Below are 489,293 nucleotides of genomic sequence, written 5' to 3'. Positions count from 1 at the left end.
CTCTCCGGCTCATGCTCTGTCTCTCTCTCTCAAAAATAAACAAACATTTTAAAAATTTTTAATAAATAAAAAAATAAGAAAGATAAACCTTCCTAGGTTATCCACAGATATCCGATATCCACAGATAAAGTTCTCTAAGGGATCACTTCACAATCACAAATGTCAAAACACTTGATAAAACAATCCACCGTGAGCAAGAATAGGCAGTCACAACCGAAAGCAGGATTAGATCCTCTAAGAACTTCAGATAATAAAGTGATCACATAGAGATGAAAAAACCAAAGTGTTTCAAATTATCATAGACTAAAGAACAGGAATTGAGAACACAAAAGAAAAAGACATACTGAGAAGAGAACAGGAAGTCTTGAAAAAGAACTTTAAGAAATGAGAATACATAGTAAATTCATTGAAAACTCCAAATACAAACAAGACATTCCTGAAGAAAACAAACTGCTGAAAGATAGAGCTGAGGAAATTATTCAAAGAGATAAGGAGATGAGAACAATGAGAGATGGGTTAAGAAACAGAATGAGAAAATCCAAAGAGAAATGCTGAGCGACTGTCCTTCAATGTAGATGTCTATATGCCGTGCCTTCGCTTGCATGCCCCCCCGGAAGCAGGCCCTGAGAATTCTAGTGCAGATCATTTATTTGGCAGAACAGGAAACACCAGAAGTGAAGTGGGGACGTGATATGGGGAAGGGAGAGCAGCCAGCAAAAGATGTTTCTGAAACAGCCGCCACATGGGCATCTGAGCTTAATCCTGTGAGGAAAGTCTGGAGAAAGGGTGAGTCTCATGCTCAGAATTAACCCACTCTTGGGTCAAGAGAGCACGGGCATTTCTAAACCTACCCGGGTGATTAATTGTCAAGGGCTGCTCCCCAGAGGCACTAACTCCTCCACACTCTGATCCTCAGGCACAATGGTGCTGACTCCAGCAGGCTAGAAGAAACATACAAAGTTCAGAAGGGCATGGGAGAGGCATTCTGCCTAATTAAATTATCTTTCAGAGTTAAGGGAAAGTAGAGACACTTTTGAGAAAAATGACAGTGTGTTTAACATGAAGAGTCCTTTTGGAGGGGCACCTGGATGGCTCGGTTGGTGGCATCCAGCTCTGGCTCAGGTCACCATCTTGTGGTTGTTGGGTTCGAGCCCCCGGGTCAGGCTCTGCGCTGACAGCTCAGAGCCTGGATCCTGCTTCGGATTCTGTGTCTCCCTCTCTCTCAGCCCCTTCCCCGCTTGTGATCTCTCGTAATATTTATTCATAAATAAATAAACTTAAAAAAAGAAAGAAACAAAGAAAGAAGAGTCTTTTCTGAGAGAACTGCTAAAGAAAGTACTTCAGGAAGAAGGAAATTAAACCCAGAAAGAATATTCCAGAAGAAAAGGCAAACCAAGAAATTGGCAAATACAGAGGCAAATAGGAGCAGGCAGTGATTGCATAAAATAGTAACAATCAGGGGCTCCTGGGTGGCTCAGTCAGTGACTTTGAGCCCCACATTGGGCTCTGTGCTGACAGGTGAGATCCTGGAGCCTGCTTCAGATTCTATGTCTCCCTCTCTCTCTCAGCTCTTCCCCCACTCATGCTCTGTCTCTCAAAAATGAATAAACGCTAAAACAAAATTAAAACAAATAGTAACAATCACAATGATTAATTAGAGAGTTAAAAAAAAATAAGATAGAACCAAAATACCAGACAGCAATAGTACCTAAGATGGGGAGTAGGTGAGGAGCACGAGAGTATATTAATGTCCTAGAATTGCTCAGGAGAAAGAAAGACGTAATAACTGTAGACTTGGTTAAACCTACCATGAATACCAAAATTTCAAGAAATGCTATTAAAAGAACAGAATTGAATGTACTTTTCCAAACCAACGAGGAAAAACAAGAAATAAATAAAACTAGACTGACCTAGAAAAATAAATAAATAAATAAATAAATAAATAAATAAATAAATAAAAAACATGAAAAGCGCAGAGCAAATAGCGTAAATTGAGATCGCACACAGGGGCAACTGGGTGGCTCAGTCAGTTGAACCTCTAACTTCAGCTCAGGTAATGATCTCCCGGTTCATGAGTTGGAGCCCCAGGTCAGGCTCTGTGCTGACAGCCCAGAGCCTGGAGCCTGCTTCAGATTCTGCGTCTCCCTCTCTCTCGGCCCCTCCCCTGCTCTGGCTCTGGCTCTCTATCTCTCTATCTCTCTCTCTCTCAAAATAAATAAACATTGAAGAAACAACTTTTTTAAGGCACACAAAAATCCAAATATTGGTGGGGTGCCTGGGTGGCTCAGTCAGTTAAGTGTTCAACTCTTGGTTTTAGCTCAGGTCAAGATCTCACAGTTCATGAGTTCAAGCCTCACATTGGGCTCCATGCTGACAGTGCAGAGCCTGCTTGGGATTCTCTCTCTCTCTCTCTCTCCCTCTCTCTGTCCCTCCCCTGCTTGCTCTCTGTCCCAAAACTTAAAAAAAAATTTTTTTTAATCTAAACATTGTTAATCAGCAATAAAAAGAAAGATTATCAGACTGGATTTCTTTTAAAAGTCACACAATCCAGCAATGTTCAAGAGACAGACCTAAAACATGAAGACACAAGACTGCATGGGGAAAAAAAGCAAAAGGTCATGGTAACCAAGAGAAAGATTGTTATACTACCATCAGACAAAACAGACATAGGATAAAGGTCATCTTTAGACATAAAGAGGATAAAAAGTTGGTGAAAAGATGAACACCCCAGGAAGAGATAATTATAGATTTATGTGCACTTCATGATATAAACTCCAAAAGTATTTTAAAAATTATCGAATTATAAGGCAAAGTGAAAAGGCTTTAGGTAAAAGTAAACCACATTCACTTAAGGAAAGCAAGCAAACAAAATATTAGCCACTAAAATAAAGGAATGTTCTTGACCTAAGAAAGAGCACAAACTTCACAATTACAGTAAATTACAAGCCACTTTCCCTTTAAAAACTGTTAGACAAAGATGTCCCGTATCATCACTGCTAGTCAACATTGAATCAGACATTCAGGCCAGTACAGTAGCAAAACACGAGGACATATATGCAACTTTGATGGGGAAAAGCAAAATAGTTATTTGAAGATAAGATTATCGGTATAGAAAAATTTCAGAGAATTGACATAAAAGAATCTTATTCAGAATTCAGCAGTTTGCTAAAACAAGATGAATTTTCAAAATCTATTATGTTCCTGTATAATTATAAAATGCAATCTTTAAAGTGACTCTGTCAGCAAAAGAAATACTGTAAGGCACTTAAGAATGAATTCCAAGGGCTCCTGGCTGACTCAGTCGGAAAGAGCACATGACTCTTGAGCTCGAGGTCATGAGTTCAAGACCCATAGCTGGGTGTAGAGGTTACTAAAAAAAATAAACTTAAAAAGAAAGGAAAAAACAATGGAAAGAAAACAAAGGGAAACAATATCAGAAATAAAACGAGGGATACTGTTATTAAAAAAAGGATAAAGTCCATAAAATCTGTATAATACCATTATGCAGAAAATCATAAATTTTGTTACAAGACATAAAAGAAAACATAATAGGAAGGAAGGTACACTGTGTTCATACATACTAAACCACAATAATGTAAACATACCAATTATCCTCAAATTACTCTATAAATTAAATGCAACGCCAATCAAAATGTAGCAAGACTTTTCATGAAATTAGACAATCTGATCAAAATCCATATGGAAAGCAAAAGATTAAGAATAGTTCAGACAACTTGAAATTTAAAATTGTCAGTAGGAAATGAACAGTGGCTAGTATGAAAAAGATAAGAAATAACTAGTGTCAGCGAGGATGTGGAGAAAGGGGAACCCTCGTGTGCTGTTGGTGGGAATGTAAATTGGTGTAGCCACTATGGGAGCTTCCTCAAAAACTTAAGAATAGAACTGCCCTGTGACCCAGCAACCTCACTTCTGGGTATTTATTTGAGGGACATGAAAACACTCGCTCAAAAATGTATATGTATATTCATTGCATCATTATTTACAATAGTCACGACATAGAAGCAACCTAAGTGTCCATCAATGGATGAATGAATAAAGAAGAGGTAGTATGTACATTTATAGGAATATTTCTCATCCATGAGAAAGAAGGAAATCTCATCCTTGACAACATGGATGGACCTTGTAGGCATTATGGTAAGTAAAATAAGTCAGTCAAAGAAAGACAAATACGATGTGATTTCACTGATATGTGGACTCTAAAAGAAAAACAAAATTTAAAAAGCAAGCTCATGGATTGGTGATGGCCAGAGGTGAAAGGGGTAAAAAGATACAAGCTTCCAGTTATCAAATCAATAAGTCATTGGATATAATGTACAACATGGTGATTATAGTTAATAATACTATATTATACATATGAAAGTTGCTGAGAGGGTAGATTTTAAAAGTTCTCATTACCAGGAAAAAAAAAATGTAACTATGGGTGGTGTCAGATGTCAACTAGATGTATTGTGGTGATCACTTCACAATATATATAAATATCAAATCATTATATTGTACACTTGAAACTAATATAATTTTACATGTCAAATTCTGTTAATGTTTATTTATTTTTGAGAGAGACAGAGCATGAGCAGGGAAGGGGCAGACAGGAAGGGAGACACAGAATGCAAAGCAGGCTCCATCCAGGCTCTGAGCTGTCAGCACAGAGCCCAATGTGAGGCTCAAACCCACAAACTGCAAGATCATGACCTGAGCCAAAGTTGGATGCTTAACTGCCTGAGCCACCCAGGAATCCCTCCCTGTATGTAAATTTTTTTAAGTTAAAAAAAAAAAATGGACAAACAACCCAGTGGCAGTAGATAAGTGATACAGAAAGACAATTCACAGAAAAGGAAGAAACCCATTTGGCCAGTAAACATATGAAAAACAATTCAACCCCACTGGTCATCAGGAAAATCCAAAATAATACCACAATTAGTTATCTATCCATCAGATTGGCAAGGATGTGGGTCTACTGGAACTCCTGCTTGCTGTTGTTGTGACAAATGGTGTATCACTTTGGAGAAAAATGTGGAAATAGCTATTACATTTGATAGCAATTCCCCATGATCCAGCAATTGTACTCCTAGACATATCCCCTGGAGAAATTTTCATCCACGTGCACAAAGCAATTTGCACAGAATGTTTACCTGCAACAGTGAATGTAGTCACAAAAAATGTGTAAACAACCTAAATATACTTCAACAGCGTGCATGAATAACTTGCGATACATTCATCCTATGAAATGCCAAATAGCAGTGAAAAAATAATCTGGGCTCTGTATACCAACATGGATAAATCCCCAAAATAATGGTGAGCAAGAAATAAAAGCAAGTATCAGAGTATCTCTACAGCGAGCTAGCATTTCTGTAAAGTTAAAGACCATGTAAAAGAAAACTGTATACTATTGCTTATAAATATGTTTAATTGCCAATAAACTAAACATACACATGCATGGTGTGATGACCAGTAAATTCAAGATAGTAGCTGCTTCTAGGGGGATCAAAGAAGATGAAATCCAGAGAACAGTACATACAGGGCTATTCCTCTTTGTATATGCTTTATTTATTTCATCATTTCAAAAATATGAGGCAAATATGGAAACATGTTGAGATGGGACCAATCTGGCTGTATTATCTATGTAACTATTATACTATATTATCCTCTTCAGTTTTCTGTAAGGTTGAAATTTTCATTTAAAAGTAAAGCCCTGGGGGCGCCTGGGTGGCTCAGTCAGTTAAGCCTCTGGCTTCAACTCAGGTCATGATCTCAAGGTACGTGAGTTCAAGCCCCGTGTCAGGCTCTGTGCTGACAGCTCCGAGCCTGGAGCCTGCTTTGGATTCTGTGTCTCCTTCTCTCTCTGCCCCTGCCCCACTTGTGCTCTGTCTCTCTCTATCAAAAATAAGTAAATGTAAAAAAAAAAAAAATTTTTTTTTTAAGTAAAGCCCTGAGGCCAGGGACCTTGGCATATGGTTTTACCCTTACAAGCAGCAAAGTCACTGGCATCCTTGCACACACATTTTTGCACACGTGGCCTATGGCCTTAAAACAAAGTCCTTGCAGTAAAAAAAAAAAAAAAAAAAAATCACTGGGTCAAAGGCACAAAAATTGTTAAGACTTTTATATATTCTGCCAAGAATTATGCCAATCTACACTTCCAAAGCATTTTATTTTTGTTTTCGTTTTTTTAATGTTTGTTTATTTTTGAGAGAGAGAAACAGAGTGCAAGTGGGGGAGGAGCAGAGAGAGAGGGAGACAGAATCTGAAGCAGGCTCCAGGCTCTGAGCTGCCAGCACAGAGCCTGATGCAGGGCTCAAACTCACAAACCGTGAGATCGTGCCCTGAGCTGAAGTCGGACACTTAACTGACTGAGCCACCCAGGTGCCCCCCAGGGCATTTTATTATTATTGTGAACTGAATGTGTGTGTCCTCCAAAATTCATATGTTGAAGCCCTCCCTCTCAATGTGGTGGTATTAGGAGGTGGGCCTTTCCGAAATAATTAGGCTTAGAGGTCAGGAGGATGAGGACCATGATAGCATTAGTGCCCTAATAAGAAGAGGAAGAGACACGAGAGTTTTCTCTGACATGTGAGGACACAGTGAGAAAGCAACTGTCTGCAAGCCAAGAAGCAGACCATCACCAAGAAATGGATCTCTTGGCACCCTGATCTTGGACCTCCAGCCTCCAGAACCATGAAAAATAATATCTGTTGCTAAGGCCACCCAGGCTGTAGGGGTTTTTTAAATAGCGAAATACCATTAAAAAGCCAGCAGCTTGGGGCACCTGGGTGGCTCAGTTGGTTAAGCATCTGACTTCGGCTTAGCTTATGATCTCACAGTTCATGGGTTCAAGCCCCATGTCAGACTCTGTGCTGACAGCTCAGGGCCTAGAGCCTGCTTCAGATTCTGTGTCTCCCCCTCTCCCTTGGTCCCCCTCCCGCTCACACTCTGTCCATGTCTCTTAAAAATAAATAAACACTAAAAAAAATTTTTTTTAAGTCAGCAGCCTGAACTAAGACAATTCTTTTTTATTATTTGGTAACTTCACTGGCAGATACTGGTATGCGATTATTGTTTGAATATTCATTCCTTTCATTATTAGGAAATATTTTCTACTATTTCCATTTGTATTTCTTCTATTGTGAAGTTCTTGTGTCTTTAGCTCATTTTCAGCTGAGATGTTTGTCTTTTCTTGATTATTTGTTTAAGCTCTTTATAGATTAAGAATATTATTGGGGCGCCTGGGTGGCTCAGTCAGTTGAGTGTCTGACTTTGGCTCAGGTCATGATCTTGCGGTCCGTGAGTTCGAGCCCCGCGTTGGGCTCTGTGCTGACAGCTCAGAGCCTGGAGCCTGTTTCAGATTCTGTGTCTCCCTCTCTCTCTGCCCGCCCCCCCCCCCCCGCCCCGTGCTCTGTTTCTCTAACTCTCTCAAGAATAAATTATAAACATTAAAAAAAAAATTTAAAAAGAAAGAATATTATTCCATTTTCCTCACATTAGTATGCAAATGTTTTTCTCCGTTCTTCCTGTACCTTTAACCTTTATTTATGAAGGGTTTTTTTGTTTGTTTGTTTGTTTGTTTGTTTTAATTTTTTTTTTCAACGTTTTTTATTTATTTTTGGGACAGAGAGAGACAGAGCATGAACGGGGGAGGGGCAGAGAGAGAGGGAGACACAGAATCGGAAACAGGCTCCAGGCTCCGAGCCATCAGCCCAGAGCCTGACGCGGGGCTCGAACTCACGGACCGCGAGATCATGACCTGGCTGAAGTCAGACGCTTAACCGACTGCGCCACCCAGGCGCCCCTGTTTGTTTGTTTTTTATGTGCGGGAGTTTGAGGAATCATTTAATGCTTTTTTGGTGGCGAGGGGGTGCTAGGTACCATAGATCCAAAGTAAAAGTACAAAACACAAAGTGTTGAGAAGGATGCACAGTGAAAAGTCAAACCTCCCTTCCTCCCAGGTGGATGACAATCATCTTACTTCGCTATGAACTGAGGGACTCTTGGGGACATGGGGTTTTTATTACTAAAACTGGGACATTTCTCAGCAAACTGGGACAGTTGGTCACCCTACCGGCCCCCTAATTTCCCTCTCAGAAGCAATACTGGTATGAGTTTCTTGGATAAGCCTTCCAGAAATATTACAAAAGTTGTCAACTTGAATCTTCAAATCTGTTGTGGGGACTACGAATCTTAGTCCACAAACTTGCATTCATGGGATATGCCACATCCTTTTATTTGTTTTAAACCAAATTAAATGCAACCTTCTTCAAGGCAAGGTGACACAAAAATCCAAGGGGTGCCATGTGCTCAGAAAGCAAGGTCAAGTTTCTGAAATCTTAGCCCATCCCCTTGCACTTCCTCTTTCCCAAGCCCACACAACTCCTCTAAAGACTAGTGGCCCCCAACTTCCAGGTTCCATGACCTCTGACTCCCCGGGATGCTGCTGCTTCCTCCTGAACCCCAAGACAGTTTAGGCAAGGCAGAAGCAGCCAAAGTACAGAGAAGCCACCAAAGGAAGGCAGCAGAGGGAGTCCCAGAGCCCCTACTTCTTCCTTTTTAGTAGGGCCCTCCTTCTGGGGCCTCGTGCTCCATAGTCAGTGCACTTAACTGCCTCCTGGGCTCTGCTGTGCACCTGTCCACCCTGGCGTCACCGTGTACCCCAGAATGTCTGCTCCTCGCCCACCGGCATCACTCCCAGATGCCTCCTGTGCTTGGCTCACTGGTTCCATTCTCTGAAAGACCTTCCTCTTCTCCCACTCCTCTCTGCTATCATCTTCCACATCCCTCCCTTGCAGAGAGCCACCCAGGTGCCCCATTATAGTCTTAATATTCCAGTCAAGAGTGTTATACTCTGATAAAATAGAAATTCCAGTGTCTTATCTAAATAGGCAGTGCCAGGGCGCCTGGGTGGCTTATTCGGTTGAGTGTCCAGCTTTTGGTTTTGGCTCAGGTCATGATCTCACGGTTCATCAGATCAAGCCCCACATCAGGCTCTGCGCTGACAGTGAGGAGCCTGCTTGGGATTCTCTTTCTCCCTCTCTCTCTGGTCCTCCCCCACTCACACACACTCTCTCTCCCTTTCTCAATTATATAAACATTTTTTTAAAAGACTATTTTCTCTAACTACAGGGGAACAGAGATGAATGCAGCTGGGACTCCTGATTGGCCACACAAAGGGCCGCATAAACCGCATTGGGGTGGAAGTTACAACAGCCACAGTGTGAGGAGCACCCGGGGCTGCAGGTGCAGGCTGTGGAGCCCTCAGCCCTCCAACCCCTGACTCCTCTTAGCACACCTAGAATTGGGCCATTTGACACTAAGATCATTACCTACGGAAATCCCAAGTCGTAGACCATGCCACCAAGTTTTACATTTGCCAGTATAAGCCCAGTGACTTTAATTTTACATATTAAATCCAGTTGATCAGTTAATAAATTTGAAAATTGTCCAGGGAGCCTTTTCTGAGTTAATATCTCCACTGAGGTTGTTGGCTTTCCTGGGATTCTATGAAGTTCTTTGTGTATAAAAGCACGCTCTATGAAATGAAAGCTGTAGACATTCACCAATGGCCCTGAGCTGCGTGAGTGTTTGAGATACATTTATATATAGCCTGGGGATCTAATCGCATTGGCTTGATGTTTTAACAGTCTGGAGCACGTCCCTCTGCCATGACCTGTGTGACCTCTCCTTCCTCTCCCCTCATACTACTAACAAGATATCTGTTGGCAATTTTTGTATTTTTTTTTTTTATGAACGTGATATGTTGATGCCTTATCTCCCTAATCAGACCACCAGTTCCATGAGAATGGGAATGGAATTTGGAAAGCAGCCTGCCTTCCCAGACTCCACCCCACCTCCAAACACAGGAGCAGGACCCTTAGCAAAAGTGACCCACCAAACCACTAACCTCCAGTCACCCTGCCTTGCATCCTGGCTGGCTGCCTGCCATGGGATGTGGAGTATGGGATGTATGAGTGCTCCCACTCGAGCCGTGCTCCCTAGGGAGGAGAGCAGCTGTCGGCCTTACACCGCAGTGATGAAGTTCTATTCCCAGAGGTTGCTCTGGAGCAATTTCATAAATATAAATACAAGAGGTACACTAAGTGGTTACAAACCGTGATGGAGAGTCAAAGGAAAGGGCACTCACCTTTGTCGGGGATGATGGCCAACCAACACCTTCCCTAGCAGGAATGGATGGAGTTTGAACTGACCTGGGGAGGGTGGGTAGAGTGATATTTTAACGTTAATCACTTTTTTATTATTATAAAAGCAGCATATGGTTATAAAGTATGGACAAAAGTATGGACAAATAAAAATAAGAAAATAAGGGGCGCCTGGGTGGCTCAGTCGGTTAAGCGTCCGACTTCAGCTCAGGTCACGATCTCACGGTCCGTGAGTTTGAGCCCCGCGTCGGGCTCTGGGCTGATGGCCCAGAGCCTGGAGCCTGCTTCCGATTCTGTGTCTCCCTCTCTCTCTGCCCCTCCCCCGTTCATGCTCTGTCTCTCTCTGTCTCAAAAATAAATAAACGTTAAGAAAAAAAAAAAAATTAAAAATAAGAAAATAAAAATCACCCATAATCCTATTACACAGAAACAACCACCATCAATAGTTTAGCATGTTAAAATTAACAACTCAGGAAACAACAGATGTTGGCAAGAATGCAGAAAGAGGGGAACACTTTTGCAAACTGGTGTAGCCACTCTGGAACACGGTGTGGAGGTTCCTCAAAAAATTAAAAATAGAACTACCCTACGACCCAACCATTGCACTACAAAGTATTTATCCAAAGGATACAGGAGTACTGATTCACAGGGGCACATGCACCCCAATGTTTATAGCAGCACTATTGGCAATGGCCAAAATATGGAAAGAGCCCAAATGTCCATCGACAATGAATGGGTAAACATGTGGTATATAAAATGGAATACTACTGGGTGATCAAAAAGAATGAAATCTTGCCATTTGCAGCAACATGGATGGAACTAGAGGGTATTATGCTAAGTGAAATAAGTCAGGCAGAAAAAGACAAATATATTATTTCACTCATATGTGGAATTTAAGAAATGCAACAGATGATCATAGGGGAAGAGAAGGAAAAATAAGATATAAATGGAGAGGGAGGAAAACCCGAAGAGACTCTTAAATACAGAGAACAAACAGGGTTGCTAGTGGGGAGTGGGTTGGCAGATGGGCTAAATGCGTGATGGGCATTAAGGAGGGCACTTGCTGGGATGAGCACTGGGTGTTGTATGTAAGTGATGAATCACTAAATTCTACTCCTGAAACCAATACTACACTGTATGTTAACTAATTTGAATTTAATAAATAAACGCAGGGTGCCTGCGTGGCTCAGTTGGTTAAAGTGTCTGACATAGGCTCAGGTCATGATCTCACAGTTCATGGGTTCAAGCCCCATGTCGGGCTCTGTGCTGGCAGCTCAGAGCCTGGAGCCTGCTTTGTATTCTGTGTCTCCCCTCTCTTTGCCCTTCTCCCACTCATGCTCTGTCTCTCAAAAACAAATTTAAAATGTTAAAAACAAATTAAAAATAAATAAATGTAAAATTTTTAAAAAGTTTAAGCGTTTTACTTTCCTTTTCAAATATATATATTATATACATACAAAATATAATCTTTTTTTGTTTATTTTTGAGAGACAACAAGAACCAGGGAGGAGTAGAAAGAGAAGGGGACACAGAACCCAAAGTAGGCTCCAGGCTCTGAGCTGTCAGCACAGAACCCAAATGTGGGGCTCAAACTCAGGAACTGTGAGATTATGACCTGAGCCAAAATTGGACAATTAACCGATTGAGCCACCCAAGCACCACTAAGATATAATTTTTAAATAAAATATTTTTATACAGATAGTTTTATAACCTGGGTTTTTGCTTTTGAATATATCATAAATATTCAATTCACTAACACTTTTGTATTTTTTTCTTCTGTTCACTGAATGTTTCTCTTCATGATATTCCACGATTTATGAAACCAGTTCCATATAGTTGGATATCTATTTAGGTTGGTTCTACTTTTTCTTTTTATTAATAGTGCTACAGTGAACATCTTTGAAGGTGTATCTATGCAGAACCCTCAGGATTATTCCACTGCCTGAAATTCCTATGGAAGTTCTGGATCAATGGTCATCTACATTTTAAGGTCTTTGATGATAAGGTCGAGCAGGATTTCAACAGGTGAAAACGAGGGAAAAGGGCATTTCAGATGCAAAGAAAGAAGTAATAGCAGAGAAGCAGGAAAACTCTGTGCATGTTAAAATACATATGTGACAAAATAGGCTGGTAGTTAAAGCAAATAAACGAGACCTGTAGGAGATAAGAAAAAATGGGAAGACAATCTATCAAGAACCTTGAGCCAGGGTCAGGGGTTTGTGTTGATCTAGTAGCCTCTGGGTAAGACACAGTAGCTGCAGAGGCCATGGATTGTAGAGGAGCCAAATAGACAAAGGGAGACCAATCAGGTGGCTGATGGACGCTTCCAGAAGATACACAATGAGGGCCTAAACGGGGCCCTGGATCTTGAGCAGATACAGCCAGCAGATACCCTTTGACAAAAGGGACTTTGCAAATGTGATTAAATTAAAAAATTGAGATGGGGAGACTATCCTGGATTGTCCAATCTAATCCAAAGGGTTCTTATGTGAGGAGGCAGTAGGGTCAGAGTCAGGGAAGATGTGATTGCAGATGCAGAGTTTGGGGTGGTAGGGGGCCATGAGCCAAGGAACGTGGGCAGACTCTGGAGGCCAGAGTAGGCAAGGAACAGATTCTCCCCCTAGAACCTACGGAAGGAACACAGCTCTGCTGACACCTTGATTTTGACCCATTTCAGACTTCTGGCTTCCAAAACTAGTAGATACAAATTTGTGTTGTTTTAAGCCATTAAGTTTGTGACCATTTGGTACAAGAACAATAGGAAACTAACACAGACAGAGCTGCACAGCCCTTGCTCCAGGCAGCCTTATTAAATTAGTGTTAAGAGGACAATGGGTGCTATGGGGCTCAAGGAAGTGGGATCCCTGGATCTGATGCTAAGCAGAATTGCACACCTGGGAAGGTGTGACTGTTGAAGGCACTTCCGGGAATGCTGCCCAGAGGCAGGGGGAATGCTGGAGTTGACCTCTGCCTACGTGCAGTAAATTCTCCAGAGTGTAACTAATACAAATGCAAAAGAACCTCCAGAAGGAAAGATTTCCTAGCAGGGCTCGTATTTGCCTTTTCTTTGTGTATTTGGAACATCTCTTCTGTGCAAATTCCACAGGTTAGAGAACTTCCTCTGGGGCAGTTCACGCCAAATGAACAAACACAGTAGACTTTTCAAACCAGGCTCCCAGCTTCCAGCATATACTGCCAGCACCTGAAGGGAAGCCATCCTCCTCTACTTCCTGTCTCCTAGGGACATCTGTGGGGGCAAAATAGTATGCTCACTTCCTTCCTCTACAGTCATCATCATGGTCATGACGTGCCTGCGGTCCAATGTCAAAGGGGTGGTACAACTTCAAACTAATTCTCTCACATTCTTGGTAACTACGACACCACATTATTATTGCCGTAGAGTTAGAGAGTCTCAAACCAGTACATCTGGTGGAGTTTCTGGTCCACACAGCACCAAAGGATTCCTGAACCCAGAACCACTATCCCAGGCCCTGGGGTTCTAGCTTTACGGACAGAAAGTTATAACAATTCTCACATTGTGGACATCTTATAAAATAGCTTCTAAAATACATAAGTCACTAAGTCAATTTCAAAGTCTTTCTTTTTTTTTTATGTTTATTTATTTTTGAGAGAGAGAACAAGCAGGGGAGGGGCAGAGAGAAAGAGAGGGAAACACAGAATCTGAAGCAAGCTCCAGGCTCTGCGCTGTCAGCACAGAGCCTGACACAGGGCTTGAACCCATGAACTGTGAGGTCATGACCTGAGCCCGAAGTCAGACACTTAACCGACTGAGCCACCCAGGTGCCCCTAAAAGCCTTTCTCAAATATCTATAGGTCAAGCAGATCAAACTGGTAAAATAGGAATTTTTTTTAAACAATTAAACCCAGTCATTGCATTCTTGAGCATTTAGGCAGGAGAAATGGAAACTTAGGTTATACCAAATCCTGTACATGAATGTTTGTACCAGCTTTATTTGTAATAGTCAAAAACTGGAAACAACTCAGTTGTCCTTCATTGGGTTAATAAACAAATGGTGGTCCATCCACCTATGAAATACTGGTCAGCAATAAGAAAGAACAAACCACTGATACACATACAAAACCCCAAAAGTTGACATACTGTATGATTCCATTTATGTAACACTCTTGAAATTACAAAATTACAGAAATGGAGAACACATTAGTGGTTACCAAGAGTTAGAGGCAGAAGAGAGGAGTTTGTGAGGTGGGGTACAAAAAGGAGGTGCTTGGGGCGCCTGGGTGGCTGAGTCAGTTAAGCGTCAACTTCAGCTCAGATGATGATCTCATGGTCCATGGGTTCAAGCCCCACATCAGGCTCTGTGCTGACAGCTCAGAGCCTGGAGCCTGCTTGGATCCTGTGTCTCCTTTTTCTCTCTCTGCCCCTCCCCTGCTTGTGCTCTAACTCTCCTTTTCTCTCTCAAAAATAAAAATAAACATAAAAAAATAATTAAAAAAACAAAAAGGATGGGGCGCCTGGGTGGCTCAGTCAGTTAAGCGGCCGACTTCGGCTCAGGTCATGATCTCGCGGTCCGTGAGTTCGAGCCCCGCGTCGGGCTCTGTGCTGACAGCTCAGAGCCTGGAGCCTGTTTCAGATTCTGTGTCTCCCTCTCTCTGACTCTCCCCCGTTCATGCTCTGTATCTCTCTGTCTCAAAAATAAATAAACGTTAAAAAATAAATAAATAAATAAATAAATAAATAAATAAAAATAAAAAATAAAAAAACAAAAAGGAGGTGCTTGTGGTTATAAAAGAGCAATGAGAGGGATCTTTGTTGTGATGGCCATATGTTGACATGGTAGTGGAGACACAAACCTACATGTGATAAAATTGTACAGAACTAAATACACACACACACACACACGAACACAAGTAAAACTACTGAACTCTGAATAAAATGGGTGGGTTGCATCCATGTCAGTTTCCTGGAGGTGATATTTTACTATGGTTTTGCAAGATGTTACCATTAAAGGGAATTGCAACGGATCTCTCTGTACTACTCTTTACAATTGCACATGAATCTATAATTTTCTGAAAATAAAGATTTTAACTAAAAATTGCTTTTAAAAAACAATATATAAGGTTGATCTAATGTATCTGTTTGGAACTTTGCACCAATAATTGGAGAATCCACAGTATCCTCAGGTACACAGAAGATAACAGTCCTGTTTGACCAGGAGTCTCCTGAGTTTAGCACTGAAAGTCCTTCATCCCAGGAACCCTTCAGTCCCAAACAAATAGAGATGGTTAGTCACCCCTACATTTACAAAAATTAATTATGCACAATTTCCAGCACATTTCAGAGAATAAATAGGTAACATGCACTCCATATTCTCTGAGCACACTACAATTTACATTGAAAAGTCAACTTAAAAAATGTTTTTAATCCTCATATATTTGGAAATTTCAAAGCATACTTCCAAATAACTTGGAGGTCAAAAAATAAATCAGAAGAGAAATTTTAAAATACCTCAAACCAAACAATATGAAGATACTCCATATGTAGCGATATGCAAAGAATGTAAAGATACAATGGAATGTGTTCTTTCGTGCTCTCAGCTCTTCAAACTAGTGGGAGTATAAATATGGCAACTTGGGAACACATGATGTATCAGACTCCTGTAATGTGTTCAACTCTTGATCCGGTTAAGTCCACTTCTAGGAATTAACTGAAGGAAACTACCTACAATGAGGGCAAAGATCTGCATCCAAGATAGTCACTGCAGCATTGTTTCTAATTGTCAAAATGGAAGTGTAAGCATCCTACACGTCCCAGTTTAGATTAGTCGAATAACTTTTGGCACGCACATGGGATGAATTATCACGTAGCTGGGAAAAACAGTGTTGAAGAACAGTTACAAATGACATGGGGAAATGTTTGTGGAATAATCTTTAAGTGACAGGACAGATGAATATGCATATTCCATGTAATTGCAACTATGTAAAACGTATGGAGAAAAAAACACTAAAGAGATAGGCTAACACAGAGTGTGCTCCTGGCTGGCTCAGTCAGTAGAGTAGGAGACTCTTGATCTTGGGGTCATGGGTTCAAGCCCCACACTGGGTGTTGAGATTACTTAAAAGTAAAATCTTTTTGGGGGGCACCTGGGTGGCTCAGTCGGTTGAGCATCCGACTTCGGCTCAGGTCATGATCTCGTGGTCTGTGAGTTCGAGCCCCGCATCGGGCTCTGGGCTGACAGCTCAGAGCCTGGAGCCTGCTTCATATTCTGGGTCTCCCTCTCTCTCCCTCTGCCCTCTCTGGCTCATGCTGTCTCTCCCTGTCTCTCAAAAATAAACACTAAAAAAAAATTTTTTTTTAAAAGTAAAATCTTTTTTAAAAATATGCTAACATATTTACACTTATCTCTGGATGGCAGGAGGTTGTCATTTTCTTCTTTAAACTTCTCTGTATTTTCCAGTTTTTTCACAATACGCTTATGATAGTACCTAATGTCTTTAAGATATTCTGCACTTTTTTAGTGTTAAAAAAAGTGAGGGGGGGGGGCGCCTGGGTGGCGCAGTCGGTTAAGCGTCCGACTTCAGCCAGGTCACGATCTCGCGGTCCGTGAGTTCGAGCCCCGCGTCAGGCTCTGGGCTGATGGCTCGGAGGCTGGAGCCTGTTTCCGATTCTGTGTCTCCCTCTCTCTCTGCCCCTCCCCCGTTCATGCTCTGTCTCTCTCTGTCCCAAAAATAAATTAAAAACGTTGAAAAAAAAATTTAAAAAAAAAAAAAAAAAGTGAGGGGGGAAATCAAACACAGAAAGTCATGGAGAATTCAGCTTACAAAGTAAACTTTCAGAAGAGAGAAGGAGAAAGGAGAAGTCACCTGTGAATTCTGAGGAAAAGGGATATGCTCTTTCTTCACCCAGATTTTCACTTCCTTAGAAAACAATTTTGAAAACAAAACTGCGAAACAAGCACAGTGAAAAGCAGCTTGATTTACCTTTTAATACCTCTTTACAGTGAATCAAACTTATCAGTGCTTCTATTTGTAATAGCCCCAAATTGGAAACAACCCGAATGCCCATCAACAGCAGAACGGATAAACGCAATTGTGCTATGTTCACGCGATGGGTTATTATATAGCAGTGAGAAATATCCCCAACCACACACAACAATGTGGATGAATTTCAAAAGTATAATGTTGAGTGAAAGGAGCCAGATTCAGTAAAGTACTTACTGGATATGCCATTTACATAGAACACAAAAATTGGCAGAACAAATCTAAGCTGTTAGAAGTCAGGAGAGTGGTTCCCCTTGGAGGAGGGGGGAGTGACTGGAAAGCAGCATGAGAGGACTTTCTGGGGTGCCGGTGATGTGGAATTTCTGAGCCTGGGTGCTGGTGATGACAGGGAGTGTCTAGTTTGTGAGAAAGTACTGAACTGGGTACTTAGGATCTGTGTATTTTCATTATGAATATTGTACATCAATATGAGGCTTTCAAAATGAAAAAAATAATAATAATGGTGCTTGGAAGTGTATTTGGAATTTATCTTCCCTTAATTGGATCAAGGTTCCTGAAAAGCTAGCAGACTTCCTAGAATTTTTATTAATAATTCAAGTCTCCCAAGCAGTGTTCCAGACAGAGTGGCATCTACTAACAGATTTTGTTCTCCTTGTTCTGAAACCCACTTCTTGCTCCAGCGGGCTGTTCTCTGGACCCAGAGGTACTTGCCTGTCCTGATGGACACAGAGGCATTCCTTGCTTACCGTGAACAATTAGTTGCCATCACTTGATATATACAATATATACGGGCAACACGTCATCACAAAGTGGGGCACAGCTTGGCGTAAAGGAAGGGGAAGAAAAGTGCTAACACGGAGCTTATTCAGAGAGGAGACTCTCCTGACTGTTCTCCCTCTTTATGAAGATTCCTAACCCAGGCTCCTATATCCAGAATCCCTGCTACCCACACTCTTCAACATACTCTACAGTTACCAATATTTGTTTGGGATCTGGGCTAGGCTCTGGGAATACAAAGATGAGCAAAAACACATCATTCCCTGACCTCATGGAGCTTATGGTCTAGTGACAAGAACTGACATAAATCTATACAAATTAGAACTGCAAACAGGGATAAGAGCTATGTCAGTAAGATAGTGATGCTGTGGAGGCACACGTGTAAGAGAGGGTTCCAACCTAAACTGATGGGGGCGGAGGATGGAGGGGTTGCCAACTGAGCTGAGTTCTATGTGACGAGTAAGAGAAAAACCAAGCCAAGAAACACTTCAGGCCACGGAACAAGCAGGTGCAAAGGCCCAGTGGCAGAAGGGAGTTGCCTGCAAAGAAACTGAAAGATGGCTTGCGTGGCTGGAACACAGAGCACAGGCGGAAACATGGTAGGTGATAGGGCTGGAGAGGTATAAATGTGCTGGATGCAACATGAATCCTTTCTGCGCTGCTTGTTAGTTTTCAGGATACCTTCACGGACACGACCTCCTCAGAGCCTTCTACCACCACCGTGAGTTAGCAAGAACAGGCGGTGTTGTTCCCAGTTTGCAGATGAGGAAGTAAACGCCCAGTAAAGTGACTTGCCACTAGCCACACAGCGAGGGAGAGGAAAAGTCCCTGTTCACCCCTTGCCCTCTGACTCTTGGTCCAGTGCTCTCAGCCAGATACCATCACTGCCTTCCCTTCTGTCTAGTTCAAGCGGAGACTTCCTGCTGGCTCAGCCCTCAAATCCAAAAACAGAGGCATCAGGTTTCACAGGTGGAGGAAGTCTTAGGGCTGGGCACTTTCCCCAGGACTCTCCCAAAGGGAAGACTGCGCTGATGGGCCCCAGAATCTCTGGCTAAGGCCTCTCCAGTTGACTATGAAGCACTGGTTAGAATCCCCTCAGTTGAGACTTCACTGGTAGGAAAGAGCTTTGGGATAGGATGATTTGGCTGGACCAAGCACTCCCTGCTTTTAATTCAGTTAGTCCACAGGTCCAGGCATGTGCTTGGAGACCCAGAAAATGGCTCTGCAAACCAGGCCACGCCCTCTCACCGGAGGCTTTTATGCCCACATTCACGCACCATGGGAACTTGCCTCTTATCTTTTCAGCTTCCTGTAACATAATCATTAATTATCTGCATGAAATGGCTTCTCCCATACTACAAAGCCTTTGTTGATTTAGGAAAAAAACAGGTCTCTTTTTGCTTCCCTAAATTCTTCTGTCCTCCTAAGTTTTCAACCTCTCTCCCTTTCTGTGAAACTGAATTACCTGCTATAATTTGCATGGAAAACTTAATGCGTCCTCAACTATGGGCCTTGAACAAGCTGCCCCCACCTCCTTGAAGTCATTCACGGAGAATGGAGACTCTTGCTCAAAGCAAAGGCCACAGACACTTAGGAACTGCCCTTGGGGCAAGCAAACAGTGAGATCAAATCACCTTGATTTGAATGAAAAGCTGCATATATTTAATCACAGAATCTCAGAAACTGAAGAAGCTTCAGCGTCAGAGTCTCCACCTGCTTAGTACCGGGACTTGAGAAAGTGCTTAAAAGTCTCTGGCCCTCACCTGCCCCAAAGTCCCAAAGTATCAGCCATTTGTGCACATGATTCTGTGTGTGGGTGTGCTTCACTTCTGTATGCATTTCTAAATCTTGAGCCAATATTAAAAATTCAGGATCTTTTATGCTAAAAGATATGGATTTCTGGCATCACTTGGAAAACTGGCTCATCTTACATCACAGGGCCACATTCTCATAAAGGAAAAATCAGCTGGAAAGGATGGTGTGCTCTAGATAGGTGTGATCCCTCCCACTTTCCAGTCCCTTCCACATGGTATCACCTCTCCAACAATAAAGCCCCAATCCAGTTGCCATTTTTTGCCATACCAAGTGCCTTGTCATTGTGTATAGAGTATAGAAACATTTCTTTGTAGTCATTTCTCTATCAAAGTGAAAAAAATAAGATACACCAAGAAAGCTGAGTTTCAAGAAAACAAGAAACCATATCTCTTTGTGGATGCTAAGAAATATTCCTCTGCATTTGGCTAGCTGGCTGGGACCCCAGTCATCTGAAGGCTTGACTAGGGCTGGAGAGTCTGCTTCCCAGATGGCTCACCCACAAGGCTGGTAAGTTGGTGCTGTTTGCTGTCAGGAGGTCCTAGTGCCTGGATGTGTTAACCTCTCCATAGGGATGTTTAAATGTACTCATGGTATTGTGATTGGCTTCTGCCAGTGCAAGTGATCCAAGAGAAAGCAAAATGAAAGACACACTGTCTTTTATGACCTAACATCGGGAGTCCAACTTTGTTATTTCCACAATATTTTCCACAGGTCAGCCCTTTTTAGTGTTGGAGTAGATATATCAGGGGTGTGAATACTGGGGCAAGACTCATAGGAGTCTATCTTGGAAGCTGGATACCACATAATTCTATGATGTTTATGAGAGGCAACCTAAAATTAAGCACATGGAAATATTTGAAGTTGGGATGGCTGTATTAATATCAGACAAAATGGACTTTTGAAAAAAAAATGTACTATTACAGATAGAGAATGAGATTAAATAATGATAAAAAGTTCAATTTATTAAGAAGATATGATTATCACTAACCTAATAAAATAATAAAATAGGCCCACGATATATAAAACAAAAAATTCATAGAACTCAGGGAGGGATTGGGGGCACCTGGTGGCTCAGTTGACTACGCTTCCGACTCTTGATCTCAGCTCAGGTCTTGATCTCAGGGTTGTGAGTTCAAGTCCCACATTGGACTCCATGCTGGGCGTTAAGCCTACTTTAAAAAAATTGGTTTAGAACTCAGGAAGAGACTGACAAACTCACCATCATGGGGGAGATGACAACATACCTCTCTCTATTACTGTTAGATCAAAGAGACAGAAAAAAAGAAAAGAAGAAATTTGAACAATACAACTAATAAGTTTGATTGGACATATATAGAATTCTATACCCAACAACTAGAGAGGATACACTTAGAACATTTGTAAAAATTTACCAAGTACTAAACCACAAAACAGGTCTCAAAAAATTTCAAGGAATCAATATTAAGATGTTTCTCATATAACACAATTAATTGGAAGTAAATTAAAAAATCTAATTATTTTTTAATTTCCATATGCCTGGAAAAATTTAAGCATACTACTAACTCATGGGTCAGTAAGTCATGCTGCACCCCATGATAATTCATTTTTTAATTATTGTTATTAGTTTAATACAAAAGTTGCACTGGTTCATATGCTTAGGAGCAAGCTTTCTTACCATCAGAGAAAAAGTCTTTAAAAATCTTTGTAAAAGCTGAAAATGTTTCATAACTGACATCCTTTCATGCAAATGGCTGCTGGTTTAGTGACTTCAAGAATTGGTATTTTTTCCACTATTTTAAGGTATCTAGAGAAGCTAAAAATGTGTATCAAGAAACAATGAATCTTATCCCAAGGTAAAAAAATATATATTAATATATTCAATAATATTCATAGTATTATAATATTTTATTATTAATATTTATAATATTAGTATTATTTAAACTATTGATAATATTGATAAATATTGATAATATTTAAAATATGTTAGATCATATTTTTAGGTTTAATGAAACTAGTCACTATTGGAAACAAATGCCCTCGAGGACCTATTTCTCAGTGCAAGGCATAAATAAATCCCAGCGGTCAAGGCTATGAATATAATCACTTCTCTACAGAGAAGTGACTTACTATAGTACCAATAAAGAGATAGTGACCGAAGCTTAATCACATGGGGGACTATGAGGGAAGCTGGGAAATATCATCTTTAATTATGTTGCCAGGTGAAAGTTGACATTCTGTTCAAGAACTACCAAATAACTATTAGAGAATCATCGGCAGACTCTTCCATGAAGAAAATTATCCCTAATTCAGGACTATGAGTCCAACATGACCTTAATGACAAAACCAAATATGAGAAATGAAAAGTGAGAAAAAAAATCACTGGTCAGACTACTCATGAACATAGAGTAAAAAGTAAATGTAAAAAGTCCTAAAAAAAATATTAGCAACCGAGTCCAACAGTATGTAAAAAAGATAATATATTATGACCAAGTTTTATTTATTCCAGAAATTTAGGAGTGGTTTAGCATTAGAAAATCTATTATTATAGATTATGAAACACCACACTAGCAAATTAAAGGGTAAAAATAGGAATGGCTGCACCAATTTACACTTCCACCAACAGGATACAAGTGTTTCCTATTCTCCACTTTCTGGCCAACACCTGATATCTCTTATCTTTTTGGTAGTAAGCCATTCTAACAGATGTAAGGTGATATCTCATTGTGGTTTTGATTTGCGTTTCCCTGATGAATCATGACGTTGAACATCTTTTTATGTACCTATTTGCAATTTGTAGGTCTTCTTTGGAAAAATATCTATTCAGACATTTTGGTGGGAATGTAAACTGGTGGAAGGTTCCTCAAAAAAAGAAAAATAGAACTGACATATGGTCCAGCAATTCCACTTCTGGACAGTCCAGAGAAAATAAAAACACCGACTTGGAAAGATATATGCACTTTCATGTTCATTGCAGAATTATTTACAATAGCCAAGATATGGAAACAACCTAAGTGTCCATCAGTGAATAAATGGAGAAAGAAAATGTTTATTTCAGGAATATTATTCAGCCCTTTAAAAATAAAATCATACCATTCGCAACAATATGGATGGATCTTGAGGGCATTAAGCTAAATGAAATAAGTCAGAGAACAACAAATAAATACTGTATGATCTCACTTATATGTGGAGTCTAAAAAAAAAATAGCTCAGAGAAAGCAAATTGGTGGTTACCAGAAGCAGGGAGTGTGTGTGTGTGGGGGGGGGGGGGGGAGTCAAATGGGTGACAATGATCAAAAAGCACAAATTTCCAGTTATAATAAATCATGGGTATGTAATGTACAACATGGTGACTATAGTTAATAATACTACATTTCATATTTGAAAGTTGCCAAGAGCGTAAATCTTAGAAGTTCCTATCACAAGAAAAAAAAATTGGGGCGCCTGGGTGACTCAGTTGGTTAAGCATCTGACTTCGGCTTAGATCATGATCTCACAGTTTGTGAGTTCAAGCCCCGCATCAGGCTCTGTGCTGACATCTCAGAGCCTGGAGCCTGCTTCAGATTCTGTGTCTCTCTCTCAGCCCCTCCCCTGCTCATGCTCTGTGTTTCTCAATAATAAATAAACATTAAAAAAAAAAAAAAAGAAAAGAAATTTGTTAACTATGTATGGTGACTAATGTTAACTAGGCTTTTGGTGGTGATTATTTTGCAATTCATATATATATCAAATCATTTATGTTGTACACCTGAAACTAATATAATGTCAATTATACCTCAATATAAAATAATTAATTAATTAATCTTAGCATCTCATTTGATGCAGAAAAAGCATTTAATTGACAAATTTACTCAGCAAACTGGGAATAGAATAAAATACTTTAAGTTAACTAAGATTAACAAAAACCTCATCATTCTAACGCGAATGTATAAGAAATGTAAAATCATTCCCATTAAAATAACGAGATAGAATGCCCACTCTTACCATATCTGTTTAAACTACTTGGAAACCCTGGCCAATGCAACAAAACAAGGAAAATAAATTCAAGTCATAAAGAATGAAGTCTTTAAAGAAACAAGCTTATCATTAATCACATATAATTGTCTCAAAAATATCTACAAACAAAATATTACAAATCAATGGAAATCTTTTGCAAGGCAACCAAATATAAGATCAATGTTTTAAAATCTACTTCATTTACATACACTAGCAAAAGAAAATACAATTGTAAAAAAAAAGAAACTTATTTAATGTAATTCAGGACTATAAGAACATAATAACAGATTGAACAAAAGATGTTCAATACATGTAAGGAAAAAAATAACAAAATATTATTAGAAGACATTAATTAAGACCTAAATAATTTGAGAGTTATGTTATGAATATTTAGATTCAATATCACAACAACATTAGTTCTCCCCAATTTATATGTAGACCAAATACAATGCCAATCAAAATCTCAACAAACTTTTTAAGGACTTCAACAAGCTGATCTATCTATCAATTGATCAATTGATAGATGGATAGATAAGAGTGCTATTGGCCAAAAATAGACAATATACTCCTTAAGAATGGGATGGGAGGACTTACCCTACAAGATATCAAGACTTATTATAAATCTATTGCATTTTAGACTGAATGGTATTAGTGCAGGTTTAGACAAATTGATCAGAGGACTTGGATTAAGAGCCAAGAAACAGACCCACAGATATACAGAAATTTTATATATGACAAAGTTGACATCATAGATCAACTGGGTAAAGTTGGACTGTTCAATAAATAATATTGGAATAATCAGTTATGCATATGGGAAAGAAAATGAAATTCGATCCCTAGCTCACACCATACTCAATAATCATTCACAGTGGATTAGGAGATTAAATATGAAAGGTGAGGGGTGCCTGGGTGGCTTAGTCAGAAAGTGTCTGACTTCAGCTCAGGTCATGATCTCTCTGTTCATGAGTTTGAGCCCCCACATCGGGCTCTGTGCTGACAGCTCGGAGCCTGTAGCCTGCTTCGGATTCTGTCTCCCTCTCTCTCTGCCCCTCCCCTGCTCATGCTCTGTTTCTCTCTTAGAAATAAATACACATTAAAAAAAATTTTTTTAATATGAAAGGTGAAACTTTAAAATTTTGGGAAGAAAATATCTTTGTGATCACAGAGTAGATTTATTAAGCAAGTAAAAATACTAATCATAAGACAATTAATGTATTTAGCTACATTAAAATGTAAAATTTTTGTTTATCAAAAAACAAGATATAAGCTGGGAGAACATATCCATAAAACATATAACCAATATGGAACTATTACCCAGAATATATAAAGACCTTCTACAAATCATTAAGATAAATAATGCAATTGTGTAATAGCCAAAAGATAAGCATAGGTGTTTCTGGGGTTTTTTCTCTTTTTTTTTTTAGTGTTTATTTATTTCTGAGAGAGAGAGAAAGACAGAGCATGAGCAGGGGAAGGGCAGAGAGAGAGGGAGACACAGAATTCGAAGCAAGCTCCAGGCTCTGAGCTGTCAGCACAGAGCCTGACGCAGGGCTCGAATCCACGAACTGTGAGCCAAAGTTGAAACTTAACCAAATGAGCCACCCAGGTGCCCCAAGCATAGGTGTTTCAAAGACAAGAAAACCCACCTAGTAAATGAGAATATGGAAAGAAGCTCAATTTTATTAATAATCAAGGAAATTAACTAAGTCCACAATAAAATACCATTTTACATGAACGGGTTTAGCAAAAAATTTAAGTCTGCTACTGCCAAGTGGTTGTTAGAATGTAAACCAATGTGAACTCGTACATACTGCTTATAGGATTATAAGTTGATGTGATCACTCCGAACACCATTTTATTTGATGAAAAGCAATATTATCTAGAACAGCAAAATATCTGCATACAATATGACTCTATTTTCATAAGGTTCAAAAATAAGCAAAAGTAAATACTCTGTGGATATACACATATGTATATGAAGCTGCTCTTAAAAACAAGGAAATAATAAACACAAAATTCAAGATAGTGGGAGGCCGGCCAACAGAGCAGGGAAGGAGGCATGGAGGCAGATGCAACCATGTGATCACGTTCTAATTCTTAGATAAGCTAATGTGTTCAAAGATGTTCATTTTGTAAATTTGCTTCATCGCATGCATTTTACATTTATTTTTTATGCATGAAATTTTAAAACAAAACAAAAACCGCCCTCAAAGAGAACCGCCACCACTTTCCTAAGGAACGGATAAGCCTTGTTACAGAGGGTGGAAGACTTAAGTTCTTGAAGCAAAAATTTCCAGCCAAATTTGACCTGGGCTGCTAGATTGGGCTTGAAGCCTGGGCTGGCAAGACACGAAGGTGAATCAAACCAAGGGTGGAGGGTCGGTCTGTACCCTGGGAAGTAGCAAAGTCTCCTGCCTGGTACCTGCCTGGTGTCACACAGCCCACTAATGGAAACTCAGGGTTCAGGGACCCACTGGCGGTGTGTGAGGAGCCGGGAGGGAAGACGTGAGGACTGATGTGTAGCACCAAGGCTGTCCAGCCAGGCAAGGCTTGGGGCTGCAGCCAGCTCTGGAATGCATTCCAAGACTGATCACAATCTGATTCCTGTTGGAGCAAAGGAACAGGGCCCAGACAGAGCCACCACACAGGTCGAGCTGAGCCTCAGGCAGGAACCAACTAGAATGTCCATCATCTTTGGAGATCAGGGTTCCTGGAAAATACAGGAGCCAGGGACTAGACCTGGAGAAAAAAAGGATGAGAGGAAGAAAACCTCACTTTAGGATGGTCGTGAATGTTGTATCCCCTGCACCAGGCAAGAGTACTCCCTGGCCCCTGCGACTCTCTTCCCATCCCACCCTATGAGCCTAAGGCTGACGGCACCATCTCATCTGTCTTACAATGCTGTTTGAGGGCCCTGGACACATGGGCGCTTCCCCAGTTACTGGTCAATGCCTCTAATGCCATCAGTTTCTTAGTTAAAGTTTTCTCCCTCCTTCTATGTTCTTACAGTACCAATGCTGCTTGTAACTGTCCTGTCTCCATCACATGTGGTGATATGGTGATATAATTAAAAATACATACTTCATCTTAGTCCCAGCTCCTGGCAAGATCCTAAAAGCCTTCTAATTTCCTGAGTGAGGGGGTGATACAATTATAATATTGTTATAATATTTGGTCTTGATCCTTTTGTCATATTTGGTCTTGGTCCTTGGTTCCTGACACCAGAACTTCTATTTTATTCCATTGGTCTATGTGTCTGTTTTTGTGCCAATACCATGCTGTCTTGATGATTACAGCTTTGTAGTAGAGGCTAAAGTCTGGGATTGTGGTGCCTCCTGCTTTGGTCTTCTTCTTCAAAATTACTTTGGCTATTTGGGGCCTTTTGTGGTTCCATATGAATTTTAGAATTGCTTGTTCTAGTTTCGAGAAGAATGCTGGTGCAATTTTGATTGGGATTGCATTGAATGTGTAGATAGCTTTGGGTAGTATTGACATTTTGACAATATTTATTCTTCCAATCTATGAGCAGGGAATGTCTTTCCATTTCTTTATATCTTCTTCAATTACCTTCATAAGCTTTCTATAGTTTTCAGCATACAGATCTTTTACATCTTTGGTTAGATTTATTCCTAGGTATTTTATGCTTCTTGGTGCAATTGTGAATGGGATCAGTTTCTTTATTTGTCTTTCTGTTGCTTCATTGTTAGTGTATAAGAATGCAACTGATTTCTGTACATTGATTTTGTATCCTGCAACTTTGCTGAATTCATGTATCAGTTCTAGCAGACTTTTGGTGGAGTCTATCGGATTTTCCATGTATAATATCATGTCATCTGCAAAAAGCGAAAGCTTGACTTCATCTTTGCCAATTTTGATGCCTTTGATTTCCTTTTGTTGTCTGATTGCTGATGCTAGAACTTCCAACACTATGTTAAACAACAGCGGTGAGAGTGGACATCCCTGTCGTGTTCCTGATCTCAGGGAAAAAGCTCTCAGTTTTTCCCCATTGAGGATGATGTTAGCTGTGGGCTTTTCATAAATGGCTTTTATGATGTTTAAGTATGTTCCTTCTATCCTGACTTTTATAAAAGAAAAGATAAGAACCATATGATCCTGTCAATCAATGCAGAAAAGGCCTTTGACAAAATCCAGCACCCTTTCTTAATAAAAATCCTGACACCAGAACTTCTAAGATCGGTGGATTCTCCAGAGTGATAACGGCGCCTTTTTGTATGCTAATGAGGTGACCGGTGGCTGGGTCCCTACAGAGCTTCAGGCTGGGGGCTGGTTACATACAGAAAGACCCAGGCATGATCAGAGGGTTAGGACTTTCAGTCCCACTCCACACCCCTAGGGAGTGGAGAGGGGTCTGAGACTGAGCTAACCACCAATACCCAGTGATTTAATCAGTCGTGCTGTGTAATGGAATTTCCATGAGAACCCTCAACAGTTGAAGCGAGAGAACTTTCAGATTGGAGAACATATCAGGCGTGGAAACTCTATCGTACCTTGCCCTACGCATCTCCTCCATTTGGCTTTCCTGAGTTATATATAATAAATTGGTACATGCAAGGAAAGTGTTTTTCTATGAAGCATGAATTCTGTGATGCATTCTAGCAAATTATCAAGCCAGAGGGCAAGACTGGTCATGGAAACCTCCAGTTTATAGCCTTTTGGTCAGAAGTACAGGAAGCCTGAGACTTGCAATTGGCATCTGAAGTAGGGTCATTTTTGTGAGGCTGAGTCCTTGAGCTTGTGAGATCTCTTGCTAACTCCAGGTAGATTGTGTCACAATCAAATTAAATTGTAGGACCCTCAGCTGGTATCAGAGAATTGGTTAGCAGGGGGAAAAAAACCCCACCTACTGGTGTCAGAAGTGTTCTGTGGGTAGAAACAGATCCTAGTATATGTTCTACTTCATTTTATGATTATATATATGTCCACAGATTGTACTCCCTTTGCTGGGCTATCAGCATTTAAAATTTTTATTTATTTATTTATTTAAAAGTTTAGCCCTTCCTTTTTTTAATTTTTTAAAACGTTTATTCATTTTTGAGAGACAGAGACAGAGCGTGAGTGGGGGAGGGGCAGAGAGAGAGGGAGACACAGAATCTGAAGAAGGCTTCAGGCTCTGAGCTATCAGCACAGAGCCTGATGCGGGGCTTGAACCCATGAACTGTGACCCGAGCCAAAGTCGGATGCTTAACCAACTGAGCCACCCAGGTACCCCTGGGCTATCAGCATTTTAAGGTTGTGTTGTATCTAGCTTCTTCATATTCCCTGTCAGCTTACTTAGAAACTTATGCATAAATATACCAATAAATATTGACAAGTTTTAACTAAGCATTTTAAATCTGGGGAAGAAGAAAGATACTTTAAACTAGTACTTTCAAAAAAAAATAATAAAATAAACCATTATTTTCAGCCTCTAACCTTTAGTATAAATTCGTTTTCAGGGTTTTTTTAAGATAGATTTTGATAATTTGAGAGAAAGTTAAGGGGAAAAGATTTAATGAAGAGGTTTCCTGGGCAGCGTTGGCAGCCTGGCTGGCTAGTCAGTTAAGCGTCTGACTCAATTTTGGCTCAGGTCATGATCCCATGGTCATGTGAGCCTAAAGCCTGCTTAAGGTTCTCTCTCTCCATCTCTCTCTACCCCTCCCCAGCTTGCACTCATTCTCACTCTCTCGAAAAAAAAAAAAAAGGAAAAAAAAATTTTTCTTGAAGCAAAAGGGGAAAACACTATGTGTCCATTCAGAGCAATGATTATTTTTTTATTATGATTCATTCATACCCTAAGAGACTGTGGAGACCTTAAAAATAACTAGATCTCGGGGCGCCTGGGTGGTGCAGTCGGTTAAGCGTCCGACTTCAGCCAGGTCACGATCTCACGGTCTGTGAGTTCGAGCCCCGCGTCAGGCTCTGGGCTGATGGCTCAGAGCCTGGAGCCTGTTTCCGATTCTGTGTCTCCCTCTCTCTCTCTGCCCCTCCCCCGTTCATGCTCTGTCTCTCTCTGTCCCAAAAAATAAAATAAACGTTGAAAAAAAAAAAATTTAAAAAATAAAAAAAAAAAAAAATAACTAGATCTCTATAGACTGACATGGAAAGCTATCAGACATATTAAGTTAAAAAAAAAAACTTGCAAAACATTTACAACATGACTCTATTTTTATTCAAAAATAAAACAAAACAAAAATGATATGCTTCTATTTAAAGCAATAAAACTATTCTGTGTGATACTGCAATGGTGGATACAGGTTATTATAAGTTTGTCCAAACCTGTAAAATGTGCACACAAAGAATGAACCCTGCTGTAAATTATGGACTCTGGGTGATAACGATGGGTCAACATGGGTTCTTCAGTGGTAACAAATGCACCACCTTGTTGGGATATGTTGATACTCCTATGTGGGGACAGGAAATATATGGGAAATCTCTTACCTTCTGCCCAATTTTGCTGTGAACCTAAAGCTGCTTTAAAAAGTAACATCTAGGGGCACCTGGGTGGCTCAGTCGGTTAAGCATCCAACTTCAGCTCAGGTCATGATCTCAAGGCTTGTGAGTTCGAGCCCCGCATCGGTCTCTGTGCTGACAGCTCAGAGCCTGGAGCCTCTTCAGATTCTGTGTCTTTCTCTCTCTCTGCCCCTCCCCCACTCACACTCTGTCTCTCTCTCTCTCAAAAATAAATAAACATTAAAAAATAATTAAAAAATAAAATAAAAAGTAACATCTAATAAAAAAATATTTAAAGAAAAAGCCGGAAAAATATAAAAAATTATATGCATCTGCACTGTGCAAAAGTTCTAAAAGATGCAAACAAAATTGTAAACAGTGATTACCTCTAAGGCCGCATTTATCAAACTCTGACATGCACACAAATTATTAGGACATTGTTAAAAGTGTTTAAAGTTCCTATTGTGATTCAGTAGATCTGTAGTGACGCCCAAGCTCCCAGGCAGTGATAAGGTGGCTTGCAAGAGGGGATTGTTACATTTTCGGGAATTTGGTGACTCAATTATTAAATACAACCATTATTTAAAATTAAATTATATATAAGCTTATAATTAAATGATTTTTTTTCCAACGTTTTTTATTTATTTTTGGGACAGAGAGAGACAGAGCATGATCGGGGGAGGGGCAGAGAGAGAGGGAGACACAGAATCGGAAACAGGCTCCAGGCTCCGAGCCATCAGCCCAGAGCCTGACGCGGGGCTCGAACTCACTGACCGCAAGATCGTGACCTGGCTGAAGTCGGACACTCAACCGACTGCGCCACCCAGGCACCCCTAATTAAATGATATTTAACACAGAGACAATAACTACTCAAAACTCATTTCCTAATTATTTTGTATTTTATTATTATCTGTGCTCTTGAGGTTATACAGACAGACTAGTGTATCTGCATGGTGGATGTGCTATACCATCTACTCTGGGCTACTCTGCCCAATTTTGCATCCAGTGACATCACATTGTGATTCGGTGACATCACATTGTAATTCAGTGACATCACATTGGCAGCATGAAAATGTAGCCATATGTAGCCACGGTGAGAATATTTACACCATGTTAATCAGCTACAGATCACGGCTTTATTTCCAGAGTCACATGTAAAACATTTACTAGCATCTCCCAGGCAGACCGCACCAGTCTAGGGCTTGGAATTGACGTGGGGAGAAGTTTCAAGAGCAAGAGAGGGGAACCTGCAGAAGAGGGAGACCGTGAACATTGGATACAAATTTTGGCACACTCAGGTTTCCTGCATTCCTAGCCTGCTAGTGGCATGGAGTGCTTAGTAAGGGTTTGCCAGACAAAGGAACGAATGAATGCCATGAAGAAAAGTTTACGCTGGAAAACACAGGATGACCCCCTTCACTTCTCACAGGGCTGGGGATGAATGAGTTGGGTGTGTGCTCCTGGGGGCCCCTGGCAGGAGAGGCCCAGCACCGGCCCTCTTGCTCCCCTCCCACCTCAACGTTTCCTGTATGATTTTAGTTCCCGTATCTGGGAGCCAGTATTTACTTAACTCTGCCTCCAGAGTTCAGCAATAACTATTCTGCAAGGAAAGGCCAAGGCTGCTCAAAGTTCTGGCCAAGTAAACACACAGCCAGGCCTGGATGCAGACAGCGGGCGCCGCAGCGGACTCCGGCAGCTGGTCTGGAAAAGGCTGGGCCCACACCCCGATCCCTTCTGCCGGCCCACCCACCACCACCCCTGCTCCTGCCCCTCCCCTGCCACCAGAACCCTCTCTCTTATCCCAGCTATCGTTCCTGCCCCTGCCTCTCACTCTGCCGACCACCCTGGACATAGTTCCTGACTAATGGAAACATCTATCCCTCCACCTCCTGCCTGATGGCTCCCTGGTCACCAAAATCTCCAGAACGGAGGTCGGAGCAGTGGCCTGACTGGCTTGCTGGGCCATTTGAGTGGACCGAGGCCAAGCACCCCCACCCCGTCAGCCTCCAAGGCCCAGATCGATTTGCATTCTCTGGACCCTGGAGGAGGCAGTTCTGCTTCTGTGCAGTCAGAGCAGTTCATCCTGCACTCCCTGCTCCCCATCCAGCAAACATGCTGAGCCCCAACTGTGCCCTGGCATCATTGCAGGCGATGGAGATCCGGAGTGCCAGACGATCCACTCAAAGAGCTTATACTCAGTGGCGAGAGGAAGTCAATGAAAAGTGCCATGGGCTAAACCATCTGTGTGCTTCTGACACTCACATGTCGAAACCCTAAGCCCCACTGTGATGTGCATTTGGCAGAGGGCCTTTGAAAGGTGGTTAGGCTTCGGGTAGGCCATAGGGTGGGGCCCCCAAGATGAGATAGTGGCCTTATAAGAAGAGGAGGAGACAGGAGATCTCTACGTTTGTGTGAATACCAAGGAAGCCCATGTGAGGATAGAAGGCAAACCAGGAAGACAGTCCTCCCCCAGATCTCACTCTGCCGGCACCTGAAACAAATGTAAGTTGGTAATAAATGCCAGGAAGCAAGTGCAGTAGGGTAAGGCAGGCAGCAAGTGATAGGGAGAGTGATATTTATGGAGGGTAGTGAGGAGGTCCTCTCCGAGAAGGTGATGTGAGAGCAGAGGGCTGGATGACGGAAAAGCCATGGGCTATCCAGGGGAAAATATTCAAGGCAAAGAGAGCTGCACACAAATTCCCTGAGGTGGAAACATGCCAGTGGTGCTCATGGCAGCCCCATGTGAAGTGAACAAGGGGCAAGACCCGGGGGCCCCATTACCTGGGGTTTTGTGGGCCAATTAAAGGAATGTGAGGTTTACTCTGGAACCATTGGAAACTTCTGAGCAGAGAAGTGACACAAACTGATTTATGTTCTAAGAAGGTCCTTCTGGGTGCTCTGTTGAGAACAGACTATGGGTAAGAGGGTGAGAGGGTAAAAAAGCGTAGAAACCTGCTAGGGAGCTCACAGTGGTAGCTTAGACCAGGATAGTAGGAGTGCAAGCGTGGATTCTGGTTATTTTATCTTTTCTTTCTTTCTTTCTTTCTTTTTTTTAAGAGAGAGAGAGCAAGCAGGGAAGGGGCAGAGAGAGAGAAAGGGAACAGAGGATCTTCAGGCTCTGTGCTGACAGCAGAGAGCCCGATGTGGGGCTCGAACTCACAAACCATGAGGTCATGGCCTGAGCCGAAGTGAGATGCTCAACTGACTGAGCCACTCAGGCTCCCAGTGATTCTGGTTATATTTTGAAAATAGGTCTGACAAGATGTGCTGATGAATTCCTTGCAGGGTATGATAGAAAGAGAAGGGTTGAGGGTCACCCTGACGTTCATGACCTAAGTGGCTCAAGTCGGCATTATATCATGCCCTGAAGGCAGCAACTGTATGTTATTCTTCCTTGCTGGATCCTCTGGGATATAGAGTGGGTATGATGCATGGCCCACGATAAGGGAGAGAGGAAGGGAGCCAGGAAGAGAGGGAGACATGAGGGAATGGGTAGGTGGAGGAAGAGTATTTATGCCATTGATATCCCTAAAGTCTTGCCTGGTGATCGACTCTTCCCAGGATGACCTGAAGATGTCTGGCAGTTTATTTATTTATTTTGAGAGAGTGGAGGAGGGGCAGAGAGAGAAGGAGAGAGAATTTCAAGCAGGCTCCAGGCTGTCAGCTCAGAGCCTGACACAGGGCTTGAACTCACAAACCATGAGATTGTGACCTGAGCCAAGATCAAGAGTTGAACTTGAACCTAGTGAGCCACCCAGGCACCCTTCCAGGGAATTCTTATATCCACCTGCCCTTCCCAGCCCAACACCCATCCTTAAACAAAAGCAATGCACTGGCAACTAGCCTGTTGAGAACTGGTTTACCATTTTGACTTCACCATCAGGTTCACCTTCACACGGTTAGGCTATGGATCTAACTGCTGTAACAGGCAATCCAAATAACTGTGATATAAACAAGATAGAAAGCATTTCTCCCTCGTGCACTACTCTGTACATAGTAGTCCAGGCTGCTACAACTCCTCATGGTGGAGACCCGGCACTGTCTATGTTTGCTCTGCCATCCCCGGGGTGGGGGTGGGGGACAGGCCATATCTCATGGCCTCAGACAGTTGGTCACCACATCCGGGCTCTGGACAGCCAGGAAGAGGAAGGAAAGAGCTGGGTGGGGGAGGGCTGTAGAAGCTAGAGTCCTGCTCTTTAAGGACATGCCCAGAAGCTGCACCTACCACTTCTGTGCACATCCATTGGCCAGAACTTGGCTGTGGGGCCAAAGGGATCTGGGAAAGATCCCTTATTCTGGGAAGTCATGTTTCCAACCCAAATCTAATGACTATGGAAGAAGGGAAGGAGAATGTGGGGACAAGTCACAGTTCTGACGCGTGGGTATCCAAAGCAGTTCCATCTGACCTACACGTCGAGCCCCTGCTCCCTGCGTGAGCCTCCTTGGATAGAGCCCAGCTCAATTCTTTTCATCTGATGTACAGAATTTTTCAACATATGGAGTGTGGTCACCTGTAAAACTGTACTCAATCTTTACCACACCCTGTGAGGTGGGTTGTTTTATCTGACTTTACCCCAAAGAGAACCGGACTTAGAAGGGCAGAAATACTTGCACCAGGTCACAGGCTGATGAACATCCCAGATTTGAGCTCAGACCTTCTCTCCAGATTCCTGGTCCTCCCTCTTCACTAACAGGGCACTTAATGGATAATTACTGTGATGTGCAGGAGAGGTGAGCCCTACCACTAATACCCCCACCACTAGAATTTTCCAGGAAGGGCACCTGCTAAAGATTCATGTGACATGATAGAACACAGACAATGGTACCATTCTTATTGAAGAGGAAAAATCCACCCACCTCCGCACATCCGTGCATGTGACACAGAGGCAGAGGAGGCAGAACTGAGCAGGCAGGACATCCCCAGTGCAGACAGCCTCCTTGTCTACAGCAGCATCTGGGATTTTTGGCCAGTGGCTTGTGTTACACAGTTGTTGAATACTTTTCATATCATTCCTCGTGAAATCTGTTCTTGGTCTGTCCCGAAGTGTTCTGTCATCTTGGAGAGATTTCTCAGCTTCAAGTGACTCTTCTGTGAAAGAGAAAGAGCCTATCGTACCCCTCCCAGCCACCCCCATTCGGTGAGGAGCCAGCTCTGAAGACATTGGTACAACCAGGAGAGGTGACAGCCAAGTTTCTCCCTGGGCTTCTCTGGGACACCACCTAAGCCCATGGGATCTTCTGCCCCAGCATGTTCCCTCCCATGCCCAAAGCCTGTCCACCCCCATTTCTACTCCTGAAACTTCAGCTCCTCACCCACCAGCCTGCAGATCCAGCCCACTCCTGCAAACTTGGAAGAACTGGCAGAAATCAAAGGCCTTAGAATATCAGAGCAGAAAGGCCTTCAGAGCCCATCTAATCCAGGGGCCACAGTGGCCCTGAGTGGCAGAACCTTGATGAGCACACATGATGTGTGGGACGCTGCCAAAGGCTCTCTGCACATTGCTTTACTTCACTCCGAAGCCACAGCCTGGCTTTGATGCCAGCTCAGTTACCTAGAGCTGTATGGCCTCTGATAAACTAGGCAACCTCTCTGTGCCTCCACGTTCTCATCAGCAAAATTGAGATGATAACGAGAGCTCTACCTAGTAGGGTCGTGATGATGACCTGAGTTACTACAGTTGATTCTTGGCATCCAGGGAAGTGATGTTCTATAAAGTTGCTGCACAGCGAATTAGCAAATATTAAACCGTTGTCCCTGGGGAAGTAGAGGATGGTTAGTTTCCTGCAAGCAGTCACGCTTTCATTTGACGTCTAGTGTTGATTCATTCACATGAACTCACAGCCTACAGTTCTACGACTCATGCCCAGATGAAGCTTATCTAACACATCTTTCTTCATAAGGTGCATTACAGACTTCTTGAACGTATAAGCACTGTTCTTTGTTTATTGAAGGATAACTGGTATACAATGCTATATCAGTTTCAGGGTGCTACATATAAATTTGACAATTCTATACGTTACTCAAGGCTCACCACGAGAAGCGTAGTCACCATCTGTCATCATACTTACGACAATATTCTTGACGATATTCCCTATGCTGGACTTTTCACCTCTTCAACATTCATTTTATAACTGCAAGTTTGTACCTTTTAATCCTTTTATCTATTTCATCTGTCTCCCCATCCCCCTCCCCTTTGGCAGCCACCACTTTGTATTTGAGAGTCTCATTGGTTTGCTTGTTTGTTTGTTTGTTCATTTGTTTTGTTTAGATTCCACATATAAGTGAAATCACGTATTATTTGTCTTTCCTGTCTGACTTATTTCACCTAGCATAACACCCTCTAGGCCCATCCATATTGTCACATATGGCAAGATGTCATTTTTATGGCTGAGAAATATTCCATTGTGTGTGTGTATATATATATATATATATATATATATATACACACACACACACACATATATATATATATCACCTCTTCTTTACCCGTTCATTTGTCGATGGACGTTTGGGTTGCTTCCGTATCTTGGCTATTTTAAGCAATGCTACAATAAACATAGGGGTGTGTATATCCTTTGGAATTAGTGTTTTCATTCTCTTTAGGTAAATACCCAGTAGTGGAATCACTGGATCATGTGGTATTTCTTTTTTTAATTTTTTGAGGAACCTCCTTTCTGTTTTCCACAGTAACTACAAAAATTTACATTTCCACCAACAGTGCACGAGGTTTCCCTTTTCTCCATATCCTTACTAACACTTATTTCTTGTCTTTTTTATTCTAGCCATTCTGACGGGGGTGAGGTGACATCTCATTGTGGTTTTGATTTGCATCACCCTGATGATGAGTGATGTTGAGCATCTTTTCACGTGTCTGTTGGCCATCTGGATGTCATCTTTGGAAAAATGTCTATTTAGGTGCTCTGTCCATTTTTAAATCAAATTGTTTGGGTGGTTTTTTTTTGATGTTGAGTTGTAGAAGTTCTTTTGTGTGTGTGTGGATTTTAACCCCCTTATTGGCTATATCATTTGCAAATATCTTCTCCCATTCGTCAGGTTGCCTTTTTATTTTGTTGATGGTTTCCTTTGCTGTGCAGAAGCTTTTTATTTCAGTGTAGTCCCAGTAGTTTATGTTTGCTTTTGTTTCCTTTGCCTGAAGAGACATGTCTAGGAAAATGCTGCTATGGCTGATGTCAAAGAGATTACTACCTGTGTTTTCTTTTAAGTTTTATGGTTTCAGGTCTGACATTTAGGTCTTTAATTCCTTTTGAGTTTGTTTTTGTGTATGATGTAAGACAGTGGTCTTTTGCATGTAGCTGTCCAGTTTTCCCAACATTGGGGGGCATGTTAAATGGTGAAATCACCAACAAAAAGCACCAAAACAAGAAAAACATGGCACCAAATCGGCCATGAAAAGGGCAGTCTCTGCTGAAACAAGCAGGCAGAGCATTGCCTTGTTTGACCTCAGCTGGCAACACACGTACCAGGCGACTCCAATGTTTCACTGGTCTGCACATGTTCTTGACTGACTGTGAAAACCCCCAGAGTACTGATTTGGGGGTTACAAATAAGTGTTAGTAAGGAGGTGAATTTGCAAACGTGGAATCCACAAATAGTGAGGATAAAGTAAATACCGAAAGCCTTTGAGAATAGCGCCTGGTGTATAGGAAGCGTTTAACAAATAGTGTTATTGTGTACACTTTATAACGCCTGTGAGACCGCTATTGCTATTTCCATTTTATAGACGAGGAGAGCGAATGTCTGAGAGGTTGAAGGACTGAGCCCATGTCACATAGTTGGCCACTGATGCATCAGGACTTGAACCCAGGTATAGACCTGGCCTAACTCTTTTTTTATGCCGCCTAGAGCCCGAGGCTTTTGCTCCTTCCATGTGGCCTCTGCACAGGCACACAGGCACTGGCTGAACATGATACACATGCAAGACAGCCCTCCACCCCCCCCCCCCCGCTCCCCGCTCCCCGCCCCCCGCCCCCCACCACACACAAACAGAATCTCCTGTGTTTACATGAGAGCTTCCTTTCCCAAACCTCCTTAACTCTGAGACGCCTTAGGGAACAAAGAGGTTGCCAATCTTCCTGCCCAGGCCACTGCATTCCTCCCTTCTGGCAGTAGCCTTCCCTTGCCTTTTCTCCTTCTTCTGCCTCAGTATCTCCCACCCCATGCCAAGGCGGCCTGGCAAAAAGGCTTGGGGACAAGTGGCTGATTATGGATCTTCTCAGCTGGCCTTACCCAGACAAGAACAGAAGTCCCAGGAGAAAGGAGAGGAAGACAGGATGGGGAGGAGGTGGAGACTCCTGGGCCCAATGACCCCCACAAGGCTTTCCACAGAGTAGGGAGCAGAGGGGAGGTCGGGCAGGCAGAGGGGCAGGTGTGAGGGGCATGACTGCCCAGCAGGACAGACAATGACCGAAGCCCCAGAGCCCACATCCCAGTCGGTCTTCAGCAAACCAGCGCCCATCTGGACCAGATATGTCACCCTGCCACCTTCCCGGGCCAGGATTCTCTGAGTGGGTTTTAGACCCCCTCTGAAATCTGGGAGGGTGTACGATTCTGCATTGCCATTTACCTGTTACCAGGGGTCAGTAAGCCATGGCCTGCAGGCCAAATCCAGCTGGTGGCCTGTCTGTGTACCACTCATGAGCTAAGAATGGTTTTCACATTCTTAAAGGGTTGAAGACAGTAGGAGAAGGTAGAGGACAGGACACCATATGTCACCCACAAAGCCTAAAATACTTTTTGTAGGAAAAGTTTGCCAGCCCCCAACCAGATTGACGTAGCCATGGAAGCCCTACACCCACCCATCGCTGGCAGGTGGCATTGCGTATGCTATTTAACCTCTAAAAAGCTGTTTCCCCAACCGTGAAGTGAAGGCTATTGCCCTATGCCCCAGGGCTGTGAGAATTCAATCAGGTATAATCCCACTTGGGACAGTGTAGTTAGCTGATGGTGGCCATGGCAGGGGTGATAAAGGCACAGTGTGTGGTGGGAAAATGAGGGAAAGGGTCCCATCCTGACCACGGGACCATTACAGAGATGTTCCAGAGAAGTCAGGAAAACTGAAGCAATGGGGGAGTGACTCATCTGAGGTCAAACAGATATAAATAGGATGTCACAGGGACAGCTTTCCACAGACTCATGAATGTCCTTGGAGCCTCCCTTCACTGCCCCAGTCTGTGTCTCCTCACCCCCTGCCCCTTGCGGCTTTGCCTGTCACCCTTCTCCAGACTTCTGTCTTGGGCCTCCTCTCTCATAGGACTTGGCTGTTTTCAGGAAGCTGGTTAACCTCCTCTGCCATATTTGTTGCCAAGAGCCACAGGGATTTCATATCCTAGGAGCATTTTCATTTAACAAGTAACTCCTAGACCCCCAAATATCCACGGATCTTTATCTCTAATTATGTAATGTCCGCACAGCGACAGGCTTTTGGAGCTATTCTGGAAATCATAGATGGCCACTTCCATGCAAAGCATCCTTTTATTTTCCCACATTCCTTCCAACACTGGGACCAAAATCTGGCCTGCCAGGACCTTGCCTCTCAGATCAACTAAATGTCAAATTCAATGTCACACATTTAGCTCAGACAGACAAATGTAACTCGTCAGACAGACTAATGTAAGCACATGACTTGGCCACAGAGTTCTGTGTAGCTCTGGTCCAGCTGGCCCTCTGAGTCTGCTAGGCTTGGGGTTCACCTCTCACCAGCCCCTGGTGCTTGAAGGAGGCAGCATCTCTCAGGGGTCCCAGGAGGGGGCCCAGACCACTGCCGTATTTTTAGATTGCCAGTACATATATTTTATAAAATGAGGAAGTACCCATACAAGGTTATAAAACTTGAGATCTGTTTCAAATATTTACAATGCAAAATTTACACTCTCAGCCTGAAAGTATAATACAATCTTATGGTGTAAATCTACAAAATCATTTCAGGATATATAACAAATATTGATCCTGAACTCTTACCCAAAATGGCCCAATGGTAAGATAGATGCGAGTTTAGAGTTGAACAGCATGTATCTTTTTTGTGTGCTGTCACTGTGTGTCTCTGTGTCTGATTATCACTTATTGAGAGAGGAGGTCCGTGAAAATGAGACCCAAGCTGAGTGGCGAGGCCTGTCTGGTCTGATTCTCCAGGGAATGGCCAGGTACCTCTCCTAACCCTGGGCCGTGCTAAGTGTCTGATCTGACTCTTACATCAAGCCTGCCTCAGAAGCCGCCAGCTTCTCCTCCTGGGCAAGTGCAAATTCTTTAATTCTGATGCAGAAGAACAGCCATCACCCTGCTCTGCCCTCCCTCCCCTGTCCCTGCTTCTAAGAAAGTCACCAGCTTCATCTCCTCCTAGAGGTCAAAAAATACCTCTTAAGTACAGTACTGGAAAGGGAGAGTAAGTTTACAATGGACAAATGCCACCCTGCCACGTGGTCAACGTCAACACCAACAGTCACAGGTCATGTTGATAGTATATACCCTTGATATGTAATAAATCAACAGTCACAGGTCATGTTGATAGTATGTATTCTTGATATATAATGAAAACGGCACGTTACCTCTGTGATCTTCCTCCCCAAAAGCCCTAACCCCAACCTAATCATGAGAAAATATCAGACAAATTCTAATTGAGGAACATTCTAAATTTTTTTAATGTTTATTTATTTTTGAGAGAGAGGGAGGGGCAGAGAGAGAGAGGGGCACACAGAATCTGAAGCAGGTTCCAGTCTCTGAGCTGTCAGCACAGAGCCTGACATGGGGTTCGAACTCACGAACCGTGAGATCATGACCTGAGCCAAAGTTGAACATGTAACCAACTGAGGCACCCAGACGCCCCTATTTGAGGAACACTCTACAAAATTCCTGACCGTACTCCTCAAAATTGTCAAGGTCATCAAAAACAAGGAAAGTCTAAAAAAATTGTCATAGCCAAATGGAGCCTAAGGAGACATGACAACTGAATGTAATGTGGCATCCTGGAGCAGAAAAGGAACATTAGGTAAAAAAATAAAGAAAGAAATCTAAATAAACTATGTACTTAATGATAATGTATCTATATTGGTTCATTAATAGTGATGTATGTGCCATACTTATGCAGGAGGTCTATAATAGGAGAAACTGGACACAGGTTAACAGGAATTCTCTGTACTATATCTGCACAACAGTTCCATAAATCTAAAAATATTCTAATATTTAATTTTTTTAATGTTCATTTATTTTTTTAAATTTTTTTTAACATTTATTTATTTTTGAGACAGAGAGAGACAGAGCATGAATGGGGGAGGGTCAGAGAGAGAGGGAAACACAGAATCCGAAACAGGCTCCAGGCTCTGAGCTGTCAGCACAGAGCCTGACGTGGGGCTCGAACCCACAAACCATGAGATCATGACCTGAGCCGAAGTCGGACGCTCAACCGACTGAGCCACCCAGGCGCCCCAATGTTCATTTATTTTTGAAAGAGAGAGACAGAGTGCGAGTGGAGGAGGGACAGAGAGAGAAGGACACAGAATCTGAAGCAGGTTCCAGGCTGCGAGCTGTCCGCAAAGAGGCCGACACAGGGCTCGAACCCCCAAACTGTGAGATCATTACCTGAGCTGAAGTTGAACGCTTAACCGACTGAGCCACCCAGGTGCCCCAATCTAAAAATATTGTAAAATAAAAACTCATAAAATAAAAAGATTCATGAGTGAATGTCTCTGTCTCATCCTTACCCATTTCCAAAGTAGAAACTACCAGGCTAACACAGAGGGTAATGCGGCAAGGTGGTTAAGAACATAGGCTGCAGCCTCAGATGCATGAAGTCTGAGGCCTGGCTCTGCACACTCACTGCTGATGTGTCTTTGGGGGAGTTACTGGACCCCTCCATGCTTCAGTTGCCTTCATAACAACAGGCAGGGAGCGATAACAATAGCATCTATTTCATGGATTTGTTGACAAAATTAGTATGTAAAGCTCTTAAACAGAGCCTAAATCAGAAAATATTTGCTGTGACGTTAATATTTTGTGTAGCCAAGAGATAACGTCTGGAAGGAGGGCTGCCCAACATGGGGAGAGCCATGTTGTTACAGACCCTCCCACAGCCCTCAGATCACACCATGAAGAGTTGTCGTTGGGTCCCGAAAAGGATGGCGTCCAGGAAAGGAAGAGGAAGGGGGTGTCTGGAAGACCTCCCATAAGTGACCAAACTCAGGAACCTCCTTGGAATGCGGGGGGGAAGTACAGGGTGTTGCTGTGAGTTCTACAAAGGCATCCTGGCCTCTGTGTTCATGACCCGGGGCACTGGTGAGCACAATGGCCGGAAGAGCTATTCACGGCCCAGCATCTGAGCCGTGCCTCCCTTGGTGCCTGAGAGAGGCTGCTCACCAAGTCCTGCTGAACCAACCCCACCTCCGCCAGGAACACAGCACCCACCCCCCAAATAAACCACTGGGTAACCTGGGCCTCCAGCGCCCCCACCAGCCCGGCCTCAGCAAGGCCATCTGCAGAGTGGCCAGACCAGCACCGGTCTTGGCCTTGGGACAAGCCGGCTTCCTCTGAGCCTACCCCTCAGCATTTATGGAGCCCCATCTGTGAGCAAGTCCCTAGGGGCTCTGGCTTTCCCGACAGGTGGCACAGAGGCCTGTGCCAGACCTGAACTGAAAGTCACAATAGTGGGTGTGAATTCTGCCGTGTCTCTGATTAGCTGGATGGCCTTCAGCAGGACACTCAACTTGTCAGTGCCTCAGCTTTCTCCCTGTCACTGAGAGAAATCTCTCACAGCCTGGGAAAAAGCACAGGAAATCGTGTGGACAAGGGCGCTTGGAGGGCCCCCCAGCACACGGCTTTCTTCCTCATGCAGCACCTGCTGAAAAAGACCTCTGTGATGAGGTTTTGGGGTGACAGTGGGGTTTGCGGGGTCCAGAGCCGATGGCCAAGAAAGGATTCTTGAAGACATCTTTGGTGCAAAAAGGTGATTTTATTAAAGCACGGGGACAGTACCCGCGGGCAGAAAGAGCTGCCCAGGGGACCATGAGGAGAGACTGGTTTTATACTACGGGGTTAGGGGTTAGGAGGCATAAAGTCCAGGGGTAGTTTCCAGGGAGATTTTCATATGCTAAAGAAGATTCCCAGGATAGTGGAGGCCTAGCTATTGTCAGGCTAACGTTGTTTTTCCCTCTAGCAAAGCATTAGCATTCAGACCGTAGGGAATTCCTGGAGAAACTTTTTACTCTGCCAGCCTCAAGTATTTGTCAATGGGCTGCAGATTATAAGGACATTTATTTCTGCCATTTCCTTCTGCCTTCGTTTCCCACATCACTATGGAGGGGTGATAGTGGGGCTCCAGGAGAAGGAGTCTATAGGTTTCTGGAGATTAGGCTATTGAGATTGCCTTTTTCTTGTGATTTACTAAGATATTTGCCAATAGATGGAGACTCAGGTCCTGTGGGACTATGATCTTGATCAGTTAACCATTTGTTTTTCCCCTTTCCTTTTTTTTTTTTGTCCTTGGGCAGCCAGGAATACCACACTTATCTCACCTTGGGGGAGCAAGGGGGTGTGGCCTGTCAATTTGCCCACTGAGGCTTACAGGTGAGGACTAACCCCATTCAAATGATGAGGAACCTGGGCCCAGAGGGCTGAAAGGGATTCCTCCAAAGTTACCTCTAGTGACAGAGGCCATGGTGTTATGCCCAGAATTTGTGATCCCCAAATACCGCCAGGGAGCCGAGTCCGATGTAAAAGCAAAAGAGCCTTTATTCGAGCTAGCTCGAGCTCAATCCCCTACCTGCACCGACACAGCCGTGAGATACCGGGGAGAGTATCAAAAGGACAAAGCGAGTATCAAAAGGACAAAGGTTTTATTGGGGCCTAGGGGCAGTTGGTGAGGTAATGGCTGTGGCCTCAGCCAATTGGCTGGGGAAGGGTCCGAGACTTGTTGGGGGGGGGGGGTTACTCAAGGGGAGGAGGCGTGGTCAAGGTGAAGGACACAGAACAAGATGGAGTTGGCCGGCGTAGGCCCGCCCTTTCAATGGGACCAGATGACTAAAGTGTCACCTCATCATCTCAAAGGGATGGAGCTTCACTGAGGTTTCTGACCTCAGCTGAGTTCAGCAACAGGATTCCCAAGTCTGCTCCTGGCATATGGCTTGATCATTCATCTCTCTGGGACTCCATTTTCCTCCTCTGTAGTTTGGACAGAATAAGCAGGAAGAACATTCAATTTGATTCAAACAGAGGTCTAGTTTTATTGACCACCTGCTTTGTGTGAGGCACTTTAGCGGTCTCTGTGGTGCATACAAAAACAAAAAACACAGGGCGCCTGGATGGCTTGGTCAGTTAAGTGTCTGACTTCGGCTCAGGTCATGATCTCACAGTCCGTGAGTTCGAGCCCCGCGTCGGGCTCTGTGCTGACAGCTCAGAGCCTGGAGCCTGTTTCAGATTCTGTGTCTCCCTCTCTCTCTGCCCCTCCCCTGTTCATGCTCTGTCTCTCTCTGTCTCAAAAATAAATAAACGTTAAAAAAAATTTAAAAAAAACAAAAACAAAAACAAAAAACACTCTAGTTCCTACCCACAAGGAGCGCATAAAAATAACAGTAATGAAAATCTGAAAACACCTTACAGTTTTTCTTTTTCTTACTTTTCCTTCAAAATAGGCAGGCGTTCCTGGCACTGTTTCACACAGACCTGAGATGGAAGGAGCTAGCCTAAGTGGGGAACTGTGATGTTCTCACCAAATCCCATTACACTTTCCACGAGGCACTGTCTCTAAAAAACTAGAATCTAAGACACAATTTGATGACATCTGCTGTTTCGTCTAGGACTCTCTCAGCTGCAAGTGACCAAAGAAAAAAAGAAAAAGGCAGAAACCAAATACGAGCTCACAGAACTGAAAAGTCCAGCAAAAGGGCTGAGCCGCTTCTGGTGTCGCCTGAGGTTTGCGCTACCACAAAACCCTGGTTTCTTTCCACGTCTCAGCTCGTCTTTGATCTGCTCCCTGAGCTGGTGTCTTCTCAGGCCACCTCCGATGGCAAAAATGGAGACAGTGGTTCCCATGTCCATGCTTCCAGATTCAAGCCTGTGGGGGAGGAGCCCCCACCTCTCTTCCAGAAAGTCTCATTGGCTCTGGTTGGAGCCCAGGCCCCTCCCAAGCCTGGAAGACAAACTGGTTTTGGCCAGTCGGGCTGACTCCTAGAGTGGGATCAATCCCACCCAAAGTAGAAGTGCCAGAATGGGGAGCAGGGGTGGGGGGAGGGAAGGGGAGGTTCTTAAAGGGCATGTGAGGTGCTTTTTTACCCAAAGGGTGAATGGATGCTCAGTGGCCTGAGATGCGCACGTGTGAAAATGAAAATGAATTAAATTCCATCATCCACCTTGTCTTTGTCTCTGATTCAGTGGCTTTGTCTCTGGTTCTTTGAACAGCCTCCTGTTGGATAACAATTTTGCCCTATTGGTATCTAAACCACAGCCTCCAAGGGTACTTAAGTGTTTTCAAGATAGGAGAGGTTAAGCAAAAACTAAACAGTCCCAAATTTGGATTGGAAATAGATTTAACGGCTTATTGGGCAGCAATTGTGAACCGATATTTTCTGTCTTCCAAGCAGGTCCTGGGGGTCCATCTTTCGCTTCCGCTCACCTCCCCCATCTACCCAGTAAGTCACCAAAACGTGACAGTTCTAATTCAGAAATGCCTCCCAGCTCTGGTCCCTCCTGTCCATCCCATTGTCACTGGGTCAATGCCAGCCCATCGTCTCTCACCTGGACTTTATTTAAGTTTTTAAGTTTATTTTTATTCATTTTGAGAGAGAGAGAGAGCGAGAGCACCAACAGGGGAGGGGCAGAGAGAGAGGGAGGCAGAGGACTTGAAGCGGGCTCTGCCAGAGCAAAGAGCCCGCTGTGGGGCTTGAACCCGCGAACCCAAGATCATGCCCTGAGCCAGTCAGATGCTTAACTGACTGAGCCACCCAGGTTCCCCCTCTCACCTGGACTTTAAAAGTGTCTTAACTAGCATTCCTGGCTCTGTCCCTCCCCACCTGTCTACCTCCTCACCAGGGCTATTTTGCCCACCAAATGCTGACTAAGCCACACCCCTACTGCATCAGGCAGGCTGCTGGGGGGAAGCAGAGGAACTCTCAGAGGGGTTTTCTAAAGAGAGTTTAATGCAGGGTTAAGTGAATGGACAGGGGTGGGGATGCCTCTGGGGACTAGCTGCGGGGCGGGGCGGCAGGAAGCCTCCCCCTCCCTAGGCCTGAGAGGCAGAGAGAAACCATGCTACTGGAGCCAAGGAAAGCCAGAGCTATGGCCACAGAGGGATGCAGCCACTGCCTGGAGTGTGACAAGGGAACCGGGGGATAAATACCCCAACCTATCTCTCCTCCTGTCCTCCAACCAGGGGGCCAGAGAGCCTGGGTGAAGCAGTGTTCGGAGAAGGTGAGGAGTGAGTGGCTGGGCTAGCAGGAAGGAGAACAAAGAGAAAATAACCAGCGCACACACGAGGCCTAGATTCACTCCCTCTCACTCTCAGGAGCACGCCCAAGTTGGTGAGTCCAGGCCAGCAGGCACTCTGGCCACACCATCTCCCTACAACCTCCCACCACCTCCATGCCCACGTCCGTCACCCCAGATCTACATAGCCCTTTTGTGACTTCCCACCTTGCCAGGTGCTATGCTCTCTGCTTATATTACACTTTCCCCGTTCCCCACCATCTCCTCTTCTTTATATGTCAAACTCCTATTCATCCATCAAGTCCTTTCTCTGAGGGCACCTCCTTGATGCAGCCTTCACTAAGTCCCACACTCAGAGTATCTCCTCTGCTCCCACAGCCACCTACATAGCCTCCATCAGAGCAGCTGTGACCTTATTCTGGGACACTTTGCCTGTCTATCACCCTGTTCAGGCTGTGAGCTCCTTGAGGTTGGGGAATGAGTCTATTCACCTCTCCATCCTTGGCGTCAACAGAGTATCAGGCACATGGTCAGTCGATAAATAGTCATCGAATCTATGAATAAAAATAAAAGATGAGGAGAGGACTTTTATTTCTTTCTATTTCTCACCCCCACTCCTATTTTTTTGCTCCCACAACAGAGAAGCAGAGTGGGTCAGGAGTAAGAAAGAGGAAGAGGAATGCGTACTCCAATATCCACCCAGGACTCTTCTCCAATCCGGTTCCAGGCTCTGCCTGACATAATATGGGCCAGCTTCTTCCTTAGCCCTTCTTTTACTGGACAAGTGCTAGGTGTGAATTGGGCAGACCTAAGGAAACAGCTTTGTCCACCAGGCCCTTGCCCTGCCCCTGGGACTTTCTGCAGTAGCAACTAACCCACCCAGGAGAGATCCCAATCAGCTGGCATGGTCAGGAGGGGGATTCTACTGCCTCTGCCATTATAAGCACATTTTATCAACACACGTCTGACTGAACCAGGGCGTAGGGGTAGAGGGCGGTCATGGCAAGACTCATTCCTTCCCCTTCCTACAGTGCTCATTCATTTACAATGTGTACCCAGTGCTCCAAAGGGCCAGGCACTGAGGACACGGCAGTGAATGAGCACAAAAGGTCCCTGGCTTCCTGGACCCACAGTCTAGAGGGGGAGATAGACATTGAACAAGTAATTGTTCCTATATTGTAATGGGACCGTAGAGAAGGGGGAGGAGGCAGTGGAGGGAAGGAGCAACCAAGAGAACAAATGGAATGAAAGAAAGGCAAAAGCTGAAGAATCCTCACAAACCAGCTCTTCTCTCTGTGAGTCTGAATTCCAGAAATCAAGGGACCCTGGCAGGAAGCATTACCACCAGGAGAGGTATTATATCCATTTCCTGGGGCTGCCGGAACCTACTGCAGACTCGGGGGTAAACAATGAGAATGTATGGTCTCATGGCCCCAGGGGCCAGAGGTCTGAGACAAGGGGGACAGGGTTGGTTCCTGCTGAGGCTGTGAGGGACAGCATCTCATGCCTCTCCCCCACCTCTGTGGGTTTGCAGTCCCCCTTGTGGGTGTTCCTTGGCTTGTCAATGGTGTTCTCCCTATCTTCACAATGTCTTCCCTTTGTCTGTGTCTCTTTCTCTTCACAGGGCCTTTGTAAGTGTGTGTGTGTGTGTACAGTGTGTGTGTGTGTGTGTGTGTGTGTGTGTGTGTGTGTGTGTGTAAAATATACATAACGAAACAATTTACCATTTCAACCATTTTGAAGCCTAAGAGTTCAGTGGCATGAAGCACATTCACAATGTTGGGCAACCATCACCGCCATCCATCTCCAGAACTTCTGCATCTTCCCAAACTGAAACTCTGTCCCCATCCCCCACTACCCTAGCCCCTGGTAGCCACTGCTCTCTTTTCTGTCTTCGGGAGTTTGACTATTCTAGGTACCTCAGAAGGGGAACCGTACAATATTTGTCCTTTTGTGCCTGGCTAATTGCATTTAGCATCACGTCTCCAAAATCCATCCCTGTCTGCGTGGCATTCTTTTTATAAGGACAGAATCATATTGGATTAGGGGCCCACTCTAGCCCAGTGTAATCTTATTTTAACTTGACTGATTATATCTGCAGTGACGTGATTTCCAGTTGCAGTCGTATTCTGAGGTACACAGCGGTGGGGACCTCAACATATGAATTCGGGAGTGGGGGGCACGATTCAACCCAGAAAGACACTGACCAAAACAGAGATGGGAGGTACAGAAAAGGCGCCTCTGATGGGCAGAGTGGGAGGGGTGCAAGTTCTTGTTTTGTTGACCCCTAACCCCGCTGTATTCCTGACTGGGGCCACTTTCCTGGCTCATTTCCCCAACCTGGCTTACTCACTGCGCAGGAAGGGACGGGCAGGAATGGCTGGCTGCTGAGCCAGGGACACCTCACCTCTGACTAGGCCTAGTCCCACACACCAGCCCTCCCCACTCTGTGTTCTGCCTGGACAGTGGGTGGCCACTTAACCCTCAGAGGGAGGCCAAGCGGGCCCCTTTCTCTCTTGACAAGGTCCTTATCCAGGGGCCCAGCTGTCCCGGCTGAGAAGCATCCACTGCAAGCCACATCCATCCACATATATGAAGCACTCCCTTTTCAACAGCTATGTACTAACACCCACTGAAGGCCTGGTCTAGGCCCCAGAGATAGAGCAGCAAATAAAAGGACTGCCATTGTCCCTGTGAAGTTTACATTCAAGTGGAAGGAGACAGAGGCAAAACAAACCAATGTGCTTCAGGTGGTGATTAAGGGTGATGGAGGAACAAAGCAGGGGAGGAGGACAGGGAATGGGTGACTGAGCTGGGCTGGGCTGGGTTGTGTCACTGGTAAAGCTGAGAAGCTATCCAATAGGGGTGCTTCAGAGCAGAGGCCCAGAAGAAGGAGGGATTCTGGTGAAACACCGAGTGCCCAGGCCAGAGGGGGAGTGTGCCTGTTGATTTCAGGAACAGCCAAGAGTCCAGGGTGTATGTGTTGGGAGAGGTCCACCATATACTGCGGGCCCTAAGGAATTGGGCTTTACCCTGAGGACCTGGGGATACAAAAGGAAGGCGAACAAAATGTCCCATGCCCTCAGGGAACTTCCAGTCTCAGTTTGGAAGCAAGGCAAGCCCCAGAGGTGGAATTCATGCTATATATGTGGAACCCAGCTTGCCTCAAGAGAGAGGAACATGGACTGCCAGGCCTGGGGAAAAACTGCATGTCTCAATTTAGAAGCCTGGTTTTCTGTGTCAATGTTAGTTTAAGACTCTTTGTTCCAACAGCGGTTGTTTGTTTGTTCATCTTAAATTTAAATTGGGAGGGAAAGCACAGTAATCTCTGGGTTAACCACTTTTGCCTCGGAAAGCTGGCTAATCCAGCCACAGCCATCCCCCCCACCCGCCACAAAAGGCAGGACACAGTGTGTGTGTGTGTGTGTGTGTGTGTGTGTGTGTGTACGCATGCGTGTGCATGCGCAGGACGGTATATAACACCCTCCCCAGCTGGGCTCTTGGGGCCAGGAAGGAAATGATGTCTCCCTCTCACCATCTTCCCTTGACCCCTCCAGCTTCTGGTTTTCCTGGGACTGTTCCTCTCTGCTGGAGGGAGGGACAGGGCAGGTACAGGAATTGAGGAAGAAGCTGGGGAGACACTTTTGAGGATGTATATGGCAGAAACAGATGTGTACAAGTAAACAAGGTGACGGGGAGAAGTGTGGGCACAGCCCCTGTAAGTGTTGTGACCAGAGTGCATTCTTGTGACTCTACAAATTTGGGAAAACAACTTGCAGATCTGGACAAGTTAACAAAGAGAGGGGTGCAGAGGGATGGACCAGGGCCAGAGCTAAAAATAAGGAAGTATTTCCATGCCGAGTAAAAGCATTAGCATCTGTGGGATTGTGTGGCAGGGAGAGGAGTTTTAGCCCATCATCAGGCACAGTGAGGCCAGAGAAGTGGGGAGAGCTGGGGGGTGGGGGTGGGGGCTCCATCTTCAGCAGTGAGAGGACAGTGCTTCCCCAAACCCCAAAGAGGACAAGGCTGTTCCTGCCTGGAAGCCAAGCAGAGAGAAGGCCCAAGGTGGGGCGGGGAAGGGTTGACAGCAAAGACTATCCCATAGCAGAAGATTCCAAGTGGTTATGGATCCCTGGAGGCCGACTCTAGGTCAGGGCCCTGTACTCCCCAGTAGCCAGAGGGGGCGGGGCAGACTCCAAACCTCCTCCCCAAGGAGCAGTTAAGGTGTGGCCTGGAGTGGGAGAGAAGGGAAGCTGAATTTACTGTGTGGGGGATATTTTCCATAGGATCCCACAAGGATGCTGAAACAGATATTTTTGTTCCTTTTCTACAGATGATGGAAACAGAAAAGGCTCACATAATCCCAGGGCCATTCAGCAAGTAAGTGCCGCCATCCCTGCCCCCAGCCTAGGACACTCCTTCTCCCACTCCACACTCATCTAAAAAGCAGAAGGACTGCCGTGTAGAAGGGAAAGCAAACTCATTCCATGTGGTGACCAGAAGGCAGAACATGGACAGGGGTCACAGGGAGGGTGAAAACCTTTCCAATAACCACAAAGACCCATAGGAGACTGCCAGCCCGAGCAGGAGGTGAGCTCGCACAGGTACGGAGAGGGATCCTGGAGGTCCCCATCACTCAGAGAAGCTACACCATGTGGGAGCAGCGTGGAAGCCTGCCAGGATCCACTGGCCCTTGACACGCCCTTCGTGTGGGAAGGAGGGAGCCTCAACTTGGGAAAAAATAGGAGAGCAGTGATGGCCACCCTCTCTCAGATGCTGCTTTGGAGCTATCCCTGGAGCACCCAGGGAAAGATCCTTGTTATGGTAATTATGTTAATAGTATTACTAACAGCTGACCTTTTTGTTTAAATTAATTAATTAATTAATTTTTTTTTAATTTACATCCAAGTTAGTTAGCATATAGTGCAATAATGATTTCAGGAGTAGATTCCAGTGGTTCATCCCCTATGTATAACACCCAGTGCTCATCCCAACAAGTGTCTTCCTTAATGCCCCTTACCCATTTAGCCCATCCCCCAACCCAACCTCTCCAGCAAGCCTGTTTGTTCTCTGTATTTAAAAGTCTCGGGGCGCCTGGGTGGCTCAGTCAGTTGAGCATCTGACTTCAGCTCAGGTCATGATCTCACTGTTTGTGGGTTTGAGCCCCGCATTGGGCTCTGTGCCGATGGCTCGGGGCCTGGAGCCTGCTTCGGATTCTGTGTCTCCCTCTGTCTTTGCTCCTTCCCCGCTCACACTCTGTTTCTCTCTCAAAAATGAATAAAGATTAATATATATATCATATATATATATATATATGATATATATATATCACATCTTCTTTATCCATTCTTCCATCTCGATGGACATTACGGCTCTTTCCATACTTTGACAGCTGTCCTTTTATGTGCATTTACTATTGTCAGGCACTGTGCTCATTGTTCGCATGGGCCGTATGATTTAACCCTCCAAACAACCCTATGAGACAGGTGCTTTTATCACTCCCTTTTTTACAGATAAGCAGTCTCAGAGACATGATGTAACTTGCCTGAAACCGCACAGCTTGTATGCGACAGAGCTGAGACTCCAGCCCAGATCTGTCAGACTTCAGAGCCAGTGTATATAACCTGGGAAACCAGTGCTGCACAATCTCTATTCTGATACAGAAGTATCTCCAAGATGGAAGGCAGCACCTTTCCATTGCTGCTGTAACAAATTACCATAAACTTAAACACACATTTATCATACTGCCTTTCTAGAGCTCAGAAGTCTGACATGTGGCTCTCATAGCGCTAAAACCAGGTGCCCGCAGGGCTGTGTTCCTAGTTCTGGGGGCTTTAGGGAAGAAGAATTCGTTTCTTGGCCTTTTCCAGCTGCTAGAGGCTGTCCTCATTCCTTGGCTTGTGGCTCCTTTCCTCTGGCTTTCAAGCCAGCACTGTCCTGTCTTTCTGACCTTTTATCACCTCTCCCTCTAACCATAGCCAGGACCACAACACTGATTTTAAGGATACATGTGCTGAGACTGGGTCCATCTGTATAATTCAGGATAATCATCGGTATCTTAATCATATCTGCAAAGTCCCTTTTGCCATGTAAAGTAACATATGCACAGGTTCTAGGGACTAGAATGTGGACATTTGGGGGAGGCATTATTCTGCCCACTGCACATAATCAAGATGGGAAAAGGCAAATGCACCAGTAGCAAAAGGTGCTAAAAAATTGATGGGGAAAGGGAGTGAGGAATAATATGTATTAGTATTTGCATAAAGAACCATGCATAGAAACCAGCACTGGTTGCTGGGAGGGGGGGGTAGACTGATAGGGGATAGGAGGTTGGATGAAGATTTGTCATTATGGAAGTGTTCAAATACACACAAAAGTACAGAGAGTAGTATAATGAATCCCATGTACCTTCACCGTGCATCAACAATGACCACCATTTTGCCATTCGTATTTCTTTTGCCTTCCCACTTTTCGAGAAGGGGCTGAGAAGTTTAAAGAAAGTCCCAGACACCAGATCATTCTAGCCTTAAAAACTTCAGGATGAATCTCTAAGAGATAGGGTGTTTCAAAAATATACCACAATACCATCATCCACTTAAAAAATTACAGTATTTCCTTAACATCATCTAATACATAGTCAATATTTAAATTTCCTTAATTGCCTAAAAAAATCTTTTAAATAATTGATCTGGTTCAATAAGGATCCCAACCAGGCCCATATGTTGCCTAAGGTTGATATGACTCCTAAATCCTAATCTAGAACAATTTCTAAGAGGGACACTTCTCCCTCTCCACTCTTATATCTTTCTTTTTCAATCATCTAAATGTTAAACTTCAGATGTTAAATCACCTCAAGTTAAATTTAGAGGAAAATACACCCCTCATGCTTCATGGAAAAGTTAGCCTCCCAAACATCTCCAAAAGGTGGTGGGTGAGAGACAGCACCCCACGCAATGGCGACTTGGGGGTGAGAGGATGGGGGGCGGTGCCGAAAGTCCACCAAAGCCCCAGGTGGTACACGGAGTCAGGTAACCCAGGGGTCTGGCATCCTGGGGGCTTTCCTGGACTGTTGGGCAGAGGTGGGTTGATGGGTGTTGGGGACACCAGCCACAACATAGCCTGGAGTAACCTGAGGAAAGTCCCCAAAGCCAAGGATGATACAATCACTTTAAATATGCACGGAGGTGAGAACCCACAGGAAGCCCACCATCCACCACACTGTGCCAAGTGTTATACCGAGGCATACCCAGATTGGACAACCGAGGACAGCAGAGACAGGCCACGCATGAAGGATCCAGGCAGCCAGCCGATGAAACTGGAACTCAGAGACTTTGGGTTCAGGTTCCCCCTCTGCCACCAGCCAACTATGCTGTCCTATGAAAGTCACCTGTGGACCTTGAGTAACCACGGCTGGGAGAAGGGGGAATGAGTAGTAATATGCGTTAGTATTTGTTTGCATTTGTGTAAAGGATATATAAAACCCAAGTGAGAGTCAAATGAGATCCTGGGCGTGGAAAGGGGAGTGGCATTTCCCCCCACTCAGTACTGTGAAGGGCCAGATACCCAAATCCCACTCCTACCAAGTTCCCCACATTATTTTTGACTCAAAAAAAAGGGTTACTGCAGGATGAATAAGAATTTGCTGTGAGCAGGAAAGTTACTGTGAGAAAGAAAATGGCAGGCTCCAAGGCAAACAGGCCGGCATGAGCCCAGTGAATTCAGAGAATTAAAAGAAATGCAAGATACTAAATCACTGTGAGATCTTGGATTGGATACTGGAACAGGAAATGGACATGAGTGGAAAAACTGATGAAATCCAAATAAAATCTGTTCAGTTAATAGTACTGTACCAGTGTTAACTTCTTAGTTTGGACAAACATCCCATGGTAACATAAGATGTTAACATTAGGGGGAAGCTGTACTATTTTTACAACTTTTCTGTAACCCTAGAGTTATTCCAGACTTTAAAAGGCTATCAAGAAAGAGAGTAAGAAAAAAAGAAAAGTAGAGCAAAATGTCTAGAGCACATCAGGTTCTAGAAGTGGGGAAATGGGTGACAGACATCAGCATAGGCCAGATAACCTCCTGCATTGTGCAGGGGGGTCCAGACTTTATCGATCTTCAGGCAATGACCCTGTGGCAATATTCTCCCTCTCCCAACCCTTCTCACAGGCCCCAGGCAGAGAGTAGTGACAGCTTCTTACCCCTAGGCTTACCTTAAGTGTATTTCACCTGCCCATATCTGCCCGAACCCACACACGCTAGGGTCCCAGGTCTTACTTACACACACACACACACACACACACACACACACACACACACACACACCTCCCCTCTGGGAGGAGCCTGTGTCCAGCCTCTGACCCTTCTCCTGAATCTAGAACTACCACCCAGAACAGAAGTCAGCAGTCATCTTCACTCCGCATGGCAGAGGAAAAGCAGTAAATCGCCCAGCTCCACACCTGTGGACAGGGAGGCTCAGAAAGACAGATGCTAGCAGAGGCCAGCCAAGGTGCAAATTTCACCTGTGGTCAGCCCCTAAGGCTCAGGGAGTCAGCTTGCTCAGAGGCACCTTCGGGATGGCCCAGCCCTTGGGGCGTCACCTGCAGCCCCTTCACCCTCTGCCACGATCAAAGGCAAAAAGTGTTAACACATCCACTGGTCTCTGGAGCTGGTCCATGGGAGTTCAAATCCTGGCTTTGCTGCTTCCTGGCAAGTTAATTAACCTCCTTGTACCTCAGTTTACCCATTTGTAAAGGGGAGGTAATAAGACTATTGACCCAGAGGGCTATTTGTGGGCTAAATGAGTTTCTATAGCAGGTAGAACAGCATCTGGCACATCACATGTGCCCATCTAAGAGTTATTCTTTGGACTGTTTTTCACTGAGTATCTGTAGAGCACCTACAGTGGGTACCACAGGAGCTGATAATCTGGTTGGGAGATTTTTCTTAAAGACTCATGAAATGTGATATTACCATCTGGGACAATGTCTGAACAAGTCTAGTGGGTGATTCAGAAGAAAACTGCTACAAGAGTACTGAGGTGTGGGGGGGGGGGGGGTGGTCAGAGCAGCCTGCGGTGACCAAGGGTACTGGGGAAGGTGGAGGCCCCATTGGCCTCAAGCCATGTCAGCTGCACACAAGGGAAGAGAGGAGGATGTCCCAGCTGAGGACAGAGGAGGTGGGAGCTCGGGCATAGATGCAGGAGTGAGCACGGATCCTAAGAGAATTATAAATATCAGAATTGTAAGCTTCAGTTAAGACGGTCCAGGGCCTTAGTGATGATTTCAGAGTTGGAACATTAGCTTTTCATATGTTCAATAAATAAATATTTCCCAAGTACCTGCTGTGTGTCAGGCACTGTTCAAGGCACTTGAGACACGTCTGCGAACAGGACAGTCCAAACTCCCCACTCTGCTGGAGCTTATATTCCTTCCAGCAGGTGGAGGCAGACAGTGACAGTACACACACTAAGAAAAGTCCCCATTCTGTTAGAAAGTGACAGTGCCAAGGAAAACAGTGTAGACGCAGGGGCAGTTGGGAGGTTTTCAAGCAGGAAAAATGAGTAGGGAAGAGCAAAGCAAAGCTTTAGGAGTATGACAAAAGTTGATTAAATATCCATTACTTACAACCCCTCCCCACCCCCCAGTCTTTTGAAGAGGACAGATCCTGAGAAATACGACTTGCTTTGCCAAGCTGGGGTAGTGGGAGTGGAGGCTACAAACTGGAAATGCCAAGTGAGTGCTCCATTGCTCCAAATGGGGAGAAGGCTGGCAGGGCTGTGCCGGGGGCAGGGGACAAGGCAGGAGTGCCTGCCACAGAACGCAAGCTTGAAGAAAGAGACATCCTGAAAGGGATTTTAGAATGGTGTTCTCTCTGGGGCGAATGGGTGGCTCAGCCAGTTAAGCATCTGCCTCTTCATTTCGGCTCAAGTGCTCCCACAGTTCATGGGATCGAGACCCAGGTAGCTCTCTCTCTCTCTCTCTCTGTCTCTCTCTCTCTCTCTGACCTTCCCTCCCTTGCATTCTCTAAATGTAAACAAACATTTTTTAAAAATAAAAGAATGGTGTTCTCTGGCCTGTGAGCTCTCATTCCTCACCCAACTCTTCACGGTCAACTCTCCATGGTATCTTCATGGGTGGTCTCCCGTTGACTGCGTGTGTGTTTAATGCAATGGAAAGAAGGTGGGCGTAGGCATGGAGCAGCCCAAGCCCAGTGACAGCACAAGGCCAGTCAAGCAATGTGTGCAGACTGGATAGGCGAAGACAAGGGGTCGGAGGAGGGTGGGATGGTTGTTGGGTTGAGGAAGAGCTTTGAGGGCATAGCCCACAGGAGGCAGGAGGAATGAAGGCTGAGAAACCCCCTCAGAGCTGGAGGCAGAAGGCCTGAGGCCTGATCTTTGCCACAAATCACTATCTTCTGCCTTACCCTTGCTTCCGTATCTCTAAATTGGACAGCCTCTGTGGTAACTGCCAGCAGTGGCATGAGAGACACCCAGAAGCAAGCACCACATTCTTGAAGCAGGTGTGGGACTGGAGGGACAAGCAGTCACAGGTGACATGAACTTCCGGGCTGACAGATGAGAGGGTGAGGAGAAAGGCTTCTGGTGCAGGGAGGCCCTCGAGGTCATGAATTCTGATCTCATGTTAATTTTGAGATTCCTCTTGCTTCTGTAACACATTAAGGCCTGAAATCTAAAGTGAGCTGTTCCTTCTGGCCGCTATACAGGAGAATCGGCTTCCTTGCTGTTGTCAGCTGCCTGTGTCCCTTGGCGCGTGGCCCCACGCCACTCGGACCTCTGCTTCCACTTTCACATCTCCTTTTGTGACTCTGACCCTCCTGTCTTTTCTCGTAAGGACTCTCATGATCACACCTGACTCACCAGCATAATCCACCTCAAGATCCCTAAGTTAATCATGTGTGCAAAATGCCCTCTGACGTGTAAGGTGACATCTTCACAGATTTGGGGGATTAGGATGTGAGGGGCCATTAAAGTAGAAATGCCCAACAGGCCCTTGGATATCATGACGAGTTTAGGGAGAGGTCAGCTCAAAAGAGAAATGGTGAGGGAGGTGAGTATTCAGAGAGAGTCTAGAGGGGAGCAGAGGGCAGAGGACTAAAGCCTGAGAAAAACCAGTCCTCTGCAGTTTTTCCACACACGTGTCCAGAGGACCTGGATGGGCCACCAAGGGACTGGGAGCTATGGAGAACCCAGAAATTAATCAATTGAAGGATCCTTTAGAGAAGCTCACCACCAAAATGTGTACCCACAAGAGAACATGATGAAGGTCAATGAGTCACACGTGAGGAAGATTCAAACAAGGTAATCCACGGAGGGAAAGACTGGGATGTTCAAGGAAGATTTCATGAAATGGTGGCATTTGAGCTTATTAAGAGGAGCAGGAAAGAAGTTTCTAGAAGTGAAGGGAGTGAACCAAGATGGTACAGCACCAGGAACACCAAGGGAGAAATGTCCAGAAAGAAGGGATGGTCAGCAGCATGAAATGCTACAGCAGCATCAGGGAGAAAACAAGCCACAGAATGATCACTGGTGTGATCCTGGCGGCCAGCAGGGCGTTAGTGGACAGAGATTGTGGGTCCTGCCTGTTGCGACCCACAGCTGGAGATGGGTGTGGCGGGTTCATTAACTCGCCTCGCCCCTGAGGCTTCCAATCTTAACACCAGGGGGCGCACAAAAGCCAAAGCAGACCTTCAGCCCGAATCTGGGTTTTTCCAGAAACAGGATGCCCTGAGGGAAGGGAGGAAAAGTTTCCCACTCCCAGCGCCACAAAGCCTGGAAGCCCTCTGTGCCTCCATGTGATCTCTGACTCAGGGGCTTACCCAGATTTTCCCCTTTCAGCTAAAGCAAACCATATTTTTTCCATCTCTGTTTTTCCTGGTTGCCTGTAGAACTAACTGTGTGTAATAAACACACTTTGGCCCAGAGGCTTGTTACATCATAGCATGTCACAATGCAGGAGCCCCACCATCTCCTAATCCAAAATGTTCCTACAGGTGTGGAACTTGAGGCCCAGAGAGAGGAAGGGACTTGTCCAAAATAAACCAAAAGTTCAGATGAAGAATTCAGATCTATCTCCACACTCACATGATAAGGACCCCCTTGACTGTAATTGGGAGCTTAACTATGCCCCCCTCCATTGTTTCTTGAGTGTAAATAATAATAGTAATAGTAACAATAGATAACATTTCTTCAGCACTTGTGTGGCAGGCACTGTACCAGGCCCTCCTAGTGGATTACCTCATTCAATATGCACATTACCCTAGCAAGTAGTTTCTACTATAAGCTTAAATATTTACTGAACTCCTCCCACCTTTGCTTGTGAACAGGTTGGAGTGAGAGGAGGGGAGGAGAGAAGAATATAAAAAGATAAAATCTTCTTTCGTTAGACCAGTTCTCCCTAGATAGGTAGCCTCTGCCTGAGAGCAACACAATGGGACATTGTTTTCTTTACCACCCCCACATACTGCCCTGCCCCAACCATCCTCAGTGGACACTAGATTACGGTGAGTGACTGAGGTAGAGCATTACCAAAATTCCTCCACTTGACTGCTCTTGGTGCTGTGTAAACTGTAGGAGCCCTGTTTTCCTGGCTCCTCCTTCCTGTTCATCCTTCCTTCTCCTTCTCATCCACTAGTGGCAGTTTCCCCAGAGCGGCCAGCTGCCTGTAGTTTCCTGCTCTGTGCCTTTGCATACACAGTTCCCTAGGCCTGGAATTCTCTCCACCCCGCCTCCCAAAGTCAGCTGCTGCTGTGTTCCCTGCACTGAGAAGCCTCTCCTGACTCTAGCAAGCTTGGGGATGCACCCTGTGTCGCCCCTTGTTCCTAGACCACATCTCCCCTGAGCCAAGATTCCCTGAGCTCACACTTACCTGCCCTGCATGGAGATTCTTCCGTGAGGATCAGAGCTCCCTCCATCTCAGTATACAGTGCAGTCCAAGGCATAGTGGGCTCCTGAGAAGCACTAGAACCCGTGCATGGATCCTCCATAATCTGTCTCTTGCTGTTCTGGCTGGGATCTCTCTTCATCATGCCCCCCCCCCCATGCTGACACACACACACACACACACACACACACGCATACTGTCCCCTCTTCTGGTTTTGCTTGCACTCTCCAGCCCCTCCCCACCGCCCCCCGCCTCCCCCACCATCCATTTCTCTTTGTCTCTCACCTGAACTATTCTAGAGCCTCCTAACTGCTCTCCATATGTTCTCACCTCACCTCACCTTTTGTGTCCCATGCTCCCCTCACACTACCCAGTTGCGGGGGCCCCCCACCCCATACAACAACTTGTCACCTGTCACCTTCCACATAATCCCCCAAAACTCTGAGCCAAGGTCTGCACAAACAATAGCCCTTAACTTCAAGGGTCACATGCCTGTACCTCCTGCCCTCCCCCACCCAGCTGCCTAAAATACAGGTAGCCATCAACCTAAATCACACAACAGATGGAACCCATTCCCTGCCTGAACCCTTCAGTGGGCGACCCCTTACCTCAGGGTGCAAAGTGCGGAGGGGAGGCTCCCTTTCACCTCACCCCAGCTGGGTCTCCACCTTCACCTCCCACGTACCTTCCCCAACCGTGAGCTCCAGCCCTGACCCCAGACAGCCCCAGCCCCAGGCTTTGCCCAATGTTCTCCAGTGATTACAACTTTCCCTGTGGTTCTGCAGCATTACTTACCAATCTGTTCAGAGCTATGACACCCAAATAGCACTCTCCCTCATTGTCTGGATGCCTGAATCCCTCCACCAGTGGACACCCAGCCCCTGCCCCTAATGAGCCCCCTTATAAGTAGACACTGAAGAATGTTTTTGAATGAATGAATCAATGAGCCAAATATGACAGTGATAATAAACAGCAAGATAAGAGCTACAAAGTGCTGACCCTCTCTGTTTCTAGTGGGTGAAATTGAGTTATATTCTTTTTTTGCTTGTTGGTATTTTCTGATGTTTCTTGCTTTTGCAAACGATAATTCGTTTTGAAAAACTTAAATAAAGGGGTTTTTGGGACTTAAAAAGACTCTCCTCGTCCTTTAGTGAGAAACAGGAAAGGAATGTTAGAGGAGCCTCAGAGTGTCTACATCTGAAGAGGGCAGGGCCAGCCAACCAGAGGGCACACACCACATGCAAGGCCAGACAGAGGTGAGGAGTGAATGGGGCAGTGTGTTCCAGGTAGAGCAGTGTTCAGCACAAGGAGCTGAATGCAGTATGGGGAATTTCAACTTGGGCCATTGAATGAGGAAAAGGTTTTGAAAGTTTTTGGGTGGAGGAGAAACAGGCTCAGAACTCAGCACCCCGAGGCCAAAGGGCAAGACAGGGTGATATGGAGTAGAGGCAAGAACAGAAGCCTGGCTACAAACTCTCCTCCTCTCAGGGCATTTAAACCTCAAGGCCAGGAAGCACTCCAGGACCACCGGATTATCAGCCATTTTACAATTCGGAGATTATATTTGAAAATTACTCCCATAAGCCTCCAACCTCTCTTCCCACCTGGATTGCCAGCTTCTAATTCCTCCTACTCCGCATGATGTGCCAAGTAAGTGTACTCCAAATGACAGTTTGCAAGGAGCCACCTCAAGGAGAAATAAAGCCAGGCAGCTTCCCTTCAAGGGGAGCCCTGAGCAAGAAGAGCCCTCATTCTGCGGGCAAGGGGATTCTACCCCAACGACCCGAGGAAAATCTCCCCAAAGAGGACTCAGGCAGGAAGCCCAGAATCAACAAAGCGAGAACCGAAGGGCGAAGGGCGAGGCCTCCATAGAACTCCTGGGTAAAAGTGGCTGGGGGGGGGGGGGGGGGGGGGGAAGGGGGGACGGTGTCAGTCTGGAGTGATCCCTGGACGGTTGAGAGGAAAGCGGGAGGTCTGTGGCGGGAAGGAGGGTATGGCCGATTAGGGGGAAAGAGGGCTGTGCGGGAGGTGGGAGGAGAAATGAGAGTGCGGGCTCCGGGTCTGCTGAGCCGGAGTCCCCGGAACCTGGGCAGTAGCCGGCCGGCCGGCATTGGTGGGGCAGGTGGGGCCAGGGGCGGGGTCGGCCGGGGGCGGGGTCCACGGCACATGCGCACCGCAGCCCTCGCGCGCAGTAAGGAGTGGCACTTTTTAAAAGTGCAGCCCGGAGGCCAGCCCGCAGCCGCCGACACCTCGGTCCGAAGCCTGGTGCCGCTCGTCCCGGCCGCGCGTCCCCCCAGTCCCTCACCAGTCCGGTCCAGGCCCGTCTAGCCCGCACGATGCCGGTCAAAGGAGGCACCAAGTGTATCAAATACCTGCTCTTCGGATTTAATTTCATCTTCTGGGTGAGTGAGTGCGACTGCCGCGCGCTCCTCTGCGGGGCCACCTGTTCGTCCCGGGAACCCCGTCCGCGGTCGGAAGTGCCGGTAACTGGCGCTGCCCGCGCCGGGTGGACTCCGGGCGGGAAGAGAAAAGCACTGCGGTCGCCAGCTGGCTCCTCGACGGGGTCCGGGGACGAGCTGGGCGGGCACGATCATAGAAGACTCCTCCGAAGCCGAGCTGGCAGGGGGACGCTGGGGGCCCTAGCGAGCTGGGGCGCGGAGACCGGCCCCGGCCCTTTCTTTCGCCGAGGGTTTGGGGTGGGGTTTGTGTCTGTTCCCACCCCAAACCCCTCCGAGTGCAGGAGGGGGAAGACGGCAGAGGAAACGGAGCACCCCTCTTCTGGGAACTTGGGGCCATGGCCAAGGAGGACTGTGGCGGGCAGTACAGTTCGTGATCTGGGTGGGGTCTCACAAGTGGCAGGGGCCTCGAGGAGGGGGGATGAGGGCACACTGAGGACTTCAGCGGCGCGGGGAGAGCTCAGCCTGGAGCTGTTGACACTTTTACACTGGAAAGGGAGAGGGAGGGGGGATTAGGACCCCGTCCACCCTCGAGGAGGTACCTGAGGTACCTCGAGGAGGGCTTGATTCTGAGCCGCCACCGTGAGAAAGTCCAAACTGTCTCGAAACTACCTGAAAGACTAGCTTGTCTTGATTTTTTTTTTCAAAGGCGATAAGTATCTGAACTGGAGAGAACTCTGGGAGAGTTGGGGAGAGGAGGGGCAGATGCCTGTTGGCGCTTTTAGTCCAGTGTTTCTCCATTTCCGGGGGAAGATCAGGTGCCTGCCGCCCACTGCCAGCCCAGGGCCTCTGGCCTCGCCTACGCCCCCATGCCAGCCCACCCAGTGGCAAGGCGGGGCCACGGAGAGTGGAAGTTCACCTGGAGAGGACACCAGGCCAGGAAGCTACCTGACTCCCACTGCTGGCCACACTCAGCCTTTCTGCAAATGGAATGCCAGAGAGAAGCAGCAGAAAAGGGGATGTCCCCTCCACACTTTCTCTTGGAGGATTAAGGGACCACCCAGAGACGGAAAAGAAGCAAGGAATAGTCTGAGGACTACATCCCTTGCACACAGATTGGCAATATTTGCTCCTTTGCAGTCAGAAAGGGATTTGGAAAGGCAGCCCTTATGCCACTCGTGAGATGGCTGTAGAAACAGGCATGCCACCAGAGCCTTGTAACAAAAAAATATACTGTACTTATTCCCCTGGAGCTGGTCACTGGGGTCCCCAGGAACCTTGGGACAAACCTCTTGAGATTTTAATCCTCTCTCCGGAGCTGACTCTTGCTCTTGCAAGAGTTACCATACCTAACACATGTTCTAGTGAGGATGGCACATAGATGTGCCCCTGCCCAACACTTGGCCTGTTTTAGGGAGACCTCCTGGTGGTGGGCATTACTTCCTCCCGGTGTTCCCACCAGCCCCCAGCAGCCAGCCTGCCAGCTAGCTCCCAGGCTTGGCTTCCTCCTCTCCCCAACCGCTGGCACCAGAAAAGAATGTGAGAAGGCGGGTTAGCCCCGCCCCACCCCACCCTTGTCCTTTGGGGAGTTTTCCTTTCCCCTCCCCAGCACAACCTCCGCCACACACACCCCCCCCCCCCACCCCGCCCCGCCCATCTGTTGGTTAGTCCTCAGCTATCTGCCTAGGCTGCATCAGGGTTTCAGGCTGGGAAGGAACCACAGACTACCATGGGCCTTCATACCCCAAGTCTGCCCTGTAGCACATGCAGGAGCCTGATGGGAGGCTCCAGGGCTCCTCTGGGATCTGCTCAGTCTCTTATTGTCTCCAGCCTACCACCCCACCCACGTTCAGAGCTGCCCTGGCCTGGGCTAGGTGCTGCTGATCAGCTATGTCATCTGAAACAGAAATGACTCACTCTGGGAATGTTTGGGTCCAGAATTAGGAAGGGCTCTAGTGATCATCCAGTCTGGCCCTAGTATTCACAATGAAGAAGCAGAGAACCAGAGAGGGATGATTGGCCCAGGATCACAGAGACCGAACCAATACCACAACCCTTGTGTCCCTTACTTGAGTCCCATCCTCTTCTGTCTCCATCATGAAACCAACAAGGGGACCTGGCAAATGAGCTGGTGTAGGGGGGTTAGCTACGTTCTCCTGAATTAACTGTTGTTCAGTAGTGTTGTATCAAGGGCCCTGTAGAGATGATGGAATAAAGGGGTATCAGGATCCACTTGTGCAGCCTGCAAAGGCCCTTTCCAAGTCTCATGATCTAGCCAGAGCAGGAAGCATCATCCCCATTGTACCGATGACCAGGAAAAGAGTCCCTAGAGAAGTTAAATGACTTATCCAGGGTCATGTGGCAGGATAGCACGAGAAGTAAGTTTGAAGGCAGGTCTGGTTGGTCTAAAGTCCAATGTACTTTTCATCCCAACCCAGGCCCAGCTGGGTAGGAACAAGCTCCCAAAAAGATCTTTAAAAAGGAACCACTTGGATTGTTATGATGACACCAGTTGCCTTTTTTTGAGACCAGAGATTTATAAACTTAGCATTTGGGATCTGACGTGGGCCTTGAAAAACAGGAGTTGTGAGGCCAGGAGCCACCAGCACCTCCTGAACAAAGGATGCTGAGAGGGGTAGCCTCGCAGGGACCCAGAGAAAAGCCCACCTCAGTGGCGGTGGGCTTAGGGTGGGGAGAGGGTACACCTCTTCCCTGGCCCTGCCTTCAGCCCTGGGGAACCCTCAGTGATAGCTGAGCCTGCACCCCTGCCCTCCCCAAGTGGGGCCTCCAGTGCTTACTGCCAGACCAAGCACCCTGTTCATCCAGCACCCTCACAACGCTAACTTCTTGGCTCTGTTTCAGTGTTTCTGTATTTCCTCCAGACCGCCCTACCTACCCACCCACCCCCCCAAAAAAAACAGTGGGAACCTGGACAGGGACCTGGGTCTCAGTCTAGCTTTGTCCTCATGTCACTTTGAAACCTTGGGGAGGTTGCTTTTGTGCTCCAGACCTGTTTCCTCATCTGAGGAAATGATGATGGGTTGAAACAAATGGTCACAGAAATCCCTTCAGCTCAGTCTATGAGCCTGGCCCCACCCCGAGTACCTACAGCAATAGGACTTCCCCACACAACCCAAAATCAAAATCAGAGTTGGGGGATGGACATGTGCAGTGGCTATGAAGGCTTGTCCTTGGAGCCTGGCTTCATTTGGGTCTTTACCTCTTGGGCCTGATTCTTGGTCTCTTTCCTGTTAACCTCACATTTTCCCCTCTCTTGCCCTGGATGGGGTCCCTATGTTTGGGGGCTCTCTGTTTTCCTCGCCCTCAGCCATTTGTGGTAGTCCTGTCCACTGACCAGCACACCACTCTGGGTTCAGTCTCCCCATCACCGGATGGAGCCAGCGTCTACCCCATGGCGTTGTTGTAGGCAAAATGAGAGAATGTATGTGCTGCACTTGGCATAGTAGCCTTAACTTTCTGTTTACTCCAGCTGTGGTTGCTCCTCTGTTGGAGGTAGATGGAAGCAGCGGGGAGGGTGGGAGCACTTCCCTAAGCAAGAAGTGTGGAAATTGAAACCAGGGACATAGGCAGGAATCCACATTCGGAATCCACACACATCCCCCCCCCCCTTTCCTTTCCTTCTCTTCTTGCATCACTGCCAGCCTCATGATCCACCCCGCCTCAATGATTCCCGCTTTGGGGCACCCACTCCATTTTATGTGTGGCTACACGTTTGATTATGGGGCGGCACCCCACTTCTGAAAATAAACTACACAGCACAGGAACCCTAAGACATCAGGCTTCTGGGTCAGGGAGGGGTATGGACCTAGGGGGGTGGCGGTGGCAGAAGCCCTTGCCACCCAACTTGCCAATTCCCCCAGAAGCTGTTGACCTTCAACGTGGGGCCGAGCAAGCAGCTAGGACTATTCCCTAAAATGGCTCCCCAACTTTGGCACGCAGACAGCCAGAGCTCTGGGAAAGCTGGCTGTGTTTGTACTGAGGTTGGCAGGTTTGGGGAGAGGTGAGTTGAGGCCAGGTGTCTGCATCTGCTAAGGAAAATAGGACTTCTCCCTTTGTCCCCTGCCCAGAATCTTGATGGCTTTCCCCGCACTTTTCCCTGCATTGGTTGTCAACAACAAAGATCTGACTCCTGATTTGGGGGGAAGGGGAATCCTCTACACACACTACACACATACACACACACACACACACACACACACACGCTCACTCTCTCTCTTTGTCTGTCTCTCTCTCCCCCTTCACTTTCAAAGTGCCCCATGGCACCGTTCCAGACCTTACTCTTTTGTACTCCAAGGAAGAGGTTGCTGGTTAAGACCTGAATTTGGATCCACTTTGATAAGCAGCCCCACAGAGGGCCATCCCTGCCAGAGCACTTAACTCTGCCAAAGGAGGCATCTGTGGTTTCAAACCTCACAAGTCAGTGCTCTCACACCCTTTGGTATTACATGTGAATCTTCCCTGTTAGACGCAGAGCTGTGTGTCCCGTGTTTGTTTTCCGGTTCGATTCAATTTTATAAGGAGGTGTGGCTTTTGGTCACACAGTCTGCAACTTAATAATACACCTTGAACTTGCCAAAGCACCTTTTCTTCTAAAGAACACAGCCTTGACAGTTCTTTCCTGGGTGCGCCCGGCTGCAAGGATAAGGGACCGCAGGTCATGGGTTATCGTGGCTCCTGTAACCTGTTGTCTCCTTGGTAGCTGGATGTTCTCAATAGAACTGTGTCCAGCTGGGGAGAAGACAGTGAAGTTTGAGGAGCTACGTGTTTATTTTCTGTGATCCCCCCTCCCCAGGTGGGGGTCAGTGGGACTTCCTTCCACAGGTCTTTTCAACCAAAGCCCTGCAGAAACCACCTTTCCATCTCTTCCATACAGGAGGGTGATGACTTCATTGTTTTAGGGTTCTGAAAACCTGGGGAAGAGCCTGTTGGCCCCGTGCTCTCAACTACGGGGAATTCAGGAGACCAGAAGAGCTGATCTCAATAATACATTTTTTAAATTTATGTTTTTGAAGTCTGACTGCAGATCACTTGCCTGTTTCATTCTGTGGAAAAAGTCGTGCTGGTCCAGGGACATTTTCATTTTCCATCAAGTGATGGCATCCAGCTGTGGAAAGCAGCATCCTCCCTCCAGATGAGATAATTTTATAACAATTACATCCACCCGTAATTCCAACTCCCCCGACCCCCAACCACCACCCCAAAAAAGTACTTGGTTCTGGATAGTTTGTAAGTACTGTGTGCTATCGTCCTAGATTCATGGACCTTAACCAGATTTTTAGGGAATCCCACAAAATCAGTAGGACCAGCCTCCAGAAAAATGTTAGGCCTTTTTGTTGTTGTTTTGTTTTGTTTCTGTTTTTGCTTTTTTTTCTGGAGGCCAATGGACCTTAGGTTATGAACGCCTCATTTTAGTTTTTCTCTCTTATTTTCCAAGCAACCTCTTCTCTATTCTGAATCCCTTGTTTTCAGCCATGAGTAGTGGGTTGCCCAAGGACTATGTGGGGGAATTGGGGGTGATTTGAGAAAGGCTAAGTTCCCTGATGATCATCAACAGTGTAGACTGGAGAGCTAGCCTCCCCACCCATACTTGCTCTGACTCTCAGCTTAATCATTGCCCAGGGAGTGGCTTTGACTCTCGATTAATTTAATGAGTGTTCTGTATTTCTAGTCCACATGAAGAATCCAACTTTATGAGCTTCTAGCCAAGTTTTGCTTCTTGGGTTAGGTTTCCCATAGCTTGGGTGATTTGTATTTGTTTAGGAAGAACTGAGTTCTGTCTTTCCCCCCTCCTCCAACCCACCCAATGGAGACTAAAATCAGCCAACCTTCCCTGGCCTTGCCCTTGAGGACTTTGGAAAGGGAAGGGTATCTCTGGGGGATCATTTGGGGATTTGGACGCCTGAGGAGATGATACTCAGTCTGGCTGAATAGCAGAGGAGGGTGAAGCCCTCTGACTTGGCGAGGGGACTGGATTCATTTGATTGTAGCAAAGATCCCTGGGTAGAGAGGTTTGGGGACTATTGACTTGGAGAAAAATCAGAAATCTGGGTTTTAAAGATCCTGCTTGTTCAATCCTCTTGGCAGGCATTGTGCAGGGGAGCTGAAACAGTGACTCTTGCTGGTGCTGTTACAAAAGAAACCCTCCAAAGCTTAATCCTGTTTCTATTATGTTCAACGTAGATTCCAGGTTCCACTGAACACCTCTCAGGCCGGGCAGGCCAATGGCCCGTGACTTCTACCAAGCCCTCGCCTCCTGCGCTCAGAACACAGTCCCTTGCTTCTGTTCCCAGCATGAGCTACATGTCAGTGTCCAAGTGTAAAAACAGCACAACACATGGATCGTAGCAGCAAATCCTTGACCAGGGCTTCAAAAATACAATTAAGTAAATCAGACAGTTTCACTGAATTCAAAACAAATTTCTATATAACACTCCGGTTTTATCTTTAAACCTACATTGATCAAATCAATAGCATGATAAATGATAAAATTGATTTATTAAAACTTTAAATGAAAAGATCAGCAAACCCCTACTTAATTGTGAACGCATTGCTTTGCAAGTCAACAGAAGTTTGGTGTTTTTAAAAGATAGTTTGCTATAGACTGGAAGGTGTCCCCCCCCCCCCCAAAATGTATATGTTAAGTTCTAAAATCCAGCATGATGGTATTTGGAGGTAGGGGCTTTCAGGGTGATTGACTCACTCTCATGAATAGGATTGGTGCTCTTAGAAGAGGCCCCAGAGAGCATCCTCCTTCCTTCTACCATGTGAGATTATAGCAAGAAGACAGCCCTCTGTGAACCAGGAAGCAACTCCTCACCAGACCCCAAGTCTGTTGGTGCCTTGATCTCAGAGTTCCCAGCCTCCAGAACTGTGAGCAATAATTTCTTGTTAAGACACCCCGTCGATGGTATTTGGTCATAGCAGCCCAAATGGACTCAGACATAGCTATTTATATGTTCAAATCAAAATCACCTCTTCCCGCCTAGGTGAGTGATTGTACACACAGCTCACATCGGTGTCCCCCTCCGGTGGGTGGCAGGCCTCCTCACCCCCTACAGCAGCTCTGCTCCTGGAGCAGAATGCACAGTCCAGACACAAGAAACCCTTCCCACTAAGACGGTCTCCCGTTCTCCCCCACGCAGTATGAATGTTTCACGTTGCTTCTTGCAGTAGGGGGCTGCGCATTTAAATCTGTTACTATTATGCTCAGGCTTTCTAAAGCCTCCTTTCTGCAAGCCTGGGAACATCTCCACATCCCCTACTTTCCCTTGCCCCCCCTATATTATAGCTCTGAGTCCCTAAGACACATAATCCTTAAGAGACCCAGAAAGCTTATTTCAGATAGGAATTAGATTCTCATCCGGTGCTGGGGAGGGACGATCAGTGTGGGAAGCTGGCATTATCCTCATGTGGCAGGTGCCTCTCAGGACCCCATGGCTGGGGCTGCAACACAGGCCTGTGGTCATGCCCTCTCATGCCCTTTGCTGGCAGGATGGTGCTGTGGGGAAAGGGCAGAGGTTCTGGGCCTCACCTTGGTGCCATTCCTATAGGGGATGCAAGGACAGTGGCCACTGGGCAGATCTAACAGTGTCTGCACTTGCCAGGTTTGTGACAGTAGCGAAGTTGGGATAAGAAGAAAACATGCCAAGTTACTGCAGGGAATCTGTTTCCCAGAGCAGTGCTTGTGTCCACACAGATTTTCTGGCCAGTGCAGCAAGGGTGTGGACGCCACTCTTGGGCCAGAGGCCAGCAGGAGGAAGTGCATTCTCTCTCTAGACTGTCCATCAGGCAGCTGGCCTCGGAGAGAGGCCAGGTTCACGGGGCACCTGCGGCCAGGTGGCTGTTGCAGGTGTTTGTCTGTCCTGAAAAGGTAAAGCCCTTTGGTGGGCTCTCTTGGGACCTTTAAGGATAGAAGGTACCCTTTTGAAATGGGATCAGATGTGGCTAGGAGGGAGACAGCACAAAAGTGAAAAATTCTGGCTCTGAAATCAATGAAACTGATCTAAAAGACAGTTTAGCAAAATGATTGAGAATATGGGCTTTGTAGTCAGACTGTCCACGGTTCAAGTTCTAATCCAGCCGCTTATTTGCTATGTGATCTCAGACAAGCTGCTTCTGTGCCCAAGTTTTCTCATCTAAAAAATGAAAGTAGCTACTTGGTGGGTCTACTGTGAAAATGAAATACTACAGGTGAAGTGCTGTGTTGTCGTGCTAGCTGTCCAGTGACATACAGTTGACCCCTGAACAATGCGGGGGTTAGGGGCACCAACCCCCATGCAGTCAAAAGTCTCTTTATAACTTTTGACTTCCCCAAAACTTAACTACTAATAGCCTCCTGTTGACCAGAAGCCTTACCGATAAGTCAATTAGCACATGCTCTGTATGTTATATGTATTATATATACTGTGTTCTTACAATAAGATAATCAAGAGAAATGAAAATGTTATTAAGAAGATCCTAAGGAGGAGAAGATACATTCACAAGACTGTACTGTATTTATCAAAAAAATCTGCATATAGTTGGACTTGTGTATGAGTTGAAACCCATGTTATGCAAATGGGAGCTATAATTAAGAGACCTAAAATGTAGGCAGGAATCATGGCAAAGGGATAGGATAGATGATAGGTCAGACACAACAGTTGGGGACCTTGGCTCTTGCTCGTTTCCTGGCCCTGTGCTCAGAATGCACCATGTTGGGGAAGGAGGGCCATTTAACTGAGCGGTGCTGGGCATGCCTTTTGCCAACACTGCTAATCCACATGCCACATGGCATTGTTTCAAAGGTATAAAAAAAGGGGCATCTCCCACCACCATTCAGGGCCATGCAAGCAAGTGGCAACTGTTCCCACAGATGGAATGAAAGCTAACTGGTCCACATGGCTAAAATAAGAGAGAGAGAGAGAGAGAGAGAGAGAGAGTGTGTGTGTGTGTGTGTGTGTGTAATCACCAAGTGTCTTAGTGAGGCATACACAATGGAAAACAAATGTGTGGTATTCTGGAATTTAAAGCAAAACATCCCCCAAACAATCCCCCACATCAGATGATTTTGGTTAAGATCAGAATGCCTGCTTTCAGCAGAAAACAGATTTATGGGCTGGCTGATGTATGCTGCATGTCTGGCAAGCAGGCAGTGGAAACTTGAAATGAGGTTTCTTGTTTAGAAAGAGGTTATCTTGGGCAGAGGCCCTCCCTCTCTATCCTTCATCCCCTTACTACTAACCCATCATATCAGCTGAAACTTTTCTCGTCTCTTGGGCAGAATAAGAGCTCTGGTTTTAAACTGATGGTGATGTCCTTGGAAGGGAGGATTTCTCAACTCTTGAGCTTGTTCCGAGCAGGTCACTGCCTAATTACCATTAAGGTGTGCTGAGAAAAAGCTTACAAGGCCCTTCACCTTCTGCCACACCCCAGAGAGGGGACCACGCTAGCTCCCTTCCACCAGGGATGAGACAGGCAGTCGAGTAATTAACCTCTACATGGCACGTGCTGTGCATGTGACAGAGGGAGAGAGTTGATGGCTGAGTTGCTCCATACCTGCTCTGTGACTTTAGGGAAGTAACTACCTCTCTGAGCCTGTTTCCTCATCTCAAACTGGGATGATCAGAACTACCTCTAAGTGTATAAGGCAGTCCTACCAGTCCTCTTAGATTCACAAGGGGACCTTACTGTAGAAATCTAGCTCCCTCACATTCCTCGTCTCCCTGGGAAATCCCACTGTCACTCCTATAGGGCATGTTCCCATTAGCCTGAAGTCACACTGGAACACACACTGGCCCAAAAGAGCCACTCTTAGCAAACTGATGGCACCCATAGGCTATAGCTATTGAACCACTTTCACCCTTCCACCCAAGAGACCCCCCCCTCCAAGTGCACTGGAATCCCCAGAAAGTGAACCCCTGCAAGCTCAGCGAGCAGGCCAAACAGGTGCTTAGGATGTCGGCAATGCAGGTAAGCCCAAGGAATCATGGAGAAAATATGAACTTTTCTGACCTTCTTTATATTTATTTTATAATACTGATTTTTTAAAATATTGAATTATATGGGGTAGGTGCCATAATTTCCTCAGTATTTAGGGCTGTAAATGGTCACAAGAGGCAGAAGTGTGCCTCCCCAAGGACCTGGCTTCTCAGGGACGGTAGGGCTTGTTGTTGACTTTCTGATGTGCCCTGGTGTGGTGTAAAAGAACAGCACATGGTAGCAGGGCCCTTTATGACACAGCGATTGTTGGGTGTGGGAGGAGTTGACTTGTCAGAAATGCAGATTCCTGGGGGAAATCAGTGACTCTCCTTAAGCCACACTTTCCTTGTTTGAGTAATGAAGGTAATATCCCCAAAGTCTTAGGGTTGTTAGAAATGGTGGCATATTTAATGTAAAAAGCTTATCGCAGTGCCTGGCTCCAAGCAAGAACTCGGGTGTTAGTTCCGGCAGCTACTGCTATAGTCACTATTACTGCTGCCTCTCGGAATGTTTCAGAGATTGAAGCTGTCCTAAAGATTCACATTCATCCATGTCTTCTCACCTCAGTTCTGTAAAGCCACATCACGCAGGATTGTTCAAGTCTGAACCTTTACCCCTAGGTTTTTTCCCTTTTAGAAGGTGAATTAGAGGACTTGTCTTTCCATCTGTCCACAAAATGCCCATTTTAGAGATTTTCCCAGTATGGGAAAGGTGGGTGAGGAGAGGGACCAGTTTTGCACATAGCTGGGAGTGGCCCCAGCATCAGGGCCATTTGGCAGAGGGCCCCCCTCCCCTTGTGGAGTTGAACTGGGAATTCAACAATAGCCATAAGAGGAAGAAATCTGCCCTTCCTCCAAACCAGGAAGGATAGCCTCGACACCTCTCCTGTTCACTTCTTGTGCTTCCCAGGAAGAGGTAGATTCCTCTTATCTAGAACTTTCTTGACACCTTGAAGCCAGGTCTCAGAGTGGGGCAGAGCCAAAGTCACCATTGCTTCTATGTGGACCCCACAGCAAGGGGAAAGAAGGCAGAGCTGGCCCCAAAGGGTGTGTTTTCCCTGGCACCCGGTGATGGTGGATTGAAACCACCATCTCTCCCAGCCTCAACAGAGGGGAAGGGAAAGGAGAGAGAGAGAACAAACCCCAAGGAGAAGTTAGTGGTCAGTGAGCTCCTTCCCTCTTGGCTTTCCCCTAGGCTGGGGTTGGCACCCTGAGTCTGAATCACTTCACCACAGCAGACAAATTAAGGTTTAGGTCAGAGCATTTTGCTAAATTCATCATGTCCAGATGACCTTCTCATTCCCCGAGAAAAGTTCCTAGGGGTTCCTAGCCTTCCCATTCACCAGCTGGCCAGGGAGAGAGCACGGTGTCAGGAAGAGGCAGCTTTGAGTTGTCTGTGTGGATCTGGTTTAGTGTGAATGTTGCCTCTTGCTGCCGTGTCCTCTCGAGTGAGTTGTTACTTAACCTCTTGGAACCTGTTTTATCTCTAAAGGTGATGAGAGGATTAAATGAGATGATGTATGTCAGTCACCTCCTATAATGTGAGACGTGCATGGATGCCCATAGAGAGTAACTATTCCTATTATTGTATTATTGATTTTCCCTTCTGTAGCCTCTGGAGGAGTTGCTCATGGACAGAAAAGCCTGCCAGAAGTCAACTCAACACTAATCTATGACATCGTTGACCATCAGCCTCTGCATATATTCTTTACAAAATAAAATAAAATTTTGCCCCCTAGAATTTATAATTAGTTGAGGAAAAGAATCCACTCGTACCTAATGGCTGTCCAGCCTAGGGAGAACTCAGGCTGCAGAAATCAGGAGGAGGAGGAATTTTTTACCAAGACCGCCCTGCTGCGGAGGCTGTGGGAGTCATTTTGGCTTCTTGGAGAGGAGAGTTCACAGGGCTTAGCTTGTGTGATGAATACTTATTTGGAAGCCAAATGCAGGTTCTAACTTGAACCATTTACTATGAGTGCCTAGGCTCAGTGGGTTCAAGATAGAGTTGTCCAGCCATTATCTCTTTCTTACCTCTAGCTTCCCTCCCACTTACCTGACCTGTGTCCTCCCTTTGACTATCACCACGCAGCAGTACAAGGTGTTCCTGAGGCCTAGTCGCATGGCTCTACAGCACTAGATGGAAGAGTTGAGCCCATACTCTCCAGATTACAGTGTAAAGTGGAATGGCGAAACACTGTTCCACGTAAGAGCTGAGCCCAGAGGAAGCTCCTACCCCCCGCCCCACTCCATGGCTTCCTGACCTTCAGCACTGGCATTTAGAAGCTAGTCTCTGGGCGTGCCTGGGTGGCTCATGGGGGCGCCTGGGTGGCTCAGTTGGTTAAATGTCTGATTTCGGCTCAGGTCATGATCTCAAGGTTCATGAGTTCAAGCCCCGTGTCGGGCTCTGTGCTGACAGCTTGGAGCCTGGAGCCTGCTTCAGATTCTGTATCTCCCTCTCTCTCTGCGCCTCCCCCGCTTGCCGCTCTGTCTCTATTTAACAAAATAAATAAATGTTAAAAAAAATTTTTTTAATTAAAAGAAAGAAAGAAAAAGGAAGCTAGTCTCTGTGCCCAGAGGAAAGCTTCTCCATGTCATCCGATTGTTTGGTGTTTACATAAAGGTCCAGAACAGTGGTTCTCAAACTTGAGCAAGCATCAGAATCATCTGGGAGGATTGCTGGGCCCCACTGCACCCATTTCTAATTCAGTAAGTCTAGGATGGATGGGGGCAGTGATTTTCATGTCTAACAAATTCCCAGGTGCTGCTGCTGCTGGTCTGGGGACCACACGTGGTGACCTGCTGGCCTAGAGATAAGTTTCCCAGTGGCCCAGCTTCTGTCAATCTGAGCACTGCCCCCAGATCAGTGGCTTGGTCAAAGCCTCAGAGCAGAAGTTGTCCAGAGGGATAAGATGACCCCCCAGGACGATCAGACTCACAGAGGGATTTATTCTCCAGGACTGTCACCTCTGCAGCTTTTCAACTCCTCTCTAATAAAACTAAAGTTAATAACAGGTCCCTTGTTGCTATCTTTAAATTCTGCCAGGAAGTAACATTTTACTTGTGATCCTTAATTGAAGGCAAGTCATGGTAGTTTTTTCTCCACTCAGGAGAGTGGAGTTTGGTTTTTGTCATTGTGTTCCTGCGTGGTAGGACTGGGTACAGGAGGACTCCGGCCTCCGCTCCTGCCAGGCGTCTTTGCCCTTCCAAAGATGACAGCCTCAGCCTTCATTTGGAGGTGGGAGCGGAGGGTGCCAGGAGAGGATCAGAAGAGGTGGTGAGGACTGGACTCCTGTTTGTGCATGCTGCCAGCGCCGGGCCCAGCCTCCTGACGGGTGAATCAGCCCATCCGAGGCTTGGCAGTCAGCGGTGAGCCAGGGTTGCCATGGAGATGGGTGAGGCTCGAGCCCACAGGTCTGGGTGGCCTGACTTGTTTTTAAATGTTGAGGCCTGTGTGAACATAGAGGCCCTTATCTCTGCTTCTGAGGCTTTCTTAAAGCGTGACTGGTATTCAGGGGCCCAGAAAAGGCTGGTAGGAGTAACCCACATCCTTGGTATTCAGTCTGTTACCGACTTCCCAGGTGCCATGGGGAACTATGCCTACAGGTCTCCCATGCTTAGTCCTTTAAAAAAAAAAATAAGTAAATAACGAGGGTTGATGTGTATCTTACTGAAGGAGGAAAGTAAAGAGATAAAATCCCCTCCCTCTCTGATCTGCTTTTTTAATTCGCCCAGGGAAGCAGCCTGTGATCCCGGGACAGAGCTGACAGTCCCCTTTAACCTTCCTTCCTCACTTTCCTTTGGCCATTCCTGTCTGCGGGTGGCCAGTGTGGGTGTGGAGGAGGTAAATTTATCCATCATCCTCCACCGCACCGCAACTCGCACAGACCCACAGAAACCAGAACCCCTGTGTCCTAGATTGCCCTGTTCCCTCCTGCCCAACCACCCTCTCCAATTGTAGAGGGACACAACTGATAGCCACCGACTGCCATGAATTGCCCCCCTGTCGTGTTGTGTCTTTCTCAAGGTTTATTATTCTTATTACCGTCCTTATTTTCCCTACGGAATCTGGCTGGCTATGCCACATTGTGGTCATTGTGGTCTTCAGAATGTAGTACATGGGTTACATCATTTATCCTCCCCTTCAAGCTAGATTAAAGGCAGGACAGGCGTCCTGCAATCTTGTGCCCAAATGAGAACTCTAAGGGTTGGAGAAGCTAAGGAAAGTGCTTAGTATGAAACCGCATCTAGGTGGCAGACCAGAGTTACACCCAGAGTCCATGGCTGTCTGCTAATCTGGGGCTTCTCAGCAAAGGTATGCCAGAGAACACCCTGGAGGAGGGGGGTGCTGAGACAGATGCACATGTAGAATTCCCCAGGTGATTCTGACATCCACCCCATGTAGACCAGGTCTGGTTGGCACATGCATGCAAATGACAGGTGACAGAACCAGGGCCTACTCCTTTGCTTTGTCATTCTTTCTGCCCCGCACTGAAGAATGTTATGGCATCTTACTGACCACCGGCTCACCAAAGTAACCGCATGGCCATTGCTTTTCCAGAAGGACAACGAGAAGCAGGAAGGCCAGCACCCCTCCTTACCCTACCCCTGTCCTCTTACTACGGCCTACCTGCAACCCCCCAAAAGTGCAGATGTGACCACTTAAAATCTGAGGTCAGCCTTAGAGAGAAACCGCTGGTGGAGAATGACCCACCCTCCCCCTTCCGGGCTTTCTAAGGCAGTTGGATAGAGAAAGCGTGATGAATGTTTTGTCCTTTAACAAAATGTGTGACCGGTCAGGTCATATTACAAAAGAAAAAGGGGACCTGGAGGAAAGGGGGGTCTAGCCAAGACCACCCAGTTTGTTTGCCATGAGATTTTTCTTTGAAGTGGGATTTGTCCAAGGCAAACAGGGCTGTTTCCTGTAGAGGGGTAGGACACAGCACCACACGCACATGCACACACATGCACACACATGCACACACATGCACACACACACGCAGCTGCCCTTCTTGTCACATCTTTCTGCAGGCGTCATTCAAATGTTTCCGTCAGTGGGGCTGCCTGCATGTAAACAGTTCCCCAGGTCCTAACTGGAACCAGTTTTGCAAACTTGGCACCGGGTCCAGAGCAACCAGGTGCCCCTAAGTGGCATTATGCTTTGATTTGTTTTCAATCTTCCTTTGGAATTAAAGACACTTCCTTTAACTCTCTAGGTGTGTTTTAGTGTAGGATCCCTGGGCCTGGCCCTCTAGTGAGATTCATGGCGTGACTCGTTGAAGCACTTGGCTTCACGTGGCTGCCTTTTTCCTGAGTGGTGCTTTCCGTGGCGGCAGAGGGGGTGACCAGAAAATGGTTCTCTGTGAGCCTGAGCTTGGGCCCTGCTGGGTTTTCATGGCCCCTGGAATTGGCATAAGCCCCGGGTGACGGGGTTTCCTGTGTGCTCACCAAAGATTGGAGTGTCGAACTGGACTTATTCGTGGGGTGAGGACAGTGACTCATGGACTTTTCATAAACTCTCGTTTTCAAAAGACTTTCTATGGATTTGTCCCTGAATCTCACTGCGATACTCATCACATGCCGTGGTGGGTCTTTCTCAGGTTATTGTTCTTGGCAATTTCTGACTTGGCAATTTCTAGCGAGAAACGAGAAGCTGAATCTGGAGGAAAGGCCAGAAAGGAGAGGAAGCTTATTGAAGAGAAGAGGAGCAGAGAGAGCAGATTCTGGTGGATTTCAGAGACTCTCTCCCATTGCAGCAATCCTCTCATTTGTCGGATGATTATTTGTTGACTGATCATTTATTCATGAATTTAGAATTTATTCACTGTTGTGTCCAAGGTACGGATGGGGTCGGTGAGCTGCCAGAATGACTGAGAAGCAGCCCTTCCCTGAAGGAACTTGCACTCTAGTGAGACCCTAGCCCGGAACACCCGCGAGAAAAGGGCGTGTGTGATGATGCTGCAGCTGGTGGGATTGCGTTTCCCCCAGGGACTGAGGACATCTTGGTGGGGAAGCAGCAGGCCCGGGTGGCCAGGACAGCATTCCAGAAGGAAGGGCTGGCATGAGCCGAGGCGAGGATGCAGGGGACTTATTTGGGAACCTGAGTGATTCCATCTGAGGGGCAGGTAAGGAGGAGGTGGGATCAGGGTTCCGTGGTGTCCTGCAGAGAGATCAGAAAATATGAAGACACAGCTAACACCTGAAATCTTAAAACAGAGCGACTGACCTAAGCCTTTCAGGGACATGGCTGCTGTCCACATGGAGGGCTGGGTGCATTATACTGTGACCACTTTGTGGGGACCTGGAGAGGGGTAAGCCACCAGCTCAGGGGTGAGTGCACAGGGCAACCAGAAGGAGCAGTGAGCCTGGAAGAAGAGAGGGTTCGTTTCTGTTGGGAATTTTAGGATAGAGAGACCTAGAAGCTTTGAAAGAGAAGCCCCGGCTTCATAAATATGTATATACATGTGCACACACAAGTATATACGTTCTTAGTTTTAGAACAGTTTCAGATCTGCAGAAAGTTTGCAAAGACAGTATAGCGAACCCCCTATGTCCCAAGAATTTCCCCTGTGGTTAGCACCTCTAATTACCACATCACATTTGTCACAGCTAAGAGACCAATACTGATAACGTTGCTGTCAACTAAACTAAACTTACTCAGATTTCACTTGTTTTACCAGTCATGTCCTCTTTCTGTGCCAGGGTCCCATCCGTGGTACCATATGATGGTTGTCATACTTCTCCATCTATGATTTGTGACTGTTTCTGTCTTCCCTGGTTTCTCATACATAACCTTAGCAGTTCTGAGAAGTGCTGACGAGCAAGTATTTTGTAGAATGTCCTCAGTTTAGGTTTTTCTCATGGCTGTCTTCTAAGAACAAAAGGAACATGAGTGAAGAATTTAAGAATTTCCAATAAAACAATGGGGAAAGGCTATCCTTTTTTTCCCTGCACTGTCAGATAGATGGGACCATTTCTGGCTTGAAGGCAAAGGACCTTTTCTCAGCCAAACCGGAAGGTTTTCCTTTGGCTTCCTTTGAGAATGAGGTAAGCAGGCAGACTGGGCAGTGCCTCAGGCTAGGAGTAGAGGCTCTGGACTTTTCACATCCATCCCCACCACCCAGCTGGTGGTCTGAGGCTGATTGCTGTCCTTTACATGGTGGGGGAGGGGGGCCTGTGATCAGGAATCTGCTAACTGAACGTCTACATAAGACCAGCTCAGATCCTGCACTGTTACAAAGCAAGGCGGCCACCATGATGACTGTGTGGCCAACGTTCCTGCCACACATCAGCTAACTAACCTGGGAGGAGACCAGCTACTTCTTGGCCTCCCAGATCCCTGATTTCTTACTTCATGGAGTCCCTTCATAAGTGACTCAGTGTGACAGTTTTGTCACATGTAAAGTTCTCCCTGGTTCTTGCCATTTGTTTTCTCTTAGTATTCCACATAGCTAGGGGTGAGAGCCAGGTGGGGGCCTGGGACCCCCCTCAGTGCCACACCAAAAAGTGAACTCTTCTAGAAAGTAACTCTCAAGCTCCTTAGATAATACTGCCTGCACAACCATGAGCCATTATTAGGTGACACCCATTATATGTGGCCCTGTAACCCTGAACCATCCATCGGTTACCCAGCCGATAAAGCCATTTCTCCAATAGCATTACAGAAAATGGGGCAGCTAATGGCTTACATATCTTCCCCTCAGGCCAATTAACTGAGTAGTTCAATCCAAAAAAGCAGCAGAGCTCATTCCTCTGATTTTTGTGAACTATGTGCTCCCGGTTCTGCCCCTGACCCTCTCCTCCACCTGGATTTCTTAGACCTTCCTCCTTGTCTCTTTTGGTGAGTTTATAGGCGTAAGAAACTGAGATCATTACTGCTTTTTCCATTTCTCCAGAGCCAGCTGCTTTTTCTTTCTCCTTTTAGTAAAGTGTTGTGGCTTTGACAACCAAGCAGTGTGAGGCCAGGTTTTGGGTGGGGTCCAAACATGGACTCCTGACTCTGTCTGGCCTTGTCCTTAGCCAGGGTGAGACCTGAAGTCCTTTCTCTCCTGGTTCCAATTCTCCAGTACAGTGTCCTTTTTGACACATGTGTGTATAGACCAGATAAATGACTGGACTTTTACAGATTGGCTCAGGCTCCTTGAAATTATAAAATGGAAGAGGCCTCACCATTTCAGGCTTTAGGTGGGTACCCTCTTGTTATCCATGGAATCATACCCAAAGAGAAATAATTGAGGCTAACTTGTTTTTGTTTTTTAAAAAAAAAAAATTAATGTTTATTTTTGAGAGAGAGAGAGACAGACAGAATGCAAGTCGGGGAGGGGCAGAGAGAGAGGGAGACACAGAATCTGAAGCAGGCTCCAGCCTCTGAGCTGTCAGCATAGAGCCGGATGTGGGGCTCGAACTCATGAACCGCAAGATTGTGACCTGAGCCAAAGCTGGTGGCTTAACTGCCTGAGCCACCCAGGCACCCCTGTTTCTGCTTTTTTTAAGTAGGCTTCACGCCCAGCATGAAGCCCAACACAGGGCTTGAACTCACAACCCTGAGATCATGACCTAAGCTGAGATCAAGAGTCAGACATTTAACCGATTGAACTACCCAGGCGTCCCAAGGCTAATTCTTTGATAAGCACAAGCGTAGAGCAGAAATGACAGTAAGGGACATGGACCTCTCTTAGGTCCCAGGTGTTGTCAACAAGAGGGAGGACTGAGGACAAGGTTTGTGGCAAGTGCTGTCTGTACCTCCAGTGCATGTTCAGTCCCTGCCCACAGCATTCTCAGGTTAACACTGTCATGTCCATAGGGAAGCCAGCAGCCTCAGTCTCCCATTGTCTAGGAGCCTCACTGGGCCTCCATATGTTGTGGGGAGAGGAGAAAATATTGCCTTCTTTCTTTTAACTCTCCAGGAGCCCAGGGGGTAGCTAGGCCAGAGCCTGCCCACCAGAGTCAGGACCCACTTAGTGTGTGCTTGTCCTGTACTCAGTGTACAGGGAGGTCCCAGCCTGGCCCCACTGTGTCCCTGCCCCAACAGTGGCACTCGTGAGTCAGGAGAACCCAGTCTGTGCCAGAGCATCCAGGCTAGAAATGGGGAGGGAGACTCCTACTTTTCCCCACGGAGCCATGTCTGCTGTCTTGGAATTAGGCCAGGAGACCCTCACTCACCTGCAAGTCTCCTGTGAATAAGAAGGAAAGCCTGGCAACCATGAGTTTTTCTTTCCTGCACTGTCCCCCATGGGGCACCTGGGGGTATGTACTTCCTACCGATGTTTGGTGGTTGCCTTCTGTCACATGAAGCCTAAGAGAGCTGGGGAGATGCGGAATGACTCTCCTCCGCGGGGAGGAGTGTGATGCTGGTGACCGGGGTGCTGATAAAGTTCTTCTCATAAAGCCCATTGGGTTCCTCTTTCGGAAGTACTTCTAATATGATCTCCTTTACTGTTAGCCATACTTAAAAAGCAAGGAAGGGCCGGGGCACCTGGGTGGCTCAGTCGGTTAAGCGTCCGACTTCAGCTCAGGTCACGATCTCGCAGTCCATGAGTTCGAGCCCCGCGTCGGGCTCTGGGCTGATGGATCGGAGCCTGGACCCTGCTTCCGATTCTGTGTCTCCCTCTCTCTCTGCCCCTCCCCCATTCATGCTCTGTCTCTCTCTGTCCCAAAAATAAATAAACGTTAAAAAAAAAAAAAAAAAAAGCAAGGAAGGGCCACATCTTGCCATTCCTGTTCTACAGATGGGAAAACTGAGGCAATAGGGCTCTGAGCCAGGAAATCCAGAGCCTTGCTGTGGAAATACACCACTGGAGGCCTGGGCACAGTTTTGACCCTATGGCAGGCTGAGGCTCTGGGTCGTCCTTTCCACCGTCGTCACCTCCACCTCCACCCGACACGTCTACACCCACCACCAAGTCCTGGGGAAAAGAAGTGGAACAAACAATTAAAGAAAGAGAGGTCTGGCCACACGGTGGGCCATCCCAGCTCTCAGGGCAGAGAACCAAGCTCTCTCAGGAACAGGGCTCTGACACAGGGCGCCTCTGTTGAGGAGGCATCCATGGGAATCACTCTCATGCAAGCCCTGGTCCGAACGAGAGTCAGGGGAGCCCAGCTGTCCCTGGGGGTCAAGGACAACTTGGCAGGGGGTGCCGCCTGCACAGGCCTCTAGTTCAACAGTGCCAGGCTTGGATTTGGCACCTCGGTTCTGTCCCTTGGTGGGAAGGGCTGCCCTTTAGGGTCCAGTATCTCAACTTGCCCACCTACAAAATGGGATTTTCAGAAGATTGGGAGATTACTCAGAAGTGTCTTATCTGATGTTTATGTAAGGATCACTCGTAAGGAAGCAGGCATCTAAAGCCTGGAATGGGAGGGGGTCAGCCTGTGAGGTTTCCCAGGGTGAAAGGGAAGGGACAAATGTCGGCCACTTAGGGAAGACGCTGCTCTATGTCACTTAATGAGCCGTGTGATTTTGTAAGGAATCGTGGCTGCCCTCATTGGTGCATGGCTGTGCCCCTTGAGCAACCTGCTTCTTTTTTATCATATGGTACATATACAGAGTACATCTGAAACATGAACAGATTAAAGAATAATCAGGAAGGGAATATTCGCGTCACCACCACCCAAGTTAAGAGCTAGAATATTGCCAGTGCCCTAGACCCTGCTCTCACAAGTGCTATTCCCTTATCAGAAATCCCTTCCTTCCCCTACAGGGCTCCGCACACTTGACTTTATGTTAATTCTTTTCTTTATCTTGGTCATTTATATGTACCTCTGAAAAGCAGAGCAGTTCTTAACTATAAGGCATCACATTGTATGTTTTTTTGGTGCCTCTTGCTGCTGTTTGGCATCATGAGATGCACTCATAGTATTGCACGTAGCTACAGTGGCTCATTTTTCACTGCTATAGAGTATTCTAGTGTCCATGAAGTATCCATTCTACCGGCTGGACTGCTAGTAGGTAATTGTTCCCAGCTTGCTGATATTTTTAGCAAATGGACTGATTCCCACACTGGGCCCCTGTTACTACCAGGTGCACGGTGAGAGGCAGGGACCACCAAGGGTGGTCCCAGAACCCTTTGCAAGTGTCCCCTTTGGTGTTGTGGGGCTGTGCTCCTACCAGCAGCCAGGACTGATGTCCACATCCTGTATATCCTGCAGCTTGCTGGGATCGCGGTCCTTGCTGTTGGACTATGGCTCCGATTCGACTCTCAGACCAAGAGCATCTTCGAGCAAGACACTCAACCTTCCAGCTTCTACACAGGTGAGTAGGGGGAGACAGTACTTCCTCCAACCGTGGAGATTCTGTGTTGATCCAGGGATGGGCCTGGGGAAAGACTTTTGCTCTGGCCACACTGGCCTGTCATGTCCCTTTCCAGCCATCCTTGGTATTACATGTGCCGCAAATTTGCATCGGACTGATGTGGTTGGTTTCTTCATGCTGACTAAGTCTGGCATTCTGACCATTCCCCCAATAGGAAATGGGCTTTGCCAAAGTTACTGCCACTCTTGATGGTTTAAGAACCTCTGTTCTTGTCCCTGACCCTCTCTTAATGTCATGTCTCCTTAGGCTTGATCATTTCTTTAATTCAAAAAACTTTGTCCTGGGGATCCAGAGTCCCAGGAGTAGGAGGGGTGAGTCCTCCCCACTGTACAGATAGGGGCTCTGAGACCCAAAACACCTGTCTCCTGCATAGTACAGTCAGGATTAATAAAAGAGTCCGACCCTTAATGCTGGTAAATGCCACAGGGTATTTGGTTTTATTTGTTTTCTTTTTTAATGTTAATTTTTGAGACAAAGACAGAGACCGAGCATGAGTGGGGGAGGAGCAGAGAGAAGAGGGAGACATAGAATCAAAACAGGCTCCAGGCTCCGAGCTATCAGCACAAGAGCTGGCAGGGCTCGAACTCATGAACAGCAAGATCATGACCTCATGACCTGAGCCAAAATCGGCCACTTAACCAACTGAGCCACCCAGGCGCCCCTATTTGTGTGTTTTCTAAAGTGCTTTTGCTTTAGGGCAAAAGTTTCCAGTTTAAACACAAATAGGCTTAGCAGGTTACACATGGCTCCTGGGCATTCTTTTGTCTTTTCTACCATTAGTCTGTCCTTTTCACCTGCTGGGTCACCACCAAGGCTCGCCCCCAGTTTCTAGTCGACACAAAATCCGTAGCCTTTCTTTCTGTGTTGGGGGTAGGAAACACTTCATTTACGAGAAACGGAGGAGCCCCCTATTTTTAGGATTACACTGTCATGTCATCAGGCTCAAAGTGTAAGTTTGGTCACTTCCTTCCCACCCACCAAAGGAGTTATTTTTAAAAAAAGATGGAAAACACAGGCTGAAGAGAGTTATTCCCCAGGCCTTCTGGAAGGACAAGGTGGCTGGCGGACACATGCACCCGCTTCCCGCCTCCCAGAGGCCACCTGGGCCGGGCCTGCCCAGCCTGCTTAGCCACACGCACCCAGGCCCTCTGGATGTTTCCCTGCTTGTATTGCTTGTTGCTGTTGTTTTTTAGGGTGTGTGTCCCTATTTCCAGAAAGAAAGTGAAGGAAAGAAAAGCACAAGTATGTTTTTTGAAAAAAAAACACAACAAAAACAAAAAAACTACACACACACACATACACACACACGCACGGTTTTAGGAAGCAGGTTTCCATAGTGCCCTGTCTTGTTTTAGCAACAGCATTTTTGCAGGTCTGCGGCTGGGAGCCTGGAATGCGGCCCTGTGGAGAGAGAGCAGCACGAGGGTACTGTGCTGAGGGGGGACCTGGAGCACCCCCTCGCCGCACCAGGGAGCTGTGAACCCTCTAGGGGAGAGGGGAGAGCATATCTGCACACATGTGGAAGCGAGTGGCATCCTGTTGGGACCAGTTGTCCTCAGGACAGCCTGGCCTCCTGCTCTGTCTGCACCGTTCTGTGCAGGGTGCCTGGCTGCACCTTTCCCAGTGGCCCCACCTCTCCCAGTGGCCCCACAGCCCTGGTTCTATCTTTCGGTCTCTAGGACTCTAATTCCAAGTGTTTTTAGATGTGGGCAGCAAAAATCTCACTGGCAAGTGGACATATTAGGAGGGAGACAACTCCTCCTTCATGTGTCGCTCACACTCTCATGTATATGGTTATGTGATTTAATCCTCATAATTCCGTAGGGTACGTGGAATGATTAGCATCTTCTCAATGAAGAAAGCAAGGCCTAGAGAGGTTAAAGAACTTGCCCAAGCTTATACCCCTTAAGAGGCAGGGCTGGGATTCGAACCCAGGCCTACCAAAGCTGCTGCTTTTTTTTTAATAATATTCTTTATTTTTATTTTTATTTATTTTTTAATCTTTATTTATTTTTGAGAGAGAGTGTGTGTGTGTGTGAGCAGGGGAGGGGCAGAGAGAGAGGGAGACACAGAATCTGAAGCAGGCTCCAGGCCCTGAGCTGTCAGCACAGAGCCCGATGTGGGGCTCAAACTCATGGACCATGAGATCATGACCTGAGCCGAAGTCTGATGTTTAACTGACTGAGCCACCCAGGTGCCCCCCCCCCTTTTTTTTTAACGTTTATTTCTTTTTGAGAGACAGAATATGAGCAGGGGAAGAGCAGAGAGAGAGGGAGACACAGAATCCAAAACAGCCTCCAGGCTCTGAGCTGTCAGCACAGAGCCCAGCGCAGGGCTCAAACTCATGAACGTGACCTGATATCAGGCTTAACTGACTGAGCCACCCAGGTGCCCCCAAAAGCTGCTTCTTGTTTTACCCATGCTAGATTGTGGGGAGGATGCCCCATGTGGGAATAGAAGTGATCTCCACCGACTAGATGTTCCCTGTTGGGGGAACCTTGGCCTTTGACCTCACCCAAACTGTAGTTGGGAGAGAGAGGTCACCGACGCTGGTGGCCCTAGCCAGCCGATGACAGATGGGGTGGAGAAGGTGCACAGGGTGGCAGAAGAGTGATGAGCACACGGGTGGAGGAGGCACAGCCTGCCTCTGGGAATCTCACAAGATGCAGGAGGCCAGTGTTCCTACCTGAAGTGACCAGGAAGGTGACTTGAAGGCACAGTCCCAAAGACACTCAGGGATTTCTAGTTGGAGGCCAGTGGCCATCACCCCCTCGGGTCTAACAGAGGACTGTTGACGCTTTGCTTCCCTAGGAAAGGGCTCCACTTTGGTGATTGTATTCTGCTTGCAGAAGCCCAAGCAAAGGAGGGTAATTCAGGTGACACTAGAACATCAGTCAGACGAGTGACCGCCTGGGTTTGGCTAGGCCTTGCAATTCACCAAGTGCTCTGGGAAACTGAGTCATCGTCATCCATGGGCAAAGGGCCAAGGAGGCTTCATTCTGTGTGTCCCCTTCCCCCTTGAGCTGTGACACCAGCCTTTGTATTGGCCCATGGCCCCTCTTAGCAGAGTGTCAGCTCCACCCCTGCCGATATTCCCAGCATCGTGGGGTGACCGTACCTGGCACTGGGGCACTAACCATCTGCGGGGCAGCCCCCAGGCCAGCCTGACCACACAACTGGCCCTTCAGAAAACCTGAAGGACCCAGGGGTGTCTTTTCTCCAGGGGGGCAACGGCTTCTAAAATAAAGAAAGAACACGTAACCAGGCAGAGAAGCAAGTTAAAAATGAAACTTTCCAACATTCAGAACAGTCAGTAGTGAATCCAGAACAGCTGACAGCCTTATATGGGCCTTCTCTCCAATTCAGGCCCTGGGAGATTCAGCCCGTCAGCAGTATCTGTAATCCCAGGCCGCAAACGTGTTGGGGAACTTCATTTTCTTGGTCCGGGGCCAGCAGCCCTTCTTAACTCCTTGGTGTCCTTCCAGAACCATCACCACTAAATGAGGACATCTGGGGGCTCCAGCCCGAGGCCACAGATGGCCACCCCTCCCCAGGGTCATTCCTCTCTTTATGACAAGGCACCTGATAATTTCCAGAATACATGGCTTTTGCCCTCTGTGAGCTAGGGCAGTTAGCGGCCTCGGGCAGTTTGTTTTGTTGCCCTGTGCCTGGTTCTCCCCATCCTGAAACTGGCAGAGCTTACACACCCCACACCTCTCTGAGACAGAGAACTACCTACCGGGCTTGGCTTGTTAGTGTGAACCGCCATCGGTGGAAGGAAGCAGGACCGAGAGAGAGAGCCAGTGGGGAGCTGCGTAGGGTTCCTTTGAACCCCCGACTGAGTCTTTGGAGACAATAAACTGTTCTAAGTTGCGAGATGGGCTTGGGGTGATGCCAAGAGGCTGATGTGTCACTCTGTCGCCGAAGCCCAGAGTCCTGATACATAGGGGAAAAGAATGCTCAGTTTCGTGTATAAAAGGACACCCGGGCATTTGCTTCTGCTGCACCAAAGGCTTTTTCTCTCTGGCTAGGCCTGTACTGTCAGCCTGAAAAAGGAAGAATAAACAGCCCTTAAGCAAATTAATACAGTAATCCTGGAGAAGGCTCCGTGACAAATAACTTTTTCCATGAGTCAGACAGAAAGCTAACATTCACTTGTTTTATAAAGGGGAACACATTGTCATTTATCATTGCCGGCCTTTGCTAACAAGCTCAGGATGCAGGCGAGGAGGAGCCTTTCCAAAGGGAAGCCCTGCGTGGCCCTGTAAGAGGCCACCAAGCCTTCCAGTGGTTCTGTGGCTTCCGGCGGGGGGGGGAGGTGTGGCTTGCAGATGAGCCCCCCCTCCAGTTTGATGGCTGGTGCTAAAATCCCCATGGACAGCCACCAGGGGGTTGCTTGTCTTTATCCCCAGCTGAAGAGGGTAAGCCAAGACACCCCAGATTGGCAGCTGCCTGAGCAAGATTTAAACCCAACAAGACCCTTTGTCCTACAAGCTTCATCTGCTGAGCCCAAGAAATGGATATTTATAATTAACCAAGAAGCCCATTAGGAGGAGAATGTCCTCTCCCCCCCACCCCCCCATGCATGGGAAAGCTTTTTCCTTTAGTAGCTCCCTACTGCTCCTTATCCAACTCTCCTGACTTCTGCCAGGGCTGTCCCAGCTTATGAACTGGGGTCTGGACTTAGAGAAAACATGTCTGTCTGTTCATTCCCACTGACTCTATTCAATGTGCTTGTAAATCCTTTTGATCTCTTAATACGCCCTATTTATTCAGCCCCTGCCGCAGAGCTCAAAGGAGTGACCCTCATCCTTCGTTGTCTTGCCCCAGTGAGATGGGGAGAAACCAGGGCCATCTGACTGACTGCTGCAGCTCACTGGTGGCCCCATGGCAGAGCCCGAAGCTGAGGGAGGGCGCCCCTCCCACGGCACCCATGCAGTGCACCCGTGGCCCCACAGTATCGAACGGCCCAGGAGGATAGGACTTGACTCCAGGACAGGCTGCATTTGTCCCCTTGCCCAATCTGGGCCAGGCATGCATGGGAACAATACCCATATTCATACAACATAGGGGTTTGCCAGTAAACCCACGTGACCTGACATCACGACAGATGTGGGGGGAAAAGGCAGAGACACAAATGCTCCCTTGTGTGTGCTCTGCTGGGTGCTGCCCGTGAACCTCAGCTGCAGGCAGACTGCACGGTTTGTTGCCTGCAAAGCCTCGGCCCCGGGACTGGGGGTGCAGATGTGGGACAGTGAGGTCACTGTGACACCTGCCAAGGTTCTCACTGCAGTACCCTGTTGTGTATTGTGTGGAAACATCGCAGACACTCTCTCTCAGCTTCAGCCCTGCACTTCAAGGAAGTCTCCCTAGTCCCAGTTCATAGGGAGGGTTCCGCGAGTATGTAAAAATTCATCACTGTGGTTATTAATAATTGTCATTCATCCTCCGTATTACTAACAGTAGCTAGCATTTGTTGTGCACATTTGGGTTAGATCACTTAATCTTTACAACGGTCCTTGAGGCAGGCATTAGTACCATCCCCGTTTTGCAGATAGAAAATTATTGCACAGAGAGATTAAGCAGCTTCCCCAGGGTCACAGAGCTGGCTTTCACACCCAGACATGCTCTCACCATGCGACAGGAGTCCTTCCCAAGGTTGGACAGAATATGCCTGCAAGACAGGGAGGCACACGGGATTGCTCTGCCAGTGTCCCCATGAGGCCTGCATGTTGGGGAGCTGGGAAAGGGGGTGGTCCCTTCAGGACAGCTGCGGCTTTTCAAGAATATAACTGCAAGATGGGTCTGTCTGGGCATTCCCTGGGGGGTTATAGGATGACGAAGGCCAGGCTCCAGTGTGTTCCCCTCCCAGGGGTTTGCTTCATGTTGGGCCTAGGCAGAAGTCACTCCCTTCGCACCGCCTCCCTCTCCCCCCATCAGTTACTCAAACTGACGACTTAGAAACAGGGTCACTCACTCACCCTCCCTTTAAAGGAGGATCCTTTTCAGCCTTCACCTGGGGTAAATGAATTGCAACTGTAAAATCTCTTTAGTGCACTCTGAGGGATGTTTTGAAATGTTCTAGCCACCAACCTCTCATTCTTTTTTTTTTTTTTTTTTTTTAAATGTTTTATTTATTTTTGAGACAGGGAGAGACAGAGCATGAACGGGGGAGGGTCAGAGAGAGAGGGAGACACAGAATCTGAAGCAGGCTCCAGGCTCTGAGCTGGCAGCCCAGAGCCTGACGCGGGGCTCGAACTCACGAACTGCGAGATCATGACCTGAGCCGAAGTCGGACGCTTAACCAACTGAGCCACCCAGGCGCCCCTCACCAACCTCTCATTCTAATGATAAAGAAACCGAGGCCCAGAGAGGGAGAGCATCTTCCCCATGATCACACAGCAGTTAGTAGCAATGTTGAGATCAAAACAAGGGTCTTCTGACACCAGGGCTGTGTTCTTTGCACTAGAGCAAGTACCCCTACCTTTGCCAACCTGTGCCCCTGGGTGTTACTAACTGCACATGCCTCACCGCCACCTGGAAGCAGGGCAGAGAGGCATCCCTTCTGGGAATGAGGCAGAGCTGGTCCACCTGAGCATGGATGTCTAAGTGTACACAACCCCTTTCCTTTGGAAAACTTGCTCTGACAGACTTTTCTGTCAGGTAGAGGCCAGCAGAAGGCTCATCAGAGTCCCAGGAAGTTAGCCCTAGTTTGGAGGGTCTATTTTAGTTAGTGTGAATGGATTCATCTTGCTGGAAACAGCTGACAAACTGGATCAGTTCACATCCTGAGTCAAACCTGGGGATTCCCATGGGTATCTTTGTCCTGGTTATAGAAGGTAATGAGCACCTTCCAGGAAGGTGAGGGTAAGAGAGGGGTGAGGGCTTAATGGGGCGGGGTCCTAGAAAAGAGATTGGTCGGGAGGAGACTTAAAAGCAGAGGTGGAAGAGGCTGTTTTTTGTTGTTGTTGTTGTTGTTTTATTTTTTAATGTTTATTTTTGAAAAGAGACAGAGACAGAACATGAGTGGGGAAGGGGCAGAGAGAGAGGGAGACACAGAATCTGAAGCAGGCCGCAGGCTCTGAGCTGTCAGCACAGAGCCCGATGTGGGGCTCAAACTCAGGAACTGTGAGATCATGACCTGAGCCGAAGTCGGATGCTTAACTGACTGAGCCACCCAGGAGCCCCAAGGAGGCTGTTTTTAAGGATGGGGGCAGCACAGATTCTTAGAGGGGGAAAAAAGAATTGCAGCACATGTCTGGGTCTCAACAATAATGACCCCATGCCTTGCCCTCTGCTTTCTGTCCTCAGGAGTTTATATTCTGATTGGCGCTGGTGCCCTCATGATGCTGGTGGGTTTCCTGGGCTGCTGTGGGGCCGTGCAAGAGTCCCAGTGCATGCTGGGATTGGTGAGTACCCGTTCTGCTCCCCACAGCCACTCTGACCCAAGGGCCCTGCCCCCAAGATCTCATAGAACAGATGGGGTGGGATGGGGTCCAGAGGGTACCTTAAAGGCATGAGCTATCCTCAGCCCCCACAGTGTTGCTCCATTCCAGGCCCCACCCCAGCCTCCTAGCCAGGTAGCCATCTTGCCCTCCTCCCCTGTAGTGATGCCTTGCTTCTCTTCTGTTCTGGAGCCTCTCTGTCTTATCACTTCCTTTAGGCGACTAAATGCCAGGACTTTGTTTTCCCCCTTTTCGAGGACCACGTTTGCTTTTTTTCCCTGAATCCACAGGTACCTTCGCCTTCTCTTATTTTAAAATTTGTTAACAATTTTCTTCAAATTCCAGAGTGCATTCACTTTCTTTATTTCCTCAAATCCCTGTGGGTTTTGTGAGTGAGCAATCATATCTTATCACTGACTCTTAATTAACACCTTAGGAATATCAATTCTGGGGTCAGCTGTGCCCCATTCTTTCCTCCTGAATGGGAATCTCTTCCTACTACTGCTTTCGCTCCTCGCCTTGGCTCAATGCTCACAGTTCCATAAATTTCTTCCATCCCTTCCAGGCTGTTCATTTGCGCCCCCAGATGCCCAACTCCCAGGGAGTTATTCCTCCTTATCCTCCGGAATACCCTTTGTGGTTGGCTGGCTGGGATTTCCCTTCATCTTACCCCTTCTTTGCCTTCTAGTTCTTTGGCTTCCTCTTGGTGATATTTGCCATTGAAATAGCTGCGGCCATCTGGGGCTATTCCCACAAAGATGAGGTAGGTGTCTCCCATAAGATCTCTCGGGAGTGATACAGGTTTGGGAATTCAGGGGTGGGAATGATGAGAGTGACAGGTGTCTCAGCTGCCACTTTGGTCAGCTTTCAGCCATCAAACATGCTCCTACTTCACCACGCTCCCACATGCCCAGCAGAGTGTGAGCTCCCCCAGGGCAGGCGATGTGGGTGTGGTGCCAGCCACAGGTTCCAGTTCCCTGAATGGTGCTGGCACGGAGCAGATATTCAAGAAATACTCATCAGGTCTGTGTGTGTCTGTGTCTCGCACCTCAGCAGCCCTGTCCCCGACTCCTCTGGAAGGATGGCTTAGGAAAACGAGCCTCTGCGAGGGCTGGAGCCCCCTGCTCCTTCACCTAGTCTATGAATATGTGCCACCATGAGCCAAGTGCTGGCCAGACCCAGTGTGGGTCCAGTGATACACAAGCTGTGGTCCCCGCACTTTCCACCCAAATATGCATTTGGGGAATGCATATATGCAAATATGTACTAGGAGAAGTGTCCTAGAAGTCATTTATATCCAGAAGTTCCATGGGGTTTGAGAAGGCGGCATGCCAACAGGAAATCTCTTCTGGCTTCATGGAGAAGGGGACACTCACCTAAATCTTGGATGAGAGAAAGGATTTCAGGAGGAAAGTTGGTGGGAGACCCAGTACTTTCCGGCAGAGACAGCTGAATGTGGGTTCTGATGGGGAGCCACTGAGGGAGGAGTTGTGGGCCAGGATGGGCCATATCAGAACCGTGTATTAGGAAAGGCAGTCTTGGCATGTTTAGCAAGAGAGAGAAGAGACGAGAGACTGGATGCAGGAACCCTGTTTAAAAAAAAAAAAAAGATTTAATTATCCAGATATAAATGCTACAACTGAAGAAAGAGGAAGGGATGATCACGACAGCTGCTGGAGAAATTCTGGATGTTGGTCAGTTAATTAATTGATTGGGGGCGGGGGGGCAAGGGACAGGCGTTTGTTAAACTAGGGTGTACTGAGGTACCCAGTACTCTGTGCCAGACACTGCGCTAAGGGCTTATCATGCAGCATCTCATTTAAGTCCTCACAATAACCACTGAGGCACGGACTCTTATAATCTCCATCCTACATATGCAGAAACTGAAGTACAGAGAGGTTTAGTAAGTTGCCAAAAGTCACACAGCCTCTAAGTGAAAAAGAAAAGCTGCAAGCCTGAGGAACTAGCCCGGTCAGGAGTAGAATTTTTTTTATTATTATTATTGTTCTTTAGATTGAGGAGAGTCCATTTGGTGCACAAGTAAAGGAGAAGTTGCCAACTGGGGCAGGAGGGACCTGCCAAAGGTGCAAGAGAAGAAGGGGAAACCGGATTGGGTTCCTAGGGACGTGGGAGGAGACGAGAAGGGCGCCGGAGGTGCTGGGAGAGGCAGGACCAGTCTGGTGGCTTCAGTCTGCTCAGTGACGTTTTCCAAGCACAAGAATTTGTTGGCTGAACAAGATGGAACAGGTGACATTTATATGTTTTTGAAAAATCCATATCTGCCCCACTCTCGTCCGCCCGTTGTAGGTGATTCAAGAAGTCCAGGAGTTTTACAAGGACACCTACAACAAGCTGAAATCCAAGGACGAGCCCCAGCGGGACACCCTGAAAGCCATCCACTATGCGGTATGTCACCTGCGCCAACACCGCGACCCTCGCTGACCTTCCCTCAGAACGCGCATGCACACGGGGTACTGGTTGCACCAGCCTGTGCATCTCCATTCCAATCATCCTTTTTTGTTTGTTTCTCTCGCCCCATCCCTGCGCTTCCCCCTGCAGCTGGACTGCTGTGGTTTGGCTGGTGGAGTAGAACAGTTTATCTCCGACATCTGCCCCCAAAAGGATGTACTGTCATCCATCACAGTGAAGGTAAACTTAAAAACCCAATAAGGGTTTTTAACTTTTTTTAACTTTTTTTTTTAACTTTAACTTTAACTTAAACAATAAGGGTTTTTAACTTTTTAACTGTTGCGCCCTGGCCCCACTGCTCTGGACAACTCCCACAAGGGTTGAAGTGAAACCTTGCCCTCTCGTTCTGGGAAGACAGGCATCTAAGTGCTTCAGAACTACCCCTTCCACCTGCGGAAGAGCCCCGTGGCAGCCATGTCTTTCTTCCCCTCCCTGGGGCCTCTGTTTCCTCCAGGGCAGCAAAACAAAGGCCAGACCAGGGAAACAGTGTTCTAGTGGCACCTGGATCTGCCAGCTGCTGGCTTCTATCCCGCCTCCCCCAGCTGTGCTCTGAATTCTGCACTCCCGCTTCTTAGACGTACAAACAGCTCACGACTGTAAGCTAGAGCTCGTGTCCACACTTCAGAATAATAGGAAGTAGCCTGATGGCCTGATAAGAAATAGGCCCCAAAGCAGGTGCTTCCCCTTCTTCCTTCCCTTATTTCTTACCCAGACTTTAAGGACCCACCTCCATATCTCTTGGTTCTCCTTTCCATCTGCCAGACAGGACACCTGAGCACTCCTGTCCTCGGCCCTTTCTCCCGGATCCCCAATGTCCTGGTGTGACACAGGTGCTGTGGGAGGGGGGAGGTGTGCCTGGAGCAGGGATTGTGTGTGACCCGAGTCTTGGTTTGCCCCCCTAAGCCCTGCCCTGAGGCCATCAAAGAAGTCTTTCACAACAAATTCCACATCATCGGCGCAGTGGGCATTGGGATTGCCGTGGTGATGGTGAGTATTGAGGACGTGGGGAGGGAATGATGTCACAGCGATTAACATCTGTGAAGCACATAGTCTGCCCAGGCACTGTTTTAATGAATCAATTCATTCATCAACTAATTTAATCCTCACCATACTTATGAGATGGGAGCTGTTAGTATTCCCATTTTACAGACCAGGGAGTGGAGGGACAGGTCGAGTTGATCAAAGCCTCTGAGCTCGTGAGTGAAGCATCTGGGATTTGAACTCTGTGCGTCTCCAGAATGCATTCTTCTAACCCTTAGGGTTCAGGGGGCAAATGTGAGGTGATGCTGGTCCTGCTGGTCCATGAACCACGCTTTGAATAGCAAGGGTGTAGATCACCCAGCCCTGTTAGTGATCCTGGGTAATCTTTAGGACTTGTATGTGCTGCTTTTCTTTTCCCAGAGAAAGTAGTTCAGTGAAAGTTACATGGACAGGAATTACTTCACACACACACATCACACCCATAGTCTGAAAGGCATGCAAAGGTGTACAACCAGAGGGAAGATTCCAGGCTTCAAACAATCTACTGTCTTGCTAATCAGCCCTAGAAACCATTAAGTGCAAACAAGGTTCCCTGGGGTTACTCCCTCATTCCCCAAGAGGGGCCTTCCTCTGCCCCAGTAAGACTATCCCGAGAAAGTGAGAATTCTTTCCTTTCTTAGTGGTTATTTACACCTAAGAAAGGCTTTGAGGCAGCTTTCAGTAAAAGGCGTAAATTCTTTTAAAATAGAATATAAAACAGACATTCACAAAGATGGGAAGTACAAGCCTATGTGGATTATCGGAACGTCTGGCATTTGAGCATTAAATTTAGCTCTGAATTGGGGCGCCTGGGTGGCTCAGTTGGCTGAGCGGCTGACTTCAACTCGGGTCATGATCTCACAGTTTGTAAGTTCAAGCCCCTCATCAACCCCTGCTGACAGCAAGTGAGCCCTCTTCCAATGGTCTGTCCCACCCCCCTCCATTCACACTCTCTCAAAACTAAATAAAACTTTTTTTTTTTTTTAATTCTAAATTTAGCTCTGAGCTTATTTGTCACACTCTGGAAATTCTTCAGGGAAGTTGCTTGTGCAGTTTACATTGACAAGTGGCTGCAGACCCTCAGAATCCCACCAGTCAGCGGCTCTCCCCATTAGAGCCAGCTAGCCTCCATCTCTCCTGCTTTGGCACCCTGTACATGCCTGACCATGCAGTCACCATTCTTCTCGTTTGTCTTGGCCCGAATGACTCCCATCTTTCCTGTCCCTCAACCTTCCCTGAGCCACGCCACCCTGTTCCTCATGTTCCTTTCTGTCTTCTAGATATTTGGCATGATCTTCAGTATGATCCTGTGCTGTGCTATCCGCAGGAGCCGAGAGATGGTCTAGAGTCAGCTTGTACCCCTGAGCAGGAAAGCCCACCCCTAAAAATTGTTGCTTATTTTCCTGGGGTTTTGTTTTATTGTGTTTTGGGGGGCGGGGAGTTTGTTTGGTTTTTTTTTTGGTGTTGTATTGTTTTTGTTTTTTTTTTATTTTTTTGCCACTAACGTTAGTATTCATTCCGCATTGCTAAACAAAAGTTATTCCATGTTTGTGTTTTTAATGCTTTATTCAATATTGGTATTTGTAGTTGAGAGATTTGGGGATTTGGTTTGCTTTGGTTTACATTTTTTTGGTTGTTTGTTTTTGCTTATTATGTTAAGCAGAAATCCTGCAATGAAAGGTACTATATTTGCTAGACTCTAGACAAAAGATATTGTACATAAAGAGAATTTTTTTTGTCTTTAAATAGATAAAAAAATGTCTATCAAACTTAATCAGGTTGTAACTTATGTTGAAGACAATTTGATACATAATAAATGATGATGACAATATCCTTGACTCATTTTTGGTTTTTGCTTCCTTTATTTTTTTACAGCTATTTATTTTTCACATGTCTTTCAACTGCTGTTTGGTCTAACTGCATTTATATGAGAAATAGGTTGGGAGGTTGGTCTCCCCACGTGACTAATGAAGAAAGCGAGAGATGAAGGGATTTTGATCCAAGATCACACAATTATTAACATTTATTTAGCTCTGAATTGGGGCACCTGGTGTGGAGTCCACACCAGAACCTAGCCCACGACTCCTCCTTGTAGCATTAGGTTGTATCTTGGGGGGGCAACAGTAAACGCGACTCCCTGATGGGAGGGACTTTGTTTTATTCACTGCTGTGCCCCAAGCACCTAGAACCTATTATCTAGTGCATAGTAGGTGCTCAGTAAGTATTTGTTATCCATTAATATTTATTGGTTGAATAAATGAGAGCATACACATCGGGGTTTGATCAGGGAAGCAAAATATTGATGTTAAATATTATATATAATTTCCATCCTATATATCCATTATATATATACATATATATAATACATATAATATATAATACATATTTATAATGTGTGTGTGTGTGTGTGTGTGTGTGTATAATTTGCTACAGGGATTTGACCTTGGACAATCATTGGAGTTGCTTACGCAGTTTCTTTAAGACCATTGTCTTTGCGGGGTTCCTGGGTGGTTCAGTCAGTTAAGCTTCTGACTCTTGATCTCATCTCAGGTCTTGATCTCAGGGTGGTGAGTTCCAGCCTGGAGTTTAAAAAATAAATAAATAAATAAATAAATAAATAAATAAAATCCATTGTTTTTGCATTTGACACTGGATCTTGAAGCCCACAGGGCAGACAGTCGGGAAGGCAAGAAGATGGATGTAGTTGGGGAGAGCAAGAACAGGCCAGAAGTCGAACATGAGTTAGCACCCATGAGGACAGACAAATCTATATCAATTCTTATTCCTCTGATGGTGGTGTGGGTCCTACAGAGGCCAGGACCCTATGTAGTGGCGCTAAACACACACTGGCTAGGAGCTCAAGAAGCAGACATGAGCCCTCATAAAAGCAACCGTTTGTGTGAACTTGAAAATGCTGCCTCATTTCCATCCAGGCCTCCCCTGTGAGGAGGGGGAGAAATCAGCGTAGCAGGCTTGCATCTCCTTGCTGTTCTGTGGCCCCAGGAGCCCTATTAATCTGAGCATTTGAGAGCTAACTGTACCGTTTCAATGTGGAAATAACAGGCCAACTGTTCTTTTTATGACAGTGAATGAGACTGTCTTCACTCAGGCATCACAATCCCCGATTAGCTCTAATTCCTGCCCTGTTTGTGACTGCCAGCTCCCTCTAGGAAAAGCGGGTCCCATCCACACACTTTCCACTCTGCTGCCTCGCTGAAAAGTGGATGGACTCAAGAGTGTAACAGCTTGCTACTGCTTCAATCGAGGAACACTTCAGGGTTGTATCCTGTCTCTTCAGTTTGTCATAAATAAAGGACCAATTGGCTAGCTTAAGCGAAAGCTTGAGGTGGTGCCCACGGAACCCAAGAACAGAAACACAGTTGAGCCATAGGAGGTTCCTGGAACTGTGGACTAGGATTCCCTGCAGCTCTGCACTTCTGAGTGCCGTGTTTTGCTCTCCAAAGAGACAAGTATACTTGTCTCTGCTACTCAGTCCACATGGGTTGGAAAAAGCACTAGGCTTGAACCCCCAAGTTCACACAGACAACGTCCAGTGACCTCTCTCAACGTCCGGGATAGAAAATCTGACCCAGTTTTCAGTGGATTATCTATCCCTGACTCCTCAGCGGGCAGCTCGGGGAAGGAGTAAAGACTTGGCCACCATTTGACCTATAGACGGAGCCTACAACCAGAATAGGAGGGATAGCTGAGAGCTGGCAGACACCCAGAAAGAAGCCAGCTGGTCCACACAGCCCTTGATCCAGCCGAACAAGCTTGCTCTGACTCCTGGTGGGTGAGTCTAGTTGACGCTTTGCAATTAGGGCAAAACCAAGACGGTCCCGGCTCTCAGGGCCTGAAGGGCTTGTGGAACAAAGGCCTTGAGGAAGTTTTAGTCACAAAAGGGCAAGAGACTGCCAACAGCATTAATAGCTGTGGGTCCAGAAGGAACCTCCTTGAGCAAAAGAGGAATGAATACACAGCTGGGTGTATTGGCCTCTTGGTTCAGCTGTGAAAGGCAGTGCAGGGGCTACAAGTTTGAATATAAGGTGGGTAGTAAAGGTTATTAAAGGTTATTACTTTACCTGGTGCCCTTCAAGGGCTGAAAATGCTTTAAAATCCCCAAACTCCGTGCCTTCTAGGCTGGAGCTGAGCGTTGCAAGGGTGGAGGCAAGACCGCAGGCATCTTGGCACTCATTCCATGCTGCTGCCATTTCCCGTGGGAAGAGGTTTTAACCAGTGCATTAGGACACTCCGAAAGGACAGTGTATTTTTGTTCCACTGAAAATTAGGACACCTCATGAGCTGCTTGGGCCCAGGATAGAGCAGTAGGGGTGGACTTACAGCACCATGAGGCAGATCCATAGCTGGGTGAACACTCCCATGCAAGAGCAGAGATCTATTGGTAGGCTGGGGGCCCTGCTTTGCTCTATCCCTATCAATGTTTTAAATAACTTGGAATATTATCAAATATTATAGGTGTCCCAAAGCTCTGAGGAATACCCAGTAATGTAACAAAATTATAGTTCGAAGAGATGTTAGGATCTGGAATAATGGATTATGACACTCAAAGGTTATATCTTAACAGGAATAATTAAGTAAATGAAATCGAGCAATCTACATAATGTATTTTAACATAGATCCTCCTCCTTACAGTTGTAGCTGAATAATATGTGAATTGCATGTTTGGCTGGCTAGATGATGGGGGTTTTTCCCCCTTATATATTAAGTCTTGAGGCAACCTCAGGTGTTGAGTTAGCAGTGAGGCACTATATCAAAGTTGGCATTTCTGTGATTCTCTTGGCTTCTCCCACTCTGTCACAAGGTAGCTGCCACAGCTCCAAACATCTCTATATTCACAGCAGAAAGTAGGGGAGAAGGGCAAATACTTGCTACAACTACCCCTTTCATCTAAAATGCAAAGGCTTCCCCCAGAAGACTGGAAGCTGACTTCCATTTGTGCATCATTGACCAAAATCTGTCATATGAGTACTCAGATACAAGGGAAGCAGAGAACATGAGTATTTAATTGTTCCAATCTTAGATACAAAGAAGGTGGACAAGGGACGAATGAATTATGGGTGTTTTTATTCCTTTTTTTTTTTTTTTTTTAACGGTTATTTATTTTTGAGACAGAGACAGAGCATGAACGAGGGAGGGTCAGAGAGAGAGGGAGACACAGAATCTGAAACAGGCTCCAGGCTCTGAGCTGTCAGCACAGAGCCTGACGCGGGGCTCGAACTCACGGACCACAAGATCATGACCTGAGCCAAAGTGGGACGCTTAGCTGACTGAGCCACCCAGGTGCCCCTTTATTCCATTTTAAACTGGGAGGACATAAGGTTTGGAGAAGTTAAGTATTTGCCCCAGGATCATACAGTTAATATATTGAATACAGATTTGAATCCAGTTCTGTTTTTCTCCAGTCTTATTGCACATTTTACACAGTGGTGCCTCCAGGATTAACATCATAAGAGGGATTTTTTTAACAGAAACACACTGGAACCTCTTCTTTTTTAAAAAAAAGTTTATTTATTTTTGAAAGAGAGAGAAAGAGAGACGGAGCACAAGCAGGGAGGGGCAGAGAGAGAGGGAGACACAGAATCCAAAGCAGGCTCCAGGCTCCGAGTTGTCAGCACGGAGCCAATGCGGGGCTTGAACTCACGAGCTGCAAGATCATGACCTGAGCCAAAGTTGGACGCTTAACTGACTGAGCCATCCAGGCACCCCTTGGAACACACTGGAACTTCTTGATTAAAATAACTCATTACATAAATTCAGGATGGAGAAAGAATCTCATTTGAAAAAAGACAAGGAAATGTAGCTTACCACAAACTTAACAGAAGCCAAAACTGTGAGGTGAGGCTATCTGGGGCTCCATCCAGAGAGATAGGTGTCCAGATGGAGGGAGATAATACAGCCACAACAAATGCAGCAGTCATCATACTGACCCTAAGGCAGTATGATGCTCCAATCTGGGGGGGCCTCTCCTCAAAAAGTAAGGCAGCTGGAGATGAGGGAGACCTTATTACGGAGGGGCCTAAAACCATGTCATCCAAAAGGAGAGTGAAAGACCAAGGGATTCTAACCTGGGTGGGGTGGGGGGAACCAACAACACAACAATCTTGGTTTTCAAATATCTAAAGTGCTATAAGGTGGTCCAGCAGCATATGTTGTCCCAGAGGCCACAGTGAGAACTTGTGGTGGAGTTCACAGGGAACAGGTGTTGCCTCAATACAAAGAAAACTCCTTAGAACCTTGGACTATCCAACAGAGTAGTGGGCCCCAAAGTGTGAAGGAGGCTCCAGGAGAGGCTGGAGATGGGGTGTGCCAATTCCTGCACCAGTGGGGCCTTGAGGAACTCCTACATCCCTCCCATCTCTAAAATCTTATGAAGATGTAAGTCTCCAAGCAAATACGCAGTGTTGGGGTGGAAGAATTTCCTCTGCCCTTCAAGATCCTTCCAGCTGGATTAAGAATCAAATTGGTATGTGACAGATTAATAGGAGACAATCAGATTTAATAGCATACATACAGGGAATTCACAGAGACATGGAAATTCCAAAGACAGCCAGGCAACATGATGCTTACATGAGCTAAGGAGAGGGGTAGGGGTTTGAGGATACAAAGGGGAGAAAAACCAAGGTCAATCTCCAATGAGATTCTCCGAGTAATTACACTTGTTGAGGTTGTTCTCCTTCAGCAGGTGTGACCACACTCCAAGAGAGGTAGGATTATGCGTGTGGGTCTCTGAGAAAGGAAAGTTACAGAAAGAGTCTGTGACCCATGAAAAGTCAATGGCAGAGGCAGATACAGCTTCATCAGTCCCAGGCCAGGGATCATCAGCGGCTAAGGACTTTTACACCACCAAGCTAAGTTCTCTTCTCTCCTCTCCTCTCCTCAGGCCACCCCACCACCCTCAGTTTTTATGCTAGCTTGGAGATGCCTGAGAAGCTAATGTAATCGTTTTTACTCAATCATTGGCCAGCAGACCCCTGGAGAGCTAATTCAATTTCTTTACTTTTAAATTGGATTTCCCCAAACCATCTTCTTCCCCTCTAGCTGTGCAGACAGAATCAGATCTTATCCCAATGTGGAATCTCTACTCCTCTCCAGGGCTCTAGGAGCCAGAGCTGACCTGGCCAAGCAAGGCAGTGAGGGACCCAGTGAGGTTGTTCCAACATACCCTGCAAGTACAGTCACAGAGTTTGGGCTGTCCAACTGACCCTCAGCACTCTCCCAGGAGTTAGGGAAACATGAGGATTATTCTCTATTCTTTTCTTTTTTAACGTTTATTTATTTTTGGGAGAGAGAGACAGCACAAGTAGGGGAGGGGAAGAGAGAGACAGAGACACAGAATCCAAAGCAGGCCCCAGGCTCTGAGCTGTCAGCACAGAGCCCAACACAGAGCTCAAATTCACAAGCTGTGACATCATGACCTGAGCCAAAGTCAGACGTGAGCCACCCAGGTGCCCCTCTCTATTTTTAATACATGGGGAAACTGAGGGCCAAAGAAAAGAGGCAGTGACTTGCCCAGGACCACAGAGCTCAACCAAACCTAGAGAAACCCATTGGCTATGGAGGAAAGGTCAGAATGAGACCCTGAAACAGATCTATGTGCAAAGGACGTCCCTTAGCATTCAGCTAGCATCGTCATAGGCCTTGGTTTCTTCATGTGTAAGTATGAGCTGATAAAACCTATCTCACAGGGAAGTTTTGCATATCGAAAGTATTAGAAAGAAGTGAGCTACCAAGCTGTGGAAAAGACATGGAGAAACCTTAAATGCATATCACTAAGTGAAAGAAGCCAATCTGAAAAAGCTACAAACTATGTGATTCCAAATATATGACATTCTGGAAAAGGCAAAACTACGGAGACAGTGAAAAGGTAATTTGCCAAGGGTTAGAAAGGGAGAGAGAATGAATAGGTGGAGCACAGGAGATTTGTACGGCAGTCAAACTATTCTGTATGGTACCATATATAATAATGGGTACATGGCATTGTGCACTTGTCAAAACCCGTGGAATGTACAATGCCCAAGTAAACTATGGTACCCTCAGGTGAACTGCAGACTTGGAGTGATGACAATGTGTCAGCAATGGTTCATCAGTTGTAACAAATGTACCACATCGATGCCAATGTTGATGGTGTGGAAAGTTATACATGTAAGGAGCAGAGGGGAGGAAGAGGTAGTTGGGAACTCTCATTCAGTGTTGTTAAACTGGTCTAAAAATAGAGTCTAAAATTTTAAAAACAATTTTAAAATTGGGGCACCAGGGTGGCTCAGTCGGTTGGGCAACCGACTTCGGCTCAGGTCATGATCTCACAGTTTATGGGTTCAAGCCCCACATCGGGCTCTGTGCTGACAGCTCAGAGCCTGGAGCCTGCCTCAGATTCTGTGTCTCCCCTCTCTCTACCCCTCCCCTGCTCATGCTCTGTGTCTCTCTGTCTCTCAATAATGAATAAACGTTAAAAAAATTTTTTTAACAATTTTAAAATGTCAATGTGCATGTAACAGGATGATAACATGGAAGTTTCAACTAAGACATCAAGATGTATCTTATAAGATGTCAGAGTGGGGTGCCAGGTGCAAATTTTCTATGGGTTCATTTAAACACCAGTTACATGACTCTTGAGCCTACTTACCATGGTGGTACTGGGTGGTGGCAGCTTCCATGAACTTCCACATGAATTTGGGGGCTGTTCATTGGCATGCAGGCCAGAGCAATGATTTTTTTTTCATTTTACTTTATTTTTCATCATGGTAAGTATACTCTTTAACCCCATCCCCCATTTTCCTCATCCCTCAACCCACCTCCCCTCTGGTAACCATCAGTTTGTTCTCTATAGTTAAGAGTCTATTTCTTGGTTTCTCTCTCACTTCCCCCCACCCTGCTCATTTGTTTTGTTTTCTAAGTTCCACATATGAATGAGATAATGTGATATTTGTCTTTCTCTGACTGACTAGTTTCACTTAGAGTACTACTCTCTAGCCCTACCCATGTCGTTTGCAATTGGCAAAATTTCATTCTTTCAGATGGCTGAGTAGTATTCCATTATATATATATATATATATATATATATATATATATATATATATATCACATCTTCTTTATCCATTCATCAGTTGATGGATACTTGGGCTGCTTCCATAATTTGGCTATTATAAATAATGCTGCTATAAACACAGAGGCTCACATATTCCTTTGAATTCATGCTTTTGTATTTTGGGGTAAATACCCAGTAGAGCAATTCCTGAACCATAGGGTAGTTCCTTTTTTAATTTTTTGAGGAACCTCCATACTGTTTTCCACAGTGACTGCATCAGTCTGTGTTCCCAACAGTGCATGAGGGTTCCTTTTTCTCCACATCCTCACCATCACTTGTTTCTTATGTTGTTGATTTTAGCCATTCTGACAGGTGTGAGGTTTGCATTTCCCTGAAGTTGTGTATCTTTTCATGTGTCTGTTGACCATCTGGATGTCTTCTTTGGAGAAATGTCTGTTCATGTCTTCTGCCCATTTTTTAGATGGATTATTTGTTTTTTGTGTGTTGAGTTGTATCAGTTCTTTATATATTTTATATATAGGTTATATATATGTATATGTATAAAACTCTGTATTGGAAATGTCATTTGCAAATATCTTCTCCCATTTCATTAGTTGCCTTTTAGTTTTGTCGATTGTTTTGTCGATTGTTGTTTTAACAACGTCGTTAAAAAAAAAAGCATTAGAGAAATGAAGGTGAAGGAGAAGGAGGAGGAGGAGAGGATGAGAGAAGAGGAAATAAAGAGAGGAGGAGGAGAAGGGGAGGGAAGAAGAAGAAAAGGAAGAAGGTAAGGGGGGGAGGGCAAGGAAAGGAGGAGGAAGGGAGAGAGAGCAGAGGGGAGGAGAAGGAGCATTTGGACAGAAGGAAGCAGCCTTTACCTAGCTACCTTGCCTTGGTGTGGAAATAAAGAGAGGCAAACTATCCTTGGTCCACTTTTCTTCCTCTTCGAAGCAGCCATCAGTAATTAAATGAACCAGCTGAACCAGAGAATGAAGACAAAAATGTAAAGATGATATTCAGCAAATTAAAGTTACGAATCCTCTGAATGACTTGAAAACAAGCCCAACCCTGTGATGTCATGAGACCCAAGGGAACATTTTTTTTTCTCTTCTGCCATGTCTCCTGCCCCCACCAGCCCTAGAAAGACCTAGATTCAAATTCAGTGGCCATCAGTCTGTATATCATTTTTTTCTGGATGAGAGTGGAGTCTGCTCCTCACTCCCATATCCTACTGATGATGCTAATGTGATGGAAGGTGTATTCATAGTTTGGTCCATGAATGACGTATTAGGCGCCCTCTGGGATTAGGGAAGAGTTAGAGAAGGAAGGTCATAGCACTTCAGTTAATACGAATCACTCCCAGGGAGAGCAGTACCTTATCAAACCCTGGCTGACATAAGCAAATGTGACATCATTTTCTCCATAAATAATTGACTATTGTATTTAATACAATTCACATCTTTTTTCAATTTTGGCTGGTTGGAACTCATTAACCAATGTACAACCAGAGTCTGACCAAGAAGACAGAATCTAAAATAGGTAATTCATCAAGAAGAACTGAATATAGGGAGTTGGTTAAACACACTTTAGAGGACTGAAAAAATCAGAAAAGAGAAGGAAGGAATGCAGAAAAAACCACAGGGTGGGGGAACAGAGAGAAGGGGTAAGGCCATCAGACCCTAGAAGCTCAGAGAAGGGGCCACATACCCACTGCTGCTGGCACTGGGAGGGCTGGGGAGAGGCTGGCTCTATGCCCCTGATCGTTGGCCTGGGATTCCCAAAGCCTTCCCCAAGTTGGACCTCAGAAAATGCTGTTAGGTGAGCAGACCAAGCAAGGAAAGAAATGCTGGCCACATTCCTTCCCAAGCACAGGGAAAGCAGCCATATCTTTAACTATAATTGGAAGTTTTGACTATCACCTGTGACTAAACCTTGTAATTCTGGAATGAAGACTGTGTTTTGCCAGCTCGAAGCCACTTTAGGACTTTACCTTAAAAGTCATCAGGACAGTCACAGGACTGCCACATATCCATCCTGGACAAAGATGAACTGCTCCCAATGAACACAATTTAGGAACAGGGAGAGACAAAAGAGAGTGGCTGTAAGGTTAAAACCCATGGGCCCTGCTTCTTCTGCCTACTAAGTGCAATTATAAAGCGCCTAGCACATAGTCAACGCACAATAAATGGTCTTGTTATTGCTAAATCCCAGGGCACTGACCCCTCTTGCAATGTTACGTAAGAATGTTAGATCTTCAACCAAAGATCACAAAATCCTCAGGTCCCAGTGGTGCTAGGACCAGGGCTGTTGGAAAGTGGCCCTGGGAGCCCATTCTGGGTAGTGTGGGCAGAGAGCTCACTGGGATGGGGATTCCCCTTCTCCAAGTGGGAGGGGCTGCCCTAAACTCAGTTTCCCACAACCTAACATCCCAAAGACCCAAGGTCCATGGCCAACAGTGAGCACCCAGACCCAGACTAGCTGACCCCAAGCAGCCTGTATGTTTTTTCATTGGCAAGGTTGTTTTCATATTTGCCCTATGAAAAGGGCCAGGGTCTCTTTGTTAGAATATGACAACTTAGTTTTGTTGACCCTGGACTTGTAAATTTTCTTTTTTCCCCACCCCTCAATAAATAAGTAAAGCCTGTTTCTTTATCCATGCCATGGAATATTGTGGGATTCTTCCTGAATCCCAATGCTCACCAGGTAGGGACCCAGACAAATCGCGTCTGCATAACAGTCCCAACTCAACTCTGGGGAACACAAAACAAAACAGATTGACACAGACATTCAGGGCCTTTTGTATTCTGGTCTCAGACTCTCTACTCAAGTCTATATACCTCTTCACCCCAAATGCAGGGCTTACTCCAACCGGGTGCCCTTTGAATCAGCTTTTTACCTTAATACACACTGTGTCCACCATCCCCCGCTGAAAGCCCCTCTTTCCCTCCCTCACCAGGATCCTCCTCTCTGGAGGCCCAGCCACCACAGCTTCTGGCAGAGATGGCCTGCTGACTGTCAAATGTCCCTGCAGTTGTTACTGGAAGGGGCTGCCCAGCCAGTCTCCTTGCAACCATGAGGGGCTGCGTGACTACTTCTAGCCCGTGGAACAAAAGTAGAAGCAATGAGTGTAACTTCCGGCCTGCAGTGCTTAAGAAGCAAGCACACCTGCCTCATCCCTGCCTACAGGCTAAATGGAGAGAATCTCAAGAACAGAGAAGAAGGAAAAAAGGACCCCGGGTCCCAGAATGACCACACGAAAGGGTGACTTCATGAGACTGTGTATGGACAGCGACACAGGGAGAAAATAGTTTGTATTGCATTAAACACAGGTTTCCAGCAGCAAGCCTGGTGTTACAGCAGCCAGCCTACAGCTCTGGCTGCCACCAACTCCTGCTTTGCTTGACCTTCTCCAGTGCTCAGAGCCAAGGCCACTTGATGCCACATTTTGCCTCGATTGGTTAAGATGCTTTGGGCTATAAGTATCAGGAGGCCGAACTCAAAAAATCTTAACCAATAAGGAACTTACTCCTGGGTAAGGAATTCAGAGGTAGGGCACCTCCATGGTTGACCATCCTCAGTACACTGGCTTTTGCCCTAGTGTCTGTCCCCTTCATGGTCACAAGGCTTCATCTCCTCCCATAGCATCTATATTTAAATAATAGAAGAGAAAATATTTCTTCTGTGTGTCTTTTTTTAAGAACATGAAAATTATTCCCCAGATTCCCTCAGAAGACATCCCCTCACATCTCATGTTGACTACAGACTCATTATTTTCTTTCTAATGCTCCTACTTTTTTTGAAGTTTATTTATGTTTCAGAGAGAAAGAGACACACATAGAGTGCAAGTGGGGGAGGGGCAGAGAGAGAAGGAGACACAATCTGAAGCAGACTCCAGGCTCTGAGCTGTCTGCACAGAGCCCGACACAGGGCTTCAAACCCATGGACTGCAAGATCATGACCTGAGCCAAAGTTGGACGCTCAACCCACTGAGCCACCCAGGTGCCCCTCCAATGCTCCTACTTTTTAACAATTAAAAACTTTTTTTAAAAAAATTAAAGTATAGTTGACACACAGTGTTACATTAGTTTCAGGTGTACAACATAGTGATTCAACATCTCTATACTTTATGCTACACTCACCACAAGCATAGCTAGCACCATACAAGGCTATTACAATACAATTGACTATATGGCCAATGCTGAGCCTTTCATCCCCATGACTTATTCATTCCATAACTGGAAACCTGTACCTCCCATTCTCCTTCACCAATTTTGATCCTCTTCCCAGCCGCCTCCTCGTTTGCTCATTCTTAAGGCAAGTGGAGTGGAATTACCATAAGTGGGTCAGACTAAACAAGACTCATTCCCCAGGGCCCAGGCCCAGGGCTAGGAAGGGTCACAGTCTCACTCGGGGCACCTGGCTTCTGGACACCCAGAATGGGGCAGGACCTGGTGATTAGGTAGGCCCTAACACTGTAAGCCAGATTCATATATGCCCCATACTGTCCTTTTGTCATCTCAACCTGTGGAAGGTATAAACTACTGAACAGGAGACCTGGATTCTGGAAGCCAACAAGATTTTATAGCAATAGTGTTGGAGAGACTTTTTACCAAGTATGAAAAACTTTTGAGAAGTGATAAAGCATGACCCAGGAGTTTATAAATTCTTTGTCCTCACTCCAAGGCTTCTAATTCTTTCCTGGATTATGACTCATGTTGTTAAATGTGGAAAATCTCCAAGGTCTCAAGTCCCCTGATTGTAACCTCCTGAGGCTAGGGCCCGGCCTTCACTTTTTCCCTATATACCCAACACAGCTCTGGGTGCAAGGTTAGCATTCAGTAGACACAATAGCCATTCAAGAATTTTGATGTTTATACTTCAGCTCTGAAAAGAACCTGTGATATTGTGAGTTGTAATAAGAAATATAAAGGGGCGCCTTGGTGACTCAGTCGGTTAAGACGCCAACTCTTGGATTCGGCTCAGGTCATGATCTCTTGGTTCATGGGATCAAGCCCCACATCAGGCTCTGCACTGGCTGCTCAGAGCCTGCTTGGGATTCTCTCCCTCTCTCTCTCTCTCTTAGTCCCTCCCCCACTTATGCATGCAGCACTCTCTCTCTCTCTTTCTCTCTCTCAAAATAAATAAATAAACATTAAAAAAAAGAAATATATATCTAATATTACTCCCATTTCTGGCATAGAGCTCCTTTAGGAATTTCCTTAGTGATAAGAACAATAAAGGTGTCCTGATACTCATAACAAACCCCTTTCAACCACACCTACGGTTAAATTAATGAGATTGACTTTTGGAACAGCACCAAAGGATGGGGGCTGGGTGCCAGGAGAACCAGCCATGGTATTGGAGGGTTGGACCTTTCAGTCCCATCCCCCTGACATATGGGGAGAGGAGAAAGGCTAGAGGTTGAATTAATCACCAACTGCCAATGATTTAATCCATTTGCCTATGTAATGAAGCCTCCATAAAAACCCAAAAGTACAGGGTTTGGTTCCAGGTCGGTGAGCAAGAACGTATCCACGTGCCACTGTGCCAGGCCCCAGACTCCACGGGAACTCCTGGTTGGAGACCCCACCCTATGTATCTCTTCATCTAGCTGTTGATTCGTGTCCTTTAACATCCTTTGTAATAACTAGTAATCTAGTAAGTAAACTGGTTTCCTGAGTTGTGTGAACAGCTCTAGCAAATTAATTGAATCCACAGAGGGGATCATAGGAACCTCCCACTTATAGCCAGTTGGTCAGAAGCACAAGTAACAACCCAGGCTTGTGATTGGAGTCTGAGACCGGGAGGCAGTCTTGTGGGACTGAGCCTTCAACCTGTGGCATCAGATGCTATCTCCGGGTAGACAGTGTCAGAATTGAGTGGAATTGTAGAACACCCCACTGCTGTCAGAGAATTACTCGGTGTAGGGTGAAAAAGCCACATATCAGAATTTGTGTCAGAATTATAGAACCCAACATCCATGAAATGTAGTGATTTGTAGTTGTGTTGAAGCATGAAATCTGAATTTCATGCTGTAAGGACGGTCTGTAAGAGTGAATCCATCAGCTTTTGGGGGAGGTTTTGGCAAAGGCTTCACAGGGAAAGCAGACCTGAGTTCAAATCTTGACTCTGCCACTGAGTGACCTTGCACACGTCACTTAACCTCTGCACTCCCATCTCCTCTTCTTAAAACGAAGGGGAATGTGTACCTTGCATTGTTGCCCTAGAGCACAGAGAGGGACTCCGTAAATGCTGGCTGGCTTTGATATTGTGCCGCTGTTATCACTAATGAGCATGCTTGGAGAGGCCAGAGAGATGAGTGAGGAAACCGGCCCCTGGGGCTGTGACCCAGGAGTCAGAAACAGCTTGCTAGGGCTACTGAGGCAGATTGGAATGTGCCGGTGGGGATAAAAAGAGCCAGCAGGCTCCGGGCTGGGGAAGGGCAGGAAAGGGTTAGAACTAGGAGTCTTGGCGCACCTGGGTGGCTCAGTCGGTTAAGCATCTGACTTCAGCTCAGGTCATGATCTTGCAGTTCCTGAGTTTTGCCTGCGTCAGGCTCTGTGCTGACAGCTCAGAGCCTGGGGCCTGCTTCGGATCCTGTGTCTCCTTCTCTCTCTGCCCCTCCCTGTCTCACACTCTGTCTCTCTCTCTCTCTCTCAAAAATAAATAAACATTAAAAAAAAAGAACTAGAAGTCTTAGCGAAGGAATAAGAACTACCTCATTGCAATTATCTACAGACTTCCAGGACATTTCTTGAAGAGTTTGGACCCTGGTAAAGTATCTTTCTCTCCAGTGCTACCCCTACAGTCTTGGTGATTTCAGGATTCACAATAAAATCCTTCCAACGACCTGGCCTGTCAGTTGTTTGGCCTCCTCAGCCACTCTCGTGACCAGTGGCTTTCAAACTTGTTTGTCCACGACCGAACCATACATGCGACTCAGTATAACACACATCATATATTAACACCTAGGTCTACACATACATAAATTAAATAAAGTTTTATAATATGATACTTACCCGTGATTTGCTGTTTCTGTGTTACCTCATTTTTTAATATGCACTAACTTAATTTTATGATTCACTAGTGAGCTACGTCTCTCAATTTGAAAAACACTGCCCTAAACATTTATATTACTTCACTCCAATTTTGGAAATCAAAAAGCTGAAGAGAAACCAATGAAGGAGATTGAGGCGAAGTAGCCAAGGAGGTAGAACAATGGAGAAACTTCACCCACTCAACCCAGGTATTACACTCTTTAATCTCTTCATGTCACTGAAACTCATTGTCGCTAATAGCCCAGATCCAACAATCTCCCAAACCTACCCAGAGCCTCCCAACCATTGCCCTTATCGCCTTCTCCCCACCTCTCACCCTCATGATGTAACTTCTTTTGTCTGGTTTAGATTACATAGCTCATAATAATAATCCAGTAATTGATTCATTCAAGAAATAGTTGTCCATTCTGTGCAACAGTGCTGGCACTGTTGTAGGTGCTGGAGACAGCGGTAAAGACAACAAAGGTCCTGGGGTGCCCAGCTGGCTCAGTCAGAAGAGTGTGTGACACTTGATCTCAGGGTCATGAGTTTGAGCCCCATGTTGGGTGTAGAGATTACTTAAATAAATAAAACTGAAGGAAAGAAAGAAAGAAAGAAAGAAAGAAAGAAAGAAAGAAAGAAAGAAAGAGGGAAGGAAGGGAGGGAGGGAAGAAAGAAAGAAAGAAAAGAGAGGGAAGGGAGGGAGAAAGAGGGAAGAAAGAAAGAAAGAAAAGGAAAGGAGGAAGAAAGAGAGAGGGAAGAAAGAAAGAAAGAAAGAAAGAAAGAAAGAAAGAAGGAAGGAAGGGAGGGAGAAAGAGGGAAGGAAGAAAGAAAGAGAGGGAAGGAAAGGAGGGAGAAAGAAGGAGAGAAGAAATAAAGAAAGAAAAAGAAAAAGAGGGAAGGAAGGGAGGGAGGGAGAAAGAGGGAGGAAAGAAAGAAGAAAGAGGGGGAGGGAAGGAAGGGAGAAGGAAAGAAAGAAAGAAAGAAAGAAAGAAAGAAAGAAAGAAAAGGGAAGAGAGGGAAGGAAGGGAGGGAGAAAGAGGGAGGGAAGAAAGAAAGAAGAGAAAGAGAAAGAAAGAGAGAGGGAAGGAAGGGAGGGAGGGAGAAAGAGGAAGGGAAGAAAGAAAGAAAAGAAAGAAAGAAAGAAAGAAAGAGAAAGAGAGGGAAGGAAGGGAGGGAGGGAGAAAGAGGGAAGAAAGAAGGAAAGAAAGAAGAAAGAGGGGGAGGGAAAGAAGGGAGAAAGAAAGAAAGAAAGAAAGAAAGAAAGAAAGAAAGAAAGAAAGAAAGAGAGGGAAGGAAAGGAGGGAGAAAGAGGGAGGGAAGAAAGAAAGAAAGAAAGAAAGAAAGAAAGAAAGAAAGAAAGAAAGAAGAAAGGAAGGAAAGAAAGCCTCAACCTGCAAAGAATTTTTTATCAGGAGGAAGCAGACAGTAAGTAAACAAACAGGAACATTGAAGCTATTTCAGTGCAACAGCCAGTGCAAAGGCCTAAGGCAGCAGGGTGCCCACAGGTCCCAGGGTCAGCACAGAGGCCAGCAAACCTGGATCGGACTGAGCAAAAGGGAGGGTAACATGAGAAAAGTCAGAAAGGTAGCAAGAGGCCAGGTGGTTTCAGGTCATTCCAAGGACTTTGGGTTTTATCCTGAATGAGATGGGCGGTCGTTACAGGGTTTGAGCAGAGAACATGTTCTGATCTGACTTCTGTCTAAAAAATGTCTCTCTGGTTAGAGAATAGATTTTAGGGAAACCAAGGAGGAGGATGCAGGTGGGCTAAGATACTATTGGATTAATCCAGCTGAGAGATGATGGTGGCTTCCACCAGGAGAGGAGGCAGTGAAAAGTGGGTATCATTTTGAAGGTAAACTTAATGAAATTGGCTAATGGGATAAAGTCAAGGATGAGTCCAAGGTTGTTTGGCCTGAGGGACATTAAGTATGAAGTTGCCTTTTACCAATACAGGAAGACTTTAGGAGGAGGTCCAGGGAGTGAAGGAATCAGGAGTCGAAATTTTTTTTATGTTTATTTATTTATTTTGAAGGGGGGAGAGGCACAGTGGGGGGGGGGGGGGGCACGGAGAGAGAGAATCCCAAGCAGGCTCCACGCTGTCAGTGCAGAGCCCAACACGGGACTCAGTCTCACAAGCTCACAAACTGTGAGATCATGACCTGAGGCAAAGTCAGAGCCACTCAGGCGTCCCGGGAGTTGAATTTTAGATACAAGTTAGAAATTTAAGTAGAGAATGACATAGTCAGAAATTCAATATATGAAGTTCAGGAGGAGGTCTGGGCAGCAGCTAAAACTGGGAGACATTAGCATATGCTTGCTGTTAAAGCCATGAGTCCAGATGACAGGGCCTATGAATATGTGACAACAGGAGAGAGAAGAGGTCCAAGGACAGGGCCAGGAGGTCAGGCTGGCGAGGAGAAAGGGGCAAAGGAGACCAGGAAGGAGAAGCCAGTGAGGGGAGAGGACAGAGTGGAGGATCCAGGAATGCTAGCAGAGAAAGTGCTTCGAAAGGAAGGAGCAGTGACCCCAGCCCAGTGCTGCTGGTTGGTCAAGTTACATGAGGAGAGAGGTGTTCAGCTTCCTTAGTAATCAGGGAAATGCAAATCAAGGCCACAGGAAGTACCATTTGACATCATTCGACTGGTAATAATGATGAACCCTGACAAGACCATGTGTGGGAAGAGGTTTTATTTAAATACAGCAACAGGTTCTCCTGTATATGGTTAGAAGTGTAAATAGGTACAACGACTCTGAGAAACAACTCGGCCTTTTTCCCACGATGTTTCGATGTTTCGGCATGACGTTATACAGCTCAGCAATTCCTCTCCTAGGTATCTGCTCGACAGAAATGCCTGCACGGGCGCACCCGGAGATGCGTAAATAATGTTCTCAACGGTGCTGTTTCTTGTTGTGAAGAGCTAGAATGGCCCAAGAGGTCATTGCAGGAGAGCAGATAACTAAATTGTTTTCTTTGCAGGATGAAATACTACATAGCAGGGAACAGGAATGAACGGAGTCACCCTTTTAAAAACATAAGTCAGATCAGGTACTCCTCTGCTCAAACCCCTCAATGGCTTTCCTCTCTCTTGGAGTGAGGGCCAGGCTTTTCAAGGGTCTGCAGACTCTCTACCCCACCTGGCCCGCACTACATCTCTGTCCTCATCATTTTCTCTCTGGCTCGGGCTGAGCCTGTGCCCGCCTCCACTTCCTGTTCCTTCTGCCTGGAGAGCCCATCCCCTAGGTACACCCTGGCACATTTCCTACTGCTCTTCAAATTTTTTTTCAAAGTTTATTTATTTTTGAGAGAGAGAGAGAGAGAGAGCATGAGTGGCCGAGGGACAGAGAGAGAGGGAGACACAGAATCTGAAGCAGGCTCCAGGCCCTGAGCTGTCAGCACAGAGCCTGACACGGGGCTCGAACTCACAAACTGTGAGATCATGACTTGAGCCGAAGTCAGACACTTAACCCACTGAGCCACCCAGGTGTCCCTCCACAGCTCTTCAAATGCTGGCTCCTCACTCAGGACTTCCCAGCCAGCCCTTCTTGTCATCATCTATCTTCCTTAACCTGCTGTTTTTCTTTTCATAGCCCCTGTCACCCCAATTTGTCTCTCCTGACCAGAATATAAGCTTGGGGTGGCGGGGAGGGTGGGGGGTGGGCGGGGTAGGACATTGTTTAGTTCTAGTGCCTGACAAGGTGCCCAGCACCAGGGCCACCCCCAACAGTGGGCAAGGCAGTCTTGGGCAAATGTTCCTTTTCTGGGCTGCTGTCTAGTTAAACAATTTGAGCCACACAAAATCAACAGGTCAGCACCATTCCAGAACTCAGTCTTCTGTGATCCCATACCAGCCATCAGGAGCAAGCAGACTCAGGTTGTTCTCCTGGAGCTGAGGCCTGGCTGCAGAGTCTCCCTCCCCCCACCCCACCCCCACCCCACCCCGGGACTCCTCAGGTCAAGTTCATGCATGGCATAGAGGGTCAGAGGGCACGCTGGAGTGGGAGCTGGGGCAGTGGGGGCCAGGGCCAGGTCTAAAGGTGGTACTGCTTGTACACGGAATGTATCACTAAAAATTATTGAATGAATACACTGAACTTGATTTTTTTTTCCTTCTCTCTTCTTCTGTCCAAACTCTAAGAGACAGTAAGCGCTCGTCTAAACAGAAGCTCACTGCCACTGAGTGAAGTTTGCCAGCTCACAGAGGGACAGGCACAGAGGACAGCAGAGGGGCCCCTGTCCATGCCCAGGGCTGGGTCGTCTGAGGGTATCATTCAGAGGACCAGAGCATCTTGACGTCCACGAATGGGTTTTCTGGGCTTCGTGGTTCAGGTTGTCAACCTACAACACTCACATGGGTGATACAGTCTCCGCTGCCTTCGTTAGGGACCTTAGCTGGAGCCACAGGCCACATCTCCCAAAAGTGACGCTTTTCAAAGACCCTGAGGAAGCCAGGCTGGGGGATGGGTGGGGGCACCAGGTGAGGCCCCACTCCTCTTAGGGACCAGAGCATATAGAGGGCAGGGCCCAGCCTCTCTGCTCCCTGGACCTTGACGTGAACATGGGGGTCTCGTGCAAAGTGCTGGCCATAACTCACCTTCCTTGTCCTCTCAACAGGTCTCACAACAAAGGTGTGGTGATCCTCATTTTTACGAATGAAGAAACTAAGGCTCAGGAAGGATAAGTGACTGGCCCAAATCAACACAATAAGTGATGGAAATGGAGTCAGAACTTAAGCATGTATGTTTGCCCCCAAAGCCCACAGCCCCAGCATCCGATACCCCGTGCTTCCCAGAAGCCCCAAGGCCTCCAGGGCCTGGGAAGCCTGACTCTACGGTGCTTTGTGTGCATCCTTCAAAGTCCCTAACAGGCAACAGGGCACATGCGGATGCCTAAGAGGCAGAGGAGGGGTTCTGAACACAAAAGCCCAAAGCGGAGGGGGAAACTGTGGGCTTCGTGGTGGGTGTTTACCTGAGCAGAGAGTCTGACAGACACTGAAATGTCAAGTGCCATTTCAGACCAGACCCTCTCGCCCTCTGGCCAGGGTGCTCACACACTGCCGACAAGTCACAGGGGAGGACGAACAAACCACAGAGATGTGTGGGAGCCCCAGAGCCCTCAGCTGAAGTAGACTGGGGACCTACCCTGGCAACCGAGTTTCACCTGCCACCAGCTAGACAGATGGAGGCGGCGTCCTCACCTAGCCAGTCCCAGGAAGGGCCGTGCCTGGGTTGGCCTCAGACACTGTCTCATCCCAGCTCCCGTGGGAGAAGGAGCCAGACCCCACCGGCGCAAGAGCACCTGAGAGGGGGACGCTGCTGACTCTCAAAGAATTCTTGGAAAGCATCTGTCCACCCCCAGGGCCCCCAGAGGAAGGCCTGGAGCCAAAAGGAACACTCTGGGTGAAAGAAGGTAGAATTCCCCTGTAAAGGAAAACATGAGGGAGTAAATTTTATTTCTGAGAGGGAGAGGATAGCAACAACAGAGGGCAGAGAAAAGAAGAGGAAGGAAGATGAGGAAGGGAGAATGCAAAGCACCTGCAGTGCTGGGGCTGTAGAAATGGCTACAGGAAGCCTGTATGAGAACATGTGGTCTAATATCCAATTCGTAGTCATCGCCAACGCTCCGTAAATTCTCTCCATCTCCCCAGTCCATCAGTAAAACCTGCCACACAGACACTTATTGGTGGTGTGGGAAGGAGGTGAGTTTTGAAATAAAGGAAAAAGTTCCAAGGTTGACAGACAGGATCTGCTCAGGCAAGAGGGATAAGATGGCTGCCTGGGCAGAAGCAGGAACTCGGGGCCAAGTGACCAAGGGAATGCATTCCAACCTCCACCCTAGGCAATCTCAGAAATCCTGAGGAATACTCTGGACTTTCCACAACATGGGTGAAGGAAGGAGCCACTCTTATCCTGATATTGAGAGGTGGAGTGACTCAGCTACCCAGCAGTCTCCTTTCTGGTAAGAAACGTTCATACTTTCCATCTGGTTCTAACCATGACTTCACACATCTCTGCTCTGGTCACCCGGGTGTTGGTTTTCGTGTATCCCACCCAGCAAGAATTCTTGTGTCCACTATGTAGGAGGTGGCCCCTTGATGACTGCCTGCCACCGTAGCTCTGTGACCCTGAGTTAACCTCATCATTCCTCTGAGTCTTCATTTTCTCACCATTAACAGGGATCCCAACATCTACCTCCCAGGTCATAGGGATTAAACAGAAAGCGCCTATGATGGTTAGTTTTATGTGTCAACTTGGCTTGACCACAGTACACAGATATTTGGTTAAACAGTATTCTGGGTGTTTCTGTGAAGGTGTTTTTGGGTAGGATTTACATTAAAACTGGTGTACTTTGAGAGGTGGCTGAGTGGCTCAGTCAATTGGGCGTCCGACTCTTGGTTTCAGCTCAGGTCGTGATCTTGTGGTTCATGGGTTCCATCTCCGCCCTGGGCTCTGTGCTGACAGCTCAGAGCCTGGAGCCTGCTTCAGATTCTGTGTCTCCCTCTTTCTCTGCTCACTCTCTGTCTTTCTGTCTCTCAAAAATAAACATTAAAAAAATTAAAAAATTAATAATAAAAAATAAATAAAATTGGTGTACTTTGAGTAAAGCTGATTGCCCTCCATTATATGAGTAGGCCTCATCCAATCAGCTGAAGGCCCGAATAGAACAAAAGACTAACCTTCCTGAGCAAGAATTTCTGCAGCGGATGGCCTTTGGACATAAACCACAACCTTGGCTCTTTCTTGGACTTTCATCCTGACTGCCCACCATGCAGATTTTGGACTTGCCAGCCTCCATAATTACATGAGCCAATGTTGAAAAACAAATCACTATTTATATATTAAGAGGCTCCTGGGTGGCTCAGTCGGTTGGGCGACTTTGGCTCAGGTCATGATCTCTCAGTCTGTGAGTTCGAGCCCCGTGTCGGGCTCTGTGCTGACAGCTCTGAGCCTGGAGCCCGCTTTGGATTCTGTGTCTCCTTCTTTTTCTGTCCCTCCCCCAATTGTTCTCTGTCTCTGTCTATCAAAAATAAATAAATGTAGAAATTTGTTTAAAAATATGTGTGTACGTATATATATGTATGTATGCATATGTATATATGTATGTGTATGTATATATGTATGGATGTGTATGTATATATATGCATGTGTGTGTGTATGTGTGTGTATGTTTATATGTATGTGTATACACACACATACATATAAACATACACACACATACACACACACACACACACACACACACACACGCATATCCTACTGGTCCTGTCTCTGGAAAGCCCTGACTAATAAAACCCCTCACCATATCCAATATGCTATAAGTGTAGAGTCACAACCCTTGCCTCCAAGGCTGCTGTGAAGCCAAGAAGATAAGCTTTGTACAAAAGATAGGTCATATCAGCCCTGGGTCTTATCAGATCTTCAGCCTCCCTGCTGTGGGGATGCAACCAAAGTCCATGTGACTCTGAAGCAGTCTTTAAGAGGCCATGGTGGTCTCTGTCATGAGGGCTGGCCCTTCTGCGTAAACAACCTCCCTGATCACTCCTCTGGTGGGCAGGGGCATGCTTTCTTGTGGGTGTACGATTGTTGGGTGAAACATCACCATCTTCTTCCAGGAGAAATGTTCGCTGCGGTGTCAAAGGTCCAGAGTGTAAAATCCAAGAGGTATACAGCAAGCTAAAGAGGCTCGAACATGAAAGTTCCCCCTGGAAAAACTGGCCATTGCTTTCATTTTGCAGATGGGGAACAGAGGCACAGAGAGGAGAGGCTTTTTGCATAGGACAGTTCGGCACAGAACCAGGAGCACAGCCCTGGCCCACTGACATCACGACGGGTTTCAGGTAACCTACGTCACTGAGAAACAGGTTAAGGGACTTTCTCTAGATCACCACACAATAATTAGTGGAGCTGGGATTTGAACGCAGTTCCACCACGCTTTGAAACCCGTGCTCTTGTGACCACCCCTAGATGGGAAGGTAAGAGACATCCTGGACACAGACACACACCCACACAGCTGTCTCCATTCTCATGTTTCTGTTTCCATGCTTCTCCCTTTGACTTCTCTCGAACCAAACCACCACCTTGAAACTCCTTTCCCTTCCACAGTTGAAATTCTTTCCCTTCCACAGTTGCAGAAAGATCTACATTATTAAAATGTCATTCAGCACACGTTTAATGGAGTGTTTTATGCTGCGTGCCAAATCTCGACAAATTTGCCAAACAGTTCCGTTGGGGGAGGGGGTGCACAGACAAGAAAATGGGCAATTACAGTCCAAAATAAGGGATCTGAGACAGAAGGGGACACCTAGAATCTACAGTGAGGGCGCTTAGGTTGTATGTATGGGGGGGGGGTGTTTAGGAAATACTTCCCTGAGAAAGTATAATTTTAGCTGAGACCAAAGATATTTCAAGAGTTGACTAAGAAAGTGGGGAGAAGTGGGGAAGGCACCTGCCAGTGAACAGCATGTTCAAGGCTAGAGGCTTTTGAAAGCATGTATCTGATCAAACACTGCCACCCCCACCTCTGACTAGCAGCCCTCCATGGCCTCCCAGGCCCAAATGAAAAAATCCAAACTTCTTAACAATGGCCTACATTTAGTTGGGGCAGTTTAGAATATCTCTGTGATGTTCAAGTGGGATGGCAGGTAGAGTAGCCATGAGAGCCAAGAGATAGATCAGAAGGAAGATGGCAGCCAGGGTGAAGGATGGGAGTTGGCCATGGAAGTCTTCCAAGCCGAGGCAGGATACAGAGTCATTGGGGATGCAGCAGGAAACACCCATTGGAGAATGTCTGAAAAGTGCCATTGTACGAGCCAAGAGATGTTAAAAAGAAGGCCAGCTACAGGCCGAACTCAGAGTCAAGTGCTCCCAGGACAGCAAACCAAGACTTAACTGCAGTTTCAACTTCTCCAGGAGTAGAATTTTTTGTTTCCTTTTGTAAAATAAGATCCACACCCAGCATGGAGCCCAAGGCAGGGCTTGAACTCACAACTTTGAGATCAAGAATCAGATGCTCAACCCACTGAGCCACCCAGGCACCCCTCTAGGAGTAGAATTTTAAGTCAGTCAATCTGGAATTTTCTGGTCAGCTCCAATGAGGTAATGTGTCCCACGGGCCCTCTCCATGCCTCAAAAGATGAGGAAATCCACCTAGTCAGGCACCCCCTGCCCTACCCCCTAAAGGAAGATGATCTGGGGGCTCCTCGCTGGCTCAGTCAGTAGATCAGGTGACTCTTGATCTTCAGGTTGTGAGTTCAAGCCCCACGTTGGGTGTAGAGATTACTTAAAAAAAAAATAAATGAAGGAAGGAAGATGACCTGGACTGAAACAATCTTTTGCTTTTGCTAATAATATTCTTGCCCTCCTCCCTATAAAAACCCTCCATTTTGAACAACTCCCAGGAGCTCCCCTCTGCTTGCTAGGTGGGATGCTGCCCAATTCATAAAATACTTAATAAAGCTTTACTCAGTTGGATTTTGTTTTTTAGCAGAGGTCACTGCCCTTGCACAAATCGGTTTACTAAGCCACTGCACACAGAAGGCAGGTAGTGATGTGGCTAAGCATGCCGGCTCTGGAGGCAGATGGCCTGGCTTTGAAACCAGAATTATTTACTTCCTGCACGTGGGTTGCGCTCAGTGTGATTGCCTTTAACCTCTGGCCTCAGTTTCTTCATCTATAAAATGGGCTAGTAGTAGCACCTACCTCTTTGGCTTGTTGTGGTGAGGATTAAAAGGGTCAGGACATGGGGCGCCTGGGTGGCTCAGTCGGTTAAGTGTCCAAATTTGGCTCAGGTCATGATCTCGTGGTTCATGAGTTCGAGCCCCATGTCAGGCTCTGAGAGCCTGGAGCCTACGTCAGATCTTGTGTCTCCCTCTCTCTCTGCCCCTTCCCTGCTTGGGTTGTCTCTCTCAATCTCTCTGTCTCTCTGTCTCTCTGTCTCTCTCTCTCTCTCTCTCTCTCTCTCTCCCTCCCTCCCTCTCTCTCTCTCAAAACTAAAAGAGAATTTAAAAACTAAAAAAAATTTTGTAAAGGGTCAGAACATGCAAGTGCTTAGAGCAGCCCCTGACACATAGAGCTCAATAAATGTTTGATCTAGAAACACTAGGGCTAAGGAGTGAATGGAACCGGAGGTGATGGTACTGAGTGTAAGCTAATCTTTCAAAAAATTTGGAGTGGAAGAGGAAAACAGTGGAAGGTGATGGGGGAAGCAAGGGAGGGTTTGCTTTTTAAGACAGGAAGAAATTCTGATTTGAAGGAGCCAGAGGAGAGAGGGGTTCAAGATTTGGGGAGTGCAGGAGAGGAGTCAGGTTTCAAATGCCCAAGAGAGGGTGAGAGGGAAGTGAGGTGGGGTAGATGCCCATAAATGGGTAAGTGGGTGTGGGTGGGAGGGCCAGGAGGCCTTCTATTTACTCCCTGAGCTAGAGGTGACTGCCACCAACTCAAAATAAGGAGGTGAGTGGGAGACAAGCAGAGAAGGTCGACCTGCCCTTAAGAAAAATGGAGGAAACCACTTCCGATTCAGTCAGGCTGAGAATAACCCCTCACCTCAGAGGACTTGACAATTCACAGGACTATTTCTCACCTCATCTTCATTCCACACCCCACAGCAACCCCAAGGAACATTCCCCGTCACCCTTTTGCGGGAAGGAATCAGCCTGAGGGGGGTTAAGGCCCTGACTTGGCAGTGAGACACCAGACACAGAGACGGGCTTTCTGAGTGGGGCCTCTGCACTCTCTCCTGCTGGCCTTGTTGGTAGTGCACGCCCACACCACACCGACACTTGTGCGCGTGCCCCCCCACACCCCTCCCTAAGTAAGGGCGGTCCCCCTCTCACCGTTGCAGAAAGGCGCCTCGGAATGCAAATGAGCCAGGGCCACCGGGCTGTAGGGTTGATCTCAAATCTGCTCTCTCCAGGGGAGAAGCTAGTTAATTATTCATGCATTAAAAAAACAAGGTGCAGGACAATGGGAATAGTATGCTGACATTTATGTAATAAGTGGGGGGAAAGAATGTGTATGTGAATGTGTTTGCTTATGTGCATGAAACATTTCTGGGAGGCAGAAACCTCTGCCTCAGGGGTGGGAGCTGCCAGACAGGAAGGAGGCAGATTTTTTAGTGTATTCCCTCCTGTGCCTTTTGAAAAACAAATTTAATGTTTGCTTGTTTATTTGTTTGTTTGTTTATTGAGAGAGACAGACAGACAGACAGACACAGAATCCGAAGCAGGCTCCAGGCTCTGAGCTGTCAGCACAGAGCCCAATGTAGGGCTGGAACTCACCAACTGCGAGATCACGACCTGAGCCAAAGTCTGAGGCTTAACCAACTGAGACACCCAGGTGCCCCCCTCCTGTGTCTTTTGAATCTGAAAATATTGAATAAGTAAATATATGCTTTAAAATACAAACTAGCGCTTTGACTATTACAACCCACCCCACGACCGAGCTATGTTGTGATGTCATGACTGGAAATTCATGGTTCCACCCCATGGTCCTTCTGGCCCTTCCTTTCCCTCCTCCCTGGCTTCTGGTCCAAATCTTACCCCTACTTCAGACTCTGGCCCTGAGGCATCCCTATGAACCACAGGAGCCAGTGACCCAAGTGTGGGCCACCACAGGCCACCAGGCCCTGACCCCTGTGAGTGTGGCAGGGCAGACCACATCAGGCTCTGTGATCTGGGGCTATCCACATGCATTTCTTCCAGTTGCCACAATCATCCTCGCTCAATTAGATCAAAAAAGAGGGGACTCTCGTAAGGAGTTTACAGCGAGAAGAGACTGAGGATTCCAGGAACAGCCATAAGTGGGCCTTCTAATTCAGCAGGGGGACAGTGCTCAGCACCCGGGGCTCAGAGCCCAGACCACCTCTCCTGTGGGCTGCCTCTTCTTCTCTTCCTTCTGGGCATCTTCCTGCTTGGGTCCCCTCTGCTCCAAGGCCCAGCCCATCACCTCCCATGTGGGCACAGCCCTGACACCAAAGCCCCGGTCCAGGCCCTGGTTCAGGATGACTTCTCTCAGAAGGGCTGAAGGCAGGGCGGTCTCCAGCACCTCCAGGCTGGCCTGGCCTCACCTGACACCCAGCACTGCCTCTCCTGGATATGTTCCTGGGAACAGAGGCGTGGACACCTTCCCCGAGTCTAAGAGCCAGAAGAAATATCTCTGATATTTGCTACAAGGGAGAAGGTCCAGATTTATAAATACCTGACTACAAAGGGCCCACACAGGCACAGCCCTCCCTCTTCTCTCCTCTGCCACCACAGCCTCAGGCAGCCACCCCACTTGCTGCCTGTGCCGGGCTCCAGCAGTAGGAAAAATATTGGGAGATGTTGGACAATCCGTGCACACAAAAAGTAAAGAAAAATAAGCCAAGAAACAGCATAGGGTTTTAAATCAGAAAGATCTAAGTTTTATTTCTACATCTCCACCTACTACCTCTTCCATCTCAGGCCACTGAACCCCTCCAAGGCTCAGTTTCTTCACCTGTGACGTGGGAGTAACAATATCCAATTCACAGGGTCCACATGAAACTTAAAAGAAATAATGCGTGTGACAAAGCACATAGTAGGTGCTCCATAAATGACCTTTACCCCTTCCCCTCTGCAGGTACTTATCTTCTGTCTTCCCTACAATAAGTTCCTTTCGCTTAAGGAAGGACAGTTTCTGTCGGCTGCGACCAAGAATGCAGACTGATAGGGGCTGTGACCCTCTCTTGACCTCATCTCACAGGCCCCACATAGCTTTACAGTGGGGGACACTTGTCATGTTTTCTTGCTGCCCAACACCTTCGAATACCCTCCCTGTGTCTGGGGAATTCCTCTTTTCCAAGGGAGAAGTCAGGAAACAGGCTTTATGAGCCTCCTTTGTAGCTGGGGACCAGGCATGTGACCCACGTCCCACCAACCAGATATAACTAAATGAGGTCTACCGTGCAGGTGAAGAAAGAGACTAAGGAGGCAGCTACCACGCGGGACGCAAGCCCTAGTGATGGAAGGGTTGGAGGCTCCGGCGTCTGGGGGCCAGCATGGGCAGCATGGGATGCACTGCCCTTACCCAGGGAGGGCGGTGGGCAGAGATAGGGTGCTCAGAGATTTGGTCTCTGATGTGGTCTTCTGATGTGGTCAGAGATAGGGTCTGTGTTGCCCACAAACTAGTTTCCCTGGTCCTCCCCGAGGTTCCCTGGGAATCAAATATTCTAAAACAAATTCATTTTCCAACCACAACAAGAATGACTGCTACATTTTGCAACTAAGGACACTGATACACACACACATATACAGTACCTGATGTTTTTATTTCAGCCTTATCTAGGTATAGTTGATACAAAAAGTTGGAAGACATTTAAGGTGTACATCATCAGGGTGATTTGATATACATATACACTGTGAGAGGGGACCCCCCCCCCATTCTAGTTCATTAACAGCTCCATCACTGCACATACATATTCTTCCTTCCTTCCTTCATTTCTTCCTTCCTTCTTTCTTTTCTTTTCTCTTCCTTTCTTTCTTTTCCTTTTTTTCCTTTCTTTTCTTTCTTTTCTTTTCTTTTCTTTTCTTTCCTTTTCTTTCTTTTCCTTCTTTTCCTTTTTCTTGGTGAGAACATTGAAGTTATACTCTTATCACTTTCAATTATACAATACATTATAGTTACTTATAGTCACCATGGCTATATATCAGTTCCTCAGACTTTATTCTCTTTTTAAGATTCCACAGATAAGTAATATCATATGGTATTTGTCTTTCTCTGTCTGGCTTATTTCACTTAACATAATGCCCTCAAGATCCATACATGTTGTTCCAAACAGTAGGATTTCCCTCTTTCTCATGACTGAATATTATTCCACTGTACGTATATATTACATCTTCTTTACCCATTCATCCACTGATCGACTCTTCGGTTGCTTCCATATCTTAGTTGTTGTAAATAATGCTTCAGTGAACAGTGCAGATAATCTCTTCAATATCCTGTTTTCCTTTCCTTTAAAGTTTACTTTTTTTTATTTTAAGAGGTGCAGAGGGAGAGGGAGAGAGAGAATCTCAAGCAAGCTCTATGCTGTCAGTGCAAAGCCCAAGGCAGTGCTCGACCCCATGAGATCATGACCTGAACATAGATTAAGAGTTGGAGGCTTACCTGACTGAGCCACCCATGCACCCCCACAGTAGTCTCTTAATGATCATTTGTATTTATGTGATCATTTGTTTTGGTTCTAATGTTTCCTCTTTCGTTTATAATTTTGTCTGAGTCCCCTTTTTGTGTTGAATCTAGCTAAAGCTTTGTCTATTTTTGTAATCTTTTCAAAAAAACTCAGCTCCTAGGGTGCCTGGGTGCCTCAGTTAATCCTCCAACTTTGGCTCAGGTCATGATCTTGCAGTTTGTGGGTTCAAACCCCTGTGTGGGGCTCTATACTGACAGCTCAGAGCCTGGAGCCTGCTTCAGATTCTGTGTCTCCCTCTCTCTCTGCCCCTCCCCCACTCGTACTCTGTGTCTCTCAAAAATAAATAAACATTTAAAAAAAACCCAGCTCTTAGTTTCATTGACCTTTACTATTGTCTATTTAGTCTCTATTTCATTTATTTCCACTCTGATCATTGTTATTGCCTTCCATCTACTAACTTTGGGCTTAGTTTATTCTTAGTTCCTTGAGGTATAAAGTTGTTTATTGAGGCCTATTTTCCCCTTAATGTCAGTATTTATCACCATGAACTTATCTCTTAGAAATCCATACATTTTAGCATGTTGTATTTCCATTGTCATCTGTCTCAAGATTTTTAAAATTTCTCCTGGTTTTGTCTTTCACTCATTGGTTGTTCTGCAACATGTTTTTCAATATTCACGTATTTGTGAATTTTCCAGTTTTCTTCTTTTGATTCTAGTTTCCTACCATTGTGGTTGGAAAAGGTGCTTGAGATTATTTCAGTCTTCTACAATTTATTAAGACTTGTTTTGTGCCCTAGCATATAATCTATCCTGGAAAATATTTCGTGTGCATTTGAGAAGAATGTGTATTCTGACACTGTTTGATAGAATGATGTAAAATGTCTGTTAAGTCCATCTTGTTTAACACGTAGTTTAGGTACCATATGTTTCCATATTGATTTTCTGTCTGGATGATTTGTCCATTATTAAAAATAAGGTAGTGAAGTCCCCTATTATTATAATACTTCCCTCTATTTCTCCCTTCAGGTCTATTAATATTTGCTTTATACATTTAGGTACTTCCATATTGGGTCCGTAAATATTTACAAATCTTATATCCTCTTGTTGGATTGACTCTCTATATTATTAAATAATGACCTTCTTTGTCTCTTATTATAGTCTTTGGCCTAATGTCTATTTTTGTCTGATGTGGGTATAGCTACCCCTACTTTCTTTTGGTTTCCATTTGCATGGAATATCTTTTTCCATCACTTTACTTTCAGTCTGTGTGTGTCCTTAAAGCTAAAGTGAGTCTCTTGGAGGCAACATAGGTCTCCTCCTAGGTCTTTTTTTTTTTTAATTCCATTCGTCCACTTTATGTCATTTGATTAGAAAATTTAGTCCATTTACATTTAAAGTAATTATTGATAAAAATGGACTTATTATTGTAATTTTGTTCATTGCTTTCTGGCTGTTTTGTAAACTTTTTGCTCTTTCCTCTCTTGCTCATTTTTTTGTGATTTGATGATATTCTGTAGTGGTATGCTTAGCGACCTTTCTCTTTATCTTTTGTGTATTTTGCTATAGAGTTGTGCTTTGTGATTACCATGAGGCTTACTTCAAACATCTTAATTTATAGCACTCTATTTTAAGCTGATAGCAACTTAAGGTTAGACACATACTAAAGCTCTATATTTTTATTCTCCCCTCACATACATTTCATGCTTTTAATGTTACAACTTACATCATTTTCCCTTGGGTACCCATTCACAAGTTATTGTTGTTATAGTTATTTTTAATAATTTTGTGTTTTTTTAAATGGGCTTCACACATTTTTTTTTTAACGTTTATTTATTTTTGAGACAGAGAGAGACAGAGCGTGAACAGGGGAGGGGCAGAGAGAGAGGGAGACACAGAATCTGAAACAGGCTCCAGGCTCTGAGCTGTCATCACAGAGCCCGACGCGGGGCTCAAACTCACCGACCGTGAGATCATGACCTGAGCTGAAGTCGAACGCTTAACCAACCAAGCCACCCAGGCGCCCCAATAATTTTGTTTTTTAACCTTCATACTACATTTATAAGTGATTTACCCCCCACCATTTTACAGTATTCTGAATGTAACTATATGTTTATCCATACTAGTAAGATTTATACTTTCATATGTTTTTCTGTGGCTAATTAGCATCCTTTCATTTCAGCTTTAAAACGTCCCTTTAACATTTCTTGTAAAGCCAGTCCAGTGGGGATGAGCAGCTTTTGCTTGTCTGGAAAACTCTCTCCTCCAATTCTTTTTTTCTTTTTTTAATTTTTTTTTATGTTTATTTATTTTTGACAGAGAGAGAGAGAGAGAGAGAGAGCATGAGTTGGGGAGGGGCAGAGAGAGGGAGACACAGAATCTGAAGCAGGCTCCAGGCTCTGAGCTGTCAGCACAGGGCCTGACATGGGGCTCGAACTCACAAACCATGAGTTCATGACCTGAGCCAAAGTCGGACGCTCAACCGACTGAGCCACCCAAGTGCCCCTCTCTCTTTCAATTCTAAAGGACATTGTTGCTGGATAGAGTGTTCTTGGTTGGCAATTTTTTTTTCTTCAGCACTTTGAATATACATGCCACTTTCTTCTGGTGTGAAAAGTTTCTGCTAAATAAAAACCCATTGGGTCTTATAGGGCCTCCCTTGTATGTAACAGTTTTTTCTTCTGCTGCTTTTAAGATTTTCTTCTTGTTTTTAACTTTTGACAATTCAATTATAATGTGTCCCATTGTGGGTCTCTTTGGATTCCTCTTGACTGGAACTTTCAGGGCTTCCTGGAACTGAATGTCTGTTTCTTTCCATAGGTTAGGGAAGTTTTCAGCCTTATTTCTTTGAATAATCTTTCTGCCTCTTTCAATCTTTCTTTTCCTCCTGGGACTTCTATAATGCATATATTGATTTACTTAACTGTATCCCATAAGTCTCTTAAGTTATCTTCACTCAGAGATGGGGCGCCTGGGTGGCTCAGTCGGTTAAGCTTCTGGCTTCGGCTCAGGTCATGATCTCATGGTTCGTGGGTTTAAGCCCCACGTCAGGCTCTGTGTTCTCGGTTCAGAGCCTGAAGCCTGCTTTGAATTCTGTGTCTCCCTCTATCTCCACCCCTCCCCCCACCACTCTCTGTCTCTCAAAAAATGAATAAACGTTAAAAAATTTTTTAAGTTATCTTCACTCTTTTTCTTTTCTCTCTCTTTCTTTTCCTCTTCTGATTGGATGAATTTCACTGTCATATTTTTGAGTTTGCTGATCCTTTCTTCCATTTATCTAGTCTTCTGTTGAACCACTCTATTGAATTTTTTAGTTCAGTAATTGTATTCTTCAGTTCTATGATTTACGTTTAGTACTTCCTTATATTTTCTCTCTCTTTGTTGAAATTCTACCGTGTTCATCCATTGTTCTTCTAACTTTAGTGAACATCTTTATGGTCTTTTTTTTTTTTTTTTTGAACTTTTTATACAGTAAATCCCTTATCTCTATTTCATTAAGGTCTGTTTCTGGAGTTTTGCATTGTTCTTTTGTTTACAACATATTCCTTTGTTTCTCCACTCCTCTTGACTCTTTGCATTGGTTTCTGCACATTAGATAAAACAGACTTCATTCCCAGTCTTGAAAGATTGGTAAGGTAGGAGATGACCCTTATTGTTCAACACAGCCTGAGCCTTTAGTTGTCTCTCAAAATTATGTGACTTTCCAAGCCACCTTCCTTGCTCTTAGTGGCTCCCAGTAGTTTAGCATGTGCCAAGACCTGTTAGTGCCCAAAGGGGAGGATTTTAATCAGCACCTAGATGCAAGCTTATTGGCAGCTTTTAAAGTATCAAATAAATCTCCTTCAGGGAAAGACTGAGAGATGGACATTTCTGTCTGTTCTCTCTGAGTCCTAAAGGAATGGCTAGTTAAGAACTGTTTCTCTTTCTTTCTTTCTTTCTTTCTTTCTTTCTTTCTTTCTTTTCTTTCTTTCTTTCTTTCTTTCTTTCTTTCTTTCTTTCTTCTTTCTTATTTTTTTGCTACAGTCCTGTGGGATCCATGAACACAAACGCTGGCCACCAGAGCCAAATGATCAATGGCCACGTCCTCTAGGTGGCACCTGCAAAAGCCAGGGCACCAAATATGTACATGAGCTCCTTCCAAGGAGACACGGGCTACTTGGAGCAGGCCAGAGGGAGAATACCGAGACAGCCTTGCCAGGGTTCCCATCTCCACTTTCTGGGAGGATAACAGTTAGCTCCCAGATGTGTGCTAATTAGAAGGCTGACCCTCAGGCAGCAGATTTTAAAGTATCCAAATATGCTTCTTTCTGGGAAATATGGAGGTGGACATTTTCTCTGCTCCCTCTGCACTGAGCCCTGGGGGAGGGGAGGGGAGGTTTCTCCTTAAGGACCATTGCTTTGTTTCCTATAGTCTTGTGGGTCCTATGGATGCAAGCCCCATTGGTTTTCAGAGCTAAGTATTTTGGGACCCTAGCCCTCAAGTGGAAGTCTTAGAAGTTAGGGTATAAGATACTGGGTCCAAACCCTTTGCTCCTTGGAGAGAAGTTGGGAGTTGTGAATTCTATCTGCATGTTGCTGTGCCACGGTGGGAAGTAAGGGTTATAGCAAGAGTGTACCCCAGTCTTTCCAACCTATTTTGAGGTGGGTATTTTCCCATTTATCCACTGTATAGAAGTCACTGATTTGATTTCTGGATTTCTTTCAGAGGAAGCTGCTCTACATGTAACTATAGATTAGGTGAGTCCATGGGAAAAGGGGAGTTTAGGAGCCTCCTATGTTGCCATCTTGGACCAGACAGAACCTGATTGTTCTTAATACAGTCTGTTACACTGCATTCAATTTCACCAATATGGAATTGATTATAAAAGATCCACTCTAAAGACTCCTAGGAGCAACATTTGTTGCATTTATTAGGAGCTTTTGCTTTCCTGATCAACAACCCATGAGATCAGATACACTAAGGAAACAATAGGAGATTCGGCTGCTAATAGCAGTGGAAGCAGAGGAAGTTTGTGTTGGGGTCAGGGGGTTCAGTGGGGCTCTCCAGAGGCTTCCTTGGAGGCCTAAGGGCTGGTACAAGAGACCCTAAATGTTAGGTCAGGCACAGAAAAGAAAGCGAGAAGTCATAGCAAATCACTTCCCCCTTGTTCACTCTGCTCCAAACAAACTGGGCTTTTTATTGTGTCTTACTGGTGCCAGGCAGGTTCCAGCTACAGAGCCTGTGTCCTGGCTCTTCCCTCTGTGTTTATCACTCTCCTCTTCCAAAAACTTCAGAGACTTCACTGTTCCTTCAGGCCTGCTTAAATGTCATCTTCTCAATAAGGCTTACCCCAAACACCCCACATAACACTTCAATAACACCTGCCCCAGCCACTTCTTATCTCCTTTATCCTGCTCTTTTTTTTTTTTTTTGTATGGCACCCATCATCTTCTAATATTATATATACATATAATTTATTGTCTGTCACTCTGCCTGAGGGGGATCTTTGTCTATTTTGTTCATGAATATATCCCAAGCACCTAGAATGGTGCCTGGAACATAGTTGGTACTCGGGAAGTAGTCACAGAATGGTGAATACATTTATTCACCAGATATTTAGATATTTATTTAAGCCTATTCTTCACCAGGCCAAATGCCACCCATGTCTACACAATGAAGACAAACACAGTCCTTGAATTTATGAAGCTTAGTCAAGCTTGTGATCTGACGAAACGAAGACACGTTGAGAAATGAATGACTAGATCATGTGCTCACCTTCCTAGGAAGGGTGGCCTCTTTACAGATAAGCTTTTTATTTCAGAGAAATGGCCTCTGACTTCAGAATTACAGCCTGGCTATTTCTGAGCAGGGTAGACTTCTGGGTATGTCTCAGATTACACGGAGGCGGCTACCCCTCCCACACAGCCAGCCTGCAGGAGCCCTGACCACAAAGAAAGGAGTCCTGAGACAGCTACCTTCCTTCCTCATTGTTAGATATATCAGCCAGGGTCTCAGCGGCAAGCAGAGAATGCATCCAGAAGGGGTGACCGAGAAGACTGTGATGCAGAGGCTAACCATGGAGGAACAGGCAGGGCTGAAGAAAACCAAAGAGAGATGGTGAAGCACTCTGGGGCTAAAAAAAGCTAGAAGCCACTGCCACTCTGAGGCATAAAGAAGCAAGGGGAAGGGAGCAGGAGCCAGCAAGGCCTGGTGCTTCAAGGGACGGCTACCTGACAGGAGCTGTGGCCTTCAGGAAAGGAACAAAAACACTGCCAATCAGCAGCCCAGTGGCAAGTGAGCCAGGGGAGGGGGATGAGTGCCCTTCCCATTCTTGTCTCAGCCTCCAGGTCCTGGGGTGCCTCCAGTGGGCTGACTGGAAGCCAGACAAGAGCCCACTAGCAGAGGTCCACAAAGGTCAGCCCACTGGGGTGCAGAGTAGGTGGAGACGGGTGGAAAGCGAGTACAGAGGGGCAAACAGAATATCTAGCACACCCTCTTTGTCTTCTTTTGGGCAGGCTGGGAAACTGAGGCATGAGCAGCTAAACCTAGAGAATCCGTACTCCATACCAGGCACGGGCTTGAGGTATTAGAGTACAAGACAAAGGCACAACAAACATTGTTCAGTTCTGAGAAGAGGGGAAACAGCAGTGTGCTTGTCTGGCCGTCACCACAGCAACCACTGCATTGCCTTTCAGACCCAAGCCCCAGGAATGGCTAGAAGTCACTTTTTCCATCACCCACCCATTCCATTCCTGTCCTTCTTTCCTTCCTCCTCAGTCCCAGAGTAATTTCCCTTGTTGCATCCATTCCCAAAGAGAGTTTTTCTGAGAACAATGGATGGCAGCTCTGGGGGGCGGGGGGGGGGGGTGCATTTGGGCAGGGACAAATGATGTTACGTTGGAGAAGAAATAACAGAATGAGGTGGCACGGGGGTGCCCGAGAACCCAGGGTGAAAGAGAGCGGGTTATGGGGGAGCCATCTGTGAGGGCTGATCTGGAAACCTAACATGTTCAGACTGTCGTCAATAAGCAACTTTTACTGTGTTGGCAACATAAGGACATATCAAACCATGGCTCCCTGCCTCTGCCCCCAGCCAGTGAAATGGAAAAAGGAAGGCTTTCACTTGTCATTCCTTTTCAGTGCACCAAAAATGGTTACCAGTGAGCAGCAGATTCTAGAAGAGCATGGCACCAGCTCTCCCTTCAGAGGAAACTACTGGAAGAAGGATGTGCCTTTTTGCTTAAAAAAAAAAAAAAAAAAAAAAACAGAAGAACAGGGGCGCCTGGGTGGCTCAGTTGGTTAAGCATCTGACTCTTGATTTGGACTCAGGTCATGATTTCACAGTTCATGAGATTGAGCTCCACATCAGCCTCTGCACTGACAGCGTGGAGCCTGCTTGGGATTCTCTCCCTTTCTCTTTCCCTGCCCTTCCCCAGCTCATGCACACCCACACTCTATAAACAAACAAACAAACAAACAAACAAACTTTAAAAAAAAAAAAAAAGCAGGGCACCTGGGTGGCTTGGTCAGTTAAGTGTCTGACTTTGGTTCAGGTCATGATCTCATGGTTCATGAGTTCAAGCCCCGCATCTGGCTCTCTGCTGCTATCAGCACAGAGCCTGTTTCAAATCCTCTGTCTCCCTCTCTCTGTGCCCCTCCCCTGCTCACTCTCTCTCAATCTGTCTCTTCAAAATAAATAAACATTAAAATAAATAAATAAATAAATAAATAAATAACAAATATATAAATGAATAGATAGATAATAAAAAGCAAAGAACCAGGGAAGGGGCCATCGCCTCGTCTGGTGACCACGATATGACACCCTTTTTTGATGCTGGTGCCTAAGAGGCCTCCATGCCTGGGACCATCCTCCTGAGCTGGGTTACTATAGAAATCAGGGTGAGGGGTGGCCTGTCAATGCAGTCTCTCTCCCTCAGGCCCTCCCCCCAAAGAGTATTTATTCTCTGGTCGTTAATGCCACACTGTCCCTCTGAAATTCCAAAGCATACACAGCTTATAGTACTCGGCGTTTACCCAGCATTACCCACTTCTTTTTCTATGTAGATGGCCTTACCTCCCAACAAAAAGCCTAGAACCCCCATACACCTAACTCCACACCTGGTACATAGGGTAAACTCTCAGTGAGTACATTCTGATTCAATGAGGAAGGGAGGCACATTTCTAGGATGTACCATAGTCAAGGACTCTACTATCAGCTGCTGACATCTTGAGCATTCCCTACGAATACTGCCAACCAGGAAAGAGAAAGCTCAGTTTATCCAACTCAATGAATATAGATGACATTGGTGTCATGATTGATTTGCAGTCACAAAAGCACACCTTCGCAGACTACCTCATTTGAACCACACGGGAAGCCTTGTGACCATTTCACAGATACAGAAATTGAGGATCAGAGAGGTGAAGTGATATGACCCAGGGCACACAGTTAATTCAGTGCACAGGTCCCTAGTCTCCTAGCTCAACACCAACTATACAGCATGTGCACCTAACATCCAGGATAACACTCAGGATCCAAAGGCAAGCGAAAAAGGCTATCAAGCTCAGAGATGACAGATATAACTTTACTCCAGGGTGGAATATGACACTGAAAGAGAGGGATCAACAATGTGACCCAGGGGAAGGGAAGAAGCAATCACTTTATCCAGCTCACATGTCTTGATAACACAGTCTATTGGAGATCTGGGGAAAGAAGACAGATATGAGAGGTCACTAACGTCCTGTGGCTGCCAACATGGCTACTCTGAGCCCTCAGAGTTCAAGGGTCCCAGGTCCAGGTGACAAGCTCAGAGGAGTGACCGAACACCTGGCCCAGGACCAGTGAGAAATGAACCCCACCGGGGTGGGGGTGGGGGTGGGGGTGAGAATGCTCGGGCCTGCTAAGGGGAGAAATTCTATAAACTGAGGCAGGGGTCAGGAGAGGTTGAGAAGGGACGCAACTCCAAAAGACTGACCCAGATGCTTCCATTGGAAAAATCGGGGACACTACTGAAAGCCAGTTAGAAGAAAGTGGGTTCTACACCAAAGGTTTGCAAACGTAGCTGCACAAGAAAATTGCTGGAGCTCCCTCTGAAAAATTACAGATTCCTGGGGCCATCTCAACCCTGCTGATTCAGTCTTTAGAGACTCAGTGGTGTGCAACGTCCTCTGAACACCAGAATCATCCCAACGTCCAGGCTGACCCCCCAGATCTATTCAATCAGAATCTCTAGAGGGTAGAACCCAGGTTCTCTTCAAGTCCACTGGGTATCAGCATATGAGCAAGGCTGAGAATCTCTGCTCTCCAGTGGGCTGGGGATCTGTGTGTTTCACATGCTCCCCAACTGATTCTAACCCCAAGTCCACTTCACTCTTTTGACAAATATTTGGGAAACCCTGCTAAAGGCAACTTTCCTTAAAGGTGAAAGTGTGGCCTACCCAACCAGCGGGGATAATGGTGGAGGCAGGAGACCAGGTACTGGGACAACACAGATGGTCAACAGTGGGACAAGAGTGCTACTCAGTGATTCTCTTCTGGCCTGTGGCTACAGAGAAAGAAGGCTATAAAGCTTGGGCCTCTGGCAGGAGGGGCAGAGCTAACAAGGCTAGAGGAAAATGGCTCCTCCCTCTGGCGCTGGGTTTAACACTCTCCTCTTCAGAGACCCTGAATGCAAACCATTTAGTGTATTACCCAATGCCATCAATATTTAAAGTCAGTCTCATGTACACAGTCTCTAAAGTCAAGGGATCTGGGTTTAATCCTACCCTGTACTTCCTAGCTGTGTGATCTTGTGCAAGTTACCTAAGTTCTCTGAGCTTCTGTTTTCTCAGCTGTCATATGGACATAATAGTATTTATGTCTTAGTGTAGTTGTGAGGTCAGATAAGATCATTAACATGTGGAGAACACTTGGAACAATACCTGGCATGCCATAAATGTCCCATAAAGATTAGCGGTATATATATTAGGGCTGACTATGTGCCAAGCACTATTTTAGTCACTTTCCATGCACCTGGTGAGTGGGAGGCCCAGACCCAGGAGCTCTGGGCTCCCTCTCTGAGGCCCTGGAAGAAGTCACTTCCCTCCCTGAGAGGGATCCCCAAAGAGAGGCTGATAGCCCAGGCTCTGCGATGTCTCCTGAAGCCTTTACAGCCTAAGGGTCTGAGCAAGACCTTCCCAGGTCACCTTCTTCAACCTGCAGCTAGGACCCGGGGGCTCCTATTCTTTCTGACCTGCTCTGAGAAGAGCTGAAAACACCCGGGCACACCCAAGAAACAGAGCAGGCTCTTTCCCGTGTGGTTTTGGCAGGGGGCATGTTTCCCTCTGCGCTACGCCCGCGGCCCAGCCCTGGCACGCAGAGAAGGCCCACAGATCCCGGTCCAGGCCCAGGCGGGGCCCTGAGCCCCCTTCCAGAGGGAAGCAAGTCCCGACAGGAGGGTGAGGGCCACTCTTCCCCGCAGGAAATGCCACCTGGGCCCAGTCCCAGAACCCCCTCAGGGCAGCCAGCGCCTCCGGGAACCCGGGTGGGGCGGCAGCCCCGGGATCCAGGGAGGGGGGCGTCGGGGGATGGGGCAGGCCAGGGCCCCAGCAAGCACAGAGTCTCCTCCTGAAGCCCTGGTTCCACAGAGAGAAAATGCAGGCTGCTGGGCCGAGCGCGCACCCCCGGCCTCGGGGAAGGCCTGGGGCCCCTGGCCTGGGCCCAAACCGAGTCCCAAGAGGCCCGGGCGGAGAGCTGGCACGCCGACAGGGCGGCTCCCCGGGGCCCGGCCCCCTCCCAGGGTCAGCTTGGTGCGCGGTCAGGGAGGGCCGAAGGGGGGAAAGCGAGGCCCGGACGCGGCGCGAGAAGTCGGAGGACAGCTGACTCATCCTCCCACCGCCGCGTTGAGTCACCCGCGGGCGCCGCGGCCCCACGGGGCGGGCTCTGGCCCCTCCGGCCAGCCAGCGGCGCCCCCTCGCGGCCAGCCGGGACGCCCCGCCTGGGTCCCCGCGCCCTCCGCCCCGCCCGCGGGATGCTCCCAGGGAAGCCAACTGAAGGCTGTATGGGGTTCCTTGTGGGGCTTTCTTCATTTTCTTGTAGAGAGGAGCATTTGCAAAATAAAAAGTTGGAGGGGGAGATCTCTTTCCCTCTCTCTCTCCCAACACATTGTGATTTTTTTTTTTTTTACATTGTGCTTTAAAAAAAATTTTTTTTAACGTTTATTTATTTTTGAGACAGAGAGAGACAGAGCATGAACGGGGGAGGGTCAGAGAGAGGGAGACACAGAATCTGAAACGGGCTCCAGGCTCTGAGCTGTTAGCACAGAGCCCGACGCGGGGCTCGAACTCACGGACCACGAGATCATGACCTGAGCTGCAGTCGGACGCTTAACCGACTGAGCCACCCAGGCGCCCCTACATTGTGCTTTTAAAAGATGAGTTTCTGGCCTTGCTCGGGGACCCACGCCAATGCCAAATTGGAGCTGGAAGCTGGGGGGGCCTACCCAGCCACCCCAACCTCCGAGAGGAAAGACCAGAAATACCCTTAGATTCCAGGGAGAAGACCAGCGACCTAGCCTACCACCTGCCACTCCTATCCATCTCTGTCCACACCCGGGATGTGGGCCTGCGAGAACAGTGGGTCTGTGAGAACAGTGAGCCTGCTTGTCAGGCTGGCCACCCTTCACCCCCCTCGAAACGCAGGGTTTTCACACGGTAGGCCCTCCATGAAAATGTACCAAATGAATGAATGGGTGAGGGACTTTGCCCCACAGGGAGAACGGAACAGGCAAAAGGAAAGCAGGGGTCCCCATCCACTCCTCCAGCTACCCTTACCCCTAGAAATCTCACAAGACTTCCTCATCAGTGGGCCTCTTCCTCTTCCCTTCATCCCCAAGGAACTGAGACACCACCCTGAGCTCCCCTGTCTCCTTCATCTGCTCACCATGTCAGGCCCAGGGGGATCCCACGCCTGGCCCCCAGCATCCTGAACCCCTGCCCTCAGCCTGGCACAATTACCCATTTCCCCTTCCTGGCTGAGCTTGATCCTCAGACAGCAAAGAATTCTCTGGAGATGAACTGGGGACTAATGACAGTGGCCAACATTGATCCAGCACATGTACCAGACATCTTACTAAGCCTTTTAATGTGCCTCATTTTATTTAAATACCCACAGCCACCCTGGGTGAAGCAGGTGCTGTTATGTGTCCATACTCAGAGAAAGAAATAAAGACTTCATAGCATGATGACAATTTGTAGACAATTATGTAGGCAACGCTTTCGTTCAGCTCCCCAACAATCCAAGGAATGAGAGATTATTCCCGTTTTGCAGATCAGCCAATAGGATGAGTTTAAAAAAAAAGTACATGACTTATTCAAGGTCGCATAGCCCCCAGCCCTTGGACACCAAGCCCTGGTGCTCTTTCCGTGGCTCTCCAGTCACCCCATCTCTTCCTACACACCAGAAGCAAAAGAGACTCACTCTCTTAACTCATTCCACATCCAGATTCCAGAACTCGTGAGTAATCTACCCTGCTGGTAACTTTTGCGTCAGAAAAAAAAAAAAAACTAAACAAATCCCCCTGCTAGGCAGCCAGCTCAAGGGGACAGGGGTTTCTTTTCTCTGTTATGTTTCTCTGTTTTTTTTCTCTGTCTCTGCAGTGCGTAGAACAGACTACATATCTGTGGCTCAGTAGAATTGTGTGGAATGAATGAAATCTCTCCAGCACATGAGGCCAGACAGCCCCTAACAGGCTTCAGAAAGATTGGGAGATAGGGAAATGAAGGATTGGGGGTGGGGACAGTTCCGTTTCTCAACCTGTCCTGGAAGAAAAGACACCTCCTAGGACTCCTTTAGCTGCCAGTCTTCATGCCTCACACCCCGCCCGGCAAGGTCAGAAATTTCTTCTTCAAATCCAGCCTTGAACATATGCTCACATTCCCTACATACGTTAGGGGCCAGAAGTGAGTTGGCGCCCTTCTGGCTTTTCATGGCTGCTTCCAGAAGTTATGTCCCACCACCAGCCCTGCCACCCCTTCGAAACGTCCTTGAAGAATCTGGGCATCCAGCTTTAGCACCCTGTCCTTCCTCTTGCTGCCATCTTCTGGCCTCCTGGCCACTCCCCTTCCTTCCCTAAAGGCTCAGCCCCTGGTCCCCACCCTGCTTTCCACCTCACTCCTCCCATTCTTCCAGGGCCTCCACATCCACATGACCTCCATCATTGCGGCCTCTCTTTTCCTCTTCCTTTGTGATGATAAATTCCTCCCTTCAGCACACCCTGGATCTTATCTCGAACCTGAAACTGCCCCGCCTCCCCAAGCACCTGTGCCATCATCCCAGCTCGGGCCACCTGCTCACGGACTACCTATAAATCAATCCGTTGGTGTCACAGAGACCTCCAGCCTGTCGCCCCTCCTCTGGCTTCTCTTCCCTCTCCACCAAGAGATGGTCAATGGAGCCTCATTAGATCCACTCACAAATCCTCAATCTCCTCTTTTCCTCCCATCATACTCGGCTAACAAAACCTCAGCTCTGGATGAACTTCTCCAGGCCATACAAACAGAGTCAGACATTGCTGGAGAAACCACATCAACCAGGCGGATGATGTTGCTATGACTTCTTGCCCGCCACCCTCCAGCGGGGCCCCAGGAGCAGCCAATGATCCTAAGATGTTTCTGAAGCAAGCTCCCTCTCGCATTCTCCTTGCCCCTCAAACCTGCTCCTGGCCCTGACCCTCCTGAATTTCACCTGACAGCTTTTTTCTCACTTCCTCAGAACATAGAGCCAGCAGACAGGAGCTTTCTCAACCTCCTGTGACCAAATTCACCCACCAACACCGGACCCCATCTCCTTTTCCTTTCCTGATACCACAGGGGAAGAGTCCCTCTTCCCCAAAACCAGCCATCCACAGGAGCCCTGGATCCATCTTGTTGATTTCTCCTGCTATCCCCACTCTGACAGCTGCTGTCTTCATTCTCTCTGCCACCCCCATCATTCCCTTCACCATCAATCATGGTCTTATACACGCATTTGCTTTCTGGTTAAATTTTCTTTAATTTTCTTTATTTTTATTTTTATTGAGGTACAGTTGACGCATACCATTGTATTCGTTTCAGGTGTACAACATAGCAATTCCACAATTCTATTATGAAATGCTCACCATGATTAAGCATAGTTACCACCTGTCACCATACAAAGTTATCATGATAATATTGACTGCATTTCCTATGCTTTTCATCCCCATGATTTTATAATTGCAAGTTTGTGTCTCTTAACCCCTTCCTTTCTGGCAACTACCAGTTTGTTCTCTGTATTTATGAGTCTGTTTCTGTTCATTTGTTCATTTGTTTTTTAGATTCCACATAAGTGAGATTATATGGTATTTGTCTTTCTCTGATTTAATTCACTTAGCATAACACCCTCTAGGTCCATCCATGTTGTTGCAAATGGCGAGATATCATTCTTTTGATGGTTGAGTAATATTCCATGGTATGTATATACACACCACATCTTCTTTATCCATTCATCTGTTGGTGGACACTTAGGTTGCTTCCTTATCTTGGCTATTGTAAATAATGCTGCGGTAAACATGGGGTGCCTACATCTTTTTGATTAGTGTTTTCATTTTCTTTGAGCAAATACCCAACAGTGGAATTACTGGATCCCAACGCTATTTCTATTTTAAAATTTTTGAGGAACCTCCATACTGTTTTCCATAGTGGAAGGCATTTTAAAAGCCCAAACAACTACCAAAAACCCAGCTCTTTCTCCACATCCCTCCAGCTCAAGACTGCCCATTTCTCTGTTGATCTTCAGAACCCAGCTTCTTGATAGAGCTGTCTGCCCTTGCTGTCTGCACTCCTGCACCCCTGTTCTTGCTTCTGCTGGCCTCTGCCCCCAGCTTGGGCTGGAACTACTCTTGTTCACATCCAGGGGGCGCTGCCCCTCTGCCCTCCCATTGTCACCTCGACGACCCCATAGTGGATCACTCCCTCCTCTCACCCCCTGGGGCCCATGCTTCCCCCCTCCTTCTAGTCCTTTGTCTCCTCTTCAGCTTCCTCCTCTTACCCAACTGAACATCCAGGTCTGGTCCCAGGCCCCCATCTTCTCCAGTTCGCTCTGCCTCAGTCATCTTCACCATCCTCACAACCTCAGATACCATCTATGTCACCACGACGCCTGTAGTCCACCTCCTGCCCACAAGACTGCCTATTTGACATGGCTCCTTGAAGGCCTCCCAGGACTTTAAGAATGGACCGATATTGTCCACTGTTCTCCATCAGCAGGCCACCACCACAGGCCAGGCCACCCCGTGGCCAACCTAGACCACATAACATCCTTGCACTTTTGACCGGCTCCAACGCTCCTCCATCCCAGACACAGTGATTTTGTATCTTTTGAAATTCGTGTCAAACTCAGATATTATCACTTCTAACACATGAATTAAAAAGAAAAGAAAAACAACGGAAAGCATGGTCTTGAAGAGATATTTGGACGCTCATGGTCACAGCAGCATTACTCACACTAGTCAAAAGGTGGAAGTCACACAAGTGTCCACTGACAGATGACTAGGTACACCTAACGTGGTACACATACAGAAGATGATTAGTCAGCGTCAAAATGGAAGGAAATTCTGACACATGCCTCAACATGGATGAACCCTGAGGACATAATGCTGAGTGAAATAAGCCAGTCACTAGAAAATACCGTATATTTGTGTCCTGTACGACTCCACTTACAGGAGGTACTTAGCCTAGTCAAATTGATAGAGACAGAAAGTAGAATGGTGATTGCCAGGGGCCAGGAAGTAGGTGGGAGAAGACCTGTTATTTAATGGGTGTAGAGTTTTAGTTTCGCGAAATGAAAACACTTCTAGAAATGGAATGCACAATCTGAATGCACTTAAACTACTGAGCTGTAAGCTTACAAAGTGGTTAAGACAGTAAATTTTATTTTATGTGTTTCATTTTACAATTAAAAGTAAAATAAGAAAAACATAAATTAGCTGGCGTTTCTCGCCTGTTTTAAACCCCACGATGGCCTCTCATTTCTCTGAGACTACGACTTCTGCTTCCCTGTCACCCTCACCTCTGCTCATGGTCCCCTGCTCAGCCACGCCAGCAACCCATCAGACGCACACCCAGGCCAGGCTCTTCCCTCCCTGGAGGGCTCCGTCTCTGCCCCTTCCCAAGGCAGGCTCCTTCACCCTTTAGTCTGAGCTGACATGCTATTTCCTCAGGCCTTCCCTGGCCAACCTACCTGGAGATTTCCCCATTTTTCTATGTCGCTGTCCCCTATTTATTTCCTTTCCAGCACTTTTCTTAATGTGCAACTGAAGGCATATTTGTTTACTGTCTGTTTCCCATGAACATGACCACCACTAGCAGCTGAGCTTGAGGACAGCAAGCAGCAAGTCTATTGGTTCCCCGCTCTGTCCCTGGCACCCAGCACACCACTGGACATAAGCCAGTACCTCCTGCATGTGTGCTGGTAAGTCTCCCTTGCTTTTTGCTCAGAGTATCAATAGTGCAGTGAGAATCAACCACTCCTGGAATTAAATCCCAGCCTCCCCGTGAAGCAGCTGTGTGACCTGGAGCAAAGTACATTCCCCTTTTTGAACTTCAGTTTCTTTATCTGTGAAGTGAAGATATCTTACAAGGTGTTTTTCAGGATTGTGTTAAATAACATTATATTAAGTGTGTATTAGGTGCTTGCCACTGGTAGATGTCAACAAATTAGTACCTGACACCATTACATTCTACACCTTCAAGGGAATACTATTGCTTTTTGGGGGGTCCGGGTGGGGGTGGGGGGAACGTCACAGATCCCTTTGAAAGTTTGACTAAAACTATAAAACTTTCCTCTAACTAGAAAAATACAGCTAGCTCATCACAGGCACGCAAATTTTATATATAAATTCTAGATGATCACTGACCATCAGAAGCCTGACCACAGTCCCCAGGTTCAGAACCCTGAATATAAAGGAGAAAAATGAAATGAATATGATTAAATTGCTGAGGCTTGGGTAGCGTTCAGGAACACCTGGAGGAAACAAAGAACTCTAAATAGACCCAAGAAGAAACATGGCTGGCGTCCCTGGTTGTACAGTGCCCCCTGGTGGTGGGCTGTAACTCTGGCATAAGGACCCCCCAGGCCAGAGGAGGAAATGCATGATTCCTGGGAAGGTGCTTGAATCCACCCTGGGAGTCTACCCTCAATGCTTCCTGGGGCCTTTGCCATTTATCCTTCAATCACCATCCCCGCAGCTCATCTCTTTGGAATTTAAAATCTCGTGGAGCAGGGGCACCTGGGGTGGGGGGGCAGGGAGGGGGGCTCAGTCGGTTGAGCATCCGGCTTCAGTTCAGGTCATGATCTCACAGTTTGCGGTTTTGAGCCCCGCATCGGGCTCTGTGCTGACAGCTTAGAGCCTGGAGCCTGCTTCGAATTCTGTGTCTCCCTCTCTCTCTGCTCCTCCCCCGCTCATGCTCTCTCTCTCTCTCTCCTTCAAAAATAAATAAAAACATTTAAAAAAAAAAAAAAAAAAAAAGCTTCTTAAAAAAATAAATAAATAAAATCTCTTGGAGAGCCAAAGCATAAGAGACTCTTAAAAACTGAGAACAGGGGCGCCTGGGTGGCTCAGTTGGTTAAGCGTCTGACTTCGGCTCAGGTCATGATCTCACACTCTGTGAGTTCGAGCCTTGCGTCCGGCTCTGTGCTGACAGCACAGAGCCTGGAGCCTGCTTCCGATTCTGAGTCTCCTTCTCTCTCTCTGACCCTCCCCCGTTCATGCTCTCTCTCTGTCTCAAAAATAAATAAACATTAAAAAAAAAATTAAAAAAAAAAAAACCTGAGAACAAACTGAGGGTTGATGGGGGGTGGGAGGGAGGGAGGGGAGGGTGGGTGATGGGTATAGAGGAGGGCACCTTTTGGGATGAGCACCGGGTGTTGTATGGAAACCAGTTTGACAATAAATTTCATATTAAATAAATAAATAAATAAATAAAATAAAAAATAAAATAAAATCTCTTGGAGCAGTGAAATGTTTCCAAGGGCAGTTTTATCAACTGTAGACTGGCAGTTTCAGGGGAAAACGTGATAAACAATTTTGTTCCCTATCTTTCACAAATTTGAAATACAGCATTGATTATGGCTGTCACAGATCTCTCATGTTAGCAATTATTACATTTCTAAAGATTTCAGGACTGCTTTCATTCAAGGGACCAGTTCATGCATGTTTTTGCTTAGGTTTTACAAGTACTTTATGTGTTCAGACTGTTGTGCTATGTTTTATCCCCAAATTACAAAAAAAAAGTCATTAATGGTTCAAAGTTCTTTCTGGAGTCATAAAAGTAGCAATGAAGATAGTAATATAGATCTGACAATTCAGAACAATATCATCCATAAACAGTGAGCAGGATTTCAGTGGGAATATAATATGTCTACATGTACTGAGACAAAGGAAAATGTCAGAGTGATTATTTTGCACAATAAGCAAAAAAGAAACTGCAGATAGGAGCTACCACAAAGATTATCTGGAAACTAGGTTTTATTGACTATTCACCCCTTGTCCCCAAAGCTTTATCAAGCTGTGAAATGTCAAATCATGGCTCAAAGTCATCAAAACTTAGAGCCTAATGATTTTTTTTTCAAAATAAGCACACACTAGCACTTCCCAGAATAAAATTTTACTTTTGTGCCAAAGGCAGAAAAAGGCACCTAAAATATAGCACATCACTCCAAGTTGTCCTCACTCCTCAGAGCAAATACAGGTACAAGTCACACAACAGAGAAGACAGACAAACCAGTTGTGAAGTTAATGACATAAATGCTCAGAGAAAGCAGCTTTAGCAAATACTACTGTTGGGTATCACATAACTGGCAAACGGGGTACAAGAGCAGTCACCATCCTGAATGCACACTAGTATTCATGTCTCTGCGGAGTTGGCTAAAATCCTGACACGCGGACTGTGACATCGCTTTTAGAGTAGAGACGAGATGTATGGTGGCAAAACAGTCCATGAATTTTTGTTCTCCTTACCTCTAAACTTCCCTGCCACAAGAGAAAAATTATTTTGTGTTACCAGAGATCACTTTGTGAATGAAAGAGGCACATTGGCATTAGTACAGACGGAGCACTGACTTCGGGAGCAAGAAGGCAGGAAGTTGAAATCGTAATGAAAGAAGTTATACTCCTCCGTGCTTCGGGTTCTTTCCCTCTAAAAAGGGGGAATGGTTACGATAGTAATCATAATAATAATTCCTGTTTCATACAGTTCTGGTAAAGGTTAGTGAAGAAATACATCCGAAGTGCTCAGGACAATGTCTAGCAGACAGAAAGTGCTCAATAAAGGTGATTATTGTTTGCATCACACGAATGCTAGTTTGAACACTTCAATTCACAGAGAACCGCTGACAGCCTTCGATATGCCTCCTGAATCCAATTCAGTGTTGAAGGAAGTAGAAAATATTTTCACCGTGATTCAAATTGCAGTCACCAAGGTTACATTGTTTCCAACACGTTCATGTAGAAATAGGCAGCACGTCCCAGAAACTGCTTCCTCCTCCCAACGCCTAGCAGATCTTCTGACTCTAGAGGGCAAAGGTGGTCACATGGATTGGCTTTGTTTTGTTTTAACATTTTCATTGAGATATGATTCATGTAACATAAAATTCACCATTTTACGGGATATACCGCAGAGGTTTTAGCATATTTACTATGTTATGTAACCAGCATTATTGATTCCAAACGTCTCTGTCATCTCAAAAAGAAACCCCACACCTATCAGCAGTTAGTCCAAATTCCTTCCTTCCCCCATCCCTTGGCAACTGCTGATCTACTTTCTGTCTCTAAGGATTTGCCTATTCTGGACATTTTCTATCAATGGAACCACACGGTACGTGGTCTTTTAGGGTTGGCTTCTTTCTCTTAGCATCATGTTTTCCAGGTTCTCCCATGTTGTAGCTGGCCTCAATACTGCAATCCTTTGTATGGCTGCATAATATTCCATCACATGGCTATATCACATTTTGTCTATTAATCACCTGACGAACAGTGTATTGGTTCTACTTCTTTGGCTATTGTGAGTAATGCTGCTCTGAACATTCATGTACGAGTTTTTGTGTGAACCTGTTATCAGTTCTTCTAGGCGTATACCCAGGAATGGAATCACAGGGTCGTACTGTGATTCTATAAACTTTTGAAGAATTGCCAAACTGTTTTCCACAGCTGCTGAACCAATTTACATTCCCAATAGCAGTGTAAGAGGGTTCCGATTCCTCTACCTTCTCACTAGCACTTGTTATTTTCCTTTTTGTAATTACTATTATTATTATAACTATTCTAGTGGGTGTGAGGTGGTGTCTCGAGGTTTTGATTTGCATTTTCCTAATAACTAATGACATTGAGCATTTTTTCATGTGTTTATTGGCCTCTTGTATATCTTTGGAGAAATGCTTATTCAAATCTCTTGCCCATTTTTTACCTGGGTTTTCTTTTTATTGCTGAGCTGTAAGAGTTTTTTATATATTCTGGATACTAGACCCTTATCAGATATATGATTTGCATATATTTGCTCTAATTCTATTGTCTTTTCACTTTCTTGTTAGTGTCCTTTGACACACACACATTTTTTTTTTAAATTTTAGGGTGGGGGAGGAGCGGAGGGGGAGAGAGAGAGAGAGAGATTGAGAGAGAGAATCTTAAGCAGGCTTCATGCTCAGCTCAGAGCCCAACATGGAGCTTGATCCCACGACCCTGGGATTATGACCTGAGCCAAAATTGAGAGTCAGACGGTCAACCAACTGAGCCACCCAGGCACCCTAAACCCACAAAAATTTTTAATTTTGATAAAGTCGCATTGATATATTTTTTTCTTTATTTGTGCTTTTGGTGTTCTGAAACCATGTGGAGTTTCACCTGTGTTTCCTTCTAAAAGTTGTCTACTTTCTGTTCTTTTATTTAGATCTTTGAACTATTTTGAGTTAAGATTTGTAGATGACATAAAAGAAGTCCAAATTCATTCTTTTGCATGTGGATGTCCACTTGTCCCAGCATCATTTGTTGAAAAAAAAATTTCCCCATTGAGCTGTCTTGGCACCTTTGTCAAAAATCAACTGACCGTAAGTATATGAGTTTGTTTTTAGACTCTCAATTCTACTCCATAGGTCTATAGGTCTCCTTACACCAGTACCACACTATTTTGATTACTGTAACTTTGTAGCAAATTTTGAAATTGAGAAGTGTGAGTCTTTCCGCTTTGTCCTGTCTTAAGACTGTTTTACAGGTTATTCTTGGTCCCTTGCTTTATTTGAAATTTAGGATCAGCTTGCCCATTTCTGGAAAAAAAAAAAAAGCAGTTTTGACAGGGATTGCACTGAGTCTGGAGATCAATTTGGCAAGTATTGCAATCTTAACAATATTAAACTCTCCAGACACTGAACACAGGATGTGGTTAGATTTATGTAGACCATCTCTAACTTATTTTAACAATGATTCAGAGTGTACAAGTCTTGTACTTTTTTGGTTAAGTTTATCCCTAAGTATTTTTTTAAGAGAGACAGAGAGAATGAGAGACCAGGGGAGGGGCAGAGTGGGGAGAGAGAGAGAGAGAGAGAGAGACAGAGAGAGAGAGAGAGAGAATCTCAAGCAATTTCCATACATGGTCAGCACAGAGCCCGATGTGGGGCTCAAACCCATGAAACCATGAGATCATGACCTGAGCCGAGATCAAGAGTTGGTCGCTACCCAGGACCAACCTACCCAGGTGCCCCAGGATTTTATTATTTTTGATGCTATTATAAATGGAATTTTCTTAACTTCATTTTCAAATTGTTTATTGCTAGTGTATGAACACAATTGTTTTTTGTATATTGATCCTGTATCCTGCAACTTTGCTGAACTTATTTATTAGTTCTAACTGGTGTTTTGTAAATTCTTTAGGGTCTTCTAGATAAAAGATCATGTCTTTTTATATACAGTAGTTTCACTATAAAGATAAACAAAGATAGTTCTACTTCTTCCTTTTCACTATATGAGTTTTTGAAATGCACGGTGACACTTCATGACGTTGATAATGTCAACAAAGAACATCTCTCCAACTGCAAATGGTCTACTCACATACCTTAGCAATATGTCAGAAACTCAGAACTCAGGTTCTGAGTGAAATTTCACAATTTTAATGTTGGGAATACAATATGGGGATTTCTCAAAACTAGAACTATGGCAGCATCAAAGTTTTACTATTTTCTAACATTTGATTTTTAAAAAAATTTTTTTTACATTTATTAATTTTTGAGAGACAGAAAGACACAGAGCATGAGCCGGGAGGGGGTGTGCAGAGAGAGAGGGAGACACAGAATCTGAAGCAGGCTCCAGGCTCTGAGCGGTCAGCACAGAGCCCGACGTGGGGCTCAAACTCACAAACCGCGAGATCATGACCTGAGCCAAAGTCAGACGCTTAACTGACTGACCCACCAAGGCGTCCCATATTTGATTTATTTAAGAAAGAAATAAAAAAACCACGTTATTGGGCATATTTAAAACCACTTTGATGAAACGGAAAGGTCTGTGTTATGTATTTTACCACACACACACACACGCACGCACACACACACACACACACACACACTTGAACTTCTACGTCATAACAAGAAGTGCTTTCCAAAGCTGAACAAAGCTGAGGATTGGATAAGAAATCCATTTGCCCCCACCTCCTAGGTTACAATAGTTAATATTCCAACTTTTGTGCGTCATGTGCTTATAGACCTAGGTCCTGGTAGTTTGCAAACAATTGTCACTAAGAATGCTCTCCACAGTTCTGAGTCCAAGTTTAATCGGCTTACCCAGGACTGGCTGATGAAGCACTTAATGCCATTCCTTCAATTTTCTTAACTTAGTAGAAATGTTTAAAAAAAAAAAAAAAAACAGCCCTGCTGGTTGTGGGATCCAAGCTATGGCTCAAACTATCTGATATCGAGCTGAATACAAATACCTTAGTGAAGATTACAAACATATCATTCTCATTGATTTAAAACAAAGCCATTGTTGTTACTTTTACATGTTTTATTACACTATTTTAAAAATTGTGATAATTTTTAAAATTTATCAAAATGGGGTGCCTCGTGGCTCAGTCAGTTAAGCATCTGACTTTGGCTCAGATTGTGATATAGTTCGTGGGTTTGAGCCTCGCGTTGGGCTCTGGGGGCTCAGATCCTGGAGCCTGCTTCTCATTCTATGTCTCTCTCTTTGCCTCTCTCCTGCTTGTGCGCTCTCTCTCTCTCAAAATAAATAAACATTTTTTTAAATTTAGGAACTTTTTATGTACCAGACATCCATTAAAATGGCCTATGGGTACCAAAGTTTAAGAAACACAGATTTAATACAAAGAACTGGACAGGGAGCAAGGAGGGCTAGATTCTAGTCCTGGTTTTGACCTTGGGTATGTTAAATAACTTCTATAAACCCAGTCTCCCCAGTTTAGAGTACATTGGTATTTTTTTGTTCTGATTTCTCCCCAGGGCTTCTGTGAAAAGCAAATGAGACAATGGATGCTCAAATGCTTTGTAACCTGTGAGACTGTGCAAATGTATGAGATGAAATCATTTTTCCTAAATGCCATATGGGGTGCCTGGGTGGCTCAATCAGTTAAGCGTCCGACTCTTGATTTCTGCTTAGGTCATGATCTCACAGTTTGTGGGATCGAGCCCCGTGATGGACAGTGCAGAACCTGCTTGGGATTCTCTCTCTCTCTCAAAATAAATAAACTTTAAAAATTAATTAGTTAATGAATTTTTAAAATGCTGTCTATATTTTAGCTTCCTCTTCTTCTGGTTCCTTCCTGTACAACCCCACCAGTTGTCAAACAGCCCAATCCCCCTGGCTTTGCATTTGTATACTTGGCCTATCATTCCTACCACCACAATGGGGAACAAACCCTGCTTGTCCCTGGTGAAGAAGTCGGCCAGGTCTCTCAAATCCTGCTCTAACCCTTCCGTGTCCCAAGGTTCCCTGCCTCTCCATCTCCTGGGATCCTCCTGTATTTGGAGAGAGTAGGGGCTGCACAGTTCTCCATTATACATGGTAACCCCACTCAGTTCCTTAACCCCACTCAGCCCCGTGCCCCAGCCTCTCTCTCATCCCCTCCCAAAGAAACTCACCCCCAAGAGTCCCCCCACCGATCTCCTCTGCTATATGCTGGGCAGCTCTGCTGGGGTGCTGAACCAGACAAGGGAAAGAACAGCCCCACCAGCAAACCCCACCCTCTAGGAATGGACTTATGCTTCATTGTGGGTGGCAACCATGGAAACCACAGGTGCCTGTGAGTCACATGGTAATAAACAGGATTCTTTACTAATAGAAGTTGCCTGGGGCAACCCTGGGAGGGCAGGGCCCTGGATTTCTCGGTTTGGCCTCTGAGAACCTCCTAGAACAGCAGAGCTCCCAAACTGGGATGTTAGGTGAGGCTAACAAACACAGACAAATCATTTGCCATTCTTCCGGAGTTCCTTCTCAAGACCCCCCAAATCCCCTTGAACTTTGAGTTTCCCCACCTTGAGCTCCTTTCCATTCCTTAAATTCGCCATGCTGTCTCTTGGCTCCTGACTTTCCTACATGAACTTCCTACTCCTGGAAATTCTCTTCACTCTTCTTTTTTACTCCAAAAACACCCATTCATCCTTTAAATATTAGGTCCCTTAAATGTCAGGGCCTTTCCTGACCCCTGGAAGTGCTAGAAACCCCAGAAAGCATGGAATCTCATTTATCTCTCACGTGAGTAAAGTCTGGAGATATGAGGGCTCTTAATGGAGTCCTGGGGTCCCAGGCTGCTTCCTACTCTGCCAGCCCTACAAGTCAGTCCCTCTGCCTCATGGTCAAGGAGGGCAGTATCTGCATCGGGATTGCAGGATAGAGACAGAGACAAGGAAAAGGGGGCCAAGGGCTTGTGTTGGCTGCTGTGTAAAACAGAGGTCATTAAATCTGCCAACAGGTACTCAGCACCATTGGAAGGGCAATTCATTTCCACCAGCTCATATTCTGTCACCTTCCTCCTGAGATATTTCTGCCTACAGTCAAGGCCTCTGCCAATTCTCTTGTCCCACCTGCCTGTTGGCATGAGGCACTGTTTTGCCACTTTATAAACGAAAGGTAGACCTCTCATCAACTGCGCACAAAAGCAGGGTAGTGGAAACTGTCACCCTGCCACCAAGGGGAGGCAAAGGGGTGCACTATCTATCGAGAATTTTAAAACAGTAATCAACCAAAAGCCAGCTGCTCTTTCTTATCACCTCAACCAGCAATTCTAGACGACATCAGTAACAAAATATTCCTTCCCGAAAATATATCTTGTTGGTCTAAGTTCTAAATCTAGGGGCGCCTGGGTGGCTCAGTCGGTTGAGCATCTGACTTCGGCTCAGGTCATGATCCCACAGCTCGTGAGTTCGAGCCCCACGTCGGGCTCTGTGCTGACAGCTCAGAGCCTGGAGCCTGCTTCGGATTCTGTGTCACCTTCTCTCTCTGCCCCTAACCCACTCACATTCTGTCTCTGTCTCTCTCAAAAATAAATAAACATTAAAAAAATAATAAACAAATAAATCTAAACTAATGCTGTGGTTGCCATTGGCTTTCAATAATAGATATTAGCATATTTTCATAGCATATCTTTAAGAAACATTATATTCAGGGCACGTGGGTGGCTCAGTTGCTTAAGTGTCCAACTCTTGATTTTGGCTCACGGTTTGTGAGATCGAGGCCCACGTCAGGCTCCATGCTGGGCGTGAAGCCTACTTAAGATTCTCTCTCCCTCTCTCTCTCTGCCCCTCCCCCACTGTACTCCCACACTCTCTCTCTCCCTCCCTCTCTCTCTCAAAATAAATAAATAAACTTGCAAAAAATAAGAAGAAACATTATCTTCTACAGAGAATTTCATTCCGGAAACTCCAGTTACACGGTGGTCCCCTTGACTTCCAATTCAGCCACGCATGCCCCTTTCCAGTGGGATGGCCCTTCATGCTAGGTCAGCCCATCCATCTGGGCACACTACTTATCTCTGGTTTAAACAGGAGATTCAAAGGAAACAATGACAGCACTAAGGATGTAAAGACAAAAGGAATAAATTGAGTTATTTTACCTGTTTCCTTGGATTTTTTATTTGTGTTTAAAAATTCAAACTGAAAAGGAGGGCAGATTCCAATTTGGACCCCTTTTGTCTAGTAAGAGCAGGCATGAAATGTAATTACTTCATTTCAGGGTTACTGCTAAAAATAATTTTGTCTAAAAGAGGAAAAAGGTGTCAAACACTTCAGCCTGAGGCTGTCATCCCTCCTGAATTTAAGATCTAATGCTTAGAGTGTAAAAGTTTTGTGGCCCCAAACAAAAAAAATGCCACAATAGGGTGAAACTCCCTATAGTCAAATCACCACAAACCTGTGATAGGTCTCACAGGTTTCAGGCCCCACATTGGGCTTGCTGCTTTCAGTGCAGAGCCCGCTTCAGATTCTCTTGTCCCCCTCTCTCTCTGCCCCTCCCCCGCTCATTCCCTCTCTCTCTCTCTCTCTCTCTCTCTCTCTCTCTCTCAAAAATTAATAAACATTAAAAGAAGAAAGATATTATGGGGTACCTGGATGACTCAGTCAGTTAAGCATCCCACCCTTGACTTCAGTTCAGGTGTTGATCTCAGAGTCATGAGTTCAAGCCCAGCACTGGGCTCCATGCTGGGTGTGGAACCTACTTAAAGAAAAAGAAGGAAGATATTATGGTTCATGTTGGGATGTTCTGGATTCAGATATAGCATAGAGTGGAGCAGCAGAAAGGTGGTGTTAATTTCCATGCCCCCCAAATTGTTCAAGAATGCCCATGTCCCGAGGGAGAATCCCTTGGACACAAAGAAATGAAATACTAAAGGTATCATATCATGCAGGTGACAAACTCATGACAGAGCTCCATGCCTTATCTATCCATCTGAAAACTATTCGTGATTCCCAAAAAGGATCTGGGCAATGTCGACCCACTAGGAAGCTTACTCAGTGCCCTTAATGTGCAGTCAGCGGTTAAGAAAGAGTGTGGCCAGCGTCCTCAGCCATCCTGTCTGGGTCTGTTCTCCTTTGCACATTTGCATGACTCCAAGGAGGAGGAAGTGAAAAGTTTCACATTTACTTTCAACAGATGAACATGACAGCTTTAAAGAAAAAGGACATGTATCAGAGGCACTTTAAGTGTTCCATATATTTTTAAAATATTTTTTAACGTGTATTTATTTTTGAGAGAGAGAGGGACAGAGAATGAGGAGGGGAGGGGCAAAGGGAGACACAGAATCTGAAGCAGGCTCCAGGCTCCAAGCTGTCAGCACAGAACCTGACGTGGGGCTAGAACTCAACGAACCGTCAGATCATGACCTGAGCTGAAATTGGACTCTTAATCGACTGAACCACCCAGGCGCCCCTAGTGTTTCATATTTTTGTAAACATTTACTGACTTGTACAAAAAAATTTTTCATTAACTTTTGCCCCCCAAATTATTGGATAATGAAAAGTCATATTCTTTTTCTTTTCTTTTCTTTTTTTTAATTTGTGTACATGTCTCCTGCTTGCTATAAATTATCAGTCACTCTGGGACCCTTTATTCCTACTATGTTTTTATTAGATTAATTTAATAACATCTGTGATGTGATCTCCTATAAATAACGTATTCAACAACAATCATTATTTTTGTAAGCTTCCAATTTACTGGTAATACATATTTTCTTCTTCATGTTAATCTGTTCTTAACTCTAATTATTCTAGCAATAAATAATTATTTGTCCATTGGTGCATTTTATCTATATCGTAAACATAAATTGCACTTACAATGTATCCGATAAAGTTCTAAGCACCTTATGATATTAACTCATTGGGTCCTTCTCACAACCATATGAGATAGGTATTACTATTATGGAGATATTGAAGCACAGAGAGATTCAATAACTTACCCAAGGCCAGACAGCTAATAAGTGACAGAACCGGGCTTCTAATCCAGGCTGCTGACTACATTCATGAGCTAAACTGCATGAGGCTGCCTCTCTGAAAAAATTTAAGGTCAGGGAAAGCTCTGGACATCCCTCTGGGGAAGTACAAGTCCAACAAATTTTTTATTTTTTTATTATTTTTTTTTTTTTATTTATTTTTGGGATAGAGAGAGACAGAGCATGAACGGGGGGAGGGGCAGAGAGAGAGGGAGACACAGAATCGGAAACAGGCTCCAGGCTCCGAGCCATCAGCCCAGAGCCTGACGCGGGGCTCAAACTCACGGACTGCGAGAGCCTGACGCGGGGCTCGAACTCACGGACCGCGAGATCGTGACCTGGCTGAAGTCGGACGCTTAACCGACTGCACCACCCAGGCGCCCCTTTTTTTTTTATTTATTTTTTATTTTTATTTTATTTTTTTTTTTTTTTATTTTTGGGACAGAGAGAGACAGAGCATGAACGGGGCAACAAATTTTTAAGTGTAATGTGTATTTGAAATATATTTCTGCTTTGATCAAGTTTGTACTAATGATTCTAACGATGTGTAGAGTATGGCAGAGAGCAAACAGGGCAAAATGTTGATAATTGATGAATCCAAGGAAAGCGTATGCAAGAAGTTATCATATCATTTTGCAACTTTTAAAAAATTTTAGGGGGTGCCTGGGTGGCTCAGTCAGTTAAGCATCTGACTTCGGCTCAGGTCATGATCTCACGGTTCGTGGGTTCGAGCCCCACATGGGGCTCTGTGCTGACACCTCGGAGCCTGGAGCCTGCTTTGGATTCTCTCTCTCTCTCTCTCTCTCTCTCTGCCCCTCCCCTGCTCATGCTCTGTCTCTCTCTCTTTCTCAAAAATAAAATAAACGTTAAAAAATTTTTTGATTTTAGAATTCTCTAAGTAAGTTAAATAAAAAATGAAGAATTTTTTAATGTTAATATAATATGTTAAAATTACATTTAAAACTATAAGGAAGGGATGCCTGGGTGGCTCAGTTGGTTAAGCGTCCGACTTCAGCTCAGGTCATGATCTCACAGTTCATGGGTTCAAGCCCTGTGCCAGGCTCTGTGCTGACAGCTCAGAGCCTGGAGCCTGCTTCAGATCCTGTGTCTCCCTCTCTCTCTCTCTCTGCCCCTCCCCTGTTAGCACTCTATATCTCTTTGTCTCTCAAAAATGAATAAAAACATTTAAAAATTTTTTTTTTAATTTTTTTTAATATTTATTTATTTTTGAGACAGAGACAGACAGAGCATGAACAGGGGAGGGGCAGAGAGTGAGGGAAACACAGAATCCGAAACAGGCTCCAGGTTCTGAGCTGTCAGCACAGAGCCCAACGCGGGGCTCGAACTCACGGACTGTGAGATCATGACCTGAGCCGAAGTCGGACGCTTAACCGACCAAGCCACCAAGGCGCCCCCAAAAAATTTTTAACATAAGGAAAAAGTTTCGACCTAAAAAGCATGCAAGGATGTATATAGTTGTCCAAAATTGTTTTTGGTAGTGGTAACGAGTACAAAGTTTGAAGACAGCAGTCTTAATCGAGAACATCTCAGAAAACTGCCATGTTTTGCTTTCACCCATTGGCCAGAACTCACTACGTGTTCACTTGCAGCCTCTGTCATTGGTGAGCTCCGGGAAATCAGGCTCTAAGATGAAGCTATGAATAGATGAAGTTTATTGGAAGCACTCTTGGCTTCAACCCTTGTGGAGGGCAAATGAAGCAGGACTGGGCAGAGGGAGAGGTAGGGCAATGACACAATTGCAACAAAAGCCTTAGTTGATCCCACAGACAGCTCTGGAGCTGGGATGGCCAGGCAGGTTGTCCCAAATCGGAACAAGGGGGCCAGAACTTTATACTTCCACATCAGCCGGTCATCAGACACAGGCTGCCCCAGGGGAAGGGGCAGACACTTGAGTAAGTAATGCAGCTTTTCAGCTGAAGCAATCCATGAAAGGGAAAACTCTGCTGCATCCCCATCTTACAGATAAGGAAGTTGAGGCACATGGAGATTAAATAGCTTGCCCCAGGTCACAGAGCCAGTAAGTGGTTGTGTCAGCTTGCTATTGCCACATTGATGCTGCATAACAAACATCCACAAAAGCTCTACTAACAGGCTAATAATAATTACTTTTGCGAGTGAGTCTATTAGTCAGCTAGGAGGTTCTGCTGATTTGGGCCAGGCAAGGCTCACCTCAGCTGGGCTCACTCATGCATTTGTGGCCATGGGTCAATGTATTCTGCCTGACCAGCCTCAGCTGAGATGACTTGGGTCTCCTCTGCATGGTCTCTCGTCTTCCAGAAAGCTACCCTGAGCTTATTCTCAGGATGGTGGGAAGGGTCCGAGAGAATGAAAGCACACAAAGCCTTTTGAGGCCCAAGACTGGAAACCAGTAAGTCGTCACTTCTGCCACTCTATTGGCCAAAGCAAATCACCAGGCCAAGCCCAGAGGGAGTGTGGCAATGTGCTCTCAGATGACAGAGAGCCACAGAGGCATAAAAACCCAGGGACGATCCACAGTGATGGAGCCACGATGCAAACTTCAGAGATCTCTTTTAACCAGTATTTCACAGCCACCTCCCTAGCAAATCTTTGACAATATCTTTTTCAAGTTCCATCACTGTGTGTGCCCAGCATGTTGCTGTGCTCAACGGAGAGGCAAGGTCCTACTTTCAAGGAACTTACAGCCTAGTTTAGGAGATGAGACACCACCGTGGAAAGGTTGATGACACTGAAACCAAGACAAATGGTAAGGGAATGAAAGCAACAGGAATCAAAGGTAGGAAAGGGTACTGTGGACTGGAGAGGTGGGGAAGGTCGGGTGGGGGGTTCATCTGGGTCTTGCACAACATGCAACATTGAGTCAGATGATGAGCAAGGAGAGTGGGATAATTCTATTTCCTCTCCACTCCCCCAGGTACCAAAGGAGGGGAAAGAAAAGGGATGGAATGAGGGACCTCGGAAGAAAGTCAATTTCTAAATCCCCTCTTCATTGTGTCCTCAGCCACTTAGGGTTTCCTTCCACCTCCCCTGGACACGCATTCAGTGCCCAGCATGCCAAGGACAATCCTATTCAATTTGTATATGGGTTTACTACCCCCTTTTGAGAATGGTAGGTTTTCAGAAAAATCTTTGGTTTTATTGAGCGGAAGGGTGGACCGAGCTGCACAAGGGAAGGTGATAATGGATGGCTTTATAAAGGAAAAGGAATGGAGCTGGGGCGGGGGGGAGAGGTTTGAACAGATGAGAAGGGATCTTTGGGGGACAGGGAATGATGTGCAAAGACCTTTTTTTAAGGAATTGTTGCCATGTGGTAGGCTGCAAGACCCTAGGCTCCAGGTCAACAGCCTTTAGCAAAGACCAAGGTTACTTCTCAAGGCTTCGGGGGTTAGATTTCTGTTCCTTTGAATGCTGAGGTGACCTTCAGGGTTGAAACAAGACAGTCCATTTTCCTTGTTTATCTTGTCACATGGCAAGCTACATACACAGAGCAGCCCATTTATTTTCCCATAGGACAGGGGCTAAAAGTGCCAGCTTCGGTGTGAGGCAAAAACATGAGAGCAAATCCTGGCTTTTCTTCTTGCTAACTTAGTCATCTGAAGTGTGTTACGTAACCTCTCTGAGCCTGTTTCTTCATGTGTCCTAGGAGGATAATATCTAACTTATAGAGTTTTTGTAAAGATTAAATGAAGTGAAACATGTCAAGTGCTTAATTATGCCTGCTTATAGTAATTGCTTTATTAAAATGTTAGCTGTTATTATTATAATGATCCTAAAATTTAATATTATTATCCTCATTTTACATATAAGGATGGAGACCTAGAAAAGTCAAGTCCTCTTGCCCCAGAAGCCTTTGTGAAGGGCTTGCCTTTGAACAAAGACACTGACAGGGAACAAAGACCATTAAGGCAGGTGTAGGGCTATGACCAAAGGTCATTTAGGCGGATAGAAAGGATTAATGCAAGACTAGGGTGGGGACCAATGTAAAATGGGAGCCAGGTCAGAGGAAGGTATCTGTCCTAAATGCTCACAAAGATCTCCTGTTCGGAGGCTAGTGGTTGTACCAATTCCCGGCTCTAAAGCCTTGTTAGATGTGGGGATTGGATCCCAAGTGTTCTGTGTGCTGGCTTTGTGACCTTAGCCAAGTTACTTTACCTCCAAGACTCAACCTTGCATCTATCAAATGGGATAATACCAGTAGTACCTGTTTCCACTGGGTTGTAGTAAGAGAATGTTGATCAATCAACTACACTGGGCATCCAGCACAGTGCCTGGCACCAGACCTAGGTGCCTCAGACCTATGTGCCTGTCCACACGAACCCAAACTGAGAATTAAGGTCTCTAAAGGATGGTCTCTGAGATGACCCAGATTGTGGCTCAATTACCCAAAAAGGGGTTCATGATACAGAGAAGGATAGTTCCCAAAGTATGAGGAAATTATCTTCAGCTTGAGCTGGAGGTATTTGGGTCAGAGATGAGAAAGAACTTCCTGAAAATCAGGTTGTCAACTTAAATTAGAACTAATGATTTAGGACTGTGGTGCTGGCCTCTACTCAAAGAGTAAAATATCTGCCCATCTTCCTGGACTGGGCAACATGTAAAATAATGATATGGGACGAGACAGTCAGCCATCCTGGGCAAATAAGCCTCAAAATATACGGTCCAAGAGCAAGGACTGGCTGTAACCTTGGACGAAGCAATGAGGGTCACAGAGCTAGAAACTGACTATGGCAGGGAGCCAGGCTGTTCTAACTTGGAGAGCATTTGCAAAGACCAATGAGAGCCTTAAATTTCACAATTACAAGTACTTTTGAGTTACCCTGGGCCGAAGAGGTGGAGACCCACTGTCAGTATAGACCTGAGGGAGGAAATCAGGCGATTCCTGGGAGGAAGGGGGCTTGAAGGAAGTGAGCACACCTCCACTAATCAAAACCACTTGAACAAAGGCACAGAATCTAGAAGCAGCATTACTGGAGGTTATCAGGTAGAGACTGATAATGGGGCTATCTGTCAAGGTCATTAGCCAGTGTTCTTGCATGAGGAGGACTGTTGGATTGCAAGACCACATGGGTCCTATTCAAGTGGAAAAGGGCGGGGCTTGGGGGCCTGTCCACTCCTGGCCCCAGAAACCAAGTCAAATCTCATAGCATTTCAGGGGGATGCCACTACAGGAGACCATGGCCCCCAGGTGCAATGCAGCAAAGATAGAGGAGAAATAAAATATCTCTACATGTTGATACATTGTTGTCATTCTTGAAGCCTCAGCTGCCTAGGAGGAGAGAGGAATTGGGAACATTCCCACACATGGGGAACTCAGGGCCATTGCCTTAGGTTCACCTGCTGAGGAACCTGCTGGGCATCCCGAGCCACGAGGCCCTATTGGTCTTGCTAAGAGTCCACAGCCAGCTCTGGGGACTGATCACGTCAAGCGCAGGAGAGGGCACACTAAGAGCACAGACCCTTGACTGCTCTAGGAAACTTCAAGAAGATAAACATACCTTTGGAGCCCTCAGCTCCTCTTCTGCTCCCTCTCCTCCCTCGGCTTCCACCAGAGGGAAAGGCTCCAGACTCTCACAGTGCCCCAGTCTGGGCTTCATGTAAGAAAAGTATCTGATAAACAGAAGGCAGAGGGAGCCGTGCCTCCTCACATGGCAAATGTTGCTAAGCCATCATAGGGCTCTTTCTTCTGAGCCCTCATCATCCACAGAATCCTTCTTGGCATAATATGCTAGGGCGGCCAGTACTAACCCATCAGGAGTGATGTGCAAGGTGAAACTTACATGGTATGTTTGTCCTAATGAGACAGAAACCTTTAGAAGAAGCAGCGAGGAAATGCTGAAGCTACAGTCATGGAGCAGGAATGCCAAACTGAAGTTAGGACAGAATCCCAGTTATTTAAAAAACAAAGGTGGTTCCTTTGAGCAGAGGTAGAGAGATGACAGTAGGCGAGTCTACCCACAACTCGATTCCATCTGGATCCTCTAGAGAATCAATGCAGTTCAACCCCACAGATACTGGATGCCAGTCCTGTGCCAGGCCCTAGGCTGGGGCCAGCTCTCAATGAGCTTGGAGTCTAGTGAGGGACATGGTCATATCCAATAGTGACAGTATTGGGTAGAATAAGAGTGGTATCTGTTAGGGGCGCCTGGGTGGCCCAGTGGGTTAAGCATCCGGCTCTTGATTTCAGCTCAGGTCATGATCTCATGATCGTGAGTTTGAGCCCCACATCAGGCATTGCAAGCCCCATGAGCCCAATGAGCCCAATGCAGGGCTCGAACTCAGAACCATGAGATCAGGACCATGAGATCATGACCTGAGTTGAAGGAGCTTCACTGATGGAACCACCCAGGTGCTCCTCCCTCTTTCTTTTAAACATGCTTCTCCACTTCTCTGGGTCTTTGTCAACGCTGTTCCCTCCTCCAGAAATGCCCTTTCCTCCTTTTCTGCGCTGCAAACTCCTACTCATCCTTAAAGTCCCAGTACAAAGCTCACCTCCTCTATGCAGCTTCCCTGGCTCCTTCATGTAGCTATTAGTCCCCCCAAAGAGCTCCCGTGGCTCTTGGCTCATTCGTTTTATGTATGACGTATAGATCAGTGTTCTGTTCACCATCCATTCGTCTCTCCCTTATCTGTAGCTGCCTGGAGGCCAGGGACTGTCTCTTGCACTAGGAATAGGACTAATCCTCATACTGGGAATATATTGCTCTATACACTCCCAGTACCTTCTTGCACAGATGAACACTGTCAGTAAGTGTGGAAGGAAGGCTGGGAGGGAGGGAGAAGGGAAGCAGGAAAGGGGAGGAGGGCATCAGTCCTGGTCTGCGGCACTGGCAGCTGTGCCCAGCGGCCTGGCCTCCTGGTTTCAGCTGCCTCACATGCCCCGGCTCCTCCCAGCTCAAGCCCTCAGGTTCCCCTCCTCTCCCTGACCCTGGACTAATGAGGATGCACCTGCTAGCACCTCATTAACCCAGATGGCTCCTGCCCTGCCCCGCCCCGAGAGGTGTGGGCTGGGCAGAGCTCTGAGCTCAAGGGAGTCTCCCTGACCTTCCCGCCTGTGGAGGCAGGGAGAAGGGACATGGAGCCCCACATGCCGCCCCCAGAAGATTACCCGCATGCTCTGAATCCTCAAAGCTCTGGTCTTGGACACACAGACACCTTCTCATCAGCTGTGGAGTGGGGCTGGCAGATACCCTGACAGAGGGTATCCACACTAAGGGAGAAACTCAGGGTCAGAGGAGGGATAGGACTCAAGCTAGAGATGTGAGGCAAGTCTGGGCCTACCAAGAGGAAAGACAAGCATCCAGTGCCCCTCTCTGGACCAAGGGCCAAGTGCTCCCCAGTGCCCCACAGTAGAGGCCAACCCTGCAACCCCACCCCAACAAGTCTCTGGGCTTCATTCAGCTCCCTGAGCCCAGTTCCCCCTCAGCCTGTCTGAAGGGGGCTCTCCACAGGGGAACCTCCCAAGGGGAAATAGGTGTTGTGAGGGCGAGGATCTGACAAGGCCTGAATAGAATGGCTAGATTACAGGAGTCCCGCCTCCCAGCTCACAGCTTGTGCCCAGCCACACCTCCCGCTTTTAGACTCCAGCTTTCCCTGGGAACCTCTCCTCCCAGAGAGGCTGAAGACAGGCCCCAAGGCAGTGGCGGGTGGAGATTGGATCACTGACTTGAGGGCAGTGAAAGGGTTAACTCTCCTTGTGTCCACTGAGCCAGTCTAGCCAGCTCACCCCAGAGCCCTGTAAGTCCAGACCTGTCTCTGGTGTTCTCTCCATTTCCCTTTCCCTCTTACTCCTCCTTCCACCTCCTTCTGGGAGATTTTGGGAGGAGAAGCCAGGGGCCCTAGGCACCAGCTCTCTCTGGGGTGTCATTTAATACTGCCAGTAATCACCATCTCCTGGTTTATTAGCTGTCTTTCCCTCATGGCTACTCTTGGTATCCCTGAATCTCTGTCTCTTTCTGTCTCTCTGTGTCTCTCTGTGTCTTTCTCTGTCTCTGTCTCTGTCTCTGTCTCTCTCTCTCTCTCTCACACACACACACACACACACACACGGTGTGAATGGAAAAGAACGGGGCTTCTTTCCACTACAGTTCCTGCCCTACTCAGCTCCTCTCCCTAAAACTAATCTTGATCAACTGGGAGGCAGGAAACAGGAGGTAGGACGCAGGGAGCTAGAGGTACTCTTCCAAAACAACAGAGCAATCCCGTAACAGCATGCTCAGAAAAAAGAGAATATTGAAGGAGCAAATATAAGGAGGGTGGATGAAATTAGCCATGGAATGAAAAAGACTCCTCTCCCAAACAAAACGGAATCATTGGAGTAAGGACTAGAACACTTCCAATCATTTATGTGTTTAATATGTCAGAAGAGGGGTGCCTGGGTGGCTCAGTTGGTTAAGCGTCCGACTTCGGCTCAGGTCACGATCTCGCGGTCTGTGGGTTTGAGCCCCGCATCAGGCTCTGTACTGACAGCTCAGAGCCTGGAGCCTGTTCCGGATTCTGTGTCTCCCTCTCTCTCTGACCCTCCCCCGTTCATGCTCTGTCTCTCTCTGTCTCAAAAATAAATAAACGTTAAAAAAAAAAAATATGTCAGAAGGGAGAGAAGAATGGAGACCCTTTCCCCTAGTGATGTAATGAAATTATACTTTTGAAAATGTTTCATGAATTTCAGAATGTTCTACAAATGGAAGGAGTCGTATCCATCGCTGCGTAGCTGATCTGTGGGAGGAAGACTGCCCAGCCGCCACCACTACAGGCTCTTTGGCTTCATGATTGTAAGATTATAACGACCCCGCATCCGTGGACACTTCTAATTTCCAATATCCAGCGCTTCAGCCGGGTGATGGGTCACGATTTGGGGATGTAAAAATGTGGTCCTTTCGTGTAATGTCCAGCCAGAGCCCTTGCTGGAACAGTGACCATGTCAGCAGCCGCTGCAGGTGCCAGGATGGTCCTTGTGAAACCTGGGATGTGCCTGTGTGCCAGTGAAGTGTGAGGGTGTCCCCATCTGATACCCCTGTCCACCCGCCCCTAGTCCTGGGTGGTGGGAGAAGCGCCGGGTCCGGCCTCAGAGGGGCACCAAGTGCCATCCCAGGAGCAAAGGCAAAGTCCAGAGACAGCTTTCGACCCGATGGCCAGGGCAGGCATGTGAGAGATAAGGGTCACACTTTGGACTCTGCCAGAGAACACGGGCCCCTGTACCCCTTCTACTGGCAGTCCCACTCCCCTGCCCAGTTAAAGGAGGAAGACAAGGCTGGGGGAGGAGGGGATAGCCGGCCACTCGCTGCACCTGAAAGCCAGGTGGGCACCAAAGATCACTGGGTCCTTACCCTCACCACCTGCCGCGACGCCCAGCCTCGCATTTATGCCTCATTACTCTGGCGCCTCGCAGGGGTCTGGCCGGAGAGCAGGGCCGGAGGGTGGCGCGCGGTTCCAGGTTGCGCACAGTCCGGGTAGCTGGTGAGTTCGGGTGCGAAGGAGGGAGGGGAGGGGGGGCTGCGCAGTGAGCTCTCCTGGCCCGGGGAGAGGTGGCTGCGTCCCTGGCACAACACCCTCCGTCCCCGGGGCCCCACGGGTGCCCTCGCGGCACAGCCGGTCCGGAGCCCGCGGTGAGAGGGCGGTGCCAGCCCGCGTCCCCGCCCCTCTCCCTCCACCTTCCCTCCCGGCCCGGCCCTGTGCTGCCCGGGTCCCGCGGGCCGCTCGGTCCCAGACCCAGGCCTGGCTGCGGGGCTGGCATTGCCGGAGCAGCCGTCGGCGACCGGGAGCCCCGCGGGCGGGGGGCCGGCGGCGCGGGCGGCGGGCGCCGGGACACCTGCGGGCACAGGTGAGCGGCTGCGAGCCGGACGGACGGGGGCGGGACGGTCTGGGGGCGGGGGGCCGAGGCTGGCGGCGCGGGGGCGAGAAGGGAAGGGAAGCCCGCGTCAGATCTCGAAAAGGTCCGGTGGTAGGAAGAGAGAGAGAGAGAGACAGGCAGCCCTTGAAGAGATGATTGTTGGGAGGGGACCTGGGGGACAATGAACGTTTTCCTCCCTTGCTCATAAACCGGAGAAAAGTAAGGAGCTGAGCAGGGGCCTCAGGCCCATCTGGAGGGGCACAAGCAGCTACCTAGAAGGCCTCTGCTCTCCAGGCCCTGCCCACTCAAAGGGAAGGTCCTCTATCCAGGTTTACGGGGAAGTGATGGATCCCCCCACCTGGCTCCGGGGCTCGGCTCTCTGGAGGTGTTCCCAGAGGTTGGGGAGCACCAAACATACCCTCCTGCCCTTGCCTCTGTCTGTAAGCCCAGCGGCCTGCTAGCTGTCTTCCCTCACCTCCCTGTCTGCCAGGAGTGTCCAGTCAGGGATAGGCAAACTTTGAATAAAGGGCCAGAGAGTAAGTATTTCAGACTTGAAGCCTATAGGAACTCTCTCTGTCACAACTAGCAATAAAGCAGTGGTAGACAGTTGGAAGGGAGTAAATGTGGCTGTGTTCCACTAAAACTTTACTTAGGGACCTTGAGATTTGAGTTTTGTACACTTTTCATGTGTCCTGGAATATTATTCTTCTTTTGATTTTTCTTCCCGACCATTCAAACACGTGAAAAGCATTCTTAGCTTTCGGGCTGTACAAAAACAGTAGGCAGGTGGTTCAGTGTCCAGTGCCCCCCACCCCGTGTTCTCCCTGCAGCTCTTCCCTGGGCTGGGGGTGGGTGGCTAGGTGCAAAAGAAATACCCCCACTGGAAGGGGGCATCCAGGAAGCCTGGGGACCTGCCTATGGCTCTTGCTCCCAGCTACTCAGGACTACAAGCATCCTTTGAGGCAGACGAGGGAGCCTGTACCCCAAATGTGCATACACGTGAGGAAGGAGGCATAGCTCCAAGGGGGCTTCCACCCAGCATGTGGGGTCCTACCCAACTCCACTGTGTCACAGATAGGCAGTTATGCCCCCACAATAAGTGACAAGCTCTTGTTCCTTCCTCCCCCACTCCATCATCTTTCCTTCTTCTGTCCCTTGGTCTCCAACCTGGAGCCACCCACTATCAAGGCTGGCCCTTCCATTTCTCTATTTTCTCTGTGCAGCCTCAGGGGACCCTTTTCTCCTGGACATTGAAGCTATGACCCTTCCGAGGTGACCCAGGAGAGAAAAGATGCAGACCTTTGCTCTTCCAGATGATGGTCCCCTCCAAGGACTTGTGGCCTCCCGCATTGAGACTTATGGGGGCCGGCATCGGGCCACCACCCAGAATCCTGCTGGCAGTCTCTATCCCCGAGGAGGGCCTGTGCTGGTGAGTCCAGGCTGCCCCCAAAGTGACCTGGGTGGGGCAGAGGGAGGATACCAAGGCTTTCAGGTCTCTCTTGCAGGTTCATGGGCTGCTCTATTCCTGTCCCTCACCCCTACCTTCTTTCCTGGCTTGTGAGGGAGAGGAGGGCAGGGTTGGGCCAGACTCCCAGGACTCCACACCCATCCCAGGCAGATGCGGCAGGTGAGGCAGAGAGCCAGGAGAAGCCAGGTCCCCAGAAGAGGTGCTGTTAGACAGGTCTGAGGCATGGAGGTGAGGGGTGGGGGGCGGTGAAGAGTGGCATGTATCAACCCTTGGGGTTGGTACCTCCCAGACTCCCGCCTCTACCTGGGAGGAGCCTGTGGGCTCCCTGAGACCTGCTCCCTCTGAGTCAGCACTGAAGGAAGAGCAAAGGTTCTGGATGTCCCTACTCTGCAAGCAGGGAGGGGTGCGGAGGCCTGCCTGGGCTTCACCACTGCTCCGCCCTCCTGGCCTGCCTCAAATGCTGACCAAGAAAAGGGGTGTGGAGGCCAAGCAGTGTTTCCCTCAGCCTCCAAGCTACCCAGTCACCTTGAGAACAGTTCTGCTTCCAGCTGGGGTATCCCCTGTCTTACTGGAAGAGGATTTTGCCCTGGGAGACAAGGAGGACGGCTAGGGACTCTCCCAGGCTGAGGGCAGGAAGGGAGACTAGGAAGTACGCAGTGTTAGTCAGGTCACAGGCAGATCAAGGAATGTGACCAGGCTTGCCCCGCGGGGGGGGGGGGGGGGGGGGGGGGGCAGGGGGGAGGACGTGTGTGGCCGGCGTTTGGTCTCAATCTCTCATGTAGAAGGGCAGCCACTCCCAACTGGAAAGGACACAGGCTGCATGCCCCTGGGGGGGGGGGGGGGGAGGCCGCACATGCGTGCTCCCTCATCCCCACATGCGAGGGAAGCTGCGAGGGACCCAGAATGCACTGTGCAACTCAAGCCCATGGTACAGGAAGCACGCCTGTGAGTGGGCAGATGCTGGGGGACACACACACTAGAGCCCAGGCGTGTAGGTGCCTGTGCGCCTGCTCTACAGTAGGCCCACCACTTCTGCCCCTGGACCCACTAGGGGAGCCAAGCTGGCATGCCCCTGCCCAGCTCCACTTGGCCTCCCTGGCAGCAGGTGCTGTGACTCAGGACGGGAGTGGCTCACATCAAACTGGTTTGAGGGGAGAGGTGAGCCCGCCCTGCCTGCAGCGGTGAGGGACACCGTCTGGAGTCAAGCCCCCACTACCACTCTGGGACTTCTGGGAAAAGGGAGGCCCCTCTAAGAACTTACCCTACTCCTCCTCCTCCAGGATCCCAGTCGCCGACGCTTCCAAGACTACGTCCCCTTTGCCAAGGGTTCCGGCCACGTCCGAGGCCTATCTCCCCTGAAGTTGCGAGAGCCAGAGCATGAGAAGAGGCATGGAGGCCATTTGGGGGCTGGCCCACCACACTCCCCCAAACTCAAGGTGAGGGGCCCCTCTTCTCCCATTCCCATGCTCATAGCCAAGCCATAGTGTCCTCCACAGATGGTCAGGGCCAAGAGCATGGCCAGCTCCTCCAAGAAGCTGGATCCGGTTCTGTCCAGAGACCCTCTCAAGGATGCATCTCCAAACCATGCTGCCTCATAAAAATGTTCATTTTAGAGGCAAATGTCAAAATGTTGCCTGAGACCACTGGTTCCCTAGTCCTGTCTGGTCTCCACCCAAAGGTCCCTCTAAAGTGTTCTGCCTCAGAAGGGCCCTACAAAGTATCTTTCTGGTCAAAGAGCCTAGGTCAGACTCCTCTGTCAGGCACCTTTCTGGAGACCAAGGTACGTCTCCATCCGTGTTTCAGCGATGCCCTTTCGCCTGTAATCCCAGCCGGGGTCAACCCCTGTCCCCCGGGCCTCCGTGTCCCCACTCACAGACAGTGCTGCTTGCTACCTCCCATTCTCAGACACACACACGCACGCACGCACACACACGCACATGCAGCCCTCCCCAGACCAGGGGTCTGGGTGCACAGGACATGGCCAGGACTGGTCCCCTTCTTGGCTCTCCCAGGAAGTCCCCAAGGCCCAACAACTGGAGATGAGGCTGCATACATTCAGCATGTTTGGGATGCCCCGCCTGCCCCCTGAGGACCGTCAGCACTGGGAGATAGGAGAGGGCACTGACAGTTGCCTGGTCATTGAGAAGTCCTGGAAGGAGCTGGTGCCTGGGCACAAGGTAGGCCTGGAACACAGTGTCCGTCCCTGTGGTGTCACAGACGCACACATACACCTCCCCTCTGCCCTGGAAGAGAGAAAGGCCTTGGGAAGTGGGGTCACGTGGGGAAAGCATTTGGACACATCTCGTTCTGGGTTCAACTCCTGGTTCTGCCACTGACTAGTGAGACCTTGCTCGAGACTGTAAACCTCTCTCAGCCTCAGTTGGTTCATCTGTCAAATGGGGATAACATCATCTACACACTTGAGGATTAAAAGGTCATCTATGAAGTAGATCTAGTAGCATTGAACAGATGACAGGTACTGTTCTTGTCATTATTCCCCCAACTGAGCCAGCACTGTCCCTACCCCAGGAGATGAGCCGGGAGCTTTGCCACCAACAGGAAGCACTGTGGGAGCTGCTGACCACCGAGCTGATCTATGTGCGGAAGCTCAAGATCATGACTGACGTGAGCTGCCCCCAGCTCCAGCCCAGGCCCTCACCTCAGCCACTTACCCATCTCCCTTGCATTGTTCCCCATTTCCCCAGGCCAAGAAGGGAGGACCATGGCAAGGGGTGGGAGGAACGTAGGGGTGGGGGACAGGCAGCTGAGAGATCCCCCCCATTGGAGACCTCCCCGGGATCTTAGGAAGAAGGTTAGCAGTGGTAAATCTGGAGGTAGAGACACTTCAGAGGACTAGGCTGGGGTCCCAAAGGTAGAGGTCAGGTACTGAGACCCTCATCTTTCCCTGCATCCAGCTCCTGGCCGCCGGTCTGCTGAACTTGCAGCGAGTGGGGCTCCTGACCGAGGTGAGTGGGTACTCTGGAGGACCCTCCACACCCCAAGCCCTGAGCCCACAGAGTGGGAGTGGGCTTGCAGAGAGCCCCACAGGCTGCTGTCCAAATTCTCTGTTTTCTAGGACACCCTCTGCCCTCCCTAGTCCCCTTCCTGCTCTCGACCCCAAGCAGGCTGGCCTCTGCTCTTTTCCGGTGCTCAGCACAGCTGCGCCAATGTGCCAGAGAAATAGAAGGGAAAGCTCCAGCCCCTTCCATCTCTCAGCTCCCCCGCAAGTTTCATCCAAGCTTATGGTTCCTTGCCTGTCCACGGCCAGTGCTGCCTGACAGTGACCTGCCAAGGCTTGTGGCTAAGCTCTGCTCCCTCCTCCAGGTATCAGCTGAGACCCTGTTTGGAAATGTCCCCAGCCTGATTCGAGTCCACAAGAGATTTTGGGAGGAGGTGCTGGGGCCCACCCTGGGGGAGGCTCGAGCCTCAGGCCAGCCTCTGGACCCTGTCAGTCTACAAGACGGCTTCTTGACGGTGAGGCATGGCGAAGGGCCACGTGTGGCTGGGGCGGGCCTAGGAGAGCCCAGAGAGATCCTGTCTGCAGGATCAGCCTGTGCCACTCAAACCCTTCTGGGAGTTGGGGGAGTCTGAGGGCACACCCCCACCCCCAGAATATCACCTCACCTCCTGCCCTTCATTCCACCGATACGACCTCTGTCCCAAAAGTTCTTTGGTCTTTTGGTGACTCTTTTGAAATGAAATGCAGCTATCTCAGAGAAGGGTTCCAATGAATCTCTTAACTATACAATCTTACTTCTTGGCCAGAAAGCCTCTGACAAACAGCTGCGAGAAGAATGGGGCCGAAGCAAGGCATCCCCTGGGCAACTGGCTGGGGGGTGGGGAGGTGGGGCAAGGGGGTGTAAAAGGCCACAGGGCACCCAGAGCATGGAGAAATGTAATAAGAAAGCAAGAGCCCTGGGGCACCTGGGTGGCTCAGTCGGTTGTGCGTCCGACTTCGGCTCAGGTCATGATCTCACAGCTTGTGAGTTTGAGCCCCATGTCGGGCTCTGTGCTGACAGCTCAGAGCCTGGAGTCTGCTTCACATTCTGTGTCCTTCTCTTGCTGTGCCCCTCCCTCACTCATGCTCTGTCTCTCAAGAATAAATAAAACATTAAAAAAATTAAAAAAAAAAAAAAAAAAAAAAAAAGAAAGCAAGGGGCCTGGGGTCGGACTTTCTTCCACGGTGTTACCCAATCAAGAAAATGTGGGCCTTGCAGAGCCAGAATAGGGGACAGAGGTGGGGAGACAGTCTCCTGGGAGCCATTGGTACCCCCCTTCCATAGGAATAGGGCTTCTGGGCAAGCCTCAGGTCACTACCCACCTCTGTGTGAAACGAGACCTGCTGTGTCCTAAAAACATTCCAGCTGAATTATTGATGACAGGAGAGTCCGTCCAGAGAAGCAGGGTACAGTAGGGGCTGTGCATGGGAGCTCAGAGAGTGGCCATGGGTCAGCCTCCTGGCATCTCAGTTTCTCCCTGGAACCCAGAGGGAGGGGCTGGCAGTCATGGGGGAGAGCGTCATGGACGGTAGGGATTGGCACCAACTGGACTAAGGGTCGGTGGGAGGCTCTCTCCTCCGTGCTCCCCGTGTTCTGCAGCTGGAGCCTGTATTTCATGACCTTCCCCCTGCCTGCCCCTATCTGTCCCCTCAGTTCAGCCAGCGGTTCCAGCCCTATGTCCAATACTGCCTACAAGTGAAGCAGACCATGGCTTACGCCCGGGAACAGCAAGACAACAATCCTCTCTTCCATTCCTTTGTGCAGGTGGGAGAGAGGGCGCCTGGGAAGGGGGCCGGGGGGGACCTGAAACAACCAGATCATCCGGCATCTCCAGCTGGGTCCAAAGCTGAGTCCGGCGCTAGAATAGGGCGGCATGGGGCCTTCAGACTCCTGACCCCCTGCCCTCCTCTGCTGGCAGTGGTGTGAGAAGCACAAGCGCTCGGGGAGGCAGATGCTGGGTGACCTGCTCATCAAGCCCCACCAGCGCATCACCAAGTACCCGCTGCTGCTCCAGGCTGTGCTTAAGAGGAGCCCTGAGGCACGTGCCCGGGAGGGCCTGAGCGCCATGGTATGTGGCCTGGCAGGGCCGTGCCTTGGGCGCTGGGGGCTGGTGTGTGGGAACTGATTTCCAGGAACTCTTAAGGCTCTTAAGGGTCTCTTTCCTCATATGTACGTGCCAGTGTGGCACCGACCGGCCGCCTGGGTTGTCTTTGGTGGGGTGAGATGTACGGGGTAAGGAGGTGAGCTGTTCCTTCTTCCACATCCCGCCCGTCACCTAGATTGCCGCTGTGGAGTCATTCCTGCGATACGTCAATAAACAGGTGCGCCAAGGGGAAGAGCAGGAGAGCTTGGTGGCTGCAGCCCAACGCATTGGGCCCTACGAAGTGCTGGAGCCATCCAGTGAGGAGGTGGAGAAGGTGAGGGAGGGCAGGGGGAAGGGGGCTCAGCAAAACAAGGTCCCTGGGAAAAAAGAAGAAGCAGAGGCCTGGAGGCTAAGGGGCAGAGGTGGCACAGAGGGCCCGTGCCCACCATTCCTTCACCATGAGGAGGGGCTGAGGGTCAGAGTTCTAAAGAGTGAAAAGGAATTACTGGCTGCTTCCTCTCCCTCCAAGAAGGCGAGGATGAGGGGAGAAGGTGCTGGTGATAGAACAAAGACCCATGGTGGCTGGGACGGGGAGGGGGAGGCAGTGATCCTCTCCGCGCTGTGTCCCTCAGAACCTGCGTCCATTCTGCACCCTGGACCTGATGTCGCCCGTGCTGGGGGTCGCTCCCGAGCACACCAGGCAGCTGCTGCTGGAGGGACCCGTGCGAGTGAAGGAAGGGCGAGAAGGGAAGGTGAGGGGCTACGGGGAAGACTGGAGAAGACGGCAGGTAGACTGAAGAGAAGGGAGGGGTGCCAGGACACAGGATAAGAGTCAGAAAAGCTGGAATTGGGCAAAGAGATATTTGTGTGTCTGTGTGTGTTGAGAAGGGGACGTGCTGTGGCTAAGCTCTGCTTGTCTATTTGCCCCTGAATCAGCCTGTAAGACAAGAGATGGGACCAAAGTGACACCCCTTCCAGCTCTAGCGTTCCACAGTTCTGTCCCTTGTGCACATGTGCACCCATGCACGCACACCATGCAGGAGCCCCAGTCCATGTGCCACCCTTCCCCTGCTCCAGCTGACCCTTGTCTCTCTCTGACACCTGCCTCCCAGCTGGATGTGCACCTGTTCCTCTTCTCTGATGTGCTGCTGGTGACCAAGCCCCAACGCAAGGCAGACAAAGCCAAGGTTATCCGTCCCCCACTCATGCTGGAGAAGCTTGTGTGCCGACCACTCCGAGACCCTAGTATGTCTCTCCTGAGGGGACACTTTCCTTCTCCTTTCCTCTTGGCAAGGGGAAGGAGCAGTCAGGATGGGGATCAAATATGGTCTAGCCCTTGAGCAGACCTTCACCTCCTCTACCCAGACAGCTTCCTGGTGATCCATCTCACTGAATTCCAGTGCGTCTCCAGTGCCCTCGTTGTGCACTGTCCCAATGCTGCAGACCGTGCCCGGTGGCTAGAGAAGACCCAGGAGGCCCAGGTATGTGAAAGCCAGGAGTAGAGAGCGGGGAGGGGCCCTCGGAGGTCAGAAAAGGGAACACAAGAGGGAGGGAGGAAGAGAAAGAGGCTGAGGTGGATGCAGGTTCAGTCTGGTTCGGGCCCTCAGGAGGGAGACACAGCCTTGACAAGAGCATGAAAGAAAGCCTTTGGCCAGCTACTGTGCCAGTCACTGGGAGACCCAAGACAGCGTCCCCTAAAGGCTTTTGTACCCTGAAACCACGATCTTCTGAACTTCATCTTCCGTTCAACATTAACAGAGCACTTGCTGGGTGCTAGGGAATCAGAAAAGAATAAAACACCACTCCCCACCCCACCCCACCCCCACCCCCGGAATATGCACTGCAGCCTAGCTGGACAAATTAGTGTACAAATAATGGAAACATAGAATGGAACTATGTTCCATTAGTGTACAAATTATATTAGTGTACAGATAATAGAAAGCACAGAATGGAACTATGACCAAGAAGGGAGTAATTCATTCTGTCTGGTGTGTTGGTTGGGAAAGGGGACATTGCAGAGGGAGGTCTGCTGAGATACTTTCACAGAGAGGCTATTGTCTGAGCCCTGTTTGGGGGGATATCTAGGAGCTCGTGAGGAGAACAAGGATGGGAAGGAAAGTTATTCCAGATGGAGAAGCAGATTGTGCAAATGTGGGAAACATGAAACTGTGTGTGTGTTGAGAAAACCACTGGCCTCATAGTTGATATTACCAGGACAGAGCAGGCATAGTGGCAGAGAGGCCAGGGGGTAGGTACTACCAGCTCATGTCTACTACTGGGTGCTATGCTAAGGAACTTGAACTTTGTCCTATCGATGACAAGGATCGAGAGAAGGTGTTTAACAGGGCAGATTTATGCGATAAAAGCTAGAGGAATTCAAAAGATCCAAATGGAGCTGTACTAGTTACCATAAACTTAATGGCTTAAAGCAACAGAAACATTGTCTCACCGTTCTGGAGGCCAGATGTTGGTCGCCTCTTCCAGCTTCTGGTAGCTTCTGGTGTTCCTTAGCTCATGACTGCCTCACTCCAGTCTCTGCCTCTGTCTTCATGTGGCCTTCCTCTCGGTCTGTCTCTGTGTACAAATCTCCCTTTCCTGTCTCTTATACAGACACCCTAAATCCAGGATAATCTCATCTTGAGATCCTTAACTGAAGATCTTTACACATCTGCAAAGACCCCTCTTCCAAGTAAGGTCACATTTACAGGTTCTGGGGGTGAGGACCTAGACATATCTTTCTGGAGCCTCTATTCAACCCACCATAGGAGCAGAATGGCCAAAAAGTAAAGATTTGAATTGGTCTTTTAAGGACAGGGAAGACCAGGAACAAAAGAATCAAGGGAGAAACTGGGTTGGATTATTTTGGGGACAGTGACCACATCTGTCTAAGTCTGAGCCAAGGGTTTATGTGAACAAGTGAGGAGAGGCCAGGTTTTACAGGACCCCAAAAGCTACAGAAGAGGGCAGACGGGACAAGGTTGAATTGAATTGGGTTGACAAGAGAGAGCCACCATAGATTCTTGAGCAAGGGAATGCCACGGTGAAATCAGTGTGTTCATCTTGAATTGATAGCTGGCAGCGTGATAGGTGGGCTGGAGGCAAGAGAGATTGGTGGCAGGAGATTTACTGTACTAGTTTGAGTGTGAAATATTGAGGTTTAGTGTCATGTTCTTAGGGACATGTTGCAAAAAAGGGGGAAAAGTTGGAGGGGGGCAGGTTAGAGAAAGGAGCTAGAGAAGGAAGAGAAGCCTTTGGGAGACTGTGATTAAAAACCTATATTGAGGGGCGCCTGGGTGGCTCAGTCGGTTAAGCATCCGACTTCAGCTCAGGTGACGATCTCGTGGTCCATGAGTTCGAGCCCCGCGTCGGGCTCTGGGCTGATGGCTCAGAGCCTGGAGCCTGCTTCGGATTCTGTGTCTCCCTCTCTCTCTGCCCCTCCCCCGTTCATGCTCTGTCTCTGTCTCAAAAATAAACGTTAAAAAAATTAAAAATAAATAAATAAATAAATAAATAAATAAATAAATAAAAACCTATATTGAATGCAAGAAACTCCAGGTTCAGACACCAGTTCTACCTCTTCCTAGCTGGGTGGCCTTAGGTGAGTTATGTGGTCCGCTGAGTTTCCATTTCTTCACCTGCAAAATGGACATAAATAATGGCAGTCCTTGCCTCATAGAGAGGAGCCCAAAAAATCATTCTTTTTTTAAATATTTTTTTTACATTTTTATTTATTTTTGATAGACAAGGAGAGACAGAGCACAAGCAGGGGAGGGGCAGAGAGAGAAGGAGACACAGAATCTGAAGCAGGCTCCAGGCTCCACACTGTCAGCACAGAGCCTGATGGCAGGGCTCAAACTCACCAACCGTGAGATCATGACCTGAGCCGAAGTTGGACACTTAACCAATTGAGCCACCCAGGCGCCCCAAGAAGTCATTCTGATTAAGCAAGGCAGCATGCTACCAGCTCTAGGTAAATGCACCCGAATGCAGGTCACAGATTAGGGAGGACAAAGGATGATTTCCCCTTTGAAAGACAGCTTTGGCAGCCCCCTCTGTGTGAAATGAAATCAATACAAAGAGAGAAACCTGTTGGGTTGGTTGTTGCTTCCTGGGAGAGGTGGGTCTAGAGCAGTAGTAACTTTTAAACAGAAGCACTTTGAAAGTGATGCGGTGGGGGCTAGGCAAGTGGACATACCTTAGGGACTCTGGGAAGTATAGAACACAGCCCTGGGGTTCAGGTGGGGACAAGGGATGAACTATGAAAATTGCTAAGAGAGTAGATCTTAAAAGTTGTTAGTTAACACAAGAGAAAAAAAATTTTTTTGTGAAACGTATGGTGACAGATGTTAACTAGACTTACCAAGGTGATTATTTCATTATACAAATGTTGAATCATTACACTGCACACCTGAAGGTGATATAATGTTATGTCAATTATACTTCAATTACCAAAAAAAAAGGGCATTTTGAACAAAGCAAGAAATCTTAATGTAGACTGTTTCTAAAGAATGCAACCTCATTATTTTTACAGTTAAAATCAAATTAGTGGTTCTCATAGGGCTTGCTTTAATGAATAGATAGTAATGATTTGTCCTTGGCACATTAGGTAGTTAAGGCTTCTGGAACTTTTGAAAATGTGTGAAAATAGTCTTGCTCTTTAAATAATTTTAAGCATTCTTCCTGAAATCTTATCTATACTATCATATCATAATGTGGAGAGCTTATTTAAGAAAAGAAAATCCAGAATTTAGTCTCTGTTTAAATAGTGTATTAAAAACCATGAATTAGGAGAATAGAAAGTAAATATGAGGATTTTGCCATTAAAAAAAAGGCATGAAATAAGAATTAAAGACGGAACCTCAAGATCTTGTGTCTTACAACCCTGTAGGACTGCCACTTCCTTGAATACCTAAAACAAGCCACAGGGTTCCCTAAGGCACCAGGTGGGGGGCCCTCACAGGAGGCCCTTTCCTTCACCACCCCACTGTCAGAATTCTGTCTTCTTCCTTTGGTTCTCAGTCCCAAAATGACACCCCCCTCCCGCCTCCCTTTAGAACCCCCAAGGGACCACTATAAACTATTGGGATTTTATTCAAACTAATTTACCTCGGGCAGTCTCACTCCTGGCTAACAGAGGAAAGGAGGTCACTTCTGATACATAACCAAGCAGTGCACAAGCTCCCTGGCCTTCCTTAGCAAAACAAAGAAGACTGAAACTGAAATTAGTTTGTCCTGCTACTGTTTCACGCTGAATTCTTAAAGAAAACTGCTCTCTACTGCTATCAGCCTTTGTAAACTGACAAAGGCAGTGGAATATCTATTGGTCCCCTTGATAGAGCAACCACCCAAGGGTGGGACTGTTGCTTTCTCCCCCTCACAGAAATGTAGATGTAGATTTATTCCCTGCAGCTCTAGCCAGGGCAGCTTAAACTTTTAGGGAAAAAAAAAAAAAAATTAGCTTCTCTAGGGAAGACAGACTAAATCCTGGGAAATGCCCATGATTAGGGACTGGGAAGAGGAAAAAGGAACGAGTGACAGGAACAGAAAAAGCTGTCAGAGACAGAGGTCAAAAAATGAATGGCAGGAGGCTGAAGCAGGCTGCTAAGGTAATAGCCAGAGCCCAGCTCTCACCTGTTATCTGTGTTCTTGCAGGGGTTATGTCATCTCTCCAAACCCAGTCCCCATCCGGGGAATTGCAGTGATAGTGGGTACAATCATGTAGGAGAGATGGGACAATTATTGTTGCTGCTTGGCACGAGGCCCAGCACTTAATGGGCGCTCCATAAATGTTTGTAATTATCATTAGAAGGAGGTGATCAGTGGCGCCTGGGCGGGGCTAGGTGCTGACTAGGGAAAGGCCTCACAGCTGCTCAGAGTTCGTGGGCACTTTGAGAGATCTGTGTTAGTCCACTTGGGGAACTTTGGGAGGAGCAGATGAATCTAGGAGCAACCCCAGAGGCAGTGGGGAGAAGAGGTGTTTCCTCTCAAGGCTTATGTCTTCCACCAGGGCAAAGAAAGAAGAATCATGCTGGGGGAGCCCTCCCTTCCTCTTCTCAGCTTTGTAGAGGAGCCACATTTTGGCTCAGGCACCGATTTCCTCTTCCCTTCCCAACTTGATTCTCCTCTTACCCAAGCTGAGAAGATCCTCCCAGGGTTGCTGGAGAAGCTTTGGGGTGTCTGGGGGGGACTTCAAACAGCCCCATTCCCTGATGCCTCAGGTCCCCTCCCTCCCTGCTTTTTCCTAGGGTTGGGCCAGGGGCAACTGCCAGGGGCACGTCTAGTGGAGATACTTGTATTAGATGTTCCTTACAAACCCCACCCCTTCCTCCCAGTTCTTTCCTTCCCCACACCATCCTATCCTGGACTTCCCAAACACTCCATTGAACTTGGGTCATGTGGAGCCAAGGGCAGGTCATCTCAGCCCAACAAGCAGGCTGCTCCACTCCACCCTGGCCCCAAGAACAACCCCACCCAGCATCCTTGCTTCTTGTTCCGTCCCACGTTGGAGATGAGGGAGGAGGTCACAGGACCTGGCCCTGTTGTGCTGGTTCTCTGCACCCAGGTACCATCATCCCTTGCTTCGGCCAACTGACTAGTCTTATGAGACTGCTAAGAATCTTTGCACTGCTTTGTCACTCACAGGACTGAGGGACTGGAGAGCCAGAGAAAGGAAACTTGCAATAAAAACCTGATGTCATTTTCCTATCCCTGTTCATCCATTTCTCCAACATGTCTATTGTCCTGAACCAGCTACCCCCGTGTTTCTGGAGAGGCTTTGGGAAGGTCCAGGTGTCCAAGAGTTGCTGGTTCAGATACCTAAGCTGGAGAGATAATCAAAATATTTAACCACCAGTATGGCATGGCCATCATCCAATTAGAGTGGAGCATCTTGGGAGCTTGGGAGTGTGCTAGAGGTCCCCTGCTGTGCCACATGTTATCACTGGATCTTGAAGGATGGGGTTACCAGTCCTAGGGAAAGGAGGCAGGAGGCTTGGACAGCAGCCCTTTGCTTACCAGCATGGAAGTACTCCAATATTTTAACAATGATATGGCCATACCAGTGAGTACTGATACCAGCACTGCCCGCAGCTGCCACCAGGACCTCCCTTTGACCAGCCTGTGCCTTCAACCTGTCTGTGGGTTCTGCTGCCTTCCCTCCCCCTCCCCAAGCAAATGTCCTTTAGCAACTCTGCCCTTTAAGGCTGCCCTTGAAAGTCAATGTAGTTCCTGAACCAGGACTCAAAGAGAAGGCCCAGTCCCAGTTCTGCTTCTCTTCTCGTGGGACTTGAGCAAGTCCCTTTGTCTCTCTAAGTCTTGTTTTCTCATCTGTAAAATGGGCTAATATCCATGCTTTCCAACCTACAGGGTGATGGTGTGTATCAAATGATCACATGCATGTGAAGGTGCCCTGTAAGGTGCTTCTCAGATGTCACTATTTTGTTCTGAGGGCACCTGTGTGAAAATATTGAGGGAAGAAGACAGAAAATACAGTGTATCCTCCTCCATTCCTCTTGGGACGGTCTTGCTTTCATCTCTGAAGGACAGCAGAGGACAAAGCCTGACCCTGCCCACCATGGCAGCAGGAGAAGGAGTAATTTGAGGGCCCACCACCATTTAGAACACTTATACCACCATCACCATATATCAGGGAGGGCTTCCTGAAGGAGGGAAGAGATTGGATAGAGGGCTTAACAAGGGGGCATAAGAAGCAGGAAGAACCGCCCAAGCAGGAAAGGGGGTCTTCTGTTCACCTCACCCACCCCCAGAGCCAGTTGGAGAGTTCAATTCCTGGCGCCATCCCACTCTCTTTTGCCCCATGACCTTGGCAGTTACTTATACCGAGTCTCCATTTTTCCCTAGTAAAGTAGGAGTAACAAATAATATCTGCCTCATAGCCTTCATAATATAGTCATAATCTGTGAAGATTAAATGAAATAATATGTATGTAAAGCACTTAGCACATGGGTGACATACAGCAAGTCTCAATAAATGAGAGCTCTTAATGAAAGTATGCCCACCCCAGATCACCCTGCAAAAGCTGAAGACAGAGGAGTATGTCCAACAGAAGAGGGAGCTCCTAGCTCTCTATCGGGACCAGGACCGGGAGGCCCCATGCACCAGGCCCTCCTCACCTTCCCCGGAGGACTCTCAGAGCAGCGCAGAGGGGAGGTAAGACCCACAGGGACCACAAGTCTCTCAAAGTAGGGGGGCTGCAGGCAGGGAGAGAGGGGAGAGGAACCCACGCAGCAGAGAAGTGGCAACACAGCTTCTGGGGACATTGGAAATAGAGGAACCCAGGCTACCGGTTAGAGTGGAACAGGTTGGCACTAGTCAACAGTTGCCAGGGTGACAGAAACAGACACAAGAGATGCAAGCTCCTTGAGGAGTAGGCTCCCCAGGCCAGGGATGGAGAGTGAGAGCCAGTATGAGAGTTGCAGAATGTCGGCAGCTGCAAGGATCCAGTGAGTCCAAATCCCCAGAGAGGGCGAGAGGTTCGTTCACAGGAACACATCTGTTCAGCAGCATGGTTAAGGAGAAGAAAGATCCATCACTGGGGGATTGCCTCAGGGGAGCTCAGGAACCCTTCAGCAGATAGCTGAGCACCTGCTTGGTACAAGGTCCTGGGCCAGTTGCTGTGGCTAAAATACCTTAGAGGAGCTTACAGTCTAGCCAGCAAGATGAGAAAATAATCGTGCAGTGTAAAGGTGGTACCGAAGTAAGTTTGGAGGAGGGGCTCTTTCTGGATAGGAAGATCAAGGGAAAATTCCTGGACTTGAACTTGACCCCTCAGCACCCGACTCTGACCATTTACTCTTCCTATAAATTGTAGGACTCCAGAGTTCTCAACCGTCATCCCCCAGCTGGTGGTGACAGAAGACGTGGATGAAGAGCCTCTGTTGGTACCAGATGATACTTCAGACTCTGGCTATGGGACCCTGATCCCAGGCTCCCCCAAGGGGCCCCATTCTGTGAGCCGTCTACGCCCACAGGCCCTTCGGCGTGACCCTCGTCTCACCTTCTCCACCCTGGACCTCCGAGATGTTCCTTTGCGCCCTCAACCTCCCAACCCCCAAGCCCCCCAACGCCAAAGTGCCCCTGAACTGCCAGGGGAAGGTATCCGAAGAGGAAGCAGCCTTCCCAGGCGAGATCCACCAACCTGGTCTGAAGAAGAAGACGGGACCTCAGTAGATGGGAATGTGGTAGCAGAAACGCTGCATAGGGCCCAACTTCGGGGACAGCTCCCCGCATCCCCAACCCACACTGACTCTGCTGGGGAAAGCCCCTGGGAGTCCTCAGGGGATGAAGAAGAAGGGCCCCTCTTCCTGAGACCTGACTGCACCCGCTCCCCTCGCCCTCTCCGGGCTGAGGACATGCTCAGAGAGATCCGGGAAGAACTGGCCAGCCAGAGGATTGAGGGCATCCCCGAGCCTCGGAGGAACAACAGGCCTCAGAAGCTGACCCGGGTCCAACTGCAGAGAATGCGTGGGCCCCACATCATTCAGCTGGACACCCCCCTGTCCACATCGTAAGTGCTGAAGGGAAAGTGGCCTGGGAGGGGGTGGAGAAGCCAGTATGGAGTGAGAGGGGTACCAAAGATGTCAGTGGGGACAGAGTATAGAAGGAGGGCAATACCGGAGCAGAGGCCATGGCAAGGAAGGGTACTTAGCCTCACTCTTCACCCCACATCTGACTTTGCCTAACACCCACCTCCTTTCTTTTCAGAGAGGTGTGAGGAACACTCAGGACCTTTGGCATTTCTCCCGGAGGAAATCTCTCCCCACGAGTGCTGGTCACCACCCCACCCCTGGACTCTACCTCAAGGACCACACTTCCCAATAAGAAGCCTGGCCCGGGCACCATGCCCTTCCTGCTCTGAGGGCTTTGGGATCAAGTGCTGTACATTTTTGTATCATAGACATACCAGAGCCCCACATAAAGTTGTACATAAAAATGACCGCCTGGTCATTACTAGATAAGGGCGGGAAGAAAGAGAACCTGATGAGGAAGGGGTCAGAGAGTGAGCACAGGCTGCTCCTTTGTCAGTTGGGATCATGGTGGTGGGGTACCTGGCCCAAGCTCAGGGCTTTTCCCAGCCCACCGCCATCAGGATCGCAGTCTCTGCCCCAGCCTCCCACACCCACCACTCAGAAGGACCACCCCGTCCAGGAGCAGAGCTTTAATTCCAGAGTTTTAGTGTATTTACAAAAGTCCACAGCTCCAGCTCCAGCTGGCCGCCCCATTGTTCTGTGCCTGCCCCTGCCTTCGGACAGGTCAGCTCACCCTGTGCTTGTCCAGGCAGGGGGCAGAGGCGTGCCCAGTTTCTATTAGTGTAACATAATTGATAAAAAAGATTGCTTATCTACTGTGACCACGGCCCAGGGATCACCCAGAGGCCCCGAAGCTGCGTTGCTGGGTTTTCCAAACCCAAAGTGGGTGATGAGGCATGGCGCCCCTCATCTCTACAACCGCAAGCTGGGGCTCCTGGCACACTCAGCCTCTCTCAGGATCACACGCACACATCTGTCACACACACAAAGCTGACCCTCCGGCAGTGTTCCGAAAACGGAGAAAATTCTGTGTACACTGAGGGAGGAGCACCAAGTAGGTGGCTGCCAGCTCCTGCCTGCCCCTTCGTGTCCCTTGTCCAGAAAGAGGGGATCGGGAGGGCACCTCGCACCGTACTTCTGGGACGCCCCGCCTGTAGGCAGCGGTCCTCAGAGCAGGCCCCTCACAGGGCGGGGCGTGGCCTCACCGGAGGAGGCGGGGCGCGGGCGACAGGGAGGCGGGGGCGCACAGCGCCTCCTCGATGTCCTCCAGGCAGCCAAGCAGGTCCATTTCGCGGAGCACGCGGCCCAGCAGCTCCAGCGTGGCTTCGCGTCGTGGCGTGCGTCGCCGCCAGGCCGCCAGCATGCTGTAGTGCGCCTCGCGCAGGCAGCGCCCGTTCTGCAGCTCCAGCCGCTCGATCTCGTGCTCGCTCAGCCCCAGCCGCCGCACGAACTCCTTCCAGCGCGACGGGGGCACGCCGTCCACCACCGCGTACAGCGTCGCCGGGTCAGCGGGATCCGCTGCGAGGAAGCCCGGCCGTGAGCCTCTGGCCGCGGAGGCGGCCCCGCCCGCGCCCTCCAGGAGCTCCACCCACCTGCCCCTGCAAGGAGCTCACCTTCTGGGCGTTGAGTGTGGGTGCTGTCCTCCCACTTCTGAACTGGGGTGGAGATGGGGCTGGAGGCTGGAGCCGCGGAGAGGATGGGGCCAGCCCCCTGGTAGGGTGGAGCCATCTCTCTGGAGACGGATGCAGCCCTCAAATTAGCCCAGTCACTATGAGTGAAGGTGGGGCTGGGAGTGAAGGTGGGGCTGGGGGTGAAGGTGGGGCTGGGGGTGAAGGTGGGGCTGGGGATGGGACTGAAGCCTGGACCTGTGGCCAGGGGCTGAGGCTCTCCCTGAAAGAGAGAAGGCACAGCGTTAGTGGAGGAGAGGACAAACAGCCCGAACCTTCTTTATTTCTGGAGGCGGGTTGGAATTAGGGGTGACCGAGGGTCATTTAGGTATTACAAGATTGTAATGGACAATCAGCGGGAAAGACTGGGGGTAGGTTCCTGGTTTCATCTTACCTCTTTTGTAGGTGTTGATTTCCCACAAACTGAGAAAAAAGAAACCAAGCGTCACAAATTTCACTTCCTCTCTCAGCCCTGGTGCCCATACCGGGGCTGGCCCTGGGGACTTGTGGTGACATGCTTCAGGGCCAAAGTGGCCCCAGGGACAAGAGACCTACTGATGCATTGTGACCTCTCACCAAGCCATCAGGGCCACCTCCTGCCAACGGGGTCCTCAGCAGCAAGCTAAGGGGACACTCCTCATTTCCCTCCATGCTGATCCCTCTCACCCACTCAACCCCCTCCCACATCCCCCAGCAGCAAGCTTTCCCCTCCCAAGGGCCCCACTCACCAATGGAGAAGAGCTTGGACTTCCGCCGTTGGTAGCGGCACATTAAACCAATGGAGAAGGATAAAACGCAAATGCCGAAGAAGATCACAAGAGGCAGCAGCACTGTGGTGCCTGGAGGCGAGGCAGATTGTGGTGAGAGGAGAAGGGAAGCAGGAAGGGCAGGGCTGGCTGGGTAGGTGGAGGGGCGAGGATTAGGAGAGGGCAGGTGAGCATGGGAAGCGGGTTATTTCTCCTCACCTGGGTCCTGAGGGTCCTTAACAGTTTCCACGATGGGTACGCACAACTTCGTACACTCTGTGTTTTTCTTACAGCTGAAAGAAGAGATCGCACAGGTATGTAGGGGCCCTCCCACAAGAGGAAGACAGGGGAAAAAGGAAAAAGAAGAAAACTCCACACTGTTGGAAATTTCTTTGCTTTCCAAACATTTTAGCTATCTCTTGAAATAATGGAAATTAAACCTCTCCTGACTCAGAGGAATGAAACGCAAGCCAATCACAAAATCATTTCCTTTTAGAATTGGAAGTCATCTTAAAGAGGCTGTGTAGAAAGAACTAATTCAAAGCAGTAAGGGGCAGGGTGTGAATTCCAGTCCATTCGTTGGCTGGCACTGTGACTCCAAGCAAGTCATTTAACCTGTAAGCCTCAGTTTGCTCATCAGTAAAGTAAGACTCTTACCCACCTGTCAGAATTGAGAAGTGAGATCATTATGCCTGGCATATAGGAAGCACTCCATAAATGGTGGCTGTCACTGAACTGTTGTGAGAATCCCATGGCAAAGAGAGGTTGGAGAGCTTTTTCTTGAGATGACATTGCTAGTGACAATCCCTGACTTTGTGGAAAGAGGGGTCAAACATGCATGTGAAAATTTTAAAAAGACTTATTTTGGGGGGCAGCCAGAGAACACTCTAGAACAAGCACATCTTCCCCCCGCTGGAAGCTGTCACTGGGCAGCAGGAGTAATGAGAACTCCATGGGGGGCTAGAAGGAACTTGGGAAGGTCAATGCTCCGCAGGAAGAGGCGACCTCACAAACTCACAGTGAGAACCACATGGAATGAATGTAAAAGCTCTTTGAAGGAGAAAAGACACTTAGTAGAAAAAGAAAACAAATAGTTTGGTGTTACTTTATAGCTGTACAGCTTTGCCAAGTGGATGTCATTATCCTTACTTTAAAGGTAAGAAAACTAAGGTTCAGAGATGTTAAGTAACTTGCCCAAGGTCACACATAAGTGGCTAGGCTGAGATTTGAACTTGTAGAGCCCTCAGAGTTCCTTCTTTGCAAGCAAGTATGCAAGAACAGACCCTGTGGAGCCAAAAGACGTGAGGAGGCCTGAACAGAGACTGGGGAAGAAATACCATACTGCCTCAAAGATGCCATCACTAAAAAGCACCATCGTTTACATACTACAAACACACACAGAGCTGCCAGTTAAACCATGATACATCATCAATTGTAAGATGCAGTCTGATTTCAGAGACATGAAAATGTGCATCCTAGAATCCATGAACTATATGTAGTAGACCCTGTCACCCCAAAATACAAATGTCGAAGTTCAAAGAACTGCAAGTCCGTGGAGTATGAGCCTCTATTCCCAAAGACTTCTTCAGATTTTAGGAACAATTCTGGCGGGGGGTCGGGAGGGCAGGAAGAAGGACTGTCTGGTGTTTTGACACCAAGAGTCAACCAGTCAGTAAGAACCAGAGCATCCTGGGCTGTTTCTCTTGCCCTGCTGGTGGCTCTCACCTGCAGCCACCCCATTCGCCGCCCCACCCCAAGCTCCCTCACCCGATCCAGTGCCCAGCAGCCAGGGAGATACTCACTTAACACAAGAGACGCATTCATTCCCTCTTAGAAAGAACCCCGCATGGCAGGTGCATACAGTATTCTGTGTCTCCTTGCCTGTGGGGAGAGATACAATCCAGCTAGAGGAGGGGCACCCTGCACCAAGGACCACAGGGAAAGCTAGGAGGGGCAGGGGGCAGATGGCCAGAATGGTCCCACAGACTTCGGGAATGGGAAGGAGAGGAAGTGTGGGGTCAGGGGGCTGGGGTACAGAAAGGCAGAGGCCTTTCTCCTGAGACAGGGCCCACCCTGGGGCGGGGAGCGGGGCCAGGCTATGGAGAGCTGTGCTCACAGGAGATCTGCACCGTGCCGTTGAGGCAGAGGCTGCAGTTTAGGCACTGGAAATGGGTTTCACTCCAGTAATACCGGTACTGGTTCTTCCTGCAGCCACACACGGTGTCCCGGTACACTGTGCAAGGAGATATCTCCACCTGGTACATTTCTGGAGGGGGAAGGAGACAGGGTGTGAGCACAACCCCCCCCCCCCCCCCCCGTGTGTGTCTTTCTCTGTACACACGCCCACACCCCTGCACTCAATTATGCATGCACATTCCTGTGTTTGCCCTCACACACAGACAGGCGAGCCCACTGCTCTAACACATCCGCCTGACGTTCCATTTAGAGCCCTCGCCACCTCCTGAGACTCACCTTTTCGGCATTTGGAGCAGCTAAGGCACTGTCTGAGGTAGTTCTCTGAAGCAGTAAATGTGCCGTTTTCACATTCTCTGCAGTCCGTGTCCAGCCCTGGGCCCGCACAGTCATTGTACAGGTAGGTCCCTGTGATGGGGGATCAGTTAGGTTGCAGTGGGAGCTCAAGGAAGGAGCCCTATGCTAGAGAGAATAGCCAGGGCCACCCCTCTGAAGTCTGTAAGAGAGGAAAGAAGGGAGAAAATCCCAGCCCAGAAGAGGCAGCAAAGTTCGGAGCCTGGAGGTCAGAGATCCCCAAGTTTTAGAATATCTGGAAAAAGCAAAGGAAGAAGCAGGACCCCGTAACTGAGGTGATTCACTGTTCCCACTTTCTCCTACCTTTGTGGCACTTCGTACAGCAAATGGAATTATCTTGAGGGTGAATATATTTTCCTTGGGGACACGGAATAGCTCTCTTCTCCCGGTCCCTGAGGTGAGGGACCAGTCCAGTAACCCTTAATGGGTATATTTCCACCAACAGAGCCAGAAGCACCTGGGGAAGAATCAGACAGAGGAGATCCTATCAGGAGAGGGAGGGTGGGAACCCTAGAGGTAGCAAGTTCAAAGCCTTCCCAGCTCAAGTCCTTTCTCAGTGGAACATTGCTCCCGGGCCATTCCTGCTCACACTGGATATCCTTCCTCTAAGCTTAGCTGGCCCCATGTGATCTAGTGCTTAATTCTTCTCTAGTTGTTCTGTGTACTAATTTTTTTGTCCCTCTGAGTTAAGACTAGTAGACCCCAGGCCTGGACTGTATTTTATCCTTATTTCCCCATAGCAGTTAACAGTGCTGGACACAGGGCGGGTGTTTAAGGAATGTTTTTTTTTTTATTGGGAACTGGTTACCTCAATTGGGGCCCTGACTTCCAACAAGGAGCCTTAAGGATATTAAAGTGGTGTTCCTCCTTCTGGGTGCTATGTTCACAGTGTGTTCACTTTGTAAACATCCACAGAGGTGAGTAGTTAGGATCTGTGCACTTTCCTGGATTGCGTAATTCCAGTAGAAAGGGTATGTTTATAAAATCAGATTGGAGGGGGCACCTGGGTGGCTCAGTTGGTTAAAAGCGTCCAACTAGACTCTTGGTTTCGGCTCATGATCTCACGGTTCATGCCCCATATCTGCTCTGCACTGACAGCAATGGAGCCCGCTTAGCTGGGATTCTCTCTTCCTCTCTCTCTGCCCCTCCCCTATTTGCGCGCTCTCTCTCTCTCTTTCAAAATAAACAAATAAATAAATAAACAAATAAATAAATAAAACTTTAAAAATAAATAAAATCAGATTGGAGTGGAAGTAAGTGATGTCTCTGTGGGCACCATTTGTAGGGAGTGGGCAAAAGGAACAGTTTCTTCATAAATCTGTATCAAAACCTCACTCAGGATTCTGCCCTCAGACCTCATGCTGCATCCCCTTCCACCACTAAATCTGCACAAATACCCCAGGTTGGCCAGGGCAAACGGGGAGGGCAGTAAAAGGGAAACCTTCAGGGTGGGAATGAGGTAGGAGATTGACAAAGTTTAGGTCCAGGCAGGATTGGAAAAAGGCATGTAGGTTATATACAACATGTATGTATCCAGAGGCTGGTGATCGGGCTCAGGTGACCATCAAGTCAGGAGCTGAGGATGGGCCGGAGTCCTGATGCCCTTTGCACACAGGGGCATTCTGAGAGGCACCTTTTACAGCCTCAGGGCAAGCCCTCAGCAGCTGAATCACTTGCCCAGTTCTGGCTTCAGAGCCAGGGACAGCAAAGCCAGGAGTCAGTGTTGAGCTCCAGCCTAGACTTTTTTCCTTGATCTCTTAATCAGCCTCTTTCTGGCTTTCCCTGGGTCTTGATTTTCTTTTTTTTTTCCTCTGCTATAAGAGCTGCTTTATGTAAAGATAAGAGGATGTCCTCAAAGTGTGTTAAAATTGGAGAAAAACAGACTAATCTGATCACAGAAACCCCAGTCCGAGACAGGACAGCACAGCAGCCCACAGACCGGTAGGCAGGCAGGCAGGTCGTGCTTGCCCTGAGTCACCCTCTGGGAGACACTGCAGCCTGGAAGCTGGAGCCTCAGCCACAATCAGAAGCCACACTGAGAAATAGAGCAGCGGCCAAGGCAGGGCTGCGCCCCTACTCAGAGAGCAGTCCCCTCCCTGAGCCACTGGAGCATGCCGTCTCCCCTGAACAAGACTGGGGCGTCCAGGGCCACAGGAATAATTCAGGGTGGTTATGGGAAGAACTTCCCAATCCTGAAATTGTGGTTCCTTTCCCCGAAGAGCTCTCAGGACCCAAGGTTACTGGCACTTGAAATTCCATGCAGGGCCCCCTCCTGCAGGAGCAAAGCCAACCAGCAGAGACAAAGTCAGGAAGAAAAACTGGGGGCTCCAGTTCTGCCCCCCCCACCCCCCACAGCATTGGTGGGGAGCCTTTCAGGGACCACAGGCCTGTGAGGAGTAAGCTTCCAAGGAAGGACAGAGGGAGGGAGGGAGAGAGGCTTTCTCAAGCCTAGCATCCCCCTGCGTCTCCAGCACTTTGGGGGTTAAGTCAGATCCGGGAAAGAGAAATCTTTTCCCAGCAACTCCGCCCAGTGACTCAGGCCAGGGAGGGAGGGCATCTAGGGGAAGGGAGATAGAACCAGCAGCTTCCCCAGCTCCTCAAGGGTCATGAGTCAGCACGAAGGCTGAAGGGACCAGCCAGCAATGAGAACCCCATCTGAGCCCTTTCTCCTGTGGGCCAGGCTCTCCTTCCAACCCCCACTCGGAGCACACTTCCTCCCCCCGCCACCCTCCCCTTCAAAAGAGTCGGCAACAGACCCCTGTCCCACTTGGCCCGCATATTTCGGGAAATGGCCCCCTCTCCCAATCCATCCCAAAGGGAAGTCTCCTCAACCCCTGGCTTCCTCCCAGCAGGTCACTACCCACCCCCACTGAGGGGCCACTCAGCTCTTTCTCCGCCCCTCAGCATCCTTCCTTTAGACCAGGCCCCACCCGGGCTCCTCCTCCCCATCCAACCAGTCCCCAACCGACCAGCCCTTTCCCTGGATTCTCACAGGAGGCCCCTGACACCCCCCAGTTCCAAAAGGAAGTAAACTAAGGCTGCCCTCCCACCCGGGGTTCACTGCATTCCCACAGCCTGACTGATTCTGGCCAGTTGGATTGGGTTTGGGGACCTCCCTGGGGTCCCCAAACAATCCTTAGGAAATAAGGCCAGTTCTGAGTCTCCACAGCCCCTCCCTGCAAGTCCACTGGCAGCACAGGAAAAACTCCAGAGCCCTGAACGCCCACTTCCAGGAGTAAGGAGGCAGGCAAGAAGGGATGTAAGACAGCCAGTCAGCACTATTTCCCAGGTCTTTCATAGTCCCCAGCAGTGCCCCAGCCAGTCTGCTCTTGACCCCTCCTAGCCAGGGCCTCAGGCCCCCACCAGTCGGCACCAGCTGGCTCTGGGGAGCGTGTCCTTCTTAGCAGCTGCACCTTGCAGCTGAATTAGGAGGTGAGCTCTGAGAGCAAAGACCCTAGCCCGCCTGCACCTGTCGCCTGGAGCAGGGGAAGGGCAGGAAGCTGGGAGGTGCCTGGGGAGAGACAGTTGAGGGGGTGGCCCAGCACCCCTCCAACTCCCCCACAACTTCCGCTTGGGGAGACTTTAAAGTGAGACTTCCTGTACCAGGGCTGCAGAAGGGGCGGAGAGGATGAGAGCAGAGCGACCCTGTGGTCTAACCCTGACCCGGCACCTCATGACCTAGCTGTACCCTTCCCCTGCATTAATTTGTTCACGAAATTAAAATGTGTTTGTTCTTTTAATGTCAATCTTCGGGGAGCTTATGACAGCTTCTCCTCCAAGAGCTCGGTTGAGATCCCACCTCCCTCTGCTGAAGCCCTCCATTAATGCCACTTCCTCCTCTTGAGCTCATTAGATGCCCAGCCCCCTGTGAAGTCCAATAACAGGAATTAACTATATCTACTTTGGGATCTTATTATACTATAATTATCCTGAGCGTGTAGATATGATCTCCCCGAAAGGACCATAAACTCTTATGAGATGAGCGATCAGAAAGAGTGTGTGTGGTCAGAGATAGTGTCTTATGGTCCTGGGTATCTTCTCAGCCCCCAAAACCAAAGGAGCAGAATAATCATTGATTGGCCAATCTAACGACTCATCTGTCTTCCACTCCAGTCAAAGCCAGTGATTCCCAGAGAGGGAAATAGAAGAGTCAGGGCTCCCATGAAGGAACATACTCATCACCAGGGGAGAGTGGTCAAACTATGCCCACCCCTTCCCACACGCATGCACACACACGCACACTCCCTTTTGAGTATCACTGGTGAATGATCCGAAGGCAGATAAGAGTTTGAGAAGCCCTGCTCTAGTCTGTTAGGTACGCACTTCATTTAGCTGTTCCCGGACCCTCAACATGCCCCAAACCCAGTTCATCAACCTCTTGGTCTAGACAAATGTCACACCACCAACTTCTCAGCACCCACAGTGTGAGAGCTTTGCCACCCTTCTCTCCTCAAGGTCCCCCGTCCCGATCCTGCGGCCATCCAGCCTGTCAGTTCATCTCGCCAGTCCGTCTTCCGTGATCTCTCAGTCCTGTCCATAACCATGGGTTGCCTCACGCTCGCATTACTGCAACTGTCTTCCAGCTGATGGCCCAGCCACCAGCCTCTTTCCTGCTCCAATCCATCCTACGCACTTTATCTGTGTTCATGCTTCAACTTGCACCCACATGTGTGGGAATCTTCTTCTCCAGAACCTGGACCTTGAACATCAGTTCCACACAAGTCACTCCTTCCCTGTGTGAGTACTTGCAGAGGTACCTCACTGCTATTCTGAACACACTCCCAGCTGCCATGGGTCTTTCAGAGAACTGCTTCTGAATGAATGAATGAATGAATGAATGAATTCCTCGAATTCCTCTACTTGGGACTACATTCAAAGTCTCTCTTCATCCCCGCCCCCACTCCCTCCAATTTTCTCATTCTCACATCTTCTTGTTCCTCAACATGGTCCTTCCATCTCCAGTCAAGGTGTTCAGCTTCCTGCCACCACCATCCCCAACACAATATCCCACCCCTCCATTCCCCTACTCTCCCTCAAACCAGTCTCCCTTCTTTCTAGCCACGCTGCCAGTCAGTGACTTTGAATCTCAACTCCAAATCCACTTTTCTATGAGGCTTTCCCTTCCTCATTCCATCTTACCAATGCCTGTTCCTCGAGTCATTCCATAGAGTTAGGGAGCATCACATGGGCACCAGGTCCCATATAGCTGCTAGGGACCTAGTGAATTCACGCCACTCATCCTATCAAGCTCTCAGCCAGGTCAGAGACAATCCATTCATTGTAGGCTCTGCAGTCTATGCAGGAGGGGTTCCTGGGGCAGAGACACCAGACATGAGGCCAGCTAAGCAAGAAAAAGCAGCTGGATGATGCTCATTCCCTTCCCTGGTCCTGCCTCCCATCCGTGTCCCAGGGCACCACATCAAAACGCTTTTGTGGATATTCTCCCCAGACTGTTCTGAGCTCATTTTTTTGCTGTAAGCCATCTTGGCTCCCAGACTGCAAGCTCTTTGAGAACAGCAAAATCCTAGGAGCTTTGCCACACTCTCTCCTGTGTTCTTCTCCACTACCTCCCACACACACACCCACACATATACTCTGGGGCATTCGGTATTGCCCAGTGACTGGTGAGCAGTTGAAAACAGCTCAGGCCTTTCATTCCTTCTCTTTCCCCTCCAGCTCCAAGCTGAACTTGGGTCCCTTCACAGCCAACCTCCCACCTGCCATCTTCCGCCCCTGCCACCAGGCACTTCCCTTTATCTCTTCAGGCCTCCTCTGTCTTCCAAGCACAGGAGCCACCGAGTAATCCCTACTATACTAACAAAACAAATCTAACGCTTACTGAGTGCTTTCTATTTGCTAGACCTTATTCTTCTACTAGAATGTAGACTCCATGGGGGCAGAGATTTCGTTCACTGCTGTCACCCCAGCACTTAAAATAATGTCTAGCACAGACCCAGCACTTAATACTTTGAAGATCTAACACGCAGTAGACCCTTGAACAATGCAGAGATTAGGAGCATCGGCACCCCCCCACTTAATCACAGATCCATGTATAACTTTTGACTCCCCCAAAACTTAATAGCCTATTGTTTACTGGAAGCCTTACCGATAACATCAACAACTGATGAACACATACTTTGTGTGTTATGTGTATTATATGCCGCGTCCTTACAAGAAAGTAAGCTAGAGAAAAGGAAATGTTAGTAAGAAAATTAGAAAAAGAAAATATGTTTACAGTACTGTATTTAATGGGAAAGAAATCCACATATAAGTGGACGTGCACAGTTCAAACCCATGTTTGTTCAAGGGTCAACTGTGTGTCAATCTATTTAATCTTCAAAACACCATTAGAAAGTAGTGATCGTTATATCCATTTTAGAGATAAAGAAACTAAGACATAAAAGGTTACGTAGCCTGCTCAAGTTCGGGCAGCTAGTCTGTGAGGGAGCCAGGATTTGAATCCAAGTGATGTACCCCCAAAGAGAGAAGAGAAGACAAGGCAGTCGGATGGGGGCTGAGGGAGCCTGGGAGAAGGACAGGCTTGAGAGAAGTCAAGAGACAGGCTGGGGAGACAGGAGGTGAGACAGTCAGAAAAACAGTAAGAACTCAGGTTGAGAGAGAGGTGCTGCACAGGGAATCACGGTCTGGAGATGTGGACTCCCAGCAGAAAAGAGAGGGAGAGGGAGGCACCAGAGAGAAAAAGGTTCAGAAAGGAGACTTCTAGGGAAACTGACAGAAAAGGAAGAAATGATTAAGAGAGACAGGACAAGACCCAGAGGAGAGGACAGTGGGGAAGATGGGGGCCAGAGACAGGCAGGGACCCAGGAGAAACTGGCCAACCACAGGCCAGGAAAATCCGCCCTACTAGGTGGGGGGCTCCCGGTATCGCACAGGCTGACTCCAGGACATGCAGGGAGATGGAGCATACATTGAAACAAGGCTGAGGCACAAGAAAGGGACATTTTCCAGTGACGAAAACAACTTTCTACTAACTTCCCCAAACTGATCTGTGGAAGAAGAAACGAAGAGATTGTTGTTTGGGTCTGTGGGGAGGGGGCTGAAGGCTGGCCACAGGGTCGGGGACCAGGTGGAGGCGCTGGCAGCTGTCTAGAGTCAGTCCAACGGAGGGCACCAGCCTAGAAGCTGAGCCAGAAGCAGAGAGTGGGGAATGCCAGCAGGTGGGCGTCCTGGCCCTGGGGGGCTCTCCACTGCCCTGTCCCTATCCGGTTCCCACTCCACTCCCAAATACCCCCTCTCCACACGGGCACACACACACAGCATCCCAAACTTACCCACCAGCCCATCTCCATTCCCGGACTCAGTTTCCCCCTTCACTAGCATCCAACTCCTACACCCTGCCAAGGTTTGTTCAGCCAGGGCCCACGGGCAGCCTCACCTCTCCCACCCCACACACACCGGCTGGCAAGCTGACCCGAGGACAGAACTCTGAATCATCTGGACTCCGAGAGGACGAAACATCCTTCTTCCACTCCTTTCCTTACCCTTCCGAAATGCGCCCCGCCTCCCGGGATCACCTGCCCCCACATTCCCGGCCACCCCAAAGCCCAGCAAATTTCCTTGGCTGTCCTCGGGTTCCCTTTCACCCTCGGCCTTGCCTCCGACTCAGAGCAGACCTCAGAATGGGAAACCCGAACTCTGGCCGAGTTTGAAGCTGGGCCACGCCGGCCGAAGGTCGGGGCCGGGGGCGAGGGCCCACTCCGGCGGGACGGCGCCCTTCCCCCCCCCCCCCCCCCCCCCCCGCCCCCAGCCCACTAGGCCCTCGTCCCGGGTCTTACCAGTGGCTGCAGCAGGCCAGGCACGGTGGGGAGGCCCATGTCCGGCCAGTTGTGGCTTCTCACTCCCCCATCAGGGCTCAGGCAGTGGCGGCGGCGGCGGCGGCGGCGGCGGCGGCGGCGACCGGAGTCCGGGATGCGCGGGGTCGGGAGGTCCCAAGAAGAGCCCGCGCCCCGGGGAGGGAAGCTGAGCGGGATAGGGTTGGGGTGAAGGTCACCGCCTGATCCCAGGGACCTCACACCCCGAAGGCCAGAGCCGGAGCCCGAGTCCGGAGAACTGGGAGAAAACTAAAGCAGAAAGGAGAGTGGAGGTAGAAGGGAAGAGAGAGTGGCAGATGGGGTGTTGCAACTTCGGGACAGGAAGAGCCTGGGGGAGGAGACAGGAGGAGGCGGGAGGAGGGGGCGAAGGTCTTTAACCCTTCGTAGCTCAGTCAGAGGCGCCAGAGTCCCGGATCCAGCAGCCTGGTGCCCGCAACCCACCAATCGGACCCCTCCCGACCCCCCCCCCCCCCCCCCCGCACGGCGCGATAAGCCCCTCCCTCCTCACCCAGTCACCCGGCCTTCCCCACGTGAACAGCACTGGAACGATTCAGGGCTTTGGAGTCAAATTCACTGGGTTTCAGTTCAGAATCCTCTGCCTTTGAGCTGGGTGGTCTGGGACAAATAACCAACACTCTGTGGGTCTGTTTTCCAGTTTGTGAAATGGAGAGAGAGCACCTAGCTCATGGGGTTACTGTAAGGAATGACTGAGACAGGACAGGTAAGCATCTGATCCATGACAGGTACTCGGTGTTCCTTAAGAACTCTTCCCTTAGCCCCAGAGTTCTCCACCGACACCCCAAATCTCTTGCTTTCTTGGGAATTTACCCCTCCGACCCAAACTCAAACTTGGAGTAAACCCAAACCCTAGTTTTCTGCCCTCACTGGGGCCCTGATACCCACCCACCCACCCCACCCCCACCCCCACACCCAATCTGGTGCTCATTCACTCTCTGCGGGACTGGGACCCCCCAGGCGCTGATGTGGCTCTGCCACAAAAAAAAAAAAAAAAAAAAAACGAACGCAAAATCTCCACCAAGCCTCCTTTATTGACAGTAACAATGCCTAGCCCACCTACATGGGAAAAATGCTGTCATGAGGCTTGATGAGATTCGTGAAAATCACAGATACCTGGATCAGGTATTACCAGTATATTCTCAGTGCCCCCTTTCCCAAATACTCTGATACATCAATCCAAATTGACCTTAGACATAATCTGCTGCAGCACCTTGTTTTATAGATTAATCGAGTGATTCTTTTTTTTATTTAAAATTTTTTTATGTTTAATTTTGAGACAGAGAGCTAGTGGGGGAGAGGCAGAGAGAGAGGGAGACACAGAATCTGAAGCAGACTCCAGGCTCCGAGCTGTCAGCACAGAGCCCGACACAGGGCTCAAACTCACAAACGGTGAGATCATGACCTGAGGCGAAGTCTCAGAGAAAACCGAGGCCTGGGGACACACAAGGCATGTTCTCTGCACCGCCAGCTGAAACCCCCGAGCCCCAACTTCAGTCCAAGGGCCCATTTTGCTATGATAGACACATTGCCACTTTTCTATCCGTCCCCTTGAGTCAGACACCACACTCTGACTCTGGGTATTTCATGCCACCCCCATTTGTGCAGGGTCTCTCCCAGATGAATGCCACAACAAGCCTACAACGTTCACCCAAATATCCTATAGGCACAATGATCTTCACTATACCCCATCCAGGCCCAAGGTCCTCCATCTACTGAGGTTGCTAGAAACGCAGGGAGACTGGAGGGTGAGGTCCTAGGTCTTTGTGACTTGGAATCAGAGCTCCTGGTTCCCTCTCCCCTTGATCTTCCAGCTGACCCCACACCTTAGACTCCACACTTCCTGGCTCTCCCTGGCCTCCCCTCTTTGATCCCAAGAGTAGGGCATCTGTAGATGACAGTGGAGCTCAGATGCCTCCCACCTCTCTCCGGCTGACTTCACTCCACCCCATCCTCCAGCTTCTGAAGAAAAAAGTGCTTACCATATATGAAGCATTCAGTAAGTGGTAGCAATGTTAAGAGTTGCACAATTCATCACGCCTGAGTGGCTCAGTCCGTCAAACACTGATTTCAGCTCAGGTCATGATTTCACGGTTTGTGAGTTCGAGCCCCATGTTGGGCTCTGTGCTGACAGCTCAGAGCCTGGAGCCTGCTTCACATTCTGTGTCTCCCTCTCTCTCTGCCTCTCCCCTGCTAGCTCTCTGTCTCTCCCTCAAAAATAAACACAAAAATTTTTTAATAAAAAAAAAGAGTTGCACAATTAATAGTATTCACAATTAATAACTTTAATGTCCTAATTTTTAGTGTTACAAGGAATTTTTAATAGTCTGTGTCAATTGCCAAAGCCATTATATGTAGCCTGGTGCAAAAAGAGAGTTTCTTTCATTGTTTAGGATAAATGTGTATTTACTTTAAATTTTGAAAAATATATTAATTTGTTCAATAAATTCTGGTTTGGGGAACCTGGGTGGCTCAGTCGGTGCAGCAACTGACTTCAGCTCAGGTCATGATCTCATGGCTTGTGAGTTAGAGCCCCAATGGCCCTGTGTTGGCCTCTGTGCTAACAGCTCAGAGCCTGGAGCCTGCTTCAGATTCTGTGTCTTCCTCTCTCTCTCTGCCCCTCCCCTGCTCGCTCTCGGTCTTTCTCTGTCTCTCAAAAATAAATAAAGGTTGAAACAAATGGTGAGGGATGGATTCTTGTAAGAATATGAAGGGCTGGGGTGCCTGGCTGGCTCGGTAGGAAGAGGATGCAAATCTTGATCTCCAGGTCAGGAGTTCAAGTCCTACCTTGGGTATAGTGATTACTACAAAAATAAATAAAAACTTAAAAAAAAAAGTATTATGAAAGGCTAACTAATCTCATGGAGGAGGTGAGAATGTAGCCATAATCCTTCCAGGGCAAAAAAGAAACAATGGAGGGAGAGAATGGAGAGATGGGGAAATAGCAGAGGGGCGACTAGGGGATGATGGAATTGGCCGTTATGGCTTGTAGAGCAATGGATGAAGACAGAAGAGCAGAGACCCCTCCCCATCACATGTTGCACACACCCCCACAGCAGCACAGAGTGATTGCAAAGGCACTGGATTCCAAGTCAAGGTGACGTGGGTTCTAGCCCCAGCCCTGCCATCCGACTCCATGTGTGGCACGGAGACATGGTGGGTCATAGCAGGAGACCTGGCTCCAAGCTGGGTCTGTAAGAATCATGAACTTGGGCAAGTCACTTCACCTGCTAACCTGCCCTAGACGGAAAAGGAGGCAACCTAAAGCCTTTCTTCTCTGACACCAATTCTAACTCCTAAACCACGGGGTCCACAGGTACGTACAGATAGGGCATGGAGATAAGGAAACTCCAGCATGGTTAGTAGGGGTGGGTGGTGGGGGTAGAGGAACTGATTGCCATCATCCATAATGAAGTCTGCCAGAGGAGAGGGGCTGGGCCTTTGGAGGGGCAAGGCCCAGGCTGGGCTGCGGCAGAAAGCAGACAAGAGGGCTCAGACGAGGACACCATTGGACACCAATGGTGGTTGTGACACCACCATTTCCCCCCATCAGTTTGAGTCCAGGAAAGGGAAGTCAGAAGTCCTCACGTCAGTTCCTGGTCACAACCTTTCTTACCTCTCCACTTCCTTCACCATCTCCCCCTCTTTCCCCAAGGTTCCCATGGCCCCCAGGACAGGGAGATTGTAACTGAGAGGGGTAAGACCAAGGCAGCAAGGGAAGTGTCCCCAAAGATAATGAGGAATAGTAACTTCTGGATGCCAGGTCTGATGCTAGAGAAAGGAACCAGGGTTCCCAAAACTGGGTTCAACTCACACACCCCTCAGTTTATCCTTTATTAAAAGCGGCGTGGCGGGGGGGATTGCTGCTGCTGCTGCTCTCTCTGTAATGATGAGAGAATACAGCATAGCAGGCTTTGAAGTTCCAGAAGAAACTGGCCTGAGTCTCATCTTCCCACACCACCCCCACTACCGGACAGTTGATGGGGAGGTGGGCAGGTGAGGGCTTTATCTTACAGCTGCATGGAAGGTGGCACTCAGTGATCACAGAGGAGGATTACTGATGACAGTAAGTAAAGTTGGGGAGGACAAGAAAGTCCAGACAGTGGACGACGGTAAGTCATCCCAAGCACTGCCCAGTAGGTCTCCCAAGGAGAGCAGCACCATGACTTTGCTCTTGCACCCTAACCTGGTGATGGGCACCTAGCACGTGCTCAGCAACGCCCATGGAGGAGCTGGCAGCAAAGTTTGTCTCTGCCAATGCCCCTGAAGAATGGACCCTTCCATAGTGAAGCCAAGGGGTGTGGAAGTCTGGGGCCCAGGGACTTGCATCCACTCCCTACCCCCATACAGCCCTCCAGACATTCCTTATGCAACATACAGTTGTTGAGCACCTGCCTACTTGCTCCAAGCGGGACACTGGGCTAGACCCTGAGGATACATAAATGAACAAGATTCATTCCCTGACCACAAGGAGCTCACAGTCTAGCTGGGGAGGCAGACACAAGTGAACAAGAAGGTATGATGCAACATCAGCACCCCAAGAGATATTATGCTGTGCTATGGGAGGCCAGGGGAGAGGGAAGTGAGCACATCTGGGGCAGACAAGAAAGGGCAGAAGGCTTCACAGAAGTAGAGATGTCTGAGTAGGGTTCTAAGGGATACACAGGAGTTCTCCAGATGGAGTGGAAAGCTACCAGGCTCAGGAAATAGCTTGAGCAAATATGTAGATGTATGAAAGACACAGAGGCATTGGGGTACAGCTCCGTGGGGGCACAGGCTAGATGAGGCTGGAAAAGGCCTGGAGCCAACTAGGAATGGCTAAGCCTTGACTACATTGGTCTGCTCCGGCCCCTGCCCTAGGAAGGGGAATTGCCCAAGAATGAACAAAGGGGGCTTTTGGGTGGGGTTCCCCACTCAAGTTCAAGAAGAGGATCAAATGTCTGTGTCACTGGAAAGCAGTGTGGCCAGGCCCGGGGTTGGCTTCAGTCATCTTTGGGTAGGAAACCTGTGTATGCCTTTGTATGCCCTTGCTTGTGTTTTGTTTCCGGTCACCAGTGGTTTCCTAGGAAGGTTCCTTGTCTAAGCTCCAAGTTTGGCTTGGCTGATCCCAGGGAAAAGGAGACTTGTTTGCACTTGGGTAGGGAAATCAGAGTCTTCTAGAGGCAGGACCAGAGGGCACAGGACAGAAGCCAGGGCAATTATGGGCAGGTTCCCTGGCCCCCATTTCCTGGGCAATTTCTGTAGCCCCTTATCCACCCTGCTTCCCTCCCCCACACCAAAGGCAGTTAGGCAGCTCTGAGAGGAAGTCCCAAGACATTCTTTAATCCTGCCAAGCCTGCTCCCCTCCCACCAGGGGAAGCGCCTGCCTTGTGGGGGGAGGGCACTTTCCTTCCCTCTCAAGGCTCCCCCAGAGTATAGGCAGAGGAGCTGGCCTCCACCAAGTTGGAGGGAGATGGGCAGGGACCCAGAGTGGCATAGGCAGGCGGAGGGGCCATCAAGGCTGGGGAGGTAGCAGGGCCTGGTGGGGATGTGGAGTGGGGGCAGAAATGGGATGGGAGGGAGGAAGCTGGAGTGGAGGCCACTTCCTGGGCACCCCTGCCCCCTCGGCCTGGAGACCAGTATCGGCTTCGGAACCTCCGGAGCAGCATGAGGAACGTGATGACCAGGAGGTCAAAGATGAGTTCAGCCATCTCCACCACAGACAGCACCGAGGAGCCGAACCACAGGCTCCACTGGCTGCCCAAGTTGGACAGGAGAGTGGCCATCTGTGAGGGAGAAAGGCACATTGACCACTGGGGCAGAGGGCCCTGGGTGGGCTCTAGAAGAAGAGCCCCATCCCTCCCTCCCTGAGGTCCTCCCTCACCCCTTTCAGCCTCCTGGTGGTCCCCTGGACCCCTTCTGTCCTAGTCATACCCATCTGGCGCATCCTTCCCCCCCCCACCACCACACCCAAAGACTTCATTCCCCAGCCAAGCTCCCCTTCTTCCAACTTCTGCAACCTCACCTTCGCCCCCCCCTTTCCTTGGTCCCCTGCCCTCAAGGCCCAGACCTTCTGGCCCCACAGAGGCACCCCCTTGTTTTCTCTGACAGACACCTGCCAAGATCTCCAAGAGAACTGCAAAGACATACCGTGACGGAGGGAGACTCAGAATTGGTTTTGTAGTTCAGCTCCTTGAAGAAGATGTTGAGTTTGGCGACCCCATTTCTTTGGAGTCAGGGAGAAGGGAGGGAGAAATGGCAATGGGTTCACTTCTCAGACCCTTACAAACACCCTCCTCTCTTCCCAGATCAGTTTTCCCTCCCAAGGATTCGTCCCCCTCAGCTGGATCAGGGTAGGACTGACCTTTTGTTGTTGATAGTATAATTGTTCTGTCGGGATAGCATCTGGAAGATCCAGTCCTAGAAAAGAATGGGGGTGTCAATGGGGTCACTCCATACTCTTCAGGCTTACAGGGTGGGGGGTGAGATCAAACACATCCATACACACACATACACCCAGAAAAGACCACAGTGTTACACACACACACACACACACACACACACACACACACACACATCCCCTCTCCCTCGTATCCCTCCCCTTCCCCACATTACCTGGGATGTCACTGAGGGCCATCGTGAGTAACCAGCAGAGAGTTGGTAGCTGGTCACACTGGGGATGGAGAAAGGAGCTCAGTGATGGGGGTGGCATTCTCCCACCCAGCCAAGTGGCTAGCTGCCCAACCTGTGCCCCAGGGGAAGGGGACACTCACCTGCACGGCTTGCGGCACTTGGTGAAACACCCCAGGCGGTCTGAGGAAAAGGCATCCTGGAGCTTATAGTAACAGTAACCTGTGGGTGCAGAGAGATGCCCATTTCCCTAGGGCATCTCAACCTTCTGTACCCCGAACCCAAGAGGTCTCCCAAGATATGTGGGTTCCCACATCACAAGTGGCATTACAGTGATGTCTCCTGAGTGGCAACACCGAAAATGTTGAAAAAATGAAGCTACGTAAGGAAAAAAAAAACAAAAAACAAAAAACAACCCAGGACTCATTTATGTAAAGATGAGTAGGATATGGACAAAATTCTAAAATTCAAAAAGAGGGGTGCCTGGGTGGCTCAGTCACCTGAACATCTAGCTCACTGATTGATGGCTCGGGGTCATGGGACTGAACCCTGTTTAGGATTCTCCCTCTCTCTCTCCCTCTGCCCCTCTCCCCTACTCATACTCTCTCCCTCACACTCTTTCTCTCTCTCTCTCTTTCTCTCTCTAAAATAAAAGCCAAAAGGAAAACTGGGAACAATTGTTATGGAAGAATCATGAGATTAAACCACAATGAGATGCACTTCACACTCACCAGGATGGCTATTAAAAATAAATAAGTAAGTAAGTATTGGTGAGGATGTGAAGAAACTAGAATGCTCCTCTATTGCTCCTAGGAACATAAAATGGTGTGGCCACTTTGGAAGAGTCTGGCAGTTCCTCAAAATGTTGAGCACAGAGTTATGATATGACCCAGAAACTCCACTCCTAGGTATATACCAAGAGAACTGAAAACATATGTTCACACACAAAATGGAAACAGGAAATAGAAACAACCCAAATGTCCATCCACTGATGAATGGATAAACACACGTGACGAATCTGTACAATGGAACATTATTCAGCCATAAAAACAAAGTACTGACAGATGCTATGAGCTGGATGAACTTTGAAAATGGTGTGCTAAAAAAAGAAAAAAGAAAAGAAGAAGAAAATACTGTGCTAAATACAAGAAGCCAGTCACAAAGGACCACAGATGATTCTATTTATATGAAATGCCCAGGACAGGCAAATCTGTAGAGACAGAAAGTAGATTAGTAGTTTCTGGGGGTGAGGTGGGGGGCTGTGGGTGCAGAGGATGGGAAGCTCAGAGACTGCTGATGCGTAAGAAGTTTCTTTGTGGAGTGATGGAAATGTTCTAAAGTTGACCGGCCACTACTATACAGCTCCATGATTATACTGAAGACTAAAAGTATACTAAAATCAAATGGGTGAATTACTTGGGATAGAAATTATCTCAATTGAGTTGCTACCTAAAAAAAAAAAAGGGTGGGGAGAATGAGTCTATGGATCTCCCTTCTCCCCTATTCGCCAAGTTCTAAGTAAGTATGTTCTATTGTGTCATTCTTGCTACTTTTAGTTGCCTGGTCCAGAAGTCCTTCTCCATTTCTGACCCAAATCCCTCCATCTACGAGGGCTGGGGGTCTGGAACGGTGAAGCATGGGGAGCAGCTGGGTCCCTTCCTCCGGGGAGTAAACAGTCCTTGGGAGACTGTTCCTCTCCCCATCCCCACGGCTTCTCAGCCATCAGCATTGTTATTTTCCTCTCACAGATCCTCAAACTCACAAGCACTTAGAAATCATGGTTTGGGGGCAGCGGGGAGCAGGGGGCAGGGAGTCCCTGCTCTGCGCATCCTCCTCGTCCTCAGACATGACATCATGACTTCCCCCTGGGCCCCTGAGTGTCCCTCCAGCTCTGATGTGCTCTGACATAAGGTGGGAGAGATGGGAACCAAATGCAGGGCAGGGGAGAGAGCTGTGTGGAGCAGACCCAGGGAAGGGAGGAGGCAGGAAGATCCACAGGGACAGAACCAAGAGAGGCAGACATTATAACCCCTGGGGTCTGTCCCGTCCCCTCAGAGGTGTGAAGGTTCATCTCCTCCAGCAGTGGCCACCAGCAGAGGGAGAGCTGGGCCCAAGGGAGCCAGACAGGAGGACCCTCAGGTCACAGGCGCCAGTTGAGAGCCTGTGCACCAGGATTTCTAACCCTCTACTTTCCAGTTTCTTGTTTGGGACTTCCTTTCTCTCAGCTTCCTACCACAGAGCCTCCATGGGGCATAACTCTGCTATAGTGGAAAGGAACAGGGATCTGTCTACTCCTAATCCAGGATTAAAAAGGAGATCTCAGGGGAGCGTGGGTGGCTCAGTCAGTTAAGCATCTGACTTCGGCTCAGGTCATGATCTCACAGTTCGTGAGTTCGAGCCCTGCGTTGGGCTTTGTGCTGACAGCTCAGAGCCTGGAGCCTGCTTCACATTCTGTGTCTCCCTCTCTCTCTGCCCCTCCCCTGCTCATGCTGTGTCTCTCTCTGTCTCAAAAATAACATTAAAAAAAAAAAAATTAAAAAAAAAAAAAAAGGAGATCTCAGTGCTCTCCAAACTTTTTTTGTGCCCACCTGTAGGTAAAAAGGTCTTAAGTAACCCCAACATATGTATTTGATTTACAAATTACAAACTTGTTACTATAGAATTGATCCATTAAGTACATTATAAAACATATATAAAATGGAAGATGTTAGGGAATGAGATAGATACATCCAACTTCTAGTATTTTCTTCCTGCACCTGGTGAGCTGTCCTGTGCCTCGCCCGGCACCGGAAGAGTGAGACAGGGAAGCTACAGGCAGAGTGTGGAGTGAGCAAGGTTTTCTTCACGTGCTCCTCCTTCCTTCTGTTGCAGGTTATTTTTAAATGGGGCCTTTCTCTATAAACACACAGAAGCCAAAACCCAGAGAGAGAAGCCCGAGGGAGGAAGGGGATAGAAAGGAGAGATGGAGTGACAGGAAATGGAGGGGCTGGAGCGCAGGACAGAGGGAGAATGAGGGTCACAGAGGGTCTGAGAAGGAAGTCTGTGAGAGTCCTGGGGCAGAGGGGCCGGCCAGGGGCTCCCTGTGGTCTCACCCCAGGAATTATGCTTCCTGTAGTCACAGAACTCCGCGTTCTTGGGCAACGGATAGAAGATGTAGGCACAGCCACACTCCTTGATCATGCTGTCCTGGAAGCAGGAGTGGATACACACCTGGGGGACACAGGAGTGACAGGAAAGGGGGTTCAGGTCTGCTCTCCCCACACACAGCCCAAAAGAGGCAGGAAAGGGGAGGACAAACAATGCTCTTCACCATACTTGTACCCCTCTCTCCACCTGTCCCGTTCGCTCACACACACACACACACACACCCCTCCAACTTGGACTGACCAACAGGGCAGGCCTGGGAGATGGTCGCCATAGAAACAGGCTGGTCTCACCTGCTGTGTATACTTGGTAAGATAAAGGTTCTCCACGGGGACTTCACTGCCATTCTTGGTACAGTCACCATAGTCGCCCCCAAGTCTGTCCAGGGCTTCCTGTAAACCCCCACACACAAACAAGTCAGAGGTCAGAAGTCAGAGCAAGTGGCCCAGACCTCTTCCTGAATTCTCCACCTTCCCTTGGGTCCAGGCCATTTGTATCTCACACCTACCAGCCTCTCCTGTCTGCCTCACAATTTCAAAACACGCCCCAGCAGCCCCCAACGCCCATCTGGGTGCTACTTTCAAGGACACTGGCTCCAGAGCACCCCCGGAACCCTAAGCACATCCTGAACCCTTCTCAGCACACTCACCCAAGGTTCCTCCTCAGGTCCCTCCTTCTGCCAGCCCCTCGCCCCTAACTCTGCTTCTGAAGATGGCCACCTGCCTCAGACCCACCCCACACGATCTCCCTCTATAGTCTTCTGGCTGGTGAGTCACCTCCCCTGCTATCTTCCCGGCCCTCTCTTGCCTTCCTCATACTGATGGAGGTCTCCACACCAGGCCTCAAGTTAAAGCCGCCATCGTCCATGAAGGCAGGCTCATCCTGCCCATGCACCATTACCCTCGCCCCGGTCACTGTGGACAGCAGCGGGATGAAGTCATTCTGCTCTGTGCGCAGCGTCAGGGACAGACCTAGGGGTGCAGAGGGAGTGGAGTGGGGGAGGTCCTGGAGGAGTGTTGGGGGATGGAAAGCCCCTTCCACGCGCCTAGTTTCTAATGCTCCACAGAGGGCAAGGCCAAGAAGACCTACATAGGGATTTGGCAGCCCCTGGGCTGGATTCAGGGGTGGGCAGGAAGAACTGGGACAAGACTCCTATAACACCTGGAAAGGACTTTGTGGTACCCATGGGGGACAAAGAACAGAGAGGACTCCTTCCAGGATGCAGACGGGCACGTTGTGGGGAGGCCCAGAGGCACACAGCATGTCTAGGACATGAGCACAAGGTGGGTAACTGTGGGTGGGCAGGGCCGTGAGAAGTGCTGAGGCACAGGGATTGTGGAAATGAGGGCTTGCTCACCATTTTTGATCCCAGGCATGGAAGACATCCAGAGGTTAGAGTTGTTCTTGCCATTGAAAGTGTAGCAGTTCCCATATATAGGGTGGTGAAAGTGGGAGTAATTCCTATCCGGGAGAGAGAAAAAGTAGAGTCAAAAAAGAAAGTTGGGGGGTGGGTGGGTCAGAGAGAGCGGGACTTTCAGTGACCTTTGTTTCCTGATCACCTACTATGTGCTAGAAGCTTTCCCCATGTTCCCTCAGCCACTCCAACCAACAGCCTGTGAGGGCATCATCCCCACGTCACAGAAGAGGAAGCTAGGGCTCAGAGAGGTCAAGTAGCTGCCCAAGGTCACACCGTGATGACAAACTTGAGACTCAAACACAGGTCATCTACCTTCTAATGCAGTCTCCTCCCCACCAGGCCACCTGACCTCACTGGCCTTGTGACCTCTCTTGTGTCACTCTGTCGCATTACGAAGACTTTGGCAGTGTCCCTAGCTTCTCGTGAATCTAAATCTTAGTTCCCCATTTGGACTGTGATCTCCTTGAGGACAAGGGTCACATCTCCTTCATCTCTGTATCATCTCTGGGTTAATTGAATAGTTCTTGACCTACAGGCCCTACAGAAGATCATTAATAAACAGTGGTCGAATGAATGAAGTGGAGAAATGGAAGGGAACAGAGTTTGGGGAGACAGTGAGAGCAGTGGTGAACACAGAGCTGAGCGGAGGAAGGTCAGATCCCAGGACAGATATGAGAGGGAGAGGGTTCTGGTGGGATGGCCTTGAGCAAGTCATTTTTTCTAAGCTTACTCTCATCTGTAAAACAAGGAGGCTGGAACTGGATGATCTGGAATATTCCACTGGCCTTGAAGAACAAAGGCCTAGAAATATGAAATACTGGTGCACATTCTAGGAAGTGCTAGGAAGCCAGCATTTCCAGAGGTAAGGCAGGATTCAGGGAGGGAGGAAAGAAAAGGCTACGGAAGTGAACAGAGGCCAGTCCTGAAGGGCCTGTAAGCCCTGCTCAGGCGGAGAGGGGACAGCCAGGTACGATGTGATGGACACACACCATGGACAGTATGCAGCAGGTGGAATCAACCGATTAGATGGAACAACATGGATGGATCTTAAAAACAGAGCTTAGGAAAAAAGAGGGGAAACGACACATGGCCATTTATATATCCATAGGAGAATATATGAGAAGCAATATAATGTGAGGGTTAAGAGCACAGACTCCAGAACTAAACTACCCATATTTGAACCCTAGCTTTAACAAGTATTAGCTGTGGGACCAATCACGTTACTTAATCTCTCCATGCTGTAGTTTCCTCATCTGTAAAATGGGGATAAGAACAGGACTTGCCTCACAGGGGTGCTGTGAGGTTGAAATTACACTTGGAAGGTGCCTAGCACTTAGTAAGAGCTGTATACATTTGCTCTTAAGGTTACAGGCATCCGTTAAGGTGGCTAAAGTGAAAAAGACAGTAGGGGCGCCTGGGTGGCTCAGTTGGCTGAGCGTCCAACTTCGGCTCAGGTCATGATCTTGCAGTTCGTGAGTTTGAGCCCCGCGTCGGGCTCTGGTGCTGACAGCTCGGAGCCTGGAGCCTGCTTCAGATTCTGTGTCCCCCTTTCTCTCTGTCCCACCCCTGCTTGTGCTCTGTCTCTGTCTTTCAAAAATGAATAAACATTAAAAAAAAAAAAAAGTAACAAGCGGAGGGTGGGGAGAATTTAGAACCCTCATATACTGCCCGGGGAATGTAAAATAGCACGGCCACTTGGAAAACCGTCTGAGAGTTGCTCAAAATATAGAATTACCACATGACCTAGGAACTCCACTCCCAGGTATATACGTAAGAGAAATAAAAACATACATCCCTACAAAAACTGGTACGGGAATATTCTTAACAACATTACTCGTAATAGCCAAGAAGTGGAAACAACCCAAATGTCTATCAACTGAGGAACAGATAAATCAAAGGTGGGATATCCACACAATGGAATATTATCTAACCATAAAAAGAATGAAGTTCTGGCACATGTTGCAACATGGATGAGCCTTGAAAACATGATGCTAAGTGAAAGAAGTCAGGAACAAAGGCTGCATAGCATAGGATTCCATTTCTACAAAGCGCCCGCGATAGGCAATCCACGTAGATGGACACTAGATTCCTGGTTTCCAGGGCTGGGAGGAGGGGAGGGAATCGGGGGTGACCGCTAGGAGGTGTAGGGTTTCTTTTGGGGGTGAGGAAAATGTCCTAAAATTAGATAGGGCTTGCACAATTCTGTGAATATGCTAAAAAATCACTGAATGGTATACATGTAAAGGATGACTTTTGTGGTGTGGGAACTGTATCTCAATCAAGCTGTCACTGGAGAAAAGATTACAGAGAGAAGGAGAAAGGATGACATGGGGAGGAGAGGGATGAGAAAGCCACGATAAGGAGCTTCACCTCGGTTCTGGAGGCCACAGGAGACAGTGGAGGATTTTGAGCAGGACTAACTGGAAGAGTTGCAGAATAATGAGAGGCTTTGGCGGCAGAAAGATACTGGGAGGTGAAGGGATTATAATAACCCAGGTGAGAAATGATGAGGCTCTGAGCTAAGGAAGTGACCTAACCATCAAGACTGAGATGAACTACGGACTTTCCGTTAGTGGGGAGGTAGGAGCATAGGGCTGGCAGAGCAAGAGGACTGGTGGGAAGGTGACAATTAGAGACACCCAGTGGCAGGGTGAGATGACTGGGGCCCAGGCCCTGCTACTGTCTCATTTCCCAGCGGGTAGCTCCTGTCTTCAAACAAACAAGAATATTGGAGACAACAACAAAATCCTATGCTGACCAGAGTGTGTGCACAAGGTGAGGGTGGGGCAGAAGCAGGTGACACCTGGACCTGCTGCCATTCTGCAGCTATGGGGGCGGGAAGGGCCCCTAGAGAGTGGAGAGGCTGCATCAGCACCCTGCCCGAAAAGGTGAAAACCAAGGAGAAGTAGGAGGGGAAGGGTGGGGTAGGAGGGGCCAGAGGCTACAGCCTCAGAGAACTGCCCAGCTGCCATGACCTCTTTGCAAGGACATTGTGACTGGATCTATAGCAGAGGGAATGCCTGGTGGGCAGTGCAGTTGAGTGGGAAGAATCCTTAGCTAGCTAGGGCTGGCCTGGTGGCCTAGGGCAAGTCACATTCACCTGTTCCATTCAAGAGCAACAGAGACCCATTTTTCACTGCAGTTTACAAAATGCCCTCCCGCGTATCTCATGAACATGGAGACGGGTGTTATCAACATCTTCATCACTTGAGTAAAAGTGCCAGAAGGGCGCGGATTATATACATTGCCCTGTTTGATGTGTCCCAAATGCCTAAAACAATGACTGGCACACAGCCCAGACAGTAAAAAGTATTTGTCGGAATACACAATGAATGAATCTCATTTTCCCCGCATTTTACAAAGAAACAGTTTCTGAAGAGTGATGTGAAATGCCCAGAGTCACCTGGCCGGAAAGTTACAGAGCCAGAGCAGTGACTCAGGTCGCCTCCTTCATTCAACCCATGCTATTTCCTCCAAACCACTGCTGTCCACCTTATCTGAGAAGATGACCTTCCGGGCACCTGTGAGTTTGGTGCTAGTGACAGAGGGGCCTGTCACTAGCATGGAGAACCATGCTTCCAGCCATTGGATTCTCAAAGCCAGACCTCAACTACAGCCTTCCCAGGGCAGCATATTAGGCTGCCTCACTCAGACCCAGCCCTGCAGGATAATCCATGGGGCAGAAGTTTAGACCTGAGGTCAGTGTGTCCCCTCCTCCCTGCAGGCATATATTTAAAAAAAATTTTTTTTAACGTTTATTTATTTTTGAGACAGAGAGAGACAGAGCATGAACAGGGGAGGGGCAGAGAGAGAGGGAGACACAGAACTGGAAGCAGGCTCCAGGCTCTGAGCCATCAGCCCAGAGCCCGACGCGGGGCTCGAACTCACGGTCTGTGAGATCGTGACCTGAGCTGAAGTCGGACGCTCAACCGACTGAGCCACCCAGGCGCCCCCTTGCAGGCATATATTTAGCCCAAAGGCCTTTCCTGGGTGCTGCCCATCTGAGCCTCAGGCTGACTTCAGAAAGAAGACTCCGTGGAGAGCACAGAGCCAGGCAGGAGGGACTCACGCCTGATTGCAGGAGGCCTGGTTGAAGCGGCAGGCAAAGATGAAGTTGTCCAGCATGTCCTCCGAGGATGGAGAAGTGTCCCGCAGTCGAGAAAGAATGTTGATGTAGTGGAAACGGTACCACTCCCTCACTGCATCCACCCCTGACGAGTACGTCTGGTAAAAGCAGTCCGATTTGTTCCGGTTGCACTAAACACAGAGAGCATCAGAGGATCAGCAGCGGGGGACAGGCGGCAGGGCAGGCTAACGTCAAAGAATGAGTGGTCTGAGGTCCTGAGGACTGGGGTGGGGAGCCAAGAGTGCAGAAGAACAGAAGGCAGAAGTTGAAGCCCGGAAGAGAGTGGACCAGGAGAGCCTAGGCTTAAGGGAGCAGTTGGCCAAGGAGACCAGGAGCTGTGGTCCCAAGTGTGGGTCATTTATACAGCCTCTGCAAGACGGTGGAACAAGGATTCATCTCCCCACTTTACTGATGGGAAGACGGAGGAATCCAGAGGCTTGCCCTAGCGACTGAGCTAGGACCGGAACTCAGGTCTCCTGGTTGTGCGGTCCACTCTCCCCAAAGGGGGCCTCTCTTCTTCCCTCTGCTCCTCTCCCGCTTCCACTTACTCTCCCTTTTATTTTTTATTAAAACAATTTTTTAAGTCTCTCATTTTACTGATTCCTTATTCTCTATCTCAGGCAGGCAGAGCCCCAGTTCCCTGCCATACGGGAGGGTCCCAAGCGAGTCCCGACCAGTGGGGGGCTGACGATTCAGAAAGGTGCTTTTTCCGCCACAGATTTGACTTCCAGACGTTTAAACCCTCCCACAGAGGCCCCAGCGAGGAGACCCCCACAAGCTGGCGTTCAGAGAGATGTTATTTAGTTATGTATTTTGCCAGCAGGCCGACGAGGTCCCGCCTCCTGTCGCTAGGCAACAAAGGCGGGGTCCGGAAAGGGAGTGCTGTCGGGGAGTGGGCAGAACCGGAGGGTCCGGGCAACCAGGAGGGGCGGGACCCGAAGGCCGGGGACGGGGCCTCCGGGGGCGGGGCTTACCAACTGGAAGCCGACCTTCCAGTCCTTCCTGTTCACTTGGGGGTTATTGTCCCGCACGCTGGAGGCGGCGCTGCGGACTCCGCGGGCCCCGGGGGGCGGGGCCGGGGCCCACAGGCGCTGCAGGCGGTGCGGCCAGGGCTCCCGCAAGTCGCGACGACCGCGGGGGTGGGTCCCCAGGGTGCTGGAGGAGTTGTATTTGTACAGGTCGTAGAGCGTCTGCTCTGTGATGCGGTCCAGCTCCTCCAGCTCCTCTTTAATTTGCGTGTACCTGGAAGGGGCGATGGGAAGAGGGTCGGATTTGGGGGGCGGCTTCGCGCTAGTCCCTGGCCCTTCAGGGCCTCGGTTTCCTCGCCAGAAACCGGTGAGGTCGGTCCATCCTGGAAAAGCCTGCAGGGAATAACTCTGGTGTCTCCAAGGCTCTCTCGGAGGGATGGGGACGTGAGGGTGTAGACTGGTGTTCCACGGGGTTAGTGGAGGCGACTATGAGCCCCGGCGGTGACGGCATTTATTACGGCCTGTTTATCAAAAGGGAGAGGCGGAGGCTCCTGTCGGTGAGGCCCTCTCCTCCCACTCGCCCTGGCCGCGAAGGGAACCCGGAACTCGTCTGCCCTTTTCCAAGACGGGAGAGGGTGTGGCCGCGGCCTTCGCCCACAAGCTCCCTCAGACCCAGCGAGCAGGTCAACCCACTCTGGCCTCCTCCGGCAAGGGTGGCCTTTGGCTCTGTCTGCCGCCTGGCACCTTCTAAATTAGGGGCGCTTAACTGCACTTCTAGAATTTCCCCAGGAACTTTAAAACTACAGATGCTGCACACGGCCCCTCCCCATCAAAGACTCAGTTTTAATGAGATGGGTGGGTCCCAAACACCATAAGTTAAACGCTGTCCAGTATAAATCATCACATTCCTTCTCAGCACAGGCATTGTTACCCGCTCCGTCATGAAAGTCCATAGTAGCAGCGCCGTAGGGATAGAATCTACCAAAACAAAACAAACACACCTACAACTAATACATTCAACAAGGTTGTAGCGTACAAAACCATTGTACAAAAATTAATTGTATTTCTACATAATAACAACGAAAAAATGGAAAATTACATCACAAAAACCACCATATTAAATAGCATAAACAACATCAAATACCAGGAATGAATTTAATGAAAGAGGCAAGAGTTTTACACCGAAAATCATGCTGAGAGAACTCAAAAACCAAAATAGAGAGTTACATGAGTTCCTGGGTCTGGAACTCTGTATAGTTAAGATGTATCCCAAATTGGTCTTTCGATTCAACACAATCCCTATCAACATTTCAGCAGACATTTTGAAGAAACTGATGGGCTGATTTAAGACGTATGTGGAAATGTAAAGAATGTAGAGTGGTCAAAGCAATTTTGTTTGTAAGTTTATTTTTAAGTAATCTCTACACCCAACATGGGGCTTGAACTGATGACCCTGAGATCAAGAGTCACATGTTCTTCTGACTGAGCCAGCCAGGTGCCCCTCAAAACAATTTTGGAAAAGAGCAAAATTGAAGTACTTAGTTCTACCTGACTTCAAACTCACTATAAAGCCACAGTCATCAAAACAGTGTAGTGCTTATGTAAGGACAGACAGTAGATCGATGGAACAGAATAAAGTCCAGATATATACTCACACGTATACAGTCAACTGAGTTTTGACCAAAACACCAATTCAATTCAATGGGGAAAATCATTTTTTTTTTTTAAACAGAGTATGCTCTATTGAGAAAGGAAAAAAAAACAAAAACAAAAAAAAGAAACTCAACCTCCACCTCAGTTTCTACACAAAAATTAAGTCAGTCTGAATCACAGACCTAAACATAAAATTCAGAACCAGAAAGATTCTAGAGGAAAACATCAAAGATATCTTCATGACCTTGAGGTAGGCAGTATTTTTTGCAATAAGTATCTAAGGAAGAATTTATTGTGAAATATAAAGACTTTTTTACAAATTGGCAATAAAAAGACAGGTTGTTTAGGGGCTCCTGGGTGGCTCAGTCAGCGTTGAGTGGCTGCGTATTAGTTTCGGCTCAGGTCATGATCCCAGGGTCATGGGATCAAGCCCTGAGTCAGGCCCATGTGGGCCCTCCCCCCAGCCCTCCCCTCTGCTTGGAGCATGGAGTCTGCTTAGGATTCTCTATTCTTCCTCTGCCCCTGCTCTCTCTCCAAAATAAGGGAGCACCTGGGTGGCTCAGTTGGTTAAGCTTTGGACTTCGGCTCAGGTCATGATCTCACGGTTCGTGGGTTCGAGCCCTGTGTTGGGCTCTTGCTCTGAGCCTGGAGCCTGCTTCAGATGCTGTGTCTCCCTCTCTCTCTGCCCCTCCCTTGCTCACGCTGTCTCTCAAAAATAAATAAATGCAAAAAAAAATTTTTTTTAAATGCACCAAAAGATAGACAGTCACTAAACACAGGAAAAGGTGCTCAACATAATTAGCCTTCAGGAAAATGCAAATTAAAACCATAATGATCGGGGCGCCTGGGTGGCTCAGTCGGTTAAGCGTCCGACTTCAGCTCAGGTCACGATCTCGCGGTCCGTGAGTTCGAGCCCCTCATCGGGCTCTGGGCTAACAGCTCAGAGCCTGGAGCCTGCTTCGGATTCTGTGTCTCCCTCTCTCTCTGCCCCTCCCCCATTCATGCTGTCTCTCTCTGTCTCAAAAATAAATAAACGTTAAAAAAAAATTAAAAAAAAAAACCATAATGATCAATTCACTGTGGTGCATACCTGAAACTAATAGAATATTACACATCAACTCTACTTCAACAACAAAAAAATACAATTAAAAAAAGGCAAACTTCTAAAAACAGATAATGAGGCCACCATTTAACATCCAATAGAAGGGCCAAACAAGTAAAAGACTTGGACAGTGTCAACTGGTGAGAATGGAGAGCAGCTGGGGTTGCAGCTGGTGGGAGAGTCAAACGGCACAGTCGATTTGGCGGGTCATCTGGCAGTTTCTCATAAAGTTAAACATACATCTCCCTTATGACCCAGCAATTTCACTTCTGGATATTTTACCCGATTCCACTCCCCGCTATTTACTCAAGCACAAGGAAAACATGAAGACTTGTACGTGAATGTTCATAAGCACATTTATTCATAATTGACACAGAGCTTGAAACAACCCAAATGAGCCTGGGTGGCTCAGTCAGTTAAGCGTCTGACTTTGGCTCAGGTCATGATCTCACAGTTCATGAGGTCAAGCCCCACATCAGGCTCTGTGCTGACAGCTCAGAGCCTGGAACCTGCTTCAGATTCTATGTCTCCCTTTCTCTCTGCCCCTTCCCCTCTTGTGCTCTGTTTTTCTCTCTTTCTCTTAAAAACAATAAACATTAAACAAAAATTTTTAAAGGGGGGGGCTGATACAGGCAAAAAGCATGAGAGAATTTGAGAAATATTAAGTTCAGTAAAATGAGTACGTTGAGCCAGACACATTAAAAAAAAATTCACATTGTGTGATTCCCTTGATGTGAAGTCTGAGAACAAGTCAAACTAATTGATGGTGACAGGAGTCAGAGAATGGCCGTGGGAGAGAGAGAGGAATGGGCTTCAGAGGGCCATTGTGTAATGGAAATGTTCAGTACCTTGATTAGCAAACTTCAGTGAGGGCTTCAGATTTGTGCATTTTAGGGGGGCCTGGTTGGCTCAGTCAGTTAAGCGTCTGACTTCAGCTCAGGTCATGATCTCACGGTTTGTGAGTTCGAGCCCCGCATCAGGCTCTGTACTGATAGCTCAGAGCCTGGAGCCTGCCTCAGATTCTGTGTCTCCCTTGCTCTCTGCCTCTCCCCTGCTTGCTCTCTCTCTCTCTCTCTCTCTCTCAAAAATAAACATTTAAAAAAAAATTTGTGCATTTTATCATAAGTAAATTATACCTCAACTAAAGAAAAAGTCACATACCTGTGTTTAGGGGGGCCCTGCCAGAGATTGGTGTTTACTGGGAATGTTGGTGGGGCCCAAACAAGGTTGTTTTACAAGAACCCCAGGGGCCCTAAAGTGCAGCTACATTAACCAGTCTCTAGGCCATACCCTGCTGTCTACTCCACTTGGCTCTGTTTCTCTTTCCTTCATAAAGTCTAGCTGGCTACGCCGTTAGGCATCAGCTCCAGATACCCCTCATGCCCTCAGAAAATGTAGCCCAGGTCCAACCAAGGTGTGTGTTTGACATTCCAAGAGACTCGCTTGTGGTTGGTAATGAAAAGAATGGCAGTGATAGCTCGGATTTATTGAGCACTTACTATGAGGTTGGCCCTGTGGTATTCGAATGAACACTCACTTAATCTTCAGTGTAATTCAGAAAACTATCTGCCACTGTTAGCTAATACTTTTTACAGGTGAAAAACCTGAAGCAGGTGACTTGTTCAAGGTCACACAGCCAGGAACCAGGTCAGAAAGCACTATATCCATCACACTGTCCTTTGCTCTGTCCCTGCTAGCTCTGGCTATTTTAGCAGATGGACAAGGTGCCCCAGAAAGAGCACCAGAGCCAGAGTTGACTGGATGCGGGGCCTGGCATTCCAGCCACACACTTCTAGCTGGGGAATGTTGGTGAGGAACTCAACCTTCCTGAATCCAGGCCTCAGTTTCCCCATCTGTAAAATGGGCATAACACTAGTCTGCATACCACATGAAGCTCTTACAGGGTTAAATGAGAAAGTATTCAGTGGCACAAAATGAAGAGGCCATTGAATCTCAGGAAGACATGGATGGGGGCCCAAAGCCCAAGAAACTCAACTTGGTCACACAGGAAGAATCCAGGTCTCCCACCATGGCTGGAGTCATTTCCACCTGAGCCACCACATCTCTGGCTGAGCCTCCCTTGGCACACCCCTCTAAGCCGTCTCAAGTCGCCCTGTGCCCCCCTTCTGCCTTGTACACCTGCCTCATCCTCATCAGAGACTCAGAGCTGTCTGTCACCTTCTGTAGCCACAAGGCTCCTCCCCACAGAGCCCCAAGCTGTCCGTAAGCCAGGTCTCCCCTCAGTGGTCTCCCTCAGATTCAGCTCCTTCCTGCCTCTTCCCGAGAGGCCTCTGATTAGACCGCAACCCCCACCTCCAGAAGAGGCTGGGCTCCATACAAAACACCCTCCCTCCCAAGGCCTACTTTCCTTTTGGTGGGGAGCCCTTAAGGAAGAGATATTCCCATATCACCCCTTCAGAAAAGAAATCTCTCCCTCCCTTTCAGCTGACACCTAGAACTAAGAAAACTGACCACTGAGTAAACCCCACTAATGCCATCAGATCTTATCCTGCAAGCAGGCGGGCCCCGGCAAGAGGAGACCAGGGCTGGAGAGCGGATAAAGAATACACACTTGGAGCTGCAGCAAGACAGTCTAGCCCTAACCTTGACTTCCTGCACGAGTCCCGGTCACTACCCCCACTCTCATCTGCGCTGGCTGACAGCCCGACATCGGAGCCCTGCCAATTCAATCAGGCAGGCATTACTACTCCATTTTACAGTTGAGGAAAGTGAGGACCATCAACTGGGCAACTTCTCCAGGGCCACTCAGCTAGGAAGTACCGGAGTCAAGATTTGAACCCAGGCCTGTCCGACTTCATGGTCCCTGCTTTTTTCTACTACTTCTGCCTCCGGGCTCAGAGGCACTTGAGAATGCGCAGCAAAATCTCCTTTCCCTGCAGCGGGCCGTCACCCCCCCCCCCCCCCCCCGCCACAGCATCCCCTCTTCTCTGCCCAAGACAGACTAGCATGAGCAGGGATACTGAGAGATTTAAGGACTGATACCCCTGCTATCTTACTATGTGTATCTCTTCCCTCCCCCTTTCCCCTCGGTGGCCCCCTCTCACAAAAGAGCCCTTCTCACGGAGCAGCCTTGGATTTGCCCAGGCTCTCATCACCACCACCCCCACTGCCCCGTGCCCCCAGAGGACCCTAGTGGAGCGTTCTCAGCCAGCCTTCCAGAAGCACTTGGCAGAACTGGGCACTGGAAACTCACCAGCTTCCTCCCCTGCCAGGGTGCATCTGGGGACCTACCCAGCACCCTCCTTCCTCCAGGGACAACCTTGACCTCCCTTTCTTTGGCCCCTCCCTCAGTCCCATTCTCCTCCACATCTCAGCACCTCCAACTTCCTCCCTGGGGCCTCTGTGAGCTCTGGGTGCCCTCAAGCAGCCCCTCAGCCCGGAGCCCTCCTGAAGACAGAGTCAGCCTCTCTAGGGTCAGTTCTGAGTCTCAGATTACATGTTCAGTTCCGTCCTGGCTGCAACATTTTATTTTTTATTTATTATTTTTTTTAACGTTTATTTATTTTTGAGACAGAGAGAGACAGAACATGAATGGGGAAGGGGCAGAGAGAGAGGGAGACACAGAATCAGAAGCAGGTTCCAGGCTCTGAGCCATCAGCCCAGAGCCCGACGCGGGGCTCGAACTCCCGGACCGTGAGATCGTGACCTGAGCTGAAGTCGGACGCTTAACCGACTGAGCCACCCAGGCGCCCCATGGCTGCAACATTTTAGACCAACAGATGTTCACAAACTAATGCTTGTTCCAAGGATGAACAGCCAGGGTGGTAAGAGCTCTAGAAACCATTTCATCCAAAGAAAAGTTGCAGGGACTAAGTTTTAATCAGCTCTCCAGGTGTATTATCTAAGCCTTGCCCACCGTTTGGATGGTTTACCTTGGAGGGGCACCTAGATGGCTCAGTAGGTTAAGCATCTGACTTTGGCTCAGGTCATGATCCCACCGTTGGTAAGTTTGAGCCCCGCATCAAGTTCTGCACTGACCACTCAGAGCCTGCTTGGGATTTTCTGTCTCCCTCTCTCTCTGCCCCTCCCCCACTCGCACAAGCACACTCTCACTCAAAAATAAAATAAACGGTTTTAAAAAATTGATGGCTTGCCTTGGAGAAGTTACTTAGCTCTGTTCCTCTGCTTCATCATCTGTAAAATGGGACTATTAATAGTCCTTGCCAGGGCGCCGGGCTGACTCAGCCGGAGGAGTGTGTGATTCTTGATCTTGGGGTTGCGAGTTCGAGCCCCATGCTGGTGTAGAGATTACTTAAATAAATCTATTTCTTTTAAAGAGTCCTTGTGGCAAAGGGTTATTGTGGGGGTGAAATGATTTGATACAGGAAAAGTACTGAGAAAAATACCTGGCCAAGTAGACACTGTACAACTACTGCTATTGTCTTCGTATCAGCGCTGTTATTGGAGAAGAGCAGGCGGAGGAGACACAGGAGGACTGCCACTTATCTGCCACTTAGCTGCCACGTGACTTTGTGGTCTTAAAAAAGTAGAACTTAAGACCAGATTCCAATTCGGACCCCTCCACATAACAGCTGGGTGACCTTTGCAAAGCCTGCAGGTTCTCAGAGCTTCAGTTTTCGCATCTGACTGGGAGGGGGGAGGGGGCGGGTATCTCCTTCCTTATCTAACAAGCTTGTTAGGAGGATCTGAATTCGGTGGTGAATTTTGCAAGCTACCTTGAAGATGCTGCTACCATGGGCTGGTGGCCGGTGGGTGAGGAAGGAGATATCTTTAGGGTTGTGTCAAAGACACAGAACCAGGAGCAGAAGCTAGAAGTTATAACGAGGTCAGCTGCAGCTTTACCTAAGGAAGAACTTTCTCTCTCTCTTTTTTAAAGTTTTTATTTATTTATTTACTTTGAGAGAGAGACAGACAGAGCGAGGTGGGGAGGAGAAGAGAGAGAATCCCAAGCAGGATCTGCGCCATCAGCGTGCAGCCCAATGTGGGGCTCGAACCCATGAACCGTGAGACCATGACCTGAGCCAAATTTGAGTCAGACACTTAACCGACTGAGCCACCCAGGTGCCCTGAGAAAAAACTTTCTAACAACGGCTGCTACAGAGGTAAGGAGGGTCCCGACAGGAGAATGAGCCCAGCACTGGGGGCCAAGGGGGGCAGTTCTGAGAGTCCTGGCTTTCTGTCCCTGCCAGGCCTGCCATCACTAGCGAACTGCTAGTCCTACTTTGCAGAGTTAGGCTCAGGGGTGCCTGGGTGGCTCAGGAAGTTGAACGTCTGACCCTTGGTTTTGGCTCAGGTCATGATCCCAGAGTCCTGGGAGAGAGACCCATGTCGGACTCCATGCTGAGCATGGAGCCTGCTTAAGATTCTCTCTCTCTCTCTCTCTCTCTCTCTCTCTGCCTCTCCCCTCTGCCCCATTCACTCTCTCTCTCTTAAATTAAAAAAAAAAAAAAAAGGTCCACAGCTTCCCTCTTTAGGGAATTGCCCCTCTCCTCTCCCCACTCCTGTGCCATGCCTTTGCTCTGCCATCTTGGGAAGGGATTCCATCACCTCCTGTGATGTTTCAGGATCTTGAGCTCTTCCTTAGGCCCAACCTCAGTCCCTCCCAGGACTAGATGAAAAATATGTTCTTGGGCTCTGTTTTCTGTGGATGTGGTTAAGACTGGCCCTCTCTCCTGGATGAATAAAGCCCTTTGTTGGCCACAAAGAAAGCAACTGCAGTGGCTGACCCTTCACAGTGGATTCTTCGTGCTTTCTTGCTTACTGTGGCCCCTGCAGCCTCTCTCAGAAGTTCCCAAGCAACCCAGAACCCCTCCACCTCTGCGGGCTGTGGACATCCGGCCGTGCCCACCAGCTCTGGGCATCCCTGGTCTGACTTTGCCTCATTCCTGTTATCTCACCAGTTCATCTATCCTGTCCACAGATTTCCACCTCCTCCCTGCTGCTTCAGTAGGAACCACTCATCTGGCCTGTCCCCTGCACCTGCCGCAAGCCAGCACCTGTGATTCACCCTCAGGTCACCACCCACCAGGCTGTGTTAACCTGTCTACCCACCCCTGCCTCTCTCCTGGAATAGGAGCCAAGAGCCCTGCATCCCTCTCTCCTCCATTCATGACAAGCACCCCTCATCTGTCTCACCCATAAGCCCCTACCAGCAGCTGGCAACCCTGTGGCACCTTCTTAAAGTGTAGAGGTGATAAAGGGCTTTGATATCAAACACACTTGGTTTGTGACTCAGCTGCTAACCAGAAATGCACTGGCTGCTTGGTGGGGTGGGTGGGTGACTTTTGAATCCCAGTTTCACCACCTGCTACCTGTGTGAACTTGGACAGGTTATTTAACCTCTCTGGGCCTCAGTCTCCTCTTCTATAAAATGGGAATAATACTCGTACCTACTTCAGAAGTCTGTTGTGAGAATTAAATAATTTCATATAAAATGTAACATATCTGGTGCACATTAGGTACTATAGAAGTGTTCTTGGGGCGCCTGGGTGGCTCAGTCAATTAAGCATCTGACTTCGGCTCAGGTCATGATCTCAAGGTTCGTGAGATCAAGCCCCCCGTCAGGCTCTGTGCTGACAGCTCAGAGCCTGGAGCCTACTTCAGATTCTGTGTTTCCCTCTCTCCCTGCCCCTCCCTGCTTGTGCCCTGTCTCTCTCCCTCTCTCAAAAATAAATAAACATTAAAAAAATTTTTGAAGAAGTGTTCACTATTATTGTTGCTATTTCTTTATTATTTGCTGTGTGACCTTGCTCAAATTATTTTGCCTCCACTTTCAAATGGAAATAATAACTATGTCCACCGCCATGGACTTGTCAAGATGAAATGAGATAGTCCTTATAAAGGACCCAGCAAAGGGTGAGCATGTAGCAGGTGTTCGACACGGTTTCCTGTGCCTTCCCTGACTCCCCTCCCTCCCCGAGGGCTCTCTCCCCTCTAAGCCCTGTGGATGCTAGTTAGGCAGGAGGGATTTCTTTCTGTGTGGACACCTGTCTCCCAGCCCGCAGGCCTCAGGAGCAGGGGCTCTGGTTTCATCCCTTGGGGCTTTTTCGTAGACTGTCCATGACCTTGCCCTCAGCAGGCCTCAACAGATGTAGCCCTTCGCTCTCCATCTCCCACCCATGTCTTTCAAGCACAAACATTTACTGAGAGCTTACTACCCAGCCTTTAGTCCTTCCTGCCTGCCCGCCTTCCCCTCCCTGCTGACTCAGTGCCCTCCACCATGGCCCAAGGGGGTGAAGAGAAATAAGTAGGGGAAAGATCAGGGTAGCGAAGCAGCAGAGGGTCAGGAAGGAGAGGAGCCAAGCTCACAGGCACCAAGGAAGAGAAATGAGGCTGAGCCAGAAAAGGAGAGCTGGGAAATGAGATGTACACATCTGATTACACACTTCGCTGATTCCGTGTCCCACACCTTGGATATCAAGAAAAGGAGGGATTTGTGATCCGAGGGTGAACCACAGCTCCGTCACTGTCTGTGTGACCTTGTGACTTGTCTGCCTTTGCCTCGGTTTCCTCCAATGCAAAACAGGGATTACAATAGTCCCCGCCTCGTGGGGTTTCTGGAAGAATTAGGGGTGCCACAGAGTACTTAGCAGTGGCTGGTGCATGAAGCAGCTTCTTAGGAAACGCGCCCTTCGCCTGGACAGCATATGGAGGCTAATCCATGAAAACGGCCGGCAGGGTTTTCCCTGCAGCACGGGACGTCCCAACCCTTTTTAGTCCGTGATACACCTTTGGACACCATGGAACACGTGGGGAGGCCTTCATCCTTAATATGTGACCAATCTCCATCCTCCATAATCATACCTATACCCAATGTTTGCTCACACACACACACACACACATACACACACATACACACTCATGCAATCACACCTGTAGGCACTCACAAATCTTACACTCCCTAAGGGCAGAGACTGACTCTCGAAGCCACACTGTCCTGCTGTTATCTGTGTCGCCTGTCTCTTCCACCGTATTTTATCTTTCTGTCCCCAGAACCTAGCAAAGTGCCTGGCCTTCAGTGAAGACTGAATGAATTATTAATGAACCCATTTGCCAGGTGCCTAGCAGTGTTGGGCATATGCTCCAGGTATCCCCCACGTGTTGCATGACTGAGTAAATACAAATAAGAGGTGTGGATAAACACCTAGCTGTGCCTTCCTTTCTTCTCCATGGCTACCATCCCCTCTGGCTTCTAGAAGAAAAACTGGCAAAGAGCAACAATGAAACCCAAACCTTCAGGACACACCCGAGCACTTAAAAGTCAGGCACCTGGGCAGGTGAAGTACACAGCCCAGCAGGAGTCAACTGGGTCTTGGGGGAGGGGAGGGCTGCTTTCTGTCCTGTCCTGGTTTCCCTCTGACTCTACCCCCAGCCTCAAGGCTCTCCAACCCTTTGCCACCAGCCCCCACCTTGATTTCCCCAAAACAAACTCCCCTTTATACTGAGACCAACATACCAGGGCCCAGCCCCACCAGCTTTCACCACCCACCCCCACAGCACCTGCCAACAGCTTCACCTGTCCATTAGATTCTTCTCTCGAGGTGGAGGAGGCCTTGTTCTTCGCCCTCCTCTTGCTCCAGGGAAGGGATGGGAATGATCTCTACCCTGCTCTTTGGAGCTATCCGCATCTCACTTCATCTGTTCCGCCCTCCCACTTGTGGGAGGAGGAAGGGAAGTCCAACAACCACACTCTGGATAAGCTGTGGGCACTTGGAGGGCCCCGTTGGCAGAGCCGCTCGGATGGGCAGAGCCCATCGAGTCGGGGGCTCCCTATCTTGCCCAAAGGGAGGTCTACCTAGGGACAGGAGTATCCCCTCCTACTCCCGGGTCTGCGGGTCGGCCTCGGCGCCCTCTGTCCCCCACTTCCAGGCGCCGGGGAAGTGACAGAGGGGTCGACTGACCTGTAGGGATTGAGGGTGCAGATGGTGACGGCGGGGAAGACGAGCTTGTCTGAGTTGAGGTTGATGTTGAGGCTGACGGGGTAGCTGAAGTACTCCCCGAACAGCTGGCCGAACTGCCAGTACATCATGCCGAAGGCACAGAGCCAGAGCACAGCCCAGAAGGCCGTCTTCATGCGGTTGTGCTGGGAGCACACCAGGCGGATGGCACCGTGGATGGTGGTGTTGTTGCAGAAGAACTGGAAGAGGTCTCGGTAGGAGCGGTGGAACTCGATCAGGGCCTCCTCCTCCTCTTTGGGCTGCGGGGGTGCCACGGGGTCGGGGCCCAGCCCCTGCTCCTCATGCTGCTCTCCTTTCATGAGCCTTGGGGGGTCATGGAGGGCCAGGGTCAGGGCTGGCTTCTAGGCTCTGGTGCCTCACTCCTTGACCCAGAGCAAGGCTGCTCCTGGCCAGGCCCGCATCCCGCCCTGAGCCCACTCTTTTCTACCCCTCCCTCCCTCCCTCCACCGTCCCAGGAGTCGGCTGACCTGCTGGAGTCCGGGCCAGGAGACCTGTAGCTGGGCTTGCCTAAGAAGCACCCTTCAGAGTTCTGTCCCAGCACCTCCCTTTCTGTCTCCTCAGCTGTCAGTCTGCCCTGCTTAGTCAGTCTATCTTTAGTCTCCTTCCTCCAGGACCTCTGTGTCCCAGCTCTTCTCTCTCTCTCTCTCTCTCTCTCTCTCTCTCTCTCTCTGCTTTCTGCTTCTCTTTGGGTCTCTTTCTCAGCTCTCGTCTTCCTTGCCTGTCTCCTGTCTGTGTGCCAGGCTCTCTGGTCCTGCCTCTCTTCCTCTTCCTCCCTGCCTTGCTCCCTCTCTGTCTGAGTGGGCTCTCTCCTCCGCCTCTGGCCCTGGCCCTGGGCTGTGTCCGTCCCAGAGACTGCAGGGCTCCAGGAGGTCTGGACGGCCTCCTGCTCCCAGCTCCCAGGTTGTGGCTGGACTGGGACTGGTTCCTTTCCAGTTGAATCTGGCAGCTGAGCCTCTCCTCCCCCTCACCTGACAGGTGCAGCGGCCCAGCCAGGGAGCCCGCCCGCCAGGCTGGGATGGAAGCGACAGAAGCCTCATTAGCATCTCAATTAAAGGTGAGCAGGGCAGGGGGAGGGGCAAAGGAGGAGTCTGAGCTGAGAGTTCTCCAAAGGGAGGAGGGCTCCTGAGGGCAGGTGCCCCGGAAGTGTGGGACTGGAGGAGGTGGGTGCTCCCCCCCCCCCCCCACCTAGAAGAGTAACGGCCCTGGGGGCTGACAGGCAAGGAGATCTGAGACAAAAGGGCAGGGGGAGGGCCAGAGATCTCAGACAAGGAGAGAGATCCTGAACACAAAGCCAGGAGGGCAAAACAAAGAAAAAAGAACCAGCCAGGATGAGGGAGACTAAGGCAGGGGAGACCAGAACAGGGAAGGCAGAAAAAGGGAGATGGATGGAAGAAGACAGGATGAAGGCCTGGGAGGGAGGGCTGGAGGAGAGGCTGAGAGAGGAGGGTGAAGGGGGTGGAGCCAGGAGACTGAGGGGATGAAGCCCCAAGTGGGCTTCCAGGAGCTGGGTCCCCTCTCTGGGCACTCCTTCCAAAGGCACCCACAGGTCAGCTTCACCCCCAGGTCTTATAGAAGAAGAAGGGGTATCTACTCAGTAAAGTGGGGACACCTCCTGGCCCCACTGGGCACTGGGGCACAGAGCGCCCCTCTGCCTCTCCCTCCTGCTCCATCCTTCTCCCTCCTGACTCCTCACTACCACCCCTTACCTCGTCCAGGCCAGGGAGGGGCCCAGGTGAGGCTGGAGATTGGGCGGGGCCCTGGGACATTCTGTTCTTTTTTACACCATTGGCTGCCAGGCCAGGAATGTGTAATGTCCCCTGTTGTGGTCACGGGGCTGCAGGAATGTGGTCACCGAGAGGCAGCACAGGGGCCAGGCAGGGCACCTGGGCACAGACCTGGAGCCTGAGGAGCTCTAGGGACAGTGGGCCCTGAGCGAATAGGGAGGGATGAAGGCAGCACCGGGTGTCGGGAAGGAGGAAGGTGGGCATGGCCCAAAGTGGACACCAGCCCTGGGAAGAGGGAAAGGCTCGCTGGTAGGGGCTGTGTTTTTCCTCCAATATCTCTGCTCCGAACTTAATCCAGCAAGAGGATAAAGAGTGAAGCCTAAGCAGTCAGCACACAGAAAGGGAAGGGTCAGAGAGAGGGCCCAGAGACAGCCCAAGGAGGTACAGGAGCCCCAACCACACAAGCCAGGCCCCGCGCCTGATGGTAGGAGGTCGGCCACAGTGGACCCTCACCGGAGGCACCCGGGGGAAGCCGGCCTGGGATGTGCAGACACAGGCCCAGCCTGAGCACTGATGGAGAGTGGCAGAAGAAGGCAGTCATGCTACATAAGATAAGGACTTTAGTGGCAGAGATAAGAAGTAAGTGCTGAGGGAGCCTCGGGGTGGCAGGCAGAGGCACTCACCCTGAGGAGACTCAGGAAGGCTTCCTGGAGAAGGTAACATCTCAGCTGGGTCTTGAGGAACACCAAGGGGTGTGCCAGACAAGTAAGAGGGAAGCAGGGTACTCCAAACTCAGGGTGCAGCTGGGCCCTGCGGCTTCCTCTTAGGGCAGAAGGTCTCCTGTGGCCTCTTAAAGTGAGAGCTGCTGTCAGCCAGGATTCCAAACCCGGTCCCATCACTCCCCTTGACGCCTGCTGCCCTCCTGGGAAGGGAAAGGCGGGTTTTTCCTTCATTTTCCAGATGAAGAAACCGACCCTCCATAAAGAGAAGCCAGTTTTCTGAGGGCACAGAACGAAACAGCAGCCGAGAGAAACACAAAATCAGAATTCTTTTCCTGCAGGGATGTCTACTTAGGACGTTTGCCATTTATTTCCCATGACAAACCAGCCGCAGACTCATGGGGAACTGGAGCCCCCCTGTACCTGGTTTTGAAACCTAGGAGCTTCAAACGCAGAGTTCATAGGCTCATCAGCAATCTGGGTCCCGGCTTATCTCCCCAGCTCTGTGGAAAGCTCTCTACACTGACCCCACATTCCCACAGGACCCAGACAGCCTTAGAACCCCTATTCTCCCCGGAGCCAGGTTCTTAAACAAATGGAGTACACAGCACCCTGCCTGTTTGATCTCAAAGGTTAGGAGAGGCACCTCCCTGCCTTTTCTGTTTGCTAGCTGGTGTCTGAAATCCAACCACGGGCTCAAAGCAGCACCGCAAATAGTTCTCATCTCAAGGGCTCTATGAGAAGAATCACAAGGACGGGTCTGGGCTGAGCCGGAGCACGTGGACATGGTGTCCCCAGAAGTGCCTGTCAGTGTACCGGGGCAGTGGGTGGGGGGCAGCCCATGCTCAGGGAAGGCGTCGTTCTAGATCTGGAATGGACCAGAGCAAGTTTGTTGTGAGAAACACAGAAATCTGCACTTCTGTCACGGCTCCATTTTAAGTATTATCTTTGAAAGTGCAGAAATAATGCCCAAATACATTTTTGCCACAATGCGACTTTCCAACAAGACAGAAATATACAGAACAGCAAAAGCTTCCCTTTGTCCCATTCCCTACCCACCCCTCAGGCCAAGGAGGGCTGTTGTAATCGGTATATCCATCTGTATCTTTTGTGTGCTTTTATAGAATTATATGCATTTCTTTACATTTATACTTTTTTTCATAAACGGGACCATATTATAGGTATTCTGTGACTTCCATTTTTGCCTTTAAACTATGTGACTTTGGAAAAGGCACTATACCTCTCTGGGCTCCTGCGTTCTGATCTGAAAAGTGAAATGGCAGGGGGAAGGGAGAGTGAGGGTCCCAGATGGTCCCAAAAGTCCTTTCCAGTTGACTGTGCATTAACCCTTGCTTAACACAAGAAAGAACTGAGGCCCAGAGGAGTGAGGAGTTAGGAGTGGGGCCAGATGGAGAGCTGAGTTTCTCCTTTCCATGCTCAGTGCTGCTCCCCTGACTTCCAGAGAAGTGGACTCTTGCTCTGTGGGGTCCCACGGCCCTGTGGTCCTTGTTTTGGAAGCTTCCCCAGCATTGGAAAATGCTCTCCCAGACCGGAGCTGTTCCTTCCCTCCTGGCACTAGCCATGCCCTAACCCTATGTGGCCATAAATGTGCAAAGGCTACAGGGAGAGAAGTGAAATAGGGAGTCTGCGATGGGATGAAGGTCATGAGTTCAAAGGGGCTTACTGCCTCTTGCTCTCTGGGGAACAGATGATGGAAATAATCACTTTCTCTTCCACACTGCCAGAGAGAGAGAGTCTTGTTGAGAATCTATGGCCGCACTTACCACTGTATATGATTAGTAGGCTAGTATGTGCATGTGTGCGTGTGCGTATACACAGATCATACAATGAGTTCTCTGAGAACAAGCTCTAGGCTTATTCATCTTGGTCGTCCCACTGTCTAGTGGTCACTATTTGTTGACCCAATCTGCAGAAGATGGCAGAATGAACATCTTAAGACTCAAGATTTACCTTCGGCAGAGAGTGATGTGCTATGAGAAAGCATCTCCATTGAACATCCTAATTTCCTCTGATAACTCATTAATTTGTCATCTACTAATTTGCCTAAATTTCCTTCATTTTTTCCATTTCTAGGGTAAAAAATGAGTCACTCAATTAAATGCAGCTCTTTATTCTTACTACTTGGAATTAATGAGCCTTTCAACACTGGGCTGCCCACTGTGGAAAACAGTGGGCTTTCTATCTGCGCTTATATGGTGGGGATGACCAGAACACTCCTCCATACCACTCCTACTCTAGTCACCTGGCAGGAGGCTTAGAAGTTCACCATTAGAAGTTTATTCCTTTGGGTCAAGGCAGGATTTCTCCACCTCAGCACAACTGACATTTGGATAATTCTTTGGGTTTATTTAAAGGGATGGTCCCCAATGAAAATGCAAAGTCTCCGGAGAAGGATGACCCCCTCACCCATGACACATCTCTTCGTATTTACCAGACCCTTTCTGAGAGCACCAGTTGGCTAAGAACTGTGTGGGAAAGAGTATCCAGAAGAATCCATTCCCACCAGGCACCCTTTTTGGATTCTTCATGGACCTCTGGGAAGGAAGGTCTCTCAGCAGTCCTCTTGGAAGAAGGCCAAACATTCTGGGAATCTGTGGGGTACTCAGTCCAGCCCTGGTGCTGCCCAATGGAAATGAGCTTCAAGAAAGCTGGCAAAGAACACAAAGAAAAAGAAACCAAGACAACGCCCTGCCCACAAAGAATTCATGGATCCCCCTGTGAGTTTCCTTCACCCTCCTGGAGAAGGTTGGGTAGGCATAATAACCATTTATTGCTAAGACTTATCAATTGTGGTCCAGCTTAGAAACAGCAAACACTCTTAAGTCTTCCAAATGGAAGAAAGTTAACCCAAGAAATTGGTACACGGGTGATGAAAGAGATGAGAAGCCAACGGGGGACAGCGAGGCAACCCAGAAAACAGCGAAGCAGGAAGCAGCTACATCTCTAGGGCTGGAAGGACAGCAGGGTAATTAAGCATCATAGACCCAGAGGCCTCCTGAGTTATTTGGCAGGAAGTAAATAGTGGGGACTGCCTGACAGGAGATGGGATTATGAAAGGAGGGAAGGAAGAAACACAGGCAAACACAGGTGATATCCGATGTCCGAAAGCAAAGAGAGACAGAGAAATAGCCTGGCTTCTTTCCTCCTCCCACCTACCTGTCCTTCACTCACCTGTCTTCCTATTGGCTGAAACTACCCAGAAGCCCGAGGAAAAAGGAGTCTGGGAAATGTAGTTCCCAGCAGTGATACAAAACAGCAGAGGAAGAGGGGAGGACAGATCTGTAAGCAAACCAGCAGTTGACTGACAAATACAAAAAAAAAAAAAAAAAAAAAAAAGAGGCCCAGAGAGGGGAAGTGTCGGGACCAGGATTAAAGTCCAGATCTGACGGCTCTTTCTTTAGGACCCAGAGACTCCTTGAAGGCTGAAGTGACAGCATGAGATTGGCAGCAGAAAGGATACAGTTCAGCCAGCTGTGGTTAAAAAAGATCTGAGATAGGGCTTACCTGTGAAGCAGGAGCCTTTTGAAGTGCAGGAAGTGTTCTGGGGGAGATACACAAGAACCTACAAAAGTGAAAACTCATTGATCTGTATCCATCAGATCAGTGTCCTTCAAGCATTTCACTGTTTATAAGTTATACCTCAATAATAAAAAAGATAAAATCCTATAATATTTTCAAACGAAATGATATATGTCTGGGATTTGCTTCAAAATAATTAAAAGGAGATCAGAAGAACGGAGGAGGGCTGTGTGGAAGAAATAGGAATGGCCATGAGCTGAAGCTGGAGTTCACAGTATTATTTTCTCCTCGTGTGTGTGTGTGTGTGTGTGTGTGTGTGTGTGTGTGTGGTGTGTTAATTTCCATAATAAAAAGGAAAAGGAATCTAAGGTACTGCATGCACATACCTGTATGCATTGAAGAGCTCAGTGGTGAGTCCAGTCTCAGCCCCCAATTCCCTGGACTTTGAAAGAGAAGCAGCCCTGAGCAGGGTGTGCTCCTCTGGTATTTCTTCCCCTTCCGGGCTGCCTGGGACCGTCCATATAAACATTTGCCTGCAGAGTACAGGTCTGAGGTCTGCAACAGGAGAGGAGAGTGAAATATCTAAACTCAGGCAGGAATGAGCTTGGGACCCAGAAATCGGGAACTCTGGAGTCTAGGCTAGTCCTGCCGCAGACTGGCTATGTGATGTGGACAAGGCATCATCGTTTATTCCATAAACATGTACTTGGTATGGGCCAGACTCGGCCAAGCACTGAGACCCAGTCCTAAAGATGCAGTCTAGGCCATTGCACAGCTCACAGCCTGGTGAGGTGGGAAAGAATAAGCCCAGACCGCTGTCTGCATGGGATCTGTGCAGCCTGGGGTGGGGGTGTATCCCAGAGCCCGTGCGAGCCTCAAGGACAGGTGGGAATTCGCCAGGAACACAGCAACTTGAAGACCAGAGAGCCTGGCATAAGGGGGCATGGCAGGGGCTGTTGTTAATGGGTTGCCGGGAAATGGTGGGAAGAAAGAGGGCAGGGACTAGACCAAGCCCCCCGGAATCCTGGTCTCTCTCTATGTGGCACCCTCAGCCTCCATCTTCTCATGATTAAGGCAAAGCGGCTGGACTGGTGGTCTCTCAGCTTCCTCCAGTTCAGAAGGATTCAGAGGCTCCTTCCCGGGTGAGGAAACTGGGACTGAAGACTGTGGCTACCCAGCTCCAGTGCAGCCGCCCCTATTCATGGGGAATTTGGTCTACGTGGTCCTCCGTCGTAAAAGGACAGGGGAGCAGAGGACACAGCACTCTCTGCAGTGTCTTGTGGGTGACCTGTGCCCACTAATGCGTGCACTGGGGTGGATCAGGGGACGGAAGGGCTGGCTGGCTTGTTATTCCTCTGCAGCTTATCTTTAAAAGTCACACAACAAGGCAGGAACCCCCAGGAGTCCAGATGGATGCCAACTGGGACTTCTGTTTCCCAGATGCTGCAGCTGGCTGGCCGTGGGCCTTGGCGGGTGTCTGCACTCTCCGTGTCTGCCGTTCACAGGCCCTTCCACTTTGAGATCTGGCACCCGTCTGGACCCAGCTCCGGCTCTCCCTCTGTTCCGAGTCAGCTCTGCCCTGCTCTCAGAGGCCCATCTGGGCACTGTCCACTGGCTCTGTGGCCCATTCCCACCTAGCGGTCCTCTCCTCCCGGCCAGGCTTCCGAAGAAGGGAGGAGGCCCGGTTCCGGCCCTGCTGCCCTCACGTGCTTTCCCGGCCGCCCCCTCCCGCCCTGCATCGGGGCGGCCAAGCCTGTTCCTCTTCCCCGATTGCGACAGCTGCCTCTGCTCCCAGCGCTCCCTGTCCCCGCCCCGAGGCCGGCTTGCTCCACTCCCACTTCCTGAGCCCGGCTCTTGGAGCCCTGGAGGCCAGGCCAGGCCCGGGCGCTCGGCCCCAGGGGCACGTCAGCCCAAGCCTTGTCCCAGACCCTGGGCTCGGGGGGGAGGTCGCTGCCACCACTGCCCGGGACGTGCAGGCCTCCCACCTACCCCCCAGGCCTCCACCCATCTGGCCGACTGGCCGACTGGCCGCCATGCGCCTGCCGTGGGCCGCCTCCCCCTGCGGCCTGGCCTGGGGGCCACTCGTCCTGGGCCTCTACAGTCTCCTGGCAGCATCCCAGGCCCCACTGATGAGGGAGGGGCCGGCGCAGGTGGGTGAGGGCAGACTCGGGAGGGGAAGCGGGGTCTGGGCAGCCCTCCCTCTAGTCCCTCTGCCCTCCCCAGGTGCCCCCTGGACAATTCTCCCCCCACCTCCATCTCCCCTTGAAGGCGCCCCCATACCACACGGAGAACCAAACGTGCCAGGACCGGGAAAAGGAGTACTACGAGCCCAAGCATCGGGTCTGCTGCTCCCGCTGCCCCCCAGGTGAGACCCGAGGGCCACAGGACGCCTGGGACGGGAGGTGGGTTACAGGGCACTCCAGCCCACCTTTACCGCCTCGGAAGGGAGACAGACACCATCTCCCCTGGAAAGGAGAGGCATTTCTCCTGCATCAGGAAAGCAGCCAGCCATCCGTCGGACGTGGCCCCCAAGAGGGCAGGGTCACACGGCAGGCAGGCGGCAGAGGTGAGGGTGGGAGCCCTGCTCCCCTGACACCCGGATCGCTTCGCTCACATCCTAGGCACACGTGTCTCAGTGGAATGCAGCCGCGGCCAGAACACAGTGTGTGCCATGTGCCCCGAGAATTCCTACAACGAGCACTGGAACCATCTCTCCTTCTGCCAGATGTGCCGCCCCTGTGACCAGAGTGAGTGGCCGTGTACCCGGGGAGGCTGGGATCTCCTGGAGCGCAGCCCCTCCACCGAGCTCCCCTGTCTGTCTCTCCACCAGTGCTGGGCTTCGAGGAGACTGTGCCTTGCACCAGCAAACAGAAAACCCAGTGCCGCTGCCAGCCCGGAATGTTCTGCGTGCACTGGGACACCGAGTGTGTGCACTGCGAGCCACTCTCCAACTGCCCACCTGGCACCGAGGTGGAGCTCAAAGGTCAGAGGCCACCGTGGGCAGAAGGCGGGGAGGAAACTGGGTGCCAGTGATCTTGAATGGGGCCAGGAGCATGTACTTCATCTGTGGGGAGCCCCCAGGTAGTTCTCTTTGACATAAAGAGCCTCCTCTCCCTCCCTGGGCTAAAGGCCCACAGAAGGGGTCTGCAGAGAAATGGAACGGGGACAGGGGACAGATTCGGGGCCTCAGAAGGAGGCTTCTCTCAGCTCAGGGAGGCTCGGGCCAGGGGAAGATCAGGAAAGGTGCTACGGGCAGGGAGGGCCATTCAGTGGGAATAAAGGAAACTCACAGCGTGGAGAGACGCCCCTTGCCCACTCACCCTGGCTGGCCTTGCTTTTCTCTTGCCAGATGAAGTCGGGGAGGCTAAGAGAAACTGTGTTCCCTGTAAGGCAGGGCACTTCCAGAATACCTCCTCCCCCAGGGCCCGCTGCCAGCCCCACACGAGGTGAGTGCACCCCCACCCCGTACCCCCACCATCCCAGAAGTCCCAGCTGCTGACCACCCTTATGCTCGCATGCATGGGCTAGCCTCCACTTCCAGCCCTGTGCCCGCTTGAATTGGGCTTCCCTTTCCTTCACAGGTGTGAGGAACAGGGTCTGGTAGAGGCAGTTCCAGGCACTGCCCAGTCTGACACCAGCTGCAGAAATCCACTCGAGTCCCCTGAGATGCCAGGTGAGGAGTCTGGGGCCCAGGGGCACATGGGGGGAATCTGGGAAAATGCCTTCATTTCTCCCAGCTAAAAAGATGGGGAAAAGATTAATCCTTCTCTCTCAGAATTGGGGCAAGCAGAAAAGTTCCCTAAGGAAAAATTGGAGTATCCCTAGGCCAGCTTGATCTACACATTCTTTTTAAGTTATGTATTATACACATAACTTGTAAGTTACATGTACTATTATGCCAAGGAACACTCCTACCCTGAGATGTAATTGTAACTGACATTACTGTCCTCGTCTTGGACATGCCACCATCATATAACCCACTTACCAGACCAAAAATCTCTTTACTAGATTACACACTTTCATTATTAGAGTTCATCCCACATTTGACTCTGTTTTGTTTGTTTCTTTTCTGTGACGTTGCTGGTTTCCTAGCCTAACAGATGATTAAGGGGTATTTCTAATAACTGTAAACATGATTAGCAGGGAGAGAGTTTATTAACTTTTTAAAAATTACCAAATATTTATAATTATGGCTTTCATTTATTGAGAGCTAGGGCATCAGGCACTCTGCCAGCACTTGACAATCACTAGCTCATGTAATCTTTTTAATGACCCTGTAAAGTACAGCTGACCCTTAACAACATGGGTTTCAACTGAGCGGGTCACTTATATGTGGCTTTTTTTTTTCAATCAATACGGAACATTACTATACATGCATTTTCTCTTCCTTATGAGTTCCTTAATAACATTTTCTTTTGTCTAGCTTACTTTATCACGAGAACACAGTATATAATACATAACATATAAAAGATGCGTGAATCAAACTGTTATTGGTAAGATTTCTGGTCAACAGTAGACTATTTGTAGTTAAGGTTTGGGGGGAGTCAAAAGTTAGACGTGGATTTTCGACTACACGGGGGTCAGCGCCCCCAACCCCCACATTGTTCAAGGGTCAACGGTAGTTCTATTATTATCCTCACTGAGGACAGGAGGAAACTGAGGCTGAGAGGTTATGGGACTTGGCCCAGATCACTCACTGGTATCTGGTATTACAAAGACCTGTACTCAGTTCTTTCTTACTCCAGAGCGTGTACCATAATGCACGCACGCCATAGAAAATTAGAAAATTCAGAGAAACAGGGGCACTGGGCTGGCTCGGTCAGTTAAGCGTCTGACTCTTCAGCTCAAGCCATGATCTCACAGTTTGTGAGTTCGAGCCCCTCATCCCTGCTTGGGATTTCTCTCTCCCTCTCTCTCTGCTCCTCCCCACTTGCACACGTGCTCTCTCTCAAAAAATAAATAAACACTAAAAATTTTTTTAAAAAAGAAAATTCAGAGAAGTAAAACTAAAAACCACTCACAGGACCATCACTTAGCATATCCACTCTTAACATTTTTTAATACATCCTGCCAGACATTTTTCAATGGATGTCTATATATAGAATTGGTTTTCTAAAAGTGGAGTCATTTGAATATTTTGTCACTTGATTTTTCATTCAGCTATATCATCTTTTTCCTTGTCCTCTTAGTAATTTTTAACCATGTATCAAATACACCTGGCACTTTAGAGCTGGAATTTTATTTTATTTTTTTAAATTTTTTTAATGTTTACTTATTTTTGAGAGAGAGAGAGAGAGAGAGAGAGAGAGAGAGAGAGAGAGAACGAGCCAGGGAGGGGCAGAGAGAAAGGGAGACACAGAATCGGAAGCAGGCTCCAGGCTCTGAGCTGTCAGCACAGAGCCTGATGCGGGGCTTGAACTCACAGACCGAGATCATGACCTGAGCCAAAGTCAGACACTTAACCAACTGAGCCACCCAGGCGCCCCTAGGACTGGAAATTTAGACAGTAGGTACCAAACCCCCCTCATTGTATCTTTGAGGAGACTGATGCTCCAAGAGGTAGAATGGCTTAAAAAGTCACCCAACTGGGCCGGGACACAGACATCTCAGATGCCAGGTCCAGTTTTTTCCCACACCTCCCATTCTGTGCTCCCTCAGGCCCTAGGTTTAGGTGGATCAGAAAGGGCCAGCTCCCAGTATACAAATGTCCAAGTCTTCCTGACCTTCCCCAGGTACAACTGATGGGTGCTCTAGACTCTTCTGTGAAAGACAGAAATTATCCACTGCTACACACCAAGACCTGAGAATCCCAGCTCCCAGCCTCCCTTCCCTCCCCTCCTGGAGCCTGCCTTGAGCCAGGGGGTGGAGACTTTGCAAGCCCCACTCCCCCACCCCTGTAAACACCCCACAGAGACAGAGGGGCAATCTCAGCTCCTATAGCAGCCTCTCTCTAAGATGGTCACGTCCACAGAAATGTGGCTCTACCCTGTGGCCCAAGTCTGCTTACAAACCCAAGTCCCACCTTCCCCGTACTGCCTTCCACCACCACTTCCAACCCTGGAAAACCAAGTGCCCACACTCCTGTCCTCACCCACAAGACTGCCCCCGTCCTTGGTCTCTACATGGTGGCTACCATCCATGCCCTCCAGAGATCTCCACCCTCGCTTGAGTTTCCCCCGGCAGTCAGGAGGGCCTGCCCCAGTCCAACTTAGTTCCCCTTCTCTGTAACCCAAGGGAAGTTTCTCCAATTCTGCCTTTAGGAACTGCAGTGGGTCTAGAAGGGAAAAGCTGCTGCCGCCCCTTTTCTCTGAGTTGTCCAGAGGACCAGAAAGCTGTTCCTTAGCTTCCCTCCCCTTCTGCCCTTCCTGGGGTCGTCACGGCTGTCCTGTCTGCTGTCCTGGCAGGAACCGTGCTGGTGCTGGCCATCCTGCTGCCGCTGGCCTCTCTCCTGTTCCTCACCACGGTCCTGGCCTGCTCCTGGAAGAGCCACCCCTCTCTCTGCAGGAAGCTGGGTAGGAAGGAGCTGGATGCTGGCAGGGACGCAGGCCTGGCCAGCTGTCCGTCCCCACCTGATGGGGAAGGGGGTTTGGAGGGAACAGTCAGCTTCCCCTTCTGTCCCTCCACACCCTTAAGACTCCCAGTGCCTGCCCTCAGCATGGACATCATCTCCATCCAGCACCCCCATTCTGAGGCTGGAGATAAGGGCAAAGATAGCGTGTTCCTTCTGTGACCCCAGGGTGGGGAGCAACATCGTGGTGTGGGGGAAGGGTGAAAGCCATACCGGAGGCTCCACACCCTTTTAATTTTCCATTGCAGGATCCCTGCTCAAGAGGCGTCCAGAGGTAATGGGGGAGGCTGAGAAGGCCACAAGGAGGGGTAGACGGGGATACATGAACAGGTGGGGTAGGCAGGATAAGAGTGTGCAGGCTTCAGTGTTCATTCAGCTAGTAACTGATTGCGTATGCCATGTGCCAGATACCATTCTGGGCACCACGGATATAGCAGTGGGCAAAACAAAGTACCTACCCTCCTGGAGTTACATGCCAGCGGAGCAAGAATAAAGTTAGACAAACATTTATCAGGTAGTGATAATTGGTAAATAAAGCGTGGTAGTAGGACAGTGAATGGCAGTGGCAAAGGATGGGAGTATGTTATCTTAGAGTGGACAGAGAGGGCCTCTCTGATAAACAGATATTTGAGCAGAGAGCTGAAGAAATGAGGGAGCCGGCCATCAGAATATCTGGGGGAAAGTGCCCCAGGAAGAGGGACATCAAGTGCAAAGGCCCTGTGGCAGGGAGCAAGAAGTAGAAGAGAGAACAATGAGCTGCCTAAGCATGGGTTGGGTTGTGGGAATTAAAGAACGATGGAGTCTGAGGCCCATGTCATTGGTTGGTTCTCTGCCTCTCTCCTGCAGGGAGAGGAATCAAATACTGCTGATGGAAGTTGGGAACCTCCAAGGGTCAATCCACATTTCCCTGACCTGGTAAAGCCACTTCTGCCCTTCTCTGGAGACTTGGCCCCGGCCTCGGCCAGGCTCCCAGCGACCCCAGGCTTGGAGGAAGAGGTGCTACAGCAGCAGAGTCCTCTAAGCCAGGCCAGGGAGCTGGAGGCTGAGCTCCCAGAACAAGGCCAGGTGGCCCATGGTGAGCATGGGGCAGGCAGGAGGGAGAAGAGGGGGAATGGAAGGGTGGGGTGGGAGGATGGTGTGCAAGAGGAGAAAGTGAGCCAGACAGAAGCAGAGCAAAACAGAGACTCCAACAGCTAGCTGTCGGCCCCTCTCACTCTGCTTCCCTTCCCACAGGTACCAACGGCATTCATGTCACCGGCGGGTCTGTGACTGTCACTGGCAACATCTACATCTACAACGGGCCAGTACTGGGGGGAGCACGGGGCCCTGGAGACCCCCCTGCTCCCCCAGAACCTCCATACCCCACCCCTGAAGAGGGTGCCCCAGGCCCCCCCGGGCTCTCTACACCCTACCAGGAGGATGGCAAAGCTTGGCACCTGGCTGAAACAGAGACACTGGGGTGCCATGCCCTCTAACAGGGCCAAGGACCCAATTTGTCCCCCATGCCTCTTGGTGTCTGGGAAAAGCCAGGAGAAGGGAGGTGCAAGAGCATCTTCTCCCTGCGGCTGCCCTACCCACACAGGACTGACAGAGGGCCTGGATAGGGCCCCTGAGAGGCAGACCCTGAGGGGCCGGGCTGAGACGCATCTCTGAGAGCAGGGCCGGGCACTGGCTGGGTATGTACGTGCCACAAGACTCTCACCGCCTCCTGTGCAGGCCTGAGACTTCACTGCAGACCCTCCTGCCCGCCGGGGCTGCACTGGCCTGGCTTCGGGCATGGACAGGGCAAACGATGCTAACTGCTGCCCGCCACGGCATTCTGCACCCTAAGCAGGGCACAGAAGGAGGACAGCCACATGGCCACTTGCAAGGACATCAGCGGGACCTCCAGCAGATTCGTGGTGCTCATCCCCAAGCTTCAGAGGCCCTTTGAGAGCCCACACTTCACATGGACTGAAGTAGACCCTGTAGAAGATGGAGTTACATGGAGGACCACCCCTCCCCTCTCCTCCTAGAAAGGGAGTCACTAAAAACTGGGGGTTTGGATACAGTTACTAGGTAGAAGGGAGAGTTTTGGAGGGAGAGGAAAACGGCAAGTGTATTTATAAATTGTAACCACATGCAAATAAAGAGGAGATCGAGACCTAGGTCACTCATTTTCTTGGGGTTTACATAGAAACACTATTGCATTGGGGCAATGTCAAAGGCAAAGGTCAAAACATTAAAATATAATCCTACAAAGGTATTTCAATGAGAGGCTGGTGTCTGTAATTCAGGTGATAACTGTATTAGCCGGCCATCCGTGACAAGGTGCCAGATGGTGTTCTAAATGCTTTACAATAGAGGTGTCTGAGTGGCTCAGTTAGTTAAGCGTCTGACCCTCAATGTCAGTTCAGGTCATGATCTCACGGTTCATGAGATCAAGTCCCACGTCTGCTGTCAGTGCAGAGCCTGCTTGGGATTCTCTCTCCCTCTCTCTGCCCCTCCCCAACACACGCGAAGGATCTCTCTCTTTCTCCCAAAATAGATAAATAAACATGAATAAGTAAATAAATGCCTTATAATATTAACATATGTTACCCTCACAACATCTCTCTGAGATAGATAGTATTACTATTCCCATTTAACTATTGGGGAAACTGAGTCACAGACAGGGTAAATGACTTGCCTAATTCAGCTGCAAATGGCAAAGCTGGATTTGCACCCCATTAGGCCGCAGAGGCCTCTCGGGTAAAAACTTCACACACCATACCCCTACAGAGTTTCTCCGAACAGGGGTTTAAAAATGGGCTGGTTTGGGGCGCCTGGGTGGCGCAGTCGGTTAAGCGTCCGACTTCAGCCAGGTCACGATCTCGCGGTCCGTGAGTTCGAGCCCCGCGTCGGGCTCTGGGCCGATGGCTCGGAGCCTGGAGCCTGTTTCCGATTCTGTGTCTCCCTCTCTCTCTGCTCCTCCCCCGTTCATGCTCTGTCTCTCTCTGTCCCAAAAATAAATAAAAAACGTTGAAAAAAAAAAATTTAAAAAAAAAATAAATAAAAATGGGCTGGTTTTCTCAAATAATCAGACCTGCTTCATGTTCTGCGGGCATATTCAATCTCAGCCAACTCTCCTACCCGCAGCCACAACGCAAAGTGAAAGAGTGTTCTTTCCACAAGGGCAGTCAAAGGGAAAGATACGCACATTAGCCCTAAAATGTGAAATATTCTTCCCATTCTGTTGGGGAAGAGATCTGGGCCAGCCTCCTTCCACTCGCAAGGCACACTCATGATTTTTCCTTGTTTATTCTCTTTTGCCTTATTTAATGTTTCTCAAATAGAACTTTAAATTTCCTCAAGCTCTATTATTAGAAAACGTCTGGGCCCAGAATTTGTCTACCTCACTGCCTGGTAGAGACAACCTGAACTTGAACGATTGGGAGGAAAGCAACTGCCAGCGGACAGCTCCTTCCATAAAAGGCCACCGTCTAGGTCTGATGTTGAGAACACTGTTGCTGGGGCTCATCAAGATGGTGTGGCTACAGGGGCCATCTGATCTGACTGAGTGGATGGGTTATTTAAGGTTGACCATGAAAACATTAGATCCAAATTCCTTTCTTGACAAGTAAGTCATCATGAGCTATATCTTCACGAGTTAATGCCCCGCTCGGCCAGTATGCCAGAGCCAGACAACATGAATCCTTAATAATCGTTCAAGGTATTTAGATTAAAAAAAAAAAAAAAAAAAAAAAAAAAAAATATATATATATATATATATATATATATATATATACAGTTTTCAACAAAATAAAAGGAGGAAACGTCTTTTAAAGAAATGGTGCTGAGGCCCAGTCCTAGGTGACACCATTCAAATTTAGGACTATATCAGCCCGTGTTAATTTGTTAGGGCTGCCATAACAAAGCCCAGCAGACTGGATGGCTTAAAGAACAGAACGTTATTCTCTCACAGTTCTGGAGGCTAAAAGTCCAAGATCAAGGTGTCAGCAGGACTGGTTGCTTCTGAGGTCTCTGTCCTTGGCTAGCAGATAGCTGTCTTCTCCCTGAGTCCTCACATGGTTCTGGCTTTTGTATGGTCTGCGTCCTAACCTCCTCTTCTTATAGAGACACCAGTCAGATTGGATTAGGGCCCACCCTAATGACCTCACTTTAATTATCTCTCTCTCTTTCTTTTCTTTTCTTTTTCTTTTTTTTTAATTTGAGAGAAACAGAGAGAGAAAGAATCCCAAGCAGGCTCCGCGCTCTACACTGAGCTCAGTTTAGAGCCCGACACAGAGCTTGATCCTGGGATCATGACCTGAACTGAAATCAAGAGTCGGATGCTCAACCAACTGAGCCTCCCAGGTGCCCCCAATTTAATTATGCCTTTAAAGACAATCTCCAAATACAGTCACATTCTCAGGTACTAGGGCCTAGGACTTCAACGTATGCATTTCAGAGGACATAATTCACCCTATAACACTGCCCATGCTTATCTATGTTGTCCTTGGGTAATTAAGTTTTTTTTTTTTCCAAAAGATGGAGTGGTTCACATTGACAGCTGTGATGAATTCTTTCTGCAACATACGCAACAGACTTCCATACCTTTCCTAGAAACAGACCCTTATTTCTGTACTAGGGCAGAGAGTCCATGATATTAGGAAGGGAGGCCCCTTCCCCAATCGCAAGAGCCAGTAAGCCCATTACCTTTTGCCAGGTTTAGGATGGGCATGAGATCCACTTCTGACCAATGACATGTATAGTGAAGTCTTCCCTCCCAGGACAAAAAACATCATAAGTTTTTGGCTTCCCTTGTCCCTCCTTTCGTGTTTGGGGAATGTTTGTGTGAGAACATGATGCCTATCTTGCTATCTTGCTTGGGGCAGCCATCTTGCTGTCATGAAGAAAAGGTCATGGAGTTAAAAAGCGAATCCTCTGAGGATGGAGGTGTTGGAAGAAAAGAAAAGAACATGGTTCATGAGGCATTCTTTTTTGTGTAAACCAGAGTAAGTTAAGTTTTCTTTTTCTTTTTTAATTTTAACTTTATTTATTTCCTTTCTTGGGGTAGGTAATTTATTCACATGGCTCAAAATTCACAAAGTATCAAAAAGTAAATGGTGAAATGTCTCTTCCACTCCTGACCCTCAATCACCAACTTGCCCTCCCTGGAAGCAAACAATGTTACCGTTTCTGATGCTTTTCCAGAGGTAATTTACAAATATGTACACATATATTCCCTTCCTCCTTTTTCCACAAATGGTAGCACATTCTCTGTATATCCTTCCCCAGCCTTTTTCATGTATCAAATTAGCTTGGCCATAATTACATATCAGTATCAAAAAGCTTCCTCCTTAATTTTTATATCTGCATCTGCATAGTATCCCATTATATGGCTGCTCCATTTAACTAGACTTCTTTGAGGCTTTTTAATTCACTTCCAATCTTTACTATTAAGAACAATTCTGGGTACCTGGGAAGCAGGTTAAGTATCCGACTTCCACTCAGGTCGTGATCTCACGGTTCCTGAGTTCCAGCCCCGCGTCAGGCTCTGTGCTGACAGCTCAGAGCCTGGAGCCTGCTTCAGATTCTGTGTCTCCTTCTCTCTCTGCCCCTCCCCCACTTGAGCTCTGTCTTTGTCTCTCTCTCTCTCTCTCTCTCAAAAATAAGTAAATGTAAAAAAAAATGAAAAAAAAGAACAATTCTACAATAGTAAACTATGTCATTTTGCACATGTGGGAATATTGCTTTCAAAAAATGCTAGAAATAAAATTTGGTGTCAAAAAAATTGGGGATCACAGGCAGATATATTTTATTTTGATAAATATTACCAAATTGCCGTCCATAGAGACAGAACATCAGCTATTTTTTTAAATTTTTTTTTCAACGTTTTTTATTTATTTTTGGGACAGAACATGAACGGGGGAGGGGCAGAGAGAGAGGGAGACACAGAATCGGAAGCAGGCTCCAGGCTCCGAGCCGTCAGCCCAGAGCACGACGCGGGGCTCGAACTCACGGAGTGCGAGATCGTGACCTGGCTGAAGTCTGACGCTTAACCGACTGTGCCACCCAGGCGCCCCGAAAATCAGTTATTTTTAAGAGTGTCCATTTCCATGTGCAAACACCAACTTTGGTGTGTTATCAAACATTTGAGGTCATCAAGGTGAAAAATGTTAGCTCAGTGTAATTTTTGTTTGCATCTTTTTTTAAAGTTTATTTTGAGAGAGAGAGAGAGAGAGAGAGAGAGAGGAGGAGGGGCAGAGAGGAGAGACAGAATCCCAGGCAGGCTCCGTGCTGACAGCAAAGGCAGAGCCCAGCTCAGGGCTCAAACTCATGAACTGTGAGACCATGAGCTGGGCTGAGATCAAGAGTTGAGATTAAGAGTCCAGTGCTGGGGCGCCTGGGTGGCTTGGTTAGTTAAGCATCTGACTTCGGGACTTCGGCTCAGGTCATGATCTCACAGCCCGTGAGTTCGAGCCCCGCGTCGGGCTCTGTGCTGACCGCTCAGAGCCTGCAGCCTGTTTCAGATTCTGTGTCTCCCTCTGGCTCTGCCCCTCCCCTGTTCATGCTCTGTCTCTCTTTGTCTCAAAAATAAATAAACGTTGAAAAAAAAATTTTTTTAAAAAGAGTCCGATGCTTAACCAATTGAGCCACGCAGGCACCTCTTATATGCATTTCTTATTGTGACTGACAATTTTCATTTCATTGTGAGTGAACATTTTCATTACATTAGAGTCATTTGTAAACTACTTTCCACTGTTCATCTCTCTTACTATTTTTCTGTTGGGCAATTTTCAAATGTAATCTTGCTATCCCCCAAATCACCTATTGAACAATGATTTTTTTTTCTTCACTAACTGGAAACACTACCATTATCGTAAACCAGGTTTGTGTAAGAACTTGAGTTTACTTCTGGATTTTCAAGTCTCCTCTTCTGATCTTTTTAATTTGCTAGTTCCACAGTCTTTCCATTTTTTAGCTTTATATTTTAATATATATCAGAGCTCCTTTTAATCTCCTTTTTTAGAATGTTCCTGATTATATTTTCTTATTTCTTTTTCCGAATGAACTTTAAGATCAGCTTATTTAGTAACCCTCCCCCAAAAAACTTCTATTGGTATTTGTATTGAGCCTTACCAAACTTCTAGCTTACTCAGAACTAACATTTTCCTGGTACTAGTCTTCCTTTCAAAAACATGGTAACTTTTTTTTTTTTTAACATTTATTTGTTTTTGAGACAGAGAGGGACAGAGTGTGAGTGGGGATGGGGCAGAGAGAGAGGGAGACACAGAATCTGAAGCAGGCTCCAGGCTCTGAGCTGTCAGCCCAGAGCCTGATGTGGAGCTGGAACTCACGAACCATGAGATCATGACCTGAGCTGCAGTCGGATGCCCAACCGACTGAGCCAACTAGGCGCCCCGAACATGGTAACTTTCTGTGTATCGATTCCTTTTGTATCCCTCAGTAGTGTTTTAATGTTCAATTTTTTAAAAAATATAGATCTTGAGTATTTCTTGTTAAGTTCATTCCTAGGTGTTTTATCTGTGTAAGTGTCATGGAAATGAGATCTTTTCTTAGTTTTTTTTTTTTTTTTTTTACCCAGCTACCTACTCAATTCTCTTCTCATCTATAATAGTTTTTCATTTGATTCTCTTACACTATCACCTATAATAAATAATATGAAATTAATCTCTGCTGTCTAATTTTTATACTTCTAATACATTTTAATCTTGTCTAAATACATTGCCTAGTACCTTTAGAACAGTGTTAAATAGTAATGGCATTAATGAACATCATTGTCTTGATCCTGATTTTAATGAAAATGTCCCCTTTCAGCAGAAGTTACAATAGATGTGTTTATTTTATTATGCTAAGGAAGTACCCATCCGTATTTCACTGAAGTTTTAAATTAACAATGGATATTGAATTTTTACAAGAGGAAAACAAATGTCATGTAAAATTCTGCAGAGATGATTACACCACTTTTCTCCTTAAATCTATCAATCTGATGAATTGCATAAGTCAGTTTCCTAATACTAAACTATCTTTACTTTTTTGGAATAACCCACACTTGATCTTGTTGTTTTCTTTTAATGTACCTTTGGGATCCTGTTTGCTAATATTTTATTCAGATTCTCATAAATGAGCTGGGCCTGTACTATTAGTCTATTTTATGTTCTTCATTGCTTTATAATAATTATATTTATATTTCTGACATAACAGTTCATCCTTAAGGAATTATACCTTAGAGTTAATTTAGTTTAATATCTAGGATGGCCAACCTTTCACCTTCCCCCACCCCAGTGTCAACACGTCCCCCACCCATGCTGCTGCTCAGCATAGAGCCGTGCCATTCATGTTCGATCTTTTTTCTAGGCATCTGTTCATTTTTATGTGCTTATCATGAAAAGATTTACTTGTTACAAGTAACATACCTCTGATATCCTCAACTTATGAACTGACCTTCAAAACACCTGTTTGAGGGGCGCCTGGGTGGCTCAGTTGGTTGGGCGTCCGACTTCGGCTCAGGTCATGATCTCATGGTTTGTGAGATCGAGCCTCACGTCCGGCTCTGTGCTCACAGCTCAGAGCCTGGAGCCTGCTTCTGATTCCGTGTCTCCTTCTCTCTCTGCCCATCCCTCGCTTGTGCTCTCTCTCTGTCTCTCAAAAATAAATGTAAAAAAAAAAATTTTTTTTAAACCAAAAAACACCTGTTTGATAAAGGGGCTTGTCCAGTAAAATAGGGTGATTCACGCAGAAGCCATTCCAGAGCAATAAGACCTCAAAAAGGCAATTATTTTTACACTCAAGGCCTAAAGCCTCCCTTTGGATTAGTCCATTTATAAAAGCTCTATCAGCATTGTCCAACAGAACCTTCTGTAATGATAAAAATCATTAATTGTGTTGTCCAATATGGTAGGTGCCAGTCACATCTGGCTAATGAATGCTTGACATGGGATTAGTGCAATGGAAGAACTGAATCTTAAATTTAATTTTATCGTATTTTTTAAAGATTTTTTTTTACCTTTTTTTTTTTTTTTTTTTTTTTTATGTTTTTTATTTATTTTTGGGACAGACAGAGACAGAGCTTGAACGGGGGAGGGGCAGAGAGAGAGGGAGACACAGAATTGGAAACAGGCTCCAGGCTCCGAGCCATCAGCCCATAGCCTGACGCGGGGCTCGAACTCACGGACCGCGAGGTCGTGACCTGGCTGAAGTCGGACGCTTAACCGACTGCGCCACCCAGGCGCCCCTTTACCTTTTTTTTTTATGTTTATTTATTTTGAAAGACAGCCATGTGCCAGCAAGCGGGGGAGGGGCAGAGAGGGAGAGGGAGAATCTTAAGCAGGCTCCCTCCCTAGTGCACAGCCCGACAGAGGTCTCAGTCTCATGATTGTGAGATCATGACCTGCATGATCCACCCAGGATCCTGAGCCACCCAGGTGCCTGTTATTCTTTTTTATTTCACATTTTATTAAGTCATAAGATACATAAGGTAAAGTACATAGACTGTACTGATCTTAAGTGTATAACCTGAAGAACTATTACGTATGTACAGACTCATGTTGCCATCCCAGAAAATCCAGAACATTTTTAGTACCCTAGAAGTAGACATCACATCCCTCCCTCCTCAGTAATCCTTACTGCTTGGGTCTCAGTTACTATTCTGGGAGACATATAATACATTTGAGATACAGGATATCTCCAGAGATATTCACTATTTAATTTAATGACTTACCCCCAGCCATTAGTCTTGCCTATGCTTGAACTACATATAAATGGAATCATGTCATATTAACCATTTTGTGTCTGACTTCTTTTAATCAATATCCTGTTTTTGAGATGTATCCTTGTTGTTGCTAGCATCAGGTGCTTGGTTTCTTTTTTAAATTGTTTCATGTAGTATTCCACTGTATAAATACACCTAAATTTATCCATTCTCTTGGTTCTTTTTGACTTGTCTTGTTTCAAATTTTCAGCAGTTGTGAATAAAGTTATTACAAATATTCTTGTACATGTCTTTTTAGAGACACTCATTTTTCTTCAGTATATACTTAGACATAAAATTGCTAAATCATAAGGTAGAAATATGTATAGTTTTAGTTAATACAGCTAAAACATTTCTAAAATGACGCAATTTACAATCCCCCCTGCAATCCATGAGCGTTCCGTTGCTTCACATATTTACCCAAACTTGGGATTGTCATTCACCTTTATATTAGCCACTTTAGGACATCTGGGTGGCTCAGTCAGTTTAGCGTCTGACTTCGGCTCAGGTCATGATCTCACGGTTCGTGAATTTGAGCCCCTGTGCTGTCAGGACAGACCCCACTTCAGATCCTCTGGCCCCCTCTCTCTCTCTGCCCATCCCCTGCTCCCACTTTCTCTCTCTCTCTCACAATACATAAACTTAAAAAAGATATCAGCCACTTTAATGAGTATATTTCTCACCGTGGGGTTTCTTTTCTTATAAAATTATTTACTTTGGAATAATTATAGAACTACAGAAAAGTTGCAAAGATAGTAACTTTGCAGAGAGTTTTGTTATCCCTTCACCCAGCTTCCTTTATTTTAATATCTTACATACTCATGATTTGTTAGTTAAAACTAAGAAATTAACATTGTTAATACTAATTAAGCTATAGACTTCATTCAGATTGCACTAGGTTTTCCCTAATGTCCTTTTACTGGTCCAGGATCCAATCCAAGTTACTACATTCTATTTAGTGGTCATGACCCTGTAGTCTTCTCTGAAAAACCATTTCTTTCCTTGTTTTCTTCCCTCATTTTTTCCTTGTCAGTTTTGAAGAGTACTAATCTGTTACTTTACAGGATGTCCTTCACTTTGGGTTTGTCTGATGTTTTCTCATGATTAGAAACTGTCAAACCGCCCTTCCGCATGCCTATAGTATACCCTTTGGTATTTCTTCCTGCAGTGAGAGTTCCGTTGTTCCATCCCATGGGGTGGCGGTGGTGATGATTTTTAGCAATTCTGGAAGGTGAACACTGGCACCTCATTGTGATTCTAACTGCGTTTCTCTATGACAAATGTTGACCATCTTTTCATATGCTTACTTGCCACCCATATATCTTATTTGTTGAAGGGCCTTTTTACGTCTTTTGCCCATTTTTAAATTGGGTCAGTTGTTTTTCTTATCACCCTTAAGAATTCTTTATGTTTTCTGGATGCAAGTCTGTTATCAGATATGCGATCCGCAAATATTTTCTCCTAGCCTGTGGTTCGCCTGTTTATTCTCTTAATATATCTGTCACAGAGCAAAGCTTTTCAGTTCTGATATGGTCCACTTTATCATTTTTTTTACTTTTATGGGTTGCATTTTTTAAAGTAATCTCTACACCAAACATAGTGCTCAAACCTACAACCCCTAGATCAAGCTTCGCACACTCCACTGACTGAGCCAGCCAGGTGCCCCCATGGATTGCATTTTTGATGTAGTATCTGAAATCTGATCACCAAGCCCAAGGTCCACCCAGAGTTTGTCTTGTGTTTTCTTCTAGATATTTTGCCATTTCACTATTTAAATTTAAGCTTATGAGCCATTACTTTTGGTGTAATGTGTTGTGGTATGTGTGTAATTTTTTTTTTTACATACAAATGTCCACTTGCTCCCACACCACTTGTTGAAAAGACTGTTCTTTCTGCATTAAGTTGTCTTTGTACCTTTGTCAAAAATCAGTTGATGATATTTGTGTGGATTTATTTCTGAGCTCTCTGTTGGTACCTCTGGCCTATGTGTCTACCCTTTTGCTGATACCGCACTGTCTTGATGACTGTAGTTTCCTAATAAGTCTTGAAATTGGGTAGTGTAATTTCTCCAGCTAGCATTCTTTTTTTAGTTCCTTTCAGTTCCTTTTCTTTTCTGTATAAATTTTAGAATCCATTGCCAATTTCTAAAAAAAAAAAATTAAAAAATTAAAAAAAGAGGCCTGCTGTGATTTTGATTGAGGATGCATTGACTCTATAAATCAAACTGGGGAGAAGTAACATCCATACAATATTGAATTTTCCAATCCACGTACACAGTATATCTCTCCATTTATTTACATCTTTGTTGATTTATTTTATTAGTGTTCTGTAGTTTTCAGTAGACAGATCCTGTCCATACTTTATTATATTTTTACTTAAGTACTTAAGTGTGTGTTGGGGAGGAGGACTATTATAAATCATATTTTTTTAATTTCAAAGTCTAATTGTCTATTGCTGATATATGGAAATATGATTGACTTCTGTATATTGCCCTTGTATCCTACGAACTTGCTAAACTTACTTATTCTAGGAATATTCTTGTAGCTCCTTTGGGATTTTTATACAGACAACTATGTCATTGTCAAACAAAGACAGTTTTATTTCTTCCTTTCCAAGTTGTAAAACGTTTATTTTCTTGGGGCGCCTGGATGGCTCATTCAGTTGAGCGACCAACTCTTGGTTTCAGCTCAGGTCATGATCTCTCAGTTGGTGTGTTTGATCCCTGCATTGGGCTTTGCGCTAACAGCTTGGGATTCTCCGTCTCCCTCTCTCTCTTCTCCTCCCCAGCATGCGCGCACTCTTTCTCTGACTCTCTCAAAAATAAATAAACAAACATTAAAAAACAACAACAGGGGCGCCTGGGTGGCTCAGTCGGTTAAGCGTCCGACTTCAGCTCAGGTCACGATCTCACAGTCCGCGAGTTCGAGCCCCACGTCGGGCTCTGGGCTGATGGCTCAGAGCCTGGAGCCTGCTTCCAATTCTGTGTCTCCCTCTCTCTCTGCCCCTCCACCGTTCATGCTCTGTCTCTCTCTGTCTCAAAAATAAATAAACGTTAAAAAAAATTAAAAAAAATTAAAAATTAAAAAAAATAAAAAACAACAACAACAAAACTTTCTACCCAAAAATGGGTCTCCCTATACTGGGGTTAAATGAGAGGCAGTCACATCTAGATGTAACTTAGTCTGAGTATGCCACAAGACCTCCCACAGCCTTCCTTGTCTCAGGGTACGGCCATTCTCCAGGGGAACTCGAACCCACCAGGTGATGCCCGTTACTTTAATCCCTTCAAGGCTCGTTGTTTTTCCCTATTTTGCTTAGCTTTCTATCCACATATTTATCTATCCACAAAGCTATCCATATTTAGCTTTCTATCCACAAAAACAAGTGTGATATGTATTTGTGCATTCCGCCATTATATTGTCAGTTATAACCAGGGAAACTTTCTAAGAATTTGATCAAGATTTAGTTACACAACCATCTGCCTGAGTTACTCTCAGGATGATATGCAATGATTTGTTCATTTGATGTGATGTCTCTTTGCCTACTGTTGGACACTATGGGCTATAACGTGCATCCCTTGGTCTGAAGAAATGTTACTCAGTGGCCCAAATTGGTACAATGTCTTCTGTACCGGTCCTTCAATAGCATTTTAAGTGTTTGGGTCTACTACCAAGAATGCAAAGCCCAGTCCAGCCTGTCTATTCCTCTTAGGACCCACTTATCGTCCCCCGGACCTACCAGCACTGGTCCAATGTAGTCCGCATGTCAGCTGTGTGCAGGGCCATCCTCCCGGGGGCATCTTTCCCAGCGCCGTCTGCAGTCTTTCTCTCTCTTGTTAGCATTTTGTGCCTCAAAAAGTGCGAGAGCAATATGTCTAGATTCAGCCCACCTCTGTATTGCTTCAGCACCCACGTGTCCACCCATTTCATAAAACTAGGCGGCCACCTCAAGGGAGTGCACCAAAAGGTCTACCTGATGGTTTCCATCACCTTGTAAATCTGGAAGGAAGTTTGTCCAATGGGCATCAAAATGCCCTGCTTTAATGTGTTCCTTACATCCCCAGAGTGATTTCCACATGGCTTCACCCTATTCAGGCAGCCCCTTAATAGTCCAGTTTTTGCTTGCCCAGCTACCTTGACCACATGGCCAGGCTGTTGGCTATTGCCCATGAGTCCATAAAAACCCAAACACAGGGGTTTTTAACCAATGTTCAATACCTCATCACAGCTAGACAACAGCACGCAGTTCAACCCATTGAGAGACGACCTTCTACCAGTCTTTCCATCTGACAGTCTTAACACAGCAGCTTTTCAAACAGGATACTGGCCATGCATTTTGGAACCACCATCAATTTCCATCCTGACTTTCAATTCCATCAATTACTGCACCTGCATATCTGCCTGCTCCAATCTTAGCTCCTGTTAAACTTCACCAACAGGTTGTGAATTCCCAGTGCACTTGGCTCCTGTGTCAAGGACATACCTCCATATGTCAAAGGTAATGTCATATTCAGCAGGTGAACATCCTGGCCATCACAAAGCCAATCCCACATGGCTTGTGTATGAAACATAGCTGCTTCATCTGGGGTGTTCCACTTGGCATTTACAGGGGACTTTGGGTAGTCCATCTTCTCAGGATAAATACGCCTTCCAGTGGTTTCTGTCCAGTCCACCATGCTGGCTGTTGCCTCTTGAATAATCTCTTGTGCATTCCTGGATCATGTATCTCCACCTTCTATTTTTCAAGGATGAGCTGTAAGTCCTGTATCAATCCAAACATGCTCTTCCACTCTGCAGCATTCAAAACCAAGGACACAGCCCCCAAATTAATTACTCTCACAATCCATTTCAGTAAAAGTTCTTCAGGGAACCAATGATAGCAATCTACAAAATAAGACAACTCCTTCACACTATGCTTCTGGCTTCAGTAGTGTCTTGATTTTGTCTTCCCCCCATCTTGACAACCTTCGTGGTAAGCAGAGGCCTGAGAGCATAATTTTCCCCTTGTAGGCTGCTTTGAGGCTAGAAGCTAAAGCTCAGACTTTGGGACTAGTGGCTAAAGCTCGTGATCCACCATCAAGGTCTGACCCACCACTTTCTTTTACTTTCACTTTGGCTCTTACAGATAATAACCAGGGGACTGTACATTTAGCATGCTTCTCATTATTTTGCATTTCTTTACATATCTAATAAGCCAACTCCTTGAGAATCAAATCCAGCACCATTTCTGGATCATAACTGATCTCAGCACAGCTGTAGTTTCAGACCATGAGGGACTAAGTGGCCGTCCAGGGATCAAAGCTTCTTTATTCCCTGCCTTTTCTTACTTTCTCTTCCCAAACCGTAAGTTTCTGTGAACCGTGGCTGTTTTAGCAAATCCCACTTGTCTGACACCAGTTAGTAGGATCTGTTTCTACTCACAACACTGGTGAAATGTATGGGTTTTCCACACCAAGAAATTCTCCAATTCTCTGCAGATACTGACTTAATGTCCTACAATTTAACTCAATTTTGACACTAACTACACAGAGCTAGTAGGTTACATACACTTCTGTCCAACTTGTCCACAAATCAGGGGCTCCCAAGACACCCCCCTCCCTGCTTCAACTACAATAATTTGCTATAACACCTTAATGGAACTCAAGGAAATACCTTACTAACTAGTAACAGGTTTATTACAAAGGATATTATAAAGGATACAAGTGAGCAACCAGATAAAGAGGTACCTAGGGCAAGGTCTGGAAGAGTCCAGACCTTGGGAGCTTGGGGTGCCCATGGATGCATTCACCAACCTGGAAGCTCTCTGAACCCCATAGTTAAGAGATTTTTATGGAGGCTTCATCATGTAAGCAGAATGGGTTATTAACTCTATCTCTACCCTCCCCCGCCCCGCCCTAGAGTAAGGGTGGGTAAGGCTGAAAGTTCCAAGCTTCTAATGGTGGTTTAATCTTTCTAGTAACCAGTTCCTACCCTGAAGCTATGAAGGAACACACCAAGAGTCACGACTTTAACACGAAACATACTTGAGAGGCAGCAAGTGCAGGAGGCCGGTAGGTCGGGTGTGCGCACAGGCTAAGGGCGCTGCGACTCCTGCCGGCGGGTCTGCCTCTGGGTGAGTGCGCGCCTGGTGGCGTTTCCTGTTCTCTCCCCCGTGTGGCTGCAGCTCACGCCTCGTCTGACACAGCTGGACCATGACTTCAGCTTTGGAAGAGCTACAGAAAGATCTAGAAGAGGTGAAGGTGCTGCTGGAAAAGGCCACCAGTAAAAGGGTACATGATGCCCTTGTAGCTGAAAAATCCATGCTTGAGGCAGAAATCAAGAATAAGATGCAGCAGAAATCACAGGGAAAAGCAGAATTTCTTGACGATGAAAAACCAGCTGCTGTGGTTCCTCCCATTACAACGGGATATACAGTGAAAATCAGTAATTGTAGATGGGATCAGTCAGATGAGTTTGTGAAAATCTTTATTACCTTAACTGGAGTCCAAGTCCCCACTGAGAATGTGCAGGTGCATTTCCCAGAGAGATTATTTGATCTTTTGGTAAGGAATCTAAATGGGAAGAGTTACTCTAGGATGGTGAACAATCTCTTGAAATCCATCTCTGTGGAAGGCAGTTCAAAAAAGTCAAGACAGATACAGTTCCTATGTAGAAAGAAAGCAGAAAACACGCGGTGGCACTACATGATTCCGGTTGAAAAAGAATGAGAAGAGAAAGAAAAGCCCTCCCGGGACGCTGAAACAGATCCTAGCAAGGGATTGATGAATGTTCTAAAGAAAATTTATGAAAATGAAGATAATGATATGAAGCGAACCATTAATGAAGCCCGCGTGGAATCAAGAGAGAAATAAGCCAAAGAAGACACAGAATTTTGAGATTTTAAAATCATTGGGAAACGGTGATGTGGAAATATTGATGTTTCCAATAAGGAAATGTTGGTGAGCTGAACACATAAATTTAACAAATAATAACTTTCAAAGCCTTCCTTCTAAGAAAAGGTAATGAATTCTCCCATTTCCTACTGGAGGATTTATTTAAAGAAAATAGGTTTATTAAACACTTCCTCCAAAGATGGCTTCCGTAGTAATTTGGGCATTTTGATGAGTTTTGTTCAAGAAAGGATAACATTGCATTCATGTATGAAGTGTAAAAAAAAGCAAGTCTTGCTTAATGATAATGCCACCCTGTGTGTATATTTGTTCAGCCAAGGGGTAGAAAACAAAAGTTATTGTTCTTATAAGTTCCTGACATCAGTTTCCACCAATGTAAAAATAAGTAAAAATAAAACCTGAATTTTTGCATGAATCTATAAATAGAAATAAAATTTAAAACCTCTCCTCTCAGGAAATTACAAGGGTTTTGGGGAGCTCTGTGTCAGGAACTAAGGGCAGAAACCAAGCATATATTTCTTATGATGTCACAGGAATGGTGAGAGATGACATCCTGTCTTGTTCCCAATCTTCACTCAATCTGTCACCATTAGGTTTAGTGTTATCTCTATGTTATTCACAGATATTCTTCATTAGGCTAAGGAATAGCTTATTCTTTGAATCAGCCCCTCTATTCTTTGCTGAAAGCTTTTATCATGAATGAATGTTGAATTTTGTCAAATGCTTTTTCAGCATCTATTGAGGTGGTCATGTGGTTTTTCCTACCTTATCTGTTAATATGATGTGTTTCATTGATTTTTTAACATTTAATCAAACTTGCATTCTTGTAAATTTTATTTGGTCATGCTGTAGTATCTTTTTTATATATTACTGGATTTGATTTGCTGATATTGTTGAGGAATTATACACTTATATTCATGAGGAATATTGGTATTGGTAGTTTTCTTTTCCCATAACACCTTTGTCTGGTTTGGGTATTATGGCAATGGTAGTTTTATTGGGTAGGAAGTGTTCCCTCTTCTATTTTCTGGAACAGATTTCTTCCTTAACTGTTTGGTATAATTTATTGATGAGTTAATCTCAGCCTGGAGTTCTATTAATTAGAAAGTTTTTAGCTACAAATTCAATTTCTTTTGGGTTATCTATTTTCCCATGAGTGAATTTTAGAAGTTTGTGTCTTTCAAGGAATCAGTTCATTTTATCTAAGTTATCAAATTTATGGCAATAAAGCTGTTCCTGAAGCAGCCTGGAGCCTGCTTCAGATTCTGTCTCCCTCTCTCTCTGCCCCTCCGTTGCTCACGCTCTGTCTCTGTCTCTCAAAAATAAATACACATTTAAAAAAATAATAAAAAAATAAAATACTACTCTGACTACAGTAGGGAGAATGGATTCAGGGGTACCAAGAGAGGAGGTGTGTGGAGAAATCAGGAGGAGCCCACAAGATGATGGTCACCTGGGCAAGCTGGTGGCAGTGGGAATAAAAGATGGATTCTAGAGATATTTGGAAAGTAGAATAATTAGACTTGCTAACTGATTGGATGTGGGAAGTAAGACAGAAAAAAAAAAGAGACAAAGATGACTCCCAGGTTTCAGGCTTTAGCAACTGAATGGGTGGTAATATCATTTATCAAACTAGAAAATTATCAAGGATTAATAAACTTGATTACATGAAAATATAAAAATTCTGTGCACTGAAAGACCATATAAACACAGGACAGACTGGGCGAAGATATGTACAATTCATATAACTGACTAAGAATTACCATCCAGAATGTTAAAAAAAAAAATTAGTAAGAAAAAGACAAATGATCTGACAGAAAAATAGGCAAAGAATATGAACAGGCAACTCATTAATGAAGAAAACCAATGCCAAAAAAATAATTTAAAAAGACATTCAACCACAGACTCTTAACTATAGAGAACAAACTAATAGTTATTGGTGGGGAGGTGGGTGGGGCTTGGGTGAAATAGGTGATGGGGAGTAAGGAGTGCACTTGTCATGATGAGCACCAAGTGTTGTATGGAAGCGTTGAATCACTACATTGTACACCCAAAACTAATATTACACTGTATGTTAACTAAGTGGAATTTAAATTAAAACTTTAAAAAAAAGATGCTCAACCTTACTAGGTCATGAAATACAAACATATAGACTTAGCAACAATTAAGAAATCTGATGAAAGCAAGAATTGGTGACAATTTGGAGCAACCAGCACTTTCATGCATAACTAATGGCAAAATAAATTTAAATCATTTTGAAGCAAAATTTGGTCATATCTCGCTAAACAGAAGATACATATTCTTACAGATGATGCACATTTCATATCTAGGTAACTAGATATCTAGTCTAGAGAAACTCTTGTTCACATGCACAAGGGAACATAAACAACAAAGTTGACTCGGGTATTGTTTTCTAATAGTTGAAAAAGTGAAAACCACATCCATCAATAGAATGGATATGTACATTGGGGTTTATTTATATAATGTAATATAAATATAATACCATAGTAAAAATAGTAAATTACTCATTTTGATACATATAGCTTTAGTTCTTTCGTTCTTACTATTACGTATATATATATATATATATACACATATACATATATATTGGAAATTTACCCATGTTGATACATGGCACATGATGTGTGTGTGTGTGTGTGTGTGTGTGTGTGTGTGTGTAAAGAGGTGTCAAAATAAAATCAGCTGCTAAAAAGATACATACAGTTAAATACCATTTACATGAAATTAAGAAACAAGCAAAATACCAAAGAAGATTACGAACATATTTCTAGAAAAATTATTAAAATATGCAAGGAAATGATGAAATCAAATTCAGGTTATTAACTTCTTCTAGGGAAAAGGGGGAAAGGGATATACAAAGGGCCTTAATTTTACATCCAACGTTTTACTTTTTAAGCAGACCCATGGTTACATGTGTGACTATTTATATTATTACCTATACTTTTTTATATGCCAGAAATATTTCATTAAAAATAAACTTTTAGGGACACCTGGGTGGCTCAGTTGGTTAAGCATCTGACTTTTGATTTGGGCTCAGGTCATGATCTCACGGTTCCTACCAGCACGGAGCCTGCTTGGGATTCTTTCTCTCCCTTTCTCTCTGCCCATCCCTCCCTCTGTCTCTCAAAAATAAATATACATTTTAAAAAATAATAATTTTTGGAGCCCACATCGGGCTCTGTGCCAACAGCTCAGAGCCTGGAACCTACTTCAGATTCTGTGTCTCCCTCTCTCTCTGTCCCTTCCCTGCTCATGCTCTGTCTCTCTCTCTCTCTCTCTCTCTCTCTCTCAAAAATAAACATTAAATTTTTTTTAAATAATAATAATAATTTTTTAAAGGAAACCAATAGAAAACTTCCAGTTTCCAGTAATAACGGACTAGCTCTTTCAGTCTAAACCTCTGGCTGAAAGCAACTAAAAATAATGGATACTTTTCATAAATCATGGAAAAAACACCAGGGAGATGGCAATCATAATGAATTACTAGAAGAGACAGTAAGAATTCAGACATAGAGATGGCAAAAGCTTAAACCCTCACTTCACCAAAAAGGAAATCCAAATGGCTAATAAACCCATAAAAAGATGCTCAGCTTCATTAGACACCAGAGAAGTACAAATAAAACCACACCCTCCAGATTGGCAAAAATTCAGAACTCTGAAAGTACATAGTGTTAAATATTGATAAGTGTGTGGAGCAACCAGAACTCCCATATAATGCCCAAGAAGTGGAAATTGGTTCAATCGTTTTGGAAGTGAGTTTGGCATGGCCCAGCAAGTCCACTCTTAGGTATATACAAAGACAGATGTATGCATATTATTTCAAGGATTCCTGCATGATAGGGTCAACAGAATCAGTGCTTATAATTCCAGTTCCAAAAACTGGAAATAAACCCAATGTTAATCGTCATAAATAATGGTTTAGTCACACAGTGCAATGTTGTACTGAAAATGGATGCACTTTGTGAAACATGACAATAAATATGAATGTCATAAATATTTTGTTGACAGTAAGAAGCAAGACAGAAAAGAAAACATACAGTGTGATTTCATTCGTAAAGTTTAAAAAACTAAACTACATTGTTCAGGGATGCATACATAAGTGGTGAAACTAATATGATCATCACCAAAGACCACGCAGCCATTGCTCTAGGAAAAAGAAAGTTTGATTATGATTGGAGAGGGGCACATAGATGCATTAATTTAGGAGCATCTGGGTGGCTCAGTCAGTTGAGCATCCAACTTCGGCTCAGGTTCTCGTGATTCAGGAGTTCGAGCCCTGCATCAGTCTCACTACTGTTCAGTGCAGAGCCCACTTTGGATCTTCTATCCCCCCCCTCTCTCTCTCTGCCCCTCCCCCACTCATGCGTACAAAAGCACTCTCTCTCTCTCAAAAATAAATAAAACGTTAAAAAAAAAAAGAGCAGTACCTCTAATCTCTGAGGCCCAGCAGCCTGTCCTCAAGCACTGATTCCACCCTTTACTAACGATGTGAAGTTGGTCAAGTTACTCAAACGTTTTACACCTCAGGGTCCAAATCTATAACAGAGGACTGCTGTGAGAAGTGAATGCAACCATCTACGTAAAATGTTTAACACATAATAAGCATTCAGTTCATTTAATTATTATCTTCTGTAGTTCTCAGACAAACTCTTTTTTTTTTTTTAACGTTTATTTATTTTTGAGACAGGGAGAGACAGAGCATGAACTGGGGAGAGGGTCAGAGAGAGGGAGACACAGAATCCGAAACAGGCTCCAGGCTCTGAGCTGTCAGCACAGAGCCCGACGCGGGCCTTGAACTCACGGACCACGAGATCATGACCTGAGCCGAAGTCGGCCGCCCAACCGACTGAGCCACCCAGGCGCCCCATAGACAAACTCTTTTAAGAAGAGTGGCCATGATGGGAGGAGGGAAATGACCATAGCTGGAGGGGGACATGGAATTGAAGGAAGGCAGTATTTGTTCTGTTTTGCTTTCATTTCATTTAATTAACTTTATTTCTTAAAGCTTACGTTTACAGAAAAACTGCACAGAAAGTACAAAGAGGGTCCATATATTCTTTCTGTTCCTCCACACACAGCTTCCCCTACTATCAACATCTTGCAGTAACATCTTGTAGTACATTTATTACAACTAATGAGCCAAATTGATACATCATTACTAACCAAAGCTCATAGTTTACATTAGAGTTCACTCTGTGTTGTGTGGTTCTATGGGTTTTGGCAAATGTGTAATGTTGTATATCCCTCATTATAGTATCATACAAAGTAGTTTCACTGCCCTAAAAATCCCCTATGATTCATCTATTCATCCCTCCCTCTCTCCAAGCCCCTGGCAACCCCCGATCTTTTCACTGTCTCTATAGTTTTGCATTTTCTAGAATGTCATAGCTGGAAACACACAATATGTAGCCTTCTCAAACTGGCCTCCTTCACTTAGCAATATGCATTAAGGTTATTTCATGTTTTTGCAGGGGTGAGCTCAATAGTTCATTTTTTTATTGCAGAATACTATTCCATGATCTAGATGTGCCACAGTTATTTAGAATGAGTGTCTAGAAGACACTCTAGAAGAATGTCTTGGTTACTTCTAAGTTTGGGCAATTATGAATACAACTGCTAAAACATACATGTGCAGGTTTTTGTGCAGACGTAAGATTTCAACTCATTTGGATAAATACCAAAGTATGCAATCGCCAGGTCATATGATAAGACTATGTTTAGCTTTGCAAGAAATTACCAAACTGTCTTCCAAATTGGTTATGCCATTTTGTCTTTCCATCAGCAATGAATGAGAGCTCCAGTTGTTCCGTACACTTACCAGCTATTGGTATTTGGGATTTTAGCCATTTTAATAGATGTGAAGTAGTATCTTGTTTTAATTTGCAATTCCCTAATGACATATAATATGGAGCATCTTTCCTATGCTTATTTGCCATCTGTATATCTTCTTTGGTGAGGTATCTGTTCAGAGCTTTTTGCCCATTTGGGGGGTCCATTTTAAATTGTATTGCTGGGGCACCGGTCTGGCTCAGTTGGTGGAACATGCGACTCTTGATCTTGAGGTCATGAGTTTGAGCCCCATGTGGGGTGTAGAGATTACTTTAAAAAAAAAAAAATAAGTTGAGTTGCTTATTTTCATATTGTTGAGTTTAAAGAGCTCTTTGTATATTTTTAACACGAGTTCTTTATTAGTCTTGCATCTTGCCAATACTTCCCCAGTCTGTGGCTTGTCTTCTCATTCTCTTAATAATGTCTTTCACAGAACAGAAGTTTTTCATTTTAATGGAGTCTCATTTATCAATTTTTTTCTTTCACAGATACTACTTTTGCTATTGTATTTAAAAAGTCATTGCCAAGGGGCACCTGGGTGGCTCAGTCAGTTTAGTGTCTGATTCTCGATCTCAGCTCAGGTCATGATCTCATGAGTTCATGAGCCCCTGATGTGGGGCTCCGAACCGATAACGCAAAGCCTGCTTGGGATTCTATCTCTCCTTCTCTCTGTCCCTCCCCCACTTGCTTGAGCTCTTTCTCTCTCTCTCTGTCCTCTCTCTCTCTCTTTCAAAAATAAATAAACTTTAGGGGCGCCTGGGTGGCTCAGTCGGTTAAGCGGCCGACTTTGGCTCAGGTCATGATCTCGCGGTCCGCGGGTTCGAGCCCCGCGTCGGGCTCTGTGCTGACAGCTCGGAGCCTGGGGCCTGTTTCAGATTCTGTGTCTCCCTCTCTCTGACCCTCCCCTGTTCATGCTCTGTCTCTCCCTGTCTCAAAAATAAATAAAACGTTAAAAATAAAATAAAATAAAATAAATAAATAAATAAACTTTAAAAAATAAATAAATGAAAAAGTCTTTGCCAAGCTCAAGGTCTCCTAGATTTTCTGTTATATTATCTTCTAGCAGTTTTATAGTTTTGCATTTTACATCTAGGTCTATGATCCATTTTAAGTTAATTTTTGTGAAAAGTAGAAGGTCTGTTGTAGACTTTTTTTTTTTTTTTGCATGTCTATTGTTACATTTGTTGAAAAGACTATCTTTTCTCCATTGATTGCCTTTGTTCCTTTGCCAAAGATCAGTTGATTCTATTTGTGTGGGTCTACTTTTGGCTTTCTATTCTGTTCCATTTATCTTTCTGTTTATTCTTTCACCATCTCATACTGTCTTGAGTACTGAAGCTTTGTGGTAAGTCTTGAAACCGGTAGTGTCAGTCTTTTGACTTTATCCTTCTCCAATCCAGAGTTGGCTCTTCTGGGTCTTTCTAAACTTTAGATTGGTTTGTCAATATACACAAAATAACTTGCTGGGATTCCGGTTGAGATTGTGTTGAGTCTACAGATCAAGCTGGGGAGTACTGATATATTAACAACATTGAGTGGAGGGTATTTTTTTAGGATGAGGAAAAATTTGGGCATATTTACAAGTTTTGGAGAAGGAGTTAGTGTGGAGAAGAGGTTGAAATATCAAGAGGGAGGGAATAATCAATATCATAAGATTTCTGACCAGGCTGCAAGAAGTGGGGTTCAGAGTGCATGTGGAGGAATTGATAGGAGGAGGGAACTTTGTCCAGTGTAGAGGAGGACAGGGAATGAGGATATGTGTAAATGTGTGTGTGTTTGTAAATTTGGTGGTGTTTAGTTTTTTGGTAAAGATGGTCAGCTGTTGACAACAGGAGGATGAGATAGGGCTTGGAAGGTTGAATGGAGGGAGTGTGAGTAGCCATTGCCTGGAGGGGAAGGGCATGTTAGTTACAAGGACGGAGCAGTATCACCAGGCAGTGTTGAGGGTACAGTTGGTGACCATAAAGTTGAAGTACCAATCTATGCTGACATGTGAGACTGCCCGGGGGTACTCAGAGAGACCCAGTTATATGCATACAGAAGTCCATCCAGGATTGGGGTGTATCCCACACAGATGTGATTAAAGGTCAGAGAGACAGAGGATTTTATAATATCAACAAAAGAGCGACAGAAATAGTGGTAGCCTGTAGGATCTCAGATGGACAGGGAAGTCAAAGTGGAAGGAGCTAATGGCTGAAAATCAAGTGGAGAGACAGTACCTTGGGGGTCCTGAGTGCAGACCAGGCATAGTGGGAGGGATTTAGTAAGAATTGGAGGTTGTGGTCAAAGAGTTTCCATATCTGTGGGGGGGGGGGGAATAACAGAGTTGTAGTGATATTAAATGTGACAGAATGTGTGCTGTGTAAACTGTTAAACACTACACCAATGTCTGTTCACTAGGCCGTAAACTTGAAGATAGGAATCAGGTGTCAGACATTTCCTCCTACTAGCATAACGCCTAATATCTAACACATGCTTTAGTGAACCTACTGAGTGTTAGAAGGATGAGTGAATGAGCTGATTTCCCTTTAAGATTTAGGCTCTGCCAAAATCTTGAACTTCCTAGCCCAGAAAACCACAGGTCCTTCAATACTCTTCTACACAGACTAGCTGAAATCTGACAACGAGATTAAAGATCAAACTGTTCTGATAATGTCAGAGAAGCTTGTATTGGAATATATATATACAGTAGTCCCTCCCTTATCCACAGTTTCAGTCTCTGTGGTTTCATTACCTGTGGTCAACCACAGTCCGAAAATAGATGATCCTTTTTTGATGTATGCTCAGAAGGTAGCCTAACGCTACATTGCAGTGCTTATGCCATTCACGTCACTTCATCACATCCTGGAGGCATTTCATCATCTCACATCATCACAACACATTTTGTGTTGTGAGCGGGGATGGGAGAGAGCGAGAAAGAAATAAAGAGACCATGTTCACATCTTTTATTACAGTAGATTGTTATAATTGTTCTATTTTACTATTAGTGATTGCTATTAATCTCTTACTGTGCTTAATTTATAAACTAAACTTTATTATAGGTATGTATGTATAGAGAAAAACGTAGTATATATATAGGTTCAGCACTGTGTTCTCAGACATCCCCAACTGATAAGGGAGGACTACTGTATATGTGTTTATAACAAAATATAAAAAACAGTTGTTTGAAGACGTCAGAGAGTGACCAAAAGGGTAGAAACTGAAAGAGATTTAGTGCTTAAAAAAAAGGAAAACAGGGGCACCTGGGTGGCTCTGTCGGTTGAGCATCCGACTTCGGCTCAGGTCATGATCTTGCAGTCTGAGTTCGAGCCCCACGTCAGGCTCTGTGCTGACAGCTCAGAGCCTGGAGACTGTTTCAGATTCTGTGTCTCCCTCTCTCTCTCTGCTCCTCTCCCACTCACGCTCTGTCTCTGTCTCAAAAAAAAAGGTAAACATTTAAAAAATTTCTTTAAAAAGGAAAACATACTGAGTTCCATATTTATCTGACTTTGGAGGTTTTTATGATGTGCATGGGGGAGGTGGGTGGATAGAGCTCAAGAGAAATTGGCACTCTTGTTAGTGAGTCTGACTTTGGCACAGTCAGTTGAGCTGGAAATTGAAGGCAATCTCAGAAAAGAAGGAACAAGAGGAGAGCCCCCAAATCAGCAAGCTCCTTCAAATCCTTAGCTGACTGAAGAGCCTGGGTGGCTCAGTCAGTTAAGCATCCAACTCTTGGTTTCGGCTCAGGTCATGATCTCATGGTTCATGGGTTCAAGACCCACATCGGGCTCTGCGCTGACAATGCAGGGCCTGCTTGGGATTCTCTCTCTCCCTCTCTCTCTGCCTCTCTTTCTCAAAATAAATAAATAAACATTTAAAAAATGTTTTTAAATCCTTAGCTCACTCCTAAACTACGGCGTGATGCCCCAAGGAACCAATCACATGAGAACTGTCCATCCCTCGTCAAGCATAGTCTAAGACTAACCCAGGACAGACATGGGTCCCAAAATAATTCAAATGGGAAAAAAATAGTCTTTTCAACAAATGGTGCTGGGACACCTGGATATCTACATGCAAAAGAATGGAGTTTGACCCCATCTCACTCTGTGTATAAAAATTAACTCAAAGTGGGTGGGGCGTCTGGGTGGCTCAGTCAGCTGAGCCTCCAACTTCAGCTCAGGTCATGATCTCACGGTATGTGACCTCAGCCCCGCATTGGGCAGGCTCTGACCACTCAGAGCCGGAGCCTGCTTCGGATTCTGTGTCTCCCTCTCTGCCCCTCCCCTGCTCGTGCTCTGTCTCTCTCTGTCTCTCAAAAATAAATAAATGTTAAAAAATATTTTTTAAATTAACTCAAACTGGATAAAATACCTAAATGCAAGAGATAAAACTATAAAACTCTGAGAAGGAATATGGGTATAATCTATTTTAACCCTTTCGATTAGGCAATGGTTTTTTTAGACATGACAATAAAACCACAAGTAACAAAAGAAAAAAGCATAAACTGGACTTCAACAAAATTAAAAACTTTAAAAAAATAAAAACAGATTAAAAACTTTGTGCTTCAAAAGACACCATCAAGAAAGTGAAAAGACGACGTACAGAATGGGAGCGTACATTTGAAAATCATACATCTGATACATCTTTATCATACATCTTTATGTATTTAGAATACATGAAGGATTCCTATGACACAATTAAAAAAAAAAAAAAAGCAAACAACCCAGTTCAAAAATGGGTAAAGGAGGGGCACCTGGGTGGCTCAGTCGGTTGGGCATCCAACTTCAGTTCAGGTGATGATCTCGTGGTCTGTGAGTCTAAGCCCCATGTCGGGCTCTGTGCTGACAGCTCAGAGCCTGGAGCCTGCTTCGGATTCTGTGTCTCCCTCTCTCTGCCCCTCCCCTGCTCAGTCTCTCTGTTTCTAAAAAATACATAAACATTAAAAAAAAAAAAAAAAAGGGGCGCCTGGGTGGCGCAGTCGGTTAAGCCTCCGACTTCAGCCAGGTCACGATCTCGCGGTCCGTGAGTTCGAGCCCCGCGTCAGGCTCTGGGCTAATGGCTCGGAGCCTGGAGCCTGTTTCCGATTCTGTGTCTCCCTCTCTCTCTGCCCCTCCCCCGTTCATGCTTTGTCTCTCTCTGTCCCAAAAATAAATAAAAAACGTTGAAAAAAAAATTTAAAAAAAAATTAAAAAAAAAAAAAAAAAAAACCACAGTGAGATACCACCGGCTAGAATGGCTATAATTTAAAAAAGACAGGTAATAGGGGTACGTGGCTGGCTCTGTCAGAAGAACGTGTGACTTTTAATCTCAGGGTTGTGGGTTCAAGCCCCATGTGGGGTGTAGAGATTACTTAAATGAAACGTTTTTTAAAAAGGCAGATACTGGGGCGCCTGGGTGGCTCAGTCGGTTAAGCGTCCGACTTCGGCTCAGGTCATGATCTCACGGTCCGTGAGTTCGAGCCCCGCGTCGGGCTCTGTGCTGACCGCTCAGAGCCTGGAGCCTGTTTCAGATTCTATGTCTCCCTCTCTCTCTGCCCCTCCCCCGTTCATGCTCTGTCTCTCTCTGTCTCAAAAATAAAAATAAACGTTAAAAAAAAATTTTTTTAAATAAAAATAAAAAAATAAAAATAAAAACGCAGATACTGGGGCGCCTGGGTGGCTCAGTCGGTTAAGCGTCTGACTTTGCTCAGGTCACGATCTCGCGGTCCGTGAGTTCGAGCCCCGCGTCGGGCTCTGTGCTGACGGCTCAGAGCCTGGAGCCTGTTTCAGATTCAGTGTCTCCCTCTCTCTCTGCCCCTCCCCCGTTCATGCTGTGTCTCTCTCTGTCTGAAAAATAAATAAACGTTAAAAAAAAATTTTTTTTAATAAAAAGGCAGATACTAACTAGTGTTCATGTGTACTGCTAGTGAGAATGTAAAATGCAGTTACTCTGGAAAACAGTCTAACAGCTCTTAAAAAGGTTAAACATAAAATTACCACATGACCCAATAATCCTGCCTCTAGGTCTACACCCAAGAGAAATAAAAACATATGTCCATGCACAAAAAAGTTGTACAACTGGACACGAATGTTGATAACAGCATTACTCATAACAGCCCAAAAGATGAAGCAATCTAAATGTCCATCAACTGATACATAAGTAAATAAAATGTGGTTTAGCCAGGCAATGGAATATTACTTAGCAATATAAAAGAATGAAGTACAATATGAATAAACCAAGAAAACATGATGCTGAGTCAAAGAGGACTACAGTTACAGGACTACATATTGTAAGATTCCATGCATATGAAATATTAAGAGTAAGCAAATCCATAGAAACAGGAGTAGACTGGCTATGGCTTAGGGCTGGGAGGGTTTGAGGGAAAATGAGGGGAGATGGCTAAGGAGTGTGGGCATTTTTGGGGGCGCAATAATGAAAATGTTCTAAAACTGACTGCCGTGATGGTTGCATACACTGTGAATGTAGTAAAACCTACTGAATTATACATGCTAAATAAGTGAATTGTATGGTATATTAATATATCTCAAAAAACTTGTTTTTTTTAATTTTATGTGGTATAGTCATACAATGGGACATTGTTTGGCAATGAAAAGGAATGGAGTACTAATATATGGTATGGTACAACATGGATAAACCTCAGAAGCATTACACTGAATCAGAGAAGCCAGTCACAAAGGACCACATATCATATGACTCCATTTGTATGAAATACCCACAATAGGCAAAGCCAGAGAGACAGAAAGTAGATTAATGGTTGCCTAGGGCTGGGGAGATGGGGAAAATAGGGAGTGACTGCTAATGGGCACCCAGTTTCTCTGGGGGGGGGGGGGGTGACAAAAATGCTCTAAAATTATAGTGATGGTTGCACAACTCTGGGAATATGCTAAACACCATTGACTCGCACAGTTCAAATAGGTGAACTGTATGATAGTGAATTATATCTCAAAACTGTTAAAAAAAAAAAAAGACTGACCCAAAAGCACACATGTCCATATTGGCCACAGGCAAGAGAAGACCCCATAGTTCAGAGCCTACAGAGGGGTTGGGTTGACTTTCCTTGGAGTACGGGGGGTGGGGGGTGACCTAGGGTAGGATGCCTGCCCATGCCTCTGCCCTTTTGAGCACTATAGAATGGAAGCAGCACCATGGTAGTAATGTGAACAGAGGAGAGACTACCCACAGGCCCACACAAAAGACTCAAGCCCCAAGGGTTGGCAGTGAGCCATATTAATATCCCAGAGGCCTGAACATATCCGATTCAACAGTCACCCTAAACCAGTGTATCAGCACTGTTCTGGTGGCAGGGATCCATACAGGACCAGGTCTAGTCTGGAGGCATCCCCGCCCCCACCCCCCAGATGGCACTGCCAGGCTCACTGGTCCAAGGCACAGGAGGGGGACTTAAAATTCATGAGAAAGGCAATCCAAAGCACAGGGCCCCCTGAGATGGGGACCCTGGACAGCCTTGCTTCTGTCTAAGGGCAGTGCTGCATTAATGAAACACATGGCTAGGGGCACCATGGGTGTCTCAGTCCATTAAGCATCCCACTTCAGCTCAGGTCATGGTCTCACAGTTCGTGGGTTCAAGCCCACATCAGGCTTTGTGCTGACAGTTCAAAGACGAGCCTGCTTCGGATTCTGTGCGTGTGTGTGTGTGTGTGTTTGTGTCTGTCCCTCCCCCACTCTCTTTCTCTCTCAATCAATGTTAAAAAATAAAAAAATGAAAAACACATGGCTAAAAATAAATAAAAACACATGGTTAATAAAACAGCCTGGCTAAAATCGTAAAGGCTGACAACCACAAATCCTAGCATAGAAGAACTGGAAAGCTCATAAATCACTGGTGCAAGTCTGAAATGTTACAACTACTTTGGCAAACTCTCTGGGAGTCTCTTAGAAGGCTAACTATACACCTACCCTATGGCCAAGCAATTCCACTCCTAAGTATTTATTTAAGAAAAATAATAACATGTGTCCCAAACACTTTGACAGGAATGTTCGCAGGAGCTTCGACACGATTAGCCAAAAACTGAAAACAACCCACATTTCCACCAACAAGTGAACGGATAAACAAATTGTCATATACTCACATGGTAGAATACACTTAACAAAAAGAAATGGGTATAGGCAGCAACATGGGACGAATCTCAGAAACGTCATGTTGGGCAAAAGAAGTTAAGAAAAGGGGCGCCTGGGTGGCTCAGTTGATTAAGCGTCCGACTGGTGGTTTCAGCTCAGGTCATGAACTCACTATTCGTGAGTTGGACCCCCACATCAGGCTCTGTGCTGAGAGCGAGGAGCCTGCTTGGGATTCTCGTTCTCCCTCTCTCTCTCTGCCCCTCCCCTGCTAACTTGCTGTCTCTCTCTCTGTCTCAAAGTAAATTAAAAAATTAAAAAATATATATTTAAAAAAAGGAGTTAGACAAAAATAACAATTCTGTTTACATGAAATTCTAGCTAGAAACAGCGAAACTAATCTATGGTGATAAAAATTAGAACAATGGTTGTATTTCATGGGGTGGGGGAGGCATGCTGGAAATGGGCACACAAGAACTTCCCAGGGCAATGGAAATATTCCATAACTTGATTAGAATGGTATAATATGTGTGTATGTAATTGTCAAGATTCATCAAACTGCACACTTAATAGTTATGTGTTTTATTGCACATGCATTACACTTCAAAATAAGCGTCAACTTCTTTAAAACAAACAAACAAAAAATCAAGCCCTTTTCAGATGCCTCTGCATCCTGCCACACTGCATGTGTTCTCAGAAAATGCTATCAAAGTGGCACCAGGGTGGCTCAGTTGGATAAGCATCCGACTTCGGCTCAGATCATGATCTCAAGATTCGTGGGTTCGAGCCCCACGTGGGGCTCTGTGCTGATAGCTCAGAGCCTGGATCCTGCTTCCGATTCTGTGTATCCCTCTCTCTCTCTCTCTCTGCCCCTCTCCCACTCATACTTTGTCTCTCTCTCTATCTCAAAAATAAATAAACATTGAAAAAAAGAAAGAAAATGCTATCAAAGACAAAGAATGCATAATCATCATCATTGGGGCATTAAGTTGTAGGGATCCTACTGCTAACAAATCAATTAAATAGCCAGAAGTGGTTGGATTTAGCTGGCATAGGCTAAGATGCTGTGGGGCAGTCTGATACTTCATAGTGGGAGACAATTTTGGAAGAGGAACATGGTCCAGAGACCACCACCAACCATTGCAGACTTGGGAAGCAGTGCTAAGATTGGATAAGGCCTGGCTTTGGAAAGAGAACCCCTAGCTGGGTAACAGCTTGGGGGGAAGTGGTACAAAGTATCAAAGGGGATCTGTTCTGGTAGGCAAGAGCTCTACCGGGTGGACTCACCTGAGAGCAGGATTCTCAGTTGCTGTGTGTTCAAGCAGTACGGACAAAGGCAAGCATGACTGGGCTTTCATGACAATCATAGGCTCAGTGAGGCTCTCCAAGGAGCGCCCAGCCTCTGCAGCCCCTCCTCCCACGCCCAGGCCTTCACCTAGCACACCTGCAGCTCCAACCCAGCACTCTGGCACGAACTTGACATCACCAAGGCCGGGAGCTGGACTGAGAACTGAGTCTCTACTTCATTTTCTAGTCTCTGACTCTGCCTCGCATCCAAAATTTGCTACTGAAGCAAAGCCTCTTACTTGGACTGTGTCCTGAAAACCAAAATCACAGCTCCAGCCAGTCCTTTCAAGTCCTGCCCTGAATCAGAACCAGCAGCAGTAGTTGTAGTGATAGTCTTGGTGTGGGGGTAGTTCTATTGCCATAACAGGACTAGTAATTTGAGTAGCAGTGGTAGTTAATGCTGTAGTGGTTAGGGGCGCCTGGGTGGCGCAGTCGGTTAAGCGTCCGACTTCAGCCAGGTCACCATCTCGCAGTCCGTGAGTTCGAGCCCCGCGTCAGGCTCTGAGCTGATGGCTTGGAGCCTGTTTCCGATTCTGTGTCTCCCTCTCTCTCTGACCCTCCCCCATTCATGCTCTGTCTCTCTCTGTCCCAAAAATAAATAAAAAACGTTGAAAAAAATTAAAAAAAAAAATGCTGTAGTGGTTAACATTTAATGACGCTTAACTGTATGCCAAGCCCTGTGCTGAATGTTAAATGCTTTATCGTATCTAATCCTAACAGATACCCCCATCTTACCAGGGAGGAGATCGAAACTCTTTGTAAAATACTCTGTTATAACTTTATGTGTTGTTGTTGCATAAGTGAGACATATTCATTTTAGGAAAAACTCGGAAGATTCAGGTTAGCAAAATATATATAAAATAAAAGTCACCCATCATCACATCTCTTTAAGTTAATCACTACTCTGCCCTACCAGGTATAAATTCCTCAGTCTCTTTATAAAAACAATATCATGCAGTATGTAGCTAAATCTGCTCATTTCATTCAATAAAGTACTGAGCCGTTTTCCTTATTAATATAGTTTTTAAAACATAATTTTAATAGCTATTTTATATTCTATTACTTATTATTATTAATATGTTAATTACAGAGAAAGAGCGCACATGAGGAGGGGAGAAGGGTAGAAAGGGAGAAAGAGAGAATCCTAAGCAGTCTCCATGCTCAGTGTGAGCCCAATGCGACACTTGATCCCATGACCCTGGGATCATGACCTGAGCTGAAATCAAGAGTTGGACACTCAACCGACTGAGACACCCAGGGGCCCTGATAGTCTATCGTTTTTAATACAATACACTTACCCAATCTCTTATTGTTGGACATTTAGATTTTGTCCTTTTGTTAATGTTTTGTTGTTATAAAAAAATTTTTACAGAACATCCTTATACGTTGAACACATCTTCATTTGTTTCCTTAGGATAGATTCCTAGCACTGGAGTTGCTGAGTTAAAGAGCGTGGGCATTTTTAAGGCTTTGAAGTCAGACAGCCCTGACCTTGAATCCTCCTCAGGGCCTGGTCTGTGGCCTGAGGCAAAGCGCTTCTGGGTCCTGAGTCTGTGTCCTGTGCTCCTTCTTCTCCTGTTTGCTCCTTATCACATTTCACTGTTCCTATTCTTCGAAGATCTCGCCCTCTTCCTGGATTGCAAACCCCGCAGTCAAGGCCTGTGTGTCTTCCTCACTGTGTGTTCACCAGCATCCAGCCCAGAGCTCACAGTCTAAGCAGAGACAATTTGGTGCTGCAGAAAGGTCAATGGTCTGGAAGGAAGACGCCCAGGTCTCATTCCCAGCAGTCCTACTCCAAGCTATGGTCCTGGACAAAGCCCTCGTTACCTGTCGGGTCTCATCACCTCTCACTCTATACTTTTACACTAGCAATGCTGAGCCAATGCTTCGCAGAACTAATCGTTCTCAAGACACTCCTGCTCTTCTACATTTCTATGCCTTCGCCTGCATCGCAGAACTGGAGGCCCATACTGTGCCTTTGTGCAAAATAAAAAAAGACGTCTCTTCCTCTCAGTGGAGTGCAGGCTGGATTTTAGGCCTCCCTCCTCCCTTGGCCTGGCACCATATTGCATTGACCAACCAGGATACCATTGCTGAAGCTTGGAACAAACACAGCTAGGCCACCTAGCAAACCTCCATTCATCCATCGAGTTGTAAATTCAAATGCTACCTCCTCTGTAAAGTCATCTTACTGTAGCAGATGTATTGGATTTGTTGTTGTTGTTGTTGTTGTTGTTGTTGTTGTTGTTTTGGTAAGCTTCCTCTGCTTTTTGAATAGCCTCCATTAAAATGATTAATCTTATTGGATTATGGCCATTTACCTATATACCTCTCTAACCCAGTAGATTATCCTCAGTGTTTTTCCTCTTTTATTCCTCATGCAAAGTCCAATTCCTGACACACAGGAAGTGATTAATAAGCTTGAATGAATGACATTTTATATCTCTGGTCCTCATGTTGCTTGTCTGAGAATAAAGGGATCAGAATAACAGATGCCTGAAGTTCCTGCCAACTCTAAAATCCTCTTTTCCAGGGCACCTGGGTGGCTCAGTCAGTTAAGCATCCCCCTCTTGATGTTGGCTCAGGTCGCGATCTCATGGTTCGTGAGTTCAAGTCCCAAGTGGGGCTCCGTGCTGACAGTGTGGAGCCTGCTTAGGATTCTCTCTCTCCCTTTCTCTCTGCCCCTCCCCTACGTGGTCTCTCTCTCTCTCTCTCTCTCTCTGTGTCTCTCTCTCTGTCTCTCTCTCTGTCTCTCTCTCAAAATAATTAATTTTTTAATGTTTATTTCTTTTTGAGAGAGAGAGGAAGAGAGTAGGCGAAGAGCAGGGAGAGAGGGAGACACAGAATCTGAAGTGGGCTCCTGGCCCTGGGCTGTCACCACAGAGCCCGACGCAGGACTTGAACCCTGAACTGGGAGATAATGACCTGAGTCGAAGTTGGACACAACTGACTGAGCCACCCAGGAGCCTCTCAAAATAATTAAATAAACATTAGAAGGAAAAAAAAAAAAAAGAATTGCCTTAGGAGACCCTTCCAGAAAGTGGTTTGCCTTTTACCTCATTATGTAAATCATCTATTTCCGTCACTAGTCTTTCTCAGACATTTTCACAAAAGGAACATCTGTTTCTCAACACAAGACAGCTCCTTATACATCTTGAAGCTAATGATGTTACTTCTCTTGTGAGAAGAAATTTTACCATGTCCTTTCTCTGTCTCCAGATGTCTCGTCCTTACGTGGACATTGTTAATCTCTGAAGGACAGCACATCATTTGAGGGCATAAAGCCTCTGAAATACTAACAGAGGCAGCCGTCTAGAGGTTTTACAAACCGTAGGCATTCCTGGATCCCAAAGGGTTCACTAACTCCCTGAAATTCTATTCACAATATTGTATGCTTGTGCATTTTCTGAAGGAAGATCCACCTCTTTCTTCAGATCCTCAGAGGAGCCCCCTTGACCCCAAAAGAGCTAAGAGCCACTGGTCTGCAGCCTGGGCTAAAATAGGCTGGAAAGTACAGGGGCTTTTAAGATCACATAATACTCTGGCACATTCTTTGGAATTTTATTAAAGACAGAATCCTTAACAACTACAGACTGGAGTCTTTGGAACTAAGCCCCTCCCCTCTTATCAGTTGACTTCACTTAGGGGCTTCCCCAAATCCCTAGGACTCACTGAACCCAGCCTGCACTGCAGACACAGAAAAGCTTTGGGGGAGATGTCAAATGACTGACACCTCCACCCTTGTGTTTTAATAGTAATGGCCTTGGGGCCAGAAGATTGGGTTCCTGTGAGGGCATGGGACCCTCTGAAGATCAGAATCACTATTCCACCACAAGGTGGCACTCAAAGCCCAGACAGATGGGGCAACAAGCATCTTTTCTCGGCTCAGTAGGACTCAAGAGCAGTTCCCCAGGCACTGAGCCAAAACTTGAGCTCCTGGTTATACAGTTGGTCCACAAAGCCCTTCTACCCACACCCAGTGTCTTGCAGGGGACCTTGTTGTTCTTTTTAATGCAAAGTCTGTGTGTGGTTCTTGCTGACTTCAGTCCCTTCCCTAGAGGTGACCCCGATGAAGATCCTGGTCCTGGATATACATAGTGCACACACTTCTGCTCTCCATGTCCTGCCTGGAGTCACTCCTGGGGCTCCGAAGGAACTGAACCCAGTGCTTGAAGTCCTTAGTATGATTTCCAGGTTATGAACCCAGCCCTGTAGGTTGTGCAGATGGGATGTCATTCAAACATCTCTATAGTAGTGACCCACTCAGACAAGAATAAGGAAAGGATCAATATTTACTTAGGCCAAAGGGAAGAATTACCAAGAGTAGCTGCAGCTTGAGTGGGGATCCCACACTGCCATGTACTCTAGTGAGGGTGCAGTTTGGATACAGAAGACAGGAAGCAAATCTAAGCCCATCCGAAGAGTATGAGCTTAGACAAAATCAAAAATATTACATTTATAAATGGAGTTGAAAACATTTAAGTCGAGAAGACTCACCTAGATCGTTTGCAAGCCCTAGGTCTGGCATCCTAACCTCAAGTCTCTGGCAAATAGACAACTTTAGCCATCTTGAGATAGTAATCACAGATCATGGTCATACATCATCCACGGGAGATAGGAAAACTGCTCCCTTAAGTGGAGAGATGTCCTTTGAACTCCAAGAAGGTTTGGAACTAACAAGGTGGCTTTGTGCTATGTCAGCTTAGCTATGATGAAGCCATATTTTTTGGATGACTCAAGGTTAGAATTGGCCACAAGACAACCGTGCATGAGGTCGGAAAGGCAGAAAGGCAGAATTGAAGCAGCAGCCATGATGCTGTAAAGGTCAGCTTGGAGTGCTAGGACTGCTGCAGCTTATGTATCTCGTTGCTACTCTTCTGGTTCACTTTGTGGGCACGGGTAGCAGCCAGTCCCACAGGGCCTCCAGCTCCTGTCAGATCTCTTCCATCTAACTTCCTTCAGGTTCTAACTCCATGTATGCAACACCAGGTCCCTGTGCAGACATCCCAGACCATCAGGGTTGGGGTGGTGAGGGACAGATACAGATTCCACTTGGCCCTTGCCCTCCCCAACTTCACATCCAATATTTCTTCCCCACTGACCTGTGATGATTTCAGGCCCACCACAGATGCAGAGGTAACAGACATCCATAGATCCGTCACCAGTTCCTTATTCCATGTCACCCATAGTGGTTTTTCTTCTCAGGACAAACCTTCACTGATACAAATCAAAAGTGGGGCGCCTGGGTGGCTCAGTCGGTTGGGGAGTGGACTTTGGCTCAGGTCACCATCTCACAGCTCAAGAGTTCGAACCCCACGTCGGGCTCTGTGCTGACAGCTGAGAGCCTGGAGCCTGCTTTGGATTCTGTGTCTCCCTCTCTCTCTGCCCCTCCCTAACTCATGTTCTGTCTCTCTCTCTCTCTCTCTCTCAAAAATAAACATTAAAAAAAATTTTCTTAAAAATCAAAAGTGATGCAGCAAATCAAACTCATGCTAAGTTTCAAATAAGTTTGAATCATTGGGAAAAATCTATGTATATTTTGTATTTAAAGCTTTGGTAATGCTTGGGGCACCTGGGTGGCTCAGTCGGTTGTGCGTCCAACCTCAGCTCAGGTCATGATCTCACAGTCTGTGAGTTCGAGCCCCGCATCAGGCTCTGTGCTGACAGCTCAGAGCCTGGAGCCTGCTTCCGATTCTATGTCTCCCTCTTTCTCTGCCCCTCCCCTGCTCATGCTCTGTCTCTCTCTGTCTCAAAAATAAATAAAAACATAAAAAAAAAATTTTTTTTAACTTTGGTAATGCTTAAAAGAATTTAACATAGTAGTGTTATAAGATTAGCCTCATTATTTTATTAAAAACGTGGAATTGATATGTAGAATCTAAAAAACAAAACTAACAGAACAAAACAAAACCCAGACTCATTGTTACAGAGAATAGATGGGTGGTGGCCAGTGGGGAGAGGGTTGGGGGGGAGAACAAAATGGGTGAAGGGGGCCAAGAAGTACAAACTTTCAGTTTTAAACTAAGTCATTGGGACATGATGTAAAACATAAGAAATATAATGAATAATATTGTATTAATTTTGTATGGCAACAGATGGTAAGGAGATTTATTGAAGTGATCATTCCATAATATATACAAAGGTTGAATCCTATGTTGTACACCTGAAATACCTAATAATGTTGTATGTCAATTATACTTCAAAATAAATAAATAAAAAACAAACAAACAAATAAATGGAAAGAATCAGAGGAGAAAATACAATTTGTAAGTGATAATAAAAATCTGAAATAAAAAAAAACGTGTACTGATTTTCGATTAGTGATTCTAAGTTCAAGCATGTAAAAGGCGTTACTATAAACATAATTAGCATGTTTGAGGGAACTTATGATTCACTATGCCTAAACATTTATTAGACTTACAAAAACCATTTAAGTATTTAGGAAGTTTTTTCTTGTAGGGTCAATACGCTTATCCCGTCATGCATCTAAGCACTCAAAAAGAAAACCAGATATTTGAGATTTAGATATGTAATTTAAAATATTTAAAACATTCAGTGGGCTATCGTTGTAAGTGAAATTGTTCATGGAATTTAGACTGTTCAGTTTAAGTTAATCAAATGTTAATGTTAAAAAAGTGAAGATTATTGGAGGGATTCTAGGGAGATGGTAGCATAGGAAGCACCAGAAACCTGGCTCCTCTCCTAGACAACATCTGCACTGGCAGAATCTGTCTCATGTAGCTGTTTTGGAGTCTGTTGAAGGCCTTCAACTTCCAGGGAAAGACTTGGATGGTAAATTATGGTTAATTTTGGTCAATTTCAGCTACCATCACAGTAGCAACTATCCATTCCCTGTCCCCAGCCACATGACAGGCAGCTGTGCACATGTTCTTGGAGCAGGTTGCACACAGCTTGGGGGAGCTGGGCCAGGCAAAAAAGACACCATCTTATAAATATCAGCAATCTATGCTCTGATAGCTAACTGCTGCTTCTGGTCAGAGAGGTGCAGATAAAGAGGCAGGAGGCTCTGTTTGTGCAACTCCCCCAGTTGTTGCAAGGTGCTCCCTCTGTGGATGAAATTTTGTCAAGGGGACTTAAAAGGCTAGTGCCCTTCCTGCCTTAATTTTTCACTTTTTTCCCCTTTCAGGAGCCAGACACTAACAACTAGCACATTTAAAAACAACTGCATATTTGGGGAAAACTGGAAAGTGACAATGTATGCCCAGGGAAAGGCTCAGAAAAGATCTGAGAAAACTTTAAGTTTATATCTCAGGCTGATACTCAGTGCAGAGAAAGCTAACAACAATAAAAAAAAAAAAAAAAGACCCTGAGGAAAGGAGAGAATCTGATTTCCAGAGTTAACCACATTATTAGATTCATATATCCAATGTTCAACCAAAAAAAAATCACAAGACATATAAAGACACAGCAAAGTATAGCCCATTCCAAAAAAATTGATCAACAGAAAATATCTCTGAAAAAGACCTAATGGAAGATAAAATGCTCAAAGAACTAATGGAAGCTGTGGAGAAAGTCAAGAAAACATAGTGTTGAATAAAATGGAAATTTCAACAAAGAGATAGAAAACTTGAAAAGAAACCATGAAGAAATTCTGGAGCTGAAAAGTACAATAACTGAAATGAAAATGTCACTAGAGGGATTCAAAGGCAGATCTTAGTAGGCAGAAAAAAGAATCCATGAACTTGAAGATAAAGCAATAGAAATTATCAGGTCTGAGGAATAGGGGGAAAAAATGATGTCTTGTAGGACAACAACAAGAGGATCAACATATGCATCAAAGGGGTCCAGAAGGCCAAGGGGGAGAGAGAAAGGGGAAGAAAGAATATTTAAGGAAATAATGGCTGGAAACTTTTAAAAAGCAAAAACAAAAAGAATCTTGAAAGCAGTGAGAGAGAAGCAAATCATCCCATAAAGGGGGTGCTCAATGAAATTATCAGCAGATTTCTCATCAGAAACTTTGGAGGCCAGAAGGCAATGGGCCAATACCTTCAAAGTACTAAAAGAAAAAAAAAATCAACAAAGAATACTATATCCAACAAAACTATCCTTCAAAAGTAAGAGAGAAATTAAGACATTCCTATGTAAACAAAAGCTGAGGGGCTTCATGACCACTAGACCTGCCCTGAAAGACAGGGAGTCCGGCAAGGTGAAATGAAAGGACACTAGACAGAAACTCAAAGCTGTGTAGAGAAATGAAGATCTCAATAAGGGTAAATACATGGGCAATTATAAAAGTTAGTATTATAAGAGTGGTCTATAGCTTCACTTTTCGTTTTAATTTAAGAGATCAATACATTTAAAGAAAAAAGCAACTATTAGTGGAAAGGCTAGTATTACTTAAACTTCAGGTTTGTGACTTTAAATATTGTTTTCTAGGGGCACCTGGGTGGCTCAGTCGGTTAAGCATCTGACTTCAGCTCAGGTCATGATCTCACAGTCCATGAGTTTGAGCCCCGCATCAGGCTCTGTGCTGACATCTCAGAGCCTGGAGCCTGCTTCAGATTCTGTGTCTCCCTCTCTCTCTGCCCCTCCCCTGCTCATGCTCTGTCTCTGTCTCAAAAATAAATGAAAACATAAATAAATAAATAAATAAATAAATAAATATTGTTTTCTTCATAATATAAGAAACTAATGCAGTTAAAAAAATTACTAGTTTAGGGGCACCTGGGTGGCTTAGTCGGTTAAGCATCTGACTTTGGCTCAGATCATGATCTCATGGCTCATGAGTCCGAGCCCCAAAATAAATAAATAAACTTAAAATAAAAATTAGTTTATGTTTCGGGGTACACAATGTATAAAAAGTGACAACAACAACTGAAAGGGGACGGAGATGAGCTGTAAAGGAGTAGAGTTTTTGTATGCTATTTAAAATGGTATAAGTTCAAACCAAAGTGTTATAACTTTAGGATGTTAAATACAAGCTTCATTTCACCACAGTATTTCATCATTTCACTAAATATTTCACTGTATAAAAATCAACTAAGCATATGGGCGCACGGGTGGCTCAGTTGGTTAAGCATCCAACTTTGGCTCAGGTCATGATCTTGTGGTTTGTGGGTTCAAGCCCTGCATCAGGCTCTTTGCTGACAGCTCAGAGCCCGGAGCCTGCTTCTGATTCTGTGTCTCCCTCTCTCTCTGCTCCTCTCCCCACTGTGCTCTGTCTGTCTCTCTGTCTTGGAAATAAATGAACGTTAAAAAAAATTTTTTTTTAATCAACTAAGCACAAAAAAAGAAAAATTCAGGAAATAAGGTACAAAAAAGCTATAAGGCATATAGAAAGCATATAGGGCAATGACAAAAGAAACCCCTCCTTATGAGTAATTACTTTAAAAGTAAATGGATTAAAGTCTCCAATGAAAAGACAGAGATTGGCAGAATGGCTGAAAATACATGATCCTACTCAATGTTGTCTATAACAGAATCACTTGAGATCCAAACACACAAACAGATTGAAAGTGAAAGAATGGAAAAAGATATTTCATGCAAATAAGTAACCAAAAGAGAACAAGAATGGCTATGCTAACATCAGACAAAACAGACTTTTAGCCAAAAAAAAAGGTTACAAAAGACAAAGGTTAATATATATTAATAAAAAGTTCAATATTTCAAGAAGATATGACAATTATAAACATTTATACACCTAATGACAGATGATCAAAATATAAGAAGCAAAAACTGACAGAACTGAAGGGAGAAATAGACCATTCTACAATGATAGTTGGAGACTTCAAAATCCCACTCACAGTAATGGGTAGAACAACCAGAGAGTAAGGAAGCAGAAATTTACACAACACAATACACCAACTAGAACTAACAGACATGTATAGAACACCCTACCCAATAACAAGCATACACATTCTTCTCAAGTGTACATGGAGCATTCTCCAGGATAGACCATATATTAGGTTACGCATTAAGTCTCAATAGATTTTTTAAAAATTTTTTAATGTTTATTTATTTTTGAGAGAGACAGAGACAGAGACAGAGTGTAGGTGGGGGAGGGGCAGAGAAAGAGGAATACCCAGAATCCGAAGCAGGCTCCAGGCTCTGAGCTGTCAGCACAGAGCCTGACGTGGGGCTCAAACTCACAGACTGTGAGATCATGACCTGAGCTGAAGTCAGATGCTCAACGAACTGAGTCACCCAGGTGCCCCAGTCTCAATAGATTTTAAAAAGTAGATATCATACAAATTATCTTTTCTGACTATAATGAGATGAAGTTAGAAATTAATAACAAAAGGAAAACTGAAAAATTCACAAAATTATGGAAATTAAGCAATACACTATTAAACAACAAATAGATCAAAAAAGAAATCACAAGTGCAATTAGAAAATACTTAGACACAAATGCAAATAAAAACACAACAGGGGAGGCTGGGTGGCTCAGTTGGTTAAGTGTCTGACTCTTAGTTTTGGCTCAGGTCATGATCCCATGGTTCACGACTCCACATCAGGCTTTGTGCTGACAGTGCAGAGCCTGCTTGGGATTCTCTCCCTCTCTCCCTCTCCCTCTCTCTGACCCTCCCCTGCTCATTCTCTCTCTCTCTCTCTCTCTCTCTCTCTCAGTAAACAAGTAAACTTCAAAAAAAAACACAACATACCAAAACTTTGGTTTTTGGTGTGTGTGTGTGTGTGTGTGTGTGTGTGTTGATTTAAATTTTTCTTTAGGAGAGGGAATATCACACTTCTACTCAATTAAGAGAAACATTTTTAGAGTCTAGATGATATATATATACATATATATATGTATATGTACATATATATATATGTACATATACATATATATCATGCCATGAATTCATAGGTAATGGGTTCCAGCAGCTAAGTGTGCTTCTCTGGGTGGAGCAGGCTGGTACTTCAGTTGAACCCAAGTACGTTTCTCTTTGACTTCCTTCCTTTTCTAATCATTTTCCTTCACATGCTTCAGGAAGCTATCTCAGCTCTTAGAGTGCTTAATATTTAAGCTCAACACGTAGATTAAAATTCTCCTGGCAAGAATCACACCCTTAGCATGTTTGTTTACAACAATGCCAACAGCATGCTGGGCAACACTGTAGACTCTTCCAGTTTGCCATGGTAACATCCGTGGGGCATTCCCTTTTGAATAGTACCCGTTCCCTTGATGTCTACAATATCACCTTTCTTGTAGATTCACATGCTTGTGGCCAAAGGAACAACTCTGTTTTCTAAAATGCCTAGAGAATGTATAGCAAGTGCCTCCTCTTTCTCTTTGTTTTGGTCATTCTGGCAAATTACCAGAAGATGGTGGTTCTAGCCAAAAGGTTCATACCAAAACTTGGGGGTGCAATGAATGTGGTACTATGGGGTAAATTAATAGCTGTAAATCCTCACGTTAAAAAGAAAATAAGATGGGGTGCCTGAGTGGCTCAGTCAGTTGCGCATCCGACTTTGGCTCAGGTCATGATCTTGCATTTGCAAGTTCGAGCCCCACATTGGGCTCTGTGCTGACAGCTCAGAGCTTTGAACCTACTTCAGATTCTGTCTCCCTCTCTCTCTGCCCCTCCCTTGCTCACACTCTGTCTCTCAAAAAATAAAATAAAACATTTAAAATTTTTTAAAATAAGAAAATAAGAAAAATCTGAAATCAACAACCCAGCTTTACAACTTAACTAACTAGAAAAAGGGGAAAAGGGGCACCTGGATGGCTCAGTCAGTTAAGCGTCCAACTCTTGATTTCGGCTCAGATCATGATCTCATGGTTTGTGCTGACAGCGTGGAACCTACTTGAGATTCTCTCTCTGCCCCTCCCCTGTTCTGTCTCTTTCTTTCTCTCAAAATAAGTAAATAAACTTAAAAAAAAAAAAAAAGAACAAACTAAACCCAAAGCTAGCAAAAGGGAGGAAATAACAAAGATTAGAGCAGAGATAAACTAAATAGGAAATAGAAAAACAATAGAGAAAATCAATGAAACCAAAACTTGTTTTTTTCAAAAAGACTGACAAAATTGACAAACATTAGTTAGATGGACTACAAGAAAAAGAACACTCAACTACTAAAATCAGAAATGAAAGTGGAGCATTACTACCTATTTGACAAGGGGAAAAAGGCTTATAAGAGAGTACTATGGGGGCGCCTGGGTGGCTCAGTCGGTTAAGCGTCCAACTTCAGCTCAGGTCACGATCTCACAGTCCGTGAGTTTGAGCCCCGAGTCGGGCTCTGGGCTGATGGCTCAGAGCCTGGAGCCTGCTTCCGATTCTGTGTCTCCCTGTCTCTCTGCCCCTCCCCCGTTCATGGTCTGTCTCTCTGTCTCAAAAATAAATAAACGTTAAAAAAATAAAATTAAGGGGCGCCTGGGTGGCTCAGTCAGTTAAGCGGCCGACTTCGGCTCAGGTCATGATCTCACGGTCCGTGGGTTCGAGCCCCGCGTCAGGCTCTGTGCTGAAAGCTCAGAGCCTGGAGCCTGTTTCCGATTCTGTGTCTCCCTCTCTCTGACCCTCCCCCATTCATGCTCTGTCTCTCTCTGTCTCAAAAATAAATAAATGTTAAAAAAAAATTTTTTTTAAATTAAAAAAAAAAGAGAGTACTATGAACAATTGTACACTAACAAGTTGGATTACCTAGATGAAAGGAACAAATTCTTAGAAACACAAGACATATCCAAAACTAGAATATCTGAATAGACCTATAACTAGTAAGAAGATTGAATCTGTAGTCAAAAATCTCCCAACAGGGTACCAGGCTGGCTTAGTTGGTAGAGTGTGCAACTCTTGATCTTGGGGTTGTGAGTTCAAGCCCCACATTCGGTGTAGAGATTGCTTGAAAATAAAATCTTAAAAAAAAATCTCCCAATAAAGAAAAGCCCTGAACCTGGTGACTTCACTGATTAATTTTACCAAACATTTAAAGAAGAATTAATACCAATCCTTCTCAATTTGTTTTTTAATTTAAGAGGAGGGACTTTTTTTTTTTTTAAGATTTTATTTTTTTAAGATTTATTTTGTGTGTTATCTCTACACCCAACGTAGGGCTGGAACTCACAACTCCAAGATCCAGAGTCACATGCTCTACTGACTGAGCCAGCCAGGTGCCCTAATGAGGAAACACTTCTTAACTCATTCTATGAGGCCAATATTACCCAGACACCAAAGCCAAAGACATTACAAGAAAAGATAACTACAGACCAATATCCCTTATGAACACTGATGCAAAAAAAAAAAAAATCTCAACAAAATGCTAGCAAATAAAATTCAGTATATTAAAAGGATTATAAGGGCACCTGGGTGGCTCAGTTGACTGAACATCCAACTCTTGATTTAGGCTCAGGTCATGATCTCACAGTTTATGAGGTCAAACCCCATGTAAGGGTCTGCACTGACAGCAGAGAGCCTGATTGGGATTCTCTCTCTCCTTCCCTCTGTCTTTCTCTTTCTCTCTCTCTCTCAAAATAAATGAATAAATAAACTTTAACAAAAAGGATTATACACCATGATATAATCTTACCATACACCATAATCTTCTAGGTGATACACCATAAGGTGTATATACCTTAATCTTCTTAATCTTCAGACACACCATACACCAATCTTAATCTTCAGATACACCATAATCTTCTAGGTGAGATTTATTCCTAGAATGCAAAGTTGATTCAACATATGAAAATCAATCAATGTAATATGCCACACATCAACAGAATGAAGAGGGAAAAAAGACACATGATCATCTCAATTAATACAGAAGAAACATTTGACAAAAATCAATACACTTTCATGATAAAAATACCCCCCCCCAAAAAAAAGAATAGAAAGGAACTACCTCAATGTAATAAAGTCCATATATGAAAAGCCCACAAAAATACCATACTCAATGGTGACTCAAAGTTTGTCCTCTACAATAAGAAATTACCTAAAGAATGCCCACTTTCACCACTTATATTCCACACAGTACTGGAAGTTTTAGCCAGAGCAATTAGGCAAGAAAAAGAAATAAACAGTATCCAAATTGGAAAAAATAAGTAAAATCATCTTTGTTTGCAGATGACATGATCTTATATGTAGACAACCCTAAAAATTACATACACACAAAGTTGTTAAAACTAATGAACTCAGTAAAGTAGCAGGATACAAAGTCAACACACAAAAACCACTTGCATTTCTATGCACAAATGATGACCAATCTAAAAAACCAAGTTACAAAACCTATTTAATTTACAATAGCTTCAAAAAGAATAAAATATTAAGGAATTAACTTAACCAAGGAGGTAAAAGACTTGTACAATAAAAACTACAAAACATTGCTGAAAGAAATTAAAGACATAAATAAATGAAAACACATTCCATGTTTGTGGATTGGATGACTTAATATTGTTAAAATATCAATATTACACAAGGTGATCTATAGATTCAATGGAATCCCTATCAAAATCCCAATGATATTTTTTGCAGAAATAGGAAAACCCACACTAAAATATATATGAAATCTCGAGACCCAAATAGCAAAAACAATCTTGAAAAAGAACAAACTGGAGAACTCACACTTGCTGATTTCAAAACTTACTACAAAGCTAAAGTAATCAAAACAGTGTGGTATTGGCATAAAGACAAACATAGACCAATGGAACAGAATAGACAGCTCAGAAATAAACCTTTGTACATACGTTTTTTTTTTTTTTCAAATGATTTTGACAAGGGTGCCAAGACCATTCAATGGGGAGAGAACAGTCTTTTCTACAAATGGTGCAGGGAAAACTGGATGTCCACATGCAAAAGAACAAAGTTAGACCCTCACCTGTTAACTCAAAATGGATCAAGGACCTACATGTAAGACCTAAAACAATAAAAATCTTCGAAGAAAACACAGGAAGAAAGCTTCACAACACTGGTTTGGCAATGATTTCTTAGATATGACATCAAAGGCATAGGTAATAAAAGAAAAATATACTGAAAGTCATATGGTCACAAAAAGACAAATACTGTATGATTCCACTTACATGAGGTACTTAGAATAGACAAAATTATAAAGACAAAAAGTAGAATGGTGGTTGCCAAGGGTTGGGAGTAAGGGAGAATGGAGAGCTTTTGTTTAATGGATATAGAGTTACAGTTTTAAAAGATGAAAAAGGTTATAAAGATGATAATAGATGGTAATAGTTGCACAACAATGTAAATGTATTTAATACCACTGAACTGTATACTTAATGGTTAAGATGGTGAATTTTGTTATGTGTACTTTACCACAATAAAAACGTGCTCCCATGGGGCGCCTGGGTGGCTCAGTCGGTTGGGCGTCCGACTTCGGCTCAGGTCATGATCTCACGGTCCGTGAGTTCGAGCCCCGCGTGGGGCTCTGTGCTGACAGCTCAGAGCCTGGAGCCTGTTTCGGATTCTGTGTCTCCCTCTCTCTCTGACCCTCCCCTGTTCATGCTGTCTCTCCCTGTCTCAAAAATAAATAAATGTTAAAAAAAAAATTTTTTTTTAAAAAAGTGCTCCCAAAAGTGAAGATCGTTGTCTTTGTTTTACTATATTATAAATAATCAAACAAAATCTATAGGCTGCAATTAAAGAAAAGCAATAAGTAAGATTTTCAAATTTATTTAGATTCAAAATAGAATAATAAAAATTGTAATTCAAACTTAAAAAGCATAAGAAAATTAGATTTTGACATTGATTACTTTAATAAACTAATATTTGTTTAAAATTATAGTAACTATGCATAGCCTATTTTTCTATGCTCACAAATATAAAACATATAAACTTGCAACATCTTACTTCTTGCAACTGTCCCTAGCCAGCCTGTCCCATTTCTATGGCATGAAATGTAATGGGGTCTTCTCAGCCCCAGAATCCTCCACATTGCCCATCCTAAAGTTCCCATTGCTAACTCTGAGCTCTAGTAAAGGAGAAATTTGTCCCATAGGCCTTCCTTATACTTCTTCCTGAAGGATTTCTCCACCCTTTCCCTTCCATTATTAGCTCTGCGACACTTCAGGAATCCTGAGCTCTCACATTGCCCCAACCCCTAGAAGGAAAAGAGTTTGATGATCAACTCCTACTCCCAGAAGTATTTACTAACACCTTCTGTGTCAAGCCCTCGGCAGGGTGTGTCCCCATGTTACCACACTTGACCGCTCACATCTACCCTGTGAGGCAAGCATCAGCATCCTCATGTTACAGTGGAAACAGACTCACAACTTGAGTCACTGGCCCAGCTAACAAGTGATCGAGAAGAGAAATGGCCTTGGACATAGCCTAGGCAGCACAGATCTACCTTGACTGGTCCTCCACTTGTCAAATTTTTACCATCTGGTTGATCCTTATACCCCCTCCCTAGATTCCTCTGACCCATCCCCTCCCAACCTCCAGGACTCTGCCTGTGCCTATCATCCTTAACATTCCTCTATGGACAAGATGCTCACCAAAGGAGGAAAGATTCTGGCCCAATTTGCAGGTGAGAGAGAAGGTTGTCACAGCCCTTGCTCTTCAGGAATAACTTCAGCGGTGCCCTTAAAACCATGAAGGTGAAGAGGGTCAGGAGAAGCAGCTGTAAGAGAAGGGGAAGCCCTGGCCACCAACCCACTCTCTTCCTCTCCCAGTTGAGGAAGCCTTCAGAAGCAGAGGGAGTATGGGGAAGATGAGTCAGATATATTTCCCTTTTGCATCACTGAATCAAACTCTCCATCTGTGACTTCAGATAAGTTCCAAGTAAGCCCAAGCAATGGCCCACAGGGTGTGATAGCAACACGCCTACGGCACAAGGCATCCCTTTCCAACTCTGTGGGGAAAACCACTGCCTCTCTCAAAAGCCAACATGCTTCACGAGCAATGAACAATTAGAAAATGAAACTAAGACAAAAATTTCATTTACAAAAGCACGAAAAAGAATAAAATACTTAGGAATAAACTTAACAGAGAAAGTGTAAGGCTTGTACACTGAAAACTACGAAATGTTGAGAGATAGTAAAAGAGACCTAAATAAAAGAAAAGATACCTTGTGTTCATGGATTAGAAGACTTATTAGTATTAGGATGACAATACTCCCCCAAATTAATGTACAGATCCAATCCAACCCCTATAAAAATTTCAACTGCCTTGTTTTGCAGAAATAGGCACAAGCTAATCCTAAAACTCGTATGGAAATGCAAGAAACACCAAATTACCAAAATTATCTTGAAAAAGTCAGAGGACTCACACTTTCTGATTTCAAAAATTACTACAAAGCTACAGTAGTTAAAACAGTGTGGTACTGACATAAAGACAGACATATAGATCAATGGAATCAATTCAAGAAGTCAACCCATGTATCTATAGCCAATTGATTTTAACAAAGATGCCAAGACTATTCAATGTGAACAGAAATGCCTTTTCAACAAATAGTGCTGGGACAATGTATATCCACAGGCAAAAGAATGAAGTCAGACCCCTACCTCAAAGTGCATACAAAAAAATAACTCAAAATCAATCAAAAAAATAAATGTAAGAGCTAAAACCATAAAAATGTTAGAAAGAAACAGATATAAATCTGCTTGACCTTGGATTAGACAACAATTTCATATGACACCAAAATCATAAGAAAAAAATGCCAACACAAGAAATTGGACTTTATCAAAGTTAAAAACTTTTATGTATCAAGGATACTACCAAGAAAGTGAAAAAATAATCCATCAAATGGAGAAGACATTTGCAAATCATATATCAAATAAGGGTCTAGTATCCAGAGTATATAAAGAATCTCTTACAACTCAACAAATAATCCAATTTAAACATGAACAAAGGAATAGACATTTCTCAAAGAAGATGTACAAATGGTCTGTAAGCACATGAAAAAATGCTAAGTACCATTAGTCTTAGGGATATGCATATCAAAACTATAATGAGATACCCCTTCATTCTAAATGGGGTAGCTCTAATTTTTTAATGGAAATTAACATGTGTTGGTAAGCATGTAGAGAAACGAAAATCTTCATATACCATCGATAAGAATGCAGAATGGTTCCGTTGCTATGGAAAACAGTTAGTTTGTCAGTTCCTTAAGAAGTTAAACATAGAGTTACTATATGACCCAGCAATTCCAATCATAGGTATATACCCAACATATCTTCACACAAAACTTGTACATGTTGTACTTGTGTCAACATGAACGTTGATAGCAGCATTACTCATAATAGTCAAAAAGTGGAAAAAACCCAAATGTCCACCAACTGATAAATGGATAGACAAAATGTGGTATATCCATCAATGGAATATTATTCAGCCATAAAAAGGAATGAGTACTGATGTTACATGCTACAACATAGATAAAATTTGAAGATATGATGCTAAAGTGAAAGAAGCCACATAAAAATGACCCCATATTATATGACTCCATTTACATGAAATGGTGAGAATAGGCAAATCTATAGACACAGAAAATGGTTTGGGGGGGTGGAGGAGGGCAGAGAGGGGAGGGAACAAGTGGGACTAACTGTTAATGAATATGGGGTTTATTTTAGGAAAGATGGGAATGTTCTCGAATTAGATAGTGGTGCTATTTGCCCAACTTTGTGAAAATCCTAAACACAACTGAATTGCACATATAAAATGGTTGAATTTTTTTTTTTTTTTAGACAGAGAGAGAGATAGAATCTTAAGCAGGCTTCACACCCAGCACGGAGCCTGACACCAGGCTCAACCCCACAACTGTGAGATCATGACCTGAGACAAAAATCAAGAGTTGGACACTTAACCGACTGAGTCATCCAGGCACCCCGTTATAAAATGATTAAAATGTTTAATTTTATCTCAACTTAAAAAGAGTCAACATGCACCAAGGAGTCCTTCAGTCTGGGCTCGAGGTCAGTATAGATCTTAGGAAGGCATCTGGTGCTGAAACAGAGGAGTCTAAATAAAGGTCAGCCAAGTCCCAACATTCAGCTTAGAAATACCTGAGCTAAGAAATACCACCTTTGAGCAGATCTGAAGTATCCTGAGGCTTGTTAAGGTGGGGGGACAAGAATGACTTCCCCTGCCACCAGGTGGCTTCTCTCAGCTCCTAGGGAGATGGTGAACATCTGAAGGGATCCACGGGATTGGCAGAGGCCCTGAAGGTTGGGTCACAAAGCAGAGGATTTTGTAGAGAAGAGCCAAGAGTGGACTTTAGAACACTGGTGGCGTCACAAGGATAAAGACATCACAAAAGAGGAGATACAAGCGGCCAATAATTGTGGAAGACATTTGACCTCACTGGCAATCAAAAGAACATACACGGAGGCAACAATGAGACAGCATTTTCCCCCAATTAGATTGTCAGAAATGGTTTGCTAATATGAAATTTGGCAGGATATGAGGAAATACGTGTTCTCATTCCACTGCTGGTGGGTGTGTGAGTTGGTAGAGCCACTTTGGAGGGCAACTTGCCAGTATCTATTAAAGTGAAAAATATTCATACCCTATGACTCAGCGATTCCAATGCCCAGTATTTATTCTGAAGACACACTCCCACATGCACAGGGAGGTATGAAATGTTTATACAACACCATTTGTTATAATGAAATGTTTTGGGTGGGGGAGTGTTCATGAACAGGAGAATTGTCTATTTAACAAAATGAGTAGCTCTATATCATAAAATGATCTCCAAGCTATGTTATTGGATTTAAAAAGCAAATTCTAGAATGATATATATCACTTATGAGAAAACAAAACCCAAAACACCAGTGTGCGGAAGCCCTTGGAGATTTCTGAGGGGCAGGCTGAGATGCTAGGCCAAGTAAGAATCCTTTACCCAGGCGCCTGCGTGGCTCAATGGGTTAAGTGCCCAATTCTTGATTTCAGCTCAGGTCTTGATCTCACAGTCATGAGATTGAGCCCCTCGTTGGGCTCCGCTCAGTGCATAGCCTAAATAAAGGAGTAAATAAACATAAAAAAAAAAAAAAAAAGAATCTTTTCTTCATCTGGACAAAGATGAGCTTTAAAAGCAACACATGAAGAGCGTAAAATCGCCAGGCTTGGGGCTGTTTCACTTCCAAGAGATAATTTTTTTGTTGTTTGTTTTGTTTTTTGTTTTGGGGATTTTTTTTTTAGCCTCTTTTGTTAAGTTTTAGGTATTAAGTAATCTCTACACCCAGTGTGGAGCTCGAACTCACAGCCCTGAGATCAAGAGTCACGCACACTCTTCCAACTGAGCCAGCCAGGCGTCCCCCATGAGATAATTTTCTAATAAGTGGCGAAAACCAATGGATGATTTGTTCCTCAGGCTTTATATCTTATTCTGTATTAGGAGAATTGCTGCCAGTTTGTGTAATATTTACTTTAGAGAAAAGAGGTAAACTGCCATGCCCCAAATAAGAAAGGAAAAGTTAAAATCAGGTGTCCTCACCGTCAATTATCTCAGGTATGAAAGAGGGGCGTAAGACCTTGCTAGGGAGAAGTAATGACCACCTGCTACATGTGAGGCTTTTCACCCACCTCCTGGGAGACAAGGGATCTTCCCTGCTCTGACAAATTCAAGGAGAGGGTCCTCAGTAGGAGAGGGACTGGGACCAGAGTAAGAAATCTTTGATTATCACTTAATAATATTTAAATAGAAAATAAAGGGTACTAGGGGCACCTGGGTGGCTCAGTCGGTTGAGCGTCCAACTTTGGCTTGGGTCATGATCTCATAGTTCATGAGTTAGAGCCCCACATCGGGATCCATGATACCAGTTCAGAGCCTGGAACGTGCTTCGGATTCTGTGTCTCCTCTCTCTCTGCCCCTCCCCTGCTTGCTCTCTCTCTCTCTCTCTCAAAAGTAAATACACATTAAAATAAATTTTAAGAAAAGGGACTAAAAAAATAGAAAAGAAAAGAAAAAACAAAAGACTTTGCTAGAAAGATCCACCTGATTTTTTGCTGACAGATGTCTGTCTGCAGAGGTTATGCTCTTCCATTCTCTGCTGTATAAAAAGAGCCACCTGGGTGGTTCAGTCCGTTAAGCGTCTCACTTCGACTCTGGCCATGATCTTATGGTTTCATGAGTTTGAGCCCCACATCTGGCTTGCTGCTATCAGCACAGAGCAGGATTCGGCTCCTCTGTCCCCTTCTCTCTCTGACCATCCCCTGCTCGTGTGCACACTACCTCAAAAATAAATGAGCATTTAAACGTTAAAAAAAAAAAAAAATTTTAAGGGGGGGCATCTGGGTCACTCAGTTAAGTGACCGACTTGGGCTTAGGTCATGATCTCGCAGTTTCCGGGGTTCCAGCCCCACGTCGGGCTCTGTGCTAACAGCTCAGAGCCTGGAGCCTACTTTGGATTCTGTGTCTCCTTCTCTCTCTGCCCTCCCCTGCTAGTGCTCTCTCTCTGCCTCTCAAAAAATAAACAAACGCTTAAAAATTTTTTAATAAAAAAATAACAAATAACATTTAAAAATAAAAGTTAAAAAAAGAACCTGTTTATTACCATACAGAGTAACAAGAGAAAGGGATCTTCCCTCATTTTTGGTCATGAACATTCCTAAAATAATAAAACATATACACATATAATTTATTTGTTTGTTTAGAAAAAGTTCTGGAAGAATAGTTGCTAATTTGAAACAGTGATACCTCTGAGGAGGCAGAGAGAGAACGAAGGCTGGAGGAGAAAACTGATCAAAGGGATTTTGAGGCTTATCTAGAATTGTTCCATTTGTTTTTTCCATTTTCACTTCTAATTTTTTAAATACAAAAGGAGATAGGGGCGCCTGGGTGGCGCAGTCGGTTAAGCGTCCGACTTCAGCCAGGTCACGATCTCGCGGTCCGTGAGTTCGAGCCCCGCGTCAGGCTCTGGGCTGACGGCTCGGAGCCTGGAGCTTGTTTCCGATTCTGTGTCTCCCTCTCTCTCTCTGCCCCTCCCCCGTTCATGCTCTGTCTCTCTCTGTCCCAAAAATAAATAAAAAACGTTGAAAAAAAAAAATTAAAAAAAAAAATAAATAAAAATAAATAAATAAATACAAAAGGAGATAAAGTTGCGGAAAACAAATATAACGTTATTTTTACTTATTTACAACATAAAAGATCTTTTTGCTCCCACTAAAATAGTAATATATAACAAAATTTTATACAACATAAGTATATTCAGAAATATTTAGTAAGAACACTGTGTTTTAGTGTGTCTCATTTTTACAAACTCTTGCTTCAATACTTTATATATAGTGATTGGTAGATCTGAATCTAAGTTCAAATATTTGGTTGTTTTGAGGTATTTTTAATATTTATTTTTTGGGAGAGCACAAGCAGGGAAGGGGAAGAGAGAGGGGGACAGAGGATCTGAAGCAGGCCCTGCGCTGACAGGCTGACGGCAGTGAGCCCGATGTGGGGCTCAAACTCACAAACCTGAGATCATGACCTGAGCTGAAGACAGATGCTCAACTGACTGAGCCTCCCAGGTTGGCCCCCAATATTTGGTTTTAATGATTGAGTTAGACGAAGGTCAAACTGCTTCAGGTGTGTTTTCTTTGAATCATGAGTCCATTTTCCACAAGGCTTTTTCTGTTGGAACACTTGGTGGACTAGGTTGAGGGCATGTCCCCTTAAAGTAGCTTTGCAGTTTATTTTATCAGACATTTTATTTATACATTTATATAAATACCTTTATATAATTTATATTTTTAACTCTTTTCATTGTGAACTATATCCAATATACAAGATACTATCCAGTTTTAACAATATTGAAAACCTATGCTAAGATTGTAATATTAGCGGAACCTCAGAAGCTTCCTGATCATACCCTTCCTTCCCCAACAGGCGGGACCAGCTCTGGGCTGTGTCCATCACTCCCTTAACTTCTTTTTCCAGTTCTACCATCTATGTGTGTATCCCTGAACAGCAAACTGTTTAGTTTTGCCTGTTTGTGTACTTTTTATATATGGAATGTTACTCATGTACTTTTCTGTGGCTTGCCTTCTTCCCTCAATATTGCTCAATAGTATGGTGTTATTTGCTTGCTTATATATTTTTTATTGTGGTAAAATTGCATAACATAAATTTTACGATTTTAGCTGGGTTTTAGGCACACAATTCAGTGGCATTAAGTACATTCACATGGTTGTGCGATATTGTGTCTTTGAGACTCATCCGCATTAGTGATATTTTCATTTCTCCTAAGTGTTCCACTCAGTGAGTATTCCACTGGGTGAACATACTACACTTTATTGTTCAATCTACCATTTATGGACCTATGGGTTCTCTTTTTCTTTTTGTTTGCTGTTACAAATAGTAGTGTTTGAACCTTCTTGCACCTGTGTCCTGCGGCACATGTGTGAGAATTGTTAGTGCATATAACTACTGGTAGAATGAATGGGTTTTACTTGCTTAATTTTCTAGAAAGAGACATAGGAAGGTATTCCTTGTGTAATGAAATTTCCATTTAGAAAAAGAAAAGGAAAGAGAAGTTGGGATGGCTTCATAAAGCGGAAGAGCAGGGAACAATCTCTGTGAGATAGGAAGCAGAAAGGAACGGGAAGAGCAACCCAGACATGTCTGCAGGCTGAGTCCAGAAGGTATTGTCAAGCATTCATTCAATCCAGCACATGCATCGCGCACCAAATATGTGTCTGGCTCTGTAAGTGCTAGAGTTAGCAGTGGACTGGAACTCAAGAGACCTAGGCTCTCTCTCAACTTTGCCACAAAGAGCAAATTATTTCACCTCGTTGGCCAGTGGTTCTGACATCCGTAAGATGAGTAGATACACCCGGAGGATCAAAAACCTTCCATCCAGCTCTGCTGGTTTGGGATCCTAAGCTGGTTGAAGTAGGAAGATAAAGGCTTGCCAGGAGTAGTTCTAATCTAGGGTCCAGACAGGAAATAACTCTGGATTCAAAAACAAAAAGGACCAAAGACAATTACTGGGCCCGGCTCTAGTGAGCCAGCAGAAATGATGTGATGGTAAATGTTTAGCAGCTGACTCTCTGGGACAGAGAGTCCTTGGCTTGTAGTGGCATTTACTCATTTACACGGTTGTAAATACTCCCACAAGGGCCAAATTGGAAAAGACACACTCCCACATAAAGCTAGAAACCTTTAAGAAAAATCTAGAAAGACCCACTCTATAACACAGAGCCTCCACAAGGAAGCTTGCCTGCCTCTGTCTGTCTTCCTTTTGGGTGGAGAAAAAATTATCTTGAAAATCTGCAACTATAAGCCTGTGATCACCTAGGTCAAGGGTTCAAATTTATATGATCATGATTGAGAAACCCCCTCTGCCTCTGAGAAAATAACATATAAATTGGTCTCAGGTGAGTACTATTCCCTAGAATGTCTGATAAAATCACCTGCAAAACCACCTTGAAGGGACATGCCCTCAACCTGGGCCACCAAGTATCCCAACAGAAAAAGTGTTGCTGAAGATAGGCCAGTGATTCAAAATTAGAAAGCGCACCCAACTGGGGCACCTGGGTGGCTCAGTCGGTTGAGCATCTGACTTCAGCTCAGGTCAAGATCTCACAGTTCATGAGTTCAAGCCCCAAATCAGGCTCTCTGCTGTCAGCACAAGAGCCCACTTTGGATCCTCTGTCTCCCTCTCTCTCTGCCCCTTCCCCACTTATGCTCTCTCTCTCTCTCTCAAAACAAAATAAACATTAAAAGAAAACACACCCAACCTAGAGCGCCTTTTTCATCTAAATCAGTCATTAAAACCAAATATTTGAACTTAGACCCAGATCCACTGGTCGCTATATATAAAGTGTTGAAGCAATATTTTGTGAAAATAATAAAGCATATTAAATCATATTGCTTTTACTAAATATATTATTACTAGTATATTGTTATACTGTATAAAATGTCATTATATATTATGTTAATGAAAGCAAAAGGATCCTTCATGTTGTAAATAAGTAAATATATTATCTTTAAATATTGTTATCCCCAACTTTACCTCATCATTTTTGTATTTTTATATGTGACTTATGCCATTTTGTCCCATCTTTTTTAATGTCCATATACTTACATAGAATTTGTATTTGAATAATGATCATAATTTGCTTTAAAATATTGCATACATTTGGGGATACATGATCAAAATCATTTGATCGATAAAGTACAAAATCAAAAAGTTTGGAGACCACTGAATTAGAAATATACTTTTTTTTTTCTAGTGCATATGGGGACATTTATAGCTACATCCTAGACCACAGACTAAATCCCAAACCAGAGGATCTATATGTAATAGTTTTCTATGGCTGCCCTAACAAATTACCACAAACTGGATTAGCTGAAAAGAATCCAAATTTTCTATCAGAGCTCTGTAGGTCAGAAGTTGGAAATGAATCAAAGCGTCAACAGGCTGCATTGCTCCCCGATTCTCCCTGGGGGCTCCAGAGAGAATCAGTTTCCTTGGTCTTTCTAGTTAATGGAGGCCTTCCACATTCCATAGCCCATGACCCTCTTCTTCCATCTTCAAACTCAGCAATAACAGGCTGACTCCTTCTCCTGCTGCCACCCCTCTGATTCTCTCTTCTGCCTCCCTCTTCCACTTATAAGGACCCTTGCTGTTGTAATGAGTCCACCTGGATAGTGCAGGATAATCTTCCCATCTCAGGGACAACTGATCAGCCATCTTGATTCGACTGCAACTTTGATTCCCCTTTGCCATACAACATACTCAGTTCCAATGATACACATATCCTTGGAGGGCCAATATTCTGCCTACCATATTACACATACAGCTGACATTCTCTGACCACAATGAAATAAAACCAACATTGATAAAAAGGAAACATTTTAAACCTCATTGATCTGGAAATTTTTTAATTTTTTTAAATTTTTGTTTATTTTTGAGACACAGAGAGAGAGAGAGAGAGAGACAGAGCAAAAGAGAGCAGGGGAGAGACAGAGAGAGGGGGATAGAGGATCTGAAGCAGGCTCCGAGCTGTGAGCATAGAGCCCAAAGCAGGGCTCAAACTTATGACCATGAGACCATGACCTGAGCTGAAATCAAGAGTGGTCAGACGCTTACCCACTGAGCCACCCAGGCTCCCCTGAATTTTTTTTTTTTTTTTAATTTCAGGCGGGTAATGTGCCGACGTCGTAACAAGGTTTAAGGGTGGCACATGTCACACAAAAGCATGCACACCCAATCATCATGCTTATGAACTACAAAAGGATCTGAAAAATTTTTTAATTCTATATATTATGCAATGCTCACCACCATAAATATAGTTATCACCCATTAGGTGTTATTGCAATATTATTGACTATACTCTGTATGCTTCACTTTTAGTCTCTTGTAAGTTATATTTTTTAGTTATATTGCAACTGGAAATTTGTACCTTTTAATCCCCTTCACCTATTTCCCTCATCCCTCCACCCCCATCCCCTCTGGCAACAACCAGTTTGTTTTCCATATTTATAAGTCTGTTTCTGTTCGCTGTTTGTTTTTTATGGTTTTTATCCTTCTCTGCCTGACTTATTTCATTTAGCATAATCCCTGTAGGTCTCTTCATGTTGCAAATGGCAAGATATCATTCTTTTTATGGATGAGTAATATTCCATTGTATATATATCACATATTCCTTATTAATTCATCTATTGCTGGACACTTGAGCTGCTTCCATATCTTAGCTATTGCAAATAATGCTGCTATTAAACATAGGAGTGAATATAAGTTTTCAAATTAGTGTTTTCTTTTCTTCGAGTAAACACCCAAAAGTGGAATTACTGGATCATATGGTACTTGCATTTTTAATTTTCTGAGGAACCTCCATACTACTTTCCAGAGTGGTTGCACCAATTTACCTTCCTAAAGGAAGGTAGCACAAGAGCATTCTCTTCTCCACATCCTCACCAACACTTGTTATTTCTTGTCTTTTTGATACTAGCCATTTTGACAGGTGTGAGGTGATATCTCATCATGGTTTTGATTTGCATTTCCCTGATGATTGGTGATGTTGAGCATCTTTTCATGTGCCTGTTGGCCTTCTTTGGAAACATGTGTAATCAGGTCCTCTTCCCATTTTAAAATCAGATTATTTGGATTTTTTGGTGTTGAGTTCTATAAGTTCTTTATATATTTTGGATATCAACCCCTGATTGGATAAATCACTTGCAAATATCTTCTCCCATTCAATAGCTGCCTTTTCATTTTGCTGATGGTTTCTTTTACTGTGCAATTTTTTCCCCCAGTAGTTTGTTTCTTTGTTGGTTTTGCAAGAGAGAGAGAGAAAGAGAGAGAGAGAGAGAGAGAGGAAGAGGAGCAAAGGGAGAGAAAGAGAGAATCTTAAGCAGGCTCCATACTCAGCTCAGAGCCCAACACAGGGCTCAATCCCATGACCCTGGGATCATGACCTGAGTTGAAATCAAGAGTCAGACACTCAACAGACTGAGCCACCCAGGCATCCCTCGTTAGCTTATTTTTGCTCTTGTCCCCCACCCCCAAGGAGACATAGCCGAAATATGTTGCTAAGGTTGTTCTCCAAGAGATTATTGCCTAGGCTTTCTTTTAAGAGTTTTACAGTTTCAGGTCTCACATTTAGGTCTTTAATCCATTTCAAGTTTATGTTTGTGTATGATGTAAGAAATGATGTGGAAATTTTAACACTTTTTTTTTAAGTTTATTTATCTGTTTTGAGAGAGTGAGAGAGTGAGAGAGAGCGATTGGGGGAGGGGCAGAGAGAGAGAGGGAGAATCTCAAGCAGGCTCTGTGCTGTCAGCACAGAGCCTAACGTGGGGCTCGAATCATAAAACCGTGAGATCATGACCTGAGCCAAAATCAAGAGTCAGGCATTTAACCAACCAGGCACCCCAATGATGTGGAAATTTTAAAATGTACTTATAAATAATATGTAGTTCAAAAATAAATAGCAATGGGAAAAAATAATAAACTGACATAATTAAAACACAATATAGCAAACTTATGATTTAATATGTTTTATTATTTTCACAAAATCTTGCTTCAACATAGCCAAAATAGTTCCTAGAGGGAAATTTATAGCCTTAAATGCAAACATTATAAAAGAAAAATTTTAATTAATGAACTGAGCATCCAATTCAAGAAGTTAGAAAAAGAATGGCAGAGTAAACCCAAATAAAGTAAAAGGAAAGAAATAATTTAAAAGCAACACCAGGGACGCCTAGGTGGCTCAGTCAGTTAAGTGTCCAACTCTTGATTTCGGCTCAGGTCATGATCTCATGTTCGTGAGACCGAGCCCCACGTCAGGATCTCTGCAGACAGCACAGAGCCTGTTTGGGATTCTCTCTCTCTCCCTCTCTCTCTGCCCCTCCCCTGTTCACATGTGTGTTCATTGTCTCTCAAAATAAATAAACATTTTAAATAAATTCAAAATTAAAAAATTAAAAGAAAAAAAATACACCAGAGAGTAAAATGTAACAAAGAAAACAAAGAAATAATGGAAAAACACAATGAAATCAAAATGAATTGGTTCTTTGAAGCAATTAATAATTAGATATATTTCTTGCAACTATATCAAGAAAAAAATGAGGAAATTATAAGTAAACAATAATAGAAATGAAAATAACTGTAGACCTAGTGGTGATTTTAAACATTTCCACCCATAAATCTAAAAGAGATTAAATAGATAATCTCCCAGAAAAATATAAAACAACAAACTGACTTAGAAGAAATTGAAAACCTGAATTAAATCAGCAGTGAAAAACTCACACTCAAAATACACACACACGCACATTCTACCAAGACTTCAAGGACCAGATCATCCTATTTTATATCATCTGTATATAAGGAAAACTATTATGGCTTAAGAAGAGAAGTGGCCAAAGAAAAAAATAGGGTGGTGTCTAGAAACCTAAACCAAAGGAAGAAACAGTCTCAGGAAGGTGGAGAGCTTGCAGACCCCACATACTTCCTGGCTGAAGCATTCCTCACCCCGTAAGGGACACACATCTGTATTGCTCCCTATCTCTCCCCTTCATGGTGCTGCAGTAATGGCCTTTACTAAAAATTTTAGGGGAGCCTGGGTGGCTCAGTCAGTTAAGCGGCCGACTTCGGCTCAGGTCATGATCTCGCGGTCCTTGAGTTCGAGCCCCGCGTCGGGCTCTGTGCTGACAGCTCAGAGCCTGGAGCCTGTTTCAGATTCTGTGTCTCCCTCTCTCTGACCCTCCCCCGTTCATGCTCTGCCTCTCTCTGTCTCAAAGATAAATAAATGTTAAAAATAAAAATAAAAATTTTACATTTGTCTTTGAGATTATTTGGTCAATTTCTGATTCTGTCACTGGTGTGTCAATTACATGAGGGCAGAAACCACATGTTTGTTTGGTTGTTTCATCTTTGTGATCCATTACCTGGCATAGAATGTATGTGCAAAAAATTCTTGTTGAGAGAAGAGTGGAATTTGGGAGGTCAATGTGCCCTCAGGCCCCCTGAAATTTCAAACTTATACTTGTGGATAGAACTGTCAAGGAATATAGCTGAGGATAGACCATCTAATACTCAGCAAGTAACACTCACTTAAGTGCCAGGAGATGCTAGGAGCTGGAGATGAGAAACTGAAAAGTGGTCAGAGGTTGGAAGAAATGCCCACAAATGCTTGGTCCCCTTTGACTGAGGAGTCCCAAGAATGCAAATTATAGAAGTGGAAAGTGAGTGCACCCCACTGTGCTGCCCACTTGGCTACGTGGTCTCTCAAAGAGTGGCTGGGAAGGAGGACCTAAAGTGGTGGGTCGGGGGGAAAGGAGGGGGTGGCGTCATCAAAGAAAGGCAGGAGTGGAGGACAAAGGAATGGAATGGGGGACAAAGAAGGCTAGAAAAACTAAGGCATTTGGATATTAAAGATCAGGATCAGTGATTTCTGATGCCTATGTAATGTAACAGAACTTCCTTCTAATGAAAGATCTTGGAGAGAATGTGTTCCTGTGAGTACTTTGACTGATAGATTTATAAAGGGCCGAGACTGATTTGGAGATTAGGAGCTGAAGACAGATGAGGTATGCTGCCAGACAGAACATTTCTGAAAGGCAGACTGTGACAGAAAGGGCAGGGTGGGGTGGGGGCGGTGTCAGCAAGATAGTGCCTTTACCGCCTTGTAAGGTAGCAAGGTCACTGATTAATCTCTGGGGTGGGAAGGACCATTGAGAACAAGAATATCCAAAATACAATTTTAGGTTGTATCTTTATGATATATAAACCTTCAGGGGTGCCTAGGTGGCTTACTCGGTTAAATGTCCAACTTTGGCTCAGGTGATGATCTCACAGTTCATGAGTTCAAGCCCCACATTGGGCTCTTTGCTGTCAGCACAGAGCCCACTTCAGATCCTCTGTCCCCATCTCCCTCTGCCCCTCTCCCATTTGCTCTCATGCTCTCTCTCTCTCTCTCTCTCTCTCTCTCAAAAATAAACATTAAAAAAAAAAACCTTCTGGGCGCCTGGGTGGCTCAGTCGGTTGAGCATCCAACTTCATCTCAGGTCATGATCTCGCAGACCATGAGTTCGAGCCCCGCGTCGGGCTCTGTGCTGACAGCTGTGAGCCTGGAGCCTGACTCAGATTCTGTGTCTCCCTCTCTCTCTGCCCCTGCCCCACTCACACTCTGTGTCTCTGTCTCTCAATAATAAATAAACATTTTAAAAATCTTTTTAAAAAAACAAAAAACCTTCAGTAAAAGTTTTGCCACACCTAACAAGCTTCTGTTTATAGCTGGTTTGGAAAATTCAAGAAAGCCCTGTGTCTCAAATTTGGAACCTGTGCAAGCAGAGGTAAGGCAACAGCCAGGCGCACAGAAGCAGGGACAGGACTTTAGCTGAAAGAGGAGTCAGAACGAGAGGTGACCATAACAGCTGACCCACTGAAATCTATCCAGTAGACAGTCCCGTCTCCTCCCCACTCTGCCCAGGACCTGCCCTGCTTGGAAGCTGAGCAGTGTCTTACCTAGATGTCGAGGAGGAGAGTGGCCCCAGCTGACATCCAGGCTATGGTCACTGCTCCAGATCGAGAGTTTAGTCAGGCCCTCAAAAGTAATGAAAATCAGGGGTGCCTGGCTGCCTCGGTCGATAGAGCATGTGACTCTTGATCTCAGGGTTATGAGTTCAGGCCCCACACTGGGCATGGAGCCTACTTAAAAAAAAAAAAAAAAAAGTAACAAATATCACCAAAAGAAAAGTCTTCTCTGGGCCTGTCTCTGGAGATGCAAGAGAAGGAAGGAGATGTTGAGAAGAGAATATGTATCTCTGTGCCAGCAGGTGTGGAGAGAAGCTGCACCCCAAAAGAGAATGTGGTAGTAGAAGATTCTGAAGGTGAGGTCAGCAGGTTGCACTCACAGGGTCTGTGGACAAAAGGAAGGAACTGTCCAGGGAGCCAGTCCAGGAAAAGCCAAGACTCGCCAGAAATTGATGCAAACGGCACAGCAGGCAGGAGATGAGGTCATTCCATTTGCCCAGAGGAAAGTGAGGTCGAGAAAGCTGGCTTTCCTCCTCCTGGCCAGGGTACTCCAGGACAGCCAGGCAGACCCTGCTCCTGCCCTTGCCCCCACGGAGAGGGGACGATGGGCCCTAGCTCAGAGCACGGAATCCTCCCTCGCATGGCTGAGCAGCTCGTGACTAGTCAGTCCTCCCAGGGCTCCCAATTCCCTTTTGGGTAAGTTCTCTGTAAAGGTCCCAACTGCCCATTGTTCCTGCATGGGGTCATCCATCCCCACAGGCCCCCACCTCCCCATACCCACCAAGGTTTAAGATTCACAGTGAAGACAGTGACCATAATCTGGGGAGCGGCAGGACTGGTAGTGACGGCACAAGCCTCAGATCCCACGGTTCACACTCTGAGGTGGGAATTCAGGCACCCTGCCAGATAGTGGAAAGGATGGTTGGGTACAAGTCATTCTTCAGATCACACTCATACGTGGCTTCCCACTTGGGAGGACCCTCTTGAAGAGAAGAGGGGGCTGGGGAAAGGCGGGAGGATGGAAAATATGAAGAGAAAGGAAACCAGGGCGAGAGAGAGAACAGACCTAACAAGTGAGATCACAGAAGTGTGACATTTTATGGGCAGAGCGGAAAACAACTGCGAGGCCCCTGAATGAAACGTGGCCTGGAGAAATAAGCCATGTGTTCCCAGGACTCAGAGGGAAAAGCCCAGCTAGCTCTAACATCCCCAGATCAGCCTTTCTAGGAGGACAGAGGAAGAAGGAGTCTAAGACCCAGAGGAGTCTAACCCCACATGACAAAGCTGGGAAGGGAAATGCCCCAGGTGCTCCAGGACACCAGGGATGGACACAGCTGGAGGTGGGGGTGGGAAGGGAGGGTAAAGATGCGAGGAAGGTGAGGAAGGAGGGCCAATGGACAGGCGTGATCCCCGTCCCACAGGTTGTCAGGAAGATTAGATGAGATCACATGTCATTTCCTTGCAGAGTCCGGCAGAGAGGGAACCGGTTTAAATCCCTTGTTTGCAGTTCTGAACAATTCTGTAGCAGTCTTTTGGCCATAAAACCAGACCTCGGTTGATGCAAGGGTTAGTTACAGTCCTATCCATCCCCACTTAATTTTTTTTTTTTATTTTTTAGAGAGAGAGAAAGAAAGCGGGGGAGAGGGGCAGAGGAAGAGAGAGACAAAGAATCTTGGGCAGTCTCCATGCCCCAGCACAGAGCCTGACACAGGGCTCGATCCCACAACCATGAGATCATGACTATGGGATCATGACCCGAGCCAAAATCAAGAGTCAGCCGCTCAACTGCTCAACTGAGCCTCCCAGGTGCCCCAACCCTCACTTAGTTTAAATATTCAATAGTTTTGCTACAGAAATGTTGTGCTTGAGTGTGAGTGCTACCCTGGCCCCATGAGGCATCTTGTGGTGCTAGCTTCTCCCCCAAGTCTGAAAAATTCTGAGTTCAGAAACTTATCTGACCCCAACTGTTTCAGATAAAGGTTTGTGGGCCTGTACTCAGTTCAGGCTCCCCTTCCTCCTCTAAACCATCAAGAGCTTGTAAGCTGTGAACAGGGGGTGATGTGGGCATAACGTGTACAAGTGCGTGAATAGGAGAGGTCAGTGCCGCACGCATTCAACGTTGGGTAAAAGAGGACGGCACGAATGGGTTAAGTTCTTAGCGAGCACAGAGGCCAGCGTGTTGGAGGTGGTGGATGCCTTTGAAGAGCAGCAAGTCTTCTGACAGAGCGTGCCCTTTAATGCTCTCCCCACACCCAGCACCCAGCACCCAGCAGATGGAAAAGGGGGAGGGGGTGGAAGTCACTGCTTTGAGAAAAAAAACAGCCACCAGAGAGCTTCAGCTGCCATCAAAGGTCGGCTTGCCACCTGAAACCAGCAACTCGAAGAGCACCTACAGCTGCTGCCCAGGAGGTGCAGAGAGCAGGCGCCCGCACCCAGCTGGGGGCAGCAGGTCCGCAGAGCCCAGAGGTCAATGGCTGGAGTGCAGAAAGAGCTCCCCTGGGCAAGAGCCATGGCCCGGCCACCCCCCTGCTGGCTGTGGATTCTGGGGACCCTGGCGGGGCTCTCAGCTACCCTGGCGCCCCAGTGCTGTCCAGAGAAGCATTACTGGGCCCAGGGACAACTGTGCTGCCAGATGTGTAAGCCAGGTAAGAGAGGAGCCCTCGCCAGGGGTTTGGGGTGAAGGGCAGTGGAGAGCGCATCTGAGTTCCAGCAAGGAGAGGAATCCGGAAGAGGGCAGAGAAGTGGCCTTCCTTGGGCCTTGACCCAGACCTCTGCTCACAGGGACTTTCCTGGTGAAGGACTGTGACAGACACGGAGAGGCTGCTCAGTGTGATCCATGCATACTGGGGGCCTCCTTCTCACCAGACCACCACATCCGGCGCCACTGTGAGAGTTGTCGGCATTGTAACTCTGGTGAGATGGGCAAACCTCTGGGGGATCAAGGTGGCAGAGCCGGGAATGGAGAAGCAAAGAGGAGGGAGGTCAGAGCTTGTCACTTCAAGGTTACTGCAAGTGGAGCCAATGCTGGGAAATGGGGTGCCCTGGGCAGGGCACATATTGATGTGGAGAGAACTCTAGCATTACAGGGAATGGGGTAAGCAGAATTTGGGGAGCTGCGGAGAATGGGTGCACAACTCAGATCATGACAATATAAAGGGGGAAGTGAAAAAAAAGGGAGGTGGTCCTAGGTCCCAGATTTCAGGTGAGCAAACCCCCATTGATGAATTGGCTGTGTCGGAAGTGCACATTCATTTGGAACTTGGAGTACATCTTTCTTTCTTTCTTTTTCTTTCTTTCTTTCTTTCTTTCTTTCTTTCTTTCTTTCTTTCTTTCTTTCTTTCTGTATTTATTTGAGAGAGAGAGAAAGAACAGAGGAGAGGCAGAGAGAGGGAGAGAGAGAATCCCAGGCTCCACAGTCAGCACAGAGCCCAATGTGGGGCTTGAACTCACGAACTGTGAGATCATGACCTGAGCCAAAATCAAGAGTCAAACCCTTAACCAACTGAATCATCCAAGCATCCCCTTTCTTTTTTTTTAATATTTATTTTTATTTATTTTGAGAGAGAGAGAGTGCAGGGGAGGGGCAGAGAGAGAGAGAGGGAAAGAGAGAATCCAAGCAAGCTCCAAGCTGTCAGTACAGAGCCCAACTCAGGGCTCAATCTCACAAACCATGAGATCATGGTCTGAGCCAAAATCAAGAGCTGAAGGCTCAACTGACTGAGCCACCCAGGTGCCCCTACGGAAATAACAATACCAGCCAGTCGAGTAACATCCTTTCTTTTTTTTTTTTTTTTTTGCACAACAGCCAATTTAGGAAAATGAATATGTATGTGGCCTATATTTCTTGTTTATTTTGTAATTTTATCTTTAAAAAAAATTTTTAATGTTTATTTATTTTTGGGAGACAGAGAGACAGAGTGCAAGCAGGGGAGGGGCAGAGAGAGAGGGAGACACAGAATCTGAAGCAGGCTCCAGGCTCTAAGCTCCATCCGAGCTGTCAGCACAGAGCCTGACGTGGGACTCAAACCCACGAAGCGCAGGATCATGACCTGGGCTGAAGTCAGATGCTTAACTGACTGAGCCACCCAGGCACCCCAGTAATTTTATCTTTTTTAAATGAAGAAGTAACATGTGCAGCTGATGTGAATTCTTTTATTATTTCTGCATCTTAGCTAGAATTTCAGAATCTGTGTGCCAGCCCAGATAGAGCAGCAGACTTTAAAGTGGTCCCTTGGGGCACCTGGGTGGCTCAGTCAGTTGCACATCCAACTTCAGCTCAGGTCATGATCTCACAGTTCGTGGGTTCTAGCCCCACATCGGGCTTTGCACTGACAGCACGGAGCCTGCTTGGGATTCTCTCTCCCTCTCTCTTTCTCTGGTCTTCCCCCTCTCTTTTTTTCTCTCTCTCAAAATAAGTAAATATTAAAAAATAAAAATAAAAACAAACGAAAAAAGGTTTGCCATTGCAAATAAGTAAAAAAAACCACAACATCTCAAATACACAAGAAGTATTCCTCAGTCCACTCAACTTAAAAATATATTAATGGATGCTTTTCTCTTCTTGTCAGCAACCCCAGCAGGGTTGGAATTATTTATTTATTTTTGATGTTTATTTATTTTGAGAGAGAGAGAGAGTGAACACGAGCAGGGCAGGGGCAGAGAGAGTGGGAGAGAGAGAATCCCAACCAGGCTCCATGTTCAGCACGGAGCCCTACTCAGGGCTTGATCTCAGGAACTGTGAGATCATGACTGGAGCCAACACCAAGAGTAGGATGCCCAACCGACTTAACCACACAGGCACCCCTGGAATTATTTTAGTCAAAGTCCACCCACTCATTCTGCAGGCCCCGCCAAAAGGCCTTTTCCCAATACTGAACCAGCCTGAACTCCCTTTGCTGTGTTCCAGACCAGGCGATTCAGACTCAGCCCATAGGCCCCAAAACTCTCAGGCAGCAATTGGCTGAGGGACTCCAGGTGACGGTGGCCAGGGGTGAGGCTGAATGAGTTTGGCCCCCTCTGGACCTCAGTATTCCCATGGGTAAAATGGAAAAGTGCTTGAAATTCGCCTGGAATTTGGGGCACAGGTTATACAAGGTGAAAAGAACTCCCAGGTCTCTGGATACTCATCACTAAAAACAATGGCACGCCTTCCATTGTAACCAAGCCCAGCCCCCTCCTTAACCCTTCTCTTGCCTTTGGGCAGATACCCTCCTGCCCACCCCCTCCTGGGTCTGAGGTGATCTTCCTCACCTTTGCCTACCTCTTCTCCTCTCCCCTATCACTGTTCTCTTCTTGCAGATCCTTGTCCAGGCTGGCTCACAATTCTTGGTAAGCCACAAGGAAACCAAATTCTAGTAGCAACTACGAGTCAAAATTCAGAAAGAAGCAGCCCTAGGGGCCTAAGGATGGGAAGAAGGAATTTGTGTCCCTCTCCCTTTCCTCACAAAAAGCACATGCTAAAGGAATATTAGAGTACTAGTAGGCATCTTCGACATCTGCCAGCCTTCCTTTCTGCACCCCTCCTTGCCTGTGGGGGCTCTTCTCCCTGGTTCCCCATGAGTGCACTGTCCTAAGGTCCCACCAGTCCATGGGCAAACCTGGCCCACGTCCGGTGCCGATGCCTTCCCCAGAATCACCCTCCTCTTCTTAACCCCAACCACCTGTGAGTCCAACCCAGACTAGAACCCCTCACATCCTCCTCCTCTAGTATAATTTATTGGCAGTCATTCAGCACCCAACCTCTACACTTGAATAACATTTCTATTTAAAAGGCAAGGTAGGGGCACCTGGGTGGCTCAGTCGGTTGAGTGTCCGACTTCAGCTCAGGTCATGATCTCACGGTTTGTGGGTTTGAGCCCTGCATCGGGCTCTGTGCTGACAGCTCAGAGCCTGGAGCCAGCTTCAGATTCTGTGTCTCCCTCTCTCTGCCCTCCTCTGTTTGCACTCTGTGTCTCTGTCTCTCAAAAATAAATAAACATTTAAAAAAATTTTTTTGAAAAGGCAAAGTGTGTTAGTAATGAAGTAAATCTCTAGTAAAGTTAAAAACCTATCAGGGGGCCACCTGGGTGGCTCAGTTGCTTAAGCGTCCAACTCTTGATTTCAGCTCAGGTCATGATCTCATGGTTTGTGGGTTTGAGCCCGTGTCGGGCTCTGCACTGCCAGCTCAGAGCCTGCTTGAGATTCTCTCTCTCCCTCTCTTTTTGCCCCTCCCCCCTCTCAAAAATGAACATTTAAAAACAAATTAAAAAATAAAAACCTATCAGGGACCATAGCAGCACTATTCCTGATTGCTTAAAAACTGGACACTACCCACGTGCCATTTGCAGTAGAATAGATAACTGAATCATGGGAAATTCATACAGTGGAATACTATACAGCAGGAGAAGGAATAGCCTATGGTTACAATGTGGATGAATTTCACAAAGATTGAATAAGAGTGCCTGATACAAGTAAGCACACACGCATGACTACACAAATGTACTGCAAAATGAACTCGCAGTGTTAGGAAGTCAGGCTAGATGGTGGTTATGTGTGGGTGGGAGGAGGTAGTGACTAGAAAGGAACTCTGCTTCTCTTGTCTATGGGTCCAATTTGTAGCAATTCTCAAGCTTGATGCTTCTGATCAGTGTACCTCTCTGTAAGTAAATTACACTTCAAGAAATTATAAAAGTATCAGTGAATAAGAGAGAAAATCATGCAAGCTGTTTCTACTTTTTCCAGTTTGCATTTCCGAAACATGAATTTTCTAAAAGGTCTAAATTTTTCCTTTCATGGCAATAGTAATAAAGGTAGAGGCACTGGGTGACAGCGAGGGAGGGGCAGGCCCTTGTGTAGATGGGGCAGGAGTTCCGGGAGCCAGGTCTGGGACGGCAGCTCAAGATAGGATTTAGCGAGCGCGCCTTGCAGGTCTCTGAGGCCTGAGCTTCTCGTGTTCCTCCTGCCCTCCTCTGTCCCCAGGTCTCCTCATTCGAAACTGCACCGTCACCGCCAATGCAGAGTGTGCCTGTCCCAAGGGCTGGCAGTGCAGGGACAAGGAGTGTACCGAGTGTGATCCTCCTTCAAACCCCTCACTGACACCTCGTCCATCTCAGGCCCCAGGCCCACACCCACAACCCACCCACTTACCTTACGCCAAAAGTAAGTTCCAGGCAACACTTTGTCCAGTCACAGGGATAAGGGTCACCCCCCAACCAGCACCCTCCCCACATAAGTTGCCTGGCCAGCTGGTCAGCCTTCCCATCTCACCCAGCGCCTCTTAGGCCTCAGGCCTTCATTCAGCCCAGGCTTGTGCCCTAGGAGGTGCCCTGCTGCTGCTCACCCTGTCTCTTTTTCTAGAGATGCCAGAGGCTGGGACAGTCCGGCAGGTGCAAACTCTAGCTGATTTCAGGTGGCTGCCTGCCCCAGCTCTCTCTACCCACGGACCACGTGAGTTTCCTCCCCATTCTCCACCCCCAGAGAGAATGCATACAAGAGAGGGAAGTCAGCCAGAAAGCTCCTGGAGTAGGAGTAAGAAGTAGGAGAAGCAGAATCTAAGGATTAGGAAAGGACTTAGTCCAATGGTAGCAGTGGGGATCGGGGTGAGAGAGAGATGGCAGATGGGTAACAGGACGCCTGGGCTGAGGAGAGTCGAGACCTAGGCCCTCCCCAAAAACACTTGTGTGGCCCCTGTCTACCACAGCCCAAAGGTCCCTGTGCAGCACAGACTGCATCCGCATCTTTGTGGTCCTCTCTGGAATGTTTCTTGCTTTCACCATGGTCGGAGCCCTGTGCCTCCATCAACAAAGAAAAAATGGACTAAGTAAGAGACAAAATGCAGGTCTCCAGTCCTGTCCCTGCACCCCACCCTACTTCCTTAGCCCCGCCACCCATGCCTGGAACCTCTCGGAAGCCTCCCTCGCACCATCTTTACCAACCCTTGCTCCCGCCTTCTCTCTCGCCTCTTCGTCGGCACCCCCTGACAGCCTCCCCCAAGCTAACCCTCCTTTCACCACCCCCCATCTTTACTGCCTCTGATTCTCCTCCTGCAGACAAAGAAGAAAGTCCAGTGATGCCTGCAGAGCCTTGTCCTTACAGCTGCCCCAGGGAGGAAGAGGGGGGCGCCATCCCCATTCAGGAAGACTACCGAAAACCAGAGCCTGCTTCCTACCCCTGAGCGTGCTCGCCTTGGGGGGTGGGGAGGTCATCACTACAATAAAATCCCAGCCTCAGTCCCACCCCATAGGCCACCCAGGCCGATGAGCCGAATGAGACCTGGCACCCCCGGTTTCAGTACCATCCTCTTATCAGGACCCTTTCCTGTGTGCAGACTTGAGAACGTGCCTTTTGGAGACTGGCAGTGACAAGGACACGAGGGGATGCGGTGGAGGGTGGGTCACAGGAGCCCGAGTGTGCCCTGTCTCAGCCGGCTTCGCCCCTGCGCTGCACTGGAGGGCTAAGGCCCTAGCTGGAAAACACACTTCTGCCTACGAACCCCCACGTGCTGTATCACTGACGTAGAAATTCGGCAAAATAAAGTGACGGCCAGCCACACACCGATGCTCTCCGCGCGCGCTCTGAAATTCAATCTCTGGGCGCCAGCCACTCCCAGATCCGGGATCTGAAGGAGGAGCTCTCTCCTGGGCGGGCTGGTGCTAGGGGCCCGCCCCAGTCGCCGAAGGAGGACCGCCAGGGGGTGTGGCACCAACCGAAAATGAAGAAAGGTTCCCAGGCTCCTGGGGATCCTGCTTCTGGCTTCGGTCTCTGCCTCCCCCCACCCCCTCCCTTACTTCGGCTCCGCTCTCTTGGGTGGGGGGTCCAAGGGTGCATGCCGTTGAAGTCAGGTCTTGACAGAACGAGAGGATTTGAGGGAGGCGGGGGGAAGAAAGGAGAACCGTGACCAGGACGCTGGCACGCGCGCCTAGTTAGTGGTTTCACTCCCAGGCAGAAGCAGCCGCGGTGACACTCGAAGTGAAAGCGAAAGAGGAGGAGGCCAAGGGCTGGAGAGAAAGCTACAGGCCAGAAAGGGTGGTTCGGAGAGCCCCCTCTTCTCCAGCCGGGACGCGCCCGCCGGAGCAGTGGGGAAGGACGGCGGGGCGGGAGGGGTGGCAGCGCAGCCCCCATGGGCGCGGGGCAGGGCTGGTGCCTGCTGCTCTGCCTGGCCCTGTCCCGAGTGGCGGCAGACCCAGGTGAGCGGGGAGCGCCGGCCGGAGTGGGGGGAGGGGGAGGGAAGAGGAGGGTGGGGGTGTTGGGCCCAGGGCGCACCAGGGACCCACCCACCCCGAGATTCCAGAAGGGGAAGGGGGTGGGGGGAGGGGGACGGCTTCCAGCAGCCTCCTAAGCCCAACAGGAGAAAGGCTGGCAAAATAAGGAACCAATGGTGTTGGGGAGGAGGCCGCAGGCTGTGGGAAAGGGCAAAGGAAGAGAGGCCTCCTGGGGGATGCGGTGGGGGGCTTAGTGGAGAGGGCACTGCCTGGGAGCAGACACCTTCCCTAGCGGAAAGCTGGGAAATCCCCGGGAGGTGTGCCCTGGAGGTGGGGGAGGGGCAGGCCACCTGTAACCGCAGAAAGCTGAGTAGACCCAGTGGGCTGGCTGGGAAATTGTGCCAACTCCCCTCGCCACACGGGCGGCCTGTCTCCTCTCCCAGTGGCAATTTTGCTCATTTATGTGCTTTTGCCGAGAATTCCTTTGACTGAAGAGGGAGTTTTTTGGCTGGCAGTTGTAATGAGAATAAAAACACAAACTCTCCTGAGCAATGTAAATCAGGACTTTAATTCATACCAGGTATGTGCCTGGACTAGCAGGTGCTTCCCAGAAAGCTGGTTTGGGGGTGACGAGAGAGGGACACAGAGACAGCTAGGACCCTGGATGACAACTTCTACACCTTCCTTGATGACTCCACAGTTGGGGTGCGAGGCGAGTACAGAAGCAACTCTCTGGGCAAGAGGGTGCTCACTCCTGTCTTTAACCTGCAGAAGAAAGGCAGTGGCGGGAGGTGGATGTGGTCCTAGACTGCTTCCTGGTGGAGGAAGACAGGCACCCTGGAAGTCTTGCCGGCAGTAGGACCACGGTGGAGGCCTTGCTCGTGCTGAGGCAGGTACCAGTGCTGGATGACGGCTCCCTGGAAGCCTTCACTGATTTCCAAGGGGGCACACTGGCCAAAGACAACCCACCTGTTACCTTCGAGGCCTCAGGTAAGAGCCCTCCACCCTATGTCTCAATCTTTCTGGGCTCCCTCCGCTGGGACGGCACAGTTCCTGAGGACACCCACCGCACCTGTTTCCCATGGACCCAGGTGTTCTCAATCCAACTAGACCTCTGTGCTGCCCTTCTCCCCCAGTGAACTTGGTACAGATTCCTCAAGCCGAGGCCTTACTCCATGCTGACTGCAACGGGAAGGAGGTATCCTGTGAGATCTCCCACTATCTCCTCCAGGCCACTGAGAAGAAAGCTTCGTTCATTGCCAACGTGCAGGTACCCGGAGGGGGACCTAGTGTCTCCATGGTGATGAAGGTTCTCAGGGATGCTGAGAATGGGGCTGTTTTGCACCCCACACTGAAGCTGCCCCTGAGCCCCCAGGGGATGGTGCAGACTGCAGGTGAGAAAATTAAAAGTAGCAGAAATAAAGTTGTGGGTTTTTTCAAGTAGGCAGCTTATGGGGGACTAGAAGAAGGAAGGGAATAAGTACACTTCCATCCACATCAGTCATCTCAGGGTGTCCCCTAGCCTCAGTCCTTTCTCCTAAAGACCCAAAGGATTGGACTGGGATCATTTTCACCTCCCTTGTGTGAGGAAATGACATGCGAGGCTCTGTTCACGTACGCTGTCCATAGCAGTCTTATTAAACCAAGCACCAGTTGTATCGCGGTGAAAGCCAGCCTGTTCTGGTGCTTCAAGATGATTAGAGCGACGCACATGCAGGATTTGTTCATTAACTCTTATTAGCAAAACCTGGTTCTTGCCCTTTCCAACCTGGCACGTCCCAGAGGACACAGGAAATTGAGAACATGATGATAGGCTTCTCCAGAGCTCCTCAAACCCAGTATTTTGCCTCTAAAAAGAGGACAACCAAGTCCAGAGATTAGGGGGCTAGCCTCTTATCCTTAGAAAGCCCCAGAAGACTCAACCTAACTTTACCCTGCCACAGCAGAAAAGAGGGGTTCTCATGTCTGTCCAGTGTCAGCCATAGTCCTAGCATGGCTTAGGGGGAATACCTAAGCCATGCTAGGGTATTCCCCCTTTGGGGGAGGTATTCCCCCCGTCTTTCTTCCTTTTGTAGGGATATTTCAAACCTACAAAAAGGTAAAAGAATAATGTAATGAGCACCTGTATACCATTCACCCAATTATTTTTTAATGTTTATTTATTTTTGAAGGAAAGAGAGAGAGAGCACGAGCAGGGGAGGGGCAGACAGAGAGGGAGACACAGAATCCGAAGCAGGCTCCAGGCTCCGAGCTGTCAGCACAGAGCCCGACACGGGGCTCGAACTCACCTGCCATGAGATCATGACCTGAGCCGAAGTTGGTAGCTTAACCTACTGAGCCACCCAGATGCCCCTGTATCAACCAATTATTAATGTCTTGCCGCATTCTCTCTCTTGATAGATGAAAGGATAGGTGTCCCCCCCTGAACTGAAAGTAAATTGCAGACATTCCAACACTTCACCCAAAATGTTTCCATGTATGTCATGTATTGGCTCATAACACAAAGTTTATAACCAAAAACAAGGATATTCTTTCATAATCACAAAACCATCACCTTGGCAGCAAACCAAGGTGGGGAACAGTCTAGGGTGGTGCAGGCAATAAGGGAGTACAGTGTGTAAAGACTTTAAGAACATATTCTCACCATTACATCACCACCATATTGACAATCTTGAACACTATCAGTGATAAAACACTCCTCCCTGCCAAGGCAGTCCATTCCTACCATTACTTGGTACACCACTGAGCATTAGACTTAAGAAATGTTCTTTAATGTTCATTTATTTATTTTGAGAGAGAGGGAGAATGGGAGCATGTGCGCACATACAAGTGGGAAAGGGCAGAGAGAGAATCCCAAGCAGGCTCCATACCGTCAGTGCACAGTTGGACGTGGGGCTTGAACTCATGAACCGTGAGATCATGACCTGAGCCGAAGTCAAGACGCTTAACCGACTGAGACACCCAGGTGCCGCCAGACTTAAGAAATTTTAAAATTGATGCAATAGTACTGTCAATATAGAGTCCAAGTTCAAATTTCTCCAGTGGTCCCACTACTGTTCTAGTTTGTTTTTGTTTTAAGTCCAGGATTCAAACAAGGGTCATGCATTCAGTTGTCCTGTGCCTTTAGCCTCCTTTACTCCAGAACAGTCTTTTCCTAGCATTGACATTTTGAAGAGTCCAGGCCTGCTGTCTTGTAGAGTATCCCACCATTTGGATGTGTCTGATTGTTTTCCTCATTAGATTCAGCTTCAGCATGTTTGGCACAAATACTACCACTGGGTGCTTTTTAAATCTCTTATTCCTATTTAGTCTTCGCAGCAGCTTCGCCTTAAGCAGATCACCTTGGCAACCCTTACTGCCTTGCCCAAGGTCACAGAGCTAGTAAGTGGAAGAAGCAGGGTTCCAAAGCTTTTGCTGCTATTCCAGTGGTCTTACCTGAGGGTCAATGGTAACACATAATTTTGCATGTGTAATTTTCTGGTGAGAAGTCCATAGCTTTCGTCAGATTATCCGGGGGTAAGTGACTCCAAAATAGTTAGGATTACCATGTGTGCCATGCTGCTTTTCCACAGCACCATTTCTTTGTGGTTCCATCTTTTTTTTTTTTTAATTTATTTATTTTGAGAGAGAGAGAGAGAGAGCACAAGCAGGGGAGGGGCAGAGAGAAGGAGAGACAGAATCCCGAGCAGGCTCCACACCATCAGTGCAGAACCCAACGTGGGGCTTGAACTCATGAACTGTGAGATCATGACCTGAGCCATGATCCAGGGTCAGATGCCTAACTGTGCCACCCACGTGCCCCATTTTGTGGTTGCACCTGATGGGAAATGTCCAGGAAGGAGGCAGGGGCAGGCATACGCCCACAAAATGCCCACAGCTTAGCGATCAGGTGGACTCGAGGAGGAAGTAGCCCACAGTCACCCTTCTTTTTCTCACTATAGTGGAGCTCCAAGTGACAACACAGACCCCATTGCTGAATTTCCTGCTGGGGTCCTCAGCCTCCCTGCACTGTGGCTTCTCCGTGGCCCCGGGCTTAGACCTGACTGGCGTGGAGTGGCGGCTGCAACATAAGGGCCACGGCCAGCTGGTATACAGCTGGACCACGGGGCAGCGGCAGGCCAAGCGGGAGGGTGCCTCCCTGGAGTCAGAGCAGCTACTCCTGGCCGGGGATGCCTCCCTCACCCTGCCTAGCCTCACCCTGAAGGATGAGGGGACCTACATTTGCCAGATCACCACCTCTCTGTACCAAGCCCAACAGATCGTCCAGCTCCACGTCCAAGGTGAGGTCATTTTTGGTTCTCCAAGGAGAGGGGAAGGGATATGCCTATGGAGGTGTTTTCCAGGACAGCATCCAACACAAGGGCAATTTTCTGAGAAGCAGGCTGAATGGCCACAACCTAACTGCCATCTCCGTCCTAGAAGTGCAGACTGTTCTCTGTCAGACTCCAGGATAATTCCAGTACGCAATTTCCCAGCCCAGGAGCCTGCTGCCCTGCCCTGGCTGGCTGTCTCCAAGTACCTCCATCCTCTGGAGCACATCCTAAGAAGGAGCAGCGGCAAACCATGGAGGGGCTGTCTGACTGGCAGGAGTATTTCATCACTGACGTCCTTTAAAATCGCCAGCTTATAGTGACAATAAGAAGCCAACTTTTGTTGGTTTTCCTATTGCTTTTCAATTACCTGTGGAAGGTGCACCCCTCCTGGCCCGCATCTAGGGTGGACCCATTACAGCCCCCTTGGCACTCCACTGAGCTCCCACAACCCGCTCTCACTCCCAGCAGGAAGGGAATGCTTTGGGCAACTCTGCTGTCCGGCTGGATCCCTCTGGAATCTGATTCCTCGTTCTTTCTTCCAGCTTCCCCCAAAGTACAACTAAGCTTGACAAACAAAGCGCTGCCACCCACCCTCATCTGCAACATTGCTGGCTATTATCCTCTGGACATGACTGTGACGTGGATCCGAGAAGAGCCAGGTGGAGCCCCAGTCCCCGTCTCTGGGGCCTCCTTCTCCAGCCTCCGGCAAAGCACAGCGGGCACCTACAGCGTCTCCTCCTTCTTGAAGGCAGAACCTGGCCCTGAAGGCACCACTTACACCTGCCAGGTCACCCACATCTCCCTGGAGGAGCCCCTTAGGTCCACCGCCTGGGTTGCCCCACCAGGTACTAGGAGTGCCCTCTTTTCCCCACCTCCATACTTGGGCTCATGGCTCGCCTGCCCCCAGCTCATCTTTGGCCTTGTTCTGCTTCCCTCAGCACTTTGTTCAGCCTTGGCTCCTTTCCCAAGGTGGCAGCCTCCACAGCTGCCACCACATGCCGAGATGCATCATTACACCCCAGGTTCCAGGGTACCAGGCGATGTACTGACAGTGGGAGATCAAGGGTGAATTGTTCCTGCCCTCAAGGCGCTTAGTCAGGTTGGAGGGACTGACTAGGCAGTCACAGAGGACAGCCTGGAGGAGACATTCAAGCCAAGCTAGCTAGCTCAGCGGGAAGGGAACAGCTAAGATGGGAAAAAGGGCGCATCTGACGGCCAAATTATAAGTCTAAGGAAAATGTGGGAACTGCACAGCTAGAGCCAAGGGTGTGTGGGAAAAGAAAGAAGTGGCTCTAAAGCTTGAAAGTAACTACATTTATTGAGCATTTACATGAATCAAGCACTCAGCTGTACGATCACATGTATTATCACAACTCCCATTTTACTGTTGAGCAAACTGGCACTTACAGATGTTAAGAAATTTGCCCAAAGTCACCTACCTCGTAAATGGTAAAAAAGAAAATATGAAAAATGGGCTCCCCTACAGCCTTCAACCCTCTCTGGCTATTAGTGGGTAGATCACAATGGGCCTTCGAGCTGGAATTTCATGCTGAAGTCACAGAATGTCATTGAAAGGTTTTCAACAAGAGATGCAAACATCCAGGAACACTGGGCATCATTTGGTGGCTGACCAGACTGCCAAGTTTCCCAAAAACTGGGAGTTTTGCCTCAGCTTACACCATTCCCCAGCTAGTCGCAAAATTCCAGTTTACCCGTCAACAATTAATCTAATCTAAATCGCTCTCGTGAAGCAATTAAAAATGTCCCAGGGTGGGGAGAGGTAGGAAATCCCGTGTGGAGGAACACATGGACACCCGACAATCTTGAACAAGTATGAATACTACAGTGCGCCCAGTTCCTGGGCAAAAGCAGAACACTTGCTATGAGCTCCTTCACCAGTGATAGGGTGTCTGTCTGTCTCTCCCTCTCCTTCCCTCCTTCCCTCCTTTGTACCTCTTGCTGGGGATCTGGCTTGGGCTCAGAAAGGATTCCTGCCTACTAATTCCTGCCTATGCTGCTTTCAACCTACAGAGCAGAAAACGGCCTTTGGAGTCCTCTTGGCCAGCAGCCTCTTCCTTCTTACACTGTTGTTCCTGGGGCTCCAGAGATGGCCAGGTAAGCTCCTGCTGGTCCTTAGCCCTGCCCCAGCCCCTCTTCACCTGAAGATTAGCCATCTGTAGCCCCCTCCCCACCCAGACCAAGGATGAAACCCAAGTGTCCCGAGTCCCGGCCCATCCCCCCACCATTTATGGGGTTACCCCAACTGAAACCAACCTCCTACCCCCTTGTTTTCCCCTAGCTCCCTCACCGAGATCTGCCAAGACGCTGAGGCCCTCTGGGTAACCACTCTCCTGCCTCAGTAAGAAGAAAGAGTAGTCACATTCTCCCAGAAGGACCCTAAAAAGGCCTGAAGAAAGGCATGAGGAAGGCACAGGTCACAGGGGCTCGGGCTCGGGCTCTGTGCACGTCTCTGCCTTCCTTCATTGTGTCCCTGGGCTGAACACCAAGGGAGAAAACGTGAAGAGGTGAGAGGGTGGTAGGAAGGCAGAATGTCTGTGTGGAGGTTAAAAATAAGCCTGTGGTAGGAAAAGAAAATGGGAAGACATTAAGAAAGGAGCAAGTGGGGCGCCTAGGTGGCGCAGTCGGTTAAGCGTCCGACTTCAGCCAGGTCACGATCTCGCGGTCGGTGAGTTTGAGCCCCACGTCAGGCTCTGGGCTGATGGCTCGGAGCCTGGAGCCTGTTTCCGATTCTGTGTCTCCCTCTCTCTCTGCCCCTCCCCCGTTCATGCTCTGTCTCTCTCTGTCCCAAAAATAAATAAAAATAAAAAATAAAAAATAAAAAATAAAAATAAATAAAAAATTAAAAAACGTTGAAAAAGAAAGGAGCAAGTGAGGGGCCGGGGGGCAAAAGGGTGGGGGTTGGGCCATCACATGCAAACATCTGAACTCTGTCCAAATAAAAGCCCCTTGTGTCCTCAGAAACAAAGCTTTTCCACGTTGCCATCTTTCCCCACACTGGACCCAAATGAGCCCTGTCCCCAAGCCTAGCCATGCCGCCAACTCGCAGAGCGTTCAAGGTGTCAAACGAAGGCCCTCAGAGGCAGCCTTGGGGCTCCACGCCAGTTGCTCTGTGTACCCTTGAGCTGCAATTAAGGTTGTGCCCCTGTAGACAGCTACCGGGCATTTCAGGATACCTACAAACTCCTCAGTCCCTCAACTGCAGGGGGAAGATGTCTCTTTTCATCCATTTCTAAATTGTGTCTGGTCAGCACAGTGGAACTCGGCGTAAGGAAACTACGTGAGGCTGCTGGGGAACGGGCGTGTTTGCTGAGGCCTCATCTCGGCACGCCCCCGGGACAGGCCGCGCAGCCTGGGGACCTAGGAAGGAGGTGGACAGGAGGTGTCTGAGAAAACCTGCAGTTGTTTGTGAGGTGATGTTCGAGATGCCCACTCAGCTTCCTGCCATCACTTCCTCTCGCTAGCACCTGGAAGAGTTGGGCTGCTCCAGGTACGAACAAGAGCAGAGACCACTTCCTCTGCCAACACACACATCTTTCATCTCGAGAAGACCACACAGCACACATAAGCCAGCCTTCCGGCCTCACACAACATCAGACTAGAGAAGGAAAACAACCCCCCACCCTGGCCCCTCCTCAGTGACTCCAACCCAAACAACAACCAAGTCAGCATAGTGGTAGGAATTTATATTTTTTGCCTTTGTTCAGAATACATGAGATTGGTAAATATGCCACATGCCTTTGGTGGAAGTACAACTGTTATTATTCTATACAAGTATGGGGTTGGGGGTAGGAAAAAAGACAGAGGTGATGACAGACAAACAGTGGAAACCCCACATCGCCTCATGGCAAACCAAAGAAGAAGGGGATGTGGGAAGCTTGGCTTCATTTGACTGCAAAGTCCCGGGGTTTGGTTGCATATTTGCTCATGCACATGGGTGGTTGGGGGGGCGGGAGGGGGGACAGAAAAGACACAGAAGAGGGTACAGGGTGGGGTGAGAAAGAAAGTAGAAGGGCAAACATCCCCAAAAGAACAAAGCCAACTACATCTGGTGAGCCTCAGAGGGACAGAAACCCAGGAAAGAATTCCTGTGACAGGGCTAGGTGGGCCAAGAGGGCGAATTGGCTCCAGGCTCGGGACACATCGAGGACACTGGTGGTTCTTCTCCAGCGGTGACCCCCTGCATTAGGCAAGGAGGAGCCCAGAGGAGAGTGGAGACCTTCGAGGGGGGCCGTTGGGAGGGTACACTGACTGCTTTCTTCCAGCTCTTCAGTCCTGCCCTGGGGCAGGACGAAGGGAATGTGGGAAAAGGGGGCAAAGGGAAAGGAAGGATGGTTTTGCGCAATGAAATGCTGCTGCGTGGAAAATGGCATCCAGACCCAGCCCAGCCTGGCCTCAGCCTCTTCCTGCACATGGGCCAGATGACGGGAAGAATAAAGGGTCATGGGTGCTCCCCCTCCTGTTCCCAGCCTGCCCTCCTCCCCTCACACCTGGGTCTGTTCCACTCAACACCCTATCTGAAGTCCACCAGTGGCCGCCTCAGCTTCCACTGTCTGTCCCCACAAACCACGCAGAGGAAAGGAAAGGAGGCAAGTGGCATTCAGATGGGTACAGGTGGTTTAGAAGGGGAATACAGTGCAGGAAGAACAGACAGGTGGCTCTCGATGAGAGGGCCCCATGACAGCACAGCAGTCCACAAGCACACTTGTCTACAGACCGTCCCGCCTCCCACCTGAGACTGGGCTGGCAAGTATATTGGACTTCTCTGAACACTCAGAATCGGCTACCCTCAGGAAGGACCTCCTGCCTCGTCCTTGCCTTTGGCAAGTAGCTGGGAATAGTGTAGAGAAAAGAAGTCCCTGAGAGTCCAAGGACCCTCATTCCTAACACTTCACACTTTATCAACGGGAAGGGAGGAACAGGACCCTCCTCAAAAAGCAGGCAAGAGGTAGCTTCTTCCGATCTTGTTATTTTCAGATTGGGTCCTTGACTCATTGTCTCTCTGGAATTAACACATACTCTCTTTACCTATGCCAACAATTAAAATGGAGAGTCCCAAGCTTTGGCTCTATGGAATTATTTGGTATTCTCAGGAACAACACAGAATGCTGCAGAAAATGTGGATGAGAGACAGCCCCTTGTAGTCATGAGCTTATGGGGCTGCATCTAGGATAGGAATGAAGCTGGTACTTTAGCAATTAACGTGTGTGCTCTAGGTCTCCAGAAGACAAAGCAAAAGGCTGTAATATCCCTGACAACATAGAAAATCTTGGACTAACAGATTAGAAATTACTGCAAAAATAAGCTTGACTTTCTAAAAGGGTATTGCACCAGAAGCAAGTTGGTCTCTGGGTCCACCCCAGGATCCTCTGCAGGCCTGGCCTAGGAGAAGAGCCCCATGTGACCAGGGCAGTCTTGAGTGAGCTGCCATTCTTCTAGCTGTTCACAGCCTCCTCCTGCCAGTGGCCTGGCCTTTCCTGGTGGCACCACGGGCACCAGATACCCTTCTCCTCCCCCTGGTCTTGGCACCTTCTTGGGCATATCACCCCAGCTACACCCCTTCCTCTTCTCTTGGCCTCCCACTCTTTTTGGCTTTGGGGGAACTTGAGTGGGTACATAAGAACGGGGTAGGGGGAAGGTGCCAGCTGTTGCTCTTCAGGTGGTTACTTCAGGATGGTGCCACGAGCAGCAATTCTAGTGTTGAGGGACACAGTGCAAATGAAAGCAACAGAAAAGAAGGAGTGGGCGACGGAGAAGCCTGGACGGGGTGGAGGGAGGTAGATGGGGACGTTTGTTGAGAGAGTAAACAGAGGGAAGGGGACATGAGTTGGATGGCAATGGAGAACAGGGAAGGGATGGCACATTCTCAAGTAAAAAAGTAGACTGGACACAGGAATCAGGAAGTCCCAGATGGAAAAGAGAAAGAGACAGGAGAAAACAAGAGGGCAAATTACATCAAGTTACTAGACAGTCGGGGCTTACAGTTGCAGGTGTCCCATCCCCATGGTCTCCCCTAAGCCCAGCCAGTGACAAACAGCATAGCCCCATTTCCTCAGAATAGGAGGGACCATCTTCCCACAATATCTTGCAGAGGGAAGGCTTGCCCACCTAGGAAGTCCTTTATCCTTGCCCTTCCTCCCTCCCAAACCGGGTGATGACGCCATAGCAGCGATCTCCATACCTCAGTCAGAGCAGCCCCACTCCCCAGGCAGGCAGGCAGGCAGGCAGGGCTGGGAGAAGACTCCAGGACCTTCCCACCTCTTCACCCCACCAGCAACCTCAGCGATACTTACTTACAATAACTACCACGATGATGGCACAGATAGCTCCCAGCATGATCATCATCTGAGGAAACATTGACCAAAAATGGGCCCTTGGATTTAGGGAAGGAGGAAAGACCTATAACCCTAACCCTAACCCTAACCCTAACCCTAACCCTAACCCTAACCCTGCACCACATCTGAAGCTTCCCAGAAACATCATAGCATCTGCAGCCTGCTCTGTTTTGCTTAGCGCCTGTTGCCCGAAGGCCTTGAAAGGAACTCAAGTGGAGGTGTAGACTTGGGATCTTTAGCCAGCTAGTTCATTTTTCATCGTGAAGTGTTCAGCTCATTCCTAAAAGCTGCAGGTATTTAAATATATATCTAGCCTAGTCATCATGCTGGGGTTAGTTGTGTGTGGGGAATGTCCAGGGGAAATTTTTCCAGGGATCTTTTGGGGAAAAGCAGCTTGACTGACCATTTCCAAACTCCTCAGGGTATCACTGTCCCCCAGTTAGTGGTTCTGAATACTCTAGCCTACCCTGGTGGCCAATTCAGGGTAATGCATCTCAAGGAGGCTTTCAGGTTTTCTCCCAAGTTCTGCAGGGCAGAGATCCTGTGCCACTAGAGGTAAGGAAGGTATGCGCCCAAAGGTTTTCTTGCCTTCTAGGAGTTGAGGCCCAGGAAGTAAAGGCAGAGAGAAAAAGAAAACTCACCTTGCAGTTTTTCCACCAATACTTCCTCTTTAGCTTGGCAGCACTGCTCTCAAATTGTGATGCTCCCACCTGCAAGGCGTCAGCTCGGTCATCCAGCTGTGACAGTATCTCATCCCTCTTCAGGACCTTGTCCACATTCACACGCATGATGTCCACCACCTGAGGGAGGTTGCAGAAACAAAGCCAGTAAGCTTCCTTGCTAGAGACAGAGGTAAGAACAATAAGGGAATCACAAGTCTGGCCCCATGTAACTCAAGAATGCCTTGCCCTTCTATTAAAAAAAAAAAAAAAAAAGAAGTTTCTAAACTTCTAGCAGCTGGAAACTCTCAGAGACAAAGCTCTCCACTTACTTCCTCCACTTGTGCCTGGGTTTGCTGCAGTCGTCTGTTACTGGTCGTATTAGGAGGAGGGCCAGGGGGGCCCCCACCTGGGGCAGCCCCTTCTGCCCCTTCAGTGGGCGGCTGAGCCGGAGCAGACCTGTGGAGAGAAGTGGGCCAAGTACACAACGTAACCGAGACAGAAAGGAATCCCATGTATTCTCACCCCCATAACCAACGCCAAGGTGATTAGGTTATATGCAACTAGAAGGAATTCTAACTTCTTGACAACACCAAGTAAGAAGATGCAGCATACAGGAAGAACCAAAAGACGAAAAATCCTGTAACAACACTTAGATGGGGCTCAGGGACATCCAGGATGGCATCAAGAGATCCTGCTTGGGGATATCCTTTGACCCAAACTCAAATATCCTCTGGCACAATGGCTACGGGGACAAATGTGCCAGTCTTAGACTAGATGGTACTTTCCTGTCAGAAGCCTTTCACATGAAGTCAAACTGGAAAATTCCTATCCAGGTTAGGAGAAATTCACACAAAAGACTAAACCCTCAGGACAAGCTTGTGGACTGAGCAGCTCTTTTACACAAAGCCTGAAGAAAGGGCAAGCCAACAGACCCTGCTTAAGAGGATCTAGTTAACAGTTGTTTCACACAATCATTAGTATGTTGGGACTGCCATAAGGACAACTTGGGAAAATCACCAAAGGCAAGGCTTCTGTAGGTAGAGTTGAGTCAGGACTGTTAGCTTGCTTTGTTTGGGGCAGAGAAGATGGGGGTTTTACTTAGGTAGAACTGCGGCCCAAAGCAATTGTGCTAGTTATGAAACTGTTCCAAGAACATAGACAGGAAGCAAAAATATGGGTAATGGTTCCCAATGTACATGCATCACAAACATCATGTCCCTTCCTTTTCTAGATTTGGCATCAAGTCTCAGGAGGCTCCCCTAGTTCTTTATGTCCCAAAGAGAAATCCTGGTTTATACTACTATACACAGAGATTGTTCTTACTTTCCCTTAGCCTTAGAAAGGGTCTTCAACATAAGCTCCTTTCCATGTCCCAACAATGGAGGCTAAATTCATCTCCTAAAGAATTTCTAGAAGTCTAACCTAGGGCATGAGATTTTTCTCTCCCAAGGAAGACTCCACTGGCAGAGGGAGATTCTCAAACTTTATGGAGAATAGAGGTTATAGTAAGAACTCCTCAAACAGAAGCAGAATCTCAAAAACATACCTCCCAGGCTCAGTCCAAGAGCAAAAGCATTAGGAATTAAACCATACAAGTCGCCAAAAGGAAATGCCTTGACTACTCACAATAGAATACCCAGAAGTTCTTCCTCCCTAAGTGAATTTCTTTTGGTCTTAAAAAAATAGAGAATAACTTCAGAAAGGCTTTACCAGCTGATTATACCCGACTCATCCCCATTCAAGAAATCACTTTCTCATTTCCCTCTAAAGCACAAAAGAAGCAAAGAAAATACACAAAGCCATGGAAGCCACAAGACTCTTGTGTTACTACTGAGCTAAGCAATCTAGTTCTCTGAAGGTGGAAAATTCAGTATGTAGCAGCCAGTATTTGATCTTGGAAGCAGTCCAGTATGGTGGCACCAATGACAAGGTTAAGGTCAGAGATCTCGTGATGCCCTGCTAGTCACCATGCTCTCTCCATCTCCTTCAGTTCATCCCACATGCCTGCTACTGGGAACCAGTCCACTGAGAAGGATCCCCCCTCCTCCCCAAAGCAGGAGGAAAAAAAAAAAAAATGGAATCTTAGGACTTGGCCAAAATGCATAGAATATCACATACATTTAAAACTGTAGAAATCAAATAAAGAAAAAATGAAATGGTTACAAAGCATCTGAAGGGACCATTTCACTTACTATTTGTTGGAAGTTGGGAACACTCAGCAATAAAATATCCAGGGGTAGTCATAACCCATATGAAACCTTACTGAAATCTTTTCCCTTTTTTGTCACTAGGAGAAGCAACACAAATATATCTAGGACCAAGCCAGGACTCCAGACAGTAATAAGAAAGAAAAATCTTTTTTTAATTCATTGTGGTCCTGACAGGGAAATACTTGATTCGTCTAGCCACAGTTCTCCCCCAGGATCTTGGGAACGGGGCTGATGTTGAAGACAGTCAGAGACTAAATTGATTTGTTGGGGGAAGGCAGGGATCCTTGGTTCTATTTCTCTTCCAAATACTTGGCTAAGAGTCAACGACAGGAAAACACCTCCTATACAGGTGGCCTTGAGATGAATGGCTGCTTGGAATCACATGCCACTGCCCCTTGAGTCTTTCTGAGCTGCTCGCCTGGCGCCAAAGAACTGTCAGATAAGTTTCGGGACCTTTGCGTACTGCCAAGAGGGGCGTGGGGGAGGTGGGTAACGCGTCACAGCTGGGATGAGGGGCATACATAAATCCAGACATTGCAGGGCAACCCAAGTTACTCACTGGCAGGTGCACTACTCATTACTGTTTCCAGAGGCCCCAAGTACAATTAGACAACAAGAAAGGGTCTTGAACCCCCTCCCCAGTGTCTCCATGCCCCACCTTCGCCCGGTCCCGGCTTCACTATTACAGAGACCTGAATGAGGCGCCCCGCAGGCGAGAGAAGACAGTGCAATGAAGGTGGGACCCCCGCGCCCCTACCCCGCCCGTGGGGTGCTGGCTGTGGCTGCTGCAGGAATGGGGTACTGCCTTCTCTCCCCAGGGGTGGCCAGGTCTGGGGGCGGCGCACGGTGGTGCTTCCCCGTGTCGCTGCAGCTGCTGCAATGCGCCATTTTCCGTCCCGCAGAGTCTGGCGCTGAGGGTGGGAGTTGGCAAGGAAGTGTGGAGCCCCCCACACCAGAGTCAACTCACATTTCTGTGGCGGCGGAGGGCTCCGTCTTTTCTCCCGTGGCTGCGGCGAGACTACAGACCGGGGGACCGCTGCGGGTGAAGTCGACGGAAGTGCCGCGCTTCGCCTCCACCTGACCACCCAGGGCTTTAGCCGCGGTGGAGCATACCGCAGCTGCCGCGCGGGCCCCACTCTTTATTAGTGTCGGCCACGCCTCCCAGTAACGTAGACAATCCCGCAGCCCAATCCGAGCCCAGGACAGGCGCCAGTCCAGAAGCCAAGCCCGAATAAAGCCAAGCCCGCCCCGTCCCTACAAATTGGCCAATCCCAGCTCTCCCCTCTCATTCCCGACTCCGGAAAAGAGCCGTTGCTTAGGGGATCGGTTCTCTCACCACTTCAACTGTCGTTTGCTTACCAGTCTAACTAAGCGACGGGACTAGATGGAAAAACGCGCCAGCTCTCTGGAAGGGAGGCGCCAACAGTTTGATTTAGGCCTTTTGGGTACCTAGTAGCCAATCGCTGAGCAGTTCCTGCAGTCCGGGCCCGCCCACGACCCCAGGCGCTCGCAGCACCAGCCAATCACAGCCGCGGGCGGGCCCAGCTCTCAGTGACCTAGACACCAGCGTGCTGGGTGTAGAGGCAGTTTCGCTCACAGAGGTTCAGCTCACAGGCGAGCAGACCTGGTCGGCGCTCCGCCTTGCCTACCCACCTCTCACAAATAACTCTGATGTACAGAATCCATAAAGGCTGAGCCCCAAGTCCTCAAGACCCAGTACCAGACGCGGGGTTCTGTCCCTCCAGAGCAATTAGGAAGGCTTTATTCATCCTTTTCCTTCAACATAGCCAGCAAGCTCCTTATGCAATGAATTATCCTAAATCGAACTCCCCCTGTAATCCCTCCCAGGTAGGTTACCACACTGACTCAGTTGCCCAAACCAGACACCTAGAAACCACCCTAGATTTCCTTCCCCGTTCATCTGTACCCCTCCTCTGATAATTCACCAAGCTGAGTGGATCTTTCCTTCTTAGTTTTTCAAGGATTCGTTTCCCTCGTATCACTGTCCTACTCTCACTTTACACTATTATCCCTTGCCTGGACACTATCCGTTGTAAAACTTACCATTATTTTAGCTTCCGCTAAGAAAAAAAGAAAACTGACACAATGCTTTCTTATCACTTAGAATTTTTATTTTATATTTATTGAAAGTGTAGATTTATATAGATACAGATTTTTATAATAGTTCACTCTTGTGCATACATAAAAAGGAAATTTTAAAAGAGCAACATGGTAACAGTATTCCCAAAACTTCACATTCAGAGCCTGACTCTTATGATTATTATTTTATTTTTTTACTTACTCTTAGATGTCCATGATTTTTCACACAATGTAGTCCTCTGTGCATGCCATCAAGGGCTTCGGTGATGCGGCATTTCTTAAAGTAGAGTGTTTCTCTTCTGTCTCCAGAATTTTCTTCCAAGCCTTAGACACCCACTTGGCAAGTTTTGATTCTTCTGAGTAGGTATGACAAATACAGTATGACTACCATCTGGCTAATAGTTACAGTGAAACATCCCAATTTAGATATTTTTTACCATCTTTTTTTTTTTTTTAAGTTTATTTCTTTTTGAGAGGCGGGGAGGGGCAGAGAGAGGGAGACACAGAATCCCAACCAAGCAAGCTCCAGGCTCTGAGCTGTCAGCACAGAGCCCGAGGCAGGATTCAAACTCACCAACTAGGAGATCATGACCTGAGCTGAAGTTGGACGCTCAACCAACTGAGCCACCCAGGCACCCCCCAATTTAGATGTTAAAATGAAAAGAAAAAATGCCTCCTAGAATCAGTGAACTATATCTTTCTGCTTCTAGTCTTGCCCTCCCTCATATCCATCCTCTAAGAAACTACCAAGATGATATATCCAAATGTTACAATCCTGCTTAAACCCTCAAAACCCCACCAAATCTCCCCTGGGAAAACAAACCTTAAAATCACTGAGTTTTTAAAAAATTAAGATCACTGGGAAAAAAACTTAAAAGCACTGATTTTTTTTAAATTAATATGTTTTGGGGTGCCTGGGTGGCTCAGTCAGTTGAGTGTCCAACTTTGGCTCAGGTCATGATCTCGCAGTTCATGGGTTTGAGCCCCAGTCAGGCTCTGAGCTGTCAGAGCCTGCTTGGGATTCTGTGTCTCCCTCTCTCTCTGCTCCTCCCCACTCATGCTCTGCCTCTCTTTCTCTCTCTCTGTCTCTGTCTCTCTCTCTCTCTCAAAAATAAACATTAAAGGGCGCCTGAGTGGCTCAGTCGGTTAAGCGGCCGAATTCGGCTCAGGTCATGATCTCGCGGTCCGTGAGTTTGAGCCCCACGTCGGGCTCTGTCCTGACAGCTCAGAGCCTGGAGCCTGTTTCAGATTCTGTGTCTCCCTCTCTCTGACCCTCCCCCGTTCATGCTCCGTCTCTCTCTGTCTCAAAAATAAACGTTAAAAAAATTTTTTTAAATAAAAAAATAAACATTAAAAATAAATTTAAAAAATAACAATTACTATGTTTTTAAACTTGCTAAAAAAATAATTATAGATTCACATGAGGTGGCCCTCAAAAAAGTACAGATAGGTTCCCCATCTCCCTTCACTGCTATTCCCCAAGTGATAGCAGTACCCTATTAAAACCAGGATATTGACATTGGTACAATCCATGGAGTTTATTCATATTTCATCAGTTTTACATACATTCACATGTGCATGTAGCTTTAAATGTAGATTCCTGTAACCACCACCACACTCATGATACAGAACTGTTACATTACTACAAGACTCCCCTGTGCTATCTTTTCATAGCCACTCCTACCAATCCTTGTCAGACACTAATTTGTTCTCCATCTCTATAATTTTATTTAAAGAATATTATAGAAATGGAATCATACAAATGAAACCTTTTAAGATTGGCTTTTTTTCCCATTTTTGCCTATGGATGTCCCATTGCTCAAGGACCATTTGCTGAAAAAGCAGTCCTTCCTCCATGATATCCTTGAGATCCATCCAATTTGTGTGTATCAATAATTTTCATTGTTGAGTAGTATTCTGTGGAATGGATATGTCATAATTTGTTTAACCATCTACCTGATAAAAAGACATTTGGGCTGATTTCAGTTTGAGATTACAAATAAGACTGCTATGAACAGCCATGTACAGGTTTGCATGAACATGAATTTTCTCTGGGACAAGAGGGCAATTACTGGGTTGGAAGGTAATTGCATGTTTAGTTTCAGAAAAAACTGCCAAACCAGTTTCTGGAATTGTTTTACCATTTAAATTACCACAAGCAGTGTAAGTGGGATCCAGTTTGTCCACATCTTCACCACTACTTGGTGTTGTCACTGTTTCTTTTTTATTCTAGCCATTCCAATAGGTATGTAGTCATATATCATTGTAGTTTCTTTTCTTTTTTTTTAAAGTAGTCTCCATGCTTAGTATGAAGTCCAATGCCAGGCTTGAACTCATGACCCTGAGTTCAAGACCTGAGCTGAGATCAAGAGTCAGACGCCAACCTACTGAGTCACCCAGGCACCCAGGATCATTGTAGTTTTAACTCTCATTTCTGTGATGGCTGATTATGTTGAACATGTTTTAATGTGATTTTTGCCTCCTATATATATATCCTCTTCGATGAAAGGTCTGCTCTTATCTTTTGCCCATTTTCTTTTTTTTTTTAATTTTTAAAAAATGTTTATTGATATTGAGAGAGAGAGAAAGAGAGAGAGTGCACGTGAGCAAGGGAGGGGCAGAGAGAGAGAGAGAGAGGAAGAGAGAGAATCCCAAGCAGGCTCCATGCTGTCAGCACAGAGCCCAACATGGGGCTTGATCTCACAAATCTTGACATCATGACCTGAGCCGAGATCAAGAGTCGAATGGTTCACTGACTGAGCCACCCAGGTGCCCTGACCATTTTCTAATTGGGTTGTTCATTTTTTTACTATTGAGTTTTGGGAATTCTTTAAATATTCCAGATAAAGTACTTTGTCTGATAGGTGCTTTCTCCTGGTCTGTCATTTGCCTTTTCATCCTCTCAAAGGGATCTCACACAGAGCGAAGGTTTTCAATTCTGTTTAGATCCAATTTATCAACTTGTCCTCCTATGGATTATACTTTTGGTGTGAAGTCTAAGAAGCTTTGCCTAGCCCTACATCCTGATGATTATTTTCTTATTTTATTTTCTAAAAGTTGTACATTTTTGTGTTTCACATATAAGTCTGTGATCCATTTTGAGTTCATTGTCGTATAAGGTGTAAAGTTTAGATCAGAGTTCATTTTATTGTTTATGGATGTCCATTGCTCCAGACCATTTGTTGAAAAAAGCAAACCTTCCTCTGTTGAATTGCTTTTGCACCTTTGTCAAAAATCAGTTTAGCATATTTGGGCAGATCTATTTCTGGGTTCTCTTCAGTTCCACTGATCTATGTGTCTTTCCTTCTGCCAATAACACACTGTCTTAATTACTGTAGCTATAAATAGTAAGTCTTAACGTCAGGTAGAACTATTTCTCCCACTTTATTATTGTTGTTGTTTTCAAAATTGTTTTAGCTATTCTAGATTCTTTGCCTCAAAGGTTATCTTTAAAATGAATTTACAGGGCACCTGGGTGGCTCAGTTGGTTTGGCAGCTGACTTCGGCTCAGGTCATGATCTCAGGGCTCGTGAGCACGCACACACACACACACACACACACACACACACACACACCCCGCCCCTCCAGTCAGTCTTTGTGCTGACAGCTCAGAACCTGGAGCCTGCTTCAGATTCCGTGTCTCCCTCGCTCTCTACCCCTCCCCCACTCACACTCTGTCTCTGTCAGTCTCAAAGGTAAATAAACATTAAAAAAAATTTTTTAATGCATTTATGAGCTGATAAGAAAATAGACTGTAGACCAAAATAAAGACTATAGACCAAAAACTAAGTCAAAGTCAAAGCTGCTACCCAGAGAGGTAAGCTGAGCACTGAAGTCTGTTTTGCCTTGCGGCATTTGCTAAAAAGTTGAATTTAGGCATGGTGATGGACTCACCAGGTGCCACTGTGTCATGGGAGACAGAGCTCAGGGCTTTTCTGGGGTTGGAAATCTAACAGAAGATCCCCACCATTAAGTCAGAACCTCTATGTCCTCGTTTAAGAGTGGATTCAAAATATTCTAACACCCATGCTGTCCCTAGGGGACTTCATAGAAAACTGCTTGTCTGGAACCTAGGTGCCTAGTGGAGATCTTTTTTATTTTATTTTTTCTTGTAAACACTAGTAAAGAATTTATGACCACAAGCTGTGGCTTTACTGTCTGAATTTTTTGTTGATCCTAAGAACAAAATGGCAAGAATTTAAAGTGATTCTAGGTTGACAGTCCCACCAAGCATCTGGCAAAAGTGATGCAATTCTCTCTGGATGAGCTCATCTTTGATCTAGGCCCTGGGGAATTTCCACAGATACAGTTCCAAAAAATATAAATTGTGGTCAAAAATTGCAAACAAATAAGGGACAAAGGTCCAAGAGCAAGAGCCAACAGAGGTAGGGATAGGGAGTAAGAAAGAAAGTTAGAAAATCAAGCCAAATAGTCCAATATCTGACTAACAGGAATTCTAAAAGAGAAAACAGGATATAAGACAGAGATATAAAAGAAATAAAAGAAAATTTTCCTGAATTGAACAAGTCTCTCTGGATTAAACAGTGTGCTATGTGCCCAACACAACGAAAGAAAAAAGAAGCATATCAAGACACATTTTTATGAAATTGGAATATTTTGGAAAAAAGAGAAGAAGCTAAAAAAATTCAAAAAGAGGGGGGAAAAGAACAGGAATCAGAATAGCATCTCAATACAGTATTAGAAGATAGAAGACAATGTGGCAGTGTCTTTAAAATTCTGGAGAAATATCATTAACCTAGAATTTCATACCAATCTAACTACCAATATAAGATCAATTTTTTTTAAAAGATCAATGCATATCAAAAGAAGAATATAGACTCCTTTCATTATCAAAATTCTTACCTCTCTATTTAAGTAGGCTACTACAAGATGCACTCTGACAAACAGGAAAGAGAAAGGCAATAGATATAAGGAATGGAATGCTGGATCCACACACAAAACTGGTTAAAGAAAATCCTGGGTATGGAAGCTGTGCCATGTGTCTTGACTGAAGCAAGAGGATGGAAAAAAACTGCAGGAAAGTCTCCAGAGAAAAAAAAACTGATAAAGTATCTGCCATGTTTAAATATTTGAAAAATAAGGGGTGCCTGGGTAGCTCAGTAGGTTAAGCATCTGACTCTTGATCTCAGCTTTCATGGGATCCAGCCCTGGTCAAGTTCTGTGCTTACAGCATGGAGCCTTTTTGGGATTCTCTCTCTCCCTCTCCCTCCGCCCTTCCGTAACTCATGCACACGTGCATAAACACTCTCTTTCTCTCAAAATAAATAAATAAAAACTTTAAAAATAAATAAATAAGGGGCACCTGGGTGGCTCAGTCAGTTAAGCGTTGGACTCATGATTTCAGCCCAGGTCATGGTTTCACAGTTCGTGGGTTCGAGCCCTGAGTCAGGCTCTGAACTGGCAGTGTGGAGCCTGCTTGGGATTCTCTCTCCCTCTCTCTGCCCCTCCCCCCTCAAGCTGTCTCTGTGTCTCTCAAAATAAATAAATAAATAAATAATAAAACTTTTAAAAAATTATAAACATAAATAAATACAAAATAAATAATTGAAAAATAATATGAACAAGTATTTAACAGTTCCAATGGGATATATGGAAAAAAATTAGAGCTAGATACATAGAAAATTATACAAAAGAAAAAGAGGCAATTAACTTGAGAAAAAACAAAAAGTTAAATAAGAAATACAAGTTACTTTACATTTATGTCAATTGATTTTCAACAAGGGTGCCAAGACCATTGTCTCTTCAGCAAATGCTGCTGGACAACTGGATGTGAACATGCAAAAGAATGAATTTGGATGGCTACCTCCTACCATACACAAACATTAAATCAAAATGTATCAAAAAATTAAATGTAAGAGCTGAAACTATAAAAGTCTTAAAAGAAAACATAGCTATATGTCTTCATGACCTTGGATTAAGCAATGATTTCCTAGATATGATAACAAAAGCACAAACCGCAAAAGGAAAAATAAACAGGGCATCAGCAAATTATGAAACTTTTGTGCTTCAAAGAACGTGATCAAGACAATGAAAAGAATTCACAGAATCAAAGAAAATATTTGCAAATCAGATATCTGATATGGTAATTGTATCTAGGATATATAAAGGACTCTTCCAACTCAATTATAATTTTAAAAATTTGAAAATGGACAGAGGATCTAAATAAACATTTCTCAAAAAGAAGATATGCAAATGGCCAATAAAGCACAAGAAAAATGCTCTATATCATTAGCCATCAGTGAAATACAGATCAAAGCCACAGTGAGACACTACTTTATGCCTACTAGGATGGCTATAATGAAAAACAAACAAAGAATACCAAACGGTGACAAGCCTGTAGAGAAATTAAACCTTCATACACCACAGGTAGAGATACAAAATAATGCAGCCAATTTGTTAAATTTTTTTTTTTTTTTTTTCAACATTTTTTATTTATTTTTGGGACAGAGAGAGACAGAGCATGAACAGGGGAGGGGCAGAGAGAGAGGGAGACACAGAATCGGAAACAGGCTCCAGGCTCCGAGCCATCAGCCCAGAGCCTGACGCGGGGCTCGAACTCACGGACCGCGAGATCGTGACCTGGCTGAAGTCGGACGCTTAACCGACTGCGCCACCCAGGCGCCCCTAATGCAGCCAATTTGGAAAAGCGTTGGCAGTTCCTCAAATAGTTAAACATAAAGTTACCATAGAGTGACCCAGCAACTCCACTCCTTGGTTTATACCCAAGAGAAATGAAAATGTCTACACAAAACCTTGTTACACAAATGTCCATGGCATCATTTTTCAGAGTAACCACAGGGCACCTGGATGGCTCAGTTGGTTAAGCATCTGGCTCTTGACTTCGGCTCAGGTCATGATCTCATAGTTCATGAGTTCAAGCCCCACATCAGGATCCACACTGACAGTGTGGAGCCTGCTTGGGACTCTCTCCCTCTCTCTCTTCCCCTCCCTATTTGTGCTCTCTTTCTCTCGCAAAATAAACTTTTAAAAAAACAAAACAGGGGCGCCTGGGTGGCGCAGTCGGTTAAGCGTCCGACTTCAGCCAGGTCACGATCTCGCGGTCTGTGAGTTCGAGCCCCGCGTCAGGCTCTGGGCTGATGGCTCGGAGCCTGGAGCCTGTTTCCAATTCTGTGTGTCTCCCTCTCTCTCTGCCCCTTCCCCGTTCATGCTCTGTCTCTCTCTGTCCCAAAAATAAATAAAAACCATTGAAAAAATTAAAAAAAATAAAAATAAAAAAACAAAACAAAAAAAAAAGAATAACCAAAAAGTAAAAACAACCTAGATGTCCACCCACTGATAAATGGATAAATATGAGGTGGTATATCCATACAATGGAATATTATTCAGTAATAAAAAGGAATGAAGTACTAATATATGTTACAACATGGATGAACCTTGAAAGCACTATGCTAAATTTAAAAAGCCAGTCACAAAGGATGAAATCTGGTATGATTCCATTTAGATGAAACATCCAGAATAGGCAAGAATGTATAGGGGCAGAAGGTGGGTTTGTGGTTGTCTAGAACCGGGAGGGAGGGGGAATTGAGGGTGACAGTTAAAGGGCATAGGATTTCGTTTTGGAGTAGTGATGAAAATGTTCCAAAATGGTGATGGATGTACAACTCTGTGAATATACTAAAATCCATTGGATTGGTTGAATTGTATCTTGATAAAGATATACAGGTTTTATTGTTTAAATGTTTTTCTTTTTTTAAATGATTATTTATTTTTGAATGAGAAATTGGGGGAGGGACAGAGAGAGAGGGAAACGGAGGATCTGAAGCGGGCTCTGAAGTGCTCACAGCAGAGAGCCCCATGTGGGGCTCAAACTCATGAACCACGAGATCATGACCTGAGCCACTCAGATACCTAAACGACGGAGCCACCCAAGCGCCCCAAGATACAGAATTTTTAAATAAGAAACACTAGTTATCCCCCAGTACACCAAGTAGTAAACAATATTTACATAGTCCTAATAATGTAAATACTGTCTACTGATTTAAGCCAAAATGCTGATAAAACTATGATGAAGAGGAATGGGGAAAGGGCTACAAGAAAGGAGAGGATTGCAGAGTGTAAATCCAGTTTCCTGACAAGATAACTAATAGAGGCCACTGGCTTCCTCTTCCAAAATCAAACCTGGAGAATCTATAGAAGCTATAAGGAATCATGAATTTCAAGAACTAACAACAGAAGCACAAGAATGTCTTGGGGACACCAAAGACTATTGTTATGGGTTGAATTCTGTTCTTCAAAAATTTTTATATTTAAGTCCCAAGGCACCTGGTTGACTTGGTTTGTAGAGCATGTGAATCTTGATCTCAGGGTTATGAGTTCAAGCCCACACTGAGTAGAGATTATTTAAAAATAAAATGTTTAGGGGAGCCTGGGTGGCTCAGTCAGTTAAGCACCCAACTTCAACTCAGGTCATGATCTCACACTCCGTGAGTTCAAGCTCTACATTGGGCTCTGTACTGACACTGTGGAGCCTGCTTGGGATTCTCTCTCTCTTCCTCTCTCTCTGCCCCTCCCCTGCTCACGCTCTCTCGCCCTCAAAATACATAAATCAACAGGGGCGCCTGGGTGGCGCAGTCGGTTAAACGTCCGACTTCAGCCAGGTCACGATCTCGCGGTCCTTGAGTTCGAGCCCCGCGTCAGGCTCTGGGCTGATGGCTCGGAGCCTGGAGCCTGTTTCCGATTCTGTGTCTCCCTCTCTCTCTGCCCCTCCCCCGTTCATGCTCTGTCTCTCTCTGTCCCAAAAATAAATAAAAAACGTTGAAAAAAAAAAATACATAAATCAACATTAAATATGTTTTTAAAAGATTCCTGTTTTAGACAATGAAAATCATATAATTTGTAAACGATCACAATTTGATAAACATTAAAAAAATGATCATAATTTGATCTCTATTCTTTCAACCCTCATATCCACTCTTTTTTTCTTTCTTTCCCTTTCTTTCTTTCTTCCTTTCTTTCTTGACATTGACTAGGACTTTCAATACTAAGTTAAAGTGCAACAGGAATGGTACGCATCCTTGTCTTGTTACTAATCTTTTTTTCTTTTTAAAAAATTTATTTATTTAAATTCAACTTTGTTAACATACAGTATAGTATTTGTTTCAGGAGTAGAACCCAGTAATTCATCACTTACATATAACACCCAGTGCTCATCCCAACAAGTGCCCTCCTTAATGCCCATTACACATTTAGCCCATCCTCCCACCTGTCTCTCCTTCAGCAATCCTGTTTGTTCTCTGTATTTAACAGTCTCTTATGTTTTGCCTCCCTCTCTGTTTTTACCTTATTTTTCCTTCCCTGTCCCTATGTTCATCTGTTGTTTCTTAAATTCCACATACAAATTAAATCATATATTTGTAAAAAAAAAAAATCATATATTTGTCTTTTTCTGACTTATTTAGCTTATTATGTCTTATTACAGATCTTAAAGGGAATGCATGTCTATTAAATATTTGTGGTTGATCTCTACTATGTAATCTTTACCAAGTTAAAGAAATTTCCTCCTGTTCCTAGCTTAACAGGTTTTTTATTTTAAATCATTGGGCTAAATCTTCATCTTTCCTAACAGGAAGCTAATAAAGTCTAAAGCTGATAAATCATAAAGAGCAGTAGGGCATATTGTTTCAAATTATGATAATAAATACCAAAATATTTCAAAGAAGTGAGAGCCTTTCATTCTAGGAAGCTAGTTTGGAGGGTAGACAGGTGAAGCAGGGGACTTTTTGTCACACGACTTTCCCTTCTTTTTTTTTTAAATTTTTTTTTTTCAACATTTTTAATTTATTTTGGGACAGAGAGAGACAGAGCATGAACGGGGGAGGGGCAGAGAGAGAGGGAGACACAGAATCGGAAACAGGCTCCAGGCTCCGAGCCATCAGCCCAGAGCCTGACGCGGGGCTGGAACTCACGGACCGTGAGATCGTGACCTGGCTGAAGTCGGACGCTTAACCGACTGCGCCACCCAGGCGCCCCGACTTTCCCTTCTTTTTGATTAACTACATGCATGCATTACTTTGATTTTCTAAAAATAAAGCTTAATTTAGAAATAAATCAAGTCTCCTACACCATTTTAAAAATTGAGATATAATTCATATACCATATGATTATATAGTATACAATTGTTTTTTAGTGTATTCACAAGGTCGTGCAACCATCACTGCTAATTCCAGAACATTTTTACCATCCCTAAAAGAGCCTTGTATCTGTTAGCAGTCATCTCTCATTCCCTATCCCTTATCCCATTCCCTGGCAATAACTAATCTACTTTCTGTCTCTGTAGGTTTGCCTATTCTGGACATTTCATACGAATACAATACAAGCCTTTTATGACTGCCTTCTTTGGTTTATTAAAGTGTTTTCACGGTTCATTCATGTTGTTAGATGTATCAGTGCCTCATTCTTTTTTATGGCTGAATAATGCATGAATATACCACATTTTCTGTATCAGTTGATAGACATTTGCTTTGTTTCTTCTTTTTCGCTATTATGAATAACAATGCTATGAACATTTATGTACCACTTTTTGTATGAACATGTTTTCATTTCTGGTGGGTATATACTTAGGAGTGGATTTGCTGGGTCATATGCACCACTGATCACTCTTCTCTTCCCCACTTGAAATGTTCTACCACTTATTTCTTTGCTGAAATCCAGCCTCTTCTAGGAAGCCTCTCCTGATTAGACCAAATACAATCTCTTATTTAGATCATTTATCACCAGTGGTTTCTGAACATGGTTAATGAAAATCACCTGAGGGATTTTACAATCAGAATTGTCTAAAATTAGGAGTCATGCTTTGAAAAAGTAAAAGGCTGGAAACAATCTAAATATCTATCAAAATGGAACTAGTTAAATCATTATGGTATAGAATGTGAGGATATAAAACAATCCAGGTTGTATTAAGTGAATAAGCAAGGTATAGAACGGTGTATATAGAATCCTCTTTTCATTAAAAATAAAAACTAAAAATAAATAGAATCCTCTTTTCAAAAGGAGATATACAGTTAATACATGATTATACATGTACAGTTTATGTCCAAAGGACTAAAAAAAAAAAAGAAAAAAGTGGTTGCTTCTGCAAAGCACAAAAAAAAACAGGCCGCGAGAAAACTCTTTACCTGATTACCCTTCAGTAATTTAAAAAATTTCCATTGTATTTTTTTTTTTAATGTATTTTTTAAAAAAGTAGATGTGCAAGACTCAGCTCAGCTCTACAGATCACAAATCTTTGGGGGCAGGGACCCGGCTTTTGAAATCGTGAAACTACCAAGGTGATTCTGATGATCAGTCAGGCTTAGTATGCAAACCATTCATATGGCACTTAATGCCTCATATTAAAGTGTACATGTGAGAATATATCTTTATCCCCTAACTAGGAAATCATGTTATCTATTACATTTTTTTCTTGCATTTCTCAACTTAGGAAAAGTACCCGATATTTTTGATGAAAATAATGAACAAGAATAATTCTATTTGTTACATTTCATTCCAGTGTGAAAATGTTTTCAAACATACATTTAAGATAACAGCATTATGAAGCAATAAGAAATTACCACTTTCAATACATGAAAAGCTAAATGTCAAAAAGTGCCATCAATTTCCTTTTTCTTTTTTAAAGTTTATTTATTTTGAGAGCAGGGGAGTGGCCAAGAGAATCTCTAGCAGGCTCCACGACATCAGCGCAGAGCCCCATTAGGGGCTCAATCTCATGAACTGTGAGATCAGGACCTGAGCAGAAATCAAGAATCCAAGGCTCAACCAATTGAGCCACCCAGGTGCCCCGTTTCTTTTTTTTTTTTTTTTTTAATGTTTATTTATTTTTGAGAGAGAGAGAGACAGAGAGACAGAGAGAGACAGAGCATGAGTAGAGGAGGGGCAGAGAGAAAGGGAGACACAGAATCCGAAGCAGGTTCCAGGCTCCAAGCTGTCAGCACAGAGCTGGATGCAGGGCTGGAACCCACCAACGGCAAGATCAATGACCTGAGCTGAAGTCAGACATTTAACTGGCTGAGCCACCCAGGCCCCCCCCACCCCCTTTTCTTTTTTAAAGGCTAAAAATATAGCTAGTCTGCAATGGGCAAGTGGTGAAGTCCAAACGTAAGACTTATGGATGGATGAGCCAGAGTTCATAGTCTACTTGAATGAATAAAAGTAGCATCTAGAGTAAAATAAAGTGTAAGAGTAAAATAAAGAGCAGATAACAGATTCCAAAGAAGCCCCATTTTATTAGAGAGCATACAAATCCCAAAGGGAAAAGTACTGTCCGTCCCCCCCCCCCCCCCCCCCCCCCCGGACAGATGTGTCTCTTCCACAGTTCCCAGCTTTCTCTTCTACCGGTACTTTCCATGTCTGTTAAAGTGTTTGTAGAGGTAGCTGATGCGTTTGTTAAGGTTGTGCAGGTCATCAAGGAACATTCGATTTCCAACCATTTTCTTCTTTCGGATACAACGTTGCAATTCATTCCCCTTCCAGCCTCTAAGCCATCTGGGGCCCCTGATCAGTTCTTTGGGGTGCATTTCAAAGCCTCCTGTGTAATGTGAGAGAACACGTTAGTTCCCAGACAAGAGGCAAGGAACACAGCCTCCACCAGCTAAGCCTTCAGCATGCGGTTGCATTTTCCTGAGCTGCGCCTACAGACAAACAACACCTACACGATCAAGAGCACAGACTCTGGAGCCAGACTGCTTGTGGTTCAAATTCTGGCACTGCCATTTACTAGCATTGGAAAAAATCACTTAACCCCTCTGTGCTTCAGTTTCCTTACCTGTAAACTGAAAAAACAAAAAACAACCCTTACTGTAAGGATTAATTAATACATGTAGTGCACTCAGAACAGCGTCAAAAACAACCAGAATACGCACGTTAAGTGTCGGCTCTTATTACTGAGCATGGTACCATTCGTACACTGGTGGAGGGAAAAAAAAAGATAATCTTACGTAAAAAATTACTCTGAAATTCTGTACCACGGAATCGAATCTTACCCAGGATCCCGATGTTGTCATACACCCCGAACATAGCCCTCTTCTCGTTCCAACGATCAACCACTTTGGGAGGCGGGAGGGTGAGCCTTACGTGGAACATTCCAGGAATACCTAGGGACGGGGAAGAAAGGGAATTGAGTCTGAGCCGCTTACTGACAAGCAGTTCTCAGGGCAATTTCTACATCAGCCACTTACCCAGAGAGAAGCTTCTGCAGGATAGGGGCGCCCGGCCCCATAGGACCCTGCCTGCCCCCAAAGAGAGGCTCCCTGCCATTGCTCTCGTCTCTTCCCTACAACAGCAACCACACAAGCATAAGAGTAGGGTCACACGTGACCTTCGAGGAGCTGACAGGGACCTTCCGCGCCAGCCTCACAGGACACTAGACGGAAGGAGCCATCTTGGGTCTCATCGAGGTACCTCCCGCAGCCAGACCCGTCTTGGCTCCTCCTTCCCTAGCCACAAACCCCACCCTCCAAGTTCCGGTGTACAGAGACCTTGAAACCCCTCCCTCCCTTCCCACCCCGCCCAGGTGCTTCCGGTTCGCCCGCCGAAGTCTTGGAGAGTCCGAAGAGCAGAGGGATTCATTTCGTCGTTGCCCAGGACGCCCCAAAGCTGAATTTCGAGGAAACTCACCCTTTCCTGGGGGCGTCCCTCAACTGTGAGGGAGATGAAGGTGCAAACTCTGGAACCCAAAACCTCTTTTTCTGTGCCTCACAGCAGTATTGTGTTGTAGCTGTTTTTATTATCCCTTTTCTACTGGGGAGGAGATCTGAGGCGCAGAGAGTGAAGTGACCTGCTGGACGTCACATAGAGGAGATGGCGGAACATGGATTAGAGCCTAAACCTTTTAACTCCCGGCTTGGACATGCCTCCTGCCCCGGGGGGGGGGCGGGGCGGTGACTGAGTGGGTCACTAGCCCAAGGGCGCTATCACCGCCTAGCTAGAAAGGGCGGCAGAATGAGGCAGCCGCGAGACGAGGGGAGGCGGGCAGGGGATCTAGGCCCTGCCCCGCCCCTGGCGGCGCGTCTGGCTTCCAGGCTCCTGAGATGTGATTGGCGGGTCTCTGCAGAGAGTGACGCGATTGGCCTCCTAACGGCGGTTGAGATTTGAACTCCACCTTTGTGGCTTTGCCCGCGCGGCGCCTGGTTCAGAGGCGGGTTTTTGCCTCCGCCTGCCGGGGATTGGCCGGTTTCTCTGCCCGCTTGAGTGCTGCGGTGCTGATTGGTGCGTATTGTGCAGTCCGTGTTTTTTCCTTCATTTCGGCCCCAGGTCCTGAGTCGGAGGAGCGGCGGGTGAAGTTCTTTTCTGAGGTGTGGTGTTAATGGGCAGCGGGGAATACAAGACTGGGAAGATTGGGGATGGGGCAGTATGACGCGATATTAGGCTACGTACGAGAGGCAGGGAGTTTCAGTGCGTAATTCTGGCGGTAAGATGTAGAAACAGTAAGTTTTAACAGACCCGTGCGGAATATGGGCAAATCTCTTAACCTTTTTTTTTTTAGCTTCAGTTTCCTCATCTGTAAATAGGGTTGTGTTATCATGCATTCCATGAGATTGGCATTCGAAGAACTAGATCAGATATGATATATTCAAATAGCCTAATAAGAACGTGACACAGAGTAAACAGATGTTAAATGTTAATACTCTCCCATTCTGGAGCCAGGACACGCACTAGTCCATGCTGGCCCACTGCCCTAGCCTTGAGTGAGGCCTTCTCTCAGTGCATAAAAATGGAAATGTCCGTTAAAATGGAAATGCTAACTTAATGCATTGATATGCCACTTTGTATTTTTTTTTAATTTTTTTTAATGTTTATTTTTGAAGGAGAGAGAGACAGAATGTGACGGGGGGGGGGGGAGGGGGCGCAGAGAGAGAGAGGGAGACATAGAATCTGATGCAGGCTCCAGGCTCTGAGCTGTCAGCACAGAGCCCGATGCGGGGCTCGAACCCACAAACCACCAGATCATGACCTGAGCCTCAACCGACTGAGCCACCCAGGTGCCCTGCCACTTTGTATTTCTTTAAACATTCTCATGTCTTTTGACTCATTTGATCCTCAGAGCAACTTTGCAAAATAATCAGATTAGTAACTCTGTTGTGCAGATGAGGTTCAGGGGGGTAAGTGACATAACCAAATAGCAGAGTCACAACTAGATTTAGATTCTAGTCCAGGGTTGCCTCACATCCTCTTAAGATAACGTTACCGCCGTGGTATAAGTTTGATATAAGCGTCATATATCTGAAGGTGGAGGAATAATAGAACGAGATTAAAAAGACAGTCCTTAGATATAGATCTTGACCTGTTTGCTGTTTGGTTTCCAGACCTGTGAGCCAGTGGGAGAAAGATGTGTCCCCAGCTGTATGAGTTCCATCTGCCTTTAGCCCCAGAGGAGTTGTTGAAAAGTGGAGGAGTGAATCAGTATGTAGTGCAAGAGGTACTGTCCATCCGACATCTTCCATCACAGCTTAGAGGTAAGACTTCATAGCGGCTACTGTGCCTGGCCCTTCAAAACAGCCATCCCCCATGTAATTATATTATCGGCCTTTTGCACTACACTGGTAAGCTCCATGAGGGCAAAGAACCCATCTTTCCTACTCATGGTTTTCTTCCTAGCATTGCTTGGGATGTATTACATGAAGAGTATCCACATTGACCTCCTTTTCTCAATCATTCAGAAAACAGTCTTGGTGTATGCAGCTACTCTTTGGAGAAAAACTTATTTTAGATCTTTACCTCTTACCACGTGCCAAAACTAAGTTCTGATGGATTTAAAAGTTACAGGAAAAGGTAGCTTTCTCAGAATGTATGGGACTTGACCTGACCTGTTTCAGGTAGTACTTTTTTAGAGTCTAGATCTCTTGTTTCCAAGGGTGTGCAATAATAGGAAAAAAATATGTACACCTACAACACTGAACAGTATATGCACAATACAGTTATCCGTTGAAACCTACAGATGAACAAGGCAATTTATACATTATCACTAAGACCTTGTAATGTCACTATACTTCTTGGAAGTGGTCTTTCAGGTTGTTTTAGAGAGGTACATAGAGTAGAGATTAAGATTCTGGAGCCAAGCTATCTGAATTTGAATCCTGGCTCTACCGCTCTCACCTTAGACAAGTTACTTATTCTGTCTGTTCCTGTTTCCTCATCTGTTAAGATAGGGATAATAGCCTACTTCATTTATTATCGTCTATAACAAGAAGGGTTGGTTAATGCAGCAGCTTGATAATTTAACTCCAGCTTGTCTCCTCTTGGCCATGATGGTTGCTAGATGCCAGCTCCTTGCTCTTATGTACAGAAGTAGTAAAGGTGATTTTTTTTTTATCTTATACTTCTTTCTTTTTTTAAAACTTTACCAGAAGCCTCCCAACAGACCTAGCCAGAATTGATTTTGCCTATTTCCCTGAACTAATTACTGATAAGGGCTACAGATTTACCCAGATTGTCTAAATTGATAAAGATTATTATCTAGGAGCCTCCCTAAACCCAGACATATCACCATTTGGTAAGCAAAGAACGCAGAGTGTGGAGGTCAACCAGTAGCTGGCAAGTCAACAGAATCCACTATGGTGGAGATAGACTATTCTCTCCATATAGTGTTGATATATGCGTCACCAATTGCACAGGCTGCACAGTGTAGTAAATTGTTCTTCAGTTATTATAATGCATCATTTTTTAAATGAATAATTACTTTAAGAGTTCTTTTTATAATAATTGCATTGCTTTTGGTGTTTAGAACCCTAACTATAAGTTCTATAAGATCAAATCATTTACTTTGTTCAATAAGTATTTACTGACGATACACTGTCAGACACTGTTCTGGGTCCTGGGGACACAACAGTAAACAAAACAGACAAGTTGACAAAGTTCTTTCTCTCAAGGTTCTCAACAAGGAATAAATAAATAAGGACTATGTCAGATGGCTTATAAGTGCCAGGGAGAAAAGTAAACAGGATAAACAAAATATGGTGTGGCAGGGTAGGAACTGCATTTTATGTTGGATGATCAGTGAAGGCTTGCTGATCAGTGACATTTGAGCGGAGGCCTTAAAAGTGAAGAAGTAAACTATGCAGATAGTTCTCATAGGCCTTCTAAGCAGAGAGAAAAGCCAGTGCCAAGGCTCGGAGGTGGGAAAATGCCAATATGGTTGGAGTGGAGTAAGCTAGGGAAAGATGTCAGATGAGAAGTGGTGCAGGTTATTCTAGAGTCTTGCTCCTTACACTGTGGCCTTCAGACCAGCAAATTAGAATCATGATTTAGGAATTTATCAGAAATCCAAAAAAAAAAAAAAAAAAGAAATCCAAGATAAAGACCCATCCCAGAACTATTGAATCAGAAAATCCGTTTTTTAAGAATATCCTTAGGTAATTCAGATGCACATTTAAGTTGGAGAAGCACTAATCTGGAGTCTTGTAGGTCATAATAAAGATTTAGATTCAGTGTGAACACAGGAATGACACAGTCTGACATTTTAAAAGTATCACTGTTGGGGCGCCTGGGTGGCTCAGTCGGTTGAGCGTCCGACTTCAGCTCAGGTCACGATCTCACGGTCCGTGAGTTCGAGCCCAGCGTTGGGCTCTGGGCTGATGGCTCAGAGCCTGGAGCCTGCTTCCGATTCTGTGTCTCCCTCTCTCTCTGCCCCTCCCCCGTTCATGCTCTGTCTCTCTCTGTCTCAAAAATAAACGTTAAAAAAAAAATTAAAAAAAAAAATAAAAGTATCACTATTGTGTTGAATAGTGTGAGGGGCAAGGGAAGAAGCAGGAGACTCATTGAGAGGGTAATACAGTAGTACCAGGTAGCTTGCCTTGCCTGGGGTGATAACAGTAGAGGTATTCATAAAAAGTTAGGTTCTGAATAGATGTTTTTGCTTTTTAATATTTTTTATTTATTTTTGAAAGAGAGAGTGCAAGCGGGGGAGGGTCAGAGAGAGGCGGGGACAGAGGATCTGACGCAGGGTCCATGCTAACAGCAGTGAGCCCAATGCAGAGCTCAAATTCAAGGGCTATGAATCATGACCTGAGCCGAAGTCGGACACTCAACAACTGACCCACCTAGGCACCCCAGGTTCTGAATAGATGTTAAAAGTAGAGCCAACAGGATTGTTGATGGATTGGCTGGGATTTACAGGGTTAGAGAAAGAAGAATCTAGGATGATTACAAGGTTTTTGGATCTGAGCAACTAGAAAAATGGAAGTACCATTTACTGAGATGGGGTAACTTATGAGAGGAGCAGCTTTGGGCTGTTGGTTGTAGAATTGTGGAGTTTCGGGGAGAGGTGCCCGCTACAGCTATATGTTTGGGGTTTAATGTTCAGCATGTAGAAGGCCATTTAAAGCCATGAAATTTGAGTGTAGATGGAGACAAAAAGCAGTTTAGAGATGTAAGAGCTGAGACAGCCCACTGTTTAGAGGCTGGAAAGATGAGAAAGAACCAGTAGGAGAAACTGAGGACCAGTCATTGAGGCAGAAAGTGAACAAAGGCACTAAACGGAGGCTAAATTAAGAGATGTTTCAAAAAGAAGTGGAGAGCTCAACTGCAAATTAATTACTGGACTTCACAATGTGGTGATTGGGGAAAGCGGTTTCAGAGGAGTGGTGGGGGCAAAAGGCTAATTGAAATAGGTGGGTTTATGAGAAAATGGGAAGACAGAGTTTAGATAACTTTCTGATTGTTTTGCTTTCATGAGTAACAGAGAAATGAGGTGATGATGGAGGAGGAGGTAGAGTTGAGGGAGGATTTTTTGTTTTTTTATTTTGAGAGAGAGAGGAAGAGCAGGGGAAGGGCAGAGAGAAGGAGAGAGAGATAATCCCAAGCAGGCTCCATGCTGTCAGCACAGAGTCCATCGTGGGACTGGATTCCACAAACTGAGATCATGGCCTGAGCCAAAATCAAGAGTCAGAGACTTAACTGACTGAGCCACCCAGGTTCCCCGGGAGGATTTTTTATAAGATGGGTAGCATTACATGTGTATGTACTGAATGGAAGCTATCAGAGAAGGTTAGGTTGATGATGCAAGAGGGAGAGGGGACAGATTGTTGGAGCAGTATCTTTAGTAAGTAAGAGAGTGTGTAGTCTGGTGCACAGAGGGAGGAGATGGTTTTACTAGAGGGTGGGACAGTTTATCTGCAGTAGCAAAAGAAAAGAGTAGCTGGGCACAGATGCAGGTAGTGAGGGGAAATACAGATCTTGGGGCAGCTGGAAGTTCTCTTCTGTGTGCTTCTTAGTGTTTATTTTTGAGAGAGAGAGAGAGTAGGGGAGGGGCAGAGAGAGGGAGAAACAGAATCTGAAGCCAGCTCCAGGCTCCGAGCTGTCAACACAGAGCTCGACATGGGGCTTAAACCCACAGACTGCATGATCATGACCTGAGCCAAAGTTGGCTGTTTAACCAACTGAGCCACCCAGGTGCCCCTCTTCTGTGTGATTCTATTTGCTCAGTGAGATAGGAAGTGAAGCCTTTAACTGAGAAGGAATTGGGGAAGAAGGCCTTGATCTTATGAGCAGAGGAAAGGTGTGAAATAATTGCCTAGAAGAAGGTGAGGAGGCCTGGGAATTTGTAACAGGCTTACCAAGAAATACTAAGGGCCCACTTGAGATTAATGGTCATAAGTTTAAAGTGAGAATAGTTAGCATGACTATATTTTTGTCAAGCCATTTTTATTTGTATGATTACATGAATGAAGTAAGCAGGCAGTTGAATTTAATCCAGATTTGCCAAGGGAGTAAATGTGAATTTTAGTGGAAAAAATTAGAAATATCATATTGTCTAACAATAGGGGCACCTGGCTGACTCAGTAGAGAATGCTACTCTTGATCTCAGGGTCCTGAGTTCAAGCCCCACATTGGACATGAAGCCTACATTATAAAGAAGAGAGGGACACCTGGGTGGCTCAGTCGATTAAGCATCCGACTTCAGCTCAGGTCATGATCTCAATGCTCATGAGTTTGAGCCCCATGTCGGGCTCTGTGCTGACAGCTTAGAGCCTAGAACCTGCTTTGATTCTGTGCCTCCCTCTTTCTCTACCCTCCCCAGCTCACACTCTCTCTCTCTGTCTCAAAAAATAAACATTAGAAAAATAAATTAAAAAAAAAAAGATATAATGTCTAATGATAGAGGAATAGTAAGTTAATTAAGATATATATATATGATGGACTATTATGTGACCATTAAAATTATTTACAAAGGTTTTATAATATGCTTATTGTAAAATTAAGTTTTATTTATTTATTTGGAGAGAGTGAGTGGGGGACAAGCAGAGAGAGAGAGAATCCCAAGCAGGCTCCATGCTCAGCACAAGAGCCCAATGCAGGGCTCAATCCCACAACCCTGGGATCATGACCTGAACCAAAATCAAGAGTCGGATGCTCAACTGCCTGAGCCACCCAGGCACCCCATAATATTAAGTTTTAAAAAGCAGAACAGAGAAAGAAGTTTTAAAAAGCAGAGAAGTGAGTATGTGATATGACCTCAACAGCAGAAATACTAAGCATAGGAAAGAGATGGAAAAAACTTAGCCAGATGTTAATTGCTGTGTATTTCTCTTTTCCATTTTTCTATATTTTCCAGATTACAGAAGGAAGTTTGTAAGAGTGGTAAATAGCTGGAGCGCCTGGGTGGCTCATTCGGTTAAAGCGTCTGACTCTTGATTTTGGCTCAGGTCACGATCTCACAGTTCATGGGATTGAGCCCTGCATCAGGCTCTGCGCTGGTAGCTCAGAGCCTGCTTGGGATTCTCTCTCTCCCTCTGTGTCTCCCGCTCTCTCTGCCTCTTCCCTGCTTGCGGTCTCTCTCTCTCTCTCTCTCAAAAAATAAATAAATAAACTTTAAAAAAAGAGAGTGATAAATAAATTACATATACTGAGTTACACTGTGTGCTAAGTATTATTCTGACTGCTTCACAGGATTATTTCTACTTAACCTTTACCAAAAAATTCTGAAAAGCCCTATGATGTGCAATCTTGTATTATTCCTCACTTAGAGAAGAGGAAACAGACTTAGTAAGCTAAGTAGCTTGGCCTGGTAAATGTTCAAGCCGAATATAAACCTAAATTAGCAGTCTGACTCTAGACTAGATCAGTAGGTAATGCTTCAAAGAATTAAACAGATATATGGACCAAGAAAATCATTAGTTGTAATAAAAAAAAATAGGTAGTTGGTAATATTTGAGAGAATAGTTGTTAGGTTAATAAATCCCACAAACAGATCAGGAAATTGAAAAAGGAGACACAATTTATTTTATTTTATTTTTTTTATAATGTTTTATTATTTTAATTTGCATTTCACCAAAATTGTGGAACATTGAACATCTTTTCATCTGCTATTTGCTACATTTATGTTGTCTTTGGTAAAGTATCTGGTTCAAATCTTTTGTTTATTTTTTTTTAATTAATTAATTTATTTTTTTAATATATGAAATTTACTGTCAAATTGGTTTCCATACAACACCCATTGCTCATCCCAAAAGGTGCCCTCCTCAATACCCATCACCCACCCTACCCTACCTCCCATCCCCCATCAACCTTCAGTTTGTTCTCAGTTTTTAACAGTCTCTTATGCTTTGGCTCTCTCCCACTCTAACCTCTTTTTTTTTTTTTCCTTCCCCTCCCCCATGGGTTTCTGTTACGTTTCTCAGGATCCACATAAGAGTGAAATCATATGGTATCTGTCTTTCTCTGTATGGCTTATTTCACTTAGCATCACACTCTCCAGTTCCATCCATGTTGCTACAAAAGGCCATATTTCATTTTTTCTCATTGCCACGTAGTATTCCATTGTGTATATAAACCACAATTTCTTTATCCATTCATCAGTTGATGGACATTTAGGCTCTTTCCATAATCTGGCTATTGTTGAGAGTGCTGCTATAAACATTGGGGTACAAGTGCCCCTATGCATCAGTACTCCTGTATCCCTTGGATAAATTCCTAGCAGTGCTATTGCTGGGTCATAGGGTAGGTCTATTTTTAATTTTCTGAGGAACCTCCACACTGCTTTCCAGAGCGGCTGCACCAATTTGCATTCCCACCAACAGTGCAAGAGGGTTCCCGTTTCTCCACATCCTCTCCAGCATCTATAGTCTCCTGATTTGTTCATTTTGGCCACTCTGACTGGCATGAGGTGATATCTGAGTGTGGTTTTGATTTGTATTTCCCTGATAAGGAGCGACGTTGAACATCTTTTCATGTGCCTGTTGGCCATCCGGATGTCTTCTAAAAGAGGAGATACAATTTAAAAGGGATATCCACGTGCCCCTAGGTAGCTCAGTCATCCGACTTCAGCTCAGGTCATGATCTCATGCTTCGTGAGTTCGAGCCCTGAGTCAGGCTCTGTGCTGACAGCTTGGAGCCTGGAGCCTGCTTCTTATTCTGTGCCTCCCCCTCTGTCTGCCCCTCCGCCACTTGCGACTCTGTCTTTCTCTCTCAAAAATAAATAAATCTTAAAAGGGATATGATAGCAAAGTCAAATGAAAGGCATTGAGTGTTTTTGTTTTGTTTTAAAGAAGGGAGTCCTGGGGCACCTGTGTGGTTCAGTCAGTTGAGTGTTTGACTTGATTTTGGCTCAGGTTGTGATCTCAGGGTTTGGTTGGTGGGTTGGAGCCCTGTGTCGGGCTCTATGGTGGCGGTGCAGAGCCTGCTTGGGATTCCCTGTCTCCCTCTTTCTCTGCCCCTCCCCCATTCGTGCTCTCTTTCTCTCAAAATAAATTAAACTTTAAAACATAAAAATATAAAGGGACTCCTCAGTGGCTCAGTCAGGTTAAGCGTCTGACTTCGGCTCAGGTCATGATCTCATGGTTTGTGAGTTCAGGCCCTGTGTTGGGCTCTGCACTGACAGTTCAGAGCCTGGAGCCTGCTTCAGGTTCTGTGTGTGTGTGTGTGTCTCAAAAGTAAATAAATAAACATTTTTAAAAAGTTTTTAATAGGGGCGCCTGGGTGGCGCAGTCGGTTAAGCGTCCGACTTCAGCCAGGTCACGATCTCGCGGTCTGTGAGTTCGAGCCCCGCATCAGGCTCTGGGCTGATGGCTCGGAGCCTGGAGCCTGTTTCCGATTCTGTGTCTCCCTCTCTCTCTGCCCCTCCCCCATTCATGCTCTGTCTCTCTCTGTCCCAAAAATAAATAAAAAACGTTGAAAAAAAAAATTAAAAAAAAAAAGTTTTTAATAAATAAATATATAAAGAAGGGAGGCCTGAGCATGCTGGCAGAATAAGAGCAGTTCCTGGACAGGATAAAACCAAAGGTGAAAAAGAGGAGATACATCTTTGGGGCAGTGGGACAGGTTAGCTTTTCTCTTGAGACTCCAGCAAAAAATGGGAAGATGTTGGCAGAGAGGTTTGTTGATAGGGAAGAAGGATTACAAAAGAGCTTGTGCTTTGTGTCTCATTCTTTTTTTTAAATTATACTTTGAATGTTTATTTTTATTGAATCTTAAAATTCCCTCTCTCCCCCACTTGGGCTCGCTCACTGTCTCTCAAATTAAAAAAAAAAAAAATGTAATTGTGTATATACTCTAGAAGAAAGAACTTTACACAATTATTGTAAGCTGAGTTAGTAAAATATTTTTTATAGGAATATGGGTTAGCAATTCTGAAACTGCTTTATGTGTATACTAGGGTTAAGTAAAATATGTAAATTAACTCATATTTTTAATATATAAACAGATCAAAACATATATGACAGGTATGTGTGTATATACACGTACATGTCCTGCTATTCTCTACTGAGAGGACCTAAAAACAATGATACAGTGCAATAGCAGTAAGCCTAACTAGTGCCTAGAACTTGGTTTCTACATGCCATACTTCCACAAAAGAAATGAGGACTCTGTTGAGAATGGTTGATTGCAGAACTGGGCCAGGGAAAGTACAAGATGAGCCTGGAACATCTTATACCAGAAAGTAACAGAGCAAAAGTGAAGGGACCACGTTGAAAGGACTGCAGGCAGGCCAAGTTGAAGGACCTCCCAGTGGTCAAGCATGGGATCATTTAAGCAACAAAATAAATAGTAGTAGGAATGCATTAAAACAGAATAAAGGAAATAACCGTGAGTCTATTCCAATTTGAATAAATAACCAGAGGGAAAGGGACAGCTCATCCTTAGAGTGGCATTCCCATTATAAGTGTAGAAGGAATGATGGAGATAGAAAAATCACCATATAGGGGCACCTGGCTGGCTCAGTCGGCAGGGCATACAACTCTTGATCTCGGTTGTAAATTCGAGCCCCATGTTGGGTATAGAAATTACTTTAAAATCTTTTTTAAAAAGAAAGAAAGAAAAAAGAAAAGTCAAAGTGTTTACTAACACCTCAGTAATAACTGTGGCAGGCAAGAATCATGGACAGATTCATGGGCAAAATGTGAGGAGAAACAAGATATTTGTACAATTTCAAAGTATCTCCCTAACAAGATACTTATTTGCTGCAAAAGAGGAAAATAGTAACTTTACAGAGGAGATAGGTGGCGAACACTAGCAGAAAATCAAGGTTAACATAGTAATAAGACATTGATACCATGTGTTTGGTGTGATGCTTTGAAAGGAGGCTCCCTTCTGTGGTCATTCTGCCAAAAATACATAACTTCAATCTGATCATGAGAAAATAGCAAACAAACCCAGACTGAGGGACATTGTACAGAATAACTGAATAGTATACTTCAAAAGTGTCAAGATTGTGAAAGACAAAGATGGGAGGAGACTAAGGAGACATAACAACTGAATGCATTGTGGGATCCTGGATTGGATCCTGGACCAGAAAAAGGACATAAATAGAAGAACTAACAATTCAGATAACGTCTGTAGATTCATTAATAGCATTGAGTTCATGTTGATTTCTTATAAACTCTTGTACTGTGGTTATAGAAGATGTTAACATCATCAGAGTGAAAAGTACAAGAACTCTGTATTGTTTTTGCCACTTTTTGTCATTTCACAATTAAAAAAACCATAATAGGTTACATTGAAATGAACTGTCTCTTTTTGGTATTCAAGCAGTAAAAGTGATTAACTGGATTTTCTGCCATGAATGGAATTTACCAACAAGGCATCTCCCCTCTGTGTTGATTTGTTTCTTTCATCTTTGTAGCATTTCAGGCTGCCTTCCGAGCTCAGGGGCCCCTGGCAATGCTGGAGCACTTTGATACTGTCTACAGCATTCTACAGTAAGTAGAACGCATCTGGCTGGTGCCGTAAGAACTAGTGGCTGTTTACCTTAACGTTGCATGTTAGTCCTGAAATTCCAAATTATAGGTTCACTGATAAAGGTTCGGGGTGCTAATAATTCTGCTAATGAGCATTGACCCCCAACTTCACACCAGTTGAGCAATTTCACAGATGTGTTTAAGTCTTAGATTCTTCAGGTTTGATCTGATCTAGAATGGGCTCTGCAGTTTCCTATCTCACCCCCCACACTTTCTTTCCCTCATAGTCACTTTCGAAGTGTAGATCCTGGCCTCAAGGAAGATACTCTGGAATTCCTGATGAAAGGTGTTTATGGGTCAGGGGGTAGGGGATGGAAGGTGTTTGTTGTTGTTTGTTTGTTTACTGTTTCCTACATTTTATCAGCCACGTGATGATATCAAGGCTGTGGTGATTCAGTTGGTTTGGCTAAGCCCGGGGACCTTTGACCTATTAAGGTCTGTAATCTTGGTGGACAATACAGAGTTGTGTGTGTTCGCTGTAAGGGCAGACCAACAAGAAATATTTCCTACTTTTGAACTGCCTCTCTTTAATAGAGGTAGTTCTTCCAGTTGCCAAGGAGAAACTGGGGTAGCTGGCCCGAGAGAGTGGGGACAGGGCGTGTTCAGTGTTTCGGGGTCAGGGGTCCCAAAGGACTTGGCTTGTGTTGTGGCCACTGAGAGATGAAACACAGATCTTTGGTAATCTGATGGCTGCCGATGCTGGGTGTTTGGAAGCCAGAGTAGATGAGGAAAGTGAACAAAGCCGACTCCGGACTTTGCCCCTTGCAGTGGTATCCCGTCATTCCCAGGAACTTCCCACTGTCCTGGATGATGCAGCTCTGAGTGTGTCAGATAGGAGCGCCCACCTAAATGCCCTCAAAATGAACTGCTATGCTCTGATTCGCCTCGTGGAATCCTTTGAGACCATGAACAGCCAGACAAGCCTCATGGACCTGGACCTTGGGAAGGTAATTGGAGTTCCTGGCTCACTCAACATGGGGCCTGGAGAGATCAGGGGGTCAATGGGAAAGAAGAGAATCCAACAATTCTGGGAATCCTGTCTGTCCTTTTTTAGGATTTATGAGGAAGTACTCAAAAATATCACAGCATATCCTGCCCTGACAAGGAGCTCTTTTATATTTTACAATTTGTAATACATCTGCTGTGTTAGCTTCTACCTTATCTCAATACTGGACAGTTTGGGCACTCAGACTAGCAGATTTTGACCCACTTTGTCTTCCTTATTTTTCCCTAAATGTATGCATGATCCTTTTTTAGGGGAAGAAAGCCCGGGCCAAGGCCGCCCACGGCTTTGACTGGGAAGAAGAGAGGCAACCAATTCTTCAGCTTCTAACGCAGCTGCTCCAGCTGGACATTCGTCACCTGTGGAACCACTCAATAATTGAAGAGGAATTTGTCAGGTCAGTGGTTAAGATGGTCATAGTGAACTGTGAGGAACGAGGGCTCTGTTGCTAGATATGTCTTCTTTCTGAATACTTCATTTCATGCCTCACTTCTGTATGTAAGACATAGAAGTATACTCATAACATAGAATTATTAGTAAGTAGATAACAAATGTTAGAAACTGCCATGAGTTTCTTATCTTTAATGCCCATTTGCTCATTCATGACATAGTATTTATTGAGAATCTCCTGGCTGAATGGCTGGTATTATTGCAGGCACTAGAAACATAAGTTTCTGCCCTCTTAGAGTTTATATTATAGAGCAGAAGATGATTTTTAAAGTAAGTAAAATACATGGTTTGTTTTATAGTTTATGACTGTGGAGAACAATAGAGGAGGGGATGGGGAGTTTGATGGAAGAGAGTTGTGATTTCTTTGAGAAAGAAACAGAGCATGCGGGGGAGGGACAGAGAGAGAGAGGGAGAGACAGAATCTGAAGCAGGCTCCAGGCTCAACTGTCAGCACAGAGTTCAATGTAGGGCTCGAACTCACAAGCCATGAGATCATGACCTGAGCTGAAGTTGGATGCTCAACTGAGCCACTCAGATGCCCCGAGAGTTGTGATCTTAAATCAGCTGTTCTAGCAAGGCCTTTTTGAGGTGGTGACATTTGGGCAAAAACCCAGAGGAGGCCGTATGAGGCACAAGAATATGGAGGAATAACAAGGGTGAGGAACGGAACAGCAGGTACAAAAACCCTGAGGAAGGCATATATCTGGCATGTACAGGTGGTAGCAGTGAGGTGAGAGACACGGCGGCTGAGCAGGTGAAAGGGATAGGCTGTGAAATCCCAGAAGCAGTGGGGAGCCAACTGCAGATCCTTGGCCAGCATGGTGACTTTGGCATTTTCTCAGAGTGAGATGGGGCCACTCAAGGGTTCTGAGCAGGGCAGTGACATGGTCTGACTAGGGCTTTAACAGGATCATCCTGGCTGTTGTGTTGAAACAGACTATGAAAGGAAAGGAAGAAAGCAGGAGACCAGTTAGGAGGCTGTTGCAGTAACTTGGGCAAGAGATGATGGTAGCTTAGACCCAAGAGTGGCAGTGGATATGGGGAGAAGTGGATGGACTCTGTACTTTTTTCCCTAAGGTAGAGCTTACAGGATAGCTGATAGAGGTGTATGAAGTTTGAGGGAAAGTTCAGTCAAGGATGACTGACTCAGGGTTTTGACCTGAGCTTTCAGAATAAACATAAAAAGAGGTGGGGGTGGATGCTTGGTTGGCTCAGGGAGCTAAGCAGCCGACTCTTGATTTCGGCTCAGATCATGACCTCACGGTTCGTGAGTTCAAGCTCCACATTGGGCTCTGCACTGGCAGCACGGAGCTTGCTTGCAATTCTCTCTCTCTCTCTCTCTCTCTGCCCCTCCCCTGCGTGCGCTCTCTCTCTCTCTCTCTCTCTCTCTCTCTCCCTCCCCTTTCCCTGCTTCCTCTTTCTCTCTCTTTCTTCTCTCAAATAAATAAACATTTTTTTAAATGCTTAAAAAAAAAAAGAGAGTTCAAAGTTTGAATACAAAGAGAGGATACAAAGATTGAGGTCCGTATCAGACATCTAAGCAATGTTGTCTGATTCCGATGTTGAATGTGCAAGTCTGGAGCACGAGAGGGAGGTCTGAGATAGGGTACCCATTTGGGCAGTCAGTGTATTTATATAAATGGTATTTATGCCCCAAGTCTGAATGAGATTACCAAATCAGTAAGCATAGCTAGAGGAGAGCAGAAATCCTTACTGTACTCTGGGGAAGGGAGTCTGGCATCTGGGAAGCCACACGAAGTATGTTTCCAAGAGAAATGTGGTCAGCTGCATCCAGTGCAGCTAAAAGGTCAACCAAGATGAGAACTGAATTAACCATGATGTTTAACCATGGGAAGTCATTGGTCACTTTCTCCTACCCTTTATCATCTATTTGGGTTCTGTATAAGTATAACTGGTTGAAGGTTGGTAATCTTGAAGGACAGAGCACCTATCTAGAGTCGGCAAAGCAAAGCACCTTGGTGTAGACGGTGATCAAAAGAGTGAAGAAAGCTAGAAGACCCTGACCTTGGGGCAGGAGAAGGAGAATGAAAGCGGCAGGGCCCCAGTATAGATGAATCCACACAGCTGACTTCATCATCTCCCTCCCTCCTTTTCTCAGTTTGGTTACTGGCTGCTGCTACCGCCTCCTGGAGAACCCCACCATTAGTCACCAGAAGAACCGCCCCACCCGGGAAGCTATAACACGCCTGCTTGGTGTCGCCTTGACACGTTATAATCATATGCTCAGTAAGTTAGCCCTCTGCCTTGCCCTGCGGTTTCCATTTTGCCCATAATTTCTCACATGTAGTATTTCCACAGGTGCCACTGTGAAGATCATCCAGATGCTGCAGCACTTTGAACACCTGGCACCGGTACTGGTGGCGGCTGTGAGTCTGTGGGCAACTGATTATGGAATGAAGAGCATCGTGGGAGAGATTGTAAGGTGACTCTTGTCTAAGTTTCTGATTCTCATCTCCCTCAGGGGGAAGATAAAAGAAAGATTAGAAATACATCTCTGTACATACTAGGTTTCTTTAGATTTTAGATACCTGACTTCCCTTCCCTTACTGGGAACTGAATTATCTTGCTGTGGCTGTGCTTTCTTTCCTGCACAGAGAGATTGGACAGAAGTGTCCCCAGGAGCTGAGTCGGGACCCCTCAGGGGCAAAGGGCTTTGCGGCCTTTCTGACAGAACTAGCAGAACACATCCCAGCCATCCTGATGTCCAGCATGTGCATTTTGCTGGATCATCTGGATGGAGAGGTAGGTGGTCCCCTGGGAATCTCAGGTTCTTCTGGGAATTTTAAGGCTGTTTCTTATAACAAGAAGATGGCTTTCCCGTGAAGTCAAGGTGTCTAAGCATAACTTGGTAGCAGTTTCTTCCTACAGAGAAGCAAATAGAGTTTATTGACTAAAGAGCTATTTGTTAATCTCCATTTCAGTATCAGCCGGTTTTATCCACGCCTGGTAAGGGGATGGCAATTCCATGCCTTAGGTCTAGTGAGAGTCACTCGGCCATTGTTCTGAGTCCCTTCCATTCATCAGGATGAAGCTCCTTCCATTCTTCCTACCATAGAGCTTGCCTGCACTCTCTGAACAGTGCCACTCTCAATTCTTTCTGCCTGGCTGCCTCCCGCACTGATGCAGGGCATCCCGGGTCAATGTCAAGGACAAAGATAGTCTCCTAGGTCATCTAGTGTATTATGACTTCTTGTGCAAGACTCCATTCTCTAGCTCTTGGCCTGGCAAAAACCCCAACCCCTGTTCCTCACATTCTGCAGTGGACTTGCATGGCACCCTAGGGCTGACTTGTACTTCTCTGTGTTTCATTCTTTTGTCAGTAAAATGCAAGAAGGAGTGGGAGGGAAGGGGGTGTTTTATTAGGATGGATCAAAGGCTTTGAAGCTTCAGATGAAAGGTAGAAATTAACGCTTTGTAAACGTGTACAGATGTGATGAGCCTTATGGGGAAAAAATTAGGGTTCTAGTTTATTTTGTCCCTATATTCTCAAGCAGACAAGGCCCCTTCCATTGATCTCAGGAGTGGATACCCAGGCAACTGACCAAAAAAAGTCAGAGTGAAGCAAGCTTACCCTTAACTTAAGGCCTCACCCCTTCTTTGTGCCTGGACAGGCCCAAGAGTTTGGGGAAGGGAGAGTTAGCATTGGAGTGAGGAGCCTCAGACCAGACCACTTCTCCCGTAGAGTTACATGATGCGTAATGCTGTGCTGGCAGCTATGGCGGAGATGGTCCTGCAGGTTCTGAATGGTGATCAACTGGAGGAAGCAGCCCGAGACACCAGAGACCAGTTCTTGGACACCTTGCAAGCCCATGGCCACGACGTCAACTCCTTTGTGCGGAGCCGTGTTTTGCAGCTCTTTACCCGAATCGTCCAGCAGAAGGTGAATAGTCTTCTGCATGATAAAGACATAACAGTATTCTGTAGACAGGCTGGAGAAAAGAGGAATCCCGTGTCCCACAGAAGAGTCTAGAATTCACATTCTTACGATCGGTAATAAAGGTCTTCCTCTACCAAGGACAAGGATGCCTGGCTCCGTTTAAGGACTATACTGTGTCTTAACCACGACAAAGAGTAACTATTTTATATCCCATAGAAAAGTTTCTTTAGAGTGAGTAGGTAGCTCACATACAGTGTACTTCAAGAACATTTTGAGTATGATGAACAGAATGGATGATGTGGTACGCGAGCTCATTCTTCTCTTCCTACCCCACATAGGCTCTCCCCTTGACACGTTTCCAAGCAGTGGTGGCCCTAGCAGTGGGACGTCTGGCAGACAAGTCAGTGCTAGTATGTAAAAATGCCATTCAGCTGCTGGCCAGTTTTCTTGCCAATAATCCCTTTTCCTGCAAGGTAAGTAGGCTTGATCTACCCAAAAGAGAAAGAATAAATGGAAACAGGAATGAAATTATGTGACTTAATGACCCTGATATTCATTTACCTTGGTAGCTTAGTGACACTGACCTTGCTGGACCACTGCAGAAGGAAACCCAGAAATTACAAGAGATGAGGGCCCAGAGGCGAACTGCAGCTGCTTGTAAGTAGTTACTGTGTAGGGATCCTCACCCTAGACATCCTGTTCCCTGCCATCAGAAACTCCAAGAGTCTAAGTGAGACTTTCTCATTCAGCTGCAGTGCTGGACCCAGAGGAGGAGTGGGAAGCCATGCTGCCAGAGTTGAGGTCTACCCTGCGGCAGCTGCTAAAGCTTCCTCAGGAAGAAGAGGAGATTCCTGTGGTGATTGCTAGTACGGAGACCACCGAAGACGTGAAAGAACGCATCCATCAGTTGCTTGCCAAGGCTAGTTACAAGTATGTGAAAGAGTGAGATTTTCTCTAATGATCTTTTTAGGTTTAGAGTTAACTTATTTATGTGTGTATGTATGTATGTATGTATGTATTTATTTTTATTAAGTTTATTTACTTATTTTGAGAGACAGCGTGGGCCGGGAAGGGGGAAAGAATAAGGGAGGGAGGGAGAGAGAACCCCAAGCAGGCTCCGCACTGTCAGCACAGAACCCGACGCGGGGCTCCATTTCACAGACCGTGAGATCATGACTTGAGCCAAAACTGAGTCGGATGCTTAACTGACTGAGCTACCCAGGCGCCCCCATTGGTTTTTTTGTTTTGTTTTGTTTTGTTTTAATGTTTTACCTATATTTGAGGGAGAGGGAGACATAGAACCTGAAGCCAGCTCCAGTCTCTGAGTCGTCAGCACAGACCCCTGTGCAGAGCCCAGACTCACAAACTGTGAGATCATGACCTAAGCCAAAATCGGATGCCCAACGGACTGGGCCACCCAGGTGCCCCTAGAGTTAGTTAACTTTTCTTGTGTGTGTTTATTTATTTATTTTGAGAGAGTGTGTGTGTGAGCACAGGGGAGGAGCAGAGAGAGGGAGAGAGAGAATCCCAACCAGGCTCTGCACTGTCAGCACAGAGCCCAACATGGAGCTCGAACTCAAAACATGAGATCATGACCTAAGCTGAAACCAAGAATTGGACGCTTAACTGACTGAGCCACCTGGCGCCTCTAGAGTTAACTTTTGAGGAACAGTATTTCTTTAAAAGGAACTGCACTTGGGACAGCTGGGTGGCTCAGTCAGTTAAGCGTCTGTCAATTTTAGCTCACATCATGATCTTAAAGTTTGTGAGATGATGCTCCATATTGAGGTCTGTTTTGACAGCATGGGGTTCTCTCTCTCTCACTCTCTGCCCCTCTCACCCTCTCACTTGTGTGCACATGCACTCGCTTCTCTCTCTCATAAAGAAAGAAAGAAAGGAAGAGGAAGAAAGAAAGAGAAAAAGAAATCTTTTTAAAAGTCTTTAAAAAAACATCAGGGTACCTGGGTGGCTCAGTTGGTTAAGCGTCCAACTTCTGCTCAGGTCATGATCTTGTGGTTCGTGAGTTCAAGCCCCACATCCAGCTCTCTGCTGTCAGCTCAGGGCCTGCTTCGGATCCTCTGTCCCTCCCCTGCTCACTTTCTCTCTCTCTCTCTCTCTCTCTCTCTCTCTCTCTCTGTCAAAAATAGTAAAAGTCTTTAAAAAGTAAATAGGAGCACCTGGGTGGGACAGTCGGTTAAACATCTGACTCTTGATCTCGGCTTAGGTCATGATCTCACAGTTTATGAGTTCGAGCCCAGTGTCAGGCTCTGCGCTGATGCTGTGGAGCCTGCTTTGGATCGGTCTCCTCTCTGGACCTCCCTTGCTTGTATGCTTGCTCTCGCTCTCTCTCTGTCTCTCTCAAAATAAATAAACTTAAAAAAATTTTTGTTTAAATAAATGAAATGAACTGCACTTGGGGTATGCTGCCACCAAGTGATGGTAGGTGTTTTCATTATAATAATGGCCTGAACACCAGATTTATGCCAAAGGCACAGTCCACAATTAAGCATGCTTTTCTACTTTTACAAATGTTTAAAGAAACCATGAAAACAGCTAAATGTAAATAATATTATAATTAAATATGCAAAAGTTCTCCATTTGAAGAAGAAAGCCTGTAAGTATAATTCTAGTTGTATAATCTTAAATAAGTTGCTTAAATTTCCTTGGCCTCAGTTTCATTATTTGTAAAATAAGAAATTGATTAGGGGCGCCCAGCTGGTTCATTCAGTAGAGCATGCAACTCTTGATCTCAGGGTCGTGAGTTCAAGCCCCACATTGGGCGTAGAGCTTACTTTAAAAAGAAACAAACCAACAAAAAAACCTTTAAAAAAATAAAAGCCTTTAAAAAGAAGCAATTGATTAGATCATGTGGTCTGTAATTTCTTTCTACTAAATCCTGTGAGCTAATAAATAATATTAAACTCCATTAATCCTACTTTAATCTTGAAATCAGCCTCATTGTTAATCCTGACCTTGGAGAACAGATTTCTCCCAGTGTTTTTGTGACTCTAGAACTTCAGGGCAGCTAGCAACAAAAGCCCTTCTAGCTATCAGCAGGTCTCCTTAAACCTCAGCCACAAGTTACTGATTTATTTCCTACCTAATTAGGCTGTTCAGAAAAGACTGAATGGAAGGTGGCTAGTTTGCTCTCCCTTATGTCTCTCTGGTGTCTCTGTTTACTTTGCTAAGGCGTAAAGAGGTACTGTAATTTTATAACTGCTTCTTCTGCCTCCAACCATATTAGTATTTTCTCCTGTCAGTTAAAATAAAGATTTCTTCTCATGTTAAAGATGTCCCCTCCTCCTTCAGAAAACCTCAGCAGTCAGTGCTGGGTTATGGTCCTAATAACTGAGGTATTTGATGCCAGTTAAACGTGTGTTAGAACAAAACTTCTTTTAAAAACTTTTTAACAGTTTAATAATAGTATTTTTTAGAACAGAAAATTACATTAAAAAATGAGCCTGGCTGGCTCAGTCAGTATTGCATGCGACTCTTAAACCCAGGGTTGTGAGTTCAAGCCCCACATTGGGTGTAGAGATTACTTAAAAATCTTTTTTTTTTTTAATTAGTACATTCACACGGTACAAAATTTTTAATTATAACAAGGACAGGCATTGTAAAGTCCCTTCCAAACCTATTTCCTAGCTACTTAGATTCACTTCCTACAAGGAAGCGACATTCCAAGTTTATTGCACACCCTTCTAGAGATAACAAAGACGTATAGTGTAACATATGTTCTTTTCCTTCCCTTCCTACACAAATGGTAGAATTTTCTACCCACTGATCTACCACCTTGCCTCTTTTCACTTAACAACGTACTGCAATGTTTTTAATATTTATACATGAATAGCTGCCTCATTCTTTTTTATGCTAACATTGACTCCCATTGTATGGATGTCCCATAAATTAATCAGTTATTGAACACTTACTTTTTCTAAACTTTGACTTAGCAAAGTTTTTAAGTAGATGTTTGGAGTAGATTTGTGACCTTTAAATTTGAAAAGTCTTATTTGAGTTTCTTTGAAGACTATGTAGTAAAGCCTTGTCACTTCAAAAATGGGAAAGTGTTTTGAGCTCCACCCTTGTAGGTGCTTCTGAACTTTTTTTTTTTAATGTTTTTATTTTTGAGAGAGAGGGAGAGACAGAGTACTAGCAGGGGAGGGGCAGAGAGAGAGGGAGACACAGAATCCAAAGCAGGCTCCAGGCTCTGAGCTCTCAGCATAGAGCCCGACATGGGGCTCAAACCCATGAACCGTGAGATCATGACCTGAGCTGAAGTCAGATGCTTAACCAACTGAGCCACCCAGGCGCCCCACTTCTCAACTTTTTAAGCATGAGAAGTGTCCCTTTTCTTTGGGGCAGTAAGTCTAAGTTCTCGATGTAATCATGAGGTAGGCTGCATTACAGAAGGCTGCAGTGACACTCCCGTGGGTGCCAAGTTGGTGACCGGTGGATGTTCTTCCAGGCAGGCCATCATTCTCACTCGAGAAGCCATAGGCCACTTCCAGGAGTCTGAGCCTTTCAGTCATGTGGACCCAGAGGAGTCAGAGGAGACCAGGTTCCTGAATCTCTTGGGGACTATCTTCAAAGGTATTTCTTTTCCTTCTTCAGTTAGCAAACAAAACATTTCAATTAGTATCGATGGGCTATTTACTTTATGCCAGACACTGGCCTGGGAGTGCCAGGAGGCACTGTGCCACAGCAGTCCAGAGGAGATTTGGCAGTGCCCTGGAATGGATACAGCCCATGGACCTAAGATTGATAGTCATAGGGCGTGAAATGGTATTTCCAAACCATAGAGGATGTTCGGAATTTTTTGAGAAATGAACCAAGACATTTCAGAGTAGGTTCTAAGTGTATACCCTCCCATTGTGGAAAGGACTATCTGGGGATGTTGTAGCCGATAGATTTCCCCATACACCTTCGAGCAATAACCATCCTAGAATTCTCTAACTCCTAGGCCCAGCAGCTTCCACACAGGAGAATGCCCAGGGTTCTGCAGGGAACATGGGCCCAGGACAGACAGACAGTAAAGACAAGCCCAGTGTGTCAGAGCCCGTGAAATCCAGGGAAAGCGATGAGCTGGTGAAGCAGGAGATGCTGGTGCAGTATCTGCAGGACGCCTACAGCTTCTCTCTGAAGATTACAGAGGCCATTAGCATCATCAGCAAGATGATGTATGAAAACACAACTACAGGTGCGCCAGCATCCCTCTCTGTAAGGACTGTGTCTTGGGGTTGGAAAAACCAGTCTTGCCTGTATTTTATTGATAACTGTCTGCTCCTTCAAAAGGCAAGGATTCTTTATTTCCGTTTGCTTTGTCTAGCTCTGTGGAGCAGACGTGGTATGCATAGGGTATTTCACGACAGGGCCATCTAGGATGATATTCTCGGGGGAAATGGAAGAAGCTTCCACTTGCATGTTGCTACAGTAGGAAAGGTTCTATCTCTAAGTATTGGGGGAATTTTGCCAAGCAGATGGGTGACATTTCTGTCTCTCCCCTCAGTGGTACAGGAGGTGATTGAATTCTTTGTGATGGTGTTCCAATTTGGGGTACCTCAGGCCCTGTTCGGGGTGCGCCGCATGCTCCCTCTCATCTGGTCTAAGGAGCCTGGCATCCGGGAAGCTGTGCTTAATGCCTACCGCCAGCTTTACCTCAGCCCCAGAGGGGACTCTGCCAGGTATATGTGGTACCTTTGCCTCTGCCAGTTTTAACAGGGTCAGCTTCTCAGGGGACGTTTGCAGTCTCCTACAGGAATGGCAGGGGGCGGGGGCCTCCTTCTTGAGGAGTCCTGAATCTAATGGGGCTCAGGGCGGGGCTGGACTTCCAGTAAAGTCATCTGACACTGTGGTGGGATAGTCCTAATCACCTGTTTGCCAGGTTTAACTTGCCAGTTTTTAATGACCTCTGCTCTCTGCTATTCCCACAGAGCCAAAGCCCAGACTTTGATTCAGAATCTCTCTTTGCTACTAGTGGATGCCTCAGTTGGGACTATCCAGTGTCTTGAGGAAATTGTAAGTCTCTTTCTTTCCTTTCCTTACTTTCCTTCCTTCATTCCTTTCTTCCTTCCCTTCTTTTCTTTTCTTTTCTTTTCTTTTCTTTTCTTTTTCTTTCCTTTCTTTCTTTCTTTCTTCCCTTTCTTTCTTTCTTGTTTATTTGTTTGTTTGTTTGTTTGTTTGTTTGTTTATGTAATCTCTGCAGCCAATGTGGGACTCAAACTCATGACCCTGAGATCAAAAATCACATGCTCTTCTGACCAAGCCAGCCAGGCGCCCCCTTACTTCTATTTTCTTTATTCATTCAACAAGTATTAGTGATTACTATGTACATGTTCAGCAGTTTACTCAGCCCCACAAAGTATAAGATTGTTTTCAAGTTCCCAACTTAAAAGGAACCAACAGTATAGTGGGTAGCCAAAAAACATAAAACAGTTATAGAATGATGTGGCACATAGGTAATTCAGTGCCAGAAAAATGTGGCACAGGTAATGGTTGTAGCAGCAATGGTGATAGGGTAACACTAATGACATGCCAGGGACTGTTCTTAGCAGTTTGCTCATATGAACTTGTGTAACCCTCACAACAACCCTGTGAGGTAATACTGTTAGTGTACATTTTACAGTGAGAAGCTTAAGGCACTGAGAGGTTAAGGAACTTGGCTAATCACAGCTGGTTGGTGGCAGAGACTCAGGCAATAAGAGCTCCAGAAAACGTACTCATACCTTGTATGTTACCCTGACGAGTCCTGAGTGGGCAAGAGAGCAGTATGAGGTAGAACAGTCAAGGAAAGCTTTCTGGAGGTGGTAGGACTTAAACAGGGTCTTGATGAGTAGGATGTAGAGAGAGAAAGGAGGGAGCATGTAGATGGAAAGCCAATTAAGAGCACAGAAAGTTGTGGCATGAAAAAGATAACGTTCTGGCTGGAAACTGTTATCTGCAAAAGATAATAAAGAGGGAGTGTAGGTTGGAACTGACTTATAAAGGTCCCTGAATGCCTTTCACAAGTCCGGGACTTTCACCTTGTTGGCCAACATCTTAGTGAGGTGGACCTGCTTTTGAAGTACAAGTATTTGGGTTGTGGAGACAGGTGGAGGTGGTGCTGACCACCAGCTTCCACCAGGTGGAGCACTACCTCCAGCCACATTTTTCTCTTGCGGAGAAAAGGAGCCTGGTGGCAGCCGCTGGGCTGAAATGTCAGGCTGGCTCTCCTGGTCCAGAGCCCCTACTATAGGCAAAGGAGAGTTTTGTTTCTTTTCTTTTTTTTTTTTTTTTTTTTATGTTTATTTATTTTTGAGAGAGAGACAGAGCGTGAGTGGGGGAGGGTCAGAGAGAGAGGGAGACACAGAATCTATCTGAAGCAGACTCCAGGCTCTGAGCTGTCAGCACACAGCCTGATGCGGGTCTTGAACTCACGAACTGCAGGATCATGACCTGAGCCAGAATCGGACACTTAACCGACTGAGCCACCCAGGTGCTCCAAAGGAGAGCTATTTCTAAATGATGAGCAGAGGTGTGGCGTGATGAAGAAGATGTTTGGGAGACTGGTCCAACAGGAGCATACGGGTTGGTTGGAGAGGAGGCTAGAGACGAGGTCTACGGACCTTCTGTAAATGTGCAGCATCAAAGGACTAGACTCGGGCTGGGAGGAAAAGCTGTGGAGTTGCACTTAATGGAAGACAGATTATAAAGGAAAAATGGATAGGATTAAGTGGGGAAGAAATTAGCTGACTGTGAAGTGTTAAGCATATGTGGTTGAGAATGTTGGTACCCTGGGCAAAATGAAAAGGCAAGGAAGGATGGAGTCTTCTGTTTTAGACATGTTGAGTTGTGGTCACAGCAACAACAGCTACTAGAAATCCCCGGAATGTAGTCAGAGCCATGGACTCACACAGACTTCAATATGTCATCTTAATAAATGTAGTTTTGAAGGCATGAAGGTAAAAAAGTGACAGAGGTGCAAGTACCTCCCCAAACCCCAACTTTACATTTCGAGCCTCCTTCTTCCTTTTCCATCCCTAAGTATTGCTTTTACCCACTTCGGGCTCTCAACACTCTCTTCAGAGAAGTGGACCAAGGATTGGGGGGGGGTTGTTATTTTTTGGCCTGAGCCCTTTCTCTTTTCTCTTCAGCTCTGTGAGTTTGTGCAGAAGGATGAATTGAAACCTGCAGTGACCCAGCTGCTGTGGGAGCGGGCGACCGAGAAGGTCCCCTGCTCTCCTCTGGAGCGCTGTTCCTCTGTCATGCTTCTTGGGATGATGGCACGGTGAGGCTCAGATCCAGACAGACGCTAGGAATAAGAGGGAAAGGGAAGGTTCTGAGAAAGCTCCCTTTCCTTCAATAACAGCAGTCAGGCCCAGCCAAGCTGTGTGCGTGAGTCGGCTACCTAAGTGAAAAATAAAATAGAGTACCAGCGCCCTCCTCTGCACCCCGTGCAGCAGAATAACGGGATTTGGTACAGCAAGAGGGATTCTGAGGGGCCAGCCCCATGTCAGAGCCTCTGCTGTCTGCTTCAGGGCTCTAGCCTTGCACTGAGTGCTGTTACCCACCCCGCTTGGCATTTTCCCGCCCAGAGTCCTGTCCCTGACTAGCTTTGACTGTGTGGCTTCCTTCCTCTAGAGGAAAACCAGAAATCGTGGGAAGCAACTTAGACACACTGGTGAGCATAGGACTGGAGGAGAAGTTTCCACAGGACTACAGGTTGGCCCAGCAGGTGTGCCATGCCATTGCCAACATCTCTGACAGGAGAAAGGTACATGGGATCTCCAGACCAAGGACAGTGGCCATCCTCTTACACACTCTCAACACATACCCACCTTTTGTCTTTCCTGTTCTCGACAGCCTTCTCTGAGCAAACGTCACCCTCCCTTCCGGCTGCCTCAGCAACATAGGTTGTTTGAGCGACTGCAAGAGGTGGTCACAAAAGGTGAGCTATCGTGAAGGCCTCGGGTAGAATGGAGTCCTTTGTCTGCAGTGGGTGACTTCTCCCTTCTCCTCTACAGGCTTTGTCCACCCAGACCCACTCTGGATCCCATTCAAAGAGGTGGCAGTGACCCTCATTTACCAGCTGGCAGAGGGCCCTGAGGTGATCTGTGCCCAGATATTGCAGGGCTGTGCGAAGCAGGCCCTGGAGAAGCTGGGGGAGAAGAGCGCCACCCAGGAGGTCCCGAGTAAGTAGGCAAGAGGGTCCCCCGTGGGCAGCAGCCAGAGTCTACTGCTTTCCTTGTCGAGCCAGTAGCCACTGCCAGCACTGCTTCCTACAGCAGCCCCTGACCCTCCGCAGACCACACTGTCTCACTTCTGTCACTCAGACTGGGCCAGTCACCGCCACCATCCCCGTCCCTCCCCACCCACCCTCCCCCGTCTCCATCTCTCTCTTCTGCGCCAGCTTGTGTATGGCACATGAGCAAGAGGTAGAGCCATCAACACAGAATGCAAGGTCCTGTGAGATTTAATTTTGTCTCTTTCTCTCTGCTTTCCCTCCCCTCCTCCAGAGGACACCCCCATGCTCCCCACTTTCCTGTTGATGAACCTGCTGTCCCTGGCTGGAGATGTGGCTCTGCAGCAGCTGGTGCACTTGGAACAGGCAGTGAGCGGGGAGCTCTGTCGGCGCCGGGTTCTTCGGGAAGAGCAGGAGCAGAAGACTAAGGATCCAAAGGAGAAGGTGAATGAAGTGTCTGCGTGTTTGGGTTTGTGTCCCAAGCATTTCCGGATTTATTTCCTGACTGTGGGTCACTCACGTTTCCTTCTGGGAATCTCTGGTTTTCTACTGTTAAATGAGGAAGACACCCTGCCTCCTTGCTGCTGTTCCTGGGAAAGGTTAGTGAGAACAAAGATGGAGCAGTCTGTTGGTGACCACCCAAGAAGGAAAGTTTTAGGGAAACATAGAGCGTTGAGTTAGGGACCTCGGCATGAAATCTAGGCTCCCCCTCAGGCACCGCTTGTTAGAATAAGCACACATGCACCCCCTTTCCCATCAGCCGTGGTTGCTGGGCCTGCCACCTTATGGGGACCTTGTGTTCTTTCCACTAGAGGCAGTAGTGTCTTGCAGACAAATAAGACACAGAGTAATTAGGTCTGACCTCTGTGACCTTGAACCATTGTCCCCGTGATCCGTTTATTGACTGTATGCAGGAAATGACGTGCTTCTGTGAGAATGAGTTCAGAGATGTAGGAATATGCTTTAGCAACTTGAAAATAATGCTGCTTGGGGCGCCTGGGTGGCGCAGTCGGTTAAGCGTCCGACTTCAGCCAGGTCACGATCTCACGGTCCGTGAGTTCGAGCCCCGCGTCAGGCTCTGGGCTGATGGCTCGGAGCCTGGAGCCTGTTTCCAATTCTGTGTCTCCCTCTCTCTGACCCTCCCCCGTTCATGCTCTGTCTCTCTCTGTCCCAAAAATAAATAAAAAACGTTGAAAAAAAAAAAAATTTAAAAAAAAAAAAGAAAATAATGCTGCTTGTTCCACTTTGAATTTGCCAGTTCACATTTGGCAACTTAGAAGTAAAACTACAGAGTCCTAGTTCTTTTCCTGTTTAATTAAGGTGTGCTTCCTCTTTATAGACACATTTGACCACTGTAGGAATGGTTTTACAGAACTTGCCTTTCCCCAGACACATTCCTGCAAAATGAAAGACAGGCTGGAGTTAAAAATGCTGTCTTGGGGGCATCTGGGTGGCTCAGTCAGTTAAGCATCCTATGTCAGCTTAGGTCATGATCTCACGGTTCATGGGTTCGAGCCCTGAATCAGGCTGTGTGCTGACAGCTCAGAGCCTGGCCCCTGCTTCAGATTCTGTGTCTCCCTTGCTTTCTGCCCCTCCCCTGCTCATGCTGTCTCTCTTAAAAATAAAATATTAAAAATTTTTTTAAAAATGCTGTCTTGGATGAGCCATGATCCCTGGTTTCTTCCCCATTAGAACACAAGCTCTGACACCACCATAGAGGAGGAGATGGGGCTGGCGGGCGCTGCCGCTGATGATCCAGAGGCAGAACTCATCCGCAGCATCTGTGAGAAGGAGCTGTTAGATGGTAAGAAGAATTGCTGAGGGACCTGCTCCCCGGCCGAGATAACCTGTCCCAGACCTAGAGCCGTTCTTCCGACAGGCAAACAGATCCTGGCTGCCTTTGTTCCACTTCTGCTTAAAGTCTGCAACAACCCGGGCCTCTACAGCAACCCAGAGCTCTCTGCAGCCGCTTCACTTGCCCTTGGCAAGTTCTGCATGATCAGGTAGGCCCTGGGGCCAGCACTGCCCTCTCAGAGAGGATGGGGATGGTGCCTCTCCCTGATGATCCTTTCCTTGCCCCTAGTGCCACTTTCTGCGACTCCCAGCTTCGCCTGCTGTTCACCATGCTGGAAAAGTCCTCGCTCCCCATTGTGCGGTCTAACCTCATGGTTGCTGCTGGGGACCTGGCCATCCGCTTCCCTAACCTGGTGGACCCCTGGACACCTCATCTGTATGCTCGGTGAGAGATCCCTCATGACACTGTAGCAGGCCTTGCTAGCCCTGGGAGGCTGTAGTTCAGTCAGGATGAAAATCACTAAAACTGTTTCTCTGGTCTTTAGCATTACCTTGATATCTGCTTGATACTTGACCTGTACCGGCCCTCGCTAAGTATAGCCCCAAAGGAATTTGCACCTCTGTCCAAAGCGTTGGCTCCAAGCTTGGCCTCTTACCCCAATCCCAGCTTTCTAACTGCTTCTAGAATGTCACATTAAGAAGGGATGATAGAGGAGCACCTGGGTGGCTTAGTCAATAGAGCATGCAACTCTTAATCTTGGGTTCATGAGTTAGGGCCCCACGCTGAGGGTAGAGTTTACTTTAAAAAAAAAAAAAAAAGAAGAAGAAGAAGAAGGGGCAACAGATTCCTGCTGAGGGCCTTTCCCACCAGTGTCCCAATATAACTCACCATTAGTGCCAGTGACTTGAGATTTCGCTCCTAGGCTCCGGGACCCAGCTCAGCAGGTGCGGAGAACAGCAGGGCTGGTGATGACCCACCTGATTCTAAAGGACATGGTGAAGGTGAAGGGGCAGGTGAGCGAGATGGCTGTGCTGCTCATCGACCCCGCACCTCAGATCGCTGCCCTGGCCAAGAACTTCTTCAATGAGCTTTCCCACAAGGTGAGAGGCAGCAGGAGACCACTGCCAAGGGAACAGGCGCGCACACACAGACACACACCCTGTGTCGATAACATGACTCTCTCTCTCACAGGGCAATGCGATCTATAATCTCCTTCCAGATATCATCAGCCGCCTGTCAGACCCCGAGGGAGGGGTGGAGGAAGAGCCTTTCCACACCATCATGAAGTATGGTTCCCTGAGCCTTGGGGCACATTTTTATGTAGCACATGCTTAAGAATCAGACAAACCTGTATTTGAACTCTAGCTCTGCTACTTTGTAGCTGTATAACCTTCAGTAGGAACTTAACCTCTCTGTGCCTGTTCGTCCTCTGTACAGTGAGGCCTCTGACACTTGCCCCTTAGTTCTTGAGGGGCTTCAGTACCATAGAGTTTCTAGTGCGGCGGTAGGCGCATAGGAGTCCTCACGACATGGCAGCAGTTTTTGTTACAAATTCCCATTCTCGGTGAGAATTTCGCAGAGGGGGTGGGGTGGATTTTTTCTGAGGGTCTAGGAAGAGGGCAGGACGATGACAGAAGGCGGGTGCTAGGGGAAGACAGGACTGTCCCGACAGGAATGGAGCTGCCCCTGGGAGGCCACACAACCACATCTCCCCTTCCTCAGGCAGCTCCTCTCCTACATCACCAAGGACAAGCAGACGGAGAGCCTGGTGGAGAAGCTGTGTCAGCGCTTCCGCACTGCCCGGTATGCCGGCTTCCCAAGGGGTGTCCCTGAGGCTGTGGGGCACCGACGGGAAGGACGGGCCTTCTTCGCTCCTCCATCTCGCTGCTCCTCACGACGCCTTTGCCATCCGCAGGACCGAGCGGCAGTATCGGGACCTGGCCTACTGTGTGTCACAGCTGCCCCTCACAGAGCGAGGCCTCCGCAGGATGCTGGACAATTTTGACTGCTTTGGGGACAAACTATCGGATGAGTCCATCTTTAGTGCTTTTTTGTCAATTGTGGGCAAACTGCGACGCGGAGCCAAGCCCGAGGGCAAGGTGAGCGCAGCGGCCATCCCGGTGCTATGAGTTCGTCTGCACTGCACTGCCCGGACCTGCCTCGCCTACCCCGCCGGTTCCCCTCCCTCGGCTCGACTGCAACGAAGTAACCAGTACCACCTGAGACCAGATCTTTCTGTCTCCAATTCCTGTGTCTTTCTTTTTCTCTTTTTTAAAATGGACTTTATCTTTTACAGCAGTTTTAGGTTCAAAAGTAAATACTGAATCGAAGGTAGAGTTCTTCCACATGTGCCCAGCCGCCACATATGCAGAGCCCCCCCCGCTCCCGCTCTCAGTCTCCCCCACCAGAGTGGCACATTTGTTACAATCGATGAACCTATGTTGACACATCATTATCACCCAAAGTCCATAGTTGACCTTAGGGGTCACTCACTCATTCTGTGGGTTTGGACAAAGTGTGTTGTGGCCTGTGTCCATCATTGTAGTATTACACAGTGCAGTTCCACTGCCCAAGAAGTCTTCTGTGCGCCCCCATCGCCCTCTGTCCCCTGACCCTTGGCAACCACTGATCTTTTTACTGTTGTCACAGTTTTGTCTTTCCCAGAATGTCATATACTTGTATTCCTGCAGTGTGTACCCTCCCTGGGTTGGGTTCTCTCAGTGATAGGCGTTGATGTTTTCACCATGTCTTTCTTTCCATGGCCTTGTTTCTTTTTCATCTTAGAAAATAACAGTTTCCAGGCCTGCTCTTTTTTTTTTTTTTTAATGGTTATTTTTGAGAGCGAGATACAGAGCATCAGTAGGGGAGGGGCAGAGAGAGACCAAGACACAGAATCCAAAGTAGACTCCAGGGGCGCCTGGGTGGCGCAGTCGGTTAAGCGTCCGACTTCAGCCAGGTCACGATCTCGCGGTCCTTGAGTTCGAGCCCCGCGTCAGGCTCTGGGCTGATGGCTCGGAGCCTGGAGCCTGTTTCCGATTCTGTGTCTCCCTCTCTCTCTGCCCCTCCCCCGTTCATGCTCTGTCTCTCTCTGTCCCAAAAATAAATAAAAAATGTTGAAAAAAAAAAAAATTAAAAAAAAAACAAAAAAAAACAAAGTAGACTCCAGCCTCTGAGCTGTCAGCATAGAACCCAGTGCGGGGCTCAAACTCAAGAGCCTTGAGATTACGACCTGAGCCAAAGTCTGATGATTGACCAAGCCACCCAGGTGCCCCTTCCAGGCCTGCTCTTAATCTCTTCCCCCCTCCAGGCTGTAATAGATGAATTTGAGCAGAAGCTTCGGGTCTGCCACACCAGAGGGCTGGATGCGGTGGAAGACCTTGAGGTTGGCCAGGGGGGTAGCCAGAGAGCCCCATCAGCCAAGAAACCATCCACTGGTACGTGAGGCAGCCCCACAAGTGGAGAGATCGGGCCCTTCTCTCAGAGTATCCTTTTTTTGGGACTCATGTGTTGGCCTTTTCTAGTCTCCAAGAGGCACCAGCGTCTGGCTTCTGCAGCCTCATCAGACGGTGATTTTGTCACTCCTGAGCCCCACCGCACTGCCCGTCGGCATCCAAACACCCAACAGCGAGTTTCAAAAAAGAAACCCAGAATTGTCTTCTCAAGTGATGAGTCCAGCGAGGAAGGTAGGATGCTCCCTCCCAGATGTGGCTCGCAGGGAGCATAGCTTGGGGAGGGGTGGGGGGAGGCCGGTTTTGATGGGGTCCTGCCCATGTAGATTCTCTCCGCCCCCGCCCTCCCCCCAGGTGTGTTTCTCTGGGCACAGTATGGGTTTTGTTTCTGGGCCTAGTCTGGGGCTGTCCCACTTGTTCTCTGAGATCTACTTTTCACCATCTTTGTGACTCAGCTTTTTCTTCCTCCTCCAATCCTCTGAATAGAGCTTTCAGCAGAGATGACGGAAGACGAGACACCCAAGAAAACAACCCCCATCCGCCGAGCACCTCCTCGAAGGCACAGGCCCTAGGAAGTCATCTTGCCTGTTCCTGTCCCTGCTGTGCGGGGTATCTTATGAAGTGAACTTGAATTCTGCTCCCTTGTAAAATACCATTTTTGCCTGTCCTCTTGTCTTTTTAATATAGAATGGTCTTTATGATGTAAAGCATTTCTCTTAAACTGGCCTTACTGAACTGAATTGAGCTGCTTTCATTGGACTCTGTCTGCCAGTCTCCTTGTTTCTTAATGAATAAATGTTTTTATATACTTTTAGACATTTTTCCTAAGCTTGTCTGTTTCAGCTTACATGAGCCCAGATGCAGGCAGCAGGGAGAGGAGCCCCGAAGTCCTGGGGCCTGTCTGAAGATCTGATAAGCCCCATGCTCCCCCAGTGCCTCATCTTCCCCTCCTCCACCTCCCCATGCCGCACGAAGGACAGGACACCTCCCCACGCCGCATGAGGGACAGGATTGCTGCACGGTGGAGAAGCGTGCAGCGGCCAGTCTCCAGACCAGTGTGGCGCTACTCGGGGGCCTTCTGGCAATGCCTAGAGATAGTTTTTTGTCATCACAACCTAGGTGGGAGGGATGCTATCAGCACCTAGTGGGCAGAGGCCAGGGATGTTGCTAAATACCCTACAATGCAGAAAACAGACCCCCAAAACAGAATTATTCAGCCCAAAATGCCAATCAGTGGTGCCGAGGTGGAGGAACCCTTCTCTAGACCAAGGGCTGACCTGCGTCCTCCCCTCCCACGGCGTGCTCCCTGAGCCCATCTCTGAGGCAGTGACTGACCTAGCCGGCTGAGCAGATGGAAGGTCAGGTCTTGATCCCCTCCAGCTCTAGATAATATCTGTGGAGTCGGTCTGTCTACCTAGAGATTCCTTAACTGTTCCAGGGTCTGTGGCAAGTCGGCTCTCAGCGCAGGCACTGCTTCAGCCTGCCCACCCCTCAGCTCCCCAAGTCTGCTCTGCTGAGTCACCTGGACCAGAGGCAGTGAGCGTGCTCTCATGACAACACTGGTGTCTTTGCTGTCATGACAACAGCAGGCTGCATCAGTAATGCTCCCGTGGGCACTGAGCTCCCTCTGGCAGAAGACACTAATGAAAGATGACACATGCACTTTGGGTAGTGCCGGGGCTCAGAGGGGCCCCTGAGGCCCTTTCCAGGGAAAGGGTTAATGGTCCTGGTTGAGCATGAGCAGGAATGGAACAGGGACAGCTGGGTCCCGGTGCCAGGCCCCAGCAGACCACCAGTGGCACTTACCACCTCCTATCACCATTAGGTGCCCTCTGGCCCTGCTCTTGGGGTTCATGAAAAGCCTGGAAACCAACCATGCATGAGGCCGCCAGACAGATACAGACTTGGCTCTGGGGCCCCAAGGAGGGAGGGCAGTCCCAGAAAGGGCAGGGGCCAGGGTTGGAGTCGGGGTGCAGGAGAGCGTGCCCTCTGCCTTTTAAGCAAAGGTTATCACCAGGCAGGCTAAACTTAGCCACAGGCTCTTCAGCTAGAAAAGGGGGCTGGTCTCAGGTTACGCTGGGCCAGCAAAGAGGCCCCTGGATCCCTGGCCCCCAGCACCTGCTGATGGGCCATGTCCATTCCACCCCACCCCCTTCCAAACCCTCTGTCCTCTCAAGCGTTCAAATGTAGCCCTTCTTCCATCCTCAGCTTGCAAAACTGGCGCAGCCCGGGCTCCAGACTGTTGGAGTGGCGTGGATCCCTTCCTCCACCTCGTGTGGGTCTGGGGGCCTGCTCCCACCATATGCCCAAAGCCTCCCAATTTTTTGTCTCTTCTGGACTCCTCACCCTGCCCCCAACATCCCCTGGGCACAGGCAGGGAAGAGGAGTCCCTGGCTCTGGGGCCGACCGGCACGTCCCAGGATTGGGAGGGACTTCCGCCCTCACGTCCCGCTATCGGCCCCGGGCTGGAGGAGATGAAGGGGGGCACTGTGTCCCAGCCCTGGCGGCACAGCACTCCGGTCTCCCGGGAGCGACTTTGTGGGAGGCCTAGCCCGGCCTGGGGGAGAGCAGCTGGTGCACACAGGGCCTGGTTTGTCCGCCCCAATTATTACCTCTCTGGGCTGCCCGAGCTGCAGGACAGCGTGACCTTCAGTGCAGAAACCTCCCCCTTAGCCGCCCGCCGAGCCTCCTTCCTCTCCAGGCCCCCACTGCCCAGTGCCAGCCCAGGCCCCCGGCCCAGAGAGGCCGGGAGCCAGGGCCTGGGGAGGGGAAGTGGGGGCTGGGCAGGGCCCGGCCTGAGACTGGCTGACCCCTCCCGGGCCTTTTTCCTCTGCGGTTCCCCCGCTACTACCGAAGAGCCTTGAGAATAAGTTCCCCAGCCTTCCCGCCTCTCAGCCTCTGAAAGAAAGGGGACGGGGGGGGGGGGGGGGGGGGGGGGGAGGGTGGCAGCATGCGGCCGCGAGCAACCCGTCTCTGGCCCCAACTCCCCATCCCACAAGCTCCCAAAGTCCTCCCGTTTCATATGTGCAGCTGTCCTGGCTCCCGGAGGTCTTCCGTTGTCACCGGGAGGCCAGCCCTGGAGTCCACAGCTTGTTGCATGCCCACAGGGCTGCCCTAGGTGCCATCACTCCACTGGGCCCGTCTCGGTCCCCTCCCCCCCCCCCCCCCACTCTGTCCCTAGCCCACATGCTCGGTGCGTGCACACTTGACCAAAAAAAAAAAAAAAAACCGGGCCCTGCTACTCACGGCTTTACGGGCGCACGTAGCTCAGGCCTCTGCGCCCTTGGGCCGTGACTGGGCAAGCCAGCGGGAGGCGGGGCCCGCACCCCCTCTTTTCCCCGCCACGCCCCGCCGCTATAAATCGAGACTGCAGCCTCCGCCGGTGCTCTCTGCTCCTCCCCGTTCGACAGACAGCCGCATCTTCTGGTGCAGTGCCAGGTAGAGCCAGGCAAAGCCAGGCAAAGCCAGGCAAAGCTAGGCTGAGGGGTGCCACGGGAGGCTCGGGCACGGCTCGGAAGGGGGCCGGGAGCGCTCGCGGGCAGGGGGTGGGCCCCGCGGTCGGGCCCCCGCATTGCAGGGGCGGGAAGACGGACGTGCCTGAGCGCGGGTTGGGAATGGAGGCCTGGGGGAGGGGAGGGCAGCTGCCGGGCTGCAGCCGCCGCCCGCCCCCGCGCTCTAATGGTCGCTTTTCTCTGCCCGCAGCCGCGTCCCCGAGACACGATGGTGAAGGTCGGAGTCAACGGGTGAGTTAGAGAGTAGGGTAGGGTGGGACATCGAGTACCGCGGCCCCGGGCGAACCGCTACTGCGGGCATTGCCCTGCTTAGTCTTCGCAAGCGCGTGAGGGACGTGGGTGCGGTGGTCCTACCCCCCCCCCCCCCACCCCCAAGGAGAACTCAAGGTCGGCGCTCTGACCTGACCGAGGCTCCCGCCTTAAAGAGCCGCGTGGGCCACCCTTCCCCAAGCTGTGGCTCCTCATGCAGTGCCGCCCCCGCGGACGCGAGCCGCCCGCAGCCCTCCGCCCCACCTGCCTCCGGTAGACGAGAGCGCCCCCCTCCCGGCATAGGACCCATCCCTTTAATCCCCAGCTGGGGCTTCTTTCTTTGCTTTCGCGCCCTGCGGGGTCACGTGCCGGGAAGGAGCCCCTCCCCCACCGGCCCGCGGCCTCCCCACCTACCGGGGTGCCCGGGGCTGAGCTGGGTGCAGAGCCCGCTGGGAGGGCCCGTTTGCGGGAACCCGGCCGCCATGTTGCAACAGGGAAGGAAGTGAATGAACCACCGTTAGGCAACCTTACTTAGCTCTTCACTGTTCCTCCTTCCTCGCCTATGACTAACCCTCCTGATCCTGCCTGGGTGGGGTGGAGTCGCCTTTATCCCGTAAACCAGGTGAGGCAAGGCTTCCCTCGGTCTTGCTCTTAAAAGAGCTGGACTTCAGAACTCTGACCGGAGACCATCCCTTAAGCTGCCAATCAAATTTCCCCTCAGCGATGCTTCTTCTAGACGATTCTCTGATGAATCAAACATGGGTTTAGGGGAGTCCTCTTGTGTCTTTTTTTTTTTCCTCCCCCCTTTTCCGGAGAGGTGTGGTAGCTGCAGCTTAGTGCCATGTTGGGGGAGCTGAGTCATGGGCAGAAATTTTCCACTACAAAATGGCTTCTGTAGCAGCAGCCCCTTTCATCACACTGGCTCTCCTGGAGGCTCCTTTCTTCCATCCATACCTAGAGCTGACCCAACCCTAAAGGCCAGGCTATAAAGGTCACTGGGAGGATTAGGTGTCTGTGAGCCTTGGGAATCCTGCCCTTCTCCCCGTTCCATCTTCCAGAAATCAGATCCCCTCTTCACTCTAATCTGGGGTTAAATATAGCTGCCTGACCTTTCTGCAGCTTGGGGCCTGGGCTACTACTCTTTTTGCCCCCACCCACCCCACACACACACACATCTGTCGCTCCCACTCCTGAGTTTTGGAAGAGGGCTTGCAGGGACAAGTGGCTTAGCAAACTAGAGCCCACAGATCAGGGGGTTAAGAAGCATTCCTTTTTCCCCTTCTCTTTGTTTTGGAGGAAGAGATGGGCTTTCCCCTTCCAGTTAACTTCTGACCTTTACTCTTGCCCTTTGAACTTGGTGATGCTAAGTATGCAACTCTTTGCTCCCTGGAGGGTGTATCCTGATGCTGGGCCAGACAGGGAACAAGCATTCCCAGGGAGGGCACAAATAGTGGGGGAGATAAATGCCACGTGCCAGGCATGTGTCCAGACTGCGGGGGCGGCCAGAGCAGAGCTCTGCATGGCCATTGCTCCTTTGCAGGACTTGTAATGACTAGGGAGTTGGGCCAGTCTCTGAACCTAATCACTTCTTGGGCAGGCTTCACTTTCTGGCCAGGCTGTCCTGGCAGAGTTGCTCAAGAAAGATAAAATTAGACCTCTTGGACTTTTCTGGAGGGAAGTGCCATCTTCTAACCTCTGGAAGAGGATGGGTTGGTCTAGGGCTGTTTCCATGCTTGGGAGAATTCTCTACCCCTTTTTCATTCCTTCTTGCCTCTTGTCTTTACCAGATTTGGCCGTATTGGGCGCCTGGTCACCAGGGCTGCTTTTAACTCTGGCAAAGTGGACATTGTCGCCATCAATGACCCCTTCATTGACCTCAACTACATGGTGAGTGCTGTCCCCACAGCTGGTGTAGGGAGCAGAGCCTGGCTGAAGCGCAGCTGCTTGATGGCCCTCACTTGTCCCTCCAGGTCTACATGTTCCAGTACGATTCCACCCACGGCAAATTCCACGGCACAGTCAAGGCTGAGAACGGGAAACTTGTCATCAATGGAAAGCCCATCACCATCTTCCAGGAGTAAGTGTAGAAGACAGAGCAGGGTGGAATTTGCTTTGAGGGAGTTACTAGGATGGGCTGACAACCTTGCGTGGTACATGGTACCCCATGTCCCTGAGCTTTCGGCTTGTCTCCGTTTATAGGCGAGATCCCGCCAACATCAAATGGGGTGATGCTGGTGCTGAGTATGTTGTGGAGTCTACTGGGGTCTTCACCACCATGGAGAAGGCTGGGGTGAGTGGCAGGGAGAGTAAAGATGGGGGGTGGGGTTTGGTATAGCGGGAATGATGGGGAACCCTTGAGGAGAGGGAGAGTGTGGATCATGATGATTACTCTACCACAGGCTCACTTGAAGGGTGGGGCCAAGAGGGTCATCATCTCTGCCCCTTCTGCTGATGCCCCCATGTTTGTGATGGGTGTGAACCACGAGAAGTATGACAACTCTCTCAAGATTGTCAGGTGAGCAGGGGAGAGGGGAGTGGGGAGGTGGTTAGATGGTACTGTGTGTTGCCAGGTGGACGTGTTCTTGCCTTGACCTGCCTCCCTCTTTTCAGCAATGCCTCCTGCACCACCAACTGCCTGGCCCCTCTGGCCAAGGTCATCCATGACCACTTCGGCATCGTGGAGGGACTCATGGTACGGGTGATGGGGAAAGTGCCCAGTGTGTTTATTTCTCACCCAGGGCTAGATCCTCTTCCCTTCTTCGAATGTGGCCCTGGGCTGTGGGGACCATGGGGCATTGGGGGTTCCGAGGGACTGGCTCAGTCAAGTCTTCCCGGGGGAGGAGGGGGTCAAGGGGTAGATGACTTTAGGGGTGCTGTGCGGGCCTTCACTCCCTCCTCCACGCTTGCAGACCACAGTCCATGCCATCACCGCCACCCAGAAGACCGTGGATGGCCCCTCTGGGAAGCTGTGGCGTGATGGCCGAGGGGCTGCCCAGAACATCATCCCTGCTTCTACTGGCGCTGCCAAGGCTGTGGGCAAGGTCATCCCTGAGCTGAATGGGTGAGGTTCCTTGCTGTTCTCTGCCCTGGGGGTCTGTGGAACCGGGAGGAGCAGTACTGACCCTGCTTTGCCTGCCGTCTGCAGGAAGCTCACTGGCATGGCCTTCCGTGTCCCCACCCCCAATGTGTCCGTCGTGGATCTGACCTGCCGCCTGGAGAAAGCTGTAAGTAGGAGTTGGAAAAGGTTTCGTGGGCTCAGGGTTTGTGTCTTGGGTAAAAGACAGCAAGATTGGAACTTGAATAACCATCTCGTTTTTACCTCTTTAGGCCAAATACGATGACATCAAGAAGGTAGTGAAGCAGGCATCAGAGGGCCCCCTCAAGGGCATCCTGGGCTACACTGAGGACCAGGTTGTCTCCTGCGACTTTAACAGTGACACCCACTCTTCTACCTTCGACGCTGGGGCTGGCATTGCGCTCAATGACCACTTTGTCAAGCTCATTTCCTGGTATGCTGCTGGGGTGTGGTTGGGGGTGTGGCGCCCTCTGGTGGCCGGTTCATGAAAATAGGCCTGAACTCTTGATCCTCTTTCAGGTATGACAATGAATTTGGCTATAGCAACCGGGTGGTGGACCTTATGGTCCACATGGCCTCCAAGGAGTAAGAGCCCCCTGGACCACCAGCCCCAGCACGAGGAAGAAGAGAGAGGCCCTCAGCTGCTGGGGAGTCCTTGCCCCTGTTCATCACCCAACACACTTGAGAATCTCCTGACCTCCAGTTTCCATCCCAGACCCCCTGAAGAAGGGGAGGGGCTTGGGGAGCCCTACCTTATCATGTACCATCAATAAAGTATACTGTATCCAACCAACTCTTGTGGGTTTTGTCTTGTTTCTTAGATTTTTCCAGGGTCTGGGATAAACGGGAGGGGAGCTAGGCTGGTGCCAAAGAGAAATAGACCTTGCTGCAAGTACCCAAGAAGGGCCCAGCATACCCCAGCCAGACCTAAAACTCCACTGTAGGTCCTGGGCCCGACTGAAAGCAGGCCTTACAAAAGCATATGTGCATGGGCACTAATTTGAAGACCAGTCTGTCTTCACTTTGGCTTAGTTTCCCTCCAAGGCTTCTAGGTGCTATGTGATGGGGCACGTCCACTTCAGAGGACAAGTCTTTTGTCACTGGGTCACCTGGCTTCCTCTATCTGAAAGCTGTTCTGTCTGCCGCCCTCTGGAGGAGAAACACTGGCACAGGGAGTCAGGGCTTAGGAATTGGGCTACCAAGTCCTCTCGGCCTTGGCTGGTTACCTGGTCACTCAGAAGCAGAGCCCTAGCAACGTGGAATACAGTCGAACCGCCAGGGTGCAAATTCCACCCTGCCTCACAGGTGTAAGGTCTTGAGTAAATTATTTACTTTTGTGCGCCCTAGTTACTCATCTGCAAAGTGATCCGCTACACCCAGCCCCTAAAGGTTTTCCAGAAGGATTATGTTCGGTCGGCTACATAAATGCACAGCACTGTGCAGCAAATGATCAGGAAATGGGGTAATGCCCACCACCAGCATCCTCGGGGCGGTGTTAAGAGGATTAATGCCGTCACCTGTGGGTGAGGACTCCGTGGGCAGAGACACGGGCTGGCACCAGCCATGTGGGCAGAGGCCCTGGTTCTGGGCCCAGAACCAGACTTGGCCCCAGCTTGTGTCTCTCTAGTATTTTTTGTGACTTTTTAAAACTTTTTTGTTGTATAACTTACAGAGGGTTAAACGCACAAACTGTGGTCCAGGGCCTCTGCCACTTGTTCAACTTGGGCAAGTTACCTACCACCTCCAGGTGCCTTCCTTTGCACCTGCTCGTATGTCGAGTGAGGAAAACCGGTGTGTGCCTCACAGAGGGGATGGTGTAGCTACTACCAGAAAGTGCTTGAAACAGTGACACAGAAGTGTTCAATAAATACTCGCCAGTTTCATTATTATTAAAGACTCCATTCAAATGTCCGCTCAGCACAGCTTCCCTCAGGCAATTATGCTGACGTGTCCGCATTCACGGCTCTCCAGTTTCTCCCAAGCTTTTCCAAGTCCAGGACATCTCAGCCTGCTGCTCTCAGTGTATGACAGGCACGGAGGAGGCACATCTTCAGCTGATACTTGAAGAAACTGAGACCCTGAGCACACATGTACACACACACACACACACACACACCCCACACATGCACACACACATACAAGTAGCTTCACCTTTTTCTCTGCCACTCAGCATTGACTGGGAAACTTCCATCTCCCTCCACGGTACTGCACCCAGTCGGATCCAGAAGCCGCCTAGACCGGAGGCCCCTTCAATGCATGGCACTTCCATAAAGGACGGGTCACAGCCCCATCACTGCCATCCACGGGTGGAAGACAACGCAAGGGGGGACAGAGCGCCCTGCCTGGTCCCGCCTCCCTCCACCTGCACCTTGGAGGGAAGCCCTCTCCCACTGCATGTGTGTTGCACAAGCCCTGGAAGGACCAGCCTAATCCACTTCATACCAGTGCCTGGGCCAGTTAGCACCAGTACAGAATCAAAGACAGTAAGCTGGCTCGAGGCCTCAGAGATGGAAGGAAGATCTGACAATCACATTCCTTACTCAATGGAGAAAGTAAGGGGCCACGATCGCTCTGGCAGCATTTTAAAGATGAGAAGTAGCAGACGCCCACGCGTGAAGGCAGGAGAGCCCCAGCTGTGGTGGGAGTCACCTGGGAAGGGCAGGCTGAGCCTCGCTCCAGACACCTCAGAACCCTGAAGGCCAAGGACTAAGGCAGGAAGCCCGAGGGAGGAGCGCCCCAGTCCCCAGGGGCGAGGCTTGGTGCGGCGGGACAGATGGCGTTCCCCTTCTGTGAACCCCCCACCCCTCTGCCTCTGTGAGTTCCCTGCAGGGTGGGGCCCCAGGCCACCGGGCTGGAGGTAGGTCCCTATCTCATGGAGCTATCAGATGAGACATCGCGATCGGAGTCCTCAGTCTCGCTTGGCGGCGGTGGCGGCGGGTCGCTAAGCGGGACCGCAGTGAAAGCAGGAGACTTTCTAGAAAAAAACACCAGTTGTCACCTTGGGGCAGGGAGGAATCCTGATGACACTGGCATTCCTCTCCCATGGCCTTAACTCTCTGGCAGGCCAGTGAATGCCATCTCAGGCAAGGGCAGGAGGGCCACAGGGATGAGGGTGGATGCAGGGTGAGGGCAGTGGGGAAGGGAGAGGGAAATCCCTACTGCCCCACCCTGATGGGAGATATGGTCCCTGTCTTTATCCTGGGGACTCTGGGAGGCTCAGAGTTCAGAAATATCTCAAATCGCAGTATGAGAGATGTTGTCTGAGCCCGAGTGCAGACTTGATGGCCCCAGCTTTGTGTCTCTCTGTAGTATTTTTGTGACTTTTTAGAACTTACTTTTTTGTTGGGGTTTAACTCACAGAGAGATGCACGAACTGTGGGCCTGGCTTTCAATAAAAAACTGCCCCCATGCCCCTTCTGTTCCTTGCCGGTTTTTAGCTACGGGGTCCTCAGGGCTTGCCCACCAACGGCCTCTGGTGCATGCACCCTTGGAGGAGGACACAGAAGGCGGGCCGCGCCCCACACTCCAGGGGGAGGTCCTCACCGGTCTCCAGACTGGGTGATTAGCCGACGGCAGGTCTCCATCTGCACGTCCAAGCCCCGCTTCATGCTGCACATCTCCATGTACTCGTGCAAGTGCCGGTTCATGTCATTCTTGGCCGTGGCCAGCTCCAGCTGTGGCAGGCGCAGGACGAGACCATCCAGGTCAGCAGTGCCCCTGCCCCTAACCCCCAGGGGCTAACACACCAAGAGCACCAGGCATGGGGCCCAGGTGGCCACGGGTGAAGGCTCAGATTTCAAAATAAGTCAGATGCTGGCGCCTGGGTGGCTCAGTCGGCGAAGCAGCTGACTCTTAACTTTGGCTCAGGTCATGATCTCACGGTTCGTGAGCTCAAGCCCAGCACTGGGCTCTGTGCTCACAGCGAGGAGCCTGCTTCATATCCTCTGCCTCCCTCTTTCTGCCCTTCCCCTGCTCCGTCTCTCTCTCTCTCTCTCTCTAAAATAAATAAACTTTTTTTTTTTTAAATAAAAAAGTCCGATCAAGCCAGAAGGCACCAATATACCATCATTCCTTTTAGTTTTCCTGGGGATCTTTGCCTACAGAGGAAGGCAGAGGTCTCTGCTACAGGCCTGCATTCTTGCAACAGACCTTCACTGACAAGAGGAACCTAAGTGTGGGCAGGACAGAGAGCCCAGGGTGGCTATCTGTGCACGGCCTTGCTCCCTCCCTGGGCTTCCTGCAGGCCCAATACAATGCTGCACCCAGTCTGTCTCCCTCACTAATTTGGGTGCTCCTAGAAGGTGGCCACAGGCCTTTTTAAAAATTTTTAATTTTATTTTTCATAAACAGAGAGAGAGCACAAGTGGGGGAAGGGCAAGAGAGAAGGAGACACAGAATCTGAAGCAGGCTCCAGGCTCCGAGCTGTCAGCACAGAGCCCGACACGGGGCTCGAACCCACAAACCACAAGATCATGACCTGAGCCGAAATCAGAAGCTCAACCAACTGAGCCACCCAGGCGCCTCCATTTTTATTTTTTTAATGTTTATTTTTCAGAGAGAGAGAGCACAAGCGGGGGAGGGGGCAGAGAGAAAGGGGGACAGAGGATCTGAAGTGGGTTCCGTGCTGACAGCAGTGAGCCCCATGAGGGGCTTGAACTCACGAACCTCAAGATCACAACCTGAGTCAAAGTCAGAAGCTCAACCAACTGAACCACCCAGGCACCCCCGCTCCCAGCCCCAGGTCTTACTCATCTCTGCATGTGCCCAGCCCCAAGATGGGAAACTACTTAGTGAGCTTTTTTGAAGTAGCCACAAGCCTCATGGCACAAAGGAGGGGACCTGCCCCGTACTGTTGAAAGAGGCTCAATCCTCCTCTTATCACTCTCGTCTCCTGAGTGGGCAGTTCTCAGAGTCCAACAGAAAGACTTCTGCCACACCCAATGTCCTACTGCGTATAAGATGTATCCCGGTTTAAGAAATGTTACATGTGGGAAAAGGTGGGCTCAGAATCAAGGAAATACGAACTCCCTCCGAGCCAGATTCTGCCACAGGCTTTGAGGTAGAGCTGAGAGGAGGGGTGATGTGGAAAAGATCTGGGCCAGAGACAATCTGCTGCCTCTCTTTGTTTGGGGTACAAAGGACAGGGGCCAGAGAGGCAGAATAAAACGGCTTGGAAGTAACCTGCTTGACTGCCTGAGAGCAAAGAGAAAGGGTAGGAAACTACCCGTGAATAATCTGAATTGGATAGAGGAAACCACCCAGAACTAATCCAAACTGGACAGGGAGAGGATGGGAACTGGGAGGAAGAAGTAAATGGGTCACAGGGCCGGAGAGAAGAGATGATGGTCTGGGTGGGTCAGAAGCCTAGTGAGTACAGCTCGGATGGCGGCCCTGGTTCCAGAGCAGCAGGGCGCGCTCAGTGCAGGAAGGCATGATGTCACCAGCTCTTGCCCAGATTGGCTGCCACCTACACCCCAATTTCTCCAGCTAAGGAGAGCAGCAGGGGAAGGGGCTAGCTTCCGGAGCCCAGCACTCACCAGGACAGGAAAGAAAGAAATGAAGCAATTATATTCTATCCAGAGACAAAGCTAGGACCACCAGCTGTCTGTACATATCTGTACGTATGCCCTTACTTCATGCATTTAAAGCAGGGTTGAGGAGGGGCCCCTGGATGGCTCAGTCGGTTGGGCGTCTGACTTCCTCTCAGGTCATGATCTCGCAGTTCATGAGTCCTAGCCCCGCGTCGGGCTCTGTGCTGACAGTTTAGAGCCTGGAGCCTGCTTTGGACCCTGTGTCTCCCTCTGTCTCTGCCTTCCCCTGCTCATGCGCTGTTTCTCAAAAATGAATAAACATTAAAAAAAATTTTTTTTTTTTTTTTTTTTAATTTTAAAGCAGGGGTGAGGAGAGGCAGCACCACAGTTGGGAGGCATCTAACAGCCTCCACTGAAAACTGCAGACTCACTGTGTGGCCAGAGACAGGGTAGGGCTGGGACTAGATGGAGAGGAAGGATGAACTCCCTCCCAACCTCCACCTGGGCCTTGGCTTTACCACCGACAATGGGAAATGCTCCTTGCATCTATGCCAGTGACCCCAGGATGGGTCACCAGGGTCAGCACTGCACCCAAAGCCCCCTGTCAGCTCTCCCAACACCTCTCCTAACGCCAATCTGCTGCGAGAAAAGAGGAAGACTGTGACATGGGTGTCAAGGAGCGAGCAGAGAGCGACTCTCCCTTCCCCTCTACTCAAGAGAGAACAGAAACCTAGCTGCGCCTTTAAAACTTAGCATCTGTCTGCCTGGGCAAGCGACAAAAACAGGCTGGCTTAAAGGAGCAGGACCACTTGATGTGTGTTGGGAGGATGAGCATGTAGGAGAATCATCTGTCAACTTCCATCTCAAAATGCGGGCGGCGTGAGACAAGCAAGGGTATAAATGTGCTATGTGGGCTTGAAGAGAGGCCAAGAGTTACAGAGGCCCACATGCGTCTTCCCCAAGCCGGAGCACTCAGGGCCAGGGAAGGGTCCTCTCCACGAGCAGGAGGGCACCCAGGATCCGCAGCCAGCCCCCTCCCCTCAGCCCCGCCACCCAGGGTGCCACAAACTGCCACAGCCCTGCAGACCTAGCGTCTAAGAGCACCCGCTTCCCTTGCCATCCCGAGAAGGATCTTCCAGGCTAGGGAATGACAACGGAGGTTCCTCCATCAGCTGAAAGGCTGAACTGAAGAATCACCAAAGTTCAAGTTCACTTCTTTTTTTTTTTTTTTTTCAATGTTTTTTATTTATTTTTGGGACAGACAGAGACAGAGCATGAACGGGGGAGGGGCAGAGAGAGAGGGAGACACAGAATCGGAAACAGGCTCCAGGCTCCGAGCCATCAGCCCAGAGCCGGACGCGGGGCTCGAACTCACGGACCGCGAGATCGTGACCTGGCTGAAGTCGGACGCTTAACCGACTGCGCCACCCAGGCGCCCCTCAAGTCCACTTCTTAGAGGACTCCACTATCACACCACCAGGAGTGATAATACTAATAAAGCTGCCATGCGGCATGCTTACTAGGAGACAGACACTGCCCTCAGCTCTACGTGTGCATCATTTCATTTGATCTTCAAACAACCCTGTGAGGAAGGTACGATCAAGATCCCACTTGAGGGGCACCTGGGTGGCTCAGTCAGTTAGGCATCTGACTCTTGATTTCCTTTTGGGTCATGATCTCATGGTCTGTGAGTTCAAGCCCCGAACCGGGCTCTGCGCTAGCAGTGAGGAGCCTGGTTGGGATTCTGTATCTCCCTCTCTCTCTCTGCCCCTCCCCACTCACTCTCTCTGTCTCTCTCTCAAAATAACTAAGCTTAAAAAAAAAAAAAAAAAAACGTCCCGCGTGACAACGAAAACAGGCTGAGAGACCATAAGCAGCCTGTTAGAAGTTGGAGTGGTAGAAAGTAGGTGACAGGGCTGAGATCGGAGCCCACATCCGTCCTCCTCCCTGGAGAACCTGAGGTCTTAAGGTTCCACCCCCACAAAAGAAAGGGGGAAGGCCTGGTGTCTGGGGTCCCGCCGCCCCGCTCACAACCCACGGGCCACCCGTGGACCTCGGCTTCAACGCCAGTCTTACCTCTATTTGGTCAATGGTTTCCTGATATTCTTTTTCCCGGGTTTTGAACAGGGACTCGGTATCTTTGATCACCTTCTCCAAACTGTCTTCCTGCTGCTGAAGCGGAAAGGGAAGCAAGGGAGAGGCCAATGGGGAGGGTGGTGGGGGCATTCCACAGGGGGGAGGCAGGGGAGAGAGAGTCTGGTTAAAGGAAGCTGCTGAAAGCCGAGAGAAGGAAGAAGGAAGACGGGAGAGGCAGGTACAGGATGGAGGCCACAGAGGGAAAGCAGCAAGGAGTGCAGGGAGGGGAGGGGGGGGACGGGGCGTCCAGCTGGGGGGCAGGACTGGCGCGGCCCTGAGGCCGGGAGGGGCCGTTACCTCTCCCTGCGCCTCTGCGGCTGCCATGGCATAGCCTGAGAAATCCTCCCAAAGCAGCAGGGTCTCCTCAGTCTCCTCCCAAGTCAGGCTGTCACAGTCGTCCTCAAAATCATACTCCCTCCTAGAGACAGGGAACCCGCTGTCAAGAGGGGGGGGCGGGGCCTTCCTGCGGGCGGAGGGCCACTGTCGGGGAGCTCCGGCCTCTGGGGGGCTGCTGACGTGGGCCTGGAGGACTCGGGACTCACAGCTGGTTGAGCATGCGCTGCATCTCCTCGTTGATGCTGAGGGCTGTGCTCTCCTCCTCATCCCCATCGGGCTGGCGGGGCCCGTCACTCTCCGACAGGGAGGTGTCCTCCTCGATGGCAGCCTTGCGCTCCCGCTTCCGCCCCCCCATGGATGGGACCTTAATGGGAGACAAGTGCAGAGACTACAGAGACGAGGCCGGGTGCATGAGGAGAAGGGCGGGTGGGCGCCGGCAGGGGTGGGGCGGGTGGGAGGGGAGAAGCGTGAACCAGCGGGAGGGCGGGGTGGACAGAGAGAGAAGACACAGTTACAACGACAGGAACAGACACCAGAGTTACCAAGAGACAGGCAGACAGACACAGATGGGGACAGGGCTGCAGACTGAGAAGGAAGAAAAAGAAGAAACAGAAAATAGGGCGGTAAGATCAGGGGAGAAATGGCCTGTTGTGACCACGCTATGATGTGCATAATGGCTACAGAGGATTTGTTTTCTAAAATTAAAAAAAAAAAAAAAAAAAAGGTCTTTCTAATGAAATGACCAAACTAAAAGGAAAGTTTTTGGCTGCAAGGAAGAGGAGGATGCGGTGTAGACAAAGGAGAACCTGAATCATATATCCAGATCTGGAAAGCCGCAGAAGGGATAGAAATGAAGCAAAGAGGGCACGAGGTAGAGTAAAGGGGGGAAGGGCAAGGAAAACAGAGACAGGAAAAGAAATCTGTGCCGAAAAGCCCAGCGGGTCAAAACTGACGGCCGAGGCCTGGGTGGTTTAGAAACTGGGACTGGGACATTAAAAAGCTTGCATGAGAGCAAAACTAACCAGCTTCTTCTGTGGAGAAAGCAAGAAAAGATGAAAGAAAGAGAGGAGAGGAGATGGACAGAGGAGAGAGAGAGGGAGGGGAGAGACGGTGTTAGAGACGCTTCCAAACCTTCTCTTTCAGAGGCTGTTCCTTGCCCCCCAAGCCTCGTCCCACTAAGGGCCCCGGGGGGCCGAGGTAAGGTCCTCCAAGAAGGAGGGCAGGGCCTGGCTCCCAGCCAGCAATGATGCAAGGTTCACGGCCTGCCCCCACCCTCTCCTGAGGAGCTCAGGCACCGGGGAGGTGTGGGCAGGGTGTCTGGGGCCAAGGCCTGCCCTCGTCCCGGGGCCTGCGGGCAGCCCAGTGCCCTCACCTGGAACATCTTGATCATGTCCTCACAGTTGCGCTGCTGAGCCACGTCGCATAGTTTGGCGGTGATGTCGATGCGGCGACAGATGTCCATATCTACCTTCATGGCCTTTTCCTGGATCTTTGTGTCCAGCTCAGACAGGTTCTGTCCGGGGAACGCAGGGAGCGGTGAGGAGGCAGCCAGCACTCCGGACAAGGACCAATAAGGGCCCTGGCAAGACCCTCACCCTTCCAGTCACATATCACCGCTGACCCCTCCTCCTGGACGCCCTCCCCCGGCACTCGTGGGCTGCTCATGCAGCTGGCGCGCTGTTCGCACGGGCGGGAGGAGCCCTGGACACGGTGGCCCGGGACGTGCAGGGGCTCCCTCCCAGAACTTACGCTGCCAGAGAGAGAGGCCAGTGGCAGTTACAAGAGTGGAGAAAGAAGAACGGCTGACACTTCAGCATTACGTCTGTGCCAGCATGGTGCTAAGAAGAGTATGTCTTCATGGGCACGTGCCTTGCCTCGCCCATTCCACAGAGGACACAGGCAGAGCGGTGGGGAGACTCACCACGGCCACACTGCTAGCAGCTTTCAGAGCCGGGATCTGGCCTCTTAACTAACTGCTTAATCACCTCTAGAAATGAGGGAGACCACACTGCCTCTCAGACACGACACTGGGACTTCTGTTCCTTCTCTCCCTCTTGAATGAGGGTGGGGTGGGGGGCAGGCAGAGGGAGAGGCACGGCACACCAGGCGGCGGCAGTGACCAGGAAGTCAACCGGCCCAAACTCGAAGGGCCCGCCTGCTCTGGCAGGTTTCGGGGTGCAGCGGCTGCACTCACATTGCTCATGAGCCCCTTGAAGACCACTAGCTCCGCTTTCAACTGCTCCACCTTCATCGCTAGCTCTTCCTGGCAGGCGTCAGCCTCTTGGGCTTCCTGCAGTTAGGGAGAAAGCCCCGCCATTAGCGGCGCTGCCGAGGTAGGAGGCAGATGAGGACAAGGAAGGGCGGGGGTGGGGGGGCAGCAGGGGGCTGAGGGTGCTGGTGGGGGGCGGGCGGCCCTCACCTCCTGCAGCTCGTTCACTCGCTCCTGCAGCTGTATCCGCACAGTGTACTCCTCTTCCCACCTGGCAGACATAGGGGGCAGGGAGGGAACGTGGGTGCAGAGTCCCACCCCGCCCCAGCAGCTCCCTGCTCCCCACCCCTCTGGCTCAGGCCTCTCCCTGACTCTAGGTCTGGTGCCCTAGATGCACCGGGGCTGTGGGCAGTCACGTCTGGCCAGCCAGCGGGTGGCCAGCCACAGCTGTCCAGTGGCTCCACACTTCCTGGCAAGTGCGAGTCGGCCAGCTGCCTTCCCGGAACCTCTGGGCCGCGCCCCAGGAACTGTATTTAAGAGCAACTGCTGCCACTGTGCTCTCTCATGGTGCCCGTCCCCTCAGGCCCCAGCCCCACCAGCTGCCTGGCTGGCCTCCTCCCCTGTCCTGCCCGCACCAGACCACCAGGCCCACCAGCCCGGTCCCCCACCTTCAGTGGCACAGATCCGGTCTCCCGCCTCCTGCCTGCACCAGACCAGGGCTCCTCTAGCCCGCTGCCCTGCCTCTTGTGGTGCCATTTAACCCTGGAGAAGCAGCTGCAGGACACACACCACATCAACAGAGTCGGTCAAGAGCCTGGTAGGATACGTTCAAAGTCCGTCCCCCACAAGCTCCAGAAACCGCCCACCCAGGACCCGTGGAAGCGAGCCGTAGAGAGGAGACCGGGCTGGCCCTGAAGCAAGAAACCTGTGGGAAGCAGGAGCCTGGAGTTCCCAGGCACCCAAACCTGGAGGGACAGGGAGATCAGAGAATGAAAAAGCGCCTCGCTCTACAGTGGCTGGGAACCAGAAGCAGCATCTCCTAGGCTCTAGAATTCCGAGACTAGAACCCCAAGTGGCTAAAAGACACCCTTGGCCGCAGGCAGGGTTGGCTGCCCGGGGCTAGGTTTTTCACTCAACGTGAGTCCACGGTGAGCCAGCGCACAGGCCCTGGCATCGCCAAGGTGAAAGGGCAGTGGAGGCGGCCATGGCCCTGCTTAGGGTTTTGGGACCCTGCGAGGGTGGCCGGGATGGCGGAACTTCTCAGACCCCGTTCACACAGACTCTCAGTGCCTGCCGCTTCTTCCAGTGTGAGAAAGGAGGGGATGATATCACGAGAGAAACCGCAGTATCAGAAACATGGCTAAAGTCTCAAAGAGGACGGCAAGAAAAATGAAAGCCCAAGCGAGTGGATTCTGCAGACATGGGACTCAATCCTCCCTTCCCCACCTCCATCCTCCCCCCCCAACCCTCCTTCCTCCTCTCCTCCCTGGGTTCGCCTGCAGCCTCTTCCCTGTTCCTCCCCCGCATCTGCACTGCAGTGTTCCTAATAATAACTCCTCTACATCACCCGCTGCCCCTCCCGCATGGGCAGGGAAGAGGCGGCCAGCCTGGCCACCACCCTGCTGGCCCATCACACAGCCCAGCCCCGGGCCCTCTTGGCTCTCTGTCCACCCTTCCCTGCTGCCCCCATGTCCTTCCCACTTTTGCACTGGCATTCTCAGACAGTCGGGGCCAGTGAGGGGCCCTCGCGGCATCAAGTTATACAGTTTCATAGATAAGACTTTATCTTTTTTGTGCCTGTGGTTTCTCCATCTACAACCTGAAGGCATGGAACGCAGTACCCTCATACTCCTGAGCCTGTGAGTCCCTGGAGAAAGAAAGCAAGACTCACAAGGGGACGATGGCCCTGGGCAAGATGCATGGGAAAGGGTAGCAAGCGACAAATTCAGGTAGAAATTTAAGTAAGGAAGTTAGGGAAGGATTGGGATGAACACAGTCTTAGAACACACACAAAAAATCTGAAAATAAATCATCTAGAAGTTACTAGAATTCTTTAAAATTTATTATTTTTTAGTATAATCTCTACACCCAACATGGGGCTCAAACTCAGGACCCCAAGATCAAGAGTCGCATGGTCCCCCTGGATGCTTACTAGAATCCTATTTGCTCTCCATCCAGACTTTCCCACAAATAGGTTCCTTCCGACCTCCACTCAAATCTCATCTCACTTACAAGGTCCCCTAGACATGAGTAGAATTTGAACAATTTCCGTGTATTCTTTGTTTACTAAAGACCTCTCTCCCAAATAAATTATATCCTGGAGCAAAGTGAGGAAGCCGGGGCCATTCCTACACTAGAAAAACTGAGGCCAGGAAAGAAAGATCCACCCAAGGCTGCACACAGCAGGGGCACTGAAAATAGAACCCAGGAGGCTTCAGCTCCTTCCCAGTTTAGTGCTCAAGCTATACCCATGACTTCCGGGCTACTGACAGGAGCTACAGTGTTGCTTTAAAGAGAACAGAACGAGGGCACAGGATCTGGGGTGGAAGAATGAGTAACTGCCAGTGTCACGTACCATACAACTCTAGCTGCGGGGCCCTCTGCACAGCAGCATGCTGCAGAGCGATGAGCTCATCAGTCCCCAAGGAATAACTCTCTGCTGCCCTGGACAGCTGGACCAAGGACAAACACTCTTTCAGTTAAGGAAAAAAAAAAAAACAAAAAAACCGGAGAACAGCAGTTGTTTCTGTGGTTATGGATGCATTCCAGAACTGCCCCCGTTCTGCTGCTGACAGTGTTAATTAACTTGTGCAGGGGCAGGGGCGGGGGCAGGGGCAGGCTGGTTTTGGGTGGCATCTGCGTGATGGCTTTAGGAGGCCTGAGAGTCCCAAAGGTACTTATAACATGGACTACAACGAAGGAAGCCAGCATGAGGACAGGACTCAACCTCAGAAAGCCTGCTGATCTGCGATCTGCTAGACTCTAGCAGGTTACAGACCCCTGAAGGTTGCCCCCAGACTCCAGGGTAATTTCCCATAGCATTCAGCCAAGCCCCAGCCCACACCAAGCTGCAACACAGGACTGCAAAGGTAGTTCCCAGGCCTGTCCACAAGGGGTCAGAGTAGCTGATTAAGAGGTTAAACCTGATGGCGCCCAAACTAAAGCCTCCTTCTGACCTGTCATCCTCCTCCTCAACCATGGCATCCCTCAAAGTCTACAAAGAGCTGGCTGTGCTCGTGCTCCTTACTAATGGCCTGGTTATCAACCCTCTAAGGGATCCACTTGTACATCCAGCGCTAGCATCACATCCCTTCTCCTGGCCCCTTGTGCTACCCTGCCAGTCCCCCGCAGAAAGCCAAATCCTCATCCTCAGGGAGCACTGGGCCTGCCCTCCAGATGCCTTATACTTGCAGGGTGTGTCCATATTCTCAACTTTTCCCCACTCACTTCCTCTGCTGGCTCTACTCACATTTCGTCATTCTTTGGCTCTTTGTGCTTTTACAGATTCCCCCAGCCTCCATGGCCCTAGGACAACTACCAGTCCCTTCCCCCTTTCCCTAGGGAACTCCTTTTTCCCTTTTTTTCTTTTCTTTTCTTTTCTTTTCTTTTTTCTTTCCTTTATTTACTCCACACAATGTTCTGAGGCCCCAGAGCCTTTCATATGGAACTGAGTAGGTAGGTACCCAGTTTCTACCAACACTGCTTTGGGAAACCCAGAGCAGGGGTAGGATGGCCCACTGTGAGATGCAGCCCCTCCCTCACCACCCCCTCCTAATTTCAGTAGACTCCCAAATGAAAGCGATTATCCTTTTGATCAGTACTTGGAGCTTCTATCACAAAAGTGCCCTGGGGGCTGACACTGGTATTACCCCAGATGTGACCTCTCAAATGCGAGACCCTTTCACATCTCATACAACCCCACAGAACACGGGTAGCCAAACACTGCGGTCTAGATGAGACAGAAAGAAAAGCCACAAGAAAAATATGTATTCCCCACAACACTCCGCTCCGAGTCTCCTTCTTCCTGTCACGAGTGCGACTTCTGCATTCCCTGTGGATTCCCGTCTTCCTGTATCCAATGCCGTGTAAATACTTCCAAGCTCCTCCTTACACAGCAGGAACTTTACTCTCATTTTATTCCTCCCTGATTCTTGGGCCGCAACGCTCTCCTCTCCTGGACCCACACCTAGTCCGGGCCCCATGTGTGGCATGACACTGAGCCCGGTCCCCACCTGCCCGGTCCCCTACCTCCGCTTGTACTCGTCCCTTTCGCGCTTCACTTTAGCCAGGACGTTGTAGAGCGCACGGATCTCGGGGGTGATGGTGTCGATCTGGACGCCCACCCCGTCGGGGTGCACCCACGACAGGCCAGGCCCTTGCACCAGAGTGGGCTCCAGTCCCGGCCCGAGCCGGCGGGCGTGAGAGAAGGACCAGATGGTGCCAGGCATGAAGCGGGCTGACGAGGAGTAGGAGGTGGAGGTGGAGGTGGAGGGCGACGAGTGGCTGGCCGCGGAGGGCGCGAGGGGGCCCGCTGGCGAGCGCGCGGGCGAGCCCAGCACCCGGGCCGACTGGGTGCAGACGGCGGCCGGCCGGGCGCCGAGGGGCAGCCCCAGGGGCCGTATGGGGCTGACGAAGCCGGTCTGCACGGCCTGGTCGCGGCGAGCCAGGCCCCGCCGGCCCTGCTTACCCTCCTCCAGCGCCTGCTGCAGCTGCTTCTCCAGCAGCCGGTTGCGGCGCTCCAGCTCGTGCACCTTGGCCAGAAAGCAGCGGAACCGGAGGTTCAGGGTCTTGAGCACGTTGATGTTGGAGCCCAGGTCGTTGCGGAGTGCCATGGCGGCGGGGGGCGCCGGGCCCGGCCCGGGCGGCGAGTAGGCAGCCGGGCCGGCCGGGGCGAGCGGCGCCGGGGACACGTCCCCTCCCCCGGCCAAGTGGTCTCCTCCCAGGGGTTCCCCTAGCGGTCCGGCCAGCCCCTGCTGCTCCTGTTGTAGGAGGAAGAGGTTGGGGCCGAATAACGGATTCATGGCTGCGTCTTCTGCTGGGAGACCGAGACCGCTACAGGAGCAGGGATGGAGGGCAAGGGAGAAGAGCCAATGAGGCGCCAGGCGGACGCGGAGCAACCAATCAGATAGCTCGGCGGGAGGGGCAGAGGTCAGGGGGGCGGGGAAGGACAGGGAAGAAGCCAATGAAAGGTTCACTTGGAGGCTGGCACCTGGACCTTTCCGGGTCTGAGGCTGAGCGGACCCCAGTCCACGCCTGCAATCCAGCCAGGGTGGCAGAAACGCATAAAATCCAGGCCCTTCAGTACTCCTTGGGTTCTGGTGGCAGGATGCCCATCCTCCCTAAATCCCTATTGCCCTCCTCTCCCCGGAGTCCAACTACCCTAAGCTCTGACTCCATGACTCTTCCTGAGACCACGGAAACCTGGGAGCCTGAAACTGATTTCTCAGTATACCAGTTTCCTCTCTTCAGAGGGTCCCTGTCCCACCTTCCCAGCCCTACCCTTAAGCAGCAAAGCCAGGACCCAGTCCCCTCAAAAAACACACAGTGGCCAGAGAGTATAAAATGTGTATTAGATTTCATATGCACAGTGGGGACACCAACCTCACAGAGGCCATAGTTCCAAACCAGTGATTAACAGTAATGAACCACCCCTGCCTACTTTCAACCATTCGTCTAAGACGACAGATGGCTGCTGCCTCTGGACTGAGATTTTCTCCTCTTTGCTAGTAGGGGCCGGCTGGAACTGAGAAGGGACACAGTGGAAGTCTCAGGCCCCTTGGGGGTGCCATTCTGCTTCCGGAAGGCAGCTTTCTTGAAAGGCTGTTCTGGCAATTGCTGCTTTACCTTCTCAGCCCTTTTGCTGTTTCCAAAGGGCTGATCACAGTCCTCAGGCTTGAGAGTGGCCTGGGTCTTGGAGAGGGATAGCACTGGCACTTCCGTGTCCGTGCCCCTGGAAGCATTCTGCTTCCGGAAGGCAACTTTCTTGGAGGCCTGTGGCATAGCTAACTGTTGCTTTAGTTTCCTAGGCACCTTTGGTCCCCTGATCACTTCAGCTTTTTGAGCTGGCTGGCTGCTATCTTGGAGCTTAGAAGAAGCTTGGGACTTTGTGTCACAAGATACAGTAGGCGAACTTGAGTCTGTCCCTTTGGAGATGCCATTCTGCTTCTGGAAGGAGGCCTTCTTGGGATGTTGCCGTTTGTGCAACTGCTGCTTTGCTTTCACAGCCACTCTGGCTTTCTTGGCAGGATGGCTGCTGCCCTTAGGCTTGGGGGTCATGTGATCTTTCACCTCAGGCAAGTCTAGGTTTGTAGGGGTGGAAGCTGCAGAATTTCCTGGTTAAAAATTAAGCATATGGTTTGAGAAAATGGGCCTCATCACTGGATCCTCATCATTAGTGGAGCAGGTAAATGGTATTAAGATAAGAAAACTGCCTGGGTACTGTTGGCCAAGTGTTCCACACAGCTGGGATAGTGCCTAAGAGCACACCACCTACATTCGTATTACTTAACATCACCTGGCCTTTACTCAAGTCATATTTGAACCTCGTATTAAGGAAAAAAGGATCAAAAAATTACGAGAAAGGGATCATTCCCCACCCATAGGCAAAAAGGTTTCAAACGAAGCTCTGTCCCCTTGAGGGCAGGAGGTAACAAGGCACTCTGAGGAGGAGGGAAATCCTGAATATACCTGAAGCACTGGGCTTTTTATTTTTTTTATTTTTTTATTTTTTTTTTTCAACGTTTTTTATTTATTTTTGGGACAGAGAGAGACAGAGCATGAACGGGGGAGGGGCAGAGAGAGAGGGAGGCACAGAAGCGGAAACAGGCTCCAGGCTCTGAGCCATCAGCCCAGAGCCCGACGCGGGGCTCGAACTCACGGACCGCGAGATCGTGACCTGGCTGAAGTCGGACGCTTAACCGACTGCGCCACCCAGGCGCCCCAGCACTGGGCTTTTTAAATCAAAGACCATTTTTTTTTTCATGTGGATTTTGATGAGATACAAGAAAATAAGTCACACATAGCAACCAGAAACAAGCCAGTAAGACATAAGTGAGAAATTACATTAAATAGGTACTTTTCAAGTTACAGTGAAAAAAAAAGTTACAGTAAATTTCTCTAGTTCTAGTTCTTAAGGTGTCTGTTAACATTCAGATGTGACTTTTGTGAGGGACATTATTTATAAAGAAAAAAAAAAAAAATCAGGGCACCTGGCTGGCTCAGTCAGTAGAGCACATGATTCTTGATCTCAGGGTAATGAGTTCAAGCCCCATGCTGGGCTTGAACTTAAGAAGTTACTTAAATAAGTAAATAAAAAAATCAACTCAATAAGTCACAGTTTGTAGTCCAAGAAACCTGCCTCTCCCTCTTCTAACTAAACCTGGGTTATATCCCAGCATGCAGCACCATCAAGCCTGTTCCAGAAACCCCACCCTTCTCTCTGAGATCCAGGCCAGACTCAAGATGACTGAGAAAAAGAGCTGCAATTAACGTGATGGACTCAGAGAACTGCTGATAGTTCTGAGGAGACTTGTGCCAACCCGGTGCTGACAGTGCTGGACCAGCAGAGGTCTATTACCAGGAAGGCACCCCTCGGCCAAGAAGAAAAAGAAACCACAACTGCACTGGGAGTGCATCTAGTGCCGAAAGACTGCAGCGACTTGGCAGAATCAAGGGAAAAGTCCCCATCTGTACGTGTGCTTTAACATACACTCAAATGGGGTCCAGGCTCTGGAACAATTCTAATTGAAATGAAAGAGGCTTCTCATCCAAGCACGCAAAGGCTGGTGTAAGGGAGGCAGAAGTACCTCCCTTCCCTGCGTCACACGCCTCTTTCAAGGCAGAGAGAGCAAAGGTGGTGGGTGATGAAGGGGAGAAAGAGCAGACTGCTTACCTGTTTGGGATTGAGGGATAGAATTAGAGAATTTCTTGAACTTGGCAATAAAGAAACCATCCATATTGTGGGTGTGAGGATAGAAGCGGCGGGTAGAACGCAGAGTGGGGTGGAAGCGCCTTTCTCGAAAGCGAGTAAAACCTTCCTGGCCAAAGTCTAGACCTGTGGGCACCAACCGCACATTCCTCTTTTTCAGGGCATAGTCTACCACCCACTCATTCTCTTCCACCTGGATATGTGGGGGAGACAAAAATGGACGGAAAAGCAGAGCTGGAGTTGAAGAGAGCTCTAAGGGGCAAAGAGACCCCTAGCCCTGTCCCCTCTTGCTCTGCCACAACAAAGGCCTCACCATGATGGAACAAGTGCAGTAGACAAGGTAGCCACCCGTCTTGGAGGTGGCATTGACAGAGTCAATAGCACTCAGGAGCAACTCCTTCTGAAGGTGAGCACAACGCAGGATGTCCTTCTCATCCTGTCCCAAGGAGAGACCGATACGAGGGTGTCAAAACTTCAAAAGGCAGCCTCAGAAGAGGCGAGCTACTAACTGCTCAAGGTGCCCCTCCACCTCCCATTCCACCTCTGCAAGGCCCAGCCAAGCCCTCTCACCTGGCCCCCACTCCCACCCTTAGCCCCACCCCCCAACTCCTCACCTTGTTAGTCTTCACAGCTGGGTCTTTGGAGATGACCCCGGTGCCACTGCAGGGTGCATCCAAAAGTACTCGGTCAAAGCCCCCCACCACCTGGGGAGAAGGGGTAGGTTAGTTAGATGTTTTGGCAACCTGTACCGCACCATTATTTCCTAGGAGCAAGTCTAAATACCGTGAGGTCAGGAAGGGGACAGGTGAACTGGAAGACCTCAAGAGAGACACACACAGGGGAACCCTACCTTGGGGAACTGACGCCCATCGTAGTGGCTGATGATGGTGTTAGTGACTCCCAACCGGTGCAGATTACCCACGACGCTCTTGAGCCGCTCAGCATTGGCATCATTGGCAAGAATCACACCTGTGTTCTTCATCAGCTGGGCTGAGGGGAGAGAGGGCACAGTGCTCACCAGCCACCTCCTCTGCCTCCACACCCACTGGCCACCCTCCTGCCCAAGAACCCGTAAGTGAAGTCTCACTGCTTCAAGGCAACTTCACTCCCAATAAGCCTCCTCCCCACGGTCTACTGTACGGGTCTACCCAATCTGCACTCTGAGATGAACAAGACTGCTGGTGTGGTTTTTTTCGCTGTTACCGAACATCTTTTTGGTGCTAACAGCTAAATGAAATGGTTAGGACTACTTATGTGCTGAACACTTGACCGAGGACTTCTAACAGTGTATCTTAATCCTAACAACCCAAGCATAATATAACCCCCAAGCCAAGGACACTTACCACCCCATTTTACAGATAACGAGAGAAGACCAGGGGCTCGCCTGAGGTCATACGGGTAGTTAGTGGCACACACAGGGCTGGACCAGGCCGGCTCCAGAGCCTATACTCCTCACTGCTCTGCTAATTGCTTGTGTATGGTTTTCTTGCACACTAGTAAGTTAGCAACCCCACTACTTCCAAAAGCAGAAAGCCAAATGGCTCCTACCCCGCCTTCCCTTCTCATACCTATGTAGCTAGTCTTTCCTCCAGGAGCACAACACATGTCCAGGATCCGCTCGTGTTCCTGGGGCGCCAAGGCCATGACCGGCAACATACTCGAGGCTCCTTGAAGCATATAGTGCCCAGCCAGGTACTCGGGGGTAGCACCTGTGGAAGGACACCCATCTGTGACATGCTGGGACCAGGGCAGGGGCAGAAGGGCTTCCAGGCAGGGAACACTTACCAATGGGCACCGAAGAATCATATACCACCAGTCCAGTCTTTGACCACTTGCCCAGGGGATCCAGGTTAACGCCACGGTTAATTAGCGCCTGAAGATAAAATCAAGATTTTAAGACCTTGTAGGTTCCTATACCCAGAAAACAGGTGGAAATATGAAAACGTGGTTCTACTGAGGCCTGTGGCACCACCACTTCCAGAGCCTGTAGTCACGATACAATCACCACAGACTCATTGGCTGTGGCCTCTCCCATACCATCCTATGATGTCCTTTCCCTTAGCCTGAGGCTCCAACTCAAGGTCTGAATTCCAGCCCAATGGAGCAGACTGCCAGCTCCTGTCCTTTTGTTTCCTGGAACTGAACTCTGATTTTCCAAAAGCCTCAGGCACCCCTGCCATCCAAAAATGTAACATCACAACACACTAAAGATAACGATCAGGTAGGTTACCTTCGCACCAGGAGAAAGACTACACACAACGCCACACCACTAACCGTAGAACAGTGGTCTTTACCATGGGGTCCCTGAACCCTTGGTAACGATGAGTTTAAAATACTGTTTGTTCATGTGTGTCATGTCTTTTTCTGGGGGCAGGACAGTTTTACCAACTCTTCAATGATCTAAAAGGCAGCCAACTCCCATTTTGTTCTGAGGCAGCACTTTTTCCCTGATGCCAGCGTCCTAACCCTGTCACAAGAAACAGAGGCTGAAGGGATGAGTCTCCCACTCCACAGAGGTCCTGGGCCCTGAGTCAGTCAGATAAATCCAGCATGACACTAAGCCTGCCTGGGTTTGCCTCCTGGGATCATGCCTGTACAAGAAATGCTTAGGTACTAAGACCCCAGCCCCCCAACCCCCTTCAGAGTGAGAAAGAGGAGTCTCTGGGGTTAGAAGTCAACACTTCCCTGAGATAAATCTCAAAATCCAGCCCTCACCTGAGCCAGGTCTCGGCGCCGGGTTTTCAAGGTATTGGTCCTGAGTGTGATGGGCCGAGGTACCTCATTAGCTTCTAAGAACTCCACCAACTGAGGAAGCAAAATGGCAGGGAGCAAGTCAGGCTGGCCAAGGAGCTCAGCCAGAAGAGAAAAGAGCAAGGAGATGGACTGCCTTCCTCATTCAGGGTAAAACAGAGAAGATAAGAAAAGAAAAGCAAAAGGGGCCTTAGATTAGAATTCATTACCTCAGACAGAGGGAAGAGGTCCATGAGCTTGCCAAGCAAGAAGTCTCCATAGGAGTAGTAAGTGGCCAGATCCTTCTGAAGCCGGTGCAGATATTCAGAACGAGATCTACCTTCCTCCCGCTGCGTCCCAAAATCACGCAGCACTGCCACTATATCTTGGATGCGCTTGTGAATTCGTTGCAAGTCTGGAGCCTGGGCATGTGGACGTGTTAAGGAACTGTTTGGTGATGTCCCAGGGCCTGGAAATCCCCTCTCTCAAGCACCTTCTCCCTATCCCTCACCCTGCACTGGAAGGATATCCTGCTCCATCTCCCCAGCAGAGGGCAGCACAAAGGGCTCCTCCTCATCCACATTGATCTGCAGGCCTCCATCTGTCTCATCATTCTTTTGAGGGCCTGACTCAGGGGATCCTTCCTCGGCTTCCTCCTCCTCCTCAGTCTCCTCCTCACTCCATTGGCTCCTACAAACAGGTCCAGAAACAGTGATTCACAGATGAAAACAGACACCTCCTCCTTCCTCAATTCCTTCATTCCAGCTGTTGCCTGGGCTCCATCCTAAGAGTTTCCAAAACTCACCCAGCAACAGCTTCCTGGGCCTTTTGCTTCCGGGCAACCCTCTCAATGGGCAGCAGCTGAAAAAAGAGGCAGGGGCTAGTAATGCAAAGCCTGCTCTGTCACCCTCCCAAGTAGTATCCCATCTCTGTACTTTGTTTCCTAAATGCAAATGTAACACTCTCAGAAGGAAGGAGGAAAGCTAAAGAAGTGAATAGAAGTGAATATGTCAACCATTGTTGAAACTAAGTAACAGATCATAGAGTTTCATCATACTACTTTTGTGTGTAACTCACTTCCCATTAAAAGTTCTGAATGTTAATACACCCCCATATGTATACAAAAGAGACAAAAATTGTCCTTGGATATCCATTTTGCCACATTTCTTCCAGACATACTATTTTTCATAGTTGAAATCGTGATGCATTTTCACATGTGTTTCCTGCCTTTTTTCATTCATTCACAGATCACCAGCATTTTCATAGACATAATGGCCAAATGTTAATTTAGTATATAAATGAACCATAATTTACTGAAGCATATTGGTTATTTTGGCAGTTTTCAGAGTTTTGGGCATTAAGGTCCACAAGGTGTCTGCAAATCTCCTAACAGTAACTCTGTAGAGAAAAGGCAGACTGTGAGAAACAGTGCAAATGGGAACTTTCTTTTCATCCTATACAACCCTGTATCACCTGAGTTTTCCTAACATATACTAATTGTGTAATACATAGATTTTTTTAGATTTTTTTTAATTTTTATTTTTTTAACATTTGTTTATTTTTGAGAAAAGAGCATGAGCGGGGGAGGAGAGAGAAAGAGGGAGACACAGAATCTGAAACAGGCTCCAGGCTCTGAGCTGTCAGCACAGAGCCCGACGTGGGGCTCAAACTCACGGACCATGAGATCATGACCTGAGCCGAAGTCGGATGCCCAACTGACTGAGCCACCCAGGCGCCCCAGATTTTTTTTTTTTTTTTTTTTAAGTAATCTCTACACCCAACATGGGGCTCAAACTAACAACCCTGAAATCAACAGTTGCATGTTCTACCAACTGAGCCAGCCAGGAACCCCTACATAAATGTGAATAAATCTTTGTCCACATTCTGGATCATCTTCTTAAACGGAATTACTAGGTCAAAAGGAAGAAACTCCTAAGGTTCTCAGATACCAAATGCTTTATAAAAAATGTGTATGCATTTCTATTCCCCTCACATTGGGCATTCAAAGATTCCCCTGACCATATCCTCACCACCACTGAACAGTCTATTTCAAAATGCTCTATCCTACAGCTTTTCTATACTTGTATGTGCACTGAGCAAAAACACAGATGACAGGAAAACAGTGGCGGAATGCTAAAACCCCTTTACTCCACTTATCCTCATCACTGATGGATATTCTCAAGGATTTGGAAAAACTAGGGGCGCCTGGGTGGCTCAGTCAGTTAAGCGTCTGACTTCAGCTCAGGTCATGATCTAGCGGTTCATGAGTTCGAGCCCCATGTTAGGCTCTGTGCTAACAGCTCAGAGCCTAGAGCCTGCTCCAGATTCTATGTCTCCCTCTCTCTGCCCCTCCCCTACTCTCACTTTGTCTCACTCTGTCTCTCAAAAATAAACAAATGTAAAAAAAAAAAAAAAAAAAAAAAAAAGAATCTGGAAAAACTAAAAGGCAAGGATCCCTTCCTGAACACCCACAGAGAGAAACCTCACCTCTTCACCTTCATCATCGGCCTCTGAGTTGGAGTCAGCGCCATAGTCATCTATCATATCAGCGTCACTGTCCTCAGAGCCCCAGAGGCCCCCCTGGTTCACCACATCATCCTCTTCGGAGTCGTCTTCCTCCTCTTCCTCCTCACTGCTATGGGTTGGTGCTGGACGCTTCTTGCCTTGAGAAGCATGGAGTAAGGACTGGGCTCCCTTATTACCAGGTGTCTGGACAGCTCCTCCAGAGACTCCTAAGGGTTTGAATAATCCTGGACTGATGGCAGGCACACACTGATGAACCCTGTACTTTCTACCCCTAAAAATGTCCTCTGGCTATTCCTTTCACTCCAGAAATGCTCAACAAGTCCTTCCCTACCCAGGACGTAGAGAACTTCTCATGTAGCACACAGCTCCTATGTTCACTGACCTTTTGGTAACTTTCCAGGCAATGGTTTGGCCCCAGGAAACTTAGCCATCTCAAGGGCTTCAGCAGAACCCAACCTTCTCTTGGCTGCCCTGAAATGATATATGGAGGAAACAGAACACACCTTTAGACTCTGCCATAGAAATACAACAGTCGCCAAACAACCCTTTCCATCAGTATGATCACGTGATCATGTGACTAAAGATGAACAGTACCAATTTCGTCTATGGAAGTCTGGACACCCACACTCACCTTTTTCGAGCACGACTAGACAGCCTCTTAGAACTTTCATCACCCGCTGTATTTAAAAAAGAGAGAGAGGCAAAACAGTAGGTCACAGGGGAAATGAAAAAAGAACATTAGAAAATAAAAGTGAAGAAAAAATTAATTCACTCATTAAAGGGAGAAGGTTGTAACTTGCTTCATAGCCCTCCAGGAAGAGTTGGATGAGAGATGTAAAGATGATCTCCATCTGGTTGTGCATCACCCAAATCCAAACTGGGCCTCCCTCCAGCCTTCTGATTTCAATCAATAGCATTACTACCATCTTGAAAACAAAAGATTCAAAATTCATCTTTTCTCTCTGGCCTTGGACCTAGTGTACAGAGACATGGCTAAACGCACCAAAGGTCTGAGTTGGTAATGGGTTGGTAAATATGGGACCCGTTATGATTCCTCCTTCAGGAAAATGGTGAAAACAATCTGAAATAAGCCAGCATGGCACATACACTTGCTCCTTCTGTGGCAAAACCAAGATGCAAAGACTAAGTTGTGCAGATCTGGCACTGTGGTCCCTACACTACCACTTCTGCCATCGCCGTTAAGTCTGCCAACAGAAGACCGAAGGAGTTGAAAGACCTGTAGAAGCTCCACCATTTGAAACACTGCTAAGTCTGTAAGAAATGGACGAAGTTATGTAACAAAACGGTCTTGTCTTCTCCTTTCCTTTCCTCTCAATTTACTCAGTAACCAACCACAGATTTTACCTTTGTAGGTGATTGTTTCGTAGGTTCTCCAAGAAATAGAAAGTTTAAATTTCAGCCCTGTCATTTACATGACCAAATTACTTAATCTCTCAGTTTTCATCTCCTTAACAATGCCTCTCTCACAGGGCGCTAAGAGAATGAGATGAATGAGGCGAGATCATGTATCCAAAAGCTTCAGTATAGTGCCTAGCACTTTCTAATACCTCAATAATCTGCACTGTTTTCTCTAAATGCCCAACACAAACTACCTGTGCATTCTTCTCTCCCACCCCAGCCTTCCATGCAGCAGACTATTCACCATGTGGGAATCAGATCTGTGCCTTGCCATAGCCATGTCCTCCACAACACAACTGGTTGATGGTGACCAGTCGGCTTTCTTCTCAACTTCCACTTACTAACATGTCAACCATCTTCCAAAACCCAGCTTACAATCTTTTTTTTTTTTTTTTTTTTTTAACATTTATTTGTTTTGAGTGAGCACAAGCAGGGCAGGTGCAGACAGAGAAAGAGAGGCATAGAGAAGAGAGAGAAAGAATCCCAAGCAGGCTCTGCGCTGTACAGAGCCCTACAAGGGGCTCGATCCCTCAAACTGTGAGATCATGACTGGAGATCAAGACCTGGGCTGAGATCAAGAGCCGGACTCTTAACTGACTGAGTCATCCAGGTGTCCCCAGCTTAAAATCTTTTTAAACTCTAACTGTGTAGGTCGTCTAAATTCCTTCAATGTTAAACTGGACCCCCCCTTGCATGGGTGCTTCAGTCCCTGCTACGTCTTCTGTAAGTGCTAAGGACAGTGTTTGATTCATACCTACTTTCTAATAACTCACACAATATACTCTAGTTTCTCTAGAAACTGTCTAAATTCGGTAACTCAGCTCAAAGAAAATTCTACTTGAACAGTAACTACAGAGACTAAAAACAGAAGGGGATGTGATATAGATGAAAAAATGGAGCAAAACCTAAAGAACTGGAGAAGGGAGGAGGTGAGGGGAGGAGGCCAGGCCTAACCCTTACCTGCAGGCAAGAATCTGGCTAGTTCGGTCTCAGCACCCTTCTGTTTCCGGGCCTTACGGCCTGGCCCGCGCTTCTCCTTTGCAGGGTCCAACTTGCGCCCCATAGTACTGGGGAAAAGAAAAATGGGAGAAGGTAGAGTCGCGCGTATTGGAAAGGCAAACGGAGACCGCATACTTAGCATATTAGACTGGGAAAGGACATCGCCTCGAATCTCGACTCAGCACTCCCAACAGCCCCTAATGGCATGACAAAACCTCCATTTTATGCTGGACCCGGCCCTTGGGTCCCACACCATTTGTACTACGTCCCCCTCCCGACGCCCCAGTCTGAGTCAGTGCAGTCACCCTTCCCCAACTTCCTCCACACCCACCCGAAGCCTTGGCTCACTTGAAATAGGGTCCAAGCCCGAGAGGCCCCTGGATAAGCGGCTCGGCACTCCACGTGCACTCTGAGACTAGGGTCGGACACCACACGCTACGGAAATGTTTCACGCAGGCGCACAGAGCGCGCCCGCCTCGTAGCCCCGCCTCTTCCGGTCGCAGAACCCAGAACAAACGCTCCCCCTGGGAACGCGCGCGGGGCTGGCGGCAGCACCGCCGGAGGAAATTCGCAGGTGGACCGCTTCCACTTCACTTCCCGGGAGCGGAGAAAGCAATGCGGACGGAACCCTTTTCAACCCCCCCTCCGCCCCACACACCCCACCCCCGTCCGCAAAGGGTTGGCCTCTTGCCTCATTGCAGGTATCAGTGGGAAAAACTGGTACCTCCACGCCGCCGCTCCTCCAACCAGGGCGTGAGACTTCGGCCCTCCTCCGCCCTACCATCGTCTCAAGACCAAGGAATCGCATGCTTCTCACCTCCCAGCCCTTTGATTAGGAGACCCGCTTCTTCGGCCCCCAAAACCCCCGCTCAGCCCGTTAAGTAAGGTTCGCCTCTGCCTGGGTTCACCTCTAGAGGCTAGAGGAAGATTTCTTGTGTCCTAATTTCACAGAAGTTAACAAGAAAAAATTACAGCCTTCCTCCAAATAAACACTAAGGGGGTGCTTAGCTGTTAAAAACATTTCCAAGCACTTTACTATTTTTATCTTCACAACTCTATGAAGAAGATATCTTTATTTTATACGAGAAATCTACAGCCCAGGTAAGTTAACTCCCTCAGGTCACAAAGCCATGAATCAGTAGTATAGGGTATGAACCCAAGTATGGTTTTGGAGCCTCGCATTTTCCAGGTGGCAGTCATCCTTGATCCCCACCACATAAGGCACATGCACACAGAACATGGCTCTTCTAAAGAATATCAGAACACAAGGTGACCCCCTTAGGTTTCAAATACACATTTCCCAGAGCTCCTGTCATACACACTCATCCACCTGCACCTACACCCACACTGAACCAGAGCACTAAAATACAAGGAAACTTTTATTTTCAATTTTCATCAAGAAATTTGCTGTGGTTTTTTATGCTTTTGGTTCTTTTTTTTTTTTTTTTCCACTTTATTTCATTCTAGCTGCTCAGTGGCTGGAGCCGCTGGGTTCCTGGTATTAAAAAGATGCCAACAGAGGTAGCTGTGTCTCGCCCAGGGGCCCGGCCCACTCTGAATACCCCCAAAAAAGGAGAAAAGAAAACACAAAATAAACCAACAAAATAAAACCAAAAGGAGGAAGAAATTCAGATCGTTTTCTTCAAGCCTGGCGGGAACCCACAAGAGTTTCTGTGTAACAGGCGTTACGGTGGGGAGAAGCCAGGGCCCAGAAGGCCAGCCCGCCAGCTCCCTGCAGATGGCGCCGGCGCTACTGCTGCATGTCTCTCCAGCAGGAAGGGCACCACCGCCCCTCACTCCCTCCCCTTCCCCAGTGCACTGGGGGCTGTTCCTTTACAATGTGGAAGATGGGGCAGAAGGAAGGAGAGGGTCTCTCAGGCCCCAGGGGAGAAGCTGGGCAAGGGAAAGTGAGGAAGGTCACTGCTCAGCGGTGGAGGTGGTATCATCGATCCGGATCTTCACTGCTGCTGGGCTACCTACAGGAAAGAGAGCCAAGGGAGTCAGAATTCCAAACCATAGGAATCTACCTGATCCCAAGGGAACTCACCGGTAAGCCCCTGCACCCCCCAACCAGGAGAGCAATATTACAAGTTCCAGACTGGCTCTGCTGGAACAGCTGGCCAGAAGAAAACACTCTACCTGCTGTGGAGTAGGTTCGGGTGCTCGGTTTGCCAGGCGGCTGAGAATGTTACGCTCTGACATCTGTAGCCTCACAGCAACTGGGGGAATTCGGGCTATAGTAGCTGGGAGTCGAGTCACATCAGCTTTCATGTCACTCAGCAGTTCTTCTAGCTGTTTCAGAACTGCATGGGGTGGGGGTGCGGGGGGGAAACAGGTGGTGAGCTGTGGTAGTCAAGACTGAGATCCTTCTTAGCACGGTGAACCAGGCCCCTCTGTTACTTCTCAGTGATCCAAGTGACTGATGTGCTGGAGTATGGTCCGTCAGTCAGTCACCTGACTGGCCTCCACCATACCCAAGTTACTACTTCTTATATTCCACTTCCAACTGTCCATGATGCTATGTTTTTTTATGCCACTTAGCCCTCAATGCACTTTGCTCCATATTGTCTCGTCTGTATTCTCCCTCCATGAGAGAAGCTTATTCCTGTTGTTTCCTTTTTTCATCATCTTCCCTCTCCAGCTTTTGGAGCTATCTCCTCCTTCCTTTGTAACAGCCTTTTTTCCCTCATTTCACCCTCCACACCACCCCCCATGTTTGAACTTTAGTTAGAAACGAAATGTTGAAAGGGATCTAGAATCTAACTGGATCTTAAATCACCTGAAGTCACCTCTAAATTATCTCAGACGATACTCTATTATTCTGCTTTGCTTTCCACCTCCAAGAACTTGAATATATGGAGTTAAAAGAGGCAAAGAACCACTGTCCTTGATTGCCTCTAAGATATTAGCTTTTCTTTTTTTTTTTTAATTTTTTTTTTCAACGTTTTTCATTTATTTTTTGGGACAGAGAGAGACAGAGCATGAACGGGGGAGGGTCAGAGAGAGAGGGAGACACAGAATCGGAAACAGGCTCCAGGCTCCGAGCCATCAGCCCAGAGCCCGACGCGGGGCTCGAACTCAAGGACCGCGAGATCGTGACCTGGCTGAAGTCGGACGCTTAACCGACTGCGCCACCCAGGCGCCCCGATATTAGCTTTTCAAGGAAGAAGGCAAAGATCCTAGCCAAAGGGACTCTGAAAGTTTTGGAAACAAGGAGTAACTATGTATTCGGGAGGAGGAAGGAGACCGAGTCAGCAGGAGGCAGGGGAGCCACTGGCTACCTTTGTGCAGGACTGCATTGGCTGGCTTGTTTCCTGCCATTGACTCCTTAGACAGGTGCTGATGACTCTCCGCCAAACACTCCACCTCAGCAAAGCGGGTGTTTAGGGCCATGGAAGGGTGAGAAGGGTCCTCGGACATGTTCAGGTAAGCTGCCCGGCGCAGCTGTTCCTCAATCACCAGGGCTTGTTCTAAGAGCTAGAGAAGGATAAAGAGGGGATGGGGGTTGGACTGATATTTACTCTGCTGATTTTTGACAGGCTTCTCAGAACCTATAAAGAACCTTACAGACGGCTCCCCCCCACACACAAGCAGCTCAACATCACATTGCTTTTGCTTTTTTTAATCCCCATTTGAAAGTCCATGTTTTTAAAACTCCTTGCCCTTTATTGATTTGCTTATACAAAAATGATAGTTTCAATTTAGAAAGTAGATCGTATAAAAAATTAAGATTGTAAGTAATTGCACCTCCTAAAGATACTGTTAACATGTGTTGGTTTTTCTTTGCGTATATATTTTTTATGTACCAGAGATCACTCTCTCTCTATAGATCTACATCATGGCTTCACTCAAAATTCCACAGGAAAAACCTTCCTTTATTATTAACTGCTCTTGACAAAAAAATGCTTTTTTTTTTTTTAAATTTTTTAACATTTATTTATTTTTTGAGAGAGAGAAAGACAGAGCAGGAGCAGGGGAGGGGCAGAGAGGGAGACACAGAATCCGAAACAGGCTCCAGGCTCTGAGCCATCAGCACAGAGCCTGATGTGGGGCTTGAACTCACTAACCATGAGATCATGACCTGAGCTGAAGTCGGATGCTTAACCAACTGAGCCACCCAGGCGCCCCTGACAAAAGATGCTTTTTAGTGGTTGCATGATAGTCCCTTCTATGGATATGCTTACCACATCATATCACTTAAGTTCTTTTACTTTTTAAAATTATTTTATTTTCTTTTGTCTCCATATCTCATTTCCATTCCCTTTCCTTCCCCAATAGGCAACGCTTATAATATACTTACTGAGTGGTTTTTGGTGTTTTTGAAGACTGAATATTGGTTCATGTGCATACTTCTAATTTAACAAAATGTTGTTCTGTACACATAAAAAGCTTTTTCTTCCTTTCCCCACTTCAGATCTTTTTAATTTGTTCAATTTATGTTGTTCTATCACATATATTTTGTTTCTTCTGTTGCTTAGAACGCTTAATGATGTGAACCCGCATTTTACCTATGCACACTCCCAGTGTCCCAGCTGAACATCTAGGTTGCCTACAGGCCCCACCACCAAAAATTATGCTGCAATGAACACTTACACGTCACCTGATGGAGCTACGTAAAAGGTTCTTTGCAATATATTCCGAGGGACAGAATGCTGTTTCAGAAGTTATAAGACTTAATTTGCTCAAGTATCCATCCACTGGTTCTTAAAAACAATAAAGCCATTAGGGGTCAGGAAATAGGACAGTATGAGAATAATGGGCTGTTGTTTCTTCCACAGGACATGCTTCATCAAGCAGAATAATCTATCCCCAGACAGACCAAGCATCTACTTTCAATCTACAGATCCTGTCTCCTTCACCAACTGCCTCTTCCTGTCCCATACTATGAGCTTTCTCCAGGGCCAGCCCTTGGCTTGCTATTCTTTTAACGCACTCCCTTAAGTGATTTCTCCTTTCCCAGTTCAGCCAGCATCTCTGTGCAAATGATGCTTTTTGAACCTACATTTCAAGCACTGAGCTTTCTGATCCCACTCATGTGGTTGATCACTCTGATCCCACTTGTTTATGGTGATGAGGGTAGTGGGAGGACACTAGGACTTTTTCTAAAGTTTAACTCTACAAACTGCTCCCTCTTCATACTTCCCTGATCTGCCAATGATCATTTTTCTTGGTGACTCAGGCTCAAAACTTTAGTTTGTATCTCAAATCCAATCAGTCAAGAGTCAGAAAACTATGGCCTATGGCCAATATCTGGCGCATTGGCTGTTTTTGTATGGCTCAAGAGCTAAGAATGGTTTTTTTACATTTTTAAAAAAACAGCTTGTTTTTCTACGTAATCTTCACACCCATCATAGGGCTCAAACTTATAACCTCAAGGTCAAGAGTTGCACACTCTACCGACTGAGCCAGCCAGGTGCCCCGGTTTTTTACATTTTTAAATGGCTAGAAAAAAATCAACAGTTTGTGACACTTCATAAAAATTATATGAAGGTCAAATTTTGGCATCAATAAATACAGTTTTATGGGAACACATTTGTACTTACTCGTTTATCACCTGTGGCTACTTGCACACTACGAGAGTATTTGCAACATGTACGTCCCACAAAGCCTGAAATAGTTACTATCAAGCCCTTTAATAGAAAAGGTTTGCTGACCCTACAATAAACCAGTAAATCCTATCAATTATTTGGTATTTTGTTTCCTTTATCTTATCCTTTTCATTTTCTACAACCAGCACCACAGCCCAGCCTTTTACTACCTCATGACTGTACAGCAGTTCTATAATCTCATGAATGCTGTTTCCATTTTCCTTGGTCATATCAAAACTCTTCACAATCCTTCAATGCCTGCCCATTAACTAACTATAGGGTCAAGTCCAAACTCTTATCTGGTGCCAAAAAATGCACCTACTGACCTCTAACCCTTACCTATCTCTCCAACCTACCTCCCACCATCACCCAAACAAGTGTTCTCTACAGCCCGACTGGACTACTTGCTGTTTGCAAACACCATAAGCTCTGCTGCCTCTAGGTCTCTGCCCTACCTAATCCCGTTGGTTCAAACAGCCTTCCGTTTCTATCCAGTCATCTCTATTACATTAATCAAAACTTAATTCCAATACCAGCTTCTCCACAAAGCCATTTGGGAGCTCTCTTCTGGCTCCCTAATTTTCCCTGGAGAACTTCCATATGAATCCCTCCCAATACACAGAGTGGCATTCATTTTATCACACATTTGCCTCTACCTTAAACCAAAAGTTCCTTGAGAATAGGCACCATGCCTTATCTTTGTATCCCTGTGCCACTCGTCGCTTGGCACATGTTTGAAGATTAGTGTACATTTCTTACCCCCCAGTTACAGTCAGCTTAAAATCCCCATATCTTGTCTTCATGGTATCCCATTTTGATGGTCTGCACAAAAGTGCCCTCAATGTACGTTTGCTGAATTCTAGACTGAGACTCTCTTCAGCCCTGGGTTTACTAACTCTAGTGATTCTGAGAATGAAGCTCTACCTTTGCATCTCCTCTTTGCATCCACCCCACCCCTTATCCACACAGGTGCTCTCAGATGCAGATAAAAGTACCACTAGCCCACTGACAGCCCTCCCTCTTCAAAGATCCAATTCAGTCCCATCTCTGTATCTTTCCTGCACACTCCAACCTATAGTGTTCCCCCAACATATCCACTGCATGTCTGTGTCATTTATTGGTATGTATGTATTTAATTAGGCTCCATGCCCAAAGTGGGGCTTAAACTCATGACCCTGAGATCAAGAGTTGCATGCCCTACTGAGTTAGCCAGGTGCCATTCTGTCTGTGTCATTTATTAGGCACAGTCATCTTCAGCCCTTGAAGAGCTGGTTAACTTTCGAGTCTCTAGGTCTTAATTTTTTTGCTTTTTTTTTTTTTAACTTTTTATTTAAGTTATCTCTGTATTTGTGGGGCTTGAACTCACAACCCCAAAATCAAGAGTTGCATGCTTTTCCGACTGAGTCACCCAGGTGCCCCCATATTTCTAATATTTAAGATACTTGGGAACAAAGCCTTTCACAATATAAAAAGTTAAGTAACATACACAGGAAAACACAATAAACAGCATGGCTGCATGAATAGACTACCTCCTTTGTAGTCCCTTCTGCACTGTAAAGGCTGTCATTTCAGGGCACCTGGGTGGTTCAGCTGGTTAAGCATTCAACTCTTGATTTCAGCTCAGGTCATGATCTCAGTTTGTGAGATCAAGCCCCACGTCTGGTCTCTGAGAGTGCAGAGCCTATTTGGGATTCTCTCTCCCTCTCTTTGCCCCTCCTCCTCTCCCCAAAATAAATAAATAATAAAATAAAATAAAATAAAAATAAAAGCTGTCACTTCAACATTTCATTCCTCCCCATCCTGCTCACCTTGAACCTTCGGGCTAGAAACTTATTCTTGATCTCTAAGAAATTGCCACGATTCATTTCACCCTTGAAAGGTTCATTGAGGATGGCATAGCGTGGGTCATTCTGGATGTCCTGCCACCGGGCATAGCCATGGCTATTGGAAAATTGCTCAGGAAAAACAAAACAAGGAAAGAACCTCAAACATGGATCTTCAGAAACCTTCACCAAGAACCTCAGCCCAGACTCAGGCAAAGGATACTTTATGATGCCAGCCAGCAGCCAGTAGTCATGTCGCCGATGCCAGATCTCATAAGTCTTCTTGGTGACTGTGGCTGCCCGCTCCTCATTCTGCCAAAGGGAGTGCAACTCTGAAGAGAATTTGGGGAAGGTTGGGGAGAAAAAGAGACACAAATGTCTTTAAGAATTCAAAAAACTCGGGGCGCCTGGGTGGCGCAGTCGGTTAAGCGTCCGACTTCAGCCAGGTCACGATCTCGCGGTCCGTGAGTTCGAGCCCCGCGTCAGGCTCTGGGCTGATGGCTCGGAGCCTGGAGCCTGTTTCCGATTCTGTGTCTCCCTCTCTCTCTGTCCCTCCCCCGTTCATGCTCTGTCTCTCTCTGTCCCAAAAATAAATAAACGTTGAAAAAAAAAAATTAAAAAAAAAAAAAAAAAAAAGAATTCAAAAAACTCTTTATCTCTGCCCCCACAGATGCCATCTTAGTAGTATGCCATGCCTGTGGCTTTTTAACACAGAATCAGCTTGACAGTCCCTCATCTAATGAAGTCTTTGTACAGGAACCCTAATTTCACTTTAGATGCTTCTAACCCCAGATGGTCCCTCATTGTCATACCAGTAAAACCACCATCTGCGATGTTGAACATAAATCGCTGTTTAATATTTTTTTTCTGCTTCTCGTCATTCAGGTCCTTGGGGGTCTCTCCATTCTGAAGCATCACCTCTTTTTTCTCTTCTTCTTCTTTCTTCTCTTCTACAGGATATGCAGAAGAAAAATATCAGCGCCATACAAAAGCATAGCACCTTGGCCTTTACCCACAGCATTATATGCTGCAAGTATCCAGCCACCTCCACCCTTTCTCCACACTGTTTCTCAAACCCAGAAAAAGATGCCACCGGCCCATGACAATCATATGTAGGGACAGATGGAGTCTTTTAGCTTGGGATAAAATAGCTATATGGGTGTGGATGGGAAGAGGCCAGGGGCTATCCCAAAGATAAAATCCTTGCATCTAGTTTTAGAGTCCTTTTTAATCATAACCAGCTTCTCCAAACACCCACCTTTGTCCTCTACCACAATGGGAGTCAGATCTACTGCTGACTTCTCCTCTACCTTCTCCACATCAGCAACACCTGGGGAGAACAGATGGCATTGAGAGTGTATAAAGAAGAATGTTTTGGGGTGCTTGGCTGGCTAAGTCACAGGCATGCAACTCTTAATCTCGAGCTTGTGAACTCGAGCCCCATGTTGGATGTACAGATTACTCAAAAATAAAAGCTTTTGGAGCACCTGAGTGACTCAGGGATTAAGCATCAAACTCTGGATTTTGGCTCAGGTCATGATCTCAAAATTCGTTGGACTGAGCCCTGAATCTGGCTCTGCACTGATAGCACAGAGGCTGCTTGGGATTCTCTCTCTCTGCCCTCCTCCCATTTGCACGCACTCTCTCTCTCAAAATAAATAAACGTTAAAAAATAAAGGGGCACGTGGGTGGCTCAGTCGGTTGAGCGTCCAACTTCGATTCAGGTCATGATCGAGCAGCTCGTGGGTTTGAGCCCCACTCAGGCTCTGTGCTGACAGCTCAGAGCCTGGAGCCTGCTTTGGATGTCTCCCTCTCTCTGCCCGTCCCCCACTTGCACTCGCTCTCAAAAAAAATAAAACATAAAATTTTTTAAAATAAACATTAAAAAAATTTTTTTAACAAAACAAAAATAAATAAGTAATAATTAATTAATTGACTTAAAAAAGAAGGGGGCTCCTGGGTAGCTCAGTCAGTTGAGCATCTGACTCTTGGTTTCAGCTCAGGTCATGATCTCACAAGATCTAGCCCCAAGTGGGGCTCTGCACCGACAGCACAGAGCCTGCTTGGGATTCTCTCTGCCCCTACCCTGCTCATGCTTGCTTTAAACTTACATATTAACTTAAAAAACAAAATAAAAAAATAAAAATGTTCTCTGTTCCTCACCATAGCCAAATGGAAGTCTTTTTTTTTTTTTTCTTCTTAAGTTTATTTATCTACTTTGAGAAAGAGACAGGGGAGTGAGAGCACATGCAAATGGGGAAGGGGCAAAGAGAGAGAATCCCAAGCAGGCTCTGCACTGTCAGCAAGGAGCCTGACTTGGGGCTTGAACTCACAAACCCTGAGATCATGACCTGAGCTGAAGTCTGACGCTTAACTAATCTAATCGAGCCACCCACGTGCCCTGGAAAAGTCTTAATCCTAAATCTCCATGATTAACATCATAAAAGACATCTTAAGGGGAAAAAACCCTCAATTTAAATTCAAGGGTGCAGGATTATTCAGGGTTTCACTTCTTCCTGACACCCCATAGCCCAGTTAAAAGTCCAAGAGCTTCACAGGGATCTGCACAATGTAGTACTTGAAAATGTGGATACCTTTGGGCTCTGTCTCCATCGGTTCCTCTGTTCTCTCCTTCACCTCTGCCTTTTCCACTTTCTCCTCTCCCTCGGGAGGTTCAACAAGGACTTTTTCATCCTCTGAGGCAGGGGCAGGGGGTTGTGTACACTTCAAAGGAAAAAGACGTAAGTTGAAGCAAACAGGCCAACGATCGAAAAGGATGAACAGGCTTATCCATTTACCTTTGGTATGGCATCCAGTCACCCCCATCTCTTACCTCGACAGTGGCCTCTGGGGCTGCAGATTTAACCTCCTTTTCTCCTTCTGCACTCTCTTCTTCTTTGAGGCTATTCTCTTCTATTTTTATCCCATCCTCTGCAGACCAACAGAAGACAATTAATTAGGAGGAAGGTCCTAGACCAGCGAGAAGGTCACACCCGCTCAGTTTGTCTCATCTTAAGTTGTCCTCTCGTGCCTTTAAGAGCCAGCCCTATTCTTAGGACGGCTCTCCTAAACTGAGAGGGAGATTGCTCTGTGTCCTGCCAGACTCCCCTGTTAGAGCTGAGCACAAGGGAGCAGACAAAGCATAGGCAAGGACAAAAGACAGAAAAAGAGAGTACAAGCACACTTACCAGCAGGTGGGGCAGGTGCAGGGGTATTGGGTTGTGTGTCCCCTGGAGTGGAGGGTGTGGGAGTCTTTGGGGAAGGTGACCCTGGCTGGGACATTTTCTTGTTCTCCTCTACTTCAGCAAGTTCAGGCATGCTCCAGCGCCCATTGACATGTTCAAACTCCTGAACCTGGAGCAATAAGACAAGATAGTGAAGACTCAATTCCAGCTCTAGGCTCCTTTCCTATTGGCCCTCCAGTTTCCCCTACAAACTCTGAACAATGAAAAGAGGCTCAGGGCTCACCTTCTTTCGAATCAAGGACATGACACCAATTCTAGTAAGGACATGCTGGCGAGACAGGCCTTCTCGGGGGACACCATCAGCAAAGGTCTCAGCCCCATCTGCCCCCGGCTCACATAAATGTCGCATAAAAAGAGACACATAAGCCCTGTAGTAAGGAAGTGAAAAATGAGTTAAACAGCTATCAGGCCAACTCCTAGATGAGATCTTTCCCACCACTTAGGCATTAACTCAGGCAACAACTCTGGCTCCATCTTGAGATAAAGCCCACAATCGCATTGAAGGATGGTTCTCCAGATCCCACACCATGCCCCAGGTTCTCTTCTAGGGAAGCTAGAAACACAAAGAGCCCTATTACTAACAGCTTCACCCATCAACTTCAACAGAGAACACGGACAATTTCCCTGCACAGCCTGGACGAGTAGTGTGGAATGACCAGAGATTAAAACTCTTGCTCTGTACAGTCACTCCAGCTCTCAACTTACTTGAACTCTTTCTCTGATTTGCCTCGCAGATCTCTCACAAGCCACTGGGTGGTAAAAGCATCCTGAGGTGGCATCCCATATCGCATAATTGCATTAAGAAAGGCTTTTCGCTGACGAGCATTAAAGCCAAGTACCTAGAAGAAGAAGGAGCCTACGTGAGAGGGAGCAGGCCTACGTGAGAGGGAGCAGGTCTTACTCCATCAAAGACCAAATATCAAGCACTCACCCATCACCCCTCCTTAGAATCAAACAGCACTTACTTCAATATTCCCACCAACACGGGCCAACAGAGGAGGCAATGGCTTATCTTTATCATTCCGCAGGCCCTTGCGACTGGGCCTGCGGGGAGCTGCAAAAAGAAAAGGAGGCATGAGCGACACTGACAGAGGTATTAAACAAAGTAACATTTAAAAGTCAGCAGAAAGGCATAGCCCTCACCTTCTGAGCGTTCATCAAAGTCTTCATCACCTTCCTCTGAGGCCACTGAATAATCGGACTGGTTGTCGGACTGGTCGTCCTGCCAATCTGGAGGGAGAGAGGGCAGATGAGCGGGGCCCACTGCTCTAGTGGAACGGCCCATGGGTGGGGGGCGGGGCCGGCCACACACACCTCGGTCCTCCTGGGAGCCATCATTGTAGTTGACCTGTTTACGGATTCTTTTTCCTTTGCCCAGATTTCGGGCTAGATCTTCTTGCTGCTGCTCATAATGGTGCCGCAGCAATTTCTCCCAGTAGTCAGGATCCACACTTTCTTCCTGTTTTATGATTTCTCGTTCTACCTCCTCTTCCTCCTGGGACAGAGGGAGGGCCAGGACTCAGGGGTGCTGAAGTCAGCACCACCAGCTACCCCTGGTCCTCACACAATTCCCACTGTGCTAGCTCCTTTTCAGGACTGGACTCTGAAATACTTAGTGTGCCTGGCTGGACCTAAGAACTTAAGAGAAATTTAACTGACAGGACATGGCTCCTCATAATTACATAGAGATTAGCAGTCAACATAACTAAAGAAAAACGTGAGATGATGTTATCACAAGAGAAGCATGAAGAGGCCGTATGCTTTCTTCTAACACTTTTTACTGAGACCTACACAGTTGGGAGACAGCAAAATATAGGAAAAAGAGATTAGATAGGAAGGGAGAATAGAAGGGCTTCTGGGGGCGCCTGGGTGGCTCAGTCGGTTAAGTGGCCGACTTCGGCTCAGGTCATGATCTCGCAGACCGTGAGTTCAAGCCCAGCGTCGGGCTCTGTGCTGACAGCTCAGAGCCTGGAGCCTGTTTCAGATTCTGTGTCTCCCTCTTTCTGACCCTCCCTTGTTCATGCTCTGTCTCTCTCTGCCTCAAAAATAAATAAACGTTAAAAAAAAAATTAAAAAAAAAAGGGCTTCTGAAATACTACAAAAAATCTTTATAAGAGACAAAGTAGAAGGACCATAAGCTCTTCTGTTCTTCATAATTTCATAAAAATTTGCCAAATGTGTGCAAAAAACAAAACCAAATTATACATACATACTCTCTTATGTTCTAGTAATGTTTACGTTCCTCCAAAAATCTTTTTTTCAGACACTTCAAGACCAGTAACTGATTCCAAATCCCTTACATTAGAACTAAACCACTACTAACAGCATATTAGAAACACCCTAAATGTCTATCAATATGGAACTAACTGAATCAATTCCTGGGGGTGGGGAGTGGGCAAAATGGATGAAGAGGGTCAAAAGGTACGAACCTCCAGTTATAAAATAAACAAGTCCTGTGAATATAACACACAGCATGGTGATTACAGTTAATAACACTGTATTGCATATTTGAAAGTTGCTGAGAATAGATCTTAAAAGTTCTCATCACAAGAAAAAAAAATGCACAACTATGCATGGTAACAGATGTTAACTAGACTTACCAGGTGATCATTTCACAAAATACATAAATATCAAATCAATTTGTTGTACAACAGAAACTAAACATTAATGCTGTCAATTTTACCTCAATCTTAAAAAGTAAATCATGGGGGCGCCTGGGTGGCTGAGTGGATTAAGTGTCCAATTCTCGATTTCAGCTCTGGTCATGATCTTATGGTTCATGGGATCCAGACCCACGTCAGGCTCTGATGCTAAGAGCACAGAGCCTGCTTGGGATATTCTCTCTCTCTCTGCCCCTCCCCCGCTTGCTTGTTTATGCTCTCTCTAAATAAATAAATATTTAAGTAAATAAATAACGGTACTTCCAAACAAAGATATACTATGCAGCAAAAAAAAGGGCGAAGGGGAGGCCTGGTTGGCTCAACTGGTACGGCACATGACTCTTGATCTCAGGGTTATAAAGTATGAGCCCCACACTAGGTATAGAGATTAGTTAAAAATATATAATCTTAAAAACAATTTTTTTAAAAGGAGGAGGAGCTCTTTATGTAATTTATTTGGACTAAATCTCCAAGATTATTCAAATGGACAAAAAGTAAGGTACAGAACATCATATATGACAACTACTTTTGTGTCTAAAATGAAAAGGGAAAAAAAAATAATAAAATGAAAAGGGAAAAAAGTGTTTATGTGTATGTATGTATATATAGGCACATGCATGTATACATATGTATGAATGTAATTTGTATGCACATAAAATACCTTTAGGAAAATATACAAAAAACTGAAAACTTCAGTTATCCCCAGGGAGGGAACTAGATGGGAAAGAGATACCTTGGTATCTTCTGAATTTTGAATGTGAATTACTATTTATTCAAAAAATACAATTTAAAAAATCTTATAAGGTAGATGGCAGCCACAGCTGCTAATGAGAGGGCCATTTGTATACCTGAGTAGTCAACAGCAGAGGTTATCAATGGGAGGACCACCCTCCCTTCCCAACCATTCAGCATGTGCTGCCCCAAGCCAATCACCCCTCCATGCAGTCACTGCCCCAACAGAAACACAAAGCACCTTACAGGAGGGCAGTTTTGACTGAATACTACAGCCCATACACCTATGTCAGACTTCTCAGTCACAGTTCCAACAGAGTCTAGCAGCATCATCTCCAGAAGAAAACAAAGAGAACAGGTATATATCAGAAAAACACAGCAATAAGGGGGGGATGGTTTTGAGTTGGAAAGCTGGGAAAAGATGGCAAAGACTGCCAGAAAGCTACGCCAATTCAAAGAACTCTGAGTTGAATGGTCTAAAGAGGACCAGAAGAAAATGTCTATTTGTTTTTTTCATTTTATACTCTACTTTTGGGGGAGAAAAAAAAATTTTTTTTTAATTTTTTTTTTTTTTTAATGTTTATTTATTTTTGGGACAGAGAGAGAGACAGAGCATGAACGGGGGAGGGGCAGAGAGAGAGGAAGACACAGAATCAGAAGCAGGCTCCAGGCTCTGAGCCATCAGCCCAGAGCCTGATGCGGGGCTTGAACTCACGGACCGCGAGATAGTGACCTGAGCTGAAGTCGGACGCTTAACCAACTGAGCCACCCAGGCGCCCCATGGAGGAGAAAATTATTAAAGAAGCCACACATTCATCACTTATAGAGTTTTTTTTGTTTTGTTTTTGGTAAAAAAGGAAGGGAAGAGAAGAAAAAGGGAAAACAGTTCTATTGCTATAAAAAGTACAGGGAAATAGGGGCACCTGGGAGGCTCAGTTGGTTAAGCAACTGACTTCGGCTCAGGTCATGATCTCACAGTTTGTGAGTTGGAGCCCCACATCAGGATCTCTGCTGTCAGCCCAGAGCCCGATTTAGATCCTCTGTCCCCTTCTCTCTCTTTGCTCTTCCTCCACTCACTCATTGCACACACGCGTGAGCGCTTGCTCTCCAAGATAAAAATATTTAAAAAAAAGAAGTACAGGGAAATAGGCTGCCCAGATATGTATCTCATCTCCTGCCTTTTCTCCCAAGAGATATGAGATAGAAATCAAAAGTTTATTTGTAGGATCAATAAACTACAGAAGATAAAATGAGATTGTGATAAGGAAGAGCTAATATATATAGAAATGTTTTGAGTGTGAAATTTGGCTATGAGTTTCCTGATAGCCACGGCAAAAATGAGAATATGACTGCCCATGTGTGATAATATTTACTTTCAAAGAGGTATATCAATTCAATGTACTAATTTACCTACAGATGTTTTCCTCTTGTCTCAAATACCATCCTGGTCGCAATAACAAATTCCAGACCAGTCATCAAGCACAGCATTGCCTTGGACTGATACTCACCCCCATCTCTTCTTCCCGCACCACGTACTGGGCCACTTTGAATGAACTCAAATATTCATTCATGCCCTGCAATTCTGTGTCTTCTGTCTCATCCTGGTTACGGTCCAAAAGTCGCTCAATGGCCTTGTCATCATAGTGGATAACACTGCTATCTTCTCCCTCTTTGTTGTCTCCTCCTACAAAGAATCAGGGGTCCATACCCTCAAAGTCAGATTCAGCAGCTGCAGTGAAAAAGCAAGTCCCACAGGACCCTAGGTCCAAGTCTCAGGACCCTAAGTATCAAATATACCCTTTAGAGAGGCCAAGCCCCACACCAAAACAAGTTCCTGACTAGCTCACCTCCATCTGTGGCTTCATCCTTAAATAGTTCTTCAGTGCCAAACTTGAGGATGTCATCAAGCTCCTGTTTGGACATGGATCCAGTCTTGGAGCCCAGCCCAGGCCGAACCACTAGATGCGTCAGCATCATCTTCTTCTTTGCCACCTGCGTGATGCGCTCCTCCACTGACGCACGGGTCACAAACCGATATATCATCACCTTCTTATTCTGCCCAATACGGTGAGCTCTACTAAAAGCCTGAAGGTGGGCACGATGCAAAGTCAGAAACTGAAATAATCCTATTTTCCTGCTTCTGCATTTGCCTTCACACAAACTTCCCCCCCAGACCCCACCTTCTCTCATGTTACCCCCAAATTAAGACCTTGGCTAACCCAAACTCTCTGGTTCACAATAAGGTAAAAGACACAAAAAGAATCTACTGTTTTCCCCTGAAACAACTAATTCCAGATGGTGGAGCCCTCACAGAGAACACTGCATTACCAGTAGGTTACTGTATATGAAGGCCACTACCTCTGCTCACCTGGATGTCATTATGGGGGTTCCAGTCAGAGTCATAAATAATAACTGTGTCAGCAGTGGCCAGATTGATTCCAAGGCCCCCAGCTCGAGTAGAAAGCAAGAAGCAGAACTGTTGAGCACCCGGTGCTAAGGAAGGAACAAAAACCATTAGAAGGGTCTCCTGAGGGGCACCTGGCTGGCTTAGTCAGTAGAGCATTTGACTCTTGATCTCAGGGTTGGGAGTTCGATCCCAAAGTTGGGTGTAGAGATTACTTAAAAATAATTTAAAAATCTTAAAAAAAAAAAAAAAGTCTCCTGAATTCCAATTAATAAACGTAGAAAGAATGTCAGAAATACAAAACCTCATCAGGCAAACATCAGAGTAGTAAAAGTCTGAGAAGAAACAGTGCATGACCATAGTCTCAAATACCTCTTTCATCCAGTTATGTAACAGATAAATCGTGGGGGTGAAAGGCACAGCATAGAGAATATGGTCAGTGATACTGTAATAGTGTTGTATGACAGATGGTAACTACACTTGTGGTGAGCAGAGTGTAACTTTTAGAGTTACCCAATCACTACCCTGCACACCTGACACTAATGTTACACTAATGTTAACACTGTGTCAAATATACTTCAACTAAAAAAAAAAGATATTTATCAATTACAATGTGAAAAAGAGTAGCTTTACAGTGGAGAAACTAAGCAGGTATCACCTGAACTGAAGGATCAAGGTTAACATTACCAGTAATGAGACATTATCAACATCATGTCCTCCCCCTGACATGATATACCAAAAAGAACACTGTGGGGCACCGTAGTGGCTCAGTTGGTTAAGCAACCAACACTTGGTTGCCGCTCAGGTCATGGTCTCATGATTCGTGAGTTCAAGCCCCACATCCAACTCTGCATTGATGGTGCAGAGCCTGCTTGGGATCCTCTCTCACCCTCTCTCTCGCTGCCCCTCCCCCACTCATTTTCGCTTCCTCTCTCTCACTCTCAACATAAATAAGTTTAAAAAACATGGAGGGGCACCTGGGTGGTTCAGTTAAGCGTCCAACTTTTGATTTCAGCTCAGGTCATGATCTCATAGTCTGTGAGACCGAGCCCTGCAAAAGGCTCTGCGCTGGCAGCACAGAGCCTGCTTGGGATTCTCTCCTCTCTCTCTCTCTCTGCACCTCCCCTCCATGTGCGTGTGCAAGCGTGCACACTCTCTCTCAAAATAAATGAACATTTAAAAAAAAGTTCTTTAAAATAAATGGGGGGGAAAAAAAGAACACGGCATTGCTTCTATGGTATTCTTGTCCAAAAAGTCTAAAAACCTCAATCTACTCATGAGAAAACATCAGACAAACCCAAACTCACAGACATTCTACACAATAAATAACCAGCAATCATAAAAAGTATCAACAGTAGGGGTGCCTGGGTGGCTCAGTGGGTTAAGCAGCCAACTTCACTCAGGTCATGATCTCCTGGTTTGGGAGTTCGAGCTCCATGTCAGACCCTTTGCTGACAGCTTAGAGCATGAAGCCTGCTTTGGATTCAGTGTCTCCCTCTCTCTCTCTGCCCCTCCCCGTCTCACACTCTTGTCCCTGTCTCTCAAAAATGAATAAACGTTAAAAAAAAATTTTTTTTTTAAGTATCAGTGGCACAACAAAGGAAAGAATGAAGAAATATGTCAGACAGAAAAAGACACAACAACCAAATGCAATGTGGGATCTAATACTGGATCCTGAAACAGGAAAAGGACATTAGGAGGAAAACTGGTGACATTCAATTAAGGTCTACAGCTTAGTTAGTAGTATGACATCACTCATAATTTCCTGCTTTTGACAGTTGTACTGTGGTTATATAAGTTGTTATCGTTAAGAGAAGTTGAGCAAAGATATATGTGAACTCTGTATTATTTTCTTCCGACTTTTAAGTCCAAAATTATTTTAAAATAAAAAATGTGGGGGCGCCTGGCTGGCTCAGTCAGAAAGAGCGTACAACTCTTGATCTCGTGGTCATGAGTTTGAGCCCCATGGTGGGTGTAGAGATTACTAAAATAAATAACCTTTTAAAAAAATAAACAATATAAAAAAATGAGGAGGGGGGAGGGGTGGCTACGGAGACAAGTCTGCCACGAAATTGCTAATTGAGCTTGAGTTAAGTCCTGCTCCCTCTGTGGGCCTCAAGATACAATGAAAAGGGTTAATTAAATACAACGCTCTTCTTCCAGCAGAAAAAACGAAGACTCCAACAAAATAAAAAAAATCTGCTAGGAATAGTTCAACACATTCTTCCAATCAAGGCATTCAAAAGCTTTAATTCTTCCATATCAATTGACAAAAACTCAAAAGAACCACACAGAAAAGCAGATACACAAGAACAAGTAATCCATCCAAAGACATGAGTCAATGAGAATTCCTGGATTGAAGGTACTCCTTTCCTCTTACCATTGAAGCGGTCAATGGCCTCTTGTCGCATGTTCCCAGTTATCCCACCATCAATACGTTCATACTTATAACCTTCATGTTCCAAGAAATCCTCCAACAAGTCCAGCATCTTGGTCATCTGGAAAAGGAGCAGAGTTTAATTAAAGGGGAGTCAGATGGTAATTGCTTTCCTCACGTCACTGAGGGTTGTCTACTGCTCCCTCTCAAAGCTCCCAGCTCCTCCCACACAATACCTGAGAGAAGATGAGTACACGGTGCCCACCCTCCTTAAGGTTCTTAAGCATCTTCTGTAGCAGCAATAATTTTCCAGATGCTCGGATTAGAGCACTGCCATCATACATGCCATTAGGCATTTTAGGGGCTTCCTGAAGAAAGAAGCAAAAAGAAAAGAACGCTGAACAAAATGGAGCAATTCCAACCCAGTGAAGAACGAGAGGAGGCACAACATACCATCGCAGCCACAGGGAAAAGATATGGGTGGTTGCAGCACTTCTTAAGATCCATCACCACATTCAGCAGAGAAACCTGGTTGCCACCCCCTCGAGCATTGAGTGCTTCAAAATTTCGAGTGAGGATGTACTTGTAGTATTTCCTACATGGGCAAGACAAAGAGAAGTCAGATTCAAGAGCCTTCATAGGACTTATAACCTTTATACAACTCCCAAGACAGTCCCAAGATCTGAGATCTTCCTTCCAACGTATCTTGCTTCAGGACTAAGGAAACCTAACAAGCACCACCAACACCAACAGCACAAACACCATCATGTTAAATAAAGTACTTAGTAAGAACTATGACTAGAAACAATTAGGTTTCTGTAGACTTTGCTTGTTCCTGTCACCAGATGCCTTGAAGCAGAATGCAGGGAGGAATAAGAAACACTTGGCAAACTAGTAGATGTCTATCCACAAAATGGAGTCAGTGCTTCTGTCCCTTCTGACTTACTTCTGCATGGGGCTCAGCTCCACACGCACAATCAGTTCTGTCTTGGATGGCATATTTTTGAACACGTCAGCTTTGAGCCGCCGCAACATGTGAGGGCCCAGCATATCGTGCAGTTTTTTAATCTGGTCTTCCTTGGCAATGTCTGCAAACTCCTCCAAAAAGCCTTCCAAATTGCTTCAGAAAAAGAAAAGACAGTCATATAGGAAATGGGCAACAGGAAGAATTAGAAGCAGAATTATCAGCTGATTACAGATAAACACACACTTACTGGAACCTCTCTGGGGTGAGAAAGTTGAGGAGATGAAACAACTCTTCTAGATTGTTTTGTAATGGAGTCCCAGTCAGCAACAGTTTGTGTTGAAGTGAGTAACCATTTAAGACCCGGAAGAACTGGAGAAGCAGATGGAGAAGATAAAATTCAGTGAAAAGAGGGCTCCAGTATACCTTTCCAAACTAAGCTATTTTGCTGCCCAATGGTTAAGCTGCCATCTCCCCTCCATTTCCATCTCCCTTTTAAGGTCTGACCACCAAGGAGTATCATCACAAGTAAGGAAGGAGTGCAGAAGCCATTTGACCAGTTCCTCTCCTCCTAACACTCCCCTTAATGAGTAGGTGGCACTAAAAAACTAAAACTGGAGGCCATAACCTCCCTCCCCACTTCCTTCTCACCTTTGACTGATTGTTCTTGAGCCGATGCGCTTCATCCACAATGAGGCATGCCCAATCAATGGAACCCAAGATAGCCATGTCAATGGTGATCAACTCATAAGACGTCAGCAGCACATGGAATTTCACAGATGCCTCTTTCTGCACAAGCAGGTGACCCGGTCACTAATGTTCAACTCCTCCAGTGCAGGCAAACCCAAGGGACTTTCCCTCCCCCCAACTGTTATCCTTCGGCCTCACCCCACTCTAAGCAGACTAAGCCCACAGCAACAACTCTCTAAGATGGTCTCCCTCCCAGTGAGATACCTTCATGCGAGAGGCTTTCTTGCCACCACGAATGGCGTTGTCTTCAAAAGAGAACTCATTCTCTCGGATGATGGCACGGCTGTCTTTGTCACCCACATACGTCACCACATACATATCTGGAGCCCACATTTCAAACTCCCGCTCCCAGTTGATGATGGTAGAAAGAGGGGCACTCACTAGGAAGGGGCCTTTGGAATGACCCTTGGAGAAAGAAGAGAAGTGGCAGAATAAGGACTGAGGGCCCCAACACAATGATGGCCCAGCGCCCACCTCTACACTAGGACCAGCTGAGGGCTGGCACGTGTGCTGCTGCTCCTATCCTCACCTTTTCAACGCCCTGCCTACTCCTTCCCACAAAGTCACACTCGCCTTTACAGGGAGTTTAAAACCCAATTTCTTCCTAGAAGTCTTTCCATGCTAATTCCACCCACAACTCTGCTCATCTCAACAGGTATTCTCCCCCCAAAGGACTGAGGCTCTATGCATCCACCACTGATTCTACCCAAGGTTCCATCCACTCAGTCTGTCTCTATGTTCACATGTCTGTCTTAGAGGCACTTGGGTGGCTCAGTTGGTTAAGCATCTGACTCTTGGTTTCAGCTCAGGTCATGATCTCCGTTTTGTGAATTCAAGCCCGACACCAGGCTCTGAGCTGCAGTGTGGAACCTACTTGAGATTCTCTCTCTCCCTCTCTGTCCCTCCCCACTCGTGCTGTCTCTGTCTCTTAAATAAACAAACTTAAAAAAAAAAAAAGCGTCTATCTTCATGTCATTCCACAGTGTTCTTCAAGGTCTGGGACCAATTTTTTTCTTCCTTTTTTCTTTCTCCTCATTGTGTGAAAAGACCACGAACACGAAATACCCATACACAAAAACCTCACAGCCCCAACTTTCGTACCTCCTTGTAGAGAGAATAGAGGAAGACTGCTGTTTGGACAGTCTTCCCAAGGCCCATCTCATCAGCCAAGATGGTGTCGGTGCCCTGAGCCCAGGAGAAGCGCAACCAGTTCAAGCCCTCCATCTGATAGGGGTGCAAGGTTCCACCTGTAGCATCCAGGTACTCTGGCTGTCGCTCATACTTCACTGTTGGCTGAAGAATGAAAGGAAGAAGTGAAGAGCTGGCCAGGAACTCCCTTCCTTCCGTAAGACAGAAGCTGCCTCCTCTTCACACATCCTCACTAGATCCTCAAGAGCCACAAAGAATTGTGGGGAGGGGCACCTGGTTGGTGCAGTGGGTTGAGCATCCAGCTTCAGCTTGGGTCATGATCACAGTTTGCGAGTTCGAGCCCCACATCAGGCTCTTTGCTATCAGTACAGAGACCACTTTGGATCCTCGGTCTCCCCCCCCCGCCCTTCCCTGCCCCCTTCTCTCAAAATAAACACTAAAAAAAAAAAAGAAAAGAAAAGAAATGTAGGGGGAAAATATCCTTAATAGCTATTGTAATTTTGTGTTCTTTTTAGTATCCTCCAGGAAGCAAGGCAACTAACCTATCAGGCAATCAGAGATCTTGGTCTTACAATCTCACGAAAGACACATCATAGCCTCCCTAGCAATACAATAATTCCACTACACAAGAGCCACCAGGTAAATAGTCATATGCTCCCCCTGGAGTCATCTTTTTCACCTTAACAGTCCTCATATTATATTACACAAATAAAACCACAGGAACTGAACCCTGAATTAAGGGTCAGAAGACCCTTCTGATAAGTTCCGATAAGTTTCTTAATACTTTCTCAATCGTAGAAAGCATATATCCTATGTTTTTATTTTTCTGATGATGCAAAGAGAAAATGATCCTAGCATTTCCCTCGTTCACAGAGATGTGGAGAAGTGGGGAAGCATTCTAGCTCTGAAGTTCCTACTGGCAGAGTGCCATCGATAGACTGGAGGACACAAGATATATCGTCCAACCCAACAAATTGTGCCCTCCCTCTTCTGCCCCAACTCACATCAACTGTTGGAGTTTCAGGAGGCCTCTCCAACTTCCTCAGCTTCACCTTCTTGAGCTTCTTGCCTGGTCGTCCTTCCTCACCCCTCATTAACTCCCTAAAGAAGACAGACAACACAAGGCTGCCTAAGGTCCTTCTCAGTAAGAACCAACTCCACACCTCACCAAAGTCACCCACCTGTGGTTCCAATAGCTCTGCTTGAACAGGTCGTAGTCCTGTATCTCCACATCCTCACTCTCCCAGGATGCCTGATCATAAGGTAAGTCCCGCCACTTGATCAAGTAATGGACATGGCCCTTCTTATCCACACTGCAAGGTCAAGGAGAAAAAAAGTCCTCAGAACCAGAAGGCCATGCTCCTCTTCTCCTAAGTAAGCCTCGCTTTCAAATACTGCCAGTAATGTATGTTCCAAACAGACTTCTAGGAAGGCCAAATGCCACATATATGGAGTCTCTACCATACCAGTCTCTGGACCTAAAATTACATCTATCTAGTCTTCTATGGTTCAAATACCAGGATTCAGTCAGTTAATAATAACGTATGGAGCATACATCTCTTCCAAGTTTAAGTTACTGATGACATCTGTTTCCTCAATTCCTTTGGCAGCAGTCTCCCAGTGGACATGCTGCCTATTTCCAGCATGCCCAAGACAGCCACCAGTCTGGCCCAGCTCTTCTGGTACCTGTGGTTAAGAATTCGGTGGATCATCATCCACTCAGGTTTTATCCCATAGCGATAGAAACGTTCCTCCATCTCTGCAAATTTAGGGTCTTTGTTCTTGCGCTTTCGGCTCTTCTCTTCATCACCACCAAAGTCCCCAGACGGTGGTTCATCCATATCGTTCTTCCGCTGGTAGTTTCGAAACATCACTTGACAGTGCAGCTCCAACTGCAAACAGAAAGGGGTTGATTCAGTCACTGAGGAGTGGCATTTACTCCTTCCATCCACAAGGCTGTTTTTCATGACCCTCTCCATTGTGGCCCCCAGATCTCTAGCCTTCCCAGGTTTACCTGCAGTTCAGACACCCAGGAGCAGTGCCAGTAAGACATGCCTTGCCATTTCACAAAGAACTGCCGCTCTGGCCGCCCCTCCAGGGGCTTAGGGGAGGGAGTATTGGGATCAGCATCTGGAGGCCGAGGCACTGGTGTGGGAGATGGTGGCTGACCCCACTTCCAGATTAGAATCTTCTGAACTTTGCCCTTAAGAGCTGGACACTGAGAGAAAAAGATGATTGATTCAACACCAAATCATTACCAAGGGGAGGAAATGATACAGCCCACAGCCTCAACATTATCAAAGAATTATTAAAATAACACTTCTCATTTTATTTTATTTTATTTTTTTTTAATTTTTTTTTTCAACGCTTTTTATTTATTTTTTGGGACAGAGAGAGACAGAGCATGAACGGGGGAGGGGCAGAGAGAGAGGGAGACACAGAATCGGAAACAGGCTCCAGGCTCCAAGCCATCAGCCCAGGGCCTGACGCGGGGCTCGAACTCACAGGCCGTGAGATCGTGACCTGGCTGAAGTCGGACGCTTAACCGACTGCGCCACCCAGGCGCCCCAACACTTCTCATTTTAAAAAGAACCATTCCAGTAAAGAATAATAGAACTCCCTCTCTCCACTTCTGGAGCCTAGAACTCCTCCCTATGAAGCAACTGAAAACCAATTAAGTGGCCCTATTAAACCATTCTAAACTACCAAGACCTAATGGATGCTCTAGAATGGAAGAACACTGCTCTACTCTCCTTAAGAGAGCTGGCAGAGCATCAACTCCTCTGTTCAAAGTTAGTCCTACATTTTCCCAGACAAAAGTATCCCCAGACTGCATGAGAAAGGAAAATACCTATCTCAGGGCTAAAAGATACAGTTCTCCAATGACCTCTCCTGCACCTCAGCCTCCTGATGCCTACGTATAGAAGAGATAAACCCTTCTGCTAGATTACACTATCCACACATCCCACCCTGGCTGGGGTCAGTTAACTCACCGTACAACGGGGACAGAGCCATTCACCATTAGGGATCTCTGGAAGTGGGGGGTTCAGACAGTGGATGTGGTAGGATGAAGGACAAGTGTCACAGCAGAGCAGCTCCCCACCGTCTTTACAGACACGACAGAATTCCATATGGTGGTCATCCTCCTCTTCAGGGTCTCCTCCAACCTCTTCCAGGATCTCCTCACCCTCCGAATTGTCCTCTTTAGCCTCCCACTGGATGCCTTCCTTCTCCTGCAGTAAAAGTCCAGAGTCAGATTATTACCACCCCCCACCCACCCACCCAAGTCTGAACCACACTCATCATTTTTTTGAATGTTTCCCAAAGTCCACAGCAGCAACACCACCCAAGCCCTAAAGATCTTTGATCACCCCACCCTTCCTCTTGAGGGTTCCAAAAAGCCACAAAGGCCAGGTACTCACGCAGTGTGGGCAGCTCCACTTGCCCTCAGGAGCCTTCTCCATATCCGGATCCAGGCAGACCATGTGGTAAGCTCGGGGACAGGTATCACACAGGATGATCTCACCGCCTTGCTGGCACACCTCGCAATAGTCCTGGTGGTCTGTCTCATAACCATCCACAGCAGTCACCTCCTCCTCGCCTGGGCAAGGAAGAGGGAAAGCCCAGTTATTAGAAAAAAACTACCTCCCCCCACCCCCTCTAAAATAAACCAACTCCTATCTCCTTAGGGAGATTCTTCCCCAGTCATCCCCACCCCATCCCATCACACACAGATACAAAAAAGAAACACACCTTTCTTCTTCTTTTTAGTGGTTCGGAGTTTCTTGCGGCTGCGGCTACTACGGCTGGTAGAACCATCAGAAACAGAATAGCTATTGATACTGGCATCATCGAAGTCAGATTCCACATCTAAGTCATCATCCTCACTCTGACAGAATAAAAAAGGAGAAGGTTAGAGGTTGAAGCCAAGGGAAGGGGAGTGCTAGAGAAGGGATTCCTCTTTTACTAGGGATGCTAGAATCCCAGCAAGGACTATCATGTAAGGAGCCTAGTCACCTTGTTCTAGGGCCAACTCTCCCCATGCTTACATGCCTACTGTGAAGGCTAGATCCCGACATAGGTAACATCCTATCAGATTTGGCACCCTCACCAACGGGATAGGCTGGGCTCTCACCGAGGATCTCTTACGCTTAGAACCAAAACCTCCCAGCTTGATTTTCAGGGGAGCTACTTTCTTGGGTTTAGGCTTCTTGGCATCAGGTACACGAGGGCTGCCCTTGGGCTTCCTCCGAGCATTGGGACCTAAAACCAGAAGAGTGCAAGTAAGATCATACAATCCAAATGCACAGCAAAGGGCAGAAAGAGGGGAAGACAGTAAAGTGTTCTCTACCTGAGCTGGTTTCCCCGTGTCCAGCTTCCCAAATGTCCCTCCTAAATCCAAGATGCATTCCTCCCTCCCACTTCTATCTTTAGGCTGACAGAAGAGCATCTCCATGTTTTCTCTGTCCTTATATCCCAAACCCACATCAGTCCCATTGGGTCCCATTTCACCTTTGCCCTCCTTGGTCTTGGCCTTGCGGATAGGCACCTCCACAGGGGGAGGAGGTGGTGCAACTTCAGTGGCTGTCACCATGCTCTCCACCACAGCCACTGCTGCTGCCGCTGCTGCTGCCACTGATGCCCCAGAACTGCCTTTGAAGGGGTTGTTGGTGCTAAACTCACGCCACTTTGCACCCAAAACCATCATCATCTTGGAGACAGCAATCTTGGGGTTTTTGGCAGCAATGAGGGGTCTGGTGGAGAGATGGACAAGAACAGCAAAGAGGGAAAAGTTTAAGAATAAAAGAGAGAGAGAAAGAGAAGTGAAAAGAGATTACAGAAGCACTCTCCTCCCCTAGCCCCAAAACCCTCTTGTTACCGGACAAACTGGCTAAAGGCCTTGTAGTTGGTGAGGGTGCGATAATCCTCCTCTGAGAACACATGGTCAATGTCTTCCATGCCCCAGTCTTCCAGGAGCTGAGCGGACGATTTAGGTTCCTGCAGAGAGAGCAAGGTCAAACACCTGACATCTAGTGCCCACCCCTGCTCAGGGAATGAGTTGAAACAAAAGATTGCAAGACCAGGGGAGGAGAGGAGAGAGAAAATCATTATAAACAGGGAGAGAAAACATTCTAAGGGGCAGTGGAGTATCTGGGAGACAAAAGACAGAAGTTGACAGCAAGCATAGGGAAGAGGACAGAGATCCAGGCACCTTTGAATCATCATCATCGTCATCCTCCTCCTCCTCTTCCTTCCTCTTGGATTTGCTCTTCTTTTCTTTCTTAGGTCCAAGCTTCTTCTTCTTCTTCTTGCCAGGGGTATAGTCGCTGCCCTCACTGTCTGAGCGCAGAGCCACCTCTTCCTCCTCCTCCACAAACTCCGGCCCCTCCCCAGAGCTGTCCCCCAGCTGCCGGCATAAGAGCATACGCTGGAGCAGGGAAGGGGGAGAGGGAGAGGGAGACAGACACACACATGCTACACACATGCTGACCTCAGGACAGCCCTGAGGCTCATCCCCAGGACCTGGCCCACCACTCCAGAAGAAACAAATGCCACGCCACTGCGCCCCCCACCCCACGCCTCAACCTTTCACAGAGCTCCTCCATTCTTCCTCTTATTCCCCAAAACATCCAGTCACCCACTCACCTCCTTTTTTTGGCGCTTGCTCTTAGGGATTTTAGGGTCCCGAGGCTTCTTAGGCTTTTTCTTCTTCTTGAGCTTTGGAGTCTCTGCTTCTGACAAATCCTCTTCTGGGTCCTCTTCATTTTCTACACATAGTTGGCAGAGAAAGGTAGGTAGAGAATAGATCAATAGCAAAAGGTTAGAGCCTAATCCAGAGGCTTTAGACTTTATTCCCCCACCTCTTGTCCCAGATTCCACTGAAGAGAACTGCTATACTCTCCACAGAAGGAAGCTGATACTCAGGACAAAAACAGACAAAGAGAGAGCTGTATATACCCGAAATAGGCCTGCCAGGCCAGAGCAGGCCCACCTCAGGCAGCTGTCCAGACCCCTGCCTCCTTTCCCTCATCCCTAATAGGAGTCCTCTATATGTTCACCAGTGCAGCTGAATCAAGCTGCTAAGAGTTAACCAAATAAAAGAAATAGGTCTAGCTCTCCTGTAACTGGCCACCAAGTATTCCATAAACCAGGGAGTGAGAATGAAAGGTCCTACCCAGAAGGCCGAAACAAGAGAATACACCTTCACGACATTCCCAGAATGGTATCAGTTCAGGGGTCCCATAAACCACACCCTTCACTCCCCACTTTGGGTCATCACTGCTCAAAACCACCAACTCCACCCCACCCCCCACCAAGCCCCAGGTTCAGTTGCCAGCCCAATATCACACCCACTCTCAAACATAATTTCCTTTCCCCATCTCCAGCTCCACTGTTCCTCCCAGCTTCTCCTGGGTCAGTAGCCTCTTCTCCCCAGGGGCCCAAATCAGCCCAGCTGTCACCATCCCCTACACACACACACACACACACACACACACACCGCCCCCCCCTCCATCCTCCTCCCATCTGGCTCCACCTCCTCCCCTGGCTGGGAGCACACACAAAGCCTGGGGTAATACTGAGAGCTCCTGGGCAGGGATAGGTGGGAAGGGGCACAGAGGGGGAGGAGAAGGCCAAGAGGCAGCTTCCTTTGTAACTAACACACATTCACACCAGCTCCCTCCTCCCTCCTCTCTCTCCTTCTTCCTAAGCCACCCCCGCCCTGGGAGGGGGGGGAGTGGAGAAGGGAGTGGAGAGAAGGAGGGAGTGCCTCACCCACTGAAGAGAGGGAAAATGGCTCCTGACCGCAGAAGCCAGCCCAGGGCACCCAGCTGCCAACATAGGACAGACAGGAAGTAGCAGGGGAGGGGGGTGGGGTTGATAGAGGTAGCCGGGGAAAGACTACCCTCACAAAGACTTCCCAAATTACTACCTGGCCCCAAGTCCACATGCCACTTCTCCTAACACCTATTCTGGGATGACACAGTTCTCAAGAGGCCACTCTAATGTCCTACGCAAAGAAACCCAAGACAGACATGAAGGTAATACTACAAGAGGGACGAGATTACTCCCTCAATCATAATAATTGTTTCAATCATCAGTACTAAGATTTAACAAAGGCTCAGTAGAGCTACGGTCAGAACATAAAACCTCAAATTTCTGATATCCAAAAGATTTACGTTGAGGAATGGGAACCCACCAGAAGTCTCTGAAACTCAGTTTCCTCCTCACCACCTACCTTCCCCAAGAGTCCAAGCAATAGATCCTAAACCACCTCTCACGGATTAGAAGGAGCCACCTATCCAACATATGGGAGTGATGTCTACACCAAGAAAAAAGGAGCAGCACCTGGACAGTGCTGGACAATAATATGCTTCCTTCAATCCTACACATGCTCTTCGCTCCTGACCCCCAGAACTAGCCCTAATATGCTTCTGACTCCGCCCTTCTTGAGCAAGGCAGATACTAGGGAACATGAGACATTAAGCTTGACAAAGCACCATCAGCCTCCCCCCACTCAGCCCAGGATCAGGCCAGGCACAAGAAAGCCCCTCCCATTCCCTTGGGAAAGGAACACCAGCCTGGATCTTACCAGAAAGAACCATTTTCTTAAGGCTGCTCCCCAGCAATCCCCATGTCGTCCCCCTCACTAATCAGTTACATCTTTCGGTTCCTCGTCCTCCTCCCTTCCATAAAAGCTGGAGCTGGGCACAAGGACAAGCCCAAGCAAGTGAAGGGGACACCCATCCACATAAGACCCCCAAACTTCTCAGGCAGATAATGTGCTGACATGACAAGCGGCAAAGTGGCTGAGACATAAAAGAAGATTTGGGAAAGGGGCAGGAATGGGGTGTGGCAAGTGGAAAAACTGGGTCATGCTACAGCTTGGGGCAGAGTTCACCCTGGGAGCCTGCACAGCTCCCAATCAACATGGGGGGGCAGCCCCAGACCAAGGCCCCAATGGGAAGCCAAGATGTGGAACCAATATTGGCTAGATAGCACTAGTCTACTTCTCTCGCCCCTCACAGAAAGGATCAGATCAGGTTACTAATACCACCACCCCACCCCCACCTCGGAAAACAGCACAGAAATTTGCCACCTTGCCCTACACAAGGATGATGAGACTCAAGCCTAAGTTTCTCATCCCAACAGCTGAAGACTCAGTAACACGACTGCCCCTCTCCAAAGAGACCCCAGTTTCAAATGAAGACTTTCCACTTAGAAAATGCCCAATGTAGAAACATCTTTCCCAGAACACCTCAACTTGCTGCTGGAGCTAAGAAGAAGGCAGAAGTGAAAAATGTTTGATGGGAAACAAAAACAGAACCAGCAAGCTCCGGAACTTAAAAAAAATAAGTAAATATAAACAGAGAGAATAAAGAAATGGCATGTCAAAAAAAACACAAAAAAACAAACACCTGGAAAAAAAAAGGTCAAGGAAACAAATAGGTGACTTAGCTAAGGGCTCTGAAAAAGGAAAGACAGGCGAGAGAGAGACATCCACTTAGATGCATGACATCAATCACCATTTGAGAACAGACAAGGGCTACTCCAATCAGGCAGGATGGTTATAACCATACGAGTTTGGCCAGTCCAAGGAGCCACCCCCAAACACAGACAGAACAACCCCCAACACACCTACACAAACACTTCAGGCCACCAGCCCAAACCCCAGGCTACCTGCGCAGAGGTAGAAGCCTCTAAGAAAAAAAAAGTCTGGATTATTTCCACTTGCCAGAGAAAGGGGGTGCTCCCTAGTATAACCTTCAGGCTGTGACATCCTACCCCTAGCCCCCATCATTTCCCCACTCGAAACATTCCAGCAACCTGCAGGCTAAAAGCGCTCTACAACCCAGCTGAGGAGCGCAATTCAAACTTCACACAGTTGAGACAGCACAGAAAACCGGTAACTGATCAGAAGCTAAAAATAATCAGATAGAGAGTAACCAGCACTCCCTCTCTCCTTTCCACAGCAGCAACCACAAGATCCTGCTAACACAGATGCCCGGCTGGTCTCCAGCAAGCAATCCTCAACACCCACCCCCACCCACCCCACCCCCCGCCCCCCGCGGTCCCAGCCACCTGCATTTCTCCAAGGACCCACACAAGGTAAGGTCTGCCAGCCCAGAAAGCTCACTCAACGGGGACCTGCATAGCATTCCTGAAGACCAGACAGTGCAGCAAGCTTGCATCTTGGTCCCAGAGCCCAGGAGGCACATGGCTTCCACCCCCTCCCACAAGAGCTCCGCAGAAGGGAACCACTCCCTTCGGATGCCCTCCACCTCAGACTCTGCACAGAGAGAGAGAGAGAGAGAGAGAGAGAGAGAGAGAGAGAGAGAGAACTCAACCCTGCCTCACCAGAGTCGCTAGGGAGGGCCCAAATGCCTCCTTCCTGCCCTGGGCCCTTGGGGAAGATGTTACCTGGGTGGGGTGGGGGCAGGCTGTTGTTCAAAAGTGCATCCATATCCTCCTCCTCGCTGCCCGCCGAGCAGGGGGACGGGGAGCCCAGGCCCGACGCCATCCCCTTCCGCTCCCGGCCAGGGAATTGGCCCAGCTGCTCCTGCCTGCGGCCTGGGGCCCTCTACACTGGCCCGAGTCACTGTGCGGGGGAGGGGGGGAAGAAAGAGAGAACAGTCAGTGACGCGCACTGTCCCCCTCCCCCACACCCACCCGCTCTTTCCGCCCACCACCACCAGCGGCCCCCCCACCCCAGCCACCCTAGCAGGGCACCCGAACCACTCAGGCTGAACTTAGTTCCACACTCCTCGAGGGCAGCCCGGAAGCCGGCTCCCCAACTGGAGCCCCCCCAGATGAACGGGAGCGACGCCCCCGAGGGCAGGCTGGTGCAGGCTTGGGGAGGGGAGAAACCGGGCTGGACCGAGCAGGGTGTGACGGGGGGAGGGGGTGTCCGAGTGGCCGCGGCGCGGGGGGGGCCGGGGGAGGCGGCAGGCAGCGAGGCGCTCGGGGACACAAGGTCACTTGGGGGTGGGGGGGCGCCTCCCTGCGCCTGGGGAGGGGCCAGTCCCCAGACAGGGCAGCTCTCCAAAGGCTGTCCTCTGGGACAAACTCAGGTTCTCCAGAGGAGCCGCGGGGCCGAGGGGGCGTGGAGGCTCAGGGCTCCAGGGGGCTGGAGGTAGGGACGTGGGGGCCGAGGGAGCGCCCACCAGGCAGGGGGCCGGGCCACGTGTCCCGGGGGGCAAGTGAGCAAAGGGCGAGGGGGCGGGCGCCGGGCATTGTGGGAGACCAAGCCCGAGGTGGGAGTCGAGGGGAGCAAGACTCCGGCCGGCTTAGGGCGGGGGAGGGGGGGCAGGGCGCCCTGCAGGCCAAGGAAAGGAAGGGTCAGCTCCTCCAAGCAGGGGGCGGTCCGCGAGTCCCGGACGTCTGAGGAAGGGGTGGGTGGAGGGATGAGCCTGGGGGCTGGTCGGGCTGAGAGGGGCGTCTCTTTGGGAACCCCGCGCTCTCCTCACCCCGGAGCCGCCGCAGGTCGCGCTGGGTCCGGCCCGGTGTCACTCCCGCTCCGGCTCCTCCTCGCCGCGGCCGAAGGGGGGAAAATGGCTCCGGCTCCGGCGTCGCCTCTTAAAGGGCCCGAAACACCGGCCGGGAAATCCCACCGCACAGGCCCCGCCCCCCCACGGACAGCCCATAATAACCTCAACCAACTCTAACCCCCCCTCCACTACCGCCACCCTCCTCCTTAGGTCTCCCGGGCAACCCCCGCCCCCTCGTCGCTCAGGCAACCACTGGCCACGCCCCCTTCGAGCGCGCGCGCGCGTGTCACCCGGGCAACCACCCACCTCCTGGCCATCCCATAATACACACGGACACCCCCCCCCCCCACACACACACACATACACACACACACACACACACACACCACCCCCCCACACACACGCACTCCATACACCTATATGCCAAGGCTGTTGACATCTCATAATATTGCAGACCTTTTGCAACTAACCCTTTCCCCACCTCAGACATCCCATAATAGCCACCCTTTGCCAACTTCTTCACTCTTGGCCCTAATGCTGACATCCCATAATAATTCATCACCTCTCCTTCTCATGGCCATCCCATAATAAGCACCCCTCCCAGCACTTCAGCCTCACATCCCATAATATTCATCCCCATCCCCCACAGACATCCCATAATAACCACTCTTCATCCACCCCCAGTTTGATATCCCATAATAGTCAGAAACGCACCCCCCCACCACATTACAACAACGGACACTTCGGCCTCCTCCCACACACATCCCGTAATAATCAGTTTCCTACTTTCTATACTGGCATCCCATAATAACCAACCCCCTAGCCTGCAGGGGCTGAGGGCAGCTCAGGCTAGGGTCTAGATCCTCACACCAGCACCCTCAGCCTTCACACATTTCATTCTAACTCCACAGCTCATGATAACCACTTCTCCCTGTCAAAGACATATCCCATAATGATCAGCACCCTACAGAGATGGTCATCTAATCTCCTTTCCTCTAACACTGGAAAGATATCCCATAATTTTACTCCCCTACCCCACACCCTGATATCCCATAATAATGTCAAGGAGCCTGTGGTCCACCAGACGTACTATAATACTCCTAGCACAACCCAGCCTCACATCCCATAATGCTTCATCTCCAGCCACCACCCCTATACCTTTCCAGCCAGGCATCCCATAATATTCATAGTCATACCTCCCCCACCTCCACTGGCTGTCAGTCTATTCTAACAACCAGAGCCACAAGGGTGAAGCAGGCTACCCACACTGCCCTGTGCCCGCCCCAACTTGTACACACCTTCATCCCTTTCTGGGCCAAAGCAGTATCCTGGCATAAAGCCTCTTGCTGTCTAGGACAAACCCTACTTTTCCTCATCTCACCATTTCCAGACACTCAGGAACTGAGAGTCAACCCAGGGTCCCACGCAATCCAACCAAAATCCAGTTATTCTCCAGATACTTACCTCCAGCTCTTAGTTTTGAGTAAGACCAATCAAATACCATGCTGGCCAAATGAGCCATTTAGATAAAGTTTAATTTACCCCACAGCATCCCATAATAATTATAAACTCCTATTTTAGAAAGGAGTCTTTAGACTATTTCTCAACATTCCAGCAGTCCTCCTCCCACCTCACCCTGCCTCCCCCAGGTCAGGTGGTCCATTCATCAACACACGTGGGTCACTCCTATGGATGGACATTCCACCATAATGTGAAATGAGGATCCTTCTATATAGATACCAAGAGTCTAGACCTGCTTTCCCTCTACTCACTCACTGCTACTACTCATGTTCATCCAACAGACGTCAACAACTGTGTACCTAGTAAGGCACCAAGCTGGACACCATGGGGAATGCAAGGACCCCAGATGCCTCCCTCCAAGAAGTATAAATAATCCATCAAACTATGAGAGAAGATAGAATATCCGGTGTCCAGGAAGAACTACTGAGTACTATTTCCCATTTCCTGTTACAGAGAATAAAACAAATCCCAACTGATCTCAGGAAAGATCAGATTCCAGGGTGGCTCAGTCAGTTTAGCATCCAGCTCTTCATTTCGGCTCAGGTAGTGATTTCATGGTTCGTGAGTTCAAGGCCTGAGTCAGGCTCTGGGCTGGCAGTGCAGAGCCTACTTGGGATTCTCTCTGTGTGCCTCTCTCCTGCTCTATCTCTCAAAATAAATAAATAAACTAAAAAAAGAGAGAGAGAGAGAGAGAGAAGAGATCAGATCCCAGTAGAGGTTCTTAATAGTCCTTCTAGAGGGTGGAAGGTATTCCAAAAGGATTTACAATATAGATGGGTAATCAAGATATCTCCTATCTGTTCCCTACCAAACTAAGGGATTTTCATTGGAAAGCAATGTTCAGCTATCCAGTGTTTCTATTACTGAAATCCTATAATATCATCTGCCCTCCTTTTTTTTAAAGTTTATTTTTATTTATTTTGAGAAAGATACAGAGAGCAAGCAGGGGAAGGGCAGAGAGAGAGGGAGAGAGAATCCCAAGCAGGCTCCACACTCAGCACGGAGCTGGACGCAAGGCTGGAACTCATGAACCATGAGATCATGACCTCATCTTGTTGCAGCCTCATTCTCCATCCAAAAAAAACAAACCCCTTTGATGTGTAATATTCACCATCTTCCCTCCTCCCATGTACAAGTCAGCATTCTGGGATGCCTTCTTCATTCAATTTTGTCACAAGGTAGCCTTTCAACATATACCCTCCCCTTCCCTAATTGGGCCTATCCTGCAGGTACCTTGGGGACCCAGCCCTAGAAAGTCCAAGAGCCCAATCTTAAAACCCTTTAGCTCTCAGAGAACCTGAACCCATAAACCTGTCACTTTGCCCTCTTTCTGATCCCCAGAGAACCAGGATCCAAGTGAAAATGAGTGTCCCATCACCACTGCCTGGCTGCTCTGAACCCCCAAGCCCGAGAGCATGTCTGTCTTTGCTTTCATATTCCTTTTTCACACAAATCCAAGACCTGTGGCAGTGGGACAGGTTGAAGAGAAACTTGAACTTCCTCCTAGGAGGGGCCTTCCTGATCAGACGTGAGTAGGATCAACCTCACACCATCTCTGCGTTGCCCTCCTAATCTCAACTTTCCTAGAGAAAGGGCCTGGCCAGAGGACTCTGCCCTCCCCCTGGAACCCAGGGCTGGAGATCTGGCAAGGACAAATAAATTCAGGAGAGACAAGAGCTTGCTTTAGGAAGTCAACATACCTTTGTTTCTAAGCGGAGCACAAGTGATGCTGATACATCTTTCCACCAACTCCTGCCTGACTTAACTCCCTGGACAATCCTTTTGCCACATCCATGTGGTATGCAGACCCTTACCCCCATTCTGCAAAGCTGCCACAGTCTTCCCCATTCAATTCTCATGACACCAAGATTGGGCCCCATTCATTTGTGCAAATCCTCCCCCATGATTGTTCCGAGTACTAAAGATGAAGCTTGTACTCATTTAGGGGAGAGGAGGGAGCTCTTTTAAGATACCATAATGTGGGTATACCTTCTTTTAACTCCTTTGTATACAGAGCCGCCAGTATCTACTGTGCCCTCCTCTCTCTCCTTTTCTCTAGGGGATCCAGCCTGCCTCTCAGCCTCAAATTCCCTTCTGTAATATCTCCATCTGCCCCACAGACTTTTCATCATATATATACCACATTACTACAATGATTCGTAATGTAAACCAGGAAGACAGTTTTATAACTGGGTAGTCACAGCTTTGTGCATGATATAAACACTGATAGCTTTTGTCCCCCACAGCCCTCCCTGCCCCTATCCCTGCAAGATCTACCCACTTATCCCCTTGTCATCTTACTCCCCACCTCTCCCTGCTACCGCCACAAGAATGTTAGAATCCCTTTCTCTCTTCTTGAATTCCAGAGAAGGCTGGGATGTGTGTGTTTATGTATTGCTTTTGTGGTCTTTATGCTTCTATGCTCCCCCACTCCCTACCCTGGCCCCATGCTACCCTTCCAGATAAATTATAAATAAACCACTAGCATGATTGGCCCACAGAGACTAAGGGTGGGATAATCTCCTGATTAACGCACCCAGGGGGACAGCCTCTCTAGCCGGTTACCTTAGAGTTCTGTTTCCATCCCGTGGTACAGAAGAACCTAGAATAACACTCAGAGTGGGTTGTCCATGGAGTTTTCAGCACATGCTCTCTCTGCATCTCCGTTCTGTGTAAGCCCCAGAAACTCTGCACATAAGAGGTCTAAGAGACCAGTGTTCTCCTGCTTTATCAGAAAAGGAGTTTGGAAAGACAACATAGGGAAAAAAAAGCCACAGTGACAGTGCATTCTGATGGCTAGACAGGATGCAGGTCGCGCAGGGCTTGAGGGGCGGGGGGGGGGGGGTAGCTGTAGTGACAGGCTAGGCATTTGTCCCTCAGAAACCAACAGAGCCTCTGTTTCCTGGGTATGACTGCAAGGTTGCAAAGCCCCCCCTGGCCCAACCCTGCTACCTGAGCTACGGTCCCAAGGCTCAAAATCCAGGAAGGCCAAGGGGGAGGAGAGTACTTGGGTACTGTGTTCACCCAGGAGCACCACTCCCTCTGATGTGCCACACAGCCAGAACATCAGAACGCAGGCGTTCTCACCGCCAGCCCAGCTCTGCTGGCCCTGGACTCAGCGACCATGCAGCTCACAAGCTGCAAAAGGACCCAGGTGTCCAGGGTTCAAATTCGACCAGCTCCAGCCTGCCCCAGGGGCCCCTTCAAACATCTGTCACAGAAGAACCTCTCCAGCCAGTTACTCTTGCCAGGCCTCAGGTCTGGCTCCAGGGCTCACCCCACCCTCCACAGCTCCTTTCCCTCCCTCTTCCTTCCTTTCCTTCCCCACCCCCACCCCTCCCCAGAGCTTCACCTACCCAGGACAGCCCCACCCAGCTGTGCAGGGCACATCCCATAATAATCCTTCTCCTTGCTAGCCCCCACCCCCCCCAAAAAAAAGAGAGGCGGCCATCCCATAATAGCCACCCACAAGAGACATTCCGCGGTGACCGCCCCCTCCCTGCAGAGCTGCCGGGAGCAGCCATCCCATAATAGCTGGCCGCCTGTTTTACTGGTTACGGCTGTGGAGGGAGCTGGAGAGGAAATGGAGGGGAGGGGGGAGGGGAAGAGGATCAAGGGCCCCCACTTTGTGGAGGAAGAAGAGGGAGGAGAGTGGCCCAAGGGGATAGGAAGCCAAGGGGACACCGTGCAGGTGGGAGGTGTGGTCCACTGGCCACCACAGCCCTGCTTTGGGGCTTGCTCCCCATTCTCCAGGGGCTGCCTTTCCCCCTGAGCACCCTGGAGGTGTCTGCTAGTCAGGGGAGATGCCTAGGATGGGTTGAGGTGCTCAAAGTGTGTGCGTGTGTGGGGGGGTGCATTTCAGGTGTTCCCCTTGGACCGTCTGAGAGAGAAGGCAGACCTTAGAGTGGATGGAAAGAGAGTAAGGGGTGGGGGGCTGGAGAAGAGCTCCTCAGGCCCTCCCCATTCTGCACCACCATCCCATAATAATCCCCCCAGCCCCACTCCCCCTCCCACACACGACATCCCATAATATCTTCTGGAGAAGCAGTCCCCGCAGTAGGTACAAAGAGCTATCCCATAATATGCTCCCCCACCCCCACTCGCCACCCCCCCAACTTGGCCCCCCCCTCAGTCACATGCAGCCGGTGCCATCCCCCGCTGCTCCCCCCTCTGGCCACCGAAGGCCTTGCCAGCCCATAATACTCTTGCCTCTGGTCGCAGGAGGCCTCCAGCCCATAATATTCCCTTCCACCACCACCCCCCCTTCCCGCCCCGCACCCCTTCCTCCCGCCTCCAGTTGGATCCGGGCCTCACCAGCCCATAATATTCCCCAGTCTCCTAAGGCTGTTCCAGCCCATAATACTCTCCCTGTCTCCTAAGGCCTCTCCATCCCATAATACTGCCAGACGCCTGACCTGTGGGCCAAACCCCAGCCCGTTCCACACATCGAGGCTGTGTCAGCGCGCTGGTCTCCCTCCCTGTCCCTCCCTCCTCCCTCCTCGGCGTTTTCCCTCCCGGGCTCTCTCCCGCCCTCCTGCCCTAGGCCCCTCTCCGGGCCCCACCCTGTGCCTGCCTGGGCCCTTACTTCCCCTCCAGCCTCCTCTCTTGCCCTTTCTCCTTTGCTTGGTTCTTCATCCCATGCCCCCTCTCCTCTCCCTTTCAGGCACTTTTCTACCCGAGACTCCTCTGTCTGTGGGATGGACATTATTAGGCCTAGTGGGGAGAGAGTGCCCCCAGAGGGCAACAGGCCAGTCACTGCCCCTGGAAACTGTCTACTTGACCTAGCACCATGGAAACTTGCCCAGCCTGCCTTGCCCACCCATCCCCTGGCCCTAGTTCTGATTGTTGGCAGAGCTCTGTCTGGGTGAGGATTCACCTTGGAGCCCTTGCTGCCTTCCAGAAACACTCCCCTTGGGCATCACAAACAGACTTTACCAATAGCATCTCCTCCCCACACTCCTGTTGAAAAGAGAGCTCCCCCTTACGGGATTTCTCTCAGGTGCCCTTCAAAGGTGATCTCATGGATCTCTCAACAACCCAACAAGTAGATACTATGATCCCCATTTCACAGAGGAGAAAACAGAGGTTCAGAGAGTTTAAGTGTCTTGCTAAAGTCACATTGTCAAGAAGTGACAGAGCTGAAATTAGTACCACCTAGGTTTGTTCGATTCTGAAGTTCTGAGAGCCTTTGTGTTCCCCAAGGCCTGTGTGAGAAACTGCACTTTTCAGTGCTATCTCCTCTGGAAAGGATATGGCACGGTGACCACCCAGCCTCCCTCTGTCTCAGGGTCTCCTAAGAGTGAAGAAGAAAGTCCATGTTGTGAGATTAAACACCCCCCCTCCCCATTTCCTCCATGGGACCCCAGGTGGCCACCCAGTAGGAATTTTCCTCAAGATCGTTCAGGGCTGAAAGAGAAGTCTCTCTGCCGCTTTGGGACCCCTTACCTTGGCTGTGATTCTCCTGAATTTGTTTTATTTCAAGACCAATGATTGTGTGTCTACTCCCACCTACTCTCACCCTGTGGAGGGACCATCCAACAGAGGAGGCCGACTTTGAGGAGAACCAGGGGGAGGTCCCCTCTTCAGCTTAGTTGGCAGGCAATCAAGAGTGCTGCCTTGGAGTTGTTGGGTACCTCCTGGCTGGGGGAGGGGAGTCACGGCCATCCTGCCTGGGTGTTCCACCAACTTGCTACTCCCTTCTGAAGCCTCGATGGGACGTATCTCAGGGCTCAGCACAACTGGAACCCTGAAGGAGTCCAGTTCTCTGCACTGACACAGCCGCATTGTGTTCTGCACAGGAATCTGAGGCAAGGGGAGGGGGAGGGGGAAGGTGTGCTGGAGGGTGAGTGGGTTAGGAGCAGGGAGGAAGTATCGGGAAGAGGGAGCAGAGATGATACAGCAGATTCAGGGGGAGAGAAGTCATCAAGAGAGGTGGCCTGCGTGAGGAGGGAAGGAGGAGTAAGGAACCCAGGGAGGGTGGATGTGACAGAGCCATGAGAAGGTGGGAAGCCCGAGGAAGGGGAGAGACAGTGGAATGTACTGCAAAGAGTAGGAGTTTGGGAGCCAAATGGATACTGTGCCTCTTCCTGGGTGTGTGACCTTCAGACTGAAGCTTCTTTAGGATGTTTTGTTTGTGAAATGGGGATAATAATTGTCCCTAACTCACAGGGTTATTATAATTCTCAATCACTAAATAATAATATAATAATAAGCACTACACTGGGATCCTCGCAAGTATTTTTAAAACTTGTTAATGCTCTTCTCTCTCCACCTAGGATGTTCTCATTTTCCTCATGTGGACTTTCCTAAACCTCAAAAAGGGTGACTCTAGGACGTGGGGTGAGGGCTCTCTCTGGATTTCCCCACGTGTCACCTCCATCCTACTGCGCACTCAGTAATTGGAGAATTCTGTGAAAATGGCAGTGGCTACGGGTCTTCTTAAACTTCCCCAGCCTGTTACTTGTCAGGTTCTTCTGTTCATTCCTCCTCTGCCTGCCACATCTCCTTAATCTAGTCTTGCCTCTCTGTACTCATGATAGAAACTCTTTGGATGTGCTGAATGTGGGGAAACAGTCCACCAGAACTTAGACACCCGAGATTTCACACTGGAGAGGACCCATTTCCATCCACCTCCACAGGCTATGGTCACACTTCTCTTCGACAATTTTAACAGCAGTCTGACCCGTCTTCCTTTCCCTTTAGATTCCCCTCCTCACTTCCCTACAATTTATCCCACACTGTTTGCCAGAATGAGCAAAACCCCACTCAGGAATCTTTACGGGCTTCCCACTGCCAACTAAATTAACTGCCAACACCTGACTCCCCATTCTTGAATCTTGTATCTTGAATGGTAGTTATTGACTTGACTATGCTCCCCCACTAGATAATAAACTACTCCACACCAAAATTCAACTGTTTATCATTCAACAAGTATTTATTGAGCACTTTTTGTGTGCCAGGAGCTGTTCTAGATGCTGGAGATACATCAAAGAACCAAGCAAACCAAAATCCCTGCCTCCAGGGACCTTACATCATACCTGGGGGGGGGGGGGAGGGAAGGGGTGGGGAAACAGACAAGAAACTATAAAAATTAAAAATTATAAAAATAAATAAGTAAATTATATAGAATGTTAGATGCTTGCTATGTGAATTTTTGGTACTTTGGAATCCATTCACATATCAGAATATAAAAATACTCAAGTAATTTTTAACAACTGTGTTCAATCCAGTTCGGTTGGGTAGGGCAAAGTTCTGAGACTTTGGAATACAACCACGTTTGATACTCCTAGGGCTGGGAGGGCATGGGTCTTGAACCCTAAGGATGAAGCAAGATGGGTCAGGTGCTAACCATCAGGCCTCTTCTAGAGCAACCAGAGGGCCTGGCCCAGGGCTGTATCATCGCACCTGATGGTGGAAGGCTCTACTTGAAAGCTATCACTGAGGAATCTGGGTCACTTCTCTGCTTTGGCCACCAGGGGTCATTTTACCCCTGTAAATCACCATCTGAAGCACTCGCTTAAAGACACACAAAAGGCTTGCTCCAAACTAAAACACACAGAGACACACACAGGAAAACCCTAACACTGTCTGTCTCTCTCAATCTCTTTCTACTCTCTCTCTCTCCATCTCTCTTTCCCCACTCCCACACACAGAAACATACATCATTGAGAGACACAGAGACAGAAATGCATACAGGACACACGCATGGCAGCAACTTCCTCAGTTACACAGAGTCTCAAGATGCCAACTCTGCAACCCCTCCCAGCCCAACTCCTGTAAAGAGGGAAGAAAACAGTAGGTGGCCCATGAACCAGTCTTCCATGTCCCTTGCCTCCAGCTTGCAAAGAACAGCCAGCCTATTCCTGTCCTCCCATTGCACTCTTTTTTCGCTGGAAAGTTCTTTCCTGGCTGTGGCAATAGTTCCTTTTTCCCTTCCCAGGGAGAGAGGAGCCCTGCCCCTCCTCAGAGTGTTTGTGTGACTAGTTCACCCCCACCTCAGGGCTGCCGCTCCAGGAAGTCCAAGGTGGTGTTACACTGGGTGTGCAACTCCCACCTATCCCCTGCAAACCCTCAAGCCTTCTGGACTACAATTAGCAATTGATTTGCCCAAGTGCTGCCCTGTCCCTGGTAGTAATAAAAAACAATGTATGTATATGCCCTGGGAAGAAATTACACGTGAGCTCTAATACTGGCTCTTTAAGGATGTCCACAAGGTCAAAGTTATTTTTGGAATCCTGCTTCTCCCACCATGTCATTTGTTCTTTGCATTCTCATCTCTCACAGGTATACAGTGGAGTTTTCCAGAGGCTTCATGAAATGTGATGACATTATTGCTCTCACAGCTAATGGAAAGTGTGCTTGTGTGTTTCTGTTGTTAACACTCGTGAGTTCTAATTTCTGTTATGGTTAAGTCTCAAAAGAATAAAGTGCAAGCAAAAGCTCTTTGGAATCCTTGAGTTGTTAAAGGGTCTGGGAACAAAGTTTAAGAACTGCTACTTAAGTACAAAGAATTTTCTCCTTAATTCTAGATGATGCACCTGAGGCAGAGAGAGAGAATTTAGGACCTAGAATGGAGGCAGTCTCAAAAGCGGTGTGGGGTGGACAGAGAAAGGTGAAAAGGGCTACAGGGACTGGATCTGGGGAAAAAAATACCCTCCAACACACAGTTTTGTCCTGCCCCCAACCACCCCAGTTTGGGTGCCAGGTCCAAATTGTTACAAGTCACTAACCAAGAAGGAAACCAATTCTGTCTGTATCCATTAAACTCTGTATCGTTGAGTTTACTGGGCAAGGGAAGTTCTGGGCAAGGGAAGCCCAGGTGGAAATGAGGGTGGGTGGCACCTGAGGTCCTAAGACTACTGTGGTGGCTGTAAATCCAGGACACCCACTTTCTGCTCCATCTCCCGGCTCTCAAGAGTGTTTCATGACCACGCCAAGGGCATGCCATCCAGTCATCTGCCTCTGCATTGGGAAAGCTCACAGCTTCACTTCCTAGGGACTGGGGAAGGGGTCGGCCTCAGGCTCACCATCACCACCAAATTAAAGAAGGCCATTAGCACAGTGCTCCTCCTTCCCAGGCTCCCCACACTTTGTTCTTTTCTGCATTTCTGGGCGGGAGTTGCCTTCCAGAAGTCCCAAGTGCCCAATCCACTTCCCTCATGTACACACCCTAATGCGTGTCAGCGGCGAGGGGGTGAGAGGTGGGGGTGACCGCGCGATGGCATGATGTGCTGTCAGAGGGCCGAGTCCTCGGGGAGCTGGGTTAAGGGTGTCCCCACGTTGGAGGGCCTGAGCAGCCCCTGTTCGGCGGTAGCCGGGGTGGTGATGCAAGTGGTCTCAGTGGGCTGTTCGGCGAGCCCCCCCTGAGCCCCGTTGGTGGCCAAGGTCCTGGCGCGGTTCGGAGTGCCCAGGCCTCGCAGGGTGTTGCGGAAACCCTCGGCGCTGAAGTAATACACCAGAGGGTCTAGCACGCAGTTGGCGCCGGCCAACAGCACCATCACCATCAGCACCCCGCGCACCCGATCGCAGACCTTGCTGTTCGCCGCCACCAGGTTGCCCCGCAGCAGCCCGTACACCGCCAGCGTGGCGTTGTAGGGCACGAAGCACAGCAGGAAGATGACGAGGTTGGCCAGCAGGAGGCGCACGGTCTTCCGCCGCCGCTGGCTCTGCGTGGCGTCGGGCCGCGCCAGGGTCCAGAAGACCCGGCCCGACGAGTAGAGCACGGCCACCAGGGGCAGCAGGAAGCCCAGCGCCTCGGCCAGCAGCACGAGCGGCAGCAGCCCGCCCTTCCACAGCCTGTCGCCGAAGCTCTCGAAGCACAGGCGCACCTGGCCGCCGCCGTAGCTGCAGGACGAGGGCCTGTGCACCAGGACGGTGGGCACGGCGAACACGAGGATGAGCGCCCACACTCCCAGGCAGAGCAGCCGCGCCACGCGGGGCCGCCGCAGGTGGCGCAGCCGCAGCGGGTGCACGATGGCCGCGTAGCGGTCCACGTTGATGAGAGTCAGGAAGATGCAGCTGCCGTACATGTTCGTCTGGAAGATGGCGCCCGCTGTCTGGCACAGGAGGTCGGAGAAGGGCCAGTAGTGCAGGGCGTAGTAGGAGATGCGCACGGGCAGCGAGAGGGTGAAGAGCAGGTCGCTGGCCGCCAGGTTGCACATGTACACGCTCACGACGGAGTGCACGCGCAGCGCGCGCAGGAAGACCCAGAGGGCCAGCGCGTTGAGGGGGAGCCCTGCGGCCAGCACCAGGCTGTAGGCCACCATGTGCAGGCGGTGGGTGGGCCGGTAGTCGGGGCACGGGGGAACAGAACCGTTGGCAGAGGGAACAGAACTGTTGGTAGAGTTGGGCAACATCGTACCGAAGTGTGGGGAGGAGCTAGGCTGGGGGCATCGTGAGGCACACTAGGACCCTGGCATCGCGTTCATCTCCAGGGCGGGGCCTGGAGGCCGCACAGAGAGAGCCCCAAAGCAAGCAGGGCATGGGAATGTGGGCTATGGCTATGGAGCAGATGGCTGCCAGGGGTTGGATTCTTTGGGTCACAGCTTCATCAGCAGTGGAGACCTGGAATAGCAAGGGAAGCCAAAGTCGAGAGTATGCAAAGACAGGGTAGAAGTCACAAATGTTTATCTAGCTAACTTGGCTGGCCTCTTGGGTCTTTCCCCCACCTTCCATCCGGCCAGAATAGCCTTCTGCAGGAAGGCTGTGTAGCACAGTGTTAAATGCCCAGGCTCTGGAGTCAGACTGCCAGGGTTTAAATCCTGGTTTTGCCAGCTTGCCTAGCTTTGTCCTCAGAGAAGTGACTTAATCTCTCATTTTCCTTACCTGGGGGGAAAAAGAGGGGGTCCCTTACGTCATGAGGTTGTTAGATGAAATGAGATATGTGTAAAGTGCACAGGTTGCTGTTATTATCAAATAACATCGCTCCCTTTCTTTCTGTCTTCTACAGATGTTTACTGAGCCTTTAGAAGGTTCCAGGCATGTTCAAAGCACTGAACAAAATGAAGGCCTCGCTTGTCCCCATCTGCCTTACATTCCACTGAGGGGAGACAGATAATAAAGTGCAAGTAAATAGGTATTATGTCAGATGGTGAGAATTATGATGGAGCACCTCTCCTGGAACTCCCCAGCTCTGCTGGCTCCCAGTTATCTAAAGAATAAAGTTCAAACTCCCCAGTGCAGTACAAAATCCTGAGCCTCACTCATTACATCACAGTTGCTCCTGTGTACGCTGGGTTTGTGGTCAGAGGTTCAGCTTGTGTGACCTCTCTCAGTTTTTTCATCCGTAAACTGGGGATAATAACACAAAGCGCTCTCAAAGGCGGATCGCACATCAGCATGGTCCTGCCAGGCAGGGGAAGGTTGTACTTTTCCAAGTGTTCCCTGGAGGATCTGACTAGGGAGCTTCCCAAATGGGGTCTGTGATGGATGGATGTTTGTTTTTGTTTTTGTTTTTGTTTTTTTTGGGGGGTTGTTTAAGTTTATTTTATCTTTGAGAGAGAGAGAGAGAGAGAAAGAGGGAGAGAGCAAGTGGGGGAGGGGCAGAGAGCGAGACAGAGGATCCAAAGCAGGCAGAGAGCAGCAGAGCCCAGTGTGGGGCTTGGACTCATGAACTGCGAGATCATGACCTGAGCTGAAGTCAGACACTTAGCCAACTGAGCCACACAGGTGCCCCAGAAGGTGTTGTTTTAATGAGGGTTCAGAGGGGACCCTAAGTCCAGAAAGCGTGACAGTGGGGCGAGGAGGTACCAAGGGCATTGCTGAGGCTGCTGGAGAGAGCAGACCACAGCAGCCACAGTGCTCAGGCAAAAGCTGGTGGACAATGGATATGGCCAGGAGGTAGAGGAGTCAGAGGGACAGGACATGGTCACAGGATCCCACCCTCCTTAATGTCCTAATGCCACAGAAGCTACTCCTCCATCTTTAACCCCCAAATGCCATCTTTTGGGCAGGGGGCTGAAATACACAGAACTTCAAAATTACCATTTTAACTGTGACATTCAGTGACATTAAGTACACTCACAATGATGCGTGACCGTCACGTCTATTTCCAGAACTTTTTCATCATCCCAAACCACTCTATACCCATTAAATAATAACTGCCTATTCTCTCCCCACACTCTCTCCAGCTCTATTCTACTTTCTGTCTCCAGGAATTTGCCTACTCTATTTGAATTAGTGTTTTCATTTTCTTTGGGTAAATACCCAGCCAGTGGAATTACTGGATTATACGGTAAATTATTTTTAATTACTTGAGGAACCTCCATATTCTTTTCCAGAGTGGCTGGACCAATTTACATTCCCACTAACAATGCAAGAGGGTTCCTTTTTCCCCACATTCTCGCCAGAATTTCTTATTTCTTGTCTTTTTGATACCAGCCATTCTGACAAATGTAAGGTGATATCACATTGTTTTGAGATTGACTTGCATTTCCCTGATGATGAGCGACGTGGAGCATCTTTTCATGTGTCCACTGGCCATCTGTATGTCTTCTTTGGAAACGTGTCTACTCAGGTCCTCTGCCCATTTTTAAAAATAGATTAGTTGGTATTTTGGTGTTGAATTTGCCTATCCTAGGTTCCTCATATGAGTGGAATCATATAGTATCTGTCCTTTTCTGTCTGGCTTATTTCACTTCACATAAAGTTTTCAAAGTCCATCCATGTTGTAGTACGTATCAGAATTGCAATCTTTTTTTTAATAGCGGAATAATATATGCATAAATTGTTTTTAATCTATTCATCTGGCAATGGTTACTTGGAATTTTATACGTTTTGGCTATTGTGAATAATGCTGTGAACGTGGGGTCCACATGCCATCTGAGGGAGCAGGGTCATCTGGAGACCCTGAGCAATTATTCCAAGATACTGGATTTATTCCTTTCAAGAGAAACTGCTTAAATTCTTTTTTTTTTAAGATTTTATTTTTAAGTAATCTCTACACCCAACATGGGGCTCAAACTCACAACCCCGAGATCAAGAGTCTCGTGCTCCACCAACTGAGCCAGCCACGAGCCCTGGAACTGCTTAACTTCTTGCATGGAACCAAATTGTAAACCTGACTCTAAGAGTTTTCTTGTGGGTTTTTTGCTCATTTGTTCTCCCCCCAACTACGACTACCAGCAGTTTAAGACTTGTGAGAGGTCTCGTAGAATAAAGGAAATAAACGTTTCCTCTGCAAAATACCCATTTCAACAATGAAAATAATACTACAGGGGGATGAAACACACAGAAAGGCAAATGAAATGAGACTCTTTCCCTGACCCATGTCCCCCCCCCCCCCCCCCCCCCATGCTTCTTTGCTCCGGTCACACCAAGCTAATGATAATTGGGCACATGCCTTTTGCACGTGCTCTGCCTCCCATTCCCCAGCTGGCAAAGTCAATCATTTCTTAGGACTCCGGAAAGCCTTGCCTGACTCCCTCCCTCCCCACAGGACAGCTGTAGTTCCCTCACAGGTGCTTCCACTCTGTGCACAGGTTTCCCTTGGGTGTCCCACCTGTATTGTAATGAGCTGTTCTTGGTCTGCCCCTCCCACTAGACTGTGAGCTCTTGGAGGGAGGGGCTGCGGACTGGGACTTAGTCATCGTTGTAGTCCGAGCCACTACCTCAATATATGTTGCGTGAAAATTGCTAGCGATCGTTTACTGACCATCCGCCACATCCTGGGGTATTTTAGGCGCTTCATCTTTATTCCTTCCAACAGTCCTTTGAGCTAGGGGTTCATCCTGATTTTTACGGGAAAGGAAACAGAAGCTCTAGAGCTCCGGTTGGCATTCAAACTCAGGATTCCAACCCAGCTCCAAGCTGCCCCGCTGCTTGCAACAAGAGTGGATGGTTGGATGTGAGGACGCATGTTGCATGGAGCACTTGGTCTCTTAGCCCATGAGAAATCTGTGCCCATAGGGGCGCCCAGGGGGCTCAGCCGTCAGAGGGTCCAACTTCAGCTGAGGTCATGCTCTCGCAGTTCGTGGGTTTGAGCCCCAAGTTGGGCTCACTGCTGTCAGCGCAAGAGCCCGCTTCGGATCCTCTGTCCTCCTCTCTCTCTCTGCCTCCTTCCCTGCTCATGCTGTCTCTCTAAAAATGAATAAACATTAAAAAGAAAAAGAAAAAAGAAATCTGTGCCCACAAATAGTGTTTACTTCCTTATTTGCCCAGGTGCAATATATACTTTTTAATAGCCCACTTTTTCTCGACTTTCAAACACTGGTAACAGAGTCCTCTTGTTTTCACACACACACACACACACACACACACACACACACAAGTGTGCCCCTCCTTAGGATGTCCTCTTACCTACTTAAGCACTTAGTTTGCTGCCTTGAACTCCTCCGGTTGTTTTATGTGTGTTTATTTGATTCCATTATCCCCACCTAGATGGTAAGGTCATTGGGTGGGGCCCTATCTTCCATCGCTTTATTCCTAAGCTCACTAACACTTCAGTCTGCTTAGCAGGCCCTTGTGACAGTCATTGGACCCCTGGAAGGAAATCTTCCCCCACCCCCAATATCCACCTATCCTGTAATCTTGCTGCAATATCTTTTGTATCAATCAGTCAACCGCTTCTTATCACACTCCTATCTTGTCCACGTGTCTAACTCACTTAGTAAAGGACCATGTCCCCTAAAAGGCCTGTTCGGGAACAGCCTACATTAAAATTTCAAAAACAGTTTACACTATAACTACAGTAACACTTTATCATTCTGAACCATTGCTTGAAGAATCAATAGCTTCTTACAACTGGGAGGCACATGCCTGACAATGAATGAGTGAATGAGTAATTATTTTCCAAGAATCCCAAGTATTTCTGTGAATAAAGTTACAATGTTAAAGAGACCATAAGGTACTAGGTGAGCTTCTGCTTAAAGGCACAGTTAGAGGGGTGCCTGGGTGGCTCAGTTGGTTAAGCTACCAACTTCGGCTCAGGTCATGATGTCATGATCTCGCAGTTTGTGGGTTCGAGCCCCGCGTCGGGCTCTGTGCTGACAGCTCAGAGCCTGGAGCCTACTTCAGATTCTATGTCTCCCCCTCTCTCTATGCCTCCCCCTGCTCACACTCTGTGTCTCTCTGTCTCTCAATAATAAATAAACATTAAAAAATAAAATAAAATAAAGGTACAGTTAGAGACCCATAAAGCAGATGGTTATGCCTTCGTTACTGAATTCCAAAGTGGAGAAGTCCTTTCTGTCAAAAAGTCACCCCTTTCTAACAGACACACACACACAATGGCCCAAGCTGGGTGTTGAGAGGCTGCCAGGCCCTGCCCTGGTCCCCACCCCATCTGCCTGCTTCCCTGGGGCTCCTGTCAGTGGAGCTGAATGGGCACAGTGCCAGGCCAGATGGCAAAGATGGGAAAAACTGCCAAAAAGAAGGCAAACAGGAAATGGAAGGAGGGCTCTAGCTGGGGGGGGAGGGGCAGCCCCAGGATCTCTCCCCAGTCCTGCCTTGAGAAAGAGGTCAGGTTGTGGGGGAAACGTAGGAAGCAAAAACAGCAGCTGCCCCAGAAAAAAATGAACACTGGGGCTCCGTTTCACCAGAGAGGAGGAGGGACTGGGAGGCCCACATAATCTTAGTAACCTCAACACGCACGGATGTGGTAACAAGCATACCACTACGCACATGTGCATGTGCCAAGGACACAGAGAGGTGTAGGTACACTAGGAGATGTGCACACGAGATCCCTCGTAACGTACAAATCACTATACGCCCACACCCTCTCCCACACAAGTATGTGCATGTGTGGAGGCACGGACAACTGGGCCAGAGGAGGAAGAGTAGACCCAGCCCTTGCCTTAGGGACAATATTCTTACACATCCAGACATACAGAGTCAGGCAGCCTCAGGAGCACATACCCATGCAGAGGTGCACAAATAGATCCCAGGGCCAAGACACTGAGGGGCAAAAAGGGACCCTGCATATGGAGGTCCCGGGAACTGGCCATTCCACACCACCCGCCCTCCACACCACTCACACACCAGAGCGTGGACGGCCACTTTCCTCCTCCCTCGGTCTCTTTCAGCTTCCCGTGGGCACATCCAAGGCCCAGGTTCCTTAGGTCCTCTAGTCCTCTTGGACCTGTTCCATTGCCCTCTGAGCTGGGCTGGGCGCTGCTCTTTGCTGAGATAAGCCAGAGGGGCAGAGCTATTTTCTGCCAGGCAGGAAGTGAGAATGTGAGTCAAAATGGTCAGGAGGCTAGGTCATGGCCATTCCTCCCTGTTCTCCACGCAACCTGCCCGTGCTATCCACCCTTCTGGCGGCTGACCAGCCATGCAGAGAGGGCTGAAGAGAAAGGAATAGGTGATCCCAGACAGTGATGGGGGCAGGGCGGGGAAGAGAAATAACTCCTCTTTGTCCAGACTCCTCCTGTCCGCCACACTCCCCGTGCACACCCCCCTTGTCCCTCTTGCATATCCACCAAATGCCTTGCTCTCTCTGTCTCCTCTTTTTAGTAATTCACATCCTCCAGAAGTTCGAAAAGAAGGAATCTCAGATCTCCTCCTCCTTGCCCCGGAAGATCCGTTCTAGAATAGCCCCAAACCTCATTTTCCATGCCAGAGGCCACAGCTGGGAGTCATAGCCAGCCAGTGTGTCCCATCCCTACACGGTGTGGGTTCTGACCATCCTGTCGGCTAAGTCCACTTCTGCTGTTGTGTGCAGGCAGCAGTAGGAGGATGTACCCTTTACCCACAGACAGGCTTAATTGTAAATTATACCTCTTACTACCTGAATGTTCGCGCTCCTCCAACGGGTCCAAACTATGCTGGAGCCTCCAGCAGAAGCTTAACCAAGTCTGAAGGCTTTGTGAAAAGCTCTGTCCTGGAGCTGCTTGGAGGACACAGATGAATCGTGCTCATCTGAGGGGTCTGTGGTGTGGAGATAGTACAGTGTCGCCAGGCTCAGTGGACAGCCTCTTCCTACCCGAGGGGCCACATTCTTCTCAAGGAGAAGAGCCTCAGAAACAGGCCTCCAGGGGGGAGTTGGGTCCTCTTTCCATCATCCCTCCTCCTCGCTCCCCCACCTCACGCTGCCCCCCCCCCACCCCCGGCTTCCCCATCTGATATCATTCTCAGCCACGTCTTCTCCCTCCCTGGGTATTCTGACCTCCTGTCTCCCATTCTTCTCTGGGAAACAGCAGAAAGCAAAGGTGGCCTACAGCTCAGTAATTCGTTTCCCCCTGTGTGTGGATGTCGCCTCACCACCTGCACATCTCCCTCCACCCTGCTTTCAAGAGCTGGAAAAACAGGAAATAAAGTTACAATCCGGAGAAGTCACTCTGACCGGCTCAGCCCTATACGGCCCTACACTCAGGAGTAGTCTATATGCATCTTACCCTTGCTTTGGGGGCTGGGTGGGTCCTGCCCCCTCAGAGAAATCTGGAGCCCTTGGGCATCTTTGACCTTGCTCTGACCTCGGGAGGCATTTGTGCACACCGGCTTCCCCCCTCCCCTCCTTCTCCGGGTGCCTGGGCATACAAGGCGTCTATGTAGCTGGGGCACAGGCTAGAGGGCAGCAGGCTAGAGAGGGCTGACAGCCTTAGGCAGAAACAGCAGGAGCTGGGCTCTGGTGCCTCCCGGGAAGTGAGGCTTACAGGTATGAGTGAGTTTCTATTTTCCCCCCAATCCTTACCTCCATCTCCCTCTGGGTCTAAGACTTACTCGGCCTAAAAGGAGCTCAAGATACAACCTGGTGGGAGGTCCCCCCCCTCCAAACACAGGTAATAGGTAGGCAGTTGCCCTTAGTAGTATGATACGAGGGTATCATAAGGCCTTGCCGACCCTCAAATATTTCTCCCACCTGTGCTCAATATCTGAAATTTCATCCCCTTCATGCCACTCATGAGTCACATTCTATCAGAATTCTAGGGACATTAGAGACCATCTCATCTAATCTTCTCATATAGAAGACGAGCGCACCGGGTTAAGGTGGTGTTTTCTCAAAGCCCCGTTAAAACGCACCTTGGTTAGCTGGGAAGGATAACTAGGAGAAGATCTGTGCCAGTGAGCCCATTAGTGGAGTCCGATAAGATGAGTTCATTGTCATCTAGCAGAGGGCCCGGCCTCGGAGGGTGAGTGGGGGGTTAAGTTTTATCTGAGGGTGGGGAAGGGCTGGACGCCCCCCACCAGAGAGCCCTCCTAAGTGGCCGTGGGAAGCCCAACGTTCAGCATAATGGTGGGGGCCTACAGTGTGAAGGGGAGGTCACATTTCCCCCAAGATGCCCCAGTGTAGGGGCTTCAGACTTCAGAGGGGGGCACTCCTGGGTGTGCCAAGCGTGGTGGCTGTCTCCCCTGGCTTGGCCCCAAAAGGCCTGTCTGCCTGAGGCAGCCCCTTTTAGCTTTTTACTCTATTCAAAGAGGTTTTCCAGGGCCCATGGCCCACCCTCATCTCCATCCCACCCACAAACCCCACTCTGAAGGAGGGATGCTCCCCATCGTGCCCCCTACGAGGTTCAACCCCCTCCCCCCCCCCACCCCGTGACACCCCCATACCTGTGTTCCCTGTGGCTTCCGCTGCCTGCTCTGAGCTGGGCTGGGCTGGTAGGACCTGCTCCTGAGGTGGGTGGGGACACACTCTCCTGGCAGATCTCAGCAGGTCCCAGCTCCTTGCACTCACCCAACCCCACACACGGGATTGGGAGAGAGAGGAAGCAGCGCCCTCAGTGGCCTTCGGAGGTGGCCAGAGAAGAAATCCCAGCAGAGAATGGTACTTAATCCAGCCCCAACCCTTGCCTATTAATGATTCCCCCCACCCATTGCTCACACACTCCCTAGCTTCCGGGAAGCCTAACTGGCACACCCACTCACTGATGCTAGATGACTAACCCACCAACCTCTCACTGTACTCACCAGTTCCCCCTGGGTGTCTCTTTCTCTTTTGGGTTCCAGCAGGCGGTTTCGCTCTATCCACTCATGGCCATCCCCCACCCTGCCCAGGGCCATTCCGACCTGCTTCTGTCTGGCTCCCTCAGGCTGTGAGCTCTGAGGGCTGGGGGACAGTCCCTCGTCTCTGTGCCCTCTGGCTGAGCCCCTTGTCTTCTGTATCAACAAGGTTAGGCATGTTGTCCATGCTCAATACACAAAAACAAGTTAAAGTTTTTGAGTGGTAGGTGAAAAAGGATGTCGTAGTCAAATAAGTCTGAGACACACCAGACTGAACAGGTTTCTCTGTTACAGGGCTTCTCAGAGCCTTTAACATACCATTAAAAGATTGACCATGTGTTCATAATTGAAGCGGATGAAGGTGCATGGGGGGCATTATACTATATTTTTGTGCGTTTCAACTTTTCTGTTAATAAATAAGTTGGGGTTTTTTTTGTTTTTGTTTTTTAAATTTTTTAAAAAGTGTATTTATTTATTTTGAGAGAGAGACAGAGAGAGTGAGCAGGGGAGAGGCGGAGGGAGAGAGGGAGAGAAGAGAATCTCAAGCTGACTCTGAGCTGTTAGCATGGAGCCTGACGCGGGGCTCAAACTCACAAACCATGAGATCATGACCTGAGCTGAAACCAAGAGTTAGATGCTCAACCAAGTGAGCCACCCAGGTTCCCCAATTTTTTTTAATGTTCTTAATCACGGTGCTCCTGTAGAAGGAGAGACTATACAGGTTCTCAAACATACGTGCCCCTAGAACACATTTTGGGAGATCCCAAGTTATTAAAGGCCAATGCTGGAGTCACATTTCAATGTATATTGTCAAAATGTGACCACCTCAACCTTCAGACCATCTGGCCCATCACTGGATGTGAAATCAAGCGTTTCCTGAGCTCCCCGCCCCAGCCGTTTCCTCTCTCTTGATAAAATGTAAGTTCTGCCCTACTTCCCTGGGGTTGTCCCCCCACCCCCACCCCCGGGGCATTATCTCAGTCAGGCTCTGGCCTTTATCCTCCAGAGGGACAAGCCCATACTCATCTGTGGTCATGGACTTCAGAAATGAAGACACATGCCCGCATGGCCCACACAACCCCTCAGACCCCAGTCATGGCCTTCTTCAATCCAACTTCCTGACTTCTTAGGTCTTCTCCGGGAATATGGCTACTTCTTTGAGTACCATTCATGGGGTTCTTTCACCTTCAGATAGATCCATAAATCCCAGGGTTTGGAATGTTGATTCCCAGGGGGCAGGAAGGCAGTGCTGAGGATGGAATCGTAACCAAAGTAGGCCACACAGGTTGAAAATAAACACTTTATGTAAAGACATCCTTTAAGGTGGGTGGAGTTTCCATCATGGACCCTTCTGGGATTGCTGCCCCAACCCAAGGAAAACGTGAGTAGGGGCCAGGTAAGAGACCCATAAGGGGCAGCCAGGAAGCAAACTGACAAGATGGGGTCTAAAAGCAATGGAGAATGTGGAAGGGTCGGGCTGCGGTGGAGATAGGATGGATCCCAGCTCATCCTGCTTGGCCTAGAGTCAAGGTGCTAAATTCCTGGCTCCATCGAAGCACAAGGTCCTCGCTTTTGGCCTGGCTCAAAGCACTGTAAGTCTCATTCTGCAGACATCTCATACGGGACACCTACACAGGGATTGGGTACACACAGTCTGTGTCACAGAGCCTGGAGGCAGAGGCGTAGGGGTGGGGAGGTGTCAGACATCCCCACAAGAACCAGAGACGAGCAGGCATGGGTGCAGGGCAGTAGAAGGAAGGAGGAAACAGATGTGGGTTTTTAAGGCTGGCAAGAGACACCAAGGAGACCAACCCCCTCCTTTGAGAAGCCAGGAGTCTCAAGATGGAGGAGGAAGTGACTTATTCCAGACTACTTGGTGAGTAAGAGCGGGAGGCAAGAGCAAGACCTCAACAGCCAATGCCCAACCCGGCTAGGGATTCTTGCTGCCATGCCCTCTGGGCCCTCACCCCTGCATCCCTTCTGGACCCCCCTGGCCTGGGAGGGCCTCACTCGCTCTAAGACAGGAGGAGTGGGAGAGAGTGCTCTGGTGGAGGCCTCTGCCCAGAGATGCAAACAGGGAACTCTTCTGATCCCTGCCGCTTGGAGCAGGGTGTGGGGGTGCTGGGAACAGACCGATCTGTGGTGACAGATCGAGGAGCCAATGGGAGAAGGGGGTGGGTGGGGTGAGGGGCTCACCTTACGATCCCGGCTTCTCATTAGGCACTGTTGGCTCTTGAAGGCACAGTAGTTTGGATACTGCACATAGTCTGTGTCACAAATCTAAGCCAGGAGCCAGGAATGGGGAGGCGGGGAGACATGAGAAACCTTATAGGACACCAGCCCTTCAGTGAATGCCCAAAATGGCAGAACCAGGGCCAGAGGTATAGCCCTCCAGAACCGACCTTCCACAATGGGGGTGCCCCCTCCCTGAGGAATAGGCCTCTGTCCCCTTGGCTTTTCCTGCCCCACCCTCAGTCACAGTTTGGTGCTGAAAAGCCAGGAGCCGGAGAATAAGTGGCCGCCCTGCTGGTCAGCTTGCTGGGAAAGCAGCTGAGGAAGGGGGAAGGGGGTCCGATTCGTGGTCCAGTCTCAGGGAGCCTTCTAGTGATGGCTAAGTGAGGGAGAGGGTAGAAGAATCATGTGTGACTTTGGGTGAATCACCCTCCTCTGTGGATCTCACCTCCCCATCTCTACATAAATCCAGGGGAGGAACAGGGACAGTCTCAGAGAACCTTTTCAGATCTAGGGGCCCAGGGAGAAGAGCTGAGCAGGGGTCTGTCGGCTCAGCTATCAGCCCTTTCTTAAGGTGTTCTGGCTATCGCCTTGCCTGGATTTTCCCTGCTAAGCCACAGAAGGGAGGGACTTGGCCGTCAGTTACAGGGGGAGCTCCACAGGGGAGGTAACTTTGGGGAGAGGGGGAGCAAAGTTGATGCCACTGAAGCAGGGAAACACTGGGTCACAGGTCAGTGACACCTCGGGCATCACCTAGTCATTTGTTGTAGAGGTGAGTAGAACATTGGGCCAGCGTGGGAAGCACCTTGACCAAAGCCCCTTAACTGGCAGAGCTGGGAGCAGAACCCCTGTCTCCTGCCTTCCTGTGCTCTCCCACCCTTCCGCCCCTCCGATTCCTGCTCCTTTGACAAGCACAATCCTGCTCTCTTTTTTGGAGGTGGGGGAGGTGGAAGGGCGTCTATTGGAAAGAGGCAGGCAGGGAGGACTGGTTCCCAGAAGCCCGAGGCCTAGCCCCCCTTGCACATCCTAGGGCTACTTAGAGCAAGGAAATGGGATCAGTGGGATGGAGTTGAACTTTGGGGAAAGGCTCTGACCTTGGTGGGGAAATCCCCATCCTGGAAGCTAAGGAACTCAGTCTGGAGCCAGCCGGAGACTCGAATATCCTCACAGCCCTTTGTGGCTAGCCGGGCACACCAGAAGTCCATGCGGAGCCCACCATACATATCCAGCCCGTAAAAGCGGCCTGATGTTAGGGTCCCTACCTGTGGCACAGGGGACAGAGGAGACGTGCACGCCACTGCCCCCCTCCCCCCAGCCAGCAGGCCTCCCTTCCCACTGCCCAGTCCTGCCTGGAGCCTGAGGCCTCCCCCACTGCAGGTCGCCCAGCAAGATACCTGGGTACCGATGGACATGCTCTGGGCTATGAGCAAGGGGCTGATGAAGGGTGTTTTGTGGGAGTTGTCACACAGCTGCCGCTGCAGGACGGCCTCCGAGTGGCACTGTTCCAGCTTCAGGGAGCAGAAGTCACAGAGGGCACAGGTGGCTGAGTGCCGCCGCCCAAGGCTGTCACAGACCTGGGGCAGGATGACAGACTGAGGCCGAGACCCTTTCAGCTCTGCAGCGCTGTCCCCACAGAACCTCTTCGCGTTCAAGCTTTTGCAAAGGCTTCTCTAGCTTTTCTCCCTGACCCCTCCCCCAGGGCTCCTCCAGGATCTCTCCTCAGCTCTCTATCTCTTCACCCTCTTCCCGGATGAGGTGTCTACGCCCAGGTAAGCTTCATCTTTCTGCAGGCAACACCCAACTCTTCATCATCAGTTCGGATCTCCCTCCTGAGCTCCGAATCCTCATTGCCACGTGCCTGACAGATGTCGATCACCGGATGACCTACAATCACTCCTAACTTAGACTCTCTGAAAAAGACTCCTGACCTTCCCTGTCTCTCCCTCTCTCTGCTAATGATAATGCTATCATTTACAGAGTTGACCCAGTGCTAGGCACCATGGCCATAAATGCTGTCACCTCACCTCCTTTAGCTTTCATCAGAGCCCTGTTCTATAGTTGGGTTTTTTTTTTTTTAAATGCTTATTTATTTTTGAGAGAGAGAGAGAGTGAGCACGAGCAGGGTAACGGCAGAGAGAGAAGGAGACACAGAGTCCGAAGCAGGCTCCAGGCTCCGAGCCGTGAGCACAGAGCCCGATGCGGGGCTCGAACCCACGAACCATGAGACCATGACCCGAGCACATGCTTCAGATTGCCCCTTGAGATTTTTCGCCTTATGACCCTTACTCTCTCTCTCACTCTATCTTCTGCCTTTCTGCTCCAGGTAAAATGTTTCTTGCTGTTCCCTTAACCAGACCCTGATATCCAGGGACCTCTCCATGACTCCCGAACTTCCTACACTCAAAAAATACCGAGACTGGGATCTTTCTTTTTTTTTTTTTTTTTTTTTTTAAATTTTTTTTCAACGTTTTTTATTTATTTTTGGGACAGAGAGAGACAGAGCATGAACGGGGGAGGGGCAGAGAGAGAGGGAGACACAGAATCGGAAACAGGCTCCAGGCTCCGAGCCATCAGCCCAGAGCCTGACGCGGGGCTCAAACTCACAGACCGCGAGATCGTGACCTGGCTGAAGTCGGACGCTTAACCGACTGCGCCACCCAGGCGCCCCAAGACTGGGATCTTTCTACACATCCTTGGAACGGGTCCTATCGCTCCTCTGGAAAGGGGAGCTACATCTAAGGCAAGGCCAAGTATTGAAGATGGTGAACTAGATCAGGAGATGACTCAAGCCTAACAACAACTCAGCTGAAGCATGAACTCCAGACTGGAACAGATTCCAGACTAGGTCTTGAGTCTTCTTCCGTTTTTTTGTTTTTTGTTTTGTTTTGTTTTGTTTTTTAAGTAGGCCAGCATGGAGCCCAATGCGAGGCTTGAACTGATGACCCTGAGATCAAGATCTGAGCTGAGATCTGAGCTGAGATCAAGAGTCAGACACTTAACCAAGTGAGCCACCCAGGCACCCTACTGAGCTTTCTTCCTTTAAGGTGAACTGGAGATATCCTTCCAAGGAAGGGATTCTCACTCGGAGAGAATGAAATGATGCCCGGGCTTTCTGTATCCCCGCCTTCCCCCTACTCTCAAGGCCCAGTCCGGTGCCAGGCCCAGAGGATGGTCAATGAGCATGTATCCATTAAACGGCATTGTAGGCATACCGGCTTCCCGAAACCAAGGATCTCCTCCTCTATGTACTGCCAGGCCTTGGCTGTGGGGGTTATGGTACAGGTGTTCTCCACAATCGAATAGCACAGCACCAACAAGGCCTCTACATGAGGCATCTGCAGGAGGCTGCAAGAAGACAGCACTGGCTGGTGGGGATGGGACAGAGGACCGGAGCAGAAAGCCACATCCACTCTTTTCCCCTCCCCTTTGGTGTCCGCTCTTAGTCACACACATTCAGCATGCCGACGGAGCTTTAGAGGCCTCTGGCCCAACTGCCTCCGTTTAGAAATGAGGAACTGAGGTCCAGAAATGGGAAGTAATCTTCCTCAAAGTTGCAGTGTTCATCAGAGGCAGAGACAAGACCAGACCCCAAGCCTAGTAGCTTCGGGAACAGGAGCTACATCATGTAGAGAATGGGCATCTTAGGGTAGCGCTCAAGCCAATGACTGGTGACAGAACAGGTGGGGCAGACAGTTGCTAGGTGGCCCAGAAGCTGAACCAGGCCTTACTGGGTCTTGGAAGCCAAAGGCAGGGACAGGGAGCTTCTCCTTCCCAAAAAAGGCAGCAGGGAAGGTAGGGCTGGTGGGGGGAGTCAGAACCATCTGTACCTGTCACGGGTTGGCTTTCTCCAGATGGGTTCTTCATCATACAGATCATTCATTTCATCCATTTCCTGGGCCGACCGAATGAGCTCCTGGATGTTCTCCATCATCATAGGCGTGGACTCCACCTCCCGCACCCGGGGAGTGAAGGAGAAAGGGTTGGAAGACATAAACTCAGACTGGAACTTGACCTCTGGGTCTGACTGCAGCCCAGCCATGGCCTCCAGCCCCTCCTCTGTCCCCTGTCCTTCCTCCTGCTTTCCCTCCTCCTCCAGCTCCTCCTCTTGTTCCTCCTGCTCCTGCCCTTCCTCCTGCTTATGTTCTTGCCCTTGCTCGTGCTTGTGCTCCTGCCCTTGCTCGTGCTTGCGCTCGGACCCCTGCTCCTGACCCCCCAGGGACAGGGAGGATTGTAGCAGCTCCTCCACATTGTTGTTGAGCCTCTCGGGCCAGGGCTGGAAGGCCTGTCGTTCTGTGGCTGCAGCAGGGGTTGGGAGGGACCGAGAAAGAGAAGGGAAAGGAACAGTCAGGTTTCCGGCCCCCGAGTGTCTTTGTTTACAGGGGGACGCACACAGACACAACAGCACAGGACAGCAGCCCAAATGACACTTACTTGCACCCTGCAGCGCACAAAACGTGGGGGGTACAAATACCACAGCAAAAGAATAATTACCACGGTGATTGTGGCGTCTCCTTTCCACCTCCCTTACAAGTGCTCCTCTTCCCTAACTCCCATCTCAAATCCTACCTCGCGTCCCTCTCACTGAGGCAACACCAAAGATTCTGAAAAGCGAGCAGCTAATCCTTTTGAGAGTGTAACTGTGAGCTTATGAAAGTCCCAGAGGACTTCCAGATGCAGGAATGTTTGGGGGAGCTAGGAAAAGTGAATTTTTCCTAGAGTTGTAAGCAATGTCAGATGATACTCTGGGAGGGGAAAGCCCTAACTTGTATTCATAAAGAGCAGGTTCCTCGCTTACATAAATAGCTGCCTGTGGCCAACCCCCTACCCTGCTCAATGTTCTTCCCCATTTCCTACCATGGATGCCTTAACTCAACTCTGGGGCTCTGGGATTTGTGGAAGGGCTTGCTGGTAGCCTCCCAGAGGCTGGGAGGGTCTCACCTGTGACGTGAGAAGAGAGGGGGGAGGTCATCGTGGTGGGTGGGATGTCAGAGGAAGCGTCAATCTCCTTGAGAGTGTTGGGTGAGAGGATTGAGACTGGCTGGGAGCACCGGACTCTCTGCAAGAAGAGAAGGACAGTGGGCATGCCTTTCCCAAAGGGCAGACTTCTACTCCCGCATACGCCTCAGTCCTCTTCTGGCATGTGTCCTCTCTCTCGGTTGCTGGGCAGGGATGAAGGGATATGGTCCCTGGTGGAACCCTCTAGACCTGAGAAAGGGTTCCCCTGTGAGATAAGACTCTGTGTCTAGGCCACACCTCTGCCTTCACTCTGGTGTTTGACTTGAGTGAAGTCATTCAAGTGTTGGAAGAAATGGGAGGGCTTGTCTCTTGGCCTCATCCCTACTTTTCTCGCAGTAACAAGATTGTTCCCCAAATCTGAAAGCCCAAGGCGAGACCGTATTCATGTGTAGTCTGAGCACATGACTGGCAAAGAGGCAGGGAGGGAGGATCTAAGGATGGCCTCTGGTGGAACCCTTCCTCAACTCCTCACCCCCTCCACCTCTCCGGAGATCTTAGGACACCAGATCCAACCTTCTTCTGGAGCCTCACCTTGGCGTAGTAGACGTGGTTGGAGCAACGATACTGAGTAAATTGGCAGAAGGACTCAAACCAGGAGGCATAAGGGAGGTCGGAGCAGACAGCGCCTGAGAATGGCAGGGGGTACAGAAAGTGAATACACTAGGGAGATCTCCCTCCTGGAGGGGGCTGTGGGTTCCTATGGTCGGCAGAGTGGAGAATATGGCCTCAGGGTAAGGTGCAGCCCATACCCTTCCCTGGTCTCAAGTGAGCACGGGGCTGCCCCCACTACTCTGGTCCTCACCGTCGGGCACCAAGCCGTGATTTTCGTATTGGTCCAGCTGGACGAGGGTGGGGTTCCGGCAGCCGTGCGTTGCACGGAGCCGGCAGGTAGTCTCTGCCTTCCAGGTTGGGGTCAGCAGTGCAAAGAAGCGTTCATATTCGGTGGCAGAGAGGGGGCTGCCTGGAGTGGAGGCCGAAATTGAATCCTGGGCTGGGGCAGATGTCGGAAGCCGGAGCAGCACTGCGGGGCAGGGAAACAGACGGATGGATGGACCGAACTCCAAAACCGGCTCCGGTCCCTGGACAGACCGAACGGCAGGTGGGGCCCCGTGGAAATTGGAAACTGGGGGATGTCTGGCCGGCGATCAGGGTGAGGAGATTCCAGGGGCAGAGGCTAAGGTGTGACCCCAGAAGTAGCTAGGGAGCAAAGCCAACGCGACCACTCTGAGAAAGCGTTTCAAAACCCTGCAGCAAGGGCTCTTGGGGGGTCCGAGGACGGAGCCCCGGGTGAAAGAGACTGCTCCAGTGGGCGGGAACCTCTCACCCTTCAGGAGTGAGAGAAGGAAGCCAGCGAGTAGTTTCCTCATGGCCCCAGTCGATCCGCCCGCGTTTCCCGGACCAAAGCGGCCTCTAACGGGCCAAGCCAGAGACAGTCGGCGGGCGCGGGCGCGGGCTCGCCTGCGGGGAGTGGAAGGTGCGGCCCAGACGTCACAAAGGGCTGGGGGCGGGGCCTCGGAAACTGACGCGCGCTCCGGGGTTCACCGCGCCAGCAGGGGTGGATGGGTCCTCACGTGTCATATTCCAACTCGAGAGGATAAGGATGGCAAAAGCTGTCATTGACTCGGTACCTTCGATGGAGTGGGACATGTGTTGTTCTTTGCACGTTGTTCCCTTATTCCCAAGGTAATCCCATAAAGCGGATACTATTATCCCTAGATCACAGGTGACAAAACCGGGGTTTGGAGAGGCCTAGATGTGAATGTAGGCAGGGTTCTGGGGCAGGCAGGGACGGAATGTACAAAACAAGTTCCGGGTCTACCTGCGTGGGAACTAAAGAGGGGCCCTTAAGGTAAGAAATGAGCCAAAAGGGGAAGCAAGCAGGGTCCAGGTGAGGAGGTGCTCAGGCGTCAGGCTGGTTCAGTCTAAGGAAGTGGTTTCCCAGTGGGAAGTGAGCAAGACAATCCATCCTCATACGGGAAAAGTGTTTTTCTGTTTTGTGTTTAAAACAAGAAACCAAGCTAATAGTGTAATGGTACATGCACAAAACACAAATACACGTTTATTGGAAATCAAGTAAAAGATGGTTTACGGAGAAAAGATGCATAATTGTAAAAAGTTTTGGAAAGCCCTGGAGGCACACCCCCCAGCCAGCTTTGTCCTCCCCATGGTGAGGAGTTGTGGACTCTGGAGCAGGGGTACCACTTCTGGTTCTATGTCTCGTTCTACTTCTGGCATTGTCATCCTCCCCCCTCTAGTCCAACCCGGAGGATGCAAAAAAAAAAGTTTAATTAGCACATGTACTAAAATAGTGTCTACAGTAAACACAGCAGACCAACACGCAGAGCTTTTATTCACCTACTCAAATTCCTTTACATGTGAGCGATCTGCATTCCACCTTGCCCCCTCTCCCATTCACACGGCCAGGATGAATCCTGTTGGCACAGAGGAAGGGGTGCCCCTTCAACTAAGGCCACTGCCCAGATGCTCTGGGGGCGCCCCTACCATGGAAAAAGCAGGAGGAGAACAAAGAAAGCTTATCACACCACAGCCCCTCACAGGGGGAGGGAATTAGGAGGGCTGGGGAGTGCCCCCATGCTACTGCCCCAAGTCCTTAAATACAAAGCAAGGGGAGTAAAGAGGACCATTCCTCGGAAATACAGCACCAACCTCGGCATGGAGGCGAAAGGACAGTGGGCATAACCACTTCCCTCTGAGGGGGGCAGGCTGAATGAGAGCACAAACAGTTAGCGGCTGCAGCACCCCTCCCTACCAGGGTTTGGATGCAGCCTCAGCACCAGGAGTGGGGAGAGGGAAGGAGAAGGGGTGACAACACTGCGCCATCCGCTCTCCCTGAGCCCCCGGGCCCCAACACAGGCTTTCCTCTCCCCACTAGCCCGGGGCCGGGGACGTGGAAGAAACTGTGTGGGAATCCAAGGCCCTTATCTATTTCTTCTTCCGTTCCTGGGAGCAGCGTGGGCAGAACCTAGAAAGCAACGTGATAGAGAGGCGGGCAGAGAAAGTGAGTGAAAGGGAGAGTGCCCTCCTCCACGCAGCTCCTGGGCAGCCCAGCGCCTACCGCAACTCTCTCACTCACCATTTCCCCCGAGGCTTGGTCGTCAGCCCCACACAGGCAAAGTGGAACCACTCGATGGAACACTGAAAAGGAGGAAGACGGAAGAAGCAGAAGTCAGGGGCCAGGGAAGGGCAGAGGAAAGAAAAGAAGTTCCCTCCACAGATTCCTGAGAACAGTGTTCCCATATTCCGTATTCTCTTTGGAGAATACCTCTTTGGAGGTCCCAAGGCCAACCAACTCCGCCTTCGTCTTATCCTGGAGTCCCACTATTCAACCATGTCTTCCCCTCTTGTACCCACTCCCTCATGGCCCCCAGAACCCCATCTGGAGGCAAAACGGTTGGTTCTCACATCAGGGTTGTCACAGCCAATCATCTCTCCATAGGAGACCTGGTGACAAAGGCAATAGGTGGGTTCGTTGGGATCCACAGGCATATCCAACACATCAGAGGGGTGGACACTGCCAAAGGTCACTGAGGGCATCCCATACTCAGGACTTCTGCATGCCAAGAGGAAGAGAACGTGTCATCCGCAGGCAGGGAAACTACACAGGTGGTAGAAAGACATCCTGGTGGGGCAAGGGATTTGTGGCTTCTCTTCTCTATCCAGCAGACACCACAGGGATAAGGAGAAGTTACTGGCACAGAAGACGGAGAAAGTGGCAAGGGGCAGCGTGAGGCACGAGCGTGGGGCGGGAGAAAAAAAAATACGTCATTTGGCAAAGCGCTCCCTTATACACTCACGTGCGCACAAGTTTTAACTTCTTTTGGGCAGCCTTGGGAGCCTCCTCATCTGAGTTTTTCCCTTTGGAACGAGCACGGGCAGCTTTCTTCTCCTTTTGAGTCCGGCCTTCTAGGAAAGAGGGGGGAAGCCAGAAGGCAGGGAGACAGAAAGATGGGTTAACTCTTCCTTCTTCCACCTCCTTCCACGCGGCTGCCCCTCCCTAGGAGCTGAAGAGCTGCTTCTTCTCCCTCTGAATCCTTGCCCACCTCTCAAGCCCCGCCCCCCTCCTCACTCTTTTTGCCTTTGCTAGAAGAGCTGTCATAGTCACTTGACTCAATCTGCTTCTCCTTCAAATCAGCCTCAAAACGGGCCAGGTCTGTGTCCAGTCGCCGAATGTGTTTGTCCACCTAGGTAGAAGGAAGGAAAAGAGAGAGGTACAAGGGTAGTTCCAGTAAAAGACAAAAAAGCTAAGGCGGATTCTATGTATCTCCCAGACCCAAAAACAGATCCCAATACAGCTGAAGAAGGGGTCTAGGACCCCAAGGATTAGATGGGAGGTAAGTGGGGAGCCGTGAACAGGGCCATACCATCTCATAGGTCTGCATGGCAAGCTGCACCTTGTCGTCACCAAATTCCTTGCACTTGCCATAGGCTTCCTGGATCTGTTTGAGAAGGGCCAATTTTTCCTCGGAGCTCAGGCTGCGGGCGCTACTCATATACTCAGTGGCCAACTTGTCAATTTCAGCCTTCAGGTCTACAACAGAGACAGAGGCCTGGTCACTATGGCCCCTGACTGGCTAGGTGAAACACACTTCTTCCTCTTGTTTCTTGGACCTTTTCCACTGATCATCATAACCTTCGAACTAAAATGCCCTGAAAGTTCATAGGTACTGTGCCATTTACTCAAGTAATGCAACATATTGACAGTATTTGTCTTAGAGGTGCCTTCAGGTGCTGAAAACATGGCTAGAACCATTGGAACTTAAAATTATTGAAACATAAGGAGGGAGGGAGCCTTTGCACACCACATTAACACCAAAGTATATTTTTGTTGACGTCTGAAGATGCTTCTTTGCAGGGCTGGCTGCTTCTCGAACCATGAATTTTGTCTCACAGCCTCCCGATTCCTTGTCTCAAAAACATTCCGCAACAGCTCTGAGTGCTACGAACCCGGCTGGGTCATCTGCTGCTGCCGGCTTCCAGGTCTGTACATCTGTGACTCATCATTTAAAACTAGGCCCTAGTTCATTTATGTAACAGTTCTTCTACCCTATTTTGCTCATCAACCTGTTCGTATTTCCCATCACTTTTTTTTCTGTTTGTTCATCTTAGACATTGTTCCGAACATTTTCATACTGGAAGGCTGGTGATGTCCCAAGACAGCGAGAGTGTAGTTTTCTACTGCCTAATATTTGGTAAGGCTCATAAAGCATGTCGATGAAAAGAGACAAAAGAATGACTGTAGCATGGTGCAGCGACAGACAGCTGGCAGGATCTGTGTACATAGTATGTTTGTGCCCCATTTCATCTGAGGCCTTTGGAGGAAGCTGAAAATGCACATAGTTTGATAATCTCCAACTGTCTTTCTGTGTATGAACTCAAGAGCTGGAACTGAGTTACAAAGGATGCGAAGCTGGTTCCCAGCATTTGGCAGCCAGTTCTCAGGGGTCTGCATCCAGGATTTTAGATGATGTTCACCTTTTCGTGAGTAAACTTACCCAGGGTAGCTGAAATCACAGCTCTGGGTATTCTAACACCAGCTTGTCACATCTTTGAGCATGGCTACTTAAGGGTGGAAGATAAGACCTATATATCCTTCAGCAGGTACAGGGGATGGCTCCAACGGACGACATCTTTGACCTTGAAGAGACCAATCTGACCACTGTAGAGTAGCCTCAGGCTCCAAGTGAATGCCTCAATGCAGCCAAACTCGCTCAACATCCAAAAGAAGCCACAGATGGTATCTACTGCTTCTGTAAGGTTGAAGAATACAGTGTAGAGATCCTGATGTTAATTGCTGCTTTTCCTTCTTCTTTTTTCTTTCTCTCTTTCCTTCTGTTTAAGGACTTCTCTACCAACATGACATGCGGTCTACAGCCACAATGAATTTTTTGATAGTAACGTTATCAATCCAGTGGAGCAGAAACATCCTAGTCTTCCGACAATCTTCCTATAGACATATTGAACATAGAGAACAGAAATGATTCTAGGGTTGCCTTATCTCTGAATTCTTCTTGCAGATATAAAGAACATAACATCTTTGAATTCTTGAGGCATTGTCGCAATACTCTATTTACTATGAGAAGCGGATATAGAAATGCAGTTCATCACTGCTCTCCTTTTAAGAATTCCAAGAGAGTAAAAAAGAGAGAAGCCACAGTTCTCCAGATCAGACCAGATGACATGGTAACACCAAAGAGAAAAAGAAATGATCATCCACACTCCTTATACACACAAACCCCTTACTCTGTACGTACCCTCTGTTCTTTGGTCCAGGTCCCTCATGAGCTGAAAGTTTCTCTGCAGTTCAAATGGGAGGTTTTCGATACCTAGGGAGAAGAAAAGACACTGAGAATCACTGGACTCCATAGGCCTAACAGTTGTTTTTAAAGTACAGGTCCAAAACGGGACTCAGTTTTCCCTCCTTGGAACCATTGGATTTATCTGGAACAGCACTCATCATTCCTTTCTCAGAGGAGGCTGTGTCTGTGTCTCTCCACAACTAACTTTGCCATTTCTGCACAGCTTTCCCACCATTTGTCCCCTCAAGGACCTTACTCTACAAATCAGCCCCTCCCTTTCCTTGACTTTCAAACTTTGCCTCCAAGCTCCTTGCCGTTAACCCAAATACCCTCCTGGTATCCTCCAGCACTCCTCACACACACATGCACACGCGCGCACGTGCACACACACACACACACACACACACTTCCACTCTGGTCTTCAGATCGTAGTCAGAATGTGCTTTTAAAAAAAAAAAAATGTAAACCTCGTCAAGTCATGCTCCTGCTTTAAAATCACCTGGTGACTTCCTATCACACAATTCCTATTCCCATTTTGCACTTTCTGGCCCATGCTCATCTTACGCCAGCCTTCATTCACGTCAGTCCCCCTTTGTGCTCTGTCTGATCTGACCAGACTGGTCTTCTCCGAGTGCCCCCAACTTGCCAGGGCTTGTCCTGCTACCTGGCTTTTTGTCTCCTGCTTTCTCTGCCTGGAATGCACTGCTTCGGGTTCTTCATCCCACCTCCACCATATCTGTTGGCCTACTAAACTCTTCGTTCTTCAAAGCTCAGCCTAACCTGGACTTCTCCAGACTCCAGGTGTCCTGGATTATGCTCTCAAGTTATTCTATCTCTACCGTTGTTCGCATTTATCCAACTGCAATTAATAATTAATTGTGCAACCAGTTATTTGGTATCTATCTCCCTAGCCTTCCTTCTGGAAGTGTCTGTCTTCTCTCTTATTTTGCTATGGCTTGCAGACAGAGGGTCTTAAATAAATACCTGAACAAGTGCATCTATACTTGTCTCCCCACGAAAGAAAAATCTCTTCTCGTGACTCCATTTCAAACTTCTAAAATGCCTCCACTGCTTTAACCTATAATCTCAGGTCTGCTGCCACTAGTTTACGGAGATTACTTTGAGTTACCAATGACTTACCAAACGATCTGTTATTAGTCCTATCTTAAAAAAAATATGTCTGCAGCAGATGGCCCCATCTTCTTGCCTTCAGCAACTTTTTCTCCTCTTAGGATTCCAAGTCTCATCACATACTTTCTGATAATTCCAATAGTGATGGTTTCTTTACCTGTCCCTTAAATGTTAATGCTTTCTTGAGGTTATACTTTAATCCTCTCATTTTCTCACTTTACTTGTATTCCCTGAATGAACTTGATCTCATCCACTCCTACAGTCCATACCTAAACTTAAGTCTAAACTGAATTAAGTATATTGCTATACTCCTGAAGTTGAATTAAGTATATTGCTGATGGCATCCTGTCTACCTCATTTCCCAAGCATGAGATCAAGGAATCACCTTAGATTCTTCCTTCTCTCTCAACTACTCATTCAATCAGTGCTGTCCTTTTTGCTCCTAAATATTCCTGTCACTCTCTCAGACCTGACCTTCTCATACATCAGTTATCTTCCTTTATTAAAATCACTCTACTTAAGAAAATCTGTTGGTTCTTCACTATTGAAAATGCAAACCTCTTAGCTTGGCTTAAAAGACCTTGCGCAATCCAGCCCCAGCCTCTTTTTTCTAGCCACTTCCCAATCTTCCACCTTAGAGTCCTATGTATCAAACACTCTGACTTCACTTTTCCCTGACCTGCCATAAACCCATCATACCTTTGCTGATGCTTTCCCCAACCAGCAATTTCCTTTCTCTCTCCACACTGGCAAATAAACACTCAGTCTTCAAAACTCTATTCAAATATCACATCCTCTGGTAAAGCTGTACCTACACCCCTAGGTAATTAGCCCTTCTTTCTCCAGTGCTACCAAGTCCTTTTAATGTATTTCTATGATTCCACTCATCACATTGTTTTGTAATCATTTATTATCAGAATCTGTTATGAGCACTTGAGGGCAGGGTCTTTGTCTTACTCATTTTGCTATATCCGCAGTAGCTGCCATTAAGTCTGACCCAGAGCAGGGCCTCAATAAATGAATGAATGAATGAATGAATGAACGACTCCCAACACTAAGACAAATGTAAGCCCATAGGGGTGACAGGCTTTGTGAAGGGGTGGATTACACAAATGGCAAACATAACACCAGATTTCTATTTGAAAGGAATTGGATCCAAGAAGAGAAGCGTTCCAGTTGATCATCTGACAGCCACTCATAGCCCCCTAGCCCAGGAGAGACCGCTTCTGAGAAAGAACTGAGCGGAGTGGCTGCGAGCAGGTCTTTGTCGCCGCTCCAAATGGCAGTGGGTGATACACTAACACAATCGATTCGGAACGATTCGGGGTGGAAAAAAAAAATATCCTGAAGCTGGAGGCCCTGGAGATGGGGTCGGCAAATATCTTTCCAGCTCTGCCCATTAGTCCTTCAAGAGCCATCCCCTCAGTCCTACCGCGCAGCCCCTCCCTCGTCTACACCCAAAAGCCAGGCCTCGACCCTGCTGCCCCGCCCCCTCTTTCTTCACACCGTCCAATACATTATCTCACCGAACCCCTTCACAGTTGTGACTTTCTGACCACCGGGACTTCGGGGCCGTACGGCTCCTCAGTCCCGATTCCCGCCCCCCACCGCCACTCTATGACCCCTGACCCCCTCCTCCAGACTGCTCTTACTGTCCAGATAATGTTCCAAATACATCCCCGCAGCCATCTTGAAGCAAAACAAAGCAACTTCCGATCCGCCCCGGAAGTGACTGAATCGCAACAGGCGCTGAAGCTATTATCCTTGGGTTGGAGCCTTTCCGCCCTTAAAAGAAGAGCTTCCGCCCTCACTAAATTATCCGCTGGGACACATCCGCCCGACGTTCATACGTTCCCTTTTGCGTAGGTAGCCGGGGCCGCCCGTACTGAGGTACCTGGAGGCAGCTTTAGCCCGCTTCCGCCCTTACTGAGGCCCCAGTACGCGACCGAGGCAGGCATGACGTCACTGCAGGTCGCCATTTTGCATTACCTATCAAACTTTTTTTCCCTCCAAAAAAGGCGATGTGCGGTAATGTGGGAGAAAAAAATCCTTGTCTCTTTAGGATTGTATTCCATAAATATCCCTTTTCAGCGTCTGGAGACTCTTTTTTCCTTTTTGCCGGGTATGAGTCTAGTGACCAGAGCAGGTCCCGGCTGAATCCAGACTTTCTTCAAGGTAGCTAGTTTCTTAACGAAGTTGGGGAGGCATAGTTGGTGGTGTGAGATTTAAACCCTCCGCCTTTCTGTTCACTCACACGCACATCAGCTCTCCTGGATTATTTTTTTTATAATCTCTGTTTACTAAGAGTTACACAATAAAGCTATAATTCTCCACACCTCTTGTCTGGGTTCATGTCCTTTTATACTTGAATACATATACACACACACAAAATGACATACTACTTCCGGCCTTGCCCTCTTATTTTTGTCTCCCCCCCCCCGCCTTTCCCCTCCCCCCCCCCCCCCCCCCCCAGTTTATATATGATGTTAACTAACACCACGATTTGGAAAGGATTGGAGCACAGAGCTCACAACTGGGCCAGTTAGATGACAGCTGTCGTCCCAGTCAGCTACAGATTGAGGACTCTTCCTCATGAGGACTCATCCTCTTTGAGGATGGAAAGCAATCCAGTGCACGACTGACTGCCACCACACTGGGAGACAACTCAAAGCACATAACCTAATAGTGGCGTTAGTAAAATCGCATTATGGAGATTGTCACCCCTCACAAATTCTTGATAATTATCAATGCCGCAGGGCAGGGCTTTAATGATACAGATTTTCAACCACCTAATTTAGACCAAGTATGTGAAGAAGGGTAAGGTGAAACCTCAGGTTTACTACTGAGCAGGTGGTAAGATACAGCAGTTGGATCTAGAAGACCACTCTGTCATGTCCCTGGATAAGCAATTTAATCTCTGTGCCTATGTCCTTCTCTGTGAGAATAACAGGACCTACCTCATAGAGTTCCTGCTACGAGTGAGTGTGAATGAATCCTTAAAAAGAGTAGATTGTGGTTCTAATACTTGTGGTGAAGATAGGACGGTCAGGGCATTTTCAGCAATTGGTGAGAGCAGGCAAAAAAAGTAATATTCAGGAAGCTAACACACACGGACATATTTTGTCATATGGGATACATTCATTAGTGCCACACCACAGATTGAGAGATCTTGGATGTCCACCCAACAGACTAGCTGAGCCCAAAACTTAAGTGGGCATCATTTCATTGACTATACAAATCCCACCAGGTAATGAGCACAGTTCCCCAGCCGTACACAGAGGACAGCCACACCGTTGGGTGTTGGGCGCTTTGTCACAACTTTTTCAGTGCTTAAAGGTTTTTAATTCTCAAAAAGGAATCTTGGAGGTGATCTAGTCCAATCCCTTAACGGCTGAAGCTTCTCAGTCAACACCGGTTGGCGGTAAAGCCAAGGCCAAAGTCCAGGTTTCCTGACCACATTCTGCTCAGCACTACAACTGTCCTGCCTCGCTACTCAGTTCTGGTTATGGCTTCCACCACTGCAAACCTACATATATGGATAGGATAATAGATACATGTATGTACACACATTGCCAGTTGGAATTACAACCGAGCCCAGTGATGCTCAGGCAGGAGCGTAGGCCCTTTCAAGAGGGCATGCTTCCATTTCTTTGACAGGGAGCTTCGTGGTTTTATTAACACATGACTGAAACCTTGCTGTCACAGACTTAGGCATCACAGTCCCCTTGACAAGATCTGTATGTAGAAACTCTCATAAACCAAGATTTCACTTGAATTATCAAAGCTGTGCCCTTTTACACTAGGGGACACACACACAGAGCCTCATCACACAGCATTCACTCTTCACAGACACACACTCTAGTGTAAATCCTTAGTACTGTCCTTGAACATCTCCCCAGATAGCTTCTTCCCATGCTCGCTCACATCAGTAGCTCCACTGCCTCTGATCCTTTTACACGAATTTATTTCTATACAAGGTTCTAAAAACACCCCTTGGTTTGTACATAAGTTTTTTTTTCTTCATTTTAAATTGCTTTGTAACAACTGATTTCCTGATTTTTTTTCATTTTGTCTTTTCTCTGAAATCTGCCATGGTTTAAAAACAAACAAAAAGGGCAAAAGGAAATAAAAATGCCGTTGGCCAGAAGACAGGGTGGAGAAAAACAAAAGACAAAAATAAACAAAACATCAAATATGAAAATTCTGAGAGATAATGCATTTATAAACACAGAAATGGTTACAACAAAGATGGCCGTGATGAGTGGGTATATATATATATTTATATATATATTTATATATAAATCCGTGTCCGGCAATTGACCGTGGCACCTAGGGAGCTAAGTCCAGTCCTTGTGTTTGCCCTGAACTCTCCCTTCTCTGCAACACCCTTTGTTTTGGGCTTTCATAAAGAACACAAAGCTCCCACAGCTCCTCTGGCTTTGGGACTGGGAGACCGAGTATAGGGCCTTGGCTGGCAGAGAAGGGGAGGTCCCAAGGAAAACCATAACCCACGCTTCTAAGCCACCCTTGACCATTTTGGGGATCTCTGGCCCCTTGGGGACCACATCTCAGCCCTTGCCCCTTTACAAATAAAGGGGGTCTGACCCCCACTGAGATCTCCCTCTTCCAGCATTAGGTAGGAAGTGAAGTGAGACCACGAGGGGAAGACGGCTCCCGCTCATCGGGGCGTGTGAGAAACCTCCGTTCTTTTGCAGGCAAGAACAGAACAGGAGGCTGGTTGCATTTAGGGCTCCCTTCTCTCAGAGATCTGGGAGGACCAGCCTCTAGTCTTCCACCAGCCCCAACTTTTGAGGATTATGAGGGTAACGAGAGGGTAAGTGCCCACACTGGAAACGTTTCTATGAGGTCATAGCAAATCCCTCCCTTGAGCACCAACCCCCAATTTTGAAAAGCTATGCTTGGAAGGGGAGGCTGCTGGATTACACTACCAGCTCCTTATTCCTTTGCCAATCAGGAGGGCTGATATTCCTTTTGAAGAGGAGTTGAGAATAAGCATGGTATCCTGTGTAGGAAGGCCGTGCCTGAGGCCCAAGGAGATGGAGGCAAGGCCTGTCAAGGAAGAAGACTTTTCCCACCAAGAGAAGTTGGAGAAAGAAGGGACCAGAACTTCTTTCCCCTCTTCCCAGTGGGTGGCAGCACAGGTCTCTACGAGCTGGCCAGGTGCTCCACCTGGATGGTGCTGGTGGTGACAGTGAGGCAGATGTCCTTATGATGCTCCGCCGTCTTATAGGGGGTCAGGTCAAAGGAACACTGGGGTGGAGGGTTGGGGTTGCTGTCCCCACCACCCCCACCCTGGGGGGCTGCCCCAGGGGACTGGAAGTGTGGTGGCTGTGGCTGCTGTTGCTGCTGCTGCTGCGATGCCTGGGAGGCTTGGGCTTGAGCCTGGGCTTGGGCTTGAGCCTGGGCCTGGGCCTGGGCCTGGGCCTGAGCCTGGGCCTGGGCCTGGGCCTGGGCCTGGGCCTGGGCCACCGCCGCTGCCGCCGCTGCCGCCTGCACTTGTTGCTGGAGATCAGGAGGGTTGTGTTTGCGCATATGTTTCATAAGGTACGTTTCCTGAAGGAGATGTGAAAAAGAGTTGAGGGATTAAAGAGAAGAAAAGAGGTTACTTATAACTGGCATCCTGGGCTCTTACTTTACTTCAAATAGAGCCATACTTATACGGGGACATTCTGGAGCCACAGGCAAATTCTCTCCAGAAGACTCTTTCAGTGTTCAATACTGGGCAGAAAGGAGAGGGAGACCTTTGGAGTCACAGGGGGCATTCAGTTGGCACAGGGAAAGCGGTCATTTTCTCAAAGATCTTTGAATGGAACAACTTTACCACCTTTTCCTGGAGCCATTTAAAAAATCTTTCTCCCAAAACTGCAAGTTGCAAGTTGCATTATTTTGCCTTGTATTTAAGTAAAATTAAGAATCACCGCTTAGCCAAAAAAAAAACAACAACAAAACAACAAAAAACGAAACAAAACAAAACAAAGAATCATTGCTTAGCAATCTTTCTCTATAGGCTTAAGAGCTCAGGCATCCCCCTCAATTCCCGAGCTACATGTCTATGTCATTTCTGTTCTCTTTATCGATTCCGGTTAAGTTGGGAGCTAGGGAGCAAGCATATTCAAGGCAACAGCTCTTTATCCAGAGAGGTGGGGCGAAGTGGACCGTGTGGTCTCACAGGCCCAGAGGGAAGTAAAGGGAAGGCACTGCGCACTCACCGACGTGTATGCCCGACTACAGATAGTGCAGGTATACACCTTGGCATGCTTCACCGTATGCGTAGATAGGTGCACCTCTAGTGAGGCTGCGTCCGTGTACGCCCGGTGACAGTTGTGGCACTTGAAGGGTTTATCTTTGTTGTGCTGCCGCCTGTGGGACTGGGAAAATGAGGAAAGAATCAGGATGAGGACCTTGGGCTCTTCCTTCCTGCCTCTGTGACCTTAATGGAAAAGCCCCGAGCTGGGTGTCAGCCTTCCAGATTCTCTTTCCATTGGAAGGCAATGCAAATTGCCTTTTTTTTTTAATGTTTCTTTTTCAGGGAAAAGAGTGAACAGGGGAGGTGCAGACAGAGCAGACAGGATCCGAAACGGGCTCTATGTGGACAGCAGAGAGCCCAATGCAGGGCTCGAATTCAGGAACCGTGTGATCATGAGCCAAAGTCAGATGCTAAACCGACTGAGCCACCCAGGCGCCCTGGGAAGCTGCTCAGTAAAACTTGAGGAGTTACAGGCAAAGGGAAGAGGTGTATGTATCTCCTGCAGCACATCCCAGGATCCTGGAAAGTGAGAAGGATGGCTATACTGGCTCCACCGGCCCGGTGGTTCCCAAAGCGAAGCGGAGGGGACACTAGGGAATACCAAGACTTTTCCACAGGGCCCCCAAAGTCAAAACTGCTTTCAAAATGATAATAAGACTACGTTGGCCTTTTCATGCTCATTCTCTCATGACTGTACAGAGATCACACAATGCGTGATGTCACAAAGACTGAACGCAGCAGGAAGGTAGCCATCTTCTGGTAAGCTAGACACTAAAAAACATGCAAAGTGTAAAACGATGCCATTCTTTCCATTTTGGGGGGACTGGGCATATGTTTGGAAATAGGTTAATGTTAGTATGCAATGGGTTTGTTATTTTTAAATGAGTCACTAAATATGCTTTCAAGTTTTTCAGTTTTACATTCTCTGTACTCACATCAACAAAAACTCTTTGGGTTTCCCAATAATTATTAAGGGTGTAAACAGGTCCTGAAAAAGTTCAGGAACCACTATACTAGTCAAATGGCACTTTGAGCCCAGTGTCAGACACAAGGCCTCATGTGGAAGGTGGAACATTTACCTGCAGATTGGAGAGCTGCGTGAAGGCTTTCTCACAGCCTGGGTGTGCACATTTGTATGGTCTGTCACCGGTGTGGATTCTGCATAGGATGAGAAAAGAAGAAAGGGAAAGGAGGTCAGCAAGGCCACTCAGGGATCAGTTCGTTCACAAACCTCCTCAAGGTCATGCCTGCCCTCCTACAGGAGTTCAAGCTGGGTTTCCAGGAGGTCCCAGCCTCAGCTCCTCTCTGACACGGATCACGCCATAGTGCCTGATCTCTGCTCACTGTCTCCATCACTCAGTTCAAGCTGGGCTACTCTGCCGGGGGAGGAGGAACCGGCAGCTTGGCAGCCAAGAGACAGGCAGTCCCTAATTTGGCATACAAGTCAGCGACTATAGTAGCTGTCCCTGATGAATGTTCAAAAACATACGGTGAACACACTGAAAAGAAACACAGAACACTTCTTCCTTGGCCCCCACAATACAACCAGAAGCTATGCCCTCAGCCTTGAGCACCACTCCCAGAAAAAGTTCTGGTGTCAAAGAACAGCAGAGTTATGCTAATTATGGAGAGCAGCAGTGATATTAATACTCATGGAAACTCCTTGGGGCTTTTCCGAGTCCAGCCCCCTAACGGCAGGAGATGCCTACTTTAGTACCAATTTGACCTCTTTCCCAAACACTACAGGGCCCTCCACTGAGATGAGCCAAGGACTTGAGGGTCCGCAGACACCTGCTACTTATCGGGGACTTCAGAACTATCTTTGTGACCAGCTGCTTTTCTGGACCTCCAGTATAAAATCTTGGAAACATCACAGGACGAGTCTGTCTCCTTGTGAGGAAAGCCCGACTTCTCCTCTTCGCAAAACAAGGTATCTGACCACTTTGAGAGGGATCACCATGTCCAGAAACAGCCAGGTGAGAAGGCCTCTGGCCAGTAAGAGTTTTGGATTGCAGTTCAACTTGAGATACTGATGAAGGATGTCATCAACTCTTCCAGGTGGCAGGTTCGCTCCCTCCTAGTCACTCCAGATTCATGGGACAAACAGTGGGCATCCTTATGAAGCAGGAGCTTTTTCATTTCATTTGCCGGTTCTCTGTGATCATTTCAGACATGTTTCGTTCTCTTCTCTATTCCTGGCATCCCTCAGAGCCTTGCTTATTGCCGTAGGTGTCACCAGGCTGAGACCCAGCGAAAAAAGTCTGATTACATTTTCTGTTCATACATGGTGCCCTAAGGGCTAGAGGTATGGTCTTCTCCAACCAAATGCCCTTGCTTCGGCATCCAGGAGAAAATCTTGCAACATGTGCGTATTGGTGTTTTCAGGGAGAGAAATGAAGGCAGAAGTTGTCTCTGCTCCAGCTGAGTCTCTTCCTCCCAAGCCACACAGTCATTGCATCTCCCCAGCGCAGCTTGTGCCCCAGAAAGGTTCTCTCGAGCGTCCACTCCAGGGTTGTTGTTTCTTCTTCTCCCAGGCGCCAGTCGTATGCTCCTCCGGCCAGGTCTCTCCCCCGCCCCCCGCATGCGGGTTGTTGTGTGTGTCCGGGGCGGGGGTGGGGAGGGCATGCCAGCGGGGCGGGGGCAGTAGCCCGCCACTCTCCCTTACCGTGTGTGCTGCTGGAGGTGGGAGAGCTGGCGGAAGGCCTTCTGGCAGTAGGAACAGTTGTAGGGCTTGGCCCCCGAGTGGATTCGGAGGTGCTGGGCCAGGTAGGAGGTGTTGGCGAAGGTCTTGGAGCAGTGCGGGCACTTGTGGGGCTTGATGGTCTCCGTGTGCATCTTGGAGTGGATCCTGCCGGAGAGGAGAGGAGAGGAGGGAAGGGGGGAGGAGGAAGCAGTTCGACACCACGGGCTCAGCTCTCTGCTGGGTGAAATGATGTTGCTTGACGGATGAGAGCACCCCCTCCTCCCTCCTCCCAAACATACTCCGGCCTGGAGAGGCTAATGGCGAGGACACCCAGATCTAGGTCGCTGCTGATCTTACGTCGGTGGCTAGAATGGCAGTGAGGTGATGCAGAGCCGCGGCCCCTGGCTCCTGGTAACCTTAACGGTCTCAGTCTTGTCAGCCCTCTGCTTTGTTCTAAGCTTACACACTCACCACATATACCCTGATTCCAAACAGTACTTTCAACAAAGACCAAATACCGCCTGTTCCCCATGGACCTGAAGTTGAATGCACACCTTGGCTCTGAACTGAAGCATACAGTATAAGCAGGGCCTGCTCTGCAGAAGATTTCCAAACACAAACAAAGAGAGAAACCACAAAAACCGTTCCAGGCTTTGGGATTGGAGACCACAATTTCCCAGGCCCCTGCAAACTGCTAAAATAGATAGTTTATTTTTCACAGACAGTAATGAGAGCGAACTGAGGCTCCCAAAGGGCAAAGTCACAAGGGAAAAAAGAAACCACGAGGACAGAAGAGAAGGCTCAGGCAACGTGGCCTTAGGGTAAGGGGTCTGCAGCCGGGTGATGGGATAAAACCAAGAGCAGCCTTACCGGGTGTGCTGCTGGAGGTGGGAGAGCTGGCGGAAGGATTTCTCACAGAAGTTACAACTGTAGGGCTTGGCCCCTGAGTGGATGCGGATGTGCTGGGCCAGGTAGGAGCTGTTGGCGAAGGTCTTGGAGCAGTGCGGGCACTTGTGGGGCTTGGTCTCGGTGTGTGACTTGGAGTGGATCTGCATCTCCGACTTTGAGTAGAATGTCAGTGAGCACATCCGGCACCTGGGCCAAGCGAGGGCAGCGGTTAGAACCTTCCCACTGACAGAGCACTGCTGAACCCTCCCTCCACTTCCACAGAAGCCAGCCTATCTGATCTCTCTTACTACAAGTATGTTGTAAGGCCCCTGAGGGGAGGATCTGTTCTACTCCTCTTTATAGACTAAACTAATACAGACCCACACAATACAAATATTCAGTACATGTCTGCTGAGTGACTGGACTCCCTAAGTGTGTACAGAAACAAGAATTCAACCAGAAAAGACAGGAAAATCTTATTATCGGCTCTAGGCTGATGCGGATTTCATCGGGCCAGCAATATCAGCTAACTTCTGTTTTCCTTCTGCCTGTAACTTTATTTCAGACTTTAAAAGAGAGCTCCTTCCCCCAACTTCCCATGCATAAAGTACATCTCTCAGGTATCTCTCAAGTTCCTGAGACGATAATGAGGACAAACTGACTACATTCCCCAGAAGGGCTTCTCTCCTGTCTCCTCAGATAATTGTCTTCTCTCAGATTCTCTCCTACTTCCTTTTTGCCAGTGATTCCTAGAGGGATAGGGGTGGAAAAGGATCAGAATTACGTGGAAGGGGCTTTTCCAAATCATATACATCTGGCCTCCACTGTGCATCTGATGTTCCACCAACCACCACCATCCCTGAGCCCCTTGGCGATAAAGTGAGGGAACCGCTTTTACAAAGAGCTGAGGTTGCTGTTGGAAGTGGGCTGTCGCCCTCAAACACTGAGGAGGAAAAGATTTGTGAAATCTTCCAAGCTTCCATGCCTGAGCTTCCATGCCAAACCTTTCCTCTTCCCTAGCACATGGAGCTCAAGTCAGCACTCGGGGATAACATCAACAGCAGCTGGTACACTTTCCCCCATCACCTGGTTGGTAATCCTTCCTGTTCTGACATTGCCCAACAGCATCAAGTAAGGAGGCCTCTGAGCAGGATAAGCCACAACTATTCAGCCTTTATCGAGGAAGTGCTATCTGTGTGTGAGCTGGAATGCTCTCATTCCTAAACAACCCCACAGTGCACAGTGTGAGCTGGCAGAAAGGGCAGCACCTGGAAGCCAGGCAACTGGGGAAAAAGTCCCTCTGCTTTGGTTCCTCCTCAACTTCTCCCTATCATCAGGGCTGGGGATGGTGCAGAGTGATGGTTTCGGCTTTTTTCGGATCCCAGGAGAAATCTTTAGAAAATAACTGAGATCACGACTAAAAAGAACTCTGCATTCCTCAGAGGAAAAAAAAATATCACGGTACTTGGAGGTGTGGCTCCTATATTAATGTTTCCACTAAAACTCCAATCGTTAAGGTCAATTTCTATTTCCCTGGTCACTTGGTAACTATGAAGGAAATCCAATTCCCAGTTTACCAATCCTTGGCTGTTGTTTGGCTTGCCCAGCCATTATATGGGTGGTGGGGAGGTTCTGTTTATAGTTAGTATGGCCCAAAGGACACAGCCAATGTTAGTCTGGACACCTGGGCTCTACTCAGTGTTCGATTACAGGCTTGCTCATCAATCTAGACCTCAATTTTCTGGTCTGTAAAATGGAGAGATAAATATCTGCCTCCAGGGCCAGCAAATATTCAGAACAAAGGTAAGCCAAGTGTTCTCTAATAATTCAATTGCACTAATGTTAACATACCAGTGCTGACGGATGAGCTCATGCTACTATACATTTCACTGAAGTCAGAAACTGGACACATTGTCACTTGAGGGGAACAGTACTGAAGATACAAAATAATTTCCCTTGGTTGCTAAAATTCCTCAGACAAGTGGAACAACACGTACCGTTTTAACTCAAATACAAGCTCACAGTTTGTGTGTGAGTGTGGAACACACAACTGCACCCTTAGTATGAAATTAACTATAAAAGAGAAAATAACCCTCTGCATCAAAGTTCAACTAGAGAATCCGCAAACTTAAAGTCATAGACAATGGACTGGCAACAAAATAAGCCCTCTCGAAAGGTAGAAGGTACAGCAATGATCAGAGTAATGAAAATCATAGTTGCCATTTGTTGTTGTGCCTGATACTGTGAGGGCACCACACCCGTTAGGCACTTTAAACACACTGTCTCCACTCCTCACAACAGCCTAGCAAGCATTATCCGTTTTACAGAAAGGAACACGAAGGCTCAGAAAGGTTAAGTAATTTGCCAAAGGGCAAACAGCTATTCACTACAAAGCTATGATTCTAACCTAATTTTAAAGATTCCTCACACTAGAGGTATTCAAGGAGAGGCAGACTGTCATCTGCCAGGAATGTGTAGAAGACTAAACTACAGGGAAGAAACTGGATTAGGTGACCATTAAAGTATTTCCAACTGTGAAATGCTACGAAGCCAGATAAAAGAGTCCAAGTCTTTTAATGCAAGGTGTTGGGTAGCTGGAAAGAAATCTGACTTAGGAGTATTGTGGCAGTGGGCAGATAGCAGGAGGCAGAAAAGCTACCACCCCATATAGCTAGGTGCACAACTCCAGGGGGCACCATTCACATCCAACATACTAATGGGGCCCTTCTGGAAGCACACAGTGCAATGACCTTGTTCACAATAACAACTGAATTACCATCCCATTTTTTTCCCTAAGATACTAAAAAATAATTTCAAATACTCTTGATTTTCCCTCAAAAACACATGATAGATGGGGGCCATGACTGATCTTCCCATTTTACAGATGGGAACAAAGAACTAGAAATAAGTTGACTTGCCCAGACTAATAGAACCCTAGTCCAACAATACTCAGTCAAATGTCACTGACCACAGGAATGAATGTGGTTGACTCAAACATGCATGGAAATAGGGATTTTTTGTGATTAAAAAGACTGCTTTGAAAATTCAGAGTTCTGAGTTTCTGAAGAAATTCCATTCACCTAGAATATAATTAGGCGCCCTTAAATTTCAGTTTTCTTTAGTCACCTGGGTGTGGGGCCTCTCAAGACTTCCCAATACACTGAGAGTGTAGAAAATGCTACCAGGACTTCCTTGCAATTGCATATTCACATTTCTTCCCATAGACACACTTTGGGAAGTCCAGAAATAGCTTTAATGTGGGTCCAAAAAATAAGCAAGCAAAAAAACAAAAACAAAAAACAAAAACCACAAAACAACAACAACAAAAAAAACCCTTGACAGAATCAGAGGACCCTGATCCATGTGCAAAGCAGCATAGGATGTCAGGGACCTAGCCCATCAGTCTTACAACGACACACTATATATAGGTGTATCTCCATGTCACAATGACCTCACTTTAAGCAAATACATAAAAATCCAGATTTATATAAAATAAAAGGGACTTTCATTTTATGAAATGATATATAGAAGATGCTTTTAAATGAATCAAACTTGTCAGGTACCTTTATAAAATGATATGATGTAAACATTTTCCAGGAACACTTTTATTGTATAAGGTGGGATACACCTGTAATAATAAAGCTGCAATGAACTTTCAGATTATGGGCTGGGATTCTGCAATGCTCAATACTTTCTACATAGCAACTCCCCTCCTCTTCACTTACAAAGAAGAACTTAAACACTCTGTAGTTGTGGCTACTCTCCACAATAGACGTATACAGCAGAAATAAAAATAAATGCTAAATGACAACTATTTCTTATCTCTTTCTTCTGAAGTTCCCAACATTTCAAATCTTATCTGATATATACTCCCAACAAATGGGAGGCATAAACAGAATTCTCCCCATTTTACAGATGAGGAAACTGAGGCCCAGAGAGGGGGAAAGGACTTGCCCAGGGTCACACAGCAAGTTCGTGGTGGAGCCGGGAACTGAATCCATGAGCCCAAGGCTCTGTCCATTTCCTGTGCCGCAGTTCCCTTCGCTCCTAAAATGGGAACAACATTGCCCATCTCGGTACACTAAGGACAGACCCAGTCTCCCAGCCATGCACATCTGCCCCTGTCTGCACCAAAGCTGTGACAGTGGTTATCCCACTCTGTACACCGGGACCAAATTTCCCAAACCCACTAGGGCCCTTGATAGTTCTCAAGGGGATTAAAAGACTTGCAACTTTCAAAGGGCGGGGAGTCTACCTCTGTAATTATTTTCGTATGGCACCACATGCAAACAGAACACTTTTTTGGCAATGGACAACTTAAGGGAAGTCCAGAATCAAAATGACTTTCATGAATTAGAAAGTGAGCAAACAGGCACTTTATAAGCATATATTCCAAGGGCCAAAGGGTGATATCTTATTCCTCCCACCTTTTTATAGAGACCCCTCCCATCATCCCCACCATGCAGGGTCAGTGCTTAAATGTGGCCCAAGAACCAGTGGATGGCACACAGGTTAAGGTCAGGGGCTTTTCAGAAAAGTTTCTTAGAAAAATAGGAATGGAAAATGCAGAAAGCAAAAAGGAGCTGGAGACAGAGTCTGAAAGCCAGCCTAACACCTTACCATAAGAAAGAAACTCCATTATGTCATTCAAAAATTAGTCACTGCTGACTACCCCAAAAGGGAAGGAGTAAAATGGGTCTGCATCCTGAGGAAGAGTCACTCGAGAAGTGCTAAGAGCCCCACTTTCCTCCCCCACAAGAGAGCACCTGACATGCAAGTGGACCTGAGGTGGAAAGCTGTCAGCGTGGAGCCTGATCCGGGGCAAGACACAAAGGGGTAGGTGAGCTGAGACCATGATCCTTGCCCCTCACTGCCCTGGCTCTGACTCTTACCTATAGGTCTTGCCGTCTTTCTGATGGTCATCGTCATCCTCAGGGGAGAGGACATAAGGGTCATTCATCTCAGGCAGCCCTGATTCCAGCATCCGCTTCTTCTTCCGGCCCCGAGGGGGCTTAGGAGCCACATTGCCACCTCCACCACCACCTCCGCCTCCTTCCTCTGTTAGGGTTGATGCTACCTTCTTGGAGAGGTCAGGGACCACCTGCAGGGCTTGTGAGCCAGGGGGAAGAGCTGAGACAATCATGGGAGCCGAAATGGGGAAGGTCTGAGCTGATGAGGCTGTGGTCACAAGGGAGCCTGAGGGGGACGTGATTACCAAACCAGGACCTAGGATTGGGAGAAAAAGGAGATGGTGTCATGTTGTCCAGTCCTGATCCTAATCCTATTTAATTTCCCCCCAGATCATTGTCTAATCAACCCCTCACCACCGCCCCCCCAGCCCAGAGTATATAGGAAACCCCAAACCCTATAGAAAAATAATGGTCTCCTAACCCCTGTCCCCACCCCACCCCCAGTAACAGTGAGATTTACCCCTTGATTGACTCCCTTCTCTTCTCCACCTCTGAGAACAGGAGACTCCTTGATTCAGAGAAGGAAAGAATGTCACCTCCTCAAAGGCAGGGACCGCATCTTCTACTTCTTTGTATCCCCCACAATGCCTAGCGCATTGCTAGGCACACAGTAGGCACTTAATAAAAATGTGATTGAGTAATCAAACACATATCCCACTCCCCATGTCCTTGGAGCCCTCCAGCCTGGGGTACTGATCATGGAAGATCAACACCTCAGATTGGAGAAGAGCAGAGTGGCTCACCAGCAGTCATCAGTCCTGTAGACGGCACAGGGACCACGGTGATGTTCTGGGTAACGGACGCCTGGCTATGTGGGGTCAGCTGGTCTGACTTGGACTCTGTGTCCATACTGATGCCTGAGGGCAGGGACACGGAGGCAGGCACTGTCAGCAAGGTGGGGTAGTGGGGTGGAGCCAGCCCACAGCCCTTCTCCGGCAGCAGCTGATCCTTCATCTTGTTGATGAACATCGTGTTCTCAATCTAAAAGAAAAGGAAAGGGGAGGCGAGCGGCCTCTTCAGAAAGAACCTGGTTTTGTCTGTTCCCCGAGCTCTTTACGATGTCCGTCCTCCAAGGAGTAAATAGTTCATATCTTTGTGCTTCCAGAGAAGCCAAAACAGAAACGCTAGAATTCTCGGTGGTGGGGGACCTGGTGAAGCAGCACGTGATTTATCTTGCTTCAGTATCCACAGTACTAGAACTCACTACTCAAAAGTTGAAAAAAGTACATGATAGGGAAGGAGGAGAAAAACACCACCACCACCTACCTGTCCTGAGACTGTGGGGATAGAAGGCCAGAAGTACGGGTTAGAATTGAAGTGAGATTCTTCCATTCTACCTGAAGAAAGAAAGAGAGATCACATCATAGTGAGGAATAAATCTGAAGTAACCTGGCAACCGAGAAGGAGACAATGAGGAGTTCCTGACTTCCTCTTCAGGACCTGACCACATGGCTGAGAATCTGCGGTGAAGATCTCTGGATCTACCATATTAGTTCCAGAGAGCCACTCAGCATGAAATCCAACAGAGCAACAGAGCCTATCCTTCTCAAGATGCTGGTGGAAGAACTTAAACACATCTCGCTTAACCACAGAATGTCTTCCATTAGAAAGAGACTCAGTATTACTTTTCTTCGGTGACAAAAAGAAGAGCTGAAGGCATGAGCAGGGAAGGGATGTACCCAAGGTCACACAAAGCAAATCACTGACTGGCTAAAAAACAGTCGGGGTACCTATCCCCGCTCTTTTCCTTTATCCTTCAAACATAGCTTCCTTGGGAAAGAGTTTCAACTGACATACCTGTCGTTCTACACAGCTAGGCTGGAACACAAAATGCGCAGGGGAATTAAAGAGCAAAATTGGCAGGTAATCACAACCAAGATATTTTCTGAGTACCAGATGCTACCTGGGGACCATGCTCCACTGATCCCACCAAGGTCCAAGAACACCCACGGTGCCACACTGGGTACCACACATGCGAAGCCAAGCAGTGAGAACCTGGAACTACCAGTTTAAAAGAGGGTTCCAGTGCCGGGAGTAGCAGCACCCCACATCTCTACCTACAGGGATTCAGAATAGGGACAACAGTGCACCAAAACACATACACAGTACTAGACTCCTGCTCTGTATATCTCACACATGATGCTTCTAAGCGTTCAAGTTCTTCTCTGTATGTGGATGATAATTAAGCTAAAACTTTGGGAATGAGGAATAAGCAAGAAAAGTAACCCTCAGAATCATGATGGGTACAGAACCTAGGCATCCCACCGCTCATTTTCCCACTTTGATCACTTCTCCTAGCAAGACTGTATGTTAACTGCAGTTATTCAAGAACAGCTTCCCCAAATTCTGGATCCAGACCAGCAGAAGGCAGGTGAAGAGGGAGTAAGAGACTGATGGAATGGGGAAATGACGAACAATAAGAAATAAACATTATCGTCATGCTGCTTTTCGAACCAGAAGCAACCAAGATTCAGGTGGGAAAGAAGGACCTGTGGCTTACAGCCATGGGGGGTTCCTGCTGAGGATGTTCTGGAGGCAGATAGATACCAGAGCTACTAAGTGCTAGAAGGTACACTGGACACAGAAACAGGTTAAAAGTAGATTAAGGAAACTAAGAAAGATCTGTAACAAAGGAGGAGAAACAGAACGGACATCACTCTAGACGTAACCGCATTCCTTATCCTTCTCCAGAAATCTCATCACACGTTTTGCTCTATTAAACAGCACTCTCAATGTTCATAAAACCTATAAAGGGAAGCACTACTGAATTTCAATCTACTCTTTCCTAAAAAGTAGCAGAGGAGAGGAATGCATCAAATCTGACTACAACTTCACACAAATAAGGCTCATTATTCTTTTTTTTTTTTTTTTAAGGTTTTATTTATTTTTGAGACAGAGAGACAGAGCAAGAATGGGGGAGGGGCAGAGAGAGAGGGAGATACAGAATCAGAAGCAGGCTCCAGGCTCTGAGCCATCAGCCCAGAAGGGCTCATTATTAACTGATTTGAGGATCAACCCCAGACAAATCCTGCTCCCCAACTCATAAAACACATCAGAACAGTCTCCAAAACAGGTGCTAACCTTTTCCTTCCAGCATTAACTTTAGCATTAACTTCCAGCATTAACTCAGGTCCTTCTTAGGCAACAGAAATCAAGAAATGATAGGGGCGCCTGAGTGGCTTAGTTGGTTAAGCGTCAAACTTTGGCTCAGGTCATGGACTTGCAGTTTGTGAGTTCGAGCCCCTCATTGGGCTCTCTGCTGTCAGCACAGAGCCCACTTCAGATCCTGTCTCCCTCTCTCTCTGCCCCTCCCCTGCGTGCACACGTGCACTGTCTCTCAAAAATAAATAAACATTGAAAAAGAAATGACCAAATCACGGTTTGAGGGGATCCAATCTTGCCGAGCTTTTTGGGAAGCAGAGATCACATCTTGGACCTACCCATTGTCTCGAAGATAGGACTCATCACCCAGTAAGCAATTCTGTATTTAGTAAACTGAAGGACACTGGACTCTGTACACACAAATTTTGAAAACAATGCTAGGGGCTCAAACCATAACGCACAACCCCCATCTGTCTAACCTTCGAGCTGAGAGAAATGATACAGAAAAGTCATGACATACGGTGGAAATGAAGTAGAGAATTAGGCCAGAGAATAAAGAAAGGAGGATCTAATTATAATTTCCCCCTAAAAAGTCAAGGAAGTAAACACATTACGGATGTGAAAATTTAGGAGGCAGGAACTGAAAGCCTGAAAATAATATCTTCAGATAGAATTCCTATGTACAATGGCCCTCCTCACCAAAAAAGATTACATCCACTCATATTGTCCTACAAGTGGCTCAGGAGAAAGTTTCTGAGGGAAATAGACCCTGCAGGTTCTTATAAAGGGGACATACAAAGTGATGTGGAGGACAGGACAAGGTCAACATCACCATCAACATCTATTAAGTGCTTATTGTGTTCAGGGCACTGTTCTAAGCACTTCACAACTATCGTATCATTTAATTACCACAGCAATTCTATGAAGTAGGTACTGTAATCCCCATTTTTCAAATGAAGAAACTGAAGTCACAGAGTCAAACAGTAAATATCAGAAAAGAGATCTGAATGCAGATACCAAAGAGCCAGTTAAGAATGGGGGTGCTACAAGAGACCAAACCCTACAACTGAAGTACATACTCTCTGATATTATGACTTGATGCATCAATTAAAATTTACAACACATCCAGGAATGGATTGTACATTTTCCATGTAGTTCTCTATAAATGTTTCCAAAAGTGGAATTTTGGTAAGAGCAAAATGTAAAGATGATAGTTTCTGTTCACAACCTGTTAAGACTTCACTTGGCCATTAAGATAACTGATTTTAGAATGATGGAATCGGGAGGAGTCTGGGTGGCTCAGTCGATTAAGCATCCAACTTCGGCTCAGATCATGATCTTGTGGTTCATGGATTTGAGCCCCGCGTGGGGCTCTGTGCTGACAGCTCAAAGCCTGAAGCCTGCTGTGGATTCTGTGTCTCCCTCTCTCTCTGCCCCTCCTCTGCTTGCACTCTCTCTCTCTCTCTCTCAAAAATAAATAAACATTGAAAAAACAAAACACCTTAATGATGGAATCAGAGTAAAAAGAACAGACCATCCAGAGGGATAAACTGAATAAAAGATTCCTCTGCTTCCCTGGATACCCAGTCTGTCCCTCTGCTTTGGTTCTTAAGAGAACAAAACTGAAGATCAGAAAACCACAGCTGGTCCTAGGACAAAATGATAAATGTGCCTTGTGGGCTTCTGATAAATATGTCCACCCAAAAGAAGGGTACATGGAAAGTTCTGCTCACCCAACTAGAAGCAATATTTGCCTGCAAAGTGACATCTGAGAAATGCTATACTACTGTTCTAAAAAGGCTGACTTAGATCTCTGTATTCCTGAAATGAGATCAAATGGAGAGCCAAGAAGGAAGGCTCTTGCCAGAATACCATGTAAATGGCGCCCCCTGGAGTTGTGTAACAGGGCAACAGGTGCCAGATCACTCAAATAGCTGTTTACTGTCCACTTTACCAATTAACCTCTTAACTTTCTATCTTTCATGGAGGAACTCTCCCCAAACTATCCCAACATCCAAGCAGGTATATACCAACATTCGTAACACCTGAAGAAGCCCAATGATAGTACAGGGAAACCTCATTTCTACATAGAGTGCCAATTTTGATGATTATGCCAACATTTTAATAATAATAAAAAGAACTAGTTTACCCTACATTGGGAAGGAAGTGAAAGGCTTTTATTATAGACCCAAAGAACAGGAAAGAAGGAAAAACAATAGGTAGAAAGAATGCTGGCAGATTAAAAATCTGAGTTCTAATTTCAATTTTACTATTGCACTATACCTCAACTATCCTGTTAATATAAGGTTTACTACAATTAAGTTGGATGGTATTTTTTTTTTCACTACATATTTCTTTTCCAATCTCAGACAAAATCTCAAAAGCACCGATGAGGTGCAGAAAAAAGACGTTAAGTAACACCCATGAAACGTTTAGTAGGACTTGAACTCTTGCACCAGAGCTTTGTCCATCTGTCCATCCTTCCATAGTGCCACCCACCATCCAGAAATAAAGATGTCACTGCCTGCAGCATGTGGTTTTTGGTAGACCTGGTTAAGACCACCATCTCTTTCCTGGTACTTAGTACATTCTCTACAATTGTTGTTTTTCAAATAAAGCACAGCATTTCCTCAGGAAAGCAATATTCTCTTAACACAACAAACTTTTACAAAATCTTGAAAGACTTGTGCCAACCAAGTGCAGTAGCTGGAGAATGAACCTAGAAACTAAGACTTCTGGAATTTAATTCTAGGTCCCACATCAGTGGTTGACTCTGAATAATTTATCATTCTACTAAGTTTCTATCTGAGTAGAGGATGGAGGAGAATAAACCCCTTAAAACAAATTCCTGAGGTATATGGTGATGGGAGGCAGTTAAAAAAAAAGGGGAGGGGGGTTAAATAAAATGCTTTGAAGTGTTCCTGAATGGAAGAGAGTTAGAGAAATACTTCCATGTGATGAGCACTACCAGTGACAATCACTGACAATTACATAAAAACCACATAATGACAAAGGTACTACCCAAAAGTGTCAGATCTATAGCCTACAGCTTAGTAATCATCAACTAGAAGTACAAACAATAGAGATGCAAAGAACAATCAGCTCAAATTCAACTACAGAAAGAACTTGACTCAGAGATCTCAGACACTCTAGTGAGAAAAACTGTCCCAAAAAGCACAATTGTAGATAGGCTGCAATATTAGCTAACAACTTGAAGAAACACAGACAATGACTACCCCCCCCCCCCCCCCCCGCCTCAGTAAGGAAACAAAATCTCTTTCCTCCAGTTCTAAGGACATTCAAGAAGGACCATCCCAAGAGAACTTGGGGCCTTCCTACTACCTGTGAACTCTTCCAAGTACAAAATAAACCAGAACAGGTTTATCCCAAACACACCAACAGGACCACTACCACCCCACAGCTGTTAATCTGAGCCAGCAACTTCTATCCTGGGGACTGCTGGACCAATGGTACTCAGTACCCTGTGGGAAGAAGGGCACAGTGGTTCCCCTGGTCCTGCCCATGCCATTATAAATGATGGATCCAGGAAATGTGAGGCCATAAATAAATAAATAAATAAATAAATAAATAAATAAATAAAGTGGGCAGGGGAAAGGGGGCGGGGCAGTTGGACGAGAGGGGATATGCACGTAATATTTAATCATCAACTTGGCTCAGAAACCTATGGGAAATAAATTTTATAAACCAGCCTGCAATCGGTTCTTAGAAGACACTTCTATGAGCTTGGAACTCAAACTCTTTTGGGTCTCAACATTGTCATTTTCAGAGTACCTAACACACTATCCCCATCAAGCTTCATATTTTGAATTCTTGCAGACCTAGTTCTGGAGTCCACTCAATACAACTTTATCTACTTTACTTCAAACTACCCACAAACCACGTTTTTTGTTTTTTGTTTCTTTTTTTCCTGAAAACTTCATCCTGACACACCAAATTAAAATAACCCTGTGTCAGATTCTAACCACTCAACAGATCCACCCGAAGCACTCCACTGCGATATTGAGAATATGAACCCCACGCTAAACTCAACTCTGCTTGTTCCAAATACAGAAAACAATTCTGTAAGCTTTACGACAAGGACCACACTGGAGACTGGGGCCCATTTGTCCCCAAAGCAGAATAAATTTCTCCTCTGGACACAATGTAACCCCGCTTAGTGATTTCACTTGAGCATTTCATAATTCATTTCTGAGTACTAGTGGGAATGGATGAGATACAGCGCTACCTTTTTACGCAAAAACTTCCTGGGTATTGTCAGGAGATAATTTTTCTCTCCCAGCTAACACCAGTATTACAATTGCTATTACTTGAAGAATTCTGTCACAGTGTCCCCAAGAAGCCCATTTAATCATGACCCCTTCTCCCCCCAATCCAGAAAAGCCATTAAGCCAAAATTGTCTTACCCTCTCTCTCTCTTCCTCCTGTCGTCTTATTCCTTCTCCTTTCCAGGGCTCCTGAACTTTCTGTGAACAAATTGTCTGGGTTACAGGGGCCAGTAAGGGTGCAGCCACCTGAGAACTGCGAAGAACCTCAGGAATTCTTGGACTGTCAGCAGTTAGTCTGGAAAGCAGGCGGACCCCCAACCAGCAATCCAAAGATGCAATCGTATAATAAGGAGTGTAGTGCCACCCACTATGTGGATACAGGGAAATAAATCCAATTCTCAGGAACTAAGATGAACTCTATCACCAGTGCTTGGGTTCCACTCCTGGGCTCAGGCACTGGTTCTTCTTCGTTCCACAGGGCCACAGGTAACCAGGGGTCAGAGAACAGAAGAGGTGGCAGAAGAGAAGGGCCCCTGCCCCTGAGGACTGGCTCAGAAGGCAAAGCTGAAGACTAGGGGGATGCACAAGCCCTTGTGTCAGGCACAGTGCCAGTTCAGGCCCAGCCACTTCCTCTGGCCTCCCCCCACTTCTACGAGGACTTCGCCCCTGCCTACCCAAGGCCTTGCGCCAAGAAGTACCTCCCTCAGCCTGCACAGTGGTCTATCTACTGGAGACCCCAGCTGTTCCCAGAAAACCTTCGCTCCCCTGAGACAGCCCCTGGGAGCCTCCTCCTGATGTCGCCCCCCACCCCTTCCTCAAACACCCTTCTTTGGGACGTCCCTCCTTCCCCTCCAGGGAGCTGAACTCTGCCACCCACCAGACAGACACCCGCCCCCTAAGCCCCCCCATTCCTCCCCATCGCCCGCTCCTCCACAACCACTTCCGGTTCCGGGACGGACACACATACAGTCACACCGAGGACCCCCCCCTTCCACGCCCCCCCAAGGAAAAGGGGAGGGGGGAGGAGCAGAGAGCTTGGCGCGCGCCGGCAGCAGCGGCGCGAGACTCACCCGGCGGCGACGGCTGCGGCGGCGCCAGAGCCTGAGCCAGAGCGCGGGAGGGGCGGCGTTTGCTGGGAAAGGAGGGAGCCGAATGGGGCGGGAGGACCAGCAGGGGGCGAGGGGAGGGGGGGAGCGCGAGGCGGTGCGCGCGGGCACGCACTTTCGGCGCGAGACAGACCCACACACTCACACGCACGGAATGCGCGCGAGACACCCGCAGGGCGGGGGCGCGAGGCAGTGGGTGGCCCCCTCCCTCCCTCCCTCCCCTAACACTCACCCGGAAGTGGTGCTGCAGCTCGTGCTCCCGAGAACCCCGATTCCTCCACGCCCCCTCCCTCCCTCCCTCCCCCCACGGGCTCAGAGTAGAGCTGCGGCGGAGAGAAGGCGGGAGCGCCGGAAACGAAAAAGGGGGGAGGGAGGGAAATGGCAATGCAGGGGGGGCGGCAATGGGAAAAGGGGGGGGAAACGCAAAGGTCGAGTCACTTCCGGGAGCGGCAGAGCACATCCGGCGCTGTCTGCGCTCCGACATCCTCAGGGCAGAAGTTACGACTAGTAAGGGCGGAAGTGGCTTCTGCCCAGCGACGCGGTAGAGCCCTGTGTGGATGTGACGTCACAACGGAAGTGAAGGCGGGTTCCGTTAAGGGCAGAAGTTGAACCTTCAGAACTGCGGTCCCGGGCTTCCGGAAGGGACTTCTGGGGAAGTGGGAGGGTGGAAACCGACAGGTTTATGAATTATGCATCAGGTACGAGAGGAGGTAGGAATTCTTAAAACACTATGGGTCCGTTAACCTTCCTTCAGCGTAGAATAGGTTGATATAGGAAGTTACCATTATTTTTTGTTACACTCTTAAGAATGTCTCCATGCTTTGAATATGCCGGAAAGGATAAGGATGTGTCACCTGTTTTCTTGAGGTCCCTGCTTAGGCCCGAAGAGTAACTGGTAACCTCTCCCTGACCACATCACGTACTCTTGGCTTTGGGTTTCTATGTTCTTGTTGCCTTCGTCCACGTCTCTATCTCCTCACGCTGCTTTACTTTTAAATATTGTACTCGCCACCACCTGATATTATATTGTTTGCTGTCCACCTCTTCCCGTTGGAATATCCGAGTCCGTGAGGGGAAGGGCTTGTGAATTGTTCACCGCTGTATCCTCAGAGCCTGGCATTTAGTGAGTGGTCAGTAAACGTTTGTCGTCGCATAAATGAACACTTACTATGAACTCTTTTAAGGAAGCCTTGCCGGATTGCTTGAACGTATAAATGGTTCCCTTTCTGAATTTCCACAGCATTTAGTCTGTACCTTTTGTTACTCTTTTAACTATTTCGTATATAGGACTCTTCAGCAAGCTTGTCAGCTCCTCAGGAAATAAACGGTCTCCTACATGGTATCCTTCCCACTGCTTTGCTGAGAACATAGTAGATGCTGAAGAAATATATGCTATTTGAGTAAATGAATGCTGCCTCCAGCCTGCACCCTGATCTGACCAGAATCCCCCTGGGCTGAGCTCTATTTTGACCGCAGCAGTTGAAGTCCCTCCTATTGACAGCAATAGTTCCTTGCTTAGAAAGCAAAATAACCCTAATAGAAACAGTTGTAATGTCCACCTTACAGATAATGAAAATAAGATTGTGAAGATTTAAGTGATTTTTTTTTCAAAGTCACAGCAAGGAAGTTAGCAAAGGACACCTAAAAATATTAAGTTAAATGTTTAAATAGAAGATATGTTTCTTTGGTTTGTAATTGTAGTTTGTATCCTTTTGGAAGTGTCTACTCTCTTGATCACATTTTTGGGCACTCATTCTATGTTAAACTGAGTAGCAACAGTTGGCAGGATAAGATCTTAAGGGCTCAGTTGTGACCAGACCTAGTTGCTACATGGGTTAGAAATTGCTGATTCCAGAAACGTCGACTTTGAAGGCTGAGATAGAGAAGTGGGAGCAAAATAATGGTGATCACTCTCAGTCCCAGTTCTCATCTTCTTCTTTTCCTGTTTACATTAACGGGTGCTCCCTGAGCCTCAGTGTCTCCAACTGTCATCCCTTGCTCCTGCCCTTGCTGTAAGAAGCAAGTTTTAAG

The 489,293-nt window shown here is 47.4% G+C and overlaps 18 protein-coding genes, 8 long non-coding RNA genes, 3 other non-coding genes and 1 pseudogene across 80 annotated transcripts; 12 read left to right on the top strand and 18 right to left on the bottom strand.

The window, feature by feature from the left end:
- The first annotated feature begins 19,674 nt into the window (after nt 1–19,674).
- Nucleotides 19,675–45,519, top strand: LOC131520135 (uncharacterized). The gene is made up of 2 exons (XR_009265941.1): nt 19,675–20,246; nt 44,799–45,519. It is a non-coding gene; the product is annotated as an uncharacterized LOC131520135 (long non-coding RNA).
- Nucleotides 43,101–54,451, bottom strand: LOC131520137 (uncharacterized). 2 transcript variants are annotated; one of them, XR_009265943.1, is made up of 2 exons: nt 53,834–54,451; nt 43,101–44,328 (listed from the first exon to the last, which is right to left on the bottom strand). It is a non-coding gene; the product is annotated as an uncharacterized LOC131520137 (long non-coding RNA). The 2 variants fall into 2 exon arrangements; XR_009265944.1 differs by lacking the exon at nt 53,834–54,451 and adding an exon at nt 47,079–47,477.
- A 7,237-nt stretch (nt 54,452–61,688) lies between these two features.
- On the top strand, nt 61,689–95,935 carry CD9 (CD9 molecule). Its single transcript, XM_058743943.1, has 8 exons — nt 61,689–61,894; nt 83,008–83,110; nt 90,482–90,579; nt 91,304–91,378; nt 92,923–93,021; nt 93,175–93,264; nt 93,988–94,071; nt 95,385–95,935. The coding sequence occupies exons 1-8, from the start codon at nt 61,829–61,831 to the stop codon at nt 95,448–95,450; spliced, it is 681 nt and encodes a 226-aa protein (XP_058599926.1). The 5' UTR covers nt 61,689–61,828; the 3' UTR covers nt 95,451–95,935.
- Nucleotides 77,656–81,183, bottom strand: LOC131520132 (uncharacterized). The gene is made up of 3 exons (XR_009265939.1): nt 81,025–81,183; nt 78,520–78,733; nt 77,656–78,022 (listed from the first exon to the last, which is right to left on the bottom strand). It is a non-coding gene; the product is annotated as an uncharacterized LOC131520132 (long non-coding RNA).
- Nucleotides 95,936–143,622: 47,687 nt separating the features above from the next.
- LOC131520136 (uncharacterized) lies at nt 143,623–148,532 on the bottom strand. The gene is made up of 2 exons (XR_009265942.1): nt 148,440–148,532; nt 143,623–143,873 (listed from the first exon to the last, which is right to left on the bottom strand). It is a non-coding gene; the product is annotated as an uncharacterized LOC131520136 (long non-coding RNA).
- Nucleotides 148,533–161,471: 12,939 nt separating this feature from the next.
- Nucleotides 161,472–178,609, top strand: PLEKHG6 (pleckstrin homology and RhoGEF domain containing G6). Of its 4 annotated transcripts, none has more exons than XM_058743933.1 (16): nt 161,472–161,731; nt 163,328–163,533; nt 164,853–165,008; nt 165,585–165,749; nt 166,102–166,197; nt 166,488–166,538; nt 166,897–167,046; nt 168,225–168,335; nt 168,490–168,639; nt 168,851–168,988; nt 169,287–169,406; nt 169,767–169,899; nt 170,020–170,135; nt 176,678–176,823; nt 177,485–178,180; nt 178,378–178,609. In XM_058743933.1, the coding sequence occupies exons 2-16, from the start codon at nt 163,396–163,398 to the stop codon at nt 178,385–178,387; spliced, it is 2,376 nt and encodes a 791-aa protein (XP_058599916.1). In that variant the 5' UTR covers nt 161,472–161,731; nt 163,328–163,395; the 3' UTR covers nt 178,388–178,609. The 4 variants fall into 4 exon arrangements, with proteins under 4 accessions (XP_058599916.1, XP_058599919.1, XP_058599918.1 ...); XM_058743936.1 differs by having other exon boundaries at nt 161,589–161,731; nt 163,418–163,533; XM_058743935.1 differs by lacking the exon at nt 161,472–161,731 and adding an exon at nt 161,939–162,095 and having other exon boundaries at nt 163,418–163,533.
- Nucleotides 178,610–178,816: 207 nt separating this feature from the next.
- On the bottom strand, nt 178,817–191,411 carry TNFRSF1A (TNF receptor superfamily member 1A). The gene is made up of 10 exons (XM_058743941.1): nt 190,959–191,411; nt 183,466–183,619; nt 183,088–183,216; nt 182,732–182,881; nt 182,418–182,496; nt 180,835–180,908; nt 180,598–180,708; nt 180,264–180,292; nt 179,816–180,092; nt 178,817–179,720 (listed from the first exon to the last, which is right to left on the bottom strand). Exons 1-10 carry the CDS (start codon nt 190,995–190,997, stop codon nt 179,404–179,406), a joined length of 1,359 nt encoding a protein of 452 aa, XP_058599924.1. The 5' UTR covers nt 190,998–191,411; the 3' UTR covers nt 178,817–179,403.
- Nucleotides 180,621–181,285, top strand: LOC131520131 (uncharacterized). The gene is made up of 2 exons (XR_009265938.1): nt 180,621–180,729; nt 180,909–181,285. It is a non-coding gene; the product is annotated as an uncharacterized LOC131520131 (long non-coding RNA).
- Nucleotides 191,412–196,305: 4,894 nt separating the features above from the next.
- Nucleotides 196,306–222,382, bottom strand: SCNN1A (sodium channel epithelial 1 subunit alpha). Of its 3 annotated transcripts, XM_058743940.1 has the most exons (14): nt 221,834–222,382; nt 221,375–221,540; nt 218,911–219,270; nt 207,280–207,547; nt 206,249–206,436; nt 202,120–202,223; nt 201,570–201,733; nt 201,056–201,154; nt 200,711–200,828; nt 197,762–197,840; nt 197,604–197,661; nt 197,353–197,408; nt 197,139–197,214; nt 196,306–196,774 (listed from the first exon to the last, which is right to left on the bottom strand). In XM_058743940.1, exons 3-14 carry the CDS (start codon nt 219,264–219,266, stop codon nt 196,406–196,408), a joined length of 1,935 nt encoding a protein of 644 aa, XP_058599923.1. In that variant the 5' UTR covers nt 219,267–219,270; nt 221,375–221,540; nt 221,834–222,382; the 3' UTR covers nt 196,306–196,405. The 3 variants fall into 3 exon arrangements, with proteins under 3 accessions (XP_058599923.1, XP_058599922.1, XP_058599920.1); XM_058743939.1 differs by lacking the exons at nt 221,375–221,540; nt 221,834–222,382 and adding an exon at nt 219,936–220,654; XM_058743937.1 differs by lacking the exons at nt 221,375–221,540; nt 221,834–222,382 and adding an exon at nt 219,435–219,886.
- A 4,374-nt stretch (nt 222,383–226,756) lies between these two features.
- On the top strand, nt 226,757–233,665 carry LTBR (lymphotoxin beta receptor). Its single transcript, XM_058743942.1, has 10 exons — nt 226,757–227,100; nt 227,219–227,315; nt 227,572–227,697; nt 227,781–227,933; nt 228,300–228,396; nt 228,532–228,623; nt 231,355–231,462; nt 231,767–231,792; nt 232,365–232,593; nt 232,752–233,665. Exons 1-10 carry the CDS (start codon nt 226,984–226,986, stop codon nt 232,991–232,993), a joined length of 1,287 nt encoding a protein of 428 aa, XP_058599925.1. The 5' UTR covers nt 226,757–226,983; the 3' UTR covers nt 232,994–233,665.
- Nucleotides 233,666–247,349: 13,684 nt separating this feature from the next.
- Nucleotides 247,350–248,128, top strand: LOC131520129 (calcyclin-binding protein-like; annotated as a pseudogene).
- A 2,559-nt stretch (nt 248,129–250,687) lies between these two features.
- Nucleotides 250,688–282,512, bottom strand: LOC131520134 (uncharacterized). Its single transcript, XR_009265940.1, has 5 exons — nt 282,313–282,512; nt 279,789–279,875; nt 276,878–277,004; nt 256,728–257,407; nt 250,688–254,263 (listed from the first exon to the last, which is right to left on the bottom strand). It is a non-coding gene; the product is annotated as an uncharacterized LOC131520134 (long non-coding RNA).
- Nucleotides 282,513–289,358: 6,846 nt separating this feature from the next.
- LOC131484208 (small nucleolar RNA U13) lies at nt 289,359–289,462 on the bottom strand. The gene has a single exon (XR_009248108.1). It is a non-coding gene; the product is annotated as a small nucleolar RNA U13 (small nucleolar RNA).
- Nucleotides 289,463–296,520: 7,058 nt separating this feature from the next.
- Nucleotides 296,521–302,731, top strand: CD27 (CD27 molecule). 3 transcript variants are annotated; one of them, XM_058743927.1, is made up of 6 exons: nt 296,524–296,845; nt 296,982–297,113; nt 301,158–301,337; nt 301,536–301,625; nt 301,879–301,998; nt 302,228–302,731. In XM_058743927.1, the coding sequence occupies exons 1-6, from the start codon at nt 296,671–296,673 to the stop codon at nt 302,350–302,352; spliced, it is 822 nt and encodes a 273-aa protein (XP_058599910.1). In that variant the 5' UTR covers nt 296,524–296,670; the 3' UTR covers nt 302,353–302,731. The 3 variants fall into 3 exon arrangements, with proteins under 3 accessions (XP_058599912.1, XP_058599911.1, XP_058599910.1); XM_058743929.1 differs by lacking the exon at nt 296,982–297,113 and having other exon boundaries at nt 296,521–296,845; XM_058743928.1 differs by lacking the exon at nt 301,879–301,998 and having other exon boundaries at nt 296,523–296,845.
- An 80-nt stretch (nt 302,732–302,811) lies between these two features.
- Nucleotides 302,812–310,305, top strand: TAPBPL (TAP binding protein like). Of its 3 annotated transcripts, XM_058743923.1 has the most exons (8): nt 302,830–302,935; nt 303,120–303,364; nt 304,151–304,369; nt 304,516–304,773; nt 307,321–307,659; nt 308,235–308,537; nt 309,724–309,807; nt 309,992–310,305. In XM_058743923.1, the coding sequence occupies exons 2-8, from the start codon at nt 303,298–303,300 to the stop codon at nt 310,033–310,035; spliced, it is 1,314 nt and encodes a 437-aa protein (XP_058599906.1). In that variant the 5' UTR covers nt 302,830–302,935; nt 303,120–303,297; the 3' UTR covers nt 310,036–310,305. The 3 variants fall into 3 exon arrangements, with proteins under 3 accessions (XP_058599907.1, XP_058599906.1, XP_058599905.1); XM_058743924.1 differs by lacking the exon at nt 303,120–303,364 and having other exon boundaries at nt 302,812–302,935; XM_058743922.1 differs by having other exon boundaries at nt 302,857–303,364.
- On the bottom strand, nt 306,388–318,158 carry VAMP1 (vesicle associated membrane protein 1). Of its 2 annotated transcripts, none has more exons than XM_058743932.1 (5): nt 317,885–318,158; nt 315,037–315,163; nt 314,687–314,845; nt 314,004–314,055; nt 306,388–306,814 (listed from the first exon to the last, which is right to left on the bottom strand). In XM_058743932.1, coding segments are annotated over exons 1-5 (405 nt in total). In that variant the 5' UTR covers nt 317,887–318,158; the 3' UTR covers nt 306,388–306,749. The 2 variants fall into 2 exon arrangements, with proteins under 2 accessions (XP_058599915.1, XP_058599914.1); XM_058743931.1 differs by lacking the exon at nt 306,388–306,814 and adding an exon at nt 311,382–313,593 and having other exon boundaries at nt 317,885–318,048.
- Nucleotides 312,671–371,663, top strand: GAPDH (glyceraldehyde-3-phosphate dehydrogenase). Of its 2 annotated transcripts, none has more exons than XM_058743926.1 (11): nt 312,671–312,676; nt 367,740–367,780; nt 369,586–369,685; nt 369,769–369,875; nt 369,998–370,088; nt 370,198–370,313; nt 370,409–370,490; nt 370,708–370,859; nt 370,944–371,022; nt 371,126–371,307; nt 371,394–371,663. In XM_058743926.1, exons 2-11 carry the CDS (start codon nt 367,758–367,760, stop codon nt 371,461–371,463), a joined length of 1,002 nt encoding a protein of 333 aa, XP_058599909.1. In that variant the 5' UTR covers nt 312,671–312,676; nt 367,740–367,757; the 3' UTR covers nt 371,464–371,663. The 2 variants fall into 2 exon arrangements, with proteins under 2 accessions (XP_058599909.1, XP_058599908.1); XM_058743925.1 differs by lacking the exon at nt 312,671–312,676 and adding an exon at nt 367,415–367,475.
- MRPL51 (mitochondrial ribosomal protein L51) lies at nt 331,321–332,905 on the bottom strand. Its single transcript, XM_058743930.1, has 4 exons — nt 332,671–332,905; nt 332,232–332,326; nt 332,037–332,147; nt 331,321–331,582 (listed from the first exon to the last, which is right to left on the bottom strand). Exons 2-4 carry the CDS (start codon nt 332,308–332,310, stop codon nt 331,386–331,388), a joined length of 387 nt encoding a protein of 128 aa, XP_058599913.1. The 5' UTR covers nt 332,311–332,326; nt 332,671–332,905; the 3' UTR covers nt 331,321–331,385.
- NCAPD2 (non-SMC condensin I complex subunit D2) lies at nt 332,570–364,851 on the top strand. 3 transcript variants are annotated; one of them, XM_058743913.1, is made up of 32 exons: nt 332,570–332,710; nt 334,359–334,508; nt 344,111–344,186; nt 344,453–344,511; nt 344,994–345,172; nt 345,483–345,625; nt 347,798–347,925; nt 347,998–348,121; nt 348,294–348,441; nt 349,382–349,579; nt 349,915–350,049; nt 350,146–350,233; nt 350,326–350,506; nt 354,042–354,166; nt 354,537–354,773; nt 355,083–355,257; nt 355,507–355,591; nt 357,706–357,839; nt 358,193–358,325; nt 358,415–358,499; nt 358,576–358,743; nt 359,068–359,237; nt 360,486–360,597; nt 360,673–360,796; nt 360,877–361,032; nt 361,511–361,688; nt 361,780–361,874; nt 362,311–362,391; nt 362,504–362,687; nt 363,896–364,022; nt 364,110–364,271; nt 364,524–364,851. In XM_058743913.1, the coding sequence occupies exons 2-32, from the start codon at nt 334,382–334,384 to the stop codon at nt 364,607–364,609; spliced, it is 4,203 nt and encodes a 1,400-aa protein (XP_058599896.1). In that variant the 5' UTR covers nt 332,570–332,710; nt 334,359–334,381; the 3' UTR covers nt 364,610–364,851. The 3 variants fall into 3 exon arrangements, with proteins under 3 accessions (XP_058599896.1, XP_058599897.1, XP_058599895.1); XM_058743914.1 differs by lacking the exon at nt 332,570–332,710 and adding an exon at nt 332,966–333,261; XM_058743912.1 differs by lacking the exon at nt 332,570–332,710 and adding an exon at nt 332,966–333,347.
- Nucleotides 344,589–344,917, top strand: LOC131484212 (small nucleolar RNA U85). The gene has a single exon (XR_009248112.1). It is a non-coding gene; the product is annotated as a small nucleolar RNA U85 (small nucleolar RNA).
- Nucleotides 355,855–366,965, bottom strand: LOC131520123 (uncharacterized). 2 transcript variants are annotated; one of them, XR_009265937.1, is made up of 6 exons: nt 366,650–366,965; nt 361,477–361,571; nt 359,314–359,383; nt 359,106–359,217; nt 358,390–358,477; nt 355,855–357,863 (listed from the first exon to the last, which is right to left on the bottom strand). It is a non-coding gene; the product is annotated as an uncharacterized LOC131520123 (long non-coding RNA). The 2 variants fall into 2 exon arrangements; XR_009265936.1 differs by lacking the exon at nt 359,314–359,383 and having other exon boundaries at nt 366,650–366,962.
- Nucleotides 371,664–372,733: 1,070 nt separating the features above from the next.
- On the bottom strand, nt 372,734–386,162 carry IFFO1 (intermediate filament family orphan 1). Of its 5 annotated transcripts, none has more exons than XM_058743917.1 (9): nt 385,335–386,160; nt 381,297–381,357; nt 381,072–381,167; nt 380,250–380,390; nt 379,084–379,265; nt 378,839–378,959; nt 378,482–378,577; nt 374,418–374,548; nt 372,734–373,848 (listed from the first exon to the last, which is right to left on the bottom strand). In XM_058743917.1, exons 1-9 carry the CDS (start codon nt 386,105–386,107, stop codon nt 373,740–373,742), a joined length of 1,710 nt encoding a protein of 569 aa, XP_058599900.1. In that variant the 5' UTR covers nt 386,108–386,160; the 3' UTR covers nt 372,734–373,739. The 5 variants fall into 5 exon arrangements, with proteins under 5 accessions (XP_058599900.1, XP_058599901.1, XP_058599902.1 ...); XM_058743918.1 differs by having other exon boundaries at nt 378,482–378,574; nt 385,335–386,159; XM_058743919.1 differs by having other exon boundaries at nt 379,084–379,241; nt 385,335–386,159.
- A 473-nt stretch (nt 386,163–386,635) lies between these two features.
- Nucleotides 386,636–397,169, bottom strand: NOP2 (NOP2 nucleolar protein). 2 transcript variants are annotated; one of them, XM_058743915.1, is made up of 16 exons: nt 397,036–397,169; nt 396,649–396,755; nt 394,901–394,946; nt 394,652–394,740; nt 394,231–394,475; nt 392,549–392,604; nt 392,273–392,433; nt 391,974–392,173; nt 391,729–391,818; nt 390,799–390,886; nt 390,582–390,722; nt 389,864–390,003; nt 389,628–389,717; nt 389,327–389,449; nt 388,978–389,206; nt 386,636–387,418 (listed from the first exon to the last, which is right to left on the bottom strand). In XM_058743915.1, the coding sequence occupies exons 2-16, from the start codon at nt 396,749–396,751 to the stop codon at nt 386,760–386,762; spliced, it is 2,460 nt and encodes an 819-aa protein (XP_058599898.1). In that variant the 5' UTR covers nt 396,752–396,755; nt 397,036–397,169; the 3' UTR covers nt 386,636–386,759. The 2 variants fall into 2 exon arrangements, with proteins under 2 accessions (XP_058599898.1, XP_058599899.1); XM_058743916.1 differs by having other exon boundaries at nt 397,019–397,138.
- A 1,135-nt stretch (nt 397,170–398,304) lies between these two features.
- On the bottom strand, nt 398,305–429,002 carry CHD4 (chromodomain helicase DNA binding protein 4). 7 transcript variants are annotated; one of them, XM_058743905.1, is made up of 40 exons: nt 428,846–429,002; nt 427,800–427,977; nt 424,026–424,147; nt 423,592–423,807; nt 423,259–423,377; nt 422,892–423,133; nt 422,515–422,642; nt 422,133–422,268; nt 421,802–421,980; nt 421,373–421,612; nt 420,394–420,597; nt 420,066–420,271; nt 419,561–419,692; nt 419,384–419,480; nt 418,332–418,523; nt 417,435–417,635; nt 417,132–417,269; nt 416,731–416,852; nt 416,463–416,636; nt 415,970–416,111; nt 415,753–415,884; nt 415,520–415,637; nt 413,104–413,228; nt 412,583–412,820; nt 412,244–412,419; nt 408,658–408,838; nt 408,487–408,573; nt 408,309–408,397; nt 408,049–408,182; nt 407,567–407,711; nt 407,287–407,452; nt 406,932–407,029; nt 406,693–406,822; nt 405,357–405,428; nt 404,911–405,048; nt 404,322–404,430; nt 404,084–404,216; nt 399,966–400,164; nt 398,827–398,990; nt 398,305–398,663 (listed from the first exon to the last, which is right to left on the bottom strand). In XM_058743905.1, exons 2-40 carry the CDS (start codon nt 427,897–427,899, stop codon nt 398,646–398,648), a joined length of 5,742 nt encoding a protein of 1,913 aa, XP_058599888.1. In that variant the 5' UTR covers nt 427,900–427,977; nt 428,846–429,002; the 3' UTR covers nt 398,305–398,645. The 7 variants fall into 7 exon arrangements, with proteins under 7 accessions (XP_058599888.1, XP_058599889.1, XP_058599890.1 ...); XM_058743906.1 differs by having other exon boundaries at nt 399,969–400,164; XM_058743907.1 differs by having other exon boundaries at nt 408,658–408,835.
- Nucleotides 407,115–407,254, bottom strand: LOC131484201 (small Cajal body-specific RNA 11). Its single transcript, XR_009248102.1, has one exon. It is a non-coding gene; the product is annotated as a small Cajal body-specific RNA 11 (non-coding RNA).
- Nucleotides 429,003–437,294: 8,292 nt separating the features above from the next.
- LPAR5 (lysophosphatidic acid receptor 5) lies at nt 437,295–449,224 on the bottom strand. 8 transcript variants are annotated; one of them, XM_058743895.1, is made up of 3 exons: nt 447,101–447,395; nt 446,363–446,535; nt 437,295–440,950 (listed from the first exon to the last, which is right to left on the bottom strand). In XM_058743895.1, the coding sequence occupies exon 3, from the start codon at nt 440,740–440,742 to the stop codon at nt 439,621–439,623; it is 1,122 nt and encodes a 373-aa protein (XP_058599878.1). In that variant the 5' UTR covers nt 440,743–440,950; nt 446,363–446,535; nt 447,101–447,395; the 3' UTR covers nt 437,295–439,620. The 8 variants fall into 8 exon arrangements, 6 of the variants coding, with proteins under 6 accessions (XP_058599878.1, XP_058599876.1, XP_058599875.1 ...); XM_058743893.1 differs by having other exon boundaries at nt 447,111–447,395; XM_058743892.1 differs by lacking the exons at nt 446,363–446,535; nt 447,101–447,395 and adding an exon at nt 448,874–449,181.
- A 1,325-nt stretch (nt 449,225–450,549) lies between these two features.
- On the bottom strand, nt 450,550–458,040 carry ACRBP (acrosin binding protein). 2 transcript variants are annotated; one of them, XM_058743889.1, is made up of 10 exons: nt 457,836–458,040; nt 457,314–457,532; nt 457,043–457,137; nt 456,434–456,551; nt 455,323–455,791; nt 454,708–454,840; nt 452,890–453,069; nt 452,590–452,757; nt 451,460–451,543; nt 450,550–450,891 (listed from the first exon to the last, which is right to left on the bottom strand). In XM_058743889.1, exons 1-10 carry the CDS (start codon nt 457,876–457,878, stop codon nt 450,769–450,771), a joined length of 1,632 nt encoding a protein of 543 aa, XP_058599872.1. In that variant the 5' UTR covers nt 457,879–458,040; the 3' UTR covers nt 450,550–450,768. The 2 variants fall into 2 exon arrangements, with proteins under 2 accessions (XP_058599872.1, XP_058599873.1); XM_058743890.1 differs by lacking the exon at nt 457,314–457,532.
- Nucleotides 458,041–458,050: 10 nt separating this feature from the next.
- Nucleotides 458,051–466,294, top strand: LOC131520111 (uncharacterized). 3 transcript variants are annotated; one of them, XR_009265932.1, is made up of 4 exons: nt 458,051–458,194; nt 461,385–461,509; nt 461,639–461,721; nt 465,106–466,294. It is a non-coding gene; the product is annotated as an uncharacterized LOC131520111 (long non-coding RNA). The 3 variants fall into 3 exon arrangements; XR_009265933.1 differs by having other exon boundaries at nt 458,053–458,194; nt 461,423–461,509; XR_009265931.1 differs by lacking the exon at nt 458,051–458,194 and having other exon boundaries at nt 461,032–461,509.
- On the bottom strand, nt 458,539–465,698 carry ING4 (inhibitor of growth family member 4). Of its 5 annotated transcripts, none has more exons than XM_058743898.1 (8): nt 465,612–465,698; nt 462,784–462,855; nt 460,894–461,060; nt 460,599–460,713; nt 460,327–460,435; nt 459,935–460,082; nt 459,606–459,667; nt 458,539–459,494 (listed from the first exon to the last, which is right to left on the bottom strand). In XM_058743898.1, the coding sequence occupies exons 1-8, from the start codon at nt 465,646–465,648 to the stop codon at nt 459,455–459,457; spliced, it is 750 nt and encodes a 249-aa protein (XP_058599881.1). In that variant the 5' UTR covers nt 465,649–465,698; the 3' UTR covers nt 458,539–459,454. The 5 variants fall into 5 exon arrangements, with proteins under 5 accessions (XP_058599881.1, XP_058599882.1, XP_058599884.1 ...); XM_058743899.1 differs by having other exon boundaries at nt 460,327–460,432; XM_058743901.1 differs by having other exon boundaries at nt 460,608–460,713.
- A 1,866-nt stretch (nt 466,295–468,160) lies between the features above and the next one.
- On the bottom strand, nt 468,161–487,668 carry ZNF384 (zinc finger protein 384). 12 transcript variants are annotated; one of them, XM_058743873.1, is made up of 13 exons: nt 487,495–487,668; nt 487,227–487,288; nt 486,295–486,354; nt 480,035–480,105; nt 479,512–479,749; nt 479,229–479,276; nt 478,691–479,024; nt 477,753–477,845; nt 473,781–474,005; nt 472,893–473,075; nt 471,307–471,385; nt 470,190–470,348; nt 468,161–469,533 (listed from the first exon to the last, which is right to left on the bottom strand). In XM_058743873.1, exons 4-13 carry the CDS (start codon nt 480,098–480,100, stop codon nt 469,126–469,128), a joined length of 1,833 nt encoding a protein of 610 aa, XP_058599856.1. In that variant the 5' UTR covers nt 480,101–480,105; nt 486,295–486,354; nt 487,227–487,288; nt 487,495–487,668; the 3' UTR covers nt 468,161–469,125. The 12 variants fall into 12 exon arrangements, with proteins under 12 accessions (XP_058599856.1, XP_058599855.1, XP_058599854.1 ...); XM_058743872.1 differs by lacking the exon at nt 487,227–487,288; XM_058743871.1 differs by lacking the exon at nt 487,495–487,668 and having other exon boundaries at nt 487,227–487,465.
- Nucleotides 487,669–489,293: the final 1,625 nt, after the last annotated feature.

This window comes from Neofelis nebulosa, chromosome 8 (genome assembly GCF_028018385.1).
Source record: "Neofelis nebulosa isolate mNeoNeb1 chromosome 8, mNeoNeb1.pri, whole genome shotgun sequence".
Taxonomy (NCBI): Eukaryota; Metazoa; Chordata; class Mammalia; order Carnivora; family Felidae; genus Neofelis; species Neofelis nebulosa.
The sequence above is the reverse complement of the archived record's forward strand: the minus strand, read 5'-3'. Positions and strand labels throughout refer to the sequence as shown.

Coding starts and splice junctions, on each gene's coding strand:
- ING4 (XM_058743898.1), bottom strand. CDS start 465,648: ATGGCTGCGGGGATGTATTTGGAACATTATCTGGACA. Junction 462,856..465,611: donor TTTGGAACATTATCTGGACA/GTAAGAGCAGTC, acceptor TCTTCTCCCTAG/GTATCGAAAACCTCCCATTT. Junction 461,061..462,783: donor CCTGGACCAAAGAACAGAGG/GTACGTACAGAG, acceptor TCTCTGTTGTAG/ACCTGAAGGCTGAAATTGAC.
- LPAR5 (XM_058743892.1), bottom strand. CDS start 440,742: ATGTTGCCCAACTCTACCAACAGTTCTGTTCCCTCTGCCAACGGTTCT.
- CHD4 (XM_058743904.1), bottom strand. CDS start 427,899: ATGGCGTCGGGCCTGGGCTCCCCGTCCCCCTGCTCGGCGGGCAGCGAG. Junction 416,637..416,730: donor CTCACCCCAGAGAGGTTCCA/GTAAGTGTGTGT, acceptor CTTTTTCTGAAG/CAATTTGGAAGGCTTTTTGG. Junction 415,638..415,752: donor GTGTACTCATCTTCTCTCAG/GTATTGTGTGGG, acceptor CTCCTTTTCCAG/ATGACCAAGATGCTGGACTT.
- NOP2 (XM_058743915.1), bottom strand. CDS start 396,751: ATGGGGCGCAAGTTGGACCCTGCAAAGGAGAAGCGCGGGCCAGGCCGT. Junction 394,947..396,648: donor AGCCAGATTCTTGCCTGCAG/GTAAGGGTTAGG, acceptor TTTTAAATACAG/CGGGTGATGAAAGTTCTAAG. Junction 390,723..390,798: donor TGATTCTTCGGTGCCCATTG/GTAAGTGTTCCC, acceptor GTCCTTCCACAG/GTGCTACCCCCGAGTACCTG.
- GAPDH (XM_058743926.1), top strand. CDS start 367,758: ATGGTGAAGGTCGGAGTCAACGG. Junction 369,876..369,997: donor CCCATCACCATCTTCCAGGA/GTAAGTGTAGAA, acceptor CTCCGTTTATAG/GCGAGATCCCGCCAACATCA. Junction 370,089..370,197: donor CCACCATGGAGAAGGCTGGG/GTGAGTGGCAGG, acceptor ACTCTACCACAG/GCTCACTTGAAGGGTGGGGC.
- NCAPD2 (XM_058743913.1), top strand. CDS start 334,382: ATGTGTCCCCAGCTGTATGAGTTCCATCTGCCTTTAGCCCCAGAGGAG. Junction 347,926..347,997: donor ACGTTATAATCATATGCTCA/GTAAGTTAGCCC, acceptor GTATTTCCACAG/GTGCCACTGTGAAGATCATC. Junction 355,592..357,705: donor TCCAGTGTCTTGAGGAAATT/GTAAGTCTCTTT, acceptor TTTTCTCTTCAG/CTCTGTGAGTTTGTGCAGAA.
- PLEKHG6 (XM_058743933.1), top strand. CDS start 163,396: ATGCAGACCTTTGCTCTTCCAGATGATGGTCCCCTCCAAGGACTTGTG. Junction 163,534..164,852: donor CCCGAGGAGGGCCTGTGCTG/GTGAGTCCAGGC, acceptor CTCCTCCTCCAG/GATCCCAGTCGCCGACGCTT. Junction 170,136..176,677: donor AGAAGACCCAGGAGGCCCAG/GTATGTGAAAGC, acceptor TGCCCACCCCAG/ATCACCCTGCAAAAGCTGAA.
- ZNF384 (XM_058743873.1), bottom strand. CDS start 480,100: ATGGAAGAATCTCACTTCAATTCTAACCCGTACTTCTGGCCTTCTATC. Junction 479,750..480,034: donor TCCCCACAGTCTCAGGACAG/GTAGGTGGTGGT, acceptor CTTTTCTTTTAG/ATTGAGAACACGATGTTCAT. Junction 473,076..473,780: donor CACCTCCAGCAGCACACCCG/GTAAGGCTGCTC, acceptor CCTCTCCGGCAG/GATCCACTCCAAGATGCACA.
- SCNN1A (XM_058743940.1), bottom strand. CDS start 219,266: ATGAAAGGAGAGCAGCATGAGGAGCAGGGGCTGGGCCCCGACCCCGTG. Junction 197,841..200,710: donor CAGGAAGCATAATTCCTGGG/GTGAGACCACAG, acceptor CTGCACCCACAG/GTTACTGTTACTATAAGCTC. Junction 196,775..197,138: donor CTGAGTCTCCCTCCGTCACG/GTATGTCTTTGC, acceptor TCTCCCTCACAG/ATGGCCACTCTCCTGTCCAA.
- TNFRSF1A (XM_058743941.1), bottom strand. CDS start 190,997: ATGGGCCTCCCCACCGTGCCTGGCCTGCTGCAGCCACTG. Junction 183,620..190,958: donor CTGGCCTGCTGCAGCCACTG/GTAAGACCCGGG, acceptor ATTCTTCCCCAG/GTGCTTCTGGCTCTGTTGGT. Junction 183,217..183,465: donor CTGTACGAAGTGCCACAAAG/GTAGGAGAAAGT, acceptor CCCCCATCACAG/GGACCTACCTGTACAATGAC.
- VAMP1 (XM_058743932.1), bottom strand. Junction 314,056..314,686: donor ATTGGTGGAAAAACTGCAAG/GTGAGTTTTCTT, acceptor ATGTTTCCTCAG/ATGATGATCATGCTGGGAGC. Junction 306,815..314,003: donor CATCGTGGTAGTTATTGTAA/GTAAGTATCGCT, acceptor ATTGACCCTCAG/GTAAGACCACTGGAATAGCA.
- ACRBP (XM_058743889.1), bottom strand. CDS start 457,878: ATGAGGAAACTACTCGCTGGCTTCCTTCTCTCACTCCTGAAGG. Junction 457,138..457,313: donor TCACGGCTTGGTGCCCGACG/GTGAGGACCAGA, acceptor TGCCATTCTCAG/GCGCTGTCTGCTCCGACCTC. Junction 454,841..455,322: donor AGAAAGCCAACCCGTGACAG/GTACAGATGGTT, acceptor GTCTTCTTGCAG/CCTCCTGCAGATGCCTCATG.
- IFFO1 (XM_058743917.1), bottom strand. CDS start 386,107: ATGAATCCGTTATTCGGCCCCAACCTCTTCCTCCTACAACAGGAGCAG. Junction 381,358..385,334: donor AGGGACGAGTACAAGCGGAG/GTAGGGGACCGG, acceptor TATGTCTGCCAG/GTGGGAAGAGGAGTACACTG. Junction 373,849..374,417: donor ATCACCCAGTCTGGAGACCG/GTGAGGACCTCC, acceptor GTTTTTTTCTAG/AAAGTCTCCTGCTTTCACTG.
- LTBR (XM_058743942.1), top strand. CDS start 226,984: ATGCGCCTGCCGTGGGCCGCCTCCCCCTGCGGCCTGGCCTGGGGGCCA. Junction 228,624..231,354: donor CGAGTCCCCTGAGATGCCAG/GTGAGGAGTCTG, acceptor CTGTCCTGGCAG/GAACCGTGCTGGTGCTGGCC. Junction 231,463..231,766: donor CTCTCTCTGCAGGAAGCTGG/GTAGGAAGGAGC, acceptor TTTCCATTGCAG/GATCCCTGCTCAAGAGGCGT.
- CD9 (XM_058743943.1), top strand. CDS start 61,829: ATGCCGGTCAAAGGAGGCACCAAGTGTATCAAATACCTGCTCTTCGGA. Junction 61,895..83,007: donor GATTTAATTTCATCTTCTGG/GTGAGTGAGTGC, acceptor TATATCCTGCAG/CTTGCTGGGATCGCGGTCCT. Junction 93,265..93,987: donor TGTCATCCATCACAGTGAAG/GTAAACTTAAAA, acceptor TGCCCCCCTAAG/CCCTGCCCTGAGGCCATCAA.
- CD27 (XM_058743927.1), top strand. CDS start 296,671: ATGGCTGGAGTGCAGAAAGAGCTCCCCTGGGCAAGAGCCATGGCCCGG. Junction 296,846..296,981: donor CTGCCAGATGTGTAAGCCAG/GTAAGAGAGGAG, acceptor CTCTGCTCACAG/GGACTTTCCTGGTGAAGGAC. Junction 301,626..301,878: donor TCTCTCTACCCACGGACCAC/GTGAGTTTCCTC, acceptor TGTCTACCACAG/CCCAAAGGTCCCTGTGCAGC.
- MRPL51 (XM_058743930.1), bottom strand. CDS start 332,310: ATGGCAGGGAGCCTCTCTTTGGGGGCAGGCAGGGTCCTATGGGGCCGG. Junction 332,148..332,231: donor CTGCAGAAGCTTCTCTCTGG/GTAAGTGGCTGA, acceptor CCCCGTCCCTAG/GTATTCCTGGAATGTTCCAC. Junction 331,583..332,036: donor TGACAACATCGGGATCCTGG/GTAAGATTCGAT, acceptor CACATTACACAG/GAGGCTTTGAAATGCACCCC.
- TAPBPL (XM_058743923.1), top strand. CDS start 303,298: ATGGGCGCGGGGCAGGGCTGGTGCCTGCTGCTCTGCCTGGCCCTGTCC. Junction 308,538..309,723: donor CGCCTGGGTTGCCCCACCAG/GTACTAGGAGTG, acceptor TTCAACCTACAG/AGCAGAAAACGGCCTTTGGA. Junction 309,808..309,991: donor GGGGCTCCAGAGATGGCCAG/GTAAGCTCCTGC, acceptor GTTTTCCCCTAG/CTCCCTCACCGAGATCTGCC.